The 459,088-nt window shown below is 49.0% G+C and overlaps 151 protein-coding genes and 5 non-coding genes across 156 annotated transcripts; 84 read left to right on the forward strand and 72 right to left on the reverse strand.

The window, feature by feature from the left end:
- Window positions 1-1,559: 1,559 nt before the first annotated feature.
- On the forward strand, window positions 1,560-1,631 carry C8Q69DRAFT_t97. The gene has a single exon. It is a non-coding gene; the product is annotated as a tRNA-Trp (tRNA).
- Window positions 1,632-1,975: 344 nt separating this feature from the next.
- Window positions 1,976-3,807, forward strand: C8Q69DRAFT_305912 (argininosuccinate synthase). The gene is made up of 5 exons (XM_028627198.1): window positions 1,976-2,215; window positions 2,272-3,038; window positions 3,104-3,331; window positions 3,416-3,548; window positions 3,607-3,807. Exons 1-5 carry the CDS (start codon window positions 2,185-2,187, stop codon window positions 3,690-3,692), a joined length of 1,245 nt encoding a protein of 414 aa, XP_028483479.1. The 5' UTR covers window positions 1,976-2,184; the 3' UTR covers window positions 3,693-3,807.
- Window positions 3,808-4,408: 601 nt separating this feature from the next.
- C8Q69DRAFT_t104 lies at window positions 4,409-4,480 on the reverse strand. Its single transcript has one exon. It is a non-coding gene; the product is annotated as a tRNA-Trp (tRNA).
- Window positions 4,481-4,512: 32 nt separating this feature from the next.
- On the reverse strand, window positions 4,513-6,740 carry C8Q69DRAFT_305871 (putative 6-hydroxy-D-nicotine oxidase). The gene is made up of 7 exons (XM_028627197.1): window positions 6,394-6,740; window positions 5,998-6,335; window positions 5,884-5,945; window positions 5,745-5,835; window positions 5,355-5,688; window positions 5,071-5,285; window positions 4,513-5,012 (listed from the first exon to the last, which is right to left on the reverse strand). Exons 1-7 carry the CDS (start codon window positions 6,618-6,620, stop codon window positions 4,738-4,740), a joined length of 1,542 nt encoding a protein of 513 aa, XP_028483480.1. The 5' UTR covers window positions 6,621-6,740; the 3' UTR covers window positions 4,513-4,737.
- Window position 6,741: 1 nt separating this feature from the next.
- C8Q69DRAFT_306144 (UbiA prenyltransferase family) lies at window positions 6,742-8,142 on the forward strand. The gene is made up of 2 exons (XM_028627201.1): window positions 6,742-7,999; window positions 8,059-8,142. The coding sequence occupies exon 1, from the start codon at window positions 6,862-6,864 to the stop codon at window positions 7,750-7,752; it is 891 nt and encodes a 296-aa protein (XP_028483481.1). The 5' UTR covers window positions 6,742-6,861; the 3' UTR covers window positions 7,753-7,999; window positions 8,059-8,142.
- On the forward strand, window positions 7,999-9,864 carry C8Q69DRAFT_305920 (hypothetical protein). The gene is made up of 5 exons (XM_028627199.1): window positions 7,999-8,355; window positions 8,453-8,604; window positions 8,662-9,215; window positions 9,275-9,351; window positions 9,403-9,864. Exons 1-5 carry the CDS (start codon window positions 8,244-8,246, stop codon window positions 9,675-9,677), a joined length of 1,170 nt encoding a protein of 389 aa, XP_028483482.1. The 5' UTR covers window positions 7,999-8,243; the 3' UTR covers window positions 9,678-9,864.
- Window positions 9,865-9,867: 3 nt separating this feature from the next.
- C8Q69DRAFT_305930 (hypothetical protein) lies at window positions 9,868-10,809 on the forward strand. Its single transcript, XM_028627200.1, has 3 exons — window positions 9,868-9,983; window positions 10,057-10,474; window positions 10,546-10,809. The coding sequence occupies exons 1-3, from the start codon at window positions 9,949-9,951 to the stop codon at window positions 10,753-10,755; spliced, it is 663 nt and encodes a 220-aa protein (XP_028483483.1). The 5' UTR covers window positions 9,868-9,948; the 3' UTR covers window positions 10,756-10,809.
- On the reverse strand, window positions 10,802-12,080 carry C8Q69DRAFT_471673 (hypothetical protein; the record flags this gene model as incomplete). Its single annotated transcript, XM_028630931.1, has 2 exons — window positions 11,317-12,080; window positions 10,802-11,237 (listed from the first exon to the last, which is right to left on the reverse strand). Coding segments are annotated over exons 1-2 (998 nt in total), but the record flags the coding sequence as incomplete, so codon positions are not given.
- Window positions 12,081-12,218: 138 nt separating this feature from the next.
- On the forward strand, window positions 12,219-14,270 carry C8Q69DRAFT_471675 (putative FAD-binding oxidoreductase). Its single transcript, XM_028630932.1, has 4 exons — window positions 12,219-12,917; window positions 12,969-13,121; window positions 13,171-13,501; window positions 13,565-14,270. Exons 1-4 carry the CDS (start codon window positions 12,350-12,352, stop codon window positions 14,043-14,045), a joined length of 1,533 nt encoding a protein of 510 aa, XP_028483485.1. The 5' UTR covers window positions 12,219-12,349; the 3' UTR covers window positions 14,046-14,270.
- Window positions 14,271-14,531: 261 nt separating this feature from the next.
- On the forward strand, window positions 14,532-17,137 carry C8Q69DRAFT_306178 (putative CTP synthase). The gene is made up of 10 exons (XM_028627202.1): window positions 14,532-14,622; window positions 14,689-14,816; window positions 14,875-14,882; window positions 14,939-15,108; window positions 15,158-15,195; window positions 15,253-15,316; window positions 15,370-15,374; window positions 15,438-15,983; window positions 16,038-16,178; window positions 16,232-17,137. Exons 1-10 carry the CDS (start codon window positions 14,598-14,600, stop codon window positions 16,838-16,840), a joined length of 1,734 nt encoding a protein of 577 aa, XP_028483486.1. The 5' UTR covers window positions 14,532-14,597; the 3' UTR covers window positions 16,841-17,137.
- Window position 17,138: 1 nt separating this feature from the next.
- C8Q69DRAFT_306234 (E1-E2 ATPase-domain-containing protein) lies at window positions 17,139-21,466 on the reverse strand. The gene is made up of 2 exons (XM_028627203.1): window positions 20,404-21,466; window positions 17,139-20,334 (listed from the first exon to the last, which is right to left on the reverse strand). The coding sequence occupies exons 1-2, from the start codon at window positions 21,116-21,118 to the stop codon at window positions 17,363-17,365; spliced, it is 3,687 nt and encodes a 1,228-aa protein (XP_028483487.1). The 5' UTR covers window positions 21,119-21,466; the 3' UTR covers window positions 17,139-17,362.
- On the forward strand, window positions 21,430-23,327 carry C8Q69DRAFT_471685 (putative short-chain dehydrogenase). Its single transcript, XM_028630933.1, has 4 exons — window positions 21,430-22,482; window positions 22,540-22,729; window positions 22,781-22,894; window positions 22,954-23,327. Exons 1-4 carry the CDS (start codon window positions 21,817-21,819, stop codon window positions 23,094-23,096), a joined length of 1,113 nt encoding a protein of 370 aa, XP_028483488.1. The 5' UTR covers window positions 21,430-21,816; the 3' UTR covers window positions 23,097-23,327.
- Window positions 23,328-23,446: 119 nt separating this feature from the next.
- C8Q69DRAFT_306244 (hypothetical protein) lies at window positions 23,447-27,657 on the forward strand. The gene is made up of 6 exons (XM_028627204.1): window positions 23,447-23,928; window positions 23,981-24,013; window positions 24,066-25,452; window positions 25,503-26,632; window positions 26,681-27,040; window positions 27,096-27,657. The coding sequence occupies exons 1-6, from the start codon at window positions 23,759-23,761 to the stop codon at window positions 27,235-27,237; spliced, it is 3,222 nt and encodes a 1,073-aa protein (XP_028483489.1). The 5' UTR covers window positions 23,447-23,758; the 3' UTR covers window positions 27,238-27,657.
- Window position 27,658: 1 nt separating this feature from the next.
- On the reverse strand, window positions 27,659-29,291 carry C8Q69DRAFT_306245 (hypothetical protein). Its single transcript, XM_028627205.1, has one exon. It carries the CDS (start codon window positions 28,950-28,952, stop codon window positions 28,035-28,037), a length of 918 nt encoding a protein of 305 aa, XP_028483490.1. The 5' UTR covers window positions 28,953-29,291; the 3' UTR covers window positions 27,659-28,034.
- A 1,274-nt stretch (window positions 29,292-30,565) lies between these two features.
- On the reverse strand, window positions 30,566-31,704 carry C8Q69DRAFT_445762 (hypothetical protein; the record flags this gene model as incomplete). The annotated part of the gene is made up of 3 exons (XM_028629084.1): window positions 30,566-31,096; window positions 31,450-31,539; window positions 31,675-31,704. 3 exons carry the CDS (start codon window positions 31,702-31,704, stop codon window positions 30,566-30,568), a joined length of 651 nt encoding a protein of 216 aa, XP_028483491.1.
- A 2,206-nt stretch (window positions 31,705-33,910) lies between these two features.
- On the reverse strand, window positions 33,911-34,614 carry C8Q69DRAFT_445763 (hypothetical protein; the record flags this gene model as incomplete). Its single annotated transcript, XM_028629085.1, has 3 exons — window positions 33,911-34,312; window positions 34,373-34,467; window positions 34,518-34,614. The coding sequence occupies 3 exons, from the start codon at window positions 34,612-34,614 to the stop codon at window positions 33,911-33,913; spliced, it is 594 nt and encodes a 197-aa protein (XP_028483492.1).
- A 1,468-nt stretch (window positions 34,615-36,082) lies between these two features.
- On the forward strand, window positions 36,083-37,370 carry C8Q69DRAFT_306631 (PX domain protein). The gene is made up of 5 exons (XM_028627207.1): window positions 36,083-36,680; window positions 36,740-36,765; window positions 36,816-36,910; window positions 36,967-37,024; window positions 37,090-37,370. The coding sequence occupies exons 1-5, from the start codon at window positions 36,246-36,248 to the stop codon at window positions 37,160-37,162; spliced, it is 687 nt and encodes a 228-aa protein (XP_028483493.1). The 5' UTR covers window positions 36,083-36,245; the 3' UTR covers window positions 37,163-37,370.
- A 4,323-nt stretch (window positions 37,371-41,693) lies between these two features.
- On the reverse strand, window positions 41,694-44,173 carry C8Q69DRAFT_306642 (amino acid permease). The gene is made up of 13 exons (XM_028627208.1): window positions 44,016-44,173; window positions 43,865-43,945; window positions 43,762-43,812; window positions 43,525-43,701; window positions 43,287-43,475; window positions 43,044-43,231; window positions 42,973-42,996; window positions 42,893-42,920; window positions 42,630-42,842; window positions 42,517-42,574; window positions 42,331-42,462; window positions 42,080-42,264; window positions 41,694-42,003 (listed from the first exon to the last, which is right to left on the reverse strand). The coding sequence occupies exons 1-13, from the start codon at window positions 44,122-44,124 to the stop codon at window positions 41,834-41,836; spliced, it is 1,605 nt and encodes a 534-aa protein (XP_028483494.1). The 5' UTR covers window positions 44,125-44,173; the 3' UTR covers window positions 41,694-41,833.
- A 604-nt stretch (window positions 44,174-44,777) lies between these two features.
- C8Q69DRAFT_471706 (putative NPP1 domain protein) lies at window positions 44,778-45,857 on the reverse strand. The gene is made up of 2 exons (XM_028630934.1): window positions 45,455-45,857; window positions 44,778-45,404 (listed from the first exon to the last, which is right to left on the reverse strand). Exons 1-2 carry the CDS (start codon window positions 45,694-45,696, stop codon window positions 44,912-44,914), a joined length of 735 nt encoding a protein of 244 aa, XP_028483495.1. The 5' UTR covers window positions 45,697-45,857; the 3' UTR covers window positions 44,778-44,911.
- A 1,804-nt stretch (window positions 45,858-47,661) lies between these two features.
- On the forward strand, window positions 47,662-48,837 carry C8Q69DRAFT_471709 (Alpha/beta hydrolase fold-1). Its single transcript, XM_028630935.1, has 2 exons — window positions 47,662-48,155; window positions 48,225-48,837. Exons 1-2 carry the CDS (start codon window positions 47,739-47,741, stop codon window positions 48,585-48,587), a joined length of 780 nt encoding a protein of 259 aa, XP_028483496.1. The 5' UTR covers window positions 47,662-47,738; the 3' UTR covers window positions 48,588-48,837.
- Window positions 48,838-49,148: 311 nt separating this feature from the next.
- Window positions 49,149-51,028, forward strand: C8Q69DRAFT_306676 (rhamnogalacturonase A). Its single transcript, XM_028627209.1, has 4 exons — window positions 49,149-50,105; window positions 50,162-50,200; window positions 50,259-50,460; window positions 50,530-51,028. Exons 1-4 carry the CDS (start codon window positions 49,470-49,472, stop codon window positions 50,988-50,990), a joined length of 1,338 nt encoding a protein of 445 aa, XP_028483497.1. The 5' UTR covers window positions 49,149-49,469; the 3' UTR covers window positions 50,991-51,028.
- Window positions 51,029-51,596: 568 nt separating this feature from the next.
- Window positions 51,597-52,495, reverse strand: C8Q69DRAFT_445770 (putative Hsp90 binding co-chaperone; the record flags this gene model as incomplete). Its single annotated transcript, XM_028629086.1, has 4 exons — window positions 51,597-51,680; window positions 51,735-51,917; window positions 51,974-52,299; window positions 52,468-52,495. The coding sequence occupies 4 exons, from the start codon at window positions 52,493-52,495 to the stop codon at window positions 51,597-51,599; spliced, it is 621 nt and encodes a 206-aa protein (XP_028483498.1).
- Window positions 52,496-53,084: 589 nt separating this feature from the next.
- On the forward strand, window positions 53,085-53,840 carry C8Q69DRAFT_404761 (vacuolar protein sorting protein 24; the record flags this gene model as incomplete). The annotated part of the gene is made up of 2 exons (XM_028628045.1): window positions 53,085-53,132; window positions 53,199-53,840. The coding sequence occupies 2 exons, from the start codon at window positions 53,085-53,087 to the stop codon at window positions 53,838-53,840; spliced, it is 690 nt and encodes a 229-aa protein (XP_028483499.1).
- Window positions 53,841-54,004: 164 nt separating this feature from the next.
- C8Q69DRAFT_306723 (putative oxidoreductase) lies at window positions 54,005-55,554 on the reverse strand. The gene is made up of 3 exons (XM_028627210.1): window positions 55,251-55,554; window positions 54,421-55,119; window positions 54,005-54,350 (listed from the first exon to the last, which is right to left on the reverse strand). Exons 1-3 carry the CDS (start codon window positions 55,300-55,302, stop codon window positions 54,169-54,171), a joined length of 933 nt encoding a protein of 310 aa, XP_028483500.1. The 5' UTR covers window positions 55,303-55,554; the 3' UTR covers window positions 54,005-54,168.
- A 1,260-nt stretch (window positions 55,555-56,814) lies between these two features.
- Window positions 56,815-59,360, forward strand: C8Q69DRAFT_306922 (RNA annealing protein Yra1). The gene is made up of 6 exons (XM_028627211.1): window positions 56,815-57,313; window positions 57,385-57,414; window positions 58,408-58,572; window positions 58,628-58,698; window positions 58,750-59,017; window positions 59,073-59,360. The coding sequence occupies exons 1-6, from the start codon at window positions 57,083-57,085 to the stop codon at window positions 59,073-59,075; spliced, it is 768 nt and encodes a 255-aa protein (XP_028483501.1). The 5' UTR covers window positions 56,815-57,082; the 3' UTR covers window positions 59,076-59,360.
- C8Q69DRAFT_306982 (small oligopeptide transporter, OPT family) lies at window positions 59,319-62,225 on the reverse strand. Its single transcript, XM_028627212.1, has 3 exons — window positions 61,872-62,225; window positions 59,966-61,813; window positions 59,319-59,906 (listed from the first exon to the last, which is right to left on the reverse strand). The coding sequence occupies exons 1-3, from the start codon at window positions 62,038-62,040 to the stop codon at window positions 59,611-59,613; spliced, it is 2,313 nt and encodes a 770-aa protein (XP_028483502.1). The 5' UTR covers window positions 62,041-62,225; the 3' UTR covers window positions 59,319-59,610.
- A 395-nt stretch (window positions 62,226-62,620) lies between these two features.
- Window positions 62,621-64,582, reverse strand: C8Q69DRAFT_471734 (hypothetical protein). The gene has a single exon (XM_028630936.1). The coding sequence runs from the start codon at window positions 64,346-64,348 to the stop codon at window positions 63,017-63,019; it is 1,332 nt and encodes a 443-aa protein (XP_028483503.1). The 5' UTR covers window positions 64,349-64,582; the 3' UTR covers window positions 62,621-63,016.
- Window positions 64,562-67,901, reverse strand: C8Q69DRAFT_471736 (hypothetical protein). The gene is made up of 3 exons (XM_028630937.1): window positions 66,138-67,901; window positions 65,306-66,072; window positions 64,562-65,241 (listed from the first exon to the last, which is right to left on the reverse strand). Exons 1-3 carry the CDS (start codon window positions 67,651-67,653, stop codon window positions 64,630-64,632), a joined length of 2,895 nt encoding a protein of 964 aa, XP_028483504.1. The 5' UTR covers window positions 67,654-67,901; the 3' UTR covers window positions 64,562-64,629.
- A 3,301-nt stretch (window positions 67,902-71,202) lies between these two features.
- C8Q69DRAFT_487359 (kinase-like domain-containing protein) lies at window positions 71,203-73,095 on the forward strand (the record flags this gene model as incomplete). The annotated part of the gene is made up of 7 exons (XM_028631978.1): window positions 71,203-71,356; window positions 71,409-71,711; window positions 71,766-72,137; window positions 72,194-72,267; window positions 72,304-72,885; window positions 72,922-72,960; window positions 73,003-73,095. 7 exons carry the CDS (start codon window positions 71,203-71,205, stop codon window positions 73,093-73,095), a joined length of 1,617 nt encoding a protein of 538 aa, XP_028483505.1.
- An 8,462-nt stretch (window positions 73,096-81,557) lies between these two features.
- On the forward strand, window positions 81,558-82,635 carry C8Q69DRAFT_307080 (hypothetical protein). The gene has a single exon (XM_028627213.1). The coding sequence runs from the start codon at window positions 81,735-81,737 to the stop codon at window positions 82,293-82,295; it is 561 nt and encodes a 186-aa protein (XP_028483506.1). The 5' UTR covers window positions 81,558-81,734; the 3' UTR covers window positions 82,296-82,635.
- Window positions 82,636-86,282: 3,647 nt separating this feature from the next.
- C8Q69DRAFT_307103 (putative 60S ribosomal protein L28) lies at window positions 86,283-87,145 on the reverse strand. Its single transcript, XM_028627214.1, has 4 exons — window positions 87,018-87,145; window positions 86,835-86,967; window positions 86,718-86,783; window positions 86,283-86,658 (listed from the first exon to the last, which is right to left on the reverse strand). Exons 1-4 carry the CDS (start codon window positions 87,047-87,049, stop codon window positions 86,434-86,436), a joined length of 456 nt encoding a protein of 151 aa, XP_028483507.1. The 5' UTR covers window positions 87,050-87,145; the 3' UTR covers window positions 86,283-86,433.
- C8Q69DRAFT_307150 (hypothetical protein) lies at window positions 87,129-87,886 on the reverse strand. Its single transcript, XM_028627217.1, has 2 exons — window positions 87,313-87,886; window positions 87,129-87,205 (listed from the first exon to the last, which is right to left on the reverse strand). The coding sequence occupies exon 1, from the start codon at window positions 87,717-87,719 to the stop codon at window positions 87,315-87,317; it is 405 nt and encodes a 134-aa protein (XP_028483508.1). The 5' UTR covers window positions 87,720-87,886; the 3' UTR covers window positions 87,129-87,205; window positions 87,313-87,314.
- Window positions 87,887-88,157: 271 nt separating this feature from the next.
- On the forward strand, window positions 88,158-90,138 carry C8Q69DRAFT_307132 (putative HIT finger domain protein). Its single transcript, XM_028627216.1, has 3 exons — window positions 88,158-88,330; window positions 88,418-88,861; window positions 88,924-90,138. The coding sequence occupies exons 1-3, from the start codon at window positions 88,275-88,277 to the stop codon at window positions 89,678-89,680; spliced, it is 1,257 nt and encodes a 418-aa protein (XP_028483509.1). The 5' UTR covers window positions 88,158-88,274; the 3' UTR covers window positions 89,681-90,138.
- A 719-nt stretch (window positions 90,139-90,857) lies between these two features.
- Window positions 90,858-92,657, reverse strand: C8Q69DRAFT_307113 (hypothetical protein). The gene is made up of 2 exons (XM_028627215.1): window positions 91,706-92,657; window positions 90,858-91,647 (listed from the first exon to the last, which is right to left on the reverse strand). Exons 1-2 carry the CDS (start codon window positions 92,454-92,456, stop codon window positions 90,866-90,868), a joined length of 1,533 nt encoding a protein of 510 aa, XP_028483510.1. The 5' UTR covers window positions 92,457-92,657; the 3' UTR covers window positions 90,858-90,865.
- A 91-nt stretch (window positions 92,658-92,748) lies between these two features.
- Window positions 92,749-94,552, forward strand: C8Q69DRAFT_471760 (endo-1,3(4)-beta-glucanase). The gene has a single exon (XM_028630938.1). The coding sequence runs from the start codon at window positions 93,127-93,129 to the stop codon at window positions 94,378-94,380; it is 1,254 nt and encodes a 417-aa protein (XP_028483511.1). The 5' UTR covers window positions 92,749-93,126; the 3' UTR covers window positions 94,381-94,552.
- A 1,066-nt stretch (window positions 94,553-95,618) lies between these two features.
- On the reverse strand, window positions 95,619-96,227 carry C8Q69DRAFT_405224 (hypothetical protein; the record flags this gene model as incomplete). The annotated part of the gene is made up of 1 exon (XM_028628067.1): window positions 95,619-96,227. One exon carries the CDS (start codon window positions 96,225-96,227, stop codon window positions 95,619-95,621), a length of 609 nt encoding a protein of 202 aa, XP_028483512.1.
- A 4,224-nt stretch (window positions 96,228-100,451) lies between these two features.
- C8Q69DRAFT_471768 (sphingoid base-phosphate phosphatase) lies at window positions 100,452-103,285 on the reverse strand. Its single transcript, XM_028630939.1, has 5 exons — window positions 102,760-103,285; window positions 102,439-102,655; window positions 101,593-102,363; window positions 101,006-101,538; window positions 100,452-100,932 (listed from the first exon to the last, which is right to left on the reverse strand). Exons 1-5 carry the CDS (start codon window positions 102,812-102,814, stop codon window positions 100,856-100,858), a joined length of 1,653 nt encoding a protein of 550 aa, XP_028483513.1. The 5' UTR covers window positions 102,815-103,285; the 3' UTR covers window positions 100,452-100,855.
- A 2,156-nt stretch (window positions 103,286-105,441) lies between these two features.
- Window positions 105,442-106,451, forward strand: C8Q69DRAFT_445786 (protein rho4; the record flags this gene model as incomplete). The annotated part of the gene is made up of 3 exons (XM_028629087.1): window positions 105,442-105,738; window positions 105,804-106,007; window positions 106,068-106,451. The coding sequence occupies 3 exons, from the start codon at window positions 105,442-105,444 to the stop codon at window positions 106,449-106,451; spliced, it is 885 nt and encodes a 294-aa protein (XP_028483514.1).
- Window positions 106,452-107,018: 567 nt separating this feature from the next.
- On the reverse strand, window positions 107,019-108,268 carry C8Q69DRAFT_307211 (DASH complex subunit Dad1-domain-containing protein). The gene is made up of 3 exons (XM_028627218.1): window positions 108,009-108,268; window positions 107,458-107,520; window positions 107,019-107,337 (listed from the first exon to the last, which is right to left on the reverse strand). Exons 1-3 carry the CDS (start codon window positions 108,093-108,095, stop codon window positions 107,146-107,148), a joined length of 342 nt encoding a protein of 113 aa, XP_028483515.1. The 5' UTR covers window positions 108,096-108,268; the 3' UTR covers window positions 107,019-107,145.
- Window positions 108,269-111,229: 2,961 nt separating this feature from the next.
- Window positions 111,230-113,159, forward strand: C8Q69DRAFT_522277 (hypothetical protein; the record flags this gene model as incomplete). Its single annotated transcript, XM_028633540.1, has 7 exons — window positions 111,230-111,309; window positions 111,551-111,686; window positions 111,764-111,796; window positions 111,863-112,132; window positions 112,182-112,240; window positions 112,335-112,411; window positions 112,498-113,159. 7 exons carry the CDS (start codon window positions 111,230-111,232, stop codon window positions 112,671-112,673), a joined length of 831 nt encoding a protein of 276 aa, XP_028483516.1. The 3' UTR covers window positions 112,674-113,159.
- Window positions 113,160-113,394: 235 nt separating this feature from the next.
- Window positions 113,395-118,043, reverse strand: C8Q69DRAFT_404951 (FAD binding domain-containing protein; the record flags this gene model as incomplete). The annotated part of the gene is made up of 9 exons (XM_028628054.1): window positions 113,395-113,461; window positions 113,605-113,760; window positions 114,619-114,755; window positions 114,849-114,968; window positions 115,177-115,242; window positions 115,374-115,512; window positions 116,039-116,994; window positions 117,049-117,342; window positions 117,393-118,043. 9 exons carry the CDS (start codon window positions 118,041-118,043, stop codon window positions 113,395-113,397), a joined length of 2,586 nt encoding a protein of 861 aa, XP_028483517.1.
- A 2,161-nt stretch (window positions 118,044-120,204) lies between these two features.
- C8Q69DRAFT_522288 (hypothetical protein) lies at window positions 120,205-121,819 on the forward strand (the record flags this gene model as incomplete). Its single annotated transcript, XM_028633541.1, has 3 exons — window positions 120,205-120,566; window positions 120,622-121,147; window positions 121,200-121,819. 3 exons carry the CDS (start codon window positions 120,205-120,207, stop codon window positions 121,815-121,817), a joined length of 1,506 nt encoding a protein of 501 aa, XP_028483518.1.
- Window positions 121,820-122,425: 606 nt separating this feature from the next.
- Window positions 122,426-126,040, forward strand: C8Q69DRAFT_471799 (DDHD domain protein). Its single transcript, XM_028630940.1, has 4 exons — window positions 122,426-123,725; window positions 123,788-125,108; window positions 125,161-125,298; window positions 125,360-126,040. The coding sequence occupies exons 1-4, from the start codon at window positions 122,727-122,729 to the stop codon at window positions 125,845-125,847; spliced, it is 2,946 nt and encodes a 981-aa protein (XP_028483519.1). The 5' UTR covers window positions 122,426-122,726; the 3' UTR covers window positions 125,848-126,040.
- A 32-nt stretch (window positions 126,041-126,072) lies between these two features.
- Window positions 126,073-128,552, reverse strand: C8Q69DRAFT_471801 (putative molybdenum cofactor biosynthesis protein Gephyrin). Its single transcript, XM_028630941.1, has 4 exons — window positions 128,235-128,552; window positions 128,130-128,170; window positions 128,035-128,072; window positions 126,073-127,982 (listed from the first exon to the last, which is right to left on the reverse strand). The coding sequence occupies exons 1-4, from the start codon at window positions 128,502-128,504 to the stop codon at window positions 126,181-126,183; spliced, it is 2,151 nt and encodes a 716-aa protein (XP_028483520.1). The 5' UTR covers window positions 128,505-128,552; the 3' UTR covers window positions 126,073-126,180.
- Window positions 128,553-128,642: 90 nt separating this feature from the next.
- C8Q69DRAFT_471802 (putative V-ATPase proteolipid subunit Ppa1) lies at window positions 128,643-130,027 on the reverse strand. Its single transcript, XM_028630942.1, has 5 exons — window positions 129,765-130,027; window positions 129,667-129,701; window positions 129,520-129,611; window positions 129,142-129,450; window positions 128,643-129,083 (listed from the first exon to the last, which is right to left on the reverse strand). The coding sequence occupies exons 1-5, from the start codon at window positions 129,820-129,822 to the stop codon at window positions 128,981-128,983; spliced, it is 597 nt and encodes a 198-aa protein (XP_028483521.1). The 5' UTR covers window positions 129,823-130,027; the 3' UTR covers window positions 128,643-128,980.
- A 684-nt stretch (window positions 130,028-130,711) lies between these two features.
- On the forward strand, window positions 130,712-131,193 carry C8Q69DRAFT_471813 (ras family-domain-containing protein; the record flags this gene model as incomplete). The annotated part of the gene is made up of 1 exon (XM_028630943.1): window positions 130,712-131,193. The coding sequence occupies one exon, from the start codon at window positions 130,715-130,717 to the stop codon at window positions 131,171-131,173; it is 459 nt and encodes a 152-aa protein (XP_028483522.1). The 3' UTR covers window positions 131,174-131,193.
- An 850-nt stretch (window positions 131,194-132,043) lies between these two features.
- Window positions 132,044-133,491, forward strand: C8Q69DRAFT_307628 (Inositolphosphorylceramide synthase subunit Kei1-domain-containing protein). The gene is made up of 2 exons (XM_028627219.1): window positions 132,044-132,338; window positions 132,396-133,491. Exons 1-2 carry the CDS (start codon window positions 132,297-132,299, stop codon window positions 133,437-133,439), a joined length of 1,086 nt encoding a protein of 361 aa, XP_028483523.1. The 5' UTR covers window positions 132,044-132,296; the 3' UTR covers window positions 133,440-133,491.
- A 1,369-nt stretch (window positions 133,492-134,860) lies between these two features.
- C8Q69DRAFT_471816 (sulfite reductase [NADPH] subunit beta) lies at window positions 134,861-140,232 on the forward strand. The gene is made up of 4 exons (XM_028630944.1): window positions 134,861-135,286; window positions 135,397-135,536; window positions 135,608-139,981; window positions 140,040-140,232. The coding sequence occupies exons 1-4, from the start codon at window positions 135,256-135,258 to the stop codon at window positions 140,064-140,066; spliced, it is 4,572 nt and encodes a 1,523-aa protein (XP_028483524.1). The 5' UTR covers window positions 134,861-135,255; the 3' UTR covers window positions 140,067-140,232.
- Window positions 140,233-140,463: 231 nt separating this feature from the next.
- C8Q69DRAFT_471818 (DNA-directed RNA polymerase III subunit Rpc5) lies at window positions 140,464-142,320 on the forward strand. The gene is made up of 3 exons (XM_028630945.1): window positions 140,464-141,313; window positions 141,377-141,657; window positions 141,726-142,320. The coding sequence occupies exons 1-3, from the start codon at window positions 140,827-140,829 to the stop codon at window positions 141,936-141,938; spliced, it is 981 nt and encodes a 326-aa protein (XP_028483525.1). The 5' UTR covers window positions 140,464-140,826; the 3' UTR covers window positions 141,939-142,320.
- A 112-nt stretch (window positions 142,321-142,432) lies between these two features.
- On the forward strand, window positions 142,433-147,372 carry C8Q69DRAFT_419776 (hypothetical protein). The gene is made up of 2 exons (XM_028628379.1): window positions 142,433-143,532; window positions 143,589-147,372. The coding sequence occupies exons 1-2, from the start codon at window positions 142,702-142,704 to the stop codon at window positions 146,916-146,918; spliced, it is 4,161 nt and encodes a 1,386-aa protein (XP_028483526.1). The 5' UTR covers window positions 142,433-142,701; the 3' UTR covers window positions 146,919-147,372.
- Window positions 147,373-149,026: 1,654 nt separating this feature from the next.
- Window positions 149,027-151,904, forward strand: C8Q69DRAFT_508240 (Xylanolytic transcriptional activator xlnR; the record flags this gene model as incomplete). Its single annotated transcript, XM_028632953.1, has 3 exons — window positions 149,027-149,402; window positions 149,453-151,698; window positions 151,761-151,904. 3 exons carry the CDS (start codon window positions 149,027-149,029, stop codon window positions 151,902-151,904), a joined length of 2,766 nt encoding a protein of 921 aa, XP_028483527.1.
- Window positions 151,905-152,593: 689 nt separating this feature from the next.
- C8Q69DRAFT_404970 (integral membrane protein DUF92-domain-containing protein) lies at window positions 152,594-155,879 on the forward strand (the record flags this gene model as incomplete). The annotated part of the gene is made up of 7 exons (XM_028628055.1): window positions 152,594-153,013; window positions 153,126-153,820; window positions 154,594-154,732; window positions 154,864-155,072; window positions 155,133-155,493; window positions 155,568-155,601; window positions 155,650-155,879. 7 exons carry the CDS (start codon window positions 152,594-152,596, stop codon window positions 155,877-155,879), a joined length of 2,088 nt encoding a protein of 695 aa, XP_028483528.1.
- Window positions 155,880-156,228: 349 nt separating this feature from the next.
- On the reverse strand, window positions 156,229-157,628 carry C8Q69DRAFT_307914 (coenzyme dependent N5,N10-methylene tetrahydromethanopterin reductase). The gene has a single exon (XM_028627220.1). It carries the CDS (start codon window positions 157,570-157,572, stop codon window positions 156,235-156,237), a length of 1,338 nt encoding a protein of 445 aa, XP_028483529.1. The 5' UTR covers window positions 157,573-157,628; the 3' UTR covers window positions 156,229-156,234.
- An 825-nt stretch (window positions 157,629-158,453) lies between these two features.
- Window positions 158,454-158,527, reverse strand: C8Q69DRAFT_t103. The gene has a single exon. It is a non-coding gene; the product is annotated as a tRNA-Val (tRNA).
- Window positions 158,528-158,924: 397 nt separating this feature from the next.
- C8Q69DRAFT_471839 (hypothetical protein) lies at window positions 158,925-160,188 on the reverse strand. The gene has a single exon (XM_028630946.1). The coding sequence runs from the start codon at window positions 160,076-160,078 to the stop codon at window positions 159,026-159,028; it is 1,053 nt and encodes a 350-aa protein (XP_028483530.1). The 5' UTR covers window positions 160,079-160,188; the 3' UTR covers window positions 158,925-159,025.
- A 397-nt stretch (window positions 160,189-160,585) lies between these two features.
- C8Q69DRAFT_308058 (hypothetical protein) lies at window positions 160,586-161,469 on the reverse strand. Its single transcript, XM_028627222.1, has one exon. The coding sequence runs from the start codon at window positions 161,404-161,406 to the stop codon at window positions 160,702-160,704; it is 705 nt and encodes a 234-aa protein (XP_028483531.1). The 5' UTR covers window positions 161,407-161,469; the 3' UTR covers window positions 160,586-160,701.
- Window positions 161,470-162,523: 1,054 nt separating this feature from the next.
- On the forward strand, window positions 162,524-165,960 carry C8Q69DRAFT_308043 (hypothetical protein). The gene is made up of 7 exons (XM_028627221.1): window positions 162,524-163,113; window positions 163,194-163,873; window positions 164,067-164,282; window positions 164,337-165,195; window positions 165,252-165,595; window positions 165,670-165,751; window positions 165,811-165,960. Exons 1-7 carry the CDS (start codon window positions 162,818-162,820, stop codon window positions 165,875-165,877), a joined length of 2,544 nt encoding a protein of 847 aa, XP_028483532.1. The 5' UTR covers window positions 162,524-162,817; the 3' UTR covers window positions 165,878-165,960.
- A 1,173-nt stretch (window positions 165,961-167,133) lies between these two features.
- On the reverse strand, window positions 167,134-168,165 carry C8Q69DRAFT_508248 (hypothetical protein; the record flags this gene model as incomplete). Its single annotated transcript, XM_028632954.1, has 4 exons — window positions 167,134-167,347; window positions 167,402-167,479; window positions 167,535-167,849; window positions 167,906-168,165. 4 exons carry the CDS (start codon window positions 168,163-168,165, stop codon window positions 167,134-167,136), a joined length of 867 nt encoding a protein of 288 aa, XP_028483533.1.
- A 1,843-nt stretch (window positions 168,166-170,008) lies between these two features.
- On the forward strand, window positions 170,009-171,992 carry C8Q69DRAFT_308683 (hypothetical protein). The gene is made up of 2 exons (XM_028627228.1): window positions 170,009-170,097; window positions 170,154-171,992. The coding sequence occupies exon 2, from the start codon at window positions 170,330-170,332 to the stop codon at window positions 171,653-171,655; it is 1,326 nt and encodes a 441-aa protein (XP_028483534.1). The 5' UTR covers window positions 170,009-170,097; window positions 170,154-170,329; the 3' UTR covers window positions 171,656-171,992.
- Window positions 171,993-172,329: 337 nt separating this feature from the next.
- C8Q69DRAFT_445807 (putative aldehyde dehydrogenase family protein) lies at window positions 172,330-173,890 on the forward strand (the record flags this gene model as incomplete). The annotated part of the gene is made up of 3 exons (XM_028629088.1): window positions 172,330-172,746; window positions 172,824-173,708; window positions 173,777-173,890. The coding sequence occupies 3 exons, from the start codon at window positions 172,330-172,332 to the stop codon at window positions 173,888-173,890; spliced, it is 1,416 nt and encodes a 471-aa protein (XP_028483535.1).
- A 3,155-nt stretch (window positions 173,891-177,045) lies between these two features.
- Window positions 177,046-177,772, forward strand: C8Q69DRAFT_308141 (hypothetical protein). Its single transcript, XM_028627223.1, has 3 exons — window positions 177,046-177,305; window positions 177,366-177,421; window positions 177,486-177,772. The coding sequence occupies exons 1-3, from the start codon at window positions 177,225-177,227 to the stop codon at window positions 177,637-177,639; spliced, it is 291 nt and encodes a 96-aa protein (XP_028483536.1). The 5' UTR covers window positions 177,046-177,224; the 3' UTR covers window positions 177,640-177,772.
- C8Q69DRAFT_308599 (hypothetical protein) lies at window positions 177,773-179,438 on the reverse strand. The gene is made up of 3 exons (XM_028627226.1): window positions 179,000-179,438; window positions 178,897-178,942; window positions 177,773-178,833 (listed from the first exon to the last, which is right to left on the reverse strand). Exons 1-3 carry the CDS (start codon window positions 179,169-179,171, stop codon window positions 177,906-177,908), a joined length of 1,146 nt encoding a protein of 381 aa, XP_028483537.1. The 5' UTR covers window positions 179,172-179,438; the 3' UTR covers window positions 177,773-177,905.
- Window position 179,439: 1 nt separating this feature from the next.
- Window positions 179,440-180,247, reverse strand: C8Q69DRAFT_308207 (transcription initiation factor IIA, gamma subunit-domain-containing protein). Its single transcript, XM_028627224.1, has 3 exons — window positions 180,131-180,247; window positions 179,917-180,064; window positions 179,440-179,806 (listed from the first exon to the last, which is right to left on the reverse strand). Exons 1-3 carry the CDS (start codon window positions 180,169-180,171, stop codon window positions 179,660-179,662), a joined length of 336 nt encoding a protein of 111 aa, XP_028483538.1. The 5' UTR covers window positions 180,172-180,247; the 3' UTR covers window positions 179,440-179,659.
- Window positions 180,248-181,339: 1,092 nt separating this feature from the next.
- On the reverse strand, window positions 181,340-183,917 carry C8Q69DRAFT_308393 (putative hexokinase family protein XprF). Its single transcript, XM_028627225.1, has 2 exons — window positions 183,171-183,917; window positions 181,340-183,058 (listed from the first exon to the last, which is right to left on the reverse strand). Exons 1-2 carry the CDS (start codon window positions 183,794-183,796, stop codon window positions 181,834-181,836), a joined length of 1,851 nt encoding a protein of 616 aa, XP_028483539.1. The 5' UTR covers window positions 183,797-183,917; the 3' UTR covers window positions 181,340-181,833.
- Window positions 183,918-186,805: 2,888 nt separating this feature from the next.
- C8Q69DRAFT_528954 (hypothetical protein) lies at window positions 186,806-188,385 on the forward strand. Its single transcript, XM_028633684.1, has 2 exons — window positions 186,806-187,484; window positions 187,566-188,385. The coding sequence occupies exons 1-2, from the start codon at window positions 187,054-187,056 to the stop codon at window positions 188,083-188,085; spliced, it is 951 nt and encodes a 316-aa protein (XP_028483540.1). The 5' UTR covers window positions 186,806-187,053; the 3' UTR covers window positions 188,086-188,385.
- A 2,320-nt stretch (window positions 188,386-190,705) lies between these two features.
- C8Q69DRAFT_405109 (major facilitator superfamily domain-containing protein) lies at window positions 190,706-194,041 on the forward strand (the record flags this gene model as incomplete). The annotated part of the gene is made up of 6 exons (XM_028628060.1): window positions 190,706-191,114; window positions 191,158-191,637; window positions 192,082-192,507; window positions 192,584-193,239; window positions 193,297-193,364; window positions 193,420-194,041. The coding sequence occupies 6 exons, from the start codon at window positions 190,706-190,708 to the stop codon at window positions 194,039-194,041; spliced, it is 2,661 nt and encodes an 886-aa protein (XP_028483541.1).
- Window positions 194,042-194,474: 433 nt separating this feature from the next.
- C8Q69DRAFT_308876 (hypothetical protein) lies at window positions 194,475-196,178 on the forward strand. Its single transcript, XM_028627230.1, has 3 exons — window positions 194,475-194,496; window positions 194,573-195,170; window positions 195,246-196,178. Exons 2-3 carry the CDS (start codon window positions 194,915-194,917, stop codon window positions 195,926-195,928), a joined length of 939 nt encoding a protein of 312 aa, XP_028483542.1. The 5' UTR covers window positions 194,475-194,496; window positions 194,573-194,914; the 3' UTR covers window positions 195,929-196,178.
- Window positions 196,179-196,336: 158 nt separating this feature from the next.
- C8Q69DRAFT_471925 (Spc98 family protein) lies at window positions 196,337-199,286 on the reverse strand. The gene has a single exon (XM_028630947.1). The coding sequence runs from the start codon at window positions 198,838-198,840 to the stop codon at window positions 196,429-196,431; it is 2,412 nt and encodes an 803-aa protein (XP_028483543.1). The 5' UTR covers window positions 198,841-199,286; the 3' UTR covers window positions 196,337-196,428.
- Window positions 199,287-199,494: 208 nt separating this feature from the next.
- On the forward strand, window positions 199,495-203,397 carry C8Q69DRAFT_471926 (ubiquitin-activating enzyme E1 1). Its single transcript, XM_028630948.1, has 6 exons — window positions 199,495-199,658; window positions 199,770-199,874; window positions 199,948-200,036; window positions 200,096-200,181; window positions 200,245-203,029; window positions 203,086-203,397. Exons 2-6 carry the CDS (start codon window positions 199,869-199,871, stop codon window positions 203,222-203,224), a joined length of 3,105 nt encoding a protein of 1,034 aa, XP_028483544.1. The 5' UTR covers window positions 199,495-199,658; window positions 199,770-199,868; the 3' UTR covers window positions 203,225-203,397.
- A 37-nt stretch (window positions 203,398-203,434) lies between these two features.
- C8Q69DRAFT_308941 (glutathione S-transferase omega-like 2) lies at window positions 203,435-205,605 on the forward strand. Its single transcript, XM_028627232.1, has 5 exons — window positions 203,435-203,755; window positions 203,856-204,015; window positions 204,199-204,285; window positions 204,388-204,566; window positions 204,636-205,605. The coding sequence occupies exons 1-5, from the start codon at window positions 203,627-203,629 to the stop codon at window positions 205,212-205,214; spliced, it is 1,134 nt and encodes a 377-aa protein (XP_028483545.1). The 5' UTR covers window positions 203,435-203,626; the 3' UTR covers window positions 205,215-205,605.
- Window positions 205,606-205,876: 271 nt separating this feature from the next.
- C8Q69DRAFT_522339 (putative calcium dependent mitochondrial carrier protein) lies at window positions 205,877-208,146 on the reverse strand (the record flags this gene model as incomplete). The annotated part of the gene is made up of 8 exons (XM_028633542.1): window positions 205,877-206,516; window positions 206,573-206,605; window positions 206,658-206,761; window positions 206,810-206,871; window positions 206,930-207,546; window positions 207,602-207,809; window positions 207,879-207,959; window positions 208,017-208,146. 8 exons carry the CDS (start codon window positions 208,144-208,146, stop codon window positions 205,997-205,999), a joined length of 1,755 nt encoding a protein of 584 aa, XP_028483546.1. The 3' UTR covers window positions 205,877-205,996.
- A 501-nt stretch (window positions 208,147-208,647) lies between these two features.
- Window positions 208,648-210,263, forward strand: C8Q69DRAFT_308916 (C-type cyclin). Its single transcript, XM_028627231.1, has 3 exons — window positions 208,648-208,939; window positions 209,001-209,210; window positions 209,267-210,263. Exons 1-3 carry the CDS (start codon window positions 208,780-208,782, stop codon window positions 209,803-209,805), a joined length of 909 nt encoding a protein of 302 aa, XP_028483547.1. The 5' UTR covers window positions 208,648-208,779; the 3' UTR covers window positions 209,806-210,263.
- C8Q69DRAFT_471952 (hypothetical protein) lies at window positions 210,064-212,003 on the forward strand. Its single transcript, XM_028630949.1, has 2 exons — window positions 210,064-210,588; window positions 210,644-212,003. The coding sequence occupies exons 1-2, from the start codon at window positions 210,538-210,540 to the stop codon at window positions 211,760-211,762; spliced, it is 1,170 nt and encodes a 389-aa protein (XP_028483548.1). The 5' UTR covers window positions 210,064-210,537; the 3' UTR covers window positions 211,763-212,003.
- Window positions 212,004-212,959: 956 nt separating this feature from the next.
- Window positions 212,960-214,525, forward strand: C8Q69DRAFT_445819 (hypothetical protein; the record flags this gene model as incomplete). The annotated part of the gene is made up of 4 exons (XM_028629089.1): window positions 212,960-213,103; window positions 213,283-213,498; window positions 213,571-213,967; window positions 214,350-214,525. 4 exons carry the CDS (start codon window positions 212,960-212,962, stop codon window positions 214,523-214,525), a joined length of 933 nt encoding a protein of 310 aa, XP_028483549.1.
- Window positions 214,526-215,839: 1,314 nt separating this feature from the next.
- Window positions 215,840-216,809, forward strand: C8Q69DRAFT_309232 (hypothetical protein). Its single transcript, XM_028627233.1, has 2 exons — window positions 215,840-216,263; window positions 216,364-216,809. Exons 1-2 carry the CDS (start codon window positions 215,973-215,975, stop codon window positions 216,673-216,675), a joined length of 603 nt encoding a protein of 200 aa, XP_028483550.1. The 5' UTR covers window positions 215,840-215,972; the 3' UTR covers window positions 216,676-216,809.
- Window positions 216,810-218,588: 1,779 nt separating this feature from the next.
- C8Q69DRAFT_508266 (hypothetical protein) lies at window positions 218,589-219,131 on the reverse strand (the record flags this gene model as incomplete). The annotated part of the gene is made up of 3 exons (XM_028632955.1): window positions 218,589-218,699; window positions 218,782-218,894; window positions 218,999-219,131. 3 exons carry the CDS (start codon window positions 219,129-219,131, stop codon window positions 218,589-218,591), a joined length of 357 nt encoding a protein of 118 aa, XP_028483551.1.
- Window positions 219,132-221,008: 1,877 nt separating this feature from the next.
- C8Q69DRAFT_508267 (hypothetical protein) lies at window positions 221,009-221,824 on the reverse strand (the record flags this gene model as incomplete). The annotated part of the gene is made up of 1 exon (XM_028632956.1): window positions 221,009-221,824. One exon carries the CDS (start codon window positions 221,822-221,824, stop codon window positions 221,009-221,011), a length of 816 nt encoding a protein of 271 aa, XP_028483552.1.
- Window positions 221,825-222,201: 377 nt separating this feature from the next.
- On the forward strand, window positions 222,202-224,402 carry C8Q69DRAFT_471967 (hypothetical protein). The gene is made up of 2 exons (XM_028630950.1): window positions 222,202-223,133; window positions 223,189-224,402. Exons 1-2 carry the CDS (start codon window positions 222,597-222,599, stop codon window positions 224,008-224,010), a joined length of 1,359 nt encoding a protein of 452 aa, XP_028483553.1. The 5' UTR covers window positions 222,202-222,596; the 3' UTR covers window positions 224,011-224,402.
- A 356-nt stretch (window positions 224,403-224,758) lies between these two features.
- On the reverse strand, window positions 224,759-227,579 carry C8Q69DRAFT_309522 (HET-C domain protein HetC). The gene is made up of 3 exons (XM_028627234.1): window positions 227,304-227,579; window positions 227,066-227,224; window positions 224,759-227,000 (listed from the first exon to the last, which is right to left on the reverse strand). Exons 1-3 carry the CDS (start codon window positions 227,390-227,392, stop codon window positions 224,951-224,953), a joined length of 2,298 nt encoding a protein of 765 aa, XP_028483554.1. The 5' UTR covers window positions 227,393-227,579; the 3' UTR covers window positions 224,759-224,950.
- A 1,227-nt stretch (window positions 227,580-228,806) lies between these two features.
- Window positions 228,807-230,372, forward strand: C8Q69DRAFT_471971 (phytanoyl-CoA dioxygenase family protein). The gene has a single exon (XM_028630951.1). The coding sequence runs from the start codon at window positions 229,289-229,291 to the stop codon at window positions 230,264-230,266; it is 978 nt and encodes a 325-aa protein (XP_028483555.1). The 5' UTR covers window positions 228,807-229,288; the 3' UTR covers window positions 230,267-230,372.
- Window positions 230,373-233,506: 3,134 nt separating this feature from the next.
- C8Q69DRAFT_309586 (hypothetical protein) lies at window positions 233,507-234,723 on the forward strand. Its single transcript, XM_028627235.1, has 3 exons — window positions 233,507-233,729; window positions 233,813-234,173; window positions 234,253-234,723. The coding sequence occupies exons 1-3, from the start codon at window positions 233,628-233,630 to the stop codon at window positions 234,453-234,455; spliced, it is 666 nt and encodes a 221-aa protein (XP_028483556.1). The 5' UTR covers window positions 233,507-233,627; the 3' UTR covers window positions 234,456-234,723.
- Window positions 234,724-234,729: 6 nt separating this feature from the next.
- On the reverse strand, window positions 234,730-238,434 carry C8Q69DRAFT_309592 (putative importin beta-5 subunit). The gene is made up of 3 exons (XM_028627236.1): window positions 237,415-238,434; window positions 236,820-237,349; window positions 234,730-236,764 (listed from the first exon to the last, which is right to left on the reverse strand). Exons 1-3 carry the CDS (start codon window positions 238,231-238,233, stop codon window positions 234,991-234,993), a joined length of 3,123 nt encoding a protein of 1,040 aa, XP_028483557.1. The 5' UTR covers window positions 238,234-238,434; the 3' UTR covers window positions 234,730-234,990.
- Window positions 238,435-239,859: 1,425 nt separating this feature from the next.
- Window positions 239,860-240,726, forward strand: C8Q69DRAFT_445829 (putative mitotic spindle checkpoint protein; the record flags this gene model as incomplete). The annotated part of the gene is made up of 1 exon (XM_028629090.1): window positions 239,860-240,726. The coding sequence occupies one exon, from the start codon at window positions 239,860-239,862 to the stop codon at window positions 240,724-240,726; it is 867 nt and encodes a 288-aa protein (XP_028483558.1).
- Window positions 240,727-243,201: 2,475 nt separating this feature from the next.
- On the reverse strand, window positions 243,202-245,644 carry C8Q69DRAFT_445830 (hypothetical protein; the record flags this gene model as incomplete). Its single annotated transcript, XM_028629091.1, has 3 exons — window positions 243,202-244,604; window positions 244,665-244,936; window positions 245,016-245,644. 3 exons carry the CDS (start codon window positions 245,642-245,644, stop codon window positions 243,202-243,204), a joined length of 2,304 nt encoding a protein of 767 aa, XP_028483559.1.
- Window positions 245,645-246,676: 1,032 nt separating this feature from the next.
- On the forward strand, window positions 246,677-248,599 carry C8Q69DRAFT_309666 (hypothetical protein). Its single transcript, XM_028627237.1, has one exon. It carries the CDS (start codon window positions 247,085-247,087, stop codon window positions 248,252-248,254), a length of 1,170 nt encoding a protein of 389 aa, XP_028483560.1. The 5' UTR covers window positions 246,677-247,084; the 3' UTR covers window positions 248,255-248,599.
- C8Q69DRAFT_309671 (hypothetical protein) lies at window positions 248,385-249,919 on the reverse strand. The gene is made up of 3 exons (XM_028627238.1): window positions 248,882-249,919; window positions 248,643-248,809; window positions 248,385-248,587 (listed from the first exon to the last, which is right to left on the reverse strand). Exons 1-3 carry the CDS (start codon window positions 249,777-249,779, stop codon window positions 248,429-248,431), a joined length of 1,224 nt encoding a protein of 407 aa, XP_028483561.1. The 5' UTR covers window positions 249,780-249,919; the 3' UTR covers window positions 248,385-248,428.
- A 662-nt stretch (window positions 249,920-250,581) lies between these two features.
- On the reverse strand, window positions 250,582-252,403 carry C8Q69DRAFT_522357 (aminonitrophenyl propanediol resistance protein). The gene is made up of 4 exons (XM_028633543.1): window positions 252,297-252,403; window positions 251,513-252,198; window positions 251,133-251,452; window positions 250,582-251,079 (listed from the first exon to the last, which is right to left on the reverse strand). The coding sequence occupies exons 1-4, from the start codon at window positions 252,380-252,382 to the stop codon at window positions 250,738-250,740; spliced, it is 1,434 nt and encodes a 477-aa protein (XP_028483562.1). The 5' UTR covers window positions 252,383-252,403; the 3' UTR covers window positions 250,582-250,737.
- Window positions 252,404-253,112: 709 nt separating this feature from the next.
- On the reverse strand, window positions 253,113-254,722 carry C8Q69DRAFT_522363 (hypothetical protein; the record flags this gene model as incomplete). The annotated part of the gene is made up of 2 exons (XM_028633544.1): window positions 253,113-254,041; window positions 254,090-254,722. The coding sequence occupies 2 exons, from the start codon at window positions 254,720-254,722 to the stop codon at window positions 253,346-253,348; spliced, it is 1,329 nt and encodes a 442-aa protein (XP_028483563.1). The 3' UTR covers window positions 253,113-253,345.
- A 720-nt stretch (window positions 254,723-255,442) lies between these two features.
- Window positions 255,443-255,531, reverse strand: C8Q69DRAFT_t102. Its single transcript has one exon. It is a non-coding gene; the product is annotated as a tRNA-Val (tRNA).
- Window positions 255,532-255,926: 395 nt separating this feature from the next.
- On the reverse strand, window positions 255,927-257,817 carry C8Q69DRAFT_309721 (pepsin-type protease). Its single transcript, XM_028627239.1, has 3 exons — window positions 257,071-257,817; window positions 256,225-256,988; window positions 255,927-256,154 (listed from the first exon to the last, which is right to left on the reverse strand). Exons 1-3 carry the CDS (start codon window positions 257,454-257,456, stop codon window positions 256,024-256,026), a joined length of 1,281 nt encoding a protein of 426 aa, XP_028483564.1. The 5' UTR covers window positions 257,457-257,817; the 3' UTR covers window positions 255,927-256,023.
- A 1,370-nt stretch (window positions 257,818-259,187) lies between these two features.
- C8Q69DRAFT_404615 (P-loop containing nucleoside triphosphate hydrolase protein) lies at window positions 259,188-260,274 on the reverse strand (the record flags this gene model as incomplete). Its single annotated transcript, XM_028628042.1, has 2 exons — window positions 259,188-260,134; window positions 260,190-260,274. 2 exons carry the CDS (start codon window positions 260,272-260,274, stop codon window positions 259,188-259,190), a joined length of 1,032 nt encoding a protein of 343 aa, XP_028483565.1.
- Window positions 260,275-261,599: 1,325 nt separating this feature from the next.
- C8Q69DRAFT_472009 (phosphatidylethanolamine N-methyltransferase) lies at window positions 261,600-265,630 on the forward strand. Its single transcript, XM_028630952.1, has 4 exons — window positions 261,600-262,035; window positions 262,219-264,817; window positions 264,870-264,960; window positions 265,068-265,630. The coding sequence occupies exons 1-4, from the start codon at window positions 261,852-261,854 to the stop codon at window positions 265,140-265,142; spliced, it is 2,949 nt and encodes a 982-aa protein (XP_028483566.1). The 5' UTR covers window positions 261,600-261,851; the 3' UTR covers window positions 265,143-265,630.
- A 1,316-nt stretch (window positions 265,631-266,946) lies between these two features.
- On the forward strand, window positions 266,947-268,580 carry C8Q69DRAFT_310162 (3' exoribonuclease family, domain 1-domain-containing protein). Its single transcript, XM_028627244.1, has 2 exons — window positions 266,947-267,221; window positions 267,287-268,580. Exons 1-2 carry the CDS (start codon window positions 267,083-267,085, stop codon window positions 268,138-268,140), a joined length of 993 nt encoding a protein of 330 aa, XP_028483567.1. The 5' UTR covers window positions 266,947-267,082; the 3' UTR covers window positions 268,141-268,580.
- On the forward strand, window positions 268,386-270,362 carry C8Q69DRAFT_309949 (hypothetical protein). Its single transcript, XM_028627241.1, has 2 exons — window positions 268,386-268,704; window positions 268,819-270,362. Exons 1-2 carry the CDS (start codon window positions 268,630-268,632, stop codon window positions 270,037-270,039), a joined length of 1,296 nt encoding a protein of 431 aa, XP_028483568.1. The 5' UTR covers window positions 268,386-268,629; the 3' UTR covers window positions 270,040-270,362.
- C8Q69DRAFT_309950 (isochorismatase hydrolase) lies at window positions 270,363-271,566 on the forward strand. Its single transcript, XM_028627242.1, has 2 exons — window positions 270,363-270,645; window positions 270,722-271,566. The coding sequence occupies exon 2, from the start codon at window positions 270,762-270,764 to the stop codon at window positions 271,332-271,334; it is 573 nt and encodes a 190-aa protein (XP_028483569.1). The 5' UTR covers window positions 270,363-270,645; window positions 270,722-270,761; the 3' UTR covers window positions 271,335-271,566.
- A 2,210-nt stretch (window positions 271,567-273,776) lies between these two features.
- On the forward strand, window positions 273,777-276,425 carry C8Q69DRAFT_309959 (hypothetical protein). Its single transcript, XM_028627243.1, has one exon. It carries the CDS (start codon window positions 273,944-273,946, stop codon window positions 276,155-276,157), a length of 2,214 nt encoding a protein of 737 aa, XP_028483570.1. The 5' UTR covers window positions 273,777-273,943; the 3' UTR covers window positions 276,158-276,425.
- Window positions 276,426-277,079: 654 nt separating this feature from the next.
- Window positions 277,080-278,554, forward strand: C8Q69DRAFT_309909 (putative short-chain dehydrogenase). Its single transcript, XM_028627240.1, has 4 exons — window positions 277,080-277,512; window positions 277,612-277,841; window positions 277,899-278,000; window positions 278,068-278,554. The coding sequence occupies exons 1-4, from the start codon at window positions 277,223-277,225 to the stop codon at window positions 278,259-278,261; spliced, it is 816 nt and encodes a 271-aa protein (XP_028483571.1). The 5' UTR covers window positions 277,080-277,222; the 3' UTR covers window positions 278,262-278,554.
- Window positions 278,555-279,476: 922 nt separating this feature from the next.
- On the forward strand, window positions 279,477-281,462 carry C8Q69DRAFT_508286 (putative t-complex protein 1 alpha subunit; the record flags this gene model as incomplete). The annotated part of the gene is made up of 6 exons (XM_028632957.1): window positions 279,477-279,519; window positions 279,576-279,623; window positions 279,679-279,764; window positions 279,818-279,922; window positions 279,979-281,013; window positions 281,076-281,462. The coding sequence occupies 6 exons, from the start codon at window positions 279,477-279,479 to the stop codon at window positions 281,460-281,462; spliced, it is 1,704 nt and encodes a 567-aa protein (XP_028483572.1).
- A 162-nt stretch (window positions 281,463-281,624) lies between these two features.
- C8Q69DRAFT_419858 (WD domain protein) lies at window positions 281,625-284,396 on the reverse strand. Its single transcript, XM_028628380.1, has 3 exons — window positions 283,622-284,396; window positions 283,453-283,563; window positions 281,625-283,400 (listed from the first exon to the last, which is right to left on the reverse strand). Exons 1-3 carry the CDS (start codon window positions 284,286-284,288, stop codon window positions 282,001-282,003), a joined length of 2,178 nt encoding a protein of 725 aa, XP_028483573.1. The 5' UTR covers window positions 284,289-284,396; the 3' UTR covers window positions 281,625-282,000.
- A 206-nt stretch (window positions 284,397-284,602) lies between these two features.
- C8Q69DRAFT_434649 (putative rRNA biogenesis protein RRP5) lies at window positions 284,603-290,434 on the forward strand. Its single transcript, XM_028628537.1, has 3 exons — window positions 284,603-285,102; window positions 285,158-289,582; window positions 289,650-290,434. Exons 1-3 carry the CDS (start codon window positions 284,638-284,640, stop codon window positions 290,202-290,204), a joined length of 5,445 nt encoding a protein of 1,814 aa, XP_028483574.1. The 5' UTR covers window positions 284,603-284,637; the 3' UTR covers window positions 290,205-290,434.
- Window position 290,435: 1 nt separating this feature from the next.
- C8Q69DRAFT_472045 (hypothetical protein) lies at window positions 290,436-291,909 on the reverse strand. The gene is made up of 2 exons (XM_028630953.1): window positions 291,789-291,909; window positions 290,436-291,705 (listed from the first exon to the last, which is right to left on the reverse strand). Exons 1-2 carry the CDS (start codon window positions 291,824-291,826, stop codon window positions 290,718-290,720), a joined length of 1,026 nt encoding a protein of 341 aa, XP_028483575.1. The 5' UTR covers window positions 291,827-291,909; the 3' UTR covers window positions 290,436-290,717.
- A 2,756-nt stretch (window positions 291,910-294,665) lies between these two features.
- C8Q69DRAFT_310316 (PLC-like phosphodiesterase) lies at window positions 294,666-296,709 on the forward strand. Its single transcript, XM_028627245.1, has 2 exons — window positions 294,666-295,209; window positions 295,270-296,709. The coding sequence occupies exons 1-2, from the start codon at window positions 294,788-294,790 to the stop codon at window positions 296,348-296,350; spliced, it is 1,503 nt and encodes a 500-aa protein (XP_028483576.1). The 5' UTR covers window positions 294,666-294,787; the 3' UTR covers window positions 296,351-296,709.
- An 11-nt stretch (window positions 296,710-296,720) lies between these two features.
- On the reverse strand, window positions 296,721-298,272 carry C8Q69DRAFT_472049 (urease accessory protein UreD). The gene has a single exon (XM_028630954.1). The coding sequence runs from the start codon at window positions 297,917-297,919 to the stop codon at window positions 296,849-296,851; it is 1,071 nt and encodes a 356-aa protein (XP_028483577.1). The 5' UTR covers window positions 297,920-298,272; the 3' UTR covers window positions 296,721-296,848.
- A 163-nt stretch (window positions 298,273-298,435) lies between these two features.
- On the forward strand, window positions 298,436-302,750 carry C8Q69DRAFT_472050 (hypothetical protein). Its single transcript, XM_028630955.1, has 2 exons — window positions 298,436-299,302; window positions 299,361-302,750. The coding sequence occupies exons 1-2, from the start codon at window positions 298,783-298,785 to the stop codon at window positions 302,465-302,467; spliced, it is 3,627 nt and encodes a 1,208-aa protein (XP_028483578.1). The 5' UTR covers window positions 298,436-298,782; the 3' UTR covers window positions 302,468-302,750.
- Window positions 302,751-304,347: 1,597 nt separating this feature from the next.
- C8Q69DRAFT_487404 (kinase-like domain-containing protein) lies at window positions 304,348-305,688 on the reverse strand (the record flags this gene model as incomplete). The annotated part of the gene is made up of 2 exons (XM_028631979.1): window positions 304,348-305,084; window positions 305,166-305,688. The coding sequence occupies 2 exons, from the start codon at window positions 305,686-305,688 to the stop codon at window positions 304,348-304,350; spliced, it is 1,260 nt and encodes a 419-aa protein (XP_028483579.1).
- Window positions 305,689-305,851: 163 nt separating this feature from the next.
- On the forward strand, window positions 305,852-306,469 carry C8Q69DRAFT_472054 (hypothetical protein). Its single transcript, XM_028630956.1, has 2 exons — window positions 305,852-305,959; window positions 306,025-306,469. Exons 1-2 carry the CDS (start codon window positions 305,910-305,912, stop codon window positions 306,260-306,262), a joined length of 288 nt encoding a protein of 95 aa, XP_028483580.1. The 5' UTR covers window positions 305,852-305,909; the 3' UTR covers window positions 306,263-306,469.
- Window positions 306,470-307,827: 1,358 nt separating this feature from the next.
- C8Q69DRAFT_310356 (putative karyopherin alpha subunit) lies at window positions 307,828-310,322 on the reverse strand. Its single transcript, XM_028627246.1, has 3 exons — window positions 309,610-310,322; window positions 308,885-309,394; window positions 307,828-308,827 (listed from the first exon to the last, which is right to left on the reverse strand). The coding sequence occupies exons 1-3, from the start codon at window positions 309,847-309,849 to the stop codon at window positions 307,916-307,918; spliced, it is 1,662 nt and encodes a 553-aa protein (XP_028483581.1). The 5' UTR covers window positions 309,850-310,322; the 3' UTR covers window positions 307,828-307,915.
- C8Q69DRAFT_472056 (hypothetical protein) lies at window positions 310,016-312,728 on the forward strand. Its single transcript, XM_028630957.1, has 4 exons — window positions 310,016-310,742; window positions 310,796-311,735; window positions 311,790-312,201; window positions 312,277-312,728. Exons 1-4 carry the CDS (start codon window positions 310,479-310,481, stop codon window positions 312,563-312,565), a joined length of 1,905 nt encoding a protein of 634 aa, XP_028483582.1. The 5' UTR covers window positions 310,016-310,478; the 3' UTR covers window positions 312,566-312,728.
- Window position 312,729: 1 nt separating this feature from the next.
- On the reverse strand, window positions 312,730-314,956 carry C8Q69DRAFT_419878 (C-x8-C-x5-C-x3-H zinc finger protein). Its single transcript, XM_028628381.1, has 4 exons — window positions 314,701-314,956; window positions 314,500-314,643; window positions 314,098-314,440; window positions 312,730-313,988 (listed from the first exon to the last, which is right to left on the reverse strand). Exons 1-4 carry the CDS (start codon window positions 314,785-314,787, stop codon window positions 313,183-313,185), a joined length of 1,380 nt encoding a protein of 459 aa, XP_028483583.1. The 5' UTR covers window positions 314,788-314,956; the 3' UTR covers window positions 312,730-313,182.
- A 215-nt stretch (window positions 314,957-315,171) lies between these two features.
- On the forward strand, window positions 315,172-316,096 carry C8Q69DRAFT_445853 (putative translocon-associated protein, alpha subunit; the record flags this gene model as incomplete). The annotated part of the gene is made up of 3 exons (XM_028629092.1): window positions 315,172-315,246; window positions 315,316-315,743; window positions 315,805-316,096. 3 exons carry the CDS (start codon window positions 315,172-315,174, stop codon window positions 316,094-316,096), a joined length of 795 nt encoding a protein of 264 aa, XP_028483584.1.
- A 355-nt stretch (window positions 316,097-316,451) lies between these two features.
- Window positions 316,452-317,360, reverse strand: C8Q69DRAFT_508298 (HIT-like domain-containing protein; the record flags this gene model as incomplete). The annotated part of the gene is made up of 2 exons (XM_028632958.1): window positions 316,452-317,200; window positions 317,258-317,360. 2 exons carry the CDS (start codon window positions 317,358-317,360, stop codon window positions 316,452-316,454), a joined length of 852 nt encoding a protein of 283 aa, XP_028483585.1.
- Window positions 317,361-317,674: 314 nt separating this feature from the next.
- On the forward strand, window positions 317,675-322,187 carry C8Q69DRAFT_419881 (putative DEAD/DEAH box helicase). Its single transcript, XM_028628382.1, has 3 exons — window positions 317,675-317,987; window positions 318,053-321,599; window positions 321,676-322,187. Exons 1-3 carry the CDS (start codon window positions 317,751-317,753, stop codon window positions 321,945-321,947), a joined length of 4,056 nt encoding a protein of 1,351 aa, XP_028483586.1. The 5' UTR covers window positions 317,675-317,750; the 3' UTR covers window positions 321,948-322,187.
- A 4,593-nt stretch (window positions 322,188-326,780) lies between these two features.
- On the reverse strand, window positions 326,781-329,425 carry C8Q69DRAFT_310432 (G2/mitotic-specific cyclin cdc13). The gene is made up of 4 exons (XM_028627247.1): window positions 329,303-329,425; window positions 328,007-329,119; window positions 327,416-327,955; window positions 326,781-327,359 (listed from the first exon to the last, which is right to left on the reverse strand). Exons 1-4 carry the CDS (start codon window positions 329,312-329,314, stop codon window positions 326,862-326,864), a joined length of 2,163 nt encoding a protein of 720 aa, XP_028483587.1. The 5' UTR covers window positions 329,315-329,425; the 3' UTR covers window positions 326,781-326,861.
- A 3,632-nt stretch (window positions 329,426-333,057) lies between these two features.
- C8Q69DRAFT_445858 (putative C6 finger domain protein) lies at window positions 333,058-335,192 on the forward strand (the record flags this gene model as incomplete). Its single annotated transcript, XM_028629093.1, has 2 exons — window positions 333,058-333,837; window positions 333,909-335,192. The coding sequence occupies 2 exons, from the start codon at window positions 333,058-333,060 to the stop codon at window positions 335,190-335,192; spliced, it is 2,064 nt and encodes a 687-aa protein (XP_028483588.1).
- A 1,152-nt stretch (window positions 335,193-336,344) lies between these two features.
- C8Q69DRAFT_310473 (RNA polymerase III RPC4-domain-containing protein) lies at window positions 336,345-338,474 on the forward strand. The gene has a single exon (XM_028627248.1). It carries the CDS (start codon window positions 336,588-336,590, stop codon window positions 338,334-338,336), a length of 1,749 nt encoding a protein of 582 aa, XP_028483589.1. The 5' UTR covers window positions 336,345-336,587; the 3' UTR covers window positions 338,337-338,474.
- Window positions 338,475-339,977: 1,503 nt separating this feature from the next.
- Window positions 339,978-340,694, forward strand: C8Q69DRAFT_310493 (hypothetical protein). Its single transcript, XM_028627249.1, has one exon. The coding sequence runs from the start codon at window positions 340,115-340,117 to the stop codon at window positions 340,610-340,612; it is 498 nt and encodes a 165-aa protein (XP_028483590.1). The 5' UTR covers window positions 339,978-340,114; the 3' UTR covers window positions 340,613-340,694.
- A 664-nt stretch (window positions 340,695-341,358) lies between these two features.
- C8Q69DRAFT_310542 (putative chromosome condensation protein) lies at window positions 341,359-343,793 on the reverse strand. The gene has a single exon (XM_028627251.1). It carries the CDS (start codon window positions 343,318-343,320, stop codon window positions 341,824-341,826), a length of 1,497 nt encoding a protein of 498 aa, XP_028483591.1. The 5' UTR covers window positions 343,321-343,793; the 3' UTR covers window positions 341,359-341,823.
- On the forward strand, window positions 343,605-345,313 carry C8Q69DRAFT_472077 (uracil phosphoribosyltransferase-domain-containing protein). Its single transcript, XM_028630958.1, has 4 exons — window positions 343,605-344,092; window positions 344,170-344,269; window positions 344,450-344,880; window positions 344,940-345,313. The coding sequence occupies exons 1-3, from the start codon at window positions 343,910-343,912 to the stop codon at window positions 344,878-344,880; spliced, it is 714 nt and encodes a 237-aa protein (XP_028483592.1). The 5' UTR covers window positions 343,605-343,909; the 3' UTR covers window positions 344,940-345,313.
- A 961-nt stretch (window positions 345,314-346,274) lies between these two features.
- Window positions 346,275-349,252, reverse strand: C8Q69DRAFT_310529 (fungal-specific transcription factor domain-containing protein). The gene is made up of 3 exons (XM_028627250.1): window positions 348,983-349,252; window positions 346,642-348,793; window positions 346,275-346,579 (listed from the first exon to the last, which is right to left on the reverse strand). The coding sequence occupies exons 1-3, from the start codon at window positions 349,119-349,121 to the stop codon at window positions 346,438-346,440; spliced, it is 2,433 nt and encodes an 810-aa protein (XP_028483593.1). The 5' UTR covers window positions 349,122-349,252; the 3' UTR covers window positions 346,275-346,437.
- A 14,623-nt stretch (window positions 349,253-363,875) lies between these two features.
- Window positions 363,876-367,743, forward strand: C8Q69DRAFT_404620 (putative cell division control protein Cdc25; the record flags this gene model as incomplete). The annotated part of the gene is made up of 3 exons (XM_028628043.1): window positions 363,876-367,058; window positions 367,114-367,330; window positions 367,394-367,743. The coding sequence occupies 3 exons, from the start codon at window positions 363,876-363,878 to the stop codon at window positions 367,741-367,743; spliced, it is 3,750 nt and encodes a 1,249-aa protein (XP_028483594.1).
- Window positions 367,744-369,276: 1,533 nt separating this feature from the next.
- On the reverse strand, window positions 369,277-371,025 carry C8Q69DRAFT_492490 (COP9 signalosome subunit CsnE; the record flags this gene model as incomplete). Its single annotated transcript, XM_028632170.1, has 3 exons — window positions 370,774-371,025; window positions 369,749-370,695; window positions 369,277-369,306 (listed from the first exon to the last, which is right to left on the reverse strand). Exons 1-3 carry the CDS (start codon window positions 370,796-370,798, stop codon window positions 369,277-369,279), a joined length of 1,002 nt encoding a protein of 333 aa, XP_028483595.1. The 5' UTR covers window positions 370,799-371,025.
- A 245-nt stretch (window positions 371,026-371,270) lies between these two features.
- On the forward strand, window positions 371,271-373,978 carry C8Q69DRAFT_310838 (putative microtubule associated protein). Its single transcript, XM_028627252.1, has 4 exons — window positions 371,271-371,473; window positions 371,534-371,586; window positions 371,647-371,861; window positions 371,918-373,978. Exons 1-4 carry the CDS (start codon window positions 371,357-371,359, stop codon window positions 373,867-373,869), a joined length of 2,337 nt encoding a protein of 778 aa, XP_028483596.1. The 5' UTR covers window positions 371,271-371,356; the 3' UTR covers window positions 373,870-373,978.
- Window positions 373,979-374,729: 751 nt separating this feature from the next.
- On the reverse strand, window positions 374,730-377,082 carry C8Q69DRAFT_492492 (glutamyl-tRNA synthetase; the record flags this gene model as incomplete). Its single annotated transcript, XM_028632171.1, has 7 exons — window positions 374,730-375,528; window positions 375,599-375,765; window positions 375,820-376,077; window positions 376,130-376,543; window positions 376,599-376,636; window positions 376,687-376,759; window positions 376,813-377,082. The coding sequence occupies 7 exons, from the start codon at window positions 377,080-377,082 to the stop codon at window positions 374,886-374,888; spliced, it is 1,863 nt and encodes a 620-aa protein (XP_028483597.1). The 3' UTR covers window positions 374,730-374,885.
- Window positions 377,083-377,160: 78 nt separating this feature from the next.
- C8Q69DRAFT_310846 (putative DnaJ domain protein) lies at window positions 377,161-379,434 on the forward strand. Its single transcript, XM_028627253.1, has 6 exons — window positions 377,161-377,417; window positions 377,485-377,511; window positions 377,564-377,622; window positions 377,682-378,117; window positions 378,178-378,355; window positions 378,410-379,434. Coding segments are annotated over exons 1-6 (1,254 nt in total). The 5' UTR covers window positions 377,161-377,416; the 3' UTR covers window positions 378,963-379,434.
- A 1,008-nt stretch (window positions 379,435-380,442) lies between these two features.
- Window positions 380,443-382,535, forward strand: C8Q69DRAFT_404863 (putative dihydroxy acid dehydratase; the record flags this gene model as incomplete). Its single annotated transcript, XM_028628049.1, has 3 exons — window positions 380,443-381,036; window positions 381,097-381,251; window positions 381,320-382,535. 3 exons carry the CDS (start codon window positions 380,443-380,445, stop codon window positions 382,533-382,535), a joined length of 1,965 nt encoding a protein of 654 aa, XP_028483599.1.
- A 1,695-nt stretch (window positions 382,536-384,230) lies between these two features.
- On the forward strand, window positions 384,231-385,319 carry C8Q69DRAFT_310850 (hypothetical protein). The gene has a single exon (XM_028627254.1). It carries the CDS (start codon window positions 384,502-384,504, stop codon window positions 385,003-385,005), a length of 504 nt encoding a protein of 167 aa, XP_028483600.1. The 5' UTR covers window positions 384,231-384,501; the 3' UTR covers window positions 385,006-385,319.
- A 201-nt stretch (window positions 385,320-385,520) lies between these two features.
- On the reverse strand, window positions 385,521-386,826 carry C8Q69DRAFT_472132 (putative thioesterase). Its single transcript, XM_028630959.1, has 2 exons — window positions 386,279-386,826; window positions 385,521-386,068 (listed from the first exon to the last, which is right to left on the reverse strand). The coding sequence occupies exons 1-2, from the start codon at window positions 386,359-386,361 to the stop codon at window positions 385,633-385,635; spliced, it is 519 nt and encodes a 172-aa protein (XP_028483601.1). The 5' UTR covers window positions 386,362-386,826; the 3' UTR covers window positions 385,521-385,632.
- Window positions 386,827-387,373: 547 nt separating this feature from the next.
- Window positions 387,374-388,328, reverse strand: C8Q69DRAFT_311027 (hypothetical protein). Its single transcript, XM_028627255.1, has 2 exons — window positions 388,001-388,328; window positions 387,374-387,919 (listed from the first exon to the last, which is right to left on the reverse strand). Exons 1-2 carry the CDS (start codon window positions 388,038-388,040, stop codon window positions 387,498-387,500), a joined length of 462 nt encoding a protein of 153 aa, XP_028483602.1. The 5' UTR covers window positions 388,041-388,328; the 3' UTR covers window positions 387,374-387,497.
- Window positions 388,329-392,134: 3,806 nt separating this feature from the next.
- Window positions 392,135-394,193, forward strand: C8Q69DRAFT_434707 (putative DRAP deaminase). The gene is made up of 2 exons (XM_028628538.1): window positions 392,135-392,560; window positions 392,632-394,193. The coding sequence occupies exons 1-2, from the start codon at window positions 392,318-392,320 to the stop codon at window positions 394,042-394,044; spliced, it is 1,656 nt and encodes a 551-aa protein (XP_028483603.1). The 5' UTR covers window positions 392,135-392,317; the 3' UTR covers window positions 394,045-394,193.
- A 113-nt stretch (window positions 394,194-394,306) lies between these two features.
- Window positions 394,307-395,629, reverse strand: C8Q69DRAFT_508318 (hypothetical protein; the record flags this gene model as incomplete). Its single annotated transcript, XM_028632959.1, has 5 exons — window positions 394,307-394,812; window positions 394,892-395,175; window positions 395,262-395,440; window positions 395,511-395,536; window positions 395,599-395,629. The coding sequence occupies 5 exons, from the start codon at window positions 395,627-395,629 to the stop codon at window positions 394,307-394,309; spliced, it is 1,026 nt and encodes a 341-aa protein (XP_028483604.1).
- Window positions 395,630-396,279: 650 nt separating this feature from the next.
- On the forward strand, window positions 396,280-397,970 carry C8Q69DRAFT_472145 (hypothetical protein). The gene is made up of 2 exons (XM_028630960.1): window positions 396,280-396,541; window positions 396,652-397,970. Exons 1-2 carry the CDS (start codon window positions 396,498-396,500, stop codon window positions 397,730-397,732), a joined length of 1,125 nt encoding a protein of 374 aa, XP_028483605.1. The 5' UTR covers window positions 396,280-396,497; the 3' UTR covers window positions 397,733-397,970.
- Window positions 397,971-398,521: 551 nt separating this feature from the next.
- On the forward strand, window positions 398,522-399,732 carry C8Q69DRAFT_487424 (kinase-like domain-containing protein; the record flags this gene model as incomplete). The annotated part of the gene is made up of 2 exons (XM_028631980.1): window positions 398,522-399,291; window positions 399,666-399,732. 2 exons carry the CDS (start codon window positions 398,522-398,524, stop codon window positions 399,730-399,732), a joined length of 837 nt encoding a protein of 278 aa, XP_028483606.1.
- On the reverse strand, window positions 399,272-400,716 carry C8Q69DRAFT_529018 (hypothetical protein; the record flags this gene model as incomplete). Its single annotated transcript, XM_028633685.1, has 2 exons — window positions 399,272-400,160; window positions 400,330-400,716. The coding sequence occupies 2 exons, from the start codon at window positions 400,714-400,716 to the stop codon at window positions 399,753-399,755; spliced, it is 795 nt and encodes a 264-aa protein (XP_028483607.1). The 3' UTR covers window positions 399,272-399,752.
- Window positions 400,717-401,378: 662 nt separating this feature from the next.
- C8Q69DRAFT_311227 (kinase-like domain-containing protein) lies at window positions 401,379-403,046 on the reverse strand. The gene is made up of 4 exons (XM_028627258.1): window positions 402,550-403,046; window positions 402,224-402,498; window positions 401,957-402,174; window positions 401,379-401,886 (listed from the first exon to the last, which is right to left on the reverse strand). Exons 1-4 carry the CDS (start codon window positions 402,804-402,806, stop codon window positions 401,542-401,544), a joined length of 1,095 nt encoding a protein of 364 aa, XP_028483608.1. The 5' UTR covers window positions 402,807-403,046; the 3' UTR covers window positions 401,379-401,541.
- A 336-nt stretch (window positions 403,047-403,382) lies between these two features.
- C8Q69DRAFT_311225 (hypothetical protein) lies at window positions 403,383-404,021 on the reverse strand. The gene is made up of 2 exons (XM_028627257.1): window positions 403,759-404,021; window positions 403,383-403,699 (listed from the first exon to the last, which is right to left on the reverse strand). The coding sequence occupies exons 1-2, from the start codon at window positions 403,845-403,847 to the stop codon at window positions 403,498-403,500; spliced, it is 291 nt and encodes a 96-aa protein (XP_028483609.1). The 5' UTR covers window positions 403,848-404,021; the 3' UTR covers window positions 403,383-403,497.
- A 751-nt stretch (window positions 404,022-404,772) lies between these two features.
- C8Q69DRAFT_472166 (hypothetical protein) lies at window positions 404,773-405,049 on the forward strand. Its single transcript, XM_028630961.1, has one exon. The coding sequence runs from the start codon at window positions 404,812-404,814 to the stop codon at window positions 405,025-405,027; it is 216 nt and encodes a 71-aa protein (XP_028483610.1). The 5' UTR covers window positions 404,773-404,811; the 3' UTR covers window positions 405,028-405,049.
- A 184-nt stretch (window positions 405,050-405,233) lies between these two features.
- Window positions 405,234-406,491, forward strand: C8Q69DRAFT_472167 (hypothetical protein). Its single transcript, XM_028630962.1, has one exon. The coding sequence runs from the start codon at window positions 405,248-405,250 to the stop codon at window positions 406,013-406,015; it is 768 nt and encodes a 255-aa protein (XP_028483611.1). The 5' UTR covers window positions 405,234-405,247; the 3' UTR covers window positions 406,016-406,491.
- A 463-nt stretch (window positions 406,492-406,954) lies between these two features.
- C8Q69DRAFT_404915 (hypothetical protein) lies at window positions 406,955-408,829 on the reverse strand (the record flags this gene model as incomplete). Its single annotated transcript, XM_028628052.1, has 2 exons — window positions 406,955-407,006; window positions 407,094-408,829. The coding sequence occupies 2 exons, from the start codon at window positions 408,827-408,829 to the stop codon at window positions 406,955-406,957; spliced, it is 1,788 nt and encodes a 595-aa protein (XP_028483612.1).
- A 329-nt stretch (window positions 408,830-409,158) lies between these two features.
- C8Q69DRAFT_311147 (hypothetical protein) lies at window positions 409,159-410,812 on the reverse strand. The gene is made up of 2 exons (XM_028627256.1): window positions 410,273-410,812; window positions 409,159-410,156 (listed from the first exon to the last, which is right to left on the reverse strand). The coding sequence occupies exons 1-2, from the start codon at window positions 410,574-410,576 to the stop codon at window positions 409,567-409,569; spliced, it is 894 nt and encodes a 297-aa protein (XP_028483613.1). The 5' UTR covers window positions 410,577-410,812; the 3' UTR covers window positions 409,159-409,566.
- Window positions 410,813-411,237: 425 nt separating this feature from the next.
- Window positions 411,238-413,845, reverse strand: C8Q69DRAFT_311398 (protein phosphatase PP2A regulatory subunit A). Its single transcript, XM_028627259.1, has 9 exons — window positions 413,691-413,845; window positions 413,507-413,612; window positions 413,297-413,448; window positions 412,754-413,245; window positions 412,572-412,686; window positions 412,373-412,517; window positions 412,211-412,311; window positions 411,813-412,150; window positions 411,238-411,762 (listed from the first exon to the last, which is right to left on the reverse strand). Exons 1-9 carry the CDS (start codon window positions 413,751-413,753, stop codon window positions 411,424-411,426), a joined length of 1,851 nt encoding a protein of 616 aa, XP_028483614.1. The 5' UTR covers window positions 413,754-413,845; the 3' UTR covers window positions 411,238-411,423.
- Window positions 413,846-414,625: 780 nt separating this feature from the next.
- C8Q69DRAFT_404535 (beta subunit of phenylalanyl-tRNA synthetase) lies at window positions 414,626-416,889 on the forward strand (the record flags this gene model as incomplete). Its single annotated transcript, XM_028628040.1, has 9 exons — window positions 414,626-414,678; window positions 414,740-414,780; window positions 414,836-414,855; window positions 414,912-414,988; window positions 415,046-415,175; window positions 415,227-415,493; window positions 415,562-415,803; window positions 415,863-416,671; window positions 416,726-416,889. 9 exons carry the CDS (start codon window positions 414,626-414,628, stop codon window positions 416,887-416,889), a joined length of 1,803 nt encoding a protein of 600 aa, XP_028483615.1.
- An 849-nt stretch (window positions 416,890-417,738) lies between these two features.
- C8Q69DRAFT_445885 (putative 40S ribosomal protein S3) lies at window positions 417,739-418,824 on the reverse strand (the record flags this gene model as incomplete). Its single annotated transcript, XM_028629094.1, has 3 exons — window positions 417,739-418,068; window positions 418,216-418,529; window positions 418,671-418,824. The coding sequence occupies 3 exons, from the start codon at window positions 418,822-418,824 to the stop codon at window positions 417,739-417,741; spliced, it is 798 nt and encodes a 265-aa protein (XP_028483616.1).
- Window positions 418,825-418,957: 133 nt separating this feature from the next.
- C8Q69DRAFT_472184 (protein phosphatase) lies at window positions 418,958-422,102 on the reverse strand. The gene is made up of 3 exons (XM_028630963.1): window positions 421,845-422,102; window positions 421,276-421,764; window positions 418,958-421,222 (listed from the first exon to the last, which is right to left on the reverse strand). Exons 1-3 carry the CDS (start codon window positions 421,866-421,868, stop codon window positions 419,456-419,458), a joined length of 2,280 nt encoding a protein of 759 aa, XP_028483617.1. The 5' UTR covers window positions 421,869-422,102; the 3' UTR covers window positions 418,958-419,455.
- Window positions 422,103-422,168: 66 nt separating this feature from the next.
- Window positions 422,169-424,332, forward strand: C8Q69DRAFT_472187 (putative glucan 1,3-beta-glucosidase precursor). Its single transcript, XM_028630964.1, has 3 exons — window positions 422,169-422,269; window positions 422,444-422,679; window positions 422,746-424,332. Exons 2-3 carry the CDS (start codon window positions 422,456-422,458, stop codon window positions 424,112-424,114), a joined length of 1,593 nt encoding a protein of 530 aa, XP_028483618.1. The 5' UTR covers window positions 422,169-422,269; window positions 422,444-422,455; the 3' UTR covers window positions 424,115-424,332.
- A 17-nt stretch (window positions 424,333-424,349) lies between these two features.
- Window positions 424,350-425,172, forward strand: C8Q69DRAFT_472189 (hypothetical protein). Its single transcript, XM_028630965.1, has one exon. The coding sequence runs from the start codon at window positions 424,521-424,523 to the stop codon at window positions 424,830-424,832; it is 312 nt and encodes a 103-aa protein (XP_028483619.1). The 5' UTR covers window positions 424,350-424,520; the 3' UTR covers window positions 424,833-425,172.
- Window positions 425,173-425,197: 25 nt separating this feature from the next.
- Window positions 425,198-430,387, reverse strand: C8Q69DRAFT_434730 (respiratory complex assembly protein Rmp1). The gene is made up of 7 exons (XM_028628539.1): window positions 430,167-430,387; window positions 430,048-430,064; window positions 429,968-429,991; window positions 429,489-429,904; window positions 428,875-429,442; window positions 428,019-428,025; window positions 425,198-427,694 (listed from the first exon to the last, which is right to left on the reverse strand). The coding sequence occupies exons 1-7, from the start codon at window positions 430,312-430,314 to the stop codon at window positions 425,362-425,364; spliced, it is 3,513 nt and encodes a 1,170-aa protein (XP_028483620.1). The 5' UTR covers window positions 430,315-430,387; the 3' UTR covers window positions 425,198-425,361.
- Window positions 430,388-430,459: 72 nt separating this feature from the next.
- Window positions 430,460-430,873, forward strand: C8Q69DRAFT_508333 (hypothetical protein; the record flags this gene model as incomplete). Its single annotated transcript, XM_028632960.1, has 1 exon — window positions 430,460-430,873. One exon carries the CDS (start codon window positions 430,460-430,462, stop codon window positions 430,871-430,873), a length of 414 nt encoding a protein of 137 aa, XP_028483621.1.
- Window positions 430,874-431,357: 484 nt separating this feature from the next.
- Window positions 431,358-434,065, reverse strand: C8Q69DRAFT_311553 (hypothetical protein). The gene is made up of 2 exons (XM_028627260.1): window positions 431,660-434,065; window positions 431,358-431,604 (listed from the first exon to the last, which is right to left on the reverse strand). Exons 1-2 carry the CDS (start codon window positions 433,766-433,768, stop codon window positions 431,566-431,568), a joined length of 2,148 nt encoding a protein of 715 aa, XP_028483622.1. The 5' UTR covers window positions 433,769-434,065; the 3' UTR covers window positions 431,358-431,565.
- A 5,355-nt stretch (window positions 434,066-439,420) lies between these two features.
- C8Q69DRAFT_311651 (hypothetical protein) lies at window positions 439,421-440,038 on the reverse strand. Its single transcript, XM_028627261.1, has 2 exons — window positions 439,749-440,038; window positions 439,421-439,700 (listed from the first exon to the last, which is right to left on the reverse strand). Exons 1-2 carry the CDS (start codon window positions 439,923-439,925, stop codon window positions 439,536-439,538), a joined length of 342 nt encoding a protein of 113 aa, XP_028483623.1. The 5' UTR covers window positions 439,926-440,038; the 3' UTR covers window positions 439,421-439,535.
- Window positions 440,039-441,939: 1,901 nt separating this feature from the next.
- C8Q69DRAFT_311691 (hypothetical protein) lies at window positions 441,940-443,562 on the forward strand. The gene has a single exon (XM_028627264.1). It carries the CDS (start codon window positions 442,206-442,208, stop codon window positions 443,238-443,240), a length of 1,035 nt encoding a protein of 344 aa, XP_028483624.1. The 5' UTR covers window positions 441,940-442,205; the 3' UTR covers window positions 443,241-443,562.
- Window positions 443,563-444,651: 1,089 nt separating this feature from the next.
- C8Q69DRAFT_472206 (hypothetical protein) lies at window positions 444,652-447,813 on the forward strand. Its single transcript, XM_028630966.1, has one exon. It carries the CDS (start codon window positions 445,136-445,138, stop codon window positions 447,401-447,403), a length of 2,268 nt encoding a protein of 755 aa, XP_028483625.1. The 5' UTR covers window positions 444,652-445,135; the 3' UTR covers window positions 447,404-447,813.
- A 533-nt stretch (window positions 447,814-448,346) lies between these two features.
- On the reverse strand, window positions 448,347-448,747 carry C8Q69DRAFT_508337 (splicing factor 3B subunit 10 SF3b10; the record flags this gene model as incomplete). The annotated part of the gene is made up of 2 exons (XM_028632961.1): window positions 448,347-448,358; window positions 448,505-448,747. The coding sequence occupies 2 exons, from the start codon at window positions 448,745-448,747 to the stop codon at window positions 448,347-448,349; spliced, it is 255 nt and encodes an 84-aa protein (XP_028483626.1).
- Window positions 448,748-449,077: 330 nt separating this feature from the next.
- On the forward strand, window positions 449,078-451,036 carry C8Q69DRAFT_404743 (putative tRNA-specific adenosine deaminase; the record flags this gene model as incomplete). Its single annotated transcript, XM_028628044.1, has 3 exons — window positions 449,078-449,225; window positions 449,481-449,523; window positions 449,581-451,036. 3 exons carry the CDS (start codon window positions 449,078-449,080, stop codon window positions 451,034-451,036), a joined length of 1,647 nt encoding a protein of 548 aa, XP_028483627.1.
- A 102-nt stretch (window positions 451,037-451,138) lies between these two features.
- On the reverse strand, window positions 451,139-453,114 carry C8Q69DRAFT_311683 (ergosterol biosynthesis ERG4/ERG24). Its single transcript, XM_028627262.1, has 3 exons — window positions 452,765-453,114; window positions 452,404-452,708; window positions 451,139-452,350 (listed from the first exon to the last, which is right to left on the reverse strand). The coding sequence occupies exons 1-3, from the start codon at window positions 452,842-452,844 to the stop codon at window positions 451,242-451,244; spliced, it is 1,494 nt and encodes a 497-aa protein (XP_028483628.1). The 5' UTR covers window positions 452,845-453,114; the 3' UTR covers window positions 451,139-451,241.
- On the forward strand, window positions 453,109-455,389 carry C8Q69DRAFT_472213 (putative vacuolar sorting receptor). The gene is made up of 4 exons (XM_028630967.1): window positions 453,109-453,767; window positions 453,881-454,228; window positions 454,293-454,419; window positions 454,927-455,389. Exons 1-4 carry the CDS (start codon window positions 453,385-453,387, stop codon window positions 455,149-455,151), a joined length of 1,083 nt encoding a protein of 360 aa, XP_028483629.1. The 5' UTR covers window positions 453,109-453,384; the 3' UTR covers window positions 455,152-455,389.
- A 35-nt stretch (window positions 455,390-455,424) lies between these two features.
- Window positions 455,425-455,495, forward strand: C8Q69DRAFT_t98. Its single transcript has one exon. It is a non-coding gene; the product is annotated as a tRNA-Gly (tRNA).
- Window positions 455,496-459,088: the final 3,593 nt, after the last annotated feature.

Consider the following 459,088-nt stretch of genomic DNA (forward strand, 5'->3'; position numbering starts at 1 on the left):
AATTTATAAACTATTTAGTTTTCTTCTTTTCTAAGAGTTAATTTATCTTATATAACTTTTTAAAAAGCCTTAAATAATAAATAATATTATCTTCTTTAAAATATAGTATCTTAAGATTTCTAGGTATTAATATTTATAGAGCTAATATAATCTAGATTAATTATATTATTAATAGTCCTATATTTTTAAATACTTAAGCTATTTATACCTCTAGACCTAGTAATATTAAAAAGCTAAAAATCTTTCCCTCTTAATTAATGCTAAAAAGATTAGTACTTTTTTTTATATTTTTCTAAAAAAATAGTAATAAAGATAATAATAAGAAATTCTTCTATTTTTTAATAAATAATTTTTATTTAATAATTTCTTATTCCTTTTAAATTTTTACTTCTTTTTTATACCTATTAAGCTCTTTCTTATATTTAATAATCTTTCTTTTTTTTTATTACTAGTATACTTTTTTATTTTATATTATATTTATTATCTCTACTAATTTAAGAGATATATTTATCTCTTTTTATTTATAATAGTAATTTCCCTTAGTTATTTTATTTATCTTTTTATTACTTTTTATCTCTTTTTTTAATTTTAGCCTTAACCTTAGCTTTTAATTCTCTTTTTTTTTTATTTCTGCTTAATATTTTAATACCCCCTATATTTAGCTCTAATTTATTATAAGATAAGGTATTAAAACTTAATAATAAGTCTTAAAGTATAAGAGAATAAAAGAAAAAAAGGAGAGCTTTATTCTTTAGGGCTTAAGGTAAAGCTAAAAGAAAAGCTTTATTAATAAAGTAATATAATAAGTAAAAGCTGCTTTATTATTAAATTAATACTAAATAATAATTAAAAGAGAAACTACTTATTTTATTCTATATTTACTAACTAATCTCTTTTGCCTTCTCTCTGCCCTATTAGAAGTATTTAAGCTACTTCTTCTAATAATAGCATATAACTTACTGATCTAATTATATCTTTAGAACTTCCTTAACTACTATTTCTCCCTACTATAATAGCTTTAAGCTATTATTCTTTTATAGATTTACTACTTAAGCAGTTTTAATATAATATATTACTAGATATAAATTTACTTATAAGAGATTATATACCTCTTATATTTAAGGAAGTATACTTTTTATCTATATATTTTATCAGATTATAAGATTAGCCCTTTTAATAAGGCTAAGCTCTATTATATAAGTAAGCGGGCTAATTAGCTAAGCTAATTAATTCCTCTAATAAAGGAAATTACTTACTTAATTACTTTAATTATATAATATCTTAATATTATAATACTTTAACTATAAAAAATTCTTATATACTATACTATATCTAATAGGTTAGTATAATTTAAGTATTTAAAATAAGTTAGACTAGCTTTTAAAATTACGCTAAGTATATATTAAAAGAAATCTCAGCGTAGTAGTAATAGGGCATTGCAAAGGCAGGAAAAAATAGCAATATTTAGAACTACGCTGAGAGATTTTAGAACCACGCCGAGCTGGCACCCCGTCTGTGTGTCATATCAAACGCATTCGGATAATTTCTCACATTCACACGGGCCTGTGGCGCAACGGTAGCGCGTTCGACTCCAGATCGAAAGGTTGTTGGTTCAAATCCTGCCGGGCTCATGTGTCTTTTTTGTTTTTTATTTTTTTTTGCCTTATAATTATTTCTTTTTTGCATGAATTGGATGGGGGATAAATATTCCTTGGCATCCGCTAACTATCTTTCTAATCCACTAATCCAGACAATGACAGCCTGTCTCAGAGTAATACCACCCAAGATTCTAATTCTACGACTTGACCCTGAACTATGTCTGATTGGCTAAAGATAAGAAGTACCAGAAGAACATAAATGTTGGACTCAATTTTCAATGTTCCAGACGAGAGAGGAGAAAAGGCACGGGAACCCGTACAGCAATTGAAAGGACAGAAGATGGTCTATAATTTCTTGCCAATAATGCCGATAGTTATTTGATGGCGGCAAAAGGGTTGACTCATTCACGGGCTTATCTTGCCCCACGTGACCTTCATTTTGCCCGCATTCGCCGACTCCGGAGTTCAAACTTTTCCCCGAGCCGGTGTGACTCTCATTATTCCCCAGATCTTTAAGTTGTCTTCTTTCTCAATTGCATCCTTGGACTCTGGAAGCTTCAGCTTTAATCTATAATCGTCCGCAATCATGAAGGGCAGAGTTTGTCTCGCTTACTCCGGTCAGTACGCAATACTCATACATCTTTTCTTCTAAAGCACTGACCGTACCCCGCAGGCGGTCTCGATACCAGCACCATTCTGCGATGGCTCCTGGACGAGGGCTATGAGGTTGTCTGCTTCCTCGCCAATGTTGGTCAGAAGGAGGACTGGGAGTCCGTCCGGGCCAAGGCCAAGCAGATTGGTGCTTCCAAGATGGTTATCCTCGACCTCCGCCGCGAGTTCATCGAGCAGCTCTGCTACCGTGCCGTGCAGTGCAACGCCCAGTACGAGGGACGATATCTGCTTGGAACCAGTCTGGCCCGCCCTGTGATCGCCCGTGCTCAGATGCGCGTTGCTCAGGAGGAGGGCTGTGACTATGTCTCTCACGGCTGCACTGGCAAGGGCAACGACGGTATCCGTTTCGAGCTGGCTTTCCTTGCCATTGACCCTAAGATCAAGATCATCGCTCCCTGGAGAATCAAGGAGTTCTGCGACCGCTTCCAGGGCCGTAGCGATCTCCTTGACTACGCCGCTGAGAAGAAGATCCCCGTTACCTCCACCAAGGCCAAGCCCTACAGTATGGACGAGAACGAGAGCCACTGCAGTTACGAGGCCGGCTCCCTCGAAGATCCCTCTATTCCTCCCCCCGACGACATGTGGATCAAGACCGTCGACCCTCGCCAGGCTCCTGACGAGCCCACTGACATTACCATTTCTTTCGAGAAGGGTATTCCCGTCAAGCTCGTCGCCCAGGGCAAGGAGATCACCGACAGTGTCGAGATCTTCGTTGCTCTCAACGAGATTGGCCGCGAGAACGGCATTGGCAGAATCGACATTGTCGAGGTGCGTTTGGATGTTCCTAAACAAAGGGGCTTGGAAGGCTGTATCGTGTACTGATTAGTATCTAGAACCGCTTCATCGGTCTGAAGAGCCGTGGCTGCTACGATGCTCCCGCCATGACCATCCTCAGACTCGCTCACTTGGACGCCGAGTCCCTCGTCATGGATGGCCGTGTTCGCTCGCTCCGTGACCAATTCGTTACTCACCACTGGTCTGAGCTCCTCTACAACGGTCTCTACTTCTCCCCTGAGCGGGAGTTCATCGAGAACTCCCTGGTGTTCTGCCAGCGCCGCGTGGTATGTATATATTGACATCTTTCCCGTCGCCCTGTAGGGGAGTATGGGTCTTTCTATGAACAGGGACTAACACCTTTCGCGCAGAACGCCGATGTCCGTCTCCGCTGCTACAAGGGCAACGTCTACGTCCTCGGACGCAGCTCCAAGACCGAGAAGCTCTACGATTCCGAGCAGGCCTCCATGGACACTCTCACTGACTTCAGCCCTCAAGATACCAGTATGTCGATGCCTTTCCTACTGTCTGTCTGGACGCCTTTACTAACTGTCTACTGCAGCCGGTTTCATCAACGTCAACGCTATCCGTCTCAAGAAGTACGGACAGCAGAAGGCCGAGGAGGGCAACAGCCTCGCAAAGGCTTAAAAACCTTAAAACGGGATACTGTCATTATGTGCATGTTATCTAGCTATTTAAGGCACGACGTGGATCTATATTCTTCAGGGGCCTGTTCATTTGTTTCGGTTTTGCATCATTGAGGCCACGCATCACATCACGTTTATGGTATAGAAAAGAGATGCAGTCATGTCTCTAGTAAAATTTACGGTGTTACAATGAGACTTCGGAAATGGAGTCCTAAAAAGAATTAAAGAGTTATGACAAATCTTTTTACCATGCACCCTTTCTTTTGCTCGTCCACACCCCGTTGTAATTTCTTCCGGCTCTTTCCTAACTGTGAACAACTGGTCCTGGGTCTGGGATCATATCACCTTACTCTAGGACTTCCGGCGAGTAAAATGATATTATTGACCTCACTCTCGTTGGTAGAAAGAAGCTTAACACGAACTTGTCCTGTTCATACCCTGACTTGATCCAAGGGAATGAATCAATTTGATAAACCCCATCTCTTCTCCAGAACCGAACAACAGTCGTTGTGGGTAATTGCCGGAAAAATCGAACTTCCTCTCAGTTTCACTACATCTCTTCCTGGTGTCAATGATGATAGAGACAGGAAATCTCATTCCGCGTATCCATGTGTTTGTACTATTCACTCTAACATACCACAGTGACAAAACTTATTGACTGGTCTCCAAGTGTAAAATCCTAAACAGCATGTCTGGAAAGAAAAAAAGCAAAAAATATGAGCCCGGCAGGATTTGAACCAACAACCTTTCGATCTGGAGTCGAACGCGCTACCGTTGCGCCACAGGCCCGTACAATGATATTAGTCATCCATATTTTGGTTTCAACAGCGGAAAAGATTGTGGTCAATTCAATGTACTCAGGTAGGTAGTTATTGAATTGGGTAGATAGTTCTTGTTCGCGCATAGCCTTTACATTCGGTGAATATTGGCCCTTAATCGACACTAAATAGCCTCAGTCTAATCCTTCTTATCATTTTCTGTATAGCGAGCGGAATATATGATATCACAAACAATATCGCGGGATCCCAGCAAAGCTGGATCCTCCATCAAACCTTGGAAAGTAGAAAGCCGTCATTCTGCAGCTTCTGGAAGACCTGCGACGGGTCGTACTTAAGAGACACAGCCTTCAGTTTCGCCAAGTTTTCTTCTCCATACGACATTAACGGGTTCTCATCTCTCGATGCATCGTTCATGTAGACGAAAGGATCGTGCAATCCTCGCTCTTGCCCTAGCTCCTTCCACTTCTTCGTGGTTGCGATTGATACCTCTCTCACAATTGCATCGTCACTAGCGTGTTCCCAGTCTATGAGGGTAGTCCACCCTATTGTAAGAAATATTAGCTTCTAGTCCGTACAGCCCTTAATAAAGGGGAGACTCACATTGAGCATTTTCCGGCCGCAAACCGAGGCAATTTCCGCCTTTCTCGATCCCGTACTGAACCATGGAGGCAGAAATTGGTTGAAGGACGAAAGTCTGATTAGCTCCCGTAGAGTCTCTCACTGCGAGTGCTTTTTCTCTCCAGAAATTGTAAACGTCTTCGTACAGCTGGGCGTCGATTTTGGAGCTCGCGCCGCGGTAGTCGTGTCGTTGCAAGCTTTTAGACAGGCCCAAATGTCAGTTTATGGGATTCATAGAAAATGGACGTGATCTGATGAAATCTTACTGAGGAGGACAACTAGAGGCAGCTGCTCCTAGAATCTGTGTCAGAGCTAGAACTGTGCCATTAGTAGGTGGTATAGCCTGAGTAACAGCAGGTATGTCGTTGAATGGCGCGAAGCAGGCCGGTTGCTCGGAACAAGGCTCAGAGTATATCAAGCCCAGCGTGACAACGTCCAGACTAACGATCAAAGCTACGGTAGCCTTAACATCAGAGAAAGTATTTTGCCATTCCGCGAAGGCTTGGAAAATGGAAGGGACCTGCTCGATCTGGTATATGTCGATTTGATACCAGATGTTATTCACGGGGATGCTGTAGAGGTCAAAACGTGTGACAACCCCTGCAGCAGTTAGTTCTACTACAAGTCCTACAATTGATTTGTTTTTATTTTCTGACCGAAATTGGCACCTCCTCCCTTCAGTGCCCAGAAGAGATCCGGCTTGTCTTCCATATTTACGTTGGTAACTGTGCCGTCGGCAAGCACGATCTTTTAAGGTCAGCAAAGAGCACTTAGCGGCGTGGGGAGATTTTATACTTCAAAATTCTTGACGTTGTCTGCGGCAAGGCCATACTGGCTTGAGAAATGGAAAAAGCCGCCTAACCACTGATTAGTTCTCTGAATCATAAGTAGTCATGAAGTCAGACGCACCCCCTAATATCAAGCCACCAACGCCCACTGACGGAATACGGCCGCCAATAACACTGATTCCGCTTGAATCCAAAGCAGTGTAGACGTCGCCCCACAGCGCACCGGGACCTAAGCTCACAATCTGTTTATCTTCGCTGACAGTGATCTGATTGAGGTTCTTGAGATCTATCACGAGGCCTGGCTGGCCCGTACTGGACCAGCCAGGGTTCGGCGAATGGCCACCACTGCGGATGGAAAACGTAATGCGTAGAGACTGCACGACTTTTAGAACAATAGAGACGTCATCTCCAGACTTCGGGAGGACAATAAAAGATGGAAACTCGGAACAAGCGGCCGACCTTTCGCACAATTGTTTAGCAGTCACTCGCTTAAGGCTGAAGTAAAGAAGAGCCTTACCAGTGAGCGTCCAATGCTGACACTCCTTCCGGGTCATTCACGATGAGAAGTTGAAAGAAACTGGACAGCAACAGAAAAGCGATTTTTATTGAAGCTGACTTGGTAATATTCTGACTGGAAAATATGGCTGCAGTATCAGAGTCCCCTTGCAGCCATTCCTGTAGCTTCTGGGCCTGTAGAGAGGAGAGACTTAGACTCTCGACGAACGTGGTAATCTTGTCCGACATGCTTGCAGATAGGATGAATGAAGAGTTCAAGCAAATCCGAAAGACAGACGCATAGCCGCCTGAAATAAGAAAGATGGACGGGAGGCCTAGACCACGTGAATGGGGCCAAATCTAGTTGTTTATTCTAAAGTAGATAAATAGCGCCTCTTCTCCAAGATACTCTTTGTTCCATTCTGCACTATAACATTGTTGTCAATTATTGCCTCCAACACTAAACATAACCACGGTACCGAGTACGAATATGACAGCCAACACCTCATCCACAGTGAAATCCAGGCAGGCACTGGATGCTCAATATGGAGGAAATAATCGATCAGGCTGGCTGAAGAATATTCCCGACTCCTGGCTACCTTTTGTGCAACTTGCCCGACTCAGCCCACCAGCAGGAGTTTTTCTGCTCTACTTTCCGCACTTATTCGGGGCTCTTCATGCTGCCATTCTCACAAAGTCTCCAGCTTCTGAAGCGCTCCGCACGAGTGTACTCATGTTTGGGGGCAGCTTTTTTCTGTCCAACGCCGTTCACATATGGGACGACCTGATTGATGCCCCGCTAGACGCCTTGGTGGAACGTACATGCAATCGACCGATTCCGCGAGGGGCAGTGTCCCCCGCTGCTGCATTAGTATTCACCTTTTCTCAGGCGATATGCGCTGCGGCGTTTCTTCCCTGTATCCCGGTTGGGTTTATACAGAGCGTCCTGTATGTGGCTCCTGCGATCGTTGGGTGGACATACTATCCCTGGGCCAAGCGACACACCAATTTCCCACAACTGGTACTCGGGCTTTGCGTCTCTTGGGGGATAGTCATAGGGTCCCTAGCAGGTGGGTTTCTGCCTTTGGCCATCGATGACGGCCATCGGGTCACGGTGGCGACCTCCAGTCTCTGTCTGTTTGGCGCCTGTACCCTCTGGTCCGTGATATACGACACTATCTACGCACACCAAGATTTGACAGACGACAAGAAGTTTGGGATTAAGAGCATGGCTGTTCTGTTCGAAGGGAGAACGAAACCTCTGCTTTCGCTGCTTTTGGTGGCCATGACAGTGCTGTTGATCGGATGCGGGTCACACAGCGGGATGTCCGTCGTGTATTACACTGTTGCAGTACTTGGATCGGCGATTTCGGGACCATGATCTGGAACGTTGATTTGAAAGACAGCCAGAGCTGTTGGTGGTGGTTCGGAAATGGGTTCTGGCTTGCGGGAGGATCAATTGCAGGGGTTTTGGCGCTGGAACTGTTGTGGTAACCAAAGGCAGTGTATGTACATACATAGTTATTAGGACTGGAGGGTATATATCCCTGTGGCACTACTGTAGAAGACAGGGTTAAGCCTGACTGTCAAAGGGTTGAGGTAAGCACTAGCGTAGTCGACCAGCTAAGGTAAATGCTAAGTAACTAGTTGTTCGGGTGTGTTACATTATTACTTATTATTCGCACAGCATGCCTAAAGGCGATAATGATTTTCAGTCCACCTACAACTACCAATTTGGGCCCTTGTTATACTACAGCTCCAACATCCAGAATGTCTCGTTCTTAAACATGCAAGTGATGTTGGCCGTTGGATCTGCCATTTATGGATCGATGCTAGGTGTCCAGCAGACCACAGCCTGGATACAGACAAGGGATGCTCAGGCGGGTGGAAGAGGTCGAGTCCTCACGATTAAAGGGAAAAGGGTTCTTCGAAAATTCCAAGTCCAAAGACTGCAGGTGTCTTTATCTATATGAAAGAGGAGAGAGTCAGTTCCCAGTGGTAACCAGAACAGGCGAGCAATTTGGTCATCATAACGATCCTAAAAATGTTCTCCAGAGACTCAACATTGCTGCCGCCCCCAGAGACAATCAACAACACACACAAGGTTTACTCTGTTGCGATAGCATGTATTGTCCTTGGGATTATCTCTAGCGGATGTGTTATTCTACGACTTATGCAGAGACTTTCTACACGATCGTTTGGTCCTGATGACTACGCTATTATTCCTGGGCTGGTAAGTTTGGATATCGGCATTAAAACGCTCCTAAGTTCTGAAAGATGTGATGATCAGATGCTCTATATCGGATGGACCGCGATGGCGGCCTATGTCAATCTACACGCTGGTGTCGGAAAGCCGCTCTGGGAGATCACCGTAGGGGAGTTTTCGGTCTGGTTCAAGGTAACGAGACAAGGAATTGGTGTGATCGAAGCAACGCTGTCTAATCAAATGCTTCAGGGTATTATCGGATCAGCCTGGATTTATCCAGCGATGAGCATGTCGATACGGACTTCTATCCTATTAACCTATGACAGAATATTCGCGAAGTCGATGCCGACGGTGCGCTTTATCATTCGGTTCTTACTCAGTCTGCAAGTCATCTACCTGATTGTTTACTCTATTCTTCCGGCCTTCATTTGTCGCCCTCTTAACAAAGCTTGGCATCCGCTGGAACGGCAACAATATTTCAACGATTGGTACTATTACTACCTTCAAGTGGCGTTGTATAGCACCAGTATGGCTTTTGACGTGATTCTCCTTGTTCTGCCACTGTACCCGATTAGCCAGCTGCAGATGGCTCTGCGGAAACGAATCGGGATCGGATCAATTCTAGTTCTTGGGGCATGGTACTTTATCCCTTCAGTGATATTGTTCGAATCTTCTGCTAATGGAGTATCCTATCCAGCGCAGGAATAGCTGCAGCGTATAAATTGGGCATCTTCGTCCAGCAGATGACGCGCTACACAGACATCAACCCTAGATGTAAGTAATACTCCAACATCCACATTCATCCAACTATCTAACCGTTAAAAGGGAGTCAATACGAGATGAGCCAGCTCATCCCACCCCAGTTCGACAAGTATGGCAACACGTTTTGGATTCCCTCACAGGTGGAACCATCCGTCGCGTTGATCGGGACATCTCTACCTGCAATGAGGCAGTTTGTAGTAAGAATGAGAGAGAAAGAGGAGGAAAGTAAAGGGCGATTGAGGATTGGAGACTCGGATCCTTATGATTTACGTCGAGTTCACTCCAAGGTTCCACTACGGACTGAAAACTTGGACATCAGTTCTAATACCGTAGCATGAAAGGACAGATGTGTATTTGGACTGAGGCAGATAGATTACGATGACATGATATCTTATACGGCGCTTTTAGTTGAACTTGATATGCATGATAGCTAGTATAGATTATGGTGGCGTTTAATATGGACCTATCAGAAAATAGCCCCGAATAAATAGAAAACCGTTGGTTTTGGGTTGGAATTCTATTTATGTAGTATAATCCATCCACTTCCCCCAAAGCCAGACTCAATCCATATCTCCGTTTCCTTTTTCCTTGCAATCCACGACAAACACCATGGGTGACTCTGAACCATCTAAACTCTTCTCGGTGTATGCACTCCTCAACAAAACCTCCCTTACTCCAACTGAGAAACGAACTGACAGAGCCACCAAATCAAAATAGATTCAACAACGCCATAACCACCCACCTCTACCCACACTCCAACAGCGCCTTCGCCTACGACGTAACCTTTATCCGCTCTGTGTGGCCCTCCGAGCTCAGTAACAAGAAACCACCTCTCCACTTCCACCCCTATCAGAAGGAATACATCCAGGTAACAGAGGGCACCCTCTGCGTGGATATCGAAGGCTCACCTCGCGTGCTGGACCCCTCTATTGGCGAGATATGCATCTTACCATGGACGAACCATCGGTTATATCCGCCTGAGGACTTTGGTGGTTCAGATACGATCAGGTTTCTGCTTAGTGGAGAGGAATCTGGGAGGATGTTTCAGTTGGATAGTATGTTTTTTGAGAATTGGTATCGGTATCAGGAGGCGGCTGTTGATGGGGAGGGGCTAAAATCGGTGCAGGTTATGGCAGTATGTTTGTGATAATTCCTCTATATAATCTAGTGTGTGATACGTTTGGCTGATGAATATATTGGTAACAGATGTTTGATGCTGGAGGTACGTATTTGACGTTGCCGTGGTGGATTCCATTTTCTCGGACCTGTGCTGTTGTGTTGGGTATCGTCGTCGGTCGGTGGCTTGGGAGTTTATTGGGATATCAGCCTTACTACCGGCAATGGACTTCAGATTGGGGGTTGGCGTGTGAGAAAATGAAGACTTCGATCTGGCACAGGCGATTTGCAACTGTGTAAACAGTGGTTGTTTACAATACCATGATAAGAAATGAGTCGACAACGTTTTATTCTCATTATTCTACCTACCATGTCAGGACTAGAAATTATGTAGTGATGGCAGGGTTTCATTCATCGAACCCTGCTTGAAGAGCAGTGTTTTCCTTTGTAATCCTAGACCACTCAAGAGTCTTCCGCCACAATGCCTGCTGTTTCTCCTCATTCAAGCTATCGGGGGAGCTCACGTCCTTCTTGGAGAGGGTAAAGTAGCCGCGCTCATTCGGGCTGGATGCGTTGGTGGCAAACTCGACTATATCAACAGCAGCTTCTCGGACAGTGCGCATTGTGGGGTCTGCAAAACGACGCAACAAGAAGAGAAATGGTCGAATGATGAAATATGACAGGAAGGTGAAGAAGGCCGGGGTGTTTACTCGCAGTGCGCGAGAATCGGCCAGGTTGCCTGGGTTCACCGCTATCGCAGTGACATGTTTCAGCGCGGGGTCCTGTGATATTGCCAAATTAGGTAACTGCAGAACAGAGACAGAGATGAAAAGGACAGAAAAATTAGGATAGAGTACATGCCCTTTCCAGGTAACGGTTCAACGCATACATCCACATGACAATGGCTAGTTTCGAATTGGCATACTGCTGGAACCCCCGACCCATCGGATCTGCCGGTGTCTGCGCTGCCGGCTTCACCAGCGTCTCCAGCTTGTCCGGGATCGCAGGGGGGTACTTTTCTAGGCCGTTCTTCCCGGGCCAGTGGGCATCGCTGCTAAAGAGCACAATGCGACCGCTAGATTCCGGGCTGAAGCAGCCTAGTAGACGCAGGATAAGTGCTGCGTGAGCAATGTGGTTGACCTGGAAGGTCTTCTCGTAACCATCGCCAGTCAGTTCGCCCTTGGCACGTAGATTCCAGTAGTAGGCATTGCAAACGATGCTAGCGAGAGGCGGAAGCTTTCCGGTCTTGATTTCTTCAGCAACGGTAGTAGCGAAGTCATGAACAGAGGAGAGATCTGCTAGATCCAGCTGTCTGACGCTGACTTTGTCGGCTTGCGACTGCGGGATAAAAGCAAGAATGTTCTTAATCGCCTCTTGGTTGCGAACTGTTAGCAGAAGGTTGTAATCAGGGTATTTGGAGAGAAGCAGCTGGACGGCTGGAGTGGCTAGAGAGCCATTGGCGCCGGTGATGATGATTGTGCCAGCCATGGTAAGTTTACCTATGGAGCGTGAAAGCAGAGAATGGAGATGAGACAGTGGGAAAGGGTAGCTAAGTTGACAGTGTTGACTTTGAAGGATCAATAAAGATGGCGTGACTAATAGCCATTTACCAGAAGAGTTGTTCCCTGTCTATTGCTCAAAGTACTAGTATATTCAATAATGGCTAGATTATGTACCTTTGTTACCCCCTGTACTTAGGCCGCCAGCTGCATTCAAATACAGTCCAAGAGAGCGGATGATCTTCATCTAGCTATCTAGCCCAAATGCAAGGCAGATGGCACAGCTGCATAAGGCCGAGAATCCAATGTAAGTAACTATATATGCCAACTTGATCAGTAGGAAATGGGGACTATTCTTTTGATTTTGAGCAATATCAACCCAATGCAAACAGACGATGGAAAGAAAAGGTCTTCTTGTTCTTATGCCAATTTTGCGAACCGAAATGGCTTTGGCTAGTTTTGTTCAGATTGTCTGTGGCATAATCCTTGCCTTCTTCCCGTCACAGGTTTTGTCCCTCACAGCCAAGCAAGCCGCACAAGACATCTGCTCTCAATTTAACACGCAATATCCCAACATCACTTTCCTGCCGTTGAAATCACAGTACGAGTCTGGATGCACGGAAAACTGGTCTGAAACTGCATGGGGCAAGCCTACCTGCATAGTAAAGCCTAGAGGCACCAATCTCCTCCAGGAGCTTGTTCGTACTCTGTCTTCTCAGAGTATCTATTATGCTATTCGCTCAGGAGGACATTCGCCTTCCCCATTGGCGGCAAACATTGATACGGGTGTCTTGATCGACCTGTCCGCGTTGAACCAAATCGTCTACCATGCTGATCGAGGTGTAGTTGAAGTTGGAACGGGGCTGAAATGGAGCCATGTTTATGCGTATCTCGATGGATATAATGTTACCGTGGTTGGTGGCAGAGACCTCGATGTCGGCGTGGGAGGTCTCATTTTGGGGGGCGAGTATCAATATTTCGATACAAACAACACGAAACTAACGGCCATAGCAGGAGGGCTCTCTTACCTTTCAAATCTCTATGGCCTGGTCTGCGACAATGTAGCCAGTTATCAAATTATCCTAGCCAACGGGTCACTCATCGACGCCAACTCAACATCCCACACAGACCTCTTTTGGGCCCTCAAAGGCGGTGCAAATAATTTCGGTTGGTGGCCATCCCCGTTGAGTATATAACTCTGACTTACCAGAGACAGGAATTGTGACGGCATTCACTCTATATACATACCCAATTCACATGGTATGGGGCGGCGTCAAGCAGTACTCATTGGACCAGCTCCCACGACTTCTCGCTGCAGCGTACGAGTTCCAGTATAGCGGCATCACAGACCCGTATGCAAATTTCATGTTACAAGCCTTCACCACGAATAAAACAGTCGGTGCCGTCTTGAACATGGTCTATCTCAAACCGGAGAAAGAGCCGGCTGCCTTTGCGCCCTTTGCCTCGATCTCGACCCTGGAAGATACCACCAAGGTCCAAACACTCACGCAGATGATCAGCGGGCAAATGGTTCCGCCTATTCCTCGGTATGCTCAAAACAGTGCTCTCAAAGTTAGAAGGCGTGTGGCTAGTTGGCTAATAACACATAGATGGGACTGGTTCGCAACAAGGTTCACACCAAGCTCATCCCTCTACCGAGATATCTCAGAGATGGTGATGTCAGCCCCGGAGGTGAGGACAATTCAAGCCGTCGAGTCTGGAACTTTAGCATTGGGCTTTCAGCCCATTTCATCCAGTGCCATAACTGCAGGACAAGCTCACGGTGGAAATGCACTCGGCCTGCGAAAGGAGACGCAAACCTGGTTCGTGTTGGATGTAGGCTGGTACCAACCCGCCGACGACGCTACAGTACACAATGCGACACGATCATTGTCAGATGCGATTATGGCACAGGCACAGATTAGAGGCGTTCATGTGCCATATATATTTATGAATGATGCGAGTTGGGATCAGAATGTCATTGGGCACTATGGAACTGAAAGTGTGGAGCGGCTGAAGAAGGTGCAGAGACAGTACGACCCGGAGCTCATCTTTCAGAGGCTTGTACCAGGGGGCTTCAAGCTGCCTTGATCGACATGCAAAAAACTTTTGGAACAGAATATAAAGCTGCGAGTGTTGTTCTAGAACTTTTTACGAAGGGTCCGTATACAAGACAGAATAGGACTTCAAATTAGGAGACAGATACAAACGAATCAGAATGAGATAAAAGAAATCCAGTGACATCCTCTGTCAAAGTGAGCCAGTGAATGATGAATTAAATAAATAATATCAGCGTCCGGTATTATTATCAATCTGTACAACGCTCGTTCTTTTTATCATCTAAGTCAACGCCTTGTCAGCCTGAGGCCTTGGGGTATCCTTGAAAAGGAAGGCGGTGGAATCAACTATAAGATTAGAAGGCGCGGGGGAGAGTCGATCATAACTTATACCGGCTAGCGTCACTACAGCCTCTCGTTGCATCCGTCACCAATGAATCTGCACACCGCCCACATGACCACTTAGGTAATCACAATTTTATTGCATCTTTCGTCGGCCCTCAACTTTTTGCTCATTCCAGCCCTTGCGCTGGCCAAAGCCACCAGTACATTTTCTCCTGCCGCTCCTTTTTGATCAGAGGCGAAGATGAAGTACGTTCTGGTCTCAGGAGGTATGCCGTCCCGTCGTCGAATTCCTCAGATTAGTCCGTGACTGACATTTTTCGATTTTTTTGCAGGTGTCATCTCCGGTGTGGGGAAGGGCATCATTGCCTCGAGCTGTGGGCTATTGCTGAAGACTGCCGGTCTAGCTGTTTCTTCGATCAAGATTGACCCGTATCTGAACATTGATGCGGGATTGATGAACGTAGGTTTTCATGGAATTGTGTATTAGCTTGCCCTTTCGTTGACTGACTTTGTCAAAGCCATTAGAGTACGTTGCCATACCTGGTTCCTGTTCGGACGATGAAAGTTTTTGACACGACAAAGGCATGGAGAATGTTACGTTCTGGATGATGGTGGAGAAGTCGACCTTGACCTTGGAAACTACGAACGTTATCTCGGAGTTACGCTGTCGAAAGATAACAACATCACGACCGGCAAGATCTACTCGCATGTGATCAATAAGGAACGTCGAGGTGATTACCTTGGAAAGACGGGTTGGTATTGTCGCTCCACATGCTAGGCGGCCTATGCTGACTTTATCAGTACAAATTGTCCCGCATCTGACCAATGAGATCCAAAACGTGCGTTTGTCTTATAACCCTGCAATTTAGTACTGGCATAACCTTACCTTTTCTTAGTGGGTTGAGAAGGTTGCGAAGGTTGCTGTGGATGAGTCTGGAAGGGAACCGGATGTTTGTATCAGTGAGTGCTGTCCATCGAACTGGATTGTTCTGTTAGCTGACCAGTCGTTGCAGTTGAAGTAAGTTAACTACTAACATCGGATATGAGTTCTTCGGGAACTAATATTTTGTGAACCTTGAAGTTGGGTGGTACAGTCGGAGACATTGAGAGTGCGCCGTTCGTCGAGGCTATGTCCCAGCTGCAGAGACGAGTGGGCAAGAACAATTTCCTTCAGATTCACGTCAGTTATGTTCCCCTGATTGGCCAGGAACAGAAGACAAAACCCACCCAGAGAGCCATCAGCGATGTCCGCAGCGCAGGTCTCAGGCCAGATCTGGTGGCCTGCCGTTGTGAGACGCCCCTGGAGGATGCTACTATCCAGAAGATCGCCAATGCCTGCCAGGTTGAACTAGATCAGGTTGTTGGCGTCCATAACGTCCCATCGACATATCAGGTTCCTGTCCTTCTGCATAGACAGGGATTCCTTCAGACGCTAGGCAACCTTCTCCAGATCGATGCCATCCAGCGCGATCCCAAGCTCGTGGCCCAAGGAAAGGTCATCTGGCAGGAATGGCAGGGTCTGGCTATGGGCCAGGATCACGTCTTTGAGACGGTGTCCATTGCATTGGTTGGCAAGTACACCAGTCTCCACGACTCTTACATGAGTGTCACCAAGGCCATGGAGCATGTAAGTATGATCCAGACAATTTGTAATGCATATCTTGGCTGACAGTTGAAAAAGGCTGCTATGCACTGCCGCAGAAAGCTCCAACTTGTGTGGATCGAATCTACTCACCTGGAAGAGGAGCACAAGGCGACCAACCCTGGCGAATACCACTCCGCTTGGCATCAACTGTGCACTGCTCACGGTATTCTGGTTCCTGTATGTTTCAGTCCTTTCTTATATCGAGATATCCACTCTAACAATTCTCTCAGGGTGGCTTTGGTGAGCGTGGCACAGAAGGAATGATCAGAAGTGCTCATTGGGCCCGTACGAACAATGTTCCCTACCTGGGTATTTGCCTTGGTATGCAGCTGGCCGTTGTCGAGTTTGCTCGCAACGTCTGCGGTATGACTAAGGCCGGCAGTTCCGAATTCGACGAGGGCTGTGAACAGCCTGTCGTTGTTTACATGCCTGAAATCGACAAGACGAAGATGGGCGGCACTATGCGTCTTGGAAAGCGAGTCACGAAGTTCCAGCCTGGCACTGAATGGTCCCGTCTACGAGCCTTGTACGGCGAGAAGCAGGAAATCTGGGAGAGACACCGTCACCGCTATGAGGTTAACCCCAAGGTAGCGGAAGAGCTGGAAAAGTCCGGTCTGACATTCATCGGCAAGGACGAAACAGGCGAACGTATGGAGATCCTCGAAATCAAGGATCACCCCTGGTACGTCGGTGTGCAATTTCACCCTGAGTACCTGAGCCGTGTCCTGGCACCAAGCAAGACCTTCCTCGGTTTCTTCGCCGCTGCTGCAGGTTGCTTGGATGAGATCACCGAGCTGTTCAAGAACCGTCATGATCTCAGCCACCAGGAGGCTATATAGACCCCCTTCACTATTATAGATTAGATTTATTTTCACGGGGAAAAAAAAAAAGAAAAAGCGGCACTTGGTAGGGAGTTATTGTCTTTTATAAATCTCGGGGGTGGTATTATGCTTTGAATATGATTGGATGTCAAATTTCCATAAATTTCCCTCGATTATTTGCCATGAATGGATAATACCCTCAGTGGATACATCGACGAAAAGTTCACATCAGTTGTGCGCACTACGTGTTCTCAACGAGAACGAGCAACTTATTATTGTATATAGTAGACGTCCAATGCTAGCATACCTTTCAAAGGACGCCGCGTTGCTTGCTTATCTAGATCCCTTACAAGAGTGGTGTCCTCATAACAAATATAACAACTACTTGTAATACGCACTTCCAAATTGGTTAAATGATGTTGTGGGATCTTTTCTATCCATTCGATAAGACAGCTACCAGGTATACTTGTCAAGGATCACACGGAGAAGATGACGTAGCTACCTGTCAGTAGACCAATAGTGTCATTACATATCAGACCATCACAGCCAAATACGAAGAGAGAGACTGATCCCGATAATAGGAAGCAAGCTAACCATCTCCCCGACACCAGCATAACTAGGTTGGATCCTGAAGCCGACCGCCTCGAACACGCCAGCGGCAAAAAGCACGGCGAAGATGTTATATATCACGGCCCAAGCAAGGTTCAAGCGAATTCTGCATGTAGCTCTTCTGGAAAGATCCAGAAACAGGAGAAGGCCATGGAGAGAATCCTTGAGAATTCCAACATCCGCAGCGTCGACTGCGATGCCTGCGGCGTTACTCATGCATATTCCTAGGTCTGCTTGGGAGAGGGCCGGTGCGTCATTCGTCCCGTCGCCGATGAAGCAGACTTTGGTCTTCGGGTCTGACCTTTGCAGTTTGCGAATATAAGTCGCTTTATCTTCGGGTTGGCAATTACTATGAACGTTTTGGGGATCGAAGCCCAAGCTTGATGCCACGCGAGAAACAGAGGGGCCGTTGTCTCCAGAGAGAAGATGAATGGTTATTTTCTTGCTTCTCAGTTGACCGAGAACTTCTAGAGCTTCGGGACGAATGTTGCCTGAGAGGCCGTATAATGCTAGAAGAGTGTCATTTTTGGTGAGGCAGAAGACCGTGAGAGTGGAATTGATCATCTCTTTTACTGCTGGGTGTTCCTTTAGTCCAAGCCATGCCGGGCTTCCGCCTCTCAGAAGTCCATCTTCTGTAGCGAGTTCGACACCTTTTCCAATAATGACCTTAGCTGGACTGGACAACTTAACTTTGTCACTGATGGATACTTTGTTCTCAACGTGTTCGTAGACAGCTTGGGAGACTGGATGTTTATTGCCTTGAGTGACCATGGCCGTTATGAGACGGACTTCGCTTTCTGGAAGATTGGGAACCGTTCTCGGGTAGAGCTCTTTCAGTACGGCTAGTTTTTCTGTTGTCAGTGTGCCGGTTTTGTCGAACACAGCATGATTGATTTTGTCTCCAGCATGCAATGCAGCCCCGCTCTTAAAAATGACACCCTTGTTGACTCCGACAAAGCTGGCTACTGTGAGAATCGTAGGGACAGCCAAGGCTAAAGCACAAGGACAGCTGATGGCGAGGACGGAGATTGCAAAGGTGAGTGCATTTATAGAGGCCGAAGTGCCGGGTCGTTTCTCAACAAACACGTCAACCAGGACCCAGATCAAGAAGTCGATAACAGCTGCTGCAAGGATAGTGGGGGTCAAGTAGGATGCTAATAGATCAGCTCGCTCCTGAGTCTTTGTTCTCGAGGATGTAGCACTCGTGACCAAATTTTTGACAATACTGAGAATGTTTTCAGAGACGAGGCGTGTGACGCGGTACTCGATGGTGCCGTTGACGATCTTCGAGCCCGCAAACACCTGGGACTTTTTCGAACGAGTCACAGGCTCAATTTCACCAGTTATCTGCGATTCGTCGATCTCGGCAATTCCATTAACAACGACTCCGTCTGTGACGATTTGTTCGCCTTCCCGACTCTGTATAATGTCGCCGTAGTGAAGGAGGGCGGTATCGAGCAGCTCCTCCTGGCCATTGTTCAGAGAAGGTCTCATTGAAATTCTAGATAGCGAGACTTTCTTTATAACTCGTGCCATCTGCGACTGGGATGAATCCGTCCTTTGTATATCCCGTGCTTTCCTTCGAATCCACAACGTCAAGAGCCTCCCGAATTTGATAAGCGTGATGAGTAGCGAACTGGTCTCGAATACAGGACGGCCTAGTATATTAGTAGAGCCGCCATGACGCACTTCAAACCCAAGCGCGACGAGTGAATAGACATAGGCACTTGTGATTGAAAGGACTACTAGGACATCCATATCAATTTCCTTCTGGTACCATAATGTCTGGAAGGCATGTTTATAGATGGGGATCGCGAGCATCTGAACGGCAGTAGCCAGGGCCACGGAGATGACGGAGTATTGTATTTTCTCTGACGGCGGTGCTTCTCTTGCGAACGATGACCAAGCGAAGACGAGAATTGGAACAGTGAGTATTGCGGCGAACAAAGTTTGAGCTATCAGCGAATGCCAATGACGATCTTCGATTCTCTTTGCAGTCTCTTCGGATGATTTAGCTGGCAGCTTGGCCTGATTTCCATGGGAGGTCACTATCTCGAGGATATCTCGAATGCCAATCATTCGTGGTTCGTAAAAGACCTGGTGATCTTCCTTCCCCACGGGAACTACTGAATTAACTCCATTCAGGGCTCGAATTCTTTCCGCAGCTTTGGGATCAAGGTGGGTTAAGGTAAAGTTTTCACCGTCAACGGTGCCTGCTAGGCTAGTGCGCAAGATAGTGCAAGTAAAACCGGTACGTCTTTTCACATAGGACGTCAAGCAGGAAACATCTGCGACCATAGAGGGGTCATAGACGAGCTCTGCACGGTTGAGTATGAAACTAGTCTTAACATCGCTGACGCCTGAGTATGATTCGAGTACGTTGTGCAGTTTAGACTCGCATCCGGTGCAGGTCATTCCAACGACACCAAGAATAACGGAGTACTTGTTTCCCTCGGAAGCTCTTTCTACATCTGAATCAGACATGCGGGTGACGGAAACAGGTGCTGGCTTTTCGGTGGTCTTAACTGCAGGCTGCTGTGCTCGTGTAGGCTTCAGGCTGGACTTGGAGGCTGGTACCGACCTCATACGCGATCCTCTGACAGCACAACAGGTCCGTCCTCCAGGGAAGATAAAAGGTCGTGGACCACTGCAGAAGCATTTGCGAATCAGGCGGCTGATATTCGAGACATATTGCGCTTCAGCAGCTTCGACCGTACTTTCTCTGGGCTCGTCCTGCATAGATGTTGTAAATGCTGCAGCCATTCCCAGATGCTTGTTGCACGGCTGAATGCAAGTGCTGCGTCGGGTATTGTTGTCTGCTCTCTCATTTGAACAGCTCCCTTCGGGGCCCATGATCAATTCATCTGCGCATAACTTTGCTGCATATTCAGCGATGCACTCGTCTAATGCGAAGTTAGCGAGTCGTTTGAACCCAGTAGTACACCTCAAATAGCGATTAAAAAGGACCATACCAGAGCATTCACAGTTGTCGGAGCTTGTGCAGCAGATATCCAAGGTTAAGGCTGCATGTAGTGTGCTTTCTTGAATTTTGGAACAGCAGTTGCCATCCTCTACCTGCTCTCTCGCGCAAGAGCTATCTTGATCCCACTGCTGATTATTGGTCAAGGCGCAGCAGCCAGAAGAGATCGCTTCGCAGGTTCTTGGTTTTTCACTAGGCTGGCCAGAATTAGTTTGGCAGATGTCTGTAGGTTGTGCTGTCTTGCATCTTGGTTCATTCGCGTCGCAGCAGTCAGTGCATCCCGCATCCTCGTCGCATTCATTGCCGGCAAGGGAGAAGCCATCCGAGTCGTCTTTATCGCAGCATCCATTCTGACACTTGTCCTTTCCTGCTGCAACAGATGACTTACACAGGTTATCCTCTGTGTCTAGACAACAGTCTGCAGGGCCAGGAGCACAGCACGGTTCCGCCTTCTGGTCGGAATAAGGACTGCAATCCTGATCCGCAGTGAACTGAACTGATGCAGCACATTCTTTTTGGGCATCGTCCTTACAGCAACGGTCGACAGATTCTCCATCATCAGATGCTGTTTTGTCGTTGTTACGCCCGTCCTGTTGGTTGTCTTCGAGAACAGTTTGATTCTCTTGAGGCTGGGAGGGACCCGAACAGCAGCTGCAAGATAACCCCGCTTGACCGGTAGTCGACGATTCCTCAGCGGTTTGCGCCATGGTGCTTTGATATTTCTCGATACGTGAAATGGAAAGAAGGGCTCTTGATTTCACAACAGCTTTGGTGGGAGGAAGCTTTAAAAACAGATGTCGGGACGGTTTAAGTAAAACAAGGCCGGGTGAACGGCTAGGTACTTAATGTATCACCTTCACCGAATGAAGCTTGGCTTTGACGGCAACCACCAGGTCTGGCAGCAGCCGAAGCTCTTTGCGGATCGATCGAGAGAGATCTCGGCAGCAGCAGACTTGGAAAACACATTGTTGCCTTGAAAGAAACCTTCGTCATTGGAGAATATTGGACGGTGTCAATGATTCGTCTTAGGGGGGAACATCTGACCACACCGGGATGCAGTTAAGCTGGCATGAAACGCTACGAGGGCAATCAGCCATCAGCCAACCTTATAAGCATGCTTTGATCTCTCCAGTCTAGCATGCATATTTCGCCCATCGCTGTCGCATACAACACATAAACACCATGTGCACAGAATGCACAACCCGACACAGAGCACGCAACAACAAAACAAGATATTGCAAATGTATATATGTACATACATTGGAGATCAACATTTTCCGTTCTATCCCGCTCAGATGATATGCAACATCCACCCAGAAAGGAGTTCATTTTAACCAGCGTTCGGTGATAGGAGATATCTCCACTAAACCCGTAGTGGTCTATAAACCCATGTCTTCTAAGAAGCATGACTGTGGAGATAGGCGGCACATCAATGATGCTTTATATATCAGCTTCTTGGACGCTGTTCTTCACATTCTCAGCATTAAGACAGCTCCCCGCCATCAGCTCTTCGGTTCCTACAACTGCCATCATGCCGGCACCATACGACGAAAACACCACTGCCGATGAGTTGATCAAGGACTATGAAAACATAATTGAAGGGAAAGCGATCCTGACGACTGGCGTCTCTCCAAACACCCTAGGTGGTTTCTTCGTCCAGTCCATTGCCAAGGCCAAACCAAGCGTCCTCATATTAGCCACCCGCAATCCTGCTAAACTCCAAGAAACGGCCGACATGATCTCAAGCACGTATCCGAATGTCAGAGTACGCACCCTCAAAGTAGATCTCGGATCACTGAAGAGCGTACGGGGTGCAGCTAAGGAAGTCAACTCTTGGGATGATATTCCATCCATCGACGTGCTGGTCAACAACGCAGGCATCATGGCAGTGGATTATCAACTCTCCCCTGAAGGATTCGAATCGCACCTAGCAACGAACCATCTAGGTCCGTTTCTACTCACGAACTTGATAATGAAAAAGGTTTTGGCGTCGAAGAGTCCGCGAGTTGTTGTCGTAAGCAGTGATGGTCATCGGCTGAACCCATTCCGTTTCGACGATTACAACTTCGAAGTAAGTGGCGGAAGACGAGTTGTCTTGATTGCGTGCAGTCGCTAAACTCTCGACCAGGAAGGAAAAGGCTATAACAAATGGTTCGCCTATGGCCAGAGTAAAACAGCTAATCTGCTGTTTGCTCGTTCTTTGGCACAGAAGCTTGGTCTGAAAAGTGGCCTCCAAGCGTTCAGCTTGCATCCGGGCGTTATATGGTCCACCCACCTGGGCGATAATGTCGATTGGAACAGGGAACTGGATGAGCTAAGTAGGCATTGGCCATGACTTGTCGGATATACGGTCGCTAATAGCATTCCAGGAAATGCTGATAGAACGTTTGGCAACCGAGAATCCTGGAAACAGTACGACGGCAAGCCCATCGAACGAGGTGTTGCAACCCACATCTATGCGGCATTTGATCCATCTCTTAAAGGTGATTTTCTATACTTCCCATCGATAAAAACGAGACGAGACCACTGACTAATCTGCCAGCGAACAACGGTGCCTATCTTGTCGACTCCCATGTAGCAGACCCGCTAGTCGACACAGTGAAGCCGTGGGCGACCAGCAGTTTTGAGGCGGAGAGACTATGGAGATTGAGCGAGAAGCTAGTGGGCGAAGAGTTTCCGTACTAGACTTGGTCCATTACTTGAAGACATCAACGATCTCCAGGGAAGCTTGTTCATACTCGCTTGCGACGAAGATGAACTTACTCGTTCAAGGGTTCTGTGCAACATGGGCATTATGCTCACAGAATCAATGTTCGTACCTGATGAAATAACATGCAAGTCACAAAGAATGTGATCCATTTAATTGATTATGCTTTGTTGGAGAACCTCAAGCGATATTTAATTATTCTCCCCGCGTAATTGATTTGTTCCCCACGCGCGACGATGATCGACGTTGCCGGATGCGGCTTAGTCATTGAACACGGCGAGCGACTGGCTCTTTAACAGTAAATTCTCCAGTTTGTCCCACCGGCTATCAAAGTTCAACCTGCTTAGCGATCGGATGAAGAGCAGCCTTGGTTCCACGTAAGCGGCTCAAAGATCTTTCAAGACGTTGCTCGTCCTGAAAGCCAAATGGAAGGCTGCTGCACGTGTGCGCTATTGACTTCCCGGACTGTGTGAACAGCCAGAGACCGCTGTATAAATCACACATTGACGGTGTTTATCTATCCCAAAGTCCTATCTGGGAAAGTGATTGTGGGCCAGAATTTGGAGAGGGAACGTCTCTCTGCAGGTGCCTACATGTAAGCACTTCCGAGCGACAGTTCTGATAGCAAGCTCCAAGAGCAATGTTGTTGCGGAGAAAGTCACCCGAAAAGCCAGAATCTCAATATGAGTCCAATGGCGAAAATGGCGAGCTGGAGGAGAAGGAAGACAAGAAACCAGGTCTCTGGGAGAAGGTCAAGAATATCTGGGCCAAGCTGGGTTTGGACGCCGGTACATTCATGATGATGATGAAGTAAGAACTGAAACATCTCGCCTTCAATGACAATTGCTGACCGACAATCTAGGGGAGCTATTCCGCCAACAGTCTCAGTAGCAATGTATGGATGGATTTATCTCTAGTTCACCTGATTTATACTGACTATAGAAAAGCTACCAATCCAACAGCGTGGCAGATACCTACACCACGCTTGGCTATCTCATTGCCATTGTCTCCATTATGGGTTTTTGCATCTTACCAAGAGCAAAATTTATCCAGATGATGATATTCAATGTCCTGGCGGTTTGCGTAGGGACCGCCGCGGCTCTGCTGATGATCTATTCAGCGGTCAAGGCTCGCCAGCATTCAGAGCCCAAGACGAGTGCGAGCTCCGTGGGGTCTCCTGCTCCTGGGGCCCCAACGGTAGAGTACAACTCATCTGCATCCGCTGTATGCGGCGTGTGGCTGTTTTTCCAGATCTATCTGGTCAACACTGTTCGGGCCAAGTTTCCGCAATTCAATATGTCTGTCATCATATATTCGATATTTGCCAATATCTCTGCTATTTACGCCCCCCAGTTCTCGACGATGACAGCCGGGATTGCCTTCGCAAAACGGCTGTTGGAGGCATTCCTGACGGGTCTAGCAATCTCAGCAGCAACTTCTTTCATCATCTTGCCAAACACTTCAAGAAAAGTAGTTTTCAAGCAGATGGCTGGTTATATTGGTTCCTTACGTGGTGCGCTTAAGGCTCATGCGGCCTACTTTGAATCGATGGAGCACACCGACATGTTTGGCAGGGTGGAGACTTTCGACAAAAAATCGGAGAAGCGTCTGAAGAAAGGAAAGAAAGCCTACAGCCCAGAGGCCGATGCGATAAAGACAGCTGTACGGGGAATTCTTGAGATCCACGGGAAGCTCCATGGTGATTTGACGTTCGCAAAGAGAGAAGTCGCTTTGGGCCACCTGGGCCCGGACGATCTCCAGGAGATATTTAGACATCTACGGAGAACAATGATACCGGTGGTGGGCCTGAGTTCGATAGTCGATGTCTTCGAGCGGCTGTCCGAATATAACAAATGGAACGATCCTCTGGACGACGCACCCGAGGACATACACTCGGACCCAGTGCGACAACGCGTCGTGCACGAATGGAACGATATGATGACCGCTGTTCATGACCCCTTTTCTTCCATGCTCGAGATTATAGACGAAGGCCTGCAACATGTTTCTTACGCCTTGAGGATAACAAAGCCACCCAAGCAGGCCGCAAGTCAAAACTCGAAAGACACCGGACCTAACGCCGCCGATGATGTCGAAGCATCTCCTGCAAAGGCGTCACCAGGTGAATCCGGATTTGCACAGTACCTGGAAAAGAAACAGCAAGAGTTTCGCAGTGCTAAACTACTGGCAGTACGTGCGTGGTGTGAAGAAAAAGGTATCAATTTACCATCCAACTTCTTCGAACACCCTGAATCGGTTGAGATTCAGGACGAGTTAATTGGTAGGCTGTCATCGAATCACGTGCGGAATCAACGACAGCTTTATCTTTTACTCTATGTAAGCCCGTCTGGCCTTTTGAAACTGCGCTTGTAACTAACCTCTGACAGATGGCTCATCTTCTCTACTCAATTAACCAAGCCGTACTCGACTTTGTGCATTTTGCAGATGGAAGAGTCGCCTCGGGGAAAATGTCGGAAAGGCGATTGATCATTCCAGGCTCTAAACGTCTGAAGAAATGGCTCATCGGTGCTTTCAAAGGCGAGGATGGTCATGATGATCATCCTCTTAGTGAAGGATTCTCTGCCAATCGCAAGCTATCTCTCGGTGAAGCATTCAACAAGCGGAAAGACCCAGAACATCTACCTCCGGAGACGACATGGCAGACCATAGGTGACAAAATACGACTTATCCCGGCTTTTCTTCGGTCTCCGCAGTCTGCTTTTGGTTTCCGCGTTGCCTGTGCCATAATGACCATTGCTATCATTGCTTTTCTGCATGATACTCAGGTCTTCTTTGTAAAGCAACGTCTAGTCTGGGCCATGATCATGGTTGCCATCAGCATGTCTCCCACAACCGGACAAAGCATGTTCGGTTTTGTACTTCGGCTTGTTGGGACAACACTTGCCATGGTCGCTAGCTTCTTGATCTGGTATATTCCGGGCGAGAAGACACCTGGTATAATTGTGTTTCTTTTCGTCTTTGCGACTTTGGGTTTCTACATTCCGATCAAGAAACCGCGCTTCATCATCGTTGGTTTCATCAGCATTGTTACCACGACTATGATCACCGGTTATGAACTGGAAGTACGTCAGTTGGGCGAAGTGGTCGCCACGTCCAACGGACAGGTGTATTACCCAACCTATCTTTTGGCCCCGTACCGGTTAGCTGTTGTCGCTGCTGGTCTTTTCGTTGCCTTCATATGGACTATTTTCCCCTATCCGATCTCAGAACACTCGGCCCTCCGCCAGGATCTTGGAAATTCTCTATACCTCCTTGCAAATTACTATTCCCTTATCCACGAGACAGTGTCTGCCCGAATCCGTGGCGACTCAGAAGATTTACTCAGCACAACCTCAAGTGGACGCAAACTGGAAAAGGCACGCAACAAAGTATTTTCCAAACAGATGCTTATGCTTGCAGGTCTACGGACACATTGCGAGTTCCTGAGGTGGGAGGTACCTATTGGTGGCAAATTCCCAAAGCAGAACTATGATACCATCATAAACTGCATGCAGAAGTAAGTTTCCAGTTACCAATATCACCGCTTCGTACTAATGTTTGGCAGCATTGTCAACTATGTCAGTCTCGTTGCTTACGCATCAGATACGTTTACGCGCATAGGTGAAGATGCTGAGGTATCCCAAAATGCATGGTTCAACGACTTTAAGAGACTGATGGCCAGTGCCAACCTGACTTCCCATGAAATAACATCTCTGCTTGCCCTACTGGCAGCCAGTATAACGAACAGACAACCACTACCTCCCTACCTGCGCACACCTACGCCGTACGGGTTTTCGAAGCGGCTTGAAGCCTTGGACAGGGACATCCTTAGTCTAAGGCATAGCGCAGAGCCAGGATATGCCGCTTTCGCTGTTCTCCAGATCTCCACCCGATGCATTATTGGTGACTTGGATAAGTTGTTGAAGTAAGTTCACGAGTTTTCTTCTCTGGTACGCAGACATCATCTTACACAGATAAAGGAATGTTAAAGCCCTTGTCGGAGAACTCGATTTCTCTTTCCACATCGTCAATACAGCATCGAATTCGAACGCAAACCTGGTCGATCCCCGCTCGGCGACGGACTCCGCCGATCCTGTCTCCGACCCTGACAAGAACGATTAATATCTTAAGACACCCTTGTCTTCACGTCTATCACCAATAATCGCCAGACCTTCTTGGATCCTAATATCTATCACGTCATCTACGCTATCTACGCCATCTGAAATGACTTCAATTTATATGTAACAACCTCTCTCTGAACATGATCTCACCCATTATGGGACAATATTCTGGTTAGCCATCACATGTCTTGTCGTGGTTTACTCTGTATATAAATATTCACAATGCTATTTGCGTTGGAGAAAATTACTTCTGTTACCGATTGCAGGAAAATCGTTGACGTAATCACGATGTGGCCAGATGCTGATCTGTAAATACTTTGAACTAACTGTGTTCTAGAACTGTATAGTGTAAGACCGAGAAGCAAACCTATAACAGTCTCCAAAAAGAGTTCATAAGTCAGGGCTGCAATGAATCCAGACAACTTGCTGGTTGCATGTATCGCTTATTTTACAGAATTACTACAGAACCGGTAAAAGCTTAGAATCAACAGAAAAGAGCCAGGAATGCGTATCGATTAGATCAGGCCCCGCTGCATACATGCCTTCCCCTAAGAGGAGTCCTTAAGATAGAAAAAAAAAAAAAAAAACATTTGTCCCGTCCTCAGATAAACATAAGCTCACGCCGCAACACCCCCAGAGAAGACGTAGATTGCGTATCGATCAGAGTTAGTCCGGCTTTACGCTTCCTCTTAGAACCGAGATCTCGACATACGCCAGTCTCATTCTCAAATAGAACATAAGAAAACAGCAAACACCACCATGAAGTCTCGTCGAAATGTAGGAGAGCAAGGAGAGCAATCAGACCCAGACATCGCCAGTAAGCTCGATCAGCTCCTGCACAGTGAAGACAATATCCGCCTCCGGAGGGACGGGAGGACGGTCGTACATCGCATGGAATGGCAGCACCAATTGAGCGGTAGCGCTAGTCGTCGTGACGGTGATCTCTTGAATAGAGTACGCCTGCTGAGTCGCTGCAGGCTGCCGAACCAGAGGCGGTAGCGCTGGGGGATTGGATTGACGGAAGCCGTCGATGATAACTTGAGTCAATAGAGGCGTATTGGGAGGCGCAAGCTGCCATTTTTCGATAAGTATGCTACGCGAGCGAGCCTCGACCTTCATGACAATAGCAATACGCACATCTCCCTGGGAATTGTTAAACCACCACAGGGCGTCCATGCGCATTTTGGGCAAGCAATCGCTATTTCCGACATCAATTACCACAGTAGGCCAAGGCCTTGCCGGTCCGGGAACTCCAATTCTTGACGGCGGGTAAAAAGATTGGTCGGGTTCTTTGGCTTTGGTAGTGACAGTGCCTGTGCGACGAGCGGCACCTCGAAATCTGCATTGACCTGGCGGAATACCCATCATTGCAAATTTCACGACCATGTAGCTAATGAGGAGGTTCACTGGTCCTTCGTGATTGTCACCGGGCTTCACTTTGATGATGGCAGTACTCCCATCAAATTCGAGACGGCATGGCACACCGAGAATATGAGGCTCATCCTTGAGCCTCTGGATGGCATAGTTTGAAAGGCCGAGGACAACAATATACTGGTTGCCCTCGTCCGAATTTGTCTTGAGCTGGGTATAAACGTGCTCAGCTGCGCGAGTAAGACGGACGACGTTGGAGAATGAGACCGTGAGATGGTCCGGTGGCAACGCCGGAAAAGGATCATAAGTTGTAACTGGAGGTGGTGTGCTATGCGCCATGGCCATTTTGAGAGATAGTGGGTTTATATAGTACGAACGGAGTTTCCTGGGAACGAGAAACGAGAGAGGAGAAAAACAAGTTCGAGTACTTGCTGAGCGAGAACATAAAGAAAAACGGACAAGAGTAGGTATCTATAAGTGAGATTATCAAAGAAAAGGCATAGTGGATCATATCTAAAGGGAAATACCTACCAATAATTGTCCTGTCTATTCACTTGAATGTAGCAACATAAGAGAAAGAAACATAAAAGAGAATAAGACAAGTTTCAATAAAGTAGGGGTGAATCTAAGACTCAACTAAATAGTTAGATAAAGGTGATATGAAAGTGAATACAAAATTGTGCTGGATGGTAACGTATTCAGAAGAAGACTCGATATATCACCATGTGGTAACTCACTGGCCGGCGTGCCAAGGCTGACATAAATAAGCCCCAGGCCTAAACTATATGCAGAGTACAGCAACTTTGCGTCGGAAAGTCGAGAGACATAGTCAGTATGTGCTTATAACCTGTGTATATATCCGGTTGATGAGAAGTTTACATGCATCACGATGCATTCTGATAATCTCAGATAGTGATCTACTTTCCTCCTTCCTTCGATTAATCAGTTCCCGTAGTGGCCATATGTGCCTACTTTCCCATGTAAAAGCGACTCTTCTTCTCACATTATGTCATGGTTTAGCAGCCACTCGATCATCTGCTTCGAGAGCCAGCCTTGGATACAGTCATGGATCCACGTGGACATGACTTTGATTCGCAAGGTGTGCCCTTGGTAGGCGGTAATGATGGCAATTTCGTGGAAAAAGATCCCTTAGTAGTGTGATCAGGGAGAAATATAACGTGCACCAAGCGTCCGTCCTAGGACGGGACTCTATGACGCGAGATGCTGCTGAGTCGCGATTGTATCGACACGCTTCCTACGCTGACGTTTTGGCTGGGGGGGAAGGACATGCGCTGCAGCACGCTTTCGGATCGGGGGGACTTCATTGTCATCAGAACCAATAATGATAGCAACACTCGAAGTAGAAGAGAGGTAATGAAGCAGATAGAAATCAGAGAAGAACCAACCGTCCTTCGTTGGACTAGCGTGGTCATAGTCATCGGTGATGCCACAAACTGCGATCAGGCGGATTCTTGGACCAACATCGGGTGGGCAGTCTGCCACGAATAAGAGACGCTTCAAGGTTTCTGTGGTCCAATAGTTCGCCCGAACAACATGAAAGACTGGAGTCGACTCTGGCATCATGGTAAACATATGGTGAGATAATCTGTAGCTGTCGTCACTGGTCCGAATGATACATTTCCCCTACCAGAAAGTATTGTAGCTAGCAGAAGATCTTTCGTGATTCGAAAATAAACCGACAGACCAGTGAAAGGTTTGACAGCGTAACTCGTTAACGCGTCGTTGATGAGCGATCTCGGCATCACGTATGGCATCGAGCATGGGAAAAATATCATCACCCGCCGCGGTCTCGTTTCCTTGTGGTTGCACTCTATCTTGTGAATGGGTCATGCTTGCTTCCCCCTGGGGATCTCTCGGGGGTTTTATGCCCGAGGTCTTGCTCGCTTTAGACTTTGTTCCTTTCATCGATTTCATGCTTAAGTATTTTCAGTTCGGTGCTATACTGGTACCCGCGGGCACCACCCGCTCAGGGACGTACAACCGCCACAGTTGTACCGCCTGTTCAGGACTAGAGGTGCTAGTTCATTTTGTTCTCCCTCTCTCGGTGCCACCCGGAGAAGGATATCAGCCTTAAGGGTCTGGTTAAGCGAAGCGAAGTAGCGTTGCACGCGATTGTTATTCTTTGGTATTGCGGTCTTCTTCACGATTGATGCCGGTTTCGCGAGAACATTCCCTCTTCCTGTGTCCGACGTGGGTTTCGTGAGGACCTTCCCACTCGATCCTTCTTTGGTCAAATCGACGTCGTTCCATGACGGGGGTCGAGTGAGATACTTGAAACTTACAATCTTGGTAGGATCGTTGAACTTTCTCATTACCGCTTTAAACTCAGCTCGGATTGTCTTCGCACATTCTTGAAGAACTCGTGCCCAGTGGCGGTAGTCGAATCGCGATAGATAATTTCGAAACTCTTCGTAGCAGTCGTCTTCCTCAATGTCTGCATCACGCAGAACATTAGGCGGCTCGTTCAACTAGACAGTCCGAAGCGTCTGTGGTATATAGGTAGTTATTAGGAACTTTCCAAGACTTGGGTGTTCCGCTAGTCCATCTGTCGTGGTTCTTGGATTTCCATTTGCCCTCAAGCCAGCGTGGTCCATCGTTGTGGACGTATGGTGATGAGATACAGAGACAGCTTTGCAAATAGGTGTATCTGTGCTACACCCACATGAAAAGATGGTCGTGCATCCTGGTCTCTCTTAGGGCTAACAATCGCACTTCTTCGATAGGATCATCTCAATTCTGTCAGCACGGCCCAATGAAAAGCGGAGAAGTGTTATTTAAGCGCTGCAGGGCCCGCCTGATCCCTGGTTTATCTGATCTTTACTTCTAGGTATATTTTAACGCCATTCAGGTCGGGGGACGCTTCTCCAGGCAAGAATTCGACCTGGAGAGAGATGTTCGGGTCATATCTAACCTGACACAGGTAGTGTATGCGCCGCTAGTTGTTTTGAAGAAATGACATAAAGATCTTGTTTCCGTTTTGTAGGATGAGAGCGCGCCTTATTTCGTCAGATAAGCTTCCCTGAAGGCTGTATTGTGTGGTACTTACAAAGGCTTTGAGTGTGGTATATAAAATCATATGGTTGACATCTACCGAAGTCGCTTTTTAGTTTGTGCCTTTGGCAATAGGATCGGAAACTCACCACAGGAACACCCTATCGCCGAGATCTCTATGGAACTTCCCAATATCAGGTCTCTGCGGGGCAAGAATTCATAGAAGAGAAGAGGTATGAGAGTAAATATATATGAACAAGGTTTATAAAGGAGCACAGATTTCACTGTACGGAGTGAAATGCCCTGTCGATTGGTCCTTACATCCATAGCGCATTCTTTTCCTAGAGTCCCCCAAATTAGCCCCAGTACAAACATCAAGAGCCAGAAGAATAGTGAGACAGAAAATACCATACCGGAATAGCAAAATATGATAGTGATATCTTCCCCCACGGTCAGAGCTTATTGTAGATAGAAGTGCATGCACACAACTCATCATGGAATCGCTTATTAGACATGGAAATGCACAACTTATGCCTAGGCAACGGCGGCCGCCTGAAGGGCGTCGCGTTCTTCTGGGCCCAACGTTTAGAAGAGCGCTGGCCGTGAATGATGATGAGTTCGTGGTATTACCAGTAGCATATATAAAGTGTAAGAGTCGATAGAAGTAGTGCTCCAGGGTACCACTTTGCTAGTATCCCGCCCGAAGTCCGGGGACCCTCAAGCTGATAGATAGCTTGAAGAAAATCTATCAACGAGAAATGATAGCCATTATACTGTATGAGGCGTAGAGAAAAGAGCAAAGTATCCAAGGGCTCGGGCAAGATAGGCGACATATATGGAGTAAATAGAAGGTTTGTGTAAACGTTCTATGCCCGAATAAGTAGTCTTGAGTATGCACCTATAAACAAGGATATAGAGTAGGGAAGATTATATGAAATGCAAGGAATTGCATCTGAGTTACTTTGGACCCAGAGAGAAGCCATTTACCGTGGAGATGATGGATAGACTTCTTAAAAAGATCTGCCTCCTTAAGCAGTTTTTATAATTCCCCCAGGTCTCCTAGAACGGAGAAGAAAAGGATATCGGGATATTTATCAGATGCCCTATTTATGCGTGCTTAAAGACGAAGGCAGTCTGCCGGAGTTATAAAATCCATAAAAAATAGAAATCTTGAGAGTATTATAAAAGTTAGGAAATAGAAGGTAGTGACTGAAATCTAGTATATTATATTAGCAATGGATGCTTTACCAATATAACAGGGGACGCATCCTTTTCTTTATTCTTTTTCCTTGCTTCCTTTTTTTCCCCCTCACTTTCTTTCTCTTACCTTTCTTCAGCATTATCCTCATTATTCATTGACACTAGCTGCTGCACCTCAGGATGTATATAACGGAAACGATTTGAATGTCTGTAAATATACACAGCTCCATATACACGGCAATAAAGGTAGAAAGGAAGTATTTTCTTATCTTCGTCAAGAGAGGGTATTTATACCCCTCTCGTTCCAACGGCTCTTATTCATAGCAAGGGTAGTGACTGAATGTCTGCTCCCCCCGCGTGAAATTAGGAAAGAGAGTAACTTACGCAATTGCTTTGGTTGGAAATACCCACAGCTCTGCTATATGATTTGTGCATGCAGTGGGCCGAGACAGGCAGATTCACTTGGCTTGGTCAGCACTTTGACGGAGTCTTCCATTCAATACCGAGAATGAGCGTATGAGGTTTTGGGCGTAGTGATGTATATTAATTCTGCAAGATCCGGATAGCTGCCCTGGGATGTTTTCGAGAACTTATACTGGATAGAAGTATTAACTAGGGATGCGACAGCGATCTCTATGCGGAATATACACCAATTTGGATAGCACTGTTAGGATTGATACTGTATTGTCTGCTATCGTCTCCCGTCTTCTCGTAGATAGTTCCTGGAACTGCTTCTTAGAGAAGTGACATGAATGATTACGATAGAATATAGAAGTTAAAGAGGACCTTCTGACTTGGTGACATGTTGTCAATTATTAGAGTATTAGCTGATATGATCAGTATGCTTACAATGATCGCTCACACGCCTAACGCTACTTGCTCGTCACATGCATGGCAGAAATGCAGACAGGTCAAAAAAAGCATGGATGATAAAAGATGCATCAACGCGCAAATGGTGACGCAGAAGCCCGAGCACACCATTTCTGGCAGACGGGAGCCAGTAAATGTCCAGTCTGCAGTCACAGGAGCCAGGCTGAACCGGCGGGTTTCATCATGACTCGTAATCTCGTCTCTCACGGGTAGTGACCACTTTACAGCAGGTAGGCGAAACCGCCTAGGAACCCTGCAACCAGGCCAAACAGGCCGTACACCTGCCCAATTTCCAGAGCAAAGGTGCTGGCATCACCCTTCTTGGCAGCAGCAGTCGAGGCAGAGCCAAATCCAGTATAGACGACGTTTCCACCAGAGGTGCTGCTGGCGCTAGCGGTAGGGTTGGAAGTAGCAGAGGTGGTGGTTATGTTGTAGCGCTTGGGGTTCTGGGCACCGCAGGGGTGGTCATCACGGCACGCAGCTTGGCAGCTGGACTCCCCATTGCAGTTGTTCACGCATTGATTGTTGGCCTCCGTGCAGATGAAGTAGGGGAGAGTCTGGGAGTATTCCGAGGAGTTGGGCTGCTGGCCATTGCTGCAAACACAGCTGAAGCTGAGGGTTTTCTGGAAGGATGCCAGATCAGCATGTTTGCAAACATCTAATCACCCGTAGGGTGGACTTACCGGGTTACACGAATTGTCCTCAGGCTGACCTGTCACCCCGGGAAGCTGCAGACAGATGAGAGGGCAGGACGTCTTTTGAGACTGGCACCATTGATCTAGACCAGTTAGACACATCATCAGACTGCAGGGACACATGTAAACTCACCTCTGGTCGAGAGGGGGACACTGTTCGGGTCAATGCTCTGAGCAACACCCAGACCAGCCACAGAGGACAGGAGCAGAAGGATAGATCCAGCCAACATTTTGTGATAATGCTCTGCTGACGGCTACGCGCAGATGGAGAGAAGGGAACAACGAGAGTGACCCTGGCAAATGCCAAATAAGTCAGTTTCACTGTGTCTTTTTCTGTAGATCCGTTGTTCCCGGGGAGAGTCGAGGGGAATGTTGGGGGCTCGGGCTGCTCACCGATGAAGTCTTCGCTAGTACGACTATCACGCTCCGGCCCAGTCCAGGAATGCTGATGGAGAATTGAACGACCGTTGACTACAAGCCACTACTGACGAAAGAAGTGAAAAAAGAGAAAAGTGAAGACTGACTGCGCCTCAAGTAGAAAGACAGTGAGGAAGTGAAAGGGGAGGAAGAGGGCGGATCTTGAGGATTTAGCAACAAGCCATGTTATGGCATACGGAGATAATAGCCAACCGAGAGCCGGGGGAGCTCCTGTAGAATGTACAAGGTGATATCCAGGATCTGCCGAACAGTGGTCCCCTAGAAGAAGCTAGAGAGCGATAGCGTTGCAGCTAGACCCGTCGAGGACTGGAATTGACATATCGAGCAAGGAGCTGTCACCGTTGAGTCTTGACAGTGGAGTACTGAGTACAACAGCAAGTTAGTTCTTCTGCAAACAGCTAGCCCAAGCTGCCACTCCAGAGTCCATCCATACTCCATACAGGCTCGAGAGAGCACTAGATTTTAGTCCTGGTCTTAGAAGGAAAAGTAATAAGCTCGCGCCTTGATTGTCACTGCGACCAGCAGCTCACCACCATCTACCCCCCCAGTCTTCCCCTCTGCGTGTACGATCATGTCTTTTCCGGAGTCCCGACACTGCAAGAAAGACATTCCTGCTATTCCCACTGAGCTCAGGAATCACTCAACGGGACTGTGGTGGTGGGAACCACAGTTTGGTAGGTTGAAAAGAGGATCCTGGAAGGGACTGGAAGAGAAGAGAGAACGCCATGGCTTGCGGTGGTCTTAGATGTGCCAGTGGGTGATAGATACACAAGACTCCTTTTTTCCCCGTAGCTGATAGGATCTGACGGACTGTGTTTAGCGTGATCCTAACTGGATCTAACAATAGCTTCTTTCTCCGCGCTAGAGATGAATAATGAACGGAAGATAGTAGTGTTACCCGCCATTCACGATCATTATTCTTTGGGAGCAGTTTGTCGATCAGCCAAAATAGGATGTTTAGGGTTTTGTTTCCCAGGCCCTACCTTCCTATTTGGAGTGTTTCTGCTGATACCCTTGCACGTCCCGTGACTGGTCCCGTGCACTCTCCATGTTTGGCTCAAGTTAGCTGCGCAAAAGGAGGCTTTGATCCCGAGCATCTGATAGATACAAACCAGCTTCCATTCGCGTCTCTCAATGGGCTTGTCTTAGACGCGTTTCTTTCCTTATCACCAGCGCAGGTTAAGGTCCCTCGCTACGCCAATTATTAATTATTTGATTTGGTCCTGTCCTCAACGTCTGGCGCTGGAGACAGGCTGCGGCCAAGTTGGCGTGACATCGCTGAACCCAACTACAAAAATCACCGGACTCTTAAATCTTAGTGCCCTATATCATCTATCTATCGGCACCTTCCACCGCATGAATCAGCGCTTTGCGCCGGTCTCAGACGATCTCATCCCCTCGAGACTGTCGCTGCTTCTGATGGATGGAGTCAGCCAATGAGGAGGCCGGTCTGCAGCGGCGCTCCCCCGCATCCTCGTTGAGCGTCTCGGATAACGAGGGCCTCGTGGCGGCGTCCAACAGTGCCGGTGCCAGCAGTAATACTGGCACGGCCCTCTCGTCATCCCCAGGGAGCTCACATTCTGATAATGATCAGAATAATGCGTCCAAGAAGGAGCGCCCCATCTCTGGCGTAGTTCCTCCGTACTGGCGCCATTATCGGAATGTCTCGCGAACTTCCCAGGCTTCGTTTGACGGGGCGGCCGCCATCACGCTCGAGGACCACACCGAGGATCCGGGGGCTGAGACAAGCCGCGGTCTATGGGCGAAGAGCGTTACAATCGACGATCATGTGGTAGTGCAAGGCAAAACAGGCGTGGGAGCATATGTCGTATGGAATTGCAAGATTCAAACTCTAGATGTGGGTCGTCTTCCCCGCGTAGATCTTGTAATAGTCAGTGATTGCTGATCTCACTGCAGGGTGGTCCAATGGTATTACGACTGAGGTATGATTGCGATAACGTCGTTGTATTGGGATTGTCTGTTGATTATTCAGATACTCGGAGTTCGACGATTTGCGCCAGAAATTACTGCAGGCTTTCCCCAATTCGAAAAATGCATTGCCGCCCCTCCCTCCAAAGAGCATGCTATGTGAGTATCGCAGTTGGATAATTGCTTAAGAACGGTTGACTAACCTGTCTTCACAGTCAAGTTTCGACCTTCGTTTCTGGAGAAAAGGAGGGAGAGACTAGAATATTTCTTTAAGTCGGTGCCCGTCGTTTCATGTCTGACTTGCCCCGTCAACAGTGACTGACATTGATATCACTTAGTTGCGTGCTCCTGAACCCCGAGTTCTCTGGATCTCCCGTGCTGAAAGACTTCATCTTTGCTCACATCGGCTAGCGCAAATTGTTCATTGACAAAACTACGATGCGGAGACGGTCTTTGGACGACTGGAAAGTGTCTACTCAATCGCCACTAGGGTTATTTACGACGACAGATTATTCTTCCTTTGGGTAGTTAGTATGGGTTGCTTATGAATAACGATATCTCTAATTATATTTCAACATCTAGTGCTATATATTGCTACTTTTGACAACTCACCTATACCATATTTACTATCTTGCTATACGGAGTTGCTGACAAGACCGCGGTAGATTGAGATGACTTGATATCCTGTCTGCGTGAAGAACCCCGCCATCACTGCAAGCTGCTCATGTAGCTGCTTTGAACATTGGTCGTAGTCTGATTATGTGTCGCCGTCTCTACGCAACGTATAGATCGTAGTATGATCCTGCCTCTGTTTAGTTTCACGACGAATCTGATTGGCGAGGTAGTTACCCCCAGCAGATAATCTTAGAAGGTAACATATCCATGAATCAGTCCTCTTATCTCATGTAGTTAGAGAGCCCGTCAAAGGGATTAACTAAGACACGGGATACCGAACGGAGCAAAATCCCGAATCCTTAAAAAAGGTACACTAGGGAGTCGATCATCGCCCAGCCTATCAAACTCAGCAAACCTTCGCGGATACTCCCCCACGGATCTTGCCGTGCGGAACGCGTCTATCGCGACCATCCAACATGAACCTTGAACAATAACAATCTCAGAGTACACTCTTTGCGTTTCAATGCCATCGTCTGATCAGCAGGATACCGCTGTCTCTATGCTGGATGTCATGGCAGGCCTGGGCGCGAGTCCAAACACTATCGCAGACGAGCATACAGCCAATGACGTCAGTCATCCTCCGAAGGAAAATGAAGCGATGAACAAACAGACGGACCAGCTAGAGAAACTTGGTATGACTGAGAAAGAGCGTGAGAAAGCTGCGATAATCATTCAGGTGCGCCTATTATATTGTATCCACGTCTTCATGAAGCGCTGGAAAAGGACTCGTACTAAATCGCGCCAGAGAAACTATCGTGGTTACAAGACGAGACGAGAACTTAAAGGTCTTGGTCTCGACGCATCGACCAGGTGGCTTGAGGTACGTACGACATACTTTCCACTTTTGCGCTGGTGTTTGAGTTTCGCAGTATGATCTGCAGCTCGCTCCTATGCATGTTTGTGTTCTTGCAGGTGCTGATCGTCTCATACAGGCTGTTAAAGAAGCCCAATGGCGTCAATCAACGCGCCCTCAACTGCCACATGTAGACGAACAGGAGCCATCTTCGCCTGGAGACAAAACACCTCGTATCCAGGCACGCGAAACCTGGAAGAGGGTGGGTAGTATCGCACGCCGTGCCGGTGGGGACGACAATATCCTCGATGAAGTCGCTGCATGCGAAGCCAATAATGATGGTTCACATGCCGACGTAGAGGCAGACAACAGACGCAGCTCAACCGTTTCAGGAATCGAGAGCGAGAAAACAGCAAAGATGATGGATCTCCAGTACTTTCTCGAAATGGTCGATACGAAACATCGTTATGGTAGTAATCTGCGCAGCTACCACAACTACTGGAAGAACTCACCGTCCAAGCAGAATTTCTTCTACTGGCTCGACTACGGGGATGGTAGGAACGTAGACCTACCGCAGTGCCCGCGAGACCGTCTGGACCGAGAGCAAGTCCGTTACCTGAGCCGCGAAGAAAGGATGGATTATTTGGTCCAGGTCGACAAATCAGGGCGATTCCGATGGGCGAAGAATGGAGAAAGGGTAACCACAGACAGCGATCGATTCAAGGACAGTATACATGGTGTGGTTCCGGTGGAGGACAAAACACCTCGATTCAGAGGCAATTCCGCGGAAGGGAATGAAATTGCGGACGCCAGCTCCTCGTCCTCAGCCAATGATGAGGAAAGTGATAGCTCGAGTGAAGAAGTTAACCATTATCTCAACCACGATCTCAACGAAGCGAAAGGGGTGAAGAAGCTGGCGTATGTGAGTCCAGCGGTGATTTTCAATCATCTTATGAAAAAGTCTTTGAAGAAGAAGGACAAGTGGATTTTCGTACGTTGTGCCCACTTCCTCAATCGCACAGGCTTGTTGTGATGCTAATTGCAGTAGGTAGCTGGTACGTGATACTGCAGGAGGCGGGGCTCTCGCTTCTCGCGCATGCCCTAATGGCGTCTTACTTGCATCACTTGGTACTAACCACGATATACAGATACATCCTTTCGTTTGTACGTCGGCATCAAAGAATCGGGTGCTTTCCAGCATTCATCATTCCTGCGTGGTGCCCGTATCTCTTCCGCTGGTGTGATCAAGATCAAAGATGGACAACTCCGAAGTCTATCCCCTCTCAGGTACGTACTATCTGGTGTCAAACCCCCATACAACCAGGCAATTAACAAAACGTAGCGGTCACTATCGACCCCCAGCAGCAAACTTTCGCCGTTTTGTGCATGCTCTTGAAGACCAGGGCGTCGACATGTCGCGCGTTTCGATCAGCAAATCATACGCAGTTCTGGTCGGAATTGAAGGCTATGCTAAGGTCAAGAAGGGCAAGAAGAAATTCCACGAGAAGATCGATACGATCAAAGCGAAACACAGTCAGCATAAAGAGATTAATTCAAGTCACGCAGACAAACTTACCAAATCAGAGTCCCAGAAAGAGGAGCATGACCATCAGCAAAATGGCAAAGACTTACCAATCCGCCCCAAAGGGAGAGGCATCCCTGGTACAGCGCCTGAGGAGGGAGTACCACCTCCTGAGGGAAGGAGGTGATTTCGATGTTGTCTATCTAAATATGGTCAGCAGGCAGGATCTTTTCAGCTACTTTTATCGATTGTCACCGTACAATGATGCTCCCGCTTACGATTTACGATACCCTCGTCTTTATGACCGACCACATGTATAGTACAATACATTAGTATTTTATATTATCAGCGTATCCCAGTAACGTCAAAGCTATTCTTAATCCCACCCCTTCTCAATCAAGTTAATATAGAATCCACGGAAGCAAAGGCTATGACTTCAACCTCCTAGCCCGTAGGTAGGTTGCTTTCTCGACTCTACTTCTAGGGGAGGTTGATCTCATATTCATATCCTTAGCATACAAAGAATCCAGATCCTTGTGATCTAGTACATTCTATCCTCTAATTAGGATAATCAAGGTATTAATGAAAGAACCTGCTGCGAATGGACGATGTGACAGGTTACATGTACGCGAACTTTGTGCGCCGACAATTATCATCAACAACCATCCGGTCCTCCGACACAAAGTCAACCGTTTTATTATATGGTCGTAGGGTCAATGATCGCACAGTTAGTATATAAGATATCATTCTGCAGCAAAGAATCATAATCAGCAACCTCACTCTCAGACCCCAAAAAGACAAGAGGGATGAAAACTCACATCCGTAGAAGCATCACAACAGAGCGGATGATCCGTACATCCTGACAAAGTATAGAGCGGATTGCCTACACCAATCCCCGAGAAATTAGCAAATCAAAGTTCCCCCTCACTTTCCATCCCCATCCCCATCATATTCCTTCTTGATGATGAGTGGGAAAACTTACAATCAAGCCCCAAAAGACCCGTTGCCTCCTTGATGGGAATGCCATTTCGATTCAAAGTTTTGACAATGCTTGGATCAGAAACCGTGCCGATGGTGCCGCAGCAGAGGGCAGAACCGCTGGCGCATTTAATGACAGGGTCCGCCTGAGCTCCTGCTCTTGCGAAGGATAGGGGCAGGAGAGTGAAGAGGGCGAGAAGGATGCTGTGCATTTTGAATTATTCTTTTTTTTTTTTTTTTTGCGTAGGTATTGTGGAAAGTAGTAAGATTAGAAATACTTCCAGTAGATGACTCAATAGATAGATGGAAATCTTGTTGTCTGTCGAGGAGGGGGGTCGAAGAGACCGTCTTTAAATAAAGATGGTGTCGGCAATATCTTCCTATCCCATCGCTAAGAAACTACAGTCAATGGTATGGTTATGTCTATAGTTAACTCAGAGGATCGCAGGTACAACGTTGCATGTCTTCCATGTTTCAGTGATTCTATGTAAATAAGTGTCCCGCCCCTGGGCTTGGAAGATGGCAGCTAGAACCGAGACCTTGCAAGTAGTGTGACCCGCTGCGTTATAAGTATTAATAGTTTGAGTATAGGTGGGAACGAGTCTATTGTGGTTGTGTATGGTTGATAGGGATAATATTTATTTCAGGTTTAGGAATGTTGTTATTATGATGCCCCTTCGTGGGGTTGAGCTCATGGCCAACCCCGGCGCAAGGAACTTGGTCCTAAGCGATCGGCTATACAAACCGTTACCGCGCATGGTATGTATAAGCGCAGGTGTCCCTGAATATTAATTCAAAGTTTTTTGAAGCGAGTATAGACAGGCAGGATCTCGCTATATATGTCTGACTGTTGAAGAATCGGAATGTGCCAGGCCTCGTATGCCCCCTTACTACCACCCCTCACGCAGGAGATCAGCAACACACACTACTGTATCGGATATTGACATCCATTATTTCTACGTAACTACTTCTGGGCCTCTTTATGTAGACTAGTATAGTTCCTTCCACAAAGTGTATCTTCTAAAACATCAACGATCATATCTGTGACACCTCAAAAAAGTATAGGGATTGCCCCGATAATCGACTAACTGATTTGATCACAAACCCTATTTACTTATAGATCCTTTTCTACACCTTCAGAGACAATGACGGCAGTCTGGGGCCCTTCCTCTTCCCGGACTTTTCGCATACTTCGAGTATACCGCTTGCCAGCAACAAGCCACCAGAACAGCTCAATGATCATAAAGCCCCCGACACAGGCGCAAGTGTAATTCATGTTGGAGGCTACATGGATTAATTTCTTGCATTAGCTATATGCCTCCAGATCCATAGGTGCGATAAATTCGTAGTTCACACGTACCTGTTACAGGCATGTAATATGGAAAGGAGAAAAAGACAATTGCGAAGATTAGCCAAGCAACTGTCACACTGTTGGCGAACATTCCGGGCAGGTTTCCCATGAAGAAAGGACCGCGGTGCATTCGCTTGCGTCTTTGTAGAAGGTTCGTTAATATGGGGACGAGGTACGCGATGTTGTTGATTGTGCTGTTACACGTTTTAATTCAATAAGTAATCCATTCAGTCTCTTTGTCCAAGGCGGGGGATGCTTACACTGCCGAACTCATCATCGCGTTGAAGGCTGTACTAGAGCCGAGATAAATGCAGCCAAGTAAGGCTATGATTACAGTCACGCAGAGTTGGGCATTGAACGGAGCCCCTAGTCTACGGTTGACTTTAGACCAGCTAGAGAGTTATTTAGCATGCATAGGACTTCAGTGACTCATGTAGGTGGCTTACATATTTGATAGCGGGAGACCATCGTCTCGAGCAAAGGCCCAGAAAATTCGGCCAGTGCCTGCAGAAGATAGTCAGAAAGTCCACTGATAACTGCCTGGCAAGGGGAGACTTACTCAGCTGCGACCCGATCGTACACGGACCGAGGGCAATCCAAAGCATAAAAGTCAGGCCAAAAGCGCCTCCTCGGCTTTGAGTTGTCTGGCGAAAGATCTCAGCCAGAGGAAGACCGGTCGGGGAGTCAGCTAGTGTAGTGTAGTCCTGGACGGAGAACATGAGACTGAGCATGTATGTGAGACCCGTGACGAACGCAATTATAAGTGTACATGCTGCAGAAAACGGTATTAGCTAGGTAATGGCTTGGAAGAGACATACTGACCAAGCGCAAGTGGTGCGTTTCTTCCTGGCTAGAATTATCTATTTAGCACGATATTGCTTGATCTCCATCGTTCCACTTACATTAGGCATCTCTTCGGTAATATGCTGGGTTCTGGTCAGTAAATATCCAGCAGTGCTTTCGAAAGACTCACAGTAATTCCATCCAGACCACCCAAGGAATACAGAGGGTTAACCAGGCCGGTAATGAAGCACATGACGTTGTTTTCCCAGCCCGTATTGTTGATCCATGTCTTGAAGACGAACTTCGAATCGTTATGTGCTGGTGCTTTGGCAGCTACTGTGACCATAATGACAAACCAAGCAATCTGAAGATAAGCCACTGATATCCCTGCATTAGTATCAATATCCGTATGCAAAGGTAAACATAGGCTTACAGGAAAACTTGTTGATCGCAGGTATCAATCGATTTCCGAACATCACTATGCCTGAAGTGATTAGATTGAGGCCTTGGTAGACAACAAATGTCATCCATGGCTGAATGACTAGACCATCCTTATATAGAGCTATCAAAGCCATAAAATTTGTGGCATATAGTAGGTTAGTAGATGCTGTGGTAAAGATCCCTACTGCTGTTAGACATGCGACAAGAGTCGACAATCACAGAAAACTCACATCCGAACACGGTACTCCAGCCTGTGGCAAAGCTTAGGAAAAAGTTATATTTCTTTGGTGCGATTGCGGCTATCCAATGGTACATCCCTCCTTCAACCGGGTATGCTGAGACAAACTCCGCCAGCGATGCGCCGAGAAAGGACTGGAGGATCGCGACAAGAATGAATCCATAGATTACTGCAATTGGTTTTGTCAGTATGAACTGCAGAGTAAACCTGGGTTGCTACTGAGCCTTACGTGCACCTGGGCCACCCGCGTTGATCGCTGTAATAAGACCGAGTCCAAGGCCTGTATATTATTCAGTCAACTATTCTAATGCAGGGTATACTGCCAAACATACCCGTCCACGAGATGGTACACGTCGAAGCGAGACCGATGAGACTGAACACAGAGAAATGTCGCGCCAACTCCTGTTTGTGGCCTATCTCAAGGTATGTTAGAAGCCTCACATTCAAGTGTCCTGTGTCCTGAAACATTGAGAAATCACCTACCCATCTGTGCTAAGCGCAATTCATCCGCATCTTGAACTTTGATGACGCCTTTATCGTCGCCAGCGGCCGCAACAGCCAATGGTGCAAAAGTAACCTCGTCGGCACCCATGGTGAGTACCTAGGTGTTCAAGGCAGCACACTCAATGCATTTTGAAAGTAAGTATTCAAGTAAAGACTCGTGCGATCAGATTCCTGTCGGGACCTGCCCGCCATTGTGGCGGAAGCACTCCGCCTCTCTTATCGGGATAATGCTTATCAGCCACCTCGGACCATTGAGTGGAAGTGTCGATCGTTAAGCCGTATCAGAAGGAATTATTAAATTCGCACGAATGAGACAATATAATAGAGTGCTGAGCAGTATTAGCTCGGTGCTACCTTATCATCAGACGGGTAGAAATGTTAGCACCTGAGATTTATTTGGCAGGTGGCTAACCAGCCCGGGCTACGCTCCCCCGCAGTGAGATGAATCAAAGCGGGCGGAGAGTTGTGTAGAGTTACTGCGGACGCTGTTAGTGCCAGTTAGATACAAGCCACCGTTTTGACCTTCTGTTTTTGACACAAAGCAATGGGCAGAAGTTATCTAGGACTGGCTCGTCCTTATGTGGTCTCAGCATTACTGGCCCTTAAGTCCTCCAAGCCGTCGGAACACACGCCAAGATAGCTGGCCATCTTAGGAACCTCTTTGCCTAAATATTGTAAAGCATGTATAGAAGATTAGGTGTCGAAAAGCTTATTGCTCATAGGGTCTTTAAGTAGTATACGCACGGCTTCAACAAGCGCACATGTTGGTTCCATTATGCAAACGAAAATCTTAAGTCTGTATCCAAAAGGATATCTGAATCATAGCACTGATTCAAACGCATCTGGGTATGAAATGTAAGATTGGCCCTGAATAACTAGAAAGTCGCTTTTCCTAAATTGGTATCGAGGTTGGCATCGATGAAGGGCACATTGCCGGAGCCCCAGTCAGTATCCGAAAGAGCGTCCTGTGCAAGAGTTGGGAGAGACTCCCACGCGATAAGTGGCTGGGTACCACCAACAGTTGAAGTGAGACCGCACTGGTGGTCTACCGGCCAGATGCTGTAGTACCGGATCAAGGGAGAGGTGCCGTCAAGCGTATATCCGTTCGTCGAACAGTCCCAGCCCCCATGGGCAGATGGGCATACAGCCAGGATATTGTCCGTGGAGGTAGAATTCGCGCTTGAAAGCCAGACAATGGCGCCTTCCCAGTCATGACGATGTCCAAGCCCATCAGATGGCTCATCTTTGGGGAAGTACCAGGCGTAGAGTAGAGCGTATCTATCGCCATAATTGGCTCCGCGGACGTAGATCTGACCGGTGCTGCTGCTACAGTCACCGTCGGAATCACCGGTAGGCGAGAGACCAGCACTGTAAATGGTCAGACAAACCTTTTACTCGGAAGAGGATGAAAGACTTACTTGGTATCTCCCTCAGCGTCAACAGCTGGGAAAGGAACACAGCCGTTAACTACCTTTAGGCGGGGCTGATAGGCTAGATAGAGGTCGCCTGTTGTACCGCTTGGAACTGTTTGAGCAAAACCGACGATCTCATCCGATGCGATGCTTCCACGTCGCTGTAGACCTGTGATAGGACTCGCATTGCATGTGGTTGCAGCCAGGAGGCCTAGAGAGACATGAAGAAGACGAGAAAGGACAGACATCCTGACAGGCTGAATCAGAAGCAACTTGTTCCTCAAGGATCGGACGTTAAAGGTATAGAATGGACGATCTTGAGGAATTGGCTTGTCACTGTCCTCTTGCCCATGCAGAGACGAAAGCCAGTACCTGTACTGGGATCCATTGGGACATGTCGACGTTAAATATCTTTGGCAGAAGATGGCTGGTCATAACTGGGACGGGTAAGTGGATAGGATAGTGGAAACACCCGAGACCCATCATTCTCAAAAGTAGGCTAACGGGCTCTCTCGCCCACTGGAACAGAACTGAAGTGGAGGCCTAGGGAAAACAATCTAATAATGGGTCCCCGATATCTATGGTCCGGATCTTAAGCTTAACCTGGGGGTCAGGCGCACAGCCACCGAGGAATGTCAGGGGAAAACGTGATGTTCAAACGATCTTTTATTTGTACATAAACAATGCCCTGACTGTGAACTTTCTTGCAGAAGATTCAAGACACTGTTAGCTGCGAGTCTACGGACCCAGTGTGAATTGGGGAAAAGACGGAGAGGAAGATGGTAGGATACGTTTGCAATTATTGATGGTCTGTTCGACATAGCTCAAATAATAATTTATGTGCACGCCAGGATGCCTGGGATTCCTTGAATCCACGTGCAAATTTTGGTGGCTTCTCCTGAATCTGATGTTCTCGTTAGATCTGAAACGTAGCAGTTGATAGTTCCTTGGCTCATAGTTTATCGGGGGCTGAACCTAAAGGAGCTTAACTTAGTGAACCCCAGTGCTGCTATTTCATACGCCGAGCAAATATAGAACAGTCCCCGAACTCCGTGCCTGACGATTCATTCCGAGCTTGGAAGCTAGGAACGAGACGGGTAACTAATTCATCCCTATTGTGGAACTTATATTTAGAGCCTTCAGAAGTTCACGTATTATTCTTTCCCCGCGGATGAAGCTAATGATCGAATCTGAAACAAGTTTGCTCATCGCGAGGCTAAAAATTATGCCCTAGGCATTACCTATGAATGAACCTTTCAAGTTGATGCAGTGCCCGCGTATAGTTGGTTTCCGGGTCTTTTAAATAGGGACGCATTGAAAGATGACAACAAATTAATCGCAATCACCCAGGAAATTGCGATGGCCCATCGTATGTAAGCTGCAATGCGGAACCCCCGAGTTGGGAAGATACGAGAGTACATCAGCAGGATAGAGATTTTGATGATCCCTACTGTAGTGCAGTAGATGTATTCATATGCCATTAGTAGCAATATAAACCTTCACGATGCTGATCGGGGTCAACAACATATATACCATATTGATGCCGGACATGCTACAGCAGGAAACAGACAGTGAAATTCACATTACATATTCAGTCTGGTTGCAAGTTTCTAGTTTCTGAGGCTATTCAATGGCATCAAGAAGAGGCTGTAGTTAATATTCACGTCATGCACTAACTTTTACTTCAGGAAATGCAGCACTGTCGGTATCTACTCCTTCTTGAGCCCGGCGGCCTGCTGATGCAGGGATCATTCGGAGGCCAAAACACAGCCATCTAAAGAAGCTTATCTCCATTTCTTTGATGTTATCTTGAGCCTATTTCTTGATAATTTCAAATATCTTCCTTGCCGTGATTTTTGTAACGTTTGTTTATGAAATTTGTGTATATATACTGGTAGCTGCGCGAGGGATAGGTATCGGGGCAATTGTTCGTGCGTGTTCCCTATTTGAGGAACTATCTGGCTCTAAAATCTAATCCATGTCTGCTGTGCTTTCACCGGACATATATTTTGGTCTTTGCTAGCATAACGGTGTTTAGTTTCTGCCAATAAGATATCCATATTATCTTTCACTCGTATTTGCAAACGATTCGTGTCGCTGGAGTGAAGTGTACTTCCCACACCCTTTTCCCGTGCATGGCGGGCCTCTAATCGGCCCGATTAGAGAGATTTTGCAATGAAGCAGTCCTGTATCATTCTCTTTTATCGAGAATAGCAATTAAGAAGGACGTGACGTATTCCCTCTCACATCATTTCTGCTATAGTCTCGTGTTGTCAAAATCACTATAATCATGGCTCATAACGAAAAGCTAGTATTTGTATTTATTCCCGGGGCCTGTCATATGCCAGAAGTCTTCAATCCTCTCAGGCAGCTCATGTCCCAGCAGGAGCTCGACTCCGAAGTGGTCGCTCTTCCTTCTGTCGGTGCTGAGCCTCCCAACAAAAGCTTGACTGATGATGTCTCCCATGTTCGCTCTGTCCTGCAACAGTTAGCTGAAGAAGGAAGACTACTTGTGGTGGTTGCTCACTCTTACGGTGGATTAGTCGGTGCTGGAGCTGTTCAAGGACTAGACTACGTCCAGCGTTCTCAGTCAGGACAGACTGGTGGTGTGATTATGTTGGTCTACATGACAGCACTTGTTGCACCAAGTGGAAACAGCCTCTACGATATGATTGGGGGCAAGTGGTTTCCATGGATAAAAGTAAAGGTTGTTTTATTGCGTTGCGTACCATCGATTTTGCTCAGTGCTGACCCATACTATACTCCGTACATACAGGGAGACTACTGTTATACCTCCGATGAAGAAATCGTTTTCTACAACGACCTCTCACCAGACGAACAGAAAAAGTGGATATCCAAGCTAAAACACATTTCCGTTTCAGCACTCATGGAGCCCGTCACAAACGAGCCTTGGCACAATTTAGCATGTATGTATATATTGTGCGAAAAGGATATGTGTTTACCGATTGCCCTTCAAGAACAGTTCGCCAGTACTCTTGGACGCGGCTGCATTCTCTTCCGGTGCCAAGGGTCACACTCACCATTTCTGAGTATGCCGAACAAGATAATTGAGGGGTTAGAGTTGGCTGCTAAAGTCGGCGCTGAAAGGCATGGTTTGGCTAGTCAATCTCATATATAGGATCTCTTACGTAGAGAGTTGAGTGAACTCTCCCAGGGTGTTCGGTTCATAGTTTCAACAAGAGAACGCCTCATAAGATTACTCGATATAAACGCCAACCGCCAAGGAGCCGGGAATATACTCCATACTTATAGCTTGTTTCAAGTACAGACTAGTAAGGTTTTCTCCTGCCAGGGCAGAGGGGACATATGTGGGCAACGACGGTATTTTTATTTTATTTTTTATATCCTTCCACAGCATATTGAATGGAATTATTAGATATCATATCATTGTTCACAATCTTTGTGCCTGTCCTTCCTCTGCAACTATAAAGCTGCTTGCTATACACAGGGTAGATGTAGTTTACATTTCTCCACGAATAAATGTGTTGTTATGACCCACTAGGAACAACAAGAAGCAGCAGTTGATCGACATTCGCGGTTTTATACCCACAAGAGGAATAAGATTCAGGGATCGCTTGTTTCTTTTACCAGAGCACCTGATCCCTATCTGGTCATGACGCGTTCTGTGGCGCTATACTATTATTATATCTACAGAGAACTGCTCGGGACTTTTCCGTAGATAGTCGGTTACATATTCAATACAGAATGTTCGGAATCTCTCCTGTTGGTGGGACTAACGACTTTTCAATTCAATGACACAGGAGCCTCTTGAAACAGATCAGACCAACAAAACTCCACCTCTCACCGTCAAGCACTCCTCGTTAGAGGAGCTTCTTTTATGTTCTAGTAATATATAATAATGCAGGCCTTCTTCCAATGCAGGAGCTTTCTCTCATCCAGGCACGGTATCACCAACTTTCCTTACGTGGGCCGCCTGTTGTCGCTCTTTTGATATCTAACTCTACGATTCTTTCTTGTTTATCTTAAACAACCACCCATTATGCAGCTATCACTTCCTACACTCTTTATTTCATTGGGCCTTCTGGCTGTTCAATCGTCAGCCCAGCTATCCGGGGACGTCGGACCGCTGACTTCAGTCTCCACGAAGAAAGCCACGAAGACCTGCAATGTCGTTGACTACGGCGCGGTAGCCGACCAGTCAACAGATCTAGGTGCTCCACTTGCTTCTGCTTTTGCAGACTGCAAGTCGGGTGGCCTGGTCTATGTCCCCTCCGGAAAATATGCCATGGACACATGGGTGACCCTAAGCGGCGGCAGTGCCTGGGCGCTTCAGATCGATGGACAGATATACCGCACCGGAACTGATGGTGGAAACATGATTTTTATTGAACACTCGTCGGACTTTGAGCTCTTCAGCAGCACGTCGAAGGGTGCGATCCAGGGAAATGGATACGAATATCATATCAATGGATCGCTCAGTGGTCCTCGCCTCTTACGATTCTATGATGTCTCACACTTCTCTGTGCATGATTTCATTCTTGTCGACTCGCCATCGTTTCATTTCTCAGTTGATACCTGCTCTGACGGTGAGATTTATAACATGGCCATCCGTGGAGGTGATGAGGGAGGTCTTGACGGTATTGATGTTTGGAGTACCAACATTTGGGTGCACGACGTATGTTGTCATGAACTAGGGAGGGCTCCAATAGCAAATGATCTAACATCTTCCAGGTCATGGTTACTAACAAGGATGAGTGTGTAACGGTCAAGGTAAATCCTCTTTCTCGCCATATGCTTCCGTAGAGATGTCCGCTAATCTCGTATTCAGAGTCCTTCAAAGAATATCCTTGTCGAGAGTATCTACTGCAACTGGAGCGGTGGTTGCGCTATCGGTTCCCTGGGAGCAGATACCAATATCACTGACGTGACCTATCGCAACATCTACACCTGGTCGTCCAACCAGATGATGATGATCAAGAGTAACGGCGGCAGTGGATTCGTGGAGAATGTTCTATTCGAGAACTTCATCGGTATGTACTAGCATCTCGTGAACCAGCCACTCCAGACATAAGAGCTTTTTATACTAACCCGACTCAAAGGCCATGGCAACGCCTACTCCCTCAACATCGACAGCCACTGGAGCGGCCAGTCAGAGGCAGAGGGCGACGGAGTCCAACTGAGCAACATCACGTTCAACAACTGGAAAGGTACAGAAGCCGACGGTTCAAAACGAGGTCCGATTCGCGTCATCTGTCCTGACGCTGTGCCTTGCACCGACATCACCATCAAAGACTTCGCCATGTGGACCGAAAGCGGTAGCGAACAATGGTACTCCTGCGAGAGCGCATACGGTTCTGGTGCCTGTCTGGAGGACAGCTCATCTGCTACCTCGTATGCTGTGACTACAACCACTGTCACCAGCGCTCCGTCTGGGTACTCAGCTCCCACCATGACGGGTGACTTGACAACTGCTTTTGGAACCACGGCTTCTATCCCGATCCCAACGATCCCCACGTCATTCTATCCCGGAGTGACGCCGTACAGCTCGCTTGCAAGATGATGCAGGAATGGTCCTGGCTCCGTCCTTTGGTGTATATTTACTATATCTAATCCACATACCGTTTGTGCGATTTTGTCAATGCAAATAGTTGTCAGCACGGAGGCATCCTCCGAGTCTCCTAGAACCAAAGTTGGCCAAGACAAACATCACTGATTGAATATTGAGGATTGCGACGTGTCTCAGCAAGACATGGGAGACCATGACTAGACATCTACGCAAAATAATGGCAGAAGATAACAGTAATGAGGTTGCACTAATGAAGCAACGCATCAGCGCGACCAAACAGAAGTGGCTCAAAACATCAACCGCGTAGACGCGAAAATGTAATTCCCTACAGTAAATTCTGGAAAATACGCCTGCTTTTCAACCTTTCATCCATTCAAGAATCGCTCTTAAACATCACACGTCATAAGTTGCAGAAGCGACAACCTCGTGGTGCCGCCTTCCACTTCAAAGCCAAAAACCAGATCAAGACCATTCGCCGCTCCCACATCCTAAATCCTGCTGTGTAGCTAAAACACACCACGCAATCGATTCTGAGGGCTCTAAAGAATGGATATTTCCTGCTCAAGAGCAAGCGCGTTTAACGATTTGAGTTTTCGAAATTTAAGCGACCTCCTCGATCTTTGGCTTCTCCTGGCTCTTTCCCTCACCAGACTCGTCGCCCTCGAGCTCTGGCATATCGTCGTCCTAGACTATAGTTAGTTACGAGTCTAGGCCAACCATCTTCAAAGATCTGCATACCGATCCATCCTCCTCACCCTCGGCACCCTCAGCGCCGAAACCACCGTCAGCACCGAAGCCGCCGGCAGCGCCGCCGAGTTTAGAGAAGTCAATACCACCGAGACCACCGTCCTCACCGAAACCACCGAAGTTGTTGGCGTAGTCGTCTTCAGGAGCCTCATCCTGCTCGTCCTCATCGACCCACTAAATCCGTCAGCATGTCTCGATCCCTGAGAGGCCAGTAGCTTCCTGGATCATACCTTGTCGAAGTCGGTCTTGAGGAAGTGGACCTTCTTGCTCTCCTTCAGCAAGCGAGGCCAGTACTCTTCCTTGAGGTCCTTCTTGCGCAGCACCAGCTCGACCCCGCGCGGGGTATGGTTCACCTTGCTGTTCTCGGGGTCGATCTCGGCATATAGATCAAGCGACACATGGTACTTGATGCCCTTAATCGAGGTACCTGTGAATGACACGTTGTTTGCGGTGATGTTGAGATCGGCAGAGGTCTTAGGCACATCGGGGACGTTGATGTTGACGTAGAGGTAGTTCTTGGCAGGATCAGAGCTCGAGGAGCGCTGAGCCCATGTCACTGGTGCAGTTCAAGTCAGCATTGGTGCTCTCACGACGTTAGACGAAGCCCATCCTGGCCCTTCTGACCAGCGATCAATAGGCGCAACTAATCGAGACTGTAAAGCTCTCTTGCGATGCCTATGCAGAACGCTCAGACCAGTGTGGGGTTATGGTGCTGCGGGCATACCTTCTGGGGTAACAGTTGTCTGCGACATTGTGAGGAAGGTAAGGTAGGAGAGGTGACACAGAACTAATTAACGGATTGTAGGGTATAAACTGCTTGAGTCGAGGATCCCAAAAAGCTGGCGTTCGAGATTCGAGATGCGTGAAGCTAGAAGAGCCAGAGCGATTGCTTTGCCGCGAGGGATCCCGCTCTGCCTAGAAAGTACTGGAAGCCTCATTGTTTGGCCTGTTTGCCTGGCCGTGGGTGACTAAGCCAGGCAACGCCCCTCCCCGGACGAGCTAGATATCGCTATCATCGCGATCAAGCACTCCAGGCACATCTAGATCGCCTCTTGAGCTGTGTCGGGATTCCAGACGATCAGCTCCCATCCTTGTTCTCCGTGCGCCGTCCAAGCTTGCCTCTTGACGCCGCGACATCGACGCCTTGGGCGTCTGCTGCCCCGCCCATTCCAACCATGCCCCCCCGGGTCCGCTTGTAACTTGAACTTTCAACATCGCTGAGCGGGTCTCCGGTATCTTGAAGCCTTATCACAGCCTACTAACATAATCTGAAATTCCCACTGTTGGGGGAGACTTTGTACCAAATTCAAACGGAGAAAAACCGCCAGTTATTCGCCGGTCATGGAGTCAATCAAAGCTGTATTCTTCGGTCCTGATCCGCAGGCGCAGGTACGTCTATGTCTCTCTCCTCAGTCCGACGTAGCTCTTCTGTGCTGACAAGAGCTCAAACGGTAGATGAGGAAATGTAATCAACTCATTCGCGCAAATACCCGTCAGCTCGACCGTGATATTTCCCAATTGAAACAACTCGACAGCAAGACGCGTCAGTTGATCCTCAATGCGTCCCGTCGCGCCCAGAGAAACCCGTCGCAAGCGAAGCAGGCCAACAGTGAGGCCAAGACATTCGCGCGTGAGCTTGTTAGAATTCGCAAGCAGCATGGACGTCTCACGACGAGTAGGGCGCAATTGCAGAGTGTGCAGATGCAAGTCAATGAGGCATTTTCCGTGCGGAAGATTCAAGGCAGCCTCAAGAAATCAACAGGCATCATGAAGGACGTGAACACTTTGGTTCGGCTACCAGAGTTGACCGGGACGATGCGACAGCTGTCGATGGAGTTGGTCAAGGCGGGTATCATCGAGGAGATGGTTGATGACGCCATGCCGGCCAACGAACTTATGGAGGACGAGGAGGAAGAAGCAGATGCCGAGGTCGACAAAGTCTTGCAAGAAGTTCTGCAGGGAAGACTCGCCAAGGCAGAACCTGCCCAGGCTACCAGGCCGCTGGAGGAAGAAGAGCCAGCTGTGGAAGAGAGCTTCGAGGACCAGGAGGCAACACTCGAGCAGATGAGGGGCCGTCTGGAGGCTCTCAAGAGTTGAAACAGTTTTGGTGGCTGAGACTCCACTTTTTCGTTGCCTTTCATATTAAACGAACATATGCGCTTCTTGTTGCTTGCCATGCTGCTGGGGGTGTTCAGGATCGTTGGATACTTTTGTTTCGTCTGGGCTTCGGGGGGTTTTTCACGACGTTGCGCTGAGCGTATTCTGTCTCCTCTATGCATATATCTTTTTTCCCCCAAAGTCGGGTTCCATTTCGCATGAGTTCTTAGACTGGAATCGCACAGCAAGCAATATTCAAAAATACGGGCTCTTTTTAATTTATTGGTTCATCTAGCTCGCCTCAAACGGTAATGTGCTTGGAGCCCGCTCAATCGGCAGATAATCTCATTCTAACCTTCAGGAGATCATTCTCTACAATCGTATTCTTTTTTTCTTCTAGTTCCAACATATCCCATGTTGCATCCACATAGCGACCAGCAAGCCATCTGCGCGGCTTTTTCGTCAGCCATACGACGGTGTCCGAACTGAGCTCTTGGGTATCTCCGAAATCTAAAAGCAAAATATGATTAAAACTGTAGTTATTGCAGAGTTTTGTGTGATCCGTCCATCTGGTACTTACAAGGTCTCATGTTTTCTGGAACTGTTTCCCCCATATCCGTGGCCACGAGCCCAGGGTGCAGTGCAATTGATATCACACCCTTGTCTGCATATTCTGCACATATTCTCTCAGTGAAGCGTATAACTGCCAACTTGGTTGTCGTATAGCTCGAGTGGCCAGGCCAACCGAGGTGTGCACTGATGCTCGTCAAGTTCACCACCTGTCTGAGGACATCTTGTCCATCACCAGCCGCAAACAAAAGGGGCAGGATCTCTCTTGTGACGAGATATGTGCCTTTATTATTAACTTCCCACGACCGCCACCATTCATCAGGGTCGCTCTCTGTAATAGAGGCTTCTTTCCCCAAGAACGCAGCATTATTGACCAGTATATTCACTTTTCCGAATCGAGCCCTAATCTCATTGGCGGCCGCTGCAACAGCTTTTGCATCTGTAATATCAGTATGCAGCTTCAAGATTTCCGGCACGTATCTCCCTGTAGCAGCGGCCTCGTCGAGGATGCGCTTCTCCGTACCATCAAGATTCCCACGTGCTAGGATTACGATCTGTGATGCTCCTGCTCGTGCGAATGCGGCGGCGGTGGTGGCACCAATCCCTCTTGAAGCTCCAGTGACCAACACCGTTTGTCCTGAAAGGTTCGCTAGTAGTGGGGAAATGGCAGGGTATGTATCGTGATGGATTGTCGTCGTGAAATTCCTTCCTAGAGATCATAGCAAGTAAGTCCTCCATTGGAAAGACATACAGGTCGCAGGAGCGTGACCAGGATACGTGGATAGGCAATTCGAACAGATCTTTTAAATGGCGACGAGAAAACAAAATATGACAGCGTACCGCAATACTTGTAGTCTGGGTGGAGTTCTATTGAGCCGGGCTTGTCCTCCATTGTGATTTATCATCCGCGGTCGAGCATATAGGCAGTGTTAAGAAGATAGACAGAATCAAATGTAATCTCAAAAAAGAGGGAGGAAAAAAGCATTAGTCCCCCCAGTTAACTCGGATGAATGCCACGTTCTGGTCATATACTCTAGCTCGTCTGAGACGGTGTACCCGAGCTGCAACACGCCACATACGGAAAGCACTAAAACTAATGCGATGTCTAGTTTACAGGGGTTTGCATGTGTCAAGAAAGATTGCCACTTAGAAATATTGCAGTATGTCTATAATATATCATTATTTACCATTTGTATGTCGAGTCTCAGCGTGGAGCATGAATGAGCATATATACGAGGCGAGTGATACATAAACCGCCAAGAGATCAACATAAAACCTGCGATAGGTGAGACCCAGATCGATATATTTGATAAACATACTAATATTTTGAAGAAGTCGTCTAAAGTAGAATTCTATTCCTTCATCGTCATCGTCGTGCTTTGCTTTTTTAGGCCCCCAAGTCATGGGTGATCAGGTCCATTTACTGCGACCTCATGCGGTCCCTGAGTTTGTGGCACCCGCCATGCCGGTATCATCGACACCGGTCACGGATATCAAGCGATAGATTCTGTTGATCTTAGCTTTGCTTCCTTCGCTATAATCAAGATGGATATAGTTCCTCTCTCGTGCTGCGTTTAAGGAATGCCTCAACGCTAAATATAATCTCCGTTAATCCTCGGAGTTTCAACACAAAACGTCCGCAGTTTCTATATGTTACTAAGTTGGATCGACAATATGCAACGGTCCAATTGTCTCATGAATTTCTGGTCCCGATGGTATCATTGGATAGTTCTATCATGATTGGACTTCTTGGAAGGAATACGGGAGCAATATCTCGCCACTGGTACTTTTATAGCCAAGTTTCAACATCTGCATGATGCTCCCGAGACTGTGGAAGGCCCCTGTAACATGCGGGGAAATTTCTTGGGATAGCCGCAATATGGCGTTTTCACCTTCTATGTGGATTTGGAAGTGCTCTAGGGCTTTGAAAGGTTCTGGCAGTTGGGTCTCTATTCTTCTGGTTGACACGACACGGGAAAGAGAAGGTGAATGTTCAACCATCTTTGCTTCAAATGATATGAACGTAAACAAAAAGGCCAAAGGCTCTCAAAGTGCGATTCATGCGTTGAGTCGAGGGAACGCAATGAATCCTTCGAGTAAGTGAACATAGGCTAACTAGTTGAGTAAAGACTCCAGCACCATGTTAGTGCATAAGCGAATATGTGCTCCTTGAGGAAAAGGAGGTTTCGCCGTCTATGACGCCCGAGACATCACTCGGTGTGCCTTTGTTTCGATGCAGTGGCGTGTACAGGATGTATTGTTATTGTTATGATCATCCATTGATGCCCAAGAGGCTGAAACGGGCAGGTGCAAGTCAAAGGCGCAGTCAACCCGAAGCGGACTAGCGCTCTTCCCTGTTTGTCGACCACCTTCCGCTGCAACATTCGACCCTTTCACTCTCTCTCCCATCCATTCCTCCTTAATCCACCCACCCAACGCTTCTTCAACTCCCAAGGAGCATCCGTGATTCATCATATCTACATATACACATCTATCTATCTATCGTCTCTGCGATTCTCCGTATCCCCGCGAGAGTTCAGCTTCAGGTCGATTCTCAAAGCGTTGCGATCTTTGGTGACGCAACCTCTTCCACTCGTCTCCACCAAGTGCTACGGTCGACGTGACCTTTCGTGAGATCTTTCAAATCTATCAAGACTCCTCACGTAGTCAACATGTCTGGCAAGCTCGACCAGTCTCTCGATGAGATCCTCAGCAGCCGTCGGCAGGGTAATGCTGGCCGCCGTAATGCGCGTCGTCGCAGTGGTGGCGCGAAGGCCGCTGCCAGCGCTGCTCCGGTCGGAGGAGTGAAGAAGAACACCAAGGGTGCGAAGCCAGCAGGAAAGGGTGCGCCCACTGGACCTGCAGGAGTATCTGGTGAGAGCAAGATCATGGTGAGCGGACTGGTAAGCTTTCTCCGTCCACTGTGTTGGGTTGTCTCTCATAACAAGGTATGCGGTACTAACTGTATAACTAGCCACCGGACGTGAATGAAGCCCAAATCAAGGTATGTTAATCGAGAGGCCTTCGCCTTGGGTTTCTATCGCCATATCTTTTTGAGATCTTCGAGGCGCGAGCGGTTGCATTCCGAGTTTCTCTATCTCGTCCACGACGCGGTCATACCGGTCGAAATTTTTCGGCGCAGACAGAGTGCTCCTTACCTACGTCCTTGCTCGCCCCTTAGCGGCTGATGCGGACTGTGGAAGTAGAGCCCTGTCGCTAGTCTTGCCATGCGCCATATCATTTGCTCGCTATCGGTTAGCAACGCTTGTGTGGTCGCTCTGCAGACTGTGCCATGAGAGTGTCGATTCAGACGTTCCCGGGTTCTTTTTTTGAACATTGGCTATGCGTTGTGATTTCGCATTCTGGCTTTTATGGGGCATCAGCGAGCGCATCAGTGAGCGCATCAGTGATTCAGCAGCATAGTTCATCTAGCCACGGAAGAAAGCCAACTCCAGAAGCGACTACGTCCTGCTTGCCCGCCTGCCCGACTATCGACTAGCCCACAGCTCAGTGCGGTCGCCTCCCGGAAACCTAAATGCCCTGAAAAACAATACGCATCTCTTGCGGCATGGGAAACATTCTGTGAGCCACTAGAAATCACAACTCGCTCTTTGTCTTCTCCTATGTCTGCGGCGGCCAGATACAAACAAATAAGCATGCGCGATGCTGTTTGAGAATCCTGGCCATGGTTTCCCGTATCACATAGCTATTATGCTATGTTGACAGAGTTTTTTACAACCACCGGATATCCACAAATTCGCTCCGTCCCTCATGCCTTGACTTGGATTATATCTCGCCGGAACTACCGTCCTCATGTCGATGCAACATTTCTTCAAACATCACTAACTACTAATGCTCGCTGTGTACTCGCTGATGCCCTTGGGATTTTCGAGTTCGGGACCGTTTTCGCGCGCGCATCCTAGCTGTCTCAGTGTCGAGTGCGACGGACGTGGAGTTTCCAATGGAAATACTGATTGTTATGTCGCTATCGTTATAGGAGTATTTCACAAAGTCAGCAGGCCCCGTCAAGCGGGTAATGGTGACCTACAACCAGAATGGCACGAGCCGAGGCATCGCTCAGGTGACATTCAGCAGACCGGACACTGCGGCGAAGGCCGCTAAGGAGTTGAACGGACTTCTCGTCGACAAGCGCCCGATGAGAGTATGCATCGCACTTTCTCATTCCATTTGATCACTCATGTCTAACTCTGTTATAGATCGAAGTTGTCCTCGACGCCACTCGCGCCCCAGAGATTCCTGCACCAAAGCCGCTCACTGAGCGTGTAGCGTATGTTTGCTGCTCCTCCAGCTTGCTTGTACTGGCTACTGACCTTTGCAGTCAACCCAAGGCCCAGCCTAAGCCAGCTACTGCGACCAAGGCCAATGGCACAGCTGCCCGCGGTCGTGGCCGTGCTCGTGGCCGTGGTCGTAAGCCCAACAACCGTCCGAAGCCGAAGTCCGTTGAGGAACTCGACGCGGAGATGGTGGATTACTTTGCCAGCACTGAGAATAGTGCCCCTGCTGCTGAAGGCGCCGCTCCTGCTGCCACCAATGGTGCTGCTGCGCAGCCAGCTACCAATGGTGATGACATGGTGGCTGAGATATCTGTAAGTCATTGCCGAAAGACGTAAAAGTTGAGCAGGAAGGACTAACTTATCGTAGTAAACGACCGGTTTTCATTGAATGCGCTTGAACCAGCCTCTCAGCTCTGGAAAGCGAGCATTGACTTACCTGTACTCTAAACCCCCATTTTGTCCGTACGACTTCAGACTTCGCAACCGTTGTCAGAAACTCTTATTGCAGTTGTTGTTGCTGGTCTTTTTATTACAACCCCTGCGTCTGTTATTTTTTACGGTTTAAGTTTATGCGCTCGGTTTCACGTTGCGGGTTTTCGGCTATTTGAAGGGATGGGACAAAGGGAGAATGTATGTACTTTTTCACCCGAACTCAGACCATGCTGCTCGTGTTGTAGTCGAGACGAATGCAGGTTTATCCCGATAATAAATCATGAATTTTGATGATACGATTAATATTCTGTCCGGTAAACATAATTGCGGCTATCCTCAGAGTGTCAGCGACTCTCCTAAACCATCCCGACAAGTCTGCAGGATGGTGGTGAACTGTCCTGGAAGAATGACACGGCAATATCTCTTTACAACTCCACACGGAAAGAACTCAGATGGTACTTCTCAGCTTGCCATCAAGTCCACGTCCCATTTGGCGGGCCAAAGTACCCTACTGTTGGCATCTCTTTCCATGGGAGGCCTTCTCCATCCGCTGTGTTGAGATAGACAGTGTTTCCCCACCAATCTGGGAATGAAGCACCCGGGTAACTGACGCAGAAAAAAATGACAATGCCAGATAAGGCCAGGCCGGTGTCGAGTGCGGCAGCAAGGACATAGTTATATTTCGTCCACCAGGCGAAGAATTTGCGCTTGATATAGTAGTTGAAGACGAAGTTGACAATGGCCCAACTGGAGTAATTGATTCCGGTTGCTGTGATATGATATTAGTGGTCACGTTTTGGTAAGTAGCGATGCGGGGAGAATGTGTACCTGGTGGCACGTTATAGGTTCCGACAAATATCAAGGGCCAATTGATCAGTTTGAGGAACGGACGTTTAGTATACTTATACAGAAGCCATGTGAAGACTGGGACGAGAGCACCGATCCAGAAGAAGTGCAAGAGAGATGAATATATCTTTCCAGCGGAATAGAGACGGCGCGGACCGACCAGACCCCAGACAACGGACGAGGAATATACGGTTCTGCCACCGGGACAGGAGAACCCGTCCGGCTGGTCAGAATCGCAGACATCGGGGATATGGCCCAGCATCCAGATCGTGACTCCCGCTTGGGTCAAAGCTCCAAGAATGGTTGCGAAACCCTGTGCGAAGAAGAGCGTTCGCGGTGGGATCTTGAGATAATGGCCCAGCTTCATGTCCATGGCGAAATAGACGCCTTGGCCTACTACGTCTTGCGACAGGACCTTGAAGATCATATTGGCGAGAGGCTTTCCTTCAAACATGTAACCGCCGATGAACTCGCTGAGTACGTTGATCTGGTTGGCATTGACGTTGGTGATTCCTTCAATGATACCGCATGGGATCATGTACAACGCTGGAATGACCAGGGCTAGGAAAACGCCGTATACAGGGAGCTTTGTCTCATACACTTCGACCATGGCAATTGCAATTGCGGTCATCATAACAATTATGGCAGCATACCAGTACCATGGCGTGCTCCTGTATCTTTTCATCAGTCGAGCGTGAATGTCGAGCTTGGTCCTGCCCTTCCAAGCATCTCTGATATCGTCATAATGCCAACAGGCGACGTGGGTAAGAGCAGCTGTGATAGATGCGAAGGATAAACCGTAGACGAATGCAAATGTCGCTGGTAGATATGGAGGCGAGTATCGCTTATACGCCTCGACGTCTAAAGAGTTGTCTGGGCCAACGACCCTGCTGGTATCATAGACTTGACCTGTTCTGTCATACACATCGGCCGTCATCAGTGGAAGGTAGGCTGTAAACCAGGTATTCGTGTAGTACAGAATCGGAGTGATGATCCAGAAGAACACCACGAATCCTGCGAAGACATTGAGAGCTGCCCAAGCAGGTGATAGCAACGGGTCAGTATTGTAGGCCACCATCGACCAGTCGAACGTGATGGGACTAAGTCCAAGTCCTGTCTGCATTCCGAAAAGGTGATTTACGATGAGGTTCTTTGGTGCTATCCAACACACCCAGGTAAAGTAGCTGAGCGCAGTGAAGATCAGACCCGGGAACCAGTACCATGCGAACGCCGCAATCGTAACGTAGAAGAAAAAGCGCAGACGTGAAACCTTCCAGCCATCAGCGACAGCATTTGCGCGCGAGTGGAGAGTTTCAAGCATCGCACAATTCGATAACACTGCTGGCCAGATTATACTAGCAGGCTCCACGAGCCATGGCGCTGCCAGTCCGGCAATACCAAAGCCCAGGAGCTGCGCGCATAACACAACCAAGACGGAGAATCCTGCCTTGAGTCCAAAGTTGTAGAACTTGGGTGAGGCGGCTTGGATGATTTGAGTGGCGTCCGCACTTCCATAACCGAAGGAGACATTGCTCATGATCGTTATAACAGCATGTTCCTTGATGTTGAAATGGCTATCTGGGTTTATGCACCATCGTCCCAAGGGACCAAGGTTGACAGTCCATTGTGGAAGAGTCTTTGCCAGAAATACACCGCAAGGGTACGCCAGAAGTTCTGCGACTAGGGCCACGATGTGTACGGATGGATAGCGCAAAGCGAAGAATTGATTAACTCCAGAACCGAGGATCGTGAATATTATTCCTAGCACCCACATGCGCAGAGTATTCACTGGCATGCCGGGGTCATCAACCTCCGGGACGACCGCCCGAACTAGAATTGTAGTTAGCGGGCATGCATATAGAGCAGATTACTAGAGCTTATACAGTACCTTCGGGATAGGGCGATCGATCAGATTCAATGTCGATCTTCGCATTCTCTTTCAACACCGTATTCAAATCAACGTCCAATTCCTCCAGTGCACCTTGTTCAACTTCCGTCTCCCCGCGAGTTGTCGCGGGCTTCACGACGGAGTCCATCTCTTTCTCTTTGGAAGCCATGATTGGCGATTCTGAACCTCAGATCCTTCTGTAGAGGATTGAGGTTTCTTCTATCGCTGATCAAGACCGCAAGAAGGTATGGACGAAGGAGCGGGGGATCGGCATGTTTTCCATTGTATACCAGCGTAGTATCTGGACATTGCATCGTTGATAGTATCCTTATCATTTATGCAGGTTAGTCTCTTTAGACTACCACATGGTAGTACTGTACCTACTTAGCACCGGGGACAATGCGCGACGAGAGAACGATAAGGACATGTTAGCTCGCCACTCAGGCAGATTTCTCTAGTGTTCCTCGCACAGGATTGCTAAAAGCGTCTTGCGCTAACTAGGTAGGTACTACCTATGGAATCAATGTGCTTTGACATGTTGTTTTCCAGGATGAAGCTACGAAGGGCCCGCCACACCCTTACTTTTATTGTACGGGCCGTCGGAGATGTGATCAAGGACAGTGTTTCTTATCTTCTCCACTTTCTGAGACATCAATACTCGGGGTATAGAGTATGATGATACTAAGAATAAGAACAAGAGACTATATGCCTTCTTTAACTGTCAATCTAAAAAACAATAATTGAAAGAACTCCAACGTGTGATCTTTCTAACCCCGGATTACACTGTTTCAAGCACACGTACTATCTCAAGCGTGGGTGTTAGACAAGATGCTGTCGGTTTCTCCGATGAATTTGGAAACTCGACGGGCGGGTCGACCCCGCAAAATCGCGATAAGAGGCAATATAGATGAAAACATCATTATGTTCGGAATCTGAATATAGAAAGAGAAATCTGTATCACCTTAGAAGCATTCGTTCCAGATAAGGGTTTCTGGAATACCCATGTGAGATCAAGGAACGATATCATTTCGCTTTGAGCCGCTTTAGACAAAAGAAGAAGGTCTAAGCTATTAGGCCGAACTGCTTATCTTTTCCTCCTGTGCTATCTTTCTAACAGGGCATCATCCGTGATCGAGGGCGACTCCTCAGTACATACCTACGGGGACTCCATTTTCCTTCCACACCCTAGCATCCTTCATCACAAATTGCACCCTCCGTAGAGCCCCAATATCAGTTCTAAGATCCCCGTCCAAAGCAATAATATCCGCGGCAACCCCTTTCTCGAACCAACCGAACCTTCTTCCACACATATCCCCTCCGCAAGCTTCCCAACCGTGCAATGTGCTAGCAGTTAAGACTTCTTCAATTGGGATCCCTGCCTCCGTCATAAGCTCCATCTCTCTGGCATTGTCGCCATGGGAGAATGCCCCAGTATCACCTCCGCAGGCTAGTTTAACCCCAGCCTCCCATGCCTCTTTCGTGTGTGCGAGAATTTCTTCTATGCGCTCAGGAAGTTGCTGCTCGAAAACAGCTAACGTAGGAACGAAAATTGTCCCTGCTTCTTTCATTGCCTGCAGCGCTTCACGGGACGGCTCATATCCATGTTCAATGGTAGTGACACCAGCCTTGGCAGCCATAATCACAGCCTTCGCTGAAGATGCATGAGCGGCAACTGGACAGTTTGAATTTCGTGCTTCCGCAACAATTGTGTCCATTTCTTCCTGTGTGAAGAGAACAATGTCCGGGTTCCGATCAGTAGGCGGAAATTGGATTGGACAAGCACCTGGCCAGTTCGCAGGTGGGAATCGTAGTTGTCTCTTTCGGTAGTCTGCGTAAAACTTCACGATATCTGCACCTGCTCCAATGCGCCGTCGAACAGCTGCCCTGACTCCGTCTATGCCATCTGCAACGTCAGAGATAGACGGAACAACCGTCCCGCCAAGGCGATTCTCCTGTCTAATAGCATAACCACCCGATGAGGCGATCGTTTCTGTAGCGACAATGAGCCTCGGGCCAGGAGTCAGTGCACGGTTGATCGCGTCGCGGACATTAACATCTGCATCCTGCAAGCCCTCAGTGCCCAGGTCTCTATAAGTCGTGTAGCCAGCTAAAAGAGCTGTCCGGCAATGGTTCACGGCTCTGATGGTCCGTTCTATCAAACTCTCATCGCGCATCTGGTTCAGAGCTGGTGTTTCCTTGTAGGAATGGAGGAATATGTGGGTGTGGGCATCTACCAAACCGGGCAGGACCAGAAGACCGCGCAAGTCGATATCTTCCGCAGGTAAAATTTGCCCGTCAGTAGCGGAACGCTTGTATACGTCGACAATGAGTCCAGTGCTTCGGTCTGCGACTATTGTCAAGTCTTTGATGAACTCTTTCTTTTTAGGGTCGAAGAGAATAGAGGTATGGATCTTGACTCTCCGTGGGGAGTGTTGCGGGTGCCGTATATTCATCTTAGCGGGGATATTAGTAGTCATTCTCTGTTCTGCTCAGTGATATTTGTGTCCAATTTCAGGTTGGTTTGTCAAATGTGATCGTAGATCAATCGTTGTAAGCACCCCTCCACTTCGTGGTCTAACAGTAGATCTACGAGTACAGTAAGCTCTGAACTTAAAGTAACCAACCGACTCGCTTAACACGTCCAAATTAGTGTCAAGTCTGCTCTAAGTATTTGGAACCAATCAATATGCCTAAATGCATTCCAAGTCTATCCAATAGACGCAATTAACGTGCCAGACGTTTATACGTAGAAGGTTTATTAATCGACAATACCCTCATCACCAGACTCGTCATCGCTCATTCCAACACCAGGGTCCATGTCTTCGCCATCATAATAATGCTCACCAGCGCTCTCTGCATGGTTCAGGGTGGAAGGAAATGGATCACACTGAATATCTTCTGCCTGCTCCTGTGTCTTTCTCGTTGAAAAGAATGGATGGCCCTCGTCAAGTGGAAGGCCCTGGCACAGGAATCCCATCGGGGTATGGGAGATGTTTTGGCCAGAACGACGAAGAACAGACCATTCCTGGATAAATTCGAGTAACGTTCCAATTTTAGTCCGTTGAGACTGAAAGCGATCCAGTAGACTTGTGTACTCTGAAAAGTCGAAGTATAACCTTCCTGCCAATATACCAATCTCGACAGGAAGCCATGGTGGTGGGGTCCATTCGACAGGGAGACTCGGGATAGAGTAGTAGGCGAGACGGTTAAAGTGCTGCATTCTCTTGGTAACAGGCGCCGCATAGAGGATAAGATGCACAGGCAGGTCTGGGTCTCTCCAGAAAATTTGAATCAGCTGTTCAACCTCTTCGGGAATTATCACAATGGCGTCCTCCGTGCGCCTACTATACAATATCCAGTTGACAGGACGCTAAGCAGGTAGGCGGGAAACCGTTAGCCGAGTAAGCAGAAACTAGTATGAAACAGAAACTTACAATGTAATTATCATGCGTCTCCCCTGCCCCTGAGTCGAGTTTCACTGTCCTCGTGAATTCCAGCGAAACATGGAGGTGAGGCATGAAGCTGAAAACGTCTATTCCATGCTTCAGGGCCAGCTGCGTTGATGAAAGTATCCTCGAGGCTTTCATATAATGACCACCTGTTTTCAATTGGCCAGTTTTCACAAAGTCAAGGATCGATTTGTGTAGACCGGGCCATTCGAGAGGGGTCATGGGACGTGGCCGTTGCACTTCTCTTTCTTCAACTTCGTTGGCCACCTCGCGCTCCTGTTCCACCTCCTCCAATGCCGATGTTGCGAAGCTAGAATCAGCATATGACTTTCCATAAGTCTTATTGAGCTCTTGCATGCATTCAACTAGCTTTCTTTCAGTAATCAGGAAAGCATCAGCTCTTAAAGATGCTGATGGGCTCCGGGGAGCATACATCTTCTCCAAAGCCTGTTGTTCTGATTGGCGCAAGTTCTCTATATATGCATTTCGGTGAGCTGTATTTTCCAGAAAGTTCTCATAGCGTCTCGCAGCTTGCATTCGGCGACAGAAATCAGAACCTTGCGCATAATATAGAGGCTGCAAGTCCCTAATATTGTCACATGTTTGAGTCAGAAGCCAGACTATCACGTCATATGAATCAATATAGCCTGTTCTGCCTTTTTGACGCATATCAAGAATACTTTGATGTACTTCAGGTGGAGCGATGAAGGTTATTGATTGTGTTGTTCCTAACTGCCGTAATCTCATTGCAGCTGCAGAAGAAGTATTAGAACTGGGGAACAACTGAATATAGAATTAGAGCAAAATAAATGCGTACCTTGCACTGTGTGATCCTTGGTCTGGTTCAGTCCCAGAGTCAATGCACCTCTAGCTGCAGGCGGTAACTTGAGATCAGTGCCTTGAGTATGTGCCTCATCAAGATAGACCAAACAATTCTCTAGGTTATCCGCAAGCGGACTTGAAACGAGGGGTACAGTCTTTCCAATTCTGTACTGCACCCAAGCTTTATTGTCTAAGCCAAAATATACTGCGGCCTGCGCAGTTTCATCTTCCTGGAGCCATTTTTGGGCAAGTGTCCGATTGTCCATCTCCAATATGAATGCCCCACTATCAATAAGAATACGGATGTTTCTTTCTTTGAGACGGTGGAGTAGATCTAGTTCAGTGATACGTCTGTTGTTTGAGTCCGCTGCCAATATACACTGCCGGTTCCTCTTCTGTAAAAGATAGGTGAGAACTTCAGCATTTGTGTGCAATAGACTCGGGAGATCTCGCTGCTGGATGGTAAGAGGAAGCAGCCTTCGATTGTCATTTGTGCCGCTAAACCCAGCTGTGACTCCAGGGATATCCCCAGTATCATCACTAGACGGTGAGGTCTGACTGTCATTGTACAAAGGAATATCCCAACCCGACATCTGTAATTTAGTTCTGAACTGCTTTGCGTGTAGGGGGAAGACGACATTTCCCAGGAAATGGTTGATAACGATGACTGAGAATCGCAGGTGCCGCCACATGTCTTGAATCTGCCATCTGTCGTCAATATTGATCATGTTCCAATGACGAAGCGCCTCGGGAAGAGAAGTTGACGCCTGAATCCAGCTATCATATTCGCTAGCAGGGTCGTCGGACTCTAGGATAATCTCCAGGCTCTGTCGAAGCTGATCCTGGCTGAGACCTTGATAGTAAAATGAGAGACAAGTCAGCAGAATGGCTACGTCTGGGTGGCCCCACTCTGCTCGATCTGACGGAACTCCTTTGGCATGGAATGGGACTGCTATGGGATCTCGCCGTGGATGGAGGCCATACTGTACGTTCCATCTTCTTTTTAGGCACAAAATGAGAATGCCACGCGCAAGTAATCCCCGTAACAGATAGATCTTCTTACGCACTGGTGGCTTGTCTGGAAGGATATGAGAAATGCATTCCTCAATAGGCGAATCGACGTCTTCGCAGGATATGAAAGCTTTTATGGCGTCGCTCTCTTCACTTGAGAAGTGGTGCATTGGCAGTATCTGACCAGAGCAGATATCATCCACTATCTTCCGTACTAGAAGCACTTCTGCGTCCTTCCTCAGAAAGTAGGCCAGTGGGAAGCCTGTCAGCGAACGCTCCACGATATCAATACTCTGTGGAAAGTCTCGAGCAAGAAGCCGGGCATGGTGTGCGACAAGATTCAAGACGACCATCGCTACTTCCCACCGGTCAGGATGCCCATCAACCATCAGCTGCGTGCCACTGGGGTAGATGAGCTGCGTCCTAACAGCCAACGTGAAATCGCACTCGTCTAGAACGTCACGACAAACGTTGTTCATCCAGTTCTGAGTTTTCACCATTTGAAAAGCTTCATTGATTCTGGAATCCGATATTTTCTGGATGCCGCTGAGCTTGAAAGACAGAACATGTTCTGGAATGCCCAATATTATCCCAGAGCTTTTGATCGTTTCATCATGTAGCTTTCGGTATATATCAATGACACTATCGGTTGTTTCAGTCTTCCTCGAAAATGGAATATGAGTTATTTGTCTCCCAATGAGGCCTCCAAGCCGGGTCTGAAGGATTTCTGCGGTCTGAGATAGCAGAGCCTTGGGAACTAGAAGCCTTGCGAGCCTTTCCCCATCTGCAAGCACGGATGCGACCATCGGCATTATAACGGAGGTTTTCCCTTGCCCCATATTCATTTGCAAGACAGAATTGGACCCTGACGTGGGAGATATGATTTCCAGGGCGACAGTAGCTTGCTCCTCGCGAATTTGAAAGTTGGAATCGATCTCCAATAGTAGCCAGTCGGGGTAAGTCGATGGGTGCCAGTTGATATGGCCGCGGTTCTTGTACTCCTGGTGCAACGTTCGATCATTCTTCCTGAGAGCTCCTTTCATGCGAATCAGCTGCTGGAGCTTTACAATCTCTAACCCATATGAGATCAAAGACTCCCTCATGTTTAGCCCAAATTGCAGTTGGGGAGTCGATCGGAGCTGTTCTAGGATAGGAACAGGTGTCACGCATAGCCACAGATTGGATTGTGACGACCAATGGAACCTCGAATCATTCCTTGACAATGCCTCCGTGATGGCGTGGTAATGATTATTGACAACGGAGCGGGCTTTCTCGATTTCGTTGTTGAGGTAGACTGTCCCCTTAAGAAAGGCGATCTGGAAACTAGGTTCGTCTTCTGGCACAGCCTCTATTGCCTTCAATGCATTGATGCTCTCCTTCAGATCCTGTCCGTATCTTGACTTCACTGGACAACCTGAGGAGGTCATGCTGTCTATGATTTCTTCGAGCTCCCGTACTTCTTCCGCCGTCTCCGCCTTTGGTCTCAGAGTAACCGAACACGTAGATCTAACTGCATTCTCTTTAATCCATTTCCTAACGTTTTCCATGTCGTATGGTTCGCATATTCTGGGGCCATTCTTTTGCACAAGGCTCTCTGCCAGTTGAGTTGCATAGTATTTGTGCCTTGAGGCTGTTCCAAACAATTCAGGATCACCCAAAGTCGGGGGCGAATCAGCAGCAGGCCTGGGATTCCAATGTTTGCTGAGGACCACCTGGATCTCATTGATATGTTTGGATAGTTGCAGGCTCCTATACAATCGCGACCATTCAGGGACAATGGCATGTAGAGCCTGATGAACATCGAGATACCTCGACTCAAACCCGTCGACAGACAGCTCCTCGCGTGGCCATTGGTTGAGCAGAAACGTAGAAAACCTCTTACACTCTAACATGCACTTTTCGTCGTGTTGCTTCTTCTTGAAGTCAATTTGGCGAATCTCTTCCAGCGTTCTCGGTTCCCCTTCCTCGCGCTCGGACGCATGTAGTTCGCTATATTCAACATACATCATCTTTGACACGCTTTCGCAGTACCGGTGTATTGATCCGACTGCCATTTGTCTCAAGTAGCGTCATCAAAAACTTTGTTATTATTGCAGGGTCAGTCGTATCTCGAGTTTCGGTGAATTCTGCCCCAGCCTTCATCGTTTTGGCGGCGAACTCGTCTATAGGCTCGACGCTCGCCTGCTCGATAAACCTAACTAGGTTGTGTTGAAAGGTGGTATTGGCAAATTCGCTTCTGTCAAGGCTCACTGCCATTCCTGGGAAGTCCCATTGCAGAGCGCCCTTGGCTGCGAGTGCTTCTCTGGCCGTGGCTGAGGTTTCGAATGCTTCGAATATGATGGTGTCGTCATTGTCACTGCGTTTGATATGTCAGGAGACTCCTGGAGTGAAAAGGTTTAGAAAAATGAGGGATAAATGACAACTTACCAAGGCATCCGTATGAGAATACAGGCATTCTGCTGCTCCACGTAAACGATGATAGCGTTGCCAGATCGCAGCTTTTTAAACTCTTCTACCAGGGCCTCTTTATCGAGATATCCGGCGACGTTCACAGAGCGGCATGTATTCAGCCCCAGAAGCCCCCTTGAGCACTTTTATTACGTGCAGTACCCGGTCTAACAGACCTGATTGCACATCTTCGGTTGCACCTTCAGGGTCTGCTCTACCCGGAAGCTTTGGTGGAAACACGACGTGATTGAATATCAAAGATAAGATATGAGGAACCTCTGGTGTTTCCATGGCTTGAAATCTTTCCCCTTGATGGATAAGTGAATGGGATCGAGTCAGTAGAGCTAGAAGAGCCGTGAAAACTTCGTAGAAATGAACGTAAACTCAGCAGGTGAAGATTAATGTCAAGTCAAATAGAGCAGAGTCACCGTTCCCTCTCTAACGCCCTGTGTCTGAGACACCAGTTTCCGCAGATATTCTTTGTCTCTAGCAGGTGACGATGGCATGCGTACTGTCCTTTGTTGGATGCACTGAGATAGAACTGGGATCGAGAGCTGGCTCGACAAAGCACACGCTCCAAAGCTTGACTGCAAGCGTAAGATCCTTACATCAATCCATATGTTTGGGAATCATTGCATTCATAGTGAAGTCAAAACCAATCCTCTCAGTTCTGTAGATGTAGTGATTGAATGAGCCCTGAGTGAGGAATGATGTGTAGATACCATTGCATCTTCCCGCGATGCTTTCTTTTCCCCTTGAACAAATAGTAAAGGCAAAATAATCGATGGAGCCTCTATCCCTTGTATTCGCTATTCGCAGTGAGAATCCGCAGTGTTCATCCCTGTTTTCGGCGTGATGCAGCGTATAAAGAAACCAATATGTAAAGACATCGGGTTCCTGCATCTGCTTTCATACACGCGAAGTTCAGTGACTTGCACTCGATTTGAGGACTAGTTTCTTTGCGATACTTGGAACAGTTCAGCTCTTGATCTCAAATGGGTCAATTTGTCTCCGATAGCTAACGGTCTTATCCCTGTTCTGTTTATTTCTCTTGCATATTCTTGTACCTTTCTGAAGTTGACGCTTATCTGCGGCCTTTTCTTTTCTCCTTCTCTTTATCACGCTTTGTGGCTAAAGTATGAGCCCGTTTCTCCACTCTGTCCTAAACTTTAAGCGATCTATCACAGGAAACAGTTAGAGATATCGAAGTCTTAGTGTTATGCTGACGGAGGCATCACAGTAGAAAGCCACAAACCATTGAAGCTCCTGTACTATCACAATATACTTCTGTAATATTTAGTGTACTACAATACCTACGTAATTATACCCGATCCTATGTTGGCAGTCCTCTCAGAATAGTAAAACTTGAATGTAGGCAAGCACTAAATTGAATGAGAGAATAGCCATGCAATAATAATGCCGCACCATGACCTCAGAAAAGAGTAGTATTGAAAAACTCACGTAATCCTTATGACTACTCATTCCTGTTCGCGTGGGAACTTTAGTGCTAGGCAGCGGTCGCAACAATCACTACTGCCCTCACTTCAGCAAGCGTCAAGTTCATCGACCTGAGGCAGATCGTGCTACAACGAGTATTAATCATGTCCCTAATCCGACTGAAATCAAGATTTTCATCCGCCTTGAAATTGCAATGTTTGAAAAGGATCAGCAGCGGCTCTCTGACTTTCATACGTGCAAACACGTCTAGAGCTCAGCGTCGAACAATGTCAGAAACAGCCACTCTCAGAAATACTGGTTCGTGGCTTAACTTCTGTGTCCTGGTCTGATTTAATTAACGATATTATAGATTTGAGAGCAATAACTCTTGACGAGCTCTTCAAGCATACGTCTGGTCGATGGCTGGTCAACGAAGAGTGTCAAATCGCACAGCATTATGTTCAATTTGATATCGAAAAGCTCTGTCGTCTGGCTGCATCTCTCTTCAGTAACCAGACCAAGTGTGCGCGTGTAACCAAAATAGAAGGGAACTATAATATAGCTCTGCTCATCACGATGGACGATGGAAATGAGGTTATAGCCAAAATACCGTGCCCCAATGCCGGGCTTCCTTTTTATAGGACAGCTTCTGAGGTTGCGACTTTGGAATTTTGTATGTGCAACCTATCATTCTCCTACGTTCATGTTCATAGTGCTTACTCTCCAGTGCAATCGCTTACAACCATTCGTGTCCCGAAGGTCCTTGCTTGGAGCTCAAGGTCGGATAATCCTATAGGCGTGGAGTACATCATTATGGAAAAGATCCCCGGAATTCCTTTGACTGAAAGGTGGGAGACAATGAATCTCTTAGAGTGTTACAAAATAATCGATCAGATTGTCGATATGGAAAAAGAGCTTAAAAGCTTGAAATATCCAGCATACGGGAGCATCTATTTGCGAGATGACGTGTCCAATGAATTTCAAGGCTGCCCTTTCCCTTCCGTTCAGGACCCTGCTCAATTATTTTGCGTGGGTCCATATTGTAATGGAATCTCGTTGCTTGAGAACGTTGACAAGTCTGCCACAGATGCAGGGCCTTGTAAGTTTTTGTACACCTAATAGAGCCTATATCTTGCTCTCTGACATTGACAGCAGGGTTGTCTTTTGATGACTATACATGTTCAATACCTCAATGCGAATTGGATTTCATTGCAAAATTCCCCTCTAAAGTGCAACGTCATCTTCATACCTTCGATGAGTCTCAGTCAGTTGACGAATACGGCACTCTCTTAGCAAAGGCATCGAGCATATTTCCTGCATTGTCGCGCGATCCGCGCGTGACCAAGCTGTCAAGCCCTTTTTTGAGGCACCCTTACCTTGATCTTAGCAATATTTTGATATCTCCAGACGATGCTACTGCTATTCAAGGAATTGTTGATTGGCAATCATCCAAAATTACCCCTCTATTTGTCCAAGCTCATTTCCCCGATTTTGTTATACCACCTAAAGATTATATTCTGGGCCCGGGCATCCCAACTCTGCCAGAAGATTTCGATAAACTGAGCTCTGAACAACAGGAACAAGCTGTACGAAACAACAGGTTGGCAACACTCTCCAAGTACTACGAGATGGTTACCCTTATACGCAATGAAAGCGTCCACGATGCCTTGGTACTTGATCGGAGGCTGTCAGAGCTATTTACATGCTACGAGTTGTTCCCTGACGGCACTCTCGTTCCTCTGCGTAACTGTCTAATACGTGTTTTCCAAGACTGGGCTCATCTAGGGCTACCTGGGCAATGCCCCTTTGGGTTTACAAAAGAGGAACTGGAGAGGCACGGCGAGCATGTGAGACAATACGAAGACAAGAGCTATTTATGGAAGCTTGTAACAGAACAGCTCCGTACAGACAACACAGGCTGGGTTCCAATGGAGCGATAGGAAGCGACTCAACAAGTCAATAAGTATCTATATGATATGTTTATTGATACAATGAGTGAAGAAATGTCGCCAGAGGCGGCTGCAAAGAAATGGCCTTTTCCACCTGAAGATGTATGATATAGATTCCCAAAACCAGATATTTACTTCGCTTGCTAGGCCAATTCTGATAATACCATCTACCATAGGCGCCAGGGTGAGACACGTACAGAGTCCGGGCGAAGGACCGAAGGCTGGTACGTGGCGCGAAACCGTGGTGAGAGCACCATTTCTGGCAGGTTTGCTCACCGTCTCGTCAAGAAATAAGGTTTTTATTTGTATATGTTTACTCTATTGCGGCCTGTTACTGCGCAATACAGTATGAGGATTACATTAACCGGCAAAAAACGGCAGTTGATTCCTCAACCCCAGAGTAGGTAGAAGGGATGTGACACCGGAACGTGTTTGTGCCCTCCGGGGGACCGCGATATGGCCTATTACAGGCAGATCTACGACGCCTTGCCGACGATCAATCTCCAGTCTGAGCCCGCCACGATCTGTGCTTTGATCCAGCTCCACGAATTACGGCGACCAAATCTTAAAAACGTCTTATGGAGGAAGAGAGGAACTTACGACGCCTACATTTTTTCAACCGCTTCCTTCACTCGTTCGGATGGAACCGCTACATTTGGAGCATTCCTCATGAATCATCCTTCCGCGCTGATGATCCTGAAAATGGAGTCCCCAGCCAACTGAGACATAGTTCTAGTCTACATAGCGGAACTTCCCCGAGACTTTTCCGAGACAGTAGGCGTGTACTCCGTACTCGTCCTATTTTCTACCACAGAATCCTGGGGTTGTTTGTTTGCTTTGTGGAACAAAGTCAACGTCCATTGCTCCGTACTCCGGACTCCGTGGACCGCGCTGGCTTCGGCCGAGAGAATCCTTCTTAAAAGGTCATACCTTTTGCCCCACGTGGGATACCGTAACGGCGTAACTAAAGCTACCAACTATGGAGTACGTAGTACTATCGATCGTCCTACTGTCCATGAACTGCTCCGTGCAGCTGCCAGGAACTCAGTTTCCTTGGCAGGGCCTTGGCCAACCTGCGGTGAAAGCGGCGACTCACTTCGATACATGGAACTGCACATATGTAGCAACCGAGGATACGATACGTGCCAGCATGAGACTTTGATACTGGAGTCCCCGGCATCTCATGAAAACTTGGAATGGTCTCTAGTATACAGTCAGTATCATGAGGGCAGGTTAGCCCTTGACGTTGGTGGCTCTCGCCGTATGCAAACGGGATAGCCAGGGTTGCTTGTGATAGTAACGTTACGGGTTTACCCGATGGAGGCTTCGAACCACGGCATTTCACAGAAGAACAACAGCGTCGTCATCGCTGTTTGTCGAAGGTATTGGCCTCCAGGCTGACACGGGATGTCTCGAAAGAATCACACAGAGGTCAGCTGGGCGCGTTTCTTAGGGGGGACAATCGTTGAACACGAAGTACGGAGTAGATAGCCAGAGTTCCGGGTCTCTACCTCCAGGCAGAAAGAGAGACGCACCAAAGAAAGCGACCGCGATAATAAGGAGACGTAGACAAAACCGCCAATCGACGCGAACATACTCATCTTCGCGATCTTGTTGGAGGCCTCATTATTGCGCTTGGGTCGCCCCGACTTGTCGCGGAGAAGCTCACGGGAGCTGTTGAGATAATAGATAGCAGCACATCATCGGACTCATCACCGACAATCAACCCTCGACTGCATCACCCGGCCCAGCCTTGCCAGGGCGGATTGGGTCGTGTGCATAAGGGCAAGGACAGGCCCAGCCTTGGAAAGATGATCAGATCCCAAGGACCGCACTGGATTTGTCGATCACCGCGGCGCCACAGTTTGGAGAGGCAAGCCATGTCCAAGCCCCCTTGTCTTTGTCTGTAAAGCCACGATGCCCGACAAACCGGGTCGCGGAGACGGGGAAGACAGCTGCTGGACCCCGGGGCTAACTTTGGGAACTTCGGCGTACTTTAGGTGGAAGCACAGCCCGGGGTTATGCATATCTGACATTCCAACATACCATCCTGCCAACCCAAATAATGAGTTTCCCCAGATCTACATGGGCTATCAGGCTAGATATCCATGGAATTTCCGTCTGCTTGCCGGGACCAAAGTCCGCTAACTGCTCACCAAGACAAAGAGCTGAAGCGATATTCCCTGTTTGAGGCATGACATGAGACAAGCCCCAAAAAAGAGGACAACAAAAAAAAAAAAGAAAAAGGCTGATGAGGATAGGAAGACGCGTGTCTATTGCTGACACTTCCCGTCGCGGCGGTCAGCTGCTGGAGTATGTACAACATTGGAAGGGCAGCTGTTGAGATGCAGGTGAGCTGAGTCGAAATCCGGGGTGTGCAGCAGCCTTGATTGCGGAGATACGTTCCCCAGAGGCGCTCGCCGGAGCCCACGGTTACACGAATGCATGCCAAAGGGGCCATAAATCATACAATCAGTAAGGACTGAAGGAGTGATGGAGTAAGATGAGATTCTGCCAAGACGGCGATTATTCACATTGCGGCTCGATACATCCTGTTCCGCCCCTGTGGTGCAATAATGTCGAACAGGTGTCGATGCGGAAGCCATTCGCTGATCGTTGCCAACGACTCGTATCTTGGTGATGATTTGTGAGCATCTGGTGTACAGTGTACACCCACCCCCTGCATACTTCAGAGAAACATTACATGTCTGAAATCCGGGCTGTCGGGTCGACATACCAGTCAACAGGTATTATTAACTAACTACGCAATACCTAGTTAAAATATGACAGGCATGGCACAGACTGTGGAATCAACTATGTGCCTCCGCGTTTGCTCCGGGGAAGAACCAGACTCGACTATCTAGAGCCCGAAGCCCTAAATAAAATAAATAAAATTGACTTCTAATTAAATTGCTCTCAAAGTTTGGGCGAAGCGGCTGATCCCGGTCCCGCTCCGGCGGCACACTTTAGTTATCTAGTCTAGTCTATCTACCCCCTTTATTCAATTCGATGCAATTAATTCTCCGTCCCCGGAGACATATCTATCCATTTGATGATTGTGACTGCGCTTCTGGAATTTGTCAGCGTATGTAGTCTCGCCTGCCAAAGACTTAACTCAATTATGACTGTTTTAATTGGCTCTAACTATCTATCTTTATATTATTTCGTCTCTGCTTTTTCATAATAGGTCTAGATACACAAAAAGGAAAAAAAATGGTTAATCAGAACAAACTAACCGACTCCTTCTTTCCCATTCCGTGACCAGACACAAGCTTAAAGTATTTGACAGATGATACGTACAAATGTTTATTTTAATCGCCTCGTACTCTAGTCTACAAGCCAAATCTGATCGAGCGCAATAGGATACACACCCCCTGGGGGGAAAGAATAATGCGACCGAGAATTCTCCATACGAAGACAATCCCTCGCTTGCCTCGCCTCGCCCAAACTTGCAAACGACCGCTCTACGGAGTAGTATATCAATGCACACTGTAGATCAGATAAGCGAGACGGACGGTATGAACCCCAAAAAATCAGTTCCCTATCTAGCGCGTTTAGAAAGACAATAATAGACATCGTAGTTCGCTTCTAGATATTGAAAAGTAACCCGAACAAGGAGAGAGAGAGATGAAACTGACCACGGGGGTAGATAGTTAGTTGGGCAATTTGGGCTGTTTTAACAAGATGAGATGTTTATGCGTGCCTGTCACGATTAATTCTAATTTCTGCTAGTTTGGTTTCGTGGCGGGGGGGAACTAGTCTAAACCAGTTTTTTTTTTCCCGGAAACTACGGATGTGGATCCGGTGATGGAATATTCGAAATCTTGGATTTTCTGGTGTTTTTAGCGATCGATCGGCGCTGGGAGGAGGGGAGGGGGGGGGATGTGATATGATATATCTACGCCTTTTTGCTTATCGGATTCGCTAGATATGTGTCTAGATTCATGCTTTTACTGTTAAATTGCATCAAGAAGAATAGGTGCACGATCAGTATTTGGAACTATAGAGAGTTTGTTTCTTGTTTTATGGTAATCTGAAAGTAGATTAAATGGGATTTTTGGCTGAATCGCTGCTGGTATGCGAAGTGGTGAGTTCGATATATATATATATATATATATATCAACATATCCATATATACAGTATGTATATAGTTCGCGACACATTCAAACTACTCCAGCTTCGTCTCCGCAGGATCTGTAGACCCAATTGCGAAATCAGGTATTTGCGACGCCATGCTCGCTAATTCTGAAAATTTCTCAGCGGTATCGATGGCATATGTCAAGTTGTGCTATCCCTGTATCTAGACGACTTTCCTAGAGTAGGAATTTCCACATCAGGCGGAGCTTGTGTCATCAAATAAACAACTGTCATCACACCCTCAGTCGCTTGTGGCGGTCTGAATTTGTCACCCTCTTCTAAGCTGATTGATACGCCTGGCCATGGAACTCTCGGAGATTATCACCTGCAATATCTACGGTGTAGGTCAGTCGAGATGCAAATTCGTCACCGACCTTGCTTCTGTCCCGCGACAGATCAGAACAGGGCGGTGAGTTGTAAAGTTGAGATATGTCAGTCGTGCGCTTTGATCTTCAATAAACCAACTACAGTAAATCCCCGCTATAACAAATTGAATGAGGCACAGAAAAAAATTTGTTATAGTAGAAAATTCGTTACAGCAAATATTAGCAAAATCTGATTTTTATTATATAATCATAGTAAGGGATATAAAATTTGCAATATTATATAATAAATCTCTTAAAATTAGGGATTTTTATTGATTATTAGCTATAACTAATCCCTCGCTATAATGAATCCCCCATATAAAATCAGTGGTGAGCTAGGGTATTGTAACAAATTTCGTTATACTGAGGAATTAACGAATTTTATATGGGGGATTAAATTAGGCACTGAAAAAAATTCGTTATAGTGGAAAATTCATAATAAGGGGGTTCGTTATAGCGGGGATTTACTGTATCTACTAACTATTTTATGCTTCAGTCTGAACTATGCAAGCCAAGGCGCAGCATTAATATTATTAACTTATTATTATTGCCGCGGGAAGCAGAAGCTCTCGGAGCAGCAGCTGTAGCCGAGGCAGTGAGGAGCCGCGGGTGTCGCTTCAACCTCGTCATTATCCTCGTGCGTCCGTCCGGATACCAATTGTTGGGATGAATTGGCAATGTTGGAGTCGCTCCACGTAACTTTTGGCCTGCAATTCATGTGCGTCCTCGGAGCCACTTTTCTTCAAACGCAGAATCAGCCCTGTGAGGGGATATGGTGGTTGTTTGGCAGGAGTCCACGGCACTAAGTACTGCGGTGGAGTGGTCGTTTCAAATGCGCCTAGGCCCCAGTGACGATTGCCCGAAGAACGCCCGTGGAAGAAAGGAAAAATCAATAATTGTGATTAGTTATGTATTCTTATTATTGCCGAAACCCCAAGCAGCACAACGGAACTCGCGGGACGGCGTCCCACCCCCAGGTCTACCAACGCGCCTCATCACCGCCACTTGGGGTATATTATTATCCTGATTTGTACAGAGTACGAGGGTCATCCAGTCAGAGAACCGTTGGGAAGTCCCTGCAGAGAGATGCGAGGACAAATACAGGCGGTGAATCACCGCTTTTCAAAAGGACTGGTCAGCAGAATTCAAACGCAGACCAGCGTGCATGGTGCATTGCATGAAGAGACGCTGGAAGTATGCATCCTGCAATGTGCGACGATCCGCCGCTTGACAGCATGCGCGCTGCCTGCTCTAGCTGCGCGGCTAAAGTACCGAATCGGATTGTAACAGAATATCTAACTATGTTATCGTCTCCTCGGTTACCCAGTTGAATTCAAAGTTGAACGTCCCTGTTCTCTGATGCTGAACCTGCTCTTTCGGTCCGTGCTGTTATTCTATGATGCAATTTACATATCTATCATCCATGCGACGACCCATTCGGCCGGTTAGGCTACGCGGGCGGAAAAAGCAATGGAAGTTCCGCGAGCGGATCCGCAACCCAGGAGTAACAGTGTTTCGTCGACTGTGCCTCCGTAGATAGTGTGAAAAAGGAGCGAGGGGGGGCTGGCCGAAACATATCCGGGGGACCAGAGAGGCGGGTTCTGATCATCGATTGATCGATGAACTAGCAGACGGCTGTCAATCAAGGAATCAGGATGAATACGTTGCTCAGGGGCTCTTGGGGCTTGAATTTTGGATAGCTCGCGCGCTCTGATATCCCAGCGGCCAGGTGCATTCTGGGCTTCCTGCGCGCAATGCTGTTATTTCGAATTAGGATGCCCTGGCAGACCCCGACAGTCGGGAATCGGGACGGCCCCGTCCTCGACGGTGCGGACGCGATGTCAGTCTAATTGATCTAACACGCCAGACTAACCGACTGGACGGTGCCAGGCGGAAGGGAGGCCATATTCCGCGGAAGCGCCTGCTGTGCCAGCCATGTGGAAAAGCGATGATCCTCCCTGGTTTGGGCAGTTCCTACGGGAGTCTGGCCTGGGCTGGACGGATTTTCTGCTGATGGACGCCACAGGGCGAGGCCCTCCTTGTCGCAGTACGGCGACCATCTCCGAAATTGCTACGCAGAGCGGGTACCGATACCTGACTGACGGTGGACAAGCAAGTTCGCCGCGTTGGGCCGCAAACAGAGGTTTGAGAGGTATGATATCCTCGATATTATTATCACGATTCGTCCAGAAACCCGGGGAGAGGTCTCAAATCGCGGGGGAACGGGGGACGGACCAGAGGCCGGCTAAATGGCATATGATATGATATGGTTATTCACCAACTGGGGATAATAACAATACTCTATTCTTTTGCCGAGCCTTGGTTGATTGATAATTGAAGCCACGGTGAAAACCCGGAGAAGCGGGTGGCCGAAGCTTAGCGGGAACTCCACGGACGCCATGGATCGATCCAGGGGGGGAAAACACGCGTTTGGGAACGAAAAAAAGAGGCTAATTACAGAAAATTGAGGCCCGGTGGGGGCAGGCTTCTGGCTTCTGACCGGAAGCTTCCCGATGAGCTTGGTCTGGCAGAGATTTCGGTCCCCTGGATGGGCGGGAGCTGTCAGTATATTAGAGCGCCGTGCGGACATGAGGATGCAATGGATTCTCGACCTTGCATTTGTAGCGAGAAGCTTGACGGACTGTAGAGGCTGTCTGATCTGATCGAAACCCTATTATTGTCACTCTTTCATCGCCCGTCTCGACCTCTTTCGCTATACTATACTATACTACACGATATACTACATTACGATACTGCATTCTCACTACCTCGAACCATTCCACGTTACAGTCCGACGTGGTTTCTTCTTCCTGGCTCTTCTCCGCTTCCTGACACGTCTAGACTGCAGCCAACGAGACTCTGGTGCCTGATTCCCTTTAGCGTGGGATGTGCTAGATCGGTGTTCTGGAATATAATATCCGCTGGAACCGCCGATAAAGTACCGTGGTTATTATTATTCACTGGCTAGGCAGTGATATTGTCTGAGACTCTGAATATCCCAGCCACGCTGTACATACATTAATTCCTTTGCGGGGCGAGGCAAATCGAGTTCTACTTCGGTCCCGCATCCGACATTCTTCCTGCACACCGCAATCCGCGGGGAAGCAGGACAACAAGCAAGAAGGCGAAGATCCCCAACCCGGCGTGCATAACACATTATCGTGTTTCCGATCACTTATCGCCTCCCTTATCCATGCACGCACTCCGATCCCAGATCTCACCTCAGACCTGAGACCAACCGATTATCATCCATCTGCATCGGCCCATTCCCCCGTCCATCCCTTGCGCCGGCTGGACGAAGTATACAACCCTATCTGACACCGGCTTCACCCATCAGTCGATCCCCGGAGATCAGTCACCACGAAAACAGCAAACAGACGGTCTGTTACGATCTCTCCGCATCGACAACTCTCCCCTCTTGTTTATCAGTCGGCGATTCCCCCCTCCCTGACGCCCAGTCAACCCCCCATCTCCAACAAGTTCGCTATCCGCTATCACTTCTCACATCTGCTCCTGGTGTGACGGTGACTTGTGACTCTGACTTGTCACGGTGACTTGCTGTTTCTTTCACCAAACCTCGCCCGGAGTGCCCGGGTTCTCCACGAACGAGAACGCCTAGACCCGATTCTCAGCATCTATTTGATTGTCATCACCGCCTGTCATCTGCTTGCCGACGGGGAACTATTATTATTATTACCCGCTTGTTCGCACGCTCCAACAGCATCGCTGCCCCCACACCGCGACTTTCGCCGGGGAGTCCGTGAACCAGCGGACCGATCCACGAGGGGGAACTAAGCCCCCAAGGCCGTGAGCGATCGCGCCGAAGTTCAATTCATTATTATTCAACTGTCGTGCAGCTGGGCTTAGCATTGCCCAGTTCAGAGCTGTCATATTTATCGGGACCCATCGCCCTACATTCCATCGCGGCGGGATTCGTCTGCACGCCCTCGACCGCTACTGCCGCCACAGCTTGTGATTTGGCCTGGCCGTGTCCTTGTTTATTTGCTTTGTCCCTGAGCTGCGTTCTTGTTGGCGGTGCCTGCCCAACAGACTCGCCGGACGCCTTATCCGTCGCACACGCAAGGGGCGTTCTGACCTGGATCGGGGTACATCTCCCGCGCGCGATCTATACAGTATATATCGCCCGCACCATATAATCATTATCGCGCCATCCCCCTGTTTGCGTGCTTTAAACAACCCTCAACAACAGCTCTACGCGAGTCTTCTTATACCAACACCGGCATCATGAGGTTCAGCTTCAGTTTCAGCAGCAGCACCATGTCCTCCCCTTCGCCTTCCTCGCTGCCTCCTCCCCCACCACCTCCTTCTCCTAACGATGACTTGCTTGATATCACTCCTCGCAAGTCTTCTTTCTCGACGACGCTGGGCATGAGCACGTCGTGTGCATTCCCTTCCTGGCCCAACCGCTCCTCTCTGCTGAACGCAGATTCCGACTGCTCTACCCCCAGTTCCTATCTGTCGGATGAGGACCTCTTCCCTGAGGGCGCATCCGAGGCTATCATCGACGAGGAATCTGCCATCATTGACCCTGTCTGCTGCCCTTTCGACGTCACCACGGAGCAGCAGGTGCAGATGATGCGCGCAGCTGCTGAGGAGGAGGAACGACGCCAGCGATACCTGGCCCAGGTCCAGGCTCACGCTCGCGCACAACAAGCAGCTCGCGTGGCCCAGCTGGCTGCAGCAGAGCGCGAGAATGCACGACGCAAGAAGCGCAGGGCGGTTCCGGAGAAGAAGCGTCGCTCGACGTCATCATCATCGAAGACAGTGTCGTCTCAGCGGTCGTGAAAACCAACTAATACAGCCTCTTCCCGAGTTCTTGTTCTTGCTGGCATACGAAGTCTACGGCAGTTTCCTATCCATCTGCGGCACCGGGTTTTCCGCGCTGACCGCCTTTACCATACGGTATTGATACATACCGTTACCATACCCGTCACAACCCGACGCTGCCCGAACACCAAAATCTCCTCGCATCTTATCTTGTTCTCACCGCATCCTCATCCTTCATCCCACCTGGACTTCTGCCTATCATGTCTCGGCCATCTCACCGCTGGTCTCTTCCCCCGCCGACTTCTACAGCTTCATCTTGTCTCCAGATGACTCACAGCAGTGCATCGCCTTCTTTCTACCCCTCCTTCTGCTTTGTTGGTCACCGTCGACCTGTCTAGGCTTTCTATCATCTTTTGTTTCCGGTTTTGTCTCGGCCTCGGCCCATTTCTGGCGACGGTGTTATCGCGGTCTCGGATTTCATATCGCACGGTGTTTCTTTTTCTGGTGTCGCATCATGCATGGTTATATACCCCCTGTTGTTTGGTTTTTCCACTGGCTCTTGAGATCTCTTGGTTTGTTTTTCCTTAATACCCAGCATCGGCAGTCCCTATCGTGGGCATCGCATACGTCTAGCGTTTCTTTTCATTATCCACAAATACCATTAGCATAGCGATTCCATAGTTTTCCTACTATCATCAATCAAGTGCACAAACATTTGCACACAATACAGAGTACTCCATCTCTTGAATCAGTAATAATAGTAGAAGTAGTAAAAGTAATAATAGCAGTAGTATAGATACGCGTTATGCCCACAGAAACCAATCCGTGCGAATAGTATATCGCCATCGCCACTCCACGCCATACATAGGTATGCAGGCTGCTGCCTAGCGCGCAACAACAGGCGATTTCCATGTTTCCATCCCTCCTTCCAGAACAAACCAGCCCTTTGTCTTCAATGTCGCAGAATTCGCACTAAAGCACGTCCCGCTGTCCAGCTTTTTCTTTTTTCTTTTTTCTTTTTTTTTTTCCCTTGTTGTCATGTTGTTCCCATCTAACTGATTCTGTGGATCCTAGGGAGGCGCAGCGTAGCGCAGTGCGCTCTAGATTCTTTTTTTAATTTATTATTATTACACTTTTTTTTTGTTGTTTCGGATTTCGATTTGGTCTAGGAAATAAAAGGCGAGTGGGATTGGGATTTAAGGTGCGGTTAGCTCGCTAGCGAATCAAATTGCGTGGTTTGTTGTTTTTACTCGAGCCTTGTGGTAAGTTATGTACGTATGTATGTATTGTACTGTGCTATTGTATGTATGTACATACAGTACCTACTTTGTGTGGGCGGGGAGAGGTCTAGTTGAGTATGGTAGTAGTTGTTACTGGGAAAAACGCACTGTTTTTGAGAATATGTTTTGATTTTTTCTTGCGTTCTGTAGTTAGTTAGTTAGTAGAGGATTGGTAATGATAATAGTTGTGTATGTATGTATGTACTCTAGGAGTATTGATGACTGCATGTGATATACATATCAAAGTCGTAGTGTATAATACTTATACTATCTCTAGAGATGAAACTGCAGTGTATTGCGGCTATCTATCTATCTCTCGCCCTCCCTCTCTCTCTCTAATGGATTTCTGAATCGGTCCTTTTCTCCCTCCCTCTCTCTTTTCTCACGGATCAAACGGCAAAAGACTGTCGGGGATTATCCGCGTGGGAATCGGATAATTAGATTAAATTAGGTAGGTATTAGAGTAATTAGTTACTGTACTCCTCGTGGGAAAATCGAGTCCCGCGAGAGAGAAAAAAAAAAAAAGAATAAAAAAGGTCATGCCATATCATCATAAAAAGAAACTAAACTGTAAACGAAATAAAATTAAACTAGATGGATACCTAGTTACTTCATCCCACGTACCTAGGTACCCAATGCTTGGGTACCTAGGTAACTTCCAGTAGCTATCTTGCTAGATAGAAGCCCAGGCTAGATACATAGCTTGTCAGATGTCTTAGGTAGGTAGGTAGCTATCGGCTCCGTACCGTGTCTACCCCTCCATATCTAATTACCTAGGTAGGTACGGAGGTAGGAGGTGGGGGTGGGGGCGGAAATAGAGGGGTAATTACTACTATACACGGGATAAATAATGACAATAACTACCGATAATAATAATTCTAATGACACAATTGAATTGAATTAAGATTATGATTACCGAACGGAGGGGGTTTTCGTTCGTTTCATTTAGTTCGGACTTTTTCATTTTCTCGGTGAGGGGTAGTAATAATAATAATGGCTTTCTTTTCGATTTTTCGAATAGCCGCCGATGTGGCCCCGTTTGAGGTATATTCCTCTTCGGGCAGGTGGGACGAGAGAGGTAAATAGGTAGGTACCCAAGCTGGAACATGATTATTTATGCTAGTTAGGAGCTATTTGGAGGGGTAGCTAGCTATGACTCTATGATGAACTACTACGGAGGGGTTCTTGCACAGATGATTCTGTCAATATACGCTTAAGTGGACGTTGAACAGTCCTTCTGCAGGTGAAGCTATATTATAGTGAATCAGTACAAGAGTCGAGTTTCTTTGTCGATAGAAGAGAAATCTAGCTTCAACTAATTGTCTGCACAATAGACATTGTGTCCTCGAAATATAATTTCCTCTTTCAAGGGGTGGCATATCAAGCACTCGAATGAAACAGCTAGAGCGATCACGGATGCTATTCTGATCTGGGTCTATCGCAGCGGTCTCCAGCTGCTGAACTGCGCAAGCACTCACCAGATATCTATCACTGCGCTATCAGTTTCTATAATAAGCGCTGAATTGTCCAAAGCAAAGTCAGGCATCGAAAGTCTACATCGGATTAAACAAATCTCTCCGATTTCACTCACAGTGTTGCTACGGTTAAAATCCTAAGAAACTTCCTAAATCACCTCCCAATTGAGGAAGACGGAGACATGCCATTCATTGCGGCATACATTGCGAATTCTGAGGACAAAGATGAAACTCGATCTCCTTGCGCCTAGTGGGGGACGAATATCCGATAACTATATTTTGTGTCGGTATTACTGTGCTATTGTTCTATATATCTCCTCTGGGCTGTGAAGGAATCCTCCTCTTACTATCCTTGTAGCGTAAATACATATTTATGCCATGTTATCATCTGTTTCACATCCTTGGATGAAGCATACTAGAACATGGCACGGCGGCCATATTTCTGAGCTAATCTGTCCTGTTAGTCGAATGTCTGAATCTGATTCTAGAACCGTATCACAGTAAACCGATAGTATCGGAGAGATGACTCCTGCAGACCCAGACAGTCCCTCCTAGTAAAGAATGCAACGTTGAGATATGGCCAGTATGAGGAATATGCTGTCTTGAAGCCTGACTCCCGCTGCTGGCCTATTGAGAGACTCAATCAGCCTACTTATGGCTTCGTGAGATGGTCTACTATCTTTTTTTATGTGAGCTGAATTGAACATTCGCAGAATCTAGCTCAGTGCAGCAAGAATCAAGAAACAGTACTTATCTTTTACCTATACCCTAAGAAGCCACGGGTTTATTGTATGTAGTGAGCATGATTTTATAAGATTATCGCCATTTTGGCATGTATCAGTTAGTGCATTCTGCAAACATATTATTGTCCCCGTTGGTGGAACGCCGGGGTAGGCTCGAAGTTACTCGTTTACAAACATACCCCTTGAGACTTCAACAAAGCTTTACCTCAGTAGAGACCACCATGTTCAAGCAGAATGACTCCATGGATTACGAAAGCCGTCCTTCACTACGAATGGTCGCCAAGGGCCTACAGCAACTACACAAGGGCACCTACCGGTCAACTACGCATGCCACTTACCTGAACCACATGGCCTGAACCATATGGTATGGACAGCACGATGACCACTACGACGATCCCTCTTATCATCCGTACAGCATACAGAATGGTGCCTGGTCGGCAACCCCTCCCATGAGGAAAGAAAAGAGAATGCCCGAAAGGCATTGGTCTGTTCGGTAATGAATCAATTTCTTATAGCTGCAGGCTACTCCAAATTGACCATTACCCAGCCACCACGCTGACTTGCTCGCCGGCAAGTAACTCGCTCCATCACTGGAGCGAGTCGTCCATCATGAGTTCCTCCCTTCCGTTATTTCCTTTTTGTCGGTTTCGATCAGGGCTTATGCCACAAGCTGGATGCTACCACCAGCTTCCTTGATCTTACGCTCAGCCTCACGGCTGACGTAGCGAGCCTTCACAACAACGGGGATCTCGGGCAGACGGCCCTTGCCCAGAAGCTTGGAATAGCCAAGGGCGAGAAGGTCGATGACGGGGGCAGTGTCCTGGGCGGTGTTGTTCTCGGCCAGGTACTTTTCGCGGATCTCCTCAGGAACGATAGACCAGAGCTGGAAACGATTGCATTAGCGACGAGTATCAAAATGGGGTACCATGCGGAATTGCTCACCTTGTCGAGGTTGAGGACTGGCTTCCACAGGTGGTTGCGGAGGAGGTGGAAGCGTCTCATACCAACCTGCTTGAGTCAGTAAAAGATCCTGAAGGTACGCGACCGCTCTTTACTCACTTTACCGAAGTAACCAGGGTGGTACTTGTCCAAGTTGGTTCGGTGGTGGTGCTGACCACCGGCCATACCGCGACCACCGGGGTGCTTGCGGTGCTTGCCAATACGACCGTGTCCGGCAGAGACATGGCCACGGCTGATTTCGTCAGTACTGTGGAAAATAGATATCGAGATGGAGGCACTTACTGCTTCCTGGTCTTGGTCAAACGGGTAGGCATTTTGGTGGTCCGCGTTTGTCTGTTGTCGCTGAGTCGCAGTGAAGTTGGATAGAATCGAGCAAATATCGATCGCTTCTTGTGCGCTTATGTAATTAGATCACGTGATGTGATCATAGCCCTCATCAGGCCAATGCACTTCTCATGGATTGATCTCACCTGGAAAATAGGATAATAGAGTCAGTAAGATCGGTATATTTCAACTGGCGATGCGTATTTCTGAATACGTACTGCAACGAGATCTAGCAATGTCACCCGCAACCTACAACTACAAGCTCTCCCTGGCCTTTCCACATATTTGATCCATATTCTCTCCGCAAGTCCAGCCCATCCTATTTGCAAAAAGTTGTTCCACGATCAGCAAATATTCCTCGTAGCTCAGGCATTTCAGTTCTGGAGCCTGCGTCTCATATAATTCACCCGCCTGGCGCGATGTTTTGTTGCACTTCCGCTGGAGAAAGCCTGACTGCTTGGTATAGGCCCAGCCGATCCTCGAGGTTATTGATATCTGTAGAGTCTGAACGGAAGAAATCTTAGATTGTGGGCCTGGAATATAGCCATATTCCCATTTGGTCGTTACAAAGCCAATCATTTTGTTCTGACTAATTGGATACGCGATGAAGTGCTTTCCAAATGCTATTATCCATAAAAAGCTATTTATTCCTAGAAACATATATAGAAAATATTAAACTCCCGCTTCTTTCTATACGTATCCAAGAATACATCCAAAAGGCTTAAGCTTAAAGGCCCGCGCACAAGCACTCTACCTAACGTTGTGGTGACGCCCAAAAAAACTGGCCCACATTGTATGGGGAAAATGGCATGTTGCGATTTTCCCATACAAAATCGTTCCCCCTCAGCAACTTCTGTACACCTGAACCGTTGCACGCAGATTCCAGCCCCAACTGACCCCGGTGGATATATATGTGAAGGCGAACTATCGACGGGAGGTATCAACTGGCACAGAAGTATTCTTGAGTAGATACATAGATGCTTTTCTTCTAAGTATGGAGCCGACCCAAAGATTGAAAAGCGATGGGCTCCCCCACAAGGAGCTCAGCTTATCGATAAGGCAGAGGCAAAAAGACCTTGCCGGCCCGAGCTTTTGTCCGGCTATTTTTCCTGCCAGAGATGATGACCGCCATCGCTTCGTTCTTCTACTATACACGTCGAATACAAGCTTAGACAGACTTTGATTCAATTGTCAATCTGATCTCTATAGGCCGGCATGTCAGGCTCGGCCGGTGGCGAAGATGCGCTCTTGAGTGAGCTGTGTACGATATGGTAAGTCTGATTATAGCCCATTCCATCTTCTATTGTTGCTGAACGAATGAAACGAACGAGAAACTAATTTACCACTCCATTCCATAGTCACATCAACGCGCCTAAATATCGCTGCCCCCGGTGCTCGATCCGCACCTGCTCCCTCCCCTGCACCCGCCGCCACAAGCTCTGGTCGCAATGCTCTGGGGTGCGCGATCCCGCCGCATACCTGAAGCGCCACGAACTGGCGAACCCGACTGCCTTTGATCGCGACTTTAACTTCATTACTGGCATCGAGCGGAGCTTGGAGCGAGCTGAGAGGGAAGTTGAGCGTCGTGGTGTTACGCTCCCCAGTGAAGAGGAGCTGGCTCTGAATGCAGATGAAGAAGGGGTCGGGGCTGCGCCGGGGGCTGGGAAGAAGAGGAAGAGAGAGACACTGGTCAAGGGCGAGGCGGGCTTCTTACGGGGTGCAGAGGCCAGTGGTGTTAGGGTGGTGAGGGCCCCTAGGGGCATGACTAGGAATAAGGAGAATACGTCGCGGTGGCACCTGAAGTATGTCCTTGCAGGTCTTGGGGGGGCGACAGCGGTCGAGCTTGGTACTAACTTACTTACAGACACAAATGCCTTAGCTGGACAGTGGAATGGGTAGCCCCGGATGGTCAGAGAACGAGGAGGAATTGCAGCGAGACATGCACCATCGCTGAAGCCTACGATCGGATATATCCTCCTCCCAAAGAAGAAAAGCAGACCCGGAGCGCGCAGAGTACCGATTCAACAACTCCTACAACACTAACAGCTCAGGAAGGCAACCCCGAGACACGCCGGGGGCAGGAGAAGGACGAAGAAGCGAGCCATAATATCGACAACGGCGACGCCCGAGCTCCAGCGCCGCCAGACGCAGAGACACCCGGAATCCCAGCAGCAGAAACATCACAGCCTGAATCTGGGCCTCAAGATCGACCACAATCATCGTCGACTCCAGCTGTCCATCGGGGTCTCTACTTCTACCTCCACCGACCACGAACCGCTACAAAACAAACCGTCCTCATACCTCTCCGTCCTAGCAATACTTTTACGGCCTCTCTCCGCGATCGAGTCGTTCTCGAATTTCCCACCGTCTTTGTCCTTCCACAATCACCACAGGACCTCTCACAATCACGAAAGGAAAAGGAGGAAGAAGTGATAGACTGTCAGTATCTGTTGGAGGAGGATTACCTGCGCATTTACGGACCACCACCGGAAGAAGAATCAAAGCCCAGAGAAGAGAGTGAGGAGGAAGGGGCAGTAAACGAATCCACGATGACCGGTCTGCCTGATGTAGATGAGAAAAAGGTACTTGAGGTTTTGCAGCAAGATCTCGCACAGGCATGATTTCCTGCTGTTCTTTCGAGCGGAAGACAGTTAGTATATAGTTCGCATCTATGGAGTTAGTGTCTAGCAATGGCTTATACGGTTCGATTCTCAACAATTCCGGACGGGACTACTACTACCAAGACATCATTTGGCAGCTCTCGCGAATCATTTGTCAGTATGGGACCGATACACCACCAGTCTCTGGCCAATACGTGTAGTGCCCTATCGGCTGCCAGACGAGAGACTGGTCAGGCTCTTATACGGTCCATATTGCCATTTCTTCGGTAAGAGAGTCGAGTTACCGTAACAGCGACATCTAGGACATTGGATTGTCGAGGTCACGCAGGTCAGATACGTGGGCATTGTGGCGGACGGGTAGCATCGTGGACCTTTACGTCAACATCATTACCTGCAAGAAGGGACTCCGGTGTACTCATTTACTTTCGCTGGTCACACCTGGCCGCACACGCGCCAGTGTCCCGGCCTTGTAGCTCTATGGCAGGAAGGGCATCGCGGAGCAGCTACTCAGCTCGTGGAAATCGAAGAGATATGGTAAGAAGCGCAACCCCGGTAATCTGGTAGTCGATCAGGGTTCCTGTGTTATTCTTCAGTGAACAAAATATGCATCACCCAAGGGACAACTATATATCAAAATGTCAAGCAACGCCAACTCCAGCAGGGTATCTAAGAATCGCAATACCGAACACAACGCCGTACAACCAAACTCAAAAATGCAGCGATATATTCATCCTGGGAACCCAAAAAACAAAGCATCAAGCTTATTTAGATATGCAGCCTTGCGGTTGCAGAGGAATATAGGAATTTCCGGTTATGCACGCCGTAGTATGCGCACTTCGTCCAGAACCAGGGAAGCCCTGAGGCTCATGAAGTGACAATTATCGGCGGCACGCCTTCCATCCATTGTTGGATGGGATGCGGATATTGTTCAGTGATAAGGCATCACTGATACAACACATCCGAAAGTGGAGTGGACCTCGTCTAGAACCGCCTGTTGACAGCATACTGTCATATCATGGCGCTCTGAAACCGTCGGTGGAGCCGCTTAGAGAGACATCGCTGTGCACGGCAACAGTATGGCAATCAAGTAGGAGAAATCCCGGTTTCCAGGATTCAACTCCTCGAGTTGGTAAAGTCAAGAAGGCTCAGATTAGATCTGAATCGATCTAACCAACCACTGAAACCTCAAGTTATGACGCTGCTGCTCTCGGAAGCAGTGTCTGGAAGATCGCGAGCATCCTCTCTGCCGGCAACGGGGGAGAGAAGCTCAGTGGATACTGTAGCCGGCTGCGTCCGTACTTCATCATCCTGGGCAACCTCTTGAGCAACATCCGTTTGGGTTTCGCCATTTCGGTGGCTTCGCTTGGAGCTAGTAGGCGACAGATTCGAGCGCTCAGAGCGGCTAGGCTTCAGCTTGACACGACCACGTTCAAGGGCACGGAGAAGCGTCTGGAACTCATCAACCGTAACAATTCCCTTGAGCTTGCTCATAGTCTCATCCGAGATATCAGACGAATGAGCGTTCCAACCAAGTTGATCCATCTCTTCCGACTTCACCGACTTCGACTCTATCGAAGGTCCAGTGACCAGTCGATGCAAAGCTGAGGCTGAGGGTAAAGTAGTGATGGGAATTCGAGCGATTTTGGCTGGCTTCTGCTTCGAGCTGGAAGAGACAGACACTTCCTCCTGCTGACGCTTTGGAGGGCGCGCAGTGATACGGCTACCGGGGCCATCGCCGACTTCATTTCGAATCTTGTAGTAGACAAGACCAAGAGTCGCAGCGAGAGCTTGGTGACACGCTTCCGGATAGAGTCTCGCCGCTTCTGCACGGGTCAGATTAAGGGGATTCTCACTCGAATCGCTCGAATCGCTGTCGTTTGGGAGAAGGTCATCGGAGGGCTGCATTCGGCCCCAGTAATGATAGCCTTCCAGTTGGTAAAATTCGGCTAATTGGGCCAGCCGATGAACTGGAAAAGAGGTTTTTGTTAGGATCGTCTGGGTAAATTATCAGTAAGTATTACTCACTGCGACTTCTTTTCTTCAGACACCAAAAGCGCCAGACGGTTCGTGGGAAATACTCTGGGTAGCGAAGGGAACCGTCCTCTTCGAGCACGGGTACAGGTGTTATCGGAGCATGGATAGTGTGAGCAAGCGAGTTGAAGCGGACACGTTCCATGTGCTTCATGTGCGACTCCATCATCGAAAAGCGTTTGAAGACGGCACCGAAATGATGTGACGTCTCACGCTGCAAGCTCATCAAATCGGTGCGAAGGTTGCTGACCGCGGTATGGAGTTTGCTGATCTCGACTTGGCAGCCACAGACATCAGTCTGAAGCTGCTCAAGATCAATCTGCACCTGGTCGACATTCTTCTGAAGACGGTCGACATCGTTGCGAAGGAAGATAGTATCGGTTCCGAGCTGGCCAATGTTGGATTTCAGCTGTGTGATTCCCGACCGAAGTTGATCGACGTCGGTCCTCAGAAGAGCCACATTGATGTCGATGCGGCTGGAGATAGTGCGTTGTGCTTCAAATTCGCGACGGATGTAGTCGTCCTCACGGTTCCGACGATCGACGTAGTTATCCTTAGTCAAGACGCTGGAACGAAGGTCGGACACGCGAGAATCCAAATGGTTGATGCGGTCATGGAGATGTAGAAGAGCAGGATCGGAGACGGTCGGTGGTGTGGACTCTCTTTTCATCGAAAGTCTGGGACTAGACATAGTCATCGAGCCGCTGGAAGCCCGCGAGAGGCTTCTCTCGATAGTGGTGGTCATGGAGACGGACTGGCGTGTAGACGGGAGAATATTGGGCCGTGTGAGTGTGTCTGTGTGTGTGTAAACCCGTCTAGACGCGTATAGAATCCATAGCAGCGATGGAGAAGGCTTCAGTGAAGGCGGTGGAGATGGTAAGGGCGATGATGGTGATGAAGAGACTGAAGGCAGAGAGTGAAACTGGCTCGAGGAGGTGGGCGACGGGAGGCTGACGCTGCGACCGTGAGAGGAGAACTTCCTTTTCTGGCTTTCTCCTCCCGTCTCCGTCACACGACGCCAAGCCCTGCGTGGCGACCATCACACTAGCAGTAATTAATCAACCACCAGCTAGTCTAGTAATATTATTACATCTCGTCAGCCAGGATTATCTATTCATTTATATTAGATGGGTATTACTATCTGCGGAGATATGAGAATGCAGAAATTACTGTTTAGTCCATTATACTTCTATACAAATAATAGAGGAAGGCAATATAAAGGTCGCGTTGGACAGACAGTACAGAACGTTCTTGCCATACAGGCCCCTGGGACCTGTCTGCTCTTGCATTTCTCGTAAACCAGTTCCTCCATAATAATATTTTCAATATAGAGACTTACTTCCCCAGGCCACGCACAGAGACATTAAAACCTGCATGATCAAGATACATTGCATTATCATTTCGGAAAAGAAACCATGATTCCTCATTTCCCAATCTCATCTACTCTATGGACCATCGTACTGACGATCCTATCGCAAGTGCACGCAAACCATCCAAGCTGCGAATGCTATATCGTCTCCGGACCAGAACCAGGATACTTCCAAAACTACCGTTTCTGGGACTTTCGCTACGTGCCTCCGGAGCCTGAGTTGGCTAAAGAATACCAATTCTCTCCGTTAGGAAACAATGCTGGTGCCGCCAAGTATAACGAAGCTAATGGACCTTTGCTGAAAAGGCCAATTCTGTTGAGAGACACAAAGTTCGCGGACGAATGGACCGTTCAGAGTTGGAGTCGGGAAGGTTCAAGTCTCTTTCCAGTACCTATTGTTAATTCGGAGCGGAATGTTTTCATCACGAATGATCCGTGGCATGAGGATGCAACGAATCTGGTGTTTCGGACGACCAGGCTAGATGACTATTCTTCTACGGCGGAGATAGAGACTCGGTTGCGGAATATCTTGCACTGCTCTGTTCGTGTGCGACTGCGTCTGTTTGCTGGAGATGGCATTCTTCAACCCCCAATTTGGGGAAAATCCGTCAGCAATCAAGAAGACGAAGATCCGGATGTATCTGTGGAACCAAAAGTGTCAGCGAGTCCTCCTAGCGGTGCATGTGCGGGGATATTCACGTACCATTCCACGACAAGCGAGTCGGATATCGAAATCCTCACTTCAGATCCTCCTTATCGCATCCATTACGCCAATCAGCCTGACTACGACCCCATCACGGATGAGATGATCCCAGGTGCGAGTACCGTAGTAGATCTTCCCGTTCGCTGGACCTCGTGGGCAACGCATCGTCTCGATTGGTTCTCGAGTAATTCCCGCTGGTGGGTAGATGGCATCATCCAGGAGAGAAAGACATACTCCGTTCCCTACAATCCCAGCATGTTAGTGATCAATCTCTGGAGTGATGGCGGAAATTGGACTGGCAACATGTCTGTGGGAGACAGCGTCTATATGGGTATCGAATCGATTGAAATCGCCTACAATGCCACCACGGACGGTGCTGATATTTCTGATGAATTGCCCAACCGCAGACACCCGAATCACATCTTGCGTGCAAACATGGCGAATGAGTTTGTCAGGGAGGAAGATCCGGAAGAGTCGTTGCTCAAGTCTGACGGAAACGAGGGAATTGAAATTCACAAAGGATGCAGAGTGGCTTGTCGGATCGACGATGTCCAGCAGAAAGGATTCCCGGAGGTTGTATATGACTATTCTGCCTAGGCAGCTTATTAGCTTGGTAAAAAAAGCACTATACGAATTAGCCTTGATTTACATCAACTTGCTAGAAACAGAATGTTCTGAGCTTGCATTAATTCTACCACCGAAAATATCTTCGCGAGCACTTAGCAAGATCGTAGTCATTCTCATCATGACCTAACAACCATAACACGCAATAAAATGAGGAGTTCGAGGCTTGCAATACGTCGCTAGCAATGGATATGTTCCGCTAAAGTAATAACTTCCTTCATTATCTCCATTACATATCGTAGAGATCATCTATTCTACAAGGAACTAAGAGAATGCTTTCTGGAATTTTCTCTGTGATTCGTATCAGTGGGCTTCAAGGCACCACGGTCCCCTATCGGGGTACATGCTTCAAGAGGCAGGACAAAAAAGCAAAACAGGCCCCCCAGGGAAAAGTAAAATTACTGAGAAAGAACCGAAAAAAGTACCGAAGAACAAAAACAATCACCCGGAACGCCCAAACTCTCTTCGCTTTGTTTATGTCAACGTGAACAGTCAGGAGCCCAAGCTCAACTGACGGGGTATCAACCCGTAGAGAAAAAAATAGAACACCACGGCCGGACAGCACCAGGACAGGACAGGGAGAAAAGAACAGAATAGTCAGCAGGGAAGTAAAAACCAACCGCGAAGAAACACACAAGAAAACAAAACAATGTACAGGACTCTGGAACGGAGGACACCAGACGATGAACAAAACAAACGGACAGTGGATATAGACACCACCACGACTACTTACATGTAACAAAGGTTGGCTGCTGCAAAGCCGGGACAATGGAGGGACTGACCGAAGTCTAGTCCCATCGCATTGCCCAACAACAGTGCAGGTCCATTACATGCAATGAAAGTCGCCAGAAGGAAAAGAAACAACAAACGTAAAAGGAATGGACGGTGGCGGGGCTTTAAAGCCACACAGGGCCACCAAGACTACATACAGAACAACGAGGGAGCTGCATATAGCAGAAATGGAGGTGCCTTCCGAAAAAGGCCCCTTCACACCACCACTAATACACAGATCCACATACATGCAAGGAAATTAATGAAAACAGAACGCCCAAAGTACAAAAAGACCGTCTGATGCCCTCCGTTCCGACATAATTCAAACTAAAAAACAAGAACAACGACAAACAAAACAAAACAAAACAAAACAAAACAAAACAAAAGAAAAGAAAACCAAACCCCGTCCCAACTGCCTCCAGCACCAACCTCCCCCGGCTTTACAGCCGCAACTCACCGGACTCCCCTGCAGGGTCAAACTCCCCCTCGAGCCCGCCGCGCATCAACTCTGCAACGATCTTCTGTCGAAGCAGAGGGATGTCGGCTGCCCCGTAGGACAGGGGCTCGAGGCCCACAGCCACTGCCTTGGCCGTGGATAGGAGAAAGACCCCACAGTCGCTGCCATTGTCTTGCTGCGGGGAGATGGACGGGAGGACGTTCCACTCCTCGTCCACGTAAAGTTGTCCCAGCTCACCACGCAGCCAGCCCTTGGCTAGGGCGACGTAGGCGGGCGACAGGGAGCCCAGTGAGTCGAAGTGCTCAATCGTCCGGGCGGACGGCTTGACGACCATTAAGGTCCAGTGAGCACTGTTGTGGACCGGGATGAAGACCGTGTCCACATTGAGGAGGCCTTCTCCTCCAATCTTGGCACGCGTGGCCCATTTTGCGACGCCAGCGTAGCCCTTTTGACGGAGATTGGAGAAGAAGAAGGTGCTGAAGGCATGGTACTTGGGCTTTTCGTTCCGCCCCGTATTGCCTGAGATTCGTCGGAGGTAGGCAACGATCAATTCGAGGTAGCCATTGATGATCTCGTCGTTCAACCATGCCATTGGTTTGTAGCAGGTCATGAGATCCATCTTTGTCAATTTGGCTCCTCGCAAAGTCGTTGCCAGAGGCTCGTCGTCCCTCTTGGCCATGCTGGTTGCGAGTATATCTTTCCACTGAGCTGGGAGTGGCCGAACAGCTGGCCCCTCAGGCCAAATCCGAGCTGGAGGTTGACGTTGCGCCTCGGGTTCCTCGACGTCTCGCCAGACGGTGGCGTAGGAGGATTCCTCGCGGGTCGGTTCTCGTTCGACTGCCTCCGGATTGAAGATGCGAACAGCGGAGACAGGCTTCCCAAAAGGGACATCGGATTGCAGCCAAGGGGCTGGACCAGCAGCGGTAGGCTCTGGCTCCACTAAGCGCTCTGGAAGAGGGATGTACTCTGGCCGCAGTTCTTCGTCCTCATCTTCAGGGAGAGGGTAGTCTTCGGGACCTTTCTCGTCGTCGCCGTCTTCTGGGAGAGGATAGTCTTCTGGTCCTTTTTCACTATCGCCATCGTCGGGAAGAGGTACCAACTCTGGATACAACAAGGCCGCTAGCTTTTTGTTCTGATCGCCGTCCATGATATGACGCTGCCGTTCAAGCCTTCTCGTAGTAAATCCTGGAAGCAGTTCACCGTTAAGGTCAGGTTCGATCGTCTGATAGCCCTCCGCGAACCGACGCTGTCGTTCGAGCCTTCTCTCGGCAAGTCCTGGCAGTGGTCCTTCAAGGTCACGCACAGGTCCAATCTTCCGATCGCCCTCAGCGATCCGACGCTGTCTTTCTCGCCTTCTCTCTTCAAGTCCCGGCAGTGGTCCAACGTCAAGAATAGGTCCGATCTTCCTAGGCGGCCTCGTGGCAGATTTAGGTTGAGCTGGCTGTGGTATAGGAGAAGTAGTTGGTGGAACGGGATGAGTTTCTGAGGTTTCAGTAGTTGGAAGACGTGGTGTGGAGACGATCTGCCCATCCGCTTTCCGTTTGTGTGAAAAAAGTGCCTCAGGTGCTCCCTTTGATGGCTGTGCTGGTGTGGATGGCTGAGCTGATACAGACGGCTGAGCTAAGGGTGTTGACGGTTTAGGGGGGCGAAACCAAGGAACAACAAATTCGTTCGGAAAGCGCTCAAGCTTCTTTTTGAGATCTTCCTTTGTACGACGTGTATGGCGACCACGTCTAACTGGCTTCGTGATGCCAGAGGGTTTAGCCCTAGAACGGCCAGTGACATGAGCGACAGCGCGACCCAGCTTGTACACAGATGCCAGTGTCAATGATTTTGCTATCGCAGATATGGGCCGAGTGATCATAGCTCGCCGAACGGCTTGCCCGTAGGTGAGAACAGTTGAGGATTTGGCGTGTGCGGAATTCCGCGGAGCAGATGTGGTTGTGTGTTGAAAGGGTACTGATGAAGAAGATCGCCCGGGCATTCCTGTATCCGACATCTCAAATTGAGACGACGTATGAACTTTCGCCGAAGATGTGCTTGCGAAGGGAGAAGTATGCGGTAGAGAAGAGGAGTATCCATGAATGTCGGCATTCTCGTCGGAGCTGTCTAACATTTCGATCTCGGAACTGTCTAGTTCATTTCCGGAGCTGTCTGACATTTCGATTTCAGGGGATTCTGGAGTCTCAAGATAGGAAGATGGCCCGGAACTGTGAAAATGAGGTTGAGACATGTTAGAAGTCTGATAGTTCAGGGAGGAGAGCAGACCAGCGGTCGGTGTCTCAGGTGGTGGGAGAGTCAAAGCAGAATTCGAATAGTGGTATCCAGAAGGAAGGGATGAATACGAGGCAGTAGATGAGTTGTACTTTTCAGGTGTGGTCGGTCTGGACGAATTCCACGATCGTCTTCTCTGCCGGTCTCTGTCTCGCGCGGTTTGTCGTCCTCTTGATCCCCTACGCAGGCGACCGTTCTTTGTACGGTCTCTCTCTTCCGCAGTGTGGCGTCTCTCAAAGAGACTAAGCGCTCGCCGTTTGAACGTGTCGCCCAGGTTGACGGCGCCTTGAACAAATTCCATCGCGACGATACCGACTCGACGAGCACCAGGGAAAGCCACCTTGACTTGACGCGCACATGACAACCAATCCTTGTCGCAGAAAAAGGTGACATAGTCCCCATTGTGTGCCACGAGCTCTTGCTTTTTACCGTCGTTGGAAGAATCTCGGACAGAATGTAAAGGAATGGTGATGCCGTGTTCAGAAACGCGTGGTCTCGTGTTCAAAGCACCAGACATCAATGCAATTTGGTCTTTCGAGTTGGCGCCTTCATCATTGATGGTACAAGGCTCGTAATGAGGCATGTTCCTCAGCTCATCTGCGATTTGCCGGGGCACCCTATCGAGATTGATTTCCCTGGTGATCTCCATTCTATCGTCATCAGGCCAACCGCCCGGAACAGACTGATCCTGTTCACGGAAAGATTCGAGGTGATCAGCTCGACGTTTGCGTTCGTCAGCTTCGACGTCCAGTGGGTCACGATCTTCATCGCAAACATATCGGCCACGAAGGTAAGGTCGAGTATTGTAGGTCCTGTAAGTAGGTCCATCTGGCTTCTTCCAGATTGGACTCGGCCGATATCCTGGCATCGCGTATTTAGAAGCCGCCACGCCCGTCAGAGGTCTATTCTTAGGCTCTTTAGGGGGAGGAGACCTCTTCTTTGGGTTGACTGATCGAGGAACTAGCTTGGGTCGTCCGTAGACGGAAACACGAACGCGTCCAGGTTCAGGAAGACTCATGCCAGTGTAACGCTTGAAAAGCCCCCTGTCATCGATTCTCACTTTACTAACTTTGAGAGGTTCTGGTGGAGAAAGCGGTGGTCGCTCACACTTTGGGTAATCTCTTTTTCCGGGTGGCTTCTCCGTATCATGATCGACCTTTGGGTTAGGATCAGATCTGAGCGCAGAATTGAAGCGTGCGTCAACTTCGGAGTGACGTTCTGAGTCCTCTTCAGACTCAACTTCAATGTCACGTTCTGAGTCAACTCCAGAGTGGACGCCAATGTGAGGTTCTGAGTAGCGGACTGAGTCGCGGACTGAGTCAACTTCGGACTCGACTTCGGACTCAACTTCAACGTTAGATTCTGAGTCGCGGACTGAATGAAGTTCTGAGTCAAATTCTTGGCCGAGCTTCGCGTTAGGTCTTTCACCAAATTCAGCGTCAAGTACTGCTGCGAATTCAGGATCAAGTCCAAAGTCTTGCTGTGCAGCTCCTGGGCCAAATTCTGCCTCAAGGGTGGCCACAGTCTGTGGGTCAAGTTCGTCAAGTTCGAAGTCGCAGTCTGAGTCTGAGTCTGAGTATGGGTTGGAATCTGGTGCATCCTCCATGTGAGTATTTTCGTCAATAGTAGGCATGGCGGTGCTCTTAGGCTTCATGCCATATTTCTCTGGGTAGCAATATCTCTCCATGTTTACGGAAGATTTGTGGAAAGGAGCAGTTCTCCAGAGACAAATGTAGCAGATGTGGTAGATGTGGTAGATGTAGAAGATGAAGTTCTTTACAGGAGAATTTGTGTAGGACGGAGACGTCTTCCAGAGACAGATGTAGCAGATGAAGAAGATAAATGTCTTTGCAGAAGCAGTAGCAAGACAACAAGTGAAGAGAAATGAGGTGTCTGCCAGAAACAGATGTAGCAGGTGTAGAAGACGAAGGTCTCTACAGAAGTAGTAGCACGACGAGAAGAGGAGAGAGAAGCGAGCAGTCTTCAAAGCAGAATTTGAAGATGTTGCAGATGTAGGAGATGATGAAGACGAAGTTCTCTACAGAAGAAAGACGAAGAGGACGAAGAGGAAGAGCAGGAGAATAAAGAGGGGGGCAGGAGGGGGAGGACGAGGAGGAGGACGAGGGGGAGGAACACAATGCCATACGTACCAGAGCAACATGTCAGATGCCGTCGAGGAGAGCATCATTGAGATTGTTGTTTTGTCGTGGGAGACAACTAGATAGACCGGCAGGGTGCTGCCAGAAAAGTACCTCCAGCTGGGGAAAGCTAAGGGAAGCTACCTGAGCTGCGGCGCGGGTCGCGTCGGGGACGTTTGGGTGGAAAGACAGGCCAGCAAGCGCCGCTGAACCGCGAAGTGATTTAAAGTGAGGTGAAGCCGGGGGGGCGGCTGCGCTTGTCGGTCACGTGGAGGCTGGCGGCTGGCTGTGGTCACTGGCAGTGATTGGCCACAGGTGATGACAAAGAAACGCGGCAATCGGTCGGGATTTCCCGCCCAAAAGCTCGTGCCAGATGCTGCCACGTTGACTAAACAGTTACTGATAGGCTAGTATGCTACAAGTAGAGCACGGAGGGAGTTCCATTTGCAGGAAATCCCCAGGTTACGGGAATTCCCTTCTTGATACCGTGAAACTTGATTTTGGGTGAATCGAGGGGAAAATGCGAATTCATCGGAAATTTCAATCCCAGGACATGCTCCGGGCGCATTAGAAACATGAGAAGTACAAAATCGAGATACAGACAAAAGTAATCATTCTAGAAGACGTCATACACTTAGACCACATCCCAAAAACAGGAAGGAAGATCTAATCTCATGAAAGTCAGATACCGATTCCATGATAATATAATACAAGAAAATGAACAGTCCGTGCCGCATCCCCAAGGTCATGGGCTCGAGATCTCTGACCCAGCCTGCTGAGGCCATAGACCAGCTGCATCGTCATCACTTCACTGCAAGTCCCTTCCTCCAAGTCCTATAATTTCAAACAGGATAGGACAGCCTTCCAACACCAGCCATGCAATTCCTAGTCTCGCCCGTCAGTACTAGACAAAAGATAGCGAGGGCAAGGGGGGGAGGCGGGACTAAGGATCACTTACCGGAGTATACAATAAGCTTAGTGACCACCTCCACGTCATACCGTACCCGAGGTTTCAATAGCCGTGAGAACATTTCCTCCTCATTAGGACCCTCTGGACCATACTCAGCAGGGTTAGACGGGGTGGTTGCAACGACAGAACTCCGCTCGCCAGTGGCAACGACTTCGGGGCTGTAGCGTGGGGTTCCCGTGCCCATCATGTTCTCGTATTCCTCCAGCTTGGTTTGTTTCCGTTGAGTAAGGCCAGATCCCTCACCTACTGAGGCCAAGCCTGGTTTCTGATCGCCATCAGACAATGGAGTCATCGGTGATCCCCTGCTAACACTGGGGGTCCCGGGCTGGCCAGAAGACACGCTCTCCCGGCGACGCTTCTCCCGGTACGCTAATGTCTCGTATGCATCAGCCTCGGATTGAGGGCCAACAGACACGGCCCTGCGTCTAGGGTGTCGAATAGAAGTGAGTATTGTTGGGATGTCTGAAATCCTGGGAAGCACATCGTCATCCTTCAAGTGGCCGGGGACCTTCTTATATTCCCTTTAGTTGATGTCAGCATGGCACACACGAACATACCCTCTGTTGCGGACTTACGATGCTCTCGTGAAAAATCTTCTGGGAAGAATCAGACCCAGTTTTTCCAATCCTCGGAAGATCGGTGGCAGAATTCGCAGAAGAGACGGCTTCATGATCCCCCGCCAGGCGAAGATAGCAAGCACACCAAGAGTGAGACGGACTATGGTCTTGAATAAGCCCATCCTTTCAAGCTGATAAGGAACAGTACCCGGTATAGGCTCTGACCATGAATAGCTCGTCTGCGCGTAGTGCCAATAGGCAACCTCACAACCAGCAGCAACCCCCGCGAAAGCAACGCTATCATCGAAACATGGACAATCATCCGCCGGTTCTGGATGAATTCGGACAAAAACCAGGATAATGAAAATGATGAGAAGCAATTGCTTCAATGACCCCGACACAACCATTGCGTCAAAATCTTCCCCATATCTGCACTGCACTAAGGCGATAAAGGCGCCAAGGGCGCAGCCGATAACAACATCAAAGAATCCATGCATTCCACAGTATAAGCGGCCGATAACAATGGAGAAGACGTAGAGGTATAGCGTGCCTTGAAGAACGGTGTTGAGCAACGGGGACATAACAGTTTCCGGCGATCTCAGGAGGTACATTGCATAGACAGCAACCGAGACCGCATTTGTCGAGTGGGTAGACGGGAAGCCATATTCGAGAGCTGCGGAACCGGACATGGTGATTCGCGTCAAGGGAGGCGAGAGAGGTCGGGGGAGGCAGAATAGGTCCTTGATGAACCCGCTGAAGAAGACACCAGAGGCCAGTATATGCACCATCCTAGAAGACAGGTCAATCCATCTTGAGTTGTCTCCAGACTGAACCAAACCACCCCGTTGAGATCCGTAAACCTACCCGCGACCCAGACTAGTATATCCACACCAGAAGAGAATCGGCAAGAAGATCATGAAGAAAGTATGCGTTCCCAGATTTGCCGTGATAGCGAACCACGTGTCCAGAGATGGTGTTCGCATCTTTTCCTGGAACCATGCTAGATACGGCGTCTCGTATCGAACTAGAGGGAGGAGTTTCTGACGAGTCCAGTACCGCCATTTTGGCAATCGATGCTGATCTATCCACATAAGAGAAAAAAAGGACCAGAAGTTAGCGACAAAGCATTCCTCCTGGGGAAAACCACATTTGCAGCGGTCAGAAGTCAAATAAAGAGGTCCGTACAGTGGTTTAAACTTCTCAGGCCAGCATCTGGCCGTCCATTCCCCTCCTTAGCCATCCTTAAGCAGTCGTGCTGTTTGTGGCTAGGATGTACCTTCCTCTGTTCTCCATAAGAGCAGAGCTAGGGCAGTGTCCGAAAAAACAGCCGACGAATTCAGCGCATTCAATTGCAATTCAGCTCCACCAATACAGGTTATGATCAGTTAGAGGGGGACAGGACGTCGGCCCAAAAGGTTGTCAGGAGGTTTCGATATCCGTGCGACGCAGATTTGTGGCTGAGATAGTTATGGTCTCCGCATGCTGATCTCCTCGAATCTTACGGGCGGTCGAATACCGGTAAGCCGCGGCCGCGGCACGATGCTTACTTAACTGGTCTTGGATTAGCTTGGTACCTAAGTACCTAGTTGGTTACGGTGTTTCCTCCGCGCAAAAACGAAAACACTGGAGCACCTTCATTATTTCTTACATCAAAACCATGACGAGGAATTGGATAGATTGAGTAAGTTACTTGAGTCGCCGTCCCCGGTACTGCGTGTTGGTGTGGCGATCTAGAGTATAAGTACCATATGGTATTTCCCACGTGCTCTTTTGTTGCCGTCCCGACGCCCAGCGAAATGGGCCGCAAGACTGGATACGGCGGTGCAACAAAGACCATACTCTTATCAGGTGACTACATGTCAGCTCACCTCGTCGGTCATGTGATCCTCACCTCGCACGGACCAAAAAAGCGCCAAGCCTTGTAAGCCCACCTCACCTCGTTATAATAATCCCTCCCGGGTAAGGTCACATGACCAGCCACTGTACCGTTCCCGGGGGTTATTCCCGTTAAGTATAGTTAAAGGTCTTACCCGGAGCAACCCCCTTCGCTCCAGGTAAGTATAATAGTTAAAAGGGGTTTTATTCCCGGTAAAGATCTCACCGGGCGGGTATTAGAGGATTTTAGCAAAGCCCCACGGGGGACTACAACATAAGGGATTTTCCTCATTGAGACACCCTTAGCAATTATAAAAGGTAGGCGGTCTGATTAGCGTATTTTTTAGTCTTGTATTACGATCCAGGTGGCTCGTACTACGAGCCACCTGGCTCAAGTCCAACTCGCCCCAATTAGGTAAAGTGCGGCACATCCCGACATCACACAAATAACACTTGTTTGAAATTGTTGCTTACTAATATTTATACTGTATTTAGGTTACTGTATTTAAAATCATGTGACATCCCAATTGAGACTTTCTGCCCGCAGAATTCTTACGTTGTAGTCCCCTGTGGGGCGACTGCTAAAATCCTCTATTAAAACCCGGGAAGGATATTTAGGATTATAGGATATAAGCTCGCCGACCAATATAAGCTGGGGACCCGGAGCGACCCCCTCCTAGGTAAGACCTTTAACTATAGTCTCCCCCCGGAGAGGATAACAGTTATAACTAGGGGATAACTAAGGGACGAGGTGGGGTTAGAATTTAACGAGGTGAGGTAGGCTCTAAAAGGGTCCGTGCGAGGTGAGAATCACATGACCGACGAGGTGAGGTGACCTGTGTCCTGCTCTTATCAGAAGGTCCAAAACATTGGATGAAGGTCTCCCGGAAACATCCTTCAGAGAAGTTCAGATCCATGACAGCATCAATCGGGTCCCACCGCTCGATTCTCAGCCCGACCCGAGTTGGCTTGCCCTGGTTTGTGTGGCTTTAGAAGTTTAGAGTAACTAATCATAGTCTACTGCTTGGCCAAGACAGTACGGAGTACTCCGTAAACTAATCTGAGCGCGCCCTACTGGAGACCTGGTAACCAGTCCAAGGAATCAAAGCCCCAAGAGACGAACCTGGTTGGAGAATAGAGAACCCACTAGTGTTCCAGAAATACAAGGTTCGCTCCCGTTCAGGTACCTATCTTTCTTAAATCTGACATGTTTGGACGAAGAAATTCAGGATGAAGAGAAGGTGTGGATTTGCAATGTTGCGTTTGCGGGAAACGGTCACAGTCGGAATGACAAAATGGCAAGTGGCCCTTAACTAGGTCCATACATAGTAAAACCCGTGAGACTTGGCCACCGCAAACTTATGCAGTATTTCCTCAGAAAGGATTAGACACCCCATCGGGTCCAAGTGTTGTTGAGGGGAGGGAATCTGAGATCGATGAGGGATCCCCCGCCAGCTGGCTTGAGCACTGGAAGTTGGTTTAGGATTTGACAACATTTCGGGAGAAAATGGCCGAGAATGGCCCATGCGACGAGCAAAAGGGCAAGGAAACCTGGATTACCATCTAAAAATAATTGCTATTAAGCCAGAAAGGGCCGCGATGGCATCATGGAAGACCCCAGACCAGCTGTGAAGTGCTGCCCGTGCGTCTGATCGACCCCGTACGTTGCCATGGCAGCCCTCCCGCGGTAAACAGCTACCACCTGTTCAATATCAGCCTTCATAGATCATCTTAAACCTCCACAAAGGATTTCAAAAAAGAATCATCCCCTGCGACTTGATCCTGTTCTTCACACACTTTGAGCGGAACACTTTATTGTTCTCACAGAGAGATAGTCCAGAAAGGAGACACGGCTGGATCAGGAATACATACATACAATCCACAATTCGTTCTGTTGCTTACGACAACGGGATTCGCTGAAGAATTCTCCACCCTCTCTCTCTCTCTCTCTCTCTTCGTCCTCTTCAACCTGAAGACCGTGCACTTGACAACATGTCTGCCGATATCTACGACGAACGCCCTTCCGGCTACAGCGCCAGCGCTCGACGCCATTCAGTAGCAACGCCTCCGCCCTCAATGTCTCCTCATCAGAGCCGTGTTCGAAGCCAGAGCGTCAGAGTCAGCAACGGCACCGTCAGCACAAACACCAGTGTGTCGAGTGGGAGGATGTCAGAAGCAACCAATATCACCCAGCCGCCATCGTATTCGAAAAAGTTTGTAGTGGTGGGAGATGGAGGCTGTGGAAAGACATGTCTCTTGATTAGCTACTCGCAGGGCTATTTCCCAGAGGTAAGCCATGTGCCTTTCTTGGACAGGCCCGATAGGAGATCCCTGGCTAATAAACAAAAAAACAGAAATACGTTCCCACCGTTTTCGAAAACTACATCACACAGACCACCCACCGTCCTTCTGGAAAGACGGTCGAACTCGCGCTCTGGGATACTGCAGGCCAGGAAGAGTATGATCGATTGCGTCCGCTCTCATATCCCGAAACGGACCTTCTTTTTGTGTGCTTCGCCATCGACTGCCCGGTCTCCCTTGAGAATGTTTTGGACAAGGTACGTTCAAGACCCTAGTATATAGCTAATAGCTACCTAGCTATCTGCGTCCTATGGTAGGGATCAACAACTAAGTTTCGGAACCAGTGGTACCCCGAGGTGCTCCATTTCTGCCCCACCACTCCCCTTATTCTTGTCGGCCTCAAGTCGGATCTCCGCACCAAGCGTACCTGTATCGAACTCCTCAAAACTCAGGGTCTGACCCCGGTGACGCCTGAGCAAGGCCGGGCGGTCGCTCAACGCATGGGAGCGAAATACGTGGAGTGCAGCAGTAAGGAAATGCGTGGTGTGGACGAAGTCTTCCAACTGGCCGTCAACACCGCTGTCGGTGTCGAGGAAGGCTGGAACAGCGGCTATGTCAGTAACGGAAGCCCCAGTGGCGGTGGTGCCAGCAGCGGTGGTGGAAGGAAGAAGATCAAGAAGCGCACTTGCAAGATTCTGTAAAGGGGGCACGCCGTTCCTCTTTGCTGCTATTTCATTCTTCCATCATGTCGACTGAGCCTGGTTGCTACGACATACATCTTTATCCACCCCCCAACTTTACACGTGCCATGTTGATGCGAACTTATTGAGTTATGGATCATGTCTTTATGTCTCCAGGGACCGTCTCACCGACAATTCTCCCACAAGACCCTTTCCTTGTGTCATGTTATCATTTTCTTTTCTTTGGACATTACGACCAGCGAAGTATCATTTCTATGGTTCCTCGCTGCCCCTGTCAACTATCTTCCCCGAGCCCTTTTTGTTATTATTTCTCTTTTCCCACCCCCTTTTTCTTTTTGCAAAACCCATTTTCTATCGTCTATTCTGTCTGTCACGTCACACAGCATCTGGGACCTTGGCGGGCATTATGAATGCATGGGATGGGCGTTCAGTGGCGCATGAATGTATTTAGAGTCAATGCAGCGTTTAGTTTCTCAAAATGTATAGATGCAATCACGCTATCTTCTTTCCTCAACCCATGGTGAACTGGGTAGAAAGCCAATTGTAAGAATCAAAACAGAAGGAGCCTGGTAATAAATAAGTGGAAAAAAGGCGAATTCAAATATCAACATGGTATCTCAAACAAAACACAAAGTGGATCGTATGCATGGACGGCGATCTCAAACTCTATCGTGATGGAACAGCAGCTAGCAATTCATCGCTCGTCCTTGATGTCTGTAGCACTGCCTCTTCCGCTTTCTTCTACTCGGCTATCCTCATGCTGGTCATGATCATCCTGGGCCTCTCCTTCCGCATGGCCCTCGCCTGCTCCTTCCTCGCCATCTCGGCCCATGAAGTTTTCAAATTGTGACCATAGTGCCTCGACAGAGCTGAACTCGTTTCCAACCTTGAGATATGAAATTAGTATATCTCTCCTTTCTGTGTTAAGTAGATCCTGAAGGAGCATAATGGAGGTTTCGTGAAGAAGATAAGAAAAATATACAACCAGAATGTAAGTTGTACTTACAGCAATTATTCCTTCCAAATTCCGGTTCAGTCGATTGATATTCTGGAGGACTTCTTCCATGCCCTGTATGAATATGGGGTTAGTATGGATTGGGTTGTTGGGTATCTTGAAAAAAGCAAAAACTGGAGAAGCCAGCTATAGACTTGGCAGCGTTGCATGTGGGAAATCTTAATAGAGTGTGGGGAAAGCATAAAATGACTCGTGTGTCTGGAAGGTGATTGGAGAGGGTGTATAAGATCTCAAGCAGGATGAGACTTGAGTGTCTTCTTGACGGGATCCTATCCAGATAGGGAACGATGGGAACAGATTGATGCCAGTCAGTATGTGGATGGAGTACACGGCAGCCAATTGATCAAGCCACATCCGGCGATCTCACGAGAATTATAATCCCAAATGGGCTGAAAAAAAGAGCTGATATATCTCCGAAGCCCAGCTGATCTAATGAATAGTGCTCAGCAGCGGAGAGATTCACCAATGGCCAAGATGGGGCCACCACATAAACGAGAAACAGGACACCAAAGACAGGGAACAGAGAACACGGAACCACTCACCACCGCGATCTCCCTCACCAACTCCTCTCTTTGCTGTTCAAACACCGTCGGTGTCCTGGTTCTCTCTCCCGGGACCGAGGTCGACATATTGGACCAGTCACGCGCGGGGTGTATACAACGAGCACGAAGATCAGAATAATATCACCCCAGGCCCCACTGAAGACAACGCCGGATGGGGATTAGAAAAGAGCTCGCACCAGTGCGCTCAGAGCACTTGGATTTGGAACAGCGCGTGCTCAGTAGTAAGTTCTTCGGATTCACAGTTCGGGAGTGACTCGGCAATGCCCCTCACGAGGGCGGTGAAGAATTCCCAAGGTCACTGCACTGCTTGAAGCTAAATTTTCTAGGGCATGTGTCTTTCTATTTATTGAAGCTTAAGTCGGTGGGCTACCTTATTGATGGGGCCACGTTTTGAGGACGCCGTTTTTTGTCGATGGCGTGCATTTATTTTTTATTTTTTTATTTTATTTTTTCTTTTTTTAATGCCCGTCAGCCATCTCCAGCGGATGATTTGCGATATGCACAAAATGCAATGTTTCGGCTACTTCTTTGCCCCGCTTCTTTCTCTCCGTGTCTGCTCCGCCAATCCGGATAAGCCTTAAGCACAGTAAGGTAAGTCAGCACTTGATCATCACCCGCTGCTAACTATGTAATTGCACGTCCGTTTATCCTCTGCGGAAAATTCAATAGAAGCTCCGGATAAGACTATGATTCGTCTCTGCCGCTGCGGGACGTGGAATGTGATATTATTTAATGAAATATTCCGGCCATCCGGGGAGTTGCGCGTCCAATAATAATACCCCAGCTGTTCCCAGTAATTCGATCATCAGGAGTATAATCCCCATGGACAAAATAGGACTGCTGCAGCATTAGCTGCAGATTGCGGTATGGTGGTATGGTATATTTTCGTCAGGAATTTGTTTTCCCTCTTTTGGTTTGGCTTCCTTCTCTTCCCTCCATCTTCAGAGAAAAAGACTCTACTCTATGTACTCCGTAAACAGTTTACATTACTCGTTAAACGCACAGATCAGATCTGCCACAGATCCTACCAATAAATTAAATAATCCTGCCCTCTAGCTTAAAGCCTTTTTATTATTATAAATCTTACTGTACCTACGTACAATTTTTTTTTTTTTTTCAAAAACTTAACTAACCAGCTACGGCGGCTCGGGTTTTGAGTTGTGGGGAACTTCTTTTTTTTTTATTTTTTTTTTTTTTCCTCTCTTTTCTCGGCCCATTTAGGAGGAGGCTTGGAGACGTAAGTACCTACTTTCGCGTTTCGAATCTTACGGTGTACAACTTCCGTGACTCACCTTACTGGCTCTACGAGTCTACTGGTTTACTGGTGGCTTTATTCAAAGCATTGCGGAGACACGACCCAGTAGTCAAGAGGTGGAACACTGGATATGAAAATGAATCTACTATCTATCTATCTATCTATCTATCTATGTACCCGAGGGAAGTAATAATAATAAAGAAGGGGCTGTATCAGAAGTCACAAACTAATAAGGGAAGTGAATATGAGCAAGATTCCCAGATTCCTTCAGATCGTAATCCTGCGTATGTATTATAGAAACGAAAACCCTGGATAGGATAAGATTGTTTTATGATTTTTCTTCTTTTTTTTTTTTTTTTGGCTTGCTCCGTATGGACCATTATTGGCGCGTGACCCGTGAGCATACGGGAGCCAAGATGCCCTTGGGCGTCCAGCTAGACTATCTAGAGTTCTAATCGACACGGCGATCAGACCGACCGCGCACACGGCCCTTTTCGTAAATTATGCAGTTCGCAGGATGGCGATCACCCGTCCCAAAGTCAAGCATGGATAGTTACACTCCGAGTACCGGCGCACAGGCAGGCTTGAGCGCCATAATTACACTAGACTAATCCCGAAGAAAAAGAAAATTTTTGCTCTAGAGTCCGTGCCCCGCGACATGAGAAGGAAGAGGAGAAAAAAAGTGTAGGAAGTATGTTTCTTTTGTTAAATTTTGGTTCTGTGTTAAATGTACAGCAGAATAATAATAATAAAAGCCATTTCCCGTCAGCTCCAGCAATTAATACGGTAACCTGTTCGCGTAATCTGTAATCTTCAAACTCTCTTGTAATAATAATTATGGTGGTAATAATAACAATCAGAAAACACAATTTCTAAACTTGAGCAAAGAAAAACAAGATCCACCACCTCAAGCAAGAGCAATTCCATCCGCAGCGTGATGTAGGGGGGTATCAAAGGAGCGCCGTCAGGCCGAAATAAAGTAGCAATTCAATCGTAGCGAGGCATCGTCAAGGAGCGTCAGGATTTTATAATAGCCATATATGCATGAAAAAAAGTCGTATGCTCGTCCCATCGTTTACCCTCACAAGTCTCTCAGAGCTCGCGAGTTCCCGGTTGGAGGTGGACAAGGGAGGAGTCGAATTGAATCCTTTTTGGAGTGTGGGTGTCCCGTATTTATGTTTTGAATTTCCCATGACACTCCTATCCCCTGCGCGTATATACTAGGGAGACCAGCCCGAACGCCCGATTTGTAAAAAGAAATCGATATGGCGAAGCGAATTGAAAATTAAGAAATTCATCGCCCGGACAGGGTGAATTTCATGCTGAGCCTCTTTAGTCGGGTGGGCGACTGGAATATCGACTCGTCGCGAACTATACTGCTCTTGCCCGACGATTGTGTGGAGGAGCGGGATCGGTGGACGCGGGCTTCGTGGTCCGCCAGGACGTCCTCGAGTCGGACGTCGAAGTCGGTCATCATGGGGTGATCCTCCTCTGGGTTGAGGATCTCGACAAATTTGGACCCTTCTGGCATTTTGGCGGAGAAGGGACGAACTCTCGAGGTCGGTATAAGAGCTATGTAGTGGAAAGTTGTCTTTTGTTTCTCTGCACTGAGTCGGCAGAGACTGTAACAACCTTGGAGTAACGCGGAGAAATGTAGTAGTAGAGTATAGATATTTCGGACGGAGCTATATAATGTAGTAATGTTCGAGAGTGCGGTAGATATGTGTAAGAAGGATAATTGAGCGCAGGATGTTGAGTACGGTGAGGAAGTATATAAGCCGACGAAGAGGTAGTTGCCTGTGGCTAATCCGTGGTTGCTTCTTGCGCGGCCTTCTGGATGTAGAGTAGGAGCAGTTGTAATGCGACCAGAGGGAATGACGGAGGGACACGAGCCTATTTTCTATATTAACGGTGTTGAGCCACACGCACACACACACACCTCCTTATGGTCCCATGGATGATGGATCCCTCGTGGGCTATACTAGCAGCCCGTGGACGGCCCGCCAGGATGTTTAGTGCCGAACGGTCAGCATTATTATTTATTACTCCCGCACCTTCGAACTACGAGGCGCCACCAAACGTCCTCTAACGTCCCCCACATTATTCGTCTGTCTAACTCTGTTGGAGCGTTGGCAGCGAGTGTACGCCGTCCGAAAGACTACTAGTTCGCTTGACCTCCTGATCCCAAGTGATCCAGTAGTCTAGTTTAGACTGTGGGGTTCACATATGCGGGTCGATCTATCTACCATAACTTACCACTCCGTAGTCCGTACTCTACCATACTTTTTGCCCGCGGTTGGGAGGTCGTGGGAACGGCTGGGCGGGCTTGCGTATCCGGCTCCGACGCGAGGGGTGAGGGTGAGGGCGATGGCAAATATGGACACGCAAACCACCAGTGTATGGTAGTGTACGAGCGATGAGGGAAACGAGGACGATGAGCAGCTAGGTAGTTACTCACAGCCAGCTACCTAGCAGACAGATGACGGATCGGGACTGGTTCCTCGTCTTTCAGGTAGGCTATCGCACTTCGAATACCGAACGAGGGGAATAATCCGATAATAATAATACCATAAGACAGCTTATGGTAACGACCACGGAGTATACAGAGAAGGTGGCGCGGGCCGCTCTGCAGTCACACGCAGTGTGCTGTGCTATGACGTTCGTCGGGCATGCTTGGGTCAATTATGGTAGTCTACCATATGGCACATCCCGCAACATTCCTGCGGCGGCAAAAAATAGAAAAGGAAAAGGAATAGGAATAACAAAACAGAAAAAGACAAGAAAAGAAAAGAAAAGAAAAAAGTGGCCAGGAAAGCAGGCTGGCAGCTCCGAAACTATTCTTGGAGCCGTGGGTAGTAACTAATTTAGGTAACCTCTTCTTTCCACGACGTCTCGAGAACCGCATTGACGAACCGATGATCTGCTTCATCCCTGTTAGAGTCAAGGATCTCTCGCGGTGAGAGCTGTTTCAGCCTCTGACGTGAGAGTCAGTTAGGATCTTGCCTTGGGATGCGATACCCGTCTGTTACTATGTATTCTTCTTCTTTTAGCTGGTTCATTCGCCCCGAGGCAGCAAACCCTATGGACCAGGATGCCTGTTCCCTCCTGCAGATGTCATCGTTAACCGGTGAGTTCCTATGGAGTATAGTATTCTTGGTGTCGCGAATCCTGCCCCGTTGATTTGCTCTAGATACCATAGAATCATCTCCATAGTTGTACGCAATGGTTCTCCCGGCATGATTGCCTTCAGTGACGAAGCCCTGCACAGCCCGCATGGTGACTCTTCGCCTCGGGCACAACATGGAGCTCCGAGTCTCAAGAACCCTACCGCGGAGCATTTGATCTCATCATGCCCACAAAAGCTTGATCAGACTCTCCGCTCCAGATGATAATCTAGTCCAATCAAGCTATAGAGTATGGAGTAACAAGAATTAATAATAATGGTCACCCTCCTCCTTCATGATAATAGCTTATTAGATTGATGGCGCGTCGCCGTCCTATGTGTTGCCAAATCCGGATATCTCTTGGCAGGATATCTTATCTATCATAGAGTATATACCTATTTGTGTTTTTGCACCGCGTGGTCCACATTGTGAGGTCATTGCTAGATGTGTTCGAGAAACGAGAACTACTTTGGGGGGGAAGATATATTTAGTCGTGGCAATAACCATTAATTGGCCTAATGCTCGAAGCTAACCATATTTTAGGCGCTGCGTATAACTGTTCATGCCTAATTGGTCTTCTTGGGGGTATAGCATGCAGCTACATCAGGAAGCTGGTAGCTAGATCGCACGAGATGAATCGCTGGCCCAGTAGGGTAAAGAAAGATATCAGCCGACAAGGACTAAAAGAAATTTCCCTTCTTGGTCCTGTCATCGCTCGCATATATCCCAGGGGTCTTTTTTCGCTGGGCAATGCACGTCGCAGCGTTTCATTTCCCCCCCAAATCATCCAAAAACGTCATCTGTCGGATCATGAGCCGCTGAAACCTGCCGTGTCCTCCTGTGATATGTCCGTAGCTGCGTGAATTCTCCGTGATCTTCTTTTTTCCCTCTTCCTTTCCCACTTCGAAGATCACAGATGTCGGGTGTCCGGCTCGACGGTGCGTCTCTATTTCAAACCCAGATCTGTCATCTCCACGCCATCCGCACTGGCCATCCAGAGGATGTTGTTGCATCTAAAAATAACTAGATCAGCGAGATTCTTTTCCGAGATCAAGGAAACGATAAAGAGAAGGATGCGTCCGTGTCGATCTATGCTCCGACGACTGCAGCATACGGTGCAGACGGTATAATAGCACAATGGGGACCAGAAACACACCTAATAAGGACAAGACCGAGGCTTCCAGTGTTCTTGCCGTCAATGAATTCCTCCGTATCCCTCAGAAGCACGTTCATGTAGGAGTCGATGCTCTCCAGCTTGCCCTTGTACTCTGTCTGACCCCACTTGAGGCGGATAATGAGCTCAGTCCCAACTCTGTAAACATAAAATGTCAGAAATAATCCATCAAAAAAGACCTGCGACGAGAGCGATGAAGCGATTGCTCCACTCCTGCTGCCGGTAGGAGGGATCACGGCGTGTGCTCGTCAAGGAGATGTAGGTACGTACCGGGCCTGGAGGAAAGGCCGAGGGTTCACGGGTTGGAACTATGAAGAACGCACGTTAGCCATCCATTCAGACACAGCAGATACTGCTGCAGCATTCAGCATGGAAGACATAGAGTCGAGGTAGGGCTGTAACTAACACTCATCGTGTCGCGCTTCTCTTGACTGGATCCCCACCGGAAAATCTGGACACGCAGGCTTCTTTAACAGATGCCGATGATGTGCTGAGGGCCAGCTGCACAGAAGATCGCTGCTGATGGTTTCGAATCAGACGTCCCGGTCGAAGTTGAAGCTGGCTGGGAACTCTGGGGAAAGCCGCGATGTCGGATTGCGCGAAAATGTGATGATGCTGGCCCAGGCTCGACATCCGTCTGTTGATTGTAGCCAATCAGGAACGACCAACAATTCATGCCTGAGGTATCAACATGATGCCGCAAACCCTTGAAAAAGCAATAGCTGCAACTTCCAAATATATACTACTTGCTATTCGAAATCTGATCTGTTTTAAACAGTCCAAAGCTGATACGATACAGTAGACATAAAAATGAGACCTCCTACAAGTTTCTAATCGTAAGAATGGGAAAACATACGGTTCCGAGCTCTCCCTTCCATTAGACTAACGAGCAGAATACGTTTCCATGAACAAGAGCATGGACGATACATAAGCAGAGAAGGCAAGAAAGTTAAGAAAAGAAATTTTAGACTGGTTCATTTTTTACTCTTTCAGGACCGGCTGATGTTCCAGGTAATATCCTTGATACTGACCTCTTCCCCCGCCTTCTCATCGTAATCGTACCATTCTCCTTCCGAGAGGTCGATGCTAGAAAAAGGCGTCGAGGACTCGATTCCTTTTGCCTCCCACTCTCCCTGTAGCGATTGATTATTTAGCATTCATAAGCACTCAACCTTCCTGATGGGAAAGCATATTTCTGAAGGGGCAGGGGATCTATCTTGTCTTACGTCAGGTTTGAATTCGGTGAATTCTAGACCACGGCAGTCGATATCGATGATCTTCTGGCCAGACTTCTTTTCGACATCATAGGAATTAGGGCCTGCAGTCACGGATGCAGAGTGGGTTTTCTGAGCATGCAAAAGAAACTAACGGTCAGCATGGGAGTGAATATGTAACATCGCACAGAAGAATGGGATTTGATGATCTCTGAGAAGCGGAATCATCGTTCAGAGAACATAACAAGAATAGAATAGATAAAACCCCTTCAACATAGGGTATCATGCAATGGCAGATTCTTAGAGTATCGATTAAAGAAGCCACCAAGGGGCAACAGACCTTGCAAAGCTTGCATGTCCACACGAAATTTGCGTTGCCACGGCTGCCCGGGATCTCATGCTCCTCCTAGATAGACACGAGGAAGTTAGAAAAACATCAATTATATGAAGTGGATGCCCCGGCTTGGAGGCAAAAAGGGGCAGAAAGCTGCGTGGTTAAATGACTGTGGAGGGCCTGGAGGCTCAAAAGGTACTCACAAAGCGGTTGAAGCTGACCCAGTTAGGATGGGTCTCCCGACAAGAAGTGCATTGCACCTTAAATGTATAAAAATAAGGGTTCTCCTGCGTGTCACTGGGACGGAGATCCGTCACGCTATCCAAATATCCCGCTGTTAGGCTATGTCATATATTTTCAACGTTGCCGGTGTCGCGATGCGGGGAGAACAGAAAGATGTAGAACTAATGGATATGCCCCCGCTCCTTGCAGGAAAAAATGATAGACCAACTTCAGACTTCGACTTACCCAGATAGCTCTGCCGAAAGTGTAAGAGACAGCATTCTTACTGAGGCTGGATGTGATGGCTATGCTATTGGCGGTTGCTGGCAGCTGCGTACCACCGGGTTGATGAGAGCACTCTGACAAAGTGATGTGGGGAGTGGTACGGAACAGCACCGAAAGCCGTCGATATCTGCCGCGCTTCAGGTTATCTACAACTCCCATATTTAAAGTGGCCTCTGGACCGAACAGGTACTCTACACAAAATTGGATAACTATTTCTAAAACGCTGAGAAATCGAAAATTCGCTAAATACAAGTGTCTTGGAATCTTGACAGTATGGCAATCAACCGTCTACGCAAACAGACGCTCTCCTAGCTCCTCATACACACGCGCTTTCTGAAATACATATCGCTTATAACATTACAGATGGCTCAGCTGTGGGTTGAGTCCTAGTGGCTTTGTCGAGAACGAGCCGAAATATTCGTTCAGTGCGTCCACCGTTCCGCTTCCTTCCACTAGCTGCACTGTGCAAGCAACATGACTGTCGGGACGGGTGACAACTACACCTCCCTTAGCTGGGTCGAATCCAAGCTTCTCGTGAGCCGCGAAGGTAGCCTGTGGTACACGGACGTCCGGAAGGTCGTCAGCGTAGATGTGGTGGTGATAGGCCTTGAGGAAGTTGGGGAGATTTGGCAGGTCGACACCGTTCTTGTCGGATGCATAAACGACAGATATAGTGAAAAGTTTGGAATGGGGGTTATGACGCTCGAAGTGCGAGACACTGGCAATATCAGGTCTTCGATAAACCGACAAGAATGACCGTTCCTTCTCAAGGTTTGCTGCAAAATCGGCGAGTGCCTGCTTGGTCTTCGCGGGAATTCCCGCAAAGACGAATATGCGGAATGCACCATTAGCAGGAACTTCCTGCTCCAAGTTTACAAAATTTGCATCCGAGAGCCTTGTCACTTTGGAAGGAGTGAAAGCACGTCCAACACGCAGCTTCACCCCGGGGATGTTGAACAGTGGCGACTTCGCCGGATGGCTTGGGGACCAGTTAAAGATATTGGCGTCATATGATATACCATAGCCACTGGTGAACTCGCAGGATGACTTGAATGTCTTCACGAACTCGTCTTCCTCTCCAACAGGAGCGACATGGGAATCGGCCGAGCCCACTTCACCTGCGGATGGAGGACGCTTTGAAAACAGCGCTGCGTACTTGTTATCAAAGTCGAGCAAGTTCTCGGCAATCTGTTTACGCTCGAGCTCATATGTGCTCAGGATGGACCGGTCGGCCAAACCAGACTCCACAACATGAATCTTCCACGCCATGTTGAGAGCATCGTGGAATGCAGTATTCATACCTTGACCTGCTTTGGGCTAACGAGATATTTTAGCATGAATCTTCAGAAGGCAGAAACGGTAAATGCTTACGCTGTGGGTGTGGCAGGCATCTCCGCCCATGAAGACACGGTTGTCTAGCGTATACCTCTCTGCGATTCCCTGTCCAATAGGATATACTGAGTACCACTCTACACGATCCCATTCAAGGTAATAAGGGCGAAGAATCTTCTTTGCGGCAGCTTGCACTTCCTCAACCGTGGCCGTTTTCCTGGGGTTAAAGTCCGGGTCTGTCGAAGAAGCAATCTGGACATAGAGTCGCACCATATTCTCTTCACGGGGGATAACCATGATGGAACCGCTATCCGAGTGGATGGTGCATTTTGTCTAAGGAGCTTATTAGAACAAGATTTACCTAATCGCGTTTTCTGACATACCTTGATATCGGGGAAATCTGTCCGGACCACCCCGTCCATAACACCCCACACGTGGGAGATCGGATCCTTGTGGCGTATCTGAATTCCAAGCTTTTCACGAACGAAACTCCGGGCTCCTTCTCCGCTGAAGAGGTACTTTGTCCGGATAGTCTCAATGACGTTTGTGTCGAGATTCTTGAGATCCACTTCGACAGGATATGCCTCGTCCTTGCCATCATTGTCGAAGCGAATAATGGTCCAAGGACGCTGGACGGTGGTTCCAGCTTTTTCGATCTCGGCCAAGAACATCCTTTCGATTTTGCCCTGGTGGATAAGGGCGGTAAACGGATATCTCGTGTCAATGAATCGCGGGCAGCTGGGCCAGGTTCCGGTGCGGTGGATGCCTTTACCAGCAGGGAGAGGGTCCCAGAATGCGACATCATAGACCTTTGCCGGCTCATATGCCATCAACTGACGTTTTAAGCCCAGGTTTCGCAGGATCTCAATGGAACGGGGCTGAATGCCATCTGCGCGACCCGTAGTGGTAGGTACGGGGCGGTTATCGATGTGCTTGACTTTGTAACCCCATCTAGACAGACACAGTGAGAGAAGGAGCCCTACAGGGCCCGCGCCCACAATGACGATGTCATATTGGTCTTTGGGACCGGTCATATCTATGGATGACACTTGGAAGCAAGAAAACGGGGGAGAGAGAAACTAAGGCCAACCACACTATTGGGATTCTAAGAAAGGAGAACTATAATCGCATTAAGGATCGCAGTATCAGGTAGGGTAATATATGAAGGCCGTGAAGGGAAAAGAAGACATTTCGTGCAGTATTGTCATCTTTAATATACGACAGCTCCTCATGGCTAGCTGGACCGAAAAGGTGGGAAACAACAGAACGGAGAGCTATAACGGCATTCATTGACCCCACCGCGTATCAAGCTCAACGAATCCTTGATTATGCCATGAGCCCAGGCAAAAAGAATCTCGCTCTTTTGCGGGGGTTGAGAATGCCGTGGTTCATTCCGAGCCTTGTTGATGCTCACATCAGCGCAGGATCCCCACATGCGGATAGAAAGTCGGCAAGTGGAGTGCTGCACGTGATTTGTCCGGGGTAAACCATGTATGTGCAACCTCGCCGAGTCTCCTCCCCGAACTCTTCGACAGACTTACTTCTTCTCTGCCGCCAACTCTGTCTTCTAGATCGGTTGATCGGCTGGTATTGTCGGCTGACTGGGGTTCGCTGCGTCTATGGCCTCTTAAGAGATGTGCCGTTTCTGTTCCCGGATAGACCCGGCCTAGTTGATTTGCGAAGTGCATACCTAGGTAATGGATGAACAGGGACTGCGATCAACAATGGCGCATATCGCACGTCACTTGTGGAGACTAAAACATATGGGCTATCTTATATAGAGACTCGGTTTGCCGGTGAACTCGGTACCTGCTACACTTGCCGTAGCTACTTAACCTGTCATGCTGATGTCTAGCTGATATCTAATACTGCACATTTCGATCTCCTTTCCAGTAGCAACAATATCTGTATAATTGTATGTATAAGGAGTTAAAAAACCTGAAACAGGAAGTCCGTTTACATGTATAGTATCACCAACAAAATGCTAGCCAACGAGTGAAGACATTGAGTTTTCTTCGGATCTATCAATACAGGACTGGGTGGCCCTGTTCACTGGCTTTTTTGTAAGATCGGATGCGCAGGAAGTTGATAGAGTATCTGGGACCAGCCAAACGCTCAACACGACAATGGAAAATGTCTATATCAGATATGAATAGTGTATTGTAGTAGCGCCATCCTTTTAGACCCACAGTGCCATTTTTTCATTCATAGATTCCAGACTGGGGGTATCTGTATCGAGTCGTATTAGTACTCCAATATGTGTAACCAGAAACTACAGCTGGACTTATCCCCTTAGGATCTGCGCTCTAGTACTGATTTGCTGAAAAACAACCTGAGCCTTCCTCAGTTCTTGCAGAATACCATCAACCAATAGAGTGACGATACTATACTGGAAAATTTGACGCCTCGCAAATACCTACAAGAAGCTAAGCGCAGATAATGAGATGACAAAATGGACTACTTTATGCATTAGTTTTTGTAAACACTTCAAGTGTGACGTCGCCTAGTACTGTTGGCAAGTTTAGTAAGCTTATGTCGAAGCTTATATGAGCAGAACTTAAAGGATCGCATTACAAGTCGTGTGAGTTGCTGATCGGGCCTTTCTGACATCTTAGCCTTAATCATATATCGAGGATGAGGGATTATACTCATGGAAGAAAAGAGATACTTCGTGAAAGGTAAGCATAATCATGCTGACATTGACAGTAGACAATAAGATAAAGGTGTTATCTGCTCAATAGTAGCCCCCAATTGTTGGGTTTTCGGTATTATATGACAGTGAATAACGCTTTGCCTGCAGTGGCCGCTCCTACGAGCGCTGTGAATATTTTTTTGACCACTTGATTCGCCTCAATAGATTCCAGAGCATTGTAGTAGGCTATTTGTCCCAAAAGATGGCGATATAAATTCTGATCTCGTACATAACTACATGCGCCACTGTTCAACTCCCCAAAACAGTATCATTTTATTTCTTAATAGGAGAAGCAGTAACACTAGTTCAAGTTAGAAGCCATCCTACTACTCGCCTCTGAATCCTCGTGAGGTTGGCAAGCAAAAAGAGATAGTTACCCTGGAGCGCGCCCGTAACCAGGTCCACCCAAAACATACCCTCACTGGTCTTGCGAGCGCGTGTTAGTCCATTTTATATTGTCCTATTCTATTGATATTTCATTCACTGCCCCCATTCTCAATACAATGGCTATTTCGCCTAATAGGCCCCAACCTTGCTATTGTCATGAATTGCAAAACCCACCCATTCGCTCAGGGAGTAGACCATCTCCCCTTGAAAACAACAATAAGAAGGACTCTTTAACTTCCCACAAGCACTCCCTATCCTCTTCCTCTTCGAACAAGACACAATCCTTTCAGACATCTTCGTCTGCCAGCACGAAAGAGACCTTTCGAAACCTCACCAGGGAGATCCTGAATTCAGAACTGTTCCTACGATCTGATAGCAAGATTGTCCAGTCTGAAGAAGCCGAACCAGTCAAGTTCAATCCAATGAGTGTAACAAGCTTAGAAACAAGCTTAGAGGTTCCTATCATTCTCAGCGAGGAGTACGTGTTTGTTAATCTTGTTTACATTGACGATCCGAGACTGACTGGAGAATAGGCAAACCTCTTATACGAACATGGCCGACGGAAATCCGTTCTACGGCGAGCATCAATATCTCTGGAATATGTCTCCTGAGATGGAGATGCAGCAATCGTCTCCAAGCCAGTCGCCTTCTCCCAAGACATCCTCATACCAGTCGGAAAGCGTTATGCCACTCTTTTCCGGAAGGCACATACCGCACTCGGTATCCGAGAAATACATTGTTGATCGCCCTCAACCACTTCGTGTCCGCTTCAAGAATCCAGACTATGCTACTCCATCCTACGGACGGGGAGAGAAAAGCCCCATCCGCGAATATGAGGTCCCTGTTCGTGGACGCTCTCGAGAGAGATTCAATGATGACTACGATGACATTGATTTCGATCTTGACAGCCCTCCGAGACGCTCGAGGTCTCCTCACAAGAAACTCTTCGGAGAAAATGGATGGCTCGGGCGCAGTGCCAGTATGAAGGACAACGAAAAATATCGGAAGACCCCTTTCAAAAGCTTGGGAGAGAAGATCAAGCAGCATGTGGAAGGACTTGTAAGTTCTATATGATATGGCGCATGAGGACTAGTCACTAATTTATATCTAGGCTGGAGACGTTGCCAAAGCCTACACAACTCAGTTCAGTCATCCAAAGATTGTTACAGATGGCCGCTTGCCGATTTCTCTGGACCCTCCTACTCAAGCCAAGCTGTATTCTGAAATAGAGGCCATGATCTGCGTGAGCGCCAATAAGTTCCTTCTTCAACAGTACAAAGAAGGACGTCTGTCGGTAGAGTCTATCAACAAGGCCACCAACTTCTGGGCCTCGAAGAATAGACCTCAAGTCCCCGAGTTTCAGTTCGATCAAGCTACCCAACGCGACCTGGTCCTCCACAATATCCGCACACTGGACTTCAACGGGGAGTATTCCACCAACCCCGTCGCTTTGAACTCAACTCTGCACAATTGGAAGGCTGTGGCTAAGGAAATGAGCGTTCGTACTTTCTGCAACCGTGACAGCGTGATTCGCAAACATATGCACGACACTTACAAAATCCTGGAAATGCTTGGAGCGCCTCTTGCAACCTTCCTTGCTTTCCAAGAGCTTCAGATGAAAGCTTTAGCAATGATGAAGGAACATACTAAAAAGACGTATCATCCTCGCAACTCCAACGGACACAGCCGCTCTTCGTCGGAGAAGCACAGCTCCAACAACTCCTACTAAAGGAGAAACGGACACGGGAGAAGTTCTACGGTTCTAGGTAGCTTCGAGATTTTTATGGTTGGGCGGACTTCTTTAGGCGTCATTTCGGATACGGTTATTACTTTCTACTACTCTTTCTACTCATTCTACATGTTTCCTCTGCACTTTTCCTTGTTTGTTCATGTATTCTAGCCACCCCGACATGTTTCCATTGGTGGATGATGACTTTACGATCGCCACGATTTTTCTGTTTCCGGCGCAATATTCCCACCTCATGCGGAGATTGAATGTGACTATTAGTTGAATAATCCAGGCTATTTTCGGAAATTCATGAGCTCTAGGTACTTATGAGCAAGCAGCTCCAGGAGATTCTAGGGTCGCTCAGCAGTAGCTACAGAGCAGGCTAGATTCTGTACTCATTTTGACGGAGCTGAAATGCCTACAACTTTTAGCCACAATACTATTCACATATGTTCTCTATAGAAGAAGAGATCGGTAGATATCAGACAGTAATATGAAGGAAGTTGTTGTGCTGGACCAACCAAGAGCGAGCGATCTACGCACGTGGTGCGACGTCATAGCTTTCCCAAACACGCGCAACGATTCCGATCGAAGGGAGCTTCGCCAACCATCAACTTCGCGTCGGCTGAGCGTCTGTTGCGCTGGTGCTCAGAGTCTGTGGAGTGCGATTTGTTCCTAAGCCGCTTTATGGTCATTGCTTTCTGAGAGATACCCAACAAGCGTTCTTGCTTTCGATTTCGCGGTGCTTGTTTTCTATCGCTGACCGCACCTGGCGTCCTTGGCGCACCTGAAGGCTGTCTGCTCTTGTGTCCTCACTTATCCTTCGAATATGGATCCTCGTAATATCTAAATATACGTGGATAAGATAAGTTTCTGTGCGGTTACCGGTGGCCTACCTCCAGTGTTGATATGTCGACAATACCCGCTCACACCTACGGCCCTACGTGCCTTCTTGCCGACAAAGATGAAGATCCTGCGGCCGTCAGGTCGTCTCCAAATCCTCCTCGGTTGCGCGCACAGTTCTTTTATGCATCTTCTTTACCGATCGATGACCCTCTAGCGCCTTTGCCTATTCCCTCGGGCAGCTCCAGTTCCGCGTACGAGAAGTTTCCGCCGCAGCCTTTCTCTGCAAGAGACAATATTGCCCTCGAAGAAGCTTGGAAAGAATTGCGCGATAAAAGGGAAACAAAGCTTTCTAGGAGTAGTGGAAAGCATGATGGACCTTCAAAGGCTACCAGGATACCGGGTCATCACCATAAGCTCAGCTCTCGCTTGGGCACTCCGAACAAGGTAGGTAGTCAAGATGATAAGAGGACGGGAGCCGATGACACGATACGATCTTTGTCGAGGGAATCTGAGAGCATTCTACCATCATCAGCGGCGGGACCGATTGGAGTCGGTGGACAACAAAGCAGTCTAAGGGAAAATGATACTCCTGGCGATGGCAGTGGCAGCATGAATGATGGCCGGAAGAGAGAAGTTTCCCCCCTTGGCGGGAGGCACAAATCTGCGAAGCGTAAAAGCACCTCATCTCCCAGCGAGGAGCCCACTCTAGAACCGGAGAGCGCTATATTGCAAGGAAGCGTATCTTCTGACATGAACATCAGTGGGTCGCCGTTTATCCGTGCACCTTCAAGGAGACCAGATCTGCAATCAAATTCTCCGTTGGATCCGAGCTCCTATGGTACTACTCAGTCTCTCAGGCCTTCGAGCGCACGTGGAGTCCGTGCAGAAGAGATCCTCGATTCAGACATGGCTGCCCCAAGATCATCCGGATTAAGGAGAGAATCCACACAGCTGGCCGAATCTCCTGATCGCTTGTTAGACAAGCTGGAGGGCGATGTTCCCCAGGCAGTAATTCCAGTTGGTTATTCACGTCTTCATTTGGTTGAACTGCCAAATCTGAAGGTATATATAATTCATTACTCTCTTTCTCACTCCACTGAATAAAATTGTCTGATAATCGATAGATGAAACCTATATACTGGAGTCCAGTTCACGATATATCTGACGTTTTACGAGCTACATGGTTTTATAAGAATACTATGCTGCCGGTTGAGCCTCAGCTGGCTAACAAACTCGAAGAGGGATACCTTTATATGCAGCCATGGACAGAGACATGGCAGGATGAGCTGAACAGCTGTGTCGAGAATGGTGCAGACGCCGAGGCGAAAGTCGTGCACAGGCTCTGGCCTAAAGAAGAAAGCAAATCTGTTAGCAGACCTGCGACGGCACAGGAACTGGGAGCGACAGGCCCTCAGCCTACGCCACCTGATAAGACCACCGATATTGAAGTCGAGGCGCTAACCTTCGATGAGAACATGGCTGCTAGTGGTGCTCCTTCCCAGGAGGCGGCTTTGAAACCCTTCAAAAGCTCCAGTGTCATATACGTTGACGCAAAAAATGCTCAAATCCTGCGACCTAGTCTCCTTCCATCCGCCTCTAGGGGGAGACGTCCGCTCAGTGCAATTCGGAAAGGGAGACAAATCGGCATACCAGTTATCCGCGGCTTCAGTCGGCAGATGTGGGACAAATTATATCCCTCGAAGCCTAATCCTGTTGACGTGAGAAATTATATAAGGCGGCCTCAGTCTAGGGACGCACCTGTCGGACACAGTGGACAGGTTTGTTATGCTTGCGCAATAGAAGAATCGAGACCTAGCCCAACAGACCTAATGCTTGTCATCCATGGTATCGGTCAAAAGCTATCTGAAAGAATGGAAAGTTTCCATTTCACTCATGCTATCAACGCGTTTCGCAGACATGTCAATGTGGAACTTAACAGTGAAGCAGTGTGGCCACACATCCGCCCAGATCTTGGAGGTATAATGGTTCTCCCAGTCAATTGGCGATCAACTCTTTCACTTGAAGATGCAAATATTGAGACCCAGTCGAATGAAGATCCAACAGAAAACCATTACTCCCTGAAAGATATTACTCCCGACACAATCCCCGCTATACGGACCCTCGTTAGCGATGTTATGCTGGATATTCCCTACTACCTTTCTCATCACAAGTCCAAAATGATCCAGGCAGTTGTCAAAGAAGCAAACCGAGTATATCGACTTTGGTGTAAGAACAACCCGGGCTTCCAGGAGTATGGGAAAGTCCACGTTATGGCCCATTCTCTCGGAAGCGTCATGTCTTTTGATATCCTCAGTCACCAGCCGACCAGAGTGCCATATTTCGATTTTGACTCCGTACCTGCTCACAACGATATCTTTGAATTCGATACGAGCAATTTGTTCATTTGTGGAAGCCCTGTCGGACTCTTCCTACTCTTACACAAAGGTTTGTGTCCCAATATCCCTTTGGAGAGCGATAACAGTTAAGCAGATTGCAGCGAACCTACTTCCACGCAGAGGACGAAATAAACCTGGGAGAGAAGGCGAGGATCAGCAACGGGGAGTTGCAGGAGAAGCGGATAAATACGGCTGCTTGGCTGTCGACAACATCTATAACATCATGCACACTACCGACCGTAAGTATCTGTTACACCTGGATAGTTAAACATGTCAAATACTGATCATGGCTCCACATAGCTATTGCATACCGTATTAACGCAGCAGTGGATAGAGATCTGGCTGATTCTCTCAGGCCAGCCCCAGTACCCTCTTCTTCCTCATCATTCTTCCAGTCCTTCGCTGGTGTCTTCCGCTGGAGTTCCTCCACCGGCCCTGAACCCTCCACGGCTCTTTCTGCAACCGCTCTCCCATCCCGACCTGCAGCAATATCCAAGCTCCCATCAAATGTCGAGCTCGAAACTCATGATTTCACCCGCGAAGAGATCGCTGAAAAGCGCATGCTTCTCCTCAACGACAACGGGCAGATCGATTACTACCTCTCTGGCGGCGGTGGGCCCCTAAATATCCAATATCTAAACATGCTGAGCGCACACAGCAGCTACTGGACGCTGACGGATTTCATACGATTCGTCGTGGTGGAGGTGGCAAGGAAGCAGGGGAAGGATGGGACATTGCCAGCACTGAGGGCAGTGAAGAAAAAGGGATGGAAGGCTCAGAATCGGTGAAAATCAGTCTAAATGTTCGGATTGTTATGAATCATATGTAGATGTGAGATGGTGTTATGGTATTGGTATTAGCTCGTGAGACGTCATATACTCGGTTTCCTGGTCAGAAACCAGTTAGCAACAAGTTTTTAGAATATCTGATACTGACAAGTGCATGAATTCTTCCTTGCCTTCATGACTTCACGTCGTGGGGTATAGTATAGTAGTTACGCTCAATACTTTCTTCTGTTTACTTAGTAGTAGAATTAGAACATTAAAACCTAGTACTAGCCTTTTCTTCTCTCAGAGTGGGTTTAGATTCACTTATTCACAGGACCATTTTCAACTCGTGCTCTATTCTCCACCAAGGACAGGGCCCATCATCAACACTTCTACGAACTGATCCTTCTCAATCCTCCCCTTACCCGGATTCAAGACTAACAGTGCATTCGCCCCAGCCAGACTACCCACTCTTGAGCTTCGCTGACCAACCCCGGCACCAGGGCCGCCAAGTCCTGTACTAGTTGCGTAGAGGCGTCCGTCGGATCGCGAAGCGACAACAACAGCACGGTGGTATTCTGTACGTTTGGGGTCCAGGGGAATAGCATGAGTCAATGTAGCCGAGACCAAGGGGAGACCCAAAGCCGTGTGTGGTTTGGGAACTGTGGCTGCAAGAGATGTCTGGCCCATGCCGCTCAGCTTGTGCAATGATGGAAGCACAAACAGGTTTAACGTCACTAAGGCAGAAGCAGGATTCCCCGGGAGGGCGAAAATAAGCTTCGTCTCTCTTTCTTGCTGTGCGGATGCGCCTGATGATGACATGGCTGGTTTGTATGGGACTGTCGCGAAGGTTGTAGGCTTGCCGGGCTTCATTGAGACGCGGCCAAAGTGGATTGTGCCGCCAAGGGAACGCTCAATTGTAGGCTTGAGCAGGTCCAGTTCACCCATTGATACACCTCCTGTAGTAACGATCACGTCCACAGGTTTGTTAGCACCTGGTCCGACTCCGCGCAATGCTCCACGCAACGATTGTTCGATTTGGCCCACTGGAGTATCACGAGCGATTCCAAGATCAACAGTCTCAAAGCCCCAGGCCTTCAAAGCGGATATCAGGGATGGACGGTTCGAGTCTCGAATCTGACCTCCCTCCAGCTTCTTCGGGTCATTGTACTCGACTAGTTCATCGCCGGTGCTCAGGACACCTACACGAGGCTTCTTGTAGACTTTCACTGTCTTGGTTCCTGTCGACGCCAACAGACCAACCTCGCCTCCCACAGCTGTGATGAGGTCTCCCTTTTGAAGAATCTTGGACCCCAGAGAAACATCACTTCCTGGTTCGCGTATATTTTCACCAGGCTTGATATCCGCTGTTAGTATTTCAACAGTTGCTTCTTCCGTGCCATCAGGAGTGGATGATGCTAGAACAGTGTCTTCCACCATGACCACTGCATTCGCGTTTGGAGGGAGAGGTGCTCCTGTAGTGATCCTTGCGATACTTCCAGGCTCCAGCGCTGGGGGCATAGAACCAGCCTGGGCGTGAGATACAGAAGCCACAGGGAAGACACCTTTGCTGCTTGGTCCAGCAGATGGTGACTCGGGTGCAATGAGAGCGTAGCCATCCACGATACTAGCTCGATAGGCAGGTACTGCCTCTCCCGCATAGACGTCTTCAGCAATCACTGATCCTACAAGATCAGCTGTCACCGGAACTTCAACAATTGTTGGCTCGGGTGTCTTCTCGCTTATCACCTTGAGCGCTTCATCCACAGAGAGCATTGGGTAGGGCGAGTTCCGATATCTCCGCGTAGGTCCAGCATTGGGATCATTAGACTGTGGTCTCTCTGAAGGTAACGTATGTGCTTTGGGAATAGTATGACCATGAGAATGAGAGTGAGCATGGTCATGGTGGCCATGGTGGTGATGGTGGCCTGAGGACTCTCCACCACTGGAGGAAGATACACCAGCTTGCGCTTCTAGTTTCTTAACGCCCCCAGCGTGGATGGATCTTGAATTGGCACCAGCCGCCTGTATGCATGCGTGAGGCAATAGCTTGATCACTGCTTCCAGGTTCTCTTTTGCGCCTTTAGGTGACCCTGGCAGAGTGAGAATCAGGGTCTTGTTCCGTATTCCCGCTACAGGCCTAGCCATCATTGCAACTGCTCGCCATTAGCGTGTTTGTTGATGGGAACAAAAGTCTCGTATCCTTACATGGAGTCACCTGTAGTGAAGCTGCCAGCATTCCATGCCTGAAAATATCATCAGCTTACATAGCTCCTTGGAGTGATCCAGAGGAATCTACTCACACAAGTCCAGGGGCATGACGGTGAATAAGAGGCGACACTGCCTGATAGATACCCGTAGGAGTCAGCTTATAAACTGATAAAGCGTGCAGCACTATGTTAACAGACCTCGGGAGTATTATCCTTGACAGCAAAGCCTGTTCCACCAGTTGTTATTATGAGGTTGAACACTTCTTCTCCATCTGACCAATTTCTGATCGCTAGTTGGATATCTAAGACGTTATCAGGGACGATCTTGGTGACTGGCGTCTCCCAGTTGCTAGACCCTTCCGCAGTAAACGTAGCAGTCAATGCAGCCCCAGCCTTATCAGATGACGGATCCTGTGCTGCAGTATCCGATACAATCAGAATTGCTGCTCTTAATTTACCCTCTGCCATTTTGCGTGATATAGTAATAGTTGTCTTATCAGGTGAGGGGTAGCGATGTTGGGGAAATAAGCTTAGGTTAGCTTGCCCGAAAGGATATGTCCCGAGAAATTGCCGCAAGTCCCGATTTGGTAGTCATGAATGGAGAACGTTCCATGACAGAGATAGCTCAGATTGACTTGAAAAACAAATGGTGTCGCAGTAGAATATCTTTCACTCTAATGTGAGTATCCAGGGTGTGATTCATTTCATATTCCAGAACATAGCCTTAATAATGTACACCAGCCCGGAAAGATACAGGGAAACCAGTGGCATCATGCCCCCGAATCCATAAACGAGAAATCTTACAATCATGTCGAGACCATACGCCCCAATGCTATATACGCTATCATGGAAAGGAAAATGTCATGGTGTGATATCCTGCGCACTGACCACTTTTCTCCATAACTGCCCCGAATCCTCGATCTCTAACTGTCAACTGCTACCATCTACTCGAAATCCAGAGCCTTCCCTCCCACCAGCAGACCAACAATCAGTCCGAAAAGTCCAAGGACGGAACTGAAAATCTCGATAACGAGGATTTTCACGAAGCTAGGAGGCACGGTGTCAGTGATGCTATGACGCAACCACAGAACGTAGGGGAACTAACAGGCTGGGGTCCGCGGCATCTGCTAGAGCTGCGCCACTTCCATTGATACCGACGGAGATACCACAGATCAGGTTGCACACTCCCACGGTGATTCCTCCCCAGAAGAGAGCATAACCAGTGTAGTAGTTGCTGCTCGAGTAGATGCCATCACCTGCAACGAGATTCAACTTCGAAGAGAAGACGATGGCCATAATGACGCCATAGATAGCGACGACCTCGCAGAAAATAATGGAGATCAAGTTCTTCGTTCGTATTCTGGGAGCTTTGACACCTCCACCAACGATCGAGGAACCGGTAAGGAAGATACCCCTTGACAGACCGTAGTGTCAGTACTATGTGCAAGCACGCAAATTGCTGGAGAGAGTTCTTGTCTCGTACCATGCTGCTCCAACCACGGACAGACCTATGCAGCTCGCAATACCAACGTTCGCCCATGCGTACGGGGAGACGCTTTCGAGGAATTGACCGACCTATCCCACGCCGTCAGACAAAGACTCGGTACTAAGGAAACACGGAATCTCATACGTTAAATGCCTCTCCATTGCCGTGGAAGAGCATATCTATCAGAAAGTTCTGTTAGCCAGCGCGTTTCCTCTCGCTCGACACGGTGGAGATCAACTCACAAGCTCCGACCACGGTCAGGGAGAACGTCGCAAGACCAGCTGGATAGGAAAGGCCCATGGCTGCGATGAGTCCAAGTCTATTCACAGAATAAAACAGAAACAAATTCGCACGCCGCAGGGAACACTGGGAGATGAGATCCTGGCGGCAGCAAGCGTCTTGATGTTTGGGCGTGGTGGTCAGTAGAGATCGCCGGAGCCCGCGGTCGGAACGGAGAAGCAAGCGCAGCAGCCGCGCGGGTGACGGACCTGCCCTTCTGGCCTCGGCGCTCCCCCACGAGCCCCCGATTAAGACGGATCCATGGATTGGCACTCTGTGTAGCTTACCTGTCTAGTCGACAATTCTCCTGCAGCACCTGGATCAACCACCAGGCCACGGTCTAGTCGTTGCCGACTTTGAGGAGGAGACGTTCTTCGGCTTGCCGACTCCTTTTCTCGACTCCTCTTTTATCAGCCTCCAGCACCCTCCAGCACTTCCACCAGCTACCCCTGATACCGTTCTATAAACCTCGGTCACCATGGCTGCACAATCCGCAGTTGGATCTTATTCCAACCCACTGAAGAAGTTCAAGTACGCTTCTATCTTTGCTGCAGGCGTTCTGCATGTGTAATCTATCAAGCTAGTGCTGACAAGTTCCAGGTTGGTCTTTCTAGGCGAGCAAAGCGGTATGGAAGCACCGGTGTGGCCTTTGATGCCCGCAGTATAGGTGATTTTCTGGTCCTAACTCTCTGATAGTGGGAAAGACTTCTCTTATTACGCGATTCATGTACGACTCGTTCGATAATACGTATCAGGCGACAATTGGAATCGATTTCTTGTCGAAAGTACGTGGAAGATAGCTTATCTCAGATCATGCCGGGTCTCTATATGGATAGCTTTCGGAAACTCAAGCAAGCTCGTGGAGGCCTCTCTACCGGAACAACTGGCTAACACTCTCTGTCCGTTCCAGACGATGTATCTCGAAGATAGAACCGTCCGACTACAGCTGTGGGATACGGCAGGCCAGGAACGATTCCGCTCATTGATCCCGTCCTACATCCGTGACTCCAGTGTCGCCGTCGTCGTATACGATATATCGAATGCTAAATCCTTCCAAAACACGCGGAAGTGGGTAGATGATGTTCGAGGCGAACGGGGCAACGACGTGATTATCGTCCTAGTGGGCAACAAGACCGATCTTAACGACAAGCGCGAGGTCACTACGGCCCAGGGTGAAGAGGAGGCCAAGAAGAACGGCCTGATGTTCATCGAGACCAGTGCGAAGGTCGGCCACAACGTTAAGCAGCTGTTCAGGAGGATAGCTCAGGCGCTTCCAGGAATGGAGGGAGAGACCAGCAGAGGAGAGAGCCAGAGTATGTGCTTCCGGTCCCAGTCCTTTATCGTGGTAAAACTAACTTGCGTTCCCCAGTGATCGATGTCAACATCAACAACAACCAGCCTACGAGCAACGATGGATGCGCATGCTAAATGTCCGGACGTAATATCCGATTGTTCTTTTTCCTGTCTATAACCTCCGTGATGTCTCGCTGTATATCCTTTTTCCTGCCGGGCATGGCATGTCTAGACCAGGCTCTCTTGGACCGTAATGCCGTTTTTCACCTTTCCTTTTGTTCTCGCTGGGGGCCTGAGAAGGTCTCTGTCATTTGCCACCAGGTGATTGGGCGTTATCATTTGATCCTTTATCTAACCTGATGATTGTATTTCTCGGAAAATTCTTGCATTCGCTTCGAACTCTTGGGTAAATGGCTATTTTCAGAAGCTTAGTGGTTCCAGGGCATATTTCTTAGCTGTATAAATATACCGATTTCTGTCGAGCGGTCTTCTGACGACGGAGGCGAGCTCTGCGGCTTTGGATATTGCGGTGTCAGCTCCCTTTTCTGAAAGCATAGGGATCTGCATGATCTTCATATATGAAGCCCACTGGCGATCCCCTTTACGTCTCAAGGGTGATTTCCCAATTCGAGTGTATTTCCGCCTCAGGACTTTTGACACGTAATGGGGCATATGGCCGCGAGCTTTAGCGCACATCCTGAGCTGAGCGTCTATTTTCAGACGTTTCGGGCAGACAAAGCGCCTTCAAGGGACTAAGGAAACTGGTTAAGTATGTACCAAGACCTGGTCCAACCGTCCAAGACACACCGGTATTCGGCAGGCACCCCGATCGATCCGATCTTTGACACAAGGTGTAAAACAATTAAGGTCGAAAACAGGACGAAGATTTGTCGACGATCTCCCTCTCACTCACTCACACTCTCTCCCTCTATCTCTCTCACATCTCACATTGTTGCTTCATCAAGCGTTGGGTGTCTGTTGAGAGGGTTGTTAGACTAGTTAAGTACCTGTTCTTGGCTTCCAACGCAAGCGGGCGATCGGCGAGCGGATAATCCGGCTCCTTATGCATCAATGATCACACTACTTGGTTTTCCACCTCTCTGACCATCTCGTCCTTCTCTCTGGCTTCCCGTCGCTTTTTTGCCCAGGTTCCCGTCCTGTTGCTCTGGCTGAGTATTCCTGATCACATTGCGTCCTCCAAGATGGGCTCTTTAGCCCGATTCTTCCGCATCCCGCGGCCAGAGGTGAGTGCGGGTTTGAGCTGAGCCGCCGGCTGTTTACTGACATCGCCACCCATCTAGACTTTCTTCTATGTGATGAGCCTGGAGACGGGCGCTTCTCTGATTACGCTCTCATTGCTCCTGAACAAGATCAGTGGTCTCTATGGCCTGCTTGCGCTGTTGACCGGATACCACCTTTCGCCGGTCCAGCTGTCCATGTATGTTTACTCGCTCGGGGCTCTGGGCCTCACGGCTTTCCTGTTCCCCCACATCCGGAAGCACTCGCCGCTACAATGTCTGTCGCTCGCTTGGTTTTATCTCCTGGATAGCTTGATTAATGCCGCCTACACGGCGGCTTTTGGTGTGACATGGTTCCTCGTTGTGTCTCAGCACTATCATAATGCGCCTACATCCGGTCCAGGAAGTGAGACCATGGAGGAAACTGCCGGGTTCACGAATCCAAAATACAACGTCTCTTCGGTCCAAGCCGCGGCCGGACCGGATGCTGGTGTTTTGTCACCCGGACAGGGTGCTGTGGCTGCCGCGCACCCTGCCACTGCGCCGGCTGGTAGTTTGGGGGCGACGGCGCAAGGCGTTCCTAGTCTAGGGCACGGTGTTCTTCAGCCAGAGAGTTTCCAGAGTATCGGGTTCATCTGTGCTCTGTGGGGAATCCGCATCTATTTCGTCCTGGTCATGTTGGCCTTCGCTAGACACGCGCTTCGTCAATACGTGGCCACGGGGTCACCTCGTCATCACCAGGTTCCTACCCACAGTCGCAATGTGTCTGTGGCCAGCTGTAACGCCGAAATCGATCGAGATCCGTTCTCCGCACGCAGTCCAGATGGACAAGGATGGCAGGGAAAGCTGGGCCGTGCTATGGTCAGGTTCCCTCGAAGCTACTGGCTTGGCGGGCCTGATGATGCCAACTGGGCGAGCGCAATTGGTCGCAGGTTTCGCAGACGAGGTGAAGTTAATACTGGACCGACTGAGAGAGAACGACGGCGACGCTCGGGTACTGGTCCACCACTCCCTTCGCAAACAGTGGTACAGGCTGCCGCTTTGCAACAGCCTATCCAAGTTCAAGGGATGCATGTGAAGATGCACGACTGGAACGATCCCAGGTGATCCGTCATCTATGGGAATCACAAACCGGCCGTGATACTGACCTATACTGTCCCTGATCACTCTCGGGCACAGACGTTCCCTGGACCGCTGGCGCGTTCGCGTGTTACCATATACCCCATCGCCATCTTGCATCTTTCTCTCTACTAGTCTGGGAGAATAGACCATTTTCGTTTCTGTCTCTTCGTCTTCGATCAGACACAGTTGCGGCCGGGTGCTTATGAGCCATCCCGCTCCGGCCATAATGCCTTTCGTCGTCATTCATCATCATTATCATCATCATATTTTCCTATTTTGTTCATTATTGCACATGCCGACATGACCTGCATAAATAGTGGATGGTCGGGTCAACTGGGGATTTCATGTTGCGCGATTTGTCTCCATATATACTCTTCTACCACCCGTTCTTCCATGGCTATAAGATCCGTGCGGATGTTCTCGTGCGGACGGGCCTCACGGTAATGGTCTAGTTGTACATTGCTTTGGAAAGATATCCAGGGATTGTCTCAATCAGCGCTGGGCTTTGTACATAGTATGTTGGACACTGGGAGAGGGTTTCATGGCGTCAACGGATCTGGGTTATTTCGCTTATCAGATGTAGTCAGTTAGTACTCGATATAATCGGTAACTGACAACACCGAGAATGGTCCGAAAGGGATTTTTAGCTCGAATATACTTGTGATAGTTACACATCAATGACAGTGATTGTCTCAGCCAGTCATGATGCTTATGATACACATGTCGTCAGCGTAAACTTTCTGGCAGCAAAACCCGGCTTGCAGCGTACCTTTCCTGTACGGGCTTAATAGGTAATGTCCAGAGCGATTGCGTGCTTGCGTGATTCTCGCCCGAGAGGTTATGAGGGCCGTCTTGGCCCGGCAACCGCCCGGATGGGAGATGGGCTGACAACCTATCTAATAATAATGCAACATGCGGGGCATGAAATCACATTGCAACTGAAGACCGGTTTCTAATCAATAATAATACTTCAATAGTTAATGATGTGTATTGTGAAACAAATTGAGTGCTGCCAATTAACTATCATGGCAAGTAATGAATAATACATGAGATGTTTTATTTTATTTTATTTTATTTTATTTTCATTTCCTAGAACTTTGCATGTTAGAATGAAAATGGGACCAAGCAGTTATTATTATTATTGGGTGTCCCCTCAGAACCCCTCATGAGGGCAGCAGTGTTTGGTCAACTAGATATACCTAGGTAAGTAACTTACTCGAGGAAAAAAAAAAATAGTCTAGATGAATTCTTCAAATATTTCCCCTCACGCTGGTCTGGACGTGAGCGGGTTGACTGTCGTGGCCGACACCGCACCAAATCCCGCCTAGGCCGGACGATACGGCCAAAATTACGGCTCGATACGACGCAAATACCGATACGACGGGCTGCGATACAGTCACGGGACACCGAGCCTTTCCCGAAGCGGCGTGTTTGCAACTCGCGGCCGCTGTGGTTTGCATCGATGTCGTGATCGGGAGCCAATGAGAAACCTGCTGATCCAACCCGAGGGCGGACAGTTGAGAGGCAGGACGGAGAGAGGAATTCTGAAAGGCGTGGATATTTTCTCTTCTCTTTTCTCTCCCCTAGACTCATCTTCCTCTGCGGCAAAAGGACAGTGTCGTCGCGAGGAGAAAATCTGTGACTCGGGTTCTGGGTGGTGAGCGTGCCATTTTTATATATACCCTGCCCGCTACGTTGGATTTCATTCTATGCGGTGATCTCCACTGCCGTACTATATTTTTGCGTACCCCTCTTCCCCTACCCAACTGTGCTGTAAGAAGTGCAGGACATATTGGTCAATATGGGGTCTATCTCGACGGCCGGAGAAGCTGGTGAGTGTTACCTCCTATCTGAAACGCATCTGGAAGTTCAATTCTGGAAAATGCTGTTTCAATCGATCTATATTTGGATGGTCCGTGGCTGATGAGTATCTTTTGCGCAGTGGCGAGAATCGCCTACCTTGCCAGTGATGTCGTCCTCTCCGTACAGCCGTCTCTGCGGACGGATTCGCAGTTCTCCAAGTCTCTCAACAGCCTGAAGGCCAAGGGTGCCTCTGGCTTGATTTCCAAGGCCGCTCCTGAGGTGAGTTTCTCGTTGGAGTTGGATCTGGTCCATGCCATACCATAGTTCAGGACGCTGATTTTTCAAATCAGGTACGAGCTGTGAGAGAGAATGCGGACCCTCTCCTTTCCGCTTTCTATCCTCTTCAGTCTGGAAGCATTGTTTCTGTTACGACTTCTTCCAATGTTCTCCTTTCTTCTATTCCCCACCTTTTCCGTCTGGCGAATTATCCCATTGTCATCCACGTCGCTCTCGACGCATCTCCCTTCCCGGATTACTCGGTTATCAGCTCGATCCGCCAGTGTGGCTTCGCGTTCCTGCAGTCAGAGACCCTCCAGGAAGCACAGGATATCGCCTTGACCGCCCACGCCCTTGCGATCAAGTCTGGAAAGGGTGTCATCCATTTCTTCGATCCCGCCAACTCTCAGGCTGATAACGCCATCGCGGAGGAAGATATTGAGGTCGTTAAGAAGGTCCTGGACTTGGAGGGAGACAAGGCAACCCACGTGTCTGGCACTGGAGAGCAGACCTTGTACACGGACTCTGGTCGTGCGGCTACCGTCGAGGAGAAGGTGGAGGCTGCCCCTGAGGCCGAGACCGAAGGCGCGGCCGCTCTTCCAACCCCAGCAAAGAGCCCCGTCGATTCTACAGATGCCTCGTCTGTTGGTTCTTCCAAGCGGGACAGCAGTGTCGACAGCCGTGCTCCTAGCTCTACCGCAACGACCGTTGATGTGGCTGCTGCACGACCGGTCAATGCCGCTGATGTCTTCGAGTTCACCGCACAGATCTGGGAGACTCTCTCAAAGGCTACTGGCCGCAGCTACCACGCTGTCGAATACACTGGCCCGCACAACGCCAAGTCTGCTATTTTCATCTTCGGTTCGACAGGAGTCTTCGTTGATGCTCTGGAAGGTGCCAAGGACCAGCCGGAGCTGCAGAATGTTGGAATCATCACTGCTCGTCTGTACCGTCCTTGGGTCGGTTCTCAGATCTCTAGCTCGATCCCCGCATCCGTTGAGAAGATCGCCGTGGTGGAGCAGGCGCGCAAGACCACTAGATGGGGTCCTGCGTTCTTGGATCTGCTCTCGAGTCTGAGTCCGTCTCAGGCTCCGCGCCTCGTAGCATACAGACTCGGTTATGTTGAGCCCTCTACTGCTGTTCAGGCTCTCCGTGGTATTCTCCAGAACCTCGGCTCTGAGACCCCGATCCAAAACCTTGAGATCGGCAGCCACAAGGCTCCTCTTCAGAAGGTCCCTGAACAGCCTGAGCTCGAAAATGCCTACACTAAGATCCTCCAGCAGTTGTTCAATGACCGACTCTATGTGGCGAACCAGCTGGCTTCCAACAATGCTGGTATCTCTGCTACTATTGCAGCTAGCCCTGAATATGGTTTCGGTTCATTGATTGCCAGAACGGAACACCGCGAACGACTGATCCGCGAGGTTGAAGAGGCAGCAAAGTCGGGTGTCTTCACTACCGAGACCCCCAAGAGCTGGTTGTCTAAGTGGGCTCTGAGTGCTAGAGATGCGGCAAAGGCCAACAGCCTTGCTCCTGACGTGATCTCTCATCTCTCCGTTGACGGCTCCAAGACCGCACAGGACCTTCTGCAATCCAAGCAGCTCTTTTTCAAGGAATCTCAATGGCTTATCGGTTCAGAGGCGTGGGCATACGATCTTGGAAACAGCGGTGTTCACCACGTCCTGGCGTCGGGTGCCAATGTTAACATGCTCATCATTGACTCGGAGCCTTACTCCGAGCGTGCCGCTGCTGACCCTACTCGTCGCAAGAAGGACATTGGACTGTATGCCATGAACTTTGGCAACGCTTATGTCGCATCCGTCGCCGTGTATGGATCCTACACCCAGGTTCTTCAGGCCATGGCGGAAGCCGACCAGTTCGAAGGTCCCTCCGTTGTCGTTGCCTATCTACCATACAACAAGGAAGATGATTCTCCTCTGACTGTCCTTCAAGAGACTAAGAAGGCTGTTGACCTTGGTTACTGGCCTCTCTACCGTTGGAACCCTGGTCAGGAGGAGAATGGCGAGCCCAAATTCTCTCTCGACTCGGAGCGTATCAGACGCGAGCTTGAGGATTTCCTGCGTAGGGATAACCAGCTCACTCAGCTGATGAAGCGTCACCCTAACTTCTCCTCAAGCTTGTCTGAGTCTTACGGCACTGAAGTTCGCGCTCTGCAAAAGCGTAAGGCCAAGGATTCGTATGAGAAGCTCCTCGAAGGTCTCTTCGGTGCTCCTCTGACTATCTTATTCGCCTCTGACAACGGTAACGCACAGAACTTGGCTAAGCGCCTGGGCAACCGTGGACGTGCTAGGGGTCTGAAGACTACGGTCTTCGCTATGGACGATTACCCGATTGAGGACTTGTCTACTGAAGAGAACGTCGTTTTCATCACCAGTGTTGCAGGTCAGGGAGAGTTCCCGCAGAACGGTCGCTCCTTCTGGGAGGTTGTAAAGAACTCGGGTGACTTGGACCTTTCTTCCATCAATTACTCTGTCTTCGGTCTTGGCGACAGCCACTACTGGCCTCGCAAGGAGGATAGGATCTACTACAACAAGCCCGCGAAGGACATTGATGCTCGTGTTTCCTTCCTTGGTGGAAGAAAGCTCACCGACATCGGACTCGGTGATGACCAGGACCCAGATGGTTACCAGACTGGCTACTCTGAGTGGGAACCGCGGTTGTGGAAGGCTCTTGGTGTGGACAATGTCGAGGGTCTCCCTGAGGAGCCTGCACCGCTCACGAACGAGGATATCAAGGCTCAGTCTAACTTCCTCCGTGGTACTATCGTTGAGGGTCTGAATGACGAGAGCACTGGTGCTATTTCTGCCAGCGACCAGCAACTGACCAAGTTCCATGGTACTTACATGCAGGATGACCGTGATGTCCGTGACGAGCGCAAGGCTCAGGGCCTTGAGCCCGCTTATTCCTTCATGATTCGTTGCCGTCTTCCTGGTGGTGTTGCGACTCCTTCTCAGTACCTTCAGATGGACGCAATCAGCAGTGCTCATGGTAATGAGACCATGAAGCTGACTACGAGACAGACGTTCCAGTTCCACGGAGTCGTCAAGGGCAAGCTTCGTGCCGCAATGCGCGCTATCAACAAGGCCCTGATGACCACTATCGCTGCTTGCGGTGATGTCAACCGTAACGTCATGTGCAGTTCTCTGCCCGAGCTGTCTGGTTATCACCGAGAGGTTCACGCCGTATCCAAGAGGATCAGCGACCACCTCATCCCTGCCACCACCGCCTATCACGAAATCTGGCTGAAGGATGACAATGACAAGAAGATTCAGGTTGCTGGTGATGCTGTTGTCGACCATGAGCCTCTGTACGGCCCGACATACCTTCCCCGAAAGTTCAAGATCACTATTGCCATTCCTCCTCACAACGACACTGATGTCTATGCTCATGATATCGGTCTCATTGCTATCAAGGGCGCTGACGGACATCTGGAGGGTTTCAATGTCCTTGTCGGTGGTGGAATGGGCACAACCCACAACAACAAGAAGACCTACCCGAGAACCGGCTCTATGCTCGGATTCGTCCCTGCTGATCAGACTCACCTTGTTTGCGAAAAGATCATGCTTGTCCAGCGAGACCACGGTGACCGTAAGAACAGAAAGCACGCGCGTCTGAAGTACACCATCGACGACATGGGCCTGGACGTCTTCAAGAGCAAGGTGGAGGCTATTCTTCCGGAGGGTGTGCAGTTCGCTGAGCCTCGTCCTTTCAAGTTCGTCTCCAACATCGATACATTCGGATGGCAGAAGGATGAGAAGGGCCTGAACCACTTCACCTTCTTCATCGAGAACGGTCGTATTGAAGATACCGCTGACTTCCCCATGCGGACCGGTCTGCGGGAGATTGCCAAGCTCAACAAGGGAGAGTTCCGCCTCACTGGTAACCAGCATCTGATCCTTTCCAACATCGAAGATGCCGATCTTCCTGAAATCAAGGCTCTTATGGCCAAGTACAAGCTGGACAACACTTCTTTCTCCGGCCTCCGCCTTTCTTCCTCTGCATGTGTGGCCTTCCCTACTTGTGGTCTCGCTATGGCTGAGTCTGAGCGCTACCTCCCTGTTCTCATCTCCAAGCTCGAGGCTACTCTTGAGGAGAATGGCCTTGGCAAGGAGAGCATCGTCATGCGTATGACCGGTTGCCCTAACGGCTGTGCCCGCCCTTGGCTTGCTGAAGTGGCCTTCGTTGGTAAGGCTTACGGAGCTTACAACATGTACCTGGGCGGTGGTTACCACGGTCAGCGTTTGAACAAGCTCTACCGCGCATCCATCAAGGAAGACGAGATCCTTGACATCATGAAGGATCTCTTCAAGCGTTACTCCTTGGAGAGGAAGACGGCCCCTGGTCAGGAGCCTGAGAGGTTCGGTGACTGGTGTATCCGCGCCGGTATTATCAAGGAGACGACGGAAGGCAAGAACTTCCATGAAGGAGTAAGTCTAGTTTCGAATCGCTGAATTACATGGTCGATGATCACTAACAGTTAAATAGGTTGCCGAAGAGGACGAGGAAGAGTAAAGCATCAGGATGGCATTGTCAGTGTCGTTTTGTTTGGGATGATCTTACGCCCATTTTATTTTATTCTATTCTATTTTTTGGCATAGCATTTTGTATATCCGCATGTCGCCGTATGACATTGTATATATCGTACGAAATTGATCATGAAATCATTTATCACATTTTATATTGGATAGAGGAGCTCTTGGGAGCTTTTCCTGCCAGGTAACTAGCCACTGCGTTGAGTCTGTAGCCAAAACCCAACATTGCCACAAAATTTATTGTATGGGGAACCTAGTCGGAATAGGCTGTTTCATGGCATCGAAAGAATAAATTCTTGTCTCGAGGTTCTATGCGGGCTACTCAAAAGAAAGTGTACTGTACATAACGCTGCCGAGGACGGCCAAGCTGCCGTTATCGATAAACCCAGAAAAAAGTTACTGCCGCCACTTCGGACTTCAATGTCCCTCCGCAAGAAGTCCGACAAGATCTCCTCAACGCCTTGCGCCAATGGACTTGCGAGTTTAATGCTCATGTAACAAGAACTTCGACATTCTAGTTCTTCATTTTTTCGTGACTCCATCGTCTCCTTCGAATAAACACGTTTGTGCGGGGTCTTCCTGCACTTTGTTCGGCGTTGAACAAAGCTTTCCAGGCATCTTCGCAAATCCTCAGCTGGAGAGATAACTTCTCAAGCCACACTGTTCTGAATCAGGCATTGAAATATACCTCCTCCCTTTTAGACTGTCAGCAGATTCTGCCTAGCTGGAACCGCACCACCATGACGGATTCCGATCCCGTCGTCGCGTCCTACGACGTCTACCTTACAGATTCTCAAATATCCCGCTTCGTCCTACAGTACCTCGACAGGCCCACGAACCGCGCATACGATGAACGCAACAATCAGAAGCCCACTATGATGCGATTGAAGCCCCAAACGGGTCTCGTCGAGGTCGACGTCCCCATTGACACGAGGGTAAATTACGACGTTGGCAAAGGACTACGATACGGAGATGCGCTGCGGAAAAGCCGCGTTACGAGGGAAGGGGGTGCATATGGAATGGCTGGAGGTTTTCAGGCCGGAGGTGCCGTGGCCGGTGCGGGCAGCAGGGTTAAGATTGAAGGAGGTGATGCGGAGGCAGCGGAATTATTGGATGAGAAGAAGGGCGATGGCGGTGCTACTGTACTGCGCACGCAGACTCTAGGTGGAAGGATTAAGCCTCCGGAGGATGGTGATCCTGTCTATATGCTGGGTGCTTTTCGAGGAAGTAAGTTTTCTTTGACGATGACTCTATGTACGGCAAACTGACGAGGTCTTCTTTCTTGATTAGGTGACCTTCACCTTTCCCCGGTTTCTGCAGTGGTACAGTTACGTCCTCAGCTTCACCATCTGGACGCTTCAGAGGAAGTTTCTTCGAAAGGAAGAGGGGCCAGAGCGAAGAAAGACATTGAAGAAGATACTCCGACGCGGTCAGCAGAGACTGAAGCGCGGGCTATCGACGTGAAAGTCAAGTCAGCAGAGGGTGGAGAGGCCTTGATTCCCGGTAACCTCGATCTCCTCAAACGAATGCAAGATGAGCAATGGACGAGATATGACTGGGTTGATGCAGAGGTAGGATATGTCTAGTTCTATATGGTAAAATGGTAAAAGAACCTAACCTTTGCTAACACGGTCAACAGACTCAAGACGCATGGGACAGATATGAGAGCTACATGATCCACCAACAGCCTGAAGAACTACCGCAACTGCACTCTGCTATCAGCAGCGAAGACTATCTAGACGGCATGAGCGCTCCGCGAATAGATCCCGCCCATCCGGAGCTGAGCGGTTGGGCAATGAAGCAGAACCGACAGAAGCAGAAGGAAGTGGGAAGTGATGTCGAGGAGGGATGATGGGAGAATCCTTGTTTACAAAACAATTCATTTTGCATCTTCAGCGCCTGGAACAGTTACAACCGGTGGCAAACCGTCTTTCAGCCTCTATCATACGGAATTAGTTAAGTTAGCAAAGGCACAGAGTAGAATCTATGCATTAAATGCTTCACCGCCGGGAGAGTTGCCGCCAACCAACATCCAGAGCAGAAAAGGCGGAATAGACCTGGAACCCATTGTGTGCAGGTCGCCACCTTGTTAGTCCAAAAGAACATCCATTCTGCCAGTGTCAGTGGATCCGATTGAGTCGCGCGATAATAATATAGGGCGATCAATTCCTTAACAATAATGATTATTCTTCCACTAGCAGTTCCAGTCTCTGTTGGCCAATCAGACACGGTAAGAAACGCGTCCAAAAGGGCGACAGATATAATCACGTGACCTCACGTGCATTATCGGCGTGAATCTTTTTTCCAGTCTCGCCTCTCCGTCCGAAGTAGCTGTCCTCGTGTCTTCCGTGTCTTCGATCCCCGTCTCCTTTTGCTCTGATTCCAGACAGGCGGAGGCTGCAGGACATCAGAAAGATCTCGAGGTCTTTGTCTTGCTGCGGGTGGCATTCCTTTTGATCCAATTCAATACCCGTTGCACTCCAGCCGCTTTTTCCGCTGTGTTTTTTTTTTCCTGCTTTTCTTCTGGGTTATTTTTTTTTCTTATATTCTCCGATTCTTGATAATATTTTAACCTTTCTTTATCCTTAATTCCTAAAATCAACGGCCAGAAAATCATGTTGCGAGCAGCGACTCGCCAGAAAGATGCATTGCATCGCCTGCGACGGTCAAGTGAGCGGCTGGCCCTTCCATGGCTTTGTCCGGCGGTGCTACGACTTCAATCCCAATCGTCCGCATCGGCCTCACTAGCCACCTCGTCGTCGACAACTACGAAAGAACGATCACGTCGACCATCCTTCCAATCGAGACGAAGTCTTGCCACAGCCGCAGACCCTTCGACCGTCGAACAAAGCAGGTACAATCCATTCGAGAGCAGCCAGTACTCTGTGGGAGGCAGTTCGGAAGGTTCAAATCATTGGGTTCCGCCGGCGTTTGTTGCTCCAGGGGAATTCGATGCGTCTTCTATCGTCATTGTGGAGGATCTGCTGCAGACGCAGCCCAGGGTCCTCAGGAAAATAAAGGGTATCGGTGGTGATGCGGAGGAGATGATGGCAAATCTCGACGTCTCCTTGAAAATCGGAAGATTCGATCGTGCCTCCGCATTGATTCACCGCCTAGGACAGTTTTTCCCTAGTGGCTCGCCGGAGTATCTCGATATTCACAATCGCTACTTGCAGTCCGTTGTGTCGCACATGATTTTCACCAGACAGAACGATATGGTTCTGCCGGTCCAGCGCTGGTTTGAGGTGGATATGCCCAAGGGAGGTGTTACTCCGGATGCTACCACATATGCTTCGATGATCCGGATGGCACTGCGTATGCTACACGGTCCCAAGCGCGACCGCACTGTACGAAGGTATTGGGAGATGGCCAAGAATGCGGAAATTGAGGAGGAGGTACTCGCAGTTCCTGTTCTTTCGGAACTGGAACTCGGTGAATTGTCAGAGGTAAGTTCTATTTTTATGAGACACTAGGAAGATCCGATCTTCTAACCCATTGATAGATCTGTTCTTCCGACCTGCAGCGTGTTGCAATTGGGAGCATGGATTTCGGTAGCGCCAAAGAACCAGCCGTAGCCGAAGATGAACCCGCCGCTATCCGCCAGACGAAACAACAGGGTTATGGTTTAACGTCACTCCACGATTCGCTTTCCTTGTTCCAAGGCAAAACCTCGGTCCCAATGCCGGCCGATTTGGACCCAAACGACCCGGAGCAGATGAAATACTATCAGCAAATGAGAGAACGGCAGTTAGAAGCTGACGCGGTACGATCTGCTGTGCAACGCTGGCAGCAGGAGATGGAAGACATGAAGAAGCTTGGCATCTCCACGGCTACTCAAGGATCGCGGCTCCGTTCTATCCTCAGTCAGTGGCATGCTGATCTAGTTAAGGCTATTCACAAGGAGCTGGAAATGGTTGAACAAGCTGAAGCCAATCCGACGCGCACAGTCAAACAGAGGGAAAGATGTGAATATGGCGTTTATCTCAGACTCCTAAGCGCTGAGAAGTTGGCGGCTATCGCTATACTCGGCAGCATGTCAGTCTTCAGTCGAGCTGGTGTAGAGAAGGGTATTAAGACCACTTCTCTTGTCACAACCATTGGTAAGGATATACGAGATGAGATGCTAGCAGAACGTGTTATGGAACAGGATGCTCAGGCCGATACCCGACGTCGGAAGATCCTTGGTGAAATCCTCGCCAAGCGCAAGCAAAAGACTGGGCGCAGCAGATGGAAGGCCCTTGTTCGCCAACTGGAAGAGACAACGCCAGCGGTGATGTGGCCAGTGAGAGTCGAGGCGAAAGTTGGAGCGGTCCTCATGAGTCTCTTGGTTGAGGTTGCTAAAGCCCCAGTCGAAATGGAGCGCCCAGAAACCAAGGAGCGCGTTATCAGTATGCACCCTGCTTTTAGCCACAGCTATAGGGTCAGCAGGGGAAGACGCATTGGTCTGATCAACCTTCATCCGGAAATCATCAAGAAGGTGACGGAAGAACCACCAGTTGACCTTATTTCCCGACTTCTCCCTATGGTATCGGAGCCCAAGCCATGGAAAGGACCCAAGGATGGCGGGTACATCACATACAATACCTCTATGATGCGTGCCACCCCTGGAGACTATTGGCAGCCGGCCTACCTGAAAGCTGCCATTGAGAATCATGGATTGGAGCAGCTGCGTTCTGGCCTCGATGTCCTTGGGAAAACACCGTGGATAATCAACCGGGATGTTTTCAATGTCATGCTCGAGGCTTGGAATTCCGGCGATGCTGTTGCCAACATCGCTCCGCTAGACCCCAACTTTCCTTTGCCCCCTAGGCCCTCTCCTGATGAGGGTCCTGAAGCCGAGGCCAAGTGGAGTTATGAGGTCAGAGAACTCGAGAACAAGCTCGCCGGATTCCATTCCAACAGGTGTTTCCAGAATTTCCAGATGGAGATCGCTCGTGCCTACAGAAACGAGACATTCTATCTTCCTCATAACATTGACTTCCGTGGCCGTGCTTATCCTCTCCCGCCGTATCTCAATCAGATGGGTGCCGACAACGCCAGGGGCCTTCTCCTCTTCGCTAAAGGGAAGGTTCTCGGCGAAGGTGGTCTGAGATGGTTGAAGATCCACCTTGCAAATCTCTTCGGTTACGACAAAGCGAGTCTTAAAGAGCGAGAAGAATTTACCATGCAGCATTTGGACGATGTGCTTGATTCAGCTAACAACGGGTTGCATGGCAAACGTTGGTGGCTTGAAGCAGAGGACCCATGGCAGTGTTTGGCAGCGTGCTGTGAGCTAAGGAATGCTCTCAAACTTGCGGATCCGACTCAATACGAATCGAGATTACCGGTCCACCAAGATGGGTCTTGCAACGGACTGCAACATTACGCAGCTCTGGGTGGAGACGTTGTGGGTGCTCAGCAGGTCAACCTGGAACCCTCTGATCGACCTTCCGATGTCTATACTGGTGTGGCTGAATTCGTTAAGGCCGAGGTTGCCAAGGAGGCTGCTGAGGGCGTTGAGATCGCGAAGAAACTTAACGGAAAGATCACAAGAAAGATCGTCAAGCAAACAGTCATGACCAACGTCTACGGTGTGACTTTCATCGGAGCGACTAGGCAAGTTCGCAAGCAACTAATCGACTATTACCCCGAGTTCAGCAAGGTAGAATACAAAGATGCCTCGATCTATATAGCCAAGAAGATCTTCCAGGCTCTGGGATCAATGTTCACCGGTGCCCATAAGATTCAGTACTGGCTTGGAGACTGTGCCACTCGTATCACGTCGTCTCTTTCACCCGAACAGATCGAGCAACTCGCGCAGAAGACTCAGACCGAACCAGAAATGGAACTCTTGTCGAAAGATCAAGAGAAGAAGCGAGCGAAGGCAGCGGACCCAGCCTCGCACTTCCGTTCGACTGTCATCTGGACCACACCTCTGGGCTTGCCAGTTGTGCAACCATACCGCGTCAAGAAGAGCCGTCGGATTGCCACAACGTTGCAGGACCTCAGTATTGCGGATGCGTCATCGCACGATGTAGTGTCTAAACGCAAGCAGCTTCAGGCCTTCCCTCCTAACTTTATTCATTCTCTTGACGCCACGCATATGATGATGTCTGCTCTTGAATGTCATCGACAGGGCCTGACTTTCTCTGCTGTTCATGATTCCTTCTGGACCCATGCTTCCGACGTCGATGTCATGAGCCGCATCCTCCGCGATGCCTTCGTGCGCATGCACTCTGACGATATCGTCAAGCGACTTCACGCCGAGTTCCAGGCTCGTTATGGAAACCACATATTCCTTACAAAAGTGGACCGCAAGAGCCCGGTTGGTAAGGCTGTCAGCCAGTTGCGACGCGAGAACAAGATGCCTGCCAAACAGGCAAAACTGAATGAGCTCTTTGCGGAATACAAGAGACAGACACTGCTAAAGTCGGACGATCCCGAACTGCAACAGCAGGGTCGTGAGATGATAACCCCTGCAAGCATTTTCGAAGAGATGGGTGCAAAGGATGAACACCTAGAACAGGCTAGCAGTCTCGGAGAGAGCGCCGTTGGCCACGTTCCCAGTGATCTCACGGCTAGTAGCAAGACCAAAAATATCATGGAGACTGATCCCGCCCTGGAGAGTATGCTATCGGAGGTTGATCCTATGAGTACGGAACTTTTGTATGAGAGCTCCGACGCGGATTCCGATAGCGTCGACTTTTCAGACGCCGATACCTCGGAAACCCGCCGTCGACAGAAGGGTCCCTCTTACGAATGGCTATGGCTGCCAATGCGATTCAAGGAGGTGCCGGAGAAGGGGTCTTGGGACATCTCCCGGCTCAAGGACAGTACATACTTCTTTTCTTAACTTGGAGTTGGTCTTCAGTGTCCGCGTTTGTCATCAGAAGACAAAAGGCGACTGCATGCCGCCTTGTTGGGTTGTCTTCGATCCGCAATGTTTGTGTTTGTGTCTAGCATTGCGTCGGCGTTTCTCATGTTTGTTTCACCGCGAGCGAATTGCGGATTTTCGTTGGCTCTTTGGCCGACAAATACCTTCGACCTTTGTCTTATGATGGATGCCTCTTTGTTTTTTCTACAATCGACACCCCTCTCAAGCGTTCTTGGCTCATGTACAACTACATATTACTGTGGGATGGTGTTGTGGATCGACGATTGTTGAGCAAAAAATCAGCATGTATCTATATATACTTTGGGATATTCTCTGCCGATAGGCTGTATCTAGAACACACACGGGCAGAAACGATCTGAGAATCGAATGTATGATTATGGCATTTCAATTATCACTCTATTTCTGGTTATCATATTATAGCAAGAAAGATTACATTGCCAAGCCTGTTCACTATAAGGGCTACCAGGTTCGCATTACTGGATCCTAGTCAATGTAGTTATTAATATATCTGATGATATATCGACTGCTAGCCGACGAGAGCATTTCATATTGATCATCAGTTGTGAAAGTGCGATGCACCATCTGACCACGTGTGAGGTGAGCTGACCTGACCGTTCGATTCCTTTCTCTTCTTCTCCCGAACTGGAGGAGAATTATCTACGCCATACGACTCTCGCATGATCCGATCTTTCTCCGTCGGTACTGGATCACCTGGCAGAATACTTACGTACCACTGTTGCGTACGAGGAATAGCTAAAGTAACAGAATGGACTTCATGATGGACAAGTTCTCGCCAGTAGGTACCTCATCATGCGATTGATTGCGACTCGGCTTTTTACTTGTCTTCCCCGCATGTGCCACTAGTAGCCAGTTAGTTACCGCTTGTTGCTGACTCGAAAGCGATCAACAGAAACTACTGCTGCTGCTGCTGCTGCTGCTACGCGTGAAACATCGATGATCGGCCGGTCATAATAATGGTTTCTCCCAGGGATTCTTCGCCGCCACGATCGACAGGGACAAATGTGGAGAATAGACTGCCTGTGTCTCTAACAGTCTGCCCTACCTACTCTATACTTACTCGAGTACTTTGCTTTACAAGTATTACTCGAGGAGTCGAGAGTGACTCCGTTCTGCTCTACGCTGCATAACAATACGCTTGATCAGGGAGATCCTTACTAGTCAGTGGCGTTCATGGCCCGTGGAATGCAGGTGTTTCCAGCAAATGATGCCTCTCCCCGTCACTTGAAGTCTCGCGATCCGACCTCTTGGGCCAGCATTCGACAGGCCGTGGGGGAGACCCGTTGCGTCGAGACTAGAATTGTTAGTCTCTGCGCTTCCCCAGACAAGCATCAAAACGGCTCCCCCGAGGCGGTAACGGCCTCATGACCGTCTAGGATGCACTGTTCGACTGGAGACTTTCTAGCTTTTCCTGTCTCTCATTATTATTCATGGATCCTGGTCAAAGGTCGAGACTGTGAACACTGAAGAGAAGACTCAAGAGTGTCCGATTGCATCTCCCCACCTGGAAACAAGCTGCTGCTAACGAGACTAGCTCTTGGTACCCCGCGCCCTTTTCGCCCTTTCGCCCTCGTGCGCCGCTCTTCTCCACACAATCTGAGCCATTATTATTGCTCGCCTGCCACCGTGCCACCGCCGAAAGGCTCGTCTGGCCCGAGAATACTCGCTGGTCGTTTTCGGGGGAATTAGACAGTTAAACTCCACCATCGCGGCGTCCCGGTCGGCATATTGAAAAATTCCACCCTTCACGAACGTCTTGTTCCTATCTATGTTCCTGGTCTTGTGGGTGCGTGCGCTTCACCGTCAACTACGAGAACACCAGCAACGCCCATTACCGTTCTCGATCCTTCCAGCGTGCGCGTGAGTATCGCAGCGGAGAGGCAGAGTGTTCCCCGATTCCGGCACTGCTCTGGCCGCGGTATCCTGCGCTGCGATGTCATCGCTGCGTTGACCGCTATCGGCCTAATTTGGAGAAATATTTGTCGACAGGCTCATCGCATTGCTACCGCGCCTACTTCGGTCTCAGCAGGGTTCGGGGGAGGGTCAAGATGTCTAGTTCGACCTCATTGTCGTATGCGGGCGCATATGGCTCCTTCTCGACTGTTCCCAATGGGGCTCTATCTGATCGAGTCCCACAATCGCAGACTTCTGGGCTGGATACCTTGGCGGAGGGTTCACAGTACGCACTCGAGCAGTTACAGCTCTCTCGAGAGGCACATGCGAAACCGAAAGATCAACTCTACGCTGAAAGCTGCAATGGCTTCAAAGCTTCCTTTCAGCGCGATTCTCTCTCCGAGGCTCGATCCGCTATTCGGAAGAATTCCTCCTCTACGCCAGTCCGACGGAGGATAAGCCGCGCTTGCGACCAATGCAACCAGTTACGGACCAAGTGCGATGGACACAGCCCGTGCGCTCATTGTATAGGTAGTGATTTGATCAGATCATGGTCTCTGAGAGTGCTGACACTCTTACAGAATTTGGCTTGACCTGCGAATATGCCCGCGAACGCAAGAAGCGGGGGAAAGCATCGAAAAAGGATCTCGCAAAAGCCGCGGCGGCTGCAACCGCTGCTCCATCCAGCAATGGAAATGACAGCGCATCTTCCGCCAACGGTCAGTCTCCTGCCGACAAAAGATCGCCATCCGAAGTGAATAATAGGAGTGGGATAGCGTTTGATTCCTCGCGAGATTCCGCGCAGCCACGCACATCTCATGCACGACAGCAAAGCATGCCAGGAATGACGACGATCTCGCCGTCTCAGCAACAGCAGCAACAAGAGCTCGTCTCCGGACTAGAAGCTTTGCCAATGAATGGGTTTGGGTCCCTGCAAGAGGTCGATCAACAAGGCATGGGTGTTGCGGATTTCAGATCTCTTCAGATGCTCCAGTCGTCAAATGCGAACCATCGATCCCCATCGTCGTTACTCCCTCCTCCCGGATTTAATAGCGGATATGGCGAGGCTGCATTTTCCTTGATAGGCCATCCGGAACAGAATGTAGCATCAACGAACGGTTTCCGTTTCGCAGCCTCTGCGGGAAATGCTTCCGCACCTTTCATAGGGCTCACTCCGCCCGCCCAATCTCCTGGATGGCTCCCACTACCCTCCCCATCTCCTGCTAACCTCTCGTCCTTTACTCTGCCTCCTGTTCCTAGTACGTTGAGATACCCCGTTTTGCAGCCTATTCTACCACATATTGCGTCTATTATACCCCAATCGCTTGCTTGTGACCTGCTCGATCTGTATTTCACGAGCTCCTCTTCTTCTCATCTCTGCCCACAGTCTCCTTACGTCGTGGGATATGTTTTCCGCAAGCAGTCCTTCCTTCATCCGACCAAACCCAGAGTCTGCAGTCCTAGCCTCCTAGCAAGCATGCTATGGGTAGCAGCACAGACGAGCGACGCCGCCTTTTTGACGTCCCCGCCTTCTGCGAGGGGTCGAGTGTGCCAGAAACTGCTGGAGCTCACGGTCGGTCTCCTTAGGCCCCTGATTCATGGACCAGCACCGGGGGAAGCATCTCCGAACTACGCGGCCAACATGGTCATCAACGGAGTCGCTCTTGGTGGATTCGGTGTGTCTATGGATCAGCTGGGAGCCGAGAGCAGTGCTACTGGGGCTACCGATGATGTTGCGACGTATATTCACCTTGCCACGGTTGTTTCCGCTAGTGAGTATAAGGGTGCCAGTATACGCTGGTGGGCTGCGGCTTGGTCACTGGCCCGGGAGCTCAAGCTTGGCCGAGAACTGCCGCCAAATATGTCCCAAGTGAGCCAGGATGGAGAGAGAGACAGAGATACCAAGGGTGATATCGGGAAAAGACACCCGCCGATGCCACTATCCAATGGAATGGGTAATTCGAACATTGAGTTCAGCGAGGAAGAGCGAGAGGAACGCCGGCGCATCTGGTGGCTGCTCTATGTCATGGACCGGCATCTTGCTCTGTGCTATAATCGGCCGCTGAGTCTTTTGGATAGAGAATGTGAAGGGTTACTGCAGCCCATGAATGACGACCTATGGCAAGCTGGCGATTTCTCCAATGCTGGATACCGACGCGTTGGGCCGAGTTTCGAATGTACAGGACATAGTATGTTTGGCTATTTCCTCCCCCTGATGACGATTTTGGGCGAAATCGTGGACTTGCATCATGCCCGGAACCATCCTATGAGTTTCAGGAGTGGCCGGGAGTGGGATGCTCAAGTGGCTGAAATAACTCGCCAACTTGATGTTTACGGTCAAAGCTTGAAAGATTTTGAGACACGCCAGATGCACGATGAACCTATGGTGGAAGGGACTCGCCTCGATCATCTCAGCCCATCAGTACGTTCTAGCGACTCTCGGATGACGGAATCAAAGGTCCAAACCGAGATTGTTGTCGCATATGGAACGCACATCATGCATGTGTTGCATATCTTGCTCGCAGGGAAATGGGATCCCATCGCCCTGCTCGATGATAATGACCTCTGGATATCCTCTGACGAATTCGTGGCAGCGATGGGACACGCTGTCAATGCCGCAGAAGCTGCGGATCGAATCTTGAAGAAAGACCCGGATCTCAGCTATATGCCTTTCTTCTTCGGGATCTATCTTTTACAGGGCAGTTTCCTGCTTCTGCTGACGGCGGACAAGCTGCAGACAGACGCAAGCAGCGATGTGGTGAGGGCTTGCGAGATTATTGTCCGCGCACACGAAGCCTGCGTCGTGACCCTGAATACGGAATACCAGGTGGGTTCCTGCGTCTTTACTCAATCTCTTTTTTTCTTTTGTATCGCTAAACATTACAATAGAGGAATTTCCGGAAGGTCATGCGCTCAGCTCTCGCCCAGGTCCATGGCCGTGTACCTGAAGACCTCGGCGAACAGCAGCGACGCAGACGCGAGGTCCTAGCACTATACCGTTGGACTGGCGATGGAAGTGGACTCGCTTTATGATACCTATACTCGTTGTCTTTTACTATTCAAGGTCATGGAAGCATCAATGATATCACACGAAGTAAGTCTCTGTCACGATTTGTATGCAGCAGATATCTTTCTGCGAATGGAGCATGGAGCACTGCTCCTTTGCCATCATCATATGGGAGAACGTTATGGGACAGTATTTATGTTTATCCGTCCTTTGCGGTTATATCATGGAAGGACACTGGTGTTCGGGGATGTCAGTCACCACTCGAGCGGGCATTTACAGCGCTCTTCGATTCGATGATCTGTCTGGTGCCAGTGTCTACAGTACTGTGCTGTACATGCCAGACGGTATTATATTTGTATATATTTGAAACTTCTCCATCTGATCCTTATCATGAAAAGAAAACATCCATGATTTGGTGCACCTCTACATGACATGTCTTAACACCTTTCGAAATCCTCATACTCATATTAGGATAAGTAGAATCAACTGTATCTCTGCTGCATAAAGTGTTCACTGCGATTGGTCGACTTCGGAGCAAAGGAACGCAACACGTGATACCTAGGTATGACGCCGTGGCTTAGATCATGGTCCGAACCATAGAAGAAGAATACAGCATTAAGTTAAGTTCCAGACCATATCTACTTATCGATCGACAATTCATTGCTTTCTTTTCCAGATGTCGAAGCTTGATACCTGACCTGCTGATTCCGCGAGGATGGCCACTCTTTGCCGCGCCTTCAACACCAGACTTCCGCGTACTGTCAATATCAATAATCCCATCATCAACCCATCATCCTCCAAGCTCCGTCCTCTCATTCCGCGACGCAACCTCGGCATCCCGCCACAGTACCTCCTGGACGAGTACATCCCACGCTACCAGCTACTTACATCCGTCGAGGCGGCCAAGAAACGCTCCCAAGCATATGCACATTTGCAAAACTGCAATTTGTGCCCCAGAAAATGTGGCGTTAACCGGTATAAGGAGACGGGGGTGTGTTTGATTGGGGCGGAGACAGCGAAGGTTAATGTGATCGCACCGCATTTTGGTGAGGAGCCCTGCATTACGGGATATCGGGGGAGTGGATCGGTTTTCTTCTCGGGGTGTAATTTGAGATGTGTGTTTTGTCAGAACCATGTAAGGGAGTTCATCTTGTCTCTTTTTCTCTTTTCTTTCCGTCGTTATGTCTCGATTTTTTCTTTGCTGGGTTTAGTTTGGGGGATGTGCTAATAGGTAATATGTGTGACAGGACATCGCGCACCAGCGGAAAGGATTCGATTTGACACCAGAAGAACTGGCAGAGTGGTACCTTAAACTACAGCAGGTTGGAAACGTACATAACATCAACCTGGTTACGCCAGAGCATATCGTCCCGCAGGTAGCACTATCCATCCTAGCTGCTCGAGACATGGGTCTCAAGTTGCCAGTGATCTACAATACCTCGTCATTTGACTCTCTCGCTTCCATAGAGCTGATGGACGGTCTGGTCGATATCTACCTGGCCGATTTCAAGGTCTGGAAGAACAGCACTTCGAAACGATTGCTCAAGGCGGACAACTATGCGGAGACAGCTATGGAAAGCATCAAGGCCATGCACAAGCAGGTTGGTGATCTGTGCTTTACGTCTGATGGTATCGCCAAGAAGGGTGTCTTGCTCCGTCATCTAGTCATGCCGGGCAAGGAGGATGAAGGTAAAGAGATCGTGAGATGGCTGGCAGAGAATGTGTCCAAGGATATGTATATCCATATCATGGAACAGTACCATCCTGATGCTCATGTGGGAAAGAAAAAGCGCGCCACCAAGCAGGCGGAAGGTGGCCCGGAGGAGGAGGTCCGGTATGCGGATATCAACCGTGCTGTGACTGATCAGGAGCTGGGCAGTGTGAAGGACGCTGCGCGCGAGGCTGGGATGTGGCGATTCGTCGAAGTCAATGAGCAAGGCGGGTTCCATCTATGAGGAGATCGAGCGGGACCGGACCCTCTGTGGTCGGTACATCCTTTGTCTGCGACTGAAATATGAGGCAGTCGTTGGACCTCATACGGGATTAGAGCTTATAGTTAGCTCAAGCACACGCTCTTCTGCTTGAGCAGGAGTCTCTGGGCATTACATGCACCCAAGGCGTGTCATAATCCCGGTGGAGAGCTCGTTCCTGATCTGCCACCTCACCATAAGGCGGTGATCTCTGGATGACCAGGCCGCTCTCCAGAATACAACTCGGGGAGGCAATCTTTGGTGATGCACAGCAGCACGCTCTAAAGCTTGTCACGGCTTGTCACAGCTTCAGCCTGGCTAGTCCCTTCCACTCGCAATACTCTTGCCGATCTTGGGAACCGATCGGTGACACAGTCTATTCGGAGCACGGACTTGCTGCAGTCTGCACGAGGACATACAGTGTGCTGTACTGTTTATAGGAGTCACTATTGTACAATATGTTCTCAATAATAAATCGGGCTACAGAATACAAGAATCGATGACTATCTTACAGTTCTTATTTCTGTCGTAGCCGTATGGTTCTGTAGGGAAAATAAGAGCATAGGTAGACATACATACTTACTTAGCTTGGCCAGAGCTCCGCTCGGGGAGCTCTCCGCAATTCCATCATAGCTAACAATTTGAAACCTCCCCTCCAATTCCCCGACCAGCCATGGGACCATTCCCCTCTCCCATCTCTTCAGCTATTTTCCAATAGGAAATACCAAAGCACTGGAGGCTACAGCTATGAAACCTTATGTCGCCATTCCGGCGACCCTGGCCCTCGTCTATCGCGCCTGGTCTCGCAAATCGCTGACGACTACGGGCATCGTCGCTGCCGCCATTACTGCTCTCGTCCACGCCCAGCACCCGTGGTCGACACCGTTTACTCTTCTGGTCATCTTTTATCTGGGCGGAACGACTGCGACGAAGGTTAGAGCTTATGGTTTATTGGACTACTGCCGCCTTGTGGAGCGCTGTAGGGCTGATGCGCTGACTTCCCCGAACCGAGCAGGTCAAACATGATATTAAAAGCCAACTGACCGTCTCCTCGACCGGGTCTAGCGGTGGAGAGGGCCCTCGAACGCATATTCAGGTCCTGGCCAACTCTATTATCGCGTCCATCTTGACGCAGTTACACTCAAGACAGCTGGCGCGGAGTGGGCGGGATTGCTTTTCGAAGGGAACAGATGCGGCGGATTTGTTGATGGTTGGAGTTGTTGCGTGAGTAGTGCACTTGAAATAATCGGAGGAGGAAAGAACAAACACTCATTGACGAAATAGAAATTACGCCGCCGTTGCTGCCGATACCTTCTCCTCTGAACTCGGCATTCTCTCCAAGTCGAAACCGCGCCTCATAACCTCCCTGACGCTCCGCGTCGTTCCGCCAGGCACCAACGGCGGTGTTACAGCCGCTGGTCTTCTGGCTGGTCTGTTTGGTGCTTTCACCATCGCAGTAACGTCAACGGTGCTGCTACCTTTCTGTTCGGACTGGGGATATGGAGAGAAGGGGTTATGGATTGCTGGAGTGACACTGTGGGGTGGACTGGGAAGTCTTCTGGATAGCTTCCTGGGCGGGTGGCTCCAGAGTAGTGTGGTCGATAAGCGGACTGGGAAGATTGTCGAAGGCAGTGGCGGACAGAGGGTAATACGCCCTGTCATATCTTGTCCTCAATTGACCTTTTTGATGAATATTCGCTAATCTTTGCCGATGCTCAGGTCCTCATACACCCTTCTTCCACCCAACCTGCCGGTGCGGCTGCCTTGCCGAAGCAAAACACCGGTCTTCGGACCACTCAAGAAACTGCGAATACTGCAACCCTGAAAGGTGCCAAAATCACGGGGTCATCAGCAGGGTCGCAGCCGGGAAGTCATGACCCGGAACACGAGAGCCGAAAGGTCGAGAGCGGGTTCGACTTGCTTGATAATAACGACGTTAATGTCTTGATGGCGACGATTATGAGCATTGGTGGAATGGCGGTTGCAGGTTACATTTGGGATGTTCCGCTGAGCGCTGCTTTTGCGAAATAATCATACAGACAACTCCCAAGGAAACCATGGTTGTTCAGACGTCAGTATACTTAGCTATGGCCTTAAAGCTAACATACCTACGGGGCGTCTAATTATACTACTGGTAAAGGAATATTTCTTCTTCTGATGCTCTTAGGAGCGGTATTCCAAGTGATTTTAGAAAATGCCGGATGATATTATGTTCCATTCCATATTGGATTTCTGTAATTTCCAACCTTGGCTACAATTCTGTCGCAGTATCATATATTGTGATGGAAACGTAACCATCCAGCTACCCGGTCACAAGTTCACTAGCTGTGGAAATGGATACAATAACCCATATAGGCACAACCTCGGACGGTAGCCATGGCCCACCTTAGGAGAAGAAACGATTCTTCGGCCGTGGAAGACCAAGGTGTTCGCGCAACGTCGTCCCTTCATACTCCTTACGGAAAATACCACGACGTTGCAGCTCCGGTACCAGCCGGTCGACAACATCATCCAGACCTTGTGGAACGAATGGGAAAGTGACGGTGAACCCATCAGCAGCCTCCTGTTCCAACCAGGTACCTAATTCATCAGCGATAGTCTCAGGAGTCCCGACAAAGGCGAGTCCGGCATAACCACCATAGCGCTGCGCAAGTTGCTTAACTGACAGGTTTTCTTCCTTGGCGAGCTTTATCGCTCCCTCGCGACCAGTTTTGCTGGCGTTTGTCTCTGGCAGGTCCGTCGGCAGTGGACCGTCCGGGTCGAAACCAGATGCATCAGTCCCCAGAACAACAGACAGTGAAGCAATAGCACTGTCGTAATGGACACGGCTATCAAGCTCGAGACGTTTCTCTTTTGCCTCCTCAACCGTATCTCCGATAATTATGAGAGCAGCAGGCAGGATCTTCAGATGATTGGGATCGCGACCGGCAGCAACTGCCCGTCCTTTGATATCCGCATACAGAGCCTTTGCGGATTCGATGTCTCGCGGTGAACAGAAGACCGCCTCAGCCGTCTCAGCTGCTAACTGCTTCCCAGGCTCAGACTGACCAGCTTGAACAATGACCGGCCAGCCCTGTACTGGTCGCGCTATATTCAGCGGCCCCCTCACCTTCAAGTGGTCCCCCTTATGGTTCAAAACATGCAACTTCTCCGGGTCAAAATAGATACCACTCTCCTGGTCCCGGACAAATGCATCATCGGCGAAGCTATCCCATAGACCAGTAACCACATCATAGAACTCTCGAGCCCTCTTATACCGCTCTCCATGCTCCACATGCTCGTCTAATCCAAAATTCTTTGCAGATTCTGGATTCCCGGTCGTGACGATATTCCACGCCGCTCGACCATTACTAAGATGATCCAGCGATGCGAATCGTCTAGCAATATGATACGGTTCATCATATGTCGTCGATGCAGTGGCCGCCAGCCCGATCCTCTCCGTTACCTGCGACAGGGCAGAGAGTAGAGTGAAGGGCTCAAAGGACGTAACGGTGTGACTGCGTTTCAATGCATCGACGGGCATATTCAACACAGCAAGATGGTCAGCCATGAAGAAGGCGTCGAACTTGGCTTTTTCCAGCTTCTGGATGGATGATTTCAGATGGTTCAGGTTGAAATTGGCATCTGGATAAGCGCCGGGATAACGCCATGCTCCGCTATGTAAACTGACCGGACGCATGAACGCGGTGAGGTGTAATTGCTTGGACTGTTTTGAATCCGACATTTTGTTTTTTTTTTTTTTTGTTTTTTTTTTTTTTTTTTTTTTTTTTTTTTTTTTTTTTTTTTTTTTTTTTTCTTTCTTTCTTTTTTGCTTCTCTTGATTCCTGTCGAGATTTGATACTCTTGTATAGCTTTTGTAATGTATGTAGTAGTGTAGCTCAACAACCACCAGCAAATAAAGCTCGATAAAAAAGGACGAACAGCGCAGCTAAAGCAGTCACTTATATATTCCTTATCTTGTATATATATCCCATGCATTAACTACAGCGATGATGCCGCTGATGACAAATGCAATAACGCTCACCCTGTCCATTTGGGTAATGGCGGCAATCACGACATCGAGATGCGGGGCTTTGTGATTACCCATTATCGCTCTTTGCGTGAATCCGCAGCTCATCACTGGTCGAGATAGATATTCGGTCATTTCTTATTTCCGTGGCAGTCATCATGTTTCTGTTTTGTGTAGGCTGTGTCTTTTATAGCAAGGAGTGAGGGTTCGGGGTCTATAGTGTGTGTGATGTTAGGCGTACAACTCAAGCTATCTATATATACCTACCTATGCCATATATCCTACCTTACACAGCTCTTTCTATGGCTCAAAAAGGGACATTTTGGTATATTCTAAGCGCAGTTCCATTGCCTACTTCCACTGCAGATCATCAGCCAGCTTTGAGGTGTCCAAAGGATGAGACGACAACGCTGACGATATATTCGATTTCGTCATCAAACACGGATCCTGTGTGATATCTATGCGTGGTGTCAGTGGATTTCATTAATACGAGCAAGGGAGAAAAAATAAATAAAATAATAACACCAGATAGTATACCCCAGGGTTATATTGAGTGAAGAGTTGAAGAATCAATAATAAAAAAAAGCAAAAAGATATGACCAGACTGGGGCTCGATCCCAGGACCTTATCGGTGTTAACGATACGTCATAACCAACTAGACTATCCGGCCTTCTTGTTGGTATCACGTGAATCCGAATGCTTTATGAGGGTAAAATCATTGCTTCCGGAACTACTGCTGTTTCTCGAGGCCTCCAGTGGTTTAGCACAGGCAGTGTGTGTGTAGACAGAACAGGAGGCCTCTGTTCTTCGAGAGGGCACTTAAAATGTGAGTGAGTTGATTAAATTATCTACTCTATACCTAGTCATGCAAATGTTGGTGTTTGCCAAATGTATGCACTGCATGATCTAGGGCAATAAAAGATATATATATATATATATCGTGCCATGCTCCATGCTCTTCCCTTTCCAGGATGTGTGCTTTATGCAGCGCTTAAACATGAGACATAGTTGGTTTACCAGGATAGAGTCAGTGTCATAAGTCATATTGACGAATTGTATCACCATTTGCATACTAGATTATTTGCACATAACCCCTCATGTACCTCTTTCCCACTGGGTAAGAACCTCAGATATGTTCCATGCGTGCATGTCATCCCCGACGATAGTTTCAATGACCCTGCTGTGAATTTTCGCTAGCTGGAAGATCCGACCTTGAAGCTGCATCGGTATGGCATTCTCCAGCTCCTGAGTTTTCTTTATTTGTCTGGCGAAGCCTCCTTTGCGCCTCCATAACCTGCGCATACATAGTCTCCGCGTGCCTAAGTATGATCCGTTTCTTCTCCAGATCGGATAGGCCTGGCTGGAAGAGGCTCAAATAGACCTCAACATCTTCACCCTCCTTATATTTTCCAATACAGGATCGGGCTTTCATGAAGAACATCCTCGCTCTCTTATGGTCTCCTCTCACATATTCGACCCGCCCAAGCCAATACTTGCACCTACCCTCAAGGGGTTCGTAATCAAAAGTCCTCGCAAGTTCAAGTGCCTCTCTAGCCAATTCTTCCGCCTTATCGGGGTCGTCCGCATTCAAACAAGCCTGTGCATGTAAGAGCGTAGTCGTTATGCAACGCTGCGTCATAATATCCTCAACGTTGTCATATAGAAACTGCGACATCGGAACAGCCGCAGGAGGAGGCCAAACAGGCTCATTCATCCTACCTCGTAACGACCTCTCCCATTTCGCATAATCCCTTTTTGACTCTTGCTCGATCATGCGTTGGGTCTCCCGATATCGTTTTAATCCAGATTCAGCGCGTGCTTTCTCATTATTCCAGAGGGCGCGGAATCCGTCTCTCTCTAAACGCAAACGCTGGATCTGCTCTTCAACAAGAGACTGGTAACGACGGAAATCTTCACGGGATATGGGATCGGTCGAGTCTGAATGCCACGGTTCGAGAGTATCGTAGTCACCATCTTCATCATCATCATCATCCCCTCCGCTTGATAGAGAGGGTGATGCAGAGTCACTATCCCCATGTAGTTCATCTCCCCCGTTTGTCGAAGTGTCAGGCGTTCCTAGTGACCTTGTGTGATCTTCCGAGTGCATTCCAGATGCCATGTGCTCGTCATCGCTGAAGTTTGAGGATATAGGGTCGGACGCCAGGGGGTCCAAGCCCAACATACCAGTTGTCTGTTCATAGTTTCCGTCTTGGTCGTTCATATCGGGAAGAGACCTCGCTGTTATCGTAGAAAGTTCGGAATAGAAGAAGAAATCTAGTCTATGTAGTAGAAGGAGTTAAGTGTGCGGTGAAAAATGAAAGTAGAGGGATGACATGTTGCCCATTCTAGCTGGCGGCACTTCCCCACAGAAAGCGAGTATCGTGCGGAAGATGCCACCAACCTTGACATACCATAGATAGTTCCTAAAGAAATTATCACAGAAACAGGTTTTACTACTCTTTTTGTAAGCTTGTCTTTGTATATATCAATCATCTTCTGCATTAGATATGAAGGAACGACAAATTACGGTTCGAAGAATCCCCCTTTATTTTTGTGAAAACATCCTCACAGACACCATAGCAATTCTCTTCGACTATTTATCAATAGTTTAAGGCATTACTTAGGACGCCTTCGTACAAGGTCGAGATAATAATCCGGTTCGTCACGTGTCGACTCCTTGTCTGGATATATCTGTCCGGGAGAGATAAGACTCACACAGTCCTCATTTGCTCTCGATGTTTGGGACAACGGAAGTTCTGTAACATCTAAAGGATGCACTTGCAGAAGAGGGCGCTGGCCTCTCCCGAACTTTTCTCGCATATGGTTTCTTACTGCTTCGCGCTGCTACTTCTGCGCTTTATCTTGATAACCAGGGGTATGCAGAGCATGAGCAAACGACTGGTAGGCGGCTTTCCAGTTCTGCTGAACCATCATATCTTTCCCCTTGATGAAATAGGAAACCCCACTGAGTTCCCTGGCTTGCACATGATCCGAAACGCAATGTTCCTCGCAGCGCCTGAGCACATTGTCCACAATATAAGACGACTCATCGTGTACTCCACTGCTATGTAAAATGGCTGCCATGAACAGACGACATTTCATGGCATCATACCAATCGATATTGGGATTCTTCGTTAGGATACTGCTGACTGCATTGAGAGCGTTCTGGGGATGACCAGTTAACCAGTGCATCTCTGCCTCACCAAGTACTGCCGAGTTGCTGGAGGAGCAGAGCCAAGTGTCTTCAATCCATGCCAGATCAGTACTGGAGTCCACCACAGGGCTTACAGCGGGGAAGTAAGCACATTCCTCTGATATCCCTGTTATGCGCACCAGACCCGACTGCACCCGTGATATAAGAGTGTCGTATTCGGCAATCTGGCTTTCAAAAGAATCAATCAAATCATGGAAATAATACAGATTACGGCGGACAGCCTCTCTCTCGTCCGCGACCTTGTTGAGCAGTTCTAGCAAGTGATCTGTTTCTCGCGATAGCCGCTGGGATCTTTTCCTATCTTCGTGATTGGGGCTTGCCACATAATACTCCATGTTTAAATCGAATGGAAAGACAATATATTGTTCAGGAATTTGACAATATTGCAAGCTTGGTACGTGATGTGAGATCTCCTGTCTTTTATCAGTGCGGTCACTCAGCTAAACCACCAGAAGCTCTTTTCATTCGAAGAAATGTCCCAAACAGTCTCCAATTACTAATAATAGGCAGTAAAGAAGCACAAGGAGCGAAAGGAAGACAGCACATCCAGGCTTTGTTTTCCTGGCCCGACGTCTTCTTTGTTGCAGTCATTGTTCTCCTTTCATGCCTTCGAAATGCCTGGTAGACTAGTTCGCTCTGGCTACTAAGTATGCATCTGACTGCGTCTCACCGTCCTACTGACGAAACACGGACGATTTCTTAACTAATTAGCTTCCGCACTTCCAGAATTGCGGGCTACAGTTCAGCGAGGATAGCTTTGGCGAGAAAATCGTCTCTACTCTCGCCGGGTCGCCGAGCTATCTGCTTCGAATTGAAGCTATTTATCAGTCCGTCAAGGAAGGCTTCTAGGCCTGCGCCGCGGCGGGGAAACTTGGCTGAACGCGGCAGGAATCAAACAGGACAAACGAGGCAAACTCTCCACCATGAGCAACCCCGCTCTCTACCGCGTTCCGGATGTTGATCTTCTGGTTGGATTGTACAGTAAGGATACTGACCAGAACCGGATCCTTTCGGTTGTACTTCAACGCTAAGACTGGCAGGCAAACTGCAGTTCATGCGTCATACGCTCGAAATGACTCGTCTGTTCCTTGCTGCTGCTCCTGCATATGTTCTTATTGGATTATCTCCATCAGGCTGGGAGGGCGCGAGGCGCCTTGACCCCTCTCAAGGATGACCAGAAAGCAAAAGAAAAACACGGGGAACGGGGAATTGGATCTTCTCACCAGAGATGCTCGGTCGTCCCGTCCCTGCTGCTTGGAACAAACACATTTCTAGGTGACAAGAAGATCGCAGATGGGATTGCCCGATAACCACCATGGTTTGAGTGGAACACAGCTACGTCAGGATTGGAAAAAAGAAGGGTCCACTACATGGAAACTCACTCAACGCCAGCGGACTTTGTAACCGCCATGGTCGGAGATGCGCTATTTGCGCCTGCCCCGGGACGCCGTTCTAATGGCTCCATGATCCAGGAACGAACATGGGCTGACTGCTTATGCGATGATCCGGACCCCGTATAAATGAACTCTATTCCGCTGATTTGGGGGCCTGTCCATTCGACATTATTGTATCTACTAGCAATATCGACGATCCATCAGACTTCACATGTAATAAATTGTTTGTCAACCTGCAACCTCCGAACTGTTTTCTCTACACGACAATAGTGACTTTTCGCTCGCTTCCCATCGAGACGCCGGCTCATTGGTTTTTTTGAATTGCTTTTCACACGTGTACTGAGACGTCATCATGGCACCAGCAATATACCGTCCAAACGACATTGACATCATTGACATTCGTCAAGAGGAGCTTGAGCTCTCTCTTGGAAAGGAAATAGTCCGTGGCCTAAATCCGCAAGATGGCCGACCTCGATCTCTTCCAACGATTCTGTTATACGATACAGAGGGCCTGAAACTATTCGAACAGATCACGTATCTGGAGGACTATTACTTGACAAATGCGGAAATAGAAGTTCTGCTCACGCATGCGAGAAGCATTGTGGAACGAATCCCAGATAATGCGCAATTGATTGAGCTCGGTAGCGGGTGTGTTATTCTTGAGACCTATGGCTTAGATGCTAGACGTGTAGACACCCCTGCCTGTTCAGGATCTAACAAAACTCTAGGAATCTTCGCAAGATCGAGATATTGTTGAAGGAATTTGAACAGACCCGAAAGAAGGTGGACTACTATGCCCTCGACCTTTCACTTGAGGAGCTCCAGCGTACATTTTCAGAAGTCTCGGCGAGTACATATGCGCATGTTCGATTCCATGGACTGCATGGAACGTACGATGATGCTCTCACGTGGCTCAAGAACCCCGACAACAGGAAGCAGCCAACTTGTGTCCTGTCAATGGGCTCTTCAATCGGGAACTTCTCTCGGGACGGCGCTGCAGCCTTTCTACGAGGATTCTCAGAGTTACTTGGTCCCTCAGATTCCATGCTCATTGGACTAGACGCATGCAAGGTTCCAGAGAAGGTGTACAGAGCCTATAATGATCGAGAGGGAATCACTCATAAATTCTATATGAATGGGCTGGTGCATGCGAACGTAGTGCTGGGCGTTGACGCCTTCAAGCTAGGTCAATGGCAGATTGTGAGTGCCTACGACGAGAATGAAGGACGGCACCGTGCTTTCTATTCCCCGGCACAGGATGTATCAATAAACGGCATCAAGCTGCGGAAAGGTGAGAAAATCATTATCGAAGAGGCATACAAATACTCTGCCGAAGAAAGCGAGCAGCTGTGGCGCAAGGCCGGGCTGATCCCTGTCACTGCATTTGGTAGCAGCTCCGACGAGTACCGTGAGTAACCCTTGTGTGAACCCCGACCCGATGATCTCAGATCATATCATCTCCCCGTTACGTCCACTGACGTCCATGGATTCTTACTATATCCATCCATTGAACCTTTGGAAGCCTCTTATCACCTGGAAAAATAGCAGTCGACACGCACGGATAAATTCATAACATCGAATTTAGCTCACATCCAGTACAGATATCCATATGTTATCTCCAGGGACCGTGGAGTTTCCTTCCAAAGTGGCGCAGTACGCTGCGCAGCCCATACCTGGCCTGTCAGATTGGCAGGCTCTCTGGTTGGCGTGGGATATCGTCACTAAAGGCATGATTCCAAAGGAGGAACTCATGTCGAAGCCCATCAAGCTTAGGAACGCCCTGATCTTTTATCTGGGGCATATCCCTACCTTCTTAGGTAAATTGTCAAAACATTCCACATGGGTCTTTGGTCAAGTGCTTACAAGAACAGATATCCATCTAACGCGTGGTCTGCATGGTAAACCGACTGAACCAAAGTATTACCAGTCAATCTTCGAGCGCGGTATTGACCCTGATGTCGATGACCCTGAGCAATGTCATTCCCATAGCGAAATACCAGATGAATGGCCCCCTGTTTCAGAAGTTTTGGATTACCAAGACCGGGTTCGAGCTAGGGTCAAGTCTCTTCTGAAAATGGATAGCCTAGCACAGAATCGACTCCTTGGAGAAGCCATGTGGCTCAGTTTCGAGCATGAAGCCATGCACCTCGAGACCTTCCTTTACATGCTGCTTCAGAGTGAAAGGACTCTCCCCCCTCCAGGTGTCAGTACGCCGAACTTTCGCGACCTTTGCTACCAAGCGAGGAGGGACCACAAACCAAATGAGTGGTTCACAATCCCGGAGCAGAAAGTCAACATCGGACTCGACGATCCCAATCCAAATGAGGTCCCACAAGCTTTCGGGTGGGATAACGAAAAACCGCAGAGGACTGTGGTAGTGCCGGCATTTGAGGCGAAAGCCAGGCCGATAACTAACGGGGAATTCGCACACTATATGCAAGAGAACCGAATAAAGAACTGGCCGGCATCTTGGATACTGACAAGCAACGAGAGCAATGGTGCTATTGCCTCGAATTCCGAGTTAATCTCCAAACTCTCCGTCCGCACTGTCTTCGGACCCGTTCCACTCGAGTTGGCTGCTGACTGGCCAGTAATCGCCTCATACGATGAACTTGCAGGATATGCCGAATGGAAAAACTGCAGGTTGCCAACCTTTGAAGAGGCCAGGAGTATTTACAAGCACTCGGCTCTTCTTAAAAGTTCTACGGTCGATGGTGCGCATCGCGGCAGGTAAGCGAACAATCTTATCATTGGTCTTAAGACGTATGTGCTGATCGGGGATCTAGCAATCATATCGATGGCATCGACGGTACAGACAGTGAAAATGGTAAACATGCCTCCAATGCCAATACTACGGCTTCGAATGGAAACTCTCACGAGGTCAACCCGCCGGGACCCCGTTGTCCAGATCACCAGCCGGTTCAAAGACTTTCTCATGATACAATGCCAGTGTTCCTTGATCTCGACGGCTGCAACGTCGGGCTCAGACACTGGCACCCTACCCCAGTTACCCAAAATGGCGACCATCTTGCCGGGCAGGGTGAACTGGGAGGCGTCTGGGAGTGGACCAGCACGCCGTTAATGCCGCATGACGGCTTCAAGGCCATGGAGGTCTATCCTGGATATACATGTGAGTCAGAACTCTGGACTCTGGACTCGATAGCAAATTATTTGTCTTTGCAGGTAAAGCTGACTACTTCTCAGCGGACTTCTTCGATGGAAAGCACAACATTGTACTGGGTGGCTCTTGGTCTACTCATCCACGGATTGCGGGCCGAACAACCTTGTGAGTCTTCCAGCCGTGTATTATTCATCTATAAGCCGGTCCACTGACATATCATCAAGTGTCAACTGGTATCAACGTAATTACCCCTACGCTTGGGTAGGAGCGCGTCTTGTACGTGACATTTGAAGCATGGAACTTGCTTCATCCGATAGCGTTACCGTATGAGGTCGATATGACTCTGGACGTTCATTACCACTTAAAACTTGATGTCCTCCACTCACATCATTATTTGCGGTTTATAGGAATGCCAGGACAATATTCATTGTGTTTGGTGAACTGTAGTAATACGCCCTATTGCGTAATATCATCACTTGATTCGAGTAACTGTTGCTTGTGATAATTATGACTTTCCACTCCTGACACTTGGGATGGTACTCCAAACGCCGTGAAACTCAGAATATGCTTGCCATAAGAGCTTATCATCAATTCGATGCTCTAGATCTACTAACACCTTACCGTTACGCCGTCACCTTATTAAATAAACGGCCATCAAAGCAGACTTTAGTCCATGTACGCTTCCACACAGGCTCTGCAACCTCCATACCTCTCAACCCACGCCATCAACAGATATCCACCACACTTAGGACACTACGATCTCCTCCAGTATCTCCAGAACGAAGCAAATAAAAATTTATAATTTCGGGCCTATTTTAGTGGGTAGACCGCGCTTCGTCAGGGTTCCATATATGCCCTTTAGAAACGGCATAGTGCTTGCACTATCAAACGCAAACTAGTAAATACTTTATATGGAAAGCTTATAGAAAGAATTGAGCTTGCTATTATGCTGATGAGCAACATATACAGATGTTGGAGAATGACGAGACGAAGCTGGCGTGCTTTAACATATTCGTGAGTGGACCGGTGTCATTGCTACTGCAACCCTGTACAGTGAAGACTGTCTGTAGGGAGCTATATCTAAATAATGGAACCCTCAAGGCCAGGTCTTTTTCTGCTTCTGGTCTACGTACGCATAAACACGTATGAGAGTCTGGGAGATTTCGTAATTCCTAGCTCTCGCAGCATCGTTTTTTAGATGCCATAGATTCTCTACACATAGTAACCAGTCACGACAGGTATCTTGATTCTGATTGGGTATTTAACTGTCTATTGCCTTCTAAGCTGATCCCCAGTACCATGCTAGAGTATTGTTGGTGATATGCATTAACAGTCTTCAACGAATCGGCTGATTCCATCCGTCCCTCCCACTCATGCTGCATCTTCTTTGTTTCCACCTCAGTTTCTCCGTTGCAGTAGCTGAAGAAGGTGCCTGTCTGTATACAATCTCGCTCGTAAGCATGCTGGTGATGACCAATATCAGGAGATCGAGCGCTTCAGTGAACTCACCACAGAGCAGACAACCTATTGACAACGGACAAAACAAGTCAACCCTCCTGATCCGATGCCTGTGTAGGTTTTATGAGGAAGGATTCCAGTGCCTCATCAGAAGAGCATTCTTCCCATGTCTCACGGACAGTCTCATCATCCGTGTTGTCCATTACTTCCTGACGAGAAAGACCCCATATCGACCACTCGCGGAATGGCTTGAACTTCACGGGCGGGTCTGCAAAGTCGACGTGCTCCATATCCACTATCCAGCTAGATATGTCCAATATCAGCCAATATCCTCGGTCAGAAAACGACGATACTTACCACCTGTTCGTGGCTTCATCCCATATGACGTTGGATCTACGGGGGTCAAGGTGCTGGCATCCATGTAAATAGAACTCGCTGCTCATAATCAGCGATGCTACCACAGAAAGCGACATATGTAACGAGGACGTACCGAATAGCTTTTCCAAACGCGATTCGTATCTGGTCTCTCTTCTCTAGAGGATATTTCCCGAAATCCCAGAGATCATGTCCGGGGACCTTCTCCATGATGACATATACTATGTAGCCCCCGGGGACGTAACCATCTTTTGGTTGTTTGTCGACTGAGTAGCCGATCAGATGCGGCACGCTCTTGCAGCCCTTCTTCGTAAGGTGTTCTAACATTACAAACTCAGTCTCTGCCTCCCAGCTTAGCTCTTCTGACCGGAACTTAGAATAATCACGTCCCGGGTAAAGTTCATCACGAGTGTCGCGGCCGTCGGGAATCCTAGTCTCTATTATTAATTCATTCCTATTCACGGATAGGGCAGAACGAGTACATACTGCACGTGAATCTTGAGCATAGCTTTGAGACCTGCTTGTGCACCATCTAGGAGTGTTACATTGCATATACCACATACTTCTGATACGTCATCAAAATCTGTCCGAGTATGACGGACACCCTCACGAAGAATGGGGCCACACTGCCAACGCTCCTCCGAACCACGAAGGCGAAAAATATGACCATTGTACCGAGAAGGAAGCCACAAGTAAGGGTCATGGATATCAAGAGCTTCGTCCTCTGATTCTTGAGGAACTGACATTTTCCAGCGATGCGAAGTTAGGTTAGATACGACAAGATAATAACGTATATAAGGTAGAGCTGGCGAGCTTTAAGAGGCACTCATTAGGTGAAAACCCTTTCTGACTCTGGGCTTTAACAAGAGACAATCAAAAGAGAAGAAAAACAAGCTCAAATCCAGAGGAGGATGGTGGTGAAGGCACGCAGAATTGAAACGAGCTTGTGAGACGATTCAAGTGGTTGCGTATTCCGCAGCCAATTATGTACTGTGTTCCAGCAATTCAAACGGCACGGTACCATCCAACACCAGCTCTCTCTAAGATGCCCGAGGCCGTTCATTCTTAGTGTGAGGTATCCCTGAATATTGACTGATATATATTCCTGTTAATTCCGACTATTTTCAATAGCCTCTCAGGTACTTGGTACTACCAACTAAGTTTTATATCTCCTTTATCTCCTTTCATTTTAAGGCTAATAAAGACAAAATAGTAAATATGGTAACATGTCATTATTTTCCCGCTCCCGTGGATGTCCTAAGATTTCGCACAAGCAAGCTTCAAGGGTGTATCCTACATCGAAGAGCGCTGCATCACTGGTAAAGGACTAAGATATTATGTCGGAAGCCCTGATATTGGCTTCCCTCACTTATAGACAGTTAGCTAGCTAAGTATGTATCATAGGGTCATTAAAAGAAATGAGTAAATTAAAAAAAAAAAAAAAAAAAAAGCTTTAGATCACAGCAGTTTCTATACTGGAATATTTATAAGTATGGCTATTTTATAACTACCTTCTGACGTTTCATATAACCCTCAGCGGCAATACTACAACTCAAGCATAGCATAGTGTCACCCTACTCATCTTTTGACGATGCTGGAACATACGAAGAACGCAAAAAGAGAGTATCAAATGAAAATAGCAAAAAGACAAAAACATACAACAGCAGGGATTCGCTGGTGGTCACCCACCCAACTACTAACCTGCCGGCGTGTGGCTTAAGTACGGCTGAGCGGACGGGAAGCCCTGTTTTCCACACCCTATGGTCGTATGTGCTTACAAATGTTGGGATTGAACTATACAGTCCTCTGTAGGCTGTTACATATATGCTACGGTTTAAGATCAACCTGGGAAGGAATGAGGGAAGAACAAGAGAGCGGGAAGAAAAAGGAAAGAGAAGACTACGTTTGAACGAATACTCTAAAATTAGGTTACTTTCTTCTCATGCCTCCGATAGCCACAGCCGCACGCGTAGGTGGCAATTCCTTCTCATAGTCCTGCAGAAGTAGTATACACTGGATTCTGGGCTCCTTTTTATAGAACTATAACAAGACCGCGTTGGTGTTTCCCAATCCAAAACTTGCAACTTTATTGCTACGGATTCGAGGCAAACCAAATATGACCGTATCAAAGGCAATATGCTCTTTATTATGCTGGATATAGTTAACTAGCATACAAAGGCTTCCGGCAACACTGGTGGCCGAAGCCGCCAATAATCGAGAGCATACCAATCCTTTGTCAGACGCGAAGTTCACAAGTTGAAGAGATGACGTGTCAAAAGATAAAAGAGAAGTGTTATAAAATGTTCTATCTTCGTCCTCGTTGAGCTTTTGCTTTTCATCATCTGCGGCTTTTTGTTTTTTCTCTCGCTACTACTTTCTAGCCATTACGACTGTTGTCAACATACTTCTTGGTTTCATAGAACATAATCCAGATTTGATAGAACTGCTCGATAGAGATCTTCTTGAGGTATTATATCCTGAGAGCTCTGTACCGTCGTGGTCCTTCAGATAAAGCTTTTCAGTTTCAGGTTTTCCGAAGTGGTTTGCTTTGCGACCTTGGGCCGGACGAGTTAATATGGTATCTCGACCGAAGACGCCTAATAGGCCCAAAGTGACCGAGAAAGAGATCAGTAGTGTACTCGATAATGTGTACAGATGGGAGGATAACCCGTCCTTGAGTTCGTTTGCTACTAGCCATCTAGGGAATTACGCACCAAGCTGACATACCTACTAGACCATAGCTGTTCTGTATGCGGAGTGACCTTGAACAATCCACGCGCTAAGAAGACCTGCCTTGGGGTCCATGCTGTGCCCTGCATGAGATATCATCAGACATTGTTTCGAGTCGGCCGTGCCCACTCCTGTGAAGCGTATTCATCCACCTTGTCCTCATAGAAGTCTTCTGAAGGGATGCTAATGATCTTTTTGTGCAGATGTAAGAACTCCAATGAACAACATGAAAAGAGGCACAGAGAGATCGGTAATCTCATTTGGCAGATCAAAGCAATCGACGGCGTTGAGGCTATGGTGGCACAGCACCGCAGAAAAGCCCAATCTGGAGAACTTGCTTCGCCCCCCGAACCGGAAAGCACAGATGAGCAAGAGTATATGACACCTCCGAAGGAAGAGCAGTTCAGGAAGCCGGTGCTCTCTGTGCGTATTCCGAATAATGCCAATGTGACTGGAGTTCCCCCAAGCGCAATAGTGTCAGCGTCTCCTTGTTCATCCAAGGAGAAAGAGATCAGACTTCAGAAACAAGCTGCAAGGGCATCTAAGAACATAGACAAGGCTCTCAAGCGACAGAGAGGTTACAGTGTTACATCTGCTTCAAGGGACTTTGTTGAAGAAATCCACCTCGGGATCCACGGGCACCCGAAGATGCCTCCTACGGTGGACCATGGAGAATCAGGTAAAGCGTTGGTAACAGAAATTAAGAATTTCCAAGACCTTCAGCTGCAACTCCAGAATAAAGGAAACCAATCCAAAGCTAGCGAAGCACTTCGGTTGAAAAGAAGAAGAGCGAACACGATAACAAAGAGAGACGGCCTGGATACTGACATTATCACTGGGATCATCTGTGACTTTGGTATAAAGCCACCATTCAATGAAGGCACTAAGGAGCGCCAGCGGCTACTGCAAGAACTGGGGAGCTCGATAATATCGGATATCGAGATAGTCGCCAATGAAGCTAAGGAGACCCTCAGTCGCAAAGAAGGATACTGGCGATACGCCAATAAACGCACATACAATGAGATGGTTCGCAATAACGAGCTGGTAAATTGGGAAACAGGCGAGAAACTTCGCGAGCTTGATATGGAGGATAGTCATTCAGAAGACAGCACTGAGGAGGCTGGAGGAGAAAGTCTGGAAGTGAGTCCCGAGTACATCACAGGCGAAACCAACATTGTGAAGCAGGATATGAGTATCACACAAGAGGATCTCGCGAATGATAGTACCAAGGCGCATATTGATGAAAGGAATCTTGTTCTCACAAAGTCTCCTGGGATGTTGACTCTCTCTTTAGCACCACGGAAGGAGAAACCAAGAGTGGATGCAGCACAATCCGAACAAGCAAAAACTGACAAGCCAGATGTCTCTACACAACAGGAAGCAGACCAGGAAGGATTGCCTGTCATTGAACCTATCATTACACATAAGAGGCGCAGTGCGCATCGAATAAACAATGATTGCTGCTCGCTTCGTCATCTTCACAATGCGCATAAACCATGCATATAGAGGCTTGGATTTGACAGGTGATGTGAACTGGTGCCAACATACTCTCTGCGCCAGTGACTCTATCTTCTGCATCTTAATAGTAAGTAAGATCATGCTCCAGGGGCCTCGCGGGATCCGGTTGGGGTAGGAAGACTTTTTGAAATGGAAGTGTCAATCATAAGACACCACCACTGCTTGAGTGGCCTGCATGTGTCTCGCACTTGTTTGCTGGGTCATAGAAGCAATTTGCGTGATATGAACGAATCACTCCGGAGGGCGTTGGCTGGGATCTCTCTCACACTTGGATGGCTCTTTCGTCTCTTTGTTGTACTATTTGGATAGAACTCGCCAATTGCGTCTGAGAACCTGTTGCTTTGATCCATCGCTTTAAATAAAATTCTAACTGTTCTGGTAACTGCGCGTATCCGGTTTCAAGGGCGTAGGAAGCTGAAGCTTGAAGCATCCAGGGGAAGGTAGGCTTTGCTGATAAGTACAGGAGGGGAAGCTCCACCAAAAGCCAACGGATAAGCTTAACTAGACTAGCTAAGGAGGGGCATCCGATCCGACACATTCGCCTCTTCAGGACCTCGATAGAAGGGCGATTCTCTTCAATCTACCCTTAACCCAGCTCATTTTGATCTGGTTACGATACCCCTTGCATTCTTCAGTCCGGATCAAGTGTCGAGTCGCTCACAATGTCCGTCGAAACTATCACCACTATTTCCCCCGCCACCAACACCCCGGTCGTGACTCGACCTGGAGTTACGGACGAAGAGCTGTCTCGTCTCCCGGAAATTGGCCAGGCTGCCTTCCGCTCGTTTTCGCAGTCGACAACTCTTGAACAACGCCAGCAGATAGTGGCTCGTGCTCTAGATGTTTTCGCCAAGAAGCAAGATGTATTGGCTCGCGAGATCACTGAGCAGATGGGACGCCCAATCGCATATACTGGCAAGGAAATCGCGACGGCCATCAAGAGAGGACAAGTGCTGATCAAAACGAGCAACTCTGTGCTGGGCGAAGAGGGCATTGTTCAGGGAGTACCGGAGGATGGATTTAGGAGGTTCATCAAGCGACAGCCCGTTGGAGTGGTACTGATCATTTTCCCGTGGAACGTAAGTCACGATCTGCTTTTGCGCTCCTATCCTCAAACTTTCTTCTTCTTTGCTGATGCTGGCGCGTTTATCTTTAGTACCCTTACCTGACCCTCGTTAACAGCTTGATCCCTGCTATTCTGGCTGGGAATGCTGTAATCATCAAGCCCTCCCCACAGACCCCGACGATTGTCGAGCAGGTGGCCGCGGCCTTCACTGAGGCTGGTCTACCGAAGAACGTTATCCAATACTTCCACTCCGGCTCTCTTGTTCAGCTAGAGACTATTGTCCGATCTCCTTTGGTGAACCACATTTGCTTTACTGGTTCCGTCGCTGGTGGATTGGCTGTGCAGAAGGCTGCTTCGGATAGAATCGTGAACGTCGGCCTTGAGCTTGGTGGCAAGGATCCTGCATATGTGCGCGAAGATGTGGACTTGGCGTGGGCGGCAGAGGAGATTGTCGACGGCGCTATCTTCAACAGTGGTCAGAGTTGCTGCTCAATTGAGCGGGTGTATGTGCATTCGAGCATCTACGATTCGTTCATTGAGGAGGTCAAGAAGGTGCTTAGCAACTACCGGGTTGGGGACCCTCTCGACGAAAAGACTCATATCGGCCCTGTGATTTCCAAGCGAGCCAAGGAGACTGTCCTGGCGCATATCGAGGATGCGATCAAGAAGGGTGCCAAAGACGAGACTCCGGCGAACGCGACTTTTGAGAACTTCCCGCCTAATGGCAACTACGTCAAGCCGACACTGCTGACGGGCGTTACTCACGAGATGACTGTTATGACGGAGGAGACCTTCGGACCACTGATTCCTGTGATGAAGGTCAATAGCGACGAGGAAGCCATCAAGCTCATGAATGACAGCGAGTTTGGTCTGACTGCCAGCGTTTGGACCAAAGACATGTCAACCGCGGAGAAGCTGATCGAGAAAGTCGAGGCTGGAACGGTGTTCGTTAACCGATGTGACTTCCCTAGTCCAGTAAGTCCCCATTTATAAAGCCATTTCCATCGGTTCAAGGAACAAAAACACTGACATCTCTTCTCCAGGACCTGGCATGGACGGGTTGGAAGAACTCTGGCCGTGGAGTGACTCTGAGCAGATTCGGATTTGAGCAGTTTGTCAAGCTCAAGAGCTATCATCTGAAGGACTACCCCAAATAGAGAATGATTGCTGCTCTTTTTGTCGTCTTCACGATGCGCATGACCCATATATACATAGAGAGAGAATAGAATGGAGAGGATGACATGACAACCTTATCATGATCAATGAGTGAAATGTCTCCGTTCAGATTGATACCTTTAATAGCCCAGCTTCAGTTTCCGTTTTATGTATCGCAGCGCGGGTATTGCGGAGGGTCGACAGAATGGGTCGAAGATGGACAGTTTCTTCCGATGGTTAAGAAGGTACATTTGAATACAGTTGCGCAAGGACCGTTACTTGAGAAGACTGCATTTTCTGTCATTGCTTCTCATGGAGCACTCCTATCAGTATGTTGTCTCGAAAAGGCCCCAGGTTACAGATTTAGACACCGAGGACGAGCTCTGATCCTGTGATCTATTCAGTCCATCGCATTTGTGACTAAGAACTATCTAGCAGCAAAGGGGATGAATGAATTTAGCAGAAATAGAAAGTGAGTTAATTGTCATCATTTTCAATCAGATGACAACTCCCTTCTTCGACGCGAGCACGTACCAGAAATTCATCCTCGCTCTCATATGACCTCATTGCTGTAGTGTCAAAAATGCACCTATCCTATCCCAAGATATGAATATCCTATGACCACAAACACAATCGCGAACCGTGACTTCATAGCAAGGGGAAAAGAAGGAAGGATGAAGAACCACGAAATAACAGACGCCATGGAGACCCATCTTGCCAGGTTAGACAATTCTAAAAAAAGAAAGGACTACTCTAGAGTAGACTGAGCCTGATATCAATCCGTTAGGAGAGACATTGTTACTGGAAATGGTAACAAGGGGGAGGCGATGTCAGGTTTTCTTTATCACTTGATATATTGAAAATGTCGTAATTGAAGTAAGCTCTGTGTTATATTATGATAAAAAATGTATAATTTCCTTGCGCATTTCGAACAAAACTTATCTAGACGCACGGGTTTAATTTTAATATTTCCTCTCTGGGCGTCATGTGGTCACAGATAATGATGCTTATTCTATGGTACTGATTGCCAGGGCCTTGAGCAATTTTGGGTCGGCCCGGACCCAGAAGCGCCTGTTGCAAGTCGCGTGCGTGGCGTTGTGTGTTTGAGGAATTGACATGCTTAGATCTTGACAGGAGATCAGATGATGTATGTACTATACATGACAACATAGATCGACTCCATACTGAGAAAGGAGTTGTCTATGTATGTCACCACCATCATTGTTATCATGCGGAAATCTGGAGGATCAGTGGGATATTTTCTTCGTTCTGTTTTCAATTTGCCTGTTACAAGGGCGTTGAATGTGTTACATATTGCATGTACAGTACAAATTTGAGCGGTAGGGCTAATCTGGAGCATCCATGGCTGGCTGTGTCACCATGCTGTCCAACCGGGAAGCATGGCCGCCATGCCGTCTCACCTTCTAATGCATTCAATGCATCCTCTCTATACCATATGCAGTGCATATGGTATATACTTCACAGCATAGTCAGAACGCATCTCAGATTGGAGCTTCGTTCAATGCAATTTCACAACGCGGTAAGCTTTTCCATTTTGCCATTTTTCCCTTATATTCTTTTCTTCTTCAGCTCTTCCCGTTCCTGCGCCGCGGTTTGGGTAGGCGAAAAGGAACGAAGGGGAAAAATATGGAATGATGGAATGCACACTGGAGCATTTTTGCCGAAGCAAGGGATGAGGAAATCTCGAGAGAAAAAGGAATCACACGCGAACTCCATCAATTGATGGACTAGCGCGCTCCGCTTTTTCATAGGTTCGCGTTCTAATTCTGCCTTTTTTTGTCTGTTCCAACTTCCTGGAGTCGTTCTTTACCCCTTGGCCCCGACGTAGTGGATTCCTTCTAGCTCCAAGCCGACATGAGCCGAGAGATCTACCGCTTAACGCCAAGTAGAAAAGCCCCAATCGAGTCTTGCTGCCTGAATAGGAACAGTGCAACGAATAATGAGCGGAGAAAGGAGTATGACAGTCCTCCGTATGTAGGTCAAAAAAGAGAAGAAACATCAATAGCACCAGACCCACCCGGTTTCTTGACGTGGGTTGTCCCTGTTGTTTTTGATACCCTTTTTCTTTATTACCAGGGTGCAGTGGGCTCTCTCTTGATGAGCAAAAAATAGAACACACGAGTTTGTTATTCCTCCATTCTGTGGCTATCTATCGTATTTTCGCTCTTCTTTGTTGTTCCGCTGTGATTGATTACTGTTGTCTCTGGATGGGGGTTTTGCTTGGATCTACGTGGCAAAGCGGGACGCAATTCCGGACTGCGCGAGCCCAATTTCCGCGCAATAATGGAACTGGTCGAATTGGACAGTGCTGATGTAGTTCGTGCAGGGGACAATCTGTCTTCCTGAAGTCGTGTGAGAGTTGTTTATCAGGACTGCGAATTGCAAAGACAGGAACCTGCCGAAGATGTAATGGAAGAAGGCTTGATGCGAGGATTTGCAAATCCATCAGGCAAGTTTAGGTTTGCCAAAAGCATGCGCCAGGGCGTAGAGTTCGACCTGGTAACGGACAGTAGCTCGTCCGGAAGCTGTCGAAGCTATACTTGCGGACGAGGATCGTAGTCTATAGTGACGCCCGCGTTGTCTCCACAGTCTCTTCAGACTCTCGCTGAGATTGTTGTTAGCCTTAATCTGACAATAATTTATGGTAGAGTAGACGGGTCTCTTCATCCTGCGTCCCCGTAACCAGCTGCACAGATTCTTCAGACCCGAGTCATTCGCGCCGACGCCCTGGGATACCCGCCCTCTCTCTCCCTGGCAGGGGAACGGCCGCGCGAGCGACGAACCGTCCAAAAGAGGCAGAGAGGAATGTGTCGCGTACAACGGACGCGATGCGAACCCTGCACGCCGTTCTCAATTCAGGTAGCCCCCGTTCCAGTGTTCCACAGTGAAATTGTGCCGAGCTAGAGCCCTTACCGGGTGGATTTCGTTTCAACCTCCGGATTTTCCTAGGAAACATGCCAATGGTTTTGATATATATGGTGTCCGCCGTCGCCGGGCCTTGACCCTCTGGATTCTTTGTTCATTCTCCCCACCTGTTCAATAAACAAGTCAATGTCATAGACATCAATTCTTTCTTTACCTTCCTTTGTGTGTTTCTTATCCATTGTCTCTCGTTTCTCCAATTCAACTCAGCGTTATTCTTATTGTTGTTATTGTCATCAAGCGTCATTCGTTCATCGCCGCACTTTAGACATACTCTTCCATCTACAACGTCCTTCTCGCTGTGGATATTCGCTTGTTTCCATAACAGTACAACAACCAAAAACAACAACAACAGCTCTTAATACAATAATTATCAATCCTTTACACCAAAAAATGGGTTGCTTCCGACAGATGTTCCAGTGCTTGGTGGCTCCTTTCCAGCGCAAGAAGGAGCAGCCTCGCGCATTGGAAATTGTATGCTACCTCCCCCCAACAGTGAGTCTAGACGGCTAAAACTAACCTATCTGAATGTAGGGACCCCCGACCAACTTCCGTAAGGAAGAATCCCCCGTCTTGTTCTCGGACGACGAGTGCGTACACCTTTTATTCCCAGCTGCCTCAAACCTGATACCGATTACTGACTCCTATGTGTAGCACCTTGGCACCTCATGACAGCCATTGCGATGTCGCAGAGAAAGTGTCTGACAGTGATGCTGCTGGGCAGCAGAACTCGAGGCGCGATATGATCAAGCAACATGTGCGAAGACTGAGCACCAAGATCACTCCACCAGCGCCCGCAAGCTCATGAAGCTTTTGTTTCAACAACGCAATCGCGATGACGTAACAACACGAAGATCGATATGATAGACGAAGGGATTTGTGAAACAAAATTGTTTTGAGAGCATGACGCTAGTGAGTGGGTTCATGGAGGTGCCCGTCGATCGACATTCAGGGCAAATTGGATCATTTTTGAGAAAAAGGTTTCCGGGGCCATCAGTTTTCGTCGGAGGATATTTCCCAGATCCAGTACACCTTTTTAATATCTCGCTCGACCGCTGCGAAGGTCGTTCTTCATTACACCAGAAATGTGGGGACCTCGTTTAGGCGTGATTTCTTCGTCTTCGGACCATCGTCATGAGGCCGCCTTTGCGGCGTCACCGAAGCCGAAGATGAATGGGACGTTGGTTCCTGATTTGACATCTCCGGTTTTCCTTTGTGTGGAGTACTATCCAATTCATCAAAAAACATATCCATCTTGGATTTAGAACGTGATCTTGAAGGAGCATTGTAACTAGAATGCTTAGAATCCACTGCTCTCCCAGAACTTGGGGATGGGTGATCGACCTTCTCAGAGGAAAGCGGCTTCCTAGTAACTGGACTTGATGTAGTATTTCGCAGAGGTGTCATAAACGGTCTCTTCACGGAAGTAGCTTTGGTGGGCTGGATGTCCAGATCATTGTCGTCCTCGGATGCTGTAGTCTCGATCTCCTCAACGTCTGGCTGGCCGCGGCGCGCTGGCGGAGACGAACGTAAAGGACTACCCCTATCGACTGAGGCGGATGCTTGAGAGTAGCCTGCCGCGGCTCTCGTTCTAGACTTGATACCCTGTAGACCAACGAGAGACTGCGCCTTCCTCGGACTCGTCATCAGACCGTGCAACGAAGTCCCGACCCAGGGGTCATCTTCGTCCTCTTCCAGTTCATCCTCTTCGTCGCTATCAACTCGAGGTCGCTTCCCTTTCATCTTCTCCAAGCCGGCCTTCTGACGCGCAGACAGCGCTTCGATCAGTTTTTTCTTCTTGGTCTCTTCCCTTATCTCAGTTCGGCCATCTGTGGGCCGTGCTAGATCGTTGATAGCCGCCGCATTCCGCAATTTTGCTTCCTTTCTCTGTCGCACATATTCCGCATGATGGAGATGCTGCGTGAATTCCTGCGCGATCGCATAGAACTCATCTTCGACCATGATGTACTTGTCGTCATTGTCGAAGCCCTCAATGAGGTATCTGCTCTCGCGCCAGCATCAGTATGGCATAAAGAATTTATCCTGAAAGAAGGCTACTACTGACTCTTCAGCTGGAGGCTGTCTGATTGGGGAGCTTGACGGGCTTCGAGCTGTGGGAGGAAACTTATATCAGCAATGTGAATCCCCACAGTACGTAGGATACATACAAGATCGCAGAATGTCGCGTTTGGTAGGAGTATCTGTAACTGTAGGTTTCCTTCCTCTATTAGACCAGTCGCTACGAGGCGTCACGGAATCTGTTCGCTTTGGGAGTGGTGTCGCTTGCTTGCTGGGCGTGTCATGCGCTCCGCCTGTCAGCCATGGCAGCGTCCGCGGCATGATGCATGAGACGCGTCTTTCCAGGAAAAATGAGGCGAAAGATATCGACAGCTAAAACTGAGGCACCGCATCCCCGGAGTACACAGGTTGATGTCTCTTGAACGGATGCAGATGTGCCACGGCGACAGTATTTGGATGTTGTGAGCTTGAGGTGAGAGATCCCCGGCAGCGGTTCGGTCTAGCCTAGAAGCTCCGCCAAATATCTGCCCCAGCTGATCGGTTACCGAACTACTATCGAAATCATACGAAAGATATCGCATATTCTTACTTCTCCCAAAACATACGGTAACAAAAGATGGATTTTCATTCTTGATTCTGGGTATCTAGATAGCCACAAATAGGACCGTGCACCCCCAAACGCCAATGCTACCAAAGCAGCACTTTATTCAAAGTACTGCTGTCTGAAACAAACGAGCCATTTTAGAATATCCCAGTGCGCATATATTTCGAAAGCGATGTCGAGGGCCTGTTGGGGGCGCCTCTCCAGATCATGCTTCTCCCGGTCGTTTGCTGTTGCAGCTCACGATCTTGACCTTATCCGCGGAAACGGTCGACTGGTTGTCGAGCTTGAAAGTGACATCCTTGATAAGGAAAGTCCAGACCTCATCGCAGAATCGGTATGTATCAAGATGGCCCTTTATTGTACAGCGCTCCACGTCAGTCCCGTCCCAAAATGAAAGCGATTCCTTTGCAGACTGCTACCCCGGAGACACTCCCCAGACCACAGTAAATGAAGAGGTAGTACCTTAAAAGTGAGCCTGGCGCGGACCTTATCCGCAAGGACTTCTGTAATAACACGGTCAAAGTTCGACAGGATCTTCATAGCCAACTGCGGCTCGATCCGTCCCTCGTTGATCAGGTCATCGAGCGTATCGGTAAGGGAAAGGCCGATACTGGATAAGAACCAAAGTTAGCACCAAGATCTATCAGGCTGTCCCGCCCAGGTAGGTAAAAAGCACCTGCTACCGCGATAAAGCTCATAGTATGCCTGAGCGCTCATTTTGGCGAGTTGATGGGCAGGATGAAGTTCAACTAACCTCCTCAAGAGGTTGAAAGATGCCGGAATCGCCAGCCTGAGTCAGCACGTTCGCGGGGATATTGATTTCACGTGATCCGAGACCGGGTCTGGGTTGTTTGTCTCTGTTTGCATATATTACGTCAAAGGCAAGAATGTTGCTTTGAACAGAAATCAGAGTTGTTAGATGGTTCCAAGTTGAATATTAAATCAATCGTTTGACCCAATTTTCAGTTTCACTCAATTACAGCTTCTCCGATATGTTGTCGATTCGTCTTCAAAGGACTTGTGTATTGCGTGCTGGATTCATCAGGCACTCCGCTTCGCGGTTAACCACAACGCGAAGCCGCTCTAAGACAACTGGTTCGTGGCAACTATATATATCACTTGGTTTTGGATGCTGTGACTGACCTGAGCAAATCTAGGCGTAGATACAAAGGCATCGGATTCCAAAGAGCCTAGCAATCGACAGACATCTACTAGTCAAGATAGCAAAACGGACGCCGAGAAAAAGATGAAAACAATGGCAGACCTAGACGACGAGCTGCGCCAAAAACTTGAGAATATGTCAGGTGAAGGCGGAGCGTCTGGACTCGAATATGAGAATGGGAAGCCGGTCGCCATGAAGAGGAGCGTGAGGAACAACATGTTCCGGTACATCTGACCCACGAGCGGTAGACATACGAGATTGAAAGCTAGTGGAAGAGCGCCGCCTAGGGACCCAACGCGAACAATGAGCACTATTCTATGGCCTGGAATCCATATGGAGATTCACCATTCAGCTGCCGTAGTGGTCTTGCAAGATGTCGAAAAAATTCCGGATCTTTCTCCGGTGTCGGCGGCGGCGGCGGCTGCTGCCACCAGTAAGCCACCTGATATATGACCACGTCGATCTGGCTCGCCGAATAAACATTTTCGGGGCGCAAATATCGAAAGCCACAAATGTGAGACCGCTGGAAAAGCTAGCTAGAGCCTGCGTAAGATTCGGCAGAGCCCAGTCTCGTGTATAACGGCTCCGACACTTGACAGCGCCAAATGCCCCTAACCCTAGCTGCGATACGAGTGACGGCTACTGTAATGATCAGAGAAAGGTACTGCACACACAGCCACATGTTAACGATAGAAAGGATATGTTACTGTTAAGAATGCTGTTTATTCATAGCCCGCGTTTCACAGTTGTACGATAACTCATCACAGCCAAGGAATAATGATAAGAAATCAGACTCATCCAAGCACAAAATGCTCTTGACTAGTACATGTAAAACAGTTTCAGGTGTTTTGTTTTCTGGGGGTTTCTTTTCAGGTGCAATGCTGGCGAAGGAGAGGGCTTAAGCAAGCCTCGAATCCACTTCTGATGCCATGTAAGATGAGGGGGAAAAAGAACAAAGCTCACATGCAGTTAGTGGTATCGAATTCCATGTTACCAGAACGCCATGCAGTGGAAGAATAATAGATGACAGACATTTATGATTGTCAGCCAGTGCGCCTGATATAATCGATATCGCATTGATCTCGAATGAAGAGACTCGCGCAATGATAGGGAAGGGGGTTATCCAGCTTCTTCTGCAATCAACTCGCCTATCTTGTCGTTTTCAAAACTGAACCGCACAGCGGATGAACCGTAATCACACCAATCTGATTTTAGACTTAAACAGAGGCGACCATACCAGCTAGCACCCCTGCACCGATTATGCCACCGTCCGAGGCTTCTCTCAGGAAGACAGATTTACCTCCTCTCTGGGGACCCGTTCTTATGATGAGCCTATCAATGTACTGCTGACACGTCTCCTTGAAATTGGGGTAATTCTGTATGATACCACCGGTGTAGGCCACAACCAACTCCTCAGGGCCAGAACGCCAGTCGAGAGGCGCAGGGGAGAGAACAGGAACGATCGGTCCAATTGCGCTTGTGGCCTGGTTCGTAGTCTCTGCTGCCAAGGATGAGGTTGGAGCCCCTTCCGTTGATCCGCCAGGCAAATTGGGACTACCGTTCGGCATGGGTGAGTTGGCGTTGCTGTCAACCTTCAGTTCGATTTCACGAGTACATGCAAGTAATCCGACCACAGCTGCTGCGATAAGCCCAGCAGACCTTGTCTGCACGGCCCTGGCAATTTTGCGGAATGCGCCTGCCGAGTTCTCATCCCAGTTCCACTCACTGGACTCTGGAGGGGGGAGAGAGCGGCGCAATTCCTCCGCAAGCGCTTCGTCGGATCGAGAGCGTGCGACTTTCTGAGCAATGTAGGTGGTGGTTAACGCATAGTCTTGGACAAGGTTTGCAGGAAGTTCTTTCCTGGATAGTCCCTCCACTTCTGTCAAGTAGTCGAAAAGGACTAGTCGGATTAGTTCACCCACGTATCTCCCTCCGGTCATGTATTCGAAAGGCTGGAAACCCGGACGAGCGCAGTTCTTGTCAAGTTCTATGTCCCACTTCGTTGTGATTTCCAACTCCTTCAGGGGCCCTGCAGCTCCGCCAATGGTCCATTCCGTATTGACCACTGTCTGCGTCGCGTTTGCATCCTTGGACTTTACGTGGTTAGCTTTAGAATCATGCAGGTCAGTGAGTTTCATTGGGATTGTGGCATTACAGCCGGTTCCGACAATGATACCCATGGCCACTCGACTGTTCGGCAAAGATTTGACTGAGTATGCCAGCGAGGCAAGCGTGGCAACGGTATCGTTAGTAATAGCAGTTATCTTTAGCTTCGGCAGCGCAAAGAGCTTCCGACGCTTGGAAGATGGCATATCATCCTCGTCTGGGCGCCTTGTGTGCTTCTCATATCCTGCAAGAAGTATTTTGCGGAGATTCAGATCAGACGTGATTGCAAAGCCTTTACCCATAGGCATCAATGTTGCTTCTGCCAGAGACTCTTGCCTGCTTTTGGTTAGCATCACGCTTTGGAGACAAGCAACAACTGATAAACCAGAATCTTAATGGACAGAATCGCGTAAACTGCATAGTAAAAAACAAATCATTGTAGACTTACATGATAGGGAAGCTGAAAGTGATACCCATTTCCAGCTCCGCAGGGATGTCCCCTTTAGTAGCATCCGAAGTCAAGTTGTCCGCTACCACTTCAGCAATACAGTCCCCGATCCACGCAAAGAGATCATCAGCCTTGTCCATCTTCAAATGCTCGCCAATTGGCCACGCTTTCTCTGAGGTTCGTTTCACACGCTGCCTTTGGGCTTTGCGAATAGTATCACGTGATTTGTCAGATGACCCTGTAGACCGTACATCGAAATCAGCAGCTTCTCCCAGCAGCTCGATGAAAGCGACTCTAAGATTACTGCCGCCGACATCAATGGCTAGGTAGCGACCAGTTTCTTGGCCAGTGGGGAGGCGGGTCACTGGCGTCGGAAGGAATTGCTGATCAGATGTTCGAGCAAGGTGTTGGTACACTTCCGAGAAACGGCGCGCCAAGCTGTACAGCTTGGCCTCATCCAGGATAAGGGGGGCGAGGAAATCATCGATCTTCCGGACCTCTTCAGACTCTGGGTATTCTTCTTCAGAATCAGACTCAGACTCAGAGTCCTCCATGTACCGGTCATAGGGAGAGTTGCCGTCAAGTTCTTCGTCATCTATGGACCGCACCGTGCCTTGGTCGGCCATTGTGACTTTGGAATAGTAAAGAGATATTGAACTGGCCGTGGTCAGAGGGAAGCTATCGCAGCTCTGATAATGAACACCTGAGATAGGTATCGACCACTGGCCGGACTTTGGTACAATGACCAGCTGGTAAATGTTCGTTAGTTTTGTAAATAGCAGGCTGTATTTATGTCTTCTGAACATACCTTTAGCAAATTCTTATTCCTGAGCCGAGTACGCGTCGTCTAGCACATAGCTAACATCAGCATTTGAAGATGTCTCCTGGCCTTGGCGTTAAAGTACAGTAATAAGGTTAAATCAGGAAATGATTTTCCTTGTCGAACTAAGGGAGACAGAAGTAATTGACTCAAACGCGTCAGGAATACTGCGTAATGGAATGACGCAAGGTCTAAAGGATAGCTTCTGGCTGAAGTGTTAGGCAACAGCTGATATGCTAAACAGAGTAGGAAATGCACTCACTAGGGGTTCAAGTGCTCATCCAGGAAGTGATACAGGACATGTACCAAACTGTCAGACCCAGGCACCTGGTCGCTCAAAAGCGGATCAATGAACGGTCTGAAGATGTCTTTGTCTGTCCGCGGTCCGGGCCATTCAATATCAGATGGATAGCGTGTGATTGGGGTAAGATAGAGTGAGAGACGCGGGGCTCAGTAGCAAGCACCCGTTGTATCGGGTCTGTGAGTCAGAGGGGAAGATGAAAAGAGATGGTGGCAGAATAAAAAGGTCACAAAAAAAGTTATGGAAAGTGGAAGTGAAGTCAAGCTGATGGATGGACAAATGCGACCATCGGGGCACGAGGCCTCACCCCGATGTGACGCTGTGGTAAGTAAAAGCAACTCTGTTGTCTGTCTTGGTTTGGAACTCCAGACCAAAGTCACTGGCTTAGTAGACGCGCAGCCGTCGTTGGGTCATAGCCCAACGTGGTTCCTGGTGGGCACCGGCGCCTAGGTAATACCTTTTAACTCGTTAAATCGGCGCGATGTTTTTTCTTGCTATGTTTCCTTACTCAAGTGGGCAACGAGCGACGGGCCGATGAAAAGGTGTGGGTTGCCCGGCTCCAACGTGTGTTATGGTGGTACGTATTACCGTCAAGCTGCTCGATGGCATACAACGCAATCGGCACTTCGATACTCACTTTTACGGCTACTCGTCTTGCGCTATATCCCGGTCATCTCCCTTTTTTCATTATTCTTATCGCTATATTTTGCTCTACTTCCTGCGGCTGAGCGCCAGAGAATGATGTGGCTAAGCCACAACGGACGAGATAGAACAATATGACAAGGGTATGGAAACCCTTGCATCTGCTGCTCTTTTTCTAGCCTTGATTCCCTTGACGCTATGAATCATCTACCAACTTACGATTACTATAGCCATGGGTTAATTGCTATACACCAATCATCCAGTGCGTCATGCCGTATTTGCCCATGCAAAACAGTGAGCGGTATACTCCGATTCCAAAGATGGCAGGTAGTCTGCACCAGGTTAAAGTAGAAACTGATATACTATCACGCATAAGCCTCTGTCCATTGTTCGCATTATTATTGATCCAAGACTCCTTGTGAGATTTGTATCCTGTTCTGGATATGCAGCTGTCGCGGAATAAACCGCTATGGCTGTACCTCGAATTCTGTCTCCACCATTCAGCTGCTACTACATTATTGAACTGGATAGTATTATGGCGCAATGAATAATGGCAATTCGTAACAGATGCGAACGACGATGGATACTCGATTCATCTTTGAGTGGCGGGACCCGACAGGAGGATGCGTTTATGCGAACTGCGTAACGCCCCTGCTGCCAGGAACGAGTCAGCAACTGACAGTCCGTGACTCCGTGTATTATTGATATTACGCTTGCATACGGGGACCACTTGGGACTATCCGCCATGTGGTCGACGAAGGCGGGGCCATGAAAGGCCAGTATTACTTGAAACAGTTTAACAGTCCTACTCTCTACAGCATAGGATGTGAATTGAGCGTTGAGGATGCAACGCCTTATTGGGAAGCATGATATCAACTACGACATTGTCAGTCTAGTTGTCTGTCCGTAAGTGCACATTCGATGGGACGCATCCGGCTTCTGTATCAGAATGTCTAACAAGTACACAGCAGGTGAGAAATGAGTCCTGGACACCACGGTCGAGGAGGAGGGGGTTGCACGCGCGGTCAGAGTCATAGCTGCTGGTTAATCTAATGAACCGGCGGATCTTTTTTCTCTGAGAGGAGTCAGTCCGCCTCTTCCCGTGTGGATGTCAACGTTTCCTGCGCTAAAGCACCACTCTGAACCTGGCGGGTTCCAACCGTAGCGAAGATGATTATCATCACCCAACACCAGCTTGATACGCCCTTAGCAGAAAGCGGAGCAGATCTGGGCTGCGACATCGGATCGGAAATCGACAAGAGCACGAGCCAACTTGGTCTCCCATCAAACGGCACGGCTAGTTAGTCAACTCAGACGGCTTCAAAGTTTGAGGCTGATGCGCGTGCCATGGCACTCCATTTCTCGTCCGATAGGCGCATATTGGTTGAATAGGCGAGTCCGGGATAGGGCGGTGGATGGCACCTTGACCAGTCAATAATATTTTCTACTGCCGATGTGGAAGACTCACCAAAGGACGGAGAGGAATGGCTAGAACGATCTGTCCGGAGCTGTTTACAGTTTCTCTGACCCCCACTTTGAGTGAGATGAGAAATTGGGGCTTCGTTTCTGGGGCTTCATAGACATAGAGTGACATACCCTAGTAGCGTGGACCGCCGTTGGGCTATCACGTATTATTCTTCAGCAACTTAGCCAGTTGCTCGGGACTAAGCCAATTGCGCAGACCTATGAGAAGCTCAGATGACACCGTTTGCTGAGAAAACGCCAAACCGTCACAACAGATGGAAACCCGATCTATTTTTTGTCGGGGCTGTGCAGTAATAATATGCAGTCTTGTATCGAGAAAGTACAAAGTCCAGGGCGATCAGTAGTGATATTGATTCTGAATAAGAGAGAATCACTAGTTATATCTTCGTCAGCTGTGTACTCTGGTTACGTATATTTATTGTAGAGTGATCGTGTAATAATATAGTAGTCGTGCACGGGCGCAGTTTCAGCGAGACGTCAGCTCCCAATACCGCCGCGATCGTCCTCCACCCATGTACAGTACCTCATCGACGTAACCCAAGACCCGCTGTCTACATCTTGTCGATAATAATACTTTCCAGGTCATGAGGGCTCGAATCCTAGCAGAAATTTGAACGTCAGGATCGGAGGAAACCATGGAGAAGTCTTCTGCTCCGCTTGAGCGGTCTCAGGATGACTTGCTTCGCACAGCCGCCCTTTCAACGTCAGCCGGCTTCAGAACGCGACGCGATCGTACTATCTCCCGGATATTCCGTCGCGTCCTAACTGCCGTATGCTTCGGCTTGGTGATCTACATCTTTCTGAGTCGCTTCAGCACCAGCCGTACTCATACACACGCATCTTCCCACAACGAGGAACTTCAAGCGGTCAGCGGAAAGCGTCCAAATGGGGACCACGACACTGAAGAGGCGTTTCCGCTCTCGTCGGCCTCGTCGAAACGAGTGCCGTTGGAGGCTCACATCATGAGCAAATGTCCAGATGCCCAGGACTGTCTGCAGCAATTGGTTGTTCCTGCAATGGAACGGATCAATGACAAGGTCGACTTCATTCTATCATTCATTGCAAGGTAAGCATCTGCCTACAATATTCATTTTCTTGGCATTTGTTTTGAAGTGCCTCGCAGGATAACTAACTGAGAGTCTCGCAGTGTCTCCGAGAAGACTTCGGAAGTTGACTGCAAACATGGACCCGCAGAATGCATTGGTAATATGCTCATGCTCTGTGCCGCCAATCTTCCCTTCCCTCCCAAGGACAACGCCGAATCGTCACTTACTCTAGGACGCACGCCTACAATCCGCTGGCTTGGGTTTTCGAACTGTCTTATCAACTCGTATGAAGAGATTCCTGACCGTAATCTTGTCGAGGATTGCGCTCTCGAGCATGGAATCGATTTCGATGCTCTCAACCATTGTGCAAGCCAGCAGGACGATGAAGATCCCAGTGACGAATTCGGTGATGCCCCCCTTAGCGGAATCGCACTGCTGCGGGAAAGCGCGCAGAGAAGTGCGAAACTGGGAGTGACAACGAGCTGCACGGTACGCGTAGACAACTCAGTATGGTGTATACGAGATGGCGGAGTATGGAAGGACTGCGTGAAGGATGGCAAAGCCAGAAATGTCTCCGTACTGGTTGATGAGGTGGAGAGACTCTACAAGGAAAGAAATTAAGCCGTCGTGAGAGGAAGGTCTCTTCCGCATGACGGATGGACCCGTTCGCTAGTTATGGCCCAAAGTAGTCGTCTTTGACAACATGTGTACTATCGGGGGATCCTGCACGTTATCGTTCTTTTTGGTCTATTATTCCAACGAACAAAATGCCCAATCCGTCGAGCAGACGGATATAACCTTGATATTACCTACTCGTTCGATACCCCCGTTATTCAGAATAATACCATGCTCAAGTATTCATAGCAGAAAATGCAGTACATTAATCTTCATATAGTGAACCAAATATACATTCATCACATGGAATGACCAGAACCTTTTAAAGGTCCAAGGTAGCATGAACCAGGCTACTACCTTCATACTAGTACTGTTACTTCGCTCCATGGGCTATGAAACCTTGTAACTATATGTAAGGTTCAGACCGCCCTGCTTCTAACCGATCCTAGATCTTTGGAGCCGATATCAGTAGTAGTTTAGCATGGAAATCTGTGGGCCTGTTGCCTTGCATGTTGATCTTCTAGCACCAGTAAATGTCCGGAGCCGAGCACAGCCCATGGCACCTCTTAAAATGAGAAAATCCTTACCTCTATAAATGAGACAATATGGCCTATAAAGTCGACTTACTTCTGGTACGACCACAAAAGTTTGTACTTCTCAAAGCTGGATTTCTCCTGACCTTGCTTATAGAGCCATTGGTCCATAACCCATTTTCATACCACGGGGGCCTTGCGTTTTGCACTAGGAGTTACGAAGAACGAGAACGTGGAATATAAAAGGAATATGTCATTGACAGAGGGATTACGGGCAGGGAATGGTTTATAGTAACATCTGAGGTCGGTCCAGACTTGGGTGCTTGACTTTGCATACGGCATAGATCAGCCAGCCGTCTGACATATTCTACTCTTCTAACCACTGAGATAATACTCCATCGACTTATCATTACACTATCAAATCCCACATCTAAAGAATATACACATATACACGAAAAGAGACACCGCGATGACTACCGCAAACTCCAGAGACGCTGTTGTAGAGATCCACGAACTCGCAAACAGTCCGTCCTGCAATGGCGCAAACGACCGTCCTCCTAGCTATTCTTCTCATGCTTCCCCTTTCCAGCCATGGTACAAGGCTCCCAAGAGAGTGATAACGTGCAGCTTTACGAGCTGTGCGGTTGTTACGATTGCTGTGTGTCTGCTCGCGATTTCTTTCAATATGCTGCTTTTTGCGGGACATGCTATCCACGCAGTTCGAAATTCCCCTCAAGGATCAGACGTTGGCGATGACCCGGAGTGGCCAAAAAAGATCGACCGCAGCTTCCACGTCTGGATCATCTGCATGGCAAGCATCACTTTCGTCCAGGCAGCCCTCACTCTCTTCACTACACCACTGTCCGCCACGGTAGAAATCACGGGACGAGTGGTGTTTCATATGATATGCTATATCGTTCTCCATTTTGTTTATTATGGTATGTTTCACTTTGACGACGTCAATGGACATAACCGAATCACCAACCCAAATGGAATACCGAGGAAAATACTAGTTATTCCCGGATGGATAATAAGCGCTGGAAGGAAGTATCCGACTATCATATCTTGGACCTGCATGAAAAAGGATAACCAAGGCGACAGCTCCGTTGATTATGACTCGATCTGTCATACTGCAGTAAGTACCATTTATTCTATTCTATACCTTCCCTTTTTTCGATATGGTATCTCTCTTGGAGACCAGCTTACTGACATTTTTCTTTTAGCTCACTGCAAAATATCTCGCAATAGCAATGACCGTCTTCTATATAGCAGCTTGCATTACCCTTATATTTTGTCTATGTGCCAGAATTTCACGTTAGCTCAACTGATTCCCTAGCAAGGAAATGCCAGGATAGTTATCATAAGCCTCGTGGTCTCGCAGCTCTTCGTGGAGGATGGGATAACCTTTCAATGGATCGAATCTATTGGTAAGTATAGCAAGGTTCGTAACCTTGGGTAACTTCGGCGGATCCTTTTCATATAGCTCCCTATCGTCTGGAGCAAACTTGATGTTAGTGTCTGATTGTTCAAGAGGATATTTCACGGCGTCACATCTCTCGGCTTTTCTGGATCTTTGAGACGTCGAGTATTGTTATTCTAGCTCTTCCACTGTTCTTGAGGCACAGAACGGATATTTTGCTTTTGATATAGATCTACAAAACACACTTTGTTTAGTGGGAACATATGCAACCATTCTCGCACTGCAGACAAGATACACCGCCTAGCATATGCCTTTGTATGTCGCTCCCAGTACATGTTATTTCTTTTCAGCTTCGCGGAGCCCGCCGTGGTCTTATGGTCTTTGTTTGGGGGAACTGCCAACCATCCATTTCTGGACTGTTTGGTTCTAGATAGAAACACATTGGCTTCTTAGCGTTGTTTTCACTTCATCTTCACTAATTTCCCCTCACAACGCGTACTCCTTGCATTTGTCCTGTCCGATCTCCTAGTAAAATACATTATTACACCTCTTCTAGGAGATTTTGCTGGCATCTTGAACATAACTCTCCAGTTAGTACCAAAGACATGCTATAGTACCCCGCAAGAGGACTGACACTCATCGCGACAGAAGCAAGACTGGCGTCACTGACAAGATGCCTTCCCACCCACTCAAAAGCGGTGGTCACTACAAGCAGAGTCATATTGAAGACGAGGTCGACGATATTGTTCATGATTATGGGCGTATCAGCAAACCACATCCTCTTCTCAAAGAGGCACTTGAAAAGCCAGACAGCTATGCTCTTCTCTGGGAGGTGATCGAAACCCAGGTCTCTCTCATAAAGTCCCGCTCACAGGCATTTGAGGATGGCCATATCACCATCTATGACAAGGCTCTTCTGATCCTCACCAAGAATGGAAAAGAGATCATGGACATGGGAGCTTTGGAACTCTTCCTCGATGAATACGTTGGTATCCCTGCCAATGGAACCGTCGTCAAACAGCAGCATGTCTTAGACAAGCATGTCGCTCTCAAGAGCCTCTTGAAAAAGAGTAGGTCATATTGTCATGAACATATATCAACCTCTTCGATTGACATTTCGAATAGTCGCCCATTTTGACAAGAGCACGGATGAAAAGACGGGCACCGACGCACCGGTCGGTGACTCTTCCTCCCCTCATCCTGAGAGTCAATGCTATGAAAGGGAGACGAAGTCTCATTCCAGCGATGACCCTGTCGACCCAAAGGTGGACGAGAGTATCGAGCGTATGCTGAACATCTACTTCAAAGCGAAGGAAGACTATCATGCAACCAGTGGCGCTAGCCGTTCTGAGAAGCTTGAGGCTGTCAAATTTCTTCGGGACACAGCTGAGAATACGCTCAATTACCTTCAAGCGCATCGCATAGCTGACAATACGATTGTGCCCGAGCTGCAGCGCTCCTTTGAGATGGCCAAGGAGGTGGCTACCTCCCTCTCCGGTGGCAGGAAGAGAAGATTCGAGATTCATGAGGGCCGTGGGGGATTCCACGGGGGCCGTTCTCGCTATGGATATAAACATCCAAAGTTCCGTGCAGGTGACTTCTATCGTCCATAGAGCTCAAGATCATCGGCTTGTTTAGACCCTGACTATCAAATGAGTGGGTTCTGTGGCCTTGGCACCTGTATCTAACTGTACTTGATTGAACGGCCGGGAGAATAGTGGCGCGCTCGTCTATGGAGGGACGCAGTCTAATACCCCGGAATTTAATTCTAAAATCAACAGATCTTGTTAGCTTAATGAGTTGTTTGCCGTCGTAGATAATCTGTCCCGAGAAACGTCGATCTATCCAATTAGGGGCGTATGGAACCACACGTGATTGCGCCGGAGCGGAGCGAGACGCCTGACGGAGGTCTCAGATCATTTTATCAATCTTCCCCTGATGGCGGGAATCTGTACCTCTTAGATGTTGGAGGATTCCAGAAAGGGATCTCCGGGGTCAGTTGCAGGTAAACCAGAATGGTCCAAAAGGCCTCCGTGATACATCGCAGAGGGTTTCTGCCCCCTTTATCTCCGCTGTTCAGAGTCCCGTCCCGCCCCACCCTCTCAGCATCAGAAGATACACCGTCGAGCAGCTCTCCTGGGGCCTCAAATGCCCAGCTGACACCCAATTCCGATGGTCCTGGCGATGAGAGTTTCCTCTTGCCTCAGCCACCACGTGGAGTGGAACTACATAAGTTGCAGACAGATTTCAATCATGCCGAGGCACAGAGGAGCTCGTACGACCAACGCCAGGACGATTCAATTGACTACGCCCAAAGTTTTGACTCTCGAGAGGGGTTCAAAGAGTTCCGTGGTCAGACAGGGTTCCTTGCAAATTATTCAGCGGCGGAGGAACGCGAGGTCGTGAGAAAGTTTGATAGACATTTGGTATCTTTCTTGGCTTTACTTTATTTACTTTCCTTTTTGGATCGCTCAAGTAAGTGCTGCACATCCTAGTTGTCAGAGGTGGACACCATCCATGTTGTTTCTTTGTGTGCTAACTGATACTGCAGATATTGGTAACGCAAAGATCGCTGGTCTCGCCGACGATCTTGATCTGTCATCCTCGCAATATGAATGGCTACTTACAGCTTTCTATATTACCTATATCCTCTTCGAATGGATGACTTTGATGTATCGCATTGTTCCCCCGCATGTATACATTTCGCTGTGTGTTCTTTCATGGGGGTTGATTGCATCTTTTCAATCTTTGGTTACTTCCTTTGGGTCATTGGTCGTGCTGCGTGCTTTACTTGGGATATCCGAGGCTGCATTTGGTCCCGGCGTTCCATTTTACCTTTCATTATTTTACAAGCGCGAGGAACAGGCATTCCGGACTGGCCTCTTCATTTCTGCTGCTCCTCTTGCGACTACTTTTGCTAGCAGCTTGGCCTGGTTGATTGTCAAGCTTAGCGATAACGGTCTTATCGCACCTTGGCGCACGCTCTTCTTGGTGGAGGGATTCCCAAGCGTAGTTGTTGCCGTCATAGCATGGAAAGTTATCCCGGATAGCCCTGGGACAGCTCTCTTTCTCACTCGTCGGGAGAGAAAGGTTGCAAAGTTGCGGCTTCAGCTGCCTCAAGCTGAACCCCATCAATCTCAAAGCGGCAAGTTCGATTGGCGCCAGGTCGGAAATGTACTCGCAGATCCAAAATCCTATCTCATGGCTGTAAGGAATTCCGGATTTTCCCAGTCGTCCAGAAGTTTGGCTGACCGCTGAATCCAGCTTATGTTTTTGAGTTGCAACGTGGCATTCAGCTCAATGCCGGTTTTCTTACCGACCATTATCAAAGAGTATATCTCCCCGTACTATTCGCGCTCTCTGTAACCAAGCTAATGCCTCTAACAGTATGGGGTTCTCTCGCTCAGCTTCCCAGGCTCTTTCAGCGCCTCCGTACATAATCGCCTTCTTTGTTGTCCTGGTGACGGCATATTTCTCTGATCGCGACCGTGCTCGAAGTCCCTATCTCATCGTCCATGCTCTTCTTTCATCTCTTTCTTACCTTATTATAGCGGCCACTGGATACTTCCACTCTCATCTTGCACCCGAGGTACATACTGCCATTCGCTATTTCTGTATTTACCCGGCGACCTTTGGTTTCTTCTCCTCCATAACTATTATCATCACATGGTCTATGGATAACCGTGTCGCCAAAGAAGGGAAGGGTGCTGGGGTTGCCATTCTCAACATCATTGGACAATGCGGGCCACTCATTGGAACAAGGCTCTATCCCGAGAGTGATGGGCCGTGGTACGTGCCTGGTATGGTAGCGTGCTCGCTCTTTATGGCTTCTGTGGTCATCATGGCGCTTGTATTGAGGTTGCTCTTGCAGAGGGATAACAGGAAGATGGCCGAGAAAGCGGACAGTATGGAGATGGGATCGCAGAGAGAGGAAAGAGAAGGTCTGATGGGCTCTGTGGCGGAAGCAGGACTCCCAGCCACGGACACGAAGTTCACATACATCATTTAGGCTATGTTCTCAAACATCCAAGTTTGTTTACTCCTCTCAATTGCATTCCTGCACTGTTAGAGCCTCCTAGAATCCGCTATTATTGAACGTGCAGTTATAGATGCAACTGTTGGAGACAGGAAGTGCTTATATAAGCCCAGTATCTGCTTGTTCATTGGCGGAGAGGAGACCCGAAAGCGGTGGTCACGCATAACCTTCTTCGGACAACAACAAAGCTCTGTTCTCTCTTTACTTATTCTCACGAATTGACTCAAAATGAATCGCGGTGTCGGTTCGGGATCGACTGCTCTGAAAATCACTCTCACGGCTACCCGTCCATCGGCCCGATTCAGAGCATTCGGCCCAGCTCCGTCTTTAACTAGTAAGCTTCTCGGGCGGTTTCACCAGGTCCAAAGTTCTTCGCTCAGAATGACGCCGTTGACACAATGTCTGGGCTCTCGCTAGTGGCATACTCTGTCAGTGCAACTCTGTCAGTGCATCTCCAGCATCGGATTCCAGACTTGGAAGTTCCTATTTCTCACACTGGAACAGCCAATCGCAGAGAAGGCCTGCCTATCATAGAATCCCAAGGAAGACGGAGAGACGATGTCATCTCGTACCGAGATATCGTAGCAATTTCTACTATGGCTGACGGTAGTTCGGTGGTACAGCTCTCTTGGCGCTGGATCACCAAGGAAGTGGCCTGGTCTTTCTTTTGCCATGACGATAGTCATCTGCTCTCCTGCGTAAAAAGACTGGTCGCTAGGCTGTCGCCAACTCTTCTCTAGTTGTATGTTCGGGTAGTAATTGAATCGTTTTTCTCAGCTTTCATATTCAGAGAGCGCCTTGTTTATCCCAGCTTTACCCTCGTATCTACACATACGGGCTTCAGTCATGTTCTTTTTTATCTCGCGCATACCATGCGCGCCTCGAGCGCTATCCAGGAGAACTATTCGGCAGGCCCTACCCCTGCGAGCTGGATACGCGACGACCACGAATATCCAAACGAAGCTACCTGGAGGGAAGGAGGCGAAGAATCCACAGCGGTTCAGAGAATTCAATCTGGAGAACCGCACTTTTACTGTAACTGGGGGTGCCAGAGGGCTTGGTCTATGTATGGCGGAAGCATTGATGGAAGCTGGCGCAAAAGGTATTTCCCTGCATATTGTCTCTCAGGAGCAGGTTACTTGTGTATCCACGAAGGCTAATAGGCCCTTCCGATCAGTATACTGTCTGGACAGGTTGGAGAAGCCAGATCCCGAATTCCAGAAAGCGCAGGAACGCGCGGTCAAGTCAGAATATGGAGGGGCCATGGAATATCGACGAATCGACGTCCGTGACCATGTCAACGTGAATAATGTCATGGCCGAAATCGCAGCGGAGTCACAACGACTAGACGGCATGATTGCCGCGGCCGGAATCAACCACTTGCAGAGCGCGCTTGATCATTCCCAAGAAGCTCTAGAGGAGGTCATGCAGATCAACTACAACGGAGTCTTCAACTCTGCTACCGCAGCAGCACGACAGATGTTTCACTACAAGTGCAACGGGTCCATTCTGCTCGTCGCCAGTATGAGCGGAGTTATCGCAAACAAGGGAATGAGCTCTCCCGTCTATAACTCCTCCAAAGCCGCCGTCATCCAGCTAGGACGGTGTCTCGCTATGGAATGGGGCCGTCATGGCATCCGCGTCAACAGCCTGTGTCCGGGACACATCGTCACTCCAATGGTTGATATGGTCTTCAAGAAGACCCCTGAGGTCCGCACAATGTGGGAGGCGGAGAACATGCTGGGCAGACTTGCAAAACCAGAGGAGTTCCGTGGCGCTGCGCTCTTCGCGCTTAGTGATGCCAGCAGCTTCATGACCGGAAGCACCATGCTCATTGACGGTGGTCACACCGCTTGGTAAATGGCTTTTACGCTCTATTTCTTATCTTCAGCCTTGTAGAGCTATTTCATCATGACTGGGAGGCTGTTACTTGAATTGCGTTTTGTTCCAAGTCTACTGAGGAAAAAAGCGTTCTGAGCGGAAACCAAGTTTTATCCTGAGCGTCCTTTTTCTGCAATACCTGGTTTGTTTTTCGAATGTAACATGGATTGTGTTTCGTTTTTCCTTGCTAGTGAAGTAGCTACTTGGGAGTTTTTTTGTTTGATTATTATAGTTATAGAGTTTCCTTTCTAGTCTCGTGTCTTGCAGCTTATATATACGGTGTTTCCCATGTTCACAGCAGCCCATAATATACGAGAGACGGCTATGGAGAGAAAAAAGTTGTCTTTGTGACCTACTCAGATCTGAAGCGAGGAACAATATATGAGTTCAGTTCCAGTTTCATTATTTTATAATATCTCATGAATCAATTAAGGCGTATCTCCTAGCAAGGGTACTATCTTGCGTTTCTTCTCATTACATTACTGCTGAGCTCCTTCCGTTCCGGGAAGCGGATAATAATATCCTTGATCCAGGGAACTATTCAGGCTCCCGAAATCGAGCTTCATAAGCAACCGATCCACGCCGGCTGCTTTACGCGGGACGTAGTCATACATATCCATGGGCTGCGTGGGAGCAGGAGCGGCGACGGGTACGGCCGCGGTTCGATTGGGGTTGCCCAGATCGAATAATCGACGGCCCTCGCCAGAACGACTATCGTCGATGTCTCGTAATCGTGCAATGACGTCTTTGATACCAGTCTCGATTTCGTTGCAGGTCTCGCGTAACTCGTGTCGGATGGAAGTCTCTTCTCGCGCGTAGTCTGCTAGGGCGTCGACGACGCCTTCGTCCGTTTCGAGGTCCAGATTTCGCTGGACAGCCTCGAGACGGCTGACGAGGGCAATGAGATGGTCGATATTGGTGAGAAGAGAGCGGAGTGCGCTGGTGAAGGGGACGTCGGTCAGGAAGAGAGACTGCACGAGGGAGGCGATGTAACGACGATGTGCGACAGTGAGCGCTTCTGGGTCATGAGGCTGATGGTGGAGTTGAGCTGATTGATTGAATGGATTGTCCGTGGCTGTCGTTTCACCAGATGCGGTGCGGTGGATTTGTTTCATTGAATGCCCCGTTCCAGGCCGAGAGCTTGCTTTGGAGGATGTTCCTGGCCGGGATGCTGGTCGTGATAATGGACTGGATGAAGTGCCTTCGATGGATTCTCGAAGGTGCTGCCACGAACCGTTGATTACCTCGCCCTGGAAATAGCTTCCTATCTCTGATAAGACAAAAAGAGAAGCGCTGCTTGTGGCCCAGATACGTCTCATTTGTACTGTTCGTGCGTTCTCCCGCTGTCTGCGTATCCGAAGCTGGTATTCTCCGCCTCTCTTATTGCTTCGAGGAGGACCCCATGGAGAAGGATAACTCCGCCGAAGAGAGGTATGCTTCCAGAGGTCGCCTAGTCGGATTTGTGCTCGGCGGATACCAAGGAGATACGAGTGTATCCTAGAGTAGATAGCTATGTCCGATGCGGCAAGAAACAAATCAAGAGGAGGGCGGACTTGGAGTGAGAGAGAGGTCGGGGTTGGGAAGAGAAGGTCGTCGAAAGAGACACTGGAGATCTCAGCAATCAAGCTAGGACCAGAACCATCTTGAGGCGTCGCTGCACGGCTGCTTTTCTTGCTGCTGACGGATAAACGAAGCAAGTCCCGCGCGAGTTCCAACTCGTCGTCAACGGGATCTTCTTCGTTCTGAAGAGAGGCCAGTTCTGCCCATGTCTGAGTAAGAACTGCCATCGCTTCTCCCTCCTTGATGGCGAGGCCATCTAGGCTGCCAGCTGTCCTGGATCGGTGTCGTCCATAAATACGCTTATCAGCTTGTGACACCAGCGCCATTGCAAATTCGCCGCGACCCAAAAGAAGGAAGTCATGGAGCAGAGACAGAACCTCAAGAATCTTGGGTAACGGAAGAAGCTTGGAGAGAGCCGTTTGCGACAGCGATAATCGAATAGCAGTTATGGCGTTTGAGAAATTTGTCCGTGATATAGGCGATGCCAGAGAAGAAAGGTGCCCAATATGATCTCCCTGCAGGGTCACCTGCGACAGAGAACTCTGTGAAGCATCTGCTGTGGACGTTTTCCGCTTGGCTCTGATGTGGTTCAGAGATTTCCCTATGAACAGGATCGACGACGCTGTAGTAGACGAGACGAACTTTGGAAGCAAGTCTGCATGCATGACGAAATCCAGCCCATCTCCCTCGTTGCTCGTATCTTCCTGGATAAAGAAGTCCTCCTTCCCGAAAGTAGGCAAATTTCCGTACAGTAGCCACATCGATAGTTGTCTCATCCATGCTGTCTCCGCCGCTTTTACCAGCTGTACTGCCATCTCCTCCAGGTCGATATAACCAGTCTGCGACTCCTTCCGCAGGTAATCAATGACGGCCGCGCCGCTGCAATTACCCGGTCCTCTATCCTGCGTCGAATCTGGTTTCATGAACCGAGCCACCTCCCACAACCATTCCATCCTCCGTGTCCAGGGAGCGAATTCCCCGACAAGGGTCGACAGAGGAACTATCCCGTATCCTCCCACATAGCTGCTATCGTTGAGGAGAATGCTCTTTTCCACCTCCACGATCTTCTTCTGGAATCGCCCTAGGTGCTCCGTTGCAATTGCCGTGGAGACTGCCCGACATATAGTTGAAGGATGCGCAGCAGAAATCTTGGAGGTATGAGCGCGGAGAAGAGCATGGAGACGACTCAGCCGCGCAAGGGAATCGAGGAGGGCCTTTTCTGGCGGTGACAGCAGTGGAAAAGATGACCGAGTAGGGTCTCCCTTCTCCGTCTGGGTGTCGAGGAGCGGAGACGGTTGGCCGGAGAGGGAGAGCAGGATCTCATGGAGCATTCTGTTTGCAAAGGTCTATGGACACGCCGCAAAGCGGCAGGTTAATTAGTTAAAGCTGCGGTCTGGAGTCTCCGCGATGCGCTCAACGCTCAGCCCACCTGGATGGGAGGTCTCTCGTAGCCTCTGCCCGTCGACGCTGCCAGTACAAGATGCCACACCCGAGAAGCTCAAATCGGCACATCCAGAGATAGCGGTATGATCATCACTGGCTCTCGTCAATCTCTGATGGTCGTCGTGGTTGGCCCGCTACAGTGTACACGCATCAGAGACGCGGAGCGCGAAGTTGGCGGAACAGCGGCGGAGCTCTTTTGAGGCGTGCTACGTAGTTAAGGGCTACCGTCCAATGCCAAAAGACAAAAAAAAAGCCTATTTTCTTTGTTGTTGGCAGTGTACACGCTGGAATTCCCATAAGATCCCTCTAACTGCGCCCGCTGCTCAATTACTCGTACATCGCACGTTATGTTTGCCCATCCTTCCATCATGCTCGATGATTGTTGTCTCTCTGCCGCCCGTCACCGCCCTCTGCAGCCTTTGTTTTCAGGCATCCGCGGGGCTGTCTGCGCTGGAGCTGCTCTGGACCAATGAGAGGCCTCACATCCGTTAGTCATCTACCTTGTTACGTCGAGCACCGAAAGAGCCACCGCGAGCTGTTTCTCTCGCAACTCCTTCGTTTCTTACGCTCTCCATCGCTTTCTCTCCTGCTCTGCGTGTTGTTCCTGTTTCATCCTCCCTTATCAGAGTCGCCCTACTTCGTCAGGTGTAACCAGGAAGCGGTCGTTGGGTCAAGCAGACGGCTAGCGTCGCCGCTATATAAGCCAGTATTACAATAGCAGTCCCGCCTGTCTTTGAGCTCGACGCGATAAAGCGGTAGCCCATCTCCTGACTCTTTGTTGGAAAGTCTTGCTCGAAGCAAGGCTTTCATCTGTTAGGTCTTCACAATTCCCGCCACTACAGAGATCCGTGAAACTTCCAAGCTGGGAAAGCGGAAAGCATCCAGTGAACAACCAGCTCGTCCCGAGAAGAAGATCATGACGGTGAGTCACGCGAGCAGCAGCACTCCGGAGGCGCATAAATTGCTGTGAGAGTATCAGTACTGACAAGCATCAGGACGGCAAAATGCAGGTCGACAACCCCCAGGAGGCGGTCGAGGCTGCCAAGCAGCCGGACATTGATGAGTCGTTGTACAGCCGGCAACTGTAGGTGTCGACTCTCTATACCTAGGTCGCAGGAGCGTCTCGAGACTAATTTGTTCTAGGTACGTCCTTGGTCATGAGGCAATGAAGCGTATGGGTTCATCGAATGTCCTGGTTGTGGGTTTGAAGGGCTTGGGTGTCGAGATTGGTAAGTAATGTAACATAGAGCTTCGAAAGGTCCCGCGGCGATCTCTAACAGCTCACCTTACAGCGAAGAATATCGCTCTCGCCGGTGTTAAGTCGCTTACACTTTATGACCCCGCTCCCGTCGCCATCTCCGACCTCTCCTCCCAGTTCTTCCTGCATCCAGACGACGTGGGCAAGCGCCGCGATGAAGTAACCGCTCCACGTGTGGCAGAGCTCAACTCCTACGTCCCAACAACAGTCTTCGAAGGAAAGAATCTGGTCGATGACCTCTCGCAACTCAAGCGCTTCCAAGTAGTCGTTTTGACCATCACGCCGCTGAAAGAGCAGCTTGCCATTGCTGAATACTGTCACAACAATGGCATCTATATCACCATCACGGATACCTTTGGTCTTTTTGGTTACGTCTTTAACGATTTTGGAAAGAATTTCACGGTGGGAGACGCAAATGGAGAGAATCCTGTCAGCGGAATTGTTGCGGATATTGATGACGACGGTCTTGTCTCTGCGTTGGACGAGACCAGACACGGTTTGGAGGATGGTGACTACGTGACTTTCACGGAGATCAAGGGCATGGAAGGACTTAACAACTCTGCCCCTCGAAAGGTCACCGTCAAGGGACCTTACACTTTCTCCATTGGAGATGTCTCTGGTCTCGGGAAGTACCAGGGCGGTGGTCTCTTTACCCAGGTGAAGATGCCTAAGTTCATCGATTTCCAGCCTCTGTCCGAGCAGATTAAGAAGCCGGAGCTCCTGATCTCTGATTTCGCCAAGTTTGATCGCCCGCAGCAACTGCACGTGGGTATTCAGGCTCTGCACAAGTTTGCGGAGGCTCACGACGGCCAACTCCCTCGTCCTCACGGTGAAAGTGATGCAGAGGAGGTGTGGAAGATTGCTCAGGGTCTGGCTGGTGAAGGCGAAGAGAAGGTTGAGCTGGACGAGAAGCTGATTAAGGAGCTCAGCTACCAGGCTCGGGGAGACCTCAACCCGATGGCTGCGTTCTTCGGAGGTCTCGCCGCCCAGGAAGTTCTCAAGGCTGTCTCCGGCAAATTTAATCCCGTTGTCCAATGGATGTACGTTGACTCGCTCGAGTCTCTGCCCGAGTCGGTCACTCGCTCGGAGGAGACCTGTAAGCCTCTGGGTACCCGCTATGACGGGCAGATCGCGGTATTCGGCAAGGAATTCCAAGAGAAGATTTCGAATGTCCGTCAGTTCCTCGTTGGCGCAGGTGCCATCGGATGTGAGATGCTGAAGAACTGGGCTATGATCGGCTTGGGTACCGGTCCCAAGGGTAAGATCAGTGTCACAGATATGGATCAGATTGAGAGGAGCAACCTGAACCGACAGTTTCTATTCCGATCGAAGGATGTCGGAAAGCTGAAGAGTGAATGCGCCTCCGCTGCGGTGCAGGCCATGAACCCCGAATTGCAAGGAAAGATCGTGACACTGCGAGACCGTGTCGGGCCCGACACGGAGCACGTCTTCAACGAAGAGTTCTGGGAGGACCTCGACGTGGTAACGAATGCTCTTGACAACGTTGATGCGAGAACCTACGTTGACCGCCGGTGTGTTTTCTTCCGCAAGCCCTTGTTGGAGAGTGGAACTCTTGGGACCAAGGGTAATACGCAGGTGATCCTGCCGGGCTTGACCGAGTCGTACTCGAGCTCTCAGGACCCGCCAGAGCAGTCTTTCCCCATGTGTACCTTGAAGAGTTTCCCCAACCGTATTGAACATACCATTGCGTGGGCACGGGATCTCTTCCAGACTTACTTCGTCGGACCTCCCGAGGCTGTGAACATGTACCTCTCTCAACCCAACTACATTGAACAAACCTTGAAACAGGCTGGCAATGAGAAGCAGACGCTGGAACACCTGAACAGCTTCCTGGTTACCGACAAGCCACTGAGCTTCGACGACTGCATTGTATGGGCTCGCCAACAGTTTGAGGCCCAGTACAACAATGCCATCCAGCAACTACTGTACAATTTCCCTAAGGATTCCAAGACCTCGACTGGTCAGCCTTTCTGGTCTGGCCCCAAGCGTGCACCGACACCGCTGAAGTTTGATCCCACGAACCCCACACACATTGGTTTCATCATCGCTGCTGCCAATCTGCATGCGTTCAACTACGGCATTAAGAGCCCGCCCGTGGATAAGGAACACTACCGAAAGGTGGTTGAGAACATGATTATCCCTGAATTCACGCCCAGTTCCAGTGTGAAGATCCAGGCGAATGAGAACGACCCCGATCCCAATGCTCAACCTTCTGGATCTTCCTTCGATGACAACGAGGAGATCAAGCGCCTCGTCGAGTCTCTTCCATCACCGAAGTCCCTCGCTGGATTCCGTCTTCACCCTGTGGAGTTCGAGAAGGATGATGACACGAACCATCACATTGACTTCATCACGGCGGCCAGCAATCTCCGTGCTGAGAACTACGACATCCCGCAGGCTGATCGTCACAAGACGAAGTTCATCGCCGGCAAGATCATCCCTGCCATCGCGACCACCACGGCCCTGGTCACCGGTCTGGTTATCCTCGAGCTGTACAAGATCATCGATGGCAAGCAGGATATCGAAAAGTACAAGAATGGCTTCGTCAACCTGGCGCTTCCATTCTTTGGCTTCAGTGAGCCGATTGCCAGCCCCAAGGGCAAGTACCAGGGCAAGAACGGCGAAGTCACCATCGACAAGCTCTGGGACCGTTTTGAGGTCGATGATATTCCCCTGCAGGACTTCCTCAAGCACTTCGAGGATCTTGGACTGGAGATCAGCATGGTCAGCTCCGGAGTCAGCTTGCTCTATGCCAGCTTCTATGGCGGAAGCAAGGTCAAGGACCGTCTTCCCATGCCGTATGTACCCCTTTTGTTCAATGATGTGTGTGCGAATGCTAACTTTGGCCTTACAGGATGAGCAAGCTTCTTGAGCACATCAGCAAGAAACCGATTCCCGAGCACCAGAAGAACGTCATCTTCGAGGTTACCGCTGACGACCAGAGCGGAGAAGACGTGGAGATTCCTTATGTGATGGTCAAGCTGCGGAAGTAGTCCAATGTGGTCGGGTTTCTCCGGGGAGCTAGTTTACGCGAGAATGATTCATGTTGATACCGTGGAATAGAATCAATCCTATGTAGTTTCTGTTTCTATTTTGCGTAAATCCGTGGCTTAGTTAGCCACATACATGCTGAATAATGAGTACGAACAGGCGACGGGCTCAGTTAGTAACAATTGCTCAGCTCTAGATCTGCTTTGTTATCGCTTTGTCATCCCGCATGTCCGGTTAGGGAGTTAACTAACGTCAACTAAATACTTAGCGAATCTTCAGTCAGCCAGAAGGCGCCGAGTGACTGCTCCACAGCGTCATCGCATCGAGCTCTGTAGAAGCTGACAAAAACCACGACTGCGCCAGCTTGCTACAACTGATCTTTTGCTGAGTCTCAGACAGATTTCATGCATCGTTCACTGCTGCGATCTACTCAGCTGCTCTACCATCTTCAATCGCCAAAGCGCCCCAGCTTTGCCACTTTTTCCGTCTCCGCACGCATCTCCGCATTCAACCCCGGCGCAAGAACTATGTCGGTACGTGCACCCCCTCCATTGCCTGTTTCCTTTGCTCCCTCTCATCCTGTTTCTTTCCATTGCTCTCCCACAATTATCGATTCTAATCTTCTCCATTCAGACGGGAAAGATCACCGATTGGGTTGATCCCAAAGACAAGTCCGGCGAGTTCAAGCGCGGAGCGTCCGTTTTCCGTAACTGGATCTCGCGAGAGCCCGGCGCAACATTCCCGCCTGAGAAGGATCGATACCATCTCTACGTCTCACATGCCTGTCCTTGGGGTATGTTTTATTGTTTTTCTGATTCAATTTTGATTGCGTTCCCATGACCCTTATCCTGGCCAAGTGACCCCAGAATTGCTGGGGAGGAAGAGAAAAGGATAGGATGTGATGAGTTTGGGTTGTGTTGTCTGTCTATGCTTATCAGAAAAAGACTGACAACGAGTCAAAAAAAAAAAACTATAGCGCATAGAACATTGATTGTCCGCAAACTCAAGGGTCTTGAGGATATCATCCCGTATACAGCCGTGCACTGGCATATGGGAGAGAAAGGTTCGTGGCATTTTCCCCTCGACTGATTATCTTATCTTTTTTTTTTTTTTTTTTTGCTCTTCTTAATAAGGAAAACTGTTCCCGTGTTGACTTTTTGGAAAGGATGGCGGTTTGCGACGCCCGATGAGAATGTCCCCGGTGACAATGTCACCCCTGACCCTATTCACCCGGAGTTTACTCATCTTCGGGATATCTATTTCTCGGTAGATCCCGAGTATAAGGGAAGATTCACCGTTCCTACTTTGTACGATAAGAAGACGAAGCGTATCGTGAGCAACGAGGTATGTATTGTTTTTCCAGCATCTATTTGAAAGACTCCAGTCAGTCCTGCAAATCTAACAATCAGATAGAGCTCCGAGATCATCCGCATGTTCTACTACGAATTCGATGACCTCCTTCCCGAAAAGTACAAGAAAGTCGATCTCTTCCCTCCATCTCTTCGCTCCGAGATCGAAGCGACTAACGACTGGACCTACAACGACGTCAACAACGGCGTGTACAAGTCCGGCTTCGCTACCACACAAGAAGCCTACGAGAAGGCCGTCAAGACGCTCTTCTCATCCCTTGATCGGATTGAAGCTCATCTGGCAGAGCGTCAAGCCAAGTCTTCCTCGCCCTTCTACTTCGGCGACTCTGTCACTGAGGCTGATGTTCGTCTCTACACGACTGTTATCCGCTTTGATCCCGTGTACGTCCAGCATTTCAAGTGCAATATTCGCGATATCAGATCCGGATACCCGGCTATTCATCGTTGGTTGAGAGCGCTGTATTGGGATATTCCGGCTTTCAAGGAGACGACCCAGTTTGAGCACATCAAGAAGCATTATACGAAGAGTCATGCACAGATTAACCAGTTTGCGATCACCCCCGTGGGACCTGTGCCGGATATTCTGCCGAAGGATCAAGAGGTCGCGGCAGTGAGGAAGTAAAGGGTTCCATTGAATGTTACGACCAGCTCGAGCCATCTGATGTATAAGATATCATGAGAATAATGAATGGAATGGAATGATCAGATACAAGCAAGTATGCGCGAAGCTGGAAAAAACGAAAATAAAGAATAACGTAAATTAAGTGCACTGTATCCTCCAATATGGCGACGTGCGTTCTATCTAGGCGCCATAAATGTCAAGGTGACCAAGCATGACGTAGGTTAAGTCGTTAAAATACAAAACGTTCATCTTTCGAAAACGGAGTATAGACCTCCTGTATATATGAAAGATTGTGTTCCACGTAAATCAAAAATCCTCCTATATTTGAGGACACCGAGCCAAGTCACGCCATGCTATGCTGTCTATGTGCAGTTGGTGTCAAAAGATGAAAACAAGTTTTATACATACATTTGCCTCGGCAGATGGAAGTCGTCTGATCAGATGACTCGGATATGCACGCCGCTGGATCGGAGAAAAGATGACAGAATGCCAAAAATGGACCGTGTGCAAGACCGGACAAAAAGCGAACAAGTAGACTTCTAGACAAAGTGACGCTGTCAGATGCGGTATCATCTGTAGCAAAACAGAAAAAAAATTTGCGGCGGCATAATCAGTTGCGCCTTCACCACCCCGAGGATGGTCCTGTGGGTATCTAAAGGTTTCAAAAGAAAGAAGGATAGGGCCGCTCAGAGATGAAACCGATTACATCTGAACGGACCCCTAAGCATCTAACCCGTCTGACATCCGAGACGAGCAGTGAATGAGCTCTTAAGGACAAGCCATCACCTCAGACCCAGTAATCTTTTCGCGTTTTCGTAGACGACATAGCTGATAGAGACCGCCGGAGCAACTTTCAGCAGGTTAGGTGTAATACCTCTGTAGAGACCGGGAACTCCTTCAGCTTGGAGAGTTTTTCGTGCAACATCGAGGATGCCGTCGTAGGTTCGGGGATGAAGGACCGTTCCTTGTGCCTGTAACCGGGTTCTCAGAACATTCAACGGGTAGACGATGGAAGCGCTCAGGGCACCACTGAAGGCACCAATAGCACCAGTGGTGAAATTGTTGAGAGGGACATCATCTTCATGGCAGCCATGGATACGAGCCTTGCGCGCGAGGAGGCCTCTCTTCAGATATTCAAACGTGGTGAGGTCGATAGCCGCGTAGGGGAACATGCCAATAAGGCCCAGCGGCAAACCGCGAAAGAAGCCATACACGCCATACTGCTGTATGACTTTCCTGGCCGTGGCAACGATGAGTTTGTTCCCTTTCAAACCACCCTCAACCGTTTCACACTGCATGCGACTGGAAACAATAAGCATCTCATTCATAGAACATCGGGGTGAACCTAGATAACTTACAACTTAAGGGTGTCGATCGGGTAAGCGAAACACCTCGTGAACGTCAGCACCAGTACCAGTTAGATTCAGGAACATAGCAACATACTGAGCGACCATTCCACCAAGGCCACCTGATAGAAACTGTGACGTTGGAAGCAGTTTCTTTGTGTCGTTATGGCCTTCTAGTCGAGCGAACGCTCGTTTTGATGCCTTTATGGTCAACAACAGGGCCAATAGACATCGAATCGATTTACTTACCTCATAAGCACCAAACTTAATAGCAGATTCTGGCATAACCTTCACGACATTCAAGCCATTTCCTGCGTCCGTTAGTTGGTCCACTCTGAATGTCTCGGGCCTTTCTGTGGGGAAACGAACCTGCAAACAGACTCCTGATGCCACCTGCTCTCCAAAGATCTTGGATGGCAACGAGAAGTGTCCTTGAAGCCTTTCCCGCCGCTTGAAGCGGTGCCCCTTTCTTCGCCGCATGGACAGCCTCCTGCCTGACGCCGGTCTGAGCGATGAGGTAAACTTTAAGACGATCGAGAGGGGCTGTCGCTGTCCGTGAGACGACGCCAGCAATTCCGCCAGCAATGAAGTAACCTAATTGAGGCGTGTTCTCCGTCAACTTCTGTTCATAATATCGGAATGACATCCACATGGCTACAGTCCGGGGCAAGGGCAACCATTCCAATTCGAAGTCGCCATCCAGAGATACCAGATCAGGGTTGGACTTGGATTCCAATGTGTATCGCTCGCCAAGATCCGTAGGTCGAGTGGTGCAGAATTGTGAGATCGGGGCTTGGAATACGTAGTACAGGAATTTCCTGATGGCTAGGAGGAAACGTTTAAGAAACGAGAGGTCTATACCTAAACCCTGCAGATCATTGATGTGGACGTCGCCCTCCGGGTTTAGATTTCCAATGGCCGAATAGTATGAGAGGACTGCGCGCAAGTCGGACGACGGTTTGACGGGCAAGAAGAGGAGGAAGTCCCTGGGTGTGATCAGTCGGATGATTCACTAATTGCACTTGACCAGTATGCGCATACCTCCACTCCTCATATGTGATAACGCCATCCCTGTTGGTATCCACCTCTTGAAAAAATTCGTCGAACTTTGCGCTCGAGACGGTGACTCCAGCCTTGGAGAAGGCGGTCCTTAGTTCATCCTTGTCGATCTCACCGTTATGGTTTCTATCGATGCTCTCGAACAACCTCCATAGTTCTTTCTCAGCAAAGTCGACAAACACGCGGAATTCTGACGATGGTTAGTTGGCACGAGCAAAATCGGCATGCGGCCAGAAGGCTAAAGCGCCGATGATCGTACCAGAATATTGGATATGTCCATCGCCGCTGGTATCTACCGTCTGCAGCACACTGCGGAGCATATCATCTGCATTTTTAAGAGCTTCATCCCAGTCAGCCGACGGCAGGAGCACGTGCAGGGGTCACAGATGGTCCTCACGGTGATCGATTTTCTTCAATCCCTTCTTGAGACCCTTGAAATCGATCTGACCTTCCCGGCGAGTGTCTAACGTCTCCCAGAGTTTGTTGATCCTCTGATCGCGCTCGTGTTGGGACTCGCCGGGCGGCATGATGAAGGCGCAGTGAAATTAATCTCAGGCGTCTTTCATTATCTTTTGGAACGGAGGCTCGATCTGTCGTAAGGAGGTATCCTGAGATCACGGGGAAGCAAGGATAGCGATAACGCGCTGCGCATCAGAACAAGCAGGTGGACACGCGGGGTAACAGTATGCAAGACATGCAAGATGCTGCGATAATGGTGATGATGGATTGGAAGTTCCCAGAGTCTTGGTCTGGTCTTGGTCCTTACGCCATAGCCGGCCAGCCGGGCGAAAGCCGGCTAAGGTTAACTGGAAGGGCTCCAGCCCTACTATTCCTCTTTGGGCCTGACTGACTCTTTTGGCTTCATCAACCACCGGCATAGTAGTTATATCGTTCATTTCAGCCTTTATCACCCCGTCAAGAGCAAGATGCTATGATGCAGTGGTGATGATCCCATGGTGTGTCTTGTCGAGGCTGCTCCTGGTCCTGTCGTGGCCGTTTGATGACAGACTGTCCCCTCCGTTATTCCGCATTTACATTCATCCATAACTATCAGCTTGTACGTCAGACTGGCTTTTCTCGAGTTGATTGATTAATAGTTCCTTGATAAACTGTGTTTTGATCTTTCTAGTCCATTCATCTACTTAAGTGTCTCCTACATCATGGCTGCGAATTACTGGGCATCTACACAGCGTCGGCATTGGCTCTTCTCGAGGGAGCGATTATCCGAGATCAGAGAGAACCTGAAAGAGAAGGATAAATTAGCACATCAGCAGTTCCCGTTGCCAGATTTGAGGCTCCTTAGCATCTACTTTAACCAACGTAAGGCCGCTATACTCACTGTACCGGTTGACCGATCCTCTCTGCTGACCCACATCTACAGAACTGACCAAGTTGGGCAAGAGAATGACAACGAGACAGCAGGCGCTGGCGACTGCCCAAGTTTATATTAAGAGATTCTATACCAAAGTCGAGATTCGACAGACCAACCCCTACTTGGTGCTTACGACGGCCTTCTATCTCGCCTGCAAGATGGAAGAGTGTCCTCAACACATCCGCTTCGTCGTCGGGGAGGCGCGAGGTCTCTGGCCAGGTATGCGTATTTGCTTTCCTCGTCTCTTTTCCGCGTCCACAGCTAATGCCCTACAGACTTCATCTCGTCGGACGTAGCCAAGCTGGGAGAGTGCGAGTTCTCCTTGATATCAGAAATGAGCTCACAGCTGATTGTCCACCATCCATATCGGACACTGACAGAGCTTCAGCCCGAGCTGGCGCTTACATCAGATGAGGTCGCCCTCGCTTGGTCCGTCATTAATGATCACTATCTCACAGACCTGCCGCTTCTGTATCCGCCGCACGTCATTGCTGTGATGGCGATTATCGTCGCCGTCGTCTTCAAACCAAGTCAGACCAGCTTCCACGGCACAGGACCGCCCTCGCTAGCCAGCGCCATTCGAGAAGGGGGTGCCGGTGTACTGGCAGCCTTGGGTGACAAGAACGCGCCCGGACCGCCAGCGCGAATTCAGAAAATCATCACCTTCCTTGCAGAAAGTGAAGTCGACATCAAGGCTGTCATCGAATGTACACAGGAGCTGGTCTCTCTATACGAGGTGTGGGAGCAGTACAGTGAGAAACACTGCAGAGAACTTATTGGGCGGATGGTCAAGAGCAAGAATCTGGATAAATGAGACACGCGTCTTATCCATTCAGGAAGGTTGTTCATCGCTTGCCGGAGCCTGCATTTGCGTTCAATTCAGTTTCCTATGACGGTTGATATAGTTTTGGCGTGTCTATTTCATCTCACATCGCATAGCGTACTCTTTATCGGCGTCCTGGGATTACAGGGATTTGTCTTCATCAATCGCCATATACTCAATATTCATCCAGATTCAACTCCTCATCTATCATTCCATAGCACATCTCAGACACACATTGGATTAATTACATTACATAGTTGTTCCCTGTGAACGTTATCAATACCAATTAAGGCGTAGAACCTTTGAAAGGCTGTCCAATACTTATATGGCTCACCGCCTTGCCGTGTCACTTGTCGAGCTCTAGCTCAGGGGTGGACATGGACATCCTTCGATCGGTACAAAGCAATCTCGAGCTCTTAAATCTTGTAGACCATTCAACATTGTGACAGGACCAGAATACAGAAGTCCCTTCAAATATCTTTTCCAGTGTCATGTCCCCTTCAGCTGTTGACGCCGTCCATATCGACAAGTGTATGAACTATGACGATGTTGCATGGGAAAGAAGCGACAATGTGTTTGAAACTTGGAGAGTTACGCTTTACCAAGAAAACGTACTTCGAGAAATCGGCCGTTTGATAGACCAGTGGAGAGGTGGCCTTCCCGAAGAATTGTTTGCTCCAAAACGTGGAGCGTTCAATGCTTGGCTCCGGATGAAGTTCAAAGATGGAGGTTCCGCCATTATTCGATTCCCTTGTCCGGGTGCTTCGATGTTCCCTGAAGAAAAGGTCAGGCGTGAAGTCTCCGTGATGCGTTTCCTGGAACGTCATACCAGTATTCCTGTACCGCACGTTCTTCATTACGGTATGACCGAAGAGAGCCCAGGAGGATTTTAGGCCCTTTCATTATCATGGAATACATCGACAACGCGGTTAACCTCATCGACGTCCTCGAAAAACCAGGACTATCGCCTGACGACCGAGCGGTTTTGGACCCGAATATCTCCAAAGAAACACTCGAGTGGACATATAGCCAGATGGCCGATATAATGCTTCAGCTATCTAAACACTCGTTTGCACAGATTGGTTGTATTGCCAAGGCCAAGGAAGATGATGACTTTGATGATCAGTGGATTGTAAAGCATCGCCCGTTGACCTTCAATATGAACGAACTTGTTCAATTGGGGAACTTCCCTCCACATCTCCTTCCCCAGCATGCGTTCCAAACTTCTTCCTCTTATTATCAGGCGCTTGCGGAGATGCATATGAATCACCTCTCTACCCAACGCAACGATGCAATCGAGTCGGCCGGGGATTGCCGGCGAAAGTATATTGCACGATGTTTATTCCGCAAGCTTGCACGCGAGCATCGATTGTGCCGCCAGGATTCTGGCTCTTTTAGACTTTTTTGCGACGATTTCCGCCCAGGGAATGTTCTTGCAAATGCTGAACTTCACGTGGTCGGGGCGGTCGACTGGGAGTTCTCGTACGCAGCACCGGTTGGGTTTGCGTACAGCCCACCATTCTGGCTGCTACTGGAGCTCCCGGAGTTTTGGCCGGAAGGTCTCCAGGACTGGGCCCAACACTATGAAAAACGCTTGGAAACGTTTCTCGGTGTCTTGAAACAACGAGAGGATGTGGCAATCAATCGAGGAATTCTGACCGAGGAACACCGACTTTCGAACCACATGAGGGAAAGCTGGGAGAGTGGGGATTTTTGGGTCAATTACGCAGCTCGAAAAAGCTGGGCGTTTGACATGGTATACTGGGCGAAAATTGATAAGAGATTCTTTGGCGATGGAGATCTTGAAGATCGTCTGCAGCTCTTAACTGAAGAGGAAAGAGATCACATGGATGGATTTATATGGAGGAAGCTTGCCGAGAAAAAAGAGCGTACGTTGACGGATTGGTCAGATATAGAAGCTACACGCATCGCAACGGGACGAACATAGGACATCTATTAGTTACATGGCGCATGCAATAGGAATCGCTTGCAGTGCGGTAACACTTTTGCGGTATCTCCAGATTTGGTAGGAATAACTGGCTGTGAACATCCTGCAAGCACATTTATTGAGGGCATCGCGTGCAGCTCGTACAGATGGATACCTTGCAGAGAAGAAGTCGGATAGAAAGGTTCGCGCGCTCATCAAAGTCCAAGCGGTTCTTTCTTATTTATTTATTCTGATTTCTCGGTCAGATCTTGAACTTCTCAGTCGGCCTCTTCAAGTGCCGTCACAATCTCCATTGATGAATTTCATCTTCCTGAAACATAACCCTTTCTCGTTTCAGGTTTACTGCTTCGTATTTTCTCATCAAATTTCGTCCAGACATCTCCGGATCCTGTAACATCCCAAGATTGCAGATCAATCATTCTCGCTAATATACGTAACTACTAGTAGAGATATCAAATCCTGAAGACGAATCTTCTTCGACGTGTAGCCTACAGGGATGGGATGGGATCCGATCTCCTCCGATCAGAAGCTGATGTTATACATTTTTTTTCTTCTGCTACAATCCTCTACATCCTTAATCCTATTAAATCTTACTATCAACCGGAACCTTAAGCATGGATTGATTAATGACCATATATATATCCTGTAAGCGGACATCTCCCGGAAGACTACGAACTAATAGGTATCCAGTGGAATTTACCAAATATCGTCTACGATGATAGAGGTAGCAGTTCTCGAAACCGAAAGGCTAATGATTACTTACTCTATCTATAAGGTGGGCCTATATTGCCGATATTATGGCTCGAAGCGAGAAATGGCATCATGCATCAGGAACATGTACTGTACATATGCACACACATAATTGATACATGCAGTCAAATACTAGGTCAGAAAAAAAAAAAACGTTCCTACATCTACATATTGTATGGTATTCTCTGTTTCAGACACACGAGTACCATACTCCATGCAGAGAGAGAACAGGACACGTTCTGTCGCACGTGGATGAAGCTTTATTTATCTAGAGCACATGCCAAATTGCGCGGTATTTATTTACTAGAGAATATACGTCATTGTGTCTCTCTTTTTTCTTTGTTATCATAACTAAGCACATACATAGTAGAAAGAATCCAATCTAATCCAATCCAACCCTAGGAAGGGTGTCGAGGATTCCAAGAATGTGAGGGTAATGTGTTTGAAATGTGCAAAGTCCTGTTGTGCCTTGGGACCTTGATACAACGTCTACAGCATTACTTACCCTACCCTAGGCGATGTCCTTGTAAGCGTTGTGTTTTTGTAACTCGATACGTACTCGAGTATGGGGATCTGAAGGGATTCGACCAGGTATGTGTCTAGAACGACGCGGAAGACATGGTTCGTGCGCAGGTACAGTACATACGATGGAAGGGGATGGGTATGCGAGGTAGGGGAGGGTGTCTTAGGCACTACATACATAGATAGTTAGATGAGAGTGACTAGATTTGAGTACGTATGCAGAAGGACTGGCTGGACTAGGTACTTAGGTGGCTTCAGAAAGTGCCTGCGTCTCTGTGGGCGGGTTGATATCCATGTTGGAACCGATACATAACTTAGTCCTCTCCAGAAATCAGATGGAAGATCTGAATGAACACAGACAACCTTGGATGGAACGACCCAAGAAACGAGGACAAGGCTGGCCCGAAGCACGAAGCCGTTTGCGGAGAAAGCGTGTCAGGGACCTCGATCAGGACGCTATTACTGTATTAGTATTATTATTATTGGACACAGGGACCAGCGATGGACTGAGCGCCCGAATGAATTTCTAAATGCAGATAGATAGAATCGGTAGCAAACCGAGCGGAATGTCCGTGCTGCCGATCTCGCATCCAACGAGTAACTTAGCATTCTCGATCGATAATCGTGTTATCGGCACCCATTTCCCTCCAGTCCCAAGTCTGAGAACAGAAAAGCAAAAAGAACACTTGGATAGTATCCAAGACAAATATTCTCCGTACGATGAGGGAAACTTTGTTGTGAGCATGTCAGAGACAATGCCTTTGTTATTGGCAGAGCAGCAAAGGGGCGGTGTACGAAGCGGCACAGGGTTGCAGAGAGACTTTGATATCCAGGGACCAGCGAAGACATGCTGCTGGTCCATAGCTGCCATACCATATAGTTATACTCCAGAGGACACGAGTCCAGCTAGCTTCGGGAGGTTCGGCTCCCCTCGTGAGTCGTGAGAGTCCTATCTGGGATCTGGGAGTGCTCTACTCCGTACTACTAGTAGAATAGCGTCTGTCCTTGTCCTTTCCTGCCACCTGGTAACTAGTGGGCTTTCCGGGGGCAGCGTTGTGAGAAGAATCACGGGGGCTAGGGGAACAACAGACACCTGATGGATCTCCCCTCGCCTAGAACGGACAAGGCTTCATTGTAGAGTGGATAGATTATTGAGTATGGTACTCGTTCTCTAAGCTCCGGGAACAGCGTGAAACTGTTCGAGCGCCTCTGTTGTTGTTGTTGCTTCCTTGCAGCGCCATTCCAGTGGATGAGCGTCAGCCACGGCGCTTGTGTTTGGTACAGTCTGGATGCTCCGTCGCTTGACGGGTTTCAGGAAAGATCTCCGCCCCCAGGCAGAAGAAGAAACATTACGGAAAAGCAATGCGGACGCTGGACGATGACTTGAGTAACCCAACCGGCCAGGAGAAGTCAGTCGGGCGGAAAAAAGCACCGGAGTGGATCGATCTGCCGCCGGGCTATCCAAGAACAGCAATTTTCGAGATCACCTGAGGCTGTGTGCAGGAGGATGGTGACCGCTGTTTCGCTGGGGAGGAAGGCGATCGTACTCATATGAGTATGGTAACAATTATAGTTATTTTATTATTATGATTATTAGTTATCATCCCTAATGCATCCGACAGCATAACTAGTAGTGGGGAGCAGCGAGATGAGGGAGATGGAGAAAGCGAAGCGCATCGAATACTCGATGATCCAGCCTCGATAGCGCTGATTGGCCCAGCCGAGTGCCAGGTGGCTAGGTCGATGATCCCCGTATTATTATTATTATTGTATGTATGGTACTATTATTATTACCACTCCAATAATACCGTTGTTACCGCACGCAGGAGGACCTTCACAGTCCGACGTCAAACATTCCACTCCGCCTTCTGGGGCTGATGGTGACGATGGCAGGAACGTGTCAGGATCACAGCGACAACAACAGGAGACGAGACTCAACGAAACCCACCCACGTAGATAGAGAGACCACGACGAGATAGTTAGCTGCTGTGTGAGAATGCTGTTCCATCCGTCAGACTCGATAACTACACAGTAGACTATCTATCTAGAGTAGATCCTACTGTAAGAGTCCCCTGCAAGTCTGCCCGTCATCGCGTTGGTTGTTCCCCCGTGGCCGTCCGTGCCGGGGGCAAACGCTGCGCAGGGCTTGGCTTGGCTTTGGCTGCAGTGGAAAGTTGAGAGTTGAAAGCGTGCTGCCATCGACGTCACGCTCTGCGTTGAGCGTCAACGACCACCGTTGGGCCCCACTGGCTGCTGTTGGATTGGATGGGAGCTGCATGGTCCAGCTCTGGCCGGCGGTATTGGGCCCACTAAAGCTGTGGAAGGCGGATATCATTGGCTCTCGGTGGCCAGACGGTGTCTCGGTATCGCCACTAGGGCTGCCGCTAGCGCGCAGCCGTCTGCCGATCGCTGGTTGGTCCGTGGTATTACCGATACGCGCTGTTACCGAGTATCGCCCCGTGCAGCCAGCGCTGGGGAGGGCTTTCGGGCAGGTCGATCTCGAATCGGCGTAATGACGGTAATTACGGCCCTTGCGCTTCCCCACTGGTCGCTCGCACTGAGCAAGCCCCCCTCTCGCTTTTCGCCTTCGGTCTCACACTCTGCCACTCTCTTTCCCTCTTTCCTGCGACCTCTTCCTGTCTTCCCTTCTTCATCCCGCCATCGAATTTCATCCCACACAACCAACCCACTTCCGCATCTTCTCACTCTTGTACAATTCTACAACCCATCTTCTTGCCCCCAATTCTCTCCTTCGTCTCAACTCTCTTCTTTTTCTTCTTGCCATTGTCGACTGTCCGCTCTTCGTGACCAGTCGTCTCCTTTTCATCCGATATTCTCGCGGACTGCAATCGTGCTTGCACTGGCCGTCCGTCGCAGCTTCAGCCTTATTCCGGTGTAACTCCGACCACAGAGCTCTTCACCGATATATACCTTCATAATGTCGACATTTTTCTACGCACACCAGCAACAGCAGCACCACCAGCAGCAGCACCACCACGCCGCTGCTTCGCACATGGTGTCCAACACGAACAACCATGGCGGCCGCTCCCGGAGGGGCCCGCGCATGGGTTCGCAGAACACGCAGCGCCAGTTCAGGGGTGTCAAGAGCATGCGAGAGTTGGCTGAGGCTCCCACTATCACCGCTTTCCGTGCCCGTTTCGAGGCTGGACGTTCGTTCGACTTGGACGACGACCTCGAATTCTGCCCCGGTCTGCTGACGGAGGACGATGTACGTTGTTTCCCTTCCCGTGTCAGGCCGTGATCCGATGTTTGCCTGAACGGAACAACTATTTTTCAAGGCAACGGTTTGACTGACACTCCATCTCCAGCTGCACTCCATCCACTCGTCTGGCTCCGATCGATCGTCACTGTCGAGCGGATCTCCTGATTCGTCCCCACTGCAGCATCAGATCCAGCCCGCCCAACAAGTCACCCCATCCATCTCTCTGTCTCCCGCTTCGACCAACGCCTATGTGCCGTCGGCGATGAACGGTAATCTTAATCAGATGGGTTTCCAGCAGCCGGCTGCAGTGCGCGCAAGGAAAGTCATTCCGATCGTCAACCCCCACACCGGTGTGACCCTCTCGAGCCCACCAACCTCGATCTCGCCCGGCGCGATGCAGAACCAGCGCCGATGGTGAGGATGCCGCATGCCTAGTGCAGCGCAGCTGCCAAATGGCCTCCGTCCCTGGCATGTCTAATGACCCTTCGTCCGTGATTTCTGCGTCGTCGCTTTTTTTTTCCCCCACTGGGCCGCGAGTCTTGATGATTGGTACCTTCGCGACGCAACCAGCGCATCTGTTACGATAAACCCCAAATTTTTCGTCCATTGACACGGCAAAAAATAACTTCCTGTGTATAAATGCTTTCGATTACGACCTCCGCCTTCTTAGAATCCTTCGTGATGCTTCAATTTTGCAGAGCGACATACGATTTCTGTTGCGAGCGACGGCGCCTGCGATTCGACTGTTTTGCATCCTTTTTTCTTTTCATCTTCACAAGACGATACCTGGTTTCATCTTTCGGATAGGGAAAAAAAGCCCTGACCCCTCGGGTCTGACCGCGATGATGACGTATAGAAAACGCGGCGACTTGCTTCAAACGCATGCCTTGGTTACGGAGTTCTCCCTTGGTTGCTTTCTGCTGTGCTGGTTGCGGACGTCCTCTTTGCGATGTCCTTTACTGCCATATATTCTTGAATCATTGAGTTGTGTCCGGGGCGGAATGACTTTTTGATTTTCTGAGGTTTAGACGGCGGAAACGATATATGTTTTGCATCGGTTGGATTCGTCCTTTTTTTTTTTTTTTTTTTTTTTTTTTGATCATCGGGCCGCAACCCCTGGGCCCTTGTTGCACTGATATTTTCATTCTTGTGTCTTTTTTAGGTGAAATAGGATGGGGAGGGCTATGATACTCATTTACTTACCACAGGTTCAAATGGCTGGTTGGTTGGGTCGGTTGTGAGAAAATCTATGGACTGGGTGTGGAGTTATTCGCCTTTTGTTTTGGGGTCTCTTGCTAATCGCAAGCCATATACCGAATATACTAAAATCTTCTGTTCAGCTTGGTTTCTTAATTGGTCCATATACCTTGTTTATCTTCATATCTGTGCAATTGTCGAACATTTGCTTTTCCTTCTTTTCGGTTGTCCTTGGAGAGTCCCTGGGGGTACTCCCAGGGAGCTTTTGATTTTGAACCTATAAAGTTGCCTTTCATTCGCATCAACTCTCCTTTGTCGTGTACAGGTTTTACGATTCCACGCCCACTTCTTAGCATCTATCTCTAGTTAGTAACTGAGAGATGTCTTTTTCGCTCTTCCAAAAGCCCCTCTATTACAGTAGTGCAGACTTGGCTGTAGCGGTCTGTAACAGTGAAATGGGATGTCACTTGATGAGGCTAGTATGTATGCATGCAGTATGATTCACAGTTTGAGCTGGGCTCAGAAGGGCCATTTGATATAACTAGAATAGAGAGTACTTTTGGAATTTCGGTTTGTTGTTGTTGGTTGTGATGGTATATATGTTTATATATATAGATATAGACGTATGCTGTTGGATAGGTATGCATCGCTGTATTTATATTTACCACATCGCAAACACACCACACTACGGAGTATTTAGGGGTTGAACTTTCAATCATATCGCAAGGAAAATATCATTCTTGGGTTCCCATCTTTCGAAAAAAGAGGATCCCAGCCGTATATCTGTATGTACAATACATACACACAGCAACTAGATATCTTATCTCATAGCAAATGAAATGAGGAAAAAACGCCCAAAGAAAAAGTGGATACTGGTACACAAACTCCGGATATCCCTCACTTGAGTCAATGAAGAGAGAGAAAAGTCACTTTGAATTTTCTCTTTTCAAGTCTTGTTGTTAAGGTAGAGCCAGAATCAAGGAGGAAGAAACAGTCTGATGATGGGTTGGAGATAGTATGACGGACGGAGGAGCTTGTTGAAGCGCGATATAAGTGGAGAGATGGGGTCTGGGGTTTGGTGGAGTTTCCGTCTAGTAAGGTTGGTTTCCGTCAGAGCGATGTCTCATCTCTGTTTCAATGCGCCTTGTTGACGGGTCCTTCTCGGTTAGGTAGATTCTTCGTGCCCTCCTGCAACTTGTCGATGGTTTCCTGATTCGAGTCGATTTCACCGCGGTCGGCCTTGACCTGTTTTTAAGATGATGTGGTTAGTTTTGAAAAATAAAAAGAGTCTGCTGAGAGTTGTATTGTTCTTTTGCGATGAACATACCGAAGCCTCAGAGTTGCTTGCAAGTTCCTGCTTCCACTTGGCCTTGCCCTCCTTGGTGCTTCTTAGCTGCTCCTGCTTCTGGGCCTCGTATTCCTTGTCCAGTTCATCGCGGTCTGTATGGAAGAGGTGCGGTTAGCTTCCTATTTCCTAATTGCAAGCTTTTCTGACTAGGAAGGAATGGTTGGTTCGTGAACGGGAAATATTCGATCACACTTACTCTGGTCACTCTCTTTCAGGGCTGATCGGGCGGCGGAGCTGTGGAAAGGCGATGCAGCGGCGTAAGCTGGTCGGAGGGCGACCAGACGGGAGCCAAGAGTGGCGCGGGTGGTGGTGGTGGTGAGGAAAGACATGGTGGAATAAGTAGGTGGTCGAGATAGGAGGTGTTGGTTGTAAGTATAGATCCCAATGCTTTTCTTTGCGGTTCAGAGAGGGAGCTGGTGGGAAAAGCAGAATGTTAGCTGAAGGCTCAATTGGTTGTGCTAAGAACAGCACAATGGTATATGAATCGTCTTCCTCGAAGCTTTCTAGCTAGCCTGTCGAACAATATCCACGGCGATAATGATGATAACCGCCAGGGTGATGATAGGCCGTCTAGGTCCCGAAGCTCAATTGGAAGGAAACCAGCACAAGTTGATAGTCGAAGCATACAGTAGTAGAATAATCTTACTTACCAAGTGGTAATGGGTTCAAGGTAGGGCAATGATGGTGGTTGGGTAGGTAGGTATTGGATGGAGTGATAGGTGTAGTTCTTCTGCGAAGAGAAAAAAGAGAGAAAAAGAGGACAAGGGAGCTACTTTAAGAAGGCCAGAACACCGAGGATTGCCCAAGACGGAGAGCCACTTTTTCCAAGCTGGTGCTCCATGAATTGTATTCGAATTTCCTCCTGCTTTGAAGTTGCTTGGTGGAGCGGTGGTCAGTGACGTCAGGGATACGGCAGTTTCTTGTGATGCTCTCTCGCTCTCGCTCTCGGCAATTCTTGTCCCAGTTCACTGTGTATTTTTATACTTATTTGAATTACTCTAGAGGAGAGGAGAAAAGAAAAAAAAAAAAGAATAGATTAAGCAACTGGATTAGAGTAGAATGGGCTCAGACAAGATGGAGATTCAAGTGTTTTCAAATCCTCGAAGAAACTGCGGTTCTCTCTCCCTGACAAGAACTCCTACCAGTACTCTAGAATACCTTAGCTACCTACCTAACTGTTCCGAGTCTCCCTTTCGACCGGATTGGAGCTGTTGTTGCATTATTATTTACTAGTTACTGCCATGACTGTTCGCGCACGTTGAGTGGATGATGTCATGGTGGGATACCATAGGACAAGAAGACCTGCTTGTTCTCTCGATCGATTGAACCTAGGATAATGATGACCACAATCGCCGTTGGTCCGTGAAGGAATTAATAAGGCCATGAGGTGATTTGCTAAACTAGCTAACTAGCTAGCTATTTTTGTGTGAACGTGAACCTTCCTTCGGGAGTCTGCCATGGCTGGCTTCACATGAGACAATGGTGATGCTGATCGCCGGGATCAATAAGAATAAGTATGAACTGGACTTTTCTGCAGGGAGATGGACTACAGTAGACTACTCCTAGTATCGACTGAGTCACCTGATCGTCCGGGTGCACCCGAGATGTCGGCCATCTCGAATTACCTGACTACGTAGTACTCTACAGCATCACAAATGCTGTGTCCACTATGACAACATGAATCTTAGTTCGAGAGTATCTTTCGGATAGGATCAGGTCTTATCGACAGTTTATGCGACGAATCTAGGGACACAGTGGTGCTCAAGGAGGGCGAATATGAGACGCTTCTGGCTAACTGCCAACGTCGACACAGGGCTACTGGAGAAAAAAACATACTAGAATATCGGGTTGGTCTTTGTCAACCAAAGGGTTAACTAACCCATCGACTGACTATCCTGTGATTGAAACGCGTTATTATCTCTGTCCGCTCGCGTATATAGCATCAACTCGAGCATTACAGATCAGTTGGATCTAGATGACACTGGTAAAGACAGTACATTGGGCATGGCCAACAGCAGATGTATCGTGCGGTATACAAACAGAGTCCCAGACCTCATCCTCATAACGCCAGGGCACAAGCTCAAGGGGTAGGTGTGCATCATTGACCAAGACAAGAAAAATAGCAGAAGCGCCATATAAAACCCACAAAAGTCATATCTGGCGGGAAAAGAAAGCCCCTCAACAAGTCGAGCGAACCCACACCAGTTTATTTCAAGATCACAATCAGGATAACAAGCACAATAATCAGTCCAACAATCGTCATCATACTCCAGTTGTCGCTGGCGTTCTTCCGGATCTTGTTTAATCGCCGTTTGGCATTATTTAGCCGGCTCTGATGCCGGTCAACTGCTCCGTCCACATCATCCAGAAGGGCGACATGGCCCTCCAGTTCATCGCCGATCTGGATGCTCAGCTGATGCTGCCGTCCGATAGACTCTCCCAATCGGTCCAACTGTTCATCTTGCTCTCGTATGATCTGAGAGTGGTGCTCATGGATCTGTTGGTTGCTTAGATTGGTCGCGTCAAACGCCGGCGGTGATGGAGAATCGCGATACGGTTGCAGAAGCGCTGCACGATTCGGATCCTCATCGTCGTTCATGCCTGGAGCTGCATCTGTAAACCGGACGGACTTGGACTGCGGATGCTGCGGTACGGGGTGTTTCAAGGTTGAAGAGGCCCGACTCGCGTTGGCGAAATCTGGAGCCAGGGAGGGATCGTTCGGCGCTTTGGTGGTGTCGTTAGAGGCCTGATGGCCGTAGAATTGGGACGCGAGATCGTCGAACTGAGAGCGTAGATGTCCGATCTGGTCCTTCAACTCTGCCGACCCGCTGTCGTTTGAGGCTTCCAGGGATGCTTGCTCAGATTCCACCCTCTCGATTCCCTCGCGTAAGGACTCCAGAGACCGCGAAATTTCACCATCTTGAGAGTTAGGTTCCAGGTTCAGTGAGATAGCCCGTTGCCGTTCCAACAAGGACAGCTTGATGTGATCTGCGAGCAGGAAAAGCTGAGACGGATTCGCCATCTTGGAATTGTCGGATGGCACGATCTCTTTTGTTCAGTATGCGACGGATGTAACTCCGTGTGCTGCAGTGGAGATCGGATCTCGAACGGCGGGCTGAGGAATGTGGTGAGCGAGTCAATCGAGGCGCAAAGTACCGGGGAGAGAGGCCAGCTGATCTCTCCGGGAGGACGGTGGCTGAAAGGACTAGACAGTTCGATAACAAGGACAAACAGGAAGCACGGGCGCAAAGACGAATCACTGCGACATGACGGATGGAGTCTGCTGTGGCTGGTGAAGAGGATGAAAGACGAGCGATGGAAGTTGGATGCGACGACGTCCAGCTTCCGGGGCTGCCTGAGACGGCCGCGATATGATTACTACTACTACTACTACTACTACTACTACTACTACTACTACTACTAGATCGCCCGATCTGCCCGTCCCGCCGCCCGCTCGTTCTTCCCCCCCACACTTCATCAGCCTCAATCCGATTCCATCCCTCTCTTCTTTCATAGCCACATCCCTGGCGTCGACAGTCGCAACGAAATAGGGGAATGCACATCCAGATGGATAAAACCATCAAGCCACTGTTTCAGCCTTAGACTCAAGCACCAAACAAACAGCGATCCTTTGCCTGAACCAGCTAGATACCGTCCAGAACTTCGGGTACCTGCTTGCGAGGCTTGCCCGATATCGACTTGACGGACTTGGCGGATCTTCTGCTGGGTGGTCTGACGGATGGAATACTACTTATACCCCTGAGCGCTTGCTATTCCTCTGCCCTCTCGACATCATGACCACGAGTCTGTTGGATTTACTGGCCAAAATGGGGTCGGATAGGAGTATGGATGAACTGGTGGACCTTCGTGCGTTGGAGTACGTCTCCAGCTACGATGCACATCTAATGTGCCCGATTTGCCATTGTCCCTTCATCCGTCCGGTCCGTCTACAGTGCGACCATGTGTTCTGCCAGACCTGTTTGAATTCAGCAATGAATGCTATCGACGTCAGCCCGGAGGACTTCACATGCCCGACTTGCCGTGCTCCGACGAAGGATATCTTCATGAATGTGCCTCGTCTCCTGATCAACATGTGCGACGATATACTAGTGAAGTGCCCCTATTCGGATGGAGGGTGCAAGGAAACTATACCGCGGGGTCACGTTCAGTCTCATGTCGACAAATACTGCGAGTATAAACTTATGCCATGCCCAAGCTTGACGTGTGACAAGAAGACGAGGAAAAAGAATATGAGCCCTGACCACCGATGTATGCATACTATTCATCGATGCGATCAGTGTGAGGAGGCGGTAATGGAACAGGATCTGGAGGTATGCTGATCTCCTTTGCCCATCTATTCAGACTAGGCTGCTAACCTCCCACAAGGAACATGTCAATGAACTATGCCCGAGTCTGAGAACAAACTGCCCAGATTGCCATGCATCTATTTTCCGAAATGCCTTGAAGGAGCATATTGATTCTTGTCCGGAAGCTATTCATCCTTGTCCAGCAGCGAAATACGGGTGCCCGGTGAAACTCAAAAGGGCTGAGCTTGGTATCCACGAGCAGAGTTGTCCGCTCATCACAATGGGACCTTACTTCGAAGCGCAGAACTCACGGATGGACTCAATGGAAGTGACCATCAAACATCTCAAACAGAGGAACGAGATCCTGGAGGATGGCATCGCCAACATCCAATCGACATTGATGGAGTCAACACGTGCTCCCCCAGAGTCGCGTACCAGATCATCAGGAAGAACGAGAAGTGATTCACCCTCTTCTCCGCAGGAGACATCATCAAACAGCACCGTCGATCGATCGTCGAATCTCTCTTCTTCGACGGCAACAACATATCTTCTATCTTTGCATGAATCTCTGCGCGATGAAGTCGCGCAGCTATCTCACGCCATTACAGACCTGGACGCTCGTGCGAGCATGGCCATTATGAATGAGAGCCTTCGGATCATGGAGGACATGGCCCACACCAATGCTGCGCTCAACAGTGTTCGCATGCAAGTTCATTGGTTGATGAATCCTCGTCTACACCAAGGACAAAGGTCCTCTAGCGTGTCCCCTGGAACTAGCAGTCAGGCAAGAGCTGTTGGATTAGGTTCATCGAGCTCTGGCTCAAGCAGTGCTGCTGGACCCTCCCCCTCTTCGAGGTCGCGGCGATTGAGCGATGGAGGAAGGGAAGGCACAAAATTGTAGCCCTTTCTGTACCAACCGCAAGACGGGTCATTTCCACGCATGAAAATGCGGCCCCATATTACGATAGAATGGTGACGGCGTTTCGGGGACTGGTCTATTTTGGGTGGCAGCCTTGGTGGAGTGATATTACAGGCGTTCATTGCAACATGATATCCCTATAGTTGTTTTTGGTCCCCTCCATCTTGTTTGGACGAGGAACTTGGACCAAGATAATACAGTCTTTTCCTAATAATACATACCTGCATCTACTTTTGGTCCTCTGAGTTCAGCTGTTGAAAACTAGACACTGCCGCTCGAATATACCGAGAACATAAACATAGATGTGTGCAAACCTGAGAGGACTCGTCTCCTGCATCCAAAAAATAATGAACAAGACATTCCTACCGTCTGGATGCCAATATTACACGCACGGTACGGTCACATCTTACTTTCCGCTGTCTACAGCATAAACAGCCCGACCGCGAGCATGTAATCCAGGGACTTTAACCATCCCGGTATGTTGTAGCCATCTATCCCTTTCTGCCAGAGGAGGTTTTGTACGGGATGTTTAAGCTTGTCTCGTCTTGGCTCTTATCTGGGATATTCTATCAGCCGGGCGTATATACACCCACCTCTGACTGGCCTTGGTTCTGTTGTTGCTTATCTCGAATTTCCATGTAGTCAGTTATGATGTTGAAATGATTCTCCAGCAGGTGTTGGACTACAGTCTGCTTCTACGAACAGAGATAATACTACGTATTGTACGCACTTTATCAAAGCTTTGTTGAAAGTGGTGTCAATAATGCTTACGCATTCTATTTTGAGTGCTGGCATCGAATGGGAGAGATAATGAGAGAAAAAGGAATAGTAGATACACGAAGGTTTTTAATGGGTAATAAATACAGATAATTGAGTTATTTGGACATTGACATAAAGTCGTGAGTCGTATCAATGATACCAATCAGTATCCATAGCCGCCTTGGCCACCAGCATGTCCGTAGTCTGGACCTTGGTGGCCGTAGCCTTGATTATGGCCATGATGACTATGAGGGTGATGACCGTGACTGTGGCTGGGGTTGTGTTCATAGCCAGATCTTTGATGGTAGCCGTATTGTTGCGGGTTGTGCTCTGGTGGAGGATAAGGCCCGGGAGCATAAGGACCTGGACTGTGGTGGTAGGACTCATATCCGCCTTGAGGAGGATAGCTTGGCCCTGGACCGGCTCCGTATTGCTGAGGGGGAGGGGGTTGTTGGTAACCTCCATACTGACCACCCGGCGGCGGAGCTGGTTGATGTTCACCTGGGTAAGGTCTCGATTCGGCCTCGCGGCTGGAGCCACCGCCGAGGAAGCTTGAAAGTTTGCCCTCTATCTTGCTCAACTCAGACAGACCTGGAATAGGCAGTTTGTTAAGCTTCTCCCAGGGCAGGGAGGATCCGCCGGATGATTGAGCTTGAGGATAGCTGCCGTGGCTATAGCCAGCTCCAGCTCCTCCAAGAGCGGGAAAGCTGCTGCCACCATGAGAATGACCGGCTCCATGACTGTGGCCATGGCCATGGGCATCACCACCCGTCTGATTCTTTCCCGCTCTGACGCCCTCTGCACTGAGGATGTCGTTAAAGCTGGCTCCGCGGTCGGGTCGAGAATGAACCCAGTTCTGAACTGCCTCAAACATGTTCCGGTGCACCTCGTTGTTCATGTCTCTTAGAGCTGGATGATGAAAGATATGCATAATGTCGTCCATTACCTTTTCCACAGGGATATCGATGTGCTGCCAGGCATACAGAACCCGGGAAGCGGCATATTTGAGGATCTCAGCGGCAACATTGCCAGCAGGCTCATTAAGGATATTGGAAAAGTGGTCCTTAGACAGCAGCGAGTGTGTAGGGTCGGTGCAATGAGGGTCAGTCCAAGGTTCATATTGGTGCTGTCCCGATGCATCAATGACACCAGCGGATCCGGTCTGCAGAGACTTAGATGCTGCGTTGATGATAGGGCGGATAAAGGGCGCCAGGAGAGACATAACGAAGACCGTCACGGTCTCGCTGATCTTTTCGACTAAGGCCTCCAGACCTGGGATCTTCTCGATTATCGATGAAACAGTCCGAACAACCTTGTCCCTAAACTGCAGGATAGGATATATCTGCTTAATGGTCTTCTGCGGATCGAAATCTGGTAATCCTGGCAAACCCGAGGGAGGCTTGCCTCCCGTCTGGGATGGGACTCCTCCTGGCCCTGGAGCACGGCTCTGGCTGTAGGGATCGTCCACTGCCCAGCCGCTTCCTTGATCATAGCCATGACCCTGAGCTTCAAAGCCCCGCGAACTTCCGGTATCAGGGTAGCCCATGTGGATACCACGACTGCTGTTGGCATGCTCCTGGGCATCTGATACTTGCTTAAGGTGTTGTGCTTCCGTAACTAGGTCCTTTGTACCAGGAATCTTTCCTAGAAGCCCCGTCAAATTGTTCAGTGGACCTGAAGAAGCATTCGCCTCGGCATTTCCAAGAGCAATGTCCATTTCATTAACCTCTGATTGAGTGAAGTGATCCGTAGCCTCTCCGAGCACGGAGTGGAAGAAATCGACCATACCGAAAGTACCCGTCACCAATGGGAATACATGGTGTCCATGGAGGTTTATCTGCGTTGCTGTACCCGTGTGGGGGAATACGTTGTGGAATCCCATTTCTCGCAGGGCCAGCTCGCAGTAGTTTGTGTGAGCCCCGAAGTCTTCTAACGTGTGAAGACCCTGGCCTAGGCATCTCAAGGCCTCACAGAGATCCTCTTCCTTGCCCTTGTGGTGGCCTCCGTTGGTATACATTCTTCCATAGTGGATACTACGGCTCATGCTGTACTTGACGTAGGCAGAGCTTGTAGCCCAGTCTCCATGCTCATTGGCAATATAGTTCTTCATTCCGGTCTGCGGATCGATATCGAGCTCAACCTGGCGGACTGGAGGACGAAGGCGAGAGTCATATTGACGGGCATCTATGTTGTCTGCGTAGTCTTTCGGGTTGCTGTAATTCCAAAGCATGTAAGCAATATGCCTAACTGGTGGTCTGCCTAGGGAGTTTAGACATACTCAATATGCTCCTCCGGACGATATACCCCCAACCTTTCCGATGTGACTTCAAACTCCTCCGTAGCATAGCCAAAGCTGAGGAAAGCGAGGATCCAGACGAGAATGCGAATCGTATCCGCAGGGAGATTCTTAAGAGTTCCAACGTCCATTGCTTGGGAGCTACACAGATATTAGAGGTCAGTATAATAGACTCTGTTTCCCGTACATATTCCCAGCAGGGAAAGGATATAATACTGACTAGTCTCTTAGCCAGTTTCCAAAGTATACCCGCTTGACCATCATCGAAGTCCACTTGTGGCCTTTGATGAAGGCGATTGTTTTGAGCATATCCTCGATATCGCCATGGCGCCAGTTTTTTCCTTCAACAGCAGAAATAGATGCGATATCTATAGAGCATCAGCACTTCCATTCCGTATGGTGAACATGGCCTGATGAGGCACGATAATACATACTGCCGGCACCGAAGGCATGGACCTGTGAGGGGAGCAAAACAAGCAGGACTACTAGGATAAGCAACATAGGCTTGACGCCGTAACCCGTTCCCAGAGCCATTTCAGCTGATTTCTGACGAATTCCTGTCCTCAGCTATCTGACGTGCAAAATATTAACTGAGATCGTGACGCCAAGTCGCTCAAGGACAGCTATGTCCTGATACCGGGAACCGACCCCACCTGATCGCGCCAAGATCTTCGGTAGGCACGCTAGAATGGGCGGCGACGCTGGGAGGGGATTTCACTGATGCAAAGGAAAGAAGTGAATGTGATATGAGTGTCTGGTTCCAACGGAAAAGACGACGAGATGGATATTTTGTCGCGTGAGCCGGAATTGCCATATGAAAGAAATAGCAAATGACTACTGAACTCTTCAGCTGAGCGCAGAACAAAGAGCAGGCTGACGGCCAACACCATTGCGAAATTCGCCCCCATGGATTCTGTATCTCGCCGAGAGTAAGGATGTGTGGCGCTACATATTAGCACTGCTGAATATCGGCCTTTTAGGTACACACCTTTCACGGAGCAAAACCCTGTAGCTTGTGGCTGTGCCATGTTCTACTGTGCATTCTGCTAGATTAGCATTTGCGAGAAGCGGATAGCCACGAAAAGTTTGTCAGGCAGTTACTCCCTAGATATCTGTAGTATATACAGCCTTGAAGACATGAGACCAGACATCTTGGGCTGAATCTTGAAACAGAACCTTGGAAATGCAACTAACAAAGTCCGGCTCGACCTCTGACAATTAACATAGCTTCTGCAGTCCCTTCTCTGGAACAGTATAGCCATGGGATTACCCAACGTTTGAAATGTAATCAATATCTCATATGGGAAGCTCACTCTATAAAGGGGATATACGTGCTCTTACTCATTTTTTTATGTGATAACAAACATAGTACTGTACCATTGCTGTATTAACTATGCAGGTGCCTTTCAGATACTGTTCAACCAAGTACGTTCAGACACGACTCAATGTACATACCACCATGAGAGCAAGATTTATCCATATCAAACGAGATAAGCCTCATTTCTAGATCGATTTCAAGAAAGAGACCACCCCTCATATATCTCTCAGATCATCCAGGATAAGATTAAAGCCATGGCATTACGGCCCCTTACTGCTAGCTTGGCTATCTGTACGATTCTGTGGATATCTTTTCCCGCAGAACCGGCCCGATACCACGAAAGCATGTAACCATAAATACTGTACAACATAGTAACGCTACCTGAGTTCTCAGTGACCAATATATTTAGAACTCGTATCATTTAATGATAATTACCTGCCATGAAAAGGTTAGCGGGAAGTGGAGCTTCATATACTTAATCAGAAAGAAACCCCGCTTTAAGTACAGATACCTAAGTACAGTACCTAGGTAACTAAATCGAGCTGGCGGGGTATCCCGATAACGAAAAACCAACAACTCGATCGTGGATTGTCAATTAGGAGATCTCTATCCGCAGATTACTGGTAACTTGTAGGTTTCCGACAGTACAGTCTGATGGTCTATTGGACAGTTTCTTGGCCGATTTCCACCGTATACTTAGATACGTCAAGAGCGTCAGGGCGATCGGGGCCTCTTTCAAGCTTACATCCAGCCGGAACTACTGGCTCGACGAAACTCTGCTCAATTTAGATACTACTATTATTCCATCGACTCCTGCAGTTTATCTGCACTAGGAGCATACTTCCTCTCGTTATCAAACTGCAGAACTTCAGGCTAGTCTTGGAAAAATGACGACAACAACCATGACCGCAAGTACCTCTACCCAACCAACTCCATACCTCGACGCTCTACAACGCGACGGATTCGTCGTCGTTCGATCTCTACTCTCCCCATCGGAAATATCATCCCTCAAAGAAGCCGCCACAACAGCCACGACATTAACACGTTCAGGTGGCTGGCCCCATTTCCGCACTGTCCCCAAACAGTTTCCCCCATGGCCCAAGACGCCGCCTCCAGCTTCCGAGGGCGGTATCTGGGGTGTGCAGCATCTGCTACACCCCGATATGCCGGGGCGAGAGGAATTTGCGAAATTCTATTTTTCAGATAAAGTGCTGCGGGTGGTTGGGGAATTGGTGGGCGTATCAACGACAACCGCAGAGGATAACCCAGAAGAGCCTCTTGTCATGGAACTATTCAACCTGCTCGTGGCTCCCGAGACGAAGGACTTTGAACTTCGTTGGCACCGTGACGATATTTCTGCGGAAGTCACCCCAGAAGAGGAGCTGGAGCAACTCCACGCTAAGAGTCCTCATGGCAAGCAGTCGCACGCGCAGTATAACCTCGCTTTATGTCCGGATACATCTCTCATTGTGATCCCGGGGTCTCATCGTCGTGCTCGTACTGAGATCGAGCGTAATGCTGCGCCTTATGAACCGAGCTTGCCGGACCAGCTGGTCGTGGAATTGCAGCCGGGTGATGCGGCTTTCTATGATAGCAATATCCTCCACCGTGGAGTGTATAAGGCTAAACCTGAAGGTGGAGAGGAGACGAGGTTGACGTTGCACGGCAGTGTCGGGCTGAGGGGTACTGATGAGGATGGAGGCACGAAGAAAGTCAGGGCGACAGCAGTCCTGCAACATGGAGTGGGCGCCTGGGTGGATAGAGATGATGCTGGGTTCGGGCTGGGGAAGAGAGCTGAAGACATGAGGAAGAACCTTATGGCGATGGGCAAGGGTGATGATGTTGGGTATTCTCTGCAAGGTTGAGAATAGTGTCTATGTCTATGCATAGACACAGTCTCTCAATATACCATTGTATGCTATCACACCAGATATATGTACAACTCTAAGGAAAGGATGAATGCAGAACTCATCTCAGTTCTTGGTTATATCTACTTCTTAACTACAGCTCCACTGGCCTGCCATCCTTGTGAATTATGCCCGTCGCAAGCCTCGAAAAAACTTGATTGTATTGTCACTTGTAGCAGTCAAACAATTCTTCGACGCTGTGTTGAAAGCATACCAGTCGGAAGAACGAATGAAAACCTCCACAGTAAGGAGACCCTATAGATGGTCGTTGCCTGCGATGGCATACTAGTAATCATTATCTCGATGGGCGAACGATTTTCATTCGCCAAACTCGTCGTCGACATCAAACGTCGCATCTCTACTCAGCGTCGCTTGCTGCACCGCAGTATCCTGACCACTCTTCATCCACCCCCATTCGTCAAGAAAGCAATATCCCTATCCTCCAAACCAGGTATATAAGCACTAATAATCAACGTCGCCGAGAAGGACGCACAGAGAGCAAAACGCGACCGTTTTCCATCCATAGTGAGATCCGGATGGTCTGTAAATCGAGAAATCGGGATCATTGAAGTACCCAGGCCGCTCATATCTGGCCAGTAAGGCATTATACTCGTGATTTCTATCTATGTTGTAGTTGCTATCGTTAGTCGTCAGTATACGACCAGTCCATACCCCTCACGAACCCGTGATAAGTCCAAATCAGGCAGGTAGTTTGTATGTGTAACTTGGCAGTTCTTGAAGACCGTTGATGAATCGAGCCTTACGCTCAGGCCTCGTGGTAGTTGGCATCTCGATCTAACTAATAATTCCAATCATTTCGCTTTCGATCTAGCTCTTTCGGATCGACACGTCGTACAGAACAGCGCTCTCACCAGTTATAAGCTGGAGGCGTGAAGCGAGGGGTCTTGTTGTAGGGCGAGAACACTGTGTGGGCATCATTGGCAGTCGTAGTTGCAGTCATTGATTTCCGTTAGATTTCAATACTGATTGATCGGCAGCCCAGATAGAAGTATGCCTGAAAGTCGGACAGTTGTGACTGGCTGCGAAGGCATCTTTTTCCAGCCACTTGGCGATGGTTGGCCTTGAGAGGTGCAGCTGATGCTTAGGTGGATTCTGACGGACTCGCCAGTCTATGTGTAAGATCTGTGACGACAGAGAGTGATCATGCTAAGCAGCATCCAGTTCTGAACATCGCGTGCTTGCCACCACCTATGATATCTCCGCGGGGCGTGATTGTAGAGCAGAATAAGATCTCCCGGTCTTAGCCTCATTCTTGGGAGACTTCCTATTGGAGCCTTCTGGTCCATTCCAGGGAGAGCCTCGCCTGTTATTTGTCGAATAGTAGTATAGCGGCAGAAACCTAGGAGGAAATTAGAATGCTTTGGTCAGATCTCGATGTAATTACTTGTCAGGTGTCAGGTACTGTAAGCTGCAGTGTTGGCCGCATGTCAGTAAGACAGCGACAATATCTAGAATGAAAATATCTACACCGGTTAATAAGTAAATAATGACCCGCATGGTGGCTGAATTGTGCCGTAGAGACTCAGAGTAGTAACTAGCGTTTCCATACTGATGCTTTTGTACTTAAACTGGCTATTATTCCAATACGCGTCATCTCAGTGGCCAGTCTATAGTGTGTAGACCCTGAGCTAAAAACGTACCCTTAATTATCCGACTGGCTTAGTCCAGTGACTCCAGTCTCTGGTTGGAGTATGACTATGTACTGTATCATTCCATACAGGAAACCGATCAACAGATAGTTGAGCCGCAGAAGATAGTGGAGGCTCATATGTAGCCAGTCCTCGTAGGAGTGTAAGTGCCACTGGCGATATGAGTAATTACTCCGTGGATATGGCTTTGACTGGTCAGAATCCGAAGATAAGGCCTTCGAGATCAATTGCCCCCTAGGGAAACCGTGCGGAAAATAAACGGTTCCTGGAGCCTTTGTCGTCATTATTTACGGTAGTGACACTTGGTGTATTTAAGTTAACTGGTTAGAAATGATGACTATAGTAATTGGTCAATCTCTCACCGCTACGTGGATCAACATAAGTTATTATTGGAATCAATATTAAATAACGGTTCGCAGATCTATAGCTGGAGAAGGAGCGATGCGCGTAGGTTACCCCTGAGAATCAATGCAGAGACTTAGTTAAGCTATCGAGCCCTTTCTGAAATTTGTAAGCGGGATGTGTTTCGCATGTCGCGCTTATACTTACTACTTAGTTACGGAAGAATAAAATTGCCCTTCCTCAGTTTGGATGTTGCCAACCACCTGGGCAGATAATTAACTAGTACCTACTCCGTAGATAACTCTAGTAAGTAGCGGACTCACTCCATTGAGTCCGTTCCAAGGAACGGGTCTGACTTTAAGCTTTGTCACCTCTAGTGGTGCAGATCAATGCACCCATAACTAACTATCCCGAACATTGGGCTACAACTTTACTCCGTACACACAATAAGGATCGAGAACAGACATGACGACGAGATTGCAAGCGGTTAATTAAACATATGGGACGACAGGTTTAGGTGACACGCCGCTAGCATGGCTCAAGCCCTCCTGAGGAGACTGGGATCATCCACCATATCTATTATTTCTCCTCATTGCGGAGGGCGGCCCAACGGTCCGTCCGCACGGGAACGAACCCGTTATGCATCTATATGGGTAGTAGATTCAACTATCTACAGATTCTACACCGTATTCGCAGCTAAGTTCTAACATATGGTAGTCTAGTGGTAACTAGGTCCTGCTATTTGCCCTTATTCGACCCGGGTGCTAGATCCGGGTCGAAAAAAAAACCTGCAAATCCGATCGACTTTTGTGATGCATCATCAGCAACTATGGACGCTAATCGTTTCAACGGTCCATCCACGCGACGCCCCTGCAGGATAGTGGTGGCTTGTTGATTGCCGGCCGCCCACGGAACATTTCGTATGGATTCCTCGTGGTGGTCTTGGAGAGCCAATGGGCTTTTATTGGACGGTCCATACAAATGCTGCCAATGGTCTAGAGTTAACGGCCGTAGCCTTTCTGGGGAAAAGATAATGATACTGTAATTGTGTGTTCTTGTCTCGTCGATTGTTGCCCTCTTTTTTCGTATCGCCAAAGTAGCATGTGGCAATGAGTCCGGACTAGGTATGAGGAGGATTGGCGCTCTATATATGCAGCTGGGGGGGCACAACCCCAAGCAAGAGGAGGGAAAGACTAAAAAGGTGTTGAAGTCTATCGATTATTCGCCTTCATTCAGACATAGTTAACTAGCCACTGTGTTGAGCTGCCAAATACCTTAATTCTAAACTAGTCACCAACCCGTGGGATATGGACCAGCGAAAGACCCCAAGACCCGGCAACTCGGAATCAGGCAAAGCCAAATATCGCCCTCAGCAATCCTGTCTTAGATGTAGGGAAAGAAAAGTTAAAGTGAGTGTGCCATTGTGAACATGGAGAGTACAATACAAATCGCCCAGGCCAGGGCCCACTGACCTCCCCTCTTCTCTTTCCAGTGTGACCGAGCAAAGCCGTGCGGTGCATGCTGCGCCCGCGGCTTGGAATCTGAATGCCAATATACCACGAACAGTGAGGAGCGTTTCCAGATAGGCCAGGCGGAAACGATCGAAAATCTCCGGAGACAGGTCAGAGAACTGAGAAAGCTTCTGAGGGAGACGCAGCCACCTGGAGAGTCGGGCAGTAGCGGAGATCTCCAAGTGGAAGTTTATAGACCGTTTGGAGCATCCGAAGTTCAAGCCTCACATGCGGCAGCGGCTTCTGACTCTCCGGGACTTGTCCCTCAGTCGAGAGCAGAATCTGCAGATACTTTCCAGAATCCAGGCAGCACTGGAAATGTCCCGATTGGATTCGCGTATGGTTGGTTTCCCCTCCGCATTCAAAAGCACTCATATAATGCAAGATCATGAGCATTGACTGATTACCATCTCTTGAATAGACCAACCCATTGCACCTGCTAATAGCACTGCTGGCATCCTCTCAGACCCAGAACGCTGGAAAGGAAAGACGGTAATACTACAAGAGATTCTGGATACGATCAGCGCCTGCGACGACAGTCGAATCTCGCCGTTGATCCATATTATTCGAACAAGTCCTACGCCAGAAGATGCCTTTATGTCGATATACCAGAGCATCCAATAGATGCATACGTACATACATATATAGCACGTTTCGATTTCTTTGCCCGTTCAGACTTTGCCTGCTTCAAGAGCCAATCTGTCAATACCCTTAGCTGCGTTTGATACCATCTTGCCATCTATCTTGTTGCACAGTCTTGGTGGACAGAGACCTGTGCGTAGATAGCCGTGGCCGCGTGTTATGATGATTTGACGTTCGTTCTGCGGGCAATGATGGTTACACTATATCTTTTGGTACCGGATACTATCTAGTGAGTCTTGACTACATTTGCAAAGGATAATTTGGATCATATTCTTCAATTGTTTTCAAACCCTGCGATGCTATTCTGCACGCTAGGGCCAATACATCTCATGGCTGTAGGTGTATCTGCATCTGTATCATTCCATCGTAATCAATAAAGTGTTGGATATCATGAGTCTTCTTCCTTTTTCAGTTTTTTCATTTTTCATTTTTTCCCTCTTTTAGTTTGAGACATGGGATCATCGCAAAGACGACCCCTTGTGTGTGGATAAGGGTTTGCCAATGGGAGACTGCGCCATTAACCCAAGCTTCCGAGCTTCTGCTGCTCGTTGGGGGTCAAGGCAGCATACAGTTCCTGGAATCCAGGCTTGGTTGACGCTTCACGGAAGAACTCCAATAGGAATGCCTGCGTCTCGTCGTCGCGCTTCCGAACTCCAAAGACACCTTCCATGCCTCCTTCGCCAAATGCCATCAACTCCTGCTTCGTGACGCCCAGACCAAGATCCAAAACATTACCGGGGACGTCTTCCCAGTCATCACCATCATCGCTTCCCTCTTCCTCCAAAGTCGCTGCGGTGGCTGCGTCGAGCTCGCGGTTTCCAGAGGCAGAGACAAGCTCCTCCACGAGGACCTTAATGATCTTCAGTGGTGCAGGGACGGTGGTGTAGTGGTCTGGGTTGGCGCGGGCCTGCGAGCGGGTCTTGATACGGCCAGTGTCCTGGATGATCAGGTCACCTTTGACTTGCACCTGAGCCAAACGAGGGTCTTGCAGGTTGTAGAGTTTGGAAAGGGCAAAAATGTTCTGCTTGATCTCGTCGTATCCCGCAAAGTTCACCGAGTTTTCCAGCCACTTGCTAATAACGATTGCCAAGCCGTTCTGGCCGTTGAGGTCGAGCTGAGCGAGGAAATCAACTACCTCGCGCGGGCTTATCAGGGTCAGACGAGCGAAAACAAGAATCAAACTCTGAATGAATTGAGCCTGCTCTGCGGTAGCCAAGCGCTGGGCAACGGCACGAAGAAGCTGCGGGAGGAAAGGTCCCAGCTTCTCCGAACCAGCGCGCTCGACGAGCTCTGCCGCAAGCTGACCAACTTCTGTGGCAGCGTTATCATCGACAGCCGGTCCGAGCAGGCGATCAATGATCACAAGGACGACCTCGAGTGCCCCCTTGCCGGTCAATGGGTCCCTCCAGGCGATGAATTGGTCGAAATCATGGGCAAGGATGTGTCTGACGGTAAGCGTAGCAGGCCGGATGAGTTCACCGTCTGTCGACTCAAGGAGCAGCCTGGTCAACTTGGGCATGATGCTAGCCACCAGGCCAGCAGGAAGGGGAGACAAGCCATTCTCCGTCAAGGCGCGCAGGAGGTCCACCGCCAGGTTGGTCAGGGCGTTCTCTTGCGTCAAACTCCCGACATCGATCGCTCCTGTCATGGATGGAAGGACCTTCTCACAGAGGCGGATGTATGATTCGGTGCCCTGTTCGGCGATCCTCTCAACAATATCCTCAAAGGCCTCGGTAACAATCATCACCAGATGGAAGTTGCTTGCGCCATTGCTGGCAACGTTGAAGAGCACATCGAGAGCCGTCGAATTGATCACCACGCTGGGATCGACCATGATGGTATCGCGTAACGTTTCAGCCAAAGTGACCTTGAGGTCATCGTTATCGGTTGACTCTCGAAGATCGTGCTGAGAGATAAACTGAGAGATGGCCGTAATGACGGGCACCTGCAGGGCCTGGGTGGTCGCGGGAGGAAGAGAAGTCAGGAGATCCTGGAGAACACGAATGCAAGAGACCTGGACGACCTCAGAGGGGTCTTCTGTGATGGCCTTCAGGGAGGCCTCAAGATAAGAAGCCGCCGCCTGCTGCTGGAACCCGTCAGGCGCAGTCTTGGAGAGAATTCCTGCCACCAGGTATCCCCGAGCGCGCAGAAGCTCCTGCTCCTGCTGAATAGCGAAGTTGATGAAATCCGTGAATCTATTAGCCAACTCCAGTGGAATCTGCTGGTCCACCTCGCTAAAGTCACGCAGCAATTGATTGACAATAAACAGCGCGGCCTCACGAGCCTTCCATCTGCAACACAGTCAGTATTCTGTCATTTGCGGAACAGGCGAGGGGAAGTGCATACGTAGAAGATGCATCCGCGAACAGCGCGCTGGTGTAGGCAAGAAGACCCTCCACGGTCATCGTCTTTAACCATTCACCCAGCTTGATCACTAGATCACCGCCGCACGTGCGAGGGGTGATATTAGCCGTAACGGAGGTCTCCTCGGACAGAAACAGGTTGACGTCGATGTCCCATAAGCCTTCCTCCTCCGTGGTGATCTGAGCATAAGCCACAACCAACTTCATCACTTCAGGGAGCCAGCTCGAAGTCGTGGCCGCCTGTCCAGCATTCTGTAGCTGCGTCTGCAGCTCCGCCTTGACTGGAGGAGCCTTCAATAACGCCTGCATCAGATCCAGCTCTTCTATAACGAGGAAGTCCAGTGTGTAGGGGAGGGCATCTGTATCCTCCAGACGACCCTGTCGCTCATCCGTGATGTAGAAGTCATGGTAGGGGCCCTGAATGTTGGAGAGCTCGGTCCAGATCGTCGAGAAGTAGGCGGGAGTTTGAGGAGCTAGGAGGCCGGGAAAGATCATGCGGATCTTCATGAGAGTCTATAATAATAGATATCCCGGTCAGTCGGAACCGTGAGCACAGATCACAGGCAGATCTACTATACCTTCACCACCTGCAGTTTCAGGGCAATCGATCCTCTCCACTGAGATGCGATCTCCGTCTCCTTCGACTCCTCGTCTTCCGACGGTGGCTGCGGCAGCGGGGCCTTCATGACGGTCAGGAAGAAGGGCGACCATCCTCCCAACGCTTCGTCCATGAACTGTTTGACCACTGTCTTGTGCTGCTCCAGCACCATCTCCAACGTATCGAAGCACGAGCGGAACACGGACACGGCCAGTGCCCGCAAGATGGGCTTTCTGGACTCATTGGTCGCGACGGCAAACAACGATGACACCAAGTCGCGGGCCACGTTGAAGAACTGCTCCTCGCTGAATCCAGTATCCACCAGGTCGAGCAAGACCTTCAGCGCACCGTGCAGCGCGCCATCCGTGCTGCTGGGATTATTGATAATGTGCAGCACCGTGGGTAGCAGCTCGGGCCACTGTTCAGGGAAATCGGCACTGGCGACCTTACTGACAGCATAACTGGCAGCGGATTTGACCCTGCGCTCCGGTACATCCGCCGTAGTGGCCAGCTCCAGGAGGACCTGTCGAATGTGCACCTTGTTGGCATCGCTGACCAGCACCTGGCCCTTGAATTCGTCGAGATGCGGCGACCAAGCGGCCTGGATGAAGGTGCGCAACACGGACAGGGCAGACTGTCGCAGGTTGGCCGGAACGGAATTGTGCGAGGCGATGGCCGCGAGAGACAGAGGAAAGGTTTCGTTCGTGTAGAGACGCAGCAGTCGCAGCTCCGCGGCCTTTCTGGCGTCCGCAGCGGGGGACTGGGTGTCCGCGAGCAGCGGGAGGAGCTCTTGCTCCATGACGAGAGGGTCAATATCGGAGGTGGAGAGAGAAAGAGATTCAGATCAACAACGACGACGCTACCCAACAATTATTGGATGACGTCTCCCTCGTCTTGAAAAGAGAAACGGGGGGGGGAGATGTGATCAGGGATGATGGACACCCGTTGGAGGGGGGGGGAAAGAAACGCGTTATCGGCGCGTGTTTATCCTCGGAGAGTAATAATATAATATTTTTAGGCAGATGGCGTCGGGAGATTCCCAGATGGGGAAGTTCACTTTTTTTAGGAAGTGGAGGGAGTGGAGGTCACAGGGGGGAATTATTGAATTTCTTTGTGACGGGGGCCATACAAGCCAAGACGGGCCTTTTTTTTCAGAGTCAGATAGTTAGTTCATTTGACTCGGGCGAGAAATAAGTTACCGTCAAAAGAAAAGAAAAAAAGAGAGAATAAGTAAAAGTCGAGCAAAAGAAAACAAATGATTGTTTTGTCGGTTGTTGTCAGTTACTTGGTTAGTTAGGGGAAACTGGAAGGGAGAGCCCGTGGGATGGGATAGATATAATACAATGTGATACAATATGGTATGAGATGCTTAATATATACGTATGGTATTCTCCATCTGATAGCTATTATTATTGACTACTACCACCAGCGGGAGGGAGTCTATATAACCGTTATTGGTTGTATGTAATGATTTGTACGGGTTAAACCAACCAAAACAGCACCAAAACACAGAGCAATAACTAATAAATAAATGAATGGTTACAGCAGCAATCCAGAGGGGGGAAGCGGGGGGAATAATGATACTCAGACAGAACATAATATAAAATACAATAATACCAAACACAACAATACAACAATACAACACAACACAACACAACACAACAGAATATAAAAGCAATCCGGACAGCCTCCTGTCCCAGCCGGCCTACTCTACGTGTCAGTCCGCAAACGCCCGGTGGAGCAGCTGCTCTGTTGTTTTTTTTTGAAGCAGTTCCTCACTAATCAATCAATCAATAAGCAAGAATTATTATTATTATCATTATCATCAATAAATAAAAAAAAAAAAAAAAAAACAATCCATAATCAATCAACCATCAATCAAATCCATCCTTCCAGGATTCCTGCAGCGCAATCCAACCCATGACGCAGGCACGTGACTGCTCTCTCTACGCGACTTCACCTTTTACTACTTGCTCTGCTCGACTGGATAACTTTCCCCTCCAAGGCCGTTGCTCTGCTCCGATCCCCACGTTCCCCCTCCCCCTCCAAATTTATCCCCCAAGGCCTTTCATCGACCTGTCGGCCCTGGCTTTGCTATCTTCTCGCCGTCTCTCTCGCTGTTGAGAGTCTCTGGCTCCCCCCGTTTTGCTCCTCCACCGTCCATCTTTCCCCCCCCCGGTCGTGGTCGATCCACGCACGAATCCCGCCCGCATTCCAAACCCGCACCATCCCAAACTACAACCCCCCCGGTCTCGAGATCTTCAATCTACACCCCCAAAGTCCCCTGCTTGGCGAACCTCCAGCGTCGTCGAGAAGAGGCAGAGAGCGATGATTAGCTTCAGGGTGGAACAGCAGGCAGATTCTCGAAGACTCCTTGACGACCGTCACGACTGTGAGAACGGCGACCCCAGGATCTTTCACCGCAATGGCAATGGCGAGTGAGAGCACCACTGTCGACACCACCGCCAGCACCATGACGACGTCTTCCACGCCCGTCACGGTTCCCAAGTCTCTGCCCAGCAATCAGGCAGCCCTGGCCGCCTCCTTCACCAACTTCCTGAGCGTCTCGATCCATCAGATCCTGTTCCTACGTTCAGTCTATCCCCGAGCCACCTTCCTACCTGTGCGAGCCTACAATTATCCTGTCCGCCAGTCCCGTCATCCCAAGGTCTGTGACTATATCAACGATGCCGCTATTGCAGTCGATACCGAGATTCTGAAAGGCACCATCACCGCCGTCACCGTCATCATCTCGTCCCTGCGCACAAATCAACCCCTGGAACGATACGCCTTCGATCTCTCGGGCTTTCCCCGAGTACCGTCCGGAGAGACCAACACCTCCTTCGAAGAGAGGAAAGAGGATGCAGCCAAGGCCGCCGCGAGGCCTCCCTCGCAGTCGGTGGACCTAGAAGCTCAATTCCGCGCCTGTCTGGCTCGACTCGCGTCTGCGTGTGCGCGATTAACTCCCCTGCCGCGGGACGACGAGTTCACGTTTACTGTTTGTATTGAAGTACGAGAGGATGCGTTGCCGCCGGCGGGTACCACCAAGGAAGAGCAGACATGGGTCGTCGCGGAACCGGGGAAGATTCATCTACGATCCTGTACTGCCCCGTACTCGGTCTCCAAGCTGGGGAATAACGAACCGCAGCAACCAGCGCCCAAGATTTCGAATGGGAGGGCCAAAACTGTGCCTGTGAGACGGATCGAGGCCGGAGAACTCCGTCTGGAGCTGTGGGTGGAAGAAGCACGGCAGAAATTCGAAGAGCCCGTGGATTCCGAACACCCGCCATGATTGTTTTGCCTTTCTTTCTTAACTTCCATATTCACACATGAGCAAATCTTTCTCGACAGTATATGACAAATGAGGCAGGAGGGGTTCTCTCGTCTGAGTGGCGCGGGATAAAGTGGAAACGGACGATCTGGGAAACAAACGGGATCATATAGACCGGAAGGAAGTTTTTATCTATTCTCTATTCTTCATTTTTTCCTTCCCTGTTGCTTTTGCCTTTCACATCATTATCTTTTCCCCATCTTTTTCTTTCTCATACCATTCTCGTCAACTCTCTAGTCTTCTTCTTTTCTTTTTCTTAAACACTCTTCTACGTTTCTTTTGATCTCTCATCACCTACATGATTCCAAGCCATCAAGTTGTCAACTACCAAGACTGTTCGCATCACCGTCGGTATTAACAATTCGTGCATCATCATACATATCGTCGTGTCATCGCCAAATCATCATCGTTGAAACGTTGAGGCCCAGCAATAAATATTCATTTTCTTTTCCGTTTTGATCAAATGTGATATGCTTGTGTTTATTGTTTTCTTCCCTTGCTTTCATTGCAAATATCCAATTCTCGGAAAATTCAAGCCGGAACCGAAAAAAAAGCTACGCGGTACTTTTGGTTCAGAAGTCTGTTGAATCCAACGATCAAGCGATTCTCTCGACCCCCATGTTTCGACCCCTCCCTCGCCAAAACGTTTTCCCTAACCTCCGTCAAAACGAATAGCGAACACGTGAGGGGTGCGCATCTGAAAAGGCGACTGTGGTCGACAACAGTACTCCTGCTGTCCTTATTTTATTTTTTCGATCTCTCCTATCACGGGCCTCATTTCCTTTCTTTTTTCGATTCAGCCTTCGTCTGCTCCGATCTCTCCTTAACTCTCCTTCGCTTCTCCTCCTTCCTCGAAATGATTCCCCGCTCTCCAGTCAGGCTTATGAAAACGCGAAGAAAATCAAAGAAAAAAAAAAGTTCTATCAGTGATATCCGTCGCTCGTCTTCTTTTTTTTCCTGCCGCTCTTAACGAACATCTTGCCTTCCTGCCGGGTCACATGGTTCCTCATCATCTTTGCTTTTTTGCTCATGTCTTGTGTCCTTGTTATTTTGCGCCCCCCACTTGCATAATTCCCGGAGCCCCGGGAAGAACGGAATCAAATGGAATGACGTGAGATGTTTCAGAATAAGAATGAGATAAAGTTTTTATTATCTCGATTACTTCCTTTTGGCTTCGCTCTGATTTGGTTTATTTTCACTCTTCTTCTTTATCTTGAGCCCGTGTATCGTAGAGATGGGGAGTTGTATGTACCTACAAGTAGGTGGTTAATAGTTATTTGTTCTCGTCTATATTTTGCGTTCCTACTGTTTCATATTCCCGTTCCTTGGTTCAGGGGAATTGAGAGGAATGCCTCAGCGAAACGGCTCAGTGTGGAAGAAGAAGCAGTCGACTCTTGTCCTTTTGGGCGTCTTCCAGCCTTTTCGCCTACGGAGAAAGAGAGGGAATATAGGAAGTGGGTGGGGGCATGGACAGGGGAAATATCTACTGCGGCATTCTCTTCTCTCAATTGTCATCATCCCCCATGCGTTGCATGACATCAGTGTGGATTGAAGATGACGACGAAACATGAGCAATGACTAACGGTAAGTGAAGATACCGGAACATAAGATCGAGTCTGGATCCTAAGCTTCGTTACGAGGAGGCAGAAATGGAGTGCAGACACCAGCAGACGCCACATATCTAACGACGCACGATATTAGAACGAGAGAGAAAAACGAACCTTCTCTATTTAAGGTACGTCCATTCGTGCGTTTCCCAGGTACGATGAAGAAGGTGAGTGGGTGTTATCAAGTAAACAATAAACGTAAGACACAGACGGGGCCCAGGAGGGGAGAAACGAAGTCCTTTTCAAAAGTAGAACGTAAGTGGCTGCGTAATCTTCGAGCAAGATATTCGAGTAGAATGTAAGGCAGACTGGCTTATAAAAGGTAGAATGCTTTTGGTAAAATCCGCCCTTGCCAGCAGTTCTTTCCTTTTATGTAGCGGAAGTCAAAAAAGACATTGCCTACCCGCCCAGCAGGTAACAAGAGAACTAATCTGTAATCATTATGATAGACGTTCTCATTATTATAACGTCTTTTGGGGGTATTCGTATTTGCATACATAGATAGATAGCTATGTGTCTAATACAATCTTCTGAGCTAGGCCAAAGATCAATTCTCATCTATGAGACGGATGGAGGAAGCAAGTCTACCAACCGTTCTGATTTTCCTTTTTAAAAAAAGAGAGAGAGTGAGAGAGAAAGAGAGAAGGTTCCTCCGTTGAATGCAAGTGTACTTTCCATTGTTATTATTATTACTATCAAAGTTCATTCTGGATAATAGACAGTAGTAGAAGGAAACAGAAGCTGTATCAGCCTGGTATCGATTGGGTAGAGCACATAAAATCAACTTAAGTCAAATGTTCCCAAAAGACGCTTGTACAATCACCACTCATCAACGACCACGACGCCATCCTGCGCGATTCGGGGCAAAGATATCATCGCGGTCATCGAATTCAGGGAGGCGAGGAGTATCGGGTCTCGCTTCTCGAGCCAGACGCCCTCCCAATGGTTCAATGTTCAGATTTCGTCGAACGGGCGGCGGCCCATAAAATCCAGGTCCATAGAACCCCTGGGCTTGAAGATGAGCATCGAGCTCCATTTGCAGTGCTGCTGCTTCTTCCGCTGCTGCTGGAGGCATTGGTGGGATGATGGGCTGCATGGGTCCGAAAAAGGGTCTTTGGGCCATTTGTGGTGCTGGTCCTGGTCCTAGTCCGGGTCCTACAGGCATACCACCGTAAGGGTTCCAATGAAATCCGATTGGGAAGGGGGCGGCTTGAGGAAGAGGGCCGACGTTCATAGGCATCATCGGCTGTGGACGCGGTCCCGGCCAAGGCATCATCCTGGGAGCTCCTACTGGTCTCATGTTGTTGTTGGGGACTGTCGCGCGTCTGGTTCTAGCATTTGTCTTATCTTTGTCCTTATCAACCCGCAGGTCTTCCTCTTTCAGGTGAGGATTCTCTGCACGAATCTTGGAAATGGCTGCTCTTTCAGCACGTGCAACTTCTTCTTTATCACGTTCTGCTGGAGTCTCGTCGTTCATGGTACAGCCACGGGGCCTGACTCTAGCATTGGGCATGAATACGCCGTTGGGCATCACATCGACAAAGTGGTTGTACTTCTCAGTGGTGATATCCTTTTTGCAAAGATAGCACATAATCCTTCCGCATGGGCAGGTCATCTTGTTGCAGCCAAATTCCTTGATGAGTTTGACTCCGCAGGAAGAGCAGGTCCGAATCAGGGCGTCGCTCATGGCTTCCTCCACGAAATGGCGTCCTTCTAGCCCCTTTTCTTTCTTGGCCTCTTCGCAGCTCTTCGGAACATGAGATTCGGATTTGCAGAGGCGGCAGCTCACTTTCTTGCAGTCTGGGTTTTGGCAACGGAACTCGCGGTCCTCCTTAATGGGCGGTAGTATTGCTTTGAAGTTGCAAAAGGGACATTCTTCAAGTCCTTCGATGTTTGCCTTTGCGATCTCAGCTTGTTGTTCGAGCGCTTCCAGCTTGGCTATGATTGCCGGTCCAACAGCCTCGCTGAGCCCAGAGCGAGAAAACCCGGCTTTGCAACCGCTCATATCGAAACATTTTATCTCGTACTTCATCTGGCCGATCTGTGTTTCTGCTCCGCTCTTAACGCAGCCATAGCAGAAAAAGTGAACTGCTTCTCCTTCGCAGGGGATCGCTCGGTTGGATGGCACATCTGAGAAGCAGCACTGGCACTCTATAAGAGATCCTGCCTTTCTGTGCTCTTCTTCGTTGAGCTTTTCGGCACGCTCGGCTGCTCTTTTACGCTGGAGCTCGTCTTCAACGTGCATGAGTTATTAGTTTATGTATCAAAACCGACGAGAGATACAAAACATACCATTTTCTTTGATGAGTCTGCTTTTTGCGGAGTTCACTTGGCTTTTAAAGCCCCATTTTGGCTTTTTTGCGTGGATTTCCATAAGTACCTCCTCTCTTGAGGGTCCTCTCGGCGCTGGGAGACGCTTGTACGGGGGATTTTTCTTCTGGTCGTCGTAGTTCTCAGACGCGTACAGAGATAGGTATGCAGAGTACAGACTTTTCTTCTGGCAAACCAAGAGGTCGATGTAGCTTAGAGGGACCCACGGAAATGCCTCGAGGAGGACGTGCACACTATGAGTCTTTTTAGCAGGGACGAAAATCAAGTGAAGAAAGCCACGAAGACAGAGAAAAAGAAAAGGGGGTCACTGACATTGAGTTAAAGTACATCTTGTCACCTTCGTGAGTCAAGAATTCCTCCTTCCATATAGTCTCTGCATTATCTGCAGAGTCTCCCGTTTTGCTCTTGTGTTTAGGATAGGAACGACAAGAGAGCACATCTTCTGTGATCCTCTGAGCTATGACCCGGGGGTCTATCTCAGTGGCTTTTCTTTTCCCCTTGGAACCAGTAGTAGGACCATCAGCATAGCCATACTCCTTATACTTCCTGTAAAGTTCTCTGATATAGGTGCGACTAATATCAGGGAACAACTCCAGGACAAGCTTCAGACACGCAGTCTCCTTGTCAGCTTCCAAGGCAGATTCATCTCGACTGAAGGGCCATAAGGATGTTCCAGACGAAACTGACGGTTTCTGACGCGTTGAAGATGATTTTGAGGTAGTGAAGAGCATATCTGCAGTCTGGCGGTGATTGTTAGTGCGAATCACTCTCTTCTTGTGGGCGGGTCCGCGACTGTCCGGATCTACGATCTGCGTGAAGGAGGATCCACGCGTGTTGTTTTTTGCACCAGTTGTGGTGGCGGTGTTATTGCAGAGAAGACCAGCGGTCTCCAAGGGTCCGGACTCCCCATCACTAAAAATCTCAACCACTTCATGCATCATTTTAAATAGATATGCTAGGTCGCTGCAATAGTAGACTGGATCTTCAGTCAGAATAGTCAGCATCTAGATCACAGAAAGGCCTAATGATATGATATAAAAGCTCAAAATAGAGATAATGAAGAATGAAATCCTACTGATGCAGTAGCTCCTATCCATTGGAGATCCACCAACCTGTACATCTATTCGTGTTTATGTAGGGGGAAACGCAGAGTACAAAAGGCAATACGATAAGAAATATAGGATATTGATATCGAATCCTCATATACGCTTGAGAGGCAACAGGAGACTTATAATATCCTGAAATGAAATAGGAAAATGAGGGATCAAATGAAGAAACCTCAATTCCACAATCTCGTCCTGGAAGTAGAGAAGCATAGAACTAAGGAAAAGGTTTCTCAGATCTATCCAGTCGACTTGTCCAGGAAATTCACATTTATATAAACTTTTAAGAGATGGCACACGAGACCCTAACGTACCTAGATGAGGCTGAATAGCTTCAGTTGCTCTCTTATCTTGTTTTGCTCAGCCTTGCGATAGGTACTTTGTATAAGGCTGGGTGTTTTTTTATTTCATCCAACATTCCCAGGAGCCTCGTGGGCGCCCAGCCTGCTAGGGGCCTGGTATCCAAAATAAATATGCCCTTTCTGTCAAGTTCAGCTTAGATGATGGCGGTTTGTTGATTGATGCCTGGGGGGCGGCCTACTACTGTAGAAATGCAAGTGAAGCCATACGAAATCAATGAGACAACCAAAACTGCATCGTCTAGTGGTTCTAGATCAAGAAAGAAACTGAAATGAATTATTGAGGCAACAGCACAGCTGCTCCATCAGTTGAGATTCGTCATTATCGCATCTTGTTGCATACCGTTGACGTTGAAGTAAAGACGCTGGTTGAGGCTCAGGGGCTAGAATCACGTGAGTGTATCAGCGGAGATACGATAAGTACTCCGTACTACATACTCCGTAGATAGAAGAGGTTTGGCCCGATTCACATGACGGCAGACGGCCCTGCCCCAAGCCCTAAGTCAGCAACCCCGCCTGACGGTCACGAGGCATCATCGACAGGGGGAGCCGGAGTCCGCTGCCAATCCGGGCTGGGGATGTTCCTGCGGTGAGTGAGGGGGGCATGTGCGTTCGAAAGTATACGGCTCCTTCCCGCGCTTGTCGTCGCTTGGCCTCGGACCTTTGACAAAGAGAAACATAGATATGGTAAATGTGTATCGACGGCAAGAGGCGTCATACCGCCAAGTCATCTGGGATACATCTGTCCTTCTGTCCTTAAGAAGAGTTATTAAACCCATTCATGCTCAGTTTCGTTGCTAAACTACTACCCTTGAGACAGCAGAATTGACCACATTATCATTACATCTCACTGAAAACGGCACTTTTCAGCTTCAATTATCGTCTATTTCTTCAATTAGATCATCCTGCCGTAGCCGCTATGAGTTCCGTTGATGCTCTGCCACCAGCTGATTCTCCGGATCTCGTTCTCGTGCCTGCAACGCCGGAAGAACGCATCGAGGCTATACGGTTAAACAGTACTGCCTGGAAAGGACCTCTAGACCTGCAGAAGTACATCGAACGCGAGAACCATTTGATGAGTCAAAAGCTCACCAGAGAGGGCGCACTAACCTGCTGGGTGTTGGTCGACAGCAGGCAGCCAGAGGGACAGAGGACGATCCTCAGCTCTTGTGAAACGTTCAAAAAGAAGGCACTGCTTGCATACGATGGGAAGGTTGAGGACATTCTGACGCACGGAATTGGTAGCGTCTACTGTCGTCCGGAATTCAGAGGAAAGGGGTACGCAAGTAGGATGATTCAGGAGTTGGGTAAGAGGCTTGAAACCTGGCAACTAGAAAACGAGACCAGAAAGAAGAGCGTTTTCTCTGTCTTGTTCTCGGACATCGGCAAAAGCTTCTATGCTCAGTATGGCTGGAAGCCTTTCCAATCCTCGCATATCTCTCTTGCGCCGATAACGAAGGATCAATATAACCAAGGAGTCCCAGGTACTAGCCTGCCTCCAGTCCGAGACCTCGTGTCTGAAGATATCAATCGCTGCATGTGTAGCGACGAGGTCATGCGGAAGGAACGCGAGCACCTGCGCAGAGCCTCAGAAAAGTCGCCAGGCGCAAAGGTGGCAATAACCCCAGATTACGATCATCTCGTCTGGCACTGGGCTCGTGAGGAGTTCTATGTGGAACAATTGTATAAGAAGGATCCACCCACAGTGAAAGGCACAGGTGTGGATGACCGAGGCGTATACTGCGCCTGGACAAGGAATTTTGGGGACACGCCTGCTGAGAATGTTCTCTACATATTGCGATGGACGTATGACGAACCAGCCACTGCAGAAGCAGAGCAGGCAACCGCGGAAGCTATGGCTGCAGTTATGCGCCGGGCCCAGCTCGAAGCCAGCGAATGGAACATGGCTCGAGTGGACTTCTGGAATCCAACACCTCTGATGCAGAAAGCAGCTACTATATTGGACCCTAGTGCTGAAGTCGTGCACCGAGAGAAGAGCAGCATTGCCAGTCTGAAGTGGAACGGTGCCGAACAGGGGCTGGGTGACCAGGTAGAGTGGTTTTGGAATGAGAAGTACAGCTGGTGCTAGAGCCCTAGATCTTTATAGAATCCCGTTAGTTCAGTCTTCTGGATTCATCTCTTCAGACCGTACCCTATCAACAGGGGTCGTGGAGGTTGTTCCTACTTTACTTGATTCCATGCCAGTAACCAACAAATGCATCATTAGAAAACTCAACAATTGAGTGTCCACATGAATTGAACATCATTGCCGTCTTTGGCTTCGGAACCTTTCATGCCAGTTTCTTGAGTTTTTGGCCGTTGCAGCCCCAGCACCATTTAGTGCATTGCTCTTCATCTTTACCCGCTCAGCATAACTGACAAAGTATATCGTTGTAGGGTCAGTAGTTTTGTAAGAACCATCCTATAATATCTATTAGCAATGTCATACGTAGCGGAAGAAGTGGAAGGAGACTTACTGTCAATGCTGACAGAGAGGCTTCGGACCTCCAAGACTCCGGTAAATGATCTTTCCAGGCATTCAAGAAGTCCGTTCGCACAGCAGCTGCACTTGCTGTTGGTGCCAACGCTTCCAGGTATGTTTCTCCCACCCACCGTGTGCAGACATCCTTGTCAAAATTTGCCCCTAGTATAGCAGAAAACACAGCATCAGCAAGCACGGCCCCTCTTAGATGTATGCGGGTAGAAAATTACTCACATTTCACTTCTGAACCGTCAGCTCCTGGCGACTCCAGCAGCCTTCTAAGAACAGCATCAAAAAGCGCACGAGGAAATGGCTCCTCATCACCCTCATCAAGGACTGCCTTCCAAAGATCCGCAGCTAGGAACTGCTTTTCCATGTCGATCCCCTGAAGCACAGAACCCTCGAGCATCCTCTTCCACACCGCCATCTTGACCCTCGCAGACGGCCGCCAGCACACGGCCTGATCATTTCCGGTATCGTCTCCATGCACGAATGCACATAACTCATCCCATCCACTTTGGCACTGAGCAGTAGAAACAGGTATATCGGCGAACAACTTCTCCTTCAACCTCCTCCTCTCTGCAGGCGTCATCTCTGTCCCGGCACTTCTCATTGAAACATCCCCATCCCAATTCAATCGATCATATAATCTCAGAGCCTTTTCTAGAAACGGTACTGCTGAAAATCCTCCTGGCGGCACGTGCAATTCCAATGTCGATCCACATTTCGCAACCGTCGTTACCGTCTCACTAAGATCCAGCTCTCCATTTTCGACACCATTATCGTTCGATTGTGTATTTCCATCTGTTGGTCTAAGGATATGTATCGAATTCGAAGACTGAACTTGTCTGATCCGGAAAGTCTGCGTGGCGCTGCAAAGGTTGACGTATTCGCGAGCACCGGGCTCTGCGGTCACTTGGGAGAGGTCGGAGGAGGGTGATTTGAGATGGAACCTGAGGGAAGGATGCATTAGCCAGAAACAGGCAGGGAAAGGAGTGTAAGGGCCAACGTACACAGGCGCATCTTCCTTTGATAGAAGCTCCAGCATCTCAGGCGGGAGCTCTAGTAATCTGAAGCCCTGCTGCGGAAAGGTATGCGTGAAGCGTATGCTTCGCGCAGCTTGTGTGGACATGTTTAGACAGTGTTCAAGACAATATCTGTATTTCCTCCGGATAAAGAAGTGTCGTTTAATTGGAAAAAAATGTCGAAAATGTCTTTATTGGAGGTATAGCGTCTACTTCAAGTGGAAAAGGAATTATTGAGATCGCGTCGATGCCGCGCGCGACACCGCGACTAAGACGCAATTAGATTGCCTATTTAGATCCGCTCCGCTCCAACCGCGTGTGCGCAACGATCTCCCGCCGCTGTGACATGGTCTCTCGATTGACATTGGGAAAATAGGCGTCACGAAATTTCTTGAAGTACCATGGTTACCAATTATTGAATGATCAATGATATAATTTGTATCGACTCAAATACTCTCTATAGTCTTAAACTAACCGATGCATTGTCTAATATAGCAGCTGTCTGGCATACTATGATTCGCAGCATAACCGACGTTCGGATCGCAGGCGAAACATATTCCAAACGAATAGCCAATTGCTACAGAGCAAACCATTAATACGATGACAGTGTCATATTCCTGAGCATGTAAAATCAGATCTATCCGTTAAATATCACAATGCCCCAGTCATATAATCCAATGACTTGGCCAGAATGGGAAAGCTGGCCATGCATAGAAAGAAAGCCAGGTCATGGTACAACAGTGCGCCGATCAAAAGAAAAAGAACTGCTTATACAATACGAAGAAGTGAATAAGTGGGGCCTCATAACCATACAGTAAATAGGAAAGTCGTAGTTGTAATGCTGCTGGTAGATTTCAAGGAGCAGCCAGTCGAGAAAACGTCAAACTATGGCTGATGATTCCAGCACAAGGAGGGAGTTGTCTGATCTTAGTTAGCATCTAAACGATAGTGTCTATAGGAAGAGACTCCGGCTGAGAACTGGACAGGTTGAAATGCCCTAGCTAGCACAGACTTGGGGTGAAAATGAAAGAAGAATGACTTACAGAAAGGCTAAAAGGACATTTCTCATTGCTTTTCATCATCTGCCGGTTTCTCCTTTTCTGGCTTTTCAGCGGATCCCTCTTCAGAGCCCTTCTTTGTCTCTTCCTTTGTTGCCTGTTCTTGTTGCTCTTTCTGTGCCATTTCGTGGACCACTGCGCCATCTTTCTCCCACTCAGCGGTGGTGTCTTTGAACAGCTCCTTGATCTTCTTTTGCCTTTCTTCCCTCTCTTTCTCCTCAGCTTCACGCGCCTTCCGCTCTTGTTCCATCTCCTCCATGTGTCGGATATCATCAACGCTGGGCTCATACAAATGCCAGATTGTATAGTGCGGAAGGCCGACGACAGAGAATCCCATACGCTTGCACATCTGAGGCCGTGTTAGTAATTTGACATACACCACAAAACTGTCAGGCTGCTTACCTTCCCAAATGCCTCGGTTTCAGCATGTTTCTCAAAACTGAATGCAGGGAAGTGGGCACCAGAACGGAAGACTTTTGCCTTCGCCAAGATACTGACGCCTCCGACGCCATCAATCTCCATTTCCATATCAGGGTCACCATAAGGATCCCGAAGATATGCCAAATGCGGCCGCCATGTTGCGTATTCCGCATATCCCTCAACAATCACCGCATCTTCATCCAACGTGTCTGCGAGTGCCAGGGCCGTCTCCGATTCCTGCCATGAATTCAAATCGTACGGTTGCTCGCCGCCCAGCCAATCTGGGAGAGGTCGCCAAACATCTGAAAAGGGCAAGGAATGGTTAGCGCAGCCGAAAAGAATGGACAATCGGGTTCACTCACTCGGCACGATGACATCTTTATTATGCCTCATCAAGTCTTCCAAAATGGTGAAGGGTGCTGTCTCGACATCTGCATCTCTCCAGTAGACCCAACTATGAGTCGGGCGCAGCGTGGCGCTCAATAGCCAATTTCGCGCTTGAGCCATCAACTTCCTTCGGCCAGCCTGCGCAGCGAAACCATGTCTGCTCTCCACATCCTGGTTCACTTTCTGGCCAAAATCCTTCTCGATCACCGAGATCTCTCCGAATTGCATCTTAGGATCCGGGTCATCTTGCAGTTCCTGTAGCATCGAGGACAACAGCTCCAATGTGTTGTCCTTGGAGTCAGAAACCAAGAATGCCAGGTCAATCAAGTTGTGAGGGTATGTAAAGTTGCGCATGTGAGAGAAGAACATCGGTAGATGGGCTGCCGCATCTCTCAGGGGAGTGCACAACAGAACGCGCTCTTCGCGCTCCCATCCCCTTGCTGTTCCCTGGACGTTGGAGAGATCATAGTATCGCACTGTCTCCAACTGAACGTCTTCCGCAGATGAGAGAAGACCAAGAGACACAGCAGGGAGAAAAGCTGCTCTCCATGACGGGAATATTAGAATCAAACAGACTAACGAAATTCCGCCAATGATGCAAAGTCGTTGAATTAGTTGTTTTCGACGTCGAAGAGCCGGCTGCGACCGAGGCTGGAATCTGCTTCTCAGAAAATATCAGGTTAGAGGCGATTTCTTCTTAACAGAGTATAATTTCTCCCTCGCGACATCTTCCTACGTCAGCGCGGGCTATCCACTCACCTATGGGGAGATATAGAAAAGGTACCGCCCTCCCCACCACGAGGATAGGCGGTATAGCCAGCTTTATAGGCGGGATGCCTGTTCATTTCCCCAGCATCAAGAACATGTGCAGTCGAGGAATCTGTGGGAGTTGCGCAATCTCCCGTCCCCGGGCGTGGACAGTAGAGGCCACGAGCCCCCTGACAGCGCGAGGCACGCTAGGGAGGTTGCAACGCTGCGGAAGAGGCAAAGGGAGAGCGATTGGATAGAGAGTGGCCGGTCGTAATTCTGACCAAATGCTCTAGTCAAGAGACAGGGGAAAAGAAGGAAAGGAAATGATGTTAAGCTGTGGCGGAAGGTGAGGTTGTCCTCAACTGCTGCAGCTTAATCGGACATGCAAGCGGCGTCCGCATCATTGATGTTCCTCCCCGGATCCGGACTAGAATCCCGCTCGCGACAGGCCAGAACATAGCGGAGATGTTTATGGACGTTACCCATGGGGCCTGGCTGATGCTACATTTCTGCGACTTTGATCTATCATCGCCCATATCTGCAGCATGTGAGGGGTCGTGTCTCTTGACGATGGACGGGACTGTGAGAAACAGCTGAGCACTCGATATTTATTTATGTCTCTGGCACATAAAACGCCAAATTCATTTCAGCAAACGAATCAATCCCAACTGTATCAGCAATAATACCCTGTACGCTAAATTTCTTAAGCAATTAATAACTACCATAGGCATCAAGCAGTAGGGGTGGAGTATTTGCTACATATATGTATGCTACTGTCGACATAGATCGAGAGTCCGCTATCTATAACTGTGTAAGTAACAGGGGAAGGGATTTAGCTTACTTTACTCGGTACCTGTTTGGTTCGGTGGCCTTCGTCTATTTTTATTTTTTTAAGGTATCATAACGTTGGGCTAAATAGAAGTCATAAAGGACTTGACACAAACTGACGAGTGACCACACCGCGATTTCCTGATTTATCCACGTCCCATAGTGCTCGATTTAGCTGTATAGATTTTTCATCTCATTCTTCCCCTTCCTGCTTGTAGAAATCCCATGCATTACCGGACAGTGGCGCCCTTCAGGCTCTTCACTGTGCAGACGCCGCCAGACTTCGTAACAAGTTTGCCAACAGTAGGCTTTCCAGCTGCTGGGCTGGGCTCGCCAGCTTGCAGTACAGGAACAGCGGTGCTGTCAAAGGCAACCTCGAGGTTGTCAGTGGTCGTGAAACCGGGCTGGAAGGTCTCCCACAGCTTCTTCTTCGGGTTCAGAACCTTCTCGGGTTCACCCTCGCTCCAGCCCTCGAAGAAGACACGCTCACCGGCAGGGGCGTCAGCGGGCGGGTTGACCAGTTCGACGGGACCGGCGTGAGAGTCTTCGCCTTCAGCGACGCGCGGCGACGCAGCCAGGACCATCGCGCAAGACTTAATACCACGCATGGTAACGGGCTTAAGGTTGCAGACAGTGACGACCTTGCGGCCCTGCATCTCCTCGAGCGGGACAAGGCCGTTCAGACCCGAGCAGACCGTACGGACGGTCTTGCCGGTTTCTTCATCTGTTGAGGTGTTCTCGGTACCTGGGGCATCACCACAGTCAATGGTGGAGACGTAGAGAGAGTCGGCGTTGGGGTGGTTGATAGCGCGGAGAATATGACCGACACGGAGATCGATCACGGATGGGGTAGGAGCTGCAGCAGGAGCTGGTGCAGCCTTGGGCTGCTTCTCCTTCTTTTCTTTCTTCTCCTTCTTCACCTTCTTCTGGCCAAGAGCCGCCCCGCCAGCAACAGCGGCGGCCGCTCCGCCAACGGCGTCCCTAGCAGACTCAACAGTCTCCGCGATAGTAGCCTTAGCCTTCTCAGCCAGGGTCTGGCCGACAACTAGGGGCTTTCCAGCCGCAGCCTCCTTCTCCTTCTTCTTTCGCTCCTTCTCCTCCTTCGGGTCGATGGGCTTGGGCACGAATATCACTTCGTCAGGGTTGATAGCGACCTTTTCCTCGTCCGGGATCCGCAGACCGAACAGCTCTCCGTTCTGCACGAAGTCGATGTGTCTCACGATGTGATGATATCCCTTCTCGCCAGTGCGCTCCTCGGGCGTCCACTTCTCAATGACGGGCGCAAGAAGCGCGTAGAGCGCGATATCCGCAACGGATGGCTTCGCACCCAGCAGGGTTGTCCTTGTCGAGAGATGGGTGTTCAGCTGACCCAGTGTCGTGCCGACAGCAGTTTTGTCATCTTGTGTAAGGGCAGTCTTCAGGCCTGAAATCGTATCCAGCCATTGCTTGATGTCCGCCTGTTCGGTCTCGCCGAAGGTGCTTTGCGGGAAGATCTTCGGGCTGGCGTGAAGCAGATCGGGCTCCGTGGCGTCCGGTGAGACGGCTGCGGGATAGGAGCGGTAGAGGAGAGAGAGAAGGGAGGTCTCGGGGGTGGAAGCGGCGGCCATCTTGGAAAAAGATAGGCGTTGGTTGAAGATCAGGGATCGAGAGATTAGCAGACGAGAAAGAGGAGGGGCAGTTGTGGCACGAGACGCCAGTAGTGAGGTCAATGGCCTAAAGAGTGGCGGGGTATTATTATTGGCGACCCGCAGCCAGGTCGCAACGGGGACGAAGAACTTCAGGTTGGTGGCGGGAGAGACCCTCGGGGAATTGGATAAAGTACTCAATTGCGAATGTCCTCGAGAAGAAAAAGATACCAGCGCTCTGCCGTCCAGACTCAATTGCAGGATGGAGTTGACCTGGATCCGGTAACTTTTTGCTACCTTAGGGTTGCGGGCCCACCGCATGACTCAGCCTAAGCGAAGGCAAATCGCCTTGACAGTATGTATGATATTAACTAGTTGCAAAGGCGTAGGCCTTGTTCTAGTATACAAGGTTGAGAAAAGTGGCTGATATTGCAGCTGCGTGTCTATTTCGACCATGAAGAAAAAGCGCAGTGGAGACTTTTCCTGATCTGCTGGGCTGGCCTGTTCTCAAACTATGTGACTGACTTAGAAAACAGGGGGTTAACTATGGTATCGCACGGCTCTGCCAGAATCCGCTATACAGTTATTAGCTTAATTCCTACCTTGTTACCTAAAGAGGAAAAAAAGAAGTCGAAGGCTCTTGGTATAAGGACCTGTAGTTATGAAGCAAAAAAGCATATATAGATCTAAGAACAAAAAAGCTAGTCGCGGCCGGGGTCGAACCGGCGACCTCGACGGTACACCATCGGTAAGATGTGAACGACGAATCATAACCACTAGACCACGCGACTTAGCTTGATTGAGTTTCCCGTTAACTGCTATATCAAGACTTCGTATCGCGGTTTCATGACTGCAACATGCACAACAACAATATTTAATACTCAATAAAGTGTCCGGGATGAGATATCTAACATCAGTTTATCATATATACAACCATCCCTCTGTTCCATACGAGTCTCCAGCGAGTGCTGTTGTGTTGTTTATGCACTACCTCTTGACTCAGAATATGGAGTGCTTGAAAGTAAAACTCGGATTATATAGTACGTGTTTATGGACCAGCCAAGAAGTTAAAAACACCCTTAAAACGTGATTGTTGGTGTGTGCCTTGTTTCTATTCGTGATATGATACTACAGCGCTTTCAGGAGGCACAAGAGAAAGGAAAATGCGCGTCATGCTGGAGAATAAATAGATACATCAAATGCAAAATGCTGTAGGGTCAAGCTGTACGTCTACCAGATGCAAAACGTCGTACCTGAGACTTCATGTCCTTCGCCCCTATGATTTATGCTGCCGGAGTGGCGAGACCGAGGGAAGGGCCACGCATGTCAAATGCGACGAACATACTCTTGAGGAAGACGTCGCCGAAGATTTGGAGCTCACTTCCCTGGTTGGATTGGACGCCACCGTAGCAGACTGGGAAGAATGTTAGCTGCAAATTCCATATGAAGGGGTTCGAACTGAACAACAGAATGGCCAAACATACCCTTTTCGCCGGTAGTGGTGTTGGTGCCGACCTCGGAGAAGTTGAGGACTGAAGCAGGGACAGTTGCAAGGTTGTTGTCGCCAGTGGCCACGGACAAATCAGGGAGCTCGGCATTGCATGGGAAAATGAAGCCACCGACACTTGCTGCATTGACGGCACCGGGCACTTGTTCATAGTATGCAGTAGCAGTCTCGGGGGCCACAAGCATGAGAGTCGTACCAGTGTCAGCGATCGCGATAGGTGCCGTCTTGACCTGCTGCATCGTTCCGTTGCCAACAGCAAACTGTGCAGAGTTGAATTGCCAGAACCCATTGGAGTTGTCGATGCTGATATTAGCCATCTGTCCTTGGAACAAGCTCTTGTCAATTGTTCCAAACTCATACTGACCCGCACCGCCAGACTTTAGCAGTGCTGTCATGACGGGCTCGTCCAAGGTGGGCGCAACATTCGCAAAGAATGTATTCTGCTGCTTGGGCTGCACGGTGTTCAGCTTCGAGAAAGCCAAACCTACCAATCCATTGGAAAATGTATCTTCAATGAAGGAGTCGGATACGTTGGTTGGAAGCCCGATAGCCTGGTTCTGGGCAACAGCACCACCAATATCCACAGTGTCCGTTCCAACGGGACCGTTAGCAAACGACCCATCACCGTAACTGATGTCGAACTCAGAGCCTTGCAACGTCTTTGCGGTCTTTGACTTGGCTGGATCATAGACCGTGTGGCCCTGTAGGGCCTGTGCATTCAGATTTGTGTTGAATACCCACCTGAGAAGTGTTCGTCAGCATATATTCGGCTAAAGGAGAGAGAGAGAGAGAGAGAGAGAGAGAGAGAAGAACGACAACATACATGTCAGAGGATCCAGTGTCAAAATCCATCATCACTGTCTGTCCGCCAATCTTGACCGGAGAAACGAATTCGGCATCATTCTGAACCGACTTAGCGCTCACTGCTCCAGTCTGCTCCGGCTCCGCGACATCAGTCTGGCCAGCGTTTTGCTTGGGCTTCCGTTCAAGAGGCTCGAAGTCTAGAACGTCAAGACCGAAGTCCGTTGGAATGATACCAAATTTTCCATAGGCTTTCTTCAGAGCCGTTGGACCATGGGGAACATAGTCTGTGCGACGTATCCGTTCGACCTTAAAGGACCTGCCTTTTCGCTGAGAGCGAGTGGGCACAGAGAGGACACCACTCGTCACGAGAAGAAGAACACAGATGAATGACTGTAAGAGCTGCATGTTTGACGAATGCCTCCTGAGCGACGTCACGAATAGAATAGAATAGACCTGGAAGACCACACAGAGGCCAGTAGTAAGTTCTAAAAATGACGGGGGAAAATGCCCTTTTTATTAAAAGGACCCTGGATAAAGAAAGTAAACAGGGCCGAGTCCTGACTCGACGCTGTGAAGAGAAGGTAAGGAAGAATAACAAAGGGACCTCGGGGTGTGAAGGTCTCCGGTAGATGTCAACAACCACACAAAGGAAAAGGAAAAGAACAAAACAGAGTCAAAGCAGCTCTAAAAAAGAACAATAGAAGGGGTATACATATGGACGGAGAATTATGAAATACTCCAGAGATCGAAACTCCACTTGATCCACGCTGCCATCTCCGTTCTCAGAAAGGTCAGAGATATCGCAGGGGTCCTGGTCAGGAGGGACCCCGATGGGGGATATCTACTGGAGGGTTCGTTCATTCACTCGCATCCTGACAAGTAGAGTCATGGACAGTGGACCCAGGCACCCGTCGTTCAGTCAGCAGAAAAAGCCGTTACAGGAAATCTATGGCGATATCAAACCCCGGGCGCCTCGTCCAGGTGGAGAGGGCAAGTTCCCAGCAGGGCTATAGGTGGGTTCGCAGCATGACAGTGATGGTATCAGGCCAAGACCATAGTAGCAGTAACCAGCGCTCCGGGCCTCTCAAAGCGAATAGCTGATGTTTCAACCAGGGGGAGGCGCTGCGTATGCTCGGCGGCGATGGCCTCCATCTGAAACGCGGAGCCGCGCACACCAAAAACGACCTCACCAATTCTCGCCTGCTAATCAACGCCGCCCGCACCTTGCGTACTGAAACCGATGGCCCAGGAGCTGTTCGCCGCGGGGTGAGGCCTGTCGAGTATGCTCATAAAGATGGCAAGGTTAAACGGCTGTCAGGTAGATTTGTCACAGAAGAGGACGGAATCATCCGAGGATCGCTAACAACGAACTGCCAAAAGGGGCAATCTGAACTTCATCCCGAGCAACTCAACTAGATAGGATCGATGTGCCCACGTACCCGTCTCATCTACGCGAATAGGTTTGACTCAAAACACGCCTTATTGTTTCTCTTGCTTCATAAGGTCCTGTGTTTCTCGATCGCTTACGAACGACTTACTCGATCCGTTTAGAGGTTCGAGGTCCTCGACCACAATGTTACCCTCTGTAACGCCCGCTTCTTCCATGACGTCCTCCGATCGCGACTAATGATATACCTAGTACACGTGCCTTACTAGTTACTATGTGGAAGACTCACCAGCTCAGGGGCTGATACATAGGTTTGAGATGATACTCAAATCTCGGTCAGAAAACTGTGTCTGAAAGATATAAAGACATTGGAACTGCTCACGGATACATTGGTATGAAGTATCAATGATAGTATATACGACGTAGCTTGGATCTCTGACTGGTGAATATATATAATGAGAAATGATTGAAGTGTACGGAGTAGTCTACCGAGGGATCGTTTCGCAGTATCAGCCGGTCTGTCTCCTGTGACCTCTCGCCATCATATAGTAAGCTATCAAATATCATCAATTTATCACCGATAAAATGCAGCACTCACAAGAAAAAAAGCGCAGGTATCCAGGACATAACGAATTGGTATCAATCAAAAAGTAGTTCTTTTCTAACGCCGCCCAGATGCAAACCGCAAAGAATAGTAACTGTAAAATGCCATGAACAGACGGAGGTGAACCATCACAAAGGCGATGACATTACTCCTCCTTTTCTTCAGGGAGCACTGTATTAGGGTCCTCCCCGATCTGCTCACTCACTGATCGTACGACCTGCTTGATAGCCTTCGAAGCCGGACTGTCCGGGAAGTTATCCACAAAACTCTCGCCGTAGTCGCAAGCCATTCCTACTCTGGGGTCAAGGGGAACTGACCCCAGGAATGGGATCCCCATCTTTTTCGCAAGTCTCTTTCCACCCCCTGTCGTCTTTCGGAAAATCTGACTTTCAGTTTTACAATTGGGACAGGCGAATCCACTCATATTCTCCACGAGCCCTAGAATACGGATTCCGGCTTTGCGACAGAAGTCGATCTCTTTTCGCACATCGAGCAGGGAGACTTCCTGGGGCGTCGTCACAACGACAGCACCATCGACGCCAGATTCTTTCAGGAGACTGTTAACCGAAAGATGTTCATCCGATGTTCCCGGCGGAGTGTCAATGATGAGATAGTCCAGATCGCCCCATTCGACATCTTTGAGGAATTGTTTGATAAGTCCGTTCTTTTTGGGGCCCCTCCAGATGACCGCCTGATCCCGAGACGGAAGCATGAACTGAATCGACATGGCGCCAAGATTATCTGTCACCCACACAGGGCTCCATCCTGCATTGCTAACATGAATTGTTTCCTCCTCCACACCCATCATCTTGGGTATTGACGGCCCGCAGATATCTGTATCGCAGACACAAACCGTGGACTCCGGGTTGGAGGCAAAAGCGTGAGCGAGCAGCGTAGAGAACGTCGACTTCCCCACACCTCCTTTCCCGGAAAGAACTAGGATCTTGTGTCGAATTGAAGCGAGACGGGCCGTTACGACAGGAATGTCTGGATCGGGTCCCTTTGGCGCTGAAGCACAGATCGCTTGGTTTGGACATCCGGCGCAAGCGTCGCCTTTCCCTGCTTGCTCAGACTCGGGGCCTGGGCAGTGCTCTAATCGAAAGTCAACAAAATGTGCGATGCAAACGACCATGGAGCCAATATTTACCTGGTTCTGGAGCAACGAGGTTGGAGTCGAGCTTGGATTGTGTTGCGACATACGCCGCAGTCGGCTCCTCCAGAGATGGCGCCATGTCCGCAGATATTCTACTCTACTTGTGACGACCTAACCAAGTAGACCAAGATAAATGCGCCTTAAGTTATGGAAGATGTAGAGGTCAGAATGACAGAGTAACAACGATGTACCATAAGGATCAAAACTGAAAAAGTGAGAGAGGAATCACTGATAGGCGCTGGAGCTGATTGATAATGGAAGTGGGATGACAAACCCCGGGGTGGCGACTGGCGGGGACGGTGGACTTTTCTGGCGTCAGATTAGCTACGGTACTCATTTACACAGAGTATGCTGAGGAAGCGCTCATTATTATTGGCTTTTCTACTGTAAGGGTTCTTTCTGATCAGGGCTCTTTTCTTTCTTTTCTCTATTTTTTTTCTTTGTTTACGAACAGCATAGGGTAACTGCGTATCCCAATTGCGCAATGATAAGAGAGGGATCCTTGTTGGCCGCGCTACTATTATAAACACCCACTCCATGAGTGAGAATAAAATCCCTAAAAAGCCATGTTTGCCTTTCGACTTATGAAGAAGAAGATGAAGAAGGAAAAAAAAAAAAAAACACTTGTTGTCAAGGATGCCCACGGGGAAATTCCGGGCATATATCTGCCCACAGACGAACGCCTCGAACTCGAACTCAAAACCATGTGCTGTTACCCACGAAGAGAATGGAATGAGAGTAGATAGATTAGTTACTCGAGCTGACATGAGAACTGTCGCTCTGAGATAGCTCTGAGATGGTATTACTGCCACATCAAGGACAGAGACGAAGTGATTTCCGGGATAATCGTTGTGCTTGGAAATGCCTGGATTAGAAGTTATCCAGTAAGCGGTGGCTATACCATCTCCACGAGGTGTCAGTTTCCAGTGTGAGGCTAGTTGCAATAATCTGATCTCATTTGCTGGTCCTTCACATATACTCTCGAGTATGTGCCGCAAGGGCCTGGACAAGCTCGTCTCAAGGCTCCAGGCAAGGATTAGAAGCGTTGATCATCCACGCTTGGCGATGAAAACAGCGTTCTCTTTTTCAAGTTTCAACACCATCCAAGATCTGCTTCCCCGCATCTTCTCCAAGTCAGCGGCAATTCTCCGTCCCGAAAGGACACACCGTAGATTCTATGATACTCTAGAGCAGATGCAATAATGGATTCTTCCTCCAGTTAATAATTATTATTTATTAAATAATAACCCCAAATTCTAGTTACCAATCTCGCCAAGAATGCACTGTGGATTATTAACATTCTGTCCACTTCGGCCGATTTCGCTGGCGAACGAAAGGAACTCGGTCGGTCCGGACTCCACGGGGATCCGAATACGGTCTCGTCATCGGCCAGGCGGAGGCTAAACCGACTAATAATAATAACGGATGAATATTCAACAACATCGTCACGGATAGTTGAATAATAATGGTTTTTGTTGGGCTTGGTCCTATCTAGCTTATGCCACTGCAGGGACCGTCTCACTATATCTAGCGCCCGCTCGGACACAATCACAAGCCAATTCAGAACAACCCCAACCCCGGCTGCAATAATTCCTTCCCGCATTCCATGTACTGAGCGATTTGTTCAATCCATTGTTGGCTGAATTACAAGCCATAATGGACGACAGGCACTCGACAAGCACATATCGTGCAGACGATGGTCTGCGTGAGAGAAATGTTGCCTCTCAGCAGGCTGCTCTCAACGCTGGCCGAGCAGTTCTCGCAAACATGGCCGAGGGAGAGGTAAAGGACGAAGAAGGAAAAGACAAGAAGACCTTTGGACGAACACCGGATGGAACAGGTGAGTAGCTGTCTGTTGAACTGCTTCTTGCCCATTTGGAGAGCAGTCGATGCCCTATGTCGTGCATTTGGTGTTGCGATGGCTGCCTACGGCATGTCTGCATCTGCCAGGAACTGGGCCTAGAACGAGAACGAGTGTCAAACAACCCGGGGAGATTGGTACTAACACTGTGACACCCGCTAGTCTTTACTGTCCCTCAGACGCATGACATGGTCACTCAGTTATTATCACCTTCGGAACCGAAGAACCTGTCGGATCTGGTTGTTCTTTTGATTCTCGGTCTTCATTTCGCCGGCCTCTGGCTTCTTCCGTCATCCGCCAGAGTCCCAGTATTCGCGGCCGTGTACCTTTTCTGGCGCGCCTGCTACAATGCTGGGATCGGTTGGTTGCTTCACAATCAATCGCAGCACAAGACATTGGTCCGTTGGGCGGCGAAAACGAAGATATTCGTAAACCCGGCCACCGGGAAGAACCCACATCCAGAACTCTACAAGCTCATCAAGCGTGAATTGGAGATCAAGATCCCCAAAGATTACTCCTTCGATGACGCGCCACTGGAGTATAACACCTGGCTTGTATTTAGACGTCTCGTGGATCTGATCCTGATGTGTGACTTTGTCTCGTACTGCCTCTTCGCTTTAGCTTGCAGCGGCCGCCCTGCTAATGAGAGTCTGCTCATGGGTACTGTCCGGTGGGCCTCTGGCATCATTATCGTACTGTTCAACCTTTGGGTCAAATTGGATGCTCACCGGGTCGTCAAGGATTACGCATGGTATTGGGGTGATTTCTTCTACCTCATCGACCAAGAACTGACATTCGACGGGGTCTTCGAAATGGCCCCCCATCCGATGTATTCCGTCGGATATGCTGGCTATTATGGTATTTCTTTGATGGCCGCGAGCTACAAAGTGCTCTTCATCTCCATTATCGCCCATGCAGCACAATTCGCCTTCCTGGTACTCGTGGAGAACCCTCATATCGAGAAAACGTACAACCCCCCAGCTCCCCGAAAGCGAAGTACGGACCACGGAACTATTTCTACAGTATCGCACGAGTCGGCTATCCCTAACGCGCCATCAGCCACTGCCGACCCTGCACCCATAGTACCTACTTTCACTCCTAAGCAACCCCCATTGACCCACAATCTCTTGGGCCTACGCAACCTGGACCTGTATCGGACCACGGATTCGTCCATCATCCTCATCCAACTTCTGTTGTTAACTCTGACTGCTGTGACGCCCTCAACCCCGGTTTACCAGTTCTTTTTTGTGCTTAATGCTGCCCTTTGGAGAATCTGGTACTCGGGTGGGATCGGGTATGTCCTGAACCAACAATCGAACAGTAAGGCGTGGACCCGTCACTTCGTGAAGTATGGCGAAACTCCCGAGGAAGCATGGCGCCAATGGAAAGGCACGTATCATCTGAGTATGACCATGTGCTATGCTAGCTTCATCGCTGCCTGCTGGAAGATGTACTCTCTCCCGCCGGACTGGGGCTATGGCCTAGCGCTCTTGAAACACGTTCTCGGGGCCGGTATGATTGCTCTCCAGATTTGGACGTCAGTCAGCATTTACGATTCACTCGGTGAATTCGGCTGGTTCTTCGGGGATTTCTTTTTCGAAGCGCCCCGAAAGCTGACTTATAGTGGCATCTACCGCTTCCTAAACAATCCGGAGCGTGTCCTAGGCCTGGCCGGTGTCTGGGGAGCTGTGCTCATCACAGGAAGTAGAGTGATTCTTGTCCTTGCCATAATCAGCCACATTCTAAGTTTGGCCTTCATTCAGCTGGTCGAGCGTCCCCACATGCAGAAGCTATACGGGCGCAGTTTGCGACGTGATGCCGGTCTGGTCAAGAGCCTGAAGCGTAGTCTGCCCCCGTCCCTCCAGCAGTTGCATGGAAGTGTGGATAAGATCTTTGATGAATCTTTCGAAATCGTCGAAGATCTACTCGAGGCGGCTCGGCCCAAGCTAGCCGCGGGCGTTAGTACGTTTGTCAAAGATACAACCGCCCTCTTTCAGAAATACCCTGCCCGCATCACCATCTCTCGTCTCGACGCTGATCTGGCTGGCTATGACCAGCGAGACTATACCTTGACCGTTGAAGGCACCGAAGTGTCTTCAGGAGCCGAGCATGAGCATCGCAGCGGTAGAGAGGGTGTTAACGCCCGCATGCCTCTTGATAGACGAGGTGAACAGAAGAATCTAGTCTTCCAATACGGAGCTCCGATCAGGGTCAAGTGGACTGCCCCCTTAAACCACAGCAAGAACGACTGGGTCGGATTGTATATGGTCACCGACAACACGTCTCGCGAAGTCACCAGAGTGTCATCTCAAGGCCGCTGGATTGCAACGAACTGGGGCACCTTTGACTCCGTCACCTGCGAAGAAGGGATCATCAGCAGCGATGTTGTGATTCCAGCATCGGAAATTCATGACGGTGAGAATCATGATCTCGCGTCTGGTGAGATGGTCTTCTCGGGCGACAAGCTCTGGTGGACACAGGGTGTTTTCGAATTCAGGTACCACCACAACGGCAAGCACAACGTTATGGCCATCTCGAGACCTTTTGAGATCAGTATTAGTCGCTTTACCGAAGACGAAATTGAAGCAGATCAGCATGGCATGGTTCAAACAGCAGTGGAGAATGCCTTACTGCCTGTCGTCCGCAATTGTTTCGACCGCAACCCCGATATTGCGCCGGAGACTGTTGATGAGCAGTACGGTAGTCTAGTTGAGCGCGACGGCAAATATGCAAAGAGAGTGGTCTTCGCAGTTCGCCAGATGTAAGCAGCCCTAAGTAGTTGCCATCCAATAATGATATTAACCCAGTGACAGGTTCGGTGTCGAGTTCGCACCGGAAGTCGTCCGCGCCGATGGCAATGTCCGCAATCTAGCATGGAGGATATGCAACGCGAAGAAAGTCCTGGTACGCAAAGCCCACCCCATACACTATTTCCATAGGCCCGATCTCAGCGCTACTATGTCTCCTTTAAAACCATGACCCAGGCTAATCAAATCTATCTATACCTACAGGCTCCCTACAGCATGACGCGGTCCAACGGAACGACCACGCCAACTGAAGAGAAAAAGGAACCCCTGCTGGAGTGAAATATCAGCAGACCCCCCAGAATCCGTTTACAGTAAGCATTATTTATTTCACAGATGTGAGCTAGTTCAGTAGGAACTTTCTCCGGCCCTCTCCAATAGCAAAACCGCATCAAAAAAGAAAAGAATATGCATGGGCCGGGCTCGGGCGGCAGTCTATCAATAGAGGGGTATCATTATATTTGCATACGACTGGAATTTTTTTTTAGCCCCATTCCCTAGCTTCTTGCCATGCATGAAAGAAATGAATTAAAAAAATGAAGTGGATTGTGTCTCAGAAGAAAAAAAGTGGGATGAGTTGATGACCCGTTCTCGTTGTGTGGAGGATCGATTTTAGTTTGCTATTTTTTATTTTGTTTTAAATCTGGCCACATGTGAATACCCTATAGCCATAGTACGGATCATTATTTGTTCTGTACCTTGTACATAGCTTCCATAAGACATACATAAGGAGTATCATCATGAAAGCAATAGACTAGGGATATGCATAGAGCAGGATTTCTCATTAGATAAATTCATTTTCAATAACTATACGACTACGCACTATTCAAGTACTCGACGGTGTATAGGTTAGATACCTACAACAAATCGACACTGTCAGCAAAAAGTCCCCCTCTTGGTTATTCCGTCAACGCTGACAGAATGGGTGAACATATTGAAAGCCGACGCAATGAACGATATGAAGCATTTTTATTCAGTAAAGCCAGTTAACTCATCCCATCCCCTGCCGATTCCTCCCTTCGGACCCGGCACCCAAAACGAGCACACGGACCCAAAGGGAGGCAAGGGCACAAGTCAAGCATAACACTTGACACCAACAATATACACAGCGAGAGGTGACTCCAAACCAACTTCACAACCTATCATCCTCTCCCGGGACACTCCCTCCCGAAGGAGAGAATACCCAGGAAAGTCCGGTATCAGGAAGCGGGGGCGACGTCACTGAGTACATGTATGGTGCAGCGCGTACTCGAGGGGCGGTATCTCGAAAGAGTCGTTGAATGGATTGACTGGGTGTCATCATGAAAAATGGGGGATAATCGAGAGAACGTGTAGGCCGGCTAACTTGATGGGGTCTCCTTACCTCTACTTGAGAACAGATTTGTGGTGCAGCCCCTTATGAGAGGTAAGAGTTTTTACAAGAAGAGTGATTCTGTTTCTCTTAACTGATGTTAGCCATGACTGTGACACCTTGGGAGAGCAAGATAGAATCGCGTGGATAATAGTGATAGTATCAGGAGATTTTTGGTAAGGTATTTTGTTATCTTCAATATGTTTGCAGAAGCAGAACTGAAAAAATGTTTCTCATCATAATGGATGGCTCGGGAAGATAATAATTCAATAATATGTGTGTGTGTCTTACCTTGTTAGTTCAGGAAACTGAATTTTCAAACACGGAAATTTTGCCGCGAAAAGACTATTCTGCTACCTGAATGCGAGCATTAGCAAGCCTATCACCATGAAGTTGATTGGAAATGATCATAGCGAGAATAAGAATGACTGTCAGATGGTAGTGCATGTTTGTTCAATGGCTCATGAAGTTGTCGCCGGAACAGAAATTTTTGGTTTGATTTCCTCATGCAAGTGGTGAATGATAGAGGGGATGCTGAGGACTTACATAGGGAATGTCAGTAAGCATGGATAAACCAGCTTCGAATCCCGTCACATTTCCAGGAGAGCGCTGGTGGTAATAATATTGGACAGCAGAGCAATATCCTCAGTGTGGGAGAAAGAAGAGAAGTTCTCGAGCGGCAGCTGGAAAAAAGGCAGCGATTCCGTTAGCTCCAAAGCAACCAAACAGTGCAAACATCCCTCCAAAATTGTAGATTTCCGTTTCTGGGACGTCCAGGTGGACGGCATTGACAGCTACGACGAAGCTTCATCTGCTGTCCGATCACTTTCTTACTACTTCAGCGCTGTGATATGATAGCAAGTCATGTGTAATGACTGACAGAAGAAGGATCAATGGGCCGCCCGGCGGCACGAGGCCGCCAGTCTTTGCGTCGCTTTTGAAGTCCGCGACAGGCGCTGCGACAGAGAGGCCGACGCGGACGAGACAGCCTACTGAACTCAGAAAGATTTGTATGATCCCTAAGTATAGGGTTTGATTTGACAACTGAGACTGACATCTCCCCTCTCGTGTGTAGTCCTAAAGACGGGCCTCATTCCCTCTGCGACAGGCTCCGCATATCTTGAAATCCAACCTTCCAACTCCACCACCAACTCGACTTCCAAGTCTCTTGTTCCGCCCTCCTCTGCTCTCAAACTCACATGTACTGTTCATGGACCTAAGCCTCTACCACGGTCAGCGGCTTTCTCCCCGAATCTTGTGCTTACGACGCACGTGAAATACGCACCTTTCGCTGCTCGCAGACGAAAGGGTCATATCCGCGATGCCAGCGAACGCGATCTCGGGGTGCACCTCGAAACTGCAATTCGCGGTGCGATCATAGCTGAGCGCTGGCCGAAGAGTGGGCTGGACGTTACGATCACAGTGTTGGAGGCAGAAGATGACCGATGGTGGGGCGATACTCCGGGCTCGCACGACGCCTCGTGGGGAATGATGAACGTTCTTGCTGGTTGTATCACAGCTGCCTCTGCAGCCATCGCAGATGCTAGGATCGACTGTCTAGACTTGGTTTCTGGAGGAGTCGCTGCCCTCGTTGCGGAGCCTGATGCACCGGACGCACCGAAACTACTGCTCGATACCGACCCTGCTGAGCATCAATCCATCATATCCGCTTGTGTTGTCGGCTACTTGCCCTCTCGTGATGAGATCACTGAGCTGTGGCTCAAGGGCGATACCTCTAGGATATCCTTAAGTGCTGATGACAAGCGCTCCGGACACGAGGCCTTAATTGATGGGGCCGTCGATGCGGCTCGTGCAGCCCAAACGGTTCTCGCAGAGGCTGTCAGAGAATCCGCAGAGCATTATGCTCAGATGATGGCCGGATCTACAGGAGCGACGGGTAATAATGGAGATGTTGAAATGAAGGTGTAAAGCCATGTGTTCTCCTTCACAACCTTTCTCTAAAAGTACAAAGCTACAGGTGGATCTCTTTCATGGTTTGGCGTTATGCAGTATTAGAATAAAGATACGATTCATGTCCCCAAGAAGGAACATTTCTCTCATTGTGCCAATAATGGACTATTCGATAATGCATGTACACATGCTCCGCTGTCCAGAAGATATCATCCGACAGAGAGCTAGGCCCGCATATAACGCTTTCCTGCAGAGAGCCCTGAAAGAGACTGCACGCTGAAACTTATGCGGGCCTGAAACACACTCTTGCACCTATTCCTTCGGTTTAAGAGTACTTCTGCGTATCTAGCACTCTTCTGAATTGTTGTTCATGACCCTCATACGGTTGATCTATCCTCTGACAGATACTATTTGAGACAAACACTCCGGAACTTCTCAAATCTTCTTATCCTATTCTCGCTAGCACCACAAGATCACAAGAAGCTCTGAAGGGTAGCCTTACCTGGCATGCCATCCAAAATCCAGCTGGACATCAACCTCCGCTTTCTCTATCTCTGCCTACAAAACTCGGACTACAGATCCGTAAGTAACAACTTCCGCTGAGATAACAGCAGAAACACAAAGCCAAAGTACTCACTTAGCTGCTGGCATTCGCTTCTGCTAGTATATCCTACTGACGGAGGGCTTATTCTTCAGATCGACTTCCGTGCAGTCGGCGAACAGGCCGGCCTCAACGCACCAGCGGCTCGGATGCGATTTTCACGACTGAAGAAGCAGATCGAACAAGGAAGTATGAACGAAGATTTCAAGGCTGCGTCACAGAAGAACGCTGCCTCTCGTGCGAAGAAACCCGAGGAGAAAGGAGAAGCCGACGATAACCCTACTCTTGACAGCGGAGCAGAATTTCCGGTGACGAAAGTGAGTACGAGACCAGGAAATGACAAACTCAACTTGAAAGATTCCTTTGATTACGGGATTCCTCCTGAGGCAGATAAAGATGCCAAATACGAAAGCGATGGCAGTCTGTACGAAGCTGAATGCGCCGATATTGAGACGGATGAGGATATCCCGCTCGCTAAGAGGACGAAGACGACACGAAAGCTTGAAAAACAGAAAATAAAGGAACGGCCCGTGACCCAACATGTGGCCCGCGATGAGGACTGTCAGGAACGTGCTCGTACATCTCTCAACCTCAGGGGGGGCCAGGGCGGAGTGAAGATAGAACTCTTGAGTGATGATGAAGACCAAGCACCGAGGCACAAAAAGCATGCCCTGAAAACTCCTGGTACTCATTCTATCTCCGATGGCTCTATGCAGGCCATCTCGAAAGGGCAACAACATACGTCGAATGAAGGTGCGAACGGGTCGCTTGAAATCGGGCGGCGAAACGAGATGGTTAGGAGCACGTCTGCAACAATGTCAAGGACACCTTATATTACACAGGCAGGCGTACCTCACCATCGACAACACAGTGATGGATACACTGCCCATCCTTTTTCTCGTCCGTTCCCGAGTAGTTTCCGCCTCCAGCGAACAAACAACGAACCCCGGGGCCCGGCCACCACCTATAGTTTTGGCCCAGAAGCTATTGAGAATGACCGCATCGATCCAATAATAAGACCGCCGTTTTTTAGAAGCCGCCGTGCAACGCCAGGTATCGGTCATAGAGGACAGCGTCCCATATCACAGAGAGGCATGGCAGACCATGCAGAGACTATGCAGGAAGTTCAGGCTCAATCAGAGCCTGCGGAAATCGGTCGCGAAGAGACAACTGCAGATCAGACTGCTGCTGGATGCAACACGTCTGAGACAGACCAATTGGCAACTAGAGCTTCTACCGAATCTCAGGAACCAAGTCAGAAAACCCGACCTCAGATGCCGCAAACCGTCATCGACCTTGAAGGTGATCTGGAGTAATATCTAGCAACTTCTGGATCTGTCTATTGTGCTTACCCTGTGTCTTTCATTTCATTAATAACCGGGTGTCTGATGTGAACATCAGTATGTGTAGTAAATGATAGAGTCATAGACGATTCGAGAGTAACTCCAGTGACTCCGTTAACTCCGTTGGTTAATTGATATGATGCCCCTCCATAGTAATGTATAGCACACGATGGAAAGGTCACCGGGTTGAACTAGCGTCAGATATACACCGGCTTCACCGATAACCTTCTGACATATAAGGCTGTGAATTAGCGATAGGCTATGACGACGTAGGACAAATTTGACAGCAGTTTAGTTTATCCTGTAAAAGAGGATAGATTATATTGTGCATCTTGTGGAATTTGAAGACGTGCTTGAATTATAGCAGACTAATTACCGCAGGTGGACGACTGGTGAGTAGTCGGTGGTGGGATACTACAGTACCTAGTCTATCCCGGTTCCGCTTCGCATTTGTGTGTCGGAGCCGGAACCGGGATTCGTGGGAGTGGTATATAGTAACGTGTCCACGAATCCAACTCGATGATTGGAAAGACAACTTCTCACACACAGATACTGTTCTATCCTAGAAATTTCACTTAAGTAAGGCTGCTATCCCACGTTTTGCACCTCTTGACTCATTCTGCTGCGTTGCTCTGGGTTCTGACTTACTGCACAGTTCTCTCCCGTCGAACTCAAACCACCAAGCCGTAAACACAATGGCATCTGCGCATAAGGGAAAGGTCTTGCTGGTGCTTGACCTCCAGCAAGGCATCATTTCCCGCTTCCCGAGTTCATCTGGATTTCTCGCCCAGACGGCAAAGACCATCGACGCAGCACGCGAAAAGTCGATTCCAGTCATCTACGTAACAGTCAATTTCCGCCCCGGCTACCCGGAGGTCTCTTCGAGCAATAAAATGTTCGCAGGAGTTCTTGCGTCTGCCGGAGATGCATTCGTGGAAGGAAAGCCTGCTGTGCAGATTCCATCTGAAATTGCGCCCACAGAGAAAGATATCCTCGTGTCAAAGCGCCGTGTTTCAGCATTCTCTGGAAGCGATCTAGATGTCGTCCTCCGCGGTCTTGGTGCCGATACCCTTATCATTACAGGGATCGCGACCAGCGGTGCTGTTCTCTCAACTGTGAGACATGCCGCTGATCAGGACTTCTCGATAACCGTTCTGGATGACCTATGTTTGGATGGGGATGAGGAAGTCCATCGGGTACTTGTCGAAAAGGTGTTCCCGAAACAGGGAGAGGTTATGTCTTCGGAGTCGTGGATCAAGAGTCTGTAGTTAGAGATCATATTTGGTCCTATATTATGATCTCTGACACGGAACTGTGATTTCGTTCGCCGCCTTGCAAACTCTGTTGACGGTAACGAGTGGTTTTCCTTAACATCTGACATGACATGACGTCTTTCGTTAATATTCTCATTGGCAGTTGTGGATCAGATCTGGTTGCGACTTGAATATGGCCGGTATAGGATGAAAATCAGTCCGGGGTTTCTGTTCAACGATTTCCAGTGTGAGAACTACCTAGATGCACAACCTGTCAAGTCAGCCGCCGTATTCCTTTAGCTAGCCTGGGATTCCGTACAATTATACAATGCACTATGAAATCCCCCGACATCACCGAGCTTGCTCCTGAGTTGATGTTGCGCTGCGGTGAAGATCTCCTCACTTTGATCAAGCTATATCTATAAATCAGATAGGCATCGATAGCTCCTCATCTTCGGCCCATGGGCGAAGGGGATCAGTCAGACCTGTAGATCAGGGAGAAGTGTGTGGCACTGTGGCTTGACATATTTCCTACAGAATAATAGTTTCGGTTCTAGAACCCCTGAAACATCATCTGTAGTTTCACCGGCCTTGTTAGTTGTAGCCCAAGTCCCGACACATGGGTAATCATAGTACATATTAATTAGCTAGCGTCCACTGTGAAGGTCCCCGACAGCCACAAACGATAAGAGTATATACTATAGCCACTGGGCGCTTCATGGCCGCTAGGATCTGATCTAGAGTCTTCAACATCGCGCTTTGACGTCTGTGAACCCCCTCGTTAGTTGCAGATACTGGTGAGATCAAGGCTGTAGTGAATTGGTTCCCATGCGAGTTAGCAGTGCTACTTGATTAAGCTGTCTGAGTTCTCGGTGTCTAGATCTATGACACAATCACATGCGGGATGTTGGCTATCGTATTTCGTAGTCTGTCGTATATTGACAACTTAGCAGGTATTATTTTCATGCATCTCAATGGACTTGAAGTGCCTAGATTGATCGCCGATTGAAGATCAATTACGATTTCGGAGCACTAACCATAAATTAACTAGCACCATTTATCGATGAAAAACTCGTTGAACTAATAATAATGGATGAGGATAATATATTTGGCGCGTAAAATTAGGTCTAATGGCCCGGTTTGCATGAGTCTCCATCTTCGAAGGTTTTCTCAGTCAAATCGAGGGGTACCTGCGCAGTAATCCCCGGCTTAGGGTTGGCCTTGGAGACCTGGAACTGGACCTCTGAGAAGAAATGATCGAACCTCCGAGGTCTGCGCGATGGAGAGAGGGCCAACGAGCTTCACGATGATGAAGTCGACAATCAAAGAGTATTATTTAGTTACGACTTACCTACTTACTCCGTAATCAGATCCGATGGACATGTCACGTGATAGACCGGGCGTTAACACCTTCCATTCCAGGCCTTCATGAGATGGCCCCCAACGACTCCTCAACTTCTGAGAATAACCGAAGAACTGAACCGCGTTTTTCTAGCGCAGGACTCTTGTGCAACGTCCGTGTTGCCCGCGGCCGAGGTCCGGCAACCATCCAGGTAGTTGGCTTAGGCCCCTGAGCCCTGGCATCGACTTGTTTCTCAAGGCTAACAGTGACTAACGCTGGCAGTGCAACCTAACGAGGCTTAGCCAGGTACAGACTCAACGCTCAGGACTCCGGGCTGAGCGCACTAACCGTTCCTAAATTTGATCAATTTCTTGCTTGACGATCGACGCGTGGCCGAAGCCAATGATGATCCTCCGGGATGTCCTTCAGCTCACGAACCGATGCCTCGTGCGTCGGGGACCATCGTGCACCCGGCGTATCCCGTCGACTGAGTAGTAAGTATTACGGAGTAGTAGAGGCCAGACGATGTGACGACTTTCCTTATTTGTGCTCATGGCCTTCTACTTACCCTGTATCTAGCGGAGGCACTGTCAGTTGTGGAACGTCCGAGGAATTATTATTATTGTTATTGATTATTCGAACCCAAGATGCCGACCAAAAATCGATATGAAGCTAATTGACCCAGGGAAATTATAGCTTCTACAGACGGGACAGGCCCCGCTATCAACGTCCCGGTCTCCAGACCGTTGCTGGCAGTTGAACCGCAAGATTCGTTCATCCCGTCAAATGATCGTTCTCTATTGGCATCAGTTCCACGGGCCAGCCCCATCACACCCATAGCTTTGGGTATCGATGTGATCGGCCCCGTCTTCCCCTGGTCGAGTGCACGGGACTTGATCTGAGATGAAGACGCAGCTTTTGCTTCCTTCCGCTTGTGAAACACCATCATTCTGCTGTATATCACTGTCACTCCTTATTCCCTTCAACGATTCCAAGCATACTATGAAGCAGAGCTCTGCTCCCTTATCTACCCTCGTCTTATTCAAGTCCATCGTTTTCTGAGTTTTGACTTAGCCACTGCTTCTCTAGCATAGACACGGTCCTTACACCACTAGAATTATTCACCACGTCATATATCCGGAATTCACGGCCTTAACGTCCCTGTTGATTCTTTGAGGGCCCCTGGAGAAACTGACATCTTCCATGGGATATTGTTATCTGAAAAATCATTGACCGTGGAACTTTGAGTCGTTGCTATCATTGTGGGACAAGGTCTTTCAAGATGGTGGGCTTAAGGAAGTTTTTCAACCCGGAAAAAGGTGTGTCTCTACGACGTCCTCGTACGAGACACCACGAAGACTCGACAGCAGACCTGGGCCACTTGAACCGTGTCGAAAGCTATGCGCAGTCAGCTGTTCTTTCACCAATGAGTCCCGGCTTTCCTCCTGAGCTTAGATCACCTCGGTTGGACATGAGCCATCACTTTGCTGGTATTGAGAAACAGTTTGAAGAGCTGCATGAGCAATTTCAGGCGCGGCCTATGTCTGCAATCTCTCATTGTCCATCCGATACTCGCAGCGCCTTCACAGTCAGGACCACACGTCATGTCGATCTTGTAGAAGCAGTGTCCTCTCATAGTCACCAGATGAACGGCACGTCGCTGACGGATCCATACAACGAAAATGTCGCCGACCGAAACATTTTACAGCCAGGGAAAAAGAAACAGAAACGATCTCGGTATGCCCGGTTTATATCCGCTCTATACCATGAAGACGTGGCAGATCGGAACATAGCGAGCAGGGGAAGCAGTGTCTCGAACTCGGGATCGCGCAAAAGCGGCAACTCCTCGGAGACACGGCCAACAACAAGAGCAGGGTTCCTTGGCAGAGGCCGAGTCTCCCACATACCGACAGTTCTTCGAAGAGAGAATAGCAGTGTGTTGGTTACTTCTCCGCAAGTGGATCTACTGCAGAACTCTGGTTCTTTCAGTGAGAATCCCGGCAATCAGGAAAAAGGACCTATACAAACTTCTACAGAAAGTCTACGATCACAGAAATCCGCGCCGAATCTGTTAGCAAAAGCGCAGAATTCCCCACGCAATGATGCTGGACCCGGAAAGTCAACCCTTCTGGAAGTGCCCGAAGCTTTCAAATATGGCAGGAAGATGTCGAGTGTCCCCCTCCCGGATAGTCCGACCTTACCAGATCTCTGCTGCCAAAGGCCAGCAACTTCATGCGTGTCAATTGATCCAGTTTATTCAAACGAAAAACATAACTCAGAAAACACGGAGCGAGTCGAGGATTCTCGAGCAACATCTAAAAAGAATGTACGGGATCTTCGGATCAACACACAGTTAGCTTCAACCAGGAATCCTATGAAGATCGAACATCGGGCTATACAACCACCAACACCACACCAGGACTTGGGTGTCCCAAGTCCCAGCATCGCGCAAATTGTGAATAGTCCGCTTCCAGCCGCCACGCCTTCGTCTATCTCGTCACCGCTGCCGTCCACGTATAATGCAGAGGAAATCATGGATATGTTCAAGCAAGCCTATGTGTCGACGCATGTCAAATCACCTGTTCCTACCTTTGAGACCCTCCAAGATGCCATCGTTCGGGAGATCAACTCGCATGAGGCTTTCCGCCGTGTGCCAGTCCCTGATATCATGGCCCCCCCGTTCACGCCACCTCTGACTGAGGATGAATTCCTCACTGATAGCGAGCTCCAAACCCCAGTGGCGTCACAGAGATACCCTCTCGAGAGGGAAAACCAGTTCACGAAGCTTATCCGTAAAACATCCCAAGGACGGAAGAGGAGAAGCAAAAGCATATCATCGCTTATACCATCAAAGGCATACGATAAGCTCGTTAAGCGCCCTGAAACGAGTGGCCGGGGACGGAGGCACACGTTTGCTGAGAGACCTTCCGCTGGTCTTGCTGCTACTATGTATCCCGACCAGCACTTTCATGGGGAAGCCCAGAGAGGATCTGTCCCGTACGGAAACCTTCACCGTGGTGCGTCCGACTCGCAGGTCCCTCTGAGATCGATCCCGAAGGTGAACTTAGACTCAGAGGTTAAAAATGCCTTCCGCCCAAGTTCTTCAGCAACATCTGGCTCTCGCAACAGAGCGGACATGCTTCAATCAAGACCATCTGCCATTCGTCGTATGTGCGCACAGGCGTCACCTCCAGAAGACGATAATGACAAAACATTTTACGTCGACGATGATCCAGACGATATCATCGAGCTTCCGCATGTTGACGTCCGTCCCATACAGATCAAGAGCGTTGATGACAATGACGTGGCGTACTTTTTCAACGCAGTACAACCAATAGATCTTGATGAACCGACAAGCAAACGATGTTCAACTCCTCAGAGGGCTTTTCAAAAGCAGTATATCTCTTCGGCTTTCTCTCACAGCAGGAAGCACATTCCTCTTCGGAGAAGTAGTCTGAACAACGGCAGTCCAGACTCGCAACGAGCAGTGCGGTGAACGCGCATCCGGCCAAATGAATTACATTTGTCGCTATTAAAATGTTGCATACTCCTGAGTAGCAACAATCCTCCTTCGTTTTATTTTATTCCATTTTTCATATTTTACACTACGTACTTGGGACATGGTTTCATCTTTTTTTCAAGCCAGCTGACGGTTATATATGGCGCCATTGGTTGGTTACAGTTTCTAGATTCTTCGGGGCGCACCCATGCTGCATTTCTTTTTTTTTCTTTTGTGTTCTGCACTTATACCACACCTTAGCCTGGTCTTTTCTTTTTGTTCGGATGGAAAATTGGGTTCTAACTTGCGCGGAGGGCCAAGTCATTGCATTGGATTACGGTTATACGGTTTTGGTCATAGAAGGGATAAAAGGGATATTCATACTACATAGTTTCTCTTACCTCTCCCATAACACTTCCGGTATATCTACTGTTCGTTTATTATTCCGGCTCCAATGCAAACAGAATTATACACGAGGCTTAAGTTTTCGACCGTTTGTACGGGCAAAGTAAGATGTCAAGATGTTGTAAGGGATGCTTAGCTGCTCGAAAAGCGCCTCGCTAATTGAAATCATTCGAGCCACTGATATATATAACGCTTTACTGCTGATATCTTCACGCCAGGTGCCGTCCTTGATCCGATATTGCAATTCAATCATAATGAAGGCGACCGTTCATCTACACTGTCACGTGATGAACGTAATAGGAGGTCTCGCTTCACCTTCCTTGGTCCGCTTTGTCTCGGTCCGGTTACCCCAGCTTTCCTGCTGCATCTAACGAAGAGAGAAGAGTCATCTTCCTCTCTTCGAAACTAACAATGCCAGTCGGTTGAAGAGTTGTGGGACCGGAAGACTTTCCAGGATAAGGGGGTTTCTAATTTAATCAGGAATCGGAAAATGTCTCTGCATAATTCCCTGGAATATAAATGCGGGGTGTGCCCTTCGTCTCTGAGGACGCTCAATTCTACACAGATCAGCTTCCCGAAGAAGAAAAAAAGAACCTGAAGTTGAAGGTTTAAGGCTTCTGATCAAGGACCCTCTCTGTAGATTTCTCATTCTTTATCATGGCGTTTTCTCAACGGTTGTTGAACAAAGTCGCAATTGTGACGGGTGCTTCCTCCGGTCTAGGTCGAGCTATCGCACTTGCATATGCTCACGAAGGCGCTCATTTGGTCTGCGGCGATCTCCAAGCTACCACTCGCTCGGTTATTGCAGATGAGTTGCATATAAACACTGATGAACTCATCAGACAGAACGGTGGTAAAGCAATCTTCATCCAGACGGATGTGGGCAATGCCGCGTCCGTGGAAGCTCTTGTCAAAACTGCAGTGGATGAGTATGGAAGACTAGATGTGTAAGGACTACCTAATATCTGTTGGACGATTCACTTGGTTTTGTGTCTTTACGCGATCTTTGAAGGATCAATAAGAACTAATCAGACTATGCTCCGCAGTATCGTCAACAATGCCGGCATTTCGGTCGAAGCTCGCGATCCGCAACCAATTCATACTACGACCGAAGAGGTGTGGGATTTGACCATGCAAGTTAATGCGAAATCGGTGTTCCTTGGTTGCAAATACGCAATTTCACAGATGCTCAAACAAGATCCACATCCTTCGGGTGATAGAGGCTGGATTATCAATACGTCCTCCATCATGGGTCTTATTGCTGGCCCAAATAACCGTATGTCGACAACAAAGTCGACTTGCTGTGAGAAGATGCTAATATAAATACTTCTAGCGTCATATTGTGCATCTAAAGGTGCTGTGAGCAGTCTTACTAGACAGGTTGCTCTTGACTATGGCAAGGATAGAATCCATTGCAATGCTATCTGTCCTGGGTGTAAGAGCTCACCTGTCACCACATTCTTGTTCAGAACCTAGAATTGTAATTGCTAACCTCATTGCAGACATACAAACTGCGATTATGGCTGAGACCACAACGAATCTGACACCCCTTGACGATCTCAAACGAAGGCATCCATTCGGTGGACCGGGCAAGCCAGAAGACGTGGCCAAGTTTGCCGTCGTTCTCGCTAGCGATGATGCAGCATGGGTATCTGGAGCAAACATGTACATCGATGGAGCCTATACTGCTCGATGATTGAGTCATCTCAATTGTGGATATTGAATATCCACGACCGCACATAACACTGACAGTCCATACAAGAATATAGAGACATATCTAACGAAGAATTGCCATGGCGCATTCGACGCAAAGTATCCATATAGGCTTTAGGTAGCTTCCGCAATATAAATCAGAAAGAGGGTTGGCAAAGGAACGTATTTTGCCACGCCTAGCCGCACAAGTCTAGCCACATTATGCGTATTATCAGGAACTCCATTCTCGTTGGTTGGCATTCTCAATGTGAACATTGCCCGATGTGCAGTAGTAAGTGATAGGCAGATCTGTAGGGCACCGAACAAATGGTCCTGCTAGTATGCCATCATATATTCTTTCACTATGATTTGGACCTCCCTGGTAGGGAATAAGGGTTGAATCCGCTAGCTTCCCACATGAGCTGCAGTCGACTCAACAAGTAACGAGTTCAATTATTGACACTTTATAATGGCATATATACCAAAGAACATGTGCATTGTTAATGGAACATGTAACCCAGGATAAATATACTATTAGTATTCCGTGAAAGGATCCTGGTGACACGAGATTGTGGGATAGTACTGCTGTGATGGACCGAGCGGGAGAGTTTGCAGGCGAATATCGGAGAGATATGCGCAGGACCACTGTCCATGATAGCAGCTCGCAGGCACGGGGCCTGAATGCAAAAGATACTCCAGCTCAAGGCTTTGTTCTGTATGGGGGACCAGCTGCTATGAGGGCCTGTAGCCCGTCTGATGTAGGCTGTGAAGTGTGATTAGATGAGATGATTAGCATATCTTCTTGCTTGGGTCCATAATTGAGATATAAACCCAACAGAATTCTAGGGTATTGTGTCTTTGCTCCTTAATGTCAAATATCTATTGGAAGGTGGGGTTGTCGCATGAGACTGGAAGTGGCTGTAAAGGCGCATAGTCAACGAAACTCAACACCTATATCCTACCACTACAAGTGCGCCATAAATAATACCCCCATTAAGATATCATAGCTGTATAGGAGCATTTTAACGTATTGATGTTTCCAGATGTGCCATCCCCTCAGTTCAAGTGGGATGTCGACCATCTGGAATGTTCACCGCCTTGGAGCGGCAGAACTTTTAGCGCGACACGCTTTCTTTGGGCCTCGAAAAGCATCGCTCGGCAGCAGGCAGTCGGAGCTTTGAAGACAGATCACAGCATCATTTCTGTCTGTTTTGCAAGCATGTCTGGTATTTTTGAGCAGCCGCGAAATGCGGGCACTCTCTGTATGGCCGCCTCTCCCTTATTCGTGTCTTGAGACCAGCACTGACAGCTCGCACAGTCTTGGGTGGGCAGAAAATCAGCGGAGCAGATGTCCGGGATCAGAATGGTATGTCGAATCTAGTGCGGAAATTGCTTGTTCATACGTGCTGACCCATGTTTAGTTCTTGCGACGCAAGCCATCGCCAATGTCGTCAAGAGCTCCTTCGGCCCTTCCGGTCTGGATAAGATGATGGTGGATGATATCGGTGTACGAAGCATCCGTGCCCCTCACTCCTGACTTTTACACTGACAAATCTTCAGGATGTCACGGTCACGAACGATGGAGCTACTATTCTGAGTCTTCTGGATATCGAACACCCTGCTGGAAAGATCTTGGTGGATCTGGCACAGCAGCAGGACAAGGAGGTCTGGATCATATAATCCCTCATTATTTCGATGCAGTTCATACTGATGCTAGCTAGGTTGGAGATGGTACCACTTCTGTCGTCCTGATTGCCTCCGAGCTCCTAAAACGAGCAAACGAGCTTATGAAGAACCGTATTCATCCCACTACCATCATCACTGGTTACAGACTAGCTCTCCGAGAAGCTGTCAAGTACATGAACGAGAACATCAGCACGAAGGTCGAGAGCTTGGGCAAGGAGAGTCTTATCAGCATCGCTAAGACATCAATGTCTAGTAAGATCATCGGCGCTGATGCAGACTTCTTCGCCAACATGGTTGTGGATGCGATGTTGCTGGTCAAGTCAACCAACCAGAAAAACGAGGTTAAGTACCCCGTGAAGGCTGTGAATCTTCTCAAGGCGCACGGAAAGAGTTCCACGGAGTCCATTCTCGTTAATGGTTATGCCTTGAACTGCACGGTCGCCTCGCAGGCTATGAAGACCCGGATAACTGATGCCAAGATCGCCTGTCTGGACATGAACCTACAGAAGGAGAGGATGAAGTTGGGCGTCCAGATCACTGTCGATGACCCTCAGCAACTCGAGAAGATCCGTGAACGAGAGTCTGGTATCGTCCTGGAGAGAGTAGAGATGATTCTCAAGTCTGGAGCGAATGTCATCCTCACCACGAAGGGTATCGACGACATGGTTCTGAAGCTCTTTGTTGAAAGAGGCGCGATGGCCGTACGAAGATGCAAGAAGGAGGACCTAAGACGGATAGCAAAGGCCACCGGGGCTACCCTTGTCAGCACTCTCTCAGATCTGAACGGCGATGAGAAGTTCGAGACGTCATACTTGGGACATGCGGAAGAAGTTGTCCAGGAGCGGATATCGGACGATGAGTGCATCCTTGTCAAGGGAACCAAGGTTCACACCTCTGCTTCGATCATTCTTCGAGGACCCAACGACTTCCAGCTGGACGAGATGGAGCGCTCCGTGCACGACTCTCTCTGCGCTGTGAAGAGGACACTCGAGAGTGGTAGCATTGTCCCCGGTGGTGGTGCTGTCGAGACTGCTCTTCATGTCTACCTGGAGGAATTCGCTGTCACAGTGGTAAGTATATTCGCTTCTATCTGACTCGTCTATTGCAAACCGAACTAATACGATCCATGCAGAGCTCCCGTGAGCAACTCGCGATTGGTGAATTCGCTCAATCTCTCCTTATCATCCCCAAGACTCTCACTGTCAACGCTGCCAAGGACTCATCCGAACTTGTCGCCCAGCTGCGTGTACGCCACGCGCTTTCCCAGAGCCTCCAGGAAGGAAATGCCAACGAGGACGAGAAGGCTATTGCTAAGAAGAAGACGTACAAGAACTACGGTCTCGACCTCGCGAAGGGCCGTGTGCACGATAGTATCAAGGCTGGTGTGCTCGAGCCTAGCATGAGCAAGATCAAGCAGCTGAAGAGTGCCGTCGAAGCCTGTATTGCTATCATGCGTATCGATACCATGATCAAGCTGGACCCCGAACAGCCGGCAGAGGATGATGGACATGGACACTAGACGAGGCATAATTCAAAACAACCCCCTGACTTCATATACTGTTCTTTAACGATACGAAGTTTTTCTTTCTTTCCTGCCCAATGGCGAAATGTCCTGGGGGAAAATAAGCAAAAGGAAAGGCGAGCTGAATAAACAAAAAGTAATAAACAACATCTGATGACCATCTAAACCGCATCGTATTATGCTATGGAAGACTCGGATTCGATCTCTTTCGACGTAGCTAGTAGGCATTGTAGGCTTGTATTATTGAGGTACCGCCAAAATAATTAGCACTTTCTCTAGACCAGAAAATGATCGTAAGAAATGGAAAGTCGTCTTAACGATCCAATATTGCTCGCTATGCTATGGAAGATATCGAAAAAGACGAGTAAAATGACATGTAACATTTCCCATTAGACAGGGAATTTTCTTCCAGACGCCACGCTCAATAACAGACAAATCCCGACGCCTTGCAATGCATAATTCGCCCTCAAAACATTAAAAGATGATGTGTCTAGGAAGCAGAGCGAGAATAAAGAAAAGGAACAGAGTATGAAAATTATTCCTCCTCGTCGTCATACGAGTCTTTCGAGTCGGCCCATCCACAGTTCCAGCGTCTACCTTCGGTTTCGCCGCCTGTGCGGAGGTCTCTTGCATCAGGACCTTCGCGCCAGCACCTGGCGGAGTAGTCATCGCTGACTGTTATCAACTCGCCGTCGGTCGTCCAGGATACGGCGGAAACCTCCTTTTTGTGGCCTTCAATGAGGGCAGTGCCGTTCTGATAGATAGGGATGGTATCTTCTAATCTTCCAAATAGGCCAGCTCCAGAATTAGTGCGGCGCAGACCAGCACGAGCCAGACAAGAGCGTGTTGCTGGCAGAGGTATATCACTTATATCGGTAACTGGTTTCTGGGCCATCTGGTGAAAGCGCTCGTCGGTAGGAAAGAGAACAGCGCAATGGTCACTACTGCCAACAGCGAGTAGCTCTCCCTTATCATCTGCGGCCTTGCGAATGGCCGTCTTGACATAGAAGGAAGCCACCTGAAGTCGTGGATGACGGAATCCATACAGAGGACCAAGGCCCTCCTTGTCAGGCCCCCCGGAACGTCGAGGGCGCGTGTTGTTCAAGGCTAGTTCTGGAGCATGGCCTAGGATCAAATGTGCTGTCGAGTAAGCATACACCGTACCATCCTTGCACAATGTATACAACCTGGATCCGTCACCGCCAAATGTCATCGAAGTAAGGCCGAAGCGCCTATACTTGACATGGCTATCTGGCTCTCGGGTGGTTGACAGCGGGACAGGCCGGCCGCGACGGATATTGTAAGCCGTGCGAAGATCCCATAGTCTCACACAAGCATTGGCTTCGGACGCCGTGACAAAAAGGTTTTCCCGACCCGGGGGGAGAAAAGCAAGAGAGGTGACCGAAATGTCCTGACGACCAATTTGAGACTCTGCTCGTTCAGTTCCTGAAGGTCGAGGTGGCATCCATGCATGAGCTCCATGGATGCTATTCAGGACCTGAGGGTACTTCATTTTGGGCGATAGTGCGGCATGCGCATCTTCAATATCGGAATCAAGTGAGCACCGCGCCTGTAACGATGGTCTCTCGAAACCTTTGCACCTCAGATCCCAAATATTCACGTCACCGTCGCGACTGCAGGTTGCAATGACATTTCCGTTAGAGGCTGGCTGGAATTGAACTCGTTTAACGGAAGAAACGTGATTCGAAAGACAGTAGACGGGTTTCTGAGTTGCCATATCAATGACGAGCGTCGTTTGATCTCCGGAGGCGGTAGCCAATAGTTTGTCATCGGCGGAAAATTCCAAATCCATTATCGCGTTTCCATGAGGACGAAATGTGAGATAGGCTTTTGAAAAGCCGGTCTTGTCATTTTTTGCGGATTCTAAGAGTCTGATACCTCCCTCCTCATCGCCGACAGCAACGAGCGTATTTGCTATTTGACGGGTCAGCGCATGACAGTATCATAACCAAACGGGGCCACTGACTATTGCAGGAAGCAATGCAAAACGGAAGGGAAAGACGATCTTCTGTATGGCTTACGCAGGAATAGAGGTCGTCCGCCCGAGTGTAGAAATTTGAGGTCTGATCCTGCCATCCTGTTCACCGGTGGTGTTAGTTGCAACGTATGTTGGATAGAGGTTGTGGAATACCAACCTGTGCCATAAGTAGACCGAATTACGGTCCTGTTGGCTCGTGGTGTACCAATGCTGCGCATATACAATTGGCCACTGGTTTGCAATGCAACTGAGCGGCGAATGGGCTTGGCAGGAGCCTTGATTTCTTCAAGGGCATTCGCAAGGCCATATTCCGGCTTCGACTGGGCCTCTCGATCGGGCTCCGGTATATGGATCTCGTCAACAGGCCGCTCCAGGATCACATCTTCGTGGATGCGCGGCGCAATACGGACTTTTCTCAGTGGTGATGATTGCTGTGGCGAGCCTAGGGATGAAATCGAGAACTTTCTCTTCGTGCTGGGTATGCGCGTAAGCTCAGTGGAGGCGTGGTTCGCAGGGCGATTGTCGATGCCTTTCGGGATCCTAGTAAACGCAGGACCTAGGCGGTTGACCACAGGAGAACTGAGCTCCTTCAGAGCTTGCCGGCTAGTCTTGACATTTCCTGTATTGCCCGCCGCATTGAGTAACGAACGAGGCGTAAAGAACCTCCTAAACGATCGGGGGGTGACCGGAGGAGGTCGCTTGGGCTTGCGTCGAGTACCAGCCTCCGACACTATCGAAGGTGGGGACGATGGGATTTCCTGTAAAGAAGGGACATGGACAGGATCAGACCGTGGTATCGCGGAGGGACCAGGCGTGCTGACCATTGTGCTGGCAATGAACGTCAAGAGAAGGCCTGCATGAAGAGTGAATGGAGTAGAGAGAGAGTCTCAGGGCCACGAGGAAGAGAATTGGTCCATAGTGGGGATCCGGAGGGAATGTTCACGTCGCGGAGAACGAGCGAGCGTTGGGCGTGTCGGCGTTTCTTTCGTGACGCGATTTACTGTTCTGGGAAGGCGGTGAGCATGCCGTGGCCAGCTCTGCTTTCACTCCCAAACAGGAAGGCGGTCGCCCTCCCCGCTGGCGCTTTTTTGATTTTTTCCAGCGTCGACACTTTTTTTCCCGCGATATCAAGAGCTGCGCCTGTATTGCGGTCAATTTTTTCCAGCTCTCATCATGGCGCCTATCAAGCGCAAGGGCAATTCTGGCCCGGAAACGGCTGCCCGTCAGCCCCAGAAACGGGCGAGAGTTGGCGATGATGAGCAGAAGAAAGATCAAAAGAAGCAGAATGTCAAAGCTTCAGAGAAGCGGACGGAGGAACAGCCGCCCAAGCCAAAGGCTTCCGAATTGTCCATTCTGCGCGACGATGAGCCAACATTTCCCCGTGGTGGTGCCAGCGTTCTTACGCCCTTAGAACGGAAGCAGATTCAGATCCAAGCCACAAGGGATGTGCTCTTCGAGCAGAAAGGAGGCAAGCCCTCGACCTTCGATGAGGATGATGAAGATGTTGCAATGGAGGATTCTGGTGAAGCTGCAACTGCAACCAAGAAGAAATCTCGGAAGAGCAAGACAAAAAGCAAGAAGTCGGAAACACAAACCGACGATAAGCAGGCCGTCAAGATCGAGTCACTCAGCTTCAAGGTGAGATCTGATTATCTTTCTCCAATCGTCCTTGTTTATGGACTAATTCGTCTAGCGTATTGTACCTGGATCCATGATTCTAGGTCAGGTCTCGAGCGTAAATGCAAACGATATCGGTCTCGCTCTGCCGAACAACCTGACTGGTTATGCCCCTCTGACTGCCATTTCCCGAACGCTAGACCGAAAGATTGAGAACTTGCTCAAGGAAGATGCAAGTGAAGAGGAGGAGGAAGAAGACGATGAAGATACGGTGGACTTGAGAGCATACTTCCGTTTGGGGCAATACCTCCGGGCATATGTCACTTCTGCTGCAAGCGGGGCTGATACTTCTACCAAGAACAAAAAGAAGATCGAGTTGTCTGTTGATCCAAGACAGGCCAATTCCGGTCTTTCAAAGTCCGACCTGGTTGTGAATACGGTGGTCCAAGCTTCAGTCGTGAGCGTGGAAGATCATGGTCTCGTAATGGACCTGGGTATCGAGGGTGCCGACATCAAGGGTTTCATGTCGTCCAAGGAGGTTGACCCTGAAGTCGAATACTCGAGCATCAAAGAGGGCGCTGTCTTTTTGTGCGTTGTGACAGGACACAACGCCAGTGGAAATGTTGTGAAGCTGTCTGGCAATCTTCAAACTGCAGGCTCAATAAAAAAGGCCCACTACCTGAGCTCGGCGCCCACAATAAACTCCTTCCTGCCAGGGACTGCTGCGGAGATCCTTCTTACGGATGTGTCTGAGAACGGAATGATTGGAAAGATCATGGGAGTGCTAGACGCTACAGTCGACCTGGTACATTCCGGTGCGAACTCGGGGAAGGAAGACTTGACAAAGAAATTCCACACAGGTGCCAAGATCAAGGGTCGTCTTCTCTCAACCTTCCCAGCTGCGGAGCCGTTCAAACTGGGCTTCTCCATCCTGGACCATGTCCTCAAGTTCGCTACTACGGGTCGTGGCTCCAGTCCAACGAAGGATGGGCCCGCGATCTCTGCGGTCATCCCCGAAACGAAAGTTGTCAAGGTGGAACCCGGTCTCGGAGTATACGTTGAACTTGGGTCATCCAAGAATCTTGGTTTCGTACACATCTCCAAGCTCTCAGATGGCAAGGTGGAGAGTATATCTGCCGAGCAGGGCCCTTTCAGAGTCGGTTCTACGCACGAAGCGAGAGTTGTTGGTTACAATTCATTGGATAATCTCTATCTCCTTTCTTTCGAAAGAACTGTCATCGACCAGCCGTTCCTCCGTCTTGAAGATGTGACTGTCGGTGCCGTTGTGAAGGGAAAGATCGAGAAGCTGCTTATCGGTCCCACCGGTATCGACGGCTTAATTGTGTCCCTAGCGGACGGTATCAGCGGTCTCGTACCGTCCATGCACTTTGCCGACGCACAGCTGCAGCATCCCGAAAAGAAGTTCCGAGAAGGCATGACGGTTTCCGTGAGGATTCTCTCCGTTAACCTGGAGAGACGTCAGATCAGGTTGACTCTGAAAAAGAGTCTCTTGAACAGCGAGTCAGCGATCTGGAAAGACTACGGTGATATTGTTCCAGGCGCCCAGTCTCCAGGAACCATCGTCAGTATCCAGTCCCATGGTGCCGTCGTGCAGTTCTACGGCTCCGTCCGTGGTTTCCTTCCTGTCTCGGAGATGAGCGAAGCTTATATCAAGGATCCTTCGCAACACTTCAGACAAGGCCAGGTAGTCAACGTTCACGCTCTCAGTGTGGATGCAGCTCTTGGGAAATTGGCTGTCTCTTGCAAGGACCCGACGACGTCCTCTGACAGCTACAGGAAAGCTTTTGAAGATCTCCATCCTGGGCACCTTGTAACGGGTACCGTGTTCGAAAAATCTAACGATGACATGCTTCTGAAGCTGGAGGACTCTGGTCTTATTGCCCGCTTGGAGGCACAGCATCTGGTTGACGGCTCCATCTCAAAACAGAGTTCTGCTCTTTCCAAAGTTAGGGTTGGCCAGAAACTGAACGACTTGCTTGTCTTGGATATACAGAGAGCACACCGTCTGATCAAGGTGACAAGCAAGCCTAGCCTGAAGAAAGCTCTGAAGGAGGGATCCCTACCCGGGAAATTCGAAGACATTCAAGAAGGTGCACAAGTCACCGGTTTCGTCAGAAATATCACTCCAGATGGCGTTTTTGTCGAATTCCTCGGCGGTCTCACCGGACTCATTCCAAAACGCCTTGTGAACGATGAGCGTGTCAACACAGTGGATTTCGGAATGATCAAATCAGAGCCAATCTCTGCTACTGTTCATTCGATTGATCCTGACTTGCGGAGGTTCATATTGAGTATGAAACCTAGCGAAGCTACCCGTGCGGTTCCAAAAGAGCGGAAAGAAAAGGGACCTACTCGTTCTGAGGATGTTACAAACCCTGTTGATGGTGATATCAAGACTGTATCGGACTTCACTGATGGACGGATCACGAAGTGCAAGATCGTTTCTATCAAGGAAACACAGATCAACGTCCAACTAGCAGATAACATCCAAGGACGGATCGATGTCTCTGAGGTTTTCGATAAGTGGGAGGATATCAAGGACCGTAAACGCCCTCTCCGCTTCTTCCGTGTGAAGCAAGAGTTGCCTGTAAAGGTCCTGGGCATTCATGATGCTCGCAGTCACAAGTTCTTGCCTATCAGTCATCGTACTGGCAAGTTCCCAGTCTTTGAGCTCTCTGCGAAAGAGAGCTTCCTGAAGGCCGAAGATGCGACTCCGCTGAGCCTCGACCAGGTCAAGGTTGGGTCTTCTTGGTTGGGTTTCATCAACAATATTGTTGAAGATTGCCTCTGGGTGAATCTGTCGCCTAATGTCCGTGGCAGGCTGCGTGCCATCGATCTCACTGACGATCTGTCTCTCTTGGCCGATATTGAGAAACACTTCCCCGTTGGCTCTGCGCTGAAAGTCAACGTCACTGCCGTCGACCTTGAAAAGGGTCGCCTCGACCTTTCCGCTAAGCAGAATTCGGGTCAGCTAGACTTGGCTAAGTTGTCTGGTAACGTCCTCCCTGGACGCGTCACGAAGGTCTCTGAGAAGCAAGTCATCATGCAACTCAGTGACACTGTTGTTGGTGTCGTTTCCTTGATCGATATGGCAGACGATTATTCCAAGGTCAACACCGCAATGTACAACAAGAACGACGTCCTTCGTGCCTATGTTATTGGAGTAGATGCCAACAAAAAGGTGGCGCTCTCCCTGCGGCCTTCGAAAGTTCTCAGCTCGTCTCTTCCTGTTCAGGATCCGGAGATAACGTCATTGAAGCAGCTCAAGTTGAATGACATTGTTCGCGGTTTCGTACGAAAAGTTGCTGACAATGGGCTGTTTGTGACTCTTGGACATGGTATCACAGCCTACGTTCGCGTATCTGACCTGTCAGATTCCTATCTCAAAGAGTGGAAGGATGAGTTCCAGACAGACCAGCTCGTAAAGGGAAGAGTCATTCTCGTGGACCCGGAAAACAACAGAGTGCATCTGAGTTTGAAGGAGTCTGTTCTTGATCCTAACTATAAGACTCCTATCACCATCCGCGATCTGAAGCCAGGTCAGATTGTGACCGGAAAGGTGCGGAAGGTTGAAGAATTTGGTGCTTTCATCGTTGTAGACGGCTCCGCAAACGTGAGTGGTCTCTGTCACCGCAGCGAGATGGCCGATCGGAAGGTCGAGGATGCCAGAAAACTTTTCGAAGAGGGGGACGTTGTAAAAGCCAAGGTCCTCAAGGTTGATCAAAAGAAGGAAAGGATCTCGTTCGGACTGAAAGCATCTTACTTCGGAGAACAGGAGGACGATGAAGCTAGTGACGACGAAGAAGACAGTGAGGACGGCATCAGCATCGATGGCTCGGGAGGAGTAGATATCGAGATGGATGAAGACGAGAGCGACGAGGATCACGACGTCTCTATGGGTGGTATCGAGCTGGAGGACGCCAGCGAGAGTGATGAGAGTGCAGACGAACAATCACCTGCTATTGAAAAGGACGGCTCTGGACTTGGTGGTTCCGGTGGTTTGGGCGACAGTGGCTTCGATTGGAGTGGCAACCTCGATGGGGAGGATGAGAAGACAGCCCCATCAGACTCCGGCGACGACCAGGCCACGAAGAAAAAGAAGAAGAACCGTAGGCCCGAAATCCAGGTCGACCGCACCGGAGAGCTGGATGCTCGTGGCCCGCAGACTGTGGCTGACTATGAGCGTCTGTTGCTCGGAGATCCTGATTCGTCGCTGTTGTGGCTCCAATATATGGCATACCAGATCGAATTGGGCGAAGTCGAGAAGGCGCGAGAGATCGCAGAGCGTGCCCTACGATCCATCAGCATTGGCCAGGACACTGAGAAACTAAACGTCTGGGTAGCGCTGCTGAACTTGGAGAACACGTACGGCAACGATGACACTCTCGAAGAGGTCTTCAAGCGGGCGTGCCAGTACAATGACAGCCAGGATATCTACGAGCGCATGATCAGTATCTATATCCAGTCCGGAAAGAATGATGTAAGTTCACTTTGTCTTTGACACTTTGCTCCGTCAAGCAGTAACTGACCAAATATCCACATTATAGAAAGCCGATGAACTCTTCCAGACTGCCTTCAAGAAGAAGGTCTTCCAGTCCGCTGTTAACTACCATAACTATGCCAACTTCCTCTTCGACACCATGGCTGCGCCAGAGCGTGGTCGCGCCCTGCTTCCTCGTGCCCTCCAGGCTCTTCCCTCCCACACTCACGTCGATATCACATCCAAGTTTGGCCAGCTCGAATTCCGCTCACCCAACGGAGACGTGGAGCGTGGTCGTACCGTGTTCGAAGGTCTCCTGTCCTCATTCCCGAAGCGTGCTGACATTTGGAACGTCCTTCTGGATTTGGAAATCAAGGCTGGCGATCAAGAGCAGGTGCGAAGATTGTTTGAACGAGTACTCGGAACACGCAGCACCAAGAAAGGAGCTGCTGCTGCTCCAGCCGAAGGAAGCAAGAAACTCAAACCCAAGCAGGCCCGGTTCTTCTTCAAGAAATGGCTCGCCTTTGAGGAGAAGCTGGCCGAGGAACGCGGCAATGAAAAGATGGTTGAGGAGGTCAAGGCCAGAGCTGCGGAGTACGTCAAGTCTCTGCAGCAGGAATAAATCCTTGTACAGTTGTGAATTTGCCGTGTCACGGAAGATACAAAAGTTTCTGGGTCTAGATGCACATGGGTGTTGTGGAGCTGGGATTGAATATATTGTCTTTTTCATAACAGTGTTATATAGACATTTGTCTGATTTAAATGAGATACCATCCATCTACTATCTTGACAGAATTTTCTTTCACTTGTTCTTCGGTGCAATGGCGTAGTTTCTGTACATTAGACGTATCTCTAGAAAAGGAAGTATCCCAGGGACCGAGGCGATACTTGCATTATGAGTAGTACTATTCACGCGCGACAGCTATTTTCGAAATTCCATGGTTATATGTACACCATACCGCAGATCCAGGAAATCTATAAATCAGATGGATCATAGAAGTTTCCCCTAACGCCCTTGGCCCCGTGAAATGAGAACCGTATTTCCATTATACCAGAATGCTATACGACAGAAAACAGAGAAGTTTTAGATCGCTGAAATTCGTGGAGAGAAGGGAGAACTCTTTCCCCCCTGGTATCATGAGCCCTGCTGCCTCTTCTCCGCCATGAGTCTTCGGTACTCCTCCACAATACTTTTACGCTCACCGGCCAGCTCTTCTCTTCTTCGAAGACTTCCGGCCGCATTAGGCACGTTGGCGACATCGACTCGCGCACCTCCTCGCACCTTGAACACCTCTCGTGGCTTTATCAACTGCGGCGGCGCCTGTACCACCTCCAAGGGGTTGGCAGGTCTTGAGGCACGATCTCGTTCCTTCAGCTTCTCCCATGGGTCATCGTCGTCGTCATCATCAATGTCAGAGTCTAGTCCATTCTTGCCCTTCTTCTTTTTCTTGGATTTATTTCCCTTCTTCTTCGCCTTATTCTTGCCTGCCTCAGCCTCCCACTCTTTCCACAGATCCAACTGCTCCTCCATCTCTGCCTCTCGCTCCTCACGTTCTTCTTGCTCTCGTTCTCGGATCTTTGCCTCTTCCTCTCTCCATCCCTTCTGTAGTCGTCGTAGATGCTTCTCATGCTTCGTCTGCCGTGTCTCCCTCAACTTCGGCAACTCTCCAGAGGCCGGATTTCTCGATTTACTGATCCCAGACAGTGGCAGCGCCATATTAACCCGCGCAGAGTAATCCGACAATTTCTCACCCGGCAAAATCTTCGGGATTGCAGGATTGTCTTTCGAAGACGCCGACACTTGGGCCTTTTTCGCAGCCTTCTCGTTATTATCATCGCCTGCACCATCCCGTTTGCGCTTCTTGGTTTTTGACCCATCGTCCAACCCGGATGGCATCCGGCCCGTCTTCTGTAGCTGCATTAACCGCGCAAATGCCTTGGGTGTGTCGTCCACGAGGCCACCACCAGCTCGTGACTTTTTCTTCTTATTTGTAGCAGCCCCATTCGCGACATCGGTATTCTTCTTATCTTTGTTGTCATTCTTATTCTTATTCTTATTCTTCAGTTCCGCTTCGCGCACAGGAAGAGGCTTTGCGATCGTGGAGGGCGGGAGGTCATAGGCTCTGTCGAATTTTTTTTAAACGGTTAGAAAAAAGCCCATCCCATCCCTCATGTAAATAACATCGATAGTAAAGAAAGAACTTACGACTCATCATTCTTCCGTCTCTTATGCTTGTGAGGCATTTTGGGCGAAAAAAAAAACCACCGCAAATAGTGGTTGCTGCGCTGGTGGTGGTTGGCGTTTTCAAGCGGACGGAGATTGAACTTTGCCCTTTTTTTTTTCTTTGCTTTGCTTGAAACTTCTCCGGGGCGATCTGATAAGATCCCGGGGCTTATCGGCCCCAGACAAAGAGAACAGTCACGACTCACCGGTGCCACTGAGAAGAAGTTGAGTCTATTCGAATAGGTTCTGGGTCATTTTGCTAGGTGAATTGTCAGTTGTTTTATTTTTATTTTATTTTTTTCTAAGAGGTTCTGCCTTTCTATCGTTCATATCAATGGATAGAACCATTGCCCTTTGGATACCTAATTATATGGCCTTTACACAAGTTGAACAGTGATGAAAAGAAGCTACTTGCAAGACTGATCACCTTGAAGAAAGCTAGCGTTAGTTGAATGTTGCCGAATTTTCAAGAATGAGCCTGTGATGTGGCATGGAAGCTTGGTTCGAACTATAAGTATTCGCTAGGTATGTACTGTAACTAATCGAAAAAAAAAGAACTCATGTAACTAGTTTCACCTAATTGATCAAATATAGACTATTAGATGCCAGAAATCATCATACATCCAGGTTAACTGGCAAACAATATAAGTAATAGTGCATAGCATTGCGAAGTTTCAAAAGACAATCTCTATATTTACGAGCCGGAAAGAAACTCCAGATTAGTATACATGTCCCGGGTCAGTTAATTACATATAACCAGACGCGCATCCCATTTCCCGACCGTTCCGCGCGGATAGATAGATAGATAGAATCACTGATTGTCTTTGCTATCGGGCCGAAATGAACATTTTTTCTCTCTGTCTTTTGGATTCCGGTGTCCGGATATCATTCGGCTTTGGTAGTGTATGCCATGTTATTGGGGGTTGAATGTCAAAAACCCGGAGAATCCGAGTCATACGTGTATGTGGAAAAGAACTCGATAGATTAAGTAGGGAGGAGGGGGATAGTGTCCCGGAGGGGTATTCGGATAAGAAGGCATTCTCGATGCAAGATGAAAATTTAAGCTCGGGACTTGCATCCAGCATGGAGAGGTGCTCGAAAAGTGATATGACATAGAAATGGTATATTAATATTGTATAGGTACGTGGGATGAAAGACGGTCGCGTCTGTACTCTGCTCGATCTGAACCAATGAGCATGAGAGTATGCTGCGAATCTTTAATATAGGATAGATAGAAGAAATCCTGTTCGTCTTCTCAAGAAGGCATTTTAAAATTATCGCGGCCACTGCTGTAACTATGTACTATGATCTGCGCTTGTTACCAGACCGACCCTGGTTAGTCTAGCAATTGTCTACTGGTATGTCTACGTTCTTCGACTGACGTGAGTGAAAATGCTTACATTGCTGATCTCTCTTTTTTTACGTCAGTGCTTCGGATGTCGCAAGGTATTCCCCGCGTAGTTGAATATGGGCACGCGGGGAAGGGGATACAAGATGAAGGCTAACAGTTCATTATGGAGTTGATGGAGCGCTCATCATATCTCAAATTTGATCCGGGTATGACGCTGTGACGGCTGAGACGCAGAGTTGGCATATCCTTTCCGTGTTGAGGCCATGATGGAAGTTCTTGTCTGTCCAAAATGCCTCGTTCTAGATAGTTTCTTTTTTTAGGTTCGAGATAGTGATCAGCAGAAAACTGCGTGGACGCTGGGGTAAGGCATGGACCCAGTGAGCAGAGGATTATTATTGCTCCATGAGTCCACCGAGGGGGAGACGATCCAGACGACCTCCGATATATGGTACATGTGAGATTTGAGAAGCGACAAAGAAGGGGAAGAGTGAACGGCCCTCTTCCCTTTTAGTAACTAGATAGATGTACCCAGTTTGGGGTCCTGTCAGACATAACGGCAACTATGACAGGGAAGAACCTTGAGCTCCAGTTCGCCATATATTATAGCCAGCTTTCGAACGAGTAAAGTATGGATTGCCGGGCTTTCTTCGGTATGAATGCCTATGTGAATCAAGAGATGGATGAATGTCACCACCGAATAAATTGCGGAAGCGGTGGCGCTCGCTAAGTACTGGGTCTGGACTCTGTGGTGAGGTTTTTGTTGGAACGCGAGCATGAGAAAGTACAGTACATAGTAGTAACTTAAATAATAATAATAATAATCATTATCGGGGTCGTAGTAGTTAGGCATAAATTATTATTATTATTGATTATCGTACAGTAGTTAGTCGTTATGTAGGTAGATATGTATAACTATAACCGATGCCGCTTTAGTCCCCAAATTGGTGTGGTCTTGAGCTGGATCTCTGTGATAACGATAGAAATATAGAACCATGATAATAATATAGTTCCGCGTGACTGAACGAGATTCTCAACAGCCTGTATGCCTTTTCATGCTGCACTGGGGATAGCGAACTCTGGCGCGTGTGTCAAGCGTTGGCTATCTCAAGTCGTGCTGGTGGACCAATCGACCAGGACGTCGGATGCGCGTGGCTCTAGCTGGGTCCGTGGGAACTTGTAAGTTATTCTGGCTCCACGCCAGACGCCCAGCTTATTCGCTTCGAACGATTATACCCGAAGGAGGGTACAGAAGCCCGTGGGCTCCAGTAGCCACGGTCCAAGGGAAAACACGGATCGCTGGCAACAGAAGAAGAGACGAGACGAGATGGCGGAGCTGTCAAGTCAAAAGGCGCCCCTGTTCCCCTCCCTTGACTCTCTCGAGATAGCAACGGGAAATTTGACTCCGGCGGCGTTCTGTCTGGTGCTCGCCACTTTGCCCTTGAGGATCTCGACCTACCTGGCCCGATGTCGCAAGCGTGTTGGCGAGTTTAAGTATACGTGAAAAGGCGCAGAAAGACTGGCGCTGGGGAATTAAAAGATATCAGAAAGACAGACCAGTGGAAGTACCAATACTTCCTTTTGGCCAAGCTTTTAGCTGCTCAGGAACGGGCGTCAGGGCAGCGAATCGACGATGTCGTCGTCCTGCCGGAGCTTCCGCTCCCCGGCTTATCATCATCATCATCATCATCATCATCAACCTCATCAGCATTACGATGACCAGGACACTTCCCCGCTCGACTTCTCCTCCTTCAGGCCAGGTCATGAGCAGGATGAAGAGGCTGTCGAGTTGCTCAAGTCGGACTTGCGATTCACAAACGACTCCATCTCCGAAATCGACCTAGAACGAGAGCATCACTCGGGACTGCTTCGGCCTCGATGGAGCACCCTCCGCACAGCGCTGACTCGGCTGCGATCGCGCTGGCATAACTCAGCAAATACTCATCGATTCCTGTCGGCCGACGAGTCGCGTCTGGGCCGTGCGCAGAAGCGATCGGTGAGATCCAAGAAGCTGCGGTGGCTGCTATATTCCATTATTGCCTTCCTCGCCATGCTGTAAGTACCGCGGAGGACCATGGCGGGGCTCATGGTTGCTAACTAACTACGTACTGCCAGGGGTCTCGTTCAATTCTTCGTTCTGGCCTGTGCCATCGTCGTGTCCTTCTTCCCCGACGAGTTAGAGCAGACAATTGGTGATTGGGGTCAGCCAGGAACCCCGACAGAAGGTTGGAGTCACTGGCCGACGGATGCGACCAGGGAGATCGTGCCAGTGGGATGCCATTCGCATAATGACTACTGGAGAAAGGTCCCTCTGTTTTCGGCACTGCAGGCAGGTTGCATAGGCGTCGAAGCAGACGTGTGGCTGGCGGGAGATGAGCTCTATGTCGGTCATACCACGTCAGCCCTGACGGCCAACCGTACATTGAAGAGTCTCTATGTCAACCCGCTCGTTGAGCTCTTGGAGAAGCAGAATCCGGTGACAAGCTTTCATCCGGCCAAGGATCAGCCTCTGAACGGTGTTTTTGACACTGATCCATCCCAGACATTGATTCTCCTGATCGATTTCAAGACCGACGGACCCGCCACATGGCCTCATGTGGTGTCGCAGTTATCGCCTCTGCGTGAGCGTGGCTATCTCACTTACTTCAACGGCACGGACGTGGTGCAAGGTCCAGTCACTGTCGTGGGAACGGGTGATACCCCATTCAACCTGCTGACGGCTAACTCCACCTACCGTGACATATTCTTCGATGCGCCGCTGGCTAAACTCGAAGATGAAGGTCCCCCAGAGATGGATCCTGAGGGTCGTCCACTACCCAGATCACCGGGTCCCAAGCGTCTACCACACGGCTTTGGCCAGGGACATTCCGGTCTACCGAGCGACGTCAACCCGGACATTTTTGATCCCACCAACAGCTATTACGCTTCCGTTTCTTTCAAGAAGTCGATTGGGCTCCCCTGGCACTTTCACATTACACCCCGGCAGTTGGAGCGGATCAGAGCTCAGGTCCGTGGCGCCCATCGCCGCGGCTTGAAGGTACGATACTGGGGATTGCCTAGCTGGCCCCGGAGCCTCCGAAACCATGTCTGGAGCGTCCTCATGCGAGAGGGCGTCGATATCTTGAACGTAGACGACCTAAAGAGCGCTACGAGGCGAGATTGGACTCGACGATCTTGGAGATGGTGGTTTGCTTGATGATCTTCTATTGATGCTTATGGTTATATACCCTTTTCTGCTTCCCTTCGATTCACCAGGACGGTTTGACCCGTATATATGCGATATGATTCACTCGATAAGCGATTTCATTATACATGCTTCTTGGGTGTGGCGTTTTATGAAAGAGAGGACTTTCCATGGATATTCGAATCTTTCTTCCTGACTTTCGATTTATCTTCCTTCGGAGGTGCTTGTGCGGTGTTACATAGACTAAGTTCTAGACTGCTATATACCACTGCTGATTCTGCGTCGTTTGATAGCTCAGCCATTCTCGATTCATGCCCATATCATACTTACATTATCGTCCGCTAGACTGCATAGATATGACAATCGATTATATGATTTACGTCCGTACTCAGGCTGCCTGTGGTCAATATTGCGGCATAATATAATATATATAGGGTATCTATCGATTACTGGAATCGCATCAAACAACAGCATCCTCCTCTCAACGTCCAGATGAGTAGATCAGAAAGTCTACAAACAGAACAAGGCCTCTTCTCCAAACTCCCTGATGATACTGCCTTCCTCCCGAATGATACTTCCCAACCAGTCCCTGGCTGTCTCAAAATCTTTAGCTCCAAACTTCACCAGCACGAATCCAGCCCGCACCCGCGCGGCCGTCCAGGTCACGTCGTATTGCTGGACCTTCGTCTCTGGTGGACGGTCATCAGTCGCGGACGATGACCAGTTTCGACCACCGATACGAGGCTGCGACGTGAACGCCTCCATGATAAAGGATGCGAGGTGATCAAATACAGGTCCGTAGAGAATCAACGTTCCCACAATACCATGGGGTCGAGTCCGTTCACGGATGAGGGTATTATTATTAGTCTCCTCACCCTCCTCAACATCCACACCAGGCCTCATCTCGTCATCGAGAATGACTGAATCCCGCAACAGGAGTCTCCTCTTCTCGCCATTCCCATCCACAGACCAGACCTCATTTTTCCCCTTCCAGAAATGAAAGTCCCAGTCCTCCCCCCGCGATGTCCGCCCTTGTGTCACCCAGTCCAGCACGCAGAGACTACTCCGTTCATTGCCCATTACATCCCCATCGACCGTGAACCGCTGAATCTGCTCATACCGACTATCCTTAAACGGAGCAGTGGGATCAGGCAAGTAGCAGAGAGCAGCCTGGCTTCCAATTCGAACATCCAACACCTGTCTGCTCATATCGTCCTTCTCTTTCGATCGTTGTGCCCTCCTCCCATCGTCGGACGCAGTCTTGAATATCTTCGTGCTACCCTGCGGTGTCGTCACGACCAGTCTCGTGCGCGGATGCAGCGTTATCGAAACATCGATCTGATCCCCTGGAAGTAAACCTCCGCCATAAGTGAGGAGGTAGAGATGGATAGGCCTCGTGGCGGCGCATGGTGGTAATACGGAGGACTCCGGTGTGAATCCGACAGCACGAGATAGGAGCTTCAGGGGGTATTTGTACGTTAAGGTCTCGAGGGTCGGGATGGAGGGAGGAAGTAGAGATAGGACGACTTCGCCTTTGCCGGGACTGGCGACGGTTGATGCGAAGGGGGAGTTCCAGGTCATTCTGTTTCTGGTGTGTGTGTGTGTAGAGCTGCCCTCGTAGCTTATGGGAGGTTACTTGTGGGATTCAAGAAAGGCAGGGTGTCGATTCAATTGAGGGTAGAATAATGCGCTTTATCATCATGTCTAGACTGGGAAATGCTTATCGCGGATGGCTCTTCTATTGCAGTTTGGTACGAAGACGCGGTCTCTGGATCAATTCGTGATCTAATTCTGTAGATGAAGTCTGGGGATCAATGCGATCGCATATACATAATGGAAGCCATCGATTTCTAGCTTGGTCTAGTGAAAGCAATAATAATAGCTAGGTAGAGAACACAGTTCCAAGCTCCAACGCGGGGAACTCCGTAAGACCCAGATAGGAGCTTGAGATAGGGCTTAGGGCTGTGCTGGTCAGATGATTTATCAATAATACATAGAATACATAAAATACACGCTAGTAAGCTTGGCGGGAAACAACAATTGCGGGCGATCTTGGGGAAAGTCGCGTACCTAACTAGTTAAGTTACTCTCGTAGCTCCTCCAGGCGTCGACAGTTCACGAGTCTCCCAAGTCGACAAGACGTCTTAACTCACCCAGTTTATGCACGGTCTCTGAGACAGGACAACGTCAGAATTACAAGTCGATCTATCTTCGATTCTGTCCCATCTTGCAAAAGTCATCCAGCGCGTCTACCTGGTAATAGACGCGACGCTCGAATTTCCCGATCCGATAAACCGAGCTCGTCGCGTAACGACCACCAGCGGCTTTTTTTTTCGTGCGCGATATATACATTGGTCGACGTGGCATACTTGGTGGACCATCTGTCGCGATTATATCATCGATGAGTTCGTGATCACATAGAGTGATTTGTCTGATCTGAAAGAATGGAAGTCGAGTCCCCGAACGGGTTGCGCTCCTCCAGCCCGGCCTCTGAGCCGGAGCAGAACGGCGCGTCATCTCCGCCAGCAAACCGAAGGAAATCCAGTCGCGCCATTCGGAAGCCGGAGCTGTTCTCGCAAGCAAGCTACAGTACGAGCAAACGCAAGCGCGGCACACGACGCGACAGCGACGATGACAACGATGGAGACGACGGAGACGGAGAGGAGGGGGAGAACACAGAGGAGGAGGAGGAGAGCGATGAAGATGAGGATGACGATGACGATGCAGATGAGGAGGAGATAAGGGCCAGGAGAAAAGCAGCGCGCAAGGCGGCAGCGAAGAGGAAGTCGACAACAAGGGGGAAAGGGAAATCACAGACACGCGCGACGAAGAAGCCCAAGATAGCTACCAACGGTACTGGAAGACGCCTTGCCATCAGAAGTGCTACAAACGGAAAACAGGCATCACGGCCCAGCAGGCCGCTGGTGAAGCCTAATCTCAGCGGCCCCGAAGAGGGCTTATTTGGTATGCAATGAGTTTGGCGGAACACTGGTCATTTCATCTACTGACATTTCTTTCATAGGCGAGGTCTTTGTCAAAGATCATCCGCTCGATGCAGTTGCAGCTGACTGGCTTACTCAATGTCAGCAGGACAATGTCAGTGCGCTGCGTGACATGGTCAATTTCATTCTCAGATGCACTGGAACAGATCTCAAAGTGACCAATGCGGACATTGAAGATGTTGATAACATCCAGAGGAAAGTCGTTGACCTGGAGGAAGAATACAGGGCTCAGGACATTAGCGAATACCCGCTTATCTCGAGGGCAAAGGAATTTCGTAATTTCCGGTCAACGCTGGAAGAGTTCTCGGAGAACATTATACAGACTCTGCACCATTCATCTATCCTTTACGAGGACAAAGCGCTCACCGATAATATCTTTACATGGGTGGGTACAATATCAGATTCAAATCTGAGGCCATACCGGCATACTGCAACCTTGGTTTCTTTGTCGATGTCCTCAGCCTTGTGTGATATCGCCCATGAAGTGACGTCCACTATAGCAACCTCTCGCAAACAATTCGAAGCCGAGAAAAGGAAAAAGACGGCCAATAAAGGTAGAATGACGGCGATTCAGCAAGCCATTCAGGAAGGCCAAGAGAAACTAGAGAAAATTGATGAACTGCTGAAAGATGCATTCACAAACGTCTACGTGAATCGATACCGGGATGTCGAGCCGAAAATCCGTGCAGACTGCGCGCTTGCCTTGACTCGCTGGATGCGCAGCTACAGAGAGATGTTCTTTGAGGGCCAGTACCTCCGGTATCTTGGATGGACACTATCAGATACCGTGGCGCATACGAGAGCTGTGGTGGTTGCAGAAGTGCGCAAACTCTTCGCAAGCAGGGATAATATCCCAGCTCTGCGGGCATTCATAGATCGATTCCGATCCAGGTTGGTGGAAATGGCTACGCGAGATGCAGACGTCGGCATACGTGCACACACAGTTGAGGCTTTAGATCTCATCCGGGACGCCGGCTTACTTCAGCCCGACAATATCGACACTGTTGGCCGGCTTGTGTTTGACATGGAACCCAGAGTTCGGAAAGCGGCAGGCCGCTTCTTCGTCGCTAATGTCGAGGACGTCTTTGACGCAGAAACTGAAGAGGTCGCTGAAGAACTAAACGAAACATTTGCTGACGATGATAATGAGGACGATGATGACTTTGAGTCTCCTAGACGCTCGTGGATCAAGTACAGGTGCCTCGTCGATATCCTGCAGGCCTACGATGAGCAGGAAGCACAGGGCAATCCAGAGAAAGCCACTATTCCCTCACGAGGTTTCCTGACCGGTGTTCCCACAGACTCACGATTCGTGCTTGCCACAGAAGCTATATATCCACACCTCAAGGAACTCGCACAATGGCAGTCCTTGGCCGGATATCTACTTTATGACCACTCGCAGATCGCCGATGAACCGAATGCTGATGATACGGCTGGTTCGATCAAAAAATTGTACAAACTCGAAGAAGGGCAGGAGGTGATACTGCTTGGGGTATTGGGTTGTGCAGTCAAGCTTCGAATACTGGAAATTGCCCAGGCTGAGAGCGATAGACGAGGGCGCAAGTCCAAGCTTCAGCAGGAAAAGATACCAGAAATGCAGGAAGAAATCGCACATGACTTAGCTCAGATTATCCCACGACTCCTGAACAAGTTCGGTGCCGTCCCAGAAGCTGCTTCAGCCGTCTTGCGCCTAGAACACTTGGTCGATCTGAACAAGATACAAGACTTCCAGAAAGACGCGACCGCTTATTCCTCATTGCTGAATGATATCAATAAGCAGTTCTTGACGCATTCTGATCATGAGGTTCTCGCTGAGGCAACAGTCGCCTTTTTACACGCAAAAACATCTGATGAAATGAAAGAAATCATGGAGAGTAAAGTTCAGGAACTGTGGGATGACATGGTCGATACGCTTGCTGCGCTGTCACGAGAGAAGGATGTTGAGAGAGGAGCTGCTCTTTCCCGCTCGACGCTCACCGGGCTCGCGAACACCGTGGCGAGGATAGCAAATCTTGCCAGTATAACTGATTGCACGAGCATTCTAGAGACTCCTCCCTCTTCGAGGTCGAAGAAGCAGAAAGGCCGCTCCGAGGCACCTTTCAATACGTTGATCCATCTCGCAAAACGAGGACTGAGCGCTTATGATGCAGATGAGGATGACGAAGACCAAGAGGAACTAGCTAGGCTGGAGAAGGAGTTGGTTTCCGACAGCATCAGAACGCTTCTTTTCTACTTCATGTGGAAGGTACAGGGTTTGACTGCAGCTCTAAACTCGGGAAGCGCTGCCTTTGATACGGCTTTCTTTGAGGCTCTCGCTAAAAGTCGCGAGGTCTTTGTCGCAACCCTCACATCTATCATGCGGAAACGGGGTGGTCTGGATGACTTGCGCTTCATGGCGACTGTAACTCTTCTCGACGTGCATATCCTCTTCGCGACCCTCCGCCGGGCAGGTAAGGGTGGTGAAGAAGCCTCGAACATCGATGAGGAGGTTATTGCACAAAAACAAAGTCTGGTCCACGAAATTGCGCCAGAAACTCAAAAACTTATATTCCGCATCCATAGTTCCGCGGAGCGCAGTTTGGCCAATTTAACGCGTCAAGCGCTTGAGCCAGCTGAGGATGATGATCCCTTGGACTCTGACGATGAAATCGATCGTCCACCGGTTGACCCAGCAGAGGAACAACAAGTTGATGATCGACTCCTTGCCAGTGTCCTTGCTGAGCAGAAACTATGCGAGCTAACAGGGAAGATTGTCCTGGCAATGGTGGGACACGTCATCGATTCGAGACAATACAAACAGAGGCTACTCAAAAATAGGACCCGTCTAGGTCATAATTATAAAGAGGTTCTTGCGTTCCTGGACGGGGGCAAGCAGGCTCGCCGAGGACTATCCACGGAGAAGGAGGCTGACACTGGAGTTAACAAGGACTCCGACAAAGTAAAGTCTACCGAAAGAGTAGCTGAGGAAGATGACGAAGAAGAGGAACCAGAAGAGGAGGTGGAAGAAGACGACGAAGGCGATCTACGGAACAGGGAACTTGTCGAAGATGAGGAACCAGAACCTGGTGAGGATGATAACGAAGAATTGAGTCCGCCGCCTGACGAGGATGATGTCATGGGCGATTAGTCTCAACTCCTTTTCTCATTTCTGTAACCTTTTTAATCTTTACTGGTCCTTCTTATGTTGATATGTGATTCCTATTTGAAACAGCGGCGGGTGAATCTTATGTATTTGCTGGATGGATGGACCGAGTTGCTACTGCCATACTTCTAACTTTGTAATGTTCTGAACCATGAACATATTTGGACCCTCTGAATCGGTTTGGACACTCCACAGAGACTAGCTTGTAGAAAATTTATATCTAAAGTGCTGGCTATGGCTAGTATGTCTAGACAATCAAGAACATCAGACTCGCTTTTCTGTATTGAGGGCGGTACTTAAAGTCTAGAGTAAGTACGTAGTAGCCCCCCCGTAAGTAAGGTGCAGTCAGGTAGCCCTCGCAAGGTGGTGAACCGTGTCAGTCATCCATTTGGCCTGGTACTTAAATCCAAAATCTGAATTTATCGCTAATTAGAATATCAATACTGTGCCCCCGTTCCCCCCGAGATCTAGAATTAAACAACCAACCGGCTTTTCTATTAGAAACTCATCTATATACTATCTGCTTCCTCCCATATTTCCAGAGGTTATATAGGTAGCCGGATTGGATATCGGATATCGAATTATTCTAATCCTCATAGTTTCCTCTCGGAATATACCTCATTGTAGTTAACAATCAAGATCCGCAACTCGACACTATCAAAAGTAAGTAAAATGGATGTATTTTTTGGACGTCTCACTCCGAGAGAAAATGTAGTTTCGAAAGTTGTGTGCATAAAGTTTCTTTCCTGTTTGCCATTAGTTTTCCCATTTCCGGCATAAGTAGTCTCCAGGTACGCTGTTATTGTAATCACCGCCCGATATCGTCTTCCCCATTTAGCTTGTTTCTCTCTCAGATCTCTCTATCATTCTCATTTCAAAGTCCCAGTTATGTTAGTGCTCTGTGCCTATAGTTACAGTTCAGTTATCTGGATAACAGAGAAATTACTACGTCAGGGAGAAACAAATCCAATGGTATAAATGCTATACTAGTAGACTGGGTCTTAACGATTAAGTTTCCACCAAAATGCAGTTTGACACAATCTGGAACCAAGCTTTTCTTATCGACCAAACAGAACTCCATTCTTAATCTGCAGGTCTACTGCGCCTTATAATAACACAGCATCGGAAAGAACAACTCTTCAGAAATGATAATGCGTTGATTTAGTGCAGAGTCTCCTAAGAAGTGCGTCCTGTGCACGTGTATCCATAAGACTAGTGTATTACAGTTTGCTTTCCAGCAATTACTATTTGAAGATAATATGCTTGTCTTCTGCAATACACCAGGCGCATCATTATAACTATAATCATTGTTAGATAATGTGTTAGATCTAGTAAAAGATGTTAGGAATGAGAGGTCCTGCGCTAATAATAAGTATCAAAGCTATCTAAAGCATACCTGGGGGCTGGGGTGCGAGGACATGTAGATCCAAAACCATTATATGTTGTTACCTGGGTCCCCTAATCATAGTCACAAACAGTGAAGAGGTTCGGAGATTACTTCATCAGACTTCCGAATCGATTCGAATACAGGTATCTCAGAGTATAAAGGCCAATCTTAATGCTTACAAAGTTCATTCAAGATCCACTGAGCACCTGCCATCTCGTGGTAAAAATAATGTGACAGAAGAGATGATGATGTGTATTTGTTTCTATCTCCAGGTCTAGGAAGATTTGCGGGGTACCAACTATAGTTACTCCAACTGTAGTCACTCCAACGGCTCGGTTCCAGGGAATGTAGTTTGGGAATAGTGCTTGCTTGGGGGGCATTACTGTCATATCTCTCATGACGGCGGTTCCATTAAGACAGGAGGAGATAAATATGATATTATGTATAAGGAGTACAGGGCCTCCTAGTCGCCCTTGACTTAGGCAAACTCACGAAGAGCCCACTTCTGCATCCATTCGCAGTTCAAAACTTCGTCCGCAGTTGGCCTCTCCTCAGGTTTAAACGCAAGCATAGCCCTTAACATGCTGAGCAAAGCAGCCTTCTCAATCTCATCCACCTCCTGCATCCTAAACTCTTGCCTTGGCAGCCGCACCGAATCATTAAATCGGCGCTCCAATGGCCGCGAATGTGCCTCGATTTTCCTTGTCCCATCCTCGTTGAACCATTTTGCACGAGCATCCCACTTCGACCACCACGGCGCTGGTAGCTTTCCAAGGCAATCAACTTGTTCTTTTATTACCCAGTCGGCTGACGGATTGTATCCCTCGAAAAGCGGGCATTGAGCTATAATGGCCCAAATCGTGCACGCAAGTGTCCAGATATCAGCAGGAAAAGACTTTCGTTCTTCGAAGTAGACCTCTGGTGGGGTCAAAACTTCTGGTGCATTGGAGTAAGGCTGCTCTATAGCAGCTGGCATGAAAGACTCGCCAAAGTCAGTAAGGATAATTTGAGCTTCTGATAAGGTAACAAGCTCGCTTTCCTTCCCTAGCCGAATAGGCACAATAACATTTTTAGGGACCCCCTGGGGAAGTTGACACTTGTCTAGACGCGCGACCGGCTCATATTGAGGAGATCCATACTTTTCGTAAAGCTGTTCCGGCGAGAGAGAATCCATGCTTCCAGGTAGACGAACTAAGACGTTACCATCGTGCAAGTCTGCCAGTGATCCATCATATTAGACATCCGGTACATAAAAGGAGAAGAGAGAGATCGGAACACCACGAGAGGATAACTTACCACCGTGAACAATACCCTGGGAATGCAGGAATGCCACTGCCTGGACAAGTTGGGCAGCCATACGCCTAGCTACAGGCAGCTGAAAGAGGCGAATAGAGGAGGCATCTTTAGCTTCTGCTAGACTCATCATTCCAGGTTCGGTTACATAACAATGGTGTACGCCGTTAGGCCCAGAGAGAGAAAAGACATCTAAAATTGACGGAATATATGCTGCCCCGGGATGAGCCTTCCCTTCCAATCCTGTGTTATTCAACCGGCGTAGGATATCAGTCTCTCGCGTCCCAATAGGATCATGTGCTGCGACCGGTATCTTTATAGCGACATATCTTCCGGATTTCTGGTTCCGTGCTAACCAAATCGTTGAGTACGCACCGAAACCAAGCTTATGGACGATCGAATATCTACCATCCAGCTGCTCTCCGATAGTTACCGGATGGTATCCTCCGGGACGATACCGTTCGAGCTTCTCCACATCCTCATACGGCATGTACTCGATTTTGTGCTGAGTATCATAATTTTCCATGGCAACTTTTGATTCCATCCTGGCGGTGAAAGATGTATACGATTTCGAACCTAGTGTAGTTCGAGAGGTAGCGTGTATGGTGCAGTTAGGATAGAAGGCTAACTTTATAAGACGCGAGGAATTTGCCAAGAAGAGCCTGGGATGGTATAAGCAGAAATTCATAACGTTCCACGATTGAATGTATCCTGATTTATCCTTGAAATTCGCCGACTTCTTTAATAATGGAAAGCAGTCACGACGCGTGTTATGCTTTTCTAAGTCCTTGGCATAAGTAGCGGAGCACCTGACCATTATATTCTATAGTCGAAGCACCAGCTAACAGTACACCTGGTTCAGGTCCGGATCTCACAACACTGCCAGCATTAATGGTAGACACCAGGAAGATCCGGACGGTTGGCACCTGACTTTCTGTTATAAAGATTCGACGCGGCTCGCGAACGGGACCCATACCGCGTGCCACGGATATACCCCTGGAAAAAGACGTATGGGAGCTGGTGAAATCTACCCATGCCGGTGTCAAGTCAGACTCTGTTTTGAGGAGAAACGGAAAAGCTGTGTGGCCGGCAGAGAATGAATTGGAGGCTGCTCCCGAAACTGGCTATGGACATCTGTGAGGACATTTACAAGGAAATACTGAGCTATATATGAGCCATATTTGTGGATTTACAAATGATCGATGACATTCGGGATGTGATAGAGTGTGGAAAAGTCCATATAAGTTCAACTACATCGGATCAGCCTAGAGCCAAATTCCCAATAACTAGTCACGTAACAATAATGCTGAACATAGTTGGCGTCTAATACGAACTTAAGCGGGGTGTCTTTTCTCTCAGATAGCGCAACTGCTGACAACCAACTGATGTCGAGCTATGTGCGTAATAACTGACAGCAAAAAAGAAAAAAAGAAGGCACCGAGGGAGTTTCTGAACGCTGCTGCTATTCCTCTCTTCTTTGAGGTCCATCAGAGAGACATTGAGCCAAGACTATTTGACGATGGAGGTAAGGATACTACATACCTAATGTTGTGCACTGGTTAGGCGATTAATAAGTGCCCAGATATGTATGACCGACCTGCACTATCCGCCTTTCTCATAGCGTCAGATGCGTTAAGAGGATTACGGATATTGGCGAAGATATCATAGAGTGGATTGTTCTCTTTCCCAATCCGTAGCATGCTCCTCTGTGTGGAAGGGATCGGGAGGTTTCCAACTAATGACATAGGGCATGTTGTTTGTCGTTGGAAGAGGTTCTAGGGGTTTATACTGTAGTCCAGACTCGGTCACAAGGATGGAAGACGAATTTTATGATCGAGTAGGGCATGTGAGGTCCTTTGAGAAGGGGGGCATTAGACTCAAGGCCACATATAAGGTGTATATGTAATAGTACGCTTTCCTATCGGATAATCAAGCGCATATTGGGAACAATCTACCACATTAAGTCCTTAGACCGCTAGAGATAAATCATACACTTCACGTCACCAGGTCTGGGGTCGAGGTCAGGGTCATCAATAGCTTATATGTTGCTTTCAGAAAATCAAGTATACTTTTAGGGTAGTCTTCGGGATATTTAATTCAGTTGTTCTCTTACCAACGACAGGTCAGGCGAACGTTCTGAGGCACATGGATAGAAAATAGAACCTCCGAAAACGAGAAAGAATGTTCAGCCAGGGGAGAAGCCGAGGAAAGAAGCACAACGCAGGGTACTCGTTTCCACCACAACGGGACACAGGCCCTCCCATTACTGTCAGGGGGAAATAATTTGGGAAATAGAAAAGGGGGAAGAAAAAAAGAACCAGCTAGAAATGGAAATACGCCTGTGTATGGGGGATGCTTAGAACTGTGCTATGTGTGAGAAATCGGGATTACATGACGGTGAATCTTGTTTATCGTGAACGAAGAGCTTCGCGGCAGGGGTAAAGGGTTCGAGTGGAAGGATGAATCCGAAGCCAGAAAATACGGGCCTATGCTCAAACGCCGCAAAAGTGTATGTGGAAGAATGGCAGTGGCCGGCGGGATGAGAAAGCGTCCAGGCCTGGGAGATGAGTACAATCATCTTTTTATAAATCACCCAAGATGACAGCAACAGACGTCTAGACACCCACGTATTCGTACATCATAACGGAGGCGTCTATTTTTGAAAGTATCTCCAGGCCAAACACGCTGGCCGGCAGTAACTGCACAGGCCCTAACTGGAAGAAATATAGGTCATTTCAGAGGGATCCCAAGCTTTACATATCCATGGAATCACCGGCGTTGCCGAAGTTGAAGCCACCAGGTTGTTGCTGGTTGGTACCAAGAGCGAAACCGGTCTGAGTCTGCTGAGGAGCAAGCTCATCAATGTCACCAGCAGCCTCGTCCTCATCCGAGAAGTACTTCTCGATGATGTTGTAAGCCTTCATGTAGATCTCTTCGTTTGCGTTGTTCTGGCAATCGTGGATCTTCTCCATGCCACCAGCCTCTTCGATGAAGAGAGCATAGCGGTTCACAGCTGGCTCTCCAGGCTGAGCAGCCTCCTTATCCATCTCTCCAACCTTGAGGATGTTCTCCAATCCATCCAAGGCAACCTGAATGATCTTGTTGTCGGGGCAAGCCAAGAGATCACACAGTGGCTTGATGCAGCCCTGAGAGACCAGATACCGGATCTGGTCGGGCTTCTGCAGACCGCCAGAGGTAGCATTCGAGATAGCCCAGCAAGCTTCCTTGCGGGTCTTGAAGTCTCCGTTGGACAGGAGGTTGATCAGAGGAGGGATGATGCCAGCGTCAATAACTGCCTGGATCTGGACGGAGTTACCAGCGGTAATGTTGGATATGGTCCAGCAAGCCTCCTTCCGGATACCGTCCTTAGTAGAGCTAAGGAGAGACAGCAGAGCGGGCAGAGCTCCGCAGTTGATAATCACTTGCGTCTGAACATCATCACCGGTCACGATGTTACCGACGGAGCGAAGGGCTGGGGTCTGGACAGAGGTAGAGGCATGCATGAGGAGTTCAACCAGACGGCGGGGAATTCCGGCTTCAATGACGGCTTGGATCTTGTCGTTGGAGCCATCGGACAGATAGGAAATAGCCCAGCATGCATCGATGAGGACCTCATCATCAAGCATGTACACAAGCTTGGAAAGGACGGGGAGGGCAGGGGCAATCTATATCCAAGTTAGAAACGTAACCGAGTGGAGAAAAAGGATGGGTGTTATAATTACAGTATTCCAGTCAGGCTGAGGGGTCTTGCCACGGCAGAAGTTGCTGAGCGTCCAGGTAGCATTTCGCAGCATGCTAAGCTTGCGACCATCGCTGATCAAGTCCAGCAAAGGACGGAGAGCACCAGCGCCCAGAACAAAGTCACGGCACTGGGGGCTGTCACCGGCGATGTTTCCAAGAGCCCAGACGGCCTGTTCCCGGACGTCAGGTTCCGGGCTTTTCAGCAGCTCGACAAAGATCGGAACGGCGCCAGCCTCAATGACAACTTGTGTCTGCTGCGCGGAACCGGAGGCAATGTTCGTCAAAGCCCAGGCAGCTTCGAACTGTACCAGGGTATGAGGAGATCTGAGGAACTCTACGAAGCGGCTCACGACACCAGTCTCGATGACGCGCTCAATCGGGGGGTTGCGCTCCTTTGACAACAGCTTCCTGAACTTTGTAGTCGCCTGGATCTGCTGCTCAATCTGATCGGAGAAAACTCCCTTAACCATCTCTGGGAGCTCGACATTAAGCTATGACACGGTCAACGTTAGCAAAGATACTCATGACATATGCGTAAGACGGTTTTTTAGCTCAACGCGGGGAAGGTGTCGTGTGCACGAAAAAGTCGATCAGATATCGACTCCTCGCTAAAGACACATGATGGATAATCCCATGCACGACCAAGCTGCATAACAAGCATCGCATCAAGCAGGGAAAGGGAATGTTCCAAGATAGCACCGCATACCTCGCTCTCTATGGTGCCCGCCTCATCATCGCTGTCGGTGGCGGCAACCATCCCACCTCCAACACCGATGCCTCCATCACTAGTCTGAATACCTCTCCTCTTCGCAAGGTTCTCTTCTCTCTTCTGCTTTCTGATCTCAACCTGTTGCTCCTCACGACGACGACGGAGCTCATCTGGCTTGAACTGGTTTTTAGCCTTGAACTGAGTCCGGCGATGCTCTGGGATGTAACGCTCCGCCATGGTTGCTTGTTGCGTGCAGACGGGATAGGTTATCTGTGACTTAGTAGGAAAAGGAAGTTCCCAGGGGACGCAAGCCCAAAGATGGAGGAGAAAATCGGGGAGTGGAAGAAGCAGACAGGATCGAAGGAGGGGAAAAAGTGTTGATGCTTTTCAGGTGGGTTGGGTTCGACGGGGGGTGATTTGCTTTGGGGCTGTTTTCGGCCTGCTCGTAAGCGCCACTCTCCGCCTAAGCGACGTTAGCGCGGGTCGGCTCTACACGCGCGACAGCTGTGAATTCACAGATTTGCCTCGGAGATGAATCCTTTTTCGATGGCGATGAGATAAAAGCTGTCGCAAGAGCGACTCTCTTTTTGGCTCGTCTTCGCGCAGCCTCTTCCGCTCCTCGTGCTGTGCCTGGCTCGTAGTTGTGGCCTGAGCTTCTTTCTACTTTTCTCACTAGACTCTGTTCCCTTGGATACGGCCACTACGTTTTTTTTATTTTGATTCACTGTGCGTTGTCATTGGCTATAGACTGAGGAGCTTCTTAACGTCAGCCGTTCTTTCGTGGTGACTTAGTCGTTTTGTTCTCCCTTGATATCCGACTCCTTTCTGGGATTTCCTACGCGGATGCGCGTCGATCAGAAGCGGTCATGCCATCGTCACTGCCACCAAAGTTTATTGATGTTGATACGGCCAAAGCAACCCACGGATACATTCATGTCATTGGGGTGGTAGTCGACCTGTTGCCCAAGACGCGCTCGGGCGGCTCGTCTTTCGTGACGACCTTTACTATTAAAGACTGCGACATCGATGGCAATCCTATGTCTGGACTGAAAATCAAGTACTTCAATGATGACGAGTCTTTACTGCCTGAACTTCAACTTCACGATGTAATTCTTCTGCGGAATATACGAGTAGGTTTTCATATCTAGTCTTGGCATACTGCTGGTACTGACCATCTGCGTAGATGCGTCTTTTCAGGGGGAGCCTCCTTGGCGTAGCAGCCCAGCATGACAAGATCCCATGGACAATATTCCGTCGGAAGGTGGCAGGCCAGACAAATGCACTCGTGATTCGCGGATGTAAGGCCCCGGAACCCTCGCCTGAGGAGAAGGCATACTCTCATGCTCTTCTCAACAGCATTCCTGGGGCAGGAGCCAGTATATCGAGTGCACCAGATCAGGCATTCAACTATACCAGCACCGTTACAGTATCCGCATCCCGTAGCCAACCACCGCCATCTACACCGCGAGACAAATTCTCCTTGATAAAGGATGTCAAGGCTCATACCTTCGCTGATCTGGTTGTCGAAGTGGTTAAGACATGGCGCGAGTACGACAAGTTCATCCTCTATGTCACAGACTACACTTCACATGGAGAACTATACGACTATCCTGACCCCTCAGCCGACGATGGTGATGGAGGCGATTTCATCTCTCGTCGACAGAGAGAATGGAATGGTCCCTTTGGACAGATGACTCTACAGGTCACACTTTGGCAACCGCACGCATCTTTCGCACAGAATAATGTTAAGGAAGGCGACATCATTTTCATGAGCAATGTCCATATTAAAAATCACCGTGTGAACGGTAATCTGGACGGCAGCATGCATACAAACCGACTACATCCCCACAGAATCAACGTCAGTATTGTAGATCTGGATGATGACGAGCGTGTCGCGGAACTCGTGAGACGAAAGAAGGAATATTGGCGAAATGCCCGAATCAGTCGGCTTTTCCCAGGCAATAAGAAGAAGAATGATGGGGCGAAAAGTTCCAAGAAGACTGCAAAGCAGCAAAAAGAAAAACCGAAAAAGGAAGTAAGACGAGAAGAAGGCCAAGTTGAGATCTCAGAATTTTCAGCACCCGCACCTTCTCAAGTAAAGCGGAACCAACTGAACCCGAACAGTGAGTTACAGAAAGTGCCATCTCCGATATATTCTGTTCCTGACTCCACTGCAGTTCAAGCAGCACATCCTGCTATCCCTTGCCGGTCGCTAGAAGAGATACTAGACGGCAAAATCCATCTCAATAACGCCCCTGGAGGCTATGAGTATCGCCTTCCTTTTCAAAATATCAATTATAGAGCCGTTGTCCGTGTGGTCGACTTCTATCCGCCTAGATTAGAGGATTTTGCCGTTTCTTACAATCCTGAAGATGATATTCTCTCCGAATCAGGGACTAGCAGTGAAGACAGCGAAGGAGACGCAGTCATGACTAGCGGTTATTCGCGCCGTCGGCGCATCTGGGAGTGGCGTTTCTGCCTGCTCGTAGAGGATGGCAAGCCCGTTCCTCGTGGGCAGCCCAAGGAGAGAATGAAACTGTATGTCTCCGGGAAAGATGCAGAATATCTGTTGAAAATAGACGCTACCGAGTAAGTGTTTCACCTTCACGCCAGCCATCTCAAATCTATATCTTGGACAGGACTGACTCAATGTCTTTCCGTTAGCCTGAGGAAGAATGAAACCCGACTGGATGAGCTTCGAGAGAAGCTCTTTCACCTCTGGGCAGATCTAGAGGAGAAGAAAAGAGCCCTCCCCAATGGGAGCCTAGACCCTCAGAGTCTAGAAAATCCTTCTGGAAAGCCATTCATATGCTGTATCAAAGAATATGGCATCAGAAGCAGAGAAGAACATAATTCGGATGCAATGAGTGACGACGAGGACAGCGCTGGTCGTGTGGATCCCCTCGCTTGGGAGAGGAGATTCCACATGTTTGGCACGACAATTAATGCTTGAAGCCATTTCATGTAGACTTTTTTGGCGAGAGTCTCGCTCTCTGATAGTATTTCCTTCGGATTCTGGGGGCGTTATTATTGGCTATGGATTCAGGATGGCAGGTTGGTTTCTTTTCCTCTTCAGCGACTGGACTTATATACCCATGTGGATAGCATCTCAGAAATCTATATTTGATAATCCTATGTTATGGTTACTGCATATTAAACAAACATTCTCAAAGATAAGAATCTACCAAGATGCTTCTGTGCTGAGTACCCGGTGTGTAGACCTAAAAACGACACAAATATACAAATATGTTATGTACTTCGCTCAGAGCAGAGGGCAAAAACAGACTCATGTAAACGATATTGTAAACGATATGTAGGATGGGTCTTTGATGGTAGCTACGCCATATGTTGCATTCCAGAGTTGTGCATAACATGCCTCCCATGCCAGTATGGAGTGAGAAGTATGAACTTGCAGACAGGTCTGCTCCGTCTCCCAATTATTGTTTATACATTTTTTTCAGGAGACAGCCGATATCGTGTAATAATTTTGAGAAAGGCAAAAATCCAAACAGGTTGTGGTGCACAGAAATTATTGGCGCTCTCGGTCCAAGTACCAGTAAGCGCCGTAGTTCAGACCTTCGTGACACGGACAACTTGGGTGTCAATTCCATGTGCCGAAGTGTCAAAACGACAGTTAGAGCCCCAAAAGCACTCCTTCTTGCCTACTTCGCTTTGCGGGCAACGATGGCCGTAGATGCATTTTGGGTCATCACAATCCGGTCCATAATGACAAGGGGTCATACGAGCAATAGCCTGTAGGATGACCCGTTCACTCTTGGTCAACTTGTGAGTATGATCGTGGTAACAATTCTCATCATTCGGGCATTCGCCCAGGAGAAAATGGACGTTGCACAGCTTCATCTTTTTGACACGGTTCAATTCCTCTTTGGGAATGTTTTTCAAATCTAGACGGTCGATTCGCTGGCCATATTTATTTCTTTCGACTGTCGGCACTGGAGTAGATGGTTTGGAAGCGGAAATCTTGACATCTCCAGGTGTAGCAGAGATGGAAGCCCAGGAAGTTGTAGCAGTAGCGCTGGAAGACGTGGTGTTCGTAGATGTCCGTGTGAGTGTCGTTGCTGGTGGATTAGGCGAGCGGACCGCCAGTGGAGCGGACAATGTTGTGCCTTTCAAATTCGTCGCATGTGTGACTATCTTAGAGGTTCTGAATAAGTCGGCGAATTTGGTCACTCTGTAAGAAGACTTGATGGATTCTAGTTCCCTCTCGAACGGAGCTCCTTCAATGAGCGATATACGTCCGGTAAGCTCCCTGTCTGCCAACGTTTCCTCTAGTAGCCGTGCATATCCGTTATCGTGCGAGCAACCCAGGAAGATCTGGTGGCAGTGGCAATTGTATAAATGAAGCTTAAAATTCTCTATTACGAAAAGCATTAGTACAATCCCCCCCGTCTAACTCATTTGATGGCGGGGCACAATATTGGCAAGGGAAGCGCCCAGGGTTCAGAATGGAACAGCAAAACTTACCTGCAAGCTTATCGTCTGCCCTATCCTTGCCAGTTCCAACATCGACAAAGTCGAAAAGGAGTCTGCTGCCGTTGAATCCACGCACAAAATCCTGGAACACAGAAGCCTTTTCAATAATCCCTGCCTTGACACATGTCTCAGCAAGTCCCTGCACATTGGCGAATATTCTCGTGATTATCTTTGGTGACGAGATCGATGGAAGGTTTCGGGTAACATAATCGCGGAGGCAAGCCCATAACTGGTTTGCAGCATCTCTCCCGCCTTGTTCTCCTTGCTGAAGGAGATAATCTTGGAAAATCATGCCATCTCCATCAAGGAACGCAATGACAAAGGCTTCACGGTCCTACGTATGAAAGCTCAATCAGCAATTGCAAGACGCCTTACCAGTGGAAACGAACATACCATAATGGTTTTGATTCTAGTTATCTGGTCCATCAATTCCATCTCATGGATCTGTATATCACGGTTGAAACGAGTTTCCCGCTGATGGTCCAGCTTCTCTTGTTGGTAGGCTTCCTCTAACTCGCTTACACGTTGGAGGAGATCCTATTGGAGACGAATGGATTAGATTCGCAGGAGGGAGATGGAGGTGACGGATTATACCTCTATTAATTGATTTTTGGTGTGTTCTATAGTTTTCACTTGCTCATAGCGCTCAAAGAGCACTTGGGTACTCGCTGTGGACATCATATTGAGCGTTCTCGCAAATTTTTCTGGGTAGGGTTGCGAAGGGATCAGTTGCAGAGAGCACTCGGAAGCTCTTTAAATAAAGCGCGGAGCCTTTGGATAGGTTCAAAAAGGCCAGCACAGTCCTCGTAAACTGCTGTTGCTTTGAAACAGCGGGAGAGAGAAGGATTCACTTCTTCGCATAAATGCAATAAAGAAGGCGCTTCAGCGCCAACGGATGGATGCTGAGTCAGCTGGCGCCGTGGGCGCGATCTCCAGGCAATGGACGGAGAAGCCAACGTGGAGAAAATAGGCCAGATCTTCCTCCCATCCACCCTTCCTCTGCTTCTTGGACCCTCTTGTTCCCTTCCTTGCCCCAATTGGTTTTCTGAACTGGTTATAGCTACAATGGGTCGCTTTGGTCTTTTCCCTCTTGCCTTGCTCTCCCTACAGGCATTCTGTGGAGGTGCTTTCGCAGCGGTGGTATGTTTGTTGCGATCCTTTGGTAGCTTCTTTTGGTTCAGTCACTCACGCGACATCTGCGGCATCTAGGAAGCTGAGAAAGTCGAAAACCCCACGGAGACTCCTAAGCTGTCTGTCTCAGTCCAGGCTGCTTTTCCTGCTTCTGAGATTTTCGGAATCAAGTTGGTCAATGGCCATCCAACTCAAGCACTGCTCACATTCAGCAATGACGAACCCGCTCCTGTTACTGTGAGCTTCGTCGGCGGTAGTCTGTGGACTCTTGATGAGCAGAGCAGCATTGTTCGCAACGTCACCACTACGAGGTACAATGTGGAGATCCCTGCGGGAGAGAAGGAGAGTCTCAGCTACAGCTTCGTGACCGACTTGCACCCCCAAGATCTGAGACTTAACATTGCCTCAATTTTGAGCGACAGTGAAGGCAGGTATTATACTGTTCAAGCCTTCAATGGTACTGTCAGCGTTGTGGAGCCGGACACCAGCATCTTTGACCCGCAGATGTAAGATACTATCCTGCGCTCTATATTCCCTGTCGGGGTCGTTGCTGATTTCTTCGAATAGTATCTTCCTCTACTTCTTCTTGCTTACATCCTTCGGTGGTATCGTTTACTTTTTCTACGTCACTTGGATCGCCCCGTACTTCCCCCAGAAGCGTCGCGCAGGAAAGGGAGGCGAGGGAGCCAAGAAGTCTGGTGCGGCAAAGAGGGTGGACGAGCAGGGTTCTGCTTCTGGATCCGATGTCCCAGTGACTTCTGCGACGACATACAATGCTGAGTGGATTCCGTCCCACCATATCAACAAGCCCGAGGCCAGGAAGGTCAAGGGCACAGGCCGTTCCAAGAGCCGTGCTTAGTCGTTTCAACGGCCATGGAGTTCACGCCGGGTTTCAAGTGACCAGTCCTTTCCTTGGAGACCGTAAATGTTGGTGATTTTGGGTGACTTTGGGCATCTTTCAGAGTAGGGTTCCAGTGATAGCTGGCCTGGGTGGACCAGTGCTGAATGCGGTCAGGCAAAAGCATTGTTCCCTTTTGGGTGGGAACTGTATATGTACAATGTTGTATTTTATCTGTCTCATCCTAGATATATGACAAGTGCCTCTTGTATTTGAACAGAGGCCTTTCTTAATGATAAGGGTACAAGCGAGCTGGCGGCCAGTACCTTGCAATGACATGCTTATTACCACATGGTGCTCAGAGCACGAAACTGCATTATATCCGTTTCCATTCCTCATACTCTTGGTCAAGGTGTCTTTTCAACTCCGTGAACCTGTTGCCAAAGTTCTTCTTACATCGCCAGCATACATAATCACGCTTTAGGTACCCTTCTCTTCCAGGGTGCCTCCTTACATCATCCTTCGCAAGCGGAAAGTCATTTATATCAATGAAAAAGGGGGTAGAAAAGCTGTTATAGTGCTTCTTGTGTTTCAGGCACTCACTATGCCGATCCACTGACAGAACGTGGATATGTAAGTGATTCATGGACGGGTGCGCATGGATTCCCGACATGATCTCCGCTTCCCAGTTCCTCCCTGGCGGCAGCTCTTCTGGTGGTGGGTCGGCGTCCATGGCCTCTTGTCTTGCCTTTTCCAGTCTCGATTCTTTCCCATATTTTCTCCGCAACTCACCGGCGGCAAGGGTGCGAAGTTTCTTCACTTCCACTTTAACCTTTTCCAGGAATTCTCGATCTTCAAAGGCTTCAAATGGATGCAAGCGAAATTTCGAGGGATCGCGTGGAAGCAAGAGGAGGTGGAGAGAGGATTTGGGATAACGATCATGAAGCGCGACAAAGTCGTCGTCGTAGTAGACCACAGTGGAAGAGGGATAGGATTCAGGCTTCGAGATATAGGCACCTAGTGCATCACGAACTCTGAATTCTGAAGGATGCTTAGCTGCGTGTTTTGGTTTATCTTCCTGGGCATGCTTCTGATGCTTGTTTTTTGGTGACATGAGCTCCGAGACTAGTCAAATATGTCAGTGGACAACTGCATGTACAAGTAAAAGAATGCAATAATTACAAGCATTTCTTTTCTGTGGCCTTTGCTCCGTTTGCTCTGCTGCAATGGGTTCTTCCTTCTCTGGTACTTCAGCGTCTGATGCATCAGAGGATGCGTCCGTCATGGTCGTCAATATAGAAAGCAACAGCTATGAAAAGAGTACACAGGCTGTTGTGGTTTATAAGGACAATAACAGCTTTCTTCAAAAAATGTGGTAACCAGCTATCATGCTAGTTGAATGAGAGCCGTTTCCTCCGTCCTGGGAATAGGATCGATCATGATATCGATGCGGATAAATAACATGCTTCTCCATACTGAACGCACGGATCACCTGTAGCTCCGCGTGCAGCCCTATGTCAGTCCCGTTATGGTCTAGCGCCGGGCAGCGGCCAAAGAGCCGGGGCATGACATTATTATTTAAATATTCGCCGATGAGGTCGTTATTATTATTGAGATTGGGTAGCTCTATTTAATAGCTCCTCCACGGGTGTCACATACTATTGCCGCCACCAAAATGGGTCCCAAAAAGAAGGCTGGCGCCCGTGGAGAACCGAAGCCGGGCACGAAGCAGGCAAAAGCCGCCGCCGAAAAGGCAGCGGAGAGTGCGAAGACTCAGAATGCAGGCGAAGAAGCAAAGAAACCGACGGTGAAGCAGATGATCGGTGGGGCGTCTTGGACGGGGAAGCTCCCTGTAAATATGCTGTCTGAGCACTGTCAAAAGCAGAAATGGGAGAAGCCAGAATACACAATGGTCAGATCTACTGTTTTGTCGTTGAGCGCGGGTAGCGATGCATGCTGACCACGAGTCTCCAACAGAACAAAACCCAGGATGGGTTTGTCTCCGCTGTAATCTTGAAAAAGGTCGATCCTAAAACGAAGGAGCTCACCACACTACCTCCCATGAAGCTACCCCCCTCTCACAAGCATCTGGCACCTCAAACAACTGCACTCGAAGCTCGCCATTTCGCCGCCGCATATGCCCTGTTCCGAGTGTGCAACATGCGCAACTTACATATGATGATGCCTCCGGCATACAAAAAACTTTGGAAAGAAGATTTTATGGATATAAAAAATGCAGATGTCAAAGAAGGAAAGGGTTGGATGTATGAGGCAGACCCATTCTTGGCGAAGCAGGAACGAGAAGCGGCTGCTGCCGAGTTCGAGAAGAAAAAGCAAGAGCGAGAAAAAGCGAAAGTGAACGCGAACGATAACCTAGTCGACCTGGGGCTTGGTGGCAATGGTAGCACTCAAAAAGGAGGAAAGATTTGGTCGCAAGCGCCTAAAGTTGAAATGGGAAGTAGGATACGCCAACGGATCGAGGAGTTGCTCAGACAGCATACACATTGGAACCCTTACGGAGTGCAGATACCTCCTGTCCAACGAAAAGCCATTATCGAGGAGTTCACCCGGCTAGGCTTCCGCCACAGCCATGTTGAAGAAGCAGTAGCGGAGTGCAAGGATCGAGAGGAGGTTCTAGAGTGGCTGTTAATATACGTCCCCGAAGACGACCTTCCACGCTGGAGTCTTCCAGAGCAATATTCAGCTGGTATCAGCCTCGCTAGCAGTGATCTGGCCCGTGAGTCCAAGATCAAAAGGCTTGCTGCGACCGGATATCCCACCGAGCTTTGCAGCGAAGCCCTGGACCTTAAAGGTGGCAATGAACAAGTAGCAGCAGAGTACATGCAGAGCATGCTTGTTCATGGGAAAGAGATACAACAACATGGTGACTCGACTGAGGATGATCAATCCTGGTTAGAAGAACAGTCTACCTTGGAGGCCATTTTCGGTGACGACTATAAGCGGTTGTCGAATGTAGCCTGTGAGATCAAGAGAAACGTGCCGGGCTTACCGGATACAGTAACATTTAAGTTCCAGAAGCCATCTAAGGGCTATCCTTTCTCGCCTCCAATCGTGTCGATCTCAGCCAAAGGCATCCCAGCATACATTCGTCTAAGCGCCATCCGTCAAGTCGTGAAGCACACCGAGGATGAACTTTTGGGACAGCCTATGATGTTTAACATGATAGATTGGTTGGAAGTCAACCTACCTTCTATTTTAGAAAACCCAGGGAAACTACGGGATATATCAGCTGTTGCGTCTTCTTCTTCACCTACGAAAGCCGTCACGCAGTTTCCACTACGACAAGCAAACAAGCAGTCGAAGGGCATTGACTGGAGTCCCAGCTCACCGCAGAGCCTCTCCGTTCGAGATTCTTGGCAGAAGAAACAACAAAATCCAGCTCATCAGGAGATGACCCGCAAGAGACAATCGCTGCCGGCATGGAATATGCAGGAGGCCATCGTTAAAGCCGTCAATACCCACCAGGTGACGATTATATCAGGTGAGACAGGAAGTGGAAAGAGCACTCAGTCCGTGCAGTTTGTGTTGGACGACATGATCAAAAATGGATACGGAGGTATTGCCAATATCATCTGTACTCAGCCTAGAAGGATATCTGCACTTGGCCTTGCGGATCGTGTCAGCGACGAGCGATGTTCTTCTGTCGGTGATGAGGTCGGATACATCATCCGTGGAGATTCGAAAATCAAGCGTGGCTCGACAAAAATAACCTTTGTTACAACCGGTGTGCTGCTTCGTCGCATGCAAACAGGCGGTGGCCCAGATGGAGATGTTGCCAGTTCTTTAGCCGATGTCACTCATGTCGTTGTGGACGAAGTCCACGAGCGCAGTCTCGATACTGACTTCCTTCTCGCTCTTTTGAGGGAGGCTTTGAAGCATCGTAAAGACCTGAAGGTCATCCTGATGAGTGCTACCTTGGATGCAGAGGTCTTTGCTCGCTACTTTGGTGGCCATGATCGTGTGGGTCAAGTCACTATTCCGGGAAGAACATTCCCAGTCGAAGACTACTATCTTGATGATGTGCTCCGTCAAACAGGCTTCGCTCCAGAGTACTCTCAGAAGACCAGAGAGGATGCCGACTTTGATGACGCCCCTCCTGAGGAGTCGATGGGCAAGATTCTTCGTGGACTAGGGATGGGTATCAATTACGACCTGATCGCTGCTACTGTCCGTCAGATCGACTCAGAACTCGGCGATCAACCTGGAGGAATCTTGATTTTCTTGCCTGGAACATTGGAGATTGACCGGTGTCTTGCTGCAGTGAAGAGGATTCCAAACATACATGCACTTCCGTTGCATGCATCCCTACTCCCGAATGAGCAGAAGCGCGTATTCCTAGCTCCTCCTAAAGGCAAGAGGAAAGTTATTGCCGCCACAAATGTAGCCGAAACTTCTATTACCATTGAAGATATCGTTGCAGTCATTGACAGCGGGCGAGTGAAAGAGACGAGCTATGATCCGAAAGACAACATGGTCAGGTTGCAGGAAGTCTGGGCATCGCAGGCTGCCTGTAAACAGAGGCGCGGTCGTGCTGGTCGAGTAAGAGCTGGAAAATGCTACAAGCTCTATACCAGGAACGCGGAGTCGCAAATGGCTCCCAGGCCCGATCCTGAGATTCGACGAGTGCCGCTAGAACAGCTTGCTTTGTCAGTCAAGGCCATGAGAGGTGTTGACGATGTGTCGAAATTCCTTGCCAATACAATCACACCCCCGGAAAGTGTGGCCGTGGAAGGGGCTCTGGATCTGTTGCATCGTATTGGAGCTCTTGACAATCAGAGGTTGACTGCCTTGGGTCGCTATTTGTCCATGATTCCTGCTGATCTGCGATGCGCGAAACTCATGGTATATGGATCTGTATTCGGCTGTATGGATGCCTGCATCACGATCGCCTCGATTCTAACCGTGAAGAGCCCTTTCGTCTCCCCTCGTGAAAATCGCGATGAGGCAAATGCTGCGAGAGCCAGCTTCTCGAGGGGAGACGGTGACCTTCTCACCGATCTTGCAGCGTATGAAGAGTGGTCTGAACGGGTAAGGGCTGAAGGGTACTGGCAGACCCAATCGTGGTGCGCTGCCAACTTCCTTTCCCATCAGACTCTTCGCGATATCTCATCCAACCGCTCGCAGTTCCTGAGTTCGCTGAAAGACGTGGGCATTCTACCTGTAGACTATAAAGAATCCGAGAATTCATCATCTCCTTCAGTCTCTCGCTGGAATCGGAATGGCCGCAACACAAAAATTCTGCGGGCGCTCATTGCGGGAGCTTTCAATCCGCAAATCGCCCAGATCAGTTTTCCGGACAAAAAGTTCGCTGCATCAGTAAGCGGTACAGTCGAACTTGATCCAGAGGCACGAACAATAAAATACTTCAATCAAGAGAACGGGCGTGTCTTTATTCATCCCAGCTCAGTCCTCTTCTCTGCTCAGAACTACTCAGGCGCCGCTGCGTATCTCAGTTATTTCGCGAAGATGGCAACGAGCAAGGTCTTCATTCGCGACTTAACCCGTAAGCGATCTCTGTCCCTTTCTTCTGATATTTCATATTTCTATGAATCGTTAAGAGCTAACTATCCCTTCCATAGCCTTCAACGCCTACTCCCTTCTTCTCTTTTCTGGTCCTATAACACTAGATACCACGGGCCGCGGTTTGATTGTCGATGGCTGGTTGCGTCTCCGCGGGTGGGCACGAATAGGAGTTCTCGTCTCAAGGCTGCGCATGATGTTGGATGATATCCTGGCAACAAGGATTGACAACCCTGCGCTGGGTCCAGCAGTTGATGAGGTTCAGGACCATGGGGAGGTTGTCATAAACATCGTCAAGAAACTCGTCGAATTCAACGGCCTCGATCAGTAACTGAAGTCAGAAGCTGTTCGTGAATCACCTATCATGCTTCTTAATCGTCACAGTTATCTAGTTTGTCTCCTTCTACAATACCCATGCGGCGATGTTAGAACAGATAGAAAGGGAAAGAACATTGCATATGTAGATATCTCTCTCACGGCACTGGATATATAGAGCAAATGGCAAATAAGCATGGTGCGTATACGCAGCGATTTACCTAATGGACATTCTGAAGGATCCTATAGCACGGGAATAGGAGAAAGAATCACCTTATTCCACGCATTTCCAGATCCTAAAATCATAAAGGGACCGGCATTCTCGTGAGCGGGATGTAGTCGGCAAAAATACATACCATCATACACCGGATTCGCTGAATAGCACCACCACCGAAGTATCTCCATAGCCATAGTTGAATGGAACGAAATGGATAACTTCACCAATCCCTACGACAATTCCGCCTTGTTCCCAGTTAGGCCAGAAACATATTCCCCTCCTCTCTTATTCCCATCTGGTCCAGGGGCAAATCACTCCCAATATGAATATAAATGGTCTTTCCTAGAATGGTATTTCATCTACCTCCTCGTTTTCATTCCGTATAATAGGACTTCAAAATCTATAGAGCTAGGTTATACTCATTCTGCACCCACATGGTGGTGCTGTCGCTTAGCAGAAAGAACTTGAAACTTTTCAAGGGCTATTTCATTCATGCAATGTTTCTGCGCCGAGTTGAAATGTGTTTTCCGCCAGTGACATTGAAGTCGTTTCCACCTAATGCCGGTCCTTTACGAGACGAAATCGGCAACCAGACAAGACATGATTTTCTACCAATGGAACTACAATATGCTTGTCGGTATTGGACCTATCATCTCCAGGAGTATAACATTCGAGATATAGAAGATATACAACGCGTATTTAAAGCACCCGCATCATATGCTCCTTCTTCAGAGCTATGTTTGCAGATATCCTGGACTCAAAAAGAATGAGCAATGAGGTCATTCTCTCTCTTCCTTTGCTGCCTCTAACCTTAAAGCTTCCTCGCTGGCTAGCTCAGCTCGGCGCGAGCGGAGATCAGCGAGCATTTTCGTGAACAGATCGCTTGAGATTCTGAGTTGAAGCCTACTATAAGAATTAAGTACCAGATATTGATTGGATCTAGACTCTGATCTTCTTACATTGACCATTCATGCCGTTTGGCTCCGCTGATCGCAACAGCAGCCTGTCTTGCTTCGAAATTGAATATCTTCCTCCAGTTTGCTGATACGTCTTTTCATAGTCCAACTCTGTGAACGCATTAGCTGGCAACCAAATAGCTCCTGGAGATACTTTGATGCACATCAATTTGCAAGCCGGCGATGGATATAAATAAAAAGAAAGGGGCTATTTCTATGACAACGTCCCAAAACCCCATGTTGAGAGTAGGAGTGAAATGAAGATAGGAGTTGATGAGAGTGTGCGCCCAGTAAAGTGGACAGTTGAAAAGGGACAGATAGTGATCAAGGTCCCAAGATGAGTGTCGAAAACTTCAGCGGCGGTAGTGAACCTCAGAGCCTGCACCATAAGGTTCACCAACTCGGGACCTGATACGCCCAATCTAGGAAAATATATTGAACCTAACTGGCTGAATTTAAAGAGACTAAGCTAGAGATGAGAGGAAAGAAATCGCGAAGCAATCGGGAAGCAGCTTAGGAGGCAGATTTTACTGATGAACGCCAACGGAAATAGTTGAAATATGTCAATCGAATGAAAAAGAGACTCTGGAGGTATGAAGCGCCGAGATCACATTTATGATACATGATGTCGGTATGAGGTAGTGTCAAAAGTTGATGACAGTATTCACTGCGCGTCGCAGTGACGGCAGATTCCGCAGTCCTAGGTCTAGATAGAATCTCCATCACCTGTTTAGATCTTCCTTCCATACCCTTTCCTCTTTTCTCCCTCCATCAAAAGTCATGACCGGGTCTCCTGAATCCTGAGTTGAGACATTTAGCGAACATTAAGCTCCAGGAAGATTGGTCACGGGTCTCTTAGGAGCAACATAGATATTGAAATATCGATCTAATAAACACGGTTCCGTCTCCAGCTTCTATTAGGCCATTTATCATCCCCTAAATCTCTAGTCATAGATAACTCGAAGGAGCTAGGCCCTGCCCCAGTGGTCCATGTTCTCCAGCTACCCCAGAAGCCAGACCGATGGCAAGATTCGAACCCTTTAGCTCTACTAGAGAAGCTTGAGCCAGCTTCAAAAAAGAATCTTTGGAGCCAATTTCCGGGGTTTATACGTGGACAGAACAACGGGGCCTTATTCCTCAAAGGTAATTCCTCGGAGTTGGTTGGCTGTATTATTTCAAATTGATATCGATTTTTGACCTATGCGGTAGAAGTTATTTCACTGGTACCTTAAGGACCTATACTTATTACTTACCTGGAGACTATTTGCTTCATTCATCCAGAATAACGTTTCGATCTGAACCCTAACGGAAGGATGATCTGCAAACGTACATTGATGTGAAAGGACAGGGTATGGGGTCTTATTGGTCGGAGGGTGTAAACAAAAACCACTATCATATGGACCTCTCACGTAAAGGTTTGTGCTGAAATCAGTTCGGTCCAGTTCTTCGATCAGGTATAGTTTGTCGTAGAATGTAATACTTATACATGGACAAATATCCACGTTTCCAATATATGGTAAACCGCAAGCTTTTCCACACAGCTTCCAGTAATGTCGAATTGGAGGTAGTCTCCAAATGGACCGGATAGCTCCCAACATGGAATATGGATGTAGGATCGAACAGTAACTGCAATATATCCATCGATCATTTTGAAGCCGGCGAAGTAACTGTACCCTTGGCGAGAGTGGAGTGTCGGGAAAGAAACTCGAGCGTCGTAGCGTGGGTACGAGCCTGGTAGTTTTCATTTGGTCGCGCTTAAGAAACGAGCGAAAACATGCGAGAACGAATTTACAGCTCATTGAAAAGCACACTTGATCTGGAATTGAGAGGAAGCTGAGAATTATTTGAATCACTTCTGAAGAGATCGTCTCGAAGGCATTAGCTACTGGATATTTCCGAGGAAAGATCATTTGCCTAATCCCACGGAGTCGAAACATAGTGTCGTGAACCATATTGCATATATTGAAAAGCGTAGACAGGAAGATGGTCAATGAGGTCAAAGACTTAAATTTCTAGAAGAAAAGAGATTTCTCCCACAGGAAGTACCATGAGGTTTGTTCGCGTCATTGATGGAATAAAGGTCGGATCCTAACAGAATCAAGGTTCGGAACATAACAGGCGACGTTCAAACCAAATGGATCAGTGCTGTATTGCATACAAATTAGCAGCGTAGTATCTCACCCATAAAGCATTTAGAAGGAGTTACATTGAGCAAATATAAAGTATATACCTTATGAAGTATATATCTTCATTTTTAGAGAAGATATTACTTCGAATTCTCGTTTTGAAATACCGAATAAAAAATTATAGAAATTACAGGCTTCTAGAGAAAATCCATCGAATAAACATAAACAATATATTAGTATATGATAAATCCTGAAGATTAGTCCTTCTAAACGCTTTGCGGTGGAGATTTTATGTTGCTATTCTGTACGCAATACTGCACTGATCCAGTAGTTGGGGGTCTGGTCCACTGGGTGAATCACGTTAAATCATCACTTAAGGACACGAAGTCTTTCATTACCCAATTTCCAGCAGTTACCATGTAGCCAAGTGATAGCAAATATTTATACACAGGCTCCCAACTCGTCTCGATAAAAATACTATCAGATAGAGTACGTAGTACTCCTCGCCATAACTACTAGCCCCCCCTCGCCGAGCCTGTCTTGAAATCTCAACCACAATAGGCCACCTGATCCAGAATACAGACTACAGAGCCGCGAAATGGAACTATCCCCTCCCAAAGCTCACGCTAGATGAGTTGTCAAAGACCCCAAGACTCCACTAAGTGGACCCCCGTGGTGGCGGGTTTTCCTTCTGACGAGGGATGAATAATGTGATGCCGTGCCGCCAACGCCTTTTCGAGGGGTCTGTTGCCTGGGGCATTGGATCCAGGGGCAGACGGCTGACGGCGGCGGTATGGCACGAGATAGATAGTTTATCTGTCTAAGACTCTAACTGAAGAGAAAGAAACCAGTGGCGCAGTAGGGGGTTGATTATTGGAATTCTGGTGGGTTTTGCGGCACGGTTCCCACCACTCAGATAGTATTGATTTACAGAGCGTTAGCTTGAACTTTGGAGTAGATCGTAACCAGATCGTCTCGTACAGTCGACTCCAATCGATGCTGGATGGAGACGTTCGTGGCGAGGCCACAACTCGATTACCCGAAATGTCTACCTAGCGCCATAATTCTATCATTCATTGTCTTGATCAATACATAAGCTGCAGCTAAGTAGGGAACAACTAAAGATTAGAGGGTAAAAAGAAATAATGTGCTGGCTATTGCCCGACGTAAAGAGGAACAGGATGTCTAAATGACTATCTGATGTCGATAAGATATGCAGGATTGGGGAAACGCAAGAGGTCGAGAAAGGGGAATGAAAAACAAGGAAAGCTCATGATAAAAAAAAAGACCGTTGGCCCATTAACTCCTCCCAGCCATCATGATTCCATCATTCCCATCCCACTAGCCTTAGGACGTGACAAAAGCAATCGAACTCCACCCATTTTAAACCCGAAGTGCCATTTCCACCGAAGCCATCCGCGATCCTTCCGAGTACTTAGATCCCACCGGAGTTCATCGAGGGCATTATAAGTAAATACCCGCTGGAATGACATGTTGAAAGAAAAAAGAGACGAAGATCGACAAGCCGACAAAAACCAAGAAAGCCTCCGGGGACGTGCGTAGGTAGTACTAGTCGCCAGTTGAGGTGCGAATCGAGTAACCGCAACTTTGCCCACATGCCTCATCCCTATTCACGAAAGGGTCTCAACCAAGAAACTGGCAAAAAAAGGAACCAAGTCTCTTGATGTTGATATGGAAAAAAGAAAAAGATATGCTGAACGGTGCTGCAAAGGGACATAGTGAAGTTTGGGGATAGATAAGACCCAGAGACCGTGTCCGGAAGTGATATCACATGTGAGTGTCATGTAATCGTACGCGTCGTGACCTTCCGTAGTAAAAATGTAAGCATGAGGACTTCTGCTCCGTCTACCTGCGCTTCCAGGAGTAACCATAGTCCGCGGCGCGGCAGAACTGACAGCTGAGCTATCCTTGGGCGTTTCAGGAAGGCGAAAACCTTTCTTCATCTCAGCTTCGACGAAGAGAGAGGCGCGCTTGAAGCGCTTGTCCGTGTACTTCTCGAAGACGGCGGAATGATGCTTTTGAGGGTTCTCGCAGCACTCAAGAATAAGAGACACAAGCGGGTACAGCTGAGAGTACGTGTAGTTGGAGTAGTAGACGTGAGCAGGAGTCTAGAGTGAATAATGTTAGTTGAGAGCATAATAATGGTAATAGAAGAGAAACCTACCCAGGTTCCCTTCTGGAGCATCATTCTCGCAAGGCAATGGGCGCCAGCAGCAGCAAAGCTTGGCGGGCTACCGACGAAACGCTCATCCATGATAGTGATCTCCAAGAAGTACTTGGCTAGGGTTCTCGTTTCGAGGTCGTAGTCGTCAGCCTTGCTGATTCTCCGAAGGAAGCTCATTGGGCCGGGCCAGCCAAGCTCAAACTGGAGCATGCTGAGCATGAAGCGTTCGGCCTTGAGGATCTCATCGATAGTATAGCCGCCGTCCACCATGTAGACGATCTCCTGCACAGATGGGCAGTTGATTTCCTCATACTTGGCAGCAATGAATATCGCTGTCGCACCCACAAGCTGCAACTTTCCAAGCGAGACGATCTTGCAGGAAAGGAAACGGTCGATGTAGTTGACACAAAGGAAAAGGGTTTCTGGAAGCAGTGAGAAGCGGTGGTGAACCTGCACCAGCCAGTCCATGAGTACGGAGCGCATTGACCACTGGATCTCCGCCTGGTTGTCCATGTAGTATGCGTTCGGCAGCATCTTGATCTGTCACTGCTGTTAGTGTAAGATAGAAAGGAAATCGCAGCAACGACCTACCTCCATCTCCCTCATGTACTCAAAGATCTCATCGCCATATTCTGCAACCATGCTGGTGTCCCAGTCTTCGTCGTCGATGTCCTCCTGGGTTCGAGTAGCTTCGACAATTTGTTTCGCCATGGCTATTTCACGCTTGACCTTCTGGTTGTACTTGGGGAACAAGACAGTGGTTGCACCTCCAGTTGTATTGTCCCCACGTGAGCGGTAGGAGCGTGCTGTAACATAGCCATCGTCCTCCTCGTTCTCGTCGTCTTCGTCGTCCCAGTATTCTTCCGGTTCTGAGTTGGCGGGTCCGTGTTCATATCGCGCATGTGCTAGATTGATCGAGTCGTTTGGTATCTTGCTGACAGGGATAGCAATGTCTTGATCGCCCACATCGACGCTGGCCGTGCGAGCCGCGTCGTTTTTGGTTCCCTTCGATTCCTGCACGCCGCAGGCATCGCCATAGATCTTGACTTCAGCCTCCTCATCGATGATGAGTCCATCAGATCGGACAGCTGAATATTTCTCTGGGGCTTCAACGTCGCTAGAGAGTTCGACATGAGTCTCTGATGTCTCGCTATCCTTTGTGTCTTCCTTCTGACTCGGAGCGATATTCTGTGATGCGTTGTCCTCTTTGACCTCCTCCGTAGACACCTCAACAGTCTCTTTGGTGGCGGGCAAGCTAGGGACAGGATCTTTGAAGACAGCGTTGCTTCGCTTGGTGAGGAGCTTCCGGGCATTCGCAGTAGGCTGGGAGCTTTGTCTTGCGGAAATGTCAGACGACCTAGAGTGGCCCACGTTGTTCAAGATTCCCTTGATGCCTGCAACCGACAAGGGACGATGAGCTGGCTGCGACAGGACAGTGGGCTTCTTTTCCTGGATAACCACGCCACCCTTCTCTGGGACGACTGGGAGGTTCTTGCCGGCCAAGGCAGAATCGTCCCTAGCAGAACGCACTGGATTGGTGGTGTTGCTCACATCACCGAATGCAGCGCGCCTCATACCAGTCTTGAGGCCAGCAGTCTGGGCCAATGCAGACAACGCAGGGGTGGACTTGTTGCGCTGATGGATGGTCTTTCCGGGCAGAGCAAGAGGTGCGTTTTCATCGGTACGGACGCGGATCCGCTGCGGCTATATGCACACATGCTATTAGCATCGTAGGAAAAAGATTATGTTCTGGCATCCCCAAGTGTAGGCCAGTGATTGTCTATGGACGCGCCGATGCTCCTTCTGGTATGCTTGATATCGGAAGGACGAGACAACGAGACAACGTCGATTGAAACGGAGGAGGATGAAAATAAACGCGTAACTCACCTTTGCATCCATTTTGATTGATGATCCAGACGTCACAAACTGCGTGTACGAGTTTGTAATTGGATTGTGCGGTGTGGGTTGCAGTAGAAGCTAAGATGTTTACTGCTGGTTGTAGGCGCCCAAACAAAACAACCACGCGCAGATGCCTTGCGAGCGAGGTCGTTGCAAGTGCAATTGCGTCCCACCAGGATCGCTGAGCCTTCGAGCGACGGACTCAGAGATGCTGTCTCTCTCTCACGAAGATGTCGAGAGAGGCTGGGGAGCAGAGGAACGAAGGAGGGGGATATTTGTTATGTTGATACCTGAGCACCTTTTCTCCCGGACAGCAACCAAGGGAGAGCTCCACGGCCCGTTCGGGCTTAGCGCCCAGGATGGCCAGCCCTGCGTGCTTCCTGCCTGTCGAGAGCGCCTGCCACCGTCGAGCGTTCCATGGTTGTTGACATAAACAAAGCTAGTCCGTGTTGGTCCTAGCGGCACATGACACAACGGGGATAGTGCCCCGTGCGTTTGCATGGTTGCGCTGCTGCTTATCTAATCTCGCGGTGCTCCAATTTGCATTGTTTGTTTCTTTCTCGGGAGCCGAGGGACATGACATCATGCGTCGCGTCTCACCACCGCACCATAAATTGATGTTATTCCTACTCCCAGCCACATCAGCATATTAAATCTGAAATAAAACATGTCGCAAATGCCTTTCACCCTATGCGATTATAAGCCGAGCCTCTCTTTTCATGCGCGACATGTTCTGCGTGGGAGAAACCCACTGCAAGCGTCGACCTAATTAGACGCGCCCGGAGACGCGGGATTGACCGCTAGAAACACGAGTCCACGTGACCACTTCCACAGCACCCAGCGCCTGTTCATGGCAGTTGTCCGGGGGAGCATCGATAGGCAATAATGGTCCCTACTCACCCGTCCAGAGCTCTTTCGCGAGACGCTCATGCCTTTACGATGACTGGAAGGATCCGGAAGAAAGTCGCACAGGAGTTCTGCGCCCGAACCCCTCTTAAGCTAGCCGTCTGTCGCCGATCCTCGACGACTTCCGGTGTCGCAAAGCCACAGTGATTCGATTGCGGGCCGCCGGATCCAGCGGTCCCTATCAAAGAGAGGCGGCCATTGAAGCTCGTCCACTTCGTCTTTTCTAGACTGTCCCAAAAGCTCCAGTGTTGGCGCCTCGCACCACCAGGATGGCGCGGGGGGTCACAGGAGCGCACAATAAGGTCTGGCGCTCTCTGCGGGTCAATCGTTCCATACGCTGTTTTCGAGAGACGATTCCCATGGACAAATAGAATAGCCGCCGAGAGGAGCTGCCATCGGGATATGCGCAAACCTTCGGTGTGTCCAGTCAGGTTACTCGTTCGCAACCTGTTCGCTGTCTTGTTCCCGCCTTTTCGTCTCCAATTTGATGGCTCGATATGAAGGGACAAATCCTCCGCGACCGCTTGGAGCGGAATAACGAGCTCGCGCGACAAATGCGATTAGCTTTGCTGGAGCACTGAGCCGAAATGATCTGGCGGTTCGACGTCGTCGCATAAACCACTCCCACGTAACGACATCACTTGCGCCGGGTTTTCAATCTGTTATAATATTGTATCATGGCCAGATCAACCCTTCGCAGCTTCTACTACCTCATCAAGACTATCATCTGCGCCACAGTTAACATGAACGCAGCGCTATCTACAACCATAAATACCCTCGTAGACTTCCTCCCGACGGACAGTTCAGGGACCTTGCGAGATGATACTCGCTCATCCATGGCAGAGCGCAAGTGTCCTAGATCTTGCATGACATTTTACAGTGTCCCCAAAATAGGAGGAATGTGAGAATCCCGATCACGGCTACGTGGTTGGAGTACTTTGGGATGCAACGATTTGCCCACGTTCTCAAGCCAGGATTGATACGGTGTCCGCCAACCAGGAGGGGTTGAATCCGGCTGGCGCAGATTGTGAAACGAGAACGTCCCGACCACGGCAGGGAATAGATGAATATCGGGTAAGGAACAGAGTCGCACCAAGAAACTAGATGACTTGCTGCGATATCTGGATAAAAGATCACAGTTGTCAAGGTATCCGCCAGCTCGTGGAGGCTTCCTGGGGGAGGGAGGATCCCGGCTGCCAAAGCGCCTAATGCTTAACCTAAGCTCGGCCCGTGATGGACTTAGTTATGTCCTGCTGGGATATCTGACCACAGGCGAAAAAGTAGTCTCTGAATTGGGAGGAAGGGTGGCACCTTATGGCACACATGTGGCCATAGATTGGCTCGACAAGCTCCTGAACAGAAAGCTGCTGTTCTTCATGTGCCTGACCGCGCATCGCTGCCAAACTGCTAGCCAGGCAGCGTTCTGGGGCCGTTCTTAGGTTTATGGAGACGGACTTGGTCTACCCAAGCAGTTGGCCATGGCGAGACAAGGCGTCTCTTCGACGTGGCCAAGCTGAGAAGACTAAAGCAACAGCGGCCACTCATGATGCTGTTCCCCCATTGCTGACCGGATCGGAACAGCCATAGTCCTGTGCGCCAGAGGCAAGTAGGCTTGCGAGAGTCAAGCGATCATCAAGCGATTTACAACGCTTCTTATCCAACACTGCGTGTCCCTTGCCTGGAAATGATTGATCAACGATCGCCTGGGACCGTAATTGTAGAACAGATGATGGAGGGGCTTCTGACCATCGGGTTCTGAGTCGGTCCTCGTGGTGTTGAGCGCATGCGCATACCTACCGCTGGATGCGATTCAGGATGCCGGCCAGATAAGAGTAATGCGCCGTCCCACGCTCGCGCAACTTGACGAAGAGAAAATTGTAGAAAGATAGATAGACGTTAATTAATGCCAGAACATGTAGAAAATCGTGTGAATAATGATGTCGGGGACCTGTCGAGCCGGCCGTTCTGCTCGATGTCGCCGGACTCCCATGTCACCGGCCCCAGGCCATTTTTCGCTTCAGGTGAAACCTCGTAGGCTCGCACCCACCTGTGTCTCCTCACCTCCCAACGCTCGCCTCCCAGAACCAACATTCTCCTTCCAGAGACCTTCATGAAGTTGCTCCTATCCAGGATCTGGTAAGTATTCATCCCCATAATCTCTGCACCATCGTCAGAAACTCGATCCATCTTCTTCCTTTCCGCTGGGCCTGCTGCTCTCTCGCTCTGATGCCATCGCTGACATGGACATGGACCGAAGACAACTTCGTAGACGAGCTCCCCACCCATTCCATCCCACCACACACTTGGTTTTGAATGAGTCGCTTTGATCGGGTTTATTGTACGAGTGCGATATAAGTCGAATATCCTCCATCGACGCCTGGTAAGTCTGCGATGCTATCCATCCTCATCCGCCGGCTATTCCACCGAAAGCCCACAGTCATAGCCATCTCCCCAGCAGCCAGCAATCCTTCATCGCCCCATCGCATTGACATATCGAGGCAATCGAATCAATAGATCTATTCAATCACTGTATATACTGACGATGTCACTTTCCCATGCAGACAATTTCTCCTTTTCCTCCTGAGCCGCTTTCGGCTCTTGCGACTCGGGTTCCTGACACATCCATCGCAACGTCAGTCCCCATCGCTCACCCCATCGAATAATCGCAGATATCTCCTTCATCGATCAGATCCGATCTGAGAGTTGTGGCGGGTTAGATGGAACTTGCCCAACTGCTTTCAGGCCAATTGTCGGATCGCCGTCTCCCACATTTGAGCACAGAAGTCCTACAATCATTTCCCCAGTCACAATCCCCAAATAAAATAAAAGACCAGAATATGCAAGGTGTGCGGCATCAACAGGCCTCGGTGGCTGTCGAGAATTACTCGGCTTCTACCGATGGGCAGTCTGGCGCCCAGCACCAGTCCCCTAATTGGCCTGTCCCCAAGAACGTCGCATTTGAACTTCTTCTCGATGAGAACTCAAAAGTTCGAGCTCGGATACCCATGCGCGTTCAGATATTTCCTCATGATACCACTGATTCCATCGTGACCACCGTCAAGAATTTCTATGGTATCTATGAGGGCGCTGCGAGCGGTGTCAGCTTCGAGGACGAGCATGGCACCACTCTCATTGCGAGATATGAGAATTTGAGAAACAATATGACTGTGTATGTTCGAGTGATTCCGGTCCATGCTTATCCTGAAGCCTATGGAGAGCATCACTATGGTTCTGCTCAATTGGACGGTCGCAAGCGTCCCAGTCTGGGCGAGCCATTCCAGATGGCGCCACAGCCAGCTCATGTTCTAGAGTATGGTCAGCCGCCTTCTCGACCGACATCTAGAGTCGCCAGAAAGCGCAGCACATCTCCATCAGGGCGAAGTCGTCGCAGCGCCTCTCAGCATAAAACATCCCGACTGGGAAATAAAAGCCGTGGCTCTAGCACACATGGCAGCTTCCAGGACGATGGAATGGGCGGATACAGTGACAGCGATGGCGGTCACGGGTCTATCACTGGTTCGAAGAAGGCCAGGAGTGAACAATTCGCTAGTTCTGATATCAGCATGGAGAATATTCTCCACGACGGCCGCAGAAAGCGCCCGAAGTTTGACAGCTCGGTTAGTTGCTGCTTCATGAAGCTTGATGCCTCTTCTCTCGCATCAGATAACTAACTCCATTCCCTGAACAGGAATTGCCTCTCTTTGTTCCACCTCAAGTCCCCCTCACCACGTCTACTTCATCTATATCCCCTCAGCGCCGATCTACTGGCCAAGAAGGAGCCATTTCCCCTTTCGCTCGTCCCGCGCAGCCCACCTACAATTACCAACAGCCCCTACCATCCCCACAGAGCTACGGGTATAACGAGCAGGCTTATGGAAATGGTTCGGCACGGCATTCTATGTATGCTACACCTATCGTCCCAGAGCATGGCCATCGTTTGCGCGAGCGCGCAGGAACTCAATCGTCGGGTACTTATGCATATGGGAGCCGTCCAAGCGGACCTGGCGTCTTACCGACGCCGGACCCTACAATTGCAAGCTGTATCTCTGACGAGGATGTCGCTATGCAGCTGATCCGACTCGGAGATGCCTCTAACTTCTCCCACGGTCGCACCTCTGCGTCTACGTTGGATGATGGATTCAGCGGAGCCGCTGACGCATCGTCCACCGGTGCGACCAGTGATGGTGGTGAAAGCGACATTGATGACGCTGAGCTTCCGCCACACTCGAAGCATAAACTCGAGTCAAGCCCAATGCTTCCTCCTGGCGCAATTAGACGGACTCACAAGCAATTGGATGACATCCTACCCAGTTTTGACAGCACTGATGTTAGCGGAGACGAGGGTGATGAAGACTACCGGCAAGAGGACGGGCACGAAGGTCTTGTTAAGAGCGAGCCGGATGACGACGCTCTGTACACCGAATCGGGCCCGAAGGCTAAGAAGACCAAGACCAGGGCTTCCAGCAGCGTCACCAACAAATCCGCAGGCTCTAAGGCCATCACAGGCAAGGCGATCAAGAGTAACAAGAGTCGCCCTGCGGTTGTTTCCCGTAAGCCCAAGGTCGTGCCCGCGGTCAGCACACAAAAGATGGCACCTCCCCAGATGGTTAGCCCCATCCCTTCCCACAGATCCCCTGAATCAGAGGTTAACTTTCAGGCTCAGCTCGCTGCGGATGAAGAAGATCTGTCGACGAAGCCGCGCTGCCAACGTTGCCGTAAGAGCAAGAAAGGTTGCGATCGCCAGCGTCCTTGCCAGCGTTGCAAGGATGCCGGCATTGGCATCGAAGGATGCATCAGTGAAGACGAAGGCAATGGTCGCAAAGGCCGCTATGGACGTCACATGGGTGTTCCAGTGAAGAAAGCGATGGAGGCCACTGAATCCAACCACGACATGCCGCCAATTGGATCTGCTATTGTCGCTGCGCCTCCTCTGGTAGCGGCTTCAGACAAGAACAAGAAGCGAAAGCGCTAGACTGCAGTTTACTATATCCTTCTTGGGAAGTAACATTCTGCACACGAAGTTCCTTCTACTATCCCGTGGCTTTGTCCCGCCGCCTTAACACCGAAACCTATAGAGAGCCTGGATTACATCAAATGCAAATCCTCTTCCACAATAGATCATTGCCTTCTACCACCTTGCCATATTCCATTTCAACCACCATCATCCGATCTATACTCCTCTAGCGATTCCTCGTACTAACCCATTCTTGAGTTTTATCAATCACTTCATGCTGTTGTCCTCCGACCTCAGGTCATCCCGCTTCCCGCCATAGCGGGTATAGCCATACAGGTTGGCCTTTTGATCCTTCCCACAGGTTTCTTCTTCAGCCTCTGGGCAGACGCTCCTTTACGAATGCCACTCCTTGCACCTGTGCTGTCTGATATTGTCTTTTCTCCGGCTTGTTATGAACATTTTAGCGAAGTCAAGGGGCTGTTTTCTTGTCATATCCGCTTGGCGTTTTAATTGCAGTTTCGCATCATTCTCGTATTAAAATTTCCATCTGTCCCGGGCACTGTCAATGGTCTCCTATTCGAAGTTATTCCCAGTCAGTAAAACGGCCCTGTATCTCATTCTTTGGCCGACGTTGTGGCATGCCATCGATGTACCGTACGAGAGAAGGCAAGCAACTCCGGTCGAAGAAAGAAAAGATATGAAAAAAGATATGGTAAACTGGTGACTTGTGGGAGTTGTATCTGTGCGGCTCTTTGTTCTATAGGGATATTTGAATCTAGTTCTCTTTTTGATTGAGGGATCCCTACCAATCTTAGACCGTGGACGTAAATTGTAAGTCATGTAACCAACTGATATATTTTATTTATATGGAGTTGCAACAGCACCTCAAGCAGCATAGTTTCCTCACACACTACCTCCACACTCCTTTTGCACTATTACCAAGACAATAATCATCCAATTCACAAAGCCTGCACTCCACTTCATTATAGTCCAGTTTCCAGCCCTATCCCATGCCCACCAAAAATAACATAGCAGGCAAGGTGGGATGTTCTTCGCCCGCATAGTCACGTGACATAGATGGTCAGGTAATTAACTGACCGATAAGGGACTAGCGCATCGCTCTCCGCCTTCGCGATTATCAAGCGCGCGCCTCTTTTTTTTGCCTGTTCAAAGACAGTCACCCCTCCCCCTCCTTCGCGCCTTCGTTATTATTCGTTTCTGAGTTGATCAATTCCGGTCATTACCAGGGCATTTGAACTACTGGTCTTAACGCTTGGATTTGAGATCCTTTTTAAGGAGGGATATTGTCGTTGGATACTGTTTGATCGGTCTGAAATTGTTCATGGCCTAGCTTTTTACGACTCGCTACGTTCCTCGTCCCTCTCTCTCTTTCAAGAAGCGTTAACCACCACCATGCCTCCTAAGGCTGCTCCTCGCAGAGCGCCAGGACGGCGCCCGGGGACCGCTGGTGAATCTTCCGCCGAACCCACTCCCCAGAATGCCTCTGCCTCGACGTCTGAAGCGCGAGCGACGCCGACTCCAGGACCAGCGAGCGCCTCTGGCCGTCCTCCAGTGCAGCGTCTCCAATCCCTGAAGAAGGGCACACCGAGCGGAAGCATTGCGCGGGCGCAGTCCTCCGGTCTCGGTAACGATGGTCCCCAGAAGCCAGTATTGAAGTACCAGCCGCGTGCGGTGGGTAGAAGGAGCAAAGAAGAGCGAGAGGCGATGGAGAAACTCGAGGCAGAGAGACTTCGTGAGCGGTTGGCGGAAGCGGCGGCCATTCAGAGGGGAAGAGGAAATCTTACACGAGGCAGGGGAGGGGCTAGAGGACGAGGTGGATTCTTGGGCTCAGATGTGGGCGGGCCTCTGGGATCAGCTTTGGGAGGTAAGCGTGGTCGTGGGGGTCGCTTTGGGACAGATTCAAGAGCTTCGTCTATGTCCAGACGGAGTAAGTCCGTCATTGGCGGAGCCAGCGGTGCTGGTGATATATCGTCCGACGAGAGTGACTCCGGGATCCGAGTCAGTATCGATCAGATCAATCTGAACAGTGATGAAGAATTCGATGGAGTGGATGAGTCCAAGGGCAAGGGCAAAATGCCCGTCAAGGGCGCTGGACGAGGCAGGGATAGGGGACTACGGCCGATTCGAGTTGAGCGTCATGAGCACGAAGACCGCGTTGTGAGCGTCAATATGGACGGGAGCGCCAGTACATCAGCAGACTTGCGACGTCAAGCTCAGGAGAAGGCAGGTGATGACAATGCACTCTTTGTGGAAGAAGAGGTTACGCCACAGCCGACAGATACAGAACCACATATCAAGAAGGAACCTACGGATGGAGATGAGATCATGACAGATGCCATTCCACGTGCTGAAGAAGCGGGTGAGACATCCTTCATCTCCGACGACGGCTTCCTCCCAACACAAAAAGTGAAAGTGCGTAGGAAGGTCAGCATCAAAGACAAAGAGAAGGAAAAGGAAACGGCCCCGGCAGCAAAGGATCCCCGCAGCCTGCTACGAACCAAAGAAGAGATCGAAGAGTTTGAGCGCCACGAGAACGACCTGAAAGCTATGATTGACCTGCTGGCGGTAGAGGAGAAGCCGTCAGTGCTAGAGCCTGCGGTTGAAGCCGGAGAGGCCGGAGAAGCTGGAGCAGAGGCAGCAGAGAAGGAGCTCTCTACCGAAGAGCAGCTTGCCAAGGACAAGCACGCTGGTCAACTATTCCTGCTTCAGTTCCCTCCTATGACCCCGAACTTGATTGCTGAAGGGGCAGATGGCGCAGACGGTGGTGAACCCTCCGCGGAGACCGACCATCCAGATGGAACTGGCATCGAGGGGAACGGAGCGGAAGTGGAGGAAATTGAAGCCAAGACAGTCTCCCGGGAACCGGCCAAGGTCGTGACCGCGGCCAACCAGAATCTCCGCGCAGGACGAGTTGGCAAGCTGAACCTACATGCTTCAGGACGGGTGACGCTTGACTGGGGCGGAATCAGCTTCGAATTGGACCGTGCAACAGAGGTGGACTTTCTGCAGGAAGCTCTGATCGTCTCCAACGCCTCTACAGCGACTGGCGAGGACGAGGATGCAGAGGAGAAACGGGTATGGGCTATGGGTCAGTTGAGCGGGAAGTTTGTCGTCACCCCCAATTGGGAAGCCATCCTGTGAACAAAGAGAGACAAATGGCCGCGTCATCATGTCTATTAATATTTATTTTGCTCTTTTTCACTCTTCGTCAGGAGACCGTCTGACATAGCCAGTTGTGTTTCCCCGTTGGCTAGTTACATACCGGCCCTGGAAGGTGGATAGTCGGTCTCCCGGTGTTCTGGACATGCGAGCGGAAGAGGCGTTCGGGGAATGCAAGGGGGGGAGAGGGCCGAGAGAGCCCAAATACCACTGCGAGACATGAAGCAATGGTTTTTTTTCCAGGTATTGACTATCTGTCTACGCCATCATGAATTCCTGCATCCGATCTGGATCATGTGTCTTCTCCATCGCCGGGACTGGGAGCCGTGCGAAAACTCCTTCTACCCTCCTAGTGTCCTTTGCTCTCCCATGGAGGATAATGAGGGATATATTGAGGAGTGAGGAAAAGAGTGTTAAGAGTATTATTCTTATGCTGGAAGTTAGTTGCATGTGCATGTACATGTGTGTGTGTGTGTGTGTGTGTATATATTTATATACCATATCCTTGGTAACTATATCCATGAAGTGCCTTTTGCAGCGCGGGATTTTTGTTGGTTGAACCCCACCTTGTACCCATGGGCGGGGAGATTGAGGGACTGGGGGACCCGCGTATCTACCCATAATAATATGGTAGATTGTGGCATAGTTCAAATTCGGGAATCACCATAGATATAGATTAGGTATGATCAGATGCATGTTTATGCTGCTTGTCTCAAACTACTGAGAGCTATCTTGCTTCTTGTCAACTGTTGTATGCTCCCCCCGTGCCATTGCAGGCCTCGTGACTGGCTGTCACACAATTAAGGCTCCTTCCCAGGCGGGATCGGCAGCGGGACTTGCAGGGTCGCAGCTTCCTCGTACGGCGTCCCACGGGGCTCGCTCCGCCGCCAAGCTTTGTGTGGCTGGGAACTAATGCGGAGCTAATGCGGGACTAATGCCCGGAAACGGGACACTAGGCGACTTCTGGTCGAACCGGATGGTCCGCCAGCCAATGGCCGCCCGACTTAGTAGAAACAACAGACCACTGGTGACGCCGCAGCGGGGCTCGAGCCGCCCATTCCAGGCGTGGGCGAGCCAGTGAGGATCTGGACCCTCGTTTTCGCTCTTTCCGGCAGTTTCTCCTGTTTTGCTTTGTTCTCCCTGCAATTTCGTCTCTCGTTCAGGCTAAAGCCAGCAGACGATCTGCTTATTGATCTGTTATTTATTATTAACTTACATTTCCAATAACTAATCCATCCACCCCCCGTCCTCGTGGTTTTGTTTCGGTTCCCTGACCGTTCGTTGTCGCTGCTCGCACTATCGACCTTCGTTTCTTCGCCGTCTCTCCTTTCCTTGTGATTTAGATAGTTACGGTTAGGAGGCGTACTCCGGGTCCCTCCCAGCCACTGATCGCAAGGGAAAAGCGAAACAATTGACTCTCCAGGGCTTGGAGAGCACATCAGGTCACACATCCCCGAGTTGGAACAGACATTCGGGTCCACGGCCATCCGCTGTCTTCGGTTTCGTGCAGCAGATCTGCATTGGAGGGCCGGTTAAGTTAGTGACCTTATCGACTCCGAACCGAACCTCCCCGACCTCCCGGGCTACCGACCACCGTTATCTATCGCGAAGATCACTGAAGATCCATCCCACCGGCCACGTCGGTCCTCTGTCTGGCTTCTGAAATAAATAAATTGCCGCGGATCCCAAGGTGGAATTGACTGTAGTGATCCGGCAGCTCTCCTCCCGACTTCTACGGTCTCGTCAAGAATTCCTGCACCATGAAGGCATCAACCGTTCTCTCGTTCCTCCTTCCTGCGGCAGCAGTGCTTGCAGCTGAGATCCCCGAAGCTCCTACGGCGGTGGAAGCCAACCCCGCTCCCCCGTCCATGATCACGCCAGCACCGGTTGTGGAAGAAGGCCCTGAGGGAGCCAGTGCACTGGAAGCCCGAGAGATTGTCGCTGGCGCCGCTGCGGCTCAACCGACAGACATCACGCAGGCTGGTTCGGTGACCACATATTGGCCCCAGACGGTTCTACCAAACGGCAAGGTGACGTATCTACCGGTCACATATACACAGACGTTCGCCGAGGTCCCTGATCAGTGGCCTGCACCGTCGAGCGGCAGCATCGGGATGGGAACATTGACGGGGACAATTGGAGCGACGAAGACCATGAAGGCCAGATCCGTCAGTGAAGGCACGTTGGGCCAGACACCGTGGATTGGGATGGCCGTCGGCTTGACATGTACGGCACTGGCGGCAATCATGCTTGGATAAAACATTGCTATACTCCCTTACGCCATTCATACGATATCGGCACCGCTGCGATGGTTCCATCCCGGACTGAGAGGAGCCTATTGTCTGCGTCGACTCTCTTCGACCTTCATCGACTGGCGGTGCTATTGCTTATCTCTTAATGCTACCTCCACTATATCCGCCACATGGTCGTCATGAATCTAATCACGACTCATCTGTCAGTTGACGATATATTTCTCATTCACAGATGGCGTCGACTCACAGCACTGGATGGTTTCACCCCATCTAGACTGCCATCTAGCACGTCAATTCTATTGAGTTCTTCGTTTCTCTCATCAGCGTCTCAGCGTTGCGTTTTCTTCCCAGCAGACATAACATTTTTCAACTGCGGGAAATTTGCATTTAAGGTCGGTTCTTCGTGATACCTTATCGACTATTGGCTTGCGGTTGCTTCTGTGTATATATTTGAACCTGCTTGTCATCTACGGCATACGTGCATATGAATCCTTGCTTTTTGGTGTTGCATGTTCCCCAGCCATTGGATTGGATTGGATTTGTCTTCGACCCGGCAAAATGCATTGCGTCGTCTCTGCCATCACTCTATCAAAGGATCAAAAAAAAAAAAAGAAAAAGGTCAGTGAACGCAGATTCGATAGCGGTTGCTGGGTCTTGAAGCATACTGGAGAAGGCAACGCGTCACGCTTCACTTCTACTAGTAGATAACGATAATAATATTAAAATTTGTCAAGACACTTCTGAAAATAGTAATTGAGCATCTTCATGTGCTGGATTCGCATTGAGGGTGTACCGTTCATTCAATGAGACGGATCAATGGTGGCTTCTAACCAACATTTACCCATACAGATTTATTTGACTGGTTCGTAAAGTCCAAATGTTCAACCTGCCCCTGACGGTTTGAAAACGGACAGTAGAAGAACAGTCCCAAGAATAACTTTGATTGATTGATGGATTTATTGTATTATGCAATTATATACTAGCACTATATAGTTAGTTACCAGTAATCCAGACGGGTAAAGGGTATCTAAGTTAAATAATGAGAAGATGATAATGAAATGGTTCTTAGTAGAGATGAGCATCAGATCTTGAAATCTAGAACCGTCTCAATAACCCCTTCCAAGTCCCGAAAGACTTTTCTTTTCATGTATGTGTGTATGTACGTATGCAATGTATGCATGCATATATTATGATGATGACGATGATGACGATGATGATCATGCACAAACCGGATTCTTGAACCCGATAGTCCACCGCAGACTGCCCATGATAATAACCAAAAAGGCCAACGCGACACCAACGCTCATAAGGCCGTAGAAATAGGCATGGCGTCTGCGTCCGAGACCGTTGAGCTCCGCGACCCACGTGCTGATGGTGGTGGTACAGCCGCAGAATCCGTCCATGACGCCCTGGAGGACCTGGCAGCTCGTGAGGATGGATTTGGTCATTGAGGCAGTGGCGGAGAGCGCGCCGATGCCGGAGACGTGTTGGAGGTCGTAGCACATGCCTTCGATGATGGTGCCGAAGATGTTCACGGCGAAGGTACCCAGGGGGAAGGCGGGGATGCGGGCGTTTAGATGCAGAGAGGCGTAGAATCGAAGCAGACAGCCTAGCGGGGCGAAAACGATGGCGAAGACGGCGCGTCCACGCCAGTGTTCGTGGGTTGGAGGGCCGTCGTGTCGGTCTGGAGGCCAGATGGCCATGAATACGGCGCCGAGCCAGCAGCCCCAGGCGAGGAAGACGATGAGGGGGTCGAGGACTCTCCGGGTGAATCTGAACGGGATCGTGAGAGACAATGGGTCGAGAGCGAGAGCGCAGTGCGCGCCGAATATCAGAGAGGAGAGACTCAGTGCGACGGTAATGACGATGACCGCGACAAGCGCCATGAAGCTATATCCGCCGTTGCGGGAGACGTGGCCGCCGACTGGGACACTGAGATTGTTCGACAGAGCGAGGAAGACGTCCCGCATGAAGGATGAGAAAGAAGTGAGGGATCCACAGAAGCCCGTCGTCAATCCGATATACAGCGGAATTGTCTTCTTGACCGATTTATGCTTCTTGGCCCATTCTGCGAAGGCAGCTTCATCTTCCTCAGTCCGTGGGTTCGAGTTATCTCCCCATTCCTCCCGGAACAGATTCCTGTCTTCACCAAAGAAGCCCATCAGGATGCAGCCACCCACGTTCGCCCACAGCACGCTTGTCACGACCGGCGCACCTGGGTAGAAGGTCAACGCTTGCAGGCCCAGACGCGCCAGGGTGCCCAGAATTGCGAAGAAGACCAGATAAGAAACAACATAGAGCTGAGTCGCACGTTTCGAGACCGAGGGAGCAGCGGCCGACGATCGTTTCTCTGCCTGCTCCAGTTCCGGAGGGGGCGGACTCTCCCTTGTCGGCGAGACCTGGTGGTCCCAAGGACGTCGCCTCGAAGGCTCGCGAGAGACTGGAGGCGGAGCAGCAAGTTCAGACAGCGGGATGCCCTGTTCTCGTGCCGGATTGGGCGGGATACTCCTTTTCTCCTTCTCCTCTTCTTCTTCTCTGTCAATGGGAGGCGGCGCGGCGACCTCTGAGAGATGCGCCTCGTCCGCTGCGCGCGCCTCTGCGGCCGCTCCTTGCCCGTGGCTTTGCGATGTTTCTAGCACATTGTCTTCTGTGTCCTCTCTCCGCCAGGGATTGTTATGGATGGAGCCATTCTGGTTGCTGCTCGTATCGCCCATCGCGACGAGTCACGCGATCGGAAAACAAATGCGATCGAATGCGGATAGGAAGCTGTCTCGATTGCCTGAAAGGCGTGTTGATGCGCAAGATCACAGCCGCTTCTCAAAAGGCTTGCTGCATATTTCCGGTGGTCCTCAGACCCTAGGGGTTGAGGAAAAAGGTGGCAAACGAGAGAGGAAAAGTTCGGAGTAGACATGTTGGATCGTCGGTGGAGCCGCTTATCTATCTAGACTTAGAGTATGTATTGGGGTAAATTAAACTATGGTAACTAGTTAACCGGAGAGGAACTGGAGAAGGATACAGTAGTTAGACAACAAAGGAATATTAGGAAATTATAAAGGAGCTGATCAATGAGAACTATTTATTTACCAGGCAGGGAATAACATCCATTGGGGTAATACCTCCGCGAGCGATTCGCTTGCTTGTCCTACGTTGTTCTTTTCTCCGACAAGAGCAACTCACTAGTAGCTCCTCCTCCTCATCTCTTCCACACCTCTCGATTAAGATCTGGGATTCTGCATCTTTGGATTTATTTACCTCTTATCGTCCTACAATCTCTTCCACCGATCGAGTCTGTCTCTCTGCATCATGGGCTCGTCCTTCCCCGCCAACGTCCACGTCTCCGCACATCCCTGCCTCCGCGCGAAGCTGTCGCAACTGCGCTCCCATGCGGCATCTACACGAGAAACAAAGCTCCTCGTTCATGAGATCACGACGATTCTCGCCTGTGAAGCTCTAGGCCAGACGCTGACCGTCACGGAAACCGGAAAGGCAAGTGTGGTGTGGTTTACTTGAACTTCGGCCTTCGTGCGGGGTAGTAGAAGTGGCTGACTATCGCGATTATCTAGGATAAGACACCTCTTGGAGTCGAATATACAACGGAGGGCCTGGCACCGTCGAGTCTGGCTCTGGTACCGATTCTTAGATCGGGATTGGGGATGTTGGATGGTTAGTGATACAATACATCCATCCATTCATCCATACATCTTATCAGTTCCATACTGCACCGAGTCTATCGCACGTTATATGGATATGGATATCGCGACCTCGTCCTCCCCAATCTTCATCAATCAACCTCTACAGCAGAAAGAAAAAAAACAAGAACTAACATCTCCCCCCCTCCTCCAGCCGTCCAATCTCTCCTCCCAGACGACATCCCCGTCCACCACCTCGGTCTCTTCCGCGAACGCTCCACCCTCCAACCCGTCGAATACTACAACAACCTCCCCTTCCACCGTCCAGACACATTCTCCAAGACCGACACCACTTCAGCACCCAACGAACTCGCCGCTCACACCGCCATTCTCGTCGACCCCATCATCGCCACCGGCGGCACGGCGGATGCTGCAATCCAGCTCCTGCGCGAATGGGGCGTCAAGCGCATCCTGTATCTCAGCGTCCTGGGCTCCGAAGGCGGCGTGCGTCGCGCTGCGCAGGAGTGGCCGGAAGGCGTACAGGTCTGGGTTGGTGCGGTTGATCAGGCCTGCGATGAGCGTGGGATGATCGTGCCGGGTTTGGGAGATATTGGTGATCGACTCTTTAAGGCTGTTGGGAAATAGGTGAGAGAGAGTTTCCCGTAGATCCGTACTGAACTGAATGGATTGGGCTCGTCAATCAGGGACCAAGAGACGTGAATTAGATCTATTGATTTCCTTCTTTTTCTTCTTCTTAAATCTAACTCGTGAATTTGCGACGTCTAGGGTGTAATGAATCGTGCCCTGCATCGAGATCGGGGTTCAAGATCCGAGATATAGAAGATGAGAGATGAATATGTGATATAAACTAGCAGGTTAATGCACGTATCGGAATGGGAAATAAATTGCATACATCTTGAAGAATAGTGTATACACTTGTTGTTAGGGCCGGGGATGGGAAGGTGAAACTTGACTCGAGACGGCCTTTAAACAAGTCAAGACTTTCTTGAGTTGTAGCTACAGCTTTAACATATCAGCTACGGTGACTACGAATTAAGCGCCTAGAATTGTCCCCAATAGATCCCTTATATTGTCGCTCTCAAACTACTATGGTACAGGTTGCGTTTGACGAGGTTATGCTCAAAGACGAAGAACAAAAACAAAAACTGGCAATTCAAAGTGTTGCTGGAAGATTAAAGGCAAAGCGGAGAAAGCAGAACAAAACACACAAAACGCTGCATGAAGACAATCACAGGGCTGAGAAGCAAAAAAAGCAAAGACACGATATGCAAGCAATAATGATTAGACCAAGAGGTCTGGAGAGGAGACTGAACTTCAATAAAAACTCGAGATTTTTAAAAACAGAGCTGCAGATGGGATCGGGGAATAACAGCAATAACGCAAGACGGCATCGAAAGGCATTAACGTTTAACTCTAGACAATGCAGAATAAACCAATAGCAAGCAAAATAAACATGGTCTGGTAAAAACGAGTATAAGAGCGAGCGACGTGAAGGTTATTGATGCGAGAACGGCTCTTATATAGCGCACAAGGTATCAAGCAAAAAGGGGGTCAAAGGAAAAAAAAAAGTGGAAAAGTAGCGTCTGCTAAGAAGCAGATGCAGAAATGAAGCACTAAGCATTAAAAAGCGAGACTCCGTAGAGCGCTATTAAGGAACACACAGGACCAGCCGGGTGTCGAGATGTTGCGTTTGCGAACAACCCATTAAAGCAGAAACATGACCAGACCGGACTCCTGTGAGCTCTTGCAAAACCAAAACAAAAACGACAAAGCCTGATAATGCGGGCGAGTGCTCAAATGACCAAAGAGAAGAAATACCAAGACCAGTCGGGAAAATACCAGCAAGAGGGGCCATGAGCAGACAGATGCCTGATGGAAAATATGAGGCCTATGACACCCATTCCCAAATCCGAAAGACACCTTTGACCGCCAGCCCGTTTGCTAATCCGCTTCCCAACCATACCGTACTTCCGGATTTCCGCCGATGACCCCAATAACAAAAGCCGAACCGTTGCAAATGAGAGTGATGAAACCTGATGTGGAAAATGTAGGGCCCTGACCAACAATGGGAACAAAGTTCTCCACGTGGGACTTGGCAAACGAGAGAGAGAAGTGTAGAGTCATTAAATGTAATCGGAAGCCAGGTTTCCGAAAAGAAAAGAGGTCGCAGGTTCGGACAGCCTAATAGGCAGTTCCGACACTGGCGAGACCCTTTGTTGGCATCGGCTGCAACGGCTGATCCTTGGCAGCGACCAGGGAGTCTTCATAGCCCACCAGAGCTTGAGCGTGCAGCTTGAAGGATTCACCCATAAGCTTGGTGATTCTGTACGCATCAAGTCAGCTAGGTGCAGTAAAATGGAAAGATGATAAAATTCTCAAACTTACCCCCAAACTACCACACCGTCTAGGATGTTACCCCATACACGGGCCACGGTGGAGCTAAGTTTGCCGAATGCATCGACGGAGTCATCATCAAAGAGATTCCGCACTTTGTTGTAGATAGCCAGCTCAGCCTCGGTGGCTGGCTCCTCGTCATGTTCCAGGCGATAGAGCCAGAGGCTGAGAATGACCATCAGGTCAAGGCCGCAGAGTGGGTGCTCGACACTCCAGTTTGTCGCGGAGGTTTTGGCAACCCAGTTGATGCCCTGGATGGCTGCGATTTCGATACACTCGAAGCACTGCTGGATGACCTTGTTCATCTCTTGGGAGCGCTTAACCTTCTCCCGAGCAACGGTCATAGCGGCAGCAACTTCATAGGAAGAGTGGTATCGGAGCGCCTCCTGAATCGACTTGAGATCAACTTCCAGGCGGGCGCGAGTGTTTCGGTACACCGCCATCGAGTTGAAGATGAGGGGATGGCCCTTTTGAGGGGTGCTCAACGGCACAACTATCGTCTCCGGTTCGCAGACCTCCAAAGAGCTCTCCCATGTCTCCAGAGCCAGACGAAGCTTGTACTCGGTCACGACATCCTGCAGAGCTTCGAAGCTGCGCTTATGGCTCCAGACCTGCAGGAAGAGAGCGTTGATCATGACTCGCGTAGCGAAGGCACTGTAGCGGGTCTGTTCACCCTGGAACAGGCTGTCATGAGCTTGCCGAACAGTAACGACAGTCGAAGAGGCCAGGCTGCGGCGCCAGGTCTCCTCGTCCGTCACTTCGAGGTTCCATAGAGACTCCGAAGATGGGAGCTCCAAGCTGTCGAACTCGTCAAAGCTCATCGCAGGCGTGTGGTTGAACGTAAGCGTCAACATGCCAAAGAAGATGTACACAGCGTAGTACGTCCGGCGACACGACTCATCCTCGATCCACTCCTCGCGCGACGGGGCAACACCTCCGCGAGCCTCAGTGCGCAGCTTCAGTTGATATCGGTTTCCGGCAACCATGTTCGCAAGCAGACTCTTGATCGAGCAGGTCCACTCCAGGCCCTTAGGGTCACCGCTCCAGCTCTCAAAGACCATGTTCAAGAGGGTGCTCTGCATGGCCCACAGAGGGCATTTTCGCGAGTCAAAGTTCTCCTTGTGCTGCAAGAACTGGTTCACCAACACCTTTGAGCCCACGTGCAGCATGAATGCATGCTCGCGCTCAAACGTGTAGAGAGCACCAATGGACAGAACAGCCAACAGTAGGGGCGAAGATACGGTCGTGGGCTTGAAGGACTCCTGATGCAGGAACGGCAAGTGGTGGTGGTAGAGGTTGAAATACGTCGACAGATAGCGATTTAGCGAAGCCGTGGAGGGGAGCTGGAAGGTATCTGGTAGCGTAGACAGCGCATCTGCACTCTTGACCCGCTCGATAATGATATTGCGCTCCATATCATTGGCGATCTGGGGAGCCTTGGGAAGCGTCAGAGCCTGGCTCGGTCCCGGAGACCGGCGATAGTTCACGGGGCTGACGGGACCCGTCATGGACGGATACGGCGACAGCGCATTGGGCGTCGAGTTGCCAGACATGGGGAGAGAGTGGACAAACGAGTGCAGCGATGGCGCAAGCACATCACCGACGGGGCCGTCGCGCTCCATCATCGAGGGAAGCTGGTGACCATGGGCCGCGGACTCTTGCGACGCGAACGAGTTGGTCATCGGGTGGTGCTTCGTCTCCGAGGGAGAGATCAGGGTGTCCCAGGGCATCTGCGGGAGCGTCGCGTTGCCAGACAGATATCCGACGGAAGGTTCCAGCAGAGGACCGCGTTCCGGCGAATATGAGCGATTCGATCCCGCACGATCGTTGACTTGACCAGTAGCAGCTGCCGCGGCCTTATGTTGGAAATCTGTCATCAACATAGCTGCAGTTTCAAGATCGACCATACCATCACTGCTTGCCTCAATCTGCTCCAACGTTGCTGGGTCGATGGTGATGGATGGCTTGGACGAGCCTGAGGCAGGCGAAGTCTTCTGCACACCACCACCACGCCTGCGTCCCTCAGTCACCAGAGGGATTCCTCCATCCTTGGCGTGGACAGTGCGGTCATGGCGGAGGAGGAGGTCTCGGCGCACAAATGTACTCCGACATTTTAGGCATTTGAAGGGTCTCTCTTTTGTGTCTAATGCGTAGTGACGTTAGCAATGAGGCTGACGCGTGTCAATGCGCGCGGTGCCTGAGGCTCTTGACCTAGAGAGACATAAACCAAAGGGGGCGGAGTAAGGATATAATGGTATTGGAGGTCATGATATCCGGTCCTTCGCGGGACGGGGCGCACAGGGGCCACCAAAACCGTAGAAAAACCACTTACGGGATCGCTCATGTCTGCTGCGGTGCTCACTTCGACTGAAGGCGCGATTGCAGAACTGGCACTTGTATTTCTTCTCTGGGGCAGAAGTGGCCTTTTTGGCGGGCGAATTGCTCGCCGCGGCGGGGGCTGTGGGAGCCATGTCAACAGATGGTGCGGGAACGAGTACGGCACGACAGCTCTGCTCTGCTCAGTACGGTATCGACGGGGCGGAGGGACGTTGTCGTTCAGCACGCTCACACCGTGTCTGGAGGCGATTTAGTGACGGGGTGGAGTCAATTTGGTGTCTGATCATTCCTTGAGCGGGGGAAAGGTGTGAATAGAGAAAAGAGGAAGCGTCCAGCCACAGGCGGACGAGCAGATAACTAGAGAGGGGGGCGCAAAAGGCCTGAAAAGAAGCGCTGTCAAGAGGGAGGGATGATCCGAGGATGGAGGACGGATGGTGTTGAACGACCACAATGGAGAAAGAGTTGAAAGAGAAGAATGGAGAGATGGAGAAAGAGTAGAAGAGAGAGAGGGGGGGGGAGGTGGTTGAATAAGGAAAAGAAGGGAAAGTGGCCGCTGAAAGTTGGTGGAAGAAGCGCGAGTGTCCGAGTCGCAGGCGGGCCGTGGACTGAAGAGCGACGAGGGGCCAACTGGGCGGCGACGGAGCAGGCCAGGGAGGGGCTTCGGGCGGACCAGCAGGGAGGGGAAGGGGGGTCGCCGATATGCACACGCACCGAGGGGTGAAATTCCACGCGGGCGTCCGCAACGGCCCCTCTCTCTCTCTACCTAAGTTAGGCTTGTTCTAAGTCTAACGCGTCCGATACGGGACGCGGTACTATCGATCCTGGCACAAACAGACCGTCCACGACAGCCCACTTGGCTGCTTGGCTGCAACCCGTCATCCCGGTTCGACCGGGGTCTCATCGAGTCGGTAAGCCTGCAGTGGGTGTTGGTGTTGGACTCGCTGCGTATCGTATCGTATCGTATCGGATGCCGTGACCATACCATACCATACCATACCATACCATACTATAATATCCCATGTGGTATGTGCTAGCCCAGAGCTAACTAATTACCTCAGTTACCAGTACCAGGGAGTCAGGTCTCAAGTCAAGGACAAGTAAGTCGTTGGAGTACCCAGATGTATCTATCTATCCTTTCTTTAATGATTATTATTATTATTATCATCATCATTATTATCTTTAGCTAAACTCATTGCACCCTTCAGCTAAACTATGTCTATAATATTGTAGTCTATGGCAGTCTAGTCTAACTACTACTAGTCTCGAGAAGAGTTCCTCTGCTCTGGGTTAAAACTGAACATTAACACCCAAGCCTTTCTTAGCCCTCTTTTTCTCTGTTCTCCCAGCCTCCCCCGACTTGACACAGTTCACACGCACCAGAAGTGATTGCCCCTCGCCCCCCCTCATTCATCCCTTTCTGCTGCTGCTGCTGCTATCTACTACTACGACCCCCTCCTAACTTGCCTAACTGGTCCGACTGGTTCCCTTTTCCATCCTCTCTCCATCCTCTCTCGGCCTCACCATCACCCTCAGCCCGTCACCTCCGGCTGCCCTGTCGCGCATCCCGGTCGCACACACAGCGTCACGGAGGCTTGATGGAACTACGATCGCTGGTCTATTTTTTTTTTTTTTCTTTTTTATTTTTTGCCCTCAGCTCCCCGAGACACCGGCCACATTGTACGTGATGGTTGTTTTGTAGTTTCATTGGCTTTCCCACAGAGCGTGATTTGTATTGCAGTTTCTCTGTTGGATGTTCGTTACCCCTCCAGTCCCCCTCTGAACGCCCCTCGATGAATCTCCCCTCCCCAGCCCCTCTTGAGACGACGCAGTGGCACACGGGGTCCTGGATGTGTAGTTTGTACTCTATGATTACCGTACGGTTTGAAAGCGCACTAGCCGTCACTTTACGATCGTGAGAAAGACGCTGAAGTCACCTCGCGTCCGATCACTGGGGCGATGGGTTCGGCGGATGCACAATTAGGGGCCAGTGGTCATCCTGATCCCCTTATGCTCCGCAGGGCGCAACGCCGTTGGAGCCTGCTAGGGTTAATCGCCCGCTGCCGCGCCAGTCCATCAGTTTCCGCACAAAAGGTTGGGTCTAGATAGCCTGGCGAAACGAATCGCGGTCGCACAATCCTGTGGCTTCCGGGTGCTGTGCCACAGCCCAGGGGACGTCGAGATAGACGCTTTGCTGCTAACCAACTAGTTCACCTAACCTCGGATGTTCTTTCTTTTGCTCGTCGGTTCCCAGGTCACCTGCCGCCGGTCTGCTGCAGCATTGCCAGTTCAGACGCGCACACATGATCTGCCTGCGTCAGTGAATCAATCCGCCAGAGAAAGACCCGAGAATCGAATACGATCACTTGTCAGGCTGGTGGACAGTTATTGGTTTCTGGTGGTTTAATGCCCAGGACGATGCTGCCATGTGTGGAAATGCCCCGGGGGATGGGATGGCGGCTTGCAGCTCCAGATGCGCGCCAGCAGCCTCACCCGGAGACGCGCTCTCGTTCCGCGCATGGCCCACTCGGCCTGCCAGGGCTGGCAGATGCCCCCGGTCGGTGATACGGACACGTATGGCCCTCGCTCGTCGTCCATTATTATTTCTTGTTCTCTTTGATCATTAATAGATTATTCACTATAATTAAATTCATCTGACGATGATGTTGAGCGATGAGTGGTCCATTTCGGCCATGCTGACTGTGCCATTGTGCTGGCAACAACTGCAGGGTCTGGAGGGATGAGCATGCAGCAATAATATAATTAGCATACGCAGCTGTACACGGTAGTATTTAATTAATTATCTTATGCTAAGGCAGCTAAGCTATGCTCTCCTATTCCTATACAACTATGTACTGCTTGTATCGATAGATACTCCGTACACGGTACACCACACAACACAGACGGTCTAGAAAGGCCGACCTCATCCTGGTCCGCGAAATCCCGGAATGTGCAGTGGGGGATTGCTCTGCCCCACCTGGTCAGCAGTTAGTTTGATTTTCTCCATCCGCAACATCTGCCAGGGACACCGGTTACTTGGGAAACACCACCGCGCTGGTATTCGCTTGCTCCGGATGCCACCACGGATCACCACCATCGTTACTACTATTATTATGATGATTATTCTTATTCTTACCATGTTCTGATAATTATAATCAAATAACTGATCGTAATCACTATAGAATGTGACAACGGCCGTGCGCAACTCAATCGAAGCTGCCCAACTGGACCGCCCTAACAGGACGGTAAGAGTATTGTAAACTAATATCTAGAGTATTATTATTGTTATATCGGCTCATGCAGCTAAGCTCAGCTAAGCAGAACAGCAAACGACCCACGGCCTCACCGCTCTCCAAGCCTGCGGCAGATGGAAAGCGGTGAATCGGTCAGCTTTACGCTTCTGGGCATCGCCCGCAATCATCCACGCGGAAGAATAATAATGATGATGAACAAGAGGTGAAGACGCAGCAGCAGTCGAAAAAGTCGATCTCCAAGCTCGCCATGGTCCTACTCGATTGTCCATCCACTGCTCCACTTGCCGGCCCATGCAGCGGTCCGACCCAGCCCAACGTCCGCAAAATCAGGCTGGTTCGATGGACGACGCTGCCGTGCAAACGCATCGCGGCTCTGGTTCAGGTGCCACCGCCAGATCTGCCCACAGGCGGTATGCCAAAATCGTTCTCTTTTTTCACCACCACCTGCCCAACGAGGACAGCTTTCATTCCCCAAACGAGGAGTTCAGGGAGCTCTCTGATCTGTCGAGTTTGTTGGCTTGTACTCTAAGCTTCCCCTTGCTGCAGATACCCGCTTCCCATACTTTCTGTCCGACGTCAACAACGAGCGCCATCATCGCTCACGCTTCAAAAATACCGTCTAAACCGGACCAGTCGGTGCTCCACTACTAGAGAGCTACCGTCGCAGGAGTCAGGAACATCTTCCCCGAATGCGTCCTGCACCAACTACCATCGAGTCCTGACGCCCACGCACCCGTCTTGGCGGGCCCATGCCCCGACGAGCTTGAGATGGCCCGGTATCCTTAGCCATCGCACACACGTCTGCAAAATAATATCCCGACCTTCACGCGAACTGGCCAAGTCGGTGAGGCCAGAAGTAAACACTCCTCTGCTTGACCGCCTCGCTGCACGGAATGAAGAGGGAGAAAAATTGGCCCAACTGGTGGAGTAAAGAGTTTATAGCATCATCGACCAGTTGTTCTCTCGTCTAATAATACGTGGCAAGCATAAGTCTTTTAACTTAACCCTGCAACACGTGTCAGAGGATTGGTCTGGATGTCCAAGATCTGACCGGTATTTTTTGATGTTTTTTGATGTTTTTTTTTGTTGATTCTCGCTTCGCTTGTTGTGCGACGAGGGTTTTCCATGCTGGGGACACGCGCTCCAGGCCCAAGCGAACAGATCGCCTGGTATCTATCCTTGGTGCTGGGTCACAAGTGCCGGTGGTCGAAGAATCCGATGGCCAGGAGAGGGACGCCCTTCCCGGTTCCCCGATGCATTCGGTAAATTCTAATTTCTCATCCCTGGCGGCAGCCCTTTTGCGATCATTCCTATCTGATTTATGTCGGTAATTATAATTATGGCATGCTAGGAAACAAAGTCGCGTTATGCTACTGGGGTTCTTCGGGCCATACGCGGAGCAGGCTTCTCGTTCCATGGTTCTCTCCCGTCACGCCCGCCGGGCACAGTACCATGGATGACTGACGAGCGTATGGAGTAGCTAAAATCAGATCACGATACAAGTACACGATCGTAGTCGTCCATGGCCGGCCTTCTTTTTTTCAAGTACGTCCTGAGCCGTTCGATGACGGCATGATTGTCGGGGACCACTACTATTGGAATAATATCCGGGAAGTGAACGACATACCAACAAAGTCAATCCACGCGTAGTTCACAGCAATAATTTCCCTGTTCGCGACAGATCGTTTGTGTCTCTGGCACGCTTCAGCGGCAGACTCAGGTCAGCCCCGAGCGAGACAGCCAACATTGTTGCCAAGTCGAGCAATTTCATTTGAAGCGTGATGTGTCTTTTTTTGCAGAGGGCAGACCTGTTTCTTTGTTCCAGTCAGAGACGGTGCCTTCGCTCCCGCACAGCTGCCCCTGAGGGGGGCGGTATGCGCCGGCATCGACGGGTATAATTTGACAATAATACATAACAATGCTGAACCCCAGTCAAGCCACGGGACAAAGTTACTACTCTTTACACCAACAACAACAAGAATAAGAACGACAACGCGGGTCCTCTCGAAAGGACTGGTGGAGGATCACGAACGTTCTCGAAGGCAGTCCGTCGATTCAGGCCGTCCGCTAGACTGGGAAAGGGGGTGGTTGGATTTGGAAAGAGTTCAAGACCCATTTGGAGGGGATTCAGCCGGCTTCCGATTGAACAGACTTGATTCCAAGCAGGAAAAACTAACTTTCGTTATCCAATATTTTACCAGCTATAGCATCCACGGGATAGATAGCAACCAAATAATAATAATAATACATACCCGTGTCGTAAGTATCCATAATTATTTATTGTTATTACAGTATTACTCTCATCCATGCGAACATTGCTGTATCATCATGTGCATTATACGCGCCGCCACCGCCTCCTAGATTATCGAAGCCCGCACATCCTACTCCGTAGATACCGGGTTGGATACTGCCATCGAGTTTAGTAGCCACAGCCGTTGTTCCTTTTTAATTGATAAACTTTTTTTTCCAGACGGCTTAGAATTTAGATAGATAGAGCATGCATATGTATGTACCAGGGCTGAGATTTAGGGGGTCATTTAACTGCTACTAATATGATTTCCCTCCTAAGTTCTAACCCACCACCTCTCCAGCGAGGGGCAACATAGCCCCTCCCCCTAACTTGCGCTTCTCTTTTTCTGCCCCTCCTAGAATAATAATATACTCTAGAGTAAAAAAATAACATGCACGACTATGCGCAATGTTATTTATCGATTCTGACGTATACAATATCTAACCCCCTTAAAGAAAAGCCCCTCATGCATAACTAATAATTTCCTTTGATTGTTTTTAACGTAACTTAAAAGTTCGCCACTATGCGACTAATTAACTATGGTATAGTATGCGCTTTGCTGCATAGGGCAGGGAGGGGGGGGGGGAGGTTAATTTTATGTTCCCCGACCCGAGAAGATCTACGGAGTACTACTCGAGTTATCTTAAAATTGAACAAAGAAAGAAAATCCGACTGGAATTATCCACCTAAGCCCAGGAATAAAAAGGAACTGATAAACTACGACCCCTCATACCCATACCCATGAAACAACTTAAGCCATTAGAACCATGCAAGAATCCCTGGCTAGTTGGCGCACGCTATAATATAAACCAGACTAAATGCATCCCAGAATTAGTTATAGCAGAAAATGTTATTCACCTGGGTAGACTAGATAAGCAAGAAATCTTCTTTCTGCTTTCCTTCTAGGAAAAGAGGAGTATTTTGCCCGTTTTAGATTACAAATTATTATGAATGTTAGTTATTTATTATCTCTCCCTAGTCTATTTTATATAGCGCTGTAGGGGAGAGGGAAAATGTAATAGTTAGTTAGAGACGGTTCGAAGAGCGTAGTAGTAACTAATAACTATAGTTCTAGTCCCTGTAGAGAGAAAAAAAAAAAACGGGAATCTATTATCTGATTATAATCCGTCTTAATATATATATGCGGATATATAGTAAATGTAAACATCGCATCCTTTTCTCTCCTGTTATATAAACTAGGTATATAAGCCGTTGCATACGTCAAGTTAGAACTTTAGTCTCTCTTCTGTAACTGCATAGTAGTTACCGTATACTACAGTTTATCCGGACGACGATATAGTTATTTCTCGGTACGTGCTATTTCATAAAGTATACTTTTCTCTAGGACGGGCCCGCGTCGTCGTTATTATTGTTGTTGCAGAGACTCGAGAGTAACTTTGTCCCGTGGCTTGACTGGGTTTTCCTCTACTTAGCACTATGTATTGTTTATATTCTGGTTTATATTTATCTTTTCCTGCTAGTTCGAGTCTATACTGCAGGAAGAAGCTAATATATCGAGTAGTGTGTTAGCGCTCACGGCTTCTGTAGAGGCGAGCTGCAAAGGGCCTCTATTACCCAATATGGATAGGATAGAGCAAATAACAGGAAACCACCTATATCTATCAATATAGGATCAAAGCAGACATGCTAGAACTATAGATGCTCAAAGACAGTGTTCTAGCTTAGCTCCAGGCAGCAGTAGATCCAGGATAGAGTCTGTGGGTACAAATAGCAGATGGATTTCGGTACTCTCTAGTTCTCCAAGCAGTTGATATTCTATTCCCGTATCATATACTTTTCTACTGTCTTTGCTTCCGTGGTCTTAGGTTTCTATATAGTGTTTCGAGATAAGCAATCTTGTAGTCGATATATATTTAAACAGTGTAGCGGATAAGGTGAGCGTAAAAATGCGAATTATAACTTTTCGTATAAGAGGATCAAGGTATATAAACTGTAACTGGAAGGAAAAAGGTCCAATTTAACCTATGACTAACATTTTTCGAATTAATTATCCCCTACCTTATCTCGGATTAAGCCTCTAACTTGCTGGTATAAACTAAGGAAGTTACCTACGTCTACATCTCTCAAGTTGCGAGCGTTTAGAATATAGTGCTCTAAAACAGACAAGACGAATAGTAATATTACTAGACAAGTAAACATATTAGTAACTCCCAGTGTAGTTTAGCCAGGAGATAAAATGCTCCGATAGATATGCACATAAGGGGTACATCTTGGTAATCTGTTATGTTGACTATTTGCAGCACGTTCTTTAAGATCCCAACTATAGCATAGAACCTACTAGGTCTCTAGAATATAGATTCTTCATATACGATAGGATACATACTCAGGACTAATCTCCCCCTAGACCTAGAAGTCAAGCAATCTAGCTATTAGCTAGGAGTTGCAAATTATAGAACTATGCTTCTATGCTTTAGATTCAACACAGTATAGACAGGCATGTATACATATAAAATAGACACGACCGTAGAGAACAGAAAATACAAAGTGGATATAAATCATGCTCTCTCTCCTCTATCTGTAAACACTTACTATTGCCGTCCTCACAGACAAAGCTACTTCCGCTTCTTAAAAATAGGTTATTATTCTAACATTTACTGGGTAAGACTGTTTATTTATAGTACAGAGAAAAACAGCAAAACATGCTGATAGTAGGCGGACTTTGCTTGTTATTGCCCGTTGCCAACCGAAAAAATTATACTAGGACGCGGAATCTATCTCCTAGGATTTCCAAAGCCGCAGAGACTCACAGAATAAACGAGATCAGAGGGACTTAACTAGACGATGAGAAGAGAAAGTACGATTATTAGAAGCCTATTCCAACAGCATCTCACATATTACTATATATACCCGATAACATCGACAACCGAGAAGAAGCGAGCTACAAGTATCCTAGTATATTCAAATTTTGTCTCTCTAGATAAGACCAGAACCCCAGCTGGAGTAATCACTAAATCAGGTATCGGAACCCAGTCATACATACTTATCTACAATGCTACCTCAACACCCTTCGTCACGTATAACAACTTCGTATACACTTACTACCCTAGTTCTCGTGTGACATAGAGCTCGAGCATTTGAACATATCAAAAAAGGGGGATATGTTTACCCCAAAAGGCATCTAGTATGGCCCCGATGTCTCGGATACGGGTTGACGTGCCTGATTTTAATCTGGACGCGCTGCCGAGGCAGAAGGCTCGTGGCACGTGAAACTGATGGGGATGACACACGCTCGTTAATTAGACAGGGATTATTACGACGGGTACGGAAATAGGGCTAAAGCGTAGGAATGGGAACTGGAGGTGGTGAAGTTGAGGGGACTTGAGAGGTACTTGGGCGTTGGGTTGTAGTTGGCGTTAGAGAGGGGTATGCATATAGATTGAATTTCGGATTTTGTTACTTTTCTAGAGAGAAAAAGATGAGTAGAGTGAGATAACCGAAGAGAAAATGTCACTCGCCCCGGTAAGCTCTGGATAACAACATATCCTGCTAGTCTACTATACAGTGTAGATTATACGCCGCACGTCGCTTCATGCGGAGGAGGGACAACTTGCTAATTGTCCTGTGATTCGTATGCATAACGAGGGGTTATAATGGAGATGACAATAGAAATAGCGAAAAGTGAAAGTCTATGATATTTAGTTAATGCATTTAGGCTATCTGCAGCGGACTTGAGCAGGGGACTCAAGAGCGAAGGGTCTCCGATATAGCACGTCACGATAAGTCAGTAGTTCTCCAATAGTTATATATTGGCACCATGCTGAACTAAGGAGGAAATAATTGGCTAAGAGGAACAAGATAGCTATCGAGGAGAACATGGATGCTAAATCGTTACATTTTTAGACCAGAGCAGCTAGTATAGCAGACATCGCAAGATCTATGCAAACCCTTACCAGCAGCACGAGAAACTTACTATAGAATGATTCCGTCAAAATAATACATTTCTCCTCAGCATCGAGTTATCTACAAGGATTAATATGTCTATGTCTATGTTTCTATAAGTTCAAGAACTATACCCTATGCATGCGTCGAAATAGAAAGACCCGCCCTTACGAATTGTAGTTCCACATAGCAAGATATTGGTTTTAGTTGTATATCGTATCTCAACTACCCAGAATAAAGATCTATAAGAAGCTCTATAAGAATCACACGTTAGTAGCTATGAAATTAGTAGAAGTATAATGTGCCGGCACACAAAGCAAACGCCAGGTGATCTGTCAATCATCCGTTTGCGGCAAATTCTTCATGGCCTGAATATAGGATAGAACCTACTAGATTACGAGGATCTAGAGATAAATATGGGTTCAACCCCCCCCCTTAGGACCAGATTAAAGCAAGCAATTCAAGTTGTTCAGGTCAGATCTTGCTTCCGTGCTCTTTAATATTCGAAATAATGTTTAGATTCTATAACGACCCCCCAGATATTCAGAAATAACTTTTATTATTCGGTATCTTTTCTGTAGCTTTTCTTTCTCCTAGCTTACAGCAGAGGTAGCTCTCATAAACGCCCATACCATTTTTTATATTGATAGTATATGAGCAGGAAATAGATTCCGACACTGCATCATATTCCATCATCTATAATATCTAAACCGGATAAGGTGCGTAGTACACACAATGCGACCAACATGCTAAGCTCCAGTATATGCGTCTAGATCGTGACAGAAAAGTAAAATCACCTGATATTGAAATCTTGTGATAGGCAGAACGCACTTGATGGAGGTGCATCTTTCAAGTCTTTTCGAGCCGCACAAAAAAAACCTGCGTTTTGATTTCACCTTTCTTGGATTTTATGTCTTCTGCTGAGTTCCTAAGTTTCTGCGGATCATGATGGTCAATTGGAAATATTGCTGGTAGATTGTCGTCTATTTAGTCGATCAACCCGAATAAATTTGCAGGACATCTCTGGAAAAATGTCGAACTGAACTGATCACAGCGCGGATTTGATCTGCTTTAGAGATTAGTTCTTGAAAGATGATAGAAAAGATGAATTCGTAAGTATATGTTGTATTGTTTGGTGCCGGGATGGGCTATTTGATGTAAAGCTCAGCATGATTCTAAGCTTCGTATATGAAACCCGCAACACGCCTTGTGATTTCAAACCACTCCTACGGAAGCCAGCGCAGCCTTCTCATACTCGCCTATTCCATAAGCCCCTACTAAGCTCTAAGACTATGGCATCTGGGGTTCGTTGTAGATCTAATATCACTATCACTCATTCGTCCCCGACGTCATTCATCGACCCTGATAGCGATATGGCCCGAACTCTGGGGCACAAAAAGAAGCACATAGCCACACCATGCGGGGTTCGCCGAGCGGCGAGGGGCAACGGATATTTCCTGCGACATGGGTGAAGCAGTAGTAGGTAACCTTGCGGGATGCGATACGATAGAAGCTTCCTGTAACAGGAAAGAGGACGAGAAAAGCCTTGACCGTGGGACAGAGAGGCTTGCTCTAGATAAGTCAGCTGGCAGGATAAAACGGCTACGTTATCAACGGCGCGCGGGTAAGCCCATGGCAAAGGGTCCTTAAGTTAACTATGCCCGAGTATTAGTTCAGGGATGCAATGTTGTTATCACGTTGATGTCCATGATCTGATAACCATCCTTGCCACCGAGGAGATCGTTCCACAGCAGTGAATGCATTACTCTATAGAAATACAGATAAATTAGCCAACTCCAATAATAGAAAACTGATGCCCCTTCTGGATGCCTTCGGCTCTTGAATTTCGACCTCGAGCCTGACTTACTCATGCTTCCCCCTGTTCCCTTGCCGGCCCGTCCGCAGAGACAGTCCATGACTCCAGAGTCCACGGCACAGTTAGGGCAGTTAGTGAAATTAAATCCACCGTGTTGCCAATCTTCCAGAACGAATGGAAGTCAAGACAGTTCCCCGAGAGCCGGTCGCTGCCCGCCGTCCTGGGAGTTGGGTCGCCTACGTAGAAACTAAGCCAGGAGGCCGGGAAATCGGTCGCGTGCTATTCCCGCGACTTCGGTTTAGTTACTTAGTGGCCGTATAGTCTTTCCTGTCGTTTGTTAGTACTGCCATCGATAAAAATTACCATAGGGACTGAAACATATTTACTTCTCTTGAAGCGCGAGGCTTGATCGCTCGAAGCTAACTTCCAGTTCTAGAAGCATGTTGATGGGTCTGGGCTGACAGCTAGAAGTTGCTTAAAATATTCGGTACCGAGAAAGCCTCTCGGCATCGTGCCGGAAGACCATAAGCTATTATTTGAGGCGCTATGTCTCTTTCTTGGGATTGCAATTTCGATGCGACGGTGTTGATGGTGAAACTAGATAGAGACAAGGCTGTCCATGGAAGATTCCGGATAAAACCCGGACTTTCTTGCTATTGGAAGGACGAGATGCTTGCCCAGATGTATGCTTCATACTGATGGGCGGGTTTCTAGAAGGCCGAATACTAGATACCAAAGGCATGGTGGACCACTTGGGCTTTCCCTCCGGCACGCTCCGTTATGGTGTCTGTAGGTCTTGATATGGCATATGCAATCACGGACAACTAGAAGATTAGCCTTAGCTGTCAACCTCAACGCAGACGAAGCGCCATACTCGGCTCAACGGAAAAAGAAGCAGAGTCAAGAAGTCTTCAGTCGAGGTTCGTGAAGACACTGCTAATAGTTAGCAGTGTGAAGGTCTGCACACAGCTCCTGCTTACATAGCAGCAATTGACGACGGCCCAGGCCGCGTGTTCTCGACTGCTCGCTAGGATTTCCACTGCCCCCAAATCTTCCCGCGGGCTGCCTAGCGCACCTCCTTGGATGGGATCTGACTGGCCAATTTCTCTGGCTAATGTAACAGATGATGGCGAGCAAATCAGTGGATTTCAATGACTGTACGAGATACATTTTCGGTTTAGATTGTTCCTGGTCACTGTTCTGCGATTGATCAGCGAGTGCATTGAAAGCTGTGACTTATTATCCCTATAGAGTATGCTTGCTTTACCCGCAGCCAAGGCTGGCTAGCCAGAACAGTGATGGGCACATCATCAATAATAATGCTGTCTCCCCTGGCCTTGGACGCGAATGGTAGGAGTACCCAATCGATGTCAATCAATTGCCCGAACCAAGCCGACAGCGATGCAGTGGTGCTCCAACGGTCAGGAGAAGATCACCGCTAACATCGCCTTGGGACTGACGGTTGCTAAGCCAGCTGTTAGGCGCGCAGTGGGTCAGTCACCAATTCCACGAACTTTAGTGGCTGAAAGACGCATCGTAAAACGAAATTAGTTATTATGGATGCTGAGTATTGAAGCCAGTGACTCAGTTAACTGTGTAGACTTACTTCGATCATTTATAGCCGAACAGGCCCCAATATTGTGATTCAAGGAAAAGCCCCGGAACAGATCATTATTGTCGGCCGCGCCAACATGAGTAAAGTCGGGACTCAAGCATCTGAGTTAGGAGAGAACAGATGTGAACTGTAGAATGAATAATCACCCGCAAGGGAGTGTGCGATTATCATGATCCCGCGCCATATCATTCGTGCTCACTAGTTGGTCCGTCCGTGGAGCGTGGAGAGGCTTCTGGATAGTTATCGCTCCCGTGCCTGACAGGCTCAACCGGACCAACCCGCATGAGACTATTCCTGTCACGTCAAACATGTTAAGCCCTAATCTTCGGCACTGTGAAGAAGAAGATTATCATCTTGGACAGAGACAGATGGACCAGGCCCAGCACCTCGTCAGTAGTAGTAGTTGGGGATATCTTGGCAACAACAGAATGGAGCACTAGCCAGTCTCGTCACCCCATGTTCTTTGGCTGTCACCGGTGCGACGCTGCAGACGTCGCATGAAGAACCTCCACAAGCTTCAGCACCGAGCTTCCAGAGAAGCTGACGGGGAACAACCCGAGCCTTCGAGTGTCCCCGCACCGCGCGAGCCTTATTGATTGTCCCATGCCCCTTGCTGTCCGTTCCACACTGCAGGAATCGTTATTGGCCCTGGCAGAGCGACCAGCTCTTGCTGGATCCGATCCTGTCTGTCGGTTGGCAGGTTTTTGTCACTGTGTGCTCTTGCAGCAAGCGTGTGGCCCCGGCTGCACTTCGTTATGACGGGTCGACCTGGTCTAGAGTATTAAGTTACTCCAGAAGAGCAAAAGTAAGGCTGGTACTTGCGTCGACAGGACGGGTCACCTTACAGTCACGGTACCTTGGATCCATGAGCAACAAGTGGGTGCTGGAGGGGGCCAACGGAGGAGTAGTTAGTTACGGCTGTCGCACAGACCAGAAGAAGAACAATAATAAATAAATTAATTAAATATCTTTCAGAATCATCGCTGCGGCGGCGGGACAGGCTCAAAAGCGCAGTTGCTGGCAGCTTGTGTCGGTGGACCCCGGGGGAGTTGAGCCGGACTGTTAGTCGGGACCTCCTAACAGACGATGAGAAGAAGGATTCGTAAAAAGCGTCCTTAGAGCCTAGCGCTCGTGCCATTTGACCGCCATTGCGCCCGTCCAGACTGGATTGTACACAGTGGACGGACTCCATAGGTATCTTGCTGGTACATGCACCCGTGCTGGTAGTGTCAGGCACAGGGAGACCAGGCCTCGTTAGCACCGTGTAGAATGTAGATAGATGGACGGTTAGTTCTAGCAGATAGAATAGTGGTTAATCGAGTAAGAACTCACAAGAGTTTCATCGACCAGGGGAAATAATAATAATGATGATAATTAATATGTATCGATGGAGTAGCAGTGACATTGGCAGACCAGGGTTGGCTTCAGGAAAAAAGGTCTCCCTCTCTCTCTCTCCTCTTTTTCCCCCCCAAAAGGCGTCGCCCTCACCCACGGGACAGCTTGAGATAGCCTTATCCGGCCTCCGCCTCCACTCCCCGTAGACTCAGTAAAGTAAAGTAAAGTAAAGTAAGTAGACTGCTTTCTCTCCTCTCCTCCTCCCACCAGTTATCTAGTTAAACTAGTTAGCCCACCGCTACTGACCCTCTGCGTCGTCGGGCGTCCAGCATCTCTTTCTCTCTCTTTCAACATTATTGTTCCCTCTCGTCCTGTTCCCTCCTCCCTCTTCCAGGCCTGTCGTTTCGTCCACCATCTTTTCGATTCGTGCAAGGGAGAACGGGCGTTGCGGCACCTCTCATCGACCGGTCGAATTCTGGACGTGATTCGTTTCTCCCACACTAAGTGCGGCCGGCCACCGTCGCCCCGTGGATGATCCCGCAGAACAACCCCCCCCCCTAACCTCCAGCTTCTCCGGCTTGATTCCTCCCCCAAGACATGAGATACGTGTTCTGAGTCCGCTGAGCAGACCTCCAGGAGAACGACAAAAGAGCTCCTGGCTCGCGATTCTGGCGACGAGCAATGTACTCCAATCGAGCGGCTGAGCCGCTGGCGATTAATACGAGATCTGGGCTGGGGAGCAAGACGGGCACCACCGTGACAGCCGCCTTTCAGTACACAGAAGACGATCCCGCCATGCTGTCTACCACCCCCAGGGCCCGCGGACGAGGTTCCAGCGTCTCTGCGCAGAGGAGAGACGTCGATGTGTCCGAGTCGCCCAAGCGACAGCAATCTCCCATGAAATTCACCGGTGCGGGCGGTTACGCTCCCGCAGCGGAGCCTGCCCCGGCCCTGTATGTGCGGGCGCTATACGACTACACTGCGGATGACCATACCAGCTTGAGTTTTCGCCAGGGCGATATCATCCAGGTGCTGAACCAGCTCGAGACGGGCTGGTGGGACGGTGTCATCAACAACGTTCGAGGCTGGTTTCCCAGCAACTACTGCGCCATTATTTCGGATCCCAACGAACTCGACGACCAAGGATCCCACTCCCAGCACGGTGGAGATACGAGCGCAGAATCGGGAATCGAGGATGAGTACGAAAGCGACCGCGATGATGACGATGTCGACTCCGTGGGGAACCCCCGCGACTCGCAGCCTCTGCTCCCCATTGAAGGCGTGGGAACCGACCGGGAGGAGGCTTCTGCATTTTGGATCCCGCAGGCCACACCAGACGGGCGGTTATTCTATTTCAACACCCTGACCGGCTACAGCACGATGGAGCTGCCCTTGGAGAACCCGCTTCTGGCAAATGAGACGGGCCCTCGAGACCGCAATGACTTCTTTGTGCCCGACCAGACTCGTCCGCCGCCCGAACTGATGGCTCGAGGCTTCGAGCGCGAGGAAGATGATTACGATGGCTCTGCGTCTGAAGCGGAAGGGGAGTCATTGATGCTGGCATCGCATGATTCAATGTCGCGCAGACGTCAGTCTTTTGTCTCTGACGGTATCTCCCCGGCTACTTCCATGGACTCTTTGAATCCCTCTCCCGTGAAGAAACCGTCCGGCGATCTGAAGGGGTCACAAGCTCCCTTCAACATCACTTCAAAGTCGTACAATGCCCTGAACGCCGCTTCTGTTTCCCTCTACGACCAGGGTCCAAGACCGTCGGTATCTTCTGGTATTCCAAAACACTTTCTTGATGACGGCGTCGCCTACCCGATCACCTGGCCTGCCTTGGTCGACAACATGCGCCAGGCTATTGAGGCATATAAGCAAACCCTCATCAACGGTGAACGGGCTGAATATGTGCGACGCGCAGAAGATATATCTGACCATCTGCGGATGCTGTTAGCAGCCGGGTCAGACACAACGGACAATCACTCCGGGAACCCGTCCATCATCTCCACTAACAGAGCTCTATATCCGCATTTCAGGGATATGATGTCCAAGTTTTCGAAGTTGGTCTTGTCGTCCCACATTGCTTCCGCCGACTGGCCGGGACCGGATTCGGTTCCCAAGTGTCTTCAGGAAGCGGATGGCGTCATGAATGGAGTCTACGGTTACGTAGATGTTGCCAGACAGCAACGCGGCGAGGAGATCAAGCGGATAGTCCCTGGCTTCGTCTTTGGTAGTGCCGCTGGTGGACACTGGGAGAACAACGGAGTGAGATTAAATGATTCCGGCCCGACATCTTTCCTTGATCAGGACCCTCTTGAATCTCGTCCGGAGCCATCTGTTCCTCTCGACACATATCTCCTGGAGAAGGTGGATACCCTGAGAAAATCCTTCGTGGGGAGCATCAGACGCTTGGAAGAACAGTGCGCCCTAAATGAGAAAGTGGTCACCGCTGCTGGACATCAAGTTCTGAGCGAGGCTGTTTGCACTGCTGCAATCAAGGTAGTCGAACACTTTCGGCCTTGGATTTCTGCCATCGAATCGGTTAATCTTGCGCCCCTGGGAACGAGCTTCCAGAACCCGCAGCTGGTGGACTTCAGCGTGCAGAAGCAGAGAGTTTACGATGGTATTGCGGACCTTATCTTGAGCTGTCAGGGCGTTTCCGCTCCTCTTGGCGATGAATGGGCGGAGTTGCGTGGTGACTCGCTTGAGGACCGATTGACCGGCGTGCGCGTCGTCGCCAAACAGATAGAGAATTATGTCTCTCAACTGGGCTTTTCACTTTCGCTGCTTCAAGAGCAGATCCCTGAGATGACCTCTCCTCAAAACCAGACTCGCTTCGGAAGCACTAGTGAGCCGTTTAAGCTCCACGTCCGGGCAGATTCTCAAAGCTTGAGAAATAATGATCCTCTTCCATTTGGCCTTGACGGGGAGCCCGAAAAGGTTCGACGCAATATGGACAAGGCGCAGCGTTTCTTCGGCCAAGCCCCACCAACTGCCATCACTAGAGAACCTATCCGGGAGCCTGTGAGAGAGCCAGAAGAAACGCCTTGGTTCCTGAAGATTGACCACGAAGGTGAAGTATTCTACGATACCAAGGGAGATCCGCCAACCCTCAAGTGCGGTACACTCGCAGGATTGGTGGAGCACTTGACGCGCCATGACAAACTCGATGCTTCTTTCAACAATACTTTCCTCCTCACATATAGATCTTTCACCAGCGCACCCGAACTCTTCGAGATGCTCGTCCAGAGATTCACCATTCAGCCACCGTATGGCCTCAGTCAGGACGACATGCAGATGTGGGTTGATAGGAAGCAGAAGCCCATTCGTTTTAGAGTAGTCAATATCCTGAAGAGTTGGTTCGAGCACTTCTGGATGGAGCCAAATGACGAAGAGAACATGAATCTCCTCCGACGAGTCCACGCCTTCACGAAGGACTCCATTGCTACCACGAAGACTCCCGGCTCTCCGCAGTTGCTGGCTATTATCGAGCAGCGACTAAAGGGTCAGGACACCACCACTGCTAAACGGCTGGTCCTCACGCAGGCCACTCCCGCTCCGACACCGATCATTCCCAAGAACATGAAGAAGCTGAAGTTCCTAGACATCGATGCTACCGAGTTCGCTAGACAACTGACCATCATCGAGTCGCGACTGTACGCCAAGATTCGGGCTACTGAGTGCTTGAACAAGACTTGGCAGAAGAAGGTCGGCCCTGATGAGAAGGAGCCTTCCCCCAATGTCAAAGCTCTCATTCTACATTCCAACCAGTTGACCAACTGGGTCGCGGAGATGATTCTCACTCAGTCCGATGTCAAGAAAAGAGTTGTCGTTATAAAACACTTTGTGAACGTGGCAGATGTACTGGGACTCCCTTTATCTCTCTATATGAACATTTGCTGACTCAGATCTACAGAAATGCCGTGCTCTCAACAACTATTCTACTCTGACATCCATCATTTCTGCTCTTGGAACAGCGCCCATCCACCGTCTCGGTCGGACTTGGGCCCAAGTCAGCGGGCGAACATCGACAATCCTGGAACAGATGCGCCGATTGATGGCCAGTACGAAGAACTTTGGCGAATACCGCGAGACGTTGCATCTCGCGAATCCTCCTTGTATTCCTTTTTTCGGTATGATCTTTCGATACTCTGCAAATCATATGTACCCCAGCGCCACTAACACTCTATCTCTAGGTGTCTATCTAACCGATCTGACTTTCATCGAGGATGGTATTCCATCTTTGACACCGTCCGAACTTATCAACTTCAACAAGCGTACCAAGACTGCTGAAGTGATCCGGGACATTCAACAATATCAGAACGTGCCGTATCTCCTCCAGCCGGTGCCCGAGCTGCAGGACTACATCCTTAGCAACATGCAGGCCGCTGGAGACGTCCACGAGATGTATGACCGGAGTCTGGAGGTAGAGCCTCGAGAACGAGAGGACGAAAAGATCGCTAGGTATGCTGCTGCCAGTAGAGAAGTGCGACCACTGCAAACCAGTTCCCTGGCTGTCGCAAGTGTGGTCGCATCATTACGATGAGTCCTCTTGCATGCCTCTCTTCCCTACACATGATTTTACACCATACATTGCGCACTATACCCCCTTCTTTGCTTTTCTTTTCATGAACTATGATTTCACACAGCACGACTAGATACCATATGGCGTTGCAATTTCTTTGGGTTTGCAGAGCGGCCGCCATAATAAGGCAGATCATTTCCAAACAGGAAAACCCCAGGCTGTTGGTTGCACGCGACGGGGCGATCTGGCCATCGTTATTCGCATAGCTTACCTGTTTCCACCAGTCTATCTTCTTATATCCATGATACTCGCGTTCCCCGCCGATTGTCACTTTTCTCTTCATGAGGGCACGAACGAATCACTAACATTTGGTCGTACGTAGACTCCTTTCTGAGTCGGGCTTCCTGTAAACAGCGGCGGTTTTCGATTGGGCGAGGCTACAGAAGGGGCGGCTCTCCGCTAGCACGCAATCCCTGGCGACGTCGTATCCGAGCCGTGGGGGTTCTTATCTCAGCCATCACGCGATACTTCTCGGTTCACTTATCGCACCGTCCGGCTTGGCCTGTGAGAATAGCAAAATTCTCACCAGCGGTAAGCCGAGTTCGGTAAAGCAGTTCAGATTACTGTCCGAGCTTATACACAGATTGGCCGCCTGTGCGCCCTATGATCGTTCCTCGAGTTGTCAACAGAGACGCGCGAGATGACCCCCGCCAGGATGGAATTGTCCAATCCTGATTTATCTGACAATATGATGATGATGACTACGTTTTCGCACAAAGATACCCTATCCCGCGACGTTTCAATAGGCTGGCGGATGCTCTTCGCCCCTGACCTTGAGACGTGCGAGAGCGTTGGAGATGATCTCGCGCAATTTTTGACGAAGGGAGCCATTCGTGTGTGCGCCATTTGGCCGCAGCTCAAACGGCTGTTACACAGATTGACTTCACGTTCGAGGCCAGACGTCATCTGTTCTGACTTTGCAATCAACAGCTAGGCTCATCCGAGGATGGATCTCTGATCATCTCCTGCAACATCACAGCAGTCTGTCTGTAGCCGATCTCATGTTACTACGGACAGTTACGTGAACCTTTCTCTATTTTAGCCTCAAGCAGCCTCCAGTGATGTGCTGAGGGATGTCCGGGTCCAAAGTCAGCCTAGCTGATCTCATCCAAAGCCATCGACTTTGCACGTATTTCGCTCCTTTTCACCCTTTTGTGGGAGTTTCTGTATCAGAACAGAAATATCCACACTTCACTGTCCACCTTGGGACTTCTACTTCCTTTCATCTGAACGAATTTTCCTATCTTTTTCGATATATAACCTTCCGGCCTTGGTGTCCGAACTAGTACGCAGATATACCAGGTGATCCGCTCAAGCTGTTACCGGTTCTTTCACTGCCTATGCACTTTTTCTTGTCTTATTCCTTTTGCAGCCATCGAGATATTATATTTGCTCTTGCTCGGTTTGCGCTTCAACTTTTGACATGACACGACACGCTACGACATGATAATTGTTATATTCTCATTCCTTTCTCATCACTTCCTTTTGTTTTTATTATTTATTTCTTGTTTCTCCCCTCCCTCCCTTCTTGTTGGTCATGGTTGCTTCTTGGGATAAAAGGGACGGGAGAAACTTGTGAAGTACCTAGTTTTTTGTTTTCATTAATGATGGGAAGACAAGGGTATAAAAAGACAGCTATTTTTGTTTGAATCAATAGAGATGGATACCATTTACATTTATGAATTTGAATCTAATAGCTCCACTGTATTTTCGACAGAGAGAAAGTCTATTCGAACGTTTCAGCTAGTATCATTTCGTCATATTCTACTTTCTCTTGAGAAAAGTAGTTAAAAAAAATGTATGAACCATTCAAGCCATTGGCGCCAGAGAACCCCTAGATGTGATTTTGGCCATTGAAAGACGGTGTAAAAACCGGTGTCTATGTACCTCTCGCAAGCAAAAAATCAAAGTTTTATCTCGTTTATATTAGGGACTGCTCGCGCTCTGCTGTGCTGGCTTCGCCAACACCATGGAAGAGCTGTTTCTTGATGTCTGCAGCAACGAGTCCATTCACTTCCTCGGCAACGATCCGTTGGCCGTCACGGATGACCTTCTCCAGTTGTTGATCCTTGGATGGAGTGAAGCCGCCTGATGACGCGCTGTTGGAAACATTGCGTGCGGCACGACTTACTTTCTGGCTCAGGTCCATCATCTGCTTGCTACCGTAGTCGCGACTTGTGAAAAGAGGGCTCTGACTGAGTGTCGCAACCCAGTATTTATTCCAAAGTAGGGAGAGCAGTTGGGTGTCGAGAGTGCTTTTGAAATGCGAGACGTCGAGAGAATAATAATGCGAGGCGTGAGCACCAAAATCTTCAACCTTGTTCAGGGGTATGCTTTGATATTCATCATCTTCCTGCTGGTCTTTGGGAGGCGTGTAGTCTGTGGGGAATGTGCGGAAGGCGCCAATCTCGACCTTCCCTGCGGAGATGGTACGCTCGGGGTCGATAACGACCGCCACGAAAGGATCACTCATCTGCTGCATATCCTGCGTCGTGACGTCGATTCCTGAGAGCCAGCATCCATACCCGGGATGGCTGTGATACCACCCCACCGCGTTCTCCATCCGTCCTGCATCCCGGCAAGCTTGAAGATATCCGACCATGTACTCGTTTGCCTCGTCCTGCGCGTTCACTCGAGTCTCTGTTCCCTCAACTGGGAGACGGAAGGCGTCCGTGACGATAAAAGTCTCCGCTGCGATATAACCCTGCATCAGACCCATGACTTCTAGTGATCCTCCCGATCGAGCGTGCATGACCATTTTCAATAGAGCAACGGCGGAGATTCGTATCGACTTGAAGTAGTGGGGGTCTCTGGCCCAGGGCCGTGCCGCAACGAGAGCCTTGTGTGCATCCTCGTCGTATTTGTAGAGCGCATCACGTTGGGGGTCGATGAGGTTGATCGTATTCTCGAACTCTGTGGGTTCGCACTATCGGTCAGAGGGGATGATCTTGATCAGGCAATTGGAATCATACGGGGTTGGTTAATACTGACCCCAAGACTGCTGAGCAGCCTGCATGATGATAAAGGGTTAGAGCGCCAGGCTCTGTGTTCTGATGAGTTAAAATTTCTTGAAAAATCTTCTGATAACGAAAGAGGACTCCGTTGAAGAGATGAAGCTATGAAGCGAAGAAAGACACTAGATATCAGCGAGCTCTAGAGCGGGAGCTGTCGTCAGAACTGCGGAGAGCCTCGCGGGGAGAGTCCGGCAGAACAGCAGGCGGTGAGCAGCTGAGTCAGCGGTCACCTGGGCGACGGACCGGCGTCAACAAGAAGCGTCCGCTCTAGGTCTTCCGCTTGGTCTGTGTACATCTCCATCGGGGCCTCAGCCTTACTTCTCTCCCCTTCGTCCTCCATTTTCCCCTCTGCAGGTTGATTATCTTTGCCGGATGGGATTTCTGTGAGCTGAAGGGCGGCCATTTCTTTCCTGTCTATTGTCTCATTCGTTTTGCCTTCAATTCTGTGATACCCTCCCCGTCGCAGTCTCGAACTGCTGGACGCCCTTGTCGCGAGGACATTCCTATCCCTCGCTTGGTCCGAAGAGCCTTTGTTTCCCGAGTTGATACCCGCAGGCGCAATGGCTGTTGATACCAGTTACTTGACCACCCAGGTCAACAGCATCGTCGACCAGCTGCACGGAATCTTTGATGAGATTGGAATAGCACACCATGAAAGGGAGTCACGAGAGACGGAGGTTTGTTGCACCTGTCGCATTCGATATACAAAAGCAGAATGCTTATATTCCGTGATATAGCTGTTTGCAGCTCTGTCTGATACACTGCACAATCACCTCCGAATCGTCAACAAGTGAGTTTGTCCCCGTAACATGAGCCCTGCATGTTACAGTCTGTTGACACTGGCCTACAGTGAGAAAACTGAAATGGTGGAGGAAGCGCAACGCCTGATTAAAGCAATAAAACAAATGGAATCATCTCTGGAGGATGAGAGAGCAAGTGGACGCTACAGCCTGGACGATTGCGACCTGCGCATCTCTTATCCGCTGAACAAGTGTCTGGCCACTCTCAAAGAGAAGTATAACGCAGTCAGTAAGCTTCACCGGGAGCGCTTTGAACAAGTCAAAAGTGAGTGTTCGTCTGAAATTGATAGAGCAAGAGACAGTGTATCTAACTATGTCCAGAGCTTGTCGAAGCCCTCGAATCCTACTCTTCTCACCTTGAGTCGTCCTTTGTGTCGATCCCACTACCCCCAACGGCACCCGGGTCCTCTGTTCCTCCTAGTTTCGATCTCTCGCCATCATATGTTACCACTTTGGACGCTGAGTTCTCGAGAGTTTACGAGGAATATACCCGTCGCGTCAACCTCGTCACTGCCATGTGCGAGGAAATTATAAAACTGTGGGCAGAACTCGGAACTCCGCAGGCGCAGACTGATTCTACCATTGTAAAATACTATCGCGATGCTCCCGAACAATTGGGGCTGCATGAGTCAGACCTCGCTAGTCTGAGAGCACGACGTGAGAAGTTGTTGGAAGAGAGGAAGGGTCGTGAACGGAAGCTCAAAGACCTGAGAACTGCCGTGGAAGGGCTTTGGGACCGCCTGGGAGTGGAAGAGCGTGACCGCAAGGGCTTTCTTGCGGCCAATCGTGGATGCGGTCTACGGACCATCAATGAGTTTGAGGAAGAGCTGGCTCGTCTGAACGAACTCAAGAGGCAAAACTTGCATCTCTTTGTCGAGGATGCGCGCTGCAGACTGCAGGAGCTCTGGGACGCCCTGTATTACTCGGAAGAAGAGATGCTGGATTTCATACCCGCGTTCTCTGACGTCTACAGTGACGCTCTGCTGGAAGCGCACGAAGCAGAAATTACCCGATTGGAAGCACTGATGGAGCAGCGTGCCCCGACTCTCCAACTCATACAGAAACACCGTGATCTGATAGCGGATCGGGAGGAACTGGAAGCCTCTAGCCAGGATGCGTCTCGTCTCATGGCCCGCGGTAACAAGGGAGAGAGGCGTGACCCTGGAAAACTTCTCAGGGAAGAGAAGATGAGAAAGAGGATCGCCAAAGAGCTACCCAAGGTCGAAGCAGAACTGAGGAAAGCTCTGGAGAAATGGGAAGACGAGTATGGACGACCTTTCCTTGTTCATGGCGAGCGATACCTGGATGAACTCAGCGTGCCTGCTGCCAAACCTCCGCCACGATCCAAGACTCCCTCTTCAGCTCCCAACTTCAAATCAAGCACCATGAGCACGGCGAGTAGCACAAGGCAACCTCCATCTGTTAGAGGAGGTGGTGGCTCTATGAGAGGGCCTCCTCCACGCTCAGCTACCAAGACTCCAACTGGGGCTGGTTCTATGAGACGGAACCCACCTGCCGGGTTGACAATGTCGTCAGCTTCTGCAAAGTCGCCATCGAAGATCCCTGCCCGTGTGCCACTTGGTAACATGCCGCATGGCAACAACTCCGGGGACCGCCGTCCACCAGCCAGCTCATTCTCTGCTAGCCTCAACCGCAGCAAGATGCCTCCCCCTCGTGCTCCGCCGCCAAAGATGCGAGATCTAGCTGCCGAGCCTAGGGAACAGAGCTATCCTATGGAGCCACCACCCCGTTCTGCAAGCGCCATGTCCGGCGCCTTTGTGCGACCTGTCAGTCCTGAGGACGTGTATGATGACCGCTATCAGCGATCTTATTTCAACACCTCTTTTATGTCACACAAGAGCAGCGGAATGAACCGTTCAGTGCAATCCATTCAATCTGTCTCCAGCAGGGATGCGGGCTATCCCGCGGAAAATCCCTATTTGCAGTACCAGGCACCTGCTCCACCTAACAGGCAGACCTCGAATTCATCCTCGACCCCGACTGTGACATCGGGTTCGGAGAATTGGGAGACGTACGACGATGACACGTCGGAGCCCGAAGCTGATGCAAGTGATGTCTATTACGCCAAGTTGAGGGCTGCCAACAGCAAGCGATTTGCCCCCGATGACTGCCAGAATCTATCTATGATAGGCAAAAAGGCTAAAGGCATCAGAGGCGTGGGGCAAGAGGAAAGACTAGTTGAAGAAGACGGACACCTCGTTAGAATCGAGGGCAGCGACGCCGGGTGGACGGATGATATGGAGACTTATTAAAAAAATACTTCTTTTTCTTGCTAATACTTTTCTTTTGGCGCTTCGGATTCCTTGGGAAGGAAGGAGTTATGGAGCTTCCTGGATGGCCACGAGCTCACGATTCCACGATTGACTTGCTCTACGTTTCTCAGTCGATCTTGGCACTCTTCCTTTCTGGCGTTGGTTCCCAGTCCGTTAATACCAGCAGGCACCGCGCGCGTTTGTGTCTGTGGCGCTTTCTATTCTCTGTCAACGATACTTCGGATTGTTATACTGTGATTGAAATGTTTCGACTTTCGTCTGTGAATTTTAACCCTTGGATGGCTTTCTTTTCCCCAGCTAATCTCGTCTTGTGCATACTCCCTATTTCGCGGTCGGTTTTTATTTGGAACAGGAATACGGCGGTGGGTTTGCGTGGTGGTTGGTATCATGCATATGGGTCTTCTCGTTTCTTTTCTGTTTGCGTTTCACCTCTCGGTGCCTTGATTTCTGTTGTTCTTCAGCTAGGTGTGATTGCACCTCGTCGTCAGTTCTGCTTGGCGTATGCACAAGCTAAGGGCCAATAACATACCCTAATTGTCCTCTCTGCTTGTATAATACTGCCTTGCCAAAACTCGTTCTCGTTTTCGTCCTGGAAAGGACTATGATATGTTTCTGGTTGCGTTTGCTTAGCGTCTTTTTTTGCAGTTCAAGCAAGCCAGCATGCTATATTTTGTTCGTGTACGCGATTTAACGAAGCTATAGTTTTTGCTATTCAAAATGTTTGATTTTATCTATAAGACATCCTGGACACTTCTCGTAGTCTTATTCTGCTGTTTGTAGAAGTAGCCATCATTATTTCTGGAGAAATAGTAAGAGAATTATGAAGTTAAACATATGTCATTGAAAAAAAGGAAGTATAGTATATAGTACAAGATTTTTCCAGTTGATTCATCTATAATAATAATACAGAGAGAAGATCTGTAGCCCTATCATATCATTTCACTTTCTGTCTCTTTTTCTTCTTCCTTCTTTTTTCCCTTCAAATCCTGATCTCGCTACTGCGGCGCAAGCGAGCCCATCCACGAGGTATCACCATCGAGATCCACACCCTTCGGTCTCCGATTTCCCCTGAAAAGACCTCGTTTGGAACTTTCGTCTGTGGTCAAAAGTCTTGCTTCATCGAGTCTTTTCACGCTCTCTGCCCGTCCGAGAATCTCCATCGTCTCAGGGATACCGGGTCCAGGGGCACCGGCGGATAAAGCCCAGCGGAGGTAATGATATAGTTCTTTCTTGAAGGTCTTGTCTGCGGCGATGCGGGCCTTTTCTGCCTCTTCTGGTGTTGCTGCATCGGGTGCGGAGACTGAAGAAGATGATGTTGTGTCTGAGAGGGCGGAGGCGCCGTCGTAGGAGGAGATGTTGAAGCGGTGGGTTTCTGCGTTCCAGTGGGATTCGGGAACGAGGCTGAATGCTGCTGCTGCGGTGTGGAGGGCGGAAATGGGAACGGTGGGCGTTTCAGAACCAGGCGTTGTCGAGGGGTTCTTGCTAGACGTTGGTGTGTATGGTGCCCGGTCGAGAGTAGGTGTGAAGAATGAGCGATTGCGCTCGACGAACTCCTGGGCGTTGGTGTAGGATTTCGCGTCTGCGCGAAGCAATGGTGTCACGTACTCAGGAAGCGTACGGCCTTGTAGGATTGGACCACTGGTGATGTCGATGTCAGTTGTAGTTACAGATGCTGGGGGTGGGAAATTGATCAGAAAGCTATACTCACAGTTCCGTTATCGGGCATGTATTGTTCGCAGCTTCTGACACCTTGGAAACCATTCCCTCGAATACAGGACCACCAGTCGTGGCGTACCGTTGCGCATGCGCCTTCTGCAGGAACCAGAGCTTCTCGAAGGCGACGACTGCGTTCCCTTTCGTGATTTTCAGGTTGAACTAGATCTTGTCAGTAGCAGGTCGGGGATCGCACAACTGGGACATAAAACATACAATCTGTTCCAGCTCATCAAGGGAGAATACGTCTGATTTCTGAGTATGCGACCATCCCAGCAGAGCAGCAAAGTTCACAAGAGTCGCAGGCAAGACTCCCTGCTTATCTCTGAAGAATGAGATATCAATGTCGGCATTGCGCTTGCTCAGCTTCTGCCCGTTCTTGTCCACCAACAGTGGAACATGGCCGAACTTGGGCGGCGTCCATTTGAAAGCGTCGTACAGAGCCATATGCATTGGAGTTGAGGGCATCCATTCCTGATACGAAAAGTCAGAAACTCAACGAGCCTGTCTGAGGGATGATACTTACAGTACCACGAATAACGTGCGTAATCTTCATGGTGTGATCATCTACCACGTTGGCCAGATGGTAAGTAGGATGACCGTCGGACTTCAGTAAGATCGGATCGTCGTATATACGGTCGATGAAGTCTACTTTGTGCTTCTGGCGGTTCTGACCAGTCTTTCCATACACAAGGTCCTCAAACATGGGGTATCCGTCTGCCTTCAACCGTACGACATGTGCTTCACCCTTTGCGGCCCTTTCCTCCGATTCCTCTGCTGACAGATTGGCACACGTCCGATCATATCCAGGAGGAAGTCCTGCCTGGCTCCTATGTCTCGCAAGGGTATCCAGTCGCTCGGGACTGCAGAAGCAGCGGTATGCATGGCCGTTCGATATTAACTCGTGGGCGTGGGTTCGATAGAGGGATGTCCGCTCTGACTGGAAACAATATTAGTCCCAGCAAATACTAGGAAAACAGTACGATGCGGCTTACCTGTCTATACGGGCCATGCGGACCTCCAACGGTAGGTCCTACCAGCCGTTAGATCATGATTGTCGATTGCAAGCTTGTCTTCACTGACCCTCATCCCATTGCAACCCAGCCCAATGTAAATCTTCGCATAATCTCTCCTCCGCGCCCGGGATTGTCCTTTTCTTCGCTAATTAGTCGCATATTCCTAGTCACTCCCATGCCTAGCATAACCAACCTGATCGGTATCTTCGATGCGGAGAAGGAATTGACCGCCCGTTCTCCTGGCCAGCAAATAGTTGAACAGCGCCGTCCTCAATGATCCAAGATGGAGGTAACCGGTAGGAGATGGTGCAAAACGCGTCCGAGCAGGCGTATCGGGGAGCTTTCCATTACTCTTCTTGCCAGCGCTGGGATTCGCAGAGCGCGCGGCGGCGACGGAGTGGGCTCTGCACTGGACACAAATCCACGTTCGACGGGCGAATAGCCCTTGGGGAGCGCGTCGCATTGCTAACTCGCTCTGATCGTGTAAAAGGGCGAGAAGGCAGTTCTGCTGTTTGATTGTTGCTGCTGCTGCTCTACTCTAGTCCGGAAACAATAATCTTTTTGCGGAGGTCGGAAGACCCGCAAAGGAAACTCCGCCGCAAGTCATCTGAAATTTCGCGGGCCGCAGCATCCAAAAAAGTTCCAACTGTTTGGAGTCATTCCACGCCTGTGTTTTCCCCGTGCTTTTTTAGGCCTTTCTGCGGGGATAAACGAGTTTTTCTCTAGTCTGATCACAGATCTTTAGTTGCTACTCCCTGCGATCCGAAAAGGGCGATTCAACGCCTTGGAAATACCCAAGTATGTCAGCCATAACTTATGATATCGCCTGATGCGCGACGCGTTTTCTGACTTCTTTTTGCAATAGTGGCGGAAGTTGAAATCGACCTCTATGGTACGCCATCGGACCGGCTGTTTGTTTTGTGCAGGTTATTGACAGTTGGCAGAGGTCTTGGAGATAGAGCGAAATGCGTCCAAGGAGGAAATTCGCAAGGCCTATCGCAAGGTACGGGATATATCATCTATGGGAAAATAAAACGGGGTAACTTACACGTTATGCGTAAGGCCGCTCTAGGAAGTCATCCCGACAAGGTGCCAGAAGAGGAGCGTGAGGCTGCAGAAGTCAAATTCAAAATGGTGCAACAAGCCTACGATATTCTCTATGATGAGGAGAAGCGACACCTCTATGACACTCATGGAATGGGCGCTTTCAACGGATCAGGAGACCCCGGAATGGGTGCAGGACCCGACTTGGACGATATCCTCGCACAGATGTTTGGTGGCATGGGCGGTATGGGCGGCATGCCCGGAGGTGCCCGTCCCAAAAAGCCTAGAAGGAGTCCGAATGAAGAGCAGAAATACGAGGTCAGCTTGGAAGATCTGTACAAGGGCAGGACCGTCAAGTTCGCCAGCACGAAGAACGTCATTTGCAGCCTCTGCAAGGGCAAGGGAGGCAAAGAGAAGGCGCAGGCCAAGAAGTGCTCAACCTGTGACGGACAAGGTAAGATGGTATTTCCATTTGAGCGTACGAGCTTCATATACTAAATACTATCCCCGGCAGGTTTCAAGGAAGTACTCACCCGCATGGGTCCTTACTTGACTCAACAGACCGTGGCATGTTCTGTGTGCAAGGGCGATGGAAGCTTTTTCAGCCCGAAGGACAAGTGCAAGAAGTGCAAGGGGGAGAAGGTGACTGAGGAGAAGAAAATGCTGGAGATTTATATTCCCCGGGGTGCAAAGTGAGTTTTGAAGGAAACAACGCCCACATCATTCAGATAACTAACTGCTTGCAGGGAAGGAGATAAGATCGTCCTGGAAGGCGAAGCGGATCAGGTCCCTGGTCAGGAACCTGGCGATATCGTCTTCCATATCGCTGAGATAGAACACCCCACGTTCAGACGAGCTGGTGCGGACCTGACGGCGACTCTCGACATCACGCTCGCAGAGGCCCTGGCCGGCTTCTCCCGCGTTGTAGTGAAACACCTTGATGGGCGCGGCATCGAGATCACTCATCCCAAGAAGCCAGGTCAGGTTCTTCACCCCGACCAAGTCCTGAAGATTCCTGGTGAAGGCATGCCACACAAACGCAGCGACGCTCGCGGCGACTTGTACCTGGTAGTCAACGTCAAGTTCCCCGACGAGAAGTGGACACCCAGCCCCGCTGAGCTGGAGAAGCTCAGAGAGATCCTGCCCAAGCCGGAACCGCCCATCCAGACAGACGTCGTTGACGAAGTCGAATACGACCCTCAGGGCGACCTGGAAGATTTCGGAGCCAACGACCCCCGCGGCGGCTCTGGCTGGGAGGATGAAGACGATGATGAGCCAGCGCAGTGCGCTGCGCAATAGACTTGCCGTTTTGAAGTTCTATTCGCGTAGATGATACACCCTCTTGGCCACTTTGTGCTAGCATTGGATAGGCGTTCCGGGGCTCTTTCTCTGTTCTTCTCTCTTTGATTGCTATGCTGAAATGAAATCTAGTTTGTTCCCGTATTGCTTTGAGGGATTTTGGGGAAGAAGAAGATGATGATACTCTCGTCGCAGAATAGATACACTCTTTGGTTGATAGCCGAGAAGGAAAAAGAGATGGGCCTTCATGACGTTTCAGGATAGGATTGAAGTAGAAATGCATTGCTTATATTTTTCATACTTCTAAAACACATTTGATCTCGAGCGTATGTTCTTCCCCTTGTATCAGATGATGGAGAGCTCGTCTACTGAACAAAGTGTATGCTATGAATGAGTAAAGCTTTACAAGCTTTCTAAGTTTCCGGACAATCCGTGTATGTTTTGGAAAAGTACTAGCCTAATAGATCTATAAAAACTGTTGAGTATGTGGCGTATACTGGTTTCATTGTTTCTTTTTTCCCCCCTGAAGTGCTGAAAGCCGCTATTGTATTGCTCTAGGGCAGACGACGAGCAAGATTATCTATTGAGGAAGGTTGAGGGAAGGAACCATGGCCATCTAATACTTTAATTCAGCAGAAAGACCAGAGATATGATTCGATCCAGTCTGATGGTGATCAGTGGGGGTCAATCCCCAATTATTGCATAAGAGTGAGACTGAAAAGTTCTGCCTTTCTAGCTGCATATCACCAGTTGTGTCCCCGCAAATCATAGCATTTCGCAAGATTTCCCCAGGGCGTCCCTTGAAACGATCAATCTTGCACTTAAGTACGACTTGTGAAGCGAAGTAGAGGTTTGCAGAACCGTCCTGTTGGGAGAGATGTGATAACTATGCAGTATGTAGTTAGATAATAATGATATACCCCGCATTAAACGAATGAGATCTCCATATGTTTGTAGTTGCGGGCCGCACCGTCGCTCTATTAGGACTCAGGAGAAACGATGACTAGTATAGGTTTTGCCATAGAAGGCATCCTTGTTATTTCTTTGAGGAATATCACGATGAAGCAGTTCCGTGATAACCTTCGGTGTTTCTCATCGTCTGAAATGCCCGTCGGAGCTCGGCAGGGGCCGAATTCAAGCCGGAGATCATCGTCCCTAACACGGAGGATCTCCGTGCAAATCGGCAGCCAGAGAAAATCAACTAGAAGCAACCCCCTCGCCTCTTGAGTCAGCAAAGATCTGAGGCCGTTTATTGATTGTTGCTTTCCTGCCAAGCAGCCGAGATTCGTGGAACGAGGAAGTCGGGCTGCGGCCCGATTGTAACCCCTTCAAGAGCATAAGTATCGGTCGAATATGGCAGTGGCACGCAATAATCGCTGGTGAGTCATGTGCTATTTATTACAATGTGAATATCCCGCCTTAGAATGTTTTGGTTTTGATATCTTCCAGAACAGATCATCATCCGCTATCTTCTATCGAAATGTCGTGCGGGTCTAGACAGTCCTGTGCAGGCTGCTCCTGCGATGGCAACGGGAAACAGGTCCCGGCCGATATTGAAGACTGCCAAGCAGAGCTCCAGGCTCTACGAGAAAAGACCAAGCAGCTGGAGAGCAAATTAGCATCATTGACTGGTGCTGCTGCTTCGAAACGCTCCGCTAGCCAGTCGAGCCCCCTGCGATCATCTAGATGGTTCAATAACGAGAGTAATCCTGGCATGACGGCTTTGTATGTCGAACGATATCTCAATTATGGCTTGACACGCGAGGAGCTGATGTCCGGAAAGCCGGTCATTGGGATCGCCCAGACTGGTTCTGACCTGTCTCCATGCAATCGCCATCATCTGGAGTTGGCAAAGCGTGTGCGGGAGGGAATCCGGTCAGCGGGCGGAATCGCCTTCGAATTCCCAACACATCCGATACAGGAGAGCGGCAAGAGACCGACCGCATGTCTTGATAGGAATCTAGCATACTTGAGTCTTGTCGAGGTCCTCTATGGATATCCCCTGGATGGTGTTGTGCTCCTTACAGGGTGCGATAAGACCACACCAGCATGTTTGATGGCTGCGGCTACGGTGGTGGGTGGTATTCCATTCATACATATACTCCCCCAGCATAGATAACTAATTCTCTCACAGAATATACCAGCAATATGTCTTAATGTCGGTCCAATGCTGAATGGATATCATAAAAACGAATTGGTAGGCTCTGGGTCGATAGTTTGGAAAGCTCGAGAACTCTACGCTGCGGGCGAAATCGACAAGGAGGAGTTCATGGATCTGGTATCGAGAGGGTAAGAAAGAGACCCGATCAGCTGTCCTTATCGTCTAGGACGATTGTGGTTTCTGACAATCCATCCAGCGCTCCGTCCGTTGGTCATTGTAATACAATGGGCACAGCGATGACTATGAACTCTCTTGCAGAGGCACTCGGAATGGCGCTTCCAGGCTCTGCTGCCATTCCCGCTCCGTACCGAGAGCGAGGTCATTGTGCTTATGAGACTGGCCTACAGATCGTCGAGATGGTCCGTGAGGACCGGAAACCTAGCGATATCATGACACGGGAGGCATTTGAAAATGCAATTGTTGTAAATACCGCCATTGGTGGCAGTACGAATGCCCCAATCCACATTAACGCCATCGCTAAGCACGTCGGCGTCGAAGTCACCCTGGAGGACTGGGACAAGATCGGGTTCGACATCCCTCTTCTTGTCAACCTGCTACCAGCTGGAGAACGGCTTGGTGAGGAGTATTTCCGAGCAGGTGGTGTTCCGGCCGTCATGGCTGAGCTTTTAGATGCTGGAAAGCTAAACCCTGATGTTCTTACCTGCAATGGACGGTCCATGAGGGAAAACGTTCGAGGACAGAATTCCTGGGATCGAGATACCATCAGACCGTATACTGAACCTGTGATGGAACATGCTGGTTTTGTGCATCTGAAAGGTAGCCTATTCGATTCCGCCATTATGAAGACGTGCGTTATATCACCTCAATTTCGACAGAGATTCTTAGAGAACCCGCAGGATCCAAATGCATTCGAAGGTGCAGTCGTTGTCTTTGACGGCCCAGAGGACTATCATCGGCGGATAGAGGACAATGCAACCCCCGTTGACGATTGCACCATTCTCATCATGCGCGGAACTGGTCCACTTGGCTATCCTGGCGCTGCTGAGGTAGTCAACATGCATCCTCCTGGCCGCTTGTTGCGGCAAGGAGTGCATTCACTGCCATGCATTGGAGATGGGCGGCAATCTGGAACTTCAGGGTCACCCTCCATTTTGAACGCTAGCCCTGAAGCCGCGGCTGGTGGTAACCTCGCCGTGCTGCGCGATGGTGACAGGGTTAGAGTCGACCTCAGCAGACGTCGAGTAGATATTCTCATCAGCCAAGACGAGCTCCAGAAACGAAGAGACGATTTGAGAGCGAAAGGGGGTTATCCAACACCTGAGAGCCAGACGCCTTGGCAGGAGCTCTTCAGGAAGGAAACCGACCAGCTGTCCGAGGGAATGGTCTTGAGGGAAGCAGTCAAGTACCAACGTGTGGCGCAGAGATGGCCAGAACCTCGGGATAACCACTAGACTAGTAGTCCGAGAATACTCTACGGTAACACATGATGGGTCGGTAGTCTTCGGTATCTTTTCGAAAGTCGGTCTGGCTGGTGGCCGGGCCAGCACGGCATGACTTCCAGAAGGCTTCCAAAGGAGCTCAGACTGTAACCAACATAGGGAGTTTCTGTCAGAGTCCTGACAATTTTCGACAGATTTTGCAACTTCTGAAACTGAAACGAGCCTAGAACTTCTGCGGCAAGGTAATTCCTGACTTGTCAGCTGCAGGAGGACGATCGGTATCCACATATAGTCTTCTGTGTAACTGTCCTTTATTATTATCTTGCATCTGCAGTGCACAGAAAAAGAAAAAGAAAAAAGAGTTAGCAATCACATTCAAGGGATTGTCCCGCGTAGTAGTAGTAGTAGTCTACTGCTAGTACAGCGGTGAGGTGCTTGGCTTCCATGGATCAAAGTCTGATTTGACTGTCCGTCCTTTACCCTGGTGGTGAAATATTTACGGAGTACCAATATATGCACATCATGTTACAATCCATCCAATAGGGGGTTTGGCCTCGGGAGATTGATAAGCCAGCAGGAGAACCCCTGGTGACTGGCGCTGGAGTATTATTATGATATTATCATGGTTGTTGTCGCGAACGAGTCGAGATATCACATGTAAGCTGACAAGGACCACGCCCTAAACACCCGCAGGGATTAGGTATAGCTCGAGTCATGATTATTTCTACCGCGAGGTGACCAAATAACGACGCACAGCATCCACAAAAAGGATCAGCACGGCTGTGTTCGCGATAGATAGACTAGGGTCGCCGTGGACAACGGGCGAAGAAGGGACAAGCCGACAAGGGCTGAATTGTCTGATCCCCGAAGTGGCGTGTCTCCATTCCGATTCGAAACATCAGAGAGACAAAAGGGTCTTGTGGGTTCCACGGTGGATGCCCAAAACATGGCAGTCGACTTGATCACCGCCAGGCCAGCGGTCATGAACCAGCGCTCGCTGGAGCGGCTGGGAGTGCCATATTGGTAACTAGTTCGCAGCAGGATGTGGTCAGAGGAATGTTGATGAAAAAATGGTAGTCCAAAGAAGAAACAAGAGAAGGATTGTCGGAGATGACAATAATAACAGTGATGATGATGATGATGATGATGGACGATCCGTCAAGCGTGGCGTGGACAACAGACTAAAACAGTGGGCTCTGTGGCTCGTCCCGCGTGGAAACCGAAGCAGGGTCAGCCCTGAAGACAGTCCGCCGTATAAAATTTTCTGTTTTGTTTTCTACGAACGCGCACGCTCCCCGCTGCTAGACCGAAATTATCTACAACCACCAGCTCTCTGGTCTGACCGATCTCTTTCTATTTCTTGTCTCTTCATCCACCATGGCGCCATCCGTTATCGTCCAGTCAGATCCCCGGCCTGCAGCATGCTCTCGTCGTGATCAATAACAGCGGTGCTCAACCTGGTCCGATTTCTGCACTACCTTCTCTATCTTTCCTGCTTCTCCCATCGACCGATCATTTTCTTGATCCTTGTCTCCGGGGAACATTACCCCGACCTCTGTCCCTTGTGCTATCGACAGCGGTGAAGTCGATTCCCTCAGAGAGACCGGACTGTCCGCCAGACCGCCCACCAAGCTTAGTGGCGTCTCAAACCCCAGATTCTTATATCAGGAGCTATAAAGCTACATCTTGAAGCGATCGATCCTGTCTGGCATCCTCTACACCATCTACAATCGGGATCTTCCTGCCCATTCTTACCACCGCCACTGTTAACTAGCACTCATCTACTGTGGTTGAATCTTCTCTTGTCACTATGGAGTCTGATCTTTAACACACGGTCTCCTGGGCCCATTTTATCCAAGCAAGGCGCATTCCAGTCCAGCGGAGTGTGTATCTCGATTGAGCTCTGCAAGCTTTACATATCCCTCGAAGACACTTGATCCATCGGAACAGTTCCCTACAGACATCGGCACTTTCCACTATGGCACCAAACCTTTACCTCTGCCTTCGGACTCTTTTCTGTCCGCAATATTGGTTTCAGAGAGGCGACCGTATCAACGGCGCTATCAGCGTCGACGAACACTGGAGTTCTCCAGTTCCCGGAACCTACAGATATATACCCGGCCGTGGCTGGCATCTCATCCGTCGGGACGATGCTACCTGTGACGAGAAATCGCCGCAGCCTACAGTCTACTGCCGCATAATCCACCGTTACCTCCTGGAATCGGAAATGGAGGAAAGATGCCGCTGGCATACAGTCACCCGCACCGAGGGAGGAAAGCAAGAGCGGTTCCTTTTCTTCCTCCTCGATGACGGTTATACCTGGGTTGCCGGATGGGACCACAAAGGCAGATTTATCCCTGGCCCCTACCGAAAATGGTGTTTCGACAAGGAGTCAATGAAGATGCGACGCATGAAGACTTCTGAAAGTGCTCCATCCTCGCGAAGTGTGAGCAGGACGAACAGTCTTATGATGATGGAATGATGAGCTGCCCTTATATATTCGACTACCCGGATTGTGTTCAGATCTTGCTATCCGACCGTTCCTACATCCACTACGAAGTGCCATTGGAGAAATCATGCAACTCTTCGCGATGCCTTTGCAGACCAAAGGCAAAATGTCAACAATAAAACAAAAATGTATTAATGCTGCGATGAACTGGATATGTCCACGGAAGGAGCGGGCGCCTATTTGTGATATTTTGTTCGAGCACGATATCTTCCTACCAACTGTGGCACTGTGTTATTGACTTGTGAACTTGATCAGTTTACTTTTTTCGGGTGAGGATTTCGGTGTGATCTGGGTTCGGTGTTCTAGCGATATTTCTTATAATGATCTGGACATCTCACCATAAAATGATTGGATACTGGGTTTTGCTTTACATCTGCAATAGAAAAGCCAGCGAGGAGTGATGGCGAGGGACATGTGCTAGTTAACTGGATAGAATTTTGTGTCTGCGATTTTACTTATGCTATATTAGAGAATACATCAAGCATGGATCTGCATTTCTTTTATCCAATCTCTTAACTGCACTATGTAATATGCAAGTATCACACTACCTTATTAGTATGCAGCGCACGTCATGCCGACTCCCTACCACCCCCGAAATCCTCACAGCTTGGACCCCCTGCCATCTCCAACCACCAACTTCTCCAACCCCTTCCGAATCCTCTCATCCATGCCGCCTTTCGCCGGCTTCATTCCCTCGTCCACAAACACATGCGTGAACCCACCCACGGCCTTAACGCCCTCCTCTCCCTGCTTAAACACACCCACCTCATACGTAACGCTAGTTGAACCAAGCTTGACTACACGCAGACACAGATCGAGCACATCCGGAAACGAGACAGAAGCGAAATAGTCGCAGTAAGAGGATACCACGAGACCGATGTGGTTCGATGTTGATGGAGATCCAGTAGAGGAGGGAATGTTCTTGTTTTTGAAAGGATTCAGACCGCAATGTGTAATCAAGTACGTGTTGACTATGGAGTCGATGAGGAAGGCGTAGATGCTATTATTCAGATGGGCGTACATATCGTTATCGGACCTTAAATAATCATATATTGTCAGCAGGAAGTAAATTTAATTAATTGCTTCATGATAGTTAGTTAGTTTATATGCCATGCCATTGTTTGGATTCCTTCTTTTTTAATATTTTTTGAGTCTTCATTCTGTTTGAACTTCTTTTGGTTATGAATGGTAGAAGAGTGGCAAGTCATGTGCGAGAGCTAACCAAGGGAAATTTATACGAACTTACCATCTCGTCCGATACTCCAGATGATACGCATAGTCTTTGCGCGTCCGGCGCTTTTTCGCCTGAATGATCTCCGACGGGGCCATAATTATTTGATAGATAGGTATGTTGTTATAGGTGCAGTATCCAGTATTTTCTTAAAAGTCCGAAATAAAAAAAAAATCACAAGAAAGTTAAGAGCCCGCTCAGATCCTATACTTCAATTGGATCGTTCCTCGCGAACACTTCGTCGATATTGCCGCTTCGTACGACGTCGCGATCGGTTGTCGCGATCACTTCGGGATCGACGAGTACGACGTCGCGCTTTGCGTTCTTCCTGGGCAGCTACAGCAGCAACAACACTAGTAACTACTCCGGTAGCAGCTCCAATAGCTGCAGTGATCAATATAACGGTAGTGTCGACTTCGGTATCGGAGTAGGTTGCCGACATTTTTGGTGTAAGCAGGTAAACTGGACGAAGTTGAAGTCCTAGTTAGATGCTCTACTCCTAACTATTTGATGTTGCGGCGGAAGTGCTGATGATTACTTAATAATTGTCGCGTTGAGCCGAGGTTCGTTGCGGGGTTATCTAATCTGAATCTGCCTTTATTTACCCGATTTGTCGGTGATTTCTGACAAGACTTGGAGAAGTTTGGAGATTGAAATTAGATGAAGGGCTCATGATCATAGACTATATAGGATTAAGTAATGTTAATACGATATAAATATTGCTATTCTGGTGTAGTGGGTATAAATTTGGTGGGTATTGAAGTTGAACTTGGCGATGAAAGAGCTAAATCGGGTGTAGATAAAGTACACTTATTACTTGACAGGGGTTATTGCAAATCATCGTGATACTTATGTAGAACAGTACAGATTGTAATCGAGATAAAACTTAGATTAGCGTCGCCAATGGATCGAGTTGGGTACAGGCTGACAAGCTTCAGTCTGGAGTGGACTCCAGCAACAGATCAGGGGAAATAGATGTTATCTAGTCGACATACCCCTTCATACGTGGAGGCTATAGTAATAAACAATGCTTTCGAACTCGTGAAGATTATATATATATATATATTTAATAGTTCCGTTATAACAGCCAATTCGTTAGGCTGATCGTATCCTCATAACATTGTAAGAGAGACGACGGGGCAGTGGGACTAATAAATCCACATCAGATAATGAAGGGCATCTTGGTGTCCTCTTCCAAAAATAACCACACCCATGTTATGCTCTCATCTCATGTTCAGAAGAACTTGCTGACCTGGCTGTGGATCTGCTGGTTGACAAACGAGTTGACGCTAGAGTCAAGACCCTGAGGGATCTGTCCGTCGATGGCCTTGTCGACGAACTGGTCAATTTGGTTCTCAACCGCGGAGCCACCGAGGCCGCTGAAGCCACCCTGGCTGTTGCTGTTGCTGTTGTTGTTACTGTTGTTCTGGCTCTGGTTGGAGTTGTTGTCCTGGTAGGAGTCGTTTCTCTGGTTGGAGTTGTTTCCCTGGTAGGAGTCGTTGCCCTGGTTGGAGTTGTTGTCCTGGTAAGAGTCGTTGCTCTGGTAAGAGTCGTTGCTCTGGTTGGAGTTGTTTCCCTGGTAGGAGTCGTTGCCCTGGTTGAAGTTGTTACCCCGGTTGGAGTCGCTGTTGGAACCTCCCTGGTTGTTCAGGAAGCCTGGAAACAAGCTCGATTAGCATGAACCTCAAACAAGGACAATGAGCCCTGAGAGAGCATTCTGTGAAAAGGGGAACACACTCTCTGCCTGGTTCAGCAGACCGCTGAAGTTTCCGCTCATGGTGTCGACGAGGAAGATGTTCTGGTTTTTGATTGGTTCAGATAGAAGTGGCAGATCCGTAAGGAGCGTGAGAAGGATGAAGAGGGCAGTGATCAAATCAAAAGACCTACGGCATCCTCGGAAGGGGGTTATTTATGCCTCTTTGTACTCGCATTTCCCCCCTATTGATGGTGGGGTGTTCGTATCGCGAATCTGAGATCTCAGAACGCCTAAGACGAAGCGTAGCCCTCATTGGCACAACCATATCTACCGCCGAGGAGGGGCCGGTACATACGCGGCTGGTGCAAAGCTTGTTCTGGACAAGCCTCCAGCACAGCCATTGAGATGGAGACGCATAGTTCGTCAACAATTGGTTACAATGCCTTCATCCGCTGTGTGCGCCATCTCGAGAGGCTGAACTAGTGATATCACTAGCACAAGCGAAGGCTCACTATTATTATCTGTGAATCTTTCTGGTCCGGTCAGAAAATTGAGCTGAAATGAATGTGCGGCGTGATCTGTGTGGACGTACGGTATTACATACATTGGAATCGAGTGCAGATCTTTGCGTGATCTACCCTGGAGATACTCACCACATGGCGGCTGTTATGGGGCCACTTGGGACATCTATAGGTATCTATCGGAGATCTGAAAGTTCATAACCATATTATGGGTGACTCCGTAAGTAGCGCTCAAAAGAAGCAGGCCGGCTTAGAGCCTAAGGCGAAAGGTAGGTCGTGTTCGTGTCATCCGGGTAGACAGAATAGACAGAAAACAGTGTTATGGGCGTGCCGGCACGGCTTTTCCAGAGACAGCGAAGAATCTCCGTGGCTCCGACCTTTGTGCTTTTATATCCGCCACTAATAGCGTTAGTGTCTGATATATCGTTAGTCGGATCCACGTGTTCGCCATTATTCTATGTGAGAAATACCCCCAATGTTCCATGAACTCCGGTGAAGAGCGGATTCAGCCCCAGCTAGGAGATCTATCGGATCTCCAATATCCTTGGACACGACCTCGCTCGATCCATGGTACTTTTAAATTATGCGAGATATAGACATTGTTCTATCGGTCAGCATGCAAGATTCTATATTGTGTTGTACCGTCCCGGAGTTCTCAATTCAGATCCAGTGATCTCACGGTGCGGAACTTCTCTATTTCTGACTCCCTGAACTAGTACCGGGGAAATATGAGTTGGTCTCTAAAAAACATCAGAATGAAGAGTGTTCCTGATATCGAATACCCGGTTACAGATTATGTGGAACATGCTTGAACACTATGAGCTGGCATCCAGGATTCAACGAATCTACCCGCGTTGAATATGTATATCTATGTGCGCATACATAGCTTTATATATGTTTTATTTTCTACCCCCCAACATTAATATATAGAATTATATATTAACTACTCAAGAAATATTTATTAATCATATGAAGGTTCGATTTTACGCCGTCGGCGCGCCATAACTGAATATCTAGTGCGGTGGAAAGGATTGGGTCCGGAGTTTGACGCCTGGTATAATCTGAAAGACCTAGGCGACGCAAAGGAGCTTACAGCCTGCTTCTCGTGGTATTTGTGGAGGAACTCTTGGTGCAGCCGTCTTGCCAAAGTGCACAGGCTATCCTGGGTTCGGTACTCTGGAAAGAGAAGATGGAATCTTAAGAGATAATACAGACAGGAGTGCAAACAATATTTGTGCTTCCATCTGTAGCAAGGGCACCAGTATGGTCTTTCTTATATCGAAGTTTATCGATCTGTTCGGCCTTTCCAGTTGCATGAAGAATCCTTGTGATGATTGTATAGATTTCGAGGAGCACCGGTTCTGGAGGGTCATACGGCGTGTTATGATTCACGAACTTCACTCTATTCCCGTTTCTTCTCAGTATCCAAGTGTCGTTATGGTCTCCTCATTGTCCGCGAACTGCTTGTCCTCTATGTCGAATTTGATCGGCCACTTGCTTTCATTAAACGGTCTAATAATCCTCGGGATCGGGAAAGAAGAGCGCCTTCACGGAGATCCTGATTCGTGGCACTGGCAGGCGGATCATCTCCTCAACGTCTTCTGGGGTTGCAAGGCTTTTCTGAGCACTCAAAACGTCGTCGAAGCAGCTGTTAGATTCGGAAATCCGTTCCAGGAAGAACTCCGCATAACGAGAAACACCCAACAACGCGAGAGCAGAAGACTTTGGCGCAAGAAACTCCTTCACGAAATTGCGCCTCTACTTCATGATAAAGAACAGTTGGGAATTGACCAGTACGGGCAAAATCGAAATTCCCTCATTTGAGTTTGTATTGGATAGTGTATGTACGAGTCCAGTCGGTAGCTTCGAAGGCGATTGCAAATTTGCAAAAAAAAAGGCTCTGCAAGAATTTGGCCCTCGTTATGGTGCTCCGCAGGTCATTAATAGACTTCTGAATGAACCCGATTCGTCTGCATAATGATAGGAAATATCTATTAAATATCACTCATCTTTCGCCTTGACCCGCTGTTCGGAGTCAAACTGCCATGTCCCTAGCGAGAAAAGGATGATATGGGCACACTCAGTGATTGTTATAGCCTTATTTGCAGTGGCTGACTTCTCCTCCAGCAAGTTGGTGAGAACGCATCTATGGCCGTCTCTGGCCAAGCACACCTTTTTGAGCCATTCCTGATCATTGCGGCTATACAGATCTACCAACTATGAAGTCATATCTTAGACGGAATCTTCGAGCCCGAGACGCGATGCTTTTTCTTGGAAGCGCCTCTGGTGGATGACCGCAAAGGTGCGTCTGCTAGTGGCTATGACAAATATCACTCGACCCGCTTACATAGAAAGTAATAGTCCGTAAGAGAGAGAACACGCAAGTTGTCGTATATTGCTATCATCTTTGCATCCTTTAATGTCGTCCAGTAAACAGTTGACCCTATCCGCTAGCAAGTTCTCAGGAGACATTCGCAGCATTAGACTCATATCATCGTTCGAGTCTTCCTTTGTGTATTTTCGAGTATATACAGGCATTCCTGCTCAGTTATTATCAGATTCTCCGAGCTGATAACTCTCACGTCGTCAGTGCACGGAGAGAGGGCAGCCTGGACCTCTGTATATGGATTCGACCTTGTATGGCCCGGTAGCTCAGGAAATATAAAAGAAGAAAGCAGTAAGTAAAAGCCAGCACGGTAGGCCAGGCCCTAAAGAAGTGGTAGAACCGGCCCACTGTGCGCGCGAGGAAGAGAAAGAAAGATGAAGAGGAAAGGGGCGAGAGACGCATTTTTATGCCCGAGGAGGGGGCATTAACTCCATTTCTACCGTGAATGCAAAAGGGAAGGAATGCAGCAGACAGATATAGGGACACATGGTGACTGACGACGATGAATGGCGCAGATTAATATCACGGTGGATGAAGCTAGCCGGTGACTGTGTCAGCGCACAAAGCGTACGTCCAGATGGTCTGTCGATCATCCGTTCGCAACAAGTTCTTTGGTATCTTAATTCTAGGATAGTTAGAACCTACTAGATTACTAGGATCTAGATGCTTTGTATGCTATAGAGATAAATATGGGTTCAAAACCCCCTCTAAAACTAGAAGCAAGTAAGCAATTCAGGCAATCAGCTAGCTGGTTCAAATCAGACCATGCTTCTGTGACATTTCAGATTCGACAGACTGCAGGCCAGCAAGGGAATATAGAAGTAAAAGACCATGGTATAGGATGGGCAAAGAAGGGGGTAGGTATAAGCAGCCAACGGCCGGGGTCCAGAGTAGTAATTGATATTTTGAACACACCAATAAGAAACTAGCATCTAAACCGAAGGAAAATGCTCGAAATTAGAGCTTCTAAAACGGCCTAAAAAAACAGCATCTAATTAGCTAGATTAAATATCAAATGATCCCTCGACACCCAAAAACATGCCCCCTTTGCTCGCAGTATTATATGGCCCCAAGCTTTGAATTTCCCCCTCAAATAAGACACCGGAGAGAGCCTTAACACTTTGTTCAAGATTGTATAAGAGACGATCAATATACACTATATGCATACTTACTCCTCGATGCATCGAGTCTAGACCAGATCGAGCGCCCAGGCGGACGGAAACGCCAAAAGAAAAATTTCCCCGGTCGTTGACAACTTTATCCGCCACCAAAGAACCATAGAACGAGGACAGTGGTACACCATCGTCTTGCAGTGCGCTTCTTTCGCACTCTTCTTCTTTCTTTCATGCGAGTTTCGTTTTCTTGATTTCCTTGCACTTCTCTCCCTCGTGGCTCCTTCTCCTCGCATCCTTGCCTACTTGGCGCGGCGAGGCCGGTACCCCACGCCCAGCATGGCTCTCACGCCGGTCGAACATACATTCCATGTCCCTCCTCCAGACCCGGTTGAACCGCCTCCAGACGTCGCAGTGACGCCCTGTGATCCGTGGCCAGCGCCCTACTATCTCGAGGGAGGCTTGCGCAGAGTCAAGCCCTATCATTATACCTACAATACCTACTGCAAGGAGCGATGGCGGGGTAGGGAACTGTTGGAGATTTTCCTATCGGAATTCAGAGATAGAGAGCCGGAGTATTATGTTAGTCTTCCTATTGAGATATACGTCCATGCAGGTTCAGTTCGAGTTACTGACCAGAATCTGCTCTACAGAAGTGGGCCATCGAGACCGGCCAGGTCACTGTTGGCGGCAAAACCGCAACCACTACGACAAAGGTTCTCAACGGCCAGGTCGTATCTCATACCCTCCATCGTCATGAACCTCCCGTGACTGCTCAGCCGATTGGTGTAATCCATGAGGATGACGATATGCTTGTGATTGATAAACCGGCCGGTGTGCCTGTCCACTCTGCTGGGCGATACCACTTCAACTCGATCGTCGAGATCCTACGCGCAGAACGTGGCGGATGGAAACCGCTCCCCTGTAATCGGCTCGACAGGCTCACGTCCGGTGTTATGTTCATTGGGAAACACCCCAAAGCAGCAGAGAAGATTGCCAAGCAGTTGCAGGAGCGCAGCGTGCAGAAGGAATATATTGCGCGGGTGAAGGGCAAGTTTCCGGAGGGAGTTGTCGTCTGCGACCAACCTATCGTTTCAGTCAGTCCAAAGCTGGGATTGAACAGGGTTAGAGCGACAGGAAAACATGCGAAGACGAAGTTCCGCCGCGTCGCATATTACCCCCCGCGTTCTCAGCGGCCGCAGGTTGCTCCGGAAAATGGAGACAATACTGACGATGGTCGTAAAGCTGCTACACCGCCACCCTCAGATGTTGCCAACGAGGATGATGGTTATAGTATCGTTCACTGTCTACCGCTGACCGGTCGTACGCATCAAATCCGTGTACATCTACAATTCCTTGGCCACCCGATCACCAACGACCCCATCTATTCAAACCGCCGCGTGTTTGGACCGGATCTGGGCAAGAACGAAAGTTCCTCCGAGCGTGATCAGGAGATCATCGAGCGCTTGTCGGCTATGGGAAAGACGGAAATGGCTGAGACGGTTGCGTACCGTACACATCTGACCACACCCCCTCGGGTCCCGCCTGGCACTGATCCTGCTGTTATCGACCAGATCATGGCGCGTGAACATGATGCTGCTGTTGTCGACTACTACAAGAAAAAGGGCGAGAAGCTGTCTGGCAAGAAGTGCGAGATCTGTAACACGGAGCTATATACCGACCCCGGTCCCCATGAACTTGGTATCTATCTGCATGCTGTGGCCTACGCTGATAAGGCCGGCGACTGGAAGTACTGCAGCAAGATGCCTTCATGGGCGCTTCCGCCTCCAGGAATGGATGGTTTAAGAGAGACTCCTGATTGGAAGGATGCTGAGGAAGGTGAGGAGATCACCATCGGCGGAGGAACCATTCCCGGTATGATTGAAGACGACGAAGGGACAAAGGACGAAGTCCAAGCTCTCGTGCGAGGCGTTGGCATTGTCGATATCTCAGGGACGAGAGCTGAGGGACAGTCAAAAGGAGAGCAGGAATCCCCCTTTCCGCGCCCGGCTGAGGAGGAGGAAGTCCAACCAGCGCCAGCTGTCATCGCTGCGACAGCAAGTTGAGTTTGGCTTGTGGTTCCAGACTGTTCAGCCGATGGCCGCGTTGGAGGTTACATATAAAAGTCTTGCCATATATAATACTGCATAGCGTCTGTTCCGTTTATTCAATACCATTTCAGCTACATATAGATCAATCGATTTGAAAAGGGCGATGAGTCTCTGAACATCGATCCTCCATTCTCAACGTCATCGTTATTTAGGCACCTCCTCGCAAGGGGTATCTGTTTCTCCTCTATAGAAGTATCTGAAAGCACACCTTTATTATTCAACCCTGCAGAGTCAAACTGATCTTCTCACCGTCCTTTTCACCACTCTTCAAAAACTTCTCCAGGATCTCCAGATCTGCCAGGGCCTCACTCACCGTCTGCCTTCTGTCCAATGGCCCACCCTTAGCGACAGAAGCGGCGAAGTCCGCTACCTCATCCTTAACGCCCCTACCATCATACTCAACATCCTGCTTCACTCCATTGACGGTAACACCGTCAAATGTGAGTGTCACCACTCCCCCGTCACACGCAATCTCATATGCAGTGTCCTTGAAGTCGGACCCGAAGGACACAGAGAAAATACCTGTAGCACCTGACTTCGTCTTCAGGACCGCATCGACCGTATCTACAGGCGCTAGGTGTTCCTGCAGCAGACGCGTTTGGGCGGACAGGGTGGTGATTGGGTCTGTCGGGCCCAGAAACAAGCGCAAACCCGCGATGAAGTGCACACCTCCGTCGAGGAGGAAGCCTCCTTGGTGAGAGGGTGCTTTGCGCCACTCAGTCACTATAACAAAGTCAGCAACACATCGTCAACACAGACCTATGACTTTCAAATAACAGTCCAGTAAAAAGAGATCTCTTACAGTAATACTTGGAATCCGGCTGTATCTTCGTATGCATATTCACGCGGAAATTCCTAACACGGCCCAATTTTCGAATCTGCTCGGCCGCATAGACGTACTGCTTCATGTAGCGATAGTTCTCCGCCACGCCCCAGAAAACCTTGCTCGTATCGACGTTGGATTCGTACCAGTTTATGAGCTCCTGCGCTGCCGCGATGTCCTGGCTGATGGGCTTCTCGGACAGGACATGCTTTCCTGCAGAAAGAGCCTTACGTACGAATTCTGGTTGAATCGGGATTGGGAGTCTGTATTATATCGTTAACATCTTTGGCTCTCCTGGTCAATAAGAAAAAAGAAAAGAGAAAAAAAAAAAGAAAATCAATCTTCATACGCAATGATAGCTGCCTGAATATCCTCACGAGCAAGAAGATCATCATAAGTCTTTCCAGAGCCGGAATCTTCAGAATATAGATCGACGCTCGAGTTCTCGCCGATAAGGTTCTGTGCTGATTTCAATGACCGCGAGTAGATGGCCTTGAGGGTGAAGTCCTTGGCTGCCTGTACTGCGGGCTGAAATAGTAGTTGACATTGTTAGGATATGTATGTATATGGCGCGTTACGGGAATAGAGATATCCATACCAAGTGCTCTTCCCGGGCAAATATCCCTAGATCGATTCATTAGTTTGGTTTATAATTCGAAGAAGCATCTAGATGCATGAAGACGTACCGCTTCCTACGATGACGACGCCGAGAGACATGTTGGGCTGTGTATGTATGTATATAGGGTTTTGTGTAGTCACTTGAGCAATAGATTGGCTTTTATGGGGGAAATAAGTATGAAGCGTGAAAGTTATGAATGGAGCTATGTACAGGTGTCTGTTCACCTTTTTAAACTGCAGTCTTTTTTCTTTAAGGCCTCCTAAGTACGGTTCCTGTACGATAAGTAGCGAACGGTCGGAAAACGTGGGGCAGGATATTTTTGACTAAGTACTCCATCGAATTTACCCACCGACCAACGCGAGATTCAGGTACCAGACTGACCGGGCAGGTCAACCCGCGGGCGAGCTTCACGTTTCAAACCCAACTCTGGGACAGTGGAACGACTAAGTAGAACCGACCGGAATCGAGATCCTCGCGATGACATCGATGAGCACGTTATGGGATACTCGTGATTGGGACAGCCCCGTGAGAGCGATCATCTCCCTGAAGAAACCCAGAGTGACTCTGTCAGGATCACGTTTCGACTGTAAAGCATGACTTGAGACGAGATTTCCCTAGCTAGACTACACTTAAAGGCGTGATGGCTTGCCCCATCTCGTGCCTTGATTTTTGCGCGCGTGGGCGAGGGAATAGATCGTGGCGTCTGCCTTTCTTTTTTACCGGCGTTCCAGGGAAAGAGAAAAAAGCTTGTATTTCTTTTTTGTTCCTGGCTCTTGATTTCACATTCTTCTTCTGCTGTTACACATTATCAGAGGCGATATATATATATCTATTATTACCTTTGTGGTAGATCCAGGTTGAGAAGATTATATCTATTTATTTTAGAAGATTTTGCGATAAAAAGAGCTCGGCGCTTAAGGATCAACCCCGCGCTAGGATAATTACGTCCAGTTAAGAGGCAGCGCGATGGGATCGGACACGCTGACGGAGAAGATCCATGCCGCTACGAGGTAAGGATCCGACAAGGATGCTCTACGCCTGTTCAACATGGGTCTCTTCTTATAATAGATAACATTGTCTTTCTCTTGGGATCTAACTAACGGCAATAAAATTCTCTCAGAGCGCAGCATAAAACCCTCAACCGTTTGATTACCGCCCGTCTGCCCCTCAGTCTGCCACCGCATGCCAACAGCACTCAGCTATATGCGTTGGGTCTATCGCGCATCGCAGAGGTATATTATGCTTTCGAGAGGACATGGCTACGACAGATGAACGCCTCTGACCAGCTGGCGGAGGCTGTAAGAGAGGACTACGATGTACTCGGCTCCTTTGTCAATGATAATGCAGGTCGCATCAGGAATGTCCTTCGTCAGGTCTACCTCCCGAAAATCCTCAGAAGTAGAAGGCTACGATCAGATCTGCGCGCGCTGCGGTTTGGCGGAAGTGCAGAATCGAAGCATGGCGAGGCTGGAAAGAATACGACAAGACGGCCACAGACAGCCGTGGAAGCTTTCGTATCGCACATCGAACGTACCCTTTCCAGCAAACCGCACGTTATCCTAGCCTACGCATGGCTCATGTACATGGCCCTCTTCAACGGCGGGCGCTGGATCCGCGATCGCCTCATCGAAGGCGGCCCTGCTTTCTGGACCGATATCACAAACGCATCATCGCGACAGACTTGCCCTCTTTCCCAGAAACACCACCGTACACACCTCACCGAGTCGTACCTCTCGTTTTGGAGCTTCGATAGTGATCAGGATGGCGAAGACATTAAACTCGAGTTCAAGAAACGCATGGACGTCGCCGGAGATCTCCTCACAGAAGTGGAACAGACCCAGGTCATTGCAGAAGCTGTGGAGATCTTCCATCGACTCGAGCAGATCATCGCTGAGATCGATCTCGATATTGCGCGTGGAGCCTACCGTGATAGTCGCGTTCTGCAGCCATCTGATCACCTCGCATCCGGCTCTCTCACCCTGTCTCTTCTTCCGCAGAGCATTGCCAGACACCAAGCGCCCCCGCGCATGTACATCCGTCCACTTCTTGTTGGCGTGGCTGGTCTGCTGGGCGGTATATGTGCCTGGCTTTGGCGTGTGAATGCGGATGCAGTGCAATGGAGCTACCATGTCTGGGCTGGTGAAGATGATCTAGTCGAGTATGCTGGACAGGGATCTACCTTTTCTTCTTTTACGGATTGATCATTTCGGTGAATTTGGCTGGATTACTCAAGCGATTATCTATATTCTTTCTTTTCGTCGTCTCTGGTTAGACTTGTGTGTGAGGGTTGTATGATACCCCTGGCTATATATGCTAAATTTGTGTTTCTGCTATCCATCGGCAGCGATGAAGCATCGCATGGCGTTGATTGATTCTCTTACTATTAGGTCATATCTAGATCATTTTTACGAAATCAATATATTATATTGTACAGTACTTCCACATTTTTGCCATCCTTACAAACAATAATAAAGACTACCACCTACCGATGAAAAATCCACGGGCACCCAGACGACTGCCTGTCCGGTTCTAGTAGGTGAACAGCGCCGACCCGAGGTCGCGCAACTACGATACTTAATTAGCGACACTACGTTCTCCTTGCCATGTAACCATGGTTCCATCTCTCTCTCAGATATCCTTTAATTGATTGCTATTTATTTATAAAAGCGCAAGTTAACGACGCTGCTATTGGATGAGATAGAGAAGAAAGTCAGCTTGTTGACCCTCTAACTTGAACATTTCATCAGCAAATGCATTGGGCACCTCCCGATAAGTATGTTGACCTAGGCGCTAGTTAATTGATTTGTTAGTTGTAATCACCACAGCCCAACTAGTTAGTTAGCGGTGATAACCTTGCATTTGTGTTTCAGAGGGTCTATGTAGTTAGGGAACAACTTCCCGCATTACTCAAACTGCAGGACTGTTAAGCTTTTGAAATTGTAGGTGATTTCTTTTTAACTTCATCAATCACTGTTGAAATCCTTGTAATCATGTTCCAACGCGAATTATCGGACGACGAAGTGATCGAATATTGTCTATCTTGCGATGAGAGTCAACTCCTCGGAGGAGGAAAGTATGGCAACCGGATTGTCAGAATCTCCGATACACAAGTGGTTAAGTTTGGTCGGGGTGTTTCATACTATGAAGCGGTCAATCAACAGAGGGCACTGGAGATTGTAGATCCTCAGATTGTGAAAATCCCCCGAGTTCAAAGGTTTTTCAATGACAGCGATGGGTGGGGATACATGGTGATGGAATTCATCAAGGGTGAAATCCTCCAGTCACTCACTAAATCCCACATCGAGAAAGTGGCCATTATCCTTCAGCATTTCAGCACCATCACAAGCAACGTCGCAGGAAGTCTTAGTGGAGGACCCTCAACAGGCCTCCTCTGGCCGGAAACAAATGATCTGATCATTAACAGCGTATCCGACATCGAAGATTGGTTCAATAGTCGACTTTTTCCAGCTCAAGGCCTGGGTCAGGTCACTCTCCAACACTGCGAATTGGTCCTCTGTCATCTTGACATTTCCCCTAGAAACATCATCTGGCAGGACGACGGTACTGTGTATTTCTTGGACTGGGCCAGCGCCGGATTCTATCCTCGATTACTTGAATTTGTCAGCCAGTGGATTGTCGAAGGCAAAGATGGAGCTTTCCATACTATGCTGCTACAGGCCATGGCTCCGCTGTCAGAGGTCGACATGGAACAGAAGGCACCAATCTGCCAGGCCTTATATAACAACCAGAAGTACTCATTGTCAGTATACACCTCTTTCCTCTTATTCTCTCCGAATAACTGGCTGAATTATGCCTTAGCCATAAACTGGACCCTGAACCTCTGTTTATATATCCTGTTCCTCTACTTCCGAGGCTAGCCGAAGTCAGTGAGTCACGGTTGAAATGATAGGCAGTGCGAGGGAGGACTTGCAGGGTCTTGTTGATTATGATATTTCCCAGGGGTAGATGAAAGTCGCTTAAGGTCTTGATTGGGCATATTTATCTCCCACAATCTGGTATGGGCAAGAGATATGGATCTCAAACTTCTATAGTAAAGTTGGGATAATAAAAATATATGTAACAAATCAAAGACGAAAGGTTCGCGCCAATGAAAGGCTCTATAATAGTCTAGAGGACATTATCCACATTGTTGACAAGGGACTGGGGTTATTGGGTCCAATCCCCGATTTTTCTCTCGTAGTTGCTGCTCCTGACGTGCAGTCAAGCAGTCTCGAAGGTATCAGCCATATACCCCACCGACGCTCTCACCACTTGCATAATAACCCTCGTTTCCTCCTCCGTCCTAGGCGCATAAAGCAAGACATACTCCTTCGGAACCGTCCATCCAACAACGTACTTTGCCAACTTGACCCCATCCAACGGATGGCGCTGACCCCAACCCGACTCAATAACCCTCTTACAATCCTGTGGCGCCAGAACCACATGTACGGAATAATCGCCCGTGGCGTGGATATTGGAGACTTCGCGCAGCATTTCCTTCGCGACGGGGGCGCCGGGTACGTCATCTGCTAGGAAGATGCTTTGTGTATGGCCTTCATGGAGAGAGGGGCGGAATTGGATTATGGATGGGTTGGAGGTGACGAGATTGTTGAATTCGGATTTGAGGAGCTATATATATATTCGGCAAGACTTTAGTGATTTTCTTTTCTTTTCTTGTCTTTTTTTCTTGTCAGGAAATCGATGCATGAATGAAACCCGAGAAGAAGAAGAAGAAGACAAAAATGAATCGTGTAATATGGTATGGTTTGGAAACATATGTACAAACATACCTCCTTACACCCTTCCTCCGGAAGCTGATCCAACTGCCTCTGCGACAACGGATGCGGTCCCAATCGTGGCCTCTGCCCCCGCTCATATGGCGGCCACTTGGACGATAACCATTTCCTCTTATCTGGATTCTGATCATAAGATCTGTACTGAAGACTTCTGTACCGCAAAGTCGTAGAATGCAGCTGGAAATGAACCAGCCGCGGATATTGTATGGGAGACCACCGGGGCCGTAACTGAGGTAGATTTTGTAGTCGCGATAGGCGGCGAGCGTGACGTTGATGAAGACGATACTGCCGATGGAGAGGATGGCGATGGTTTGATTAGATAGGGAGCGCAATGATGGGGAGGAGGAGGGGAGTAAGTAGGGTTGGAGTTTCTGTGGTGTTAAGGACATGGTTGTCATCTGTTTGTTGGATAGTATATATCGATAGTGTATATATATCTACGAATCCAGATCAGTAGTTAACTATTCATAGATGGATTAACAAACCCCTAAACTAGAAAAAAAAAAAAAATACAGTAAGAAGCAAAAGAAAAAGTAAGCTACGGAACGCGGAGCTCTAACTCTATCATCGACTTAGCTTTCCGTCATTATCATTATCCTTTCTTGGGTCCGTTATTGGAGGATCGAAAGAAGCTCACAACTATTGACGCGAGGTGACGTAGGGTAAGCGGAAGAAGATACGTAGAGTTTCTACTTATGAAACGTCAGATGCATCATGGTAATTATTGGTAAGCCGACTTCTTTGAACCTCTCTTCGGATATATGTTTGTATAGAGCAAGATATATTTATCCGGACGAGATTAGGTCAGGAGAATTACTTGATAGAGACACTTTTTTCGGTATAAAAAGAAATATTGTTATTGATACCGAGTATTATCTCTGCATATGCACAGTTGAAACAGTGTACCCAGAGCGGATCTCTTAATATGAGATAAAATACCCTTTTGAAACGTGTCATTCCACTTCGACTATGCTCAGTGCGGAGAACTCAAGCTACAAGTTGAATGAAGAATCCAGTCTTGCTTGTAATGATTTGTATGATTCATTATTAAGTCTTCGTAACCTAGCTAGGTACCTAACTAGCTATCACGAGTTAGGGTTCTTACTAACGGTACTTCCGGTTTTGCGGAAAGCTAGTTATATTACTGAAGATACTCCATGCCTCCTTGCCAAAGCGAAATCTTTTTCAAAGATCTTGTGCTGCGCATCCTATCTTTAGACACCTTCGAACCACTTGTGTGCTAATGCCTCGCGGGCTGTGATCCTCCTTTCCGCATCAAAATTGGTCATGCCACAAATAAGACTTTTAAAATCATCATCCACACCGTCCCAAAGGGAAAAGGGTCTGCGCGGGTTGTTTTCACTAAAACCATTCCAAGTTACTTGAAAAACGTCAACCCAGGGACTGTCTCCAAGCAATTTCAAGAACTCTTTCAATCCATCTTCATCTGCAAAGTATGAGAGTTGGCGTTCAATCACAATAGCCAAGCGCTCCACGCCCTCTTCCAGTTCATCTTCCCCCACGGCAAAGATGACGCGCTTATGCATCGCGTAAATGCACTATATGGATAGTGATAAGCCCCTAGAATCGAAAAAAATTGATAGGATTAGAAATCGACAGCAAACTTACAACAAGAGCAAAAGAGAAAATGTCAGATGGTTTATTCACAGATCCTCCTGCGTGGGCTTCAGGACTCCTCCACATCCAGTTGCCCGGCTGTTTTCCAATCATATGTGATCCAGGAGGAATATAGGCGGCATCTTCAAGATCCCCAAGATGGACACGCTCGATAGTAATCCCATCCTGGTCACGTTTCCAGTCGATGAAAACATTATCCGCCTTGATATCTATCCAAAATAAGTCACCGCTCATAGTTCTGCAAAGGGTTGAGCCTACCTGTATGGACAATGTCTTGATCATGGAGTTCTGCAATTCCTCGAAGGGTATCTTTGAGGATCCTCTTTTTAACATCAAGGGGCAAATCCTCCCGAGCAAGGTGTAAGAGATGATCTGCGAAGTACTCAAAAACAAATATCGATCTCTCAGGGATGGTGTCTTGTGCGAGACGGACATGGCTAGCACCACTACGTAGTAGGCGGTTATTGATGCCTTGAAGGTCTGTGAGATTAGCCGGTTGAATGTACTTCAGTATAAACTTTTGGTTGCCGTCACTGAGAAAGCATTTAGTCGGTAATTGCGAGGAGTAATTAGCGCCAACTCACCTTGCAAGGTAAACCTGGAGTAGAGGAGATGTTTCCTTCCGAAGGACACCCTCGATCTTGTAATTACGACCAGACTGGCCGATGTACCCCTGGGGGTTTACCGGGGTAGTCGACATTGTATTTACTCTGCGTTGTTGAAGGGTAGTTTTTGGTAAAGTGGATTTGCAGTTGGAAAGTTTCGGCGTCATAAGATTGAAATATGCCCGATTTCTGAAAGAGCGAACAGCTAACAAAAAGAGGGAACCTTTTGGCAGCATTAGGGGCAACCGATCTGAAGATAATCGTGAGGCTCATGGGATGTTGCTAGTACTCGAGCAATAATGCAAGAAATTGGGCTGGCAGATTCACTTCAGATTATTCTCATTTGACTATCAATATCAGCATTCTAGTTCTATTTGCTTCACACAGCGAGGATGGACCTGCCAGATAATGAGTATTTCATTTGAAAGAGGTTTATCTTGTAGGTCTATCTCTCGTGCGCCTGTACACGGATTACTAGCGATCCTACGGCACTGAGCGCCAATAATAACCAAGAAAAATAATGCCGGTAGTAAGGTCACCTGAGTATCCAAGAGCAGAAAGCGGTATATAAACACGTGACTTTAATAGGACCAATTAGAAAAAGGCTTGGCACAGTAGCGTAAAAGGAAATCGGAGCCCCGGCGATCCGGAGTTCCGTTTCCTCTGGCCAATGACCGATTCGGGACTCCGTGTGCATCCTACCTAATGCTCGATTTTATGCATTTTCTAATACTTTCTGGAAATAGTTATGCGTCGCTCGGGAATCGGCTCGGACGATCTGCATGGAATGTCTGTCGAACAGGATCGTCGACAATAATACTCGATAAAACGCAAGAACAAAAAAAAATAATAATAAAGAGAAATGGGGACTCTCAAGCACATGCAGAATACGAACAAGACGTCGTTTCCGCTGACTATTCAGCATTGTCATTGGACAAAGCCACTTTCGAGCCTGACCAGGGATTCAGGCATCGCATCGATTGTCAATGGTGGCCCTCCATTCCGTTTCGGGAAGTAGGCTGTTAAATGGATGTATGTACAGTACAAAGCGTACCTAGATAGCTGTCCTCTGGACAACTGGACTGCAAAGTCAACACGTAAGAGATGACTGTCAGCGTTTTCGGGACCTCTGGCCGGAGATGTCAGAACCTTTTTATTCTGACAAGGTGATTCAACCTGCGGTCATACCGATGATGATTCGACAGTGTCACAACCTTGCAGCAGAGTAGAGAGCATCGCAGGGACAGCAAAATGGTCATCGCGACGATCTTATCCATCGGCTTAGATAGGGCTGATCCACTGCACTCTTGCTCTCTCACCTGACTATATTATTACTATATACAATAATGCCCGTAGCGGTGTCTTTTTCGATATACTGTACTACCAGGGGTCGAAAGAGTTCGAGCAGTGCGCCTTGGCATAATCTAAGGGCAGATTTCCTGATACGCACATCTCCGGGTTCTCCCTTCAGAAGAAAAGCAATCAGCGATAATTAATGGTCGGTAAGTTATAGGATGACTTGTCATTTAATTGTCCTCCGGCTGTCCCGGAAAGGCTGGCAACGGAAGACGGAAGGAAACAGAGAGCGAGGCCGACAGACGAGCGATCGACCACAACAAGCATGAGATGATATTACTCTCTCTATTCGACCGTCTTTCTGCGTGTCAACAGATGGATCTGCAGTGTTTGGACGAACAGGAATACGTCGACTGGAGGTCTTTGCTTCATCAAGAAAGAAAGAAAGAAAAAAAAACAGATAAAACCAAGGACGAGATCGATGATGTCAAAGAGAGCCCCGGAGCGGCGTTACGTCAGCCCCCGATCAGCCGGTCCAGCCTTGGCCTTTTTTTACTTGCGTCGAGTTAGTTAATTGACGATTATATTAATTAAAACACTGCCCGACATGGCCATCCGGTCCTAGGGCGTCTATCTTTTCGAAAAAGCCTTAATCGACAATTTCGCCTTCCTACCAGTATCAACCCCCTCGAGCAAATCATGCCCCTCGCCGTTTGAGCCTCTGTCGCCCGCCACATCGAACACGCCCTCCATGGATGAAGAAGGGGCGGTGCATCATTCGGATGTCCCTCCGCCACTGCCATACTCCCTGCGAGATCGAAAGAAATCGATAGCCTTCTTCTGGACCATTTTTGTAATCGACACTCTCGCCCAACCGCTGATCCTCTACTATACATTATGGTACCTGACGCCTCTATCTCACAACCTGGGTATGATTTGGGAACAATGGCCTCTGACGGGTACGAATCGATTGCTGACCCATGGATAGTCTTCTCCATCAGTACCGCCTGCCTGGGCGGAGTCTCCGTCTTCGAATACTTTTATCGGTTCTACAACCTGTTTAGGAAGGGTTCAAAGGCCAGGCCGCTGAATGCACGGCGATCATGGGTACGTTTGGCATACAAATCCATTCAAAGGGATAAGCCGTTGACGGAATTCTAGCTGGACTTTTTCCACATCAACTTCACCATCGTATGGCTGATCCTGGCCGTCGAGCTGATAGTGTAGGTGAAACGTGCTCTGCGATTCCATTGCGACAACCGGTTGCTAACACACACCCATAGTGGAACCTCCGCTACAGAGCCTTACAGTGAGCATTCGCCGAGTTTGCAATTGGTTCGAGAAAAGGTATTCTAACCAATTGACAGTCCGCTTGTTGGCCATGCCTCTGCCTACGGTGATGTACTACTTTGGCGCCGTTCATCTCTCCCTCGATATCCTGCGGATGCGCGGCTATAAAGCCCCCTTCCGCATCTCGTCCACGCCACGAGGGTCCCCCATGCCCACTGCTCTTTACGTCCTTATCGAAGACATCGTCGCAGTCGACGGCGGAGGTGGTCAGAAATATCGATACGCACTGCGCACACGGTACCTTTCCAGTCCATACTTCCGGCATATGCTGTTTGAGATGAATTGCTTCTGGGCAGGAGGTTCCCTTATTTTTGCTGGAGCTATCACTGCCATTGTTTTCACCACCCCTAGAAATGTCGCGTACACTGTGAGTCAATCCATCTATGGACTTCCCCACGACGAAATACTAACTGCTCTGCAGCTAGGCTGGGCCTTGCCGTTTGCCTGGGCAGGTGTTTGGACGGCTATTACCATTCCCTGGGTTCAGTCTGATCTCCGGCGCGAGAAAGCAGCTTGGGCGGAGCACCGTGGTCTTGGTGGCATCCCTTACACTGACGATATCAACGCCCCCACCCCTCCTACTCGTTTCGAATCCGTTCAGGACCGGTTGAGCTTTCTACCTTTCCATCGTGAGAAGCAGTCTGCACCGACCTCATCGGATGACCGAGAAGATGGCCCTTCGAGAGATGACATGGATGGACAGGTTGACGATAAAGACACTGAGCAGTCGCACGAATTGCAAACACAGCATACTCACCGAGATCAGCAACCGCATCAGGAGCAACAGGCGCAGTCATAGTACCTTTGATCGTTATTACCATGTTCTTGATACCCCCCATTTCCCCCGCGGATGGTGTTCGTTGAGCTATTAAGGCCCAGTCAATAATTTTTTTCCCCTTGATGATACGATATTTACGATTGATATGTTCCATGTTCTACACCCGCTGTAGCCCATTCCCTTTCTAATCTATTCCCATCATAAGGTTTGCCTTCTGAAGAATGTGTTGATATATATATATCTATACATTTGGTTCTATCAAATCAGCATGGGCGATGCCTGATTCTTGGATTCTTCATCAAAACACTGCAATACCCTTCCATGAAGGCACCATATCTTTCTCCCTAAACCATGTACTATATATACTACGCTATTATGTTTCACGCTGATGTAACCCCCTTGCATACGGCAACTAGGTGAACTGGTCAACCAGACCACGAATGAAGAATTCATTTTAACGCTTCGAGCGCAAAAATTACTATGATTTAAAAACTGTCTTGATTGAATCTTTCTTTTTAACATTATTTTCCTTCCCATATATTCGACTCTCGTTGGCCACTATGCATTTTATACACAAAAGCGCCCCCGCAGGAAGATCTTAATTCCTTATGTCAAACGCCAGTGCCGGTAAAAGTATGCAGTCAAGCCAAGACCCATAGATCGAAACACTGGAGGTTTGCCTCCGACAAGTCGTAGCAATAGATAACGATGATAATAATCAGAAGAAGGGTATTCTCGTGGATACAAGAGTAGAGGAAATGCAAAAAAGGGCACATGATAAGTAAAAGAAGAGGTGGGCCGCCGGGCGAAATAAAAAAAATATATCAACAGCGATGCGATGACGGGCCCTGAGTGAAAATGACAAACCACAGTCGAAAGAGATGGCGTAGGTATATACAACAAGAGGTAGATGGGAATGGCCACATTATCAATCACCAAAGTGCATATCTTGACTTTGAATCACACAGAGAACCCAAGATTGTCCCGATTATCGTCGACTAAACGTCCATATCTGAGATATATGGGTCAGTAAAAAGAAAAGAAAAAACTAGATGCGAAGGTCTGGTTTGCAATCAAGGGAGAAAAGGGGCCCGCTTACTCTAATAATAGCCTGAAAAACCAAGCTTCAAGATCAATGTTCCGTAACGCTTTCTCTGCCCACTCTTTGCCCTGTTTGGCTAATCGCGGACCCTGTATTCTCCCCTCCTCTTCGGCAATGAAATAGCGCACACTCTCGACATATTCGTCGCCGTTCGTACTCAAGGGCACATAGTGTACCCACGGTTTCAACCATTCGTCGTGCCATTCACGGAAGACGGAAAGCTTGTAGACTAAGCTGTTGCTCAGCAAGAAAGCATAGTAACGACCGCTGAAGGCGTTGCCATCAATGTCCACCAGGTACTTGTAAGCCCAGGCGTCCTGTTGGCCTGCAGGTTTGACAACCTCGAAGAACTCCCGCTGCGCTGCGCAGTCGTCAGGATCACATTGGCCGATAAAGGTGAACTTGACATCGAACCAATCGCTATAGTCCCTACGACGAATCCTCTTCGCGGCCCATTTGTCTTCCTCGTTTTTCTCAAGAACAAGCGTAGTATCGGGGGCGTTGATCTTCTTAACAAACTGCTGTCGGTGCTGTCTTCGCCAGCCGCCCCCTCGAGAGAATCCTCCGGTTGTTGACCCCCTCCAGTACAGCTTGTCCTTTTTGGCATCCCAATCGAAATCCTTCCTTGCTTCATAGGGGACCTTCTCAATCCAGTACCACGGACTGGGGTACAATATGTCCTGAAAACTGGAGATCTTGCTCTGCGAAAACACCGGGAACAAGTCGTGAACAATATCGAATGCGTTCGGTCGGTCAAAGAATCCAAAAGTATTCCTGAGGGATGGTGACAGGCAGATGTCGGAGAAAGCAGTGGTATTGTAGATGAAGCCGAGCTCGCCGTAGCCGTACGCGGTAACATTGTCGGACTGATTCTCGTCGAGCGAACGGGCCGGACTGTCGACGGGGCACGAAATCCGCGAATTCGTCCACGTAGGCTGGTGAGCAAAGCGGTTGAAACGCGTTGTGCGGACCTCCTCGATCCGATCGCCTTTATTCACATCTGCTGGCCTCGAGGACCACGAATTCCTCGGGGGCACGTTTTTAGAGGCGGACACTTCGATCCGGTTCGTAGCAATGTTCACCAGTCTCTGCAGATCCTCGTTCGCTAGGATGACACGCGGCTCGTCGTGAGTATTAAAGACCAGGTCCATATCAGGGAGGTATTCAATGAACTTTTCCATCATGTGGACAGTCGCATCCCGCTGCCACTTGCGCCCATCTCCGCCTCCCTCGACCTTAGTGACTTTACCGTTTCTGATCAGGAGACCGATCATGGCATTGTCAAATCCCAACGTCTCCCGCGCTCGGTCACGAATCGTTTTCGGGTCCAGAGCCCAGAAGGGCAGCAGGGAGTTGTAAATCGTATCATAATCGTCAATGATCTGCACATCATGCCTTTTGGCAAACTCGAACCACTTGTCGAAATGCGGCGGAGGATACATGCGATAGCGGCGACGGTATTCCTGGACAGCCTCCTCTAGAGTGGAGGACTGGCGCGAGCGCTGTGCACTGAATTTAGCGTCGCCATCCTCGATGAGTTTGGCAATGGGGTGCGACTTCTCCGATGGCGGAGGCAGCAGAGACTTGAAATTGGGCGGCAAACTGTTCTCGAATGGCTCGCTGCCGGTGAAGTCGAAGGAGCTCTCGACGGCGGACGGGCCCTTGATCAGAATGATGGACAGGCCGACTAAGGTGATCACCCCCAGCAAGACGACAAGCCGTTGCAGGCGCATCCTGCCATCAGGTTCTCTAGAGCACGATGGACAGAGGAGGCATAAGAGCGAGCGAGAACAGCTGGGACCAGGACACCATGAGCTAGAGCGTCAGAGTGTCGTGTGTATCCAGCCGATTGCAGAAAAGAAACTTCCTGGAGAGAAGCGGAAGAGAGGAAGAGAGAGAGAGAGAGAGAGAGAGAGAGAGAAGAGAGTTGAGTTGCGTGTTGCTTGCTAACCTTGTTCTGTTACGGAGCCACGGGTACGCCAATAATGAGGCCAAGTTGACCTGTCCACCCGATTTCGGCCACGATCCGTCTGCTTCTCAAGGAAAAAGGCTGTGAATTATGATAATCAACTATCATCGTACTCTAGATACCCTAGAGTAGACGCTTGCTCGACGATCGCAGGGGGCCGCCGTCCTGGTACATTCCTCGCTCTTGTTCTGCGAGCGGCAACTTTATCTCGATCATCCTTCGCCAAACGGTGACTAAACCCAACGCGGTCCAGGCCCTTGGTTAGTTGGTGGATCTTTTGCGTGTCTCAACCACGAGGCAAAACTCCCGCTAGACTAGGGGATAGGATCCCATTCCTGCTCGTGTCATAATCATATAGACAAGATCGATGGGCGGCTTCGGCAGAAGACAGGACCGCGTCCCTCTCCGCGCTTGATATACACGGGCTTTCCGATGGCATACCATATACAAAACTCCAAAAAGGGCGTTCAACGTTTCACCACTACTGCATCTAGAAGAATCTTAACCGAGATGCTTGGCACTGCTGCCCCTTTTGCCTGCACTCTTGCCTGCATCCATTGCCCAGCAGCATCCCACACTGATCACAAAAGCTCCCAGAGATTCCAGGACGAAAGTCCGTGCGTAGACCACATGAAAATATGCAGCTGCAAGCAATCCAGCCACGGAAAGCAGATGTACTACGTAGAACGTCCGTCGTCTCTTGCTTACAACACGGGTTGCCCCCGGTCTCTGCGCCATGGGACGTCTAACGAACAAGATACAGACAGCCAATACGAGGCCCGCAATGCCGTACTGGACATCGGAATCTCGGACACGCTTGACGAGGAGGGTCCCAAAGTCAGGGTGGCCCGATTGAGCAAAGAATGACAGGTACAAAACAGCATGAGCGAAAAGAAGAGGCAAGATGATCAATCGGCCGAAGAGACGATGGTAGGGCGACAATGCTGGCTGAGGTATCGATGTCACGATGGACAGGATTGACGGCAGTCCTGGATTCGACGTGAACATGAAGGAGACTGGCGACAGCAGGGTCTGAAAGGGCAGTTGGGAGAGTGCAACATGACCCAGTGACTTGGTCAGGTGAAGATAATCTGTGAATCATATCCTTTTCAGTACAATGCGTTTCTCATCCTCATCATTTCGGCTTCATATCATGCGTTCTCCACCTGTAATTGCAACAGAAACAATAGATTGAATCATAACCTACCATTTCCGGTTTTCCAGACCGACAGCGTCAATAACAATGCAAGCCAGGACAGAATCAGCAGATACTGCTTTCGCGTCTCCTTCCACCCTTGGACAGGCGGTGAATTCCACCAGGATATACCCCGTTTCTTGGGTTCCGGTCGAACAGAGCGTTTCTTCGAAAGACGCGCATAGAGACTGATAAAAAGAGCCATGGCAAGTGTCGAGTACTGAGCGTAGTGACCACGAATAGTCAGTACATCCCGACGTTGTTGTACTTCAGCAGGTGAAAGAGAGACAAAGTGATACGGCCACGATAGAGGCATGTTGAATTGGTTTATTTCTTGTGGAAGTATCCAATCTATAGACCACTGATAACCGTGTTAGGTTCCCAATGCCTATTGCTTCGGTGAGAGAGACGAGGTCATCCAAGTAATTGCAAAAGAGTCATATATGGATGAAAAGAGAATGACTTCTTTGTGACTGACAAGGAAGGGGTTTAATTGTCAACAATAATGGCTTCTGACAACACAGAAGAGAGACGGTGTCCGATAGAGCTGAGCTGACAAATTACCGTAGGCGATTGGACATTCCGGGAAAGTGGTCACGTTTACAAATACCCATTATGGCTTTTCAGTAGTTGTTGGACGCACTATAAATTAGTTTTATTTATTTATTAATTTTTTGTCTTCATAGTTCACTGGATACTTCTGATATCGTAAATAATAATATGTCTTCAAGGCCTTGTTATCATAGCGATGATACATGTCTTACAACTGCCTATACTACTACTTCACAGTAATTGCAACATGTGGATCGTCTTGATCTTTGGCGGAGCATCCGAGCGCGACGCAGCATAGTTTACCGTAGAAGCCCTCTACTGTACGCTGGTTGCCCTCATGATACGTCGTGTCCTTGGCTGACGGGGTTGGTTTAGATGGGAAACGTTTTCATTGACGGTTTGGTCTCTACATATATCATTGGCAAAGAGAAACGCCACGAAGCATTTTTCGTCCCTGCAAAATGCTGATTATGTCTCTAACCTGACAAGAAGGTACACCTCCAATTTGCACCTGTAAGCAATGGCGCTCTTTCCCGTATCCACCGAGAATACACTTTCTACATCCGCAGCGGTGGGCGTCTAGTTGGAAGATATTGTGCTCTGTGACAACCTTACGGCGAGGTCTGCATAACCTCTTCGTGGCCGCCCGCGGCGGTTGTGGCAAAGTATCGCACATCGACATCATCGTCTTCCTGTAGCTTCTCCAAGTTGGGCAAGATTCGTTGCTGGATCAACTCTTGCCCCTTGGGCGAGGGCGTCTTCGTTTCACCCGACTTCTCGAGGTCTATCAGGGATCCCTCAGCCGGCAGGCGGCGCAGCGTATCGATCAGCACTGCATAGGATTTGGCTACGTTGAAACGAATGTTGGGAATATCGTCGGTCGTCAGTCTCTCCAGAATAGGGAGGATGGAGGACTCAATGATGTCGACACTGACCGCGGGAGCGAGAGTCTGTTTCTGTTAGCAAGTTGATCTTTTGCTGGTAGAAAGTCATTGCTTACAGAGATCGCAAAGCATGTAGTCATTCTGTAGAGATAGTTGGGATGTTGCCCCATGGCCATCACTTTCGGAATGATCGACTGACTTGCCCATTCCACGCCAAATACTTCTGTGAGCTTCTTCAAGTTCTGCGTGGCAGCCTCTCGAATAGAGAAGACAGTATCTCCCAGCCAACCCATGCACAGATTACTGAGTTGCTCGTCGAAGAATTTGACACCCAACTGGCTAGCGAGGAGGGGAATATATTCGATGATAGCCAGACGGACTCGCCACTGCTTGTCTTCGGCCAACTGCACAATGGCTGGAAGTAAGGACTGGGAGAGGAGCTCGATGCCGATCACTAAATTGAGTCTCAGTCAACCGAGTGTCTTCCTTAAGTGTACAGCGCGAGAAAACCTACCTTTGTTTACTAGCTCTAGTTTTGAGATTATGTGCAGACGCACATCGGGGAATTCGTCTTTGAGCATCTGCAAGAACATTGGAAGAAGGTGTGCAATCGTCCTGCGGTATTGTAAGAAAACTGCCCAAGAATGTGGCCAACAGAGAACCGGAATCTACTCACTCTTCCTTCCCAAGTATAGGAGCAAGTCCACTGATTTGCGTTCCTAAAGCCGCACGCACATGTTGAGAAGGGTCCGAGACAAGATCTTCAATACTTGTCATAATCTCATTCAGTAACGTCTCACGGTCAATCAGGTTGCAGAAGCCTAGGATCTATTAGCGATAAAGGTCATAGAAGGGCACACTGAGAGATTATATACCGGGGATCTGTCCAGCAATGGCTGTGCGAACTTCAGCCTCGGTATCCTTCAACAGCTTCACGAACGCTGGCACGAGGTCGCGTGTGACAACCTCTTCATCAACCGCCTTCGCAATCTAACAAAACAAAACAGTCAGTCTTTCAATTTTGAAGAAGGACTTTCTCAAACAATACCGCTCCTACCTTCTCGAACCGATCCGCCACCATGTATCTCACCCTCCAACTCTTGTCCTCGAATAGGTTCCGCAACGAAGTCAATAGGACACCGTGACTTGACTGCTGCTCCTTTGGTATCTCCTCGGCGATAGAAATGAGAATGTCGACAGTAAGCAGACGGACGCTATCCTGATCATCACTTGCCAGGTACTGGAATAGAGGGATCATTTCGTCAATGATGACTTGGCTGTCCATCTCCTTGATAAATTTGGCAAGGTGAGTTGCAGACTGTCTCCGCACCATGGGGGTGTCATCGTGTACGAGACCACCAAACTGCTGTCGAAGGGTCTGCTGCAAAGCCGGGGATACTTTACGGTATGGCACACTATAGAGACCCGCGGCGGAGATCTTCGAGGTAAACCAGTCTGCTTTGGAGAGGCGAAGGGTCATGGGCACGAAATGCTCCTCGACTTGCTTCTGGGAGAGCTGATCGCAAATCTTGTTAAGGGACTCAACGGCCTATGCAGAAAATCAGTATCCGGTCCGACGATATCGACAGGTTCTCCCGACCTTCTCTCGGACCAGTGGTTCCTCAATTGCCGCAAGGTTTTCCAGGGGCGAGAGCAAGACATGTGCATATTCTGGTCCGCCAACATATTCAACGAAGTTTCCCAACTCCTCGCTCAGTGCGGTCAGAACTTCATCCTCATCCTCGACAGAGTCTACCAATATCTGTGTCAGATCTCTTTGTTCGCCAGGAAATGCTCAGCCAGAACTAACCATCAAGGAACGGGATCAATTCTTCTCTCGTTCTCTCCGGGCCCAGAGCTAGTGCAATGGTGGACAGGCGGTGGATCGCATTGAGACGAAGGAGCACATCATCATGCTAGACGTTCAGGTAGTCAGTCATGACACGTGCCGGTGGCTATCATATGGTTCGCTATAACGTTCGACAACGACGTACCTTCAACTCATCAATGAGGACGGCGATGGGGTAGAGCTCATCGTTTTCACCCTGAGAGTCCATCACGGATTCCGTGTGGGGGACGATGTGTCGCGTCGTAGGAAAGGGTAGACAGGCGAGGATGTGGCAGGTCCCCGAGAACTGTTGTCACCAGGCAGTCTGCTCAATCTCGTAATCAAGCAAACAAAGACGATTTGGGAGGATCTAGGCGGGGTATTATTTCATGAACGTCGTAGGCAGGGGATTCCTAGACAGATAGCCTTAGCACCACTTCCAGGGGCCGGTTGTTGGTCGTATAATGGGTAATGGATCATGCAGCGTACGCCCCGACTGAGGTTTCGTGGGGTTGGGCCGTCGCAGGAGAGAGACGCTGAGCCGCGACAGCGGAGCAGGACGTACCTCAAGAATTGGACGGCGTGCCGAGAGGCTTCGGAGACCGACAACGACTGAGGGATGCTTCTTCGATAGCTTTTGGGAGAGGGGCGGAGCGGGGAAGAAACGAGCGGTCTATTACGATGTTCCAATGCGCCAAATGTTGGAAGGTGAGCTCGGGTGGTTGCTTGGCTCTCCCTCTTTGGGTCTTTGGGGGCAAGGAGGGAGGCTGTGGCTGGTGAAGGGGTTCGCCTGGTGAGTCTGTGAGTCTGTGAGTCCGTGACCGTCAAAGCGCCGCAGAGGAGGGGAGGTGTGGCGGTGCATCTGAGAGAGTAATGTGTCACGGCCTGGATGAAGATAGATTGATTATTACTGATTGACTGACTGAGCTGACCTGAACCCACGGTCTATCACCAGAACGCCTCGATCGCTCAGCTTTACGTGGTCAAGCTCTGTAGTCTTTCTACCGCACCCCCCCAAGAAGCAGCGCCCTCTCGACGCTGCACCTCCTGCCATCGATCTTTTTTCTTCTGTGAGCGGCAGCGCGGGGAAGCCCTCTCACCATGCCTACCATTTCGGTCGATAAGTACGCGCTCTTCAAGGAGCTAGGTCGAAAGTGCGCACAATCCTCTTTTTCTGGACGCTTGGTTCGCTTTGCTGATCCATCTTTCGTGCAGCTACACGACGGAAGAGTTCGACGAGCTGTGCTTCGAGTTTGGTATGTCCTATGTGCGCCGGCTTTTCCGTGCGGCCAACGCTGACGATTATAACAGGCATTGAGCTTGACGAAGATGTAACAGACCCTCTGTGACTGGATTCATGCTGTGGCAGTATACTGAGATGACACAGACGGAGCATTCGGAGCGACCGATCGTCGACGGAAAGCAAGAAGCCCCTCAACTGAAGATCGAGATCCCTGCGAACCGGTATGACTTGATGTGAGATGGGCTCTGAAGGGTAGAACGGGACTGAGACAACTGCAGATATGACCTCCTCTGCTTTGAGGGAATTTCCCTCGCGCTCAACGTTTTCTTGGGCCGAAGATCGTCGCCGAACTACAGACTGGTCCCTCCGGCAGGCGGAGAGCTCCAGAAGCTTATTGTCAAGGAAGATGTGAGAGGATCCTTACTTTGGGGAACGAGCACTTGCTGAACCAAGTTGCAGACGATGAAAATCAGACCGTACGTTTCGGGAGCAATCCTCAGGAATATCACCTTCGACGAGGCTCGCTACGAGTCATTCATCGCTCTTCAGGACAAGCTGCACCAGAATCTTGCCCGCCAGAGGACGCTGGTGTCCATTGGAACGCACGATCTGGACACCATCAAGGGACCATTCACCTATGAGGCTCTCCCGCCAAAGGAGATCAACTTCATCCCGCTGAACCAGACGAAGAAGATGAACGGTGAAGAACTGATGACTTTCTATGAGGTATAGCTCACTTCCTTTTGTTTCTTCCATCACAGCACCAAGCAGACATAGTTGACACAGATCAACAGAAAGACAAGCACCTCGGAAAGTACCTCCACATTATTCGAGACTCGCCGGTGTACCCCGTCATCTATGACTCCAATCGGACTGTCTGCTCGCTTCCCCCAATCATCAACGGCGATCACTCCAAGATAAAATTGAGCACAAAGAACGTTTTCATCGAAATCACGGCTCTGGATAAGACGAAGCTGGAGATCGTGAATAAGATCATGGTGACCATGTTCTCCCAATATACTGCCGAGCCTTTCACGTACGTATTGCTAGTGATTCTCGAAGAGTGACGCATGTCTGATCTATATAATACGGCAGGGTCGAGCCTATTGAGATTGTCTCGGAGCACAATGGCGAAAGTCGACAGACCCCCGACCTCAGTCCTCGCACCACGCAGGCCGAGGTCTCGTACATCAACCAATGCTGTGATTTGAAGCTCACCCCCACTGAGATCGCGAACCTGTTGACAAAGATGGCCTATCAGGCTAAGCCGTCTTCATCTTCCCCGGATCTCATCGATGTCGATGTGCCCCCAACCCGGGCTGATGTGCTGCACCAGGCAGACATCATGGAGGACGTGGCCATCGCCTACGGTTTCAACGAGCTTCCTCGATCGTTCCCCAGCAAGTCTGGCACGATTGCTCAACCTCTCCCGATCAACAAGCTCACGGATATCCTCAGATTCGAGGCAGCCATGGCTGGTTGGTCCGAAGTGTTGCCGTTGATCCTGTGCTCGCACGACGAGAACTTTGCTTGGCTTAACCGCAAAGACGACGGTAACACCGCCGTCAAGTTGGCTAACCCCAAGACTCTTGAATTCCAAATCGTTCGCACCAGCCTTCTCCCCGGTCTGCTGAAGACGATCAGAGAGAACAAGCACCATGCCGTGCCCATGAAGATCTTCGAGGTCAGCGACGTTGCCTTCAAGGACTTAGCCCTAGAGCGCAAGAGCCGCAACGAGAGGCATTTCGCGGCTGCCTGGTACGGTAAGACCAGCGGTTTCGAGATCGTCCACGGTCTGTTGGACCGTCTTATGGCCATGCTCAGGAGCGCCTTCATCACCAAGGAGGAAGGTCTCCAGAACCAAGCCGTCGCTGACGCCCAATACTGGATCGAGGAGCTCGATGGTAAGTCCTATAATGCTGCACCTTTATCGCTTAGATCTGACTCTTTATGCACAGAGCCCACCTACTTCCCCGGCCACGCCGCCTCCATCCACGTCCGGATCAACGGCAAGGAGCATGTCATTGGTGCCTTTGGCATCTTGCATCCTACCGTCTTGGAGAAGTACGAGCTGAAGTACCCCGTCAGCACGCTCGAAATGAACATTGAGGTCTTCCTGTGAGAAGCAGCAGCTGGTTTATAAAAAGGTCGAAAAGAAAAGGAAAAGAAAAGAACAAAATGCAAATAGAAACTACAAGATATCCCGGAGACATTGAGTGATGGTAGATATCTTAGACATTGGTTTCCTAGATAGATGATGAGACGAAAAAGGTGCCTGCGGAAAATGCGCTCAAGTATATTAAAAGAACAGAAAGAGATAGTCCCGAAGTGAAATACCAGATTACTATAAATTTGTCGATTGGTCTTCCATAAAGAAGTTATGTGTGGTACCGTAAAGATATCTCGCACATCTGGATGAGGAATACACCTAGGTTGTATCCAGCGAACATGGTGTACTCGCGGGGAGGGGCCCTTGATCCCTTACGTCTCTACTACGTTCAAAAAGTACCTTCTACCATATATCTAGAAGGAGGCCAAGGAAATACAGAGAGTTTTTTTTATCGAAGTTTCTGAAATTTTTTGGATTGGCATTTCCTTCCTTCTTGTCCCGCTGAAAACCTAAAGCCCGCTGTCATCACAATTCTGCCCCTACGCCAGAGACAGGCCGCTTCTTTTCTTTTCTGGGAGTTCGTTCCCCATTGCTTTTTGGCATCTCGTATGCATCATAGATAATCATTTCACCGGGTTCGGTCTAGGAGTAGGAATGAAAAGGAGGTAGAATCAAGTACTCCTCCCACCGCGAGGGAACCCAAGACGGAAAAAAACGATCAAGGCTTTTTTTCATATGAGGTCCAGGTTGATGAGGAAGTAATAATTCATGTTGTAGTTAATTGCGGGTAGTAGGAAACACAAGAAGTGAGAGAGAACAGGACCGAAGAGAAGATGAGGACGACGGAAGAAGAGAAGCAAATCACTCTTGCGCGTACGCTTCCGGAGCGCCCTCCTGGGCCTCGGCCTCCTGCTGCTCGGCCAGTCTCTGCTGCTCGGCAAGCTGCTGAGCGGCGAGAGCCTTGGCACCGTAATCCTGGCTGACGGGCTGCAGGATGGGCTGCTCCTCCTTGGGCTCGATGATGGTGACAGAGTCGGGGAGAGTCTTCTGGGGGCCGGACTTGCCCTCGGGGTCAGAACCACGCATGATCTTGACCTTGATACCCAGGACACCCTGGCGGAGGAGGACGTGACGGGTGGCGCTGTCGATGAAGTCCTTGGCGGGCTGACCGGAGTGGATCATGAAACCGTCCTGTGAAGGTGAAAGATGCAATTAGCCTCCCGTTTCCCGAATATATACCCTCCGCTGTATCAAATCTCTTATCTCCGATATTCTTCAAATATCTGCAATATCCCCCAGAACAACCATGATTCCCAATAGATAAGACGGAAAACGTACAGTGAACTTCATGGACTTGGCACGAGCGGCCCTCAGCTTTCCGGAAACGACAACCTCGCAACCCTTGGCACCGGACTCCATGATGAAACGGAGAACACCGTAGCATGCTCGGCGGACGGCCAGACCGTTCAGAAGCTTGTAACGGAGAGACTCGCACTGAGCGACGGCGGACAGACCGCGGTTCTGGACCTTGGCGGCATAGAGGGAGACGGAGTTCTCGGGGAACTTGAAGCGCTTCTGGATCAGGGAGGTAAGCTCGCGGATGCGGCGACCCTGCTCACCAAGAACCTCCTGGGTGTGCGTAGCACGGACGACTGGGAAAGAAAAGAGCATCCGTTAGTATCGATGCGACCAATTTCAACAACGTTTTTCATGTTTCCTCCCGCTTTGACATAATTCTCTCTCATTTCATCTCCAGAACCGTGACAGACACAATGGAATCAATGGCGACATACTGATATCGGTGACGGTGGGAGTAACACGGACTTCGACGCCCGAGTAACCCTCCTCAGCCAGTTCGCGCTGGAAGAACTCGTTCAGCTCGGCGTAGAAGACACCGTCCGCGACGAACTTGCGGCGCTTCGAGAGAGCTCCCTGGGTAGCAGCCATGATTGCGTTTCTGCTGATCGAATTGGGTTGTCGAAGAGAAACGGCCGAGGACGCTGGGCGATGTAGCGGAGCTCCGAGGTTGGGGAAGTCGGTCGAGGTCGAAGGTGGTCGGCGGTCGTGATGTTTTAAGAGATTCCGCGTTAGTGGGGGATTTTTCGGATAGGGCTTGGGGTTTGCCCTCGCTTGCGCGCACTCTGCCGCCTTTCCCGATCGGGATGGTCCAGCCCAACCTGACTGAACTACAAGTCTACAAGTCTACAACCCATAACTAGTTAGATAACTAGGTACTTGATAGTCCTCATCTTGCTATCTGTCCAGCCCTATCGACTCTATACGGTCAGAAACATCCATGGTGATGATATCCTATCTGCTACTTGCACCTACTTACGGACTATGTCAATCAAACTGACAAGAAACCATCAAAGCAAAGGAATTGTATTCTCCAGTCAAATTCAGAGTCTCTTCCGGAGATGCTCTCAATAACAGGAAGATGTATCGTGCTCTAAAGTCACATAGCTCAATCACGCTCAAGTGGTCCGTGGCTGTTCCAACAATGCCAACCAGTACGCCTCTTGCTTTCCGAAACAAACATGACTGTTGCAAAACGTAAAGACATGCATCAAAGACGCTTTCATTGCATTTCGACTTCCATCTCACTGGTACCGCTCGATGAAGACTTGGTGTCCTGGCTATTCTCCTTGTTCTTGGGCAACCCCAGGTTGGAGAACCCGGCTGTGAGGGCGGCCACCCCCGTTGCAGCTGCAGCAGGGACTACCTTTCCAGGCAAACCACTGCCCACTGCCTGTTTGGTTGTCTCGACACCGGTCAGGACTGGCGTTCGCCTCCCGGTTCTTGAACTGTCCCGGCTGGTGGAGACACCGTACCGGGGACCATTCATCTCTGCATCGGTCCGTCCGAAGACCTCGGGCCACCATCTCACTTCACTAGTTCGAGGAAAGATAAGACGTTCCCTTCCCCTTTTATTGTCATCAATGAGGGGATCGTAGTTTGGGTTCAGGAACTGTTCCCGTCTGGCCAGAAAGTAATCCCATACGCTCCTTGTCCTCTCCTTTGCCCGCGCTTCGACACGTTCCTTTTCGCTGTTGAAAAGGAATGTACCGTACTGACAGGAATAGAGGTGGTATAAGAGACGCCGTAAAAAGCGTTCATTGAACTCGAAGCGTGTTGGATACTGGTATAGCAGCTGATATGTGGCGTCCAAGAATTGATGGAATACTGGACTAGTCTCCTTGACTTTCGTCACCTCCTTCTCCGATAGCACCGGTTTCGAAGTGGCGCTGATCTTTTTGGGCACGGGGCCCTCCGAATCGTACGATTGCATTTCCCCATCTGATTCGCCCAGGGAGTCGCGGCTCGTGTTATCCCTGTTGAAGAACCCTTTTGCGCTGAGAAAGGCGTTCTCGAGAGCCTTCCCCGCGCCCCCAGTCTCTCCGAAAGCCCTATTGGAATCACCTCCGATCCTTTCGTTTTCGACCTGGAACCACTTCTCGCTGTTGAGGTGTCCAGCTCGATGACGGAACATGTGACCGAAAGACAGCCAATCCTTTTCTACCAACACCATGAATCCTTCCAATGTTCGATAATACGGATCAAGGCATATCTGGCTTAGAGCACTGAGCTGGCTGGTACGGTCCCACCCATCCGAACAGTGTATCAGAACGTGTGAATGCTGTAACCCAACCTGACGAGCTATCAAGCCCGCACCGTCTAGGATACCAGCGATATGTTTCAGCCATCCACTCCTCACAAGCTGCTCTCTGTTTGGCCCAAGTGGCGTGACATCAGATTCCTTGAGCGCATCGACAACCTTGTTCAACGAATCCCGCATGACATGAATGTTGTCAATACCAAGATATACCTTTGTAGCGAATTTGTAGTTGTCCATGTTCTCCGATCCCAGGCCCACAGCTTGCATTGCGAAAGCGTTTACCGTAGGTCGAGCATCAACGATGAGATTGTGCTGCTGAGCACCATAGATGTGTGACTTCTCCTCTGTATCCCCGCGTACCGCGCCCACCACTTCATCCTCCAGCTCCTCCGCGTTCGTGAGTTCAAAATCTGCCTGACCACCTAGGGTCTCCTCTTGGCTCGACGTATTAGAACCTGGTTCCGATGGTGGTGGAGTGACATTCGACAGAGGCCTCTCTGAACGCGACGTCGAGAATATGGCTGCCAACAACTTCTCATCTTGGATGCTTCTGTTCTGACGGACGCCCACGAGTGGCTGCGAGCTCCGCGTGATTGAACAGTTGTTGACAGGATGAAGATATGTCAAGACTGGTATTCGTGCTCTAGAACGGTATCGGCCTGCGTAATTGAGCGTGTTATCCGATATGGCTAGGGGGACCGGAAGGAGAGCTGGATAGGTCGGGGAGAACTGCCAACGTCAGAGGACTGCAAGATATTGTAATACGGCTGCTGAAGGCTTACTGTATAGTCGATATTGACCTCCGAGATGCGCCAACCCGGATGTCCGCCTTCCTTTCCAACCCCCAGACGAGCCCACTCCTTGCGAGCGTCGTACAGACTCCACCCATTGAAATCCTTCTCCGGGAGCTGTGGCTGGTAGCTAAAGGCGTAAAGTTTTTCGATGCGACCGATCTTGCAGGTCCATAGCTTGATGCTGTCATACACATCTCGAGCTTTGTTCTCGCTTGAAAAGTAGAAGCAGACGAAGGTGAAGTCGCGACATCTCAGCCGAATCGAGGAGGGCTGCCTGGACACAGCAGGGGCCGGTCTGAAAGTGCAGAAAGCGATAATCGGATACGTGATCCACAGCTCTCTTGGTCTGGCCACTGTTCCCTTCACCCGTGCTTCTTCAGAGATTGGAGGAGTATGCGAGAATATCAGATGGTGCGGAGTCAGATGGAGCGTGCCAACGACCTGTTCCCCACGGCGCGCCAAGGTCACATCCTCGACCTAGAATGATGACAAGAGAAGGAGATTAGAGACTGGATTAGATTGTTATCGAGGATCATCACTTTATTTCCCGTGCACACCTTGGCGATCCGTGTCCGTTCCATGCTCGTGACGGTCACTCCCAGCGCATCACGCTCATAGCGAATAGCGTTGCAAGGAAATGGGGGGGGAGGGAGGATGAGAACACGTTTAACTGGGGATTGTAAAATTAATGGCGGCCGAGCCAGGATAGAAGCTTGCGAAGTTACTACTGACAGTGAAGCAGACAGACAAAAGTAGTTCTAGTTTAGTCGGGTATCGTGATGGTTTTGGGCTGGGGCTTCACAGTGTTCGTGTCGGCACAAGCGCCAATAAGTCGACTCCGACCGCCAGGCTAGACTCCCCGCTACGTCAATTGTTATCCACCTCTCCTTACAGAGTATAGCAGAGATTTTCCAGACCCCACTTGAGCCTGTACTCGATATACTTCCTGGGTTGCCGCTGTTGTGCACGGCAGGACGATACGGTATGTGAGACTTTTCAGCTAACCTGACTCTTGCGTTTTGTACGCTTATTTCTCGTGTGTCCCTGATCTATGGCGTCTACTTAGTCAATACCCAAGCACTTTCTTTTTGCTCCAAGTCTCTTCAAATCCCGACATTCTACCCTACTAAACAAAGCAATATTTCATTCTTTGTAGATCTCATTCTCTATGATCACTCCATATACGCTTGACGACCGTCTGTTAACGGTTAATACAAAAACCGTGATGTCGTCATCAGCAGGTCCCGTGCCGCCAACTGAGAAGGACATATTTCGATATCGATACCAACATGGAACCAACCTCGGCGCCATTTTTGTACTGGAAAAATGGTTGAAAGGCTCTATGTACGAAAAGGGAGCAGAAGGATCAAGCGAATTGGCAGCCATCAAGAGGTTCGTTGTCCTGCCTTCCAACAAGCTCTTATCCCCTATTGTGCCCCTGGACTGACTGCGGGAAAGCTCCCTCAAAGCTTCGGGGCTCGAGGCTACCAGAGCAAAGTGGGAGAAACACTGGCGCACGGCATTGACGGATGAAGACTTTCAATGGCTCAAGAATGTCGCACATTGCAATTGCATACGGTTGCCTATAGGCTACTTCACACTCGGACCGGCTTTCTGTAAAGGCACGGCTTTCGATGGAGAGCCCGCGAAAGTCTACGTCAATGCCTGGAGCATTGCCAAGGAGCTGATTGAAAGATGCCACCATGAGGGTATCGGGATCCTCGTCGATATGCATTGCCTTCCCGGGGGCGCCAACGGCGACGCGCACAGTGGCACCGACAACGGCAAGGCTGAGCTTTGGAAAAGTTCAAAGAATCTCTCCAGAGCCAAGGACTGCATCAGTTTTCTCCTGCAGGACATAGCCCGTCATGGAATGCCCGGCGTTATTGGACTCCAGGTATGCAACGAGGCCCAGTGGAACGCTTCAGGGATGTACCAGTGGTATGACGACGTTCTGGCCATCGCCAGCTCCGTGGACCCGTCATTGCCTATCTACATCAGCGACGCGTGGAATCTCACAGCTTGTCTCGACTATGCGGCGAAGAAAAATAGAGTTGATACTCGCACTCCTGTTAACCCTGTGATCATCGACACGCACAAGTATTACACGTTTACGGAGTCTGATAGATCGAAGTCGCCGCAAGAGATCATCTCTCGGATTCCCAAAGAACTTGAGGAGCTGAGGAACCGCCAAGGCAGTATTTCCGATCACAAGACCGCGGTGGCAGTTTACGTCGGAGAGTATAGTTGTGTGTTGGACGGACGCACATGGAATCGTGTCGACCCTTCCCAACGACCAGAACTGACCAAAACTTTTGGCAACGCACAGACTAAGGTGTGGACATCGAAGGCCTCCGGCAGTGCGTTCTGGACCTTCAAGATGGACTGGATGGATGGCGGCGACTGGGGTTTCAAGGAACAAGTGAAAAAAGGCGCCATCCCACCGCCACGCTGGACCACAATTCCACAGGCAGAAGTGTTGGCCAAGGTGAAAGAGGCAGAAGCACAGCGCTCCTATTTCAGGAATCATTCACTAGCAGAACATACGCGCTTTTGGGACTCCTCAGCGCCAGGAGTCCACTTCGAGCACTGGCGCTATGCATACGGCTGGGACCTTGGATTCAGCGATGCGATGAACTTCTTCTGCGCTAGGGCTCACGGTGTAATACCAGGAGAAGGCGATGGCGGTGACATGATTGGCGCCAGAGAGCTGTGGTTAAAGAAGCGCATGCTCGAAACTAATCAGTTCGGTTTGAACTTTGGTTGGATATGGGAAGTTGGATTCAGACGAGGTGCGAGAGATTTTTACAGGTTTATGGGTGTATAAGGACAGAGGATAGTCATACGATCGACAGACGATAGACGAATACCTCTCGTCAAACTCTCCCCTTATGTTTTCCATTTTGACGGCGATTATTATTACCCCGGTTGCTTTTATGTGTCGTCCCTACCTCGCTAGAGGGTCTGGGCTTGCTGAGATAAGATCAAATTGGCAAGTAGTTAACTAAATATAGATTATTTCCTTCTAACTTTACAATATAATCGTTTAAAATTCAGGGGTCCCCTAATAAAAACTTGAGATTTAGATGAATATTCTATGTACCTTCTATATGGTAGCACCATACAAAAGGTAGAACACAAGTGCGGTGGGAAACACAACTACGCCGGGGATTACCCACGACAGCAAGGACTTTCACGGATAATGATGAGGACAGCAAGAAGTGTCACGGATAATGATGAGCTCGTCTATCTCTTCCCTCCATCTCTCTCATCTGCTAACAGCCCTTTTTGCTGTGACTGATCTGTTATTTTCTTCTCTCAACCACTCTCATCGTCATTTTCGGCCTCTCCCCGCTCGCGTACTTGCAAGCTGTGTTCAACCCCCCCGCGTCTGGCTGTCTTGGAATACTTTACGTTTGGTTGTCATCGCTTTCTTTTCCCATCCTCATACTCATACTCATACTCCATTCTCATTTTTTGAGAACCTTACACTTCTTTTCCTAACCAGATCCCGCTGTCGTTGCGCTGCTCTCACCTCACTCTGATCTTTCCCCGCCTCTTTCTTGACATACTGGTCTGGTCTCCCATCCATCTTAGCCATGGCAGACGCAGAGTTCCAAGATGTATAGCGGCACGCATTAATTGCCAGATTTAACTCTGCATTTTCGGGTCTGAAATATGGAGAGAGCCTTCAACTGAAACCTGGAATATGGGCAGCACTTTGGTTATCTGATTGAAGGGGGTAGTTTGGGTGATAGGGGATACTGTTGACGTGGACGAGAGTACTGGCCCGAGCCGTATGGAATTTAAATTGGAACCACGCGGAGATACTTATGCGCCGCGGGAAACGCTTATGTATGTGCTTTATTGACTTATAAATACCCATATAATAATAAATATTAAATAATTTCTTTGAAGTATATACTTGGTATGTAATGCTAATGACCTTATGAACAACACCAACTCCGCCGTCTGTCGTTATATTACATAGACCAATAATAAACATATCAAGGAATGAATATACACCCCGCAAATGACAAGCCAAGTTCTTCTCACGTTAAGTTGATTGCGCGCTCAGAACCGGTTAGTACTACCTAGCTGAAACGCCAAGTTGCACGCAGTGTTATAAAAGTAATGGAATTCCTGCTTGAGCGCGTCATCTGCGGAGAGCATAGAATCGAGACCAGCAGCAGCAAAGGCGTTATCGATGGTTTGGCCACTCATAACGTCCATATCCAGCGAGAGCACCGTGGAGTGTTCTCCGAACGGGGGTAGAAGGCGGTAGAATGCGTAACTAAGCTTCTCTCCATGGAAATCGTAGATATGAAAGCGTGATGTCCTGAACTTGACCAAAGGTGGGAAAACATACGTCCCAGTAACATACTCGTCTGATTGCCCGACTGTCTCCGCATCCTTGGGATTATTTTGGGGGTTGATGAGCTTCTTGGGAAGCGATATGTCAAAGAAGGCTTGAGATGCGTGCTGGTTCTCATCAGCCTGGGTCCGGAAAGGAAGGCTCTGCAAGAGATTGGCGATGCTCGTCACGAAAGGCTCCCCTTCTGATCGATGGGCTGCATGGCCTAGAGGAATTTCACCGGGATTTTGGCCTTCAAGTAGATCGTAGAGTGTTTTCTTTGTGAGTCGAAGATCTTGACTGTTTTCGGGAAGTAAATAATCAATGCTGTTTTCCTGTAGAACTGCCTCGGCACTGCGTATGACCACGGAAGTTGAGGATGCAGGGTCACCATCACCATTCAGCATGCCAACCTCAATATCGAGGATGGGGAAAGCGACGGGATTCGAGATAGAGGGCGTTAGTCGGAAACGATGGATTATTTGATGATCAGTTCCGGGAAACGGTGTCAATACCCGTATGAAAGGTCCAATTCTTGGGATATTTTCTAAGAAAATGCGGCGAGTCGACAGTTCTCCAAGGCGAGCAGCGCTGAAGGTTCTATCGCCCTGGCCGATATTGTCGAGGAACAGACACTGCCCAACCTTGGCTGTCAGGCTCTCTCTGATATGAGCTTGGTTAAGTGATTTCATGTCGATGGCTGGTGTCTGTCTGAATAATCCTAGGAGATCACTAGATAGATGCTCCCTGTGCTGGTCAAAGAAAGGAGCCACCGACTTGCGTCTATCAGCTCCCTTGGTGGGGAAAGCCCATCGAAACCATTGCGCGCCTCTGTCAGACAAAGATGCCCTTTCGCCAGTATCGGCTGAATACGCGCTCGCCTCCTCGGACGTGGGCAGGTAAGTGCAGAAAGGTATAGGGCCAATGGTCTTCCGATAGAGGGCGATATCTATGTCCCGTCGAGCTTTATCTGCTTCGGATTTGTTCCCGGCAAGATAATACATGGTGCCCTTAGAATCACGGCCCTTTCTCTCGAAAACCACTCCATGGTTCTGTTCCAGCTCGTTTATGAATTCAGGCGAGAGGTGACGGTTTTCAATGCAAGAAGCATTTGGAGGAAGAGAGAGAGTAACGCTCTCTTCTTGTATTCTTGCAGTGACGTTCTGTATCTGCTCGTGGATCTGGATACACGAACGTTCGTCACCAGTGACCCTCACGAGATTCAAGGAATGCGTGACATCGATCTTTGCCTGGTGATATTGGGCCAGGTCGCGAAAGGAGAAATGTTCGGATTTTAGAAGCAAGGCGATAGCATGAGATGGTAGATGTAAGTCGAGTTGGCCAAGTTCTCCAGCGATGCCCAGGCGCCAGCAGTCTCGAAGTATCCTTTCAGCAAGGAGCCCTTTGCCGCTGAGTTTCTCAGCAGCAGCAGTTCTGTCTGATATACGCTGCTGTGATGAGGGATCCGTCTCTAAAAAGAGAGATGTTCCTGGCTTCCAATTGACCTGATTTGTACCTCCATCACCATTCTCACCAATCAAGTCTGATGGTCTAAATCTGGAAATATAGGCGCCCAATTGACTAGACGTAAAGGACTGCTCGAGCTTTTGGCGCAGATCGTTCCATTCAGTATTGTTCAGCTTGTCGTGTGGCGCATAAAGTAGACGGAACTCTTCAATGTTGGCATCTACTTCTGCGAAACCAGGCATAGTCCTCTCTTTGTCAAGTTCCTCCAATATAGATAAAAACTCATCGTCCCCGTCCGATTTCTTCTCCGTTATTTCTTTCCGGACCCGTCTATTGCCTTTCCGAGATGGTACAATGACCACCTCTCCGGGTCTACCTAATGTGCTGACATCAAGTGTGACTTTCTGTGCCTTCGAGGAGCGCAGCCCACGCTTGCATATTCGGGGTCGCTGGGGGTGTGACTGGGACTCGTGAGAATCATCGTCTGGGGCGTCATGATATCGGGCGAATTGGTGGCGACCATCAGACGCCGCGAGTAAAGAAGTTTCTCTGCATGCAGGGGATAATCGGCGTCTCAGGAGCCCCACTGCATTCCTAGAATGCCTGGATAACATATGTAAGAACAGAGTAAAGAGAGCCGAAGTAACTACCTTGAGTTGAAAGCTAGCACAAAAGTTCATGCTCCGCGGAGTTTCTGAGCGGAAGCTACCTGATTTCGCGCTAAGCTCTAATGGGATACTTCAGACCTGAGGCATCAAACGCGTTTCAGGCCTTCTCATTTGCTGAGGGTCACGTGGCGCTGCAGTACGGTCGCGCAGAAGGACCATTAGTGAGAATATCAAAATGGCTCAGATCCGCTAATTTCTAGGCCCTCCTATTGGCCAGCGATTGTAAGCGCGAACATCGAAACTATGTACCTCAGACCCACTAATTCTCAGGTTTTATCATTGGCCTACGTAGTATAATGCCAAGCCGGTATAAAGGTTAAAACTCCTCAAACACGCTAATTTGTAGGCGCTCTGATCAGTCATAACATTATTTAGGCCAATTAGATTGCTTCAGACGCGGAGTATAATAACACTTAACAACGGGCTCTGCAACGAGTACAACTACTATATTCTTTCTTTTGTTTCTGAAAGATAGAGATGGTTATCTGCCGCTGGTATCGTCGAGACGAAATGCAAAGCATAGCATGCCCTACCGGAGTTCAAAATCCAATATGCTGCTATGAGCTAGATTCTCATCTCTGAAATTGTCGGCCCCTAGCTCAAGATGCCCTGTAGAGAACTGAGGTTTGTGTTTGTAAATCACTAGACCTGCAAGCATCAAGTCAACGATCTGTCGGAGTCGGCGGGTTTGACGTTGGACCTCTGTACAGTGGGATGAAGGAAGCAGTGTAGCTCGCCAGTCAGCCCGTTCCGATCTGGCGAACCATTTTTTTTGGATATCCAAATTCACGACAACTGGCAGGCGAAAGCTCCCAACGAGGCGGTCAAACAGACGTTCGCTGTAAGAGCCGTCCAGCCAGATTATTCTTGAAACAGTACGCAACATTCCGCCACAGTGCAAGATAAGTGATTCGCCATAGGTAACGTGGAACCAGAAATTTAGACCGACTCCAAGAAATGGAGTTTACAGGAGTAATAACTGATCACCGGGCAACCGTCTGCTAGTTTAGCAATTGGGGACGAGTACAGATGGTGATGGAAACGATATTCCATTTAAGAGATCCTGAACGAAGCAATTTCTGGAGATCAATCCTTCACTGAAATCTCCCAGCTTCTTAGATCTTCACGCACATCAAACTCGGATACCTCAGGAGCGGGTCCACGGTTTTTCCACTTCTTGCCTGTGCTACTGTCATACAGCTGCTGCGAAATGCTTCCTCTACTTCCAGGGCTTTCTGAACCCGACGAGATTTCTCCGCCCTTACTGTCTAGAGGGGAACTAGCACCAGAAGAGCTCTTTGGGCGTCCTGCTGGGTAGGGAGAAAGTCTTTTGTTTTGGATCGTCCTCCTGGTGTCGCCATCGCTTATCGAACTAATCTCTCCATACTCTCCTCGTCCTGGCCGTTCGGAGCGCGAGCTCTGGGCAGCGGGTGCCCAGCCAGCACCACCAGCGAAAAGATCCTCCACCAGCTGATCAGGTGGTAGTTCTCCCGCGCCGCAACTCCAAGAGGCCGCTAGAGTGCGACGGTACATATCTTGCAAGTCCCCAGTCTCTCTGCTCTTGATGTTTATTGATGGAACCCGGCCAAGATCATCAGGATCGCCTTGTTCTGAGGAAACCACTCCGGCGATTCCACCAAAAACCATAGCAGATCTCAGGGGAGGCCTGTCCGATATCAGCACTGGAATTCAACGCTCTGGTTTCAACATACGTGATGAAGTTCCTATCACCTTCAATTTGGTGCATGCCTATGCCAATCTTGAGCGTACTATTTACTTTGCTCTCTCGCATAAGGTAGCGTCTCGTGATGACCTCGTCAGTCTCGCTCTTGTCGACGTATTCTGCGAGGTTGAGCCGGACATTTCCCAGCAGGATCCTCTCTTCTCGTCCTCCGACCGATGAGAATTCTTGGATGATGCTGAGTTGTAAATCACACTCCTGCAGCATTTGGTTCCGATCGACCGTCATTCTAACTTGGACCACCTTTTCATAATCCCACCATGCCTTGTGATCTTGAATCATGGCTTTGTCCGTGTGGCCCCGGTGTTCCGTGGATGTGCCTGCCGGAAGACTCCATTTCACGTATCCTGTTCCGTTTGAAAGCGGAACGTTGTTGAGATCAATTATCTGTACGAAATGTTGATTTAATGACATGGGGTCATATGCACAAGCTTACAGAACAGGACCTACCCTTAGAGTGAGTTCGAACCGGGGCTATAGCCCACTTGCTCAGTAAACCATTTCATTATACCTCAAAGCTTACTGCGTACCTTTCTGCTCTTTGGAACTGTAATACTCTCGTGTCAGTCAATGCTACTATGAATAAGGGGAGCTTCCATGGAGATAACAGTATGCGGACAGTTTATGGACTTGTTTGGAGTTCACGTACCAAATGCCTGCATTGTGCATTCTCCGTATATAAGACCTCTTACTGCTTGACGATTGTTTCCCTGATCACTCCGCTCCGGTGTGCCTAGGACGACACTCCTGAGGAGCTGACCTAGACTCCTCCGCATGCGGCGCTGGCGGTAAGCCATTTTTGTCCGGCAGAAACGCCACCGATTCTGCCGCCGCCCGCCACTTCCGCCTGGTTGAAACAGAGAAACGAACATCTTTGTTTCTCGTCTTTCCTACAGATCAAATCCCTATTATTATGAGATTACGTCCCTCTATACTACGGAAATGAGTCAGCAAGCCCCTCTGTCGCCGCCGGCGGATACCAGTTTTCCTCAACCCCAGCCAGTTCCGCTTGATTCTCCGACCCGTACGACTCCGATTCATTCTGCTCTTCCTGAAATCCGCGTCCCTGGAGAGCCGCTACCGCCTCATCGATATCACCCAGTCACTTGTACACCAATTGATGCTGTAGAAGTTCGCTCACAGCTCCAGCAGCTACGGAAGGAATATCCGTCATCCACGGCCGCTCTGAAAGCACAGGAAGAGGCGGCAAAGGATGTGAAACAGAGACTGGAGGATGCCGAGAAGAAAAGGGACGAGGTGCAAAAAGCACTGGATAAAAAGATCAAGGAGAGGGACACTGAATTGAAGGTGCTTTCAAAATACCAAGAAGTGAAAGCCTCGAAGATTCCAACTTAGAGATCCTAGCTTGTCTTGAGACTTTGGAATTTCCCAATTACGAAACCTCGCAGATGACGAGAGTCCTGTTGTGGCTATGTGGGCTTAACACAGATACCTTTGTGGATTGGCTACCTATTTGGCTGAAGGCCTGGACTCTGGAGAATATGGGCACTAGTTGGCTTCTAAGATGTTCCGTGATAACACGCCTCCAGCACGTCGAACAAAGTGCGGTCTTATTTAAGCCTGCAGTGTGATAACTATGACAGGTCCGCCTTGGTCCAGTCATTTCCTTCATTACCACTTGTCTACGTGTCTAGTATCTCTACCGCTGGGAGCGAGAGCACGAGTCGCAAACTCCATCGGGTCCCTTAGAGTGTCACCATCACACTGAATACTACCCATAGGGCCAATCGCCAGCATCATTGCCACAGATTGAAAGCTCTCCGTTGGCTCGGTACGACTTTTCACTACCATGATCATTATGTTGACAACTTCTAGAGCTGGATACTGCTCCGAGACACAATATGGTGGATTTTCATTTTTGCATATATTAAATTACATTAGTCGTTATCATGCCGAATACTACACCGCATGTCGTTCAGGAAGCGTTCATCATATCAGAAACATATAAAAACGTCTATCCACTCATAATGTTCAATGCATCTTCCACATCGATCCCAGCTGGTCGTTCCTCGCGAAGTTCGAATTGTTCACAGGGAACCCAGCAGCTTTACCACAGTCGGTAGCAACTACAAACAGTCAGCATTTGAGATCACGAAGTGTTTGGTTCCTAGCAAAACTTACGTCTGAGACGTCGTCAATCAACACCTGCGTCTCATTGACGAACTTCGGGGTCAAGAGAGCTTTGGCATTGTTCAGGAGACTACTAGTGGATTTCAGGAGATCCGGGGTGATGACTGGTGCTACTTCTTCAACCAGTTCTCTCGTGTCGTTGACAAATGTGGGAGTCAACAAGTTGCTAGCACCAGTTAAGAGGCCACTGACTTGCTTGAGAACATCCGGTGTGAGTGCTGGGCCCACAGTATCAAGCAATGGTCCGGCGTTTTCAATCAAGTCTTGGGTTTCTTTAACGAACTTGGAGGTCAACAGGGCATTGGCGTTGGTCAGGATAGCGCCAACTTCACCCAGGACTTCTGGCGTCAAAACGGGAGAGACATTATCAATCAAGCCTTGTGTCTCATTCACAAATCTTGGAGTCAACAGCGAGTTGGCGTTCAGCAAGAGGCTATCGACTTCCTTGAGAACGGCTGGGGTCAACACTGGAGCCACAGTGGTGATCAAGCCCCGAGTATCTTTCACAAAATCGGGTGTCAGCAAGTCGTCGGCATTATCCAATAGGCCTGTAACCTGCTTCAAGAGGTCTGGTGTTAGCACTGTGGACGCTGTGCCGACTAGGCTCTTTGTTTCCTTGACGAAGTCTTGCGTCAGAAGATCATCTGCATTGTTCAGGACACTTTCGACCTGCTTGAAGAGATCCGGTGTGACTACTGGAGCCACGGCCCCGATTAAGCCTTGCGTTTCGTTGACGAAGCCCGGTGTCAACAAGGTATTCGCATTGTCCAGGACATCTTCAACCTTGTTGAAGAATGAAAGTGATAGAAGTGGACCAGCACCGCCGATGAGTCCCTTAGTTTCCTTAACGAACTCGGGGGTCAACAACTCATTAGCATTGTTGAGCAGGCCGTTGATTTCCTTGACACTATCGGGTGTCAACAGGTCGTTTGCATTATCCAAAACGCCTCCGACCTTGTTGAAGAACGAAGGTGACAACAACGGCCCTGCTCCGCTGATCAAGCCCTGGGTATCCTTGACGAATCCGGGTGTCAGCAGTTCGTTAGCGTTATTCAGGAGACCGTTGATTTCCTTCACACTGTCAGGTGTCAACAGGTCGTTTGCGTTATCCAAAACGCCTTCGATCTTGTTGAAGAATGAGGGTGACAGCAACGGTCCCGCTCCGCTGATCAAGTCCTTGGTATCCTTGACGAAGTCAGGTGTCAACAGCTCGTTTGCGTTGTCCAAGACCCCTCCGACCTTGTTGAAGAAGCTAGGAGTCAATAGCGGGCCTGCGCCACTGATGAGACCGCCAATGTTCTTGACATTTTCAGGCGTAAGCAGACTGTTCGCATTGGTAACCAGACCGCCAACCTCCTTCAGCAGCTGAGGAGTTAGCACTGGTGCCACGGCTCCAATCACTTGTTGCGTATCTTTAACAAAATCCTGTGTCAAGAGGGAGTTTGCGTTACGCAAGAGACCAGTGACCTCGTTGATCAAATCAGGCGTCAACAAGGTAGATGCAGTGTTTATTAGAGATTTTGTCTGGTCTGTGGTCTTGTCATCGAGTAGATAGGCGATGTGGTGGAAGAAAGACTCGATGTCCTGTAACAAGGTCGGCGACAGGAGGCCGCTAATACCTTGCAGGAAGTTGGCGATGTCTGTAAGAGGGTTACTAGAGGTGCCGGGCGGGAATAAGATGGATGATACACTCGGTGGCGGACTCTGAGTTGACGAGGGCTCCTGCGAGGATGTGGCAGCTGGCTGGGAGTTGCTCCCAGGCGCCTCAGTTGGCACTGCCAGTGGAGTTCCCTGCGTACTGAATGGGACCGTGAAGGCTGCATTTGCCGGACTGTTACTTGACTCGACCGGTGAAGCTGCCGGTGCAACCGCTATGGGAGTATGCTTGGCCTCCCATGTTTGAGCTGCTGGTGCAAGTGACGTTGAAGTCTGCTGCTGATCCTGTCCAGCACTCAGCGCTGGTATAATTGCCGGTCCATTGTTTTCAGACGACAATGGACTCGATTGAGCTGGAGTCTGGATCACAGATGAGGAACCCGCTGGGCTCGCAATGGATGAGCCATTGAAAAGAAGAACGGGGAGCAGCGTTGAAGTACGCATCTTGACGGCTGCCAAAATTCTCTGCCAAAGAAACAAGGGCCAGCAGGCAGACGACACGCTGGGGCGGGCGTAATCTGGAGAGTTCAATTACGCGCTTTATATCCCATATCTACTTTCCCCAGATCGCCACATTCACCTTCTCTTCACGAAATAGATCGATTCCTGGGGAAGACCCGCTCACGAGGGCTCGTATTTCATTTTCCTACAAAATCACTGGCAATTGGATGGTTCCAGCCCTTGACGGAGCTTTTGCCCGGATATGAACAACTCGGTGAGCGCCGCATCGGACGATGGCGAAGCTATCTGGCCCGGCTCTGGAATTCGGTTTACTTGGACCCCTGCTTAGTATAGCATCGAAACCTTAGAAGGAAGTTGGAGATTAATTTGAGCTTATTCCTACGCCGCTAAAACACCCACTCAGACCTCTCGAGCTCAATTTCACGAATTAGAATCCGTAGGACAATATTACGACCTGCAATTTCTTCCATGGTCTAAGTGGGTTACCCAGGGCCCGGGGCATGATTGATCAGCACTGAAAAGGCTTTCTCTCGTACCGTAGCAATTCCTTAGAGGTGCTGGTCGTCAGTCTATAATTCAGGTACCATGCTTAATTCCGTCATTGTCTTGCAGATCTCCACGAGAAGAGCGGTTCTCATAGGTCCCAAGTTCAGTGATATTCAGTTGCAAGACCCAGTTTAGTCTCGGTGCCTGAGCCGGTTCGTTGCTTAGCGCATGAAACGGTTTGCGGGGAATCGGTTCCCCATTAAACTCACGAGGGATGCTAGACTAACCTGACAAGTGTTCTCTCTCCTGTTGAGACGAGCACGGCTGATGAAGTTGCAGGCTTCCGAAAAGCTAGGTAGTTCTTTGTTGGGAAGTTAGGATACCTGTATTTCATAATGATGCAGCTATCCGAGCGCAAGCACGCGACTTAAGTCTAGTCTTTTCCAAGTCACGATAAATAGTTAACATTGCGCCGTGAAAACGAAGAGATTTCGTCTTTGCCCTAGCTTTAGAGTAACTAGTTAACTTATATAGACTTGGTTAGTAATTTTCAGCTGCGATTAGTTATCTCTCGCCTTTTCGGCGCCAGCGTTCGTCTTGACTCATGGAAAGAGCAGAAATAGCATTCAAATCTGGATGGCGCGGGTCTCAAGGTATTTATAAGTATTTGCTTATCCGACACATTTTCTTCGTCAGAATGCTGTGGTCTAGTTATACCATTGTGTGTCAGATCGCGGATCCTCTGATTCACCCATTATTGAAGTTGTAACTATTGGTTGAGTTGGCTTCTCTGGCACATCTGAACCGATATAAGACACCGGCGTCAAACACTTTCTCTCAACATCGCTGATGATTAAGCTGCTTTTTTTTCTTTTTTTCTCTTCTTTTTTTTTTTTTTTTTTTTTTTTTTTTTTTTTTTTTTCTTTGAAAAGAGTTTCGATGGCGGTATTTTGTCCAAAACTGAAACAAACGCCCCTTAGCTGTGTTTATACAAGAAAATATGTGATGGTGTTAATATATGTCTGCTTGGAAGACACCGGTGAAGTATAGGGCACCAGGCATATCTTTTAGCATTATTACGCTAGCCACTGCTCAGAATCAGATGCAATGTCCACCTATATCAATGCCTGATCTATCCCTTCAGTAGGGGCCTTTGTAAGGCGGCTAAAAGACAACCCTTTAGTTTAACGGATCGATGGGAGCAGAAGGGCAGTTCATCGAGCTAACGACCAACTCAAACAAGGCTGTGATTAATTTGCCTTTTAATTATGTATTAGGCAAGACAGACAGATATCCTCTGCTAATATTAGAGCCATGCCTTCCGTTATTTAAACACCGTGGCTTCCGTTGAGCTGGTGAAGGATGCGAGGAGGTTCATAATCACTAAGTCTAAGGTTACTAGACATCCACGTATTCAGTGAATGATGGAATTTCCATGTGGGCTTTTCAGTGCCAAAATCTTTTGTCGTGATCAAATTAAAACAGGGGAGGTGACTCTGGAGAACATAGACAGTTCATAACAGTCATAAAATATCATATATCCCTATGAGATTTGCAGGACGTACAGTTCATCTGGAAGTGGTTGTCCCTCAACGTCCTCAAGAAGTGATGAGTATGGCTCTGATAATAGCACTACTGTGGCAGCTATTATATGGTATTCTCATCTTTCGTTATTGTAGTAATGTGTCGTGGGCAAAAGTGCCAATAAGAATCAAATCGGAATAGTCTATAGGAGAGAAGTATTTTGCATTTATATATATATATATCAGTAATACGCAGTTCTCTAGTCCGTAGGTCCTTCACAGTTGTCATTATTATAACTTCTTGAAAATAAAATCATAACACTAACACACCAGTATAATAAAAAAATGGATACAAGACAGCACACATCCTCAGCGTCTTCTTCTAAAGAGGTAAAGGATACTACAATGCTACAAACCCCCAGCTTATGCGCATAGCGGGAAGCGTTTTGCTACCTTTGGTATATTGGGCAATATTTCCTCACACCAACCCCTCCAGGGCTCAAACAGAGACGAGGGGGTGCAATCACTACAGTAGCTGTGAGCTCCTGATAACCAGTGCGCCGCCTAGGTTCCTCTGTGGGAGATGAAAGGTTGCTTTGGTCAATGTAGGGCTAAAGCCTTCCGTTTTGGGAGGTCAGGACTCGTTGCTGCTTCTCTAAAGAAGATATGGCCACCATTGCTATGTCTACAAATGCGAATTCTTGAAGATTCGATGTTCAGTGATGAAATCCTTTGCTATGGTATGTACATACTACTAAACTCTTCGAGATTACTTGAGTAAAAGGGACTATATCTACATACAAAAACCCATACGTATCTGTGTATATTGATCATAATTCCTTCGAACAGAAGAATGATAAGCAAGTTTTATTCTATTATTCTAAATGATATACGTAAGTCTCGTGTCAAGGGCAGTAGATATTGCTCGTCATCAGTACTCTACTGTCATCAGTACTCGCCAATATAAGCAAGTTTCAGCGAACAATGCCATTGTTACAGATAGCCACTGCAAGTTTATATCAGTGGGTGACACAAAATCACGCTTGATGCATGCACGGGACAGGAAGAGAGGAACCCCTTCTTTCCATGTCTCGAGATCGATCACAAGCATATACGTCAGCGCGTGGCGAGTAAGATTGAAGAACTAGACAGTAGATCAAGTATCAGATTCTGATACAACTTGGATCTTACTGGCGATGGAGTTGTTTTTCCCTGACTTTCAGGGGGTTCATAATGTGTCTTCCAATGTATCTTCTTGATGGTGGGACTGTCAAGATACGAATTCTTTTTCCGACATCATGCGGCGTAGCTACTAGATAACTAGATCGACAGATACTGTACTACAGAAGTACCTTATGCATGAGCGAAGAAACTCTATGTCCTCAGGGGGGCTAGTTTAAAAGAGCCAGATAAAAGTACTAACTAGCTAATTAACTCGACGGATGTCTGCGACGCGCGTATAATATAGGATGAGCCTTGTGATATATTGTTGGTGGACCATACTTGGGGCAAGGGGAAATCGAGTGAGACTATCTGGAAGCGAGGACGATTATCTCGTTGTTATTGGTGGGGGTAGAAGAGGATAGAACGAATAAAGAAATAAAGAAGCGATCTGGATCTTGACTGGACGGATATCTGGAACACGAGCCTATTCTTTTGACATCTCACCTTGAGATGGCGAGAAGTCTCTTCCGGTCAAGGATTGGTCATTGTTGCTGTCAACGGTCTCGGGAGCAACCGCTGGTTCCTCCGCAGGAAAGGCGAACCATAAGCCAGAAGTCGCTATCAACACAGACAGTTGGGGTATTAGAGGAGCGGAGAATGGGTCAAATCCGTGGTTCTCAACAGGGTCCGACAACGGCGGCGTAATGATAATACTCGGTTGGGGCAACATGGATGGGATGGCAGTTGATCACAGGGAACGTGCTTCTCTCATACGCATCGCGCAGTACTTTTTATTTTCCTCTTTTACCAGTAGCGACATATGATCTCGTCATATCCACCTGTCAAGTGAATACCTATAGTTCACACCAGTGGGAAAGCCGGGAAGCGTTTCATCTGAAACAGACACACGCAGGGCAATGTGCATAACGCTCCTAACTCCCGATTCCATCCATGATCTAACTATCTGATCTGGTTAGTTAGTTAACCGAGAATTTACTGTATGACTCAGAGATAACCCGCTCGTTTAATCCCGCTACAGACGCCAGTGTTTCTCTTCCTGCGCCTGCGAGAGCGTTGGATGGCGTTCAAGATCCGCAAGCGACTTATCGCAGCCGCGCTCTGACTCACTCGTCGCGTCTCTCCAGCGGGTGGTGGGAGATGCGGCACGACTTGCTCGAAAGACCGGGGGCCTAGACAGAGGACAATACCGGTTTTGAACATTGCTGCATATCCGATCGACAGATTCGTCCTCGTACAGTCCCGTATGATTCTTACGCTCTTCGAGATCGGCGGACAGTGCAGCTGAATCGACATCATTCTGCATAGAGATAGATCCCGTTGTGCGGCACCGCCACCATGCTCAGATGCTAACAAGAAAGGATTTTTTTGTTAGCATTATTCTTAGAAACTTACCAGGCATTAACATAATATGCTAATATATGAACTTGAGTAACTTATCACGATCTGGTTGTGTGGCAACGTGGCGCACGTTCGTGGCGCAGTACTTGCATAATCGACGTTCTCAGCTCGTTTGGGCATAAGAATATCAAGTTGAGTGTGGTATGGTACTAGTTAATATACCTAATACAGTTCAAGTTATGGTACTCTACTCCGTATACACGTCTCAATACAGTCCAATCTTACCTTACCTAACTATCTTATCAGAACTCTGCATACATGACAGTCTGTATACTCAATTCATAATTCCATCCAGGGGCTACAACAGAAACAGGGGGTATCACAGGATCTCCCTATGATTCTGACAGCGACCCCGGAAGTTCAAGCATGGTCTTCTCTTCGGAAGCCGACGATGCAACGTTCCATGAACCTATCCAAGAGTCTTCCTGTCGATCATACACGGTGATTCCGACCGTAGCCGGCAGCGACGAACAATGATCATTATTTTTTTTCCTTCCAGCCGCGACAAAAATGATGATATTGCGCCCCGTGGGAGCAATATCCATCATGGATAGGATAGGACTGATCTCCGTACCGGCGCTTGCTGCGACGGTCCCGTCTTCATCTGGATCCATCATCCATGTGACCTGTTTCCTGCTACCCGAAGATGCCCACATAGACCTGACTGGCATTCCAGTGGTGCCCAAGATCAGCTTGACAATGACGATGGGAGGAAATGATGTTGTCTAAAATGGGTTACGTTGGTGCGAGAAAGAGATAGTAGTAAGATCGATCAAGGTCGATCACTTGTAAGTATGGAGTGCTGAAAGAGCCCGACAAGACGGTACATACTGCACTCCGCACAGCTGACGACGAGTTTCGGGTCTGTGTAATAATAATAATAATGAAAGGCTGCCAAGATCGGAACGTCCGTCCATAACGACTTCATGTGGAAGTAGTATCTCTGCGCTCTCCAACGACCGTATTATTACAAGCGCCGGAAGTGGTGGCGCTTTGTTCCAGAAACTCTGGAGATGACCGTCGCCGAGGGGCAGCCCAATCGGTGATCATAGCAGGGATATCTGCTGAAGTACAAATGCCGGACTGTTTTCTCCTCCACGAATCCGATTTCAGAAGTGCTCCAAGACCACAAGGTGCCCCACGATGCTCGACCCTCATCAGCTGAGGCCCTCGACAGGGACTCGATAGGTCGCGCACGATGCTAACCGTGGGATCATTGTCAAGGCGAACAGAGTTCGACAAAGCAAATAATGGTTCTGGCTTGCTCCAGCAATATAGTTGTTAATATTGTTGACCATTGCTGCGCAACTGGTCCGTCTCCACTGGACATATTAGTGTACCATAGAATTGTCGCTGAAGGCGTTTCGAACCGAGCGTAGGCTATGCTGTCCCTCAGCATTATGTGGTGGTAACCACGCAGCGTTCAACAGATTTCCATGGTTGAAATCGAAGATCATGGATGGCATCAAATGGACGGCAAGCCGGTCAGGATACAGTAAGACGGCTGCGAGAGACAGTGCTTCGTGAAATATGGTCAAAGCTCTCATCGTTCAGAATTTGAAGGTTGCCATGGCCAGTGCGATCCATTGTGGCCTTAGCTCCGCGTCCGTGGGCGTGCTGGACCTAGAGTAGCAATAACCACTAGGTAGTTATACCAATTGTTGAGCACTGCGAGCGGTAAGAGATTAGCAAGGTTCGGGGAAGACCGTAGTGCTGCTTCCGCCATGTCTGTCCGGTACGGATGGGCGGCAAAGCGGAACACAACCCATGGATCACATCTCATCGATCCTATCTGGACCCTTTTTTTCTGGTCAGGACTCAGAAATGATGTCTTACCACTGCGAACTTTTCCCGGACAGGCAATCGCGCAAAGCGCCCTTCTTTAACCTTCAACTGGAGGGACCTTATCCATGGCAAAGTCTAGGTCTTTCAGTCTGGACAAGAGTAGTAGTGTACTATCTAGTATCTACTGCGACTACCACTACTACTACTATCCGCAGACGATCTTATTCTCGTTCTTTTTCCGAATCGAGCCACCATCGGCAACACAGTAATCCGATCAACCTCCACAGCGGCGCGTCGAACCGGATGCATAGACAGTATCTCTGTGTATTTCTCGCTTATCCGCTTTCTTATGTCAGAATCTTGAAGACGGTCTATATTCTCTTTTGCACGATAGCGTTACCATCGCATCTATACGCTCGAAACGCATCCGTGTGGCGCTAGTGATAGAAACTATGCATGAAGACGATGCGAGGGCTGTCCACAACCACAAGTGGTTCTTTGAAGTATGGTAGGTAGGCATCTTGATCCACAACCGGTTTGTGTTAAAGATGCAGAGCAAGGGCGCATGGTATAGAGAGTAGTAGAAGGTATTCGGTTTAAGCACGGTACAGAAACAACCTTGGATGTGTATGGATGCCCCGTAGCGGGTGGATCTTGGGGCTTAGCTCACTAGGCCCTGTTTCTGCAGCGCTGGGGATCTGGGTCTCTGTAAGTTACTCTTAAGTTCTTGGAGTAATAACTAATTATTCTTTCTTCTTGGTTGCAACGCCAGGCCGTAGTCACTACCATAACTGAGAGCGAACAAGGGCTCGATGAGACCCTGGGCGTGTATCATTTAGGTACGGTTCTGGCGCACTGCGTATAATTAAGCATCAAACAATACGGCGCGAAATAAAGATTCTAATAGCATTACCTATTCAGGAGCATACTTATGTATCATTATTACTCCAGTACCGCCGCCCGGTAGCGGGCCTCAGCCAACATGTCCTACCCAACGAGTTTTACAGGCCAAGCAGACTGTGGGATGACCCATCGCCCTGTTTCAACCTCAGCGTTTCTACGAGTCGGCATGCGTTCATACGCGCCCATCGTTATAGAGTTTCTGGGAGATGCATTTCGCGCTCCGGACAGGGTCTAGAGTGTAGATAGGATTCTTCAGGAGACAGCTGGGCTTGTCATCCGGGGCGCCAACGGGGCAAAAAAGCGTTGTCCATTATTTCTTTTCTGACTGAGCAGAGGCGGATGGCGAGATTATTTTTTTTTTTTCCTACAGTAGTAGTAACGATGATCCGTACTGGTACCGTATGATCGGTACACCGTAAGTATGCCGGCGTACAGTCATCGGCGTCGCCATCCACCACCCTCTTGCATGCGACCATCTGCAGCCAATCCGTAGCCGACCGGGAAGAGAGAAACAAGGGCACAATGGAAGTGCAGGCGGAAGAAGAAGAAAAAAAAAAAGAAAGAAAAAAAAAAACAGATCGAGTACTCTAAAGGCCCGCTTCTCCATATGGGCAGTGCGCTCGCCCCCGATGGGCTCAGTGTACGGGATCCCCGAAGGTGCCGTTGATATAACTAACCAGCCTTTCCCCGCCAACCTCCCTGTTGCCTCTTCTGGTCACTCTCGCCCACCATCCTACCCTCCTCTTTTCGCTTTCTCTCCTTTATTTTTTCTTTCTATTTTCCGCGCGTTCGCCCACACCACAGCCTAGCTTCGCCCGTCTCCTCGTCCCAATATAATAGTCTCTCCATTCCCTTTTTCGCCTAGTAAGACGGAACACCCGACTGGCTCTACCGTTCTATACCACTTCCGTCTACAACCGGCGCTGGACCATATCTTTCAAGTATATACAAGGAGCAAATACCCTGGACTAAAAAGAAAGGACTTCTGGACGTCAATCAACTCGTGTGGGCGAATGTCGCCTTTATGAATTATTTTTTCTTCACGACCTTTTCCACTATATACTCATTACGAACGATCAGATACCATACCATACCCTTGAGTCGTGCGCACTGAACAACGTTCTTTGCGCGCGGTCAGAATGCCAACAGTCTTGCTACCTGCATCGGCTGCTGCTTTTGCGCCGCGGTCGTCCCCAAATGTGGTGTTGAACAAGGTGGAACCGTGGCTCACGGCGACGCTGAAGAGAGTGAATCGAGTTAAGCGACCTCTCAACAACGTCAACCAGCATACCAGATGTTTGACGGAGACCCTATCGTCACCTAACGCGATCTGGACCCTATGTTCCATCATGTTTCCCAAGGCCCCCGATGCTGAGCTCCGGAAGGATGACAACCCTCTCGTGGAGGCCCTGTTCAATTACCAGATGGTCCACATAGAAGCATACGTCGTACATGTTGACATGGTCTCGCAGAACGAAGTGGCCTTCAAGTTGACCCCGGAGACTATCGAAGCCTTGGTCGAGTTCCACAAGGATGTTTACTCGGTCGACACCGCGGCCAGCACCTGGAATTGGTCGGAGAAGGACGCTCAACTGAAGAAGCTACAAGAAGAATTCGTCCAGGCTGCCAACAAGTTCGTCTACCGCACTAACGTACAGGCGCTCGAAGGGCTGGAGGAGGATGGCGCTGGTGAGCTGCTTTGCGGTCGAGGTGAGGAGGCCAAGGCGGCTATTGCGAGCCTCTTTGTCCCGTTGCTGCCTCCCCCTCCAAGGGTGGTGGATTTCCTTCGTCCCGTTCCTCTCTTGCCCAGCTCGACTCTCCCCGATGCATGGTGGCATAGCCAAATGGAACAGCCAGCCCCCATTGAGCCCTGGAAAGTGATCCCGTCCAGCCCGAGCCCGGCGTCCAGTGGTGATTCGAACCCTAACATGTGGTCCGGTCTGTCGATGAGCGACATGCAGTTACCATCGCCTGCCCCTTCCTACAGTCAACCATATACGACTTCTCCTTACTCTACTTCGGAGTATTATTGCGCACCCACTACTGCTGCTCTTACCGCTCTTCCCCTGCCGAGCATGCTCGTGCAGCCGTGCAGTACCGCAGCAGGTATGGCTGGCTTCGGTTGGACAGACCGCTATCAAGACTTCGCTCTACCCTATGGGACAACCATGTGATCTACCTCTCGATCATTCCTGAGAGGGCACTCTCTTCAGATGAGAGCGACCACCTTAACGGCACTACCTGGCCCTGTAGAACAGATTGCTCTCCACTACGACACAGGCGACACGCATGCAGGCATCAGCACACACGGCATTATTGACGGCGTTATCATTGATCGATTCAGCGAAACCGTGATACTCCATCTCGTCTTTGCTCTCATCCATCTACATAACATAATCCTCAGTCTACTCGGACGTTTGGCTATCTGGCTTATTTCTCATTTTTTGTTTGTTCAGCAAGCGTTGCTTTTTGTGTCATCGTTTTTTGTTTTTGTTTTTTTGCATCAAGAACCGGCGGGTCGGCTATCTGATTTGAACTGAAGTCCCTTGGCGGATATTTTCCTATTAACTCCCACATTTTATGTCATCAAGACTTGGTATGCCTCGCGGCTCGGATATGATATGGGTGCAGAGTGCTGGGACGTTTATTCTTCTACTTTCTGCTGTCGCTGTTCGCTAGGTTTGACCAGGAGGGAGACCCTCTGAGGCAGCCGGCCGGCTAGAACGACCGGTGGCTGCAGAGACACTCTCCCTCCTTACCCCCTTTCGAACTGGCTCTCACTTCCGGTACTGCGTGCTGGACTGGCAATCAACTATTGATGGGTGAGATGTCGACATGCGACAGCAGTGGCTCCGTCGTGCTACATCGGGAATGTAGTCGACGTGGTGCCATCTGTCGCGGCCTTGTTGAGGATGCAGAGTTGAACAGTTTGTTGTACGTTTCCTCCGGCTCGATCTCTGCCTGTGGCGGAATAGTATCGAGGCAAGGAGTGGAGTGGAGGATATCTAGATCCGCGATCTATCTCTACAATTCCTCCTTCGAGTGAGGCAGACGAATCGACAACTGAACAGCCTGCCTCTCCTCATCTGCTTGGCGCGCGACTCTTTAGGTTCATCACCTATTCCCTGGGCTGGCTTCTGTTTACCCCTGGGGAAGCTCGTTCTTCAGCCCATCCATTGCGTGGGCAGGGTTGAAAGAACGAGAATCAGATGCTGGTTTTTCCGTTTCAGTTTGTGCGATGGGTTTGAAGCTGGGCTTCTAGTCGTCTACGTACGCGTCCCTTATGCTTTTCTTCTTTTTGTTCAGCTGCTGTATGTAGTCTGATATTTTCTAATTTGGAAAAATGACAAACCAAATTGAGAGTAACTTAGTTTATAATAAACCGGATAGACTTGAATATTTCGTCAGAATGCTGCTGGTTGCGCCGGTACTTTCGGCTGGCTGGGGAGTTGGCGCATCCGAGAGCGGGAGGATGGATGACGTCGACACGCCAAGAGGGAAACAAGATGAGAGAAAAGTATTCGGGCAAGTCATGGACGATCCAGGCATGGCTGGCACTGGCTTTTCTCTTCTCCTCTGATGTATTCGTAGTTCTTAGCTGCATCATATTCCTTCACATCCTGGGTTACCCTCCGGTTTAGGGTTCCTGGATCCCCTTCCTGTCGGTTTTTGCCGGTACATATACCTCTACCGTGTGCCAATTGCGACCAAAGTCATTGTTCGTGCATCAGTCAATCCGAACCTGTATCACCATCCATCTATGAGCGGGTTTTATTTCCAGAAATCAGTTGGAAATATTCTCAGCTAATTCTTAATTTACTGTCGTACTCTTATTTATCTACTATACCTTTTTCTGTCGTTGTTCGCTGATTGCCTGTGGCTTCGGTTGCGAACCCGTATGACTCCGGCCAGTTATTAAGCCAGCCAAGTCTTCTCTTTTTGCTTACCATATTTCTCATCAACAACATCTTGCGACAGAGACGCCATTGTCGTGGAGAGAAAAAGAGGGGGGGCGGGCAACATAATTTCCTAATAAGAGAAGACCGAGAAGGAGGAAGACCGGTCACAAATGGCAGCCCTTCACCAAGCGCTCCAAGCCCTGGCACCTACGTCTTGGGAAGATGTCCCACACTCAGAGAACTCCCTCCGACAGTATATGCAAGAGCTCTTCAAGAGTTCTCGATTGATTATCGAGTCCGTTCCGGAGCCTCCTCCTGCACCTTCGAATAACAGCAATGCGAGCTCCAGCTCGTCGCTGGGTTCCTCTTCAGCCAGGATTTCGAACTCTGCGGCCCGCAGCGGGACCAGTGATCCGCAGTTCCTATCGTTGCAGAAAGAGTGGGGAAAGCCCATCAGAGTGAATAATCCAAAGGATAATCCGTTGGATATTGGGGTATACAAGCTGAATGGCAAAGATGGGAAAGGAGCCTGGTTTGCTCGGCGCAGTGTCCATGAAGGTCTGCCGTTCTCCAGGTGGGAGGCGAAGATGCAGCACGAGATTGAAGAGACGTTGCGGATACGACAAGAGGAGCGGGAGAAGGGACAGGCGCCTCATTTCAGTATACGGGGTATCGGTGGGGACAAAAGAATGGAGTATATGGAAGTGAAGGATGCAGACAATGGGACCTTGCTAGGCCGCCTTCAGGTGTATTGCTTATCTGCCCAGTTTCCCGGTCCAACAACAGCTCGTGACTTTGTTATTTTGATTATTACAACGGAGAATGGGCTAGAGGTAGCCGGATCTGAGCGTCCACCGCGCAGCTTCATGGTCATATCGAAACCGTGCGATCACCCCGGTTTTCCCCCGCGAGATGGCTACGTCAGAGGTCAATACGAATCTGTCGAGCTGATCAGAGAGGTTCGTTCGAAAACGAGCTCCCCTCCGTCGAGTCCTTCTGCACATCCGACGCAAAACATACCGCTCCGCTCTAAGAACAAGAGTGAACTCGATGTCACAAGCCGTGATGTCCCTGACGATCTCACACAAGAAACTGGCAGTAAACGAGGTAAAACGGAGTCCGCTGTGAAAGATGCACGGAAATCTACCTCTACGGGCTCCAGCACGAAAGGAGGTTCTGATTGGGAAGACGGGGAAGTGTATTCCAACACGGTTGAGTGGATCATGGTTACCAGGAGCGATCCTGGCGGGAACGTACCTCGATGGATGGTCGAAAAGAACACCCCAAAGAGTATTGTCGCGGATGCCGCCAAGTTCGTCAACTGGCTCTGCAAGGACGATCATATTTCACGGGAACCAGGTCAAGGTTCAGCTCAAGAAGATCGGAGAGGTTTCTCGAGCAATGCCCAGCCGTCATCAGCTACCGGGATTGACGCCGAAGACAAGGAGCCGACAAGCACCACCAACGCTCAGTCCTACGGGGGTGCCAATGGAGAAGGGGACTCAGGCAACAATCAGCAAGGCGGCCTCATGGCAAGTGTTGGCAATATGATCAATTCGGGATTGGAAATGTACGCACCGCGGGCCGTTTTCAACTACATCCCGGGTCACTCCTCTCAACCCTCTCAGAGTACTGCCCGGGATGACACGACGCCTGAAGAAGGTAGAGAAGAAGGTAGAGAAGAAAATAGAGAAGAAAATAGAGAAGAAAATAGAGACGACTCTTCTATAGCTAGCGACGATACCTTCGCTAGCGCTGAATCTCACTGTGCAGACTCTACCGTTGATGAAAGCCCGGCAGCCAAAGCCCCTCCTTCTGAGCAATCATCCGCCAATGCTATCCCTGCCACGCCCACCGGCGGGGACAAACTCAGCGATACCCTGTCCATAACCAGCACGAAGAGAAAGCTTACGTCTCGAGAGAAGAAGCTTGCCAAGCTGGACTCCCGCAAGCAGGAGCTTGAAGGCAGGCTAGCAGAGATACGCTCCGAAATTGCCACCCTTGGTCTACCTTCCAAAGGCAAAGACGACGAGGGCAACACAAATGGACAGTCGAACATCAGCAGTCGGGTCCATGCCGACGAGGCCAGCACGGCATCCATTGGAATCAAACCCAGCCCAGAGACGCTAGAGGCTCATAAGAGAGCTTCTGTGCTAGCCCGTGAAGAAGCGAAAGTCCTCAAACAGCTGCGCAAAATCGAATCGCAGGAAGTCAAAGTCGCAGAGAAAGTCGAGGCCCACAAGCGGAAGGCTCAAGGCCACTCGGAGGTCGAAGACCTGCGACACGAAGTACGAAAGCTGAAGAAGGAAGTGGGCGACCTCCGAAGCGAAAGGCAGAAATGGATAGAACTTATTGGAAGACTTCAAATGGAGAATTCGAGGCTTGCAGCCGAGCAGGACAAGAGATATTCGCGCAAGACAGGCTACGGAACTGAGTAGTAAACTGTCTACTACCAGAACCTTTCATTGCATTGCATTGATTATTCACGATTTATGATCACTATCTATCGACGGATATTACAGGGCTTTCTTATTTAGTTATTTTTTCTTCAGGACTATACTACAGATTCCTCATGTCTTGCATTCAACAGTATTGATATTCGACAGATCATTTTCATTTTCATTATTTAGGATTATGGGTTCTATCTATTCCGACGCGCAGGATAAACGGGTATGATACATGCACGCATTATTATTCCCCTCTTGTATTATATTCCCTCTGGATATATCAGACAAGATTTACATTCCCATGTGCAGGCTATCAGGTATTGAAAAGGGCATGTGTTTGAGCAGGACTTTTATATTTCCGGATTTAAAAAATCGTTTACGGAGTAGGGCTAGCCATGCAATATTGTTCTTTATCCAGATATAGTTTCTCTTTCGATTCATGGACCATGAGCTATAAATCTGGCTATCACCACGTAAGATAATTCCATCGTCCCGACATGCACCTCCCCAGGCGTAGTCCCGCAGTGTGCCCCGAACCGTAAGGTATCTTGGGGCGTCTTGATTTGCGAGTAGGAATGGCTGGGAGAGTGTAACAACGCTATGAAATCATGAATTTCGCAGTACACGTTCATCCACTCGCGCTTCACTGCCTTCTCGCTGTATTCCTTATAGAACGTAGCTAGACAAGAAGCGTCTTCCGTCCCCGTCGGATCCTCATCCATCTCCAACGGCGGAGTCTAAGTCGAAGCTCCATTTCCGTTGGTATATTCTCAAGGACTTGGACCTCCATCGGTCGCTATACAAGCACAGCGACATTCCAAGTTGGGGCCTTCCGATGAACACAACGCTATGTTCGTTCCTAGCAGCGAGACAATTCCCTTTCCCGGTAAAAATTCGAGATATACCGATAAAACATGAAATCATCACCGATTCATTATTCCTGTTGCTACAAGGACGAAGAAAACTAGTGTCAGCAAACAAAGTCCCTCATGGTAGAAAAAAAAAGGCACTTCTCCATAGAGGGAAAGAAAAAAAAAAGACTTTCCCAGAGGAAAAGCGTTTGCAAAAGAAAACACAACAGACTCAACTCACCTCCGGTGGATTCCCAGCTCCTCGAACCATTTTCTCAATCATCATCGCCCGAACTTTCTCCTTGGGTTCACCCATCCCAATAGCCATATATGACAACAGCGGCGGGTGACCGACATACGAGGCGTAGCTGTCGCGAAGGATGTTGGATGTCCATTCGTACTTGGTCGTGTCGGCGTGGCCTGTACCGACGTAGCGGGCCTGAAGCGCCTCGAGGTTCTGGAGGGTACGTAGTTTATCGGCCATTTTTGCTCCGGTTTGTTTTTTGTCTTTTATCTGCGATGCGAGATTGATGGATGGATGGATGGATGGATGGATGTATGGTGGTGTTCTGAAAGAGAGGCGGTTAAACCCGGGGGAGATAGTCTGTATCACGTGAGTGTAAGTCGATGTCTTCTTATGTTGGTCCGTGCGTGTCTTTGGAAGTATCAGATCGACTCCAACCTATTTGATTTTCTAGTTCTGATCTATATTGACAATTATCCGGGGATCTTGGTCTGTTTGCTCTTTTTTTGGAAGAATAAATAAATAAATAAAATACCGAAAGGCTCAAGAAACTGCTATTATCGTTATCACATGGAAACGTCTAGTTCGTCTTTGCCCTCCCGCATAGCTTCTCTGGTCCATGCACACTTCGATGCCTTGCCCGCGAGGAGCAAGCCCACGATTCACCCGGATGGGTCGAGAGAATGGGTTCCTATGAGCGCCATTGTTGTCAGTAAAGGTATGTTATGTTATGTCTATGTCGTTGTATGTTTTCTTTCCTAAGTCGGGTTTTTATATTGTTTGGTCTTTTCTACAACGCCGTGGTAGGTTTTGAGTCTCATAGGAACTCTCGAGACCAAGATAACCCATCTTGGAGTTTTCTAGGAGTGTGATATATGTGTATTATTTTGCATGAACGCTTCCTGTGCTTTTTTTTTCATGTCTATTTCTATATCTGCTAGGTGCTAACATGCACATTTTGTTACTATGAAAGGGCAAAATACAGCTTCAGAGACACTAAAATGTGTGAGCCTTGCGTAAGTCCACCGAAGTCATTTCAAGATATGCTGATATATGTGCTAACACTAACATAGAACTGGGGCAAAATGTCTATCGGCTTCTCAGATCCCTCGATGTCGAGGCCTTGTGCTCCATGACTGCCACGCAGAGATCCTAGCCATTCGAGCGTTCAATCACTGGCTTCTCAGCGAGTGTCAATCAGTCCTGAATTCCGAGCGAGAACTTCAAGTATCCTCCGCTGGCAATGATTCCTCTATTGGCTCTCCATACCTTCGAAGAAGGATCGGCCATGATTCCAATCATGCGCGAGATTCTCAACTATGGCCACCATTCGAAATACAACCCGACGTCAAGCTGTACGTGTACTGCACCTGCGCTCCCTGCGGTGACGCGAGCATGGAGCTCTGCATGGCGGCCCAAGACGATCCTACTCCGTGGCAATTGCCGCCCAAGACGGAGCCCAAAGCGGACGAACCGTCGACTACGCCAACCCTACTCGATGGGCGTGGTTATTTCTCTAACCTAGGCGTAGTTCGTCGAAAACCTTCTCGCGCCGATGCCGAGTCTACACTGAGCAAATCGTGCTCTGATAAACTTGCCCTGCGGCAGGTATCATCATTACTATCATACCCCACCAGTCTGTTGGTTGCTCCAACAGAAGCTGCATATATCACTGCCCTAATATTACCCGAAGAGGAAATCAGCAATGTCGCATGCGCTCGAGCCTTCGGCGATGGAGAGACCGGGCGGATGCGAATGCTAAAAGGACGACAATGGGGCACGGAGGGAACCGATAACGGATACAGGTTTCGACCATTCGATATCCTTTCCGTTCCAACGGCTGAAGTTGAAGCCCTCTGGCCTTTTGCTAAGCCCAAAGAAGCCCCAATTCCAGAAGTAGCTATGGAGAGCACCAAAGTCTCTACTAAGAGCCGCAAGAAAAATAAAATCAGCAATACTTCAGCTATCTGGACGGCTGCTCCGTCCTCTGTGGCGGAGATTCGAACAGAGCCTGCTCCTAAGCGCAGTAAGACATCATCATCGTCAACAGCGTCCAATGCCGCCGGTCTACACGAAACGATCATCAATGGGGTGAAGCAGGGAAACAAGGCGTCGACGCCTACGATGCGTGGAGCTTCTGCCCTTTCACGAGCCAAGATGTGGTTGCTTCTTCGGGATATTGTACGGCCGGCATCATTGAACGGCGATGCGATGCCTGAGTCGAGTGGCTTGGACAAGGGTACAGGGCAAACCATTGACGCTCTCATCCACGACTCAGCTCAGCAGAGGATCGTGGAAGCCAGAACTTATGAATGTTTCAAAAGAGATCCTGATATATGTCCGGACTGGATAAAGCTACGGGAAACAGCACTACAGGAGGCGAAGCGTGTGCTGAAAGATTGGATTCCCAACAGAGGGGATGAACAATGGTCGTTAGAGAGCTTGGCTGATACGGGAAAACCAAAGCTATCTAAACGCCCTGGTCGGGTGGATACTTCGGTGGATTCCATTGATAGGCTCAAGGTATGATTTACACTGATTTGAAGTATATATTATTAGCTGTATTTTACATGATATCCGCGATGGGCTACATTACATAGTTATACCCCTGACGGCAGGTGCCTAAAACCCGCCAGCAATACCAAGTGTACATCACAAACACGATGACCCCATACTTTTTTGTCCATGTAGAAACCATCAAGCGGTGCTCTGAAGGCAGTTGAAATAAGGCATTTTAGTAGATCCCGGGGATGATCCGGCTGCGCACCAAGGACGTATATTTGTCCCAGTCGGCGCCGTACTTCTTCTTGCACTTTTCCTCGTCGCGCCCCTCACGGTGTATGAGGAGGGTGCCAAAGTAAACAAGGTAGAAATAGGTGAAAATCATACCCCAGCCACGAACCTCAGGGGTCTGCACCGCCTGCTTCTGTAATTCGCCGGTACTGGGGTCGATCGACTGGATGATGATATAGCCTGCAATTCCCGTGGGGAGGCACTGACCCCAAGACATGATCCAGTCTCCGAAGTAGTTGATGTGACGCGCGCAGCCCCACCAACCCGATGTGATCAGCTTAGAACCGGTCGCAGTCTCCATATATGTCAGATGCTTGACCCTAGGATCGTCGGGGTTTTGACGGAAGCGGTTCTTCTGGCTGTTGGCTCCGCGGAAAATGAAGTATCCGACACCAGTGCAACCCAGAACAATTGCGATTCCATAGATACCAAGCTCGTAGGGGAACACAGAAAGATATCTTGTCTGGAAAGAGTAGATGAATGGGACCCAGACAACGTCACCAAAAGCAAGCATATACCCGAAGCCATCCATAATGACGTCCATGGTGGTCAAAATCGCTGGTTCCATGTAAAGAGCGTCCAGGACGTAGAAACCCTGGAAAATAGTAACGAGGATGATAGAATCAGAGATATAGCCGTATGTCTTATATTGATGGGCCACGTTAGAGAGGTTGAGTATGAGCCAACCCAACAGGCCCGGCCTCATCTCAAAGAAGACGCCCAAATCGATGGTTCGCGAAGTGTCGCTAACGAAAGGAATCGGCAGCTTCACACGAGGATTGAGCTCTCTGCCGATAAAGAAGTCGTAGAGAACATTGCCTGTATGGCCTCCAGGTGCTAGCTCCCGGAATTCGGGATTTGGCTGACCTGGAGCGGGAACCGAGAAGCTTCTTATGTAGACGTAGATTGAGACAACAGTGCTGATAATCAGGTTCGCAGTGATCACTTGGACGTAGTTGTCCCATAAGAAAGTCCAAACAACAAAGTCGGCGCCGTACAGGTAGGTTCCCGCCGCGCAGCCGGAAAGAATAATGACGGCGGAGGGGAAAGCTGTATATTATTAGCTTTTATGCCCCGCATAGTAACATGAAAAAGAAGAATACCGTTAAACTTGTATCTATGCTTGCCCCCGCAGGCCAGAACCACGCCCTCGACTTCCTGACCAGGCAGGAAGATCTGCAGAAAGAGACTCAGGCCATAGTACGCCAGAACCCAAAGTGTGACATTGGTGTCATAGAAAGCTTTGAGTCCCTCATCTGGCCATCCAACCTCGGCTTTCAGCTTCTCGACGGTCAATGTGGAGGGGTGTAGGAGCGATGGAACTGGACAGCCAGAAACGTCGTTGCAGAGGAAAGTAAAGCCGTATATCAAGACGGGCAGGCCGAAGACAATTCCCGCGGCACCAAGTCTGCGAATACAATGTCAGCAATCAAGTACCAGGCAACAATGGCTCGCATCACATACGGTCCTCCAAACTCATATCCGCGCTTCTCTGGAACAGGCTGTATGGGAACTCCCAATTTGGCTTCTTTCTTTGGCGCCATCTTGCTAATAAGTCTGTCGCAAGATGCCTCCCAGGTCTGTGTTGACTATGTGAGCTTTGCCCAATGGCAATTGTCTTCCCCTTAAAGCGCAAACGAATAGCGGGAGTTGCAAATCAACCACAATTTATACGTTGTTGCAGTCAACTCCTGGGAAGAAAAGAATAAAATGAAGCTAGACAGAAATAAGGTTTCGGACACAGGGCGCCCAGATGGTCTGATTTCTCCCAGCTATCGTGGGACCATCAGCACAGGTCGAGACTGGTAAAAACAGATCATCGCGGCCGTTCAGACATTATCCGTTTTGGTTCTGGGCTCGGGGGCTGGAGCCTATCTCCGCATTTGCCTGAGGCTGACACGGCGCCACATTGCGACGACTATCACATCCAGCTTCTTTCTTGTCTTTCGCGCACCCTTGGAGCTCAGAGGTTTGTGCCTGGAATTGTCCTTTCGCTTGCTCAGATTTCCTTTCTATTCTGTTACTCACAAGTCGTTCTTTCTGCTATCTACACTACGCTTGTCCCGACGCAATCCGTCGCAGCCATGATGCTGCCATCTAGCTCACTCGTTGCGATCTTCCAATTCCTCCTCCTAGCATCCTCTCCTTTAGTCAGAGCTGGCTCTGATACGTCAAAAAACGATAAACTGTCGAAACCATGTACGGTCCAATCTCCTACCAGTGGGATGTACTTCGATCTGAATGCGATATCCCTTTCCCCGCCCGAGAAGAAGGACGGCCGCAAGCTGCACAAGGACGATCGCGATGAAAGCTGGCTCGCTAAAGGTCACGATTATCCCGCGAATTTCACGATCAATATCTGCGCTCCAGTTATCGAGAATATAAGTGATGTTGTTGGCGTCGACAAATCGAGATGGCGGAACGTCAGCGCCTATTATGAGCAGAATGGCAAGATATACTCAATAGGGTACGCAAGATAAGGCACTGTGGTGCTTAACATCAGCAAGACAACTTCTTGCAATTCAACCGACTTGACTATGCTCTGGCTGGCTGCTGGGATGATCTACTGACAAACTATAGACAACAAGCCTCTGAGCCCATATTCCGAGGAAGAAAGCTCATCTTGAACTATACGGATGGTTCTCCTTGTCCTTCGAGCTCGGAATTCGATTCACGAAATATCCTTGATGGCGATAAGGGACCCGACTATAATACCATCCAGAGCTATGATCAAGATGTCCGGAGAAAGTCGACAATTATGTCTTTCCTCTGTGACCGTGAACCTATGGCTCCCCGAGCTGCAGTATCATTCGTGGGAACAATGGATCATTGCACATATTTCTTCGAAGTCCGGAGTCCTGCTGCATGCGGCGGTGTAGCCTATGCTCCGAATGGGGGCCTGGGTCCGGCCGGTGTCTTCGGTGTGATGTGAGTAGATTTCCTGGTCGTTCGGTTATAAAGCTTGTAGGTAGCTAACGACATCATCCAATAGTGTCTTGATTGCGATTGCAGCCTACCTGGTTGGCGGTTGCGCCTACCAACGGACAGTGATGCACCAGCGCGGCTGGAGACAGTGTCCTAACTACAGCCTCTGGGCGGGCATGTTTGGCTTTGTCAGTGTAAGTATCCGATCGTTGATACTGTTTGCGACGTCTCTATTCCGACATAAGCGCAGCAGAAAAGGCCGATTCAAGAACCTTAATAGCCCTTCCTTGCCTGTCTCTCGTCTTGATTGATTCCAGCATCATTATAAACTCGGCCTTTTTTTTTTACTGCTTCTACAGCCTTGCATAATTTACTTCACACTGCATATTGCTAGAATCTTGATTTAGTACCTCTTGCTTTCCATATACCGACAGTCCTTTTTTTTTCTTTTCTTTTTGTGAGGAAGCATCGAACTGGCTTTAATGTTGGTCTTTTCGAACCACTTTCGCCGCTATTACTAGCAATTGAGATCCTGCAACTTTCTCAATATAGGCATGCTCCCAATTCACTTTTAACGCCGTGCTTCTTACGCTCTTCCACTGCGTCATGAGACAATCCTCACGCTATGGCTATATCTCCCATACTGTTTTACCGATCGGCTAACCCATGCTCGCCTTCCTTGCTCCGCTCGGAATAAACAGGATATAATCATTATCGTTTTCTCGTCTATAACTAGGTTCTTCCGTCTCAAGCGCTCTCAGAGCGACAGATACTCTCGCGTCAATGGAACCGACGCATCGGCCCAGCGCGGAGGGATTATCGGTGCGATCGGCGGACGCGGTGGGGGTGAAGGGCGCGGACACCGAGCGGACGTGGATGCCGAAAATAGATTGATTGATCAACTAGATGAGGAATGGGAAGATTGACGGTGATCTAACATGTGCCGGGTATTGTTTTGGATACGCTACTTTCCACTTTGTTCGTTGAGGAGATTATCTCTTTTCTTGTGACGCTCCACATGAGTTTCAGATCTCAATTGATGCTATATGTATTTGCATGAGGAGAATGATATGCTTTTACAGCTTTGTTGTGCTTGGTGTATACTACTACATGGTTACTACGTTGTTTCCATTGATTTCGCATACTAATGTAGCGTTGTTTGCAATATAGAACCCTTCCTGTAAACGTATAGCAAGCAAGCATCATTGGTCTAGTGGTAGAATTCGTCGTTGCCATCGACGAGGCCCGTGTTCGATTCACGGATGATGCAAAGCAACTTCAAATTTTCTTTTTTGCACCCGCTACCATCCATCCCGTCAATTTAACTCGGGCTTAATTTTTTTGTCTTATTTTTACAGTGCTATTTGTTTTTGTATCTTCTATGTCATTTCATTTACGCTTAATCTATATCATGTTCTAGGTCGTTATCGATCTCCACTGTGAAATACTCGATAAGTATCTTACTTATCGATAGTTAAATATAATTCAGTTCCGCTCCGCCGATTCCACCGCAGTCTTACTCGTCACAAAACGGAGGCATGTCTGGAATCTGGAAGACCATGAGGTCGAGAAGAAAATATCACGGGTAACAACAGCCATGAGCGTAGCCTTCGCACCTACCAGGTCCCTTTTTCCTCGAATAGCTGGTATGCGGGCTATCTAGCCTCACGCGTCCAGAAGTTTCATTCTGGCCCGATGTACTGTACATAATATACGTAACCCAGAGGATGTCTCACCCAAGATCGTCGGTTGAGGCATTTGTAACTGAATCACCAGTAGGAGACATTACAATCGTAGAAGGACTTATCATATTGGCTTGGGGCGCATTGTATACCCGGTTGCTCTTACGCTTATATGCTAGTTTTCTCGAAGGCCTCAGCTCGTATGGTTCCTCTGCCAGGGTAAATGCGAATCTGGAGTAAGTTACAAGTGAACGTGATGTTGGGATCATCTGTACTAGCAACGTCACCAGCAAGGAATAAGGGGATGAGATTAAAATAATAGCAGCAAATAGACGACCGACAACAAGGAGTAATAAAAAAAAGAGGCATGTGGCGTACGTGCCGCGGAGAACTGGGTTGCATTTATACATATCATGTTGTATTCAGAAACTTCCAACATCTATCGGACGCAGTGTAACCACACTCTTCTAGGAAGACAACAATATTGGCATGGCCGAGATCACATACGGATGTGAGACAAATGATGCGTGCTTAATAAGATGGAGTAACCAGTTAACTAACTAGTTAACAAGTTAGGTAGTTAGTTAGCTCGCGCATTACTGTCCGAACAAGAGAGAAATTTAAATTCTATAGAGTCATACGGGTAACTCATTTTCGAGGGAAAATGGTCCTGGTGGTTCTGGATATGATAAATGTGGGGGGAGCAAGCTGATTTCGAGTGGTCAGGACTCTTGGATACAGCGCGGATATGAACCATGGATGAGAATTCAATGTTGACATTCCCGGCATCGCGGGATTTGTCGCTGCAGGTACCGCCAGCTGTCACTTGCTTCTCCACTCGGTATAACGGCAGAGAATCTCTTTCTTCCCCTTCCTTCTGCCCACTAGGAGCTAGAGTCTGACCTGGCTTCAGAGCTACATCAGTTCTGTCTAGTCTGATTAATGGTACTAGTACGATAAAGGGTTGGAAGCGTCTTAATCACGGTGACCATAGCCCCGAGGTTGATTGAGCGGTGTCGAGAAAGTCGGTGAGATGGGAATCCGGCTAAGTAGCGGGTTCCTGAAGATGAGACAGACACCGTGCTAGTGCTGAAGGAAAAGATCACTCGAAAAGCAAAAGAGCAAAACCCTTGGATCCAGGAGAGATAGAGAGCAGGGAGAATAATGGTTCAATCATGATTTTCCGGATATCAAACTCTATCCCCGCGGCAAATGTGCATGGTTGAAGCTTATACATGAGCAGGCTGCATTGGTTGACCATCCCCTGTGAAGCGTTGTTAGTATTCTAGACCACGCATGGAATCGACCGGCCTTAATCTTCAATTAGTCCATCTAGGAGATGGGTCCCATCAGCCACCAGCTAAGACCGAAGGCGATGGATCGTCTAGTGATCGACGAAGTCTCTATAGTATCTGGCAAAAAGTCCATATCGGTGCGCGAAAAGTACCCACAGCAAGGTGACGATGGCCACAGGTACCATGGGGAGTTTTTCTTCAGCTGCAAGATTAATATATCAGCAGTGGTGTCTCCTTGCAATGGTATGCTGCTGCCCAAGCAGTGTAAAAAACTGGCAGGGAATTTCCAGGAAGACGTCTTTGGAGTCTGGTCAAGGTCGTAGGCGGAGAGCGATATTTGGCAACCGTGTAGCGTATTACCGATTCCCGACAAAGCATTGGAAGGTCCAGACTTATCATCACAACAAATTGACTCGCATCCTTCCAAGTGATGCAACAGGTGCTGTATGATGTGTGGCCTCTTGAGGCTACGCCGTGGGATTGAATTGTGTCACGAGGAAATCACGAGCGTTGGCTCCCACCAAAGCGACGTTGAAAACGTATACTCCTACCAAGCATCAAAAACGGAATTGCGCCCAACAATGCGCATTCAGGTCATTATAGGAGAAGATCTCTGCAGCAAAGTGTCTTCGATTGAACAGAGGTGCGAGTTCGGAAAGAGGGAAATCCAACAATTGGAACACATGTGCTGACGGGATTCGAGCTTGCGATGGCCTTGCGGCGTAATAATACCGAGTAAACAGATGAGATGATCCAAACCCAACGCTCAGATCGGACGAGATGCACGAACCGGACCGATAGAGATACGCAATGGCAGACAGATGGCCAGAAAATGTCCTCTGATGGATCCTAGGAAGGGTTTGGATACCGCCCGGCGCCTGGGGAATTGTCCTGTGCAAGACGCCGTTGCTGGATGATCACGACGGAGGGGGGCCATTCCGGTCTGTACGCAGCGGGGACGACTGTTCACTGTTCAGTAACTTCAGGTCAGTCGCTGAGGCTGGAGCTGAAGCTGAAGCTGAACCAGGCGACAAGGCAGGACGATCGGATGACCTACTACATGTTTTTGCTCTGCTAGTTATCCTTACTGAATACTGATCGAATTTGAAGCAGAGCATGCAGGCGGTGATGCCGTCGAGGTGTCAGCGGGCGCATCATTGATCCTGCTCTGGCCGGTAGATGCCCGAGAACGCATTCCTGCCCAACTGCTTGTCTCTGAAGCCGTTTGACTGGCTGGATGGTCGCTTCGGTCGTCTCATTGTTGGCCCTGCTGGTCCGGACGGTTCGTCGCAGAGCTACCACAGCCCTGCCGGGTTCCTTCGTCGCCACCAGCTGAGTTGGAGCGGTGATTCGAAGAGAGAGAGAAGAAGGCGACTACTAGTTACTGACTAACTATTATTATTCTACTCCCTACAATACCATAATAATGATGGTGATGGGTGACACTGCAACGACCCGGTTCGATGGATCGCCCTTCCAAGTTCCGCCTCGCTTAACGCATCTCCGGCTCAGCGCTGCTCTAGAGGGCTCTAGGAGTCTCTAGAGTTGCCGTACGACTGCTACTTACCATACTCTATATTGTTAATGCTGCAGATTGAAGAGTCCTACCCGATTCCCGCGATGATCCTCAACCGGTGCCTGCGGAAACCCCTGTTTCTAGACCAGTCGACCAGCCTGGTAAAATATTATTTACTCTAGAGCACGGAGTAGAGTGGTGCGCGTCTCCTCGGCCGCCAACGGCAACAACATCAAGATCTTCTGCATCAACCCGAACCATCCGCTGGGGAGGGAAGAAGAAAGAATGGCTCATGATTGTTCGATGCTTCCTGTTTTCCTATGTTTGCCATGTTGTGCTCAGAATCAGATCGATCCTTATTTGGATGCCC

Source organism: Paecilomyces variotii, assembly GCF_004022145.1.
Source record: "Paecilomyces variotii strain CBS 101075 chromosome Unknown C8Q69scaffold_8, whole genome shotgun sequence".
Lineage (NCBI taxonomy): Eukaryota > Fungi > Ascomycota > Eurotiomycetes > Eurotiales > Thermoascaceae > Paecilomyces > Paecilomyces variotii.

What these genes read in the sequence shown, in the direction of transcription:
- C8Q69DRAFT_309586 (XM_028627235.1), top strand. Translation starts at nt 233,628, where the DNA reads ATGGACCAGCGAAAGACCCCAAGACCCGGCAACTCGGAATCAGGCAAA. An exon ending in GTAGGGAAAGAAAAGTTAAA is followed by an intron (nt 233,730 to 233,812) that starts GTGAGTGTGCCA and finishes TTCTCTTTCCAG; the next exon opens with TGTGACCGAGCAAAGCCGTG. An exon ending in CCCGATTGGATTCGCGTATG is followed by an intron (nt 234,174 to 234,252) that starts GTTGGTTTCCCC and finishes TCTCTTGAATAG; the next exon opens with ACCAACCCATTGCACCTGCT.
- C8Q69DRAFT_307914 (XM_028627220.1), bottom strand. Translation starts at nt 157,572, where the DNA reads ATGTCGGATTCAAAACAGTCCAAGCAATTACACCTCACCGCGTTCATG.
- C8Q69DRAFT_306144 (XM_028627201.1), top strand. Translation starts at nt 6,862, where the DNA reads ATGACAGCCAACACCTCATCCACAGTGAAATCCAGGCAGGCACTGGAT.
- C8Q69DRAFT_311651 (XM_028627261.1), bottom strand. Translation starts at nt 439,925, where the DNA reads ATGAGAGCTTTGACCATATTTCACGAAGCACTGTCTCTCGCAGCCGTC. An exon ending in GACAGCATAGCCTACGCTCG is followed by an intron (nt 439,701 to 439,748) that starts GTTCGAAACGCC and finishes TAATATGTCCAG; the next exon opens with TGGAGACGGACCAGTTGCGC.
- C8Q69DRAFT_471967 (XM_028630950.1), top strand. Translation starts at nt 222,597, where the DNA reads ATGACCACGAGTCTGTTGGATTTACTGGCCAAAATGGGGTCGGATAGG. An exon ending in TAATGGAACAGGATCTGGAG is followed by an intron (nt 223,134 to 223,188) that starts GTATGCTGATCT and finishes ACCTCCCACAAG; the next exon opens with GAACATGTCAATGAACTATG.
- C8Q69DRAFT_472206 (XM_028630966.1), top strand. Translation starts at nt 445,136, where the DNA reads ATGGCAGCCCTTCACCAAGCGCTCCAAGCCCTGGCACCTACGTCTTGG.
- C8Q69DRAFT_434649 (XM_028628537.1), top strand. Translation starts at nt 284,638, where the DNA reads ATGGCGCCTATCAAGCGCAAGGGCAATTCTGGCCCGGAAACGGCTGCC. An exon ending in TCGAGTCACTCAGCTTCAAG is followed by an intron (nt 285,103 to 285,157) that starts GTGAGATCTGAT and finishes TAATTCGTCTAG; the next exon opens with CGTATTGTACCTGGATCCAT. An exon ending in TCCAGTCCGGAAAGAATGAT is followed by an intron (nt 289,583 to 289,649) that starts GTAAGTTCACTT and finishes TCCACATTATAG; the next exon opens with AAAGCCGATGAACTCTTCCA.
- C8Q69DRAFT_306178 (XM_028627202.1), top strand. Translation starts at nt 14,598, where the DNA reads ATGAAGTACGTTCTGGTCTCAGGAG. An exon ending in GTACGTTCTGGTCTCAGGAG is followed by an intron (nt 14,623 to 14,688) that starts GTATGCCGTCCC and finishes ATTTTTTTGCAG; the next exon opens with GTGTCATCTCCGGTGTGGGG. An exon ending in CTCACGGTATTCTGGTTCCT is followed by an intron (nt 16,179 to 16,231) that starts GTATGTTTCAGT and finishes CAATTCTCTCAG; the next exon opens with GGTGGCTTTGGTGAGCGTGG.
- C8Q69DRAFT_471971 (XM_028630951.1), top strand. Translation starts at nt 229,289, where the DNA reads ATGACGACAACAACCATGACCGCAAGTACCTCTACCCAACCAACTCCA.
- C8Q69DRAFT_471675 (XM_028630932.1), top strand. Translation starts at nt 12,350, where the DNA reads ATGGAAAGAAAAGGTCTTCTTGTTCTTATGCCAATTTTGCGAACCGAA. An exon ending in GGGAGGTCTCATTTTGGGGG is followed by an intron (nt 12,918 to 12,968) that starts GCGAGTATCAAT and finishes CGGCCATAGCAG; the next exon opens with GAGGGCTCTCTTACCTTTCA. An exon ending in AGGCGGTGCAAATAATTTCG is followed by an intron (nt 13,122 to 13,170) that starts GTTGGTGGCCAT and finishes TACCAGAGACAG; the next exon opens with GAATTGTGACGGCATTCACT.
- C8Q69DRAFT_306676 (XM_028627209.1), top strand. Translation starts at nt 49,470, where the DNA reads ATGCAGCTATCACTTCCTACACTCTTTATTTCATTGGGCCTTCTGGCT. An exon ending in CCAACATTTGGGTGCACGAC is followed by an intron (nt 50,106 to 50,161) that starts GTATGTTGTCAT and finishes AACATCTTCCAG; the next exon opens with GTCATGGTTACTAACAAGGA. An exon ending in TCTATTCGAGAACTTCATCG is followed by an intron (nt 50,461 to 50,529) that starts GTATGTACTAGC and finishes CCCGACTCAAAG; the next exon opens with GCCATGGCAACGCCTACTCC.
- C8Q69DRAFT_310432 (XM_028627247.1), bottom strand. An exon ending in AGTACATGAGGGAGATGGAG is followed by an intron (nt 327,956 to 328,006) that starts GTAGGTCGTTGC and finishes CAGCAGTGACAG; the next exon opens with ATCAAGATGCTGCCGAACGC. An exon ending in TGCTCCAGAAGGGAACCTGG is followed by an intron (nt 327,360 to 327,415) that starts GTAGGTTTCTCT and finishes TATTCACTCTAG; the next exon opens with ACTCCTGCTCACGTCTACTA.
- C8Q69DRAFT_471952 (XM_028630949.1), top strand. Translation starts at nt 210,538, where the DNA reads ATGGAGGTTCCGCCATTATTCGATTCCCTTGTCCGGGTGCTTCGATGT. An exon ending in TCCGGGTGCTTCGATGTTCC is followed by an intron (nt 210,589 to 210,643) that starts CTGAAGAAAAGG and finishes GGAACGTCATAC; the next exon opens with CAGTATTCCTGTACCGCACG.
- C8Q69DRAFT_308683 (XM_028627228.1), top strand. Translation starts at nt 170,330, where the DNA reads ATGCTAATGATCTTTTTGTGCAGATGTAAGAACTCCAATGAACAACAT.
- C8Q69DRAFT_419858 (XM_028628380.1), bottom strand. Translation starts at nt 284,288, where the DNA reads ATGGTCAGCACGCCTGGTCCCTCCGCGATACCACGGTCTGATCCTGTC. An exon ending in TCGGTCTACTTATGGCACAG is followed by an intron (nt 283,564 to 283,621) that starts GTTGGTATTCCA and finishes ACCGGTGAACAG; the next exon opens with GATGGCAGGATCAGACCTCA. An exon ending in TTGCATTGCTTCCTGCAATA is followed by an intron (nt 283,401 to 283,452) that starts GTCAGTGGCCCC and finishes CCCGTCAAATAG; the next exon opens with CAAATACGCTCGTTGCTGTC.
- C8Q69DRAFT_471925 (XM_028630947.1), bottom strand. Translation starts at nt 198,840, where the DNA reads ATGCTCCATGAGATCCTGCTCTCCCTCTCCGGCCAACCGTCTCCGCTC.
- C8Q69DRAFT_311683 (XM_028627262.1), bottom strand. Translation starts at nt 452,844, where the DNA reads ATGGCGCCAAAGAAAGAAGCCAAATTGGGAGTTCCCATACAGCCTGTT. An exon ending in GGATATGAGTTTGGAGGACC is followed by an intron (nt 452,709 to 452,764) that starts GTATGTGATGCG and finishes TTGTATTCGCAG; the next exon opens with ACTTGGTGCCGCGGGAATTG. An exon ending in GCATAGATACAAGTTTAACG is followed by an intron (nt 452,351 to 452,403) that starts GTATTCTTCTTT and finishes AATAATATACAG; the next exon opens with CTTTCCCCTCCGCCGTCATT.
- C8Q69DRAFT_307211 (XM_028627218.1), bottom strand. Translation starts at nt 108,095, where the DNA reads ATGTCGACCTCGGTCCCGGGAGAGAGAACCAGGACACCGACGGTGTTT. An exon ending in TGGTGAGGGAGATCGCGGTG is followed by an intron (nt 107,521 to 108,008) that starts GTGAGTGGTTCC and finishes ATATTCATACAG; the next exon opens with GGCATGGAAGAAGTCCTCCA. An exon ending in ATTTGGAAGGAATAATTGCT is followed by an intron (nt 107,338 to 107,457) that starts GTAAGTACAACT and finishes TCATATCTCAAG; the next exon opens with GTTGGAAACGAGTTCAGCTC.
- C8Q69DRAFT_472049 (XM_028630954.1), bottom strand. Translation starts at nt 297,919, where the DNA reads ATGACCTGGAACTCCCCCTTCGCATCAACCGTCGCCAGTCCCGGCAAA.
- C8Q69DRAFT_472167 (XM_028630962.1), top strand. Translation starts at nt 405,248, where the DNA reads ATGCCTCTGCCTACGGTGATGTACTACTTTGGCGCCGTTCATCTCTCC.
- C8Q69DRAFT_309522 (XM_028627234.1), bottom strand. Translation starts at nt 227,392, where the DNA reads ATGCTCAAAACAATCGCCTTCATCAAAGGCCACAAGTGGACTTCGATG. An exon ending in GGAAACTGGCTAAGAGACTA is followed by an intron (nt 227,225 to 227,303) that starts GTCAGTATTATA and finishes ATATCTGTGTAG; the next exon opens with CTCCCAAGCAATGGACGTTG. An exon ending in CGTCCGGAGGAGCATATTGA is followed by an intron (nt 227,001 to 227,065) that starts GTATGTCTAAAC and finishes TTGGAATTACAG; the next exon opens with CAACCCGAAAGACTACGCAG.
- C8Q69DRAFT_472054 (XM_028630956.1), top strand. Translation starts at nt 305,910, where the DNA reads ATGGAAAGCAGTCACGACGCGTGTTATGCTTTTCTAAGTCCTTGGCAT. An exon ending in TTTCTAAGTCCTTGGCATAA is followed by an intron (nt 305,960 to 306,024) that starts GTAGCGGAGCAC and finishes CACCTGGTTCAG; the next exon opens with GTCCGGATCTCACAACACTG.
- C8Q69DRAFT_419881 (XM_028628382.1), top strand. Translation starts at nt 317,751, where the DNA reads ATGGGTCCCAAAAAGAAGGCTGGCGCCCGTGGAGAACCGAAGCCGGGC. An exon ending in AGAAGCCAGAATACACAATG is followed by an intron (nt 317,988 to 318,052) that starts GTCAGATCTACT and finishes AGTCTCCAACAG; the next exon opens with AACAAAACCCAGGATGGGTT. An exon ending in CTTCATTCGCGACTTAACCC is followed by an intron (nt 321,600 to 321,675) that starts GTAAGCGATCTC and finishes TCCCTTCCATAG; the next exon opens with CCTTCAACGCCTACTCCCTT.
- C8Q69DRAFT_472187 (XM_028630964.1), top strand. Translation starts at nt 422,456, where the DNA reads ATGATCACTCCATATACGCTTGACGACCGTCTGTTAACGGTTAATACA. An exon ending in GAATTGGCAGCCATCAAGAG is followed by an intron (nt 422,680 to 422,745) that starts GTTCGTTGTCCT and finishes ACTGCGGGAAAG; the next exon opens with CTCCCTCAAAGCTTCGGGGC.
- C8Q69DRAFT_472009 (XM_028630952.1), top strand. Translation starts at nt 261,852, where the DNA reads ATGGACGACAGGCACTCGACAAGCACATATCGTGCAGACGATGGTCTG. An exon ending in ACGAACACCGGATGGAACAG is followed by an intron (nt 262,036 to 262,218) that starts GTGAGTAGCTGT and finishes GACACCCGCTAG; the next exon opens with TCTTTACTGTCCCTCAGACG. An exon ending in GCAACGCGAAGAAAGTCCTG is followed by an intron (nt 264,961 to 265,067) that starts GTACGCAAAGCC and finishes CTATACCTACAG; the next exon opens with GCTCCCTACAGCATGACGCG.
- C8Q69DRAFT_310356 (XM_028627246.1), bottom strand. Translation starts at nt 309,849, where the DNA reads ATGGCGGAGCGTTACATCCCAGAGCATCGCCGGACTCAGTTCAAGGCT. An exon ending in CGGGCACCATAGAGAGCGAG is followed by an intron (nt 309,395 to 309,609) that starts GTATGCGGTGCT and finishes ACCGTGTCATAG; the next exon opens with CTTAATGTCGAGCTCCCAGA. An exon ending in CTCAGCCTGACTGGAATACT is followed by an intron (nt 308,828 to 308,884) that starts GTAATTATAACA and finishes ACTTGGATATAG; the next exon opens with ATTGCCCCTGCCCTCCCCGT.
- C8Q69DRAFT_307113 (XM_028627215.1), bottom strand. Translation starts at nt 92,456, where the DNA reads ATGACCACCACTATCGAGAGAAGCCTCTCGCGGGCTTCCAGCGGCTCG. An exon ending in TCTGAAGAAAAGAAGTCGCA is followed by an intron (nt 91,648 to 91,705) that starts GTGAGTAATACT and finishes CCTCTTTTCCAG; the next exon opens with TTCATCGGCTGGCCCAATTA.
- C8Q69DRAFT_308393 (XM_028627225.1), bottom strand. Translation starts at nt 183,796, where the DNA reads ATGGCCGACCAAGGCACGGTGCGGTCCATAGATGACGAAGAACTTGAC. An exon ending in ACTTTCAGCTTCCCTATCAT is followed by an intron (nt 183,059 to 183,170) that starts GTAAGTCTACAA and finishes AACCAAAAGCAG; the next exon opens with GCAAGAGTCTCTGGCAGAAG.
- C8Q69DRAFT_308207 (XM_028627224.1), bottom strand. Translation starts at nt 180,171, where the DNA reads ATGAGCGCTCAGGCATACTATGAGCTTTATCGCGGTAGCAG. An exon ending in GAGCTTTATCGCGGTAGCAG is followed by an intron (nt 180,065 to 180,130) that starts GTGCTTTTTACC and finishes GTTCTTATCCAG; the next exon opens with TATCGGCCTTTCCCTTACCG. An exon ending in GCGCCAGGCTCACTTTTAAG is followed by an intron (nt 179,807 to 179,916) that starts GTACTACCTCTT and finishes TGTACAATAAAG; the next exon opens with GGCCATCTTGATACATACCG.
- C8Q69DRAFT_310838 (XM_028627252.1), top strand. Translation starts at nt 371,357, where the DNA reads ATGGCTGTTGATACCAGTTACTTGACCACCCAGGTCAACAGCATCGTC. An exon ending in GGGAGTCACGAGAGACGGAG is followed by an intron (nt 371,474 to 371,533) that starts GTTTGTTGCACC and finishes TCCGTGATATAG; the next exon opens with CTGTTTGCAGCTCTGTCTGA. An exon ending in GCGCTTTGAACAAGTCAAAA is followed by an intron (nt 371,862 to 371,917) that starts GTGAGTGTTCGT and finishes AACTATGTCCAG; the next exon opens with AGCTTGTCGAAGCCCTCGAA.
- C8Q69DRAFT_308141 (XM_028627223.1), top strand. Translation starts at nt 177,225, where the DNA reads ATGGGTTGCTTCCGACAGATGTTCCAGTGCTTGGTGGCTCCTTTCCAG. An exon ending in AGCCTCGCGCATTGGAAATT is followed by an intron (nt 177,306 to 177,365) that starts GTATGCTACCTC and finishes ATCTGAATGTAG; the next exon opens with GGACCCCCGACCAACTTCCG. An exon ending in GTCTTGTTCTCGGACGACGA is followed by an intron (nt 177,422 to 177,485) that starts GTGCGTACACCT and finishes TCCTATGTGTAG; the next exon opens with CACCTTGGCACCTCATGACA.
- C8Q69DRAFT_472213 (XM_028630967.1), top strand. Translation starts at nt 453,385, where the DNA reads ATGATGCTGCCATCTAGCTCACTCGTTGCGATCTTCCAATTCCTCCTC. An exon ending in GCCGGTGTCTTCGGTGTGAT is followed by an intron (nt 454,229 to 454,292) that starts GTGAGTAGATTT and finishes ATCATCCAATAG; the next exon opens with TGTCTTGATTGCGATTGCAG. An exon ending in GCATGTTTGGCTTTGTCAGT is followed by an intron (nt 454,420 to 454,926) that starts GTAAGTATCCGA and finishes CGGAATAAACAG; the next exon opens with GATATAATCATTATCGTTTT.
- C8Q69DRAFT_306631 (XM_028627207.1), top strand. Translation starts at nt 36,246, where the DNA reads ATGGAGTCAGCCAATGAGGAGGCCGGTCTGCAGCGGCGCTCCCCCGCA. An exon ending in CCAATGGTATTACGACTGAG is followed by an intron (nt 36,766 to 36,815) that starts GTATGATTGCGA and finishes TTGATTATTCAG; the next exon opens with ATACTCGGAGTTCGACGATT. An exon ending in AGACTAGAATATTTCTTTAA is followed by an intron (nt 37,025 to 37,089) that starts GTCGGTGCCCGT and finishes GATATCACTTAG; the next exon opens with TTGCGTGCTCCTGAACCCCG.
- C8Q69DRAFT_307150 (XM_028627217.1), bottom strand. Translation starts at nt 87,719, where the DNA reads ATGTTTCTAGGAATAAATAGCTTTTTATGGATAATAGCATTTGGAAAG.
- C8Q69DRAFT_309909 (XM_028627240.1), top strand. Translation starts at nt 277,223, where the DNA reads ATGGCGTTTTCTCAACGGTTGTTGAACAAAGTCGCAATTGTGACGGGT. An exon ending in GAGTATGGAAGACTAGATGT is followed by an intron (nt 277,513 to 277,611) that starts GTAAGGACTACC and finishes TATGCTCCGCAG; the next exon opens with TATCGTCAACAATGCCGGCA. An exon ending in CAATGCTATCTGTCCTGGGT is followed by an intron (nt 278,001 to 278,067) that starts GTAAGAGCTCAC and finishes ACCTCATTGCAG; the next exon opens with ACATACAAACTGCGATTATG.
- C8Q69DRAFT_309950 (XM_028627242.1), top strand. Translation starts at nt 270,762, where the DNA reads ATGGCATCTGCGCATAAGGGAAAGGTCTTGCTGGTGCTTGACCTCCAG.
- C8Q69DRAFT_311027 (XM_028627255.1), bottom strand. Translation starts at nt 388,040, where the DNA reads ATGAGCGGAAACTTCAGCGGTCTGCTGAACCAGGCAGAGA. An exon ending in TCTGCTGAACCAGGCAGAGA is followed by an intron (nt 387,920 to 388,000) that starts GTGTGTTCCCCT and finishes GCTTGTTTCCAG; the next exon opens with GCTTCCTGAACAACCAGGGA.
- C8Q69DRAFT_305912 (XM_028627198.1), top strand. Translation starts at nt 2,185, where the DNA reads ATGAAGGGCAGAGTTTGTCTCGCTTACTCCG. An exon ending in AGTTTGTCTCGCTTACTCCG is followed by an intron (nt 2,216 to 2,271) that starts GTCAGTACGCAA and finishes CGTACCCCGCAG; the next exon opens with GCGGTCTCGATACCAGCACC. An exon ending in GCAGAATCGACATTGTCGAG is followed by an intron (nt 3,039 to 3,103) that starts GTGCGTTTGGAT and finishes ATTAGTATCTAG; the next exon opens with AACCGCTTCATCGGTCTGAA.
- C8Q69DRAFT_310850 (XM_028627254.1), top strand. Translation starts at nt 384,502, where the DNA reads ATGGCACCAAACCTTTACCTCTGCCTTCGGACTCTTTTCTGTCCGCAA.
- C8Q69DRAFT_311398 (XM_028627259.1), bottom strand. Translation starts at nt 413,753, where the DNA reads ATGGACTCTCAGGGTGAAAACGATGAGCTCTACCCCATCGCCGTCCTC. An exon ending in TGGCGGATCGGTTCGAGAAG is followed by an intron (nt 412,687 to 412,753) that starts GTAGGAGCGGTA and finishes TTGTTTTGTTAG; the next exon opens with ATTGCGAAGGCGGTTGATGA. An exon ending in CTACATGCTTTGCGATCTCT is followed by an intron (nt 411,763 to 411,812) that starts GTAAGCAATGAC and finishes TAACAGAAACAG; the next exon opens with ACTCTCGCTCCCGCGGTCAG.
- C8Q69DRAFT_311225 (XM_028627257.1), bottom strand. Translation starts at nt 403,847, where the DNA reads ATGGATAAGATCGTCGCGATGACCATTTTGCTGTCCCTGCGATGCTCT. An exon ending in ACACTGTCGAATCATCATCG is followed by an intron (nt 403,700 to 403,758) that starts GTATGACCGCAG and finishes ATCTCCGGCCAG; the next exon opens with AGGTCCCGAAAACGCTGACA.
- C8Q69DRAFT_471760 (XM_028630938.1), top strand. Translation starts at nt 93,127, where the DNA reads ATGATTCCTCATTTCCCAATCTCATCTACTCTATGGACCATCGTACTG.
- C8Q69DRAFT_471926 (XM_028630948.1), top strand. An exon ending in GGGCTTGGGTGTCGAGATTG is followed by an intron (nt 200,182 to 200,244) that starts GTAAGTAATGTA and finishes CTCACCTTACAG; the next exon opens with CGAAGAATATCGCTCTCGCC. An exon ending in AAGGACCGTCTTCCCATGCC is followed by an intron (nt 203,030 to 203,085) that starts GTATGTACCCCT and finishes TTGGCCTTACAG; the next exon opens with GATGAGCAAGCTTCTTGAGC.
- C8Q69DRAFT_471799 (XM_028630940.1), top strand. Translation starts at nt 122,727, where the DNA reads ATGTCGACAATACCCGCTCACACCTACGGCCCTACGTGCCTTCTTGCC. An exon ending in TTGAACTGCCAAATCTGAAG is followed by an intron (nt 123,726 to 123,787) that starts GTATATATAATT and finishes GATAATCGATAG; the next exon opens with ATGAAACCTATATACTGGAG. An exon ending in CTTCCTACTCTTACACAAAG is followed by an intron (nt 125,109 to 125,160) that starts GTTTGTGTCCCA and finishes AGCAGATTGCAG; the next exon opens with CGAACCTACTTCCACGCAGA.
- C8Q69DRAFT_471734 (XM_028630936.1), bottom strand. Translation starts at nt 64,348, where the DNA reads ATGACTACTAATATCCCCGCTAAGATGAATATACGGCACCCGCAACAC.
- C8Q69DRAFT_305930 (XM_028627200.1), top strand. Translation starts at nt 9,949, where the DNA reads ATGGGTGACTCTGAACCATCTAAACTCTTCTCGGT. An exon ending in CCATCTAAACTCTTCTCGGT is followed by an intron (nt 9,984 to 10,056) that starts GTATGCACTCCT and finishes AAATCAAAATAG; the next exon opens with ATTCAACAACGCCATAACCA. An exon ending in AATCGGTGCAGGTTATGGCA is followed by an intron (nt 10,475 to 10,545) that starts GTATGTTTGTGA and finishes TATTGGTAACAG; the next exon opens with ATGTTTGATGCTGGAGGTAC.
- C8Q69DRAFT_472077 (XM_028630958.1), top strand. Translation starts at nt 343,910, where the DNA reads ATGGGCTCGTCCTTCCCCGCCAACGTCCACGTCTCCGCACATCCCTGC. An exon ending in CCGTCACGGAAACCGGAAAG is followed by an intron (nt 344,093 to 344,169) that starts GCAAGTGTGGTG and finishes GCGATTATCTAG; the next exon opens with GATAAGACACCTCTTGGAGT. An exon ending in GGGATTGGGGATGTTGGATG is followed by an intron (nt 344,270 to 344,449) that starts GTTAGTGATACA and finishes CCCCTCCTCCAG; the next exon opens with CCGTCCAATCTCTCCTCCCA.
- C8Q69DRAFT_471801 (XM_028630941.1), bottom strand. Translation starts at nt 128,504, where the DNA reads ATGGCAGAGGGTAAATTAAGAGCAGCAATTCTGATTGTATCGGATACT. An exon ending in TCAAGGATAATACTCCCGAG is followed by an intron (nt 128,171 to 128,234) that starts GTCTGTTAACAT and finishes GGTATCTATCAG; the next exon opens with GCAGTGTCGCCTCTTATTCA. An exon ending in TTCACTACAGGTGACTCCAT is followed by an intron (nt 127,983 to 128,034) that starts GTAAGGATACGA and finishes AATGGCGAGCAG; the next exon opens with TTGCAATGATGGCTAGGCCT.
- C8Q69DRAFT_305920 (XM_028627199.1), top strand. Translation starts at nt 8,244, where the DNA reads ATGCTCAGGCGGGTGGAAGAGGTCGAGTCCTCACGATTAAAGGGAAAA. An exon ending in TCTATATGAAAGAGGAGAGA is followed by an intron (nt 8,356 to 8,452) that starts GTCAGTTCCCAG and finishes TGCCGCCCCCAG; the next exon opens with AGACAATCAACAACACACAC. An exon ending in ACGCTATTATTCCTGGGCTG is followed by an intron (nt 8,605 to 8,661) that starts GTAAGTTTGGAT and finishes TGTGATGATCAG; the next exon opens with ATGCTCTATATCGGATGGAC.
- C8Q69DRAFT_310529 (XM_028627250.1), bottom strand. Translation starts at nt 349,121, where the DNA reads ATGGCTCCCACAGCCCCCGCCGCGGCGAGCAATTCGCCCGCCAAAAAG. An exon ending in CAGCAGACATGAGCGATCCC is followed by an intron (nt 348,794 to 348,982) that starts GTAAGTGGTTTT and finishes ACTACGCATTAG; the next exon opens with ACACAAAAGAGAGACCCTTC. An exon ending in GACGGTGTGGTAGTTTGGGG is followed by an intron (nt 346,580 to 346,641) that starts GTAAGTTTGAGA and finishes TGATGCGTACAG; the next exon opens with AATCACCAAGCTTATGGGTG.
- C8Q69DRAFT_311147 (XM_028627256.1), bottom strand. Translation starts at nt 410,576, where the DNA reads ATGCCTCTATCGTGGCCGTATCACTTTGTCTCTCTTTCACCTGCTGAA. An exon ending in GGTCTGGAAAACCGGAAATG is followed by an intron (nt 410,157 to 410,272) that starts GTAGGTTATGAT and finishes TATGATTCACAG; the next exon opens with ATTATCTTCACCTGACCAAG.
- C8Q69DRAFT_472056 (XM_028630957.1), top strand. Translation starts at nt 310,479, where the DNA reads ATGCCATCGTCACTGCCACCAAAGTTTATTGATGTTGATACGGCCAAA. An exon ending in GAACCAACTGAACCCGAACA is followed by an intron (nt 311,736 to 311,789) that starts GTGAGTTACAGA and finishes ACTCCACTGCAG; the next exon opens with TTCAAGCAGCACATCCTGCT. An exon ending in TTGAAAATAGACGCTACCGA is followed by an intron (nt 312,202 to 312,276) that starts GTAAGTGTTTCA and finishes TCTTTCCGTTAG; the next exon opens with CCTGAGGAAGAATGAAACCC.
- C8Q69DRAFT_306245 (XM_028627205.1), bottom strand. Translation starts at nt 28,952, where the DNA reads ATGGCCATGGCGCATAGCACACCACCTCCAGTTACAACTTATGATCCT.
- C8Q69DRAFT_309666 (XM_028627237.1), top strand. Translation starts at nt 247,085, where the DNA reads ATGAGTTCCGTTGATGCTCTGCCACCAGCTGATTCTCCGGATCTCGTT.
- C8Q69DRAFT_308599 (XM_028627226.1), bottom strand. Translation starts at nt 179,171, where the DNA reads ATGCCGCGGACGCTGCCATGGCTGACAGGCGGAGCGCATGACACGCCC. An exon ending in ACGCGACATTCTGCGATCTT is followed by an intron (nt 178,943 to 178,999) that starts GTATGTATCCTA and finishes TTCCTCCCACAG; the next exon opens with CTCGAAGCCCGTCAAGCTCC. An exon ending in AGACAGCCTCCAGCTGAAGA is followed by an intron (nt 178,834 to 178,896) that starts GTCAGTAGTAGC and finishes GCGCGAGAGCAG; the next exon opens with ATACCTCATTGAGGGCTTCG.
- C8Q69DRAFT_471706 (XM_028630934.1), bottom strand. Translation starts at nt 45,696, where the DNA reads ATGTCTGTCCTTTCTCGTCTTCTTCATGTCTCTCTAGGCCTCCTGGCT. An exon ending in GACGCTGAGGGAGATACCAA is followed by an intron (nt 45,405 to 45,454) that starts GTAAGTCTTTCA and finishes GACCATTTACAG; the next exon opens with TGCTGGTCTCTCGCCTACCG.
- C8Q69DRAFT_306922 (XM_028627211.1), top strand. Translation starts at nt 57,083, where the DNA reads ATGTCTGGCAAGCTCGACCAGTCTCTCGATGAGATCCTCAGCAGCCGT. An exon ending in TCGACAAGCGCCCGATGAGA is followed by an intron (nt 58,573 to 58,627) that starts GTATGCATCGCA and finishes ACTCTGTTATAG; the next exon opens with ATCGAAGTTGTCCTCGACGC. An exon ending in CCGCTCACTGAGCGTGTAGC is followed by an intron (nt 58,699 to 58,749) that starts GTATGTTTGCTG and finishes TGACCTTTGCAG; the next exon opens with TCAACCCAAGGCCCAGCCTA.
- C8Q69DRAFT_308043 (XM_028627221.1), top strand. Translation starts at nt 162,818, where the DNA reads ATGGCACCAGCAATATACCGTCCAAACGACATTGACATCATTGACATT. An exon ending in TTGATTGAGCTCGGTAGCGG is followed by an intron (nt 163,114 to 163,193) that starts GTGTGTTATTCT and finishes ACAAAACTCTAG; the next exon opens with GAATCTTCGCAAGATCGAGA. An exon ending in GATGGTGCGCATCGCGGCAG is followed by an intron (nt 165,196 to 165,251) that starts GTAAGCGAACAA and finishes TCGGGGATCTAG; the next exon opens with CAATCATATCGATGGCATCG.
- C8Q69DRAFT_306642 (XM_028627208.1), bottom strand. Translation starts at nt 44,124, where the DNA reads ATGGGTGCCGACGAGGTTACTTTTGCACCATTGGCTGTTGCGGCCGCT. An exon ending in GGTCTCCCGCTATCAAATAT is followed by an intron (nt 42,463 to 42,516) that starts GTAAGCCACCTA and finishes ATAACTCTCTAG; the next exon opens with CTGGTCTAAAGTCAACCGTA. An exon ending in GCGATGATGAGTTCGGCAGT is followed by an intron (nt 42,265 to 42,330) that starts GTAAGCATCCCC and finishes AACGTGTAACAG; the next exon opens with CACAATCAACAACATCGCGT.
- C8Q69DRAFT_434707 (XM_028628538.1), top strand. Translation starts at nt 392,318, where the DNA reads ATGGCTCTCACGCCGGTCGAACATACATTCCATGTCCCTCCTCCAGAC. An exon ending in ATAGAGAGCCGGAGTATTAT is followed by an intron (nt 392,561 to 392,631) that starts GTTAGTCTTCCT and finishes TCTGCTCTACAG; the next exon opens with AAGTGGGCCATCGAGACCGG.
- C8Q69DRAFT_434730 (XM_028628539.1), bottom strand. Translation starts at nt 430,314, where the DNA reads ATGGCTTACCGCCAGCGCCGCATGCGGAGGAGTCTAGGTCAGCTCCTC. An exon ending in GGTTCGAACTCACTCTAAGG is followed by an intron (nt 429,905 to 429,967) that starts GTAGGTCCTGTT and finishes CATTTCGTACAG; the next exon opens with ATAATTGATCTCAACAACGT. An exon ending in GGTGATAGGAACTTCATCAC is followed by an intron (nt 429,443 to 429,488) that starts GTATGTTGAAAC and finishes GATATCGGACAG; the next exon opens with GCCTCCCCTGAGATCTGCTA.
- C8Q69DRAFT_419878 (XM_028628381.1), bottom strand. Translation starts at nt 314,787, where the DNA reads ATGATGTCCACAGCGAGTACCCAAGTGCTCTTTGAGCGCTATGAGCAA. An exon ending in CTAGAATCAAAACCATTATG is followed by an intron (nt 314,441 to 314,499) that starts GTATGTTCGTTT and finishes TTTCATACGTAG; the next exon opens with GACCGTGAAGCCTTTGTCAT. An exon ending in GGCAGACGATAAGCTTGCAG is followed by an intron (nt 313,989 to 314,097) that starts GTAAGTTTTGCT and finishes TTTTCGTAATAG; the next exon opens with AGAATTTTAAGCTTCATTTA.
- C8Q69DRAFT_309232 (XM_028627233.1), top strand. Translation starts at nt 215,973, where the DNA reads ATGTCGACATTTTTCTACGCACACCAGCAACAGCAGCACCACCAGCAG. An exon ending in GTCTGCTGACGGAGGACGAT is followed by an intron (nt 216,264 to 216,363) that starts GTACGTTGTTTC and finishes CTCCATCTCCAG; the next exon opens with CTGCACTCCATCCACTCGTC.
- C8Q69DRAFT_471839 (XM_028630946.1), bottom strand. Translation starts at nt 160,078, where the DNA reads ATGAACGACCAAGACGGAAACTATGAACAGACAACTGGTATGTTGGGC.
- C8Q69DRAFT_307132 (XM_028627216.1), top strand. Translation starts at nt 88,275, where the DNA reads ATGTCAGGCTCGGCCGGTGGCGAAGATGCGCTCTTGAGTGAGCTGTGT. An exon ending in AGTGAGCTGTGTACGATATG is followed by an intron (nt 88,331 to 88,417) that starts GTAAGTCTGATT and finishes TCCATTCCATAG; the next exon opens with TCACATCAACGCGCCTAAAT. An exon ending in ACGTCGCGGTGGCACCTGAA is followed by an intron (nt 88,862 to 88,923) that starts GTATGTCCTTGC and finishes ACTTACTTACAG; the next exon opens with ACACAAATGCCTTAGCTGGA.
- C8Q69DRAFT_471802 (XM_028630942.1), bottom strand. Translation starts at nt 129,822, where the DNA reads ATGGGCCTTTCCTATCCAGCTGGTCTTGCGACGTTCTCCCTGACCGTG. An exon ending in GCAATGGAGAGGCATTTAAC is followed by an intron (nt 129,612 to 129,666) that starts GTATGAGATTCC and finishes GGCGTGGGATAG; the next exon opens with GTCGGTCAATTCCTCGAAAG. An exon ending in GATGCCGCGGACCCCAGCCT is followed by an intron (nt 129,084 to 129,141) that starts GTTAGTTCCCCT and finishes CGTGCCTCCTAG; the next exon opens with CTTCGTGAAAATCCTCGTTA.
- C8Q69DRAFT_308916 (XM_028627231.1), top strand. Translation starts at nt 208,780, where the DNA reads ATGGCTGCGAATTACTGGGCATCTACACAGCGTCGGCATTGGCTCTTC. An exon ending in TAGCATCTACTTTAACCAAC is followed by an intron (nt 208,940 to 209,000) that starts GTAAGGCCGCTA and finishes CCACATCTACAG; the next exon opens with AACTGACCAAGTTGGGCAAG. An exon ending in GGCGCGAGGTCTCTGGCCAG is followed by an intron (nt 209,211 to 209,266) that starts GTATGCGTATTT and finishes AATGCCCTACAG; the next exon opens with ACTTCATCTCGTCGGACGTA.
- C8Q69DRAFT_472132 (XM_028630959.1), bottom strand. Translation starts at nt 386,361, where the DNA reads ATGGCCCCGTCGGAGATCATTCAGGCGAAAAAGCGCCGGACGCGCAAA. An exon ending in CTGGAGTATCGGACGAGATG is followed by an intron (nt 386,069 to 386,278) that starts GTAAGTTCGTAT and finishes TGATTATTTAAG; the next exon opens with GTCCGATAACGATATGTACG.
- C8Q69DRAFT_309721 (XM_028627239.1), bottom strand. Translation starts at nt 257,456, where the DNA reads ATGCAGCTCTTACAGTCATTCATCTGTGTTCTTCTTCTCGTGACGAGT. An exon ending in GACACTGGATCCTCTGACAT is followed by an intron (nt 256,989 to 257,070) that starts GTATGTTGTCGT and finishes AACACTTCTCAG; the next exon opens with GTGGGTATTCAACACAAATC. An exon ending in CACCACTACCGGCGAAAAGG is followed by an intron (nt 256,155 to 256,224) that starts GTATGTTTGGCC and finishes CATTCTTCCCAG; the next exon opens with TCTGCTACGGTGGCGTCCAA.
- C8Q69DRAFT_311227 (XM_028627258.1), bottom strand. Translation starts at nt 402,806, where the DNA reads ATGCTGCCAAAAGGTTCCCTCTTTTTGTTAGCTGTTCGCTCTTTCAGA. An exon ending in CTCCAGGTTTACCTTGCAAG is followed by an intron (nt 402,499 to 402,549) that starts GTGAGTTGGCGC and finishes ATGCTTTCTCAG; the next exon opens with TGACGGCAACCAAAAGTTTA. An exon ending in TTTTCTCTTTTGCTCTTGTT is followed by an intron (nt 401,887 to 401,956) that starts GTAAGTTTGCTG and finishes CTATCCATATAG; the next exon opens with TGCATTTACGCGATGCATAA.
- C8Q69DRAFT_310473 (XM_028627248.1), top strand. Translation starts at nt 336,588, where the DNA reads ATGCCTCCTAAGGCTGCTCCTCGCAGAGCGCCAGGACGGCGCCCGGGG.
- C8Q69DRAFT_309959 (XM_028627243.1), top strand. Translation starts at nt 273,944, where the DNA reads ATGGTGGGCTTAAGGAAGTTTTTCAACCCGGAAAAAGGTGTGTCTCTA.
- C8Q69DRAFT_472189 (XM_028630965.1), top strand. Translation starts at nt 424,521, where the DNA reads ATGATGAGCTCGTCTATCTCTTCCCTCCATCTCTCTCATCTGCTAACA.
- C8Q69DRAFT_472045 (XM_028630953.1), bottom strand. Translation starts at nt 291,826, where the DNA reads ATGCCTCACAAGCATAAGAGACGGAAGAATGATGAGTC. An exon ending in AGACGGAAGAATGATGAGTC is followed by an intron (nt 291,706 to 291,788) that starts GTAAGTTCTTTC and finishes AAAATTCGACAG; the next exon opens with AGCCTATGACCTCCCGCCCT.
- C8Q69DRAFT_471685 (XM_028630933.1), top strand. Translation starts at nt 21,817, where the DNA reads ATGACTGTGGAGATAGGCGGCACATCAATGATGCTTTATATATCAGCT. An exon ending in CAGGGAACTGGATGAGCTAA is followed by an intron (nt 22,730 to 22,780) that starts GTAGGCATTGGC and finishes ATAGCATTCCAG; the next exon opens with GAAATGCTGATAGAACGTTT. An exon ending in ATTTGATCCATCTCTTAAAG is followed by an intron (nt 22,895 to 22,953) that starts GTGATTTTCTAT and finishes CTAATCTGCCAG; the next exon opens with CGAACAACGGTGCCTATCTT.
- C8Q69DRAFT_310493 (XM_028627249.1), top strand. Translation starts at nt 340,115, where the DNA reads ATGAAGGCATCAACCGTTCTCTCGTTCCTCCTTCCTGCGGCAGCAGTG.
- C8Q69DRAFT_309949 (XM_028627241.1), top strand. Translation starts at nt 268,630, where the DNA reads ATGCCATCCAAAATCCAGCTGGACATCAACCTCCGCTTTCTCTATCTC. An exon ending in AAAACTCGGACTACAGATCC is followed by an intron (nt 268,705 to 268,818) that starts GTAAGTAACAAC and finishes CTTATTCTTCAG; the next exon opens with ATCGACTTCCGTGCAGTCGG.
- C8Q69DRAFT_471818 (XM_028630945.1), top strand. Translation starts at nt 140,827, where the DNA reads ATGACGGATTCCGATCCCGTCGTCGCGTCCTACGACGTCTACCTTACA. An exon ending in GCTGGGTGCTTTTCGAGGAA is followed by an intron (nt 141,314 to 141,376) that starts GTAAGTTTTCTT and finishes TTTCTTGATTAG; the next exon opens with GTGACCTTCACCTTTCCCCG. An exon ending in ATGACTGGGTTGATGCAGAG is followed by an intron (nt 141,658 to 141,725) that starts GTAGGATATGTC and finishes CACGGTCAACAG; the next exon opens with ACTCAAGACGCATGGGACAG.
- C8Q69DRAFT_309592 (XM_028627236.1), bottom strand. Translation starts at nt 238,233, where the DNA reads ATGGAGCAAGAGCTCCTCCCGCTGCTCGCGGACACCCAGTCCCCCGCT. An exon ending in TGAAACTGCAGGTGGTGAAG is followed by an intron (nt 237,350 to 237,414) that starts GTATAGTAGATC and finishes CTATTATTATAG; the next exon opens with ACTCTCATGAAGATCCGCAT. An exon ending in TTCGCGGATGCATCTTCTAC is followed by an intron (nt 236,765 to 236,819) that starts GTATGCACTTCC and finishes ACTGTGTTGCAG; the next exon opens with ATGGAAGGCTCGTGAGGCCG.
- C8Q69DRAFT_311691 (XM_028627264.1), top strand. Translation starts at nt 442,206, where the DNA reads ATGCCAACAGTCTTGCTACCTGCATCGGCTGCTGCTTTTGCGCCGCGG.
- C8Q69DRAFT_306244 (XM_028627204.1), top strand. Translation starts at nt 23,759, where the DNA reads ATGTTGTTGCGGAGAAAGTCACCCGAAAAGCCAGAATCTCAATATGAG. An exon ending in ACATTCATGATGATGATGAA is followed by an intron (nt 23,929 to 23,980) that starts GTAAGAACTGAA and finishes CCGACAATCTAG; the next exon opens with GGGAGCTATTCCGCCAACAG. An exon ending in GACTTGGATAAGTTGTTGAA is followed by an intron (nt 27,041 to 27,095) that starts GTAAGTTCACGA and finishes ACACAGATAAAG; the next exon opens with GAATGTTAAAGCCCTTGTCG.
- C8Q69DRAFT_419776 (XM_028628379.1), top strand. Translation starts at nt 142,702, where the DNA reads ATGTTGCGAGCAGCGACTCGCCAGAAAGATGCATTGCATCGCCTGCGA. An exon ending in AACTCGGTGAATTGTCAGAG is followed by an intron (nt 143,533 to 143,588) that starts GTAAGTTCTATT and finishes ACCCATTGATAG; the next exon opens with ATCTGTTCTTCCGACCTGCA.
- C8Q69DRAFT_471816 (XM_028630944.1), top strand. Translation starts at nt 135,256, where the DNA reads ATGGGGTCTATCTCGACGGCCGGAGAAGCTG. An exon ending in CTCGACGGCCGGAGAAGCTG is followed by an intron (nt 135,287 to 135,396) that starts GTGAGTGTTACC and finishes TCTTTTGCGCAG; the next exon opens with TGGCGAGAATCGCCTACCTT. An exon ending in GCAAGAACTTCCATGAAGGA is followed by an intron (nt 139,982 to 140,039) that starts GTAAGTCTAGTT and finishes ACAGTTAAATAG; the next exon opens with GTTGCCGAAGAGGACGAGGA.
- C8Q69DRAFT_310846 (XM_028627253.1), top strand. An exon ending in CTCAACCTGTGACGGACAAG is followed by an intron (nt 378,118 to 378,177) that starts GTAAGATGGTAT and finishes TATCCCCGGCAG; the next exon opens with GTTTCAAGGAAGTACTCACC. An exon ending in TATATTCCCCGGGGTGCAAA is followed by an intron (nt 378,356 to 378,409) that starts GTGAGTTTTGAA and finishes AACTGCTTGCAG; the next exon opens with GGAAGGAGATAAGATCGTCC.
- C8Q69DRAFT_305871 (XM_028627197.1), bottom strand. Translation starts at nt 6,620, where the DNA reads ATGTCGGACAAGATTACCACGTTCGTCGAGAGTCTAAGTCTCTCCTCT. An exon ending in TCAGCATTGGACGCTCACTG is followed by an intron (nt 6,336 to 6,393) that starts GTAAGGCTCTTC and finishes ATTGTGCGAAAG; the next exon opens with GTCGGCCGCTTGTTCCGAGT. An exon ending in ACAACGTCAAGAATTTTGAA is followed by an intron (nt 5,836 to 5,883) that starts GTATAAAATCTC and finishes TGACCTTAAAAG; the next exon opens with ATCGTGCTTGCCGACGGCAC.
- C8Q69DRAFT_308058 (XM_028627222.1), bottom strand. Translation starts at nt 161,406, where the DNA reads ATGGAGTATTATGTGGCAAGCCCCAATCACGAAGATAGGAAAAGATCC.
- C8Q69DRAFT_471736 (XM_028630937.1), bottom strand. Translation starts at nt 67,653, where the DNA reads ATGGTGAAAACTCAGAACTGGATGAACAACGTTTGTCGTGACGTTCTA. An exon ending in CAAGGATCACACAGTGCAAG is followed by an intron (nt 66,073 to 66,137) that starts GTACGCATTTAT and finishes CTTCTTCTGCAG; the next exon opens with CTGCAATGAGATTACGGCAG. An exon ending in AGACGCATGATAATTACATT is followed by an intron (nt 65,242 to 65,305) that starts GTAAGTTTCTGT and finishes CTACCTGCTTAG; the next exon opens with CGTCCTGTCAACTGGATATT.
- C8Q69DRAFT_472184 (XM_028630963.1), bottom strand. Translation starts at nt 421,868, where the DNA reads ATGGAACGGACACGGATCGCCAAG. An exon ending in AACGGACACGGATCGCCAAG is followed by an intron (nt 421,765 to 421,844) that starts GTGTGCACGGGA and finishes TCATCATTCTAG; the next exon opens with GTCGAGGATGTGACCTTGGC. An exon ending in AGGTCAATATCGACTATACA is followed by an intron (nt 421,223 to 421,275) that starts GTAAGCCTTCAG and finishes TGACGTTGGCAG; the next exon opens with TTCTCCCCGACCTATCCAGC.
- C8Q69DRAFT_522357 (XM_028633543.1), bottom strand. Translation starts at nt 252,382, where the DNA reads ATGAACAGGCATCCCGCCTATAAAGCTGGCTATACCGCCTATCCTCGT. An exon ending in TTTTCTATATCTCCCCATAG is followed by an intron (nt 252,199 to 252,296) that starts GTGAGTGGATAG and finishes TTTTCTGAGAAG; the next exon opens with CAGATTCCAGCCTCGGTCGC. An exon ending in TAAAGATGTCATCGTGCCGA is followed by an intron (nt 251,453 to 251,512) that starts GTGAGTGAACCC and finishes TGCCCTTTTCAG; the next exon opens with ATGTTTGGCGACCTCTCCCA.
- C8Q69DRAFT_307080 (XM_028627213.1), top strand. Translation starts at nt 81,735, where the DNA reads ATGAGGTTCAGCTTCAGTTTCAGCAGCAGCACCATGTCCTCCCCTTCG.
- C8Q69DRAFT_307103 (XM_028627214.1), bottom strand. Translation starts at nt 87,049, where the DNA reads ATGCCTACCCGTTTGACCAAGACCAGGAAGCA. An exon ending in ACCCTGGTTACTTCGGTAAA is followed by an intron (nt 86,784 to 86,834) that starts GTGAGTAAAGAG and finishes TGACTCAAGCAG; the next exon opens with GTTGGTATGAGACGCTTCCA. An exon ending in CAGTCCTCAACCTCGACAAG is followed by an intron (nt 86,659 to 86,717) that starts GTGAGCAATTCC and finishes AATCGTTTCCAG; the next exon opens with CTCTGGTCTATCGTTCCTGA.
- C8Q69DRAFT_310542 (XM_028627251.1), bottom strand. Translation starts at nt 343,320, where the DNA reads ATGGGCGATACGAGCAGCAACCAGAATGGCTCCATCCATAACAATCCC.
- C8Q69DRAFT_528954 (XM_028633684.1), top strand. Translation starts at nt 187,054, where the DNA reads ATGGAGAAGTCTTCTGCTCCGCTTGAGCGGTCTCAGGATGACTTGCTT. An exon ending in ATTCTATCATTCATTGCAAG is followed by an intron (nt 187,485 to 187,565) that starts GTAAGCATCTGC and finishes AGAGTCTCGCAG; the next exon opens with TGTCTCCGAGAAGACTTCGG.
- C8Q69DRAFT_472166 (XM_028630961.1), top strand. Translation starts at nt 404,812, where the DNA reads ATGGCCTCTGACGGGTACGAATCGATTGCTGACCCATGGATAGTCTTC.
- C8Q69DRAFT_308876 (XM_028627230.1), top strand. Translation starts at nt 194,915, where the DNA reads ATGTTCTTTTTTATCTCGCGCATACCATGCGCGCCTCGAGCGCTATCC. An exon ending in GATGGAAGCTGGCGCAAAAG is followed by an intron (nt 195,171 to 195,245) that starts GTATTTCCCTGC and finishes CCTTCCGATCAG; the next exon opens with TATACTGTCTGGACAGGTTG.
- C8Q69DRAFT_471709 (XM_028630935.1), top strand. Translation starts at nt 47,739, where the DNA reads ATGGCTCATAACGAAAAGCTAGTATTTGTATTTATTCCCGGGGCCTGT. An exon ending in TTCCATGGATAAAAGTAAAG is followed by an intron (nt 48,156 to 48,224) that starts GTTGTTTTATTG and finishes CCGTACATACAG; the next exon opens with GGAGACTACTGTTATACCTC.
- C8Q69DRAFT_310162 (XM_028627244.1), top strand. Translation starts at nt 267,083, where the DNA reads ATGACTGACAGAAGAAGGATCAATGGGCCGCCCGGCGGCACGAGGCCG. An exon ending in TACTGAACTCAGAAAGATTT is followed by an intron (nt 267,222 to 267,286) that starts GTATGATCCCTA and finishes TCTCGTGTGTAG; the next exon opens with TCCTAAAGACGGGCCTCATT.
- C8Q69DRAFT_306723 (XM_028627210.1), bottom strand. Translation starts at nt 55,302, where the DNA reads ATGGAGGACAAGCCCGGCTCAATAGAACTCCACCCAGACTACAAGTAT. An exon ending in CCCAGACTACAAGTATTGCG is followed by an intron (nt 55,120 to 55,250) that starts GTACGCTGTCAT and finishes TATGATCTCTAG; the next exon opens with GAAGGAATTTCACGACGACA. An exon ending in TCCAGAAAACATGAGACCTT is followed by an intron (nt 54,351 to 54,420) that starts GTAAGTACCAGA and finishes TTTTGCTTTTAG; the next exon opens with ATTTCGGAGATACCCAAGAG.
- C8Q69DRAFT_306234 (XM_028627203.1), bottom strand. Translation starts at nt 21,118, where the DNA reads ATGGCGCAAACCGCTGAGGAATCGTCGACTACCGGTCAAGCGGGGTTA. An exon ending in CGACAACTGTGAATGCTCTG is followed by an intron (nt 20,335 to 20,403) that starts GTATGGTCCTTT and finishes ACTTCGCATTAG; the next exon opens with ACGAGTGCATCGCTGAATAT.
- C8Q69DRAFT_471768 (XM_028630939.1), bottom strand. Translation starts at nt 102,814, where the DNA reads ATGGCTAAGGAGGGGAATGGACGGCCAGATGCTGGCCTGAGAAGTTTA. An exon ending in CCTGAGAAGTTTAAACCACT is followed by an intron (nt 102,656 to 102,759) that starts GTACGGACCTCT and finishes TTATGTGGATAG; the next exon opens with ATCAGCATCGATTGCCAAAA. An exon ending in TATACTAGTCTGGGTCGCGG is followed by an intron (nt 102,364 to 102,438) that starts GTAGGTTTACGG and finishes CCTGTCTTCTAG; the next exon opens with GATGGTGCATATACTGGCCT.
- C8Q69DRAFT_307628 (XM_028627219.1), top strand. Translation starts at nt 132,297, where the DNA reads ATGGGCTCTTTAGCCCGATTCTTCCGCATCCCGCGGCCAGAG. An exon ending in TCCGCATCCCGCGGCCAGAG is followed by an intron (nt 132,339 to 132,395) that starts GTGAGTGCGGGT and finishes CCACCCATCTAG; the next exon opens with ACTTTCTTCTATGTGATGAG.
- C8Q69DRAFT_306982 (XM_028627212.1), bottom strand. Translation starts at nt 62,040, where the DNA reads ATGGCTTCCAAAGAGAAAGAGATGGACTCCGTCGTGAAGCCCGCGACA. An exon ending in TCGATCGCCCTATCCCGAAG is followed by an intron (nt 61,814 to 61,871) that starts GTACTGTATAAG and finishes CTACAATTCTAG; the next exon opens with TTCGGGCGGTCGTCCCGGAG. An exon ending in AACCTATAACGTGCCACCAG is followed by an intron (nt 59,907 to 59,965) that starts GTACACATTCTC and finishes ATCATATCACAG; the next exon opens with CAACCGGAATCAATTACTCC.
- C8Q69DRAFT_310316 (XM_028627245.1), top strand. Translation starts at nt 294,788, where the DNA reads ATGTCGTCGTCCTGCCGGAGCTTCCGCTCCCCGGCTTATCATCATCAT. An exon ending in ATTGCCTTCCTCGCCATGCT is followed by an intron (nt 295,210 to 295,269) that starts GTAAGTACCGCG and finishes ACGTACTGCCAG; the next exon opens with GGGTCTCGTTCAATTCTTCG.
- C8Q69DRAFT_472050 (XM_028630955.1), top strand. Translation starts at nt 298,783, where the DNA reads ATGGAAGTCGAGTCCCCGAACGGGTTGCGCTCCTCCAGCCCGGCCTCT. An exon ending in CCCCGAAGAGGGCTTATTTG is followed by an intron (nt 299,303 to 299,360) that starts GTATGCAATGAG and finishes TTTCTTTCATAG; the next exon opens with GCGAGGTCTTTGTCAAAGAT.
- C8Q69DRAFT_308941 (XM_028627232.1), top strand. Translation starts at nt 203,627, where the DNA reads ATGCATCGTTCACTGCTGCGATCTACTCAGCTGCTCTACCATCTTCAA. An exon ending in CCGGCGCAAGAACTATGTCG is followed by an intron (nt 203,756 to 203,855) that starts GTACGTGCACCC and finishes TTCTCCATTCAG; the next exon opens with ACGGGAAAGATCACCGATTG. An exon ending in AGCGTATCGTGAGCAACGAG is followed by an intron (nt 204,567 to 204,635) that starts GTATGTATTGTT and finishes ACAATCAGATAG; the next exon opens with AGCTCCGAGATCATCCGCAT.
- C8Q69DRAFT_309671 (XM_028627238.1), bottom strand. Translation starts at nt 249,779, where the DNA reads ATGTCCACACAAGCTGCGCGAAGCATACGCTTCACGCATACCTTTCCG. An exon ending in TGACGGTTCAGAAGTGAAAT is followed by an intron (nt 248,810 to 248,881) that starts GTGAGTAATTTT and finishes CTGCTATACTAG; the next exon opens with GGGCAAATTTTGACAAGGAT. An exon ending in CCTCTCTGTCAGCATTGACA is followed by an intron (nt 248,588 to 248,642) that starts GTAAGTCTCCTT and finishes TAGATATTATAG; the next exon opens with GATGGTTCTTACAAAACTAC.
- C8Q69DRAFT_311553 (XM_028627260.1), bottom strand. Translation starts at nt 433,768, where the DNA reads ATGCGTACTTCAACGCTGCTCCCCGTTCTTCTTTTCAATGGCTCATCC. An exon ending in TGATTGACGACGTCTCAGAC is followed by an intron (nt 431,605 to 431,659) that starts GTAAGTTTTGCT and finishes GACTGTTTGTAG; the next exon opens with TTGCTACCGACTGTGGTAAA.
- C8Q69DRAFT_472145 (XM_028630960.1), top strand. Translation starts at nt 396,498, where the DNA reads ATGGGATCGGACACGCTGACGGAGAAGATCCATGCCGCTACGAG. An exon ending in AAGATCCATGCCGCTACGAG is followed by an intron (nt 396,542 to 396,651) that starts GTAAGGATCCGA and finishes AAATTCTCTCAG; the next exon opens with AGCGCAGCATAAAACCCTCA.